The 573,020-nt window shown below is 44.5% G+C and overlaps 14 protein-coding genes and 6 long non-coding RNA genes across 51 annotated transcripts in view; 11 read left to right on the top strand and 9 right to left on the bottom strand.

The window, feature by feature from the left end:
- Window positions 1–5,750: 5,750 nt before the first annotated feature.
- Window positions 5,751–58,952, top strand: PIK3CD (phosphatidylinositol-4,5-bisphosphate 3-kinase catalytic subunit delta). 4 transcript variants are annotated; one of them, XM_081870851.1, is made up of 24 exons: window positions 5,751–5,777; window positions 14,128–14,192; window positions 20,103–20,266; window positions 28,809–29,037; window positions 30,280–30,512; window positions 31,287–31,466; window positions 33,190–33,339; window positions 34,504–34,593; window positions 36,106–36,327; window positions 41,018–41,114; window positions 41,776–41,906; window positions 42,759–42,818; window positions 44,151–44,318; window positions 45,224–45,345; window positions 47,942–48,085; window positions 49,128–49,227; window positions 50,941–51,119; window positions 52,572–52,684; window positions 53,888–53,966; window positions 54,718–54,885; window positions 56,262–56,385; window positions 56,979–57,124; window positions 58,112–58,244; window positions 58,678–58,952. In XM_081870851.1, the coding sequence occupies exons 3-24, from the start codon at window positions 20,126–20,128 to the stop codon at window positions 58,813–58,815; spliced, it is 3,147 nt and encodes a 1,048-aa protein (XP_081726977.1). In that variant the 5' UTR covers window positions 5,751–5,777; window positions 14,128–14,192; window positions 20,103–20,125; the 3' UTR covers window positions 58,816–58,952. The 4 variants fall into 4 exon arrangements, with proteins under 4 accessions (XP_081726977.1, XP_081726979.1, XP_081726976.1 ...); XM_081870853.1 differs by lacking the exon at window positions 14,128–14,192 and having other exon boundaries at window positions 5,757–5,777; XM_081870850.1 differs by lacking the exon at window positions 5,751–5,777 and having other exon boundaries at window positions 14,019–14,192; window positions 58,678–58,935.
- On the bottom strand, window positions 8,224–13,595 carry LOC309347103. Its single transcript, XR_014158853.1, has 2 exons — window positions 13,201–13,595; window positions 8,224–8,377 (listed from the first exon to the last, which is right to left on the bottom strand). It is a non-coding gene; the product is annotated as an uncharacterized lncRNA (long non-coding RNA).
- A 3,660-nt stretch (window positions 58,953–62,612) lies between the features above and the next one.
- On the bottom strand, window positions 62,613–121,059 carry CLSTN1 (calsyntenin 1). Of its 3 annotated transcripts, XM_081870883.1 has the most exons (19): window positions 120,641–121,059; window positions 101,045–101,167; window positions 91,363–91,392; window positions 89,543–89,738; window positions 85,377–85,585; window positions 83,768–83,917; window positions 82,431–82,616; window positions 80,068–80,316; window positions 77,656–77,777; window positions 77,215–77,377; window positions 75,176–75,226; window positions 73,406–73,563; window positions 71,650–71,798; window positions 70,027–70,253; window positions 69,200–69,370; window positions 67,573–67,718; window positions 66,655–66,793; window positions 65,404–65,588; window positions 62,613–63,617 (listed from the first exon to the last, which is right to left on the bottom strand). In XM_081870883.1, the coding sequence occupies exons 1-19, from the start codon at window positions 120,714–120,716 to the stop codon at window positions 63,420–63,422; spliced, it is 2,928 nt and encodes a 975-aa protein (XP_081727009.1). In that variant the 5' UTR covers window positions 120,717–121,059; the 3' UTR covers window positions 62,613–63,419. The 3 variants fall into 3 exon arrangements, with proteins under 3 accessions (XP_081727009.1, XP_081727011.1, XP_081727010.1); XM_081870885.1 differs by lacking the exon at window positions 75,176–75,226; XM_081870884.1 differs by lacking the exon at window positions 91,363–91,392 and having other exon boundaries at window positions 120,641–121,058.
- A 21,012-nt stretch (window positions 121,060–142,071) lies between these two features.
- Window positions 142,072–165,187, bottom strand: CTNNBIP1 (catenin beta interacting protein 1). Its single transcript, XM_081871454.1, has 3 exons — window positions 165,072–165,187; window positions 163,137–163,227; window positions 142,072–144,923 (listed from the first exon to the last, which is right to left on the bottom strand). Exons 1-3 carry the CDS (start codon window positions 165,165–165,167, stop codon window positions 144,865–144,867), a joined length of 246 nt encoding a protein of 81 aa, XP_081727580.1. The 5' UTR covers window positions 165,168–165,187; the 3' UTR covers window positions 142,072–144,864.
- Window positions 154,084–158,806, top strand: LOC309347038. The gene is made up of 3 exons (XR_014158775.1): window positions 154,084–154,241; window positions 154,347–155,689; window positions 155,720–158,806. It is a non-coding gene; the product is annotated as an uncharacterized lncRNA (long non-coding RNA).
- Window positions 165,188–169,478: 4,291 nt separating the features above from the next.
- Window positions 169,479–186,471, top strand: LOC309347041. Its single transcript, XR_014158779.1, has 2 exons — window positions 169,479–169,570; window positions 184,413–186,471. It is a non-coding gene; the product is annotated as an uncharacterized lncRNA (long non-coding RNA).
- On the bottom strand, window positions 169,483–200,363 carry LZIC (leucine zipper and CTNNBIP1 domain containing). Of its 4 annotated transcripts, none has more exons than XM_081871378.1 (7): window positions 200,205–200,363; window positions 198,002–198,128; window positions 196,926–197,061; window positions 196,324–196,422; window positions 195,223–195,318; window positions 194,687–194,768; window positions 169,483–169,568 (listed from the first exon to the last, which is right to left on the bottom strand). In XM_081871378.1, exons 2-7 carry the CDS (start codon window positions 198,100–198,102, stop codon window positions 169,492–169,494), a joined length of 591 nt encoding a protein of 196 aa, XP_081727504.1. In that variant the 5' UTR covers window positions 198,103–198,128; window positions 200,205–200,363; the 3' UTR covers window positions 169,483–169,491. The 4 variants fall into 4 exon arrangements, with proteins under 4 accessions (XP_081727504.1, XP_081727505.1, XP_081727502.1 ...); XM_081871379.1 differs by lacking the exon at window positions 169,483–169,568 and adding an exon at window positions 192,901–193,278; XM_081871376.1 differs by lacking the exon at window positions 169,483–169,568 and having other exon boundaries at window positions 194,502–194,768.
- Window positions 188,352–192,279, top strand: LOC309347086. The gene is made up of 2 exons (XR_014158835.1): window positions 188,352–191,284; window positions 191,529–192,279. It is a non-coding gene; the product is annotated as an uncharacterized lncRNA (long non-coding RNA).
- Window positions 200,364–200,424: 61 nt separating the features above from the next.
- On the top strand, window positions 200,425–221,544 carry NMNAT1 (nicotinamide nucleotide adenylyltransferase 1). 3 transcript variants are annotated; one of them, XM_081871280.1, is made up of 5 exons: window positions 200,425–200,525; window positions 215,761–215,934; window positions 216,507–216,690; window positions 217,969–218,108; window positions 218,596–221,544. In XM_081871280.1, exons 2-5 carry the CDS (start codon window positions 215,817–215,819, stop codon window positions 219,000–219,002), a joined length of 849 nt encoding a protein of 282 aa, XP_081727406.1. In that variant the 5' UTR covers window positions 200,425–200,525; window positions 215,761–215,816; the 3' UTR covers window positions 219,003–221,544. The 3 variants fall into 3 exon arrangements, with proteins under 3 accessions (XP_081727406.1, XP_081727405.1, XP_081727407.1); XM_081871279.1 differs by lacking the exon at window positions 200,425–200,525 and adding an exon at window positions 213,742–214,125; XM_081871281.1 differs by lacking the exon at window positions 200,425–200,525 and adding an exon at window positions 215,449–215,665.
- On the bottom strand, window positions 204,265–213,225 carry LOC309346994 (uncharacterized protein). The gene is made up of 7 exons (XM_081871416.1): window positions 213,119–213,225; window positions 211,605–211,696; window positions 210,810–210,872; window positions 208,919–208,998; window positions 207,389–207,519; window positions 205,819–205,885; window positions 204,265–204,699 (listed from the first exon to the last, which is right to left on the bottom strand). Exons 2-7 carry the CDS (start codon window positions 211,676–211,678, stop codon window positions 204,569–204,571), a joined length of 546 nt encoding a protein of 181 aa, XP_081727542.1. The 5' UTR covers window positions 211,679–211,696; window positions 213,119–213,225; the 3' UTR covers window positions 204,265–204,568.
- Window positions 221,019–224,756, bottom strand: LOC309347188 (uncharacterized protein; the record flags this gene model as incomplete). Its single annotated transcript, XM_081871529.1, has 3 exons — window positions 224,696–224,756; window positions 222,897–224,362; window positions 221,019–221,063 (listed from the first exon to the last, which is right to left on the bottom strand). Exons 2-3 carry the CDS (start codon window positions 224,355–224,357, stop codon window positions 221,019–221,021), a joined length of 1,506 nt encoding a protein of 501 aa, XP_081727655.1. The 5' UTR covers window positions 224,358–224,362; window positions 224,696–224,756.
- A 4,358-nt stretch (window positions 224,757–229,114) lies between these two features.
- RBP7 (retinol binding protein 7) lies at window positions 229,115–233,931 on the top strand. Its single transcript, XM_081870538.1, has 4 exons — window positions 229,115–229,341; window positions 231,718–231,896; window positions 232,933–233,034; window positions 233,637–233,931. The coding sequence occupies exons 1-4, from the start codon at window positions 229,269–229,271 to the stop codon at window positions 233,685–233,687; spliced, it is 405 nt and encodes a 134-aa protein (XP_081726664.1). The 5' UTR covers window positions 229,115–229,268; the 3' UTR covers window positions 233,688–233,931.
- A 3,881-nt stretch (window positions 233,932–237,812) lies between these two features.
- Window positions 237,813–311,360, top strand: UBE4B (ubiquitination factor E4B). 7 transcript variants are annotated; one of them, XM_081870767.1, is made up of 30 exons: window positions 237,813–238,252; window positions 238,999–239,140; window positions 256,330–256,516; window positions 262,057–262,192; window positions 265,597–265,684; window positions 266,809–266,953; window positions 269,430–269,658; window positions 271,152–271,556; window positions 274,212–274,331; window positions 279,425–279,566; window positions 280,408–280,508; window positions 280,605–280,719; window positions 285,382–285,465; window positions 289,204–289,260; window positions 289,426–289,542; window positions 290,557–290,655; window positions 292,498–292,611; window positions 296,161–296,359; window positions 297,646–297,784; window positions 299,093–299,192; window positions 299,979–300,106; window positions 300,884–300,982; window positions 301,525–301,760; window positions 302,078–302,204; window positions 302,838–302,982; window positions 303,789–303,923; window positions 305,173–305,364; window positions 307,638–307,812; window positions 308,262–308,408; window positions 310,164–311,360. In XM_081870767.1, the coding sequence occupies exons 2-30, from the start codon at window positions 239,117–239,119 to the stop codon at window positions 310,223–310,225; spliced, it is 4,047 nt and encodes a 1,348-aa protein (XP_081726893.1). In that variant the 5' UTR covers window positions 237,813–238,252; window positions 238,999–239,116; the 3' UTR covers window positions 310,226–311,360. The 7 variants fall into 7 exon arrangements, with proteins under 7 accessions (XP_081726893.1, XP_081726892.1, XP_081726891.1 ...); XM_081870766.1 differs by having other exon boundaries at window positions 237,813–238,607; window positions 238,646–239,140; XM_081870765.1 differs by having other exon boundaries at window positions 237,813–239,140.
- On the bottom strand, window positions 251,893–259,382 carry LOC309347092. Of its 2 annotated transcripts, none has more exons than XR_014158842.1 (3): window positions 259,239–259,382; window positions 256,700–257,587; window positions 251,893–253,350 (listed from the first exon to the last, which is right to left on the bottom strand). It is a non-coding gene; the product is annotated as an uncharacterized lncRNA (long non-coding RNA). The 2 variants fall into 2 exon arrangements; XR_014158843.1 differs by lacking the exon at window positions 251,893–253,350 and adding an exon at window positions 254,855–255,733.
- LOC309347064 lies at window positions 308,585–310,157 on the bottom strand. Its single transcript, XR_014158809.1, has 2 exons — window positions 309,080–310,157; window positions 308,585–309,044 (listed from the first exon to the last, which is right to left on the bottom strand). It is a non-coding gene; the product is annotated as an uncharacterized lncRNA (long non-coding RNA).
- A 6,544-nt stretch (window positions 311,361–317,904) lies between the features above and the next one.
- Window positions 317,905–454,187, top strand: KIF1B (kinesin family member 1B). 9 transcript variants are annotated; one of them, XM_081870709.1, is made up of 49 exons: window positions 317,917–318,099; window positions 327,995–328,158; window positions 354,412–354,488; window positions 359,279–359,458; window positions 362,727–362,792; window positions 365,417–365,595; window positions 366,748–366,859; window positions 369,513–369,590; window positions 370,527–370,592; window positions 371,516–371,533; window positions 375,046–375,121; window positions 376,046–376,124; window positions 376,649–376,791; window positions 378,842–378,880; window positions 382,182–382,393; window positions 387,093–387,172; window positions 388,626–388,701; window positions 392,159–392,238; window positions 392,880–392,986; window positions 393,603–393,686; window positions 394,237–394,417; window positions 395,646–395,718; window positions 410,623–410,719; window positions 411,741–411,889; window positions 412,906–413,084; window positions 413,794–413,931; window positions 415,224–415,472; window positions 420,299–420,417; window positions 424,804–424,889; window positions 425,001–425,130; window positions 426,614–426,776; window positions 427,182–427,272; window positions 427,554–427,672; window positions 428,317–428,372; window positions 430,372–430,480; window positions 431,470–431,536; window positions 432,053–432,137; window positions 437,924–438,029; window positions 439,674–439,788; window positions 439,943–440,076; window positions 441,354–441,415; window positions 442,010–442,155; window positions 443,190–443,429; window positions 444,105–444,176; window positions 444,468–444,589; window positions 445,517–445,669; window positions 446,746–446,938; window positions 447,507–447,625; window positions 448,050–454,187. In XM_081870709.1, the coding sequence occupies exons 2-49, from the start codon at window positions 328,053–328,055 to the stop codon at window positions 448,090–448,092; spliced, it is 5,454 nt and encodes a 1,817-aa protein (XP_081726835.1). In that variant the 5' UTR covers window positions 317,917–318,099; window positions 327,995–328,052; the 3' UTR covers window positions 448,093–454,187. The 9 variants fall into 9 exon arrangements, with proteins under 9 accessions (XP_081726841.1, XP_081726835.1, XP_081726833.1 ...); XM_081870707.1 differs by having other exon boundaries at window positions 415,200–415,472; XM_081870711.1 differs by lacking the exon at window positions 371,516–371,533.
- Window positions 454,188–456,903: 2,716 nt separating this feature from the next.
- On the top strand, window positions 456,904–474,321 carry PGD (phosphogluconate dehydrogenase). Its single transcript, XM_081871122.1, has 13 exons — window positions 456,904–457,061; window positions 460,462–460,537; window positions 463,011–463,190; window positions 464,441–464,506; window positions 465,226–465,344; window positions 466,503–466,572; window positions 467,101–467,235; window positions 467,820–468,009; window positions 470,025–470,155; window positions 470,664–470,797; window positions 471,624–471,723; window positions 473,035–473,157; window positions 474,016–474,321. The coding sequence occupies exons 1-13, from the start codon at window positions 457,054–457,056 to the stop codon at window positions 474,133–474,135; spliced, it is 1,452 nt and encodes a 483-aa protein (XP_081727248.1). The 5' UTR covers window positions 456,904–457,053; the 3' UTR covers window positions 474,136–474,321.
- Window positions 474,322–477,574: 3,253 nt separating this feature from the next.
- CENPS (centromere protein S) lies at window positions 477,575–487,335 on the top strand. The gene is given in 7 exon segments (XM_081871389.1): window positions 477,575–477,620; window positions 477,623–477,774; window positions 478,527–478,650; window positions 479,985–480,018; window positions 483,860–483,926; window positions 485,622–486,529; window positions 487,219–487,335. Coding segments are annotated over 6 exon segments (567 nt in total). The 5' UTR covers window positions 477,575–477,589; the 3' UTR covers window positions 485,781–486,529; window positions 487,219–487,335.
- Window positions 487,336–493,902: 6,567 nt separating this feature from the next.
- DFFA (DNA fragmentation factor subunit alpha) lies at window positions 493,903–501,781 on the bottom strand. Its single transcript, XM_081871285.1, has 6 exons — window positions 501,619–501,781; window positions 497,809–497,970; window positions 496,274–496,416; window positions 495,991–496,180; window positions 495,706–495,878; window positions 493,903–494,938 (listed from the first exon to the last, which is right to left on the bottom strand). Exons 1-6 carry the CDS (start codon window positions 501,728–501,730, stop codon window positions 494,735–494,737), a joined length of 984 nt encoding a protein of 327 aa, XP_081727411.1. The 5' UTR covers window positions 501,731–501,781; the 3' UTR covers window positions 493,903–494,734.
- A 1,682-nt stretch (window positions 501,782–503,463) lies between these two features.
- Window positions 503,464–573,020, top strand: part of PEX14 (peroxisomal biogenesis factor 14) — a 150,244-nt gene continuing 80,687 nt past the window's right edge. For all 7 annotated transcript variants that reach the window (XM_081871223.1, XM_081871222.1, XM_081871224.1 and 4 more), the window contains exons 1-3: window positions 503,464–503,560; window positions 515,149–515,196; window positions 566,861–566,945. In XM_081871223.1, the coding sequence (XP_081727349.1) occupies window positions 503,489–503,560; window positions 515,149–515,196; window positions 566,861–566,945 (205 nt within the window). In that variant the 5' untranslated portion in view covers window positions 503,464–503,488. The remainder of the gene's footprint in view (window positions 503,561–515,148; window positions 515,197–566,860; window positions 566,946–573,020) is intronic.

The raw sequence follows: 573,020 nt of genomic DNA, 5'->3' as shown, positions 1-573,020 counted from the left end.
ACAAATATTAAGCTGCTTCAGTTTTCACCATTGCCACCCCTACATTAATGTATCTTTGCTCATTTTGCCTTCTGTCGCCACCGGGTGGCGCCAACGAATCACCCAGGGTTGGATTCCTAAATCAAAGCCATTTATTCCTCCTTGTGTGTCAGTCTCCTGTGAAACATTGGCCACTTGGAAATTGTCACATCCGTGCCACGCCGGCCCCCCCAATAGCTCCTGGAAGCTATACCCTGCAAGGCAGCAGAAGTTTAGGATCAAGAGTTTTCCCTCCTGGCTGCCTTCCTAGGTTGACAAGCCCCACCTGCCCCTCAATTGCAGAAATCACCTTCATGACCGTTGGACCCACTATTGGTCTCATCGACTCACTCCATTGCAGCCTGTCTTTGCATGCCCCTTTGGAGAGGGAAAAAATCCCAGTGTTTGTCTGATCTGAGATCAAGCTATTTCACTACACTCAAGTTGTAGTTCTTGGGCAATGAATTTGTGCGTGTGTGGATCAGCTCACAGGAACACTTTTGCAAAGGCCTTTAAATCACAATAGTTGCACCACATATTCTTTCATTGCGTAGATGACCCTTTGGGTCCCTTCCAAATCTACAGTTCTATTATTCTCTCCATTCCAAGTGCAATTTGCTTCCAGTGCCAGAAAACTTGTGCATTAAAGCACATTTTCCCCCTTCAGTGAGTCATAGGAACTATATAGCTTGCCCTTCAAAGCATTTGTGTTCCCAGCATCCTTAGCAAACTACAGTTCCCAAGATCCTGGTGTGTGTACGGTGTTGTGCATGTATTTATTTAACCAAGGTTAAATTAAACATAAGGAAATTAAATATAAGAAGGGCTGTCACATGGGAAATGGTGCAAAGATGTTTTCTGCTGCTCCAGAGGGTAGGATTTGAATCAGATTTTAGGAGATTCTGGATAGCCATCTGTCAGGAGTTATTTAGCAGAGATTCCTGCATTGCAGGGGTTGGACTAGATGACCCTTGGATGCCTTCCAACTCTATACAGTGGTACCTCAGGTTACATACACTTCAGGTTACATACGCTACAGGTTACAGACTCTGCTAACCCAGAAATAGTACCTCAGGTTAAGAACTTTGCTTCACGATGAGAACAGAAATTGTGCTCTGGCGGCGCGGCGGCAGCAGGAGGCCCCATTAGCTAAAGTGGTGCTTCAGGTTAAGAACAGTTTCAGGTTAAGAACGGACCTCCGGAACAAATTAAGTACTTAACCCGAGGCACCACTGTAATTCTATATTAAAGAAATACATTGATTGGCCAACCCAATTTTTACAAGTAGTGGGCAAGTTTTGGCGTTCTTCAAAAGTCTTCATCAGGCATGGTGGGAGAGGAAGAAAAATGGACTAATGTTGGGGACATGGATAGCATCAAGGGCGGTGTATACAATTGCATTGACTCCTCATCCATTGTGCTCCCACCAGACTGTGTAGGGACGCGGGTGGCACTGTGGGTTAAACCACAGAGCCTAGGACTTGCTGATCAGAAGGTCAGCAGTTCAAATCCCCGCGATGGGGTGAACTCCCGTTGCTCAGTCCCTGCTCCTGCCAACCTAGCAGTTCGAAAGCACGCCAAAGTGCAAGTAGATAAATAAGTACCACTCTGGCGGGAAGGTAAACGGCGTTTCCATGCTCTGCTCTGGTTCGTCAGAAGCGGCTCAGTCATGCTGGCCACATGACCCAGAAGCTGTACGCCAGCTCCCTCGGCCAATAAAGCGAGATGAGCACCGCAACCCCATAGTCGGCGACAACTGGACCTAATGGTTAGGGGTCCCTTTACTTTTACCTTTACATGTGATGCTGGTCACAATCTGTAGGTCTCCTGCAGCTTCTTGAGAAATGTTGCTGTTTGTCACACAATAGGTTGTTCAGCACCAGGGAAATGCGCATCAGGTGAACAAATGTGACTTGGAACGCAGTGTGGAGTGAAATGACTTCACTGCTCATACAGTCACAAATTGGTCCATAGCTTAAGAAATGAAAGTTTCTTAGATTTGCAAATGAATCCCAAGAGGTTGGGGACTCCTGGTCTATGCCTTATTTTCACTCAATTTCCCGTGTGTTTTAAGCCTTTACGTCTAGCAATTGTTTTCATTTTTTTTTTAATTTGTGGACTAGCAACCTTTTAAAAAAAGGTTTATTATATTTTTAAAAGCTGAGATTCTCACACCATTGTGATTGCCAGCTGATAAGTAGCATAACACCTCACTGCATTTCAAGCCGCTAATACGTACATAGGGAGCCAGTGTGGAGTAATGGTTTGAGTCGTAGACTAAGACCTCGGGAGTCCTGGGTTCAAATCACCACTCAGCCATGAAACTCGCTGGGTGACTTTGTCCCAGTCACCGTATCTCAGCCTAACGTACCTCACAATGTTGTTGTCAGGATAAATTGGAGAGGGAGAGAAGTGTGTTTGCTACCTTGAATTCTTTGGGGGAAAGTTGGGATATACCGTATTTTTAGCCCTATAGGACGCACTTTTCCCCCTCCAAAAATGAAGGGGAAATCTGTGTGCGTCCTATGGGGCGAATGCAGGCTTTCGCTGAAGCTTGGAGAGCGAGAGGGGTCGGTGCGCACCGACCCCTCTCGCTCTCCAGGCTTCAGGAAGCTATCAGCAAGCCTGGGGAGCCCGCGGGAGTTCCCGCAGGGCTCCCTAGGCTGCGGATAGCAGCCTGTCGCCCGGCGCATGGGGCGCCCTGAAGCAGAGCGCCCCGCACTTCGGGCAGACATCGGGCAGCCCCACATGCTCAGGGGAAAGCAGGGAGGCACAGCGTCGCCATCCCACTGTTCCCCGACCTGGTTTGGATTCCCCAACTTGGTTTTGGGGGGGAAATAAAGGAAATTCCCCCCCCTTTATTTCCCCCCCAAAAAACTAGGTGCTTCCTATGGGCCGGTGCGTCCTATGGGACGAAAAATACGGTAAGTGTAATAATAATAAATGAAATAAAATAGCCCATGAAGCAAAAGTTTATTAGGTTAGTTGCTGGGTAGCTCATTTGGTAGAGCAGGAGTCTCTTAATCTCATGGTTGTGAGTTTGAGCCGCACGTTCGGCAGAGGATTCCTGCATTATGGGGGTTGGACTAGGTGACCTGGGTGGTCCCTTGGCTACTCTACAATTCTATGATTCCAGTTATGTCCCCTGCCCACAAAAAAAGGTTGGGGACTACTTTCTTTAAGTAGTGCATTTTCAGCCCTGAGGACTTGCAATTTATTTTTTAAATGTTTTTTTTTTAATGCCTTGAGGACTAGTAAGCTTTTTTCTTTGTAAGAAATGGCTGAGATTCTCAGAGCGTTGTGATTGCTGGGTGATTGCATAGCATGATATGGGGAATGTGGGGAGGTACATGCACACCATGTAACCCTGACCTCAACGGCCCTGTGGCACCCGCTTTGACTTGTTTATCATGCTGAAAACTCAGAACAAAACCCTGAAACCTCGTTTCCTCTCAAGCTGCTGGTTTCCCTCTCTTTTGGGGTTTCTTTGGCGGACTGTTTCCCAGCAGGGCTGGTTAATTTCTCTCTCCCCGGCCCCCAGAGGCTTGCGGTAATATGTGGGGAGGGGGAGATGCTATTTTTTCCTCTCTCTTCCTCACTTGTCTGACTTCCTTTTAGTTTTATTTTATGCTTCTAAAAAGGGGGGGGGGGGAGGACTCATCAGCTCTGTCTCTCCAAATCGACAAGAAGGCAGAACAAAGCAGAGATAAAGGCAGCTCTCTACACTATACCCAGGCTGATCAGTTGCAAAGGAAGTGGGTGGGCGAATATGTCTTCCTCTCACCAGGCCTGCAGGAGAATTTGCGTCTGAACATTTCCCCTTGCGCATCAGGATTAAAGTGCCCCCCCCCCCGGTTCAACTGGTTATTTTGCATCCACTTAGCCAGGGTTCCTTATTTGCCTCTTCACTTCTTAACTTCAATTTCCTCCTTGGCAGAAAAGTGTGCCACTGCCTTGTGGCAGGCAGAGGTTCACCTGGTAAAGCGTCTGCTCCATAGGGATAGCCACACACCTGCTGTCCTCAGGCCACACTCATCACTGACTTTTCTTTGCCTGGCTGGAATATGTCCAAGATTGTCTCTTGCTGGCCTGGATGGTGTGAAGGGGCAGATTCTTCTCTGGTCAGCTGTACACCAGGTCAAGAAAATTGTCTGCGGTGGGGGGGTGGGCAGGGGTCCCAGCGACCTTTGGTGAGGAAGCTCAGGCAGGGGCCTAATTCCAAACCTTCCAACTTTTCTCCAATGAAAATAGGGATGTCGTCCTCCATAATAATAAATTTATTATTATTAATGTTATTATTATTATTAATACCCCACTCATCTGACTGGGTTCCCCCAGCCGCTCTGAGTGGCTTCCAACACATATGAAAACATAATAAAACTATACAGGGCTGCATTCAGATGTCTTCTAAAGGTTATATCGTTCTTTATTTGCTTGGCTTCGGCGTCGCATAACTCCATACTGTCTAATATTTCTCCGATGAAAATAGGGACTTCCTAAGGAAAAGTGAGAAGGGATGTGGGTGGCATTGTGGGTTAAACCACAGAGCCTAGGACTTGCCGATGAGAAGGTTGGCGGTTCAAATCCCTGTGACGGGGCGAGCTCCCATTTCTCGGTCCCAGCTCATGCCAACCTAGCAGTTTGAAAGCACGTCAAAGTGCAAGTAGATAAACAGGTACCGCTCCGGTGGGAAGGTAAACGGCGTTTCCATGCGCTGCTCTGGTTCGCCAGAAGCGGCTTTGTCATGCTGGCCACATGACCCGGAAGCTGTGCGCCGGCTCCCTCGGCCAATAAAACGAGATGAGTGCCACAACCCCAGAGTCAGCCACAACTGGACCTAATGGTCAGGGGTCCCCCCTGTAATTCTGAATTTATGTGATGTGATTTAATTTGATTTGTTTGGCCGGTTAATAAAAATTTATTTTTAAAAAAATCACATCATTTGCACCAGCCACTTTTGAATGTGAGGGAATGTGGCTCTTGGATGGAAGAAAAAGGTTGTCGTCGTCCGTCCCCCCCCCCCGGCCCACTTTTAGGCTGTACGCACACTGTTAACTTTAGATGATATTTGGAGCACATTCTTTCCCTCAAAGAATTCTGGGAACTGTAGTTTAAGGGTAACGTGAAATTGGAACTCTTTCTCAGCTGGAACTTGCTGGAACTCTGTTCCGGCCCCTCTCAGGTGGGCGCCATTGCCATTCTAAGAGAACAAGGAAGGTGTTCCTAGTGATCCCTGGCACCTCTTTTTCTATAAAAATAACACTGGGTCAAAATACATTGCCCAAAATTCTTTGAGAGAGAGAAGGGTGTGCTTTAAAAATCGCCTTAGAAGAATCCCAGCATGCAGGATGTGAATAGCTCAACAACTGGCAGGTCAATACATTCTGTTGCCTGAGGCCAACAAACCCTGACAAGTGCATAGAAAACCCCACAAGAACCTCTCCCCGACTATATAAGTACAATAATAATGAACTAAATATCTTGCTGCCCTCTCACAACATCCCAAATCAGCTGCCTGAGGTGGCTGCCTCGCCCTGGCTAATGAGAGGGCCGGCTCTGTTGACCGTAGTCTACTCTATACTCACTTTGGATTAGCCTCTTTCCTTGGTCATCGCTTACAACCATTGGAAATATAACTGAAAAAAATTAGTTTGGTTAAAATTCTGGATCATTGGAAATCTCACTTAACGGTGCATCCCTGATTGTGTCTACTCAGAAGCAAGTGCTGCTGAATTCAGTGAGGCTTACTCCGGCCCCAGGTAAGTAGGGACATTGCTGCACCATAAACTTGTAACTGAGAGCTTTATTCATTTGTAAAACACTAACCTCACACCAGGCATTGATTATTATAAAAAATGAAGCAAACAAAAATCAAAAGGCAGTTTTTAAATACAATGGTACCTCAGGTTACATACGCTCCAGTTTACAGACTCCGCTAACCCAGAAATATTACCTCGGGTTAAGAACTTTGCTTCAGGATGAGAACAGAAATTGTGCTCCGGCGGCACGGCAGCAACGGGAGGCCCCATTAGCTAAAGTGGTGCTTCAGGTTAAGAACAGTTTCAGGTTAAGAACGGACCTCCGGAACGAATTAAGTACTTAACCCAAGATACCACTGTAGTGGTTAAAATCAGTGCAATTTTGCATCAACATGTTGGTCCACTGTGAAAAGCTTATCCTTGATCTCAGGAACCATTCTGCAAAATTTGATTAAAATTTTGGTAAAAAATGTTACCAAAATTTGGTAAAAATCAGTGCGTTTGAAGGGGGTAGTCCGCCATCTTTGTTCAAAATGGCGTCCAACTGATCTAAACATAGACAAAAACCTGCTCCTTCATCTCAGCAACCATCGTGCAAAATTGGGCTGTGATAAGAGGTGACAAAATGCATAGGAAACAGACAAACCACTTTCCAAAATACATAGTAATGTAGTAGAAATATATTAGCAGAACCCTCTGCTTTTTAGTCAGCAACAGCAGCCGCATCTAAACTACCTGAGCTGCAATATTGTGACTAGTCTGTTTGGACGTTTGGTTTTTGGTAAGGAAATTGTTTGAGGTTAATGTTGCTCGACCTGTAGGGAAATCCTGCATTTTTGTAAAGCTAATGTGGTCCCCCCCCCCCTTGTAGATTTACATTCTTGTTTTCCGGAGCAAACCTCTTGTTTGTTAGTTATCTGTTTTGCTGTGGATTATTTCAAAACTCTAGCTTTTCAGAACGCCACTGGTGTTATAACTTTTTAAAACTGGTTTTTAATTTCAAGTAATAAAACATACCGATACCTGATGGGACCTGTTGCAGCCACAAGAAGGCCCACTAGGGCAGGCTGCAGAATATTGAGGGGGCCCAGCACCCTCCTTGAAAATTGGGGGGGGGGGGCTTTGGCTCCTTGGCACCTGCAAATGCTACTCCTGAGTAGGGCTAATTTTGGGTCTGGTCGTAATGATTGTCCCATCATTTGATTAATGAGCCTGATTTGGCTGCTGCGCAAAAGGAGGAGTGTTGAGTTATTGGGACTAAAGTGGAATCAAAAGATAAATGTTTCAATCAAATCTGATTTTAGAAAGAGGTTAACAATGTCTTCTTGTCCATTTTCCAATAAGAGAGTGAACACATGAAGTCTCGGCCCCCATTATCCTGAGCCTTATAAAATCAAAAGGATATTGTATAAGTGAGCGGAGTCTTTATATCTCTGCTATATCTCTGTTCTTGATCCTATAAAGGTAGCCGTGGTCTCTTGTTAATATATATTTTTTGCCAACTATTAACATGAAAATTAGGTATGTTTATTGGTAAGACTCAGAATAAGTAAAAGGAAAGCAGGGTAATAGCATCATTTTTGTTATAGAAACTCTGCCCCCAACCATGACAATGTTAGCTTTAACCAATTTAACCAATTTAACCAATAGTTGTTAAATCTTTTGCAAGGGAGTAAATTTCAGTTGTTTTAGTTTAGATAGATTCTTAGGTATATTACAGAGTTTCAGGACAGTTGTTTTGTGCCAGTGCAGTTGTAGGTCTGGCAGGGTATGTATACACACCAACTCAGATTAGGTGAATTTAACAGTTAACCCAGATATCGTGCCATATATAGCAAGCTGGTGCATAACAGCAGGTAATGAAGTTTCAGGACCAGAAAGGAATAGCGCAGCATCGTCTGCAAAATATTGATAAGATGGGTTTTTCCAAATAATTCAAAACCTTTTATCATCATCTGCTTTCAGTGCCAAAGCTCTGTGGCCAGGTTCCATGGCCAGGGCAAAAAGCAGGAGATACCATGGGTAGCTCTGCTACGTGCGCCAGCCAATGGGAAATGTCAGAACCTGGACCTGTGACCCATAGTATAAATTATAAATCCTGTCGATACACAGGATGCACTAATACCAAAGTGTTGTTATAACTTTTAGGACTATAGAGCTAAGTCAGCCAACTCCTGTGTATTTATTCATTTACTTATTTATTTTTCAAACTTTTATAAGAAAGCATCACATTACAATGCACATTTTAATTGGGATGGGAAACCAAACTGGACTTACTTTTGCATAATAGCAGCCTATATCATGCTGCTGCTGCTGCTGCTGATTTGTTGGTTTTGGTGCTACCTTTTAACTATTTTATTGATTATTGCTATTTTGTTTTATGAGTTATTGTAAATCACTCTGGAAGTTTTTAACTGGAGGGCAGTGTAGAAAGGTTTAAAATAAATCAATACAACTTAATTTTATTTATTTATGGTGATTGCATTCAATTTTTCTGATGCATATGAGGCCCTCAGAGTAGCTTATAGCCAAGGCTTTTCTTCTGCTGGAGCTCACCGGAGCTCAGCTCTGGCACCTCTCAGGTGGACACCTTTGCCATTCTAAGAGAACAAGGGAGAAGTTCATGGTGAGCTCTGGCACCTCTTTTTCTTGAAAAGTAACACTGCTTATAGTGCATGCAAGTAATGCCATCGGCATCAGAATGGAAAATATTTCTATTTACCGGTACATAAAAATGCAAGACTGTTGTCACGCTGTAGTTTGCATGGCTGCCAACAGATGGCCACATCAACTCCAGTTGAAGCGAGCATGGCGGCCAGGAAAGCTATTTAGTGGGGATGGAGAGCAGAGTCAGGGGTAGACTTTGGTAATCTTTCATAATACGATGCCCTGTGTGAGGCCAAAATTTGGCTCCCCCAAACGGATCTTCTCAATTTTGTGCCCTCTTGGGGAACCACCTGCCCTGTCCTAAATGCAGAGCTGGCAGAGTCTACCAGCCTCTACCAGTTCAAGAGCAATAATCCATTACAGTAGTCAGTTGATTAATCAACACAATACCGGGATTAGTTGTTTAATCTACCAGTTAAAATTCGGATTGCATTTTTATCTAACAGCAGAATTCTGCACAACTTTATGCAGAAGTAAATCCCAGTTTATTGAATGAGGATTGCTCCCAGGGATGCTCACTAACCCAGGAGTAAATCCCATGTGAGTAGATATTCCTAGGGTTGGGTTATGCTGCACAAAGGCTCTCCAAATCACACCTTGGTTGCAAAAAAACAACAACCCTGATAATTTCTGTGGCTTCACTGAAACATGCAAAAGACATTTAGGCTAAGCTGGGGGAAAGGGCAATGAATAAAATGAGTCATCTTCTAGAAGGAGGTTTGAGTGTCTCTGCAAAGATAAAATGTGTTAGATTGCAGGAAAAAAAATAGCTGCACAGTTAAATGTTTCCTCTCCTCCACAACCCAGGTGGTTGTTGAAGACTGGTAACATTTTAATCAGGCTTGAAGTAAATTTAATTAAAACGCTGAAGATAAAAATTCAGTTACAAGGAGAAGTGAATTGCCCAGTTTGTCCTTAAGCATATAAATATTTCTTCTGTGCTTTTACTGAAACAATCCTATGCATTTTACTTAGCAAAAAGACTACATAACATATCCCAACATGTTTAAAGCACATGACGCCCCCAAAGAATCTTGGAAACTGTAGTTTACTTCTCACAGAGCTATGATTCCCAGCACTGTTAACAAGCTACAGTTCTCAGGATTGTTAATTTTTAAAGCCATGTTTTTTAAATGGATGGTGTGTACACAGCCAATGTGTGCTCATATCGCTGTGCAGCCTTGCAGTGCTCTGCTTTTAGCGCCACCTAATATTGCCCCATTCTACATCTTCTTAGCTGCTTTCTGCCCTGCCAACTGCAAAGGTTGATCTACGCACAGGGGAAAAAAAGCTATAAATAAGTCAGAAATTAGGTTGTTATAACAAAAAAATTAACCCCTTTGGAAAAATGCATAGAAGAACGTAACTGCTTTCTAGCGTCATTGGTGTTGCATGTTTATAGTGCATTCAAATTGTCATTTCTTTCCTAATGTGACTGAGTCTCAATAGTCACCAGCCACCACCACTGCCTTTATTACAGTGATGTGTTTTGGTGTAATGGGAAGCTGTTCCTAAGATTACGAGTGATCAAGGCAGGCACTGCTAACAAGACGTGGACGCAGATTTTATTTTAATCCCTGGTCTTTTGGGGGCATTGCTAATTGTTTGCTATTTGTATGGATTTCCATGAATTTTTCATTAAACTCAGTAATTTTGGAGGGTTGTTAAATGCATTGCTAATTGTTTGCTATTTGCATGGATGGGCGTGTTGTTTTCATTAGTTTAACGTGTTTGTTTTGCTTTTGCTTTTTTAATGGGATATAAGCTTGTTATATATGGTTCATGGGGCCGAGGATTTAAGAAAGGCGGACTCAGCCTAGTTCTGCACCCATGCACTCATGTGCACCTGACTGGGTCTTTTAATAAACTGTGGCACAAAGGCAGGAGTTGCAGGTGGTGCTGAAAACAGCTGTCCAGCTGTGGAAGATGGCAGTCTCCAAAGACTAACCAGCCTTCCTGTTTGTCTTGTGGTGGCAATTAAGCAGGCGGCCTTCAAAAACATTTTACTTTGTCCCGTTCGCCTATTAGGTGTTGAAAAGGCAAGGAATGGATGATGCACAATGAGCTTTTTAAGTTGCCTAATTGGCCATAATTGTCACAGAGCTTTTTCTAAAAAAAAAAAAGAAGAAGAAGAAAGCGGCAGCCTTTGGGATGTTGGGCAGATTCCTATAAGGTCAGGAAGTATATTATACTGACTTCCTTGGTCCATTTAGCTTGGTATCATCTCTGTCCCATCCTTTGCCAGCCTGGTGCCCTCAGTATGCTTTGGGCTATAGTTCTGATGCCAGGATTTCCCCAACCCTACCGGGAGATGCCATTGGTAACTGAACCAGGGATCTTTTGCATATAAGCCAGAGGCTCTACCACTCAGCTGTGAAACTCTCTCTTAAAAGTAAAGTGAATATTCTAGCCCTCATGGTTTATTTTATGTACTGTAATTAATGAGAAGAGTCTCATGCTCGACCGGCTAAAATGTTACTCAAATAAAATGTGGGGTGTGATAGGCTGCCAAGTGAGGTTGCCAACTGAGCGGGGGGGGGAGGGGAGTTGGGTCTGTTCTTATGCCTTTATGGGCAGTGTGAGATGAAGAAATCACTGTGTGTGTGTGTGTGTGTGTGTAGAGATAGCAGGGGCATCATAATCAAATTATTATTTGAGGTGCCAAAGCTACAACGGGCAGCTGAATAGTTAGCAACCACACATTTAACAATTAGCGCACAGCAACTTCCTGGTCAGACGTTAAAAAATAATTGAACCGAGACACTTCTTCAAATAAGCAGAAGTTGTCTTCCGGTAAAAAGTGACTTACAGAAATATCTCCACATATAGCAAGGCAGGGTTGAAGGATTAAACCACCACCACCACAACCACCACCTCAGAGAAGCTCTGTAGAGAGGTTTGTGATGGCTAATAATTATTCCCTTATTAAAGGCATTTTCTGCTTGTCTGCAGCTTCCAAAGATTGAAGGGAATATGTAGTAAAGCAGATTGCAAGTGCAATCTTAAAAACATCTTGGGCCAATAAAACCATGAAAAGGGGATTGTAGGAAGGGCACAGAGAACCCTGAAGGAAAGCCTGTTGTCTTGAACATAATTACAAATTATTTTTTACAGTCCAATGTGTTCTTCGTGGATACATATGTAGTGATTTGTTAGATTTTTGTACAGTGGTTTTCAAATGTCCTGGAAGTTGAACGTTTCTGTTTTTGAATGCCGAAAACCTGGAAATAAATGCTTCAGTTTTCGAACAAGCCTCAGAAGTTGAACATGCTACGCGACTTCGAGATCTGGAGGTGTAGGTGTCGCCTATTGAGGTTTCGGTTTTTGAACATTTCAGAACAGATTACGTTCAGAAACCAAGGTACCACTGTACATTGTTGATCGAATTAGAGCCAAAAGCTTATGTTGGTCTAATCAGTGGATGCATCAGCTATAGCTGTAGATTAGCATGGCATCTGCCAATGTAGTGCGCACCAGGTGCGTGGAACTTCCATCAGCCTCACCAAGTCCAAAACACCTGGAGGGGCAGCAAAAGTTGGACTGGTTGGCAAAGAGCTAATTGCACAGAGTTTCACTTGAAATAAAAATAAAAATGGAGGTTATTTTCGTTCAGACATATGTAATGCCACCCCAACTGAAAGAGAAACCTGCTAGCAGAAATGGCATTTCCTCCTGACAAGGAATAGAATCTTTCATTTCTTAAACACTGCCTTACACCTTTTTTCAGTTCTGCATTCTTACAGCGAGGTCATTTTCAGTGTGGGAATCTTCTATGCTGTACTAAGGAGAGTGGGGAGGTATCAGCAGAATACCCTCCTAGTGTCCCTATTTTACAGGGACAGTCCTGGAACTACAAAAGCCATCCCAGTTTCTGATTTGATCCCAAATGCTTGGGGGGGGGGGTTTGACCAAAAATGGGGGGTAGAGAAGGGGAGTGAGAAATGCCCCCATTTTTATCTGAGAAATGTTGAAGGGTGTGCAGCAGTGTGGGCGGGGCCCCAAGGGCCTCAAAATGAATAGCTTATCACTTTAAGAAACTGCTGCGGAACTGGGGGCAGGGGATAAGAGTTGCAGAAGTACCAGAAATAAGGGGGGGGGGAGACAAGACCCTAAAAGTGGGAGGTCCCCAAACAGGTCCGTTGAGACTGAGCATGCTCTGTGGGCATGGAATGCTGAAAACGCTTTGTGTGGAGGGCAGGGGTCACCAATTTTTCTGGCCTAGTGGGTATATTTTGAATTTTGAGAGAGTTATGGGAGTGCCTGTCACAAAATGGCTGCCATGGAGGAGGTGGTTAGTAAATGGCAGGTGATGATGATGATGATGATGATGATAATGATGATGATAATAATAATAATAATAATAATAATAATGACACAACAGAGAAAATTATGCACATTTTGAGATTTCGACAAGGACTAGAACCGCCAGACACTTTCAAATATGATTTGGCATTCCTGTATGACATACAGTGAAACCACCATTATCAGGACAACCTTCGTCAGCAGCCTAGCAAATCTGGAACTAAATACTTGGTGATTTGTTAAAGGTGATCGTCTTGACTTCAATTTTAACACGTCTGCAACCACTGATTCTACATGCCTGTTTTCATAGTTTGGCTTTTCACCTTTTATTTTCCATCTGTTATAATTGTTCACTCTGTTTTATATATAATGACATTTAAAAAAATAATAATACTAAAATAATAATAATAATGGCGGACCTGGGAAGCATGGCATAACAAAAAATTAGAGATACCTGAGGGTATGTTCTACTGCTCATGATTATGGATCTTTTTTGTTTTCCAGTTAAATCTGAGAGTCCGGGACACCTTGTGGGCCCCATGGTGGTAATAGGCACTGGACTGGCAACCCTTCGTATAGGGACATGGAATGGAGTATTCTGAAAAAGGGGGCATTGTCCGGCTGGAACCATGAACAAGAGGACTCCACATTGCAATATTTTGTTAAAGGCCCTATTAGATATATCTAAAAGGCCACTGATGCTCAGTGTTTTAACATGTTTAACAGCTAAAATTGTGCATAAAGTTTTTTTTTTAAAAAAATTAAATATTGGCAGAGAAAAGTCAGATGTTTAAATCGACTCTTCAGAAATCCTGAATCACTCGGCACTCAGGATAAAACAGCAGCAATAAGCTGGAAGAATGTTTTTAAGTGAAAGACGTTTTTTAAGTGTAATACGTAATGGTTTTCCTAATGTTTTAACCGCTTTAGGACTTTGCTTCCGTTTTCAGACGTTGCATCTCTTTGCCGCCCTGCGCTCCTTGAGGAGGGAAGGCAGGGTTCCAATTCAAGAAGCGATGGCAATGCCGCAGGGCGTCCTGTGTGGGGCTGCCCTTGGAGGCTGTTCGGGCCGGGGTGGTTGCCTGGGCTTGAGGGCTGATGGGAGTTGTAGTCCAGAACCATCTGGAAGGTAGCCGATTGAGGAAGGCTGACCCTGTTGCTTTTGTGCGTGTTGCCTGCGAGAAAAAGTTTTTCTGCTAACGCTTCCTGTTGCCGCAGAGACTTTGCAAACGGTCCCTTGGAAAGCGCCAAGCCCAGCCTTCGGGAAAGAGGGGGGCGCCGAAGACTTCCTAGGCCGGCGTTCTCCAGATTCTCCCTGGCAAGGTTTATTTTATTTTATTTTTTTCAGTTCAGTTCAGTTCATTTTTATTTATATTTTCAGTCGGCGCCGGTCAAGAGATCCGCTTGCTTTCCTGCCGGGGAAGGGATCATGGATGCTATCCTCAGGTCAGTAGAAGGGGTGGTGGGCGCATCATGAATAAAGGTTTGACACTGTATGTCAGCCTCTGCCCTCCCAGGAATCCAGAGTCTTCTCCAGCAGCTGGTCCTACTCGGAGTAGACCCATTGAAATTAATGGGCTCGGCTCGTTTAGGCACATGAATTTCCATACTCTGAAATGGATCGTAGCAGGCGGCAACGCTTGGTTTATTCTGGCTTGTAGCCAGCCCTTACTCAGAGTAGACCCGTTGAGATTTAATAGGCAAGGCTAGCCCAGGCGCAATACTTTTGAATGGGTGTACTCGTGAGTAAAACCTAGCAGGGATGCAACCCTCTGACTTTTATCCTGACTTTGAATTCCACCCCATTCCAGTCCTCCCAATTTAGGAGCACATGATGCTTGTTTTTCTCTGCGATGCTCTTTATTTTCCTTTTTTGAAGGGGGGGGGATTATTCTGGGCAGAATTTCAGCCCTTGGGAATTGTGTGTCCTATTACCCAGAGGGGTAAATGTAAAATGGAGGTGAATGGAAATCTAGATTAGTTTCTAACGGTTGCTATGTGCACGTATAGGACCTTGAGCGCAGTGCCTCTGAGCATGTTCAGAGTGCCCTTAGAACACTGTCTTCTGCCAATTCAGACTGTTTATTCAGCCTGGTGTTCCGGTAGAGGACTTTCCCAGCAGATGCTGCCTGGTTTATTTTATTTTAAATAATCTTTATTAATTTAAATTACACACATATACAAAGAATTTACAAAGAATTTACAATCTCATACTACAAATTTTTTTTAAAGAAAAAACAATTAAGGAAATAAGAAAGTACAGAAAGAAGAAAGAAGAAAAAGCTGATTTACGTGCATAAAAAACCTTAATCTTCCTAATTAATACTTAAATGAACACTTAAATAAAAAAGACTTCTGACAAAACGAGTCTTCCAATAATTCTCATTGTGCTGTTTATACTGTCGTCGTTTTTTCCACACAGTTTTATATTGCTGCCTGATTTATTTTAACTGGAGATGCCGGGGGATCTTCTGTTTCTGTGAGCCATTAAACGTTTCAGATTTGGCCATGAGGGATGCAAGGGCTCTGTGTCAGAACGTTGTGACGTTATAGGTACCTTTGTTATCCATGAAAATCTTTCAATAAAAACAAATTAAAATAATGATAATAATATTTGCCTGCATCTCAGTATCCTGACCTAAGGTGGGTCACCACAGCAGGCACACTTATATTATCGGATTAAAAAGTGGGTCCCCGAAATCATGTTTGGCTAAAGATTTAGCCTTGATCTGAAAAGCTGGAGGACTGTTGCAAAGTACCGGTATATAAAATGTTAAAATTGGGGCTTAGAGGTCTGAAATAAAGGATGTCATTTTTGCAGTTGGGGTGGTAGATATTGTTGCTTTAGTGTTATGGGGAGAGGGGAGGAGTGGTCTTACTGCCGGGGTGTGTATGTCTGTATGGAGCAGACTTGATATTTTTTTAAGGATGCTGAGCTCTCTGAAGCTCAAGAGCTATGGGGTTGTTAATCTTCATTGTGGGGCCAACTGTTTGCGTCTTTCTCCTCAACCTTTTGAAGTATGACATGTTCTGAAAATAGTTTTACTTTGATTTTTACGGGGGGGGGGGGAGCAGAAGTATTATATGCCATGCTCTTCAGTTTTAACCCAGGCAAGAAATAAATAACACCACGGGTCGGGTCCGTACTGGTTTGTTTATCTCAGCCTTGAAGCTAATCCCTATTTTGGTGCAAGATCTGGTATTCTGCGAATCTTCTCATTTCTTTCTTTATTTTAAAGGGGCATGCATTTATAAGACTTTAGTCCTCATTTCTATAGAGAGAAGCTTGACAAAGCTAATCCACACTCCTGTGCAAGATTCGGTATTCTGAGAATTTCAGTACAGTGGTACCTTGGGGTACAGATGCTTCAGGTTACAGACTCCTCTAACCCAGAAATAGTACCTCAGGTTAAGAACTTTACTTCAGGATGAGAACAGAAATCGCGCGGCGGTGGGAGGCCCCATTAGCTAAAGTGGTACCTCAGGTTAAGAACAGTTTCAGGTTAAGAACAGACCTCCAGAACGAATTAAGTTCTTAACCCGAGGTACCACTGTATGTATTTATTTATAAGAGGGCTTACATTTCTAAGGTTCAAGTCCTCATTGTTACAGGGGATAGGGAAAGCTTGTGAAACATGGGCAGTGTTTGGCTGTTGGAAAATGTTTCATTTTCCTTTGAATTATGTATCAGTATATACAAACATGCATTATATTGGTCTCCTCCCAGCTTTATTAAGTCATCCTCTTCCTGTTATGCTCTGAAAATACCACTTGCAAATAAATGCTTCATCTTTGCAGATGTCTCCCCACCCCCCACCCCCCAGTAGAGGTTTTTGTTTCATGTGTTGTTGTTGTTTTCTATCCTAAGTGCAAGTTTGCCTTGCATTGTAAGTGCTTGGCAAGTCAGATTTGTAATAACAAAGCACTTAGTGTAGGGCTACTGCGTTATCAAGGGGAATGATAATTTGCTCTCTTAGCTAGCAGAGTAATAGTTCTGTCTCTGTGACCTGTAGATGGACAGGGCTGGCTGGTAAACTAGCTTTGCTCCTGGGGTCTGTTGTATGTGTGTTTATGGGGAGGTAAGCTGGATTCACCCCCTCTGAAGGTCGAAGAGAAAAATGCAGGAATGTGGCATAAGATTCCAGAAATGGAATGGTAGGTCAGCAGCCATAGACTCATGATGTCACAGCTACGACATCACCAGCACTGGCCTTTAGCTCCATGCGCTGCCAGAACAAAACATCTCTCCCTGCGGGGGGGGGGGGGAGGACGAGGAAAGTATTTGCTTGCTGTGTCAAGAACTCCTGTTTCTCAGCAACTGTTGTTGGCAATCTTGCCTGCACTGGGAAACGGGAACTTAACTGAGAACAGGCACTGTCTGGACTGATTTTATTGATGGCTGTGGACTCTGCTTGGAAACGACCTGGTCTGTATTTTTATTTAAAAAATCTCAAGTGACCCCCAAACAGCATTACATTCTGCTTATTACTCAGTGTTCAGCACAAACTCTACTGTCAGGAGGGAACATCTGATTCCGCACCAGTCTGACCACCCCCCCCAATCATTGGGACGACATGCTCCAAAGCAGAGCAATTTTCCGTTTTCATTGTGCAAGTGTCTTTTCAGTTTCATTGGCTGCCTTTGGATGTTTTGTCGGCATTGGAAAGGCGAGCTGTAACATTTTTAAGATAAATAATATTCTGAGTTAGGAACATAGGAAGCTGCCTTACCATTGTTCCACCTACGTCTAGTGTTGTTCCACCTGAGTTCAGTGATGGACATGTTTGGGGAGCATGTGGGAAGTCCTAAATTCAGTTCTTATCAAAGGGGTGAGGAATCAGTGGTATTCTAGATGTTTTCAGTTTGCTCTAACCACCTCTAACCATTGGCTGGTGGGAGCTGGGAGCCCAACTACGCCTAGAGAGCCACAGGTTCGCCATCCCGGAACTAGACTGCCACTTCCTTTACTGCCCCTACCTGCCTCCATCCATCACTTGCCTTCACTGCCCTGAGTTTGAATAATATAATCAACCCCCTGCAATGCAGGAATCTTTCACCCAATGTGGGGCTCGAACCCATGACCCCGAGTTTGAGTCTCATGCACTACCGACTGAGCTATCCAACCTAAACTCTGCCTTCCTCTAAATGTTGCTGGACTGCGATCCCACCATCTCTGACCACTGGCCCTGCTGGGGCTGATGGGAGCTGGAGTCCAGCAAACCCTCCCCAGCCTCCCATGTCTGCTTAGAAGTGTAGTGCAGCGGTGAGAGAACGATAAGAGAACTTCCAAGTTCAAAATCTACCGCTTGGCTGTCTCTCGGGCTTCTTACCTACCTCACAAGGCTGATGTGAAAATTATTAAATGCAGTGGATGGGCGGGGTAGAGGTGGAAGAGAGGAAAAGAACCAGGTACTTCATCTGGGAGCCTTGAGAAAATGGGATAGAAAATGTGAAAAATAAAAGCATTGTTTTGTTGACAGGTGACAGGGAAAAAACCCTCTCTGTCTGAGACTCTGGAAATTTGCTGCCAGTCAGAGCAGGCGAATCCAGGGTAGATAGATCAGTGGTCATGCTTAGTTGGCATCCACATTTAAAAACACATTTAATGCACATTGAAAGCACATGGCACCCCTCAAAATAATTCTGGAAACTGCAGTTTGCTAAGAGTGCTGGGATTGTAGTTCCATAGAAGTAAGCTACGGTTCCCAAGAACGGTTCCCCCAAAGAATCCTGGCCACCTTCGTTTGTTAAAGGCTCTCAGAATTATAGCTCTGTGGCGGGGGTGGGGTGGGGTAAAGTAGTTCCCAAAGAATCCTGGGAACCACAGTTTACTAAAAGGGCTGGGAATTGCAGGTCTGTGTGGGAGTAAACGACAGTTCCCAGGATTCTTTGTTGTTGGGGGAGTATCATGTGCCTTAAATGTGTCATTTCAGGTGATGTGATGTGAGCAGGAACTGCTAACTCTCACCCACCTCTCACCCTGCACTAATGTATTTCAAATACAGCTGGAGTCTCCTGGGGCGGCATCAAATGTGTTTTTTTCCCGTCCCCCCCCCCCCTCCGGCTGCTCACCCCCGCCGAGTCATCCCTGGCTCAGCTTATGCATCTGTAACTCAAAACAAGCAACAGTCATAAATGCTTCTGGCATGCCAAAGCTCATCTTGTAAACATGTCTGGGGTTTGATGTGTGTGTCCCGGCTGCAGAGGGCAGGGAGGGTGTCAGTGAAGCCTCTTCTCTATTTCCTCTACTGAGCCCCCCACCCCACCCCGCCCCACCACTCAGCACCCCCACCCCCCATGCTTATATTTCCTTCCCTTCCTAGGAAGTTGAATGTGTGGTTTGTGGTGGCTGCATCTTGGCCAAAAGGGCTCAACAGATAATACTTTTTAATTTTTTTTTAAAAAAAGCAAGAACCACAGCCTGCATTTCTGGGAATTTTTGCACCCAGCTTAGCAACAGATGAGGAAATGGCACATACGCTCTGAGGGGCTGTCATGCAAAAATGGTGAAGATTGACAAATGTCACACGAGGGTCCTGCAAACTGCATTATTTGGGGTGGGGTGGGATGTTGCTTCACACACACACACACACACACACACACACACACACATCCCACTCTTTCCCAGAAGGTTCTGGTGCCTCCTAGTCCTTTATCAGGTGTATTGTGGTTAGAAAGTCAGCACCTGGCACTGTCAGGATTTACATGGAGATGCTGTACTGGGAAGAAACCTCACCTGTTGAATCTCTGCCTCTCGTGTAGCTCTCTTGGGAAAGGGTGCAAGATGGCTAATCTTTTTGAGACATGGTGCCTTTATATTATTACCTTTCAGAATTAAGCATTGGAAACTTGCAGAGAGGCGTAACTATTATTGCATCCATCCCATTCCAACTGAAAGGGAGACCTCCTTCCAATAATTATGGTGGGGTGGAGGTGGAAGTTTGAATTTGGGTGTGCTAGGCAACCAGTGACTTCCCTTTACTACTCATGGGTCCAGAAAAAATAGGACATCTCTCGACAACTGCCACGATCCTGGTGATATTTTTATTAGCATTAATTTCCGGCTAATGATCAGGTGGCGAATCCAGGCTCCCAAACTTCTTGGTATTATTTTGCACTCTCTTTTTGTGGTTAAGTTTCTAGTCCTTAGGTTTATGTTCCTGCTCATAAGGACTGCAAACTTGCTTTTCAGGAAAGACGAAAAGATGATCCAGGTGCTAAATTCTTTGTTTATAAACCCCTAGCTAGTTTCAGCCTGTTTGGGGGCAAAACTGAAAACCATCGCATTTCTATCTGTCTTGAGACCTTACAGATACATAAGTTTAACTTGTCCTCTCTGCTTCTCCTTGGTGGCAGGTTGTAGCTGAGACCGGATCAGGATGCCCCCTGGGATTGCTTGCCCCGTAGAATTTTGGTCCAAAGAAGCAAACCAGAGCATTCAAGTCGACTTCCTCTTACCCACTGGCATTTACTTGACCCTCTCCATTTCCTGCAATGCAAGTCTTAACACCATCAAACAGGTACTCAGCTCTTTCTCTTTTTATCTTTCTCCATCACAACGGAGTTGCCAAACTCATTCCACATGTTTTCTGTAAGCAAGAGATTGTGCAAGGTCCTGACGTTCTCTGATGCATCCCAAGCCAGGGCTGGAAAAATTCCATGAAGCTAAAATGTTGTTAGTGAAAAGAACTAACAACATATTCACCCAAGGGCCAAATGTGGCCCTCCAAGCTTCTCCGTTTGGCCCCCTAGACTCTCTCCCAAGACACACCTCTCAACAGCCCTGCCCTGCTCCCTCCTCACCTAGTCAGATGGGCAGGGTACTACTGCTGCTGCTACTAGTACTACTTCAATAATTATTATTATTATTATTATTATTATTATTATTATTATTATTATGCCCAGCTAGGATAGGTCATTGAACTCTGAGCATGCCTCTTGCTTGCTTTCGTGGATGGAGGATAGAGACAGATCTCTCTCTGTGTGTGTAGTCTACTATACAGAGATGAAATTTGCATTCATTGCCCTACCTACTTTCCCCTCTGACCCCTCCCACCATCGGAATGCGGCCCCTGGAAAGCTGGCCAGAAGGGAATGTAGTGCTCTTATTTGAGAATGGTTCCCTGTCTACCTTCTGGCCCTTGCAGAGAACTGTATGCACCTTTCAGACCCTCCCAGCAGCCAGCATCAAAGGCAGAAATCCTTGTATTTCCCTAGCCTTGGAGCTTAGCAGCCGGCCGTTTTGTTACAGGAGCTGAAGTGCAAGCTGGGCAAAGCAGAAAGTCACTCTCTGTTTATCAAATAAAGGAAGTGGCAGTTAACCTGTTCGAGGTGAGATTGCACTTCCCCTTCTTAAAAGATCCAAGATTGCATCTTGGCAGGTGCATCTAAGACCTCATCTATTCCAGGAAATGCCCACATTTAGTTTTACTTACCTACCTGTTTCTCTGTGATTAAAAAACAATCCAAGCGGTTTATTTGATTCCCTCACCCCCAGGACTTTTACGTCAAAAACTTGCTGTGATACCTCAGTTAGTGCATACCTCAGTTAGTGCATTGGACTGCAGGGCCTGCTCCCTTCCAGAGCCTTTTCCAACTGGCCCAGGGGGCGTGGCCCAGGCCCTCTCTCCCAGCTATAAAGGGACTCCTGCTGCGGGGAAGCCTTGGACCATCGGCTGGGTGAGGACTGCAGGGCCTGCTCCCTTCCAGGGCCTTCTCCAACTGGCCCAGGGGGCGTGGCCCAGGAACAAACTTTTGGAACAAACTTTTGGGGAAGTGTGGGAAGTGTTCTGCCATTGCTTCCCTGTTCCAGGTGGTTAATGTGCTTTAAAATGTCCTCAAGCAGTCGGTGGCAATTTAAATTTTTATTCCTTTTTTCCTTTGTTGGGGGTGGGTGGGTGGGATGGATAGTTGGTTGGGGATTAATTTTAGTATAATTGTTCTGTTCCTTTTTGTTGTTGTTGTTTTATTGGTTCTGTATAGTTTGTGTTTTGTTTTAAGGGGCGGGATCAGGGCTGCCTGGGAGTGGGGCCCCAGCCAACATGATGGCTAAGACAAGTTCCACAGGGGGGGAAGCACTGGGACATCCGATCTCGGTGATCATGGGCAGGAGGCGGAGTTACGCTAAGACCAGACCATGTCATTACCGAGGAGGCAGGTTTAGTCGTTGTTTGAAGACTATCCCTGCCTCCGGGTCTGGCCTTGACCAGATGGATACTGGAATCAACAGGGGAAACCCACATGACCTGAAAGTGTTGCTGTGCAATGCCAGGTCAATGATGAATAAAACCACTGCCATCCACGACTTGATTGTGGATGGAGGATTTGACCTGGCATGTGTGACAGAGACCTGGTTGGAGGAAGCAGATGGGCCTGTCCTTGCTGCTGCTTGCCCACCAGGTTTCTCTTACGCACAGCAACCCAGGTCATGTGGGCGGGGAGGGGGGGTTGCAGTGATTTTTAGGAAGTCACTAGCTTGCACCTGGCGTCCTACTGGGAAGATCCAGTTCTCTGAGTGCATGTTCTGGAAGTTGGGCAATATGGGCAGTACAGGATTCCTTTTGGTGTACCGACCTCCCTGCTGCACCAAGGATTCCCTGTCCGAGCTGCTTCAGGTTATGGCGGATTTTCTCCTGGAGACACCTAGTTTGGTTGTCCTAGGGGATTTTAACATCCATGCCGACACGACCTTACAAGGGGCTGCTCGGGACTTCGTGGAAAGCACGGCCTCCATGGGGCTGTCCCTGAATAAGTTTGGCCCAACTCATAGTCATGGACATGCCTTAGACCTGGTGTTCACCTCTAGTGACGTGGGTGATCTGACACTAAGTAAAAGTGAAACAAAAGAAGTGCCATGGTCAGATCACTTCCTGGTGCAACTGGACTTCTCCGTGACCCTTCCCCTCTGCAGGGAGGTGGGACCAATTCGGATGGTCCGCCCCCGCCACTTAATGGATCCAAATGGTTTCCAGAGAGTGGTAGGGGATGCTTTATCCCATGTTGATGGCCTTTCAGCTGATTCCCTGGTGGCCCGCTGGAATGCGGAGTTAACCAGGGCTATCGACTGTCTGGCTCCGAAGCGCCCTCTCCGATTGCATGGAGCCCGGACAGCCCCGTGGTTTTCTTCGGAGCTGAGGGCAATGAAACAAGCGCTGAGATGGCTAGAGCGTCGGTGGCAGAAAACTCACTCCGGATCTGACCGGACACAGGTTAGAGCTCAACGTCGAGCCTACCAAGTGGCGATAGCGACGGCGAAGAAGACTTTCTTCACCGCCTCTATTGCATCTGCAGAAAATAGTAGCAGGAGACTCTTTGAGGTGGTTCGCAATTTAATGGAACCACCTTTACCACCGGGGCCTTGTAAAGACCCCAAGGTCTCTTGCAACGATGTTGCAGAGTTTTTTGCAGATAAAATCACTCATATTCGGAAGGAGCTAGACACCACCGTGGGAGCAGGGCTGGGGCGGGAGAGTGCTAGAGCTCTGTCTGGTCAAGTTGCATGGAATCAATTTCAATCCTTCACCCCCGAGGATGTGGACAGGCTGCTTGGACGTGTGAAACCAGCCACCTGTCTCCTTGATCCTTGCCCATCCTGGCTAATAAAAGCAAGCCGGGAAGGGTTGGGCGATGGGCTCTGCGGGGTGGTGAATGCTTCCCTCTGCGAGGGAACATTCCCAGATCCGCTGAAAGAGGCGGTCATTAAACCGCTTCTTAAAAAACCATCTTTAGACCCGGCCAGTATGGCCAACTATCGCCCAGTCTCAAATCTTCCATTCTTGGGCAAGGTGATTGAGCGCGTGGTTGCTGAACAACTCCAGGCACGCCTGGAGGATGCGGACCATTTGGATCCCTTCCAATCGGGATTCAGGCCTCACCATGGGACTGAAACTGCCTTGGTCGCGCTGGTTGATGATCTCCGGCGAGCTAGTGACAAAGGTGAGAGTTGTTTGCTGGTTCTGCTGGATCTCTCAGCGGCCTTTGATACAATCGACCATAACATCCTTCTGGACCGTCTAGAGGGGCTGGGAGCTGGGGGCACTGTTTTACAGTGTTTTCGCTCCTTCCTCCTGGGCCGTGTTCAGAAAGTGGTGGTGGGGGATGAGTGTTCAGACCCCTGGGCCCTCACTTGTGGGGTGCCTCAGGGTTCCGTCCTCTCCCCCATGCTTTTTAACATCTATATGAAGCTGCTGGGAGAGATCATGAGGGGGTTTGGACTGGGTGTCCATCAATATGCAGATGATACCCAGCTCTACCTCTCTTTCAAATCAGAACCAGTGAAGGCGGTGAAGGTCCTGTGTGAGTTCCTGGAGGCGGTTGGAGGATGGATGGTGGCTAATGGATTGAAGTTGAATCCTGACAAGACAGAAGTACTGTTTTTGGGGGACAGGGGGCGGGCTGGTGTGGAGGACTCCCTGGTCCTGAATGGGGTAACTGTGCCCCTGAAGGACCAGGTGTGCAGCCTGGGAGTCATTTTGGACTCACAGCTATCCATGGAGGCGCAGGTCAATTCTGTATCCAGGGCAGCTGTCTACCAACTCCACCTGGTACGCAGGCTGAGACCCTACCTGCCCGCGGACTGTCTCGCCAGAGTGGTGCATGCTCTAGTTATCTCCTGCTTGGACTACTGCAATGCACTCTACGTGGGGCTACCTTTGAAGGTGACTCGGAAACTACAACTAATCCAGAATGCGGCAGCTAGACTGGGGGCGGCCGCCGAGACCACATAACACCGGTCTTGAAAGACCTACATTGGCTCCCAAAGTGCTGGTGTTGATCTTTAAAGCCCTAAACGTCCTTGGCCCAGTATACCTGAAGGAGCGTCTCCACCCCCATCATTCTGCCCGGACGCTGAGGTCCAGCGCTGAGGGCCTTCTGGCGGTTCCCTCATTGCAAGAAACAAAGCTACAGGGAACCAGGCAGAGGGCCTTCTCGGTAGTGGCGCCCGCCCTGTGGAACGCCCTCCCATCAGATGTCAAAGCGATAAATAACTACCTGACATTCAGAAGACATCTTAAGGCAGCCCTGTTCAGGGAAGTTTTTAATCTGTGATATTTTACTGTATTTTTGGTTTCTATGGAAGCCACCCAGAGTGGCTGGGGAAACCCAGCCAGATGGGCGGGGTACAAATAATAAATTATTATTATTATTATTATTATTATTATTATTATTATTATTATTGAATTAGTTTACAGGACAGGGCAAAAATTTCAGGAGTATGATCCTGATTTTGGGTACCAGTGGCTTGGCTAGCTATGGCGAGGCACCAGGATTCATGGGGTGGGAGCACCATTGAGCATTGTTATCATGAAATGTGTCATGTTGCCATGGTGAAAAATTGCCACAAAACTGCAACTTACTCAGGGGACAAATTAAAGCAACTTGGTGGCAATTTGGCTTAACTTTACCATATTCCAAGGACACGTTCCAGGCAGGCAAGATGCTCAGAGTGCAATAAAGAAGGACCAGGGAAGGTGTGGCCTCAGGAGAGGTGGTGTGGTTTGGAGAGAGTTCTGAGGGCCAGATAAGAGAGGCTTTGAGGGCCGGCTCCCCACCCCCTGGCCTGAAGTTCCCCCGACATTATTGGTTAAGCTAACAAAATTGAAACCACAGCAAAGGTCCACTGTCACATGACGCAAAGCTCTGGAAGTCATAAGGCTTCCTATGTTTATACATCTGTTGTTTTCAGAAGCGCCTGCAAACAAAACAACATAGGCAGTTCTTTCCCAGAATCTGGGCATTGTCCAAAGGTATGTTTCGTGAACAATGTTCTGTGCAGGAGAAAGAACACTTGGCATTGTTTGAATGGAGAGGAATTCTTTCTTTCCTCGTGCCACCGGTTTTACGCAATTTTGTTGTTTAGTCGTGTCCGACTCTTCGTGACCCCATGGACCAGAGCACGCCAGGCACTCCTGTCTTCCACTGCTTCCTGCAGCTTGGTCAAACTCATGTTCGTAGCTTCGAGAACACAGTCCAACCATCTCGTCCTCTGTCGTCCCCTTCTCCTTATGCCCTCAATCTTTCCCAACATCAGGGTCTTTTCCAGGAAGTCTTCTTTTCTCATGAGGTGGCCAAAGTATTGGAGCCTCAGCTTCACAATCTGTCCTTCCAGTGAGCACTCAGGGCTGATTTCCTTCAGAATGGATAGGTTTGATCTTCTTGCAGTCCATGGGACTCTGAAGAGTCTCCTCCAGCACTATAATTCAAAAGTATCAATTCTTCGGCGATCAGCCTTCTTTATGGTCCAGCTCTCACTTCCATACATCACTACTGGGAACCATAGCTTTAACTATATGGACCTTTGTCAGCAAGGTGATGCCTCTGCTTTTTAAGATGCTGTCTAAGTTTGTCATCGCTTTTCTCCCAAGAAGCAGGCATCTTTTAATTTTGTGACTGCTGTCACCATCTGCAGTGATCATGGAGCCCAAGAAAGTAAAATCTCTCACTGCCTCCATTTCTTCCCCTTCTATTTGCCAGGAGGTGATGGGACCAGTGGCCATGATCTTAGTTTTTTTTTATATTGAGCTTCAGACCATATTTTGCGCTCTCCTCTTTCACCCTCATTAAAAGGTTCTTTAATTCCTCCTCACTTTCTGCCATCAAGGTTGTGTCTGCATTTCTGACCCAACCACACACAATCAAAGCAGATTACAGGAATGATATAAGGCACGCCAGAGAAATGGAAAGCAATGCATTTATTTTGCAACAGTGAAAATGCTAGGATGTTTTAAACACTGCTGTGTGCATGCATATAGAGTAATGGGATGGAGCAGTCTGGATGAGTATGTAGTACGTAAAAGGCCCCAGGTTAAATTCACCAGCATTTCTAAGTGGGGCTGGGAAGGTCCTTGTGCCTGAAATCCTGGAGAACTGCTGCCACCCAGTGTGGGTAATATTGAGCTCAAGGGACCAGTTGTATAAGACAGCTTTCTATGTCTTAAGGGAAAGGTTTCAGCTCAGTGTCAGTGCATCTACTTTGCACATAGAAGGTTCAATCCCTGGCATCTGGGAGTGTCTCCTACCTGAAACCCCAGAGAGCAGCCAGTGTAGACGGTAGTGAACTAGACGGATAAATGGTCCTACTTGGTATAATGTACAATATGTGTCATCATGTTCCTTATGTAACAAACACAACCAGGAATAAGACCCACAGAAATATAAATTATATAAAAATATCAATATATTTATAATGTATATAATGTATAGTGATAGATATAGATAGATAGATGAATGAGCTGGTAGAGCATGAGACTCTTAATCACAGGGTTGTGGGTTTGAACCCCACGCTGGGCAAAAGATTCTTGCATTGCAGGGGGTTGCACTAGATGACCCTTGGGGATCCCTTCCAACCTTACAATCCTATGATTCTGTGATCTGTAATGTACTTCAGAATACGAACAACGTATAAGTAGTTGTTCTGTAGTATAATTCTTCATTGCCTTATTTTTATGGGGTTTTTTTGAAGCACGTTTCAAGTATGTTCCTATCTGTGGGTCTTAACTGTTGGCTCAATATAAGGCAACTTCGTATATCATAAGGGAAAGTCTCAGCGGTAAAACACTTGCTTTAAACAGAAAGGATTCCTAGTTCATCATTTAAGTGTTTCCCATCCCTTTCCCCAGAATTCACCCTGTGAACAAACTTGAACTCGGCTAGCTGCCTTGAATGGACTCCCGTCTTAGGGAAGGCACCTGTTCAGATGTTGATGGGGCAACTCAAACGCGGGCCTCATCTGCACTATGCATTTGAAGCAGCATCATACCACTCCAAACCCACAAAGAATCGTGGGAACTGTAGTTTGTTAAGGGTGCTGAGATTTGTTAGGAGGTCCCATTCCCCTGATAGAACTACAGTTCCCAGAGTTCCCTGGGAAAGGGGTATAGGTTGTTAAGCCACTCTGAGGGGAATAGGAGGGTCTCTCTTGCCAACTCTCAGCACCCTTAACAAGCTACAGCTCCCAGTATTCTTTGGAGAAGCCATGAGTGTTTAAAGTGGTGTCATAGTGCTTTAAATGTATAGTGCAGATGGGAGCAAGGGAGGGGGGGAGGGAATAAGGTGTATACAGTGCTTTTTTTCTTAAAATTTTTTTAGGGGTACTCTCATTTTCCTACTCATATTGAAATACTGCCCCTCATTGAGGCCAAACTTAGATTCACAAAATGTTTAGGGGGCATGCGTACCCTGCGTCCCCCCTAGAAAAAGCACCGTAACGTCAAAAGAATACTAACTTCAGTGGACTTTGAATACCAAGGATCTGAGTACAAATTGCCAACTGCTTTACCATACAAATCGTACGGCTCAGATCCAAAGGTCTTTGCAATCCAAAAATGAAGAGCAAATAACGAAACGCAGCATCTGATTTATACAGAGACGCACAAATACACTACAAACGTGACTAAGTTTTTAAAAAAATAAAAATAAAAATTTGACGACAGCTCTAATTAGGTTAGATTGTGGTCATGATAGAAAGAAGTGAGGCTGGAAGTGATTTGATCTATTTTAACGGCTGAGAACAGATTTCTTTTCACCCAGAGGCTTGTTTAATTGTTCAGTCACATTAGTATTTTAAAAGCATTTCCTTCCTTAGAGGTGCAAAAAAAATGCTCTATTTTTTGTGATTAGCATAAATATCAAACCTGCTGATTATTCGTTTTATGTGTGTGAACACCAGAGGCAGCCTAACAATTGCTATTTATTTATTTTTTAAAAAAAGAAAACAAAAAATGGAAATAAAGGGTTGGATCCAGTGCTTGTCCTATTCAGAGCAAGCCTGCTGAGATTAAGTTAGTCCTGCTAACTCCTCTGAGTAGGACTAATGTTCAATACAACCCAGCGCAAAGAAACGGGAACTATTTCTTTTCTTTAAAAAAAAAGTTTGTATAGCAGGAATAGAGTATCTGTTGCCCTCCAAATGTTGTTGGATTCCAACAACATGTGCTGACTGTGGCTGGTGGGGAGTTGCAACCCAAAACAACCCTTGAGGGCAGCAGGTTGGTGTGGGCTCTAGAGGGCCAGATATTCTGATCCCAGAATAAAGCATCTTCTCCTCCTCTCCCTGTGTTTCAGATGGTCTGGCACCATGCTCAGTTTGAGCCCCTCTTCCACATGCTCAGCGGCCCAGAGTCCTACGTCTTCACCTGTGTCAACCAGACAGCCGAGCAGCAGGAGTTGGAGGACGAGCAGCGGAGGCTCTGTGATGTCCAGCCCTTCCTGCCAGTCCTGCGGCTTGTGGCCCGTGAAGGCGACCGAGCTAAGAAGCTGATCAACTCTCAGATAAGCCTCCTCATCGGCAAAGGTGAGGCCCAACCTTGAGGGGTGGTAACTGGGGTTGGATTAACCCAGCCTTGCTCTGCCTGCTGCCTTCCAGGTGGTTTGGACAATGACTCCCATCAGCCCCTGGTGCCAGGGCCTTCAAATCCAATCAGCCCCTGGTGCCAGGGCCTTCAAATCCCATCAGCCCTTGGTGCCAGGGCCTTCGAATCCCATCAGCCCTTGGTGCCAGGGCCTTCAAATCCCATCAGCCCCTGGTGCCAGGGCATTCAAATCCCATCAGCCCCTGGTGCCAGGGCATTCAAATCCCATCAGCCCCTAGTGTTTTGGACTCCCATCAGCTGGATAGTAGTAATAATTATATTATTGTTGTTGTTGTTATACTTATATCCCACCTTTCCTCTAAGGAACTCCAGTACAGTGGTGCCTCGGGTTAAGAACTTAATTCGTTCTGGAGGTCTGTTCTTAACCCGAAACTGTTCTTAACCTGAAGCACCACTTTAGCTAATGGGGCCTCCCGCTGCCGCTGCACGATTTCTGTTCTCCTCCTGAAGCAAAGTTCTTAACCCGAGGTACTATTTCTGGGTTAGCGGAGTCTGTAACCTGAAGCGCCTGTAACCCGAGGTATCACTGTATAGTTTAATCTTCACAACAACCCTCTGAGGGAGTTCAGGCCAAGAGAAGGTGACCCCCCCCCAGTGAGCTGTATGCTGAGTGTTAGGAGACACCGATGTGAGAGCACTTTCAAAAGTTGCTCAATCCCATCCGTTGTTTTGGTTGCCCCTTTCTGAACCTTTTTCCAATTCTCTGATTTGTCTGAAAACAGAGGGGTTAGGGCAGTGGAAGCAGAACCCCTGTAAAGCTTAAAAACAACATATTAACTCATTCTGCATGCCTGCTTTGTAGTTTGTTTTCCTCTTTTACTTTTCACCTGTTGTTATAATTGGTCTCCGTTTTATATACATTACGAAATGAAATGAAAAATAATTACAAGAACAACAACTTAGAACTCTGAGAATTCCAATTCCAAAATCATTTCAGTTTATGACTCTTCTATGGGTGCTGTCCATCCATTTTTAAGCAACGCCCCCAAATGCTTTCATAAGGACTGGAAACTTAAAGTCGAGAATTATTTAAAAGATGCCATTCTTATATTAAAGTGATGGTGTTGCCTGGTTCTACACCACAGATGGCATCCCCCACACTCAAAAAACTATTATTATCGGTTTTATTTAAAAAAATATATCTCGGGATTTACTATTGTCAGGCCTGCACGAGTTTGATGCCTTGTCCGACCCAGAAGTGAATGATTTCCGCACCAAAATGCACCAGTTCTGTGAGGAGAGAGTGACCAGGCGGCAGCAGCTGAGCTGGAAAGCCTGGATGGAGTATAGCTTCCCTGTGCAACTTGAACCCTCCTCCAGCAGTCTCGGAAGAAAGAGCCCCCTCCAAGTCCCCAACAAGAACATCTTTGTCAACGTCAAATTCGAGTCTGGAGGGGTAAATCCGCAAGCCTTTTCAATCTTAGCAACTTTTTTTTACTTAAAAAAATAAAATAAAAAATACTCGTATGCATGCATCTTTTGCAGTTTGCACGAGGACAGATCTCTGCCCTCAAAGAGCTTACAATATAAGATTTGGCATAAGACGAAACAGAGAGAGGGGGGAAGCAGGGCATAAACAGTGAGGAAAATGTGCTTCCTATGTCATAAGTGGCCAGGGACCTGCTTTTGCATGCAGAAAGTCCCAGGTTCAATCCCCAGCATCTCCAGGTTGGGCTGGGAGAGACTCCCTGTATGGAATCTATAGATTAGCATAGACAACACTGACCTAGATGGAGTCATAATGGCACAAGGCAGTTTTATTATTATCATATTTATTTGTTAGTAACTTTACAAAGAAAAAAAAAGCCTCTCAGAGTGACTTAGCATGATAAAATAACAATTAAAATCAGAAAATATAAAAGAACGTATAAAATATGGTTAGATAGTGCTGTCTATACTGACAAATCATAAGATTATTGGTTTCATTTTGTACGTATTTTTATTATGTGTTTAGTGCTTTTTATATTGTAATTTTATGTTGTGAACCACCTTGAGATCTATGGATGAAGGGCAGTATACAAATTAATTAATGTTACTACTAATATAGCCCTGGCATTTTACTGAAAACCATGAGGACTAGAGTCTTTTTTTTTTTTGCAGGGGAATAGGCCATAACTCCCTGGGAGAGCAGCTTCCTGTGTTTTGCTCATTTACATTTCCTTCCCTGCAGGAAAGTTTCACCTTCCAGATCTCTCCCAAGGAATTCCCCGTGACACTGATGAGCTATGCCGTCAAGAAGCAAGCCACAATTTTTCGGCACCAAAGAATGAATAGCCCGGAGGAATACGCCCTGCAGGTTAACGGGAAATGTGAATATCTGTACGGGAACTACCCTCTGTACCAGTTCCAGGTGTGTGCTCCCCTCTCCTACCTTTTGTCTCACTGACTAGCTGGGAAAGGACAGAGAAGGCAAAGGATATTCGTTCCCTGAGCAGAATGGGCTTTTCGCTTTCTGGGAGAACCCTGTTTGGGAAGCCACTGGGCCAGACCAGTGGTCTATTTAGCTCTGTACCGTGTACAGAGACTCTGCATACTTTCTCAGCCGTATCTGGCGATGCCAGGGATCGAACCGAGGACATCTTGCACACAAGGCAGATGCTGTACCACTGAGCTACAACCCCTCCCTTAAGACCTAGGAACATAGGAAGCTGCCTTTTACTGACTCAGACCACCAGTCCATTGAGCTCAGTGCAGTTTACACAGACTGGCAGCGGCTCTCTAGGATTTAATATAGGAAACTTTCCCAGCCCCACTTGGCCTGCCTTTAAAAATATACATGTCCAGTTTATTTTATTTTTATAGCAAGGCAAGCCTCTGATTTATTCCTATATTCTATCTATTTTTAAAATTTATTTTGACATGTACATGCTGCTTTGCCCTTCGCACAGCTTAAAAATTGCATGCCAAAGTGATCGCAAGGAGAACCATTTATTTCACTGGGGGACACCAGGAAGGAGACCATAGAGAGGAGTGCAAGCTCTTTCTGTGCTATGGATACCAATGCACACGTACCCATCATTCTCCATCATTCTGTCATTTCAGGAGTGGGGTAGTGGATTGGAATTCAGCGTTTTTCTCATATGGGCTAGAAATGTGGTGGTTGTTATATATATATATATATATATATATATATACCGTATCTTTCGTCCCATAGGACGCTCCGTCCCATAGGACGCACCTACTTTTTTGGGGGGGAAATAAAGAAAAAAATTTTTTCATTTATTTTCCCCACAAAACCAGGTCGGGGAACAGTGGGATGGTGGCGCTGCGCCTCCCAACTGTCCCCCGAGCTTGTGGGCTGGCCGATGTCTGCCTGGCGCGAGGGGCGCTCTACTTCAGGGTGCCCCGCCCGCCGGGCGGCAGGCTGCTATCCGCAGCGTGGGGAGCCCTGCGGAGAAGTCCTGCAGCGCTCCCCACGCTGCGGATGTCTGTCCGGCGTGCGGGGCGCTCTGCTTCAGGGCGCCCCCCCGCCGGGCGGCAGGCTGCGGACACCTGCGCGAAGCACGGGCGTCCTCCGGAGGGCACCCCGTGCTCTGCGCTGCAGGCTGCCGCCCGCAAGCCTTGCACGCTGGAGGGAGTCCCCCCCCGGTGCGCAAGGCTTGCCGACACCTGCGCGAAGCACGGGGCGTCCTCTGGATTGCGCCCTGTGCTCCGTGCTGCAGGCTTCTGCCCGCAAGCCTTGCGCGCCCGGGGGGGGAGTTCCCCCGGGCGCGCAAGGCTTGCGGATAGCTTCCTGGAGCCTGGAGAGCGAGAGGTGTCGGTGCGCACGGACGCCTCTCGCTCTCCAGGCTTCAGCGAAAGCCTGCATTCGCCCCATAGGACGCACACACATTTCCCCTTCATTTTTGGAGGGGAAAAAGTGCGTCCTATAGGGCGAAAAATACGGTATATACACTCAGGATTTTATACTTACTATATCTTTTCTCTGAGAACATACCGGCAATCTGGGCCTCCCACCCTGACTTGGCCCCCGTTCCCAATTCCTGTAGCCTTGCACTCCTTTTCTCCTCTCATACATTTAGCGTTTTGAGCTCCTGCTATATGTGCTAATGTCCTTTGATCAATTCCTGCAGTACATCCGTGACTGTTTGCACCGCGGCCTCCTGCCACATCTCACAATGGTGCACTCTACTTCCATCATGGCTCTGTGGGAAGAACAAACCAATGGGATCGCTCACCCCTCAAAAGCGTCCCCCAAACCTCCTCCTGTCCCCAAGAAAAAGGTAAGCTGTGATAAATAAATAAACAAATGAGAAAGGCATGTCCAGACACTGTGGTTTTCCCCAGTCTTTGAAACAGAACGTGCAAAGTTTGTAGTCCATATGACGTTTTCACTGGCCCTGGAGTACCTGGGTTTAATTTTTTTTGTACATCTCCCTCCCACCCTCACTCGTAGAAATGATACAGTGTTTGCAGGAAGTTTTGAAGCTTCGACCTACCTCACAGGGTAGGTAAAGGACCCCTGACCATTAGGTCCAGTCGTGACCAACTCTGGGGTTGCGGCGCTCATCTTGCTTTATTGGCCGAGGGAGCCGGCGTACAGCTTCCGGGTCATGTGGCCAGCATGACTAAGCCGCTTCTGGCAAACCAGAGCAGCTCACGGAAACGCTGTTTACCTTCCCGCCGGAGCGGTACCTATTTATCTACTTGCACTTTGACGTGCTTTTGAACTGCTAGGTTGGCAGGAGCAGGGACCGAGCAGCGGGAGCTCACCCCGTTGCAGGGATTCGAACCACCGACCTTCTGATCAGCAAGTCCTAGGCTCTGTGGTTTAACCCACAGCGCCACCTGCGTCCCACCTCACAGGGTAGTTGTTAGGTTAAAGAAAATCATTGTAAGCTAGGAGTGGCGGAAGCTCAGTCCTGGGTGCCAAATGCGGCCTTCCATGCCTCAGCATGTGGCCCCCAGGCCACACCTCCCTCCTTGCCCGCATCTCTCTTGGGTATACCTGGAGTCAGTTCTTGAACTCTGACAATGCTTCTTTCTTGCCTTGATGGGAGGCTGGGTTGGGGTGGGGGGCAGAAACCAGCCGAATCCACAAAAGTAAAATTCACAGTTGTTGCTCAACCCACTTTTGCCTCTGGCCCTGGCCCACCACTGGGGTGTGGCCCCCAGAAACTTGCCCAGGAGAATGTGCCCCCTGGACGGCAAAAGTTTCCCCACCGCCTCCTGTAAGCCATCCCGTGACAGCTCGACGGAAGGGTTGGGGTAGCGATCTGAATAATAATTAAGTCTGGACAGAATAACGGAAATTAAATATATCTCAATGCTTGGTGTATAGCTTTTCCAGCTTAGCTAACTAAATTGGCTAATGGTTGCCTCCTATGCTTTAGTGGTGATATTTACCTCTCTCCCTTTTCTCCCCGCACCCCAACCCCACATGCTAGCCCAACTCCATCTCTCTGTGGTCACTTGAGCAGCCTTACTATATCGACTTGGTGCAGGGCAGTAAGGTGAATGCTGATGAACGGATGAAGGTACTCTCCCCACCCCCTTTATTTCTTTCTGCTGGACTTTCTGTGGCTGCTTTTCCTCTTCCTGCCTTGTTGTTTACTGCTTGTTTAAAAAATGCTGAGATCAAAAGGCAGAAGTCATGTGCTGACTTCTCCTCCCAGCCACCACCAGCCTGCATGAGACTTTTTCATTCAGCTCTTAAGTCAGTGTCAGTGGCTTCACACTACAGGAAAGGGGAGGGTTGTTGATCAGCATTCTGCAGAAGGAGAGTTCTTAGAAATTTCTGGCTGCGTGGGAGATCACTGGTTTTGGGGGTTGTTGTTTTTTTAAATGTGCTCCTGCATGATACAAAGCCAAAAAAAAAAAAAAAAAAAAGGACCAAAGAAAGTAACCCACAAAAGCTGATACCTTCATAGATGTAGAAAATTGGCTCTTCAGGGTGCAGGGAAGGCTGGAACTTTGCTTCTTGAAGGTGCCACCTTTCTGCTAGCTGGGAGGGTTGTAGTTCTTTTTATTAGGTTTGAAGAGCAGTCAAAAATGACCTTATGATGACGATGATGATATAATGTATTTATATCCCATCTTCCTCCAAGGCTGGGATTCAAAGTGGCCACCAACGTTTAAAACGACATTATACAATACAGAGGAATAAAACCAAACTAGCTAGCTGAAAACATTAATTAAAATACACCAGAACACATCTAAAACCAGCAGTTGAAACCCAGTTTGCCCATTGATCAGCATTGCTTGCACCTTACTGTACAAAGGCCAGCCTGAATAGGAACCTGCAACCTGAAGTACTATTGTTTATTTATGTAGGGTTTTGTTCAGCTTAAGTTAGAGTAGACCCATTGGACTGAATGTGCGAAAGTTAGGCATGGTCATTAATGTCATTGGATCTGCTTTGAGTAGGATGACACAACCGGTTGTTACTTATTTATTTCCATTTCTATAAAACATAGGCAGCTGCTTTGTCCGGAATCAGGCTGTTAGTTCTACTAGCTCAGTGCTGTCTACACTGGCTGGCAGCAGCTCTCCAAGGTTTCAGGCAGGAGGTCTCTCCCAGCCCTACTTGGGAGCTGGGGATTGAACCTCAGACCTTCTGCATGTAAGCAGATGCTCTACCTACTGAGCTACTACAGCCTGTCCCCATGTTGAAGCGATTAACAACCAAAACATAATCATATAACATAGCAGTGATTCCAACGTTGCAGTGTGTTGGACTACATGACCCTTGGGGCTTTTTGTATTTCTGCTGGGAGCCCGACCTCATGCCATTGACTGGCAGTCATCACCACTATAGAGCAAAATGTTCATTGGGTTTTGCCAGCAGCAACTCAGCTGAAATGCAGGTGTCTCCCCCTGCCCTGTTTACTAAGCAACAGAGACCAATTTGTGTCATTTTCCTTTGTCCCCTCTTTTCTCTACCTGTTACCTTTTGAAGTGCATATGGGTTGAGCGCATGGCGCACGCATGCACAGAGCTGTGAAGTTGGATGGCTTTGCTCACCCTTGTCCTGCATCTCCCTTTCTCAGCTGGTGGTCCAGGCGGGCCTGTACCACGGCCACGAGATGCTCTGCAAGATGGTGTCCAGCTCTGAAGTCAACGTCTGTTCAGAGCCCGTGTGGGGGCAGAGGCTTGAATTCGAGATTAACGTCTGCGACCTACCTCGCATGGCCCGGCTGTGCCTGGCGCTCTACGCCGTGGTGGAGAAAGCCAAGAAGGCAAGGTCTACCAAGAAGAAGTCAAAGAAAGCTGTAAGTCCCTCCTAGGGTTCACTGCATTGGCCTGGATCCACCCCACGCAACCAAACGAGGTGGTGCAGTCCTGCAGTGGCAGGGTGGAATGTACCACTTCACTGCTGGTTGTGTGTGAGAGAGTTTCCTCCTCTTAAAGGTAAAGGTAAAGGGACCCCTGACCATTAGGTCCAGTCGTGACTGACTCGGTGGTTGTGGCGCTCATCTCGCTTTATTGGCCGAGGGAGCCGGCGTACAGCTTCCGGGTCATGTGGACAGCATGACTAAACCGCTTCTGGCAAACCAAAGCAGCACACGGAAATGCCATTGACCTTCCCGCCGGAGCAGTACCTATTTGTCTACTTGCACTTTGACGTGCTTTCAAACTGCTAGGTTGACAGGAACAGGGGCCGAGCAACAGGAGCTCACCCCATCACGGGGATTCGAACCACCGACCTTCTGATCGGCAAGTCCTAGGCTCTGTGGTTTAACCCACAGCGCCACCTGCGTCCCTTCCTCCTCTTAAAAACACCCTGCAAATAGAAATCTGGACCAGCAGGGGAGAGGGCTGAAACCTGTTTCCCTGATGCGTTCGCTTTCATATATATATATATATATATATATATATATATATATATATATATATATATATAATGTAAGAACCTTCCCAAAATGGTGTATTTCTTCCTTCAGGCACTGTCTGAAACTGTTAATTCTAGGCTATGTCTTCAAGACTCTTTCCACTTCCATCCTGTGGAGGTCTTAGAATTGGGGAGCCATAAACCATGTGGATGAGGGAGACAAGGGTGAAGCAGGTCAATTTCTCCAAAGTGTGGCTCGGGTTGTTTACAACCTGGGTCTGTTATCTATGTTAGGACACAGCGATCGCTTTAAAGTGTGATAGCATCCCCCAAAGGATGTGGCTGGGTGGGGCTGAGTAGCTGTAGATGGGCAAGGGGTGATTCAGTGGATGTTTGTTGTTGCCCTTCACTGAGTTCCCCCTCACCCCCTCCTTCTTCTCTCTCTGCACTCCTTTATCTCCATCTTTAAAACACGGGCTTACAAGCCTTGTCTGAAATCCTGGTCTAACCTCTGGAGGATCATAGGTTCCATATCTTTGATCTAAATGATTGCCCATAGGTAGTTAGCAAGATAGATACTTAACTAGATAGCAAGATGGCTAGGAAGTTAGTTAGATAGCTAGCAAGGTAGCTAGCTAGATGATAGATAGAAAGTTAGCTATCTTATTTAGCAAGATAGCTAGATAGACAGAAGGTCAGTTAGTTAGTTAGTTAGGTAGGTAGCAAGAAAGATATAGAACAATATAGCTACCAGTATACTTTATAAAGAAAGCTAGCTAGCTAGGAAGCAATATAGAAAGTTAACTACCTAGGTGGAAAACTGGCTAGTTAGCAGATAGATAGAAAGTTAGCATGTTAGCTAGCAAGATAGATAAGATAGGTAGCCTTATTGGTGCCACTGATCTTTTAGACATCTAGGTTCACAATGCAGGCTTAAAATGCAGCAAAGTCAGTCCTCACCCCCACTGCTTCAAATCACACTTGCATTCTGTTATACACATCAGTGTAGCGAATATCTTTCCAAGTTGCCACTTCCCATCCACACCAGTCGTTGGAGAGAGAGTGTGGATGTCTTCATATGACTTCCATTTTCAAAGACCACGTTTCTTAAGTAACTAACAGGACAGATATGGACCGGGGCATTTACAAACTAGCGGGAGCAATGCTGGATGGAGAGTGAGCAGAACTGTGTACGCAGCCTTAAATGAAAAAGTGTGTAGGTTTTTTGAGAGTTGCAAATTCCTTACGTACAAAAATCCAGCGAGAACAAGCTGACAGGAACTGGGCAGGCGGCTTGAGCCCTAGGACTGCATCGTACTCTGCTGAGTCATGCTGCAGCTATTCTCCGTTGCTTCCTCGGAAGATGCTGAGTCATTCACTTCTTGGACCATCTCCACCAAAGATCTCATCATTTAGGGCTTGGTCAGAAGCCAGGCCTTCTGCTGTTTTCGCTGAGTGACTCTTCAGAAGGTTTAGAAATTGAAAGAAGGGAGGCAGTTAGAAGTAGAGAGGTGAGGCATTCTTTCTGGGTATTTATTTTCTTGGATATGTGCTGGAAGCCAGCGAAAGAAAAGGGAGCAAAAGAAAACAGAGGAGGCTGTTTGCAGCCAGATTAATCCCTCGGCCCTGTTTACTCTGCAAATGTTTGTTTCCTTGCTTGTTTTGTTTTTTAAAAAGACCAGTTGAACCAGTTCTAACTGTCCCCCTTCCAAGGCTAAGGGACTGAACTGCAAATTTCTAATGACAGAAGCACACAGGAGTCAGAGGGAATCTAAACAAACAAGTTCAAGACCCAGTAGCAGTTCTGAGTTGATGTGGAAATGTGGGCCCTGCTTTTCAATGAATGCATTGTACGGACAGCTTACCAACTCCTACAAAAGCCAACCCCACCCTTGAAGAAAATATAAATATATAAAACACAGTACAACTAAAAAAACAAATCAGTAGCTAAAATGCCTTTGTTTTTCTTCATAATAATAATAATTTATTATTTATACCCCGCCCATCTGGCTGGGCTTCCCCAGCCACTCTGTGCGGCTTCCAACAAAATATTAAAATACAGTAATGCATCAAACATTAAAAGCTTTCCTAAACAGGGCTGCCTTCAGATGTCCTCTAAAAGTCTGGTAGTTGTTCTCTTTGACATCTGGTGGGAGGGCATTCCACAGGGCAGGTGCCACTACCGAGAAGGCCCTCTGCCTGGTTCCCTGTAACTAGGCTTCTTGCAGTGAGGAAACTGCCAGAAGGCCATCGGCGCTGGACCTCAGTGTCCGGGTAGAACAATGGGGGTGGAGACTCCTTCAGATATACTGGACTGAGGCCGTCTAGGGCTTTAAATGTCAGCACCAACACTTAGAATTGTGCTCGGAAACGTACTGGGAGCCAATGTAGGTCTTTCAAGACCGGTGTTATGTGGTCTCAGCTGCTCCCAGTCACCAGTCTAGCTGCTGCATTCTGGATTAGTTGTAGTTTCCGGGTCACCTTCAAAGGTAGCCCCACATAGAGTGCATTGCAGTTATCCAAGCGAGAGATAACCAGAGCATGCACCACTATGGCGAGGCAGTCGGTGGGCAGTCTCAGCCTGCATACCAGATGGAGCTGGTAAACAGCTGCCCTGGACACAGAATAGACCTGCGCCTCCATGTACAGCTGCGAGTCCAAAATGACTCCCAGGCTGCACACCTAGTCCTTCAGGGACACAGTTACCCATTCAGGACCAGGGAATCCCCCACACCCGCCCATCTCCTGTCTCCCAAAAACAGTACTTCTGTCTTGTCAGGATTCAATCTCAATCTGTTAGCTGCCATCCATCCTCCAACCGCCTCCAGACACTCACACAGGACCTTCACTGGTTCTGATTTGAAAGAGAGGTGGAGCTGGGTATCATCCACATATTGATAGACACCCAGCCCAAACCCCCTGATGATCTCTCCCAGCAGCTGCATGTAGATGTTGAAAAGCATAGGGGAGAGGACAGAACCCTAAGGCATGCCACAATTGATAGCCCAGGGGTCTGAACACTCATCCCCTCACCACTTTCTGGACACGGCCCAAGAGGAAGGAGCGGAACACAGTATAACAGTCCCCCCAGCTCCCAGGCCCTCTAGATGGTCCAGAAGGATGTTATGGTCAATGGTATCAAACGCTGCTGAGAGATCCAGCGGAACTAGGAAACAGCTCTCACCTTTGTCCCTAGCCCTTCAGGGTTTTAAAAATCTGCTTTGGCCCTCCTACTGACTCTTGAACTTGTTTGTTTTCATTTTTTAAAAAGCCACTTTGGGCTCTGGTGTGCTACTGGGTTTTGAATTTTTTCTCTATTTTTTTTAAGGAAAGCAGACAAGTTCAAGACCCAGTAGCATATCAGAGCCAAAAAAGCAGCTTTTAAAAAGGGTGGAGTGGGTAATTGGATCTGATCAGTGGGCCCAACCCTTTTCTCCCCTTCTTACAGGCCATGCTTGATGAGTGGGCAGGACCACCCACCTGTCCATCACCTGATGTCACAGAGGAATCAGGTGGCATGTTTTCCTGGTGCACGCTGCTTTGAAGGCCCGACTATCAGCTGATTGGCCGGCCTTCAAAGCAGCATTGCACTGGGAAAATATGTCACCTAATAAAGGGGAAAGGTAAAGGACTCCTGGACAGTTAAGTCCAGTCAAAGGCGACTATGGGGTGTGGCGCTCATCTTGCTTCTGGCCAAGGGAACCAGCGTTTGTCCACAGGCAGCCTTCTGAGTCATGTGGCCAGCATGACTAAACCACTTCTGGCGCAACGGGACACCATGATGAGTGCCAGAGCTTATGGAAATGCTGCTCACCTTTCCGCCGCAGTGGTGCTTATTTATCTACTTGCACTGGTATGCTTTCGAACTACTAGGTTTGCAGAATCTGGGACAGAGCAATGGGAGCTCACTCCGTCGCGCAAATTCGAACCGCCAACTTTCCAATCAGCAAGCCCAAGAGGCTCAGTGGTTTAGACCACAGCACCACCAGGAAAGCAGGTCACCTAATGTCTCTAAAGCACTGCAGACAGATTTTTGCAAGCGCTGCAGATGAGCTGATCTTCGGTCCTTTACAAATAGCTATGGGCATGCGTGGACCTGACCCACTAAATCTTCATCACCCTCCCTGCAGGACTGCCCAATTGCCTGGGTGAACATCATGCTGTTTGACTACCAAGACCAGTTGAAAACTGGAGAGTGCTGCCTGCCAATGTGGTCTTCGTTTCCAGGTACATAAGGCAGCTCCCTAATATTACTGTTGTTTTCATCCTGGGTGATAGAATATATGGGAAAGGGACATAAATCAAAGATAGAACATCAGCTTGGAATGCAGAGGGTCCCAGTTTCAGTCCCCAATGACAGCTTCAGGTGGGGCTGGGGGGGAAACCTCAGAGAGAGAGAGGGGGCGGGGGGGACCCTGGAGAGCTGCTGCTAATCAGTGCAGACAGTGCTTAGCTCAATGGACCGGTTAGGCTGAAAATTATTTGCTTTATGTCTTACACACGACATGATTGTAAAAAGACAACCACCACCTGAAAGCGGTTTACGAAAAAAGGATAAAGTGATGAAATTGCCCATATGAAAAATTAACAACAATACTTTTAAGACCTCTCAAAAGCTAAAATGACAGTAAGCTAAAAACAGAATTAAAAAACATTTTTAGCAGACTCTGAAGAGAGGTACTTCTGCCTGATATCAATAGGCAGGGAGTTCCAAAGTGTAGGTGCTGCCACACTTAAAAAAAATAAAATGAGGCAGCTTCCTATGTTCCTCTGACTGTGACTTAGCCGAGTATCACAATGTATGGCATTCATGTTCCGTTCTCGCCAAATCATTGGCCACTAGGTGGCGCCATGTTTCTCAGGGAGCCTCACCCTGCTTGCTTTCCAGATGAGAAAGGAGAGCTACTGAACCCAACGGGCACCGTCCGGACGAACCCCAATACGGAAAGTGCTGCAGCCTTGGTCATCCGCTTCCCTGGCATTTCGCTGTACCCGGTCTACTATCCATCCTTTGAACAGGTAAGAAGGTGGCGGTTTGCACCCCTGCCCCTGGCCAGTTAAGTCTGCTTTCTTGGTGAATGGAAAAAGTGGCCACCTCCATTCACCCCTTAAGAGAGGTCCGCCTCCCATTATTGAGTGTGGAATCCCATTTTCATATAGGGCTGCCAGTTCGGCTGATTTATTAGGCTTGCATTTTATTTGTTTGTTTGTTTGTTTCATAATATTTACCCACTGCTTGATTGGGCGGCTTACAGTGGGAATAAAACAATAGCATCAGTAAAAATAACTCTTTAAAACATTGAAAGAGATAAAAATCAGCCATAAACTGTGTGATCTGGGCTGGAAGCAGGCTGGAAGCTAGAGAGACAGAGGTATGACCTTGCTCTGTGCCTGATGGAGAGGCAAGATCCTGTTAATGCTATGAACCCCTCCATCTTACGCTCAGGTTGTATATATGTGTAAATAAAACCAAATATCCTAAAGACATCACAGTCTCTTCTGACCTAAATTCCAATTTAAGCATCTAGGACCCCTGGATTCTCTCATCACTTAGAGATTTGGGCAGAATTTAACAGTACAAATACATATACATACATACATACATATATACATACATACATATATATATATATATATATATATATATATATATATATATTTCAAATAAACCTTCATACATAACAGTTCCATACATTATTGTAAACCACGTTGCGTTTACTTTTCATAGGGGGAAAAAGACCAGTATGTGCAAATAATAATGTTGATGATGATGATGATGATGATGATGATGGAGCCTTTATAGTAATCATAATTAATCATGACGGTGTTTAAATGTCATTTTACACATTCTGTTTTATCTTTGTGTTTCAGATCATGGAGCATGGAAGGAATGGGCAGTGCCCCCGGTACACGTCGGAGGATCTAGAAGAGGTGAACACATCTTCCCGCGCATCCGTTTTCAAAACTAGTTCAACATTCCGTCACACCCCAGCGTGCCCAAGGAACAGGAACTGGGGCTATGCAAATAGGAGCCAGTTGAATCTCAATCGCTTGGGATCATTTGGGGTGCAGGATACAGTTTAGCTGGTGTTTTGCTGATTTATTAATGAGATGCCAGCACATCCCCTTCCTTCAATGAGCTCTGTTGTGGCAAGTATGTCCATTGGGATTATCCTCTTTGATCTTCCCAACAGCCCTGTGAGGTAGGTTAGGGTGAAAGAGGGAGACTTGCTCAGAGCTGTCCCATGAGGCTGAGTGAGGCCACGTCAAGTGAGGCCCAGCTAGACCCGATGCCATCAAAAGACAAAACAAAGCTTGTAGGCATTGCTAGTCCTACTCAGAATAGACCCATTGAAGTGAATGGACATGATTAACTTAGGTCCACTAATTTCTGTGGGTCTGCCCTGAGTAGAACTGACTTGGATACACCCCAAAAACCTGAAGATAGACATTATCTTCAATATTATTTTTAAAAACTGGGTGGCATGTCGGTTAGGGTGCTGGAGTGTGAAAAAACAAGTACCGTATTTTTCGCTCTATAGGACGCACCGGACGATAAGACACACCTAGTTTGCGGGGGAGGAAACAAGAAGAAAAAAATTCTGAACCCCAGAAGCCAGAACAGCAAGAGGGATCTGGCTTCTGGGATAGCCTCTTGCTGTTCTGGCTTCGGGGACAGCCTTTGAAGTCTTCGCAGGGCAGCGGGGTGCCTTCACCCCACTGCCCTGCGGAGGCTTTGTGCAGCCATCCCCAAGCTAGAACAGGGAGATGGAGCGCTGCGCAGCACTCCGTCTCCCTGTTCTGGCTTTGGGCTTAGCCGCGCAGCCTGCATTCACTCCGTAAGACACACACACATTTCCCCTTACCTTTTAGAAAGGAAAAAGTGTGTCCTATAGAGCGAAAAATAGGTTCCCAACTAATAGGGCCCAGACCTCAGTCTCAATAACAGTGCATTTTCAGTTGCCTGCATGTGCAACACTGTGCTACCCCCTCACAAATGGCTTTAAAAGAGGATTAGTCAAATTCATGGAGGCGAAGGCAGTGTGGTATAGGGGTTAGAGAGTGTTGGCCTAGGACCCTGGAGACCAGGATTCGAATCCCCCAATCAGCCACAAAGCTCACTGGGTGTGACCATTCACTCTCAGCCTAACCTGCCTCACGGGGTTGCCGCGAGGGTAAGACAAGGAAGGAGGAGGAGCTCCCTGAGGGAAAAGTAGGGTATAAATGTGCTAAGTCAATATTCTATCAATCCCCATGGTTCAGAAACAACAGCTGAAAGAGATTCTGGAGCGCCGATCTCACACCGAACTCTATGAGCACGAGAAAGACCTTGTGTGGAAGATGAGGCATCAGGTGCGGGACCAGTACCCAGGTGCCCTGGCGAAGCTGCTGGTTGTAACCAAATGGAACAAGCACGAAGATGTTGCTCAGGTGAGAAGTTCTTGCTTGGGAGCCAGGGCAGCAGTTGGAAGAGAGTGAATGTTCAGGTGTTGCAGGCAGATGTTCAAGCCAAACATGGGTTCTAGAACCTTTATCTGTCTGTCTATCTATCTATCTATGCATGTGTATATGTTTCCAAATTGCAGAATTGTACATAATGGCAGAATATGTGAAACCATGCTAGGAAAAACAGTTATTTTTCTTCAAAGCCAACATGTTAAAAAGAATCCATCCTTCGCACAAGGGTGGGTGGCAACTCTGTTACTCCCTCCACCCTCTTTGATCAGCTGCCTCCCCCCCCCTCACTGCATCCCCCACCTTCCTGTTTGTGGCAGTGGAGTTTTGACACCAACTTCCTCTCCCCACAACCTCCTTCAAGCTCTGAGAAAGGGACAAAGGTGATCCCTTCTGCACAAAGGTAGCCAGCAGAGTGCTTGAGCTGGTATGCTCTACTGCAGTAGCTAGAAGGATACTTCATCTTAAGCCTTTTCAGCCATCCAGAAGGCCTTGCTCCATTCTCATCTCTTTCAACCGTTGTTTGTAGGACTTGGTCCTCACAGGACTTTTTTTGTGCCTGACTGGAATGTGTCTAGCAATGCCTCTTGCTTGTCTAGAGAGAGGAAAGAGGGGTTTGTGAGCTGGTGTGGCAATCTAACATACAAAGGCAAAAGTTTCGATTTTTGCTCCACCCATTTCCCCTGGCTCCGCCCACTGCTGGTATGTGGCCCCCGAGAGTTTGCCCAAAATAGAATGCGGCCCTCGGGCAGAAATAGGTTATGGACCCTCCAACAACCTCTGGATGTGTTCCAGTTTGTCAATCTTTCTTCTTTCCCTCCCACCACAAGTATTTTATTGTTTTCCGTCTGTCTTTTTTAAAAAAATTGTCCACTTTGCAGATGATCCACTTGTTACAGTCTTGGCCGGAGCTGCCCGTTCTCAATGCCTTAGAGCTGTTGGATTTCAACTTCCCTGATCGCTACGTAGGTTCCTTCACAGTCAACTCGCTGAAAAAGTTGACGTGAGTAAAACAAAAGTTTGCCTGATGTTACCCATTTGGCTAGGTTTATATGCCGTTTGATAACACGAAAGGTGGCATGTAGCCAATACCCACATTTATTTATTTATTTATTTATTTATTTATTTATTGATTGATTGATTGATTGATTGATTGATTGACAGCATTTGTACCCTGCTCCTCAGCCAAAAATGCTCCTACAGTGGCTTACGTACAATCAAAACAAGACAGTCACTACCCTCAGGCTTACAATCTGGAAAAAGGCAAAAGAGAGAGGGGTGAGAAATCAAAATCAAAACTTAGGCAGCAGTTTCTAAGCAGTTGGCACAGTTCAGGGGGCACGGGAGGTGCCTGATGGAGCTAGGCCTCCAGCAAAGCAGATGAAATGAGCCTTCTGTTTCCTATCTCTCCCACTGAGACAGCTTGGTGGAATGGCTGCCCTGAGATGACAGAGGATGCTTTAAGTGGCTGGCCTGCCACAGCAGAGCCAATGGAGTGAGTTCTGCTTTCCACCTCTCCCATTTCTGAAATGGCTTCCCCTAGATGACGGTTGAGGGGAGAGTTTGCCTAATGCAGTAGACCTGCTGAAAATTTACCGGGATGACTAAGTTAGGCCCATTAGTACTGGCTTTCTTCTTATATACATAAAAACTTAAGGTGTCGTCATGCTGCAGTTTGCGTAGCTGCCAATAGATGTTTGGCAAGTGGGACCAGGTGAGCAACACAAGCAGCAGCCACAGACCCTATTTTGCATAAAATGGTACAAAATGCTCATTTTAAAAAAATAGCAGAAAGACCAACAGACGTTAAAAAACAGTGGATGCAATAAAATGACCAAAATATAGATAAAATCAATTGAATTTAATTTTTTCTATTTCCCCCCTGAAAAAAACACCATTTTATTGTTTCCATTTATTTATGCAGTGTGTAATCAATATTCATTTATTCAATATTTATTTATACAGTATGTAAGCAATATTCATTTATTCAATATTCCTTTATGCAGTATGTAATCAATATTCAGCAATTCCACCCTTCCCACGGTATTTATAAACAAAAGCACATACCGTATTTTTCGCTCTATCGGACGCACCGGACCATACGAGGGGGAGAGCAGAAAAAAAAAATTCTCCCCCTCTCTGCTCAGTGCCCCTTCAGCGAAGCGGCAGGAGAAACGGAGCCCCTTCCATTTCTCCTCCCGCTTCGCTGAAGGGGCGCTGCGTAGAGAGGGAAAACTGTGCAGCGCCTCTCCAGCGAAGCGAAGCCGGGAGAGCAAGAGGGATCGGTGTGCACCGACCCCTCTCGCTCTCCAGGCGGCCATCCGCAAGCCTTCGGAGCGCAGCGGGAACTCCTGCTGTGCTCCGAAGGCTTGCGGATAGCTGCCTGAAGCCTCCGGAGGGCAGCGGGAGTTCCCGCTGCGCTCTGGGGGCTTCAGGCAGCTTCACTGAACGCAACACGAAGCCTCTGGAGCACGGGGGGAGCTCTCCCTCTGCATTTTGGAGGCTTTGTGTTGCTATCGCTGAAGCCAAGGATCCTGCATTCACTCCATAAGACGCACACAAATTTCCCCTTAATTTTTGAAGGGGAAAAAGTGCGTCTTATAGAGTGAAAAATGCGGTAATGAACTTAACAGGGCTAGGTAGGCTTGCCTAAACAAGGAAGCTTTTAGCAGGTGTCAAAAGCAGTACAGTGAAAGTCTCTGAACCACACCCACAAAAAATTGATGGTGGCAGGCAAGGAAACATTGTGCACCCCTTGAACTCCTTGGTGGAAGGATAGGATAAAAGCATGAGGAGTAATATTAGTAAAACCAATTTGTTATCTTCTGCATCTTTGTTTTGCAATAACTTGTTGCCTGGTGTCGGGGGTGTGTGTGTGAGAGAGAGCGAGAGCGAAAACATCAGAGGCTGGTCTGTTAAGGCAAATGGGGTGCTGCCCCATCAGTCTCAGTATCATCAGCCAGCCCCCCACCTGTTTGCCTTCTTGCTTACAACCAGTTCATCTCCCTGCTCCTCCTCAATCTCAGTGTTGCCCTTGTAGAACTCAGCAGGGAGGTGCATGGGATAAAACTAGAATGAGTGGATTCCTGCTGGCCCTCATTCTTGCTTTACCTCTTTTTTCTGCCCTACCAGTCCCAATGGGAACCAGCAAAGGGGTTGGGCCAAGCAAACAAGAGGGCAGAAAGCTAACCCACGCCTACCCCAGGGTGGAGTCATGAGTGGTTATGGAACTGTCTGCATAACTCTCTGCTGTGCCCACAAAGCTGCTGGAATAAAAGTTGAAACCTGTGAGAACTGTAACTGAATGTTGCAGCATGGAACGCTTCTGTCTGAGGCACACCAGCCAGCCATACCCTTTCTTGTCACTGGCTCTGGCTCCTCCTGCTGTCGGGCTTCGTGCCTTCTGCCCCAGCAGTCTTGTCTCCCTCACCTACCCCCCAAAAAATCCCCACAGGGAAATAAAAATAAATAGATGAAGGGAATAAGAACAATGGGAAGGAAGAGGTGGGTTTGCTGGTTTACAATAGCCCTGTGTCAACTGATGCCTCTGCACTTGTGGTGTGGAAATGACTCCTCTGCCGCCGCCTCTCCTTCTGCAGAGATGCCGAATTGTTCCAGTACCTCCTCCAGCTGGTTCAAGTGCTGAAGTACGAATCTTATTTAGACTGCAAATTGACCACATTCCTGTTGGACAGGGCCTTATCCAATCGCAAAATAGGGCACTTCCTATTCTGGCACCTCAGGTAAGGAAGTACTTTGTGTACAGTTAAAAGCTAACCGCATGACACGGGCTGCGGCAGGGAAGGAATACAGAGATTAATAATTTCCTTATTCCTCACCCCCCTCCCCAGCCAGCTGTGGTCCCAATGAAAATCTCCTCCCCGCCTGCTTTTTGTTGTTGCTGTTGCTAAAGACCCAAGCTGTGTCAACTGATTTTAATATTGTGTTTTTAATGTGGCTGTAACCCACTTTGGGACTTTCTGGTGAAGGATGGATAAAACCATCAATAAATTATAATTAATCAAGTAATTAATTTGATGGCCTTTTAACTAGCATTTTCAACAGAGGCCTTTCTCTGTGGGCCCTCACTTGCTGAGGTGTGTTTATATGCTTGAACAAATGCGCAGGGACTTCTTCTGTGGTGGCTCCCACCCGACTTTAGAATGTATCCATCCCCATAATCACTGGCACCAACATTCTTATCATTTTTCGCAACAAGTTAATAAGGGATTGGGATGCGGGTGGCGCTATGGGTTAAATCACTGAGCCTAGGACTTGCCGATCGGAAGGTCGGCAGTTCGAATCCCCGCAGCAGGGTGAGCTACTGTTGCTTGGTCCCTGCTTCTGCCAACCTAGCAGTTCGAAAGCACATCAAAGTGCAAGTAGATAAATAGGTACCACTCCGGCGGGAAGGTAAGCGGCGTTTCCATGCGCTGTTCTGGTTCACCAGAAGCGGCTTAGTCATGCTGGCCACATGACCCGGAAGCTGTAAAGCGAGATGAGCGCCGCAACCCCAGAGTTGGCCACGACTGGACCTAATTACCTGGACCTATTTACCCTTTACCTTTACCTAATAAGGGATTACCTTTGTTTGTGGCTTGCTTTGTGTTCATTTTCTTAGTTTTTTTTTAATTGTCTTCTGATATTTTGCTTTTATTATATTTTGTTGTTGTACACTTTGCCCTGAAACTCATTTGGGTCAAGGATTTTTCTTTTTTTTTTTTTTTTTTAAAGATCACCATCATCCTAAAATGTCAATTTCCTCCTCTCATCATCCCCGCTTAGATCTGAAATGCATGTCCCGTCTGTGGCCTTAAGGTTTGGCCTGATCCTGGAAGCTTATTGCCGAGGGAGCACCCACCACATGAAATCTCTGATGAGGCAGGTAAGCAGCTGGCTTGTCCAAAGGGGATGCTTGCACTTTTTCAAACCAGCAGGTTGGTACAGGGCAGGCCCCAGGGCTGGATTAACCATTAAGCAAAATAAGCATGTACTTAGGCATAGGGGTCAGCAAACTTTTTTCAGTCCACTGTCCCTCAGACCTTTTGGGGGGGCGGGGTATATTTTGAAAAAAAAATAAAAATGAACTAATTCCTATGCCCCACAAATAACCCAGAGGTGCGTTTTAAATAAAAGCACACATTCTACTCATGTAAAAACACGCTGATTCCCGGACCAGATTGAGAAGGCAATTGGGCTGGATCCGGCCCCCAGGCCTTAGTTTGCCTACCCATGGCTTAGGGCATCAAGGGAAAAGGGGCACCACAGAAATTTTCCATTGTGATTAGAAGTAGGAGGGGGGGGGAATCAAATATATTTTTCCTTCTTATTGTAGGTTTTGTTTCATTTTGAAAAATAAAATTTTATATTACGGGTTGTTTATATAGGCACCAAAATCTTCTAGGTGTTTAGAGTCTCTAAAGGTCTGAATACAGCCCCGGGGGATTAAATAGCACGTTTATTTCATGTACAGAGGCCAAATGGACTGTCAATGGGATCTTATTTGGACGCCTTAAACATTTTGAATAGAACGAAATACAGTGGTGCCTCGCAAGACGAAATTAATTCGTTCCGCAAGTCTCTTCGTCTTGCGAGTTTTTCGTCTTGCGATGCACGGTTTTCCATAGGAATGCATTGAAAATCAATTAATGCGTTCCTATGGAAACCGCCTTCCCCCGACCTCTTCTGTCCGGGCGATTTAAAAGCCCCTGGGAAGGCAAGCAGGGTTTGCCCCCCGCCTGCCTTCAGAAGAGGTCCAGGACAGGCTTCGCGGACCTCTCCGCAAGGAGCGGGAGCGCTCCTTGCGGAGAGTTGCCAGCGCGCCCAGGCTTCGCGGCCCCGCCGCCCAGCTTCGGGACATCGTTCCGATGCCAGGCGGCGGGGGGAGGCTTTCTCGCCCCGCCGCCCGGCATCGGGACGATGCCCCGAAGCCGGGCGGCGGGGGGAGGCGTTCCCGCCCCGCCGCCCGGCATCGGGACGATGCCCCGAAGCCGGGCGGCGGGGGGAGACTTTCCCGCCCCGCCGCCCGGCTTTGGGACATCGTTCCGATGCCGGGCGGCGGGGGGAGACTTTCCCGCCCCGCCGCCCGGCTTTGGGACATCGTTCCGATGCCGGGCGGCGGGGGGAGACTTTCCCGCCCCGCCGCTCGGCTTCGGGACATCGTTCCGATGCCGGGCGGCGGGGGGAGACTTTCCCGCCCTGCCGCTCGGCTTCGGGACATCGTTCCGATGCCGGGCGGCGGGGGGAGGCGTTCCCGCCTCGCCGCCCGGCATCGGGGCATCCTTCCGAAGCCCGGCGGCGGGAGGAGGTGTCCCCGCCCCGCCGCCAGGCTTCGGAGGAGGTCCGAGGACAGCGGGGAAGACGAGCTGCGCTTCCCCACTGTCCCGGAGATTTCCCTATGGGCTGTCGTCTTGCGAAGCAAGCCCATAGGGAAATTCGTCTTGCGAAGCGCCTCCAAAACGGAAAACCCTTTCGTCTAGCGGGTTTTCCGTCTTGCGAGGCGTTCGTCTTGCGGGGCACCACTGTAGAACAAAATGAGTTGACTTGGCTCTGGTTGTGTTTTACATTATGTAATTTTTCATTCTGCCTCCCGATGCAGAGCGAAGCTCTCAACAAGATGAAGGCCTTGAATGGCATCGTCAAATTAAGTGCCCTAAAGAACCCCAAGCCTCAAACTAAGGAGTTTATGCACACCTGTTTGCGGCAAGAGACCTACCTGGAAGCTCTCTCCAACCTTCAGTCTCCCTTGAACCCCAGTGTCATCCTGGCAAAAGTCAGGTAAGGCAGGGCTGGCAGTGCTCAGGCACGGGGCTGGATGTGGCCCTCCAGGCTCCCTCGGAACTCTCCCTAGGCCACACCCCTTCTCGGGCCACACCCCTCAGCAGCTCCCTGCTAGAATGTGTTGCTGAATGCTGATAATGCCTCTCGCTTGCCTGGAGCGAGGATAGAGTAAATTTACCACATGTGGCTCCGCCCCACTTGGCCCCTGGGCTGAAAATGATTTTCTGTTGCTGACACAAGGGGGTACTTTGGATCACACCAGAGCTTGCAGTCGCTCAGAGTGGGCTGATTTCATCTTATCGATTTCAGCAGTTTATACTGCCCAGGACCCAACAAAGATGAAAAACATGTTTTTAAGCAACCCAAGATGCTGTTTTAAAACATCAAATCAGGGAACTCACAAGGCCTGTTGGAATAATACGGTTCTTTATCAGGAGTCGGAAGTTCAACAGGGAGAGGGGGTCTGTGTGATGTCTGCTGGGAGGTTGCTCCTCAGAAGTGTTTCCCCAAAACCAAACACACAGAAATGTGCCGTGCATCTTGAGCCTTGCAGGGGACCATTGACAGTGATTTCCCAGAAGGGCTCAGTAATCAGGCAGGGATACAAGGGGTTTAAGCAGCCCCTTGGACCCAAGTTGTGAAGGGCCTTATAAATTAGTACAAGAACCTCAAATTTGAGCCGGTAGCAGTTGTGCAGCCAGTGCAAGCTTTTAAGCACCAGAGTTAAGTGCTGGCAGTCATCTGCCCCCACCAACTGTTTGGCTGTAGCATTTTACACAATCTGGGCCTAGGATGGTGTAGACCCAGGAGGGCTCTGAGCTCAGCAGTAGAGCATCTTCTTTGCAAGCAGAATGACCCATTGGTGTTTCCAAGTAGGGCTGGGAAAGATTCCCTGCCTGAAACCCTGGACAGTCACTGCCAGTCATTGCAGGCAGTACTGAACTAGATGGACCTAATGGTTTGACCCTGTATAAATCAGCTTTCTTTTGTTCTTAACGCCTAAAGGGAAGGGCTGTAGGTCACTAGTAGAGCACATGCCTTGCATGTAGAAGGGCCTGGGTTTGATCTCTAGCCTTTCCTTTTAAAGCAGGTCTCTCCAAACTTGGGTCCCAGCTGTTTTTGGACTACAGTTCCCATCATCCCTGATCACTGGTCCTGCTAGCTAGGGATGATGGGTGTTGTAGTCCAGAAGCAACTGGTGACCCAAGTTTAGGAAACCCTGATTTTGAAGGACCTGGCAGCAGCTGTTGGGGGAAAGATCTCCCTCTTTCTGCCAGGGATCCAGTAGAGCAGCTTGACAACACAGCATGGCTATGTGGAAAGAGTCTATCTTGCACCATTTAAAAGTTTTATTATTTCCACCCCTTCTTACCTCCACGCTTCTGCAAGTAGGTGGAGGTTTTCAGCTGGTTTTCATATATATGTGTGTGTGTGTGCAATTTTTTCTAGTGTGGAGCTTTGCACTTTCATGGACTCGAAGATGAAGCCTCTCTGGATCGTGTTTAACAATGAAGAGATAGGCGGCACCAGCAACGTGGGGATCATCTTCAAAAATGGAGATGGTAAGGAAGCCACACCACAGCTTCTTGCTGGCTTGGGTATATAGGAGGAGCCTCTTTGTCCCAGGGAGATGCCTCTCCCAGTAACAGTGGTCGTGTTAACTAAGGAGCATGTAGTTAAACTATGCAGCTGGCTATCACTTCTCTGTTTGATGCAGTCTGTGTGTAGTGTTTTTACAAACAGCGATATGGCAGGTCCTTGCCCCAAGCAGCTTACAGTTTAAAATAGACACTGGGAAAGAGCAGAGGATGTGGGAAATTAGAAGAGTATGTGATTATTTCAACTACGTTTACTCTGGCTTTGTTACAATAAAGTAGGAATGAGTTTGTTGTCCAGCAACATCTGGAAGGCTGCAGGTTGCCTATTCCTGGACTTAAGGCTCCTAGGACCACCTTTCAGGAAAGAGGCTGCCTGCTGTGTCTCTGTATGAGTTCCTGCTCTGGCTTTTTATTGATTAAAACTAATGAGTTTTGACAAGGTAATTAAGAGGTGTGGTTGCATAGATGCTGTTCTGGGGCATGCAGATATCTATCTACATCCACATTTGTGACAGTTTGCAGGGTATTATATATTTACCTCTTGATTTGGCTATTTGCTTTTAATGTGGATTTTTTAAAGTAACCCTGGAATTTTATTTCCACTGTTGACACTGCAGGGTGTAGATTAAGTAAACAACATGCCGGCTAACATACAAAAAACCTCTTTCCTAAAGAAGGTACATATCTTAAGTCGGCATGCTAGTTTCCTAGCACAAACATTGTGCATTATGCTGGTAATCTTTTTACAACAACCTTGTAAGGCAGGTCCGTATTATGATGCCCAATGAACAGGCATCAGTTTTCCTACTGCTAAGTGAGTTCGTGTTGACAGAGGCAAGATGTACAACTTAGGAGACTCCTCCCTAGGTCTCATCAGGCTAAGTTTTGCTAAGTTAGCCGTGCCAATCAGTTGCACAGCGTCTACTCTGAGTAGGACTAATGCTGGCTACAACCCTTAGTCACAATTCTACCCCAGCTTTCCCAGTTTTAATCATCAGAGCACCCTAAAACATGGGAATGCACAAATCTGCATGTTGTTAGTGCCCCATTGTGGCCAAATGAAGAACACACAAAGGCAAATGTTCCCATCATCATAACCACTGATGAAATGGGAGAAATCATGGGATGAATAGAGAAAAAAAGAGAAATGTTTCTTAAATTTTTCAGATCTCCGTCAGGATATGTTGACCCTGCAGATGATCCAGCTGATGGATATCCTGTGGAAGAAAGAAGGGCTAGATCTCAGGTGAGTTCCAAAATAAATAATTATGATGTTTATACGCCCCCCCCCCTTTCATCCAAGGTCCTTAAGGCTGCATACATAGTTCTCTCTTCTCTTCTCTCCCCCCACCCACAAATTTTACCTTCACAACAACCCTCTGAGGTTGATTAGGGCTGAGAGATCCATTTAGCTACTGGTCCACAAAAGAGCAAGCCATCGAGGCTGGTTTGGGTCTCTCACTCCTGTCTCTCTTGATATTTGCAAATTAACCCTGGGTGTTGGGGTGTGTGTTTATGTGTGTAGGGCAATGGAGTGGAAGTCTCAAACTAGGCTGCTAATGGTGCGCTACCTCTGCGGCTGCTGCAATCAGAGCAGACTGGTAGCCCAGCATAAAATGGCACTTTTAAGGCACAGAAACTCTACACTGTCCAAGCATTCTGTCACCTGACTGCCCAACAGCCAATCCCGGTATACCAGGGTATATAAAAGCCCTTGCCTCAGGGCTTGCTCCAGAGTCTTCAAAATACCTCTCTGGCGTCAGGACAGCCTTGAGTCCCTGCTCTCTTCCCCCAACAGTGACCATGGCTTGGGCAACACACCTTCCTTCCTTCCAGGCCTTTTAAGAACTTGGGACCCATGCCTGGGTCTGGTTTTGGGGGTTTTGGCCATGTACCTGCCTCTTGCCCACTTGGGCTGGCAGTGGCTTCCCTGCAAAACACCCAGAATTTTTAAAAAAGGGTCCTGACATCTTCCTCTCACTCTTACCTTCTTTAAGGATGACTCCTTATGGCTGCCTTTCCACGGGAGACAAGACAGGGCTGATAGAAGTGGTCATGGACTCAGACACGATTGCCAACATTCAGCTCAACAAGAGCAATATGGCGGCCACTGCCGCCTTCAACAAGGACGCCTTGTTGAACTGGCTGAAGTCCAAGAACCCAGGGTAAGTTTTTGTATTATTGCAGGGGGTTGGAATCCATGGCCCCCTTCTAACTCTACAATTCTATTTCCTTACTATGACTACTGTTATTTTTAAATTATTGTTAGAGCAAGTAAGAACAGTAGGTTGTATATAAGGCCTCTTGTTCCATTAGTGCAAGGATTTGAGTTCACACATGGGAACTTCTCTCTCCGCCCTCCACTCCACTCCACCCCCAGATCTTCTCCAGAGGAGGGGAGGGAGGTTGTGTTGTGCTGACATAAATGCTTGCATGAATGGAACGAGGAGCTTATTGCTGCTGTGGATTCAAGCCCACAAATATAAATCAAATTGCAAAATGGTTCAGTGAGGATTAAAAAACCCCGACTTCCCAAATAGATGAAGGGTCACCAACCTTTAATAGGCTTACTGGACACATGCAGAATTTTTAAGCTGGTGCCTTGAGTTCATTGGGAGCTTTGAAAAGTACATAAAGCTGAAAGAGGAAGTGGGAAAGAAAGTCACTTACCCAACTTCCTCCTCCAGTCCTATCTACTTTCCAAGGGAAAAAAATAAACACCCTCAGCACCTCGTGAGTGTGGGAAGTTGTGCGCATCACACTATCAGCCCCAGCAACAGATCATCTAAATACCTGGATAAATAAAAATGTCTTTTAAAAGATGGCTTAAACCTATTAGGGTTGGCACCTGCCAGATCTGTGAAGGGGAGGCTGTTGTGTAATGAGTGCTGCAACTGAGAACATCCTTTCCCGCATTGACACATTATGTTTGCTGTTTGGGGCTGGGTTAAGAAGGTATTTTACCTGATCTCTGTGTCCGAGGCTGGTATATATGGGAGAAGGCAACCCCCCGCCCCAAGCACCTACATCCTATTTGTGGTTGTAACAGAAATGTATGGGGCATACACACCATACATTTAAAGCACATGGCTCCATCTCCCAAAGAATCCTAGGAACTGTAGTTTTTACCCCTATAATTCCCAGTACCCATGACAAACTAGTTCCTGGGATTCTTTGGAGGAAGTCATGCTCTTTAAATGCATATGGTGTATGTGAAGCCATGGAGAAATTGGCCATGTTCTCTGACCTAGCTCACTCCATTGTTATTTTGAGTCATTTGATTTATTTCCCACCAAGGAACTCGAGGCAACAGCATACATGGTTTCACCACCTCCCCATTTTACCCACAAACAACCCTGAGAGGTAGATTAGGGACGCATCCAGTGAACTTCATGATGGAGCAGGGATTTGAACCCTGGTCTCCCAGGTCCTAGTCCGGCACTTTAACCACCATACCACACCGGCTGCAAGGTTACATTGCCTTGCAAGGATGAGCTCCAGCTTATCTTCAGTGGGTTTTTGTTCCCTGCCTTTTGTGTAGCGATGCGCTGGACCGAGCCATTGAGGAATTCACACTCTCCTGTGCTGGATACTGCGTGGCCACCTACGTGCTTGGCATTGGAGACCGCCACAGTGACAACATCATGATCCGAGAGAACGGCCAGGTATCAGCAATCTGATACGCCTTCAAGGGGCGATGCAGCTGGTTAATTTCTTCCCACCTCTTTTTGAATCCTCTCAACACCCCTGTGGAGTAGTTTTATACCGATAAGGAAGGCTTCTGCAGTGGCTTTCAAACTCTCCCAGAAGGAGGTTGCAGCATTAGGGACTTTTTTAAGAGAAAAAGGCAACGAAGAGGCTACACATTAGCAGCTTGCAAATTTATGCATGGCATGGAGACAGCGGCTAGATAAAATCCCCTCCCCCAATAGAATTTGCATCCAACAAGGATGGCTTTAAAAGAGGATTGGACAAATTCGTGGAGGGGGCTGCTAATGGCCACTGGCCATGAGGGCTATTCTCTGCCTCCACTGTCGGAGGCAGTAATGCTTCTGAGTACCAGTTGCTGTAATTGGCAGATCTGCTTAAGGTTTGCACTACCTATTGTGTAATTTCTTAGTGCAGAATTTATTGTTTTTTAGAATGGTGCAAGTAGGGTCTCTCTTCTGTGTTGGGAAATTCTAGGCTGTTGGGACGATGCTGCCAGGCTTGCAATTAGAAGCCCTAACCTGCTCTCCCCCCCCCCATTTGTTTCCAGCTGTTTCACATTGATTTTGGCCACTTCCTGGGAAATTTCAAGACCAAGTTCGGGATCAATCGCGAACGGGTCCCTTTCATCTTGACCTACGACTTTGTCCACGTGATCCAGCAGGGCAAAACCAGCAACAGCGAGAAGTTTGAACGGTAAAGGATGCTCTGTGTTGCTTTGAAAGTTACCCCCGATTTGCTCTGGCCGGGCTCTCCCCTCCCCTCCCCGATTTGCCTGGGGCTTAGGGTGGAATCAAGGGCTTTGTGTCAAGGGTTGGGAGCGGCTGGTAACTGAGAAACAAAGTCAGAGAGATGGACTATATACAATGGACGTTTTGTGTAAAAGGTATATGCGCACGCACAGTGAGGGTCTGTGTGTAAAATCTGGGTGTGTATTAACACATACACACGGGAGAAAATTTATGGGCTGCACCCAATGAGAGTCTTACTCAGAGCAGACCTACTGAAGTTAATGGGCCTAACATTGTATACCACCAATAAAAAGACAAAAATACACCTATACCGCATTCTGTATACAGCTCAGAACCAGGTTACTTGAGAAGCCGCCTTGTGCCTTACACACCCAGTAGATCGCTGCAGTCTGCGGGAGAGTTTCTCTTGCAAGTTCCAAAGACTTCTGAAGTGCATTTTGCAGTAACTCAGAGCAGGGCATTTCGAGATATGGCAGGAACCCACTATCTGCACTTTCGGAAACAGTTGAAGACACCCCCCCACACACACACTTGATGAATGGATTTTAGTCTTGTTTTAAATGTATTCGTTCTTTTGGTGTTTTAAACTGCTTTTAATTAACTTCCATGTAATACACCTTGAGACTATGGCTTAGAAGGCAATTAATAAATCAGTGGTGTAAGAAGTATTACAAATTATCTAACTAATGACACACTGTCTATACAAACAAGCAAATGTAGACAGTTTGCTTCTGGCAATGGGCTGTACTAAGTGGTCTACGAAGCCCATGAGTTGTCCCATGTATATATTGCAGAGTGTTGGTGTGTACAATTGTTCCTGAATTGTATCTAGTGCAAATCCTAGTGAAATTAAGTTGCACAATTTATTTATTAGGGAGGGGGCATTGTCCTCCCTTCCATCCACTTCCATTTCATACCTTTTTCCTTCCAGATTCAGAGAGTACTGCGAAAGAGCCTACATGATCCTCCGATGCCACGGCCTCCTCTTTCTACACCTGTTTGCACTGATGAAAGCAGCGGGGCTGCCGGAGCTAAGCTGCTCCAAAGACATCCAGTATCTCAAGGTGAGAGAGAGGCAGGTCTCAAGGTCAGGCAAGGACCCACCTTTACAGCAGGCTGACCCCATTTTCCCCCAAATTCCCCCCCCCACGGACCACTGAATATTTTTGCCTGCCATAGCAATTGTTAGGTGCTGCACCATTTTCAATCGTGTTTTTGCAGCTTCATTTCTTACATTTTGTACTGTGTTTACTATTCCATAGAACACAACAAACTATAATATGTATGAAATGAAAGCAGCAATAAAAACAGAGTTAAAAATCAATGTGGATATGGAGCATAGACAATGCTGTGGTCCACTGACCAGTTTGAGAACCCCTGTCTTAAATTGTTTTTAATACTGTGTTTTTGTTTGCTAGGACCTTATGGTGAAGGGCGGGTAAGAAACTGAACTAAAAATAAAACAATAAATTTAGCTCCTTTTTCCTCCTTCCTTAGGACTCGCTGGCATTAGGGAAGACGGATGAAGAGGCGAGGAAACACTTCCAGCTCAAGTTTAACGAAGCCTTGCGGGAGAGCTGGAAAACCAAAGTCAACTGGCTGGCTCACAATGTGTCCAAGGACAACAGGCAATAGTTCTCTAAGCCTCTTTTATCTACCTGCCAGGAGCACTGAGTTGTGCCCAATATTTTTTTGGGGGGGCCATCACATCATACATGTGACCAGCCCCCTCCCCTCAACAGGCTCCCATTGGAGCCTGGCTTTGGCCTGTGAGGGAGAGGGGCGGCAGAGAGCTGTGCCCCTCTCCACAACTGGCCTGCAACTTGTGATGTTCACCCTCGCTGTAGCGCGGGGAGATGGGGCCCAGCAGTGGCACCCCCTCTCGATATTTTTTTTGGGGGGGCTGAAGCCCCCAGCACCTGCCCATCCTTTGAAATGGACCCTCCAAGAAAAGGTTTCCTACTTCTTGGCTATTTATGCGACTGCTTGAGTCTTTTCTTGCTGGAAAGCTACTCCTCCTGCACATCTTTGTTTATGTGTGTGTTTGTGAGTCCATTCATGGATTACAGGAGGTCCTTGTATAGGCATTCTGTAACTTCAAGATTGCTTTGGCCTCTCAGCAGAGTGAGGACTGGGCCTTTGGGCAAAGCAGTTAGCAACATCCTTCCAGCACATGCATTTTAAAAGGATGGCTTTGAAAGGGGTATGTGTGGTTTTGCGTGTTGTGTATTTTATACTGATAAAGCGTGTGCTAGATATACTTTACTTGTTCACTGGTTGAACAGAGATATTTGTAGTGTGAAAACCTCCAAAATCGGAAGAGCTGGGCTCTCTAGGAGGAGGATTTGATGCCTTTCTTTTCTGGATTCTTTTGTGTAACACATGAACCCTCACCTCTATAAAAAAAGAAAGAAAGAAATGCTACAGGTGACAGTGTCTCCTGCAATGCTTTACTTGCATGGTTGTAGTAAAGATCAAAACTCTTACACTTGTACTGGATAGTCACTGTGCTAGGTAATTTTTTTGTTTCACTTATACTTAGCCAATAACTGTAAAGAAAACAGCCTTGAGGTACTACGTACAAGCCGATTCTGAACTGTTTTTTGTTCCTATGTGGGGGCTTAAGCCAAAGATTTGCATTTATAAAGGTTTACATGTGATTTCAGGTGCTTGGTTTGAGGACTGAAATATAGCTGTTTTTGTTAAGGTGTGTCCTTGTCATTTCTTATTAGCAGTTGGACTGTCTTGTTGGTACGCTGCAAGGGCCACTAATAATAATGTTCAACATGTGACCAGCTTACAGATTTTTGCAAAAGGCAGAATGAGCAAGGATGCCTCAACACCCAGGTTCCAAACTGCCTTTTTGCAAAACTGAAGACTTTTGATATACTTAAATTTCCTTTTCTGGGCCCAAAACTTTTCAAAGACCTACCTTGCTTTTATAATGAGCCAGAGCAGGGGGCCATCTAGTATTGTCAACACAGTCTGAAAGCTGCTCTCCAAGGTTTAAGGCAGGAGTCTCTCCCAACCATACCTGGCCATGCCTTCTGCTTGCAAGGCAGATGCTCTACAACTGAGCTACGGCCCTTATCTGTACAAGCACAAAAGAACTTGAGAGAATACCATCATCAGATCCTGCTTCCAAATCTATGTTACCAAGGTGCTCTGTCAGAAAAACGCTCACACATTTTGTTTCCTAAATAATATAGGATTAAAAAAAAATGCATTCAGTTGCTGGGCAGAAAGAAATCAGCTCAGAGGCCTAACAAAGAAGCAGAAAGTTAGACAATAACAAAAGAAAAATTTAGAACCAGAAATTTATTGTAGCTCAGACTCCCCACCCCCCCAAACTTGACCTATTTACCAATATACACATCTGAAATGTTAGATCCATGATGGCTACATACTGCATCAGAAAAAGTGTACAACCTTTCAGCATTAGCATTTAAAAGAGAGAGAGAGAGAGAGTCATGATCAGGTTTACAGTCTCTAAAATACAGCTGCTACAGTGATGGTATCATGAAAAAGAGGGTTAAGGAGTCTTCTCTACACAGTGACATTTAAAGCACAGGGCAACTTGGACATATGTTAAAAGTTTTCCCGTTTTGTTTTGTTTTACTTCAAACTAGCACTTGTAACAGTGGTCAAAACCAATTTCCTTGCCCCTTAACATTTTGCAATTAAACAACCCCCACACACCCCCAAAGTGAGTAGGAATGAGCCAAGTTGTTTGGGGCTTAGCCTTTCCCTATTGTCAGGTCCACCCTATTGTAAAAGGCACTCCAGAGAGACTTGCCTCTAACTTAGGGATGGGGACTCTGCCCCTGCAGACACAGCTCCCATCATCCCTGACCACTGGTCATGCTGGCTGTGGGGCAGGAGCCCAGCAACATCGGGAGTGCTGCAAGGTCCCCATCCCTACGCAAAAACAAACCCTGCTGCTAGGTAGTAAGAGATTAAAAATGCCAGGTCCAGAAGCATCTTGCAGGAAGCTGCCTTATCCCAAGCCAGCCATCTAGCTCAGTAATATCTGTACTGACAGGCAGTGCCTTCCCAGGACTTTCAGGAGGGACATCCCTAGCTCTACCTGGAGATGCCACAGGGGATTGAAGCTGCAGCCCTTCTGCATTCAAGGCAGACACTCTACCAATGAGGGGAGGTCTCACTCTATTTCCTCACTGCTGTCTCCAACCACCTGGATCAAGCCCTCTGCCTCCCCACAAACAGACATCCCAGCAGCCAACATTCTCCCCCGGCCCTGCTGAATCCAATGCTCAAACTCCTAAAACTGCAATGCAGCCAGATTTTTTCCCCTCATGCAAAGCAGCTGGTCAGAACTTGGCTCACCTTAGCAGGCAACCCACACAACAAAGAAAAGCTTCAGCAGAAAACCCCTTCAGGGGAATAAATCAACTGTAAAAGCAATAAACTCGAGGCTCTCTCAAGGAATAGTAATTTTTAAAAAGTTAAACCAGAGGAGAGGGAGGACCACATGCCTAATGAAAAGCCCAGCACTCACCACTGCCATCGGGGTCATAACTTGCTTTTCGGAAAACCACTCTGGTCCCTTCCAAATTCGGGCAAAACATTTTACTGGGCATGGTCTTCCCACCGACAACCCCCTGCCCCGTCTCCAAACCTTGTGGACTAAACTGCTTAATTAAAGAGTATTCACAAGGTCACCACTGGGAATAGCTTATGCCCTAGTTTTGACAGAAAGGTAGCGCATATGTTCAGTGTAAACAACAACCGAAAGAAGAGAACGGAAGCTTAATAAAAAGAGACCCAACATCCCCACGTTAATTGTACCAAAGGAGCTACAGGGAATGGACAGGAGTGTTTGTTTGTTTTTTTTAAAAAAACAGGAATGATGCCAGCAAGGAAAGTCGACCTGACCTCCTCCTCTCCAAAATGTATATTCAAGTTCACAACTTAAGACAGGCAGCCAAGACAGAAGCACCCTTCCTGCGACACTGTCCTTTTACAATCAACCGAGCCACCTGCGTGACTAGTAGTGTGCAACCCAGAGAGAGCACCAGGTCCAATTGGGCTGTCTCCCTTTGTGCAAAAGAAATTGTGTGATCTGGCCAGCCCACCTTACTGTCCCTAAAACTGAAACAGACCAGGACCCAGAATGCAAGAGGCAGGACAGTTGGACCCAGAAAAAAAGGGGGTCCCCCTCCCACAACAATAAAATATAAAAAAATTATAAGGGGAGAAACCCATCAGTAGAGTTGTGCCAGAGAGAAGATGGCAGTCTAATCCAATGCCATTGGATCATCGTTAGCTTTTCCTCTATGCTAATTAAACTTGCCCCATGCTGCTGCTGCAGGAATTTTTTGGGGGGAGGAAAACCCAAAACCTTATTATTACATCATGCAGCATGATTTTTGATTTTAAAACCCTAGCATGGCTTGTGTCCCCCCCTCCCCCCTTTCCCCGTTTTCACTACCACAAATGACATAATTACATAATTCCAAGATTATTTACAAAATATTAAAAAGTCTGTTAAATCTTCTAACATAGTTAACCTCATTCTGCCACTTTACACATGCACTAGAGTTCAGGAGGAGGAAAAGAAATGCATTTAAAAAGAAGAAGAAGAAGAAGAATCACAGGGATGTAACAAGCCACAAAATAATAATAATAAAAATAATAATAAATCCGACCCAAAAGTTTTAAAAAAGTTAATCTTTTTGTGAGAGAAGGATCCTGGCATTATTATTATTATTATTTTACACTCAACCACCCCAACAAGAAAGCATGAGAAACGATGCCAGAAACCTAGTGCCGGACCAAAAATAAGATTAAAAAAAACCTCAAAATCATGGTCTAGCGTGTGCAATGACTAGAGGGCTGGTCACGTCCCTTAAATGAGATGACACAAGGAGTGTGTGAGTGAGAGAGACAGATAGCACAAGGCAGTTCCTTGCAGAGTAGAAATAAAAATAATCCAGTCATTGTGAGGCGAGGGAGAAATAGGTACTAAATAAATTTCTAGAGGTGCGAGATTTTGATTGGCGAGATTAGCCAGGAAAGAAGAGACAGGACACCAGGACAGGGGGTCTAGGGAGGGGGGGATGTTGGTCAGCTCTGGGGGCCTAAGCGACTCTGTTCACGCCATGGATTCTCAGGAGCGATGGAGTGGTTTTGCCGCAGAGTCTTCTAGGGCAGAAGAACAAAGGAGAGAGACAGAGAGACAGACAGAGAAAGACATACAACAGCGGAGGGAGCTGGGATCAATAGGTGAGCGTGGAGTCATCCCATTCTAGCTGCTGCTGCCTGTTCACGTTCTGCTGGTCCTCTTCCCGCTCCCCCTCCTCTTCGTCACTGCTCTCGGACTCAGCGCTGGTGATGTCGTCCTCCTCCTCCCCATCCTCACTCTCCTCCTCCTCCTCTTCCTCCTCCTCCTCGCTGCTGTGCTGGTCCTCGTATGTCTGTGCAAGGAAAACAAAGACCCCAAAAAGGATGAATGGAATTGCAGCCAATGCTAGTTCTACTTGGAGCAGCCCCCGCTGAAATTAAGAGAGGCCACTGGGCAGGGGTTGTTTTTTAAGGAACAGCGCTCTGCTTGTTTGCTATCTGTATTTTAACACATTTACCTTTTATACGATTTGAATTCTATTAGAGAATGATTACTTTTCAACTTACTGCCTTTTATATGATTCTAGCTTTTTGAATTTTATCTGAGTTGTTTCAGTTTGTGAATGCTGCCTTTAGTCCCAGTCAGGGAGGAAAGGCAGGAGATAAATAAGTACAGTAATAATAAAAAAACAACTAGTCATACCTCGGGCTGAATGTGCTTCAGGTTGAGCGCTTTCGGGTTGCGCTCCGCGGCAACCCGGAAGTAACGAAATGCGTTACTTCCGGGTTTTGCTGCTCGCACACGTGCAAACGGTCAAAATGACGTCACGCGCATGCGCAGTGAATCGCAACCCGCGCGCACACAGACGCGGGTTGCGTTCGCTTCTGGATGCAAATGGGGCTCTGGAACAGATCCCGTTCGTATCCAGAGGTACCACTGTACTTAGTTCAATTAGATTCAAGGGGTATATTCGGAGTAGATGTTTAGTCGAATATGACATAATAATGCAAGGCACCTTCTATTGCAACTTTTAAATGCCTACTGAAAACTTTTCTATTCTGCAAGGCTTAGGCAGGCAATGAAGAATCCATATTTCCACAATAGTTAATTGATGCCTGTTTTAAACTTTTGCTTTCACGCATTTTTGTTGCAATCCACTTTGATATTTTTTTTTTTACTGAAAGAGTGGTAAACACTTTATAAATGGGTAAGAAGGGCCATGCTGTTCTCACAAATGGGAAGCCCACAAGCAATGACCCATTGTGGTGATGTTGTTTTTTCACTTCTGAGGCTTTCTACCCAAGTCCTTTCTTCTACCAGTCTCCTCTGGCTTGCTCTTCCCCATACAGGCAGAAAATACAAGCCCATGACTCAAGCCGAAGACCAATGCAGCTCCAAATGCAGGCAGGGTGATGCACCTCTCCTACAGAGTTCAGCAACAGGCAATCTCTTGTCCAGGGGAAGGAGAGAGCAGTTGAGTTCCAGAGTCTGGTCAGCCCAAGTAGATGTTTCATGCTGGCCAGAAGCCAGGAATGTTCAGGGAGAGAACGAGCTGAGGGGCACTTTTGGAAAATTCAGTTGGCTCAGGATACAGCAGTTTAATGGATGTCTTGTGTTTGAGAGACGTCAACTGCTGGTGTGTTTGCCTGTACAACTTCCAAGAGCTGGCTCCCTTTAGATTGCATCCCATTCAGGGATAAAGGCACTCAGGGAGAGCCAGTGAGGGGTGTGGCTTGGGAAGAGTGCTGAGGACCAGCCAGAGAGGCCTGGAGGTCCGAATGATGTCCCTACCACCACCACCCTTTTTCAAATCAATTACTGAAGGGTGAAATGCTTCATAAACTTTAGCATCAGGCCCGCCTCTCACATACAGGGCCTTTAAAGAAAAGCCAGAGGAAGATGCTGCAGCGCTGGTGGCAGAGGAATGCCAATGATGGTGAGATAAGGGTGGGCTCCCTTGGAGGGCTGGCTGTAGAAGCTCAGCAGGCATGATGCAAACTTTGGACCACCTATTGAAGAACGAAGCCCCAGAGGAATCTGTACCCTGCCCCCTTGGATAAAGTGCAAGAGCGAAAGGAGGGGGAAGAGGAGGGGAGGGAACCCACACAGAGAAACCCACAACACCGCACAAGCCTTACCTCCATGGGGTTGACAGTAATGGTCAAGGCTGAGTCGTCCCAGTCCATCTCGTTCTCCTTCCCAGAATCCTGGTCCCGCATTGTCCGCTGGTGGGCAGCTCTGATCCGGAACACGCCCAGGATGATCATGAATACTAGGAAGCTGACGCAGACCACAATCACAACAGTGGCAGTGCTTGGGACCACTAGGAGAGGGTAGGAAGATGGAGGCAGATTGCAGTTAGATAGTAACAGAAGAGGAAGAAGCAGGCAGCACATGCCATGTACTTCCTTACCCAGAGTGGTGAGGAGATCAGGGGAATTTTTCTAGGACTACTCAGGATTTTTTGGAGAAGGAAGCACTAGAGAATCACAGTATGTGCATGATACAGGAAACCCCCCACCCCCAAAATGCTGCTTGCTCAGTTTGCATGTTTATCCCATGTAGTTACAAAAAGGTATACTAGTTCCCAAGCAACTGTACAGTCAGCTCATCTACATTTCTGAAGCATAAGCTGCTCCTAACTGCTTCACTCCAACTTCCAAGGCTAATGGTTCTCATTGAGGCCCAGCCTCATGACAAGGGTGCTAATGGGCAGACGTCAAAAGGTGTCTGGAACCCACAGTCTCTGGTTATGAATGCCCATCCCGGGCTCCCTTCACTGGTTTGTGAATTATTCTGCCAGCCTCTTCCTGATTCTCCATTATTGAAACTGCCAAACAAATTGTGCTCTTGTTCACAGATGGCAGAGAAAGCTTAGTTCTGCTAATCTGATGCCCTCTGGATCTTTTGGACTACAATTCCCATCAGCTTCCCCCACCCCTGGGGCTGATGAAGGCTGTGCTAAGTGTGTTGGGGCCAAGGAATGCCCATAAGTAACTCCACACAGTGTAACCTTTCAGTGAAATCCCAACATCAGGCTTGGCAATCATTTAAAAAAGGAAAGGAAGAGCTCCCTCTTTCCCGAGAGCTCAAGGAGAAACAGGCTGTAATTCCTTTTTTCTTTTTTAAAATAAACGAAGGCTACTTTTAAAGAACTCTAGCAGGCTATCTGTGCCTCATAGGGAGACTTGAATTTCATATCCCCCAAGACATTAAGTGCTGCTCGGATGCAATTAGACTGATATATCAGCCACCTCTGGGAAGAGAGCCAGAGATCTGCCTCTCCTTATTGGCAAAAGAGCCTCTCTGAAGAGGATTTTATCGGAGTGGGTTGGAGGGGGCAGAGCAGTCGTCAAAGGAGGTTCATCCAAGGCAGGACGAGCCCTTACCTGAAAATCCTGGGTGAGGGCTAGCCAGGTTGTGGCCAGAGAGGTCGACAAAGGAATGGTGGACGGGCTGGACAAACTGAGGCTGCGCTGCAATGTGGCTGGCATGGTCCACGGGGTTGGCGGTGTGGATCACGTTCACCTGGTGAAACAAAAGACAGGCAAGTGGGAAGAGAAAAGGGAAAATTAAATTTGTGATTAGCTGAGTGAGAACTAGCCCCCTCATTTCCGCATCCAATTTTCTACATGTACCCGACTCATATTAGTAGGACCCAGTAGGGTCACCCAATGAAGCAGAATGGTGGAAAATTCAGGACCAAAGGAAGGCCTTTGTGGATCTGACAAACTCACAAGGAAGGATTTCAATGACTATGAGCCACAATGACTATGACCCATTATTGGAAGGAGGATGCCCCTTAAGGCCAGTTTTAGGAAATCGCAAGTGGGGAGAGCACTGCCATTATAGGCCTGTGGTAGGCCACCGTGGGACCAGGATAGTAGAGCGGGTGGGCCTTTGACGAGACCCATCAGCAAGGCACTGTTCATGTTCAGCTGTAAGCCTACAGAAAGGATCCACTATAATTTTCTGTACGGCAGCTAGATGCTTCATAAAATGAGCATCACCAGGGCTGCGACAACTGCTGTTTCAATTGACTAAAAAGATGTTTCTGAATCAGTTAGCAGCTTCTTTTTTAAAAAAGGATAAAAACCATGGCTGACAAAATGCCATGTTAAGGGGCACTCTCTCCTTGCAGATGGACTAGCAGTTGGACTCTGCGTGAGGCAGCTTTATATTTCAACTCGCGATGCACATTAGCTCTCTGTGTGGCATTAGCTGGTGTTTCAGCTAATGGGCCCAGTTCCTCAAAACACCCCTAGGAGTCCCTGTAGACCTCCTGAAGCCAACATTTGCTGACGTACCTCCACTTTAAATTCATTGCTGACGTAGCGCCCATTCAGCTCCGAACATACCAGCTTGAACTTGCGGTCAAACAGAGACACTGCGTGCCAATTGCGGTAGCGAATCAAGTGCAAAACCTCCTCATAGCTGGCCATAGTATCAACCCCTGGAGGTAACACAAAATGTTGGTGAGGGCACTCGGATGGGGGCAGCTGTCTCTCATTTATATGAAAGTTGCATTTTTATACAAAACATCCAAACTGCTACCTAAGTACCCCCACCCCACCTGAAATATAGCCCCCAATACTGGTTACAGCAGAAATCTGTCAAGAACATGAAAAATATTCTGGGGAGGTAAAAATACCAATATAAAACCTTCAGCTACATAAGGCGCCTTAAACATTCCATATTGCATGTTAATTGAGATGAAAGATTTACATTATTGTCTTTAATAAATTATGGTTTAAGAAATATTTTAAATAAATTAATGGAATAAAGGAAGAAGTATTCCACTAAGCACAGTTTCCTGTTTAACCCAAACTGGGAAAGTATAGCAAATTATGGTTAATGGGTTGAAAACAAGCCAAGACAGTAAGCTGTGGTTTGACGTTGCATGTTCCAAAGCTGTTGAACCAGTGTTCCGGATCAAATGAAAAGGGGAACTACAGAGAATAGCATGCTTCCTAGCTTGTTTGCAGCAGGGTTGAGGAACCTGTGGCTCTCTAGATGTTACTGGACTTGGACCCTGATTCCTGGCCATGCTGGCAGGGGCTGATGGGAGCTGGGAGTCCAACAACATCTGGAGGTTCACAGGCTTCTCCATCCCTGGTGCGAAAGGGGTCCACAGAACTGCCCTTTGACATATCAGAATCATATGCCTATCTAACCAGTACCAATGCTTTAAACATCCCAGCTAAGTGGAGAGGAAGAGGGGACAGGAACTCCATGTCTGGCCTAACAAAAATGTCCCCTGCTCTTATTCTGTGGCGATTCTTGTGGCACTTGAATGCTGCCATTAAGGAAGAGCTGTCTTGGCTGATGAACAAGTGAGACACTATGCATTATCTCCAACTAAGTCTAGACCCCTTGAAATTAATGGAGCCAAGTGAGTTGAACACATTGATTTCAATGGGTCCACTCTAAGCAGGACTGACACTGGATACAGCCCACTGTTTCTCTGATGAGAGATCAAGCCACCTTTAAGAGGAAGCATGGATGCCTTATTCTTGCTTTCACACAAGAGGAACAAAGCACAAAGACACCTTTGTAAGAGAATGGAGGAGCTTAATTTTGCCTACAAATTCTCCTGAAAACCAAAGACCAGTTCCAAAGGTTTATGCAAACTTGTGGATCACTTAATAAGAATGTGTTTTGCAGATGTATATTGTTAAACATTTATGTACAGGAATGCAGGTTTTCATAATGTATTTTTGAGGGGACCTCCGGGGAAACTTAAATAACATTTTAAAACGGCTTGCTTTTAGTTTTGTAAATACTAGCCGGCTCAGAAAATGGTTTATCACTGTGAGTTTAAACTGAAATATATTTAAGACTTTAAGTCATCTCTTGGTATCTCTGGAGTCTTTGCCTTATTAATGCAATTAGGATTTCAAGCACATTCAGGTACAGAGGAAGAAAGTGCAATACCGGTAATGATCATGCCCAGGTTGGAAGTGCTCATCTCCATCCCCTTCTGCTGCAGCCGGACCATGTCGACCTCCAAGCTCTCTTGCTCCTGGTTGAGCTCATCACCAACCACCGTAACCTCGCAGGTATCCAAGTTGTGCATGATCTCCTCAGACACCAGTGATTCTTGGACTGCAAAGGAGAGGAGGAAGGAGGAGGAGAAGATCAGGAAGGCAGGAAAACACACAGAGAGTCTTCGTTGCTTCCAAGCTTTTGCCAGGCACAGGGCTCACCCATTTGCCTAAGGGCTTGCTTCCGGACTAGACCCTTGAATGTTTCGTACATTAGGAAGCTGCCTTAGACTGAGTCAAGCCACTGGCCCCATCAAGCTTAGTATTGCCTGTGTGACTGACACTGGCGCTCTAGGACTTCAGTCTCTACTAGCCCTTCCTGGAGATGCTAGGAAAGGAACACAGGATCTTCCGCATGCAAAGCAGATGCTCTACCACTGAGCCATGGCCCTTCCTTTAAGACATAGGAGATGCCTTACACTTATCAGACCATTGATCCATCTAGCTCAGTTCTGCCTGCACTGACCAGCAGCAGCTTCCCAGAGTTTCAAAGTCAAGGAATCTTTCCCAGTCCTACCTGGAAGAGCCATTGCCCCTTCCACCCAACATTGACTGTTTCCCCCACCTTGTCTCTACTACTCTCTGCCACCCCCATCCCAGCCTCTCCCCCAAATCCAAGGTTTTCTGATAATCCCTCGAAACAGGGGCTGTATCAGACCCTGCCCCCAGGCCACTAGCCCTTGTATGTGTTGCACAAGCTAGGTGAGTGGGCTTTACCTGTGGGGTCCTCATCTCCCTCCCCCTCCGGCTCAACCTCCCGCGTGATGGTGCTGATGATGCGAAGCTCAGGGAAAAGGGAGACCCCTTCGGGGCTCTCGAACTCCGAAGCTGAGCGGGCAAAGTGGTTGATGCCACTCAGGCTGATCTTGGGCTCTTCAGGCTGCAGGACCATGATGTAGCCGTCCACAAAGGGGATGGCGATGCAGGCTTCATCGTTGGAACACCTGCCAAAAAAAAGGGGGAAAGGTGCCATCAATGCCGGAGAGAAAGCGGTAGGTATTCCAGGAGGACAAGGCACACAGCACAGGACTAACTGTAAGAAAGAGGGCCTGTCTGAATGTGGGCAGTGATCATCTTAGAAACCATACATCAGCTTTGCCTCTGCCCCTGAGCTGTCTCTATGCCAGATGGCAGTTATAACTACTATATAAAAATTGGTGCCTGAGTTTGCTTTTTCCTCTCCTCCCTCCCTGTCCCTTTGGTGTCATGCTCTGCAAATTGGAAGCCTGCAGGCAAGGACTATCTTGGTTTAATTAACTGTAGGTAAGCCATGGTTTGGATAGAGAGTGGGGCACAAATGCTCTAAATAAAGATAAAACACGTGGGCACATTCAGAGGGTTCTCCTCTTAAGGACAGGGTGTGTGTGCCAGGCCCCAAAAACAAGAGTGCAGCATCCTCCATTGTGGAACTTCTTCATTCTCTGCTCAGTGGTGGCTCCTCATCTGTGGAATGCTATCCCCAGGAAGATACGCCTGGTACCATCCCTTATGTGCTTTCAGTTGCTTGGCAAATATATTTTTATCCCCCCCCCCATGCCTCTGGACCTCAGTTTGGGAGGGTGGAGTATGTTTGGGGGATCCTCTTATTCCCCTCATCTTTTCAATAGGGCAGGCAGAGTTGGGTCTGCCTTTTATGCATGCTGCTAGCGAGTAATTTGGGTTGTTTTTGTTTGCTTCCACAAGATGCTTTGAGTCACTTTTCTGAAAAATTGATTGGCAGCCGTCTGTCTTGGAAGACAATGGAAGAGTGTTCCTTTGGGGGAGGAGTCAAACTGTTGGAAGGTTGCAGTGCCTGCTGTGGCTGTAGAGACCAATACGGGAGAGACATGTTTTGTTGCAGCTAGGGCAGATGAAGGCATCTGGTTGTGCTGTTGCAGATGCAACACGGCGTTTATTTTGATAACCATAATAATCTTACCCCTGAGATGTGGAGGCATCTTCAAGACAACAGAGTAGAGTTGGGACCATGAGGGTAATCTAGTCCAACCCCGTCTATGGAATGCTCTCCCCAGGGAAGTTCGCCCGGTGCCTTCATTATACACCTTTAAGCGCCAGGCGGAAACGATCCTTTTTAACCAGGCCTTTGGTTGATCTTATTGACATCCAACACCCTTTTAGAATGTGGCTTGGGGGGGGGGGCAGACGTTACTGGGTTACTGCTTTTGGTTTGATGTTGTGGTCTTGTTGTGAAATGCCCTGAGACCTCCGGGTATAGGGCAGTGTATAAGTTGAATAAAGAACAACAACAACCCCCTGCAATGCAGGAATCTTTTGCCCAATGTGGGGCTCAAACCCATGACCCCGCTTGCTCATATGGCTTGCTCCCAAAGGGAAACTCACTTCACGGTGCTTGTGATCTTGATCCTCCGGATCCCAGGTGTGGGGAACTGGCGGGAGTTTAGGTAGGCAATGTGCTGCATGGCCTTGTCAAACCGGTCAATGTCATCTCCTTCCAAGCTCAACACTGACTGGCTCGGGTTCATGTGGATCTGGAAGATCAGGCAGAGAGAAGAAGTGAGAAGGGGCGGCAGGGGCAGGAAAGAAATCAGACCCAGGAAGTGCTAAAATAAAGCAATTCTGTGACCAAGACTCCTCTGTGAAGAGACAGGAAGGGGGAAAGTAGCTCAGTGGTAGAGCATCTGCTTTGCATGCAGATGGTCCAGTTTCAATCCTAAACATCTCCAGGTAGCGCTGGGAGAGACTCCTGTCTGAAATCCTGGAGTGCTGGTCCATCTAGCTCAGTATAGTCCACACTGACTGTGTCCCTGGGTCTTTAGGGAAGGGCCAAAAGTCAGGGGTCACAGAACCTGATTCTCCAGGTAGGACTGGGAATGTCCCCGTCTGAAATCCTGGAGAGCTGCTGCCAACCTGTGTGGACATTACTGAGCTAAATGGGACTGATGGTCAGACTCTGTATAAGGCAGCTTCCTCTGTCTCTATGTTTCTTCAACAGTTACTGCTTAAAGAGTAATTTATTAACTGGGATTTGCCTGCCTGCCCACAATTAGCTTGAAAAGGTAGCAACACAGTAACTGTGGGTGTATTTCACCATCCAAGAAAACATCCTCAGGACCAGGCAGGTTGTTAAATTTCCAGTAATCCATCTAATTCTACATGCATTATTTTCCATGCTGCCGCAACCCCCTTGCCACTGCAAGGACGCAGTTCTCCATGCCTCAGCAAGTAAAGAGAAGAAAGGTGTATGGGGGCGGGGGAGAATTCTTCTCCCTCAATTTGCTTCTCCCAATACAAGAGAATTCCAAGCAAATTTATGGGATGATGATTAACCCCAGGCACATAGGGAGCCGTTTCAGACCAATGGCTCATCCAGCTCTGTATACACTGACTGGCAGCAGCTCCCCAATAATATGGCAATTAAAACATAATCCAAATGCATCTTCCATATTTATTTAGACCATTTTTACACTGCTTATTATACAAGAAGTGTCTCTAAGTGGTGTACAGAAAACTGAAGCAGCAATGAACATTACAGTAATACACAAGACAAGTTAAAAACCAACGTGTGCAGTGCAGGTGCTGTGTGTGAGTGGCAAGTGTGTACCCATGTATGCACTGAACACATCCTTCCTAACCATGCCCAAGGTTTGAACGCAGTCCCTGGGCCAATAGGTTACGTCATTGCTTCTGTATACTGCCTTACTGCCAAGGCATCCAAGGCCAAAATTAAAATGCTAAAATAAATAGACGGTTTACAATACAGAGCAATCGGGTCCTCTCAGGCTGATTGGTGGCAAAAGCCCCCCCCCCCCCCAATGACAGTCTGAGCATCCTGGATCCTGGCTTCCTGCAGGGCATGCAAGGTTTAAGTAGCCCCGGGGAAGATGGAGGAGTGGTTGCCCTAGCAGCTCAGCTCTGCTTGGAGTGCATGCTATCTGCTCCCTGGCCTTGATTTCCTCCTTTTAGGCACCCCTGCTTTAGAGACACCAGGCGGTGCCAGGACAGACGTCATTCCTGCTCTCATTAGAGAAAGGAGAGGGGGATGTGTGTGTGTGTGAGAGAGAGACACATAACATGTCATCCTAATTGATCTCTGTTCTGCCAATGGATCAAGGGTCCCTCTGCTGCACAAGTTTACCTTCAGACCTTTGCCGACGCCGTCTGAGGTCTGTAAATCCAGTCCTTCCTTGCAGGTGTAAAGGCAGTCAATCACCTTCTTGTTCTCCAGTTTACCAGAGCGGATCATTAAGCCGGCCAAGTTGCCTCGGAAGAACTGGGCCATGCGGAGCTCTCCACCTTTATGGAGCAAAGGAAGACATCTTGAGCATCATACAAGTTTGCTTCGGGAGGGTGCATGCGTGCGTTTGTTTAAAGTGCCAACTGTGCTTTTGTTCTTAAAACTGGCATGCGGGTTAGTTTAGTGCCCATTCTTGTGTTAACCTTGCAGGTATGTTCAAGCACAAGGGGGGTGGGGTAGAGAACTCAAAAAGAACAAAAGAAGTCCACTCATGCAATAAATATGGCTTTTGAGGCAAGGATGGAATGACCCTACTCAGTGCTGAAGGAAAGTGGTACAATCCTTTGGTCATCACAAACAGGATTTTCTCCTTTAGAAGCAGACTCTTCAAAAGGCCAAGGCTACCTTCGTAGCTTCAGTACAGAAACTGCATCTCCCACTTAAATAAAATATTTACACAACAGTCCATCCAAGTAACAATTGCCACTCAATTAGACACCAGATGTAGGAAGCTACCTCATTCGGAAGCAGTTTCCTTCTACTGAACGTGAGAAGCTGCCTCATACTGACTTGGAAAACTGGACCTTTCAGCTCTGCATTGACTAGCAGCAACTCTCCAGGGGTCTTTTCCAACCCAATTTGGCAGTACAACAGATTGAACCTGGGGCTTTCTCCATGCAAAGTAAATACCCTTCCACTGAGCTACTGTCCTTTCCCGAAGCTATGAGGAGAAGATGAAGCTAGGAAGACCAATCTTTGCATGGGCTATTCCAACACACCTCTTCTAATATGATGTTAACCATGACACACTTCTACAGTCTAAAAAAAATAAAAATAGGACGCTTTTTACCTTTTGGAACTATTGCTTTCATATGCACATATCAAGATCCACAGAAATTAATCTAAGATTTCTTTAATTGGATGACAGCCTTCTTCAAAATTAAGTATTAGTTCTATTATTTAACAGTTCTCAAAAGCTAGTTTTTAACTTCGCCGTTCAAGATGAGAATAATTAGAAGGTATTCTTCTACCCGGTACAGCACTTCATATAAAAGGTGCAATTTAAAATTAACGAAAGTCTTCGTTTAATTGTCTCAAGCAGAGATGTTAAATCCACCGAGCCGTTTCCAACAGACCTGGAAATATCAGCTGCAAGTCACAAGAGTTTTACAGCTGCGTATGTAACAGACCCTCCCCAAACATATCGGCTGGCAAGTCATTCCAGCACTTCCTCCATCCTCTTGTTATGGGACATGGAAATTTATAGAAGAGGCAGCTCTTCTGATTGACCATTCAATTCAAGGGAGCAATTTGCTGCCCAATGAGCACTGCAAGTGACCGCAACAACCTGCCCTCACTTTGCATGCAGCGAGGGCTGAACCATCAAAGCAATTGACAAACACTCTCATTTCAAAGCAGCCTTTTAAACTGCTTTTAATCTTGCAATTATCACCAATGGGAGATAAAAAGAAAAGAAGTGAACATTCAAGAAACAACCAAACAATAAAAAGAAAAAAAGAAGCACAATGGAAGAAAACAAGCCCAGCAACACAATAATAATGTAGCTTCAATGGACATAATGCAATGCTGGCATTTCATGCTATGTGTGAGATGAAGCGATATCTCAGCTTAGAAGTGAAACGGGGGGGAATAAGTAAGAACACCAGCAACCTGCAGGGGTCTCGGTCGCTTTTTCTGTGTCATTCTCATTTCCTGTATATTCTGCAGAAAAGCAAGACGAAAGGATAGGAACAAGGAGAAGAGAAAAAGGAACCGGGTGGTTAGGACCTGGAGGTTTCTCTGACGCAGTGCACATGCCTTGGAGGACGTGCTTTGTTTACCAGATGCCCATCTCCCTCTCTGCATTCAGTACTATATATATATTCTTAAGTTCTCTCCCCTTCCTATATTCATCCTCCCGCCAAGGAAACCCTTAGCCTTGTATCAGGGAACCCCAAGAACACTGCAGAAGGACACTTTCCAGAGGGCACACTTGGAGATGGATCTTCATGTGCGGCAGAGTGTAGCGGGGATGATGTGGAGGAACTCAGAGGGGACATAAAGGAAAGGGACAAATTCGACTGCAGGTTTCAGGTGGAAACCTTTCCCAGACCTACCAGATGCTGCAGGGGGCTGAACTTGGGAACATTCTGCATGCAAGGCATGTGCTCTACATCTGCACTAGGACCCTTCCCTTGAGACACAGGAACACAGCAAGCTGTCTTACACCATCTAGTTCTGTATTGCCTATGCTGACCAGCTGCAGCTCTCCAGGATTTCAGACAGGGGACATTCCCAGCGCTATGATAGAGATGCCAAGGACTGGTGAACCTGGGAGCTTTTGCATGAAAAGCAGTTCCACCACTGAGCTATGGCTCTTTCCCGCTGAACAGAAGTTTACACGTGAGGAAGCATAGAAATCTCTGCCCCCCCCCAAATAATGCAGTATAAGGTTGTGCATTTGATCTTACTACCTTCCTCATTCCTCTACAGGCGTAAGCCTGAGCCACAGCTGGCTGGGGCATGACCCGCCAGGCCTGCTAAGCCTCACTGCATAAGATGAAAGTGCAATCGCTTAACACACCCAAGGGGAACAAATAATTGCCTCTTAGGGACACCCAAGTGCCATTTTGACCTTCCAAATCAGGAAGCACAGAGAAACCATTCTGAAAACCATCAGCACATGCCGACATTGCAGTGAGAGTGCTTCTAGGCATTCAGGAAGATTCCTCTGTTCTTTATATCATTTTCACATTTAAAAATGCATTTCAAAAGCTTTAAATATATGCTAGGAAATAGTCTTGCAGGATACAATATAGTTAGGGACTGTATTCTGAAGCTTACCCTGTTCAGAGTAAATCCACTGAAACTAATGGCCATGACTAACTTAGATTCATTTATTTTAATGGGTCCTACTCTGAGTAGGACTTAGCTGGATACTAATCCTACGAATAAATATGCCATTTATGGTGCTAACTCCCCCCCCCCCCCTTAGCCTAGATACAGCAGGTGTCTTTGTTTGGTGATCTACATCCCTTCCTCTGCTCTTGGGATGAATCCCGGAATCCATTTTCTCAAGATGCTGACGAGGGAGAGCGTCAGTGGCCTTGAAGGCTGTGATTCAGCAATATGCATCCTCGAGGGAACGGCCGTTTAAACCTGCTTTGCATGTTAAAACCTACAGCTACTGCTGTGTTTCTTTTTATAGACATAAGCAGCAAAATCCTCCAACACACAGACACAGAGGGTAAATTACTCCGTCAAAATCCTCAAAACCAAGCGTGTGGCCCCAGAGGGAGGAAAACACAATAAATTTAGCATTCATGTAAATTCTAACCAAGTTCAAAAGCACAACTTCTTCATTCCAAGGAGAGGTTTTCTACACTGATGTTCTCAAGATTTGCAGCAAATGTTTTGCTTTTATTTAACTCTGCCAACAGACTGTGAGCCTGCCAATCACCTGGGCTTCACAGACATCCCAATATAATTAGGAAGAGAGAGAACAGGCTGCACAATTAGCTCCTATGCATTCCCCGTTGAAAATGCATTGCTATTTTCAATCTCCATCTGTTCTCTTGCACAGTCTCACTGCAGAGATGCAAGCTCAGTGGAGTTTGCCCACCAACTAGAACAACAAGAGTTCTGGACAAATGACCTACAACTATTCTGCCACCTTTGAGAAGCCTGCAGCTAAAAAAAAGGTAAGCTACCTTGCCAGCAGGCTCCGACCACCAGCTGGGATTCTATTTTGGAGGGATGGAGCGGGTAGTCTTCCGTCACTGATAGAGGGTCAAAGGAAACTCCATCCACGTACAGGGTCACTGCTGGAAATTCGACATTGAGGACATAGTGATGCCATTCCTTGTCGCACACCTGTAAAAGGTACAAGAGTTTTTAAATGGAGGGAGGGAGGGAGGGAACCTCCACTTTGCGCCGGATAACTTCCTTTCACATCCAGTTCTTGATAATAAAAACTAAATTTTGTCAAAGATACCGAAAGCAGGAGTGTTACTGTATCGCTACCCCATTACGGTTCCATAACAAACACTTCACAGAGGGCTGGCCTTTTCCAACTGCAAATTGACATACAAAGACTGGCTATTGATCTGTCTAATATTACACCCAGGGTTTGCCTCCTCTTATAAACCCACCTGGTTCAGCTTCCAGTGGAATTCTGCTGGTTTGTAACTCTGCCCCTCCGAAGGATCTTGACGAAAGAGGAACCCAAGACGGCAATTGTGCACATAGAGGGAATAGTGGTGCCGGTTCATATCTGTCCCAAGAAAGATCAGGCTTGTGTTACCATTTCCCTTTCCTCCAGTTGTAAAGCTAGTGAACATTTGGATCCTGTTATACATGTTACAATCCAGCACATTCTTGTCACAGCATAAGCATGGGATGGGGAACCTTTCCAGCAGGTGGGCTAGATCCTCAGCTCCACACCCCTTCTGGGATAAATCTGATGGGTGGGTGGGGCTCCCTGTCTGCCAATCACCTGATGTCACAGAGACATCCAGAAATGCTGTGCTTTGAAGCTCTGATTGTCAGGACTTCAAAGCTGCCTGAAGAAGTCCCATGCTGCTGTTTAAATTTCAGAAAACTGCAGTGTCAAGAGTGGGGAGGGCTGCTTGCATGAGGGCTTTTAAACAGCCCTGCACTCTGCTTTTCAGATGGTTAAGCAGCAGTGCCAGGAGGGAGAACGCTGCTGCCTTACTCCAGCAAAGGAAACTCACTTTAAGCTCTGTTTATCTTTGAAGCTTTGCCATTCCCTGCCCCACACCTGACGTCAGGTATGACAGCAAGGTGTAGGATGGATAGGCGTGGCTTGCCCCAAAATACCATGGGCTGGCAGGCCAACTCTGCATCCTTCAGCTCGAGGGTTCCCTACCCCTGCAGTAAAGGGAGGTGCTTAGCAAAAAAGGATGCAGAAGGCCTAATCAAAGGGAGACCATTTCCATGGCAGAAATGCCTCCCCTTAGGGCAGTTACATAGCAATTGCTCTTTGACAGTCCAAGACATTTCAGGAAAATGTCCGCTTCTCAACTAATGGCTCAGCCAAATTTTGCACAGAGGTGCAATAAGAAGAAATAGGCCAGCATTGAAGTGAAAGAATAAATGGCAGTATTCTGGTTTGCTAGTCTCGTGACAGCCTTCAGCCTGGAATTCGGAGCCGGGGTGGCTTTTCACACAAGAGCACCCCTGCTTCCCCATTCAGTGTGAAAGGGACCCAGAAAAGCAACTTTGCTGATAAGGGTGCATGGATTTAATGACAGTTCTCCTGTGCTGAAAAGCATGGAATTAGTTTCTGGGAAAGGGTCTCAATTACAATGGATTTCAAGAGCACAGGCTTGCTTGACAAGCTGCAAAAAAATCCAGATTGCTCAACAATAGTTGGCCACAGAGTTCAGGGTTTTTGGAGCCCTCTGGGAGGAAGGGGCAGAAAAGATTCACAACGCACCAACACACACTGTGGAATGCGTTCACATGAATCCATCTTTAAGCCACTACTACCAAGATAAGAGAAAACTGTCATGTAAATCTGCTGTACTCAGGAATCAAATTCTCTGTGGCCGAGAGCATCCTTCTGCATAACCACATCCAAGAATGAATGGAATAATTCACCCATGTTTTAAAAGCTTCATCTCCAACCTAATTATTTTCAGGATCCCAGATGATCTCTTTTTAATTAAGGGAAACATCTTAAGTTGGCCTTACCCCAATTCTTTTAAGTGAAAGCATGGAAGCTTCTGCTTGAAGAGAGCACTTTTGAACACAGCCAGCTTTTGACTGATATGCCTTGATCTTTCCCCCTTATTAAGTGGAGACTGATCAAAAAGGAGGAAGAGGCCCTTTCCCAAGGTGTCCTCCAGATGTTTTTTGATAGACTGCCTGGGGCTGATGGGAGCTGTAGTTCAACTAAGTCTCAGGGAAGGCTAGGTTAAGTTTTGGGAGATCAAAGTTTTAGTTGCTCAAAATGGCTGCTTCAGCCTCAAGATGACAAGACACGAAATTCCTTTCTGCACTGTTGAGGTGCAATGTACAAAACCCAAATGATCGTATCTCTTTTGTCTCAATACCACCTTCCAGAGTACTGGTGGTATCATTCAAAGACTGATGCTATCGACAAAGAAATCGGGGAGGGGAAATGCAGGACAGAAGAGAAAAACATGTTTTCCCAGAAAATGTCAATCAAGACTTTTGTGCACTCCGTTCATTTTTTATGAGTATACTGAGGGATCATATTGCAACACCTGCTGGAGAAAACTGGAAAGCAGCAACTCCCACACTTCTGACTGCCACTAACATGAAGAATCAGATACATTTACCCACCACCAACAACCCTGCCCCTCACCTACACCAAACACACGAAATCAGAACAGACTGCAGCATCCTGGTGAGCACTGGGCAACCATTCTTACACAGATGCAATCAGGTTCTTCTCCCTCCCTCCAACTCACAGAACTTGGAATGTTTGCTAACGTTCTGTGGTGTTGCAATGGTTCAGCCAGTTCTAAAATCCCCCATTTTTTAGCCCAAGGGTTCCCTTCTCCACCCGTTCCAACCTGTCTTGTCTGAGTTGCAGATGATGGTCTCCTTCTCCCTCGCCCCAGGCCCATGCCTCATCCACACGGAAATCACAAAAGGCTCTTTCATGTTGACGGTGACAACGTTGTCTGGGACCTTCACGGCTTGGGTGCCATTGAACTCGAAGACCTGGTCGCTGTCATGGCCGTTGTCAGTCGGAAGGCCTATTGTCCAGTTTGCCGTGCTGCTCGGAGGAGGAAGGAGCTCAGCTGTGCCAGAGGAAGCACCTGCAATTAAAACAATCAACAATGTCACAGCAGACAGCCAACAGAGGAAACACGTGTGTGTGTGTGTGTGTGTGTGCGCGCGCGTGTGTGTGCGTGATATCTGTTGTTAGGAAAAAATGCTAGCTTTCACAGAATTAGCAGCAAGAATTCAGAGTCAGCATTGTTTGCTGAACTTCCACTGTAGTGGAGCTAGACAGACCCCCACAGCTTTAAAAATGCCCCCCCTCATTTAACCCACTGGCCAATATCCAGGTCCCACTGCCTGCAGTATCTCTGCACTTTGTGTTGAGAACTGCATTACGCTGTAATTGTGCTTCTCTTGTTGAGTTCTTGCTTCAAACTGAAGAAGGATCCATCACTATTTACAGCTCCCTCCTCTGATATGGCTTCTGTCATTCAACCCCTCAAGCTCAGCCTTCAATGAGCCATCACTGCTGCTGCTGCTGCTGCTACACTCAGAGGCTGTTTAATTCTCAGGAGCAAGGGAAGGGACCAAACCCAGCCCTAACAATTGCCATTGTTGCTCATTCCCTTGGAGAAATGTTCAGCTGACAGGAGCCATGGAGGAAGACCAAAGCCATCTCTCAAGAGCTTGCACTGGGAATTGTTCGTAAGGATACTGACACCATGCTATGCAGCCAAGACTGGCTCGCAAAGGAGCTTACAGTTAAGAGAGAATAATACAACACTATTAGGGATATAGGTGCAGGTTCGCACCTGCCTCTTCCGGCCTTCTGCACTGTTTATGGCCTAGTTCTGGTCTTTCCCAGAGGAGGCAGACAGAAGGAGAAGCTGTGAATAAAGACTTGTGGGCTAGCTGATGATGAAGAGACCAACTCACACGCAACAGATAAAGAGTGGTATAATTTCACACTGATATTTCACATGCCAGTGGTGGTGTGCATTAGCCACTTCCAGCGCACCAACAAAAAAGGGAGGGTTATAAACCAGTAACACAAATAAATGAGTTATCCTTTGTTTTAAAGGCCACATGCTAAAGGGGAGTGCCCACCTCTGGTCTGTCAATGCTTACAACAGGGATGGGGAATCTCAGACCCGGGGGGCCAAATGCAACCCTCCAGACCCATAGGACCCTCTCCAGGCTATCTGTCTCACTGGTTTTGCTTCACATACTCACTCACTGTATTTGCCTGGCTGGAAATGTGTCTTTTGGCTCTTTGCTTGCATGGAAGGAGGACAGAGAAGTGTGCAGCGGCGTAGCGTGGGTTGTCAGCACCTGGGGCAAGGCAAGTAATTTGCGCCCCCTAACCCATGGATTTGCACCCCCTAACCCGTGGATTTGCGCCCCCTAACCCCCAGATGTTGCGCCCGGTGTGGCCGCCCCCCCCTGCACCCCCCACGCTACGCCACTGGAAGTGTGCATTTGTGTGTTTAGAAAATAGCCTACTGTACAAAGTACATGAAATAAATGCACTTAAAAGAAAAGCTGAGGGCTTCAAACAAAACGAAGAACAAGTTACAGACACCAGATGAAGTATCTGCTCCTTTTATTAAGAATAGTTACTTCCATCCATAATATTTATTCTAGTTGTATTATAGGGGCAGATGGGGCTCGTCAACCTGGGAAGGTAGCCTATTTAGGAAAAATAAAACTCTGATCCTATACCTCTGCTGCCTTACGGAATATCTTCAGGAGAAGAAAAGACTATGGAGTAAACTCTACAGAAATCAGAAGTGCAGCCCCTAAGATGGTTGAATGGTGCCTTGTACTTCTGGCAAGTCCTGCAGCTAAGCTGATGCCAAATGCATTGCTCTGCTTTCCTTTCAATCACACCAGCAAGGCCAAGGGGGGGGGGGTCTTGTTTTCTGGGCATCCCAGGTCTCCCAGGCTTGCACCCCATGGAGGTCAGTTCGGTGCTGCTGACTCAGCATTCTGACTTTACTCCTGGAAATACACTCTGTTGTCTCTCGAGACAGACAGACAGATGATAACAACAGCAAAATAGTTTAATTTTATAAAGTTTTAAGATTTTAAAAATAATGATTTGTGGGGGGTGGGTTATGCAGACTGTGCACTGACTATTTGAAATGAGATAAAGATAAAAGGAAGGTGTGGATTTTCGATAGGCCTAAGTCAGACCACAGGAACTTACCACAGAGCCTGTGAAGGGATTTCTCAGAGTAAGTATCTCGGTCACAGCCTTTCCCGATATGGTTGGTCTCCAGCTCAACTGTGGCCTGCACGGAGGTGATGGGCTCATCACATGTCTCCAGATGGATGTTGGGAAAGAGAGCGAGGGAGCCAGTTCCAGGTTCGTACTCCATTCTTTTGCTCCAGCCTGAAGTCATAAATGGAGGGGGTAGGGGAGAACAGTAAAGATCCATTAGCAAACCCTCGTACCTCAACCAATCCCATTTTAAAAGAAAGCAGAGAATATAAAGAAGTACAAAACCACAGCCTCAGAAGGACAAAGGTGATGAGTTAGGAACTAAAAATATTTTACTTCCTATTACAACCGGGCCTGAGCTGAGAACTGAAATGGGTCGAAATGATCTTTTTCTTCCAAGAGTAACTGCAATTACTGTGCCACAACCCTCTCAAACACCTTTCCTAAAGGGAGGGAGGGGTAGTATTGGGAACTGGGTGGTAGTTGTCACAAACCAACAGGCCCAGGGTGGGCTTTTGTAGAGTTGGAAGGGACCCTAAGGGTCATCTAAGTCCAACCCCCTATAATGCAGGAATCATAGCTAAAGAATCTCTGACAGATGACCATCCAACCTTGGTTTAAAAACCTCCAATGAAGGAGAGTCCACCACATTCCCAGGAAATACATTCCACCGATTAACAGCTCCTACCCTCAAAAAGTTCTTCCTAATGTTTAGTCGGAATCTCCTGTATTGTCATTTGAATCCTTTGGTTCGGGCCCTACCTCTGAAGCAGCAGAAAACAAGCTTGCACTGTCTTCCATGTGACACTGCCAGCCCTTCAGATATTTGAAGGTGGCTAACATATCACCTCTTAATCTCTTCCTCTCCAGGCTAAACATACCCAGCTCCCTCAGTTGTTCCTCACAAGGCTTGGTTTCCAGACCCTTTATCATCTTTGTTGCCCTCCTGTGCACACAGTCCCAGCTTGTCAATATTGCTCTTAAATTGTGGTGCCCAGAACTGGACATGAAACTCCAGATGGGGACTGAACAAGACAGAACAGAGTGGTACCGTTACTATTTTCAGGAGTGGTCAGATCACTGACTCATTCAGGATGGCCAGAACCCCACACCCCTCTGCAAGGGTTGACTAGACCCTGGATCCACTAGGCCTAAACCCAGATTAAAGCGGATCCAAGTAGGAAGTGGCTTCCAGGGACACCTACAGCTGCTCTGCCAACACTTTCAACACCACTTCCCCCCAAAAAGGGTACTGGCAATAGGCACTGGAAAGAATTTCAATGCTGTAATGCTGCATTGGGTGGGTGGGGAACAGCACTAACCTTGCCAGCCTGGCTTGCATGTAGGTTTAATGGTGATCTTCACCAGCACGTCCTCAGCAGCTCTCTTCTTCCCACAGTCATAGGCCGTCACGGTGAGCTTATACTGGTGCTCCTTGCCGTAGTTCAGCTTCTCTGTGTTCTTAATGTAACCTGACAGCAGGAGGAAAGCGTTTGTTTGTTTTTCAATTAAAAAAACAAAACTGGTGCACTGAAAAGGTTGATGGGGTGGAGAAGTTGTGAATAAAAATTTACTTGGGATGCCTATGCCAGGTTATAGGAGAATTTTCTTGGTGAATGGGTTCGGGAAGCAGTGGGAACACGTAGAGAATCAACAGAAAGCAAACAAAAAATGCACGTAGATAATCCAGTATTTATTTTGCCATCAAATCTTCTGTGCTAAAGATTGTTTTGCAGTGCTCAGCCTACAGTGTGCTGTAGTGCTTAAGAGTGCTGGACTAGGACTTGGGAGACCAGGGTTCAAATCCCAGCTCAGCTATGAAGCTCACCAGGTTACCCTTGGAGCATGTCACTGTATCTCAGCCTAACTTGCCTCACAGGATTGTTGAGGGAATTAAATGAGAAGGGGGAGAACCATGTATACCACTTAGAGCTCTTTGGGAGGAAAAGTTGGGATATAATGCACTAAATAAATAAACAAGACACTAACTAAGCAGTTGTGCCTCTTGCATGACGTGAACTTAAGAGAGTCTAGGGCACTCTAGAATGCCGGTTCTCAAAAGTTGTCGCAAACCACTCACTGGGAACCTCAATAGATAACTTAATGCACTCTTTTTGTTACGTAAATCAAAGGATGTGTGTGTTTTAACAACGTTTTTCAGTCTATAGCTCCTGTGTCACAATAAAACCGCTGAGAAAATTGCAGGCACTAGGCCTCTTTAGCCTCTTCAACAACCTGGTGCCAGTCAAAAAGCAGCCTCAATCCCAGTCATCAGAAAAGAAAATGGAAGAAGAAAAAAGAATCCATAAAATGCAGGACCAAGTACAATTCTGCAAGCTTTCTGGAGCCCATCAGAATGGAGCTCATGGTCCACCAGCGGTTTGAGAACCTCTGCTGTGGAATGCGTCCATCCCTCCCCTGTGACTTTTCATCACAGGGCAGGATGGGCAGCAGAGAGACATCAAGTCTTTTTGCAACTTTCCTTAGACACACCTGATCTCCTGTAGTAGCCTATGACAAGCACACAACCGGCTCCAAAGCTCTCCAGAACAAAGTTTGAAATACTCCTACTTTGTAGGCTGAAAATTTGAAGCACCAATGAAAAGAGGTATTTTCTACTGCTGCATCAGGAATGAGGAACGTGTGAGTCCTCCAGATGTTGTTGGACTACAATTCCTATCATTTCTGATCACTGGCCACACTGGCTGAGTCTGATGGGAGCTCGTAGAGGCAACAGATTCCTCATCTCTCGCTTGTATCTAATGTTAGTCCTAGTATAGGGCTGCCACATTTCCAGACAGTTGTTGAGCTTTTTTCCCCCTTCCAAAATTGCAAAAAATAAAAAATGCCAGATTTAAATGCTTTTACGGAGCAGGGTGAAATGGACACTATCCCTGTACAAACACACACACAGTCAATGGTCCTACTTACCATCCTTGTCAATAGCAAAGGGAACATCTGGTGTGACGATTTCATAGCTGCAGATCTGGCTGAACTGGGGAGAGCAGTCGGCATCCACTGCTTCCACTTTCAGGATGTTGTCATACCTCTTGCCCTCAATAACGGCGGCTTTGTAGGACTTCTCTTTAAACACCGGGGCATACTCATTGACATCGTTCACCTGGATATGCACTGTTGCTCTGGAGACAGAGTAGCAGCCCATTATTGGCATTCAGCAGAGTCAAAACAAAAAGCGAGCCAACTACATTCTCTAGCAATCAACCAGTTATGGTTTACAGAATAGTATTAGTGTTCTAAAAAGATTCTGCAACTCCAAACCTGCATGTTTGCCTTTCACCCCTGCAAGGCCAGGTGGCCATTATTCCCATTATTCAGATAGCCCTTAGAAAACTAAGATGCAGACAAAGCTGACCACTGGGCCGCTGTCAGGGCAAACTGTATTTCAATGCTGGTTTTAAATGTGCTTTAAGGTATTTTAACTATTGCTTTTCAACTAGCTCACTTTTATTACTCTATATTTTATAGTGATGTTTTTAAATGTTATAAGCCACCTTGAATTCCGAACTAGGAGAAAGGTGGAATATAAATACATTGAAATAACAGCTTTATTATTATTATTATTATTATTATTATTATTATTATTATTATTATTATTATTGAAACACAGAGGCTACTAATGTGTGGGTAGATAAGGAGTCCAAGTCCGAGATGTGATTTCAACCAACTGCCTACTTTATCTTTCTAGCTATTCCAGTACACAGGAGAGTGATCAAAATGAAGTTGTTTGTTTTTGTTTTTGTTTTTTTTAGATCAACCCACAGGAAATCATCCACTGATCCCACACTCCCCAGGGCCCTTCTATCTACTTGGGCAAAGGCAGACAACCTGCTGCCCTCCATCCAAGCTGGTGGCCATCACTGCCCCCTGTGGCAGGGGGCTGCATAGCCTAACTTTGCATTGTGGGTTCCTTGCAGAGCCAAGTTGCTAAGAGTCTTGCTGCAATGCAACATCTGGAGGACACAATGTTGGACTACCTCTGTACTAGGGAGGAAGACACAGATGGAGTGCTATCATTTCCCCGTCAGAGGATGAGCAACACAGCTGTCTGGAGTTTTCAGCTTCAAGCACCTAGGAGTTACATGCCTGGCAGCAAGCAACGGAGCAGTTTCAAGAAGGCACAATGGGGCAAAGGAACAAGTAATGCCTTGCATCTCTAATGCACATTAAAGAGAGATAAAGAAGAATAGGGTTTGCAAAGCACTCGCTGTCCCTCCATGGAACATCCAAAGCTACTCTCATGTCTCAGGCTTTGCAAATGTGGTGCCGGTCATTTATTTTCCCTACTATAAATGGCATCTAATGAATCATGGGAACTGAATAAAGACAGAGCAATTGGCCTGGTCAGCCAGATTTGATAGCTTTTATTACAACTCAAGATTTATTGAAGTAAAGGCCAAGTGAACTCATTTCTTAAAGGCATGAAAATTTGCCACCATAAAGATGACTACAATAGCTTATATTTAATAGGAAAACCTATAAAGAATATCTGAGACTGCCTCTTGTACTCAAAAGTTATTACAAAAACGTGTGACCCTTATCAGAAAGCAAAACACAGAATAAATCAATAGGGGATTGAGCTTTGGAAATGCAAACGCTGTCTGGAGCACCAGTTTCATTTAAAAAATAAATAAACATGATTATTTCATACAATCGAACATCAATATTTAAAGCATTTAATTTCAAAACTTGCATAGAATTAAATAATTTTACTATTACAGAGCTAGAATAAAATTGAGTTTAAAAAAGGATACCTGGGGCTGATGACTGACTTGTTCTTCATGCTGTTTAAAGCTTTTGACTTTTCCTCATTTGTATCAATTTTATGTCCTCATAAACACATGTAATCAATTCCCCGTCCTGAAATTCCCACCTCTCTTTTGAGATATTAAGTTACTTGGTTCCATAGATTATTCTCTCTCTCAACTTCTCTACCCCCATAGGCATATCTGTTAGCTTACCAATATTTACCTGCTCCCATGCTTTATTATAGTTTATTAGGCTTCCGTTTTCCACCCCACGCCTTTGCATAAAGTATTCTAGCCACTGAAGTTATGATATACAGAGCATCAGTCTCATTCACACAAGAGTTTTCTTTTCAGCCGGAGCCTAAGTAGGTGTACAAAAAGATCCACTACATATTTTAGATTCCTTGAACCCACTGTTTTATTTCCCATCAATGAACAAATGCTTTTGGCCAGCTTTGAGGACATGTGAAAGAGAATAGTGTGTATAAAGACTGCTGTGTGCTGGAGAGGGGGGAAATTTTTGCATGCCGTGGAAAAAATGGGACCCTATGTATACATACTGCACATCCAGGACGGCCTGTTCCATACAACATATTAAAGGGTATACAGCATCAGGGCCCACTTCTGTGTATTGGAGAAGACCACTGATGCTTTCATTCATCCATTCCATTCTTAGGCTGCCCATCAACCAAAGCCTTCTGGACCATGTTAAGAGGCTGGAGAGCAGCTGGGTGTCAGCAGCAGCACCCTGCCCAAGCTGTACAAGATATGCACAGGAGCAAATCCAAGAGGTACATCTTAGAGAATGGGATATGACTACGGATTTAGAGATCTAAACCTTGTTCCAACCCAATACGCATCTGGCTCTTTTAGGCATGACAGGTGTATGTACTGAATCCCTTTAATCTGTCTGGTCCTGCTGTAACCAAGTACTATGAAGAAGCTTTGGGTGTGCTGATGACATTAAGCTCTCTAGGGAGGAGGTGGGAGGAGGGTCAGTGGATTCCGGGTGGGAAGGGGAACCAATGTTTTTGAGTTCTGAATACAGTACGGTTTTTATTCTGTATATTTTCTGTGTTTGTCCTGAAACTCAATAAAAGTTCTATTTTTAAAAAAGAATGCAAAGTGATGCAATACAGTGGAACCTCAGGTTGCGAACGTGATCCGTGCGGGAGGCACGTTCGCAACCCACAGCGCCACGTCTGCGCACACACGTGATGCAATTCGGCGCTTCTGCGCATGTGCCAAAACCCAGAAGTAACCTGTTCCGGTACTTCCGGGTTTTGGCGTGTCCGTAACCCGAAAACGCGCAACCCGAGGTATGACAGAGTACCAGTTTTTGGGAAGGCATTTGGGAAAGGGCCATAGCCTAGTGATAGAGATCCCACTTTGCATACAGAAGGTCCCAAGGAAGGATCACTCCCTGGAATTTCCAGATAGTGCTGGAAAAGACTCCCTTGCCTGAAACCTGTAAGAGCCTCTGCCAGTCAGTGTAGACAATACTGAGCTTGATGGAACAACTAGTTTCATCTATTAGAGGAAACACACAGAACTGCTGTATTTTAAGCACAGAAATCTTTGAATTTATGCGTTACATTTAGGGAAGCCTGGGGGGAAAAGAAAATCTCTAATAACTTTTGTCAATGCTCAAGCAGTGATAACAATGCAGAATAGACTGTCCCTATTTTCATTTGAGGAATGTTGGAGGGTATAGTATAATCCAGGCTTCCTCAATCTCCAGATGCTTTTGGCCTACAACTCCCATGATGCCCAGCTAGCAGGACCAGTGGTCAGGGATGATGGGAATTGTAGTCTCAAAACATCTGGAGGGCTGAGGTTGAGGAAGCCTGGTATAGTCCATACTGACTGGCAGCAGCTCTCTAGGGTTTCAGACACTCTGTCTCTACCTAAGCCCTATCAGGAGATGCTGGGGCGGGACCTTCTGCATGCAAAGCAGATACTCTACCACTGAACATACCTTTATTTACCTCTTTCCCTCCTACCCCACATTTATTATTAAAACCCAAATCATTGTTTACGACTGCAAACAGCCTTGAATGCACTGGCAAACAGGCAGCTTATGAATGTGGCAGAATGATTTTAATCAAGCAGGTAATGTATGGGGAGATCAATGCAATTTAGGGTCCGGGTGCAGCTGGGAACACTTCTGGTACCAAGACCACCCATTGAGCATCTATCACTGTCGCCAGCCGGTTTTAATTCATTCATTCAAGGGCAGACTACAAAGAAGAAGAAACTGCATCCTGTCAGGAGGGAAAAAGATGCCTAAATCAGAGCCTCCCACCTCCCTCTCTCCCACGCTGTACTTACTTGTGGGATTTCTTCATATTTGCTCCGTCTGGGCCCTTCCCACAATCATAGGCCTGGATGGTGAACGTGTAGTCCTTCTGCAGCTCACAGTCCAGTTTCTCTTTGGATCGGATCATCCCCTCCCCAGTGGATTTATCCACCACCACCGCTTCAAAAGGGACATTTTGGCCATGGATTTTAAACCCACAAATCTCACCTATGAGATTCAAAGTAACTCCAGTTAGCATTTCCAGGTAACAAAGCATGAAACAGCGGGATGGTTTTTTTTTTGTTTTGCTTTTTAAATGCAATTGTATGTGTGTGCAGCCAGGGGTTTGTGAGGGTCTGTGGACAAAGCAAAGAGGCAACTGTGCTTTTAAAGATGGGTGAGTTCCGGGAACTTTGTTTTTAAAATAAAAATAAAAAGGCATACATTTTGCTTTCCAAGCAACTGGTTTTTTTTACTTTGCATCCATTCATGCAGGAATACAAAAAGAGAGAGAAAGAGAGATGTAGACAGGCATTTCACAGGAGTACTTGAGATGCACTCTAGGGCAAAAGAGTAAGAGATCTTAGGGGAGCGAACAGCCAAGGCCACAGGGTGGGGGAGATATCTTCTATGCCAAGCTACTGGGAAATAGCTGGGCAGCTTTGCTGGATTTTGACCAGAGCAGGAGGTTATAATGCGCCGTTACAAAGTCGGGAGAGGGAACAGGGGGAAAAGATGGAAAGAAAAGCTTCAAGATATATAGAAGATTCAGCACCACAATTAACATAAATTCTGTCAATTGATCAAAAGGACAAAGTCTTCCTGTGCAATGTACCTGGCGTTTTAAAAAAAAAAAGTCAGGGAATCAGAATGAACTACTGAATGAGAAAAGGTAGAAATACCAACTTTTTCAGGCATCCATTTCAACCTACTAACTTAGAACTGTCCTCTATACTCTTACTTTGTGGTTCAGCCCTAAACCATAACATAAATAGGAGAGAGTGATATAGGCCCAGTGCAAGGACAAACTATTTCTACTGTTGTGCCTACGGTTGTGAGATTCAGGATGCCCCACCTGCTCACACTCTCTTTCCCCTCGACTTCCTTCTTGCACATAATTGCCGTCTCTCTCTCCTTTTCAGAGCTAACCATAGCACAGAGTTACATCTCCACTAATACTATAAGCACAGTTAAGTTTCAAACTAGAGTGTGCAAGCCTACAGTGGTTATACCACTTTGAAACTAACCATTGTTGCTTCAGTACAGATGTAACCAAGCACCATGGTTAGCTCTGAAAAGGGAAGGGAAGGGAAGCTGGAAGGCAAGGGAGGCTGAAAGAATAAACATGTTTGTGGGTATCTCCATCTCCAAGATTACGACTATAATACCTGCATGGGCTACAACTAAGTCCAGCTTAGTTGTATCCAGCTTAGTTGTATACAATGTGACCAACAATCTATACCATGAATTGCTGGTATGCAGTATACAATTCGTTGCTTCAGTTGGCAAAAGTCTTGTTTCAGTATATGACTAGAATACCCCTAGAAAGGGAAACTATTAGAGAAAACGCTCAGAAAACACATTTACCAGAACTATACACAGCCTAGGTATTAAACTGCACAGTTCAAATGGATGTCTGATTTACCGATATTTCTAGCCAAGGGTTGGTTACATAACATTTTTCTATCAATATATTTTGAGGGTGGTGGGGTCAGGGAGGAAAAAACTGGGATAATAAAATGGGGTCAAAGAGCATGACAGGATCTTCTGTTTAAGTGCTGATTCCCCATTTCATAACCAAAGTTAGTGGGTTAATATTCATAAAAGGGGGATAGAAAGAACCCTTTATCACCTTCTTTGGTGACTGTCACCTCAAAACTCTCTAAAGGGAGAAAAGATAAACCCAAGTCAGTAATACAGGAAAGACCGAAAAGGGAGCAAATAAGGAAAAGGTCAAAGATGTAGACATTTACACAGAAAACCTTCGAACATTTCTCTTTTTTAAAAAATCAGAATCAAATGGTCATAACCAGATCTTCACCTTACTCCTTTCATTCAAATTCAGAGATACCAAATTTGCCATTTCATGTTAACACATTTTCAACATCACTCATTTCCTTCTTCCAGTACTTTGCAGTTTACATACTTGTTCTGAACTATATATTTCAAAGAGATCTAGGTTGCCATCCTATGCCAACTTACCTAGGACCAAGTCCCACAGCCACCCCAATACATTGCCTATTGTATCAATATCATATTCACTTGTAGCAGGGAAGCCTTCAACACTTGACTGGTTGAGCTGATGTGGCAGTGCAGGATGTGCAGCAGCCTAGGTGCTAAACATTCTGCAGTTAGACTTCTGTGAGGGAAGCTGAAGCTGTCAGTTTGCCTGGGATTAAGAATCCCACAAGGGGGCCGAGAATCCCACAAGGGAGCAGATGGAGGACTCTGAAAGCAATTCTGGGACACAGGGCAAGTACAAAGGCAGGGCATCCAATGCAATGCAATCCAACATCAGCAGACTAAGAAAGAAAAAATGGAGGTGTGTAGGTAGGGAATGAGGCTTGAAGGGCAGAGGAAATGAGTGTGATTTTCCAGGAATGGCATGGTAGGTAAAAGTTGGCCCACAGGCTGGAGAACAGAAACATAACCTCATAGAAACAAAGGAAGCTGCCTTATACTGAGTTGGCTCATTGTTGTCTGCAGACAGGCAGCATCTTTCCGGGATTTCAAGAAGGGGTCTCTCCCAGCCAAAGAATTGAACCTGGGTCTTTTGCATGCAAAGCAGATGCTCTACCCTTGGGAATTATGTACCTTCCCCACTCCTGGTCTATCTAGTCAGACACACTATGCAGTCATCTCTTGCTGTCTGTTATGCTACAGGATGGCAAACCACACCATGGGGAACAAATGTGTCAGGTCTTGCCCAACGAGCATTAGGAAAGCACGGCTGCAAAGAAAGCTCGGCAGAGTGCAAAGTGGGCTGCCAAAGCGTTTGCTGAATGTTGAACCATGGCTACCTGCATCTCTAGCTCAGCTGGCCGCCAGGCTGTGCAACTGCTGCTGCCAGAAAGGGTTGAGGAAAGATGAGCGGTACCCATGCGCTTGTCGCAGCTCCACCAGCCCATTAAGCCTTCTGCTTTCCAAATGCAAGTGAGTCTGTGCAGCAGAAGTAGCAATGCACTTCACTTTAAAAAATGCTCACTCATTTAAGAAGTTATATATGCCTGTTATCTAAAGGTTGTGTGGGTACCAACAGATGCCCCAATTGGAAGCCTGCAAGCAGGACCTGAGCACAAGAGCAGCTTTCCTCACTTGTGAATCTCAGCAACTAGTATTTAGAGGCACACTGCCTCTGACAGCGGAGGTAGAACATATCACTGTGGCTAGCAACCACTGGTGTCCCATGAGTCTATCTTAAAGCCATCCAGGTTGGCAGCCATTATGCCATCTTGTAACAGCCATTATATGCTATCTCTGTTAAATGTGGAAAAGCCTTGAAAGGTGACACATGCTACTTCTAAATGGATGCTTGCATGAGGCACTACAACTACCTCTTCCAATAAAAATGACTCTCAAAAGAAATAGATGAAATAGGAATGTCCTATTAAAATTAACTGGACCCAAATCAATGCCGAAACACATGCCTTTTTTTAAAAAAAAAGTCTTGATTTTCAATTAAGGCCCAATTAAGGCCCTCATCGGCCAGGCACAGCAAATATTGCCCTCCTGGGAAAGGAACTCAAGACAGTATATTTGGGAAGTCAATGGGTCACAGAGGGTACAAAATCTCTTGCTGCACCCCTGCAAGTAGACTTCAGACAAGTTCCCCAACCAGAGGGCTGAATACAAAAAGCTCATGAAAATGCTAGAGTACCAATACTGTATTTTTTGCCCTATAGAACGCACTTTTTGCCCTCCAAAAATGAAGGAGAAATGTGTATGCGTCCTATGGGGTGAATGCAGGCTTTTGCTGAAGCCTGGAGAGTGAGAGGGGTCGGTGTGCACGACCCCTCTCGCTCTCCAGGCTTCAGGAAGCTATCCGCAAGCCTGGGGAGCCCGGCAGGAGTTCCCGGTAGGCTCCCTAGGCTTGCGGATAGCAGCCTGCATCCCGAAGCCTGGGGTGTGCTGAGCAGCGTGCCCCGGGCTTCGGGAAGATATCCACAAGCCTGTTCTGGGGGCTGGGGTCGGGGGAAGCTCAGGGGGGAAATAATTTTTTTTTCTTTATTTCCCCCCCCCCAAAAAAAAACTAGATGTGCCCTATGGGCCGGTGCGCCCTATAGGGCAAAAAATACGGTAGTTCTGGCACAGGAATGAGTTTCAAGAACAATTTCCAGAGGGAATGGTAGCTGTCTTAGCTTCTTGCAGCAAAAATCAACTGTCTTTTGCTATCTTAAGGACAAGCTGTGTTATGGCATAAACTTTCATGACTAGTCATGAAATGGCAGACTGGTGACATTTTATTGAGCATTGCAGAGATGACTGCATTATCACCATCAACGAGAAACAGTACTAGACAGCACAGATATTTGGCACTGGTAAGCTGATTAACTCAAGCAGTTATCTCACTTTAACTCACAGGGGATGGCACTGAACTTCTTGATGAACTGCAGTTCAGCTATTTCACATTGTATTCTTCTTTATCAATAACTGCTTGTGAATAGTTTCCTGTTCCACTAAAGATGTTAATTTACTCAGCACTGGTGAGAGGATCGTATTATCACCAATCTGCTACTGTAACGGATTTCACTATTTAATTTACATTTAAAGTTCTTATTGATTGCTGTTTGCAATTTTTACATCTTCTTGCCGCTCAACTCCCACCTGAATGATTTTCTCCTGTACTAGGTCCAATGAAAAGATTATGTCATAATAAAATTTTGTTACGCCTTTAAAAAGGTGCCACAATACACTCTGTTACTTTTGCTTCAAAAACACTATGCTTTCTTGAAGCAAGCATTCCCATGAAAACATTAAGAGCCTAGTCTATGGCTGCAGGGCGGCATGATGATGGCAAGAAGCCCAACAGCGAAGCGGGGTGGGGAGGAGGAGGGGGGAGAGGCAGACAAGAAAGAAGTGTGTTAATGTGACACAGTTGCCTGGGCTGGCTTTTGAAAATAAAAAGACTACACAGCTCTTAGCCACTTTAATTGGTCTCTTAAACTCCTTTGTCAATGCCAGTCAATGCCAACCTTTGCCATGAGGCGATTCGAGCATCACCCTTCTTGGCATCCCTCTGTCAGAACTAATCTATCCAGGAACACTCCTTGATTCTCCAAACATTGACTGCAGTGCTCAAGATGCACTGAGAAACTTTTTTTTTTCCTTTTTCCACACTGGCCAATCTTCACTTTCATGTGAAGCACATGAGCAAAGCAAAATTAACAGGCAAATATTTGAAATTTATGGCCTGGAGTATTTGAAATAGAGATATTTATTTGAATTCAACTCAGTTACCCTGTTCTACATCGACCCTGGGGAGAGGGAGAACAGAAACAAGCATTTAGCCAAACAAATTTCAAGCATGTCACTAATTGGGCTTTGAAGTATGGCACTCATTTGGCCACTCGCTGTTCTACAGAAAGGCCAGGAATTTCACCCAAACAAACATTTCTGAGCACATTAGGGAGTCTTAAAAAACAACACCCATAATCTGGCCAAAAGGAGTGTTTTTGGGACTGTTCTGCATATTCTAATAATTGAACAGACAAGAGGTCACAGTTTCAATATGTGCTCCAGATTTCCAGGGCACAATTAATGAGTATAATGTTTCTGCCAGAGTTGCACAGTCAAGACACTGTTTAAAAACAACAACCAGGGAACCAGAAAATACAGCTTCTTAAAACAATGCTGAAATACAGCAGTTAGCATTGGATTTACCTACAATCAAGAAAATTGGAAGGTCAAGATTGGAGCAGATTCTGGGTTCTCCAACCAATGGACAGTGCCCTCCATTAGAAACAGCTACACTTTTGATGAACTGCAGTCATGCAGGCATATTCCTCGCAGGTACACATAATTGGAAGTGATGTGACCTCAAGCAAAGGTCTTCCACAGAGTGCTCTAGTTTTGCACCTCTGTAGTGCCTTCCCACTCAAACAAAGGTACTTAATACCAGATAAGACTACTGGCCAATCTGGTCCCTAATTATCCACTCTAATTGACCTGATCCAATGAACTGGAGATGCTGTGAAGGCTGGACCTGGAACCTTCTCTTGCAAAGCAGGGTGATGTACCACAGAGCTATGGTCCTTCTTCCCCTTCTATGGTAGCGGCATTCTACACTATAGTTCTTTCTACCTTCAGAGATGGAGAAGATGCCCTTTAAGGAAGCTTGCTGACCATTATTTGTCTGCTCAACAGTGGTACCCACGGGACTGGTAGGCCAGAAAGCAGCCAGGCAACGGCAAATAATTCTATATTTCCCCCCATCCTCCTCCCTGCTGAATTCTACCAAAGAGCAACACTGAGGGGCTAAGGTAGAGGAAGGTGACAGGCAGGACCAATCCCTAGGCTGATTGTAAGCAAGAAGACAGGCAGGGGCTGGCTGAGGGCAGTGCCATATTCATCTTAATGGACCACCCCCCACTGTTTAGTAGAGGACAGCCCCACACCTATCTATCCTAAACGTGACAGTTCTAAGGTTCTGGGGTAGACACAAATAACTGTCTAGTCTTCAAAAACTAGTCTGTTCCATCTGCACTCCAACCTCATCCGTACACAGATGAAAACAAATGACAGCTGGAAAGAAAAACCCAATTTGAAACCACAGGCCCGATAATTCAAGTTTTTGTTTCATTTAATTTTCATTTCACTTTTAATTTGTATACTGTACCACCTTTCTAGGTTTACAAGGCGGTTTACCAGCTGAAGAAATAACAAAACATACAACAAAGATCACACATCTTATAACACTGCAATTCAGTAGAAATAAGCCATAATAAAATATATGACTTAAAATAAATGACTTCTACCAAGTAATATTCAATAATCCATTAGAATATAACTACTGTATACTGTACTTTAAAATTAACTCTCAAAATATCAGCAAGTAGTATTAAACAGAAATTCACTCTCAACGATTGCAATGAATCATTTATTATAATCAATGAAAATAACAGCAAAATTACAATACATAAAATGCCACAATATATAAGAAACACGTATACCAAACCTTTATACCAAGGCAGATTCCACCTAACATTCCTGCTTGAGTGATGTCAAAAGCTCTCCCTGCCCTGCCCTAAGCCCAATATTACCAATTTACAAATTAGCCAGCAAACCTAGTTACAGGAAATTATCCATTCCTATCTGTTAATTGGAACTGACAAGGCAAACGCCCCTCTCTGATCACTGACTCAAGCAGGGCTGTTTGCTTCCCCTCTTTGCCTATCAATTAAACTCCCATACTACACATTTCGCCAGCTGCAGCCCGGATGGCATCACCGCTCACTGCTCTAAACAAACAAGGGCTGGCAGCACAGCCAGGAGAGACGCAAACATCAGCAATCACTCACCGGAACATGAGCTTCCTATAAACTGCAAGTGGGGAGAGAGGAAGGAATACTGACAGAAGGCTTAAATTTTGTGGGTTATTTTTTAAAAGACGAATCCACAATGCTTAGACATGCTGCATGCGGACTTTTATATCCTGTATGCAAGCACGTCCCTTAAAATTGAGACTTAAATCATGCACAATGGCAAATTCCTACTTTTAACATACCACTATTCATATAGGACAGTGTGGAAAAATAGCTGGGGGAAAAGGGTATAGGCAATGCTAGTCCTACTCAAGAGCAGATCCAATGTATTTAATGGACATGATGAACTTTAGGTCCATTCATTTAAATGGGACACAACCCAAAGTATTTACTTCTTCTTGGAAGTAAGAAAGCTATGCACACACACTATATTAAAGCTTCTGTTTAACTCCAGAGTTTTTATCTCTCTCTCAGATTTGAGACAGAAGAGAACAGCTTATCTCATTACGGTTGCTGAGAATCGCAAGTGAGGAGAGTGCTGTTGTTTGGACTTCTTATGCATGGCCACTGTGAGAACAGGACGCTGGACTAGATGCGACTTTGGTCTCACCCAGAGCCACAGGGCTCTTCTTATGTTCACCGCACCCATGGGAACATTTTTTTTAAAAACTGTGGGATATAGGTAGAGGAACATGTGAGCTTTGAGATGTTCCTTGACTACAACTCCCATCATCCCTGATCACTGGGCCATGCTGGCTGGGGCTGATGGGAGTTGGAGTCCAACAACTTCCAAGTTTACTTGAGAGATCACTGTACCCCTTATGTACTCAGTAGTTCAGTGCATTATACAGGAGAATCATGCCCCAGAATACCAGTTGATGGGAATCAAAGGTGGATAGGAGTGCTGCTGCTGCATGCATATTCAGCTTGCAGGCTTCCCACAGGCATCTTGTTGGCCACTATAAGTACAGGATGATGGACTAGATGGTCCACTAGCCTGGTCCATCAGGCCTGTCTTACACCCTCATGTCCTAGGAACAAAGGAAGCTGCCTTATACTGAATCAGGCCCACTGGTTCACCTAGCTCAGTATGGTACACAGTAACTGGTAGCGGTTTTCTGGGGTTTCAGACCGCGTTCTCTCCCAGCCCTACCTGGAGATGCCAGAGATTGAACCTGGGACCTTCTACATGCAAAGCAGGTGCTCTACTGCTAAGCTACAATAAGGACATGATTTGTCTGCCTAAGTCCTGCTTGGCAGGGGGTTGGACTCGATGGCCCTTGTGGTCTCTTCCAACTCTATGATTCTATGATTCTATTCTAAGTCTCAGATTCAGTTATTTGTTACTACAGATAAAAGGGTCTTGGACAGGGCAGCTATGCCCAACCCTTAGCTCTCTTTCTGAAGCAAGAGGCATAGAAAACGTTGAAACAATAGGGAAAATTGGACTGCAAACTGTTCCTGGAGCTGAACAAACTAATCAAAACAATTCCACCCCCCACCCCTTTAATCTCTACAATAAAGCCCATGCTCTCAATAGAACAGACTGATGTGTGTTTGAAAACCAAAGTGTGGCAGGTTTGTACGGGTCAGAATGAAATATAGACATAATAAATGCAATGAACTAGCTATCTTAACATTTTGGCTGGTTGTGAATATTGCCAGACTGGTTTCCCAATCAGGGACTTGGTCCTGTAAAAGATTTTACTTAGCAAAAGGTTTATTCAGACAAACCACTAATTAAAAGCTTACGTTAATAGCAAGGAATAGACTTGACACCAAATGGTCTCCTACACATAATCTCCTTATGTCTGATCAATCAAGGGGCAACCTGTGGGATGTGTTTTTTAATCCCTTTATTGACTAAAGTAGACTTTAAAGCAAGTTGCTGATGATGGCAACAACCTAGCAAAACAAAGTAGTAGCAGAAGAAATTGTCCACAGGTTGGAACTGTTCAATTTCTTAGTTGCCCTTCACCATGAGATCCCAGGGCAGGCTACAACAATTTAAAATTCAGTATTAAAAACAGTTTAAAACAAATTAGTCAAGGGAATAGGCTGGGTCTTGTAAATCTATATATCTCAGGTGTCCAGGGTAAAGAGATGTGTCTTAAGCATTTGACGGAAACTATATAATGGTGCTAGATGCCCCTCCATGGAGAGGGAATTCCACAACCTAGGAGCTGCCACAGGGAGTGCCCTCTCTGGGCATCCACCCCAAATTTCTGAGGGTCTGTTGGGAAGAAGGAGGTCTTGCAGATATTTGGTAGTTATCCATTCCAGCTGCTTAACCTCAACACAGTACAGCCCCCTTCCCTGTACATAATGATGTGTGTCCAGTTTTTCTTTTCAAAAAGAACTCCCAACAGCTGCTTCATCCATTGTCTAAATGCTCTGCAAGTTCCTACAACAATTATGGTGAATGTTCTTCTCCCCTCCAGTGTTTGAAACTCACTGATATAGAAGCTAATCGCCAAATGGCACCACCACAATGATATATTTGGCATCATTCCCCCCTCCCCCCAGTGTGGTGTTTGTTGTTATTATTATTAATTTCATTTCTATACGGCTTTATATTGTAAGAAAAAAATCTCAGTGGTTTACAACACATCAAATCAAACAATACAGAATAAAACAAATTCAAGCTTTAAGGAAAATATTTCAGATCCTCCTCTAGGTGACATTTTGCTTTCCCCATATATATTTACCTACTTAATTTACATAGTTCCTCCACAGCAGAAGTAGTCTAGAAAGCCAGTGTGGTAGAATGGTTAAGAGTGTCAGACTACGACCTAGGAGATCAGGGTTCAATCCCCAACTCAGTCATGAAGCTCCCTGGGTGACCTTGGGCCAGTCACAGCCCCTTAACCTACCTCACAGGGCCGTTGTAGGGATTAACTGAGGAGGGGGCGAGCCATGTGCTCCTTGGAGGAAAAGGTGGGATATAAATGCAATAAATACACTCTTCTGCTTACCTGCTTAAAGAAAGCTGGAGGGTCCAGCCAGATGGAGATGTCAGTTGCCAACCTGGCATCCAGAGATCTCCACATGGTTGCAATCGGACCCACTCCAGTCATAAAACACGCCTGGCTAATTTCTAACACTGCTCCCCTCTGCACAATTAGTGTCAGCTCTCTCTCTCTGCATGATTGTTGTGTTTCTTCTTGCATTAGCACACTGGTAGTAGCTGCACAGTTCCAGAAGGGAAACCACATTTGTTGCTTTAGCTGCAACAGACTTCACTGGCACAGATCCTGACTTGTTAACAAATAATCACTGGATATCGCATCCAAAGCAGCACAGAACCCTGTGGCACTTTTAAAGATTAAAGGGTTTTATTATGGCATATGCCATCATGGAACAGAGGCGACATCAGACTTGTTTTAGGATGTGGACTCTCACTGAGAAAAACTTATGCCATAATAGACCTGTTAGGTCTTCAAAATGCCAGAAGCCTCTTATAATTTTAGCTACATGTTGAATCTTGTCTAAATAAAGTGGAACTATTCTGAAACATGCATCCAGAGAACAGAAGACATATTATTTCTTCAATCTTTCATTTTAATTAATGCAATCCTGAATCTATTAAATCCAACACTTCTGCAGTAGACCATAGACATAACTGTCTCAAATCTAGTTTAGATGTTCTTCTCAGAAGTGCTACTTATTAACCAGGTTGTCCTACCTTGCACAGGCAAACTGTGGTTTGTATCTAATGCTAGTTCTACTCAAAGTAGCCCCACTGAATTTAACAGTCTAATTTGGGTCTGTTACTTTCAGTGTATCTACTCTGAGTACAACTTAAGTCAGATACAACCTTGTGTTTTCCCTCATTCCTGGGTGTGGATTTTTGTACTTGTCCCTGTCGAAGACTGTATTGGTTATCTCTCCAGCTCTGTCCAATCATTTGGAATCATTGGTTTGGCATAACAGCACATTAGACTTTAGTCTAATGAGTGAATTGCCACCTTACATGAGTGACTTCTGGCCCAAATTTCTCACACTTTCAAAAGACACGCAACAGTTAACAATAAAATACCAAGATGCCCATACCTGCAAAACGGAGAGGTGCATCCTTATCCAGTGCTATTAATGGGGGATCCAACAGTACTGTGTTGTCGTTTTCTGTAACTATGCCATGGTAAGTTGTTTCAATCCACGGTTTGTGCTTGTTAACTAAGACAGAGAGAGAAAAGCAAGGTGAAGAATATATCAAGAAAAAAAATGTATTTATTTAAAAGTGTAACAGATTGTACCCAGTTAAGCCCTACCTACACAGATTCAACCCAAATTAGCCATTTCCATTAATTTCAATGGCTCTACGTTAGATATAATGTAATGTTTCGATGCTATACTTCCATTTAGGGACACCATGTTCACCAGGAAAAGGCCCCCATGAAGCAGCAATTTGACAACAAAGATGATTCATTTTGAAGTAGTTTACAGAGTGTCTTTTTCCAGCATTCAAGAGGGACTAAGGGACCAGATTATGCCTACAGCAGTAATTTTCACACTGGTAGTGTGAAGTCATGCATCAAAGCTAATCTGGCCCAAGCTTTGTGAGAAAAATGGAAATTCTTACCATGAACCTCTATGGCAGTGTTTCCCAACCTTGTGCCTCCAGCTGTTTTTGGACTACAATTCCCATCATCCCTTGCCACTGGTCTTGCTAGTCAGGGATGATGGGAGTTGTAGTTCAAAAACAGCTGGAGGCACAAGGTTGGGAAACACTGCTCTATGGAGAGCATTCCTGAAGCTTGGCAAGGGAAGAAGCACGCCTGTGATTCTGGCCACAAGAAAAGGAGACGCAGTAGGTCTCCCTCCTCACATCCCTCCATCTGCAGGAATGCCCCCCAGGAACCCATGGGAAAGATGGCCCTTCACATGCCCTCTCAAATATCTGCTCACCTAGTGGGATGTTGTTACATGTTATGTTTGCCGAGCCCTGTCCTACATCATTCATTTAAACCAAGGCCACATTCCCTTCTGAGAGCCACATGCTAGTGGCCAGTGGTGGATGGGGCCAGTGGCAAAAGTGGCCAGAACAATGAATGCAAATGCTACCTTTGTCTCGTGGACTATTTTCTACACACATTTACCCAGATCTCTGTCCTCTTTCCTGCCAAGAAAGAGGTTATTATTGGAGCTGAAGGACACATTCCAGTCAGGCAAAAGCACTCGTGATGCAAAGCAGGGCCAGTGAGGTATGTGGACTGGGGAATAGCTCCAACTGACGAGAGAGGCCTGGTTCCCCGTTGCTGCTGTAAACCTAGACTGTCAGTCACAGGACAAGATATGCCCTATTGCTCAGTTTTTATGTAGATCACAGCAGCCAACCAGGAATTTAATCAAGTTAAGTAATGCACAAGGTGTCCCTAATATGGCTTGTTTTGGGATATGAACAGAATGTTAAAGCTACAGAAGCTACCCTGCACACAGACTCCAAACTCCACAGTGATGTGCTTTCAGTATTTCTTCTAAACCAACTTAAGCATATAAAAAATCCTAAACTTGCAGATGAAGACTAAATACTGAGAAGCTCAATGAGATTTCTTCCAAAGTATGTATGTGTGGCCTTACAGCCTTAAAAGCAGGCCTTGTGGAAGCTGTGGCTTTCCATGTGATTGGACACAACTCCCATCATCTTTGATAGCTAGTCACACTGACTGGAGTTGATGGGAAATGAAGTCCAGCAAATATTGGAGGTCTACAAAAGTTCCCTATCACTGCTTAACATCAATGCAATGCTCCCTATACCAAACATGAAGTCTACCATTCTACATTTAAACCTCCAATAACATGCCATATACTGCCTCTTCTACTACATCTTAGCATCTTCAACTCCCACTATAGAGTTACCAAAAAAGAATATTTAAATGCAATTTTGAAACAAGTTTTATTTGCATTATGTTGAATACTGCTATGCCTAGCCATGACAATGTGCTGGGCATGAAGGCCTCAGAGGATGAACTTCACACCACTGAGAAACAGGCAGGGACCCGTAACTCCAATGCTGAAGATCCCCTTGAGGGGCCCTCTGGGTTAACACCTGAACAAGAGCCTCATGACATCAAATGAGGAGGTGGAGCCACACCCCAGTCTACAACAGCACCACAAGGTTTAGGTCCCTGCAACAGCACAGCAAGCATCTACAGAAATCTGCAGGTTACTCATGCATAAGTAATCCATGATACTCCTTCAGGGCCATCAGCTGTGGTTAGGGTGTGGCCCAAGTATATAAGGCTTCCTTCTTGAACCTTCCAGTCTCTGGCTCCTGGTACCCAACTCTAGTTACGCCTCCTGGCTGAATTGTACTGTGTAGACTACCTTGAGATATTGACCTTGGATCTTTTTTCCTTGGCCTTGCTTCTAGATTCCCTGTGTATGGCCTTGGTTTGTTTAGACTGTGCTGCTCCAGAAACCCTGCTGGTGCTTGTAAGTATTTTGGTGAGAAGGTGAAATTTCTGGGATTTGAATGAGCTCTTGGAGTGTGACAGATATAGATTATATACACACCCACCTACCAGTTATATGAAAGTTACGGTGTTGTGCCATACAAAACTGTAGGCCTGACTACAGGTCAGGTGGTCTACAAGCTCTTAAGTGTACCACTATCATGTTTGGCATCCAAGCTGCCACTTGGCTCAATTCAGACATCCTGCTTAACCATGGTTATGGAAGAATCAGATGCTGTGGTTTGTCATGGATTTAAAAAACAGTTGGCACAATGTCTGAACAAACAGTCACAGGCATCATTACAGAAGCCCCTGTACTATGGAGAAAGGGATTAATTTATGAAGCTGGAAGGACAGACCATGCAAGCAACTCTAATCCGTGGCTTCCTCATTGTACTTTTGAAAACTCCAGCCACAGAGTGGGTTTTATCTGAACCCTAATCAGCTCAAGCCAAGGTCTGACACGATGAATGAAATGAGTCACAGCAACGGCCACTCTTGAAAGTGTGAAATAAAAATGCCATTTCCCCTTTCACCCATCATGAACAGCAGGAGCCAAGCATTTAAGAGGAGTCAAGTCTTTCATGTGTAAAGAATTATATTATTTTTGTAAGTATTGCATAAATTTGTAGGTGGCAGGGTTCCCCCCACCCCACCCCACAGAACAAATTATCTAGTTGACGTGACCTACAGGAGAACACTAGAACAATTCTCTATTATGCAGAAACTCTTATCTTGGTCTTACAATTTGATTAATAAATCATCTTTTAGAAAGGTTAATATGATTAAGTGCTTTTCAGGACAGATAATGTATTTAAAAGAAGCAGATTTTTTGGTGTTATTGGAATTGGAATTGGATTATTATTATTTAATCTCTTGATGTTTTCAACAGAAAGCCTGTTAAAATGCAATCTGGATATTAATACAGAGTAGGTTAATTATAACTTATTCCTGTATTTAAAAGAGTAAGGGTGCCAAATTTCAAACTTCAGATGAACATACCTTCTTGCACAAAGAATTAGCAGGAGGACAGTTTACATCTGGAGGTCAGAGTTATTAAATTCTAATCCAATCTGCCCACTGGGTTCAGGGTGGGAACTAACCATTTAACAGTACAATAGTAACTCTTGTTTCTGGATGTTTAAAGGCCCTTTAAGCAGACTGAGGTTCTTTCTGCAAGAGCAGCTGTGGCAGACCGTAACAAAATTTTGCAAAATTCTTAAAACTAGATGTCCTTAGTTGATTTGAATGTCAAACATTCTGAGTGGGAAGGGCCCAATGAAGTCCTCTTATTTCTCTCCCTTGCTGGCCTTTGGTCTGCGCATGGGCACATGGTGCATGCAGTGCACTGGCCAATTCAGAGCCCGGGATGTTGACACTTTTTTTTTTGCATTTCATCATGTTCATGTAACTAGCAAGACTGCGTAAGTGAAGCATGCATGCACGGGTACCCTCATTCCTGCAATAAGCAGGTTGCTACAGCATAGGAATCACAGAAATGCAGGGTTGGAAGGACCCCAAGCGTCAACTAGTCCAACCTCCCGCAATGCAAGAACCACAGCTAAAGAATTTGAATCCACTGGATTTGTATGAATGCATACAGGTTCCAAAGGCCAGCTAGGGATGAGCAGAAATGGAAGAGGATTCTACTCGGCCTTACACAGGTCTCTTTCTGCAAGGGGGAAAAAGTTGTGCCCTGAGTCATTGAAAATGAGACAAACTAACCAAATTTCCAAAATTCAACACTTTTATGTCTACACTTCATTCCAAGAGACCTAGTATCAATAACTGGGCTATTTAGAAAGAAAAACCAAATCAGGACAGCAGGTTGCTATTTGGTACAGAACTATTTAAACTAATGGACGTGAGTAACTTAGGCCAATTACTTTCAATAGGTTTACTATGAGCAGGATTTGGTTGGATGCAACCCAACAGAAATTTGAATTGGTAATATGCTTAAGAATTTCCCTGTTCGTATTCCACCCCAAGCGTCCTCTGGCATATACGAAGGTTGTTGAAACATTTAACAAGAACGTAGAGCTAAAAGCAATCTCTTTCTCAAAAGGCTTCAACCAAGTCACTTAGCCAAGTCACTGCTAATCTCCTGTCACATAAGCAAGGATAAGTTGTGTTGGTTTGCTTGAAATACAATATTCTGCCCTACCTACATGAGACCTGCCAGAATCTGCTGCATGTGCCCTGATAAGCTATGACAGCGTTACACCCAAGCTCACATTTAATCCATCTGAGGAAAAGAATTGTCCTTGACACATGAGCTGCCTGCAGCCTGAAACTGACTTTTCATTTGGAGCTGACAATATTGAAAGTAGATTCAAAACCCTAATTGATGAAAAGCCTGGCTTTCTTCTTAAATAAGTATTTGAAAGGGGAGAACACATGACTTCAAGAAAAGAGCAAGATAAAATGTACCCTTTCCTTGTTCTGGTTATTTTAAAACGCACTCACCACCTCTTAAAAAATAATGAGGATTGTGTACAGCAGGCTGACAAACCAACTACTTAGAAAGCCTCCTGGGATAAGTAAGGATCACCATCAAGCACCAGGGAAACAAAGATTTTTGTGAATTGGTAGATGGTCATTCTTCCCTGTTCTGGCTAACAGTCACATAAAGGCTAAGGTACATACTGATGAAGAAGTAGGCTAGTGCATCTGACAAGCATGTAACAGCAAAAACACCAGGAGAAACTGACAATTAAAAGCAGCAGCAGAGATCAGTCATTGCATTCCAAAATCAAAGAGGCCCTCACAGAATATCTAATTCATCAAAGATGAGGGGATCCAGAGAAATGACTTTCCCACAGAGGTCAAGGTTCAAAGTTAGTTTGTATGGGAGATGATGCTCTTCTATTTATGTTGGACACAGATTCTTATTTCGGACCAACTAACATTCAAGATGCAATGTACAAACTTTACATTGCAGGCTGCTCCTCATGCCTAGATACTTGTGAAATTTGGTGGCGGGGGGATGTTTCATGATCACATGGCATTTGCCAAACTTGAAGCTTCACTAGACAGTGGCCCAGTCAATCAACCCTGTTCAGGAAACAGTGCCCTCAAACGTAGAAACTTTGGGACAACTGCCTAGTTGTTGTTGTTGTTTAATACATTTGTTGCCATGATTTGTTGTTCTCAATAATAATAGTAATGATTTTATTATTTATACCCTGCCCATCTGGCCTCTGAGTGGCTACCAGTACATATAAAAACATAGTAAGACATCAAAAACTTCCCAATACAGGGTTGCCTTCAGATGTCTTCTAAAAGTTGTGTAGTTATTTTGGATGGGAGGGCATGTCACAGGGAGGGCACTACTGCCAAGAAGGCCCTCTGCCTAGTTCCCTCACTTCTCTCAGTGAGGGAACCACAAGATGACTCTTGGAGCTGAACCTCAGTGTTTGGGCTGAACGATAGGGATAGAGATGCTCCTTCAGGTATACAGGGCCAAGGTCATTTAAAAATGGCTGTTCTTGCCATTTTTACTGCTTTTTAAAAAATGTTTTACAGTTACTTATATTTTGTGTCAGATCTGTCTTACAGAATACCTGGTGTTCCACCAAAATGACTCATGGAGAAAGAAATACAGAAATATTAAGAAAGATGTTAATGCCAGAGAATCTTCTGAACCAGCCTCATTAGATAAGCTTGGAAGGAATAGTGGGGTTGTATCCAATATCAGTCCTACTCAGAGTAGATCCACTGAAATGAATGGAAATGGATCACATAGGTTCATTAATTTCAATGCGTCTACCCTAAGTATAACTTGATTAGATATAACCCTGTGTTTTACATGCCTTCTAGTTTTTGATCCTTCTACAATTTTTATCACTATAATTTCTCAACTCTTGCTGAAGATTTGTCAGGCTGAAAATGTGCCCTTCAACTGGTTATTAACATGTAATTCCTACTGATCTTTTAAATTTATTTTTAATTTGATTGCTAGCTAAATTTATTTTTAATTTGATTGCTAACTAAATTTATTTTTAATTTGATTGCTAAAATTTCAACACAAAAACACAGCAAGTCATCAGAGAGATACTTATACACAATAATGGTATGTACAATTCTATATAGGTATATTAAACCTACACATGATTTAGGTGCACCATAGTTCTTTTTTAGGTGCAGGTAATGGTCATGCAGACTGTTACTTGAAATGTAAGATAAAAAGCCCCACTAACTTGCATAAAATTGTTCTACTGGTTCTTTGCCTTTCATCATGAAAATGTTACAGGTTATCTTTCCAGCAATTGTGAGGCTTCGTAAGGTTTTATATCATAGCTCAAGAGACAAATTATTTAAATTCCTCCTTTTTTGTGTAATAGAAAGGCTAGCAGCTGCAAGAAACCAAGTTAGCAGTTCATTTGGATAATTTATAATTATAATTCTCAAAATTATATTGATATTAGTTTGCAGGTATTTTTTAAAAGAACAATTATATTTTTACTGGGTGCTCTGTAAAGAGCAGAGATGATTATTATTAAAGAGCAGAGATGATGACACCTGGCTTGGGAGCAGTACATGTGAAAAGGATCTAGGAGTCTTGGTTGACCACAAACTTGACATGAGCTAACAGTGTGACGCGGCAGCTAAAAAAGCCAATGCAATTCTGGGCTGCATCAATAGAAGTATAGCATCTAGATCAAGGGAAGTAATAGTGCCACGGTATTCTGCTCTGGTCAGACCTCACCTGGAGTACTGTGTCCAGTTCTGGGCACCACAGTTCAAGGAGGACACTGACAAACTGTCCAGAGGAGGGCAACCAAAATGGTCAAAGGCCTGGAAACGATGCCTTATGAGGAACGGCTAAGGGAGCTGGGCATGTTTAGCCTGGAGAAGAGGAGGTTAAGGGGGGATATGATAGCCATGTTCAAATATATAAAAGGATGTCACATAGAGGAGGGAGAAAGGTTGTTTTCTGCTGTTCCAGAGAAGCGGACACGGAGCAATGGATCCAAACTACAAGAAAGAAGATTCCACCTAAACATTAGGAAGAACTTCCTGACAGTAAGAGCTGTTCGACAGTGGAATTTGCTGCCAAGGAGTGTGGTGGAGTCTCCTTCTTTGGAGGTCTTTAAGCAGAGGCTTGACAACCATATGTCAGGAGTGCTCTGATGGTGTTTCCTGCTTGGCAGGGGGTTGGACTCGATGGCCCTTGTGGTCTCTTCCAACTCTATGATTCTATGATTCTAAGCAACTATTAAGGCTATAAAGTCACATTTATATATAAAGCCAGGATTCACAGAAGATGCTCATAAACTCTCAACCCCACTAATACAAGCACCTTTGAACATTTTCAGAAATGGCTTGAGCTCTTGAAAACCTCCCATGGCAGAGAACCGTAAATCAGGGAATTAGTCCACCTGACTCCATACTGTCCACGTTGGCTGGCAGCAGCTTGCCAGAATTTCTAATAGGGGACATTCTCTGCCATGCCTGGAGAGGTTGGGGATTGAACTGGGGGTCTTCTACAAACGAAGCAAAAGCTCAGCTACTGAACTATGGCCTTTCCTATAAGGCACAGGAAGCAAAGTAAGACAATTTGGTCCTGCCAGTTCAATACACTGACTGGCAATTGCTCTCTGAGATTTCAATGGAGCAGTCATTCCCAACCTTACCAGGAGATGCTAGGAATGGTACCTGGAACCTTCTACATGCAAAACAAGTGTTCTGCCAATGAGCTTTGCTTGTTGCAAATAAATGTAACATGATGCTACATCAACGGACCAGTGAAGAAAAGCTCTAGCAGAGGTTAAAAGATGGTACAGGTTTTTCAATATGGGGCACTTAGGCACCACCATGTTACAGAAGGTGAAATATTTCTATACACTTTGTGAGACCTTGATGATGATGCCCCCCCCCAAATGTTTTCAGATACGAAGCATTTTAAAGTAATCAGCTCCAGTAGCCAGCACAGGTTTCTTTTCAGGAGGCATAATAAATATAACTTTAATATGACATGTCAGCTGAAATACTGCAGCTTTTGTTAGCAAAGTAGTCCTGAGAGATTAAAAGCAAAAGAAAAAGAAAAAGAAAAAGAAAAAGCGCCATCTCATGCCCGGCAGATATGTTCTGTAATTAAGATCCAATGACAACTTTTTCTCAGCACACTGAAAACAACACTAGCCTTTGTCTATTCCCCTTTTTTTCTTTTAAAAGGTTAATGCAGCTCCTTTGGAAAGGTGAAACCCTTATTGATTAGGTTAAATACTGGATGGCTCTCTGGTTTTTACTGGCAATCAAGGTATGTTATTTCACTCCCTTGTGGTTGTTTTTGTCAATATGCAAGGGATAATCCTCCAGCAGCTTGCAAATCCTGCTTCGGGAATTGGATCCTGCTCTGTCAAGCTATCACATTCTTCCTCCACCAATGCCTCCTTTAGAAGGTCAAATATTCCTGGACCCTTATTCCTGGGTTAACACTTTGCTTAGCAGATCAAAGGCAGGGTACCTGTTTTTTGTGGAGAACCTTTACCACTGGCTGGTCAACCTTCCTTCCCATCCACCCAGATCCACATGCAGCTCCTCCTGGAAGTCTGATAATTTTTTCTCTTGGAAGCAAAAGCAGCTGGAAACCATCACTTGAGGAGCAAGCTTTCCACCCAGCCCTGCTCCACAGCTACCTGCATTCCTTGTTCCCAAGAAAGCTGGCCTTTTCCCACCACTGGCCAGCAGAGAGAAGTCTCCCCCACCCACACTATTTTGTTGGAGGGGGAGAATAGTCTGGGGCTCTAGGGAAAGTATACATGGGTCTTCTCCCAGCCACCATTTTATTCTTACCAGTAACACAGTGAGATGAGTTAGGCTATGTGCGTGGAACTGGCACAATGTCATCTAGTGAGATTCATTACAGAAGGGAGATTTGAACTTGGGTCTCCTTAGTTATTGTTGGCATCCTTCTGTCTGGAATGGAGTGTGCCTCCAGGCAAGGGGTGCATTATCAGCACCGATGTGACCTCCCTGGGGCAATATGTCTGGAGGGTCGGGGCTGCCTAGACCTCGGCCTCACTGATGTGGTCCAAAGGAAAGCATAGCAATACATTTCACACTAGCTTGGCTACAGGAAGGGACGCGGGTGGCGCTGTGGGTAAAAGCCTCAGCGCCTAGGGCTTGCCAATCAAAAGGTCGGCGGTTCAAATCCCCACGGTGGGGTGCGCTCCCGCTGCTCGGTCCCAGCGCCTGCCAACCTAGCAGTTCGAAAGCACCCCCGGGTGCAAGTAGATAAATAGGGACCGCTTACTTGCGGAAAGGTAAACGGCGTTTCCGTGTGCTGCGCTGGCTCGCCAGATGCAGCTTGTCATGCTGGCCACGTGACCCGGAAGTGTCTTCGGACAGCGATGGCCCCCGGCCTCTTGAGTGAGATGGGAGCACCAACCCCAGAGTCTGTCAAGACTGGCCCGTACGGGCAGGGGTACCTTTACCTTTACCTGGCTACAGGAGCTGCTGGAATGAGGAGTACATGGTGCCATCCAACCACCTCAGAGACTCCACCTCAGTACTAGCCCAGCATACTAACTACTATGCCAAACTGTCTTATCATCCTCTAGGGTGCCCTCCAATGCAGCACCCTCCAGGTGTCCCTAGGACTACAACTCCCTTCATCCCGGCTAACTGACCATGCCGACTGGGGCTAATAGATGTTGGAGTCCTACAACAATTGGAGACTCCACATTGGCTATCCCTGCTTTGGTGACTGGGAGGCTGCTATACATACCGCCCCCACCCCAATGTATCCCTGTTATAACTTAACTTTTTATTTAGCATTTTAGCTTTTTATTATGGATTTTAGTTATCAGCTGAGAACCAGTCTAAGTTGAAAAGTGGGGTGTGGCACACACACAATCCCCCCCATGTTGTAAAATCCTGCCCCCTTGCTTTCCCCTTTAACTTACAATTCTACCCTTTTATTTTAGATTTTTGATTAGCACAAGCAGCAAACTCAAGTCAAGGAAAGCAAGGACAGTCCAATTTTGCCCAACTAGCTTAAAATTGCCCCAAAATATCTTAATGCAGTTAGTTGCCAGGGCAAAAACACCTCAGCTTTATGGGAACAAGGACTTACCCATCAAATCACTGACTCCACGCACACAGGATTAGGCCACTGCCCAAGTCGGTTAAAAAGCGACTCCTACTACTATTAACACTTGGCTCAGAGAACAAGGGCATGGATAAGAGACCAGCTTACACCCACCCCGCGAAGAGATACTGATTATTACCTCTCCGCATTTTCTTCTGCTGTCACAGCTATTCTGAGCATCCCATCCAACGTTACTGGACAGGCAGAAGCACTGCCTGATCTAGTTCATCACAATGGATGCCCATATGCCATTCCAAGCTATGCATTGACAAAGTCAGGTCCTGTTTGTTGTCTTCCAATGATGTACACCCAGTTGGCCACTGTGAGAACAGATGGGGCACTGGTTCTAAACGCCATTGCCTGTCAGCCTTAGGGAGCAATCAAAAATTAAGCAGATGATATAAGATAGTCTATTGACTGAAAGTAAGGGCTCTTCTAAGACCCATATGGGTCAGTGGTGGGGAATCTTTTCAAATTCAAGGGCAACATTCCTTCAAGGGCAACCTTCCAAGAGCCACATACTAGTAGTGGGTGTGGCAAATGGATGCAGCACTCACCTTAGTGGCTTTTGTACTCACCCCCCCCCCATCCTGTCAAACAAGTGATAAAAAGTGTTTGTGGTTAAGATTAAGAAACCAGCCAACAGCGGAAACCGCATGAGTTGTTCATAGTCCACAATGACTTCCTGGGCATGACTAACAGACTAGCTTTTGGCCCCAGTCTGTGACGGAGAGAGCCTAAAAAGTAGAAACTGATGCCCATTCAGCTAAATCAGCAAACAGTTCCAGTGCCCTACCTAATCTATTAAATCACTGCTGAGCCATTTCAACATGTAGTGAATTATAAAATGACACTCACTTTTTAAAGTTTTGCACTGCCCATTAAAGCACCTGAAGGTTGAAACTGGTCTTCCACCCCATCAACAAACTTCTAAAAAATACATCTCAAAAACTTAATGTTTAAAGAAAAACACAGCTGAACACCTAAGTTCTAAAATTGGAATGGTATGGATAAAATTGGTTCCTGTGCAAAGAGGACATGCAATTCTCCCCCACCCCCCAACACATGAACACACACACACACACACACACTTGAAACATTTGATCAGCCTACCATGGGCTTAGCCAGGATTTATGTCAGGGGTGCAGGCTTTATGCTGGTGGGGGGGGGGCAGAATCTCAGTTAAGTATTTTTATTGATTTACTTGATTGGAGGGGCACCTACCTCCCCCTGGCTACACCCTTGCGGCCTATTCAGAAATATTTGCCTAAGAATGTTGTTGACGGCCTTGAAATACTTTTCTTTTTATCTCCTTTCCTTGCCTGCATTTTCCTTCCATTGAAAGTAAGATGAGCCCGTGGTGTAATTTTGATATATATTTTCTTCTTTCCCAGTAAGCATCCTATCCCAAGCACCTCTCTCTGATCCCTCTTTCTTCTGCTTTTGCATGAAAGTTATCGGTGAATCTTGGGATTATATCCAACTATGTTTTTACTTGGAACAAATCCATGGAAATTAATGGATCTAAATTTTGTATATTAATTTCAATTGGACTACTCAGAGCAGGACTAGCATTGGATACTCAGCCAAATTGGGCAAAAAGATCCTTCAGTGCTGGAGGTTGGACTAGATCAGGCCCTCCCAAACTTGAATCTCCAGTTGATTTTTGACTACAACACCCATCATCCCTAGCTAGCAGAACCAGTGGTCAGGGATTATGGGAATTGTAGTCCAAAAACAGCTGGAGACACCCCCCCAAGTTTGGGAAACCCTGAACTAGAGGATCCTCAAGGTCCCTTCCAACTCTACAATTATATGATTCTACACAACATAATGCTTCATACTGCAATGTCTATAGCTGAAAGACAAAAATCATTTAATGCAAAGGTATTCAATGAAGCTCATTACACAGCCATGGAAATAATCCAAGACCTGTTCGCTTAGTCACCCATAGCAAATAAAGAGTCCCTGCCAGGCAACCAAGCAGTGATTGCTTGAGGAGTGTTGTCTCCTTCATGTTTCCTACCCCCATATGACACAAGTGAGTTGAAAAATATATTTCTGCATTGGGCTCTGCAAAAGGTAGCTTTGGCTTTATTGTATGTCTCATGGGGACAGATTTCTGTGCATATATATCCCTCCAGATTGTCCCCTTTAACGTGCAGTTTGAAAGAAGTTTCCCAGGCCAAACAAAAGCATTCTCCTACCGTATTCATGCTGTGCTAACAAATGGAGGACTGAAAGAGCAGAAACAAAAAGAAGCAAACCTGAGTAGAGCTGCTTTCATCACCACAAAGCAGCTAACAGTGAGAAGCATTGTCCATTTTAAAAGCACAAAGGGCCCTGCCAGTAATTTAGATCCAGCATCTTCACAACATTCTTCAACAATGCAACAGACAGGGGAAAGTGTTACTGATTTTGAAAATGGAAGCTCTCAGGTAGATGTACAGCCCTCCTCCAACTTGGTCTCTCCAGATATTTTGGGCGACAATTCATCAGCCTCTGGTTGGTAGTCTAAAACATCTGGAGGGCACCAAGTTGGTGAAGGCTTATATAAAATATAAAAAAGAAAATTACTATAAAAACCCCTCCTTGTCGGATTGGAAACCATGAGCTCTTTGCTAGTTCTGTGTAAGTTAGTTACTAGGATTGAAAAGCAACACACACATTTTCATGCCTCCAGCTCTCCACAGCATCCTGGACATAGCTATAAATATATGTGGATACCATTGCCGGATTAGGCCAAGGGCCCATCTAGTTCATCAGCCTGTTCTTACAGAGGCCAGTAAGATGCCCTTTTGGAAACCCGCAAGCAGGACCTGAACACAGGAGCCCTCTCGTTTCCAGAAACTGGTATTCAGAAGCATCATTGCCTCTGACCATAGAAACAAAGGCCTGCGTTCATACAAGAATATGAATTAATCTGTTTGGCTTTAAATAAGCCAAGTAAACCTCCAAAACCAGACATCTAGGAAAAGCATAGGTAGCTGCCTTCTACCGAGTCACAGCCTTGGTCCATCTGGCTTAGTATTGCCTACACTGACAGGCAGTGGCTCTCCAGGGTTTCAGGCAGTGTTCTCTCCCTGCGCAACTTGGGAGATGCCAAGGATTGAATGTGGGATCTTCTGCTCTACCACTGAGCTACAGCCCTTCCAAAATATCCTTCTGAAATATTAGAGCCTTTCCAGATGATGGCAGCCATATGAAAACAGTGATAAACCACACTATGCTAAATGGGAAACCAGAGACTGTCACCAAAGAAAATCCTTGCAGCCTTTGCAGCAATAGCGCTTCCATCACTTCCGGGTTCGCAATAAATAGCACAGCCAATTGAGAAAGGCAACTGCCATCTGGCCACATTTAAAGTCAGGCTATAAAAACTCAGCAACTGTGCTCTATTTCAAGTATATATAAAATCAGCCATAGGAAAAGAAACATTTACATTTTAACAGCAAAATAACTCCCAAATCACATTTTTGGAAATTTGAACCAAACAAGCAAGAAAAAGCCAGATATAGGACAATGCAGCTTCAAGGTACATTATCTACAGATGAGCAATAAGGCAGACAAAAAGAGCACACAATCCTATCACAGTTGCCCACATATACCTATTGCTAGTCATTTGTGACACACTGTTCATCTCTATCAACTCTCCTGTACAGAATACAACACTAACAGCAAATCACAGGACATTCATCTTTACATATATGTCTAAGCATATTGCTAGGGGTGAAAACTTGCATAGAACTGAGCTGTAAAATTGTTTTAAGAATATACCAAGGGGACAGCAGTTGTCCCAGAGTTGCAAATAAATCCAAGAAGTTTACTAGTCCACAATAAACCCTTACTAGCCCCAAACATAGGCTTGATACAGTTTTCCACTGGCTACTATGGAACGCTTCTTTCAAGTTTAATTTCAGAGAGGGGAGGTATGAGAGGACAGGAGCCCATGGGTGCTAAGGAAGGCCTTTTGGGGCAATTATGCACCCATGAGCGCTGTGTTGGCAACCCATGGCATAAATCAATATGCAATGGGGCAGTACTAAACTTCCCCACTCCCTTACTAAAGCTTTCCCACCTAGTTATCAGTAGGAAATTGTTGGTGATTTCCAGTGGCTGTTTACTTGTCCATGTTATTCCAAATTAACACGGTATGAGTGATCATGATCATGTGCATATCACATTATTAGAGTGTGTCCTTCTGGCATAAGATGCTCAACCTAAGGTCATTTCTCATCTGTCCCAGGTTCACTCCTCAATGGCATTTACAGACAGGACCGGGAAACTCCCCTTGTCCAAAAACACTGGAGAGAGCTGCTGCCAGTCAGTGCAGACAATACTGCGCTAGAAGGACGATGAGCTGACTCAGTATTAGGCAGCTTCTTGGGTTCCTATTTAAAATAAGCCCTTTAATTCAAAAATATGGGGACTGAAATCTTGCTTTTTAAGGAAGGAGGCATAATTCAGTAGTGCAGCAATATCTTTGCATGCAGAATGTATCAGGTTCAATCTGCAGCAACTTCAGGGGGGGGCTGGAAATGTGCCTTTGTCTGAAACTGTGAAAAGCTGCTGCCAGTCAGAATAGAGCAGGCTTCCTCAAACCTGGCCCTCCAGATGTTTTTGGCCTACAATTCCCATGATCCCTAGCTAAAAGGATCAGTGGTCAGGGATGATGGGAATTGTAGTCTCAAAAACATCTGGAGGGCCGAGTTTGAGGAAGCCTGGAATAGAGGATACTGAGCTAGATGGACCAGTGGTCTTGTTCAGTATTAGTCAGCTTCCTATGTTCTTAGATATGAAGAACAGGAAGCACCATAAAGACCAACATGTTTATTGTGACATAAACTTTTGTGGACTAGAGTCCACTGATCCAATAGAAAACATGCATGGTAATAAACATGTTATGTCTTCAAGATGTCAGAAGACTTTACTGTGTTGTTCTTACGTTGCAACACACCAACCCTCTGGAAATAGCTACAGTGAATGAAATTTAAGAGACAAGCACAGTTGTGAATCCATTGGGATGAAAGCTAAACATTTCCACAGATGACTGAAAGGTTCAGTTTTTATCAGCAAAATACCCCAACATCACCTGTACCATCTTAAAAATAAATCAGTTTGAAGTCAAATGGGTTGTGTCCCATGTTAGTCCTACTCTGCGTAGACCCATTGAAATTTAGACATGACTAAGTTAAACTTCAATGGGTCTACTCTGAGTAGGACTTAGTGAAATGCATGTCTATAAAAACATTTTAAATGGCACACATTTTAAACAGCAATTAAGCCATCTCACAATATGATTGGGGGGAGTTCCAGCTCCACATTTAGGGAAAGAAACATTTGCAATCCCAGAAACGCAATCTGCAATGCGTCCTTACTTCCCAGCTCAAGGCCCAGCGATAACACAAGAGCTGCAAAAGGTTAAACAGCTAGAAAGGTGTGAGAAGGGATTGTGTTTGCTTTAAATGACATAAAGCACTCTCAATGAAATTGCAGCGGTTTAAGGTTCCCAGAGATTCAGTAAGGTGTCCAATTCTCTGCATCTATTCACAGCTGACGATCAAAAAACCAATTCCACCATCTAAAATACCATCGCTGCTTGGAAAGGGGTGGGGAGGGAATCATACTCTCAACAGAGAAAGAGCTTTTGCAAGCCTAGAGACAGACAGTATTTACACCATTGTTAATCTCATCAGATTGGTCCAGTTTAACCTTGCCTTGCCACAAGCAACAACGCTGTCTCTTATCATCAAAGGGACAAACAGAAGTCTAGTTGGGAAATAATTTGCGGTGTGTGAGAGAAATGATTTGCATGACAAAAACAAAGAAAGTGTGTGCCCGCAGAGAGCTGCTGCGGACTCCCTCCCCCCACTCACAAGCAGTGCCATTATACCCCCCACATTCCATTCCTCCCTGCTAACCCAGATTATGAGCCAAAGTGGGCAGCGGAGGACACAGCCTGGACAGCCAGAATCGCCCACCAGATAAAAACACTGGCAGTCTCTCTATCTGGGGAGTAAGCAGGTTTTCTTTCCATCTCCAACATGATCAGGTTGCCCTATGGAATTTTTTCCTCACTGCTGGAAAAAAGGAGGGAGGGGATTATACCAAAGCAAAACAAAGCAAGAGGGAGGGGGGCACTGCAGGCACTGTGTAAACATTCTCTGAGTGCCCTGTAGGCCAGCATATATAGGGGGCACATTTCTGTCACCTTCTAGAACCCATACATAAGCTTCCTCCATCTGTTCCATACGGCACCGTATAGACTTGAAGGGATAAGAAGCCCATCACCACCAAGGACACTGCTATTTCCTTCCCCATTTGCACTCTGATCCAGATACACAGAGCATATGATTTGGGAACGTGATTAAGCCTTGTTAAATCCCTATAGGGGAAAGGAGCTCAACATACAGGAATGCAAGGGGGGGTGGCATAGGGTGGTATAAAAGAGGCATCACTGGAGAAAAGAGTGATAGATGGACTTAACCTCAGAGATAGATTCATGGGCACAGGCGATTAAATTGTAAAACTACAGAGTGAGGAAGGCTATCCATCATCCCCTTTCTTGAGGGGGGAAATAGTGCCCCCACACACTAGAAAGATGTATCCTCTTAAAAGAGTGAAAAGGTAGGAGGAGCGATCTTCCTAAGCCCCCCACCTCTTATCAAAAGATGCCCTTGCATGAAGGACTCCACACCTCCAAAGTCAGATATATGGAGGGAAACAATTCCTTTGGCAGGGTCCGGAGACTGGGTCCTTCAAACACATGTGCCTTTCTGAGATGGTTTAAAACCAGGGGAGAGGGAGGAACAGAGGAGGCAGAGAATAGCTTTTATACAGAATGTGGAAAGGCCAATGGTGGTCCAGAAAGTACATTTGGATGTAAGAGCATGGGGTGGTGGACAGAATACTAATAATTAATAAGCACAGTGGGAAGGCAAACATTGGGGGGGCAGAGATGTAGGAAGTACAGGCCCCCTAAGAGGAAAGCTACAGGAAACAGCTTCAAAAAGACAGGCTGACAAATGCATGTTCGAAGAGCCATACTTAGAGGTGTCCCTGAAGTGGGGTGGGCAGTGTAAGGTAACTATCCTGTCCGTAGGAAGCTGCTGGTTTGGGGGTCTGGGAGAGTGCTTTAGAAAGGGGAAGAGTAAAAGAAACAGGCAAGTGTCTGTATGAAAAAGGTATTTGTGGGTTTAGGAAGTCTGTTTATCTATGTGTGCTTAAGGGAGTGAAATGGACAAGTGGAGAAATACCTGCATTTGGATTTACTGCTAATGGCATGTTGGTGTTTCCTACATAAATACTATGTTAAAAAGAGGGGAGGTATTCTACTTAGATGGGAGGAGGTATTGCTATGAGGTGGGGGACATGGGATGAAATGGAAAGGGAATCAAACCCGCCCCCCCCAAAAAATACAAGAAAGTGAGTGCATGTATGGAAAAGGGAGTATTGGGTGTATTGTGAAACAACAATGCTATATTCTTAATATAAGGAGGGATGTAGTGCAGTAGGGTTACATCATTTATTAAATAATGGAATGTTATAATATCCTTGTTAAAAAGGGACTATTAATGATGCACTTTACAGTATTATAATGGACAATATAAGTACAAGGATAAAATATTGCATTATCAAACAATGCAATATTAAGCACTATACTCTATTAGGTTCCTCTCTTCAGTCAGAAAACTATTAATACCTAAGTACTTTAAATATATACTTTATAAATTATTCATTTTATTAATATATTTCTATTATTAAACAGCTGTGGAAGATTACATATAAAAGTATGAATATGCAACAGTGTCTATATCACTACTAAACAAAGCAATACTAAAATATCTTTATATTAATGGCTGCAATATTAACGTGTACATTCATACATATACATACATACATACATACATACATACTGTACACACAACCATTGTATTTATACATACAGTATTACATCAGATATTATATATTACACACCTAATCCTATATATATCCACTCAGAAGTACATTGCACTGACTTCCATGGGGCTTAGGATGAATATCCATCTTAAACGCATACACACCTATGAAAGCATACTGCAATAATAAAGATATATAACATTATCAAATCATACAATATTTATACTATGCACTGTCAGACAACTGCACTTTACAGAAAAGGATCCTTTAAAAATGCAGCAAGATCTAATAAATAAGAACACTGGGTGATATTCACACAGGGTACACTCATAGGAGACCCACTGAAATTAATGAACCTAAATTGCCCATGTTCACTAACTTCAACGGGTCTACTCCAAGTCAGACTAACGTGAAATGCCACCCGCTGTTATCATATTGTGTGCTGCAATAAGCATCCCAACACAGTTAAACAGACATCTTCCCATTAGGAATACAAAATGAGGCTAACAAATAATTACAATACTGCATGTGCAAAAAAAGGGACCCAGTACTGTTTCAAGGCGGTTCTCCTAACGCAAATACAGCAAAACACAACACATGAATAAACCACCACCACCAATAAAACAAACAAGCCAGCAAATCACGATATTGCACAGCGCGGTAAGTGACCCACAGTAGGTTCTAAAGAGCAATGCAATCGCAGCGCAGGCACAACAAACGAAGCAGCAGCATCACCTTCGTCGTCCTTATTGATCCTTTCCATACCAATGCTACGTTATTCATCATCATCATTATTGCAACGTCACTGTTATCTATATTAGGGCAACGCAAATCTTTATATGCACATATACATGCGTGCATAAAAGCACGCATACCTGTATCTGTCCGTATACAGAAAACGCGCGCCCAAACACACATACGCGTCTATCTACATATGCATATGGATAGACATTTCTGCAATAAAAAGGGAAAACGCAAGCACTGTTACGAAGGTCTCCTTGGCAAGGCAAGCGCAGCACCGTGCCTAAGGTGCTATCAGTTAAGTGCAAAGCTAAGGCGTTATCTTCCTATGGCACTAACGGGGTGGGGTGGCTGGAGACCTGGACATCCCAACATATTTTTTTAAAATTTATCCCACACATACACACAATATTAATTGCTGTTTTCCTCCCCCACCCTCCCCTCCGCCTCCTGGCTCACCTCGGGCAGCGCGGACCCGTCCGCAGAGCAGCGCAGCCAGGAGGAGGCAGGCGGGCGCCAGCCGGGAGGGCAGCATCTCTGCTAGGCCGGGAAGGCGCTTCTCCGCCTCGCCTCCTCCTCCTTCTCCTCCCCGGCGCCCCCCGACCGACCCCCCGTTGAGGGGGAGGGCAAAAAAAAAAGGGGGCTAAAGGAAACGGGGGGCGGGTATTAGCGATACTAATAACGACACATTAATAAAGAATAGCAACGGTAGTAATAAATAAAAAGGGTGAGGGGGTGTCCGGGGGCGGAAAATAAAAGGGAAGGGAGTCAGCCGTTCCTCTCAGCCCAGCCCGGCCGCCGCGTCTTCTCTTCCTCCTCCTCCTCCTCCTCAGCCCGGCGCTGGCTCCGCTGGCTCGCGAACTAAGATGGCGGCCCGCTCCGCTCCCTTTCGCCGCTCCCTCCCGCACCGGTTGCCAGGCGACGGAGCGGGGGAAGGAACCAACTGGGAGGGGAAAGGAGGGTGGTGAGGCGGAGGGGGAGGAGATACCATCGGGCGGAGTGGTGGAGGGGGGAGGAAAGGCAGAGGCTGAAGGAGCAGCCTAAGCCGGGGAGAGGGGAATGGGAGGAGAAACCGTGATTTCACACGCACACACGCTGGAGGAGGAGAATAGAATCGTGGGGTGGTAGCGTTGGAAAGGGTCCTGTGGGTCATCCATTCCAGCCCCCTGCAATGCAGCAATCTTTGAGCCCAACGTAGAGCTCCCTTCCAGCTCTACACTTCTATGACTGGAGGAATCATTTTGCTGGGAGATCTCAGGCGCAGGTGAAAAGCAAAAAAGGAAAAAAAAGGGGGGGGGGCGTGGAGCTGAACTGCGGAACTGTCTGCAGCAGGAGGCAGTGATGGCCGTTGGCCACCTGAACCAATAACTTTAGAAGAGAATTCATGGGGGGTCATAGCTGTCAAATTTCAGATTTGAAAATGAGGGATCAGCAGCCTGGAAAATAAGGGGTCAGCAGCCTCACCTGTCCCGGGGACAGTCTACGGGATATCTAACAATCCGAGATAGCAGCGGGAAGCAGTGGGAAACGGTGCTGGAAAATAATAATAATAATAATAATAATAATAATAATAATAATAATAATAAAAACTCCAGGCGGCTTCCAATCAAGTGTTAAAAACAATACAGCATTGAATATTTAAAACTTCCCTGAACAGGGCTTCCTTCAGATGTCTTTTAAAGAGAAGATAGCTGCTTATTTCCTTCACATCTGAAGGGAGGGTGTTCCACGGGGCGGGCACCACTACTGAGAAGGCCCTCTGTCTGGTTCCCTGTAACTTGGCTTCTCACAATGAGGGAACCGCCAGAAGGTCCTCGGCGCTGGATCTCAGTGTCCAGGCTGAACGATGGGGGTGGAGATGATCCTTCAGGTATACAGGACCGCAACCGTTTAGGGCTTTAAAGGTCAGCACCAACACTTTGAATTGTGCTCAGAAACGTACTGGGAGCCAATGCAGATCTCTCAGGACCAGTGTTATGTGGTCCCGGCGGCCACTCCCAGTCACCAGTCTAGCTGCCGCATTCTGGATTAATTGCAGTTTCCAAGTCACCTTCAAAGGTAGCCCCACGTAGAGCGTATTGCAGTAATCTAAGCGGGAGATAACTAGAGCATGCACCACTCTGGCAAGACAGTCCGCAGGCAGGTAGGGTCTCAGCCTGCATACCAGGTGGAGCTAGTAGACAGCTGCCCTGGACACAGAATTAACCTGCGCCTCCATGGACAGCTGCGAGTCCAAAATGACTCCCAGGCTGCACATCTGGTCCTTCAGGGGCACAGTTACCCCATTCAGGATCAGGGAGTCCCCCACACCCGCCTGTCCCCAAAAAACAGTACTTCTGTCTTGTCAGGATTCAACCTCAATCTGTTAGCCGCCATCCATCCTCCAACCGCCTCCAGACACCCACATAAGGGAATTTCCTGCAAAAAAAGGGAAGGTTGACAGCTATGTGGGGGGGTGAGGTTATTGATGGCTGATAGCTGCAGTGGCTGAGCTCTGCCCCACAGCTGGAGGCAGTCAAGCTTCTGAATACCAATTGCTGGAAGCTGCAAGAAGGGAGGGTGCTCTCGTGCTCGGGTCCCAGTTGCTGGTTCCCCACAGGCATAATATGGGTGGCCACTGTGAGAACAGGATGCTGGACTAGAAGGACCGCCAGCCTGACCCAGCAGGCTCTGCAGGGTTGTTGTTGCTTTAAAAAGAGGCATTCACCCTGCCCCACCCCCTCCTTACATTAAAGTGATGCTAGTCCTGCTCAGAGTAGACACATTGAAGTTAATGGCATGTAGCCAATCTATACTCTTTCTGTACCTACAGTGAGGGAAGGAAGGGGGTGTATGATTATTATTCTTACAATTACAAAGAAATTGCAATCTTTATATAGCCGATAAAAACATGGAAAACGGGGTGGGGGGAAAGAGAGACGCTGATGGGCATGGCCTGATTTAGGACCATTAGTTTCTATGGGTCTACTCTGAGTAGGATTTTAATCGCAGACAACCCACTGTGAGTGCTGCCCCCCAACTGGAGAACCAAGGAACTGAGCTTCTGAGAATTTGGGAATCCAAGCTTGGGTCTTTGCATGTGTTATAAGAATTTAAAGGTCTCAAATATAGAATAAATATTCATAAATGCACACATACCGAAATATATGAGCCATGTGATAGTATGGGAGAGCACTCCTGTAGCCATTTTGACTCTCCCAATGACCTCAAATATTCCTCTGCAGTAAGGGAGTCAAATGGGGAAAGCCTTCCCATTGCCTTTTTGCTTGCAAATCCTGTCTTAAGGGCATATTTGTGTATGAATAGGGTGAGCCTGTGACCTGGATTCAGGAATTAAAGCATTAGCATCACAAAAGAATGGCCAGGGTGCCCAGGTAATGCAATCAGTGACCATTATCAGGTATCCTGGCAGACAGGATTTCTGGTGTAGACCCCCTCCTTCTGTGATGTATGTATGATGTTTTAGGGGGGTGGTCTTGGGCTACAGGGTGGGCAATTTCAAAAATCTACATAAGGGCTTGCCACCATTGTTGAGGGTTTTCCTCCCTTCTGCATGTGGTGAGTGGGGACCCTGTTGCAACTGTTTGTTTCCTTTAATAAAGATCAGGCTTACTATCCACTTTGCTTCTCAATATACTCTGGTTGGCCTCTGTTTTATCCTACCGATAAGGAACCCATTTAAGGACTCTATACAGGCTCCGGAATACTCCATAAGGGAAAGGGAGCAGGTTCCCCCCCCCCTTATAACACATTAAAACAACTTTGTTTTTATTCATAAGTCCCACTTGAGTTCAAAGGGATATAGGATTGTGATATTACAGTTGTAGATCTACCTGGGGTAGACCCATTGAAATCAATAGGCATGACTAAATGAGGTCCTTGCTATTTTCAACGGGTTTACTGTGAGCAGGACTTAGTGGGAGAGCCACTGCCAAGTGCAGACAGTTCTGAGCTAGATGGACTAACGGTCTGACTTGGAGTCAACTGACTTTCCGTGTTCCAGAATGGTTGTGGGAGAAACCACAACAAAAGTGCTCACATCCCACTCTACCTAGAAGATGAAAAATGCCCCTTCTAGACCTTTGGCTCTATTATATCTTTGAGCAAATCTCTGCATTTTCAGAGCAATGCACATTTCATTTCAATAACCTCACATTTCAGTTGTGTTGTGTTGCATTCTAGCAGGTCAAGTTCATAATAATAATAATACAACAACAACAACAACAACAATAATAATAATAATAATAATGCTGCAATATTTCCTCCCATTTGCACACTGTCTGGAATGGAGCAGAAGGGGCACTATCAACAAGAAATTCCAATGTCTCCATCCATTTTGCATGCCCTTGCAAGACCACGTGGGGTTTGCTTTGATTGAAAGGCAGGAGGGGAGGGAAGAGGGAGGCAGAATAGCACATAGCAACTGATGCACTTTCCACTGAGCACAGCTTGTGTGTGAAAAGTGCACACAGGGGTGCCCGAAGAGGAGACAGCTGATTGCAAATCACAATTGCGTTCCAAAACTCTTTATTGGGTTAGTGAAGGATCGCAGGGAATACTGGAAGACACACACAGTGACATCTCACGTTGCATTGTGCAGAATTTCCCAGCGGAACGCAACCCTTGCTGCAAAGGGTTCATTGCACACACACCACAAACTTAAAGGCCCCCCCCCAAAAAAAACCCTTTGAGATTAATCTTGGGGAGTGTAGCTTGTGAAGGATGTTGGGAATTGCAGCTCAGTGAGGGGTAGACTACTGATCACAGGTCACTCGCTCCCTCTCAGCTTCCTCACAGGGTTGTAGTGACAATAAAATGGCAGAGGGAATAATGTGTTATTGAGTTATAATGTCCGTTTATGTTTATGAATACGTGTTTGTCCTCAGCCCTATGCCCACAAGAAGTTCTTGAGATGAGCAGAAGAAATATAGTATCTGAATGTCATAGCATGTACAGTTGACAGCAGCTCTCCAAAGTTTCATATAGGGGATATTCCCAGCCCCTCTTGAAGATGCTGGGGATTGAGCCTAGGGCCTTCTGCATGCAGAGCAGCTGCTCTACCGCTGAGTTGTGGCTTTTCCTCTAAAAGTTAAGTAAGGTCATATCCGCACAACACACATTTAAAGCACTCTTATACCACTCTAGCGGTTTGTAAACAGTATCGAGAGTGGTTAGGAGATCTTTCGCAGAACTATAATTCCTGGCACCCTTAACAAGAAAGAAAAGTCACAAGTCAGGGATGAGCAGCCAAGGGATGGAGGGCTGAGGAGCAGCCCAGAAGACTGTAAATAAGTAGCACCCTTATCTGTCCCCCTCCCTTTTTTTCTTTTGCTGGGGGGTAGTGGCTGAATTTATGACTAGCTAAGAACCGAAGAAAGGGACGCGGGTGGCGCTGTGGTCCACTGAGCCTAGGGCTCACCGATCAGAAGGTCAGCGGTTCGAATCCCCACGACGGGATGAGCTCCTGTTGCTCGGTCCCTGCTCCTGCCCACCTAGCAGTTCAAAAGCACGACAAAGTGCAAGTAGATAAATAGGTACCACTCCAGCGGGAAGGTAAATGGCATTTCCATGCACTGCTCTGGTTCACCAGAAGCAACTTAGTCATTCTGGCCATATGACCCGGAAGCTGTCTGCGGGCAAATGCCGGCTCCCTCGGCCTGTAGAGCCAGATGAGCGCGCAACCCCAGAGCCATCTACGACTGGGCCTAACGGTCAGGGGTACCTTTACCTTCAAGAACCTAAGAAGAGTCTGGCTGCTGTATCAGACTAATGTCCCACCTGGTCCAGCCCAGCATTCCCTTCTCATCATAGCCAACCAAATGCCCCAATGGGAAGCTCACAAGCAGGATCTTCCGATGCTTTTTATCATGGAGAGTTATCACTGGCTGTGGGCCAGTGTATAGAGAACCATAGAATTGTAGAGCTGGAAGGGACCACAAGGGTCACCTAGTCCAGCCCCCTGCAATGCAGGAATCTTTTTGCCCAACGTGGATCTCGAACTCACAACCTTGAGATCAAGAGTCTCCTGCTCAGCTGACTGAGGCTGTGGAAGAGGTTGGTCCTAGAGAATACAGAAGCTGATCATTCTTGATTTATACTGTGCTACCCTCAGTTTTTATTTATTTGTTGCATTCCGGTCCTGCCTGTCTTCTGTTAGAACCTTAATGGGTGATGTAGCTAAGAAAAGTCCTCTTGCCTAGTAACCTGTTTTCACAGTGACCAACTAGGTGCCCATGATGTAAAGCCTGCAAGCAGGATTTGAATTAACAACACTCTCCCCATTTCTGATTTCCCAGCAACTGGTATTCTGAGGCACAACACCTCTGGCAGTGGAAGTAGAATGTGGGCATTGTGGCTAGTAGTCAACGGTAGCACTGTTTGTTTGTTTATTTCTATCCCACCTTTCCCCCCCAAAGAGCTCAAAGGTGGTGGACACGGTTTCTCCCGCTCCTCATTTAATCCTCCACAACAACCCTGTGAGGTGGGCCAGGCTGAGAGAAAGCAACTGGCCCAAAGTCACACCCAGTGAGCTTCATGGCAGATTGGGGGATTCGAACCCCGGTCTGCCGGGTTGTAGTCTAACAATCTAACCCCTGCCTCCCCCTCCATGAATTTGTTTAATCCTCTTTTAAAGCCGTTTTTGAGGCGGTACTGCAGCAGAAGGTATGGAATGAAATGCATTGTGCCGGCAGGCAACCAAAAATTCAGTGTTATTGAGACTCAGGCCTGGGCTGTATTAGTAGGAAACCATCTTGTTCTTTCACACTCTGCCATCACCAAGCTCACATCAATAATTAAGGTGTCTACAACTTGTTCATTAGCAAATAAGCTCTTTGTCTCCCCGTCTTCTGTAACAATTGTCTAATGAGGTGCCAAAGGAGGCAGGAGGGAGAGAGAGAGAGAGAGAGGGAGAGAGACTCAGTTAGGCTTGATATCTAGAGACCAACATCCACCTTCCCCCCCTTTTTTCCTCCCTGATTGGATGCCGCAAAGCGAGCAGGCCGAGATTATTTTTAGAGCAGCGAAATTATTTGCCACCCTTTTCCCCCCTTTCCACAAGCACACACCTACGAGCTGTTTCTCTCCCCATGCTAAATAAATAAATAAATAAATAAATAAATAAATAATGCAGAATATGCTTTGGAGCCTCTGGGATATTATTGTTTCCAGTCGGAGTTTTATTTTTAAATTTGTCACGTGCTGCTTTCCTTGCACTGGGGAATGGCAGATGGGCCCCAGGCAAACTTTTTATTTTTATTTTTTTTAAAAAGAAATCAATATAACAGATAACTTCCTGTGGCTGTCCTCCCAAAGTATCTCGCCCTCCAGTGAAAAATAGAGCATTTTTAAAACAAAGCAAAGGGAAAGGGAAAGGGTGTTGCTCTGGTCCTATCCATGCTAAGTCTGGGTCTTGCTGCTTTCTTGATGGAATGCAGAGGAGCCAGTCAAAGGGAATATCATTTAGGTCTGTTGATTTATTTACCAGCGTGCATAGCTCAATTTGCCATGCAGATGCTCCCTGAAGGTGCTGAGTGCATTTCAAATAAGAAATAATACAAAATGGAAAGCTGCAAAAAGAAAGGGTTTTGTTTTTTACAAAGAAGGGATCACCAGATAAAATCTATATCGAAACAGCAACAAAACAAGCTGCTTAAAAAACAACAACCCCAAAACTCTTTGCAAAAAATAACGTAAGAAGAGTTTGGCAGCTGGATTAGGCCAGTGGCCCATCTAGTACAGCATCCTGTTCCCACAGTGGCCAATCAGATGGCTCTGGGAAGCTCAAAACCTGAACCTGGGTGCAACAGCAACTCGTTATTCAGAGGGATATTGTGTGTCGATGTGGAGGTAGCCTTTGGGTTGTCAATAATGTTCTCTCTACTCAGAGCAGACCCATTGAAATCAATGGACATGATTAACTTAAATTCTGATTTAAACACGTCTACTATGAGTAGGGTATGGGACGCGGGTGGCGCTGTGGGCTAAACCACAGAGCCAAGGACTTGCCGATCTGAAGGTCGGCGGTTCGAATCCATGCGACGGGGTGAGCTCCCGTTGCTCGGTCCCTGCTCCTGTCAACCTAGCAGTTTGAAAGCACATCAAAGTGCAAGTAGATAAATAGGTACCGCTCCGGCGGGAAGGTAAACGGTGTTTCCGTGTGCTGCTCTGGTTCAGCGGCTTAGTCATGCTGGCCACATGACCCAGAAGCTGTACGCCGGCTCCCTTGGCCAATAAAGCGAGATGAGCGCCGCAACCCCAGAGTCATCTACAACTGGGCCTAATGGTCAGGGGTCCCTTTACCTTTACTCTGAGTAGGGTAGCTGGCAGGTCTCAAACCTTCAAGGAGTTAGCGACTTCCCTTGCATGCGAAGACTGGCTCTGGCAGGATGAGAACAGAAATCATGCGGCGGCAGCGGGAGGCCCCATTAGCTAAAGTGGTACCTCAGGTTAAGAAGAACAGTTTCAGTTAAGAACAGACCTCCAGAACGAATTAAGTTATTAACCCGAGGTACCACTGCAGTTATAATCCTTACACCATGTATAGGGAATCTCAAGCCCAAAGGCTGAGTGCAGCTCTCCAGATCTGTCTGTTTGGCCATGCCCTCCTCTCCCCAACCATACCCATCTGCTTTATTCATACCCTTCTGGAGTGTTTTTGCCTGGCTGGAAGGTATCCTTGGACTTTTGCTTCTCATGGGTGTGCTCCTGACTGATTAAATTTTCATTTTATCTCACATATTTGGCTCTCAGGCCGTGGTTCACAACAGAAGCGGAACATACTGCCATCAAACATAAAAATCATAAAACGATAAACAAGAGCAAGGAGTTTTAAAAGCACAAAACCAGAAGAAATTAAATTAAAAGGTTTTTTCAAAAGGCCTGGGGACAATAAAAGAGTCTTCCTTTGGTGCTGAAATGATATCAAAGTGGGCACCAGACTTCTCTTTACTAAGGTCTTTGGAAGGTTTCAGTTTATGGACAATTCTGGTTTCATCCTCTGCTTTTCTTGATTTATACTGGACAGCTGATGTGCCTTCCTTTATTTCTGCTTTTGTGCTGGCCTCAAAAAATTGACGCAAGCGAGCTTGAAGAAGAAGAGTAGTTTGGATTTGATATCCTGCCTTTCACTCCCTTGAAGGAGTCTCAAAGCGGCTAACATTCTCCTTTCCCTTCCTCCCCCACAACAAACACTCTGTGAGGTGAGTGGGGCTGAGACTTCAGAGAAGTGTGACTGGCCCAGGGTCACCCAGCAGCTGCATGTGGAGGAGCGGAGACGCGAACCCGGTTCCCCAGATTACGAGACTACCGCTCTTAATCACTACACCACACTGGCTCTTGGACATTAAATTAACAAAAAGGCAAGAGAATGAAATATTCAGAGAATGAAATATTATTCCAACGGGGCACTCATGTAGGAAATTTATGAATGTAAGTGGAGCTCTGTGGGCTTACAGCAAAAAAACAACAAACCCCAAAACCCAGCATCTAACCCAGCATCCAATTTCCAGCAGTGACCAGTCTGATGCCTCTGGGAAGTCTACAAGCAGGGAAGTGGGTTTTCCCAGCAGATAAACTGCCTCTGGTCATGGAAGTTCCACTGAGCTCCCATAGCAAACAGAAATATCCTCTGTAAACAACCAAGAGTCTTGGGGCACCTTCAACACTGACACATTAACTGATGCTGCAATAAATTTGTTAGTCTTTTAGGAGGCCTGTTTTTGCTGCAACAGGCTGACTCACACACCTGCTCTTCTGGAAAATACCCTCCATAACTCTGTCTGATTCTTTTATCCAAGCCTTTATGCCATGGTGCGCCAATCTTTTTAGTCCCATTGGTACATTGGATTTTTTAGTGAGTTGTATGGCTTTGGTCACCTCTGTCCTGCTACGGAGAAAAAGTATGTGCATGCACACTTCAAGGGGACCTGGCTAGGAGTCAGATTCAGTAGAATTAACTTGAGCCTTGAAAATCACAGAGGTGAAAGAGGAAGTGGGGAAGAGTGTCATTTTCCAACCTCCTCTTTCAGCTCTATGTGCTTTGCAAAGGAGAAAAGGTTAACCACCTTCACCACCTCCCCCAACCAAGGGCTAGGGGGAGAGGGACAAGGACACACAGATGCTTTGTGGGCACCAGGGGAAGACCACAAGGCTACCACTGTGCCCTCAGATGCCACATTTGTGACCCCAGGTGTAAGTGTCCTGTCTGGTGAATGAACACACAAAGCTGCCTTATGTGTACTAGGCAAGATTTTGGTTCCAGGTTTTGTCTATTGAGTCATAGCCGCTCTCCAAGGTGCTATATGACTTTTATTTCTTTTTTTAAAAAAAAAGCCTGATAGTTTATTAGAGAATCCTCCTTTTTAAATAATAACATAGTTCAGTCTCCCTCATTCTCTCACTCCATTAATGCTACAGATAGGTAGCCGTGTTGGTCTGCCATGGTCAAAACAAAATAAAAAATTTTTCCTTCCAGTAGCACCTTAAAGACCAACTGAGTTAGTTCTAGGTATGAGCTTTCGTGTGCATGCTCATACCTAGAACTAACTCAGTTGGTCTTTAAGGTGCTACTGGAAGGAAAATTTTTTTATTTTGTTTTGACCATGGCAGACCAACACGGCTACCTATCTGTAACTGGAACTATGGAAGGCACCACATTGAGCCGCATGAAATGGAAGTCCATAGGTATCTGAAGAAGTGTGCATGCACACGAAAGCTCATACCTAGAACTAACTCCATTAATGCTCTAACTGGAGATGTTGGAGGCTGTGCTTGGAATCTTCTGCATGCAAAGCAGATGCTCTAACCACTGAGCCACAGCCCTTTCCTTAAGAAACAGGAGCATCAAAAGCTGCCATAGCAAGACCGTTGGTCGATCTGGTTCAGTATTGTCTACACTGACAGGCAGCAGCTTTCTGGGATTTTGGGCAGAGGACGTACCCATTCCTACCTATAGATGATGCCAGGAATCGAACCTGTGTCCTTCTGCAAGCAAGGCAGGTGCTCTACAATGGAGATCAGGTCTGCCTCAAAGGTCAATCACACTGCCTCTTTTGTTTCAGATGGAACAGGAGGATTTTTGTTCCTGTTGTTCCTGTGGGTCAATAAGTCACTATGCAACCTATGCAACAACTTTAGACTCTCCCAGGAAGATTTGATGTGAAAAGAGAAAGGAAAGCAAGGAAGCGAATGGATCCTAGCTGCTGGTTTTTGAGTGTGAAACGGACACAGAGAAAAGTGTCAATCTCAAAGTCTTTCCCCCCATTTTCTTCCTCCATTGTTCCTTATGCTTTAAAGTTGTCTTCATCTGTTACTGAGTGAGTGGAGGCGGGGAATCTGTTGTGTTAAAGAGGATTAATCCTGCCCCTCACAACCCTCCCTTCTCCTTTTCAAAAGTTTCCCTCTTCCTCTTTGATCATGTCTGCGGACTGTGTTCGGGGATGCAAATGAAGGCCTTGGCAATCGCGTAGAAGAAAATCATCTCCCTTGACATTTTGGAGAGTGTGTAGGGAATTCTCACTAAGCTATTGAAGTACAAGCTGATCAGAAGAAGGGGGGGGGGAATGAAACAGGAAAATTCAATAAGGCAGACACCAGAAAAGAATAGAAACAGACAACAAAGAATGTGAAAAACGAAGGGTGTTTGCTACGGGGTGGGGAAATTGAGGTGCAGCACCCAGACCTGCTTTTTGAAGCCTCTGTTCCACAATACTGCATTGCAGGGTGTATAAATATGTAAGGGCAGGATATGACATCTGGTGGAAAAATGGAGATCCTAAGCAGTAGTGACAAATTCAGAAGTGCTGGGTCCCTTCAGGATGGTCACAGCCTCGTCATCTCTAAGCTTACACAATAATCATATAAATATGGATGCATTGCAACAGTCATTGCAGATCTCCATGCGCTGCCTTTCAGCTAGATCCACTGTTTTCCATGCTCATAAATGGGCAAATACAGGTAAAACTCAGAAAATTAGAATATCGTGGAAAAGTTCATTTATTTCAGTAATTCAACTTGAAAGGTAAAACTAATATATGAGATAGACTCATGACATGCAAAGCGAGATATGTCAAGCCTTTATTTGTTATAATTGTGATGATCATGGCATACAGCTGATGAAAACCCCAAATTAACAATCTAAGAAAATTAGAATATTACATGAAATCAGCAAAACAAGGATTGCAAATAGACCAGTACTGGACCTCTGAGATGTAGAAGCATGCATATGTACTCAGTGCTTGGTTTGGGCCCCTTTTGCATCAGTTACTGCCTCAATGTGGCATGGCATGGATGCTATCAGCCCGTGGCACTGCTGAGGTGTTATGGAAGACCAGGATGCTTCAAAAGCAGCCTTCAGCTCTTCTGCATTGCTCGGTCCCAGCACCTGCCAACCTAGCAGCTCAAAAGCACACAGTGCAAGTAGATAAATAGGTACCACTCCAGTGGGACAGTAAACAGCATTTCCGTGCGCTGCTCTGGCTTCGCCAGAAGCAGCTTAGTCATGCTGGCCACATGACCCGGAAAAACTGTCTGCGGAAGTGGACAAACACCGGCTCCCTCGGCCTGTAAAGCGAGATGAGCGCCGAAACCCCAGAGTCACTTGTGACTGAACTCAACTGTCAGGGGTCCCTTTGCCTTTACCTTTTCCAAATCTATAACTCTATTATTCTAATCTATGGACATATAGGCGGCCACATGGCAATGTGGGAAAGAACTCCATCTCAAGGCAGAAAGCCTGAGGAAAACAAAGGAATCTTCTCCCAGCAGGAACAAGGGAGGCGAAATGGAACCAGAGTTAGCTGCCAGAGCTTGAGGCTGCAATCCGTCACCTCCCCCCCCCCCAGCTTGTTTTGAGAGAAGCACATTCCCCATCAGCTCCTCTTAAATAAACCATGGAAAACTCACAGGCAGCAGCCTCATGGCATCTATTAATAAGCTGCCTCTTCCACGTCTCAGCATGCCACCTGAGAGAGAGCTGATCCCTGAGAACCAAGCTGATTCGCTGGCTTCTTCAGAGACGCGGCCCCCTGCCGTCACTCCAGGGCGACAGAGCCTCTTGCAAGGGAGGTTTCTCCTGTCTCCAGGGAGGCAGGCTGTTGTTCTCCTTCCTAGGGATGCACTCTCTCTGTATACATGGGTTTGCATCTGAATATATTAAGGTGGGGACCCTTGTTCTGCCTGAGGGCCACATGCCAGGGGTGGGTGGGGCCAAGAGGCAAAAGGGAGTCGAAAACTTGATATAATGTTTGCCTGGGCTGGTTTCTTAACACATTCACACACTCCTTTCTCTGCTCTATCTCAGGCAAGCAAGAGGCATGTCCAGAGTTCAAGGACATTTTCCAACCAGGCAAAAATATTCAAGGAGGGTGCAGAGTAGAGTCCAGAGGGCCAGATGAGAGAAGCCTAGAGGGCAACATGTGGTCCTGAGGGTTCCCACCCTTATTGTGTGTGCATACACAAACACACAACTATATATAAGCTTATTTAGGCGCCAATCTTGGCATATAAGAACATAAGAAGAGACTGTCTTCAGGATCAGGCCAAGGGCCCATCTAGTCCAGCATCCTGATCTTGCAGTGGCCATTCAGATACCTTGTGGAAGACCACAAGGAGAGCATGAGAGTGACAGCAACTCTGCCCACTTTTGATTCCCAGAAACTGATATTCTATTCTAATACAGACTACTTGTTTCCTAGTTCCAACACGTGAGATTTGGGAGCACCTGGGCCAGACCTGCTTCTCATGCACAGCCTTAGCCCAACCCATTTTGTAAAATGGCCATGATGTCCAGCCCTGACTGCAAGCAGGAGCCCACAGAGTACAGCAGACTCTTGGACAAACAAAGGACAAGAAAGTGCTGTGGGGCTGGATTTCAGGACCTTGGAGAGCACCCAGGAGATCTCTTCCTTCAAAGAGGTCTGGCACTTGGTGGACGCCTTCTATCCCTTTGGAGGGATCGTGTTGCCCCTTTCAGGCTCTGCCTGCTTCCTAAAGAGTGAAGAGTCTTAAAAGGGGGGAAGTCTTGTGGCCCACAGCTTAGCCCTCCCATAACATCTCACTCAGCTCTTGCCTTGTGTTTCAAGCAGCATAAAGAGGGGTCATAGAAAGCTGCCAGACCCTTAGACCATCAGTATTGTCTACACAAACTGGTAGAAAGAAGAAACGCCAAGGTGCACCTGTAGCAGCAAAACCGGACGCCTTTATCTGCCCCAACAACACAAAAAAAAGGTCTATCCTGTATTAGGCTCTACAGCAGGCGCTGTAACTCTCCAATGGTTTGACTTCACCGCCTCCCTAGACACAACTCTTTCATGGTCTCCAGAGACAGATGGATGCCAACAAATGTGACTGGCACTGACTCAGTTGCAGGTGCTGAGAGTTGTTAAGAGACGCCTACCATTCCCAGAGTTCCCTTTGAAGGGGGATTGATTGCTAGATCACTCTGGAAATGATAACTCTTGGAGGGGAGTAGGGAGTCTCCAAACAACGTTTAGCACCGTTAACAAACCACAGCTCCCAGAATTCCACTGCTTAAAGTGGAATCACAGCGCTTTAAATGAATGGTGTGAATATGTTTGGGCCAACTCTCTTGGCCTTAGAATCAGAGTCAGACGAGATCTTGGAGGTCATCTGTAATCTCTGCTCAGTGCAGGGTCTGCAATGCAGAATGTAGCCATCCATACCGCCATCCTACATTTAAAGCAGATTTGAAGCGCTCAATTTTCCCCAAAGGGGAACTGCTGTTTACACACACACCCCCGGCTACAATTCCTGGTACTCTTCACAAACTACAGTTTCTAGCAGTCTATGGGGGAAGCAATGTCACATCATAGTGCTTTAAATATATGGTGAAAATGTGCCCTCCTCCCTCTTCCTCTCCAAGAGCTACGCAGGAACTCAGAGGCATTGTCTGCCTCCGCAGCTCTGCTTGGAGATGAGCTCTGCTCATTTGTGGGCATTAATTTATTCCTTCTTGCTAATTTGAAATGAAGCATAAACACAAGTGCGCCGCTGTATAGCCCATGACCGAGGGTGCAGTTTAAACCCAATTATGCACTATCATCAGAATACATGCCCCTTTATTCCGGTGGCATATTAATTGTAGCCCTCCTTGCACTGCTTATTAGCACAATTATAGTCTTTCTTCCCCTCCTCTCCCCCTCAAGGCTCCCCCTTTATCAGCCAGCCTGCCTTTTCTTTCTCAAAAATTGTTATTATTCCATCAAAACAACATTCTGGTGTCCCAAGGAGGCTTCAAGCATTATTATTAAGAAATAATGGGAGAGTTTGCCTGGGCCCTTCTCCTGCAGGGAAAAAAAGAAAGCAGCATTCATCATCAAAGTGTGTGTGTGTGTGTGTGTCTATATCTATCTATCTATCTATCTATCTATCTATCTATCTATGAGAGAACATGAAATGTGTCCGCTTTTATAAGGCCTGAACACAGCTGTCTGGCTTCAGAGTTTCCATGTAGCAGGTTAAAAGCCTTGAAAGAAAGTGCCTAACCTACCACGCAGGGTTGTTGTGAGCGTTTCAACTGGGTGCCCAAAGTGGCCCTCCAGGTTTCCCAACCTGGCCTGGGAGGCTCACACTACTCACCCTCCTGACTTAAGATGCTCCTTGATTGTCTTGGCCTGGCTGGAATGCCTCCTCAAACTCAGATCATGCCTCTTACTTGTCTGGATAGAGAAGGGCGTGGGAATGGGATTTAGGAAAAAGAAGGCATGTGAGTGTGTGTAGAAGCTAGCCTCTTGCACATTTTGAATTTGATGCTCCATCCACCTTTGCTTCTGGCCATGCCCACCATCTACATGTGGCCCCTGGAAGGTTTCCCAGAAGTAAACGTGGCCCTTGGGCAAAGGTCCCCCACCACTGAGGCAGCCCCTTTCAGCCTGATAAACCACATGGCTGACATCAATCACCGAGCTATGCTGGGCTAGGAGGATCAATAGTCTGGTTGCTGCCCTGCTCTGGGTCATGGCAAGGCTCAACAGGAGAGTAGGACAATATGAGGTTCAAGCTGGGTACAAGGCAAGGTGGGACAAGGTTCAGGCTGGCCGCAAGGCTGTAAGGGAAACACAGAGCTCAGAAGTTCCTCCAGCAAAGAACAAGCTGGAACCAGGTGCAGACTAGTTCTGAACACCTGTGCTGCAGGATGCTTCTCTACTTCAAACGGCCCAACCTTCTCTAGGAATCTCCAGTTGTGATGGAGCAGGACAGGCTTGAATTTTCCAGGGTCTTCTATGGTGGAGTCAGAAGATGGCAGTGCCACACACCCAGGACGTGGGGGGTGGGGAGAACTGGCCCCACAGAGCTTGTGGGGCAGGCCTTACTTGCCCCCGTTTCAGAAGTCCTCACCTCCATCACCTGATAACAATCATAATTTTATTACAGTATTTATACCTCACCCATCTGGCTGGGTTTCCCCAGCCACCCCAGGCAGCTTACAGCATATATAAACATAATAAAACATTAAACATTAAAAACTTCCTGATACAGGGCTGCCTTCGGATGTCTTCTAAAAGTTATGTAGCTCTTTATCTCCTTGACATCTGAAGGAAGGACGTTCCATAGGGAGGGCGCCACTACCAATAAGGCCTTCTGCCTGGTTCCCTGTAACTTCACTTCTTGCAGTGAGGGAACCATTAGAAGGCCCTCAGAGGAGGATCTCAGTGTCTGGGCTGAACGATGGGGGTGGAGATGCTCCTTCAAGTGCACTGGGCCGAGGCTGTTTAGGGCTTTAAAGGTCAGCTCCAACACTTTGAATTGTGCTTGGAAACGTACTGGAAGCCAGTGCATAAAGAGGAATCCAACTTTTGGTCCTTGACACCTTCCTGGGCACCTGTTTGACTGCATTAATTTGTTTGTTTATATCTAATTAATTTTATTGGTTGCTTTTTTTTGTTGCCAGTGCAACCCAAAGCAACTTGCAGCAATAAATAAACAACATACATTAAAACTACCATAAAAGGAAAAATAGAAAATCTAAAACACAATCATATTTTTCAAAATATCCCACCTGCTCAAGGAGGTGCCAGGGAATTAAAAGGCCTGACGAAGAAATGTTTTTACCTGGTACCTAAAGGTAAGGAGTGATGGTCTCAGGTTAGTCTCCTGGCAAAGAGCATTCTACGAGCTTGGAGCCACCACTGAAAAGGCATGTTCTTCTATTGTCACTTTCTGCACATGAAGAAGGGCCTCAGATGATGATCTCAGGGCTGGGTTGGTTCACATGCGGAGAGGCAGATCTTGAGGTATTGGGCTCCTGAGTCGCATTATGCTTTAGAGGTCAAAACCAGCACTTTGAATTGGGCCTGGGAATTGGTAGCCAGTGCATTCAGACCGTCTACTCAAACCCTCTTGCCCTGGCGAGCAACCTGGCCACCAAATTCTGCCATCTGAATTCCGATGGCATTGCAATGCCCTTGGGCTGGTGGGGTGCACAGAATAATCGAAACTATCCCCAAGGGAAGGAGAAAATGAACACCCAGCAGGTGAACAAAACAGCAGTGACAGAAGAGATGGGGAAGAATTGGGCTGCCTTTTCTTGAAAAACACCATCTGGGATGACTTTTCCTGCCGCCTTTTAGATAATTGGCCATCCGCCTAGGCAGTGTGTGAGAATAGCATGCTAACACACACATACGCACACACAGCACTGAACGGATATGTTTGCCGTTTCAGTCTCTCTGGAAAGTGCATCAGCACATAGCCACTGCCCTGAAAATATATATTTAAAAAATAATAATTGTGAAAGTCACAAGATGAGCTTGAAGGGCACTAGGTCTGTGGAGGAACCAACTGATGCCAAGCCTGTGATTCATTCTCTTCATCTTTCATATTCGAGGTTTTGAAGACATCCGTTGGCGCTGGGTAAGGTGCCCAAGCAGGTGGATCCTTGGAGAAGCAAAACAGTACCACCCACCCACAATCAGAGTGAATCAGCAGGCCTGAAGGAAACCCCAAAATTTCCAGAAGTACAAAAGACCTTTACCAGGTGGGTATGAAGGCAAAAAACACCCAAGTGAGAATTAGGCATGTGCAGTGTGTGCATAGGCTGAGAGAAAATGGGGTATCCTGGAAGGAATGGAGTCTCCTGGCTGGTTCCGTGAACAGGAAGGAATGGAGTCTCCTGGCTGGCTGGTTCCGTGAACAGGAGCATTCTGAGCTGCAACATTTTGTTGCAGTTCCTACTTGCAAAGATTAGCAGCCACATGAACTCAGCAAGCTGACAGACCATGTACCATTGGCTGCCAAATGCGAACAAGAGAATGTCACTGCAGCTGTTGTGCCCTGCTTGCAAGTGGCAACTACTGGAAAAAGTCCTGGATTTCTGACAATGGCATCACCTGGTTCACAGTAACACCCAGGAACATAGGAAGCATTGTCTACGACTCTACACTGACTTTGACAGTGGCTCTCCAGGATTATCAGGCAGGGGTCTCTCCCAGTCCTACCTGGAGATGCTGTTGAGGATTGAAACTGGGAATTTCTGCATGCAAGGTAGATGCTCTACCACTGAGCTATGGCCCTTATCCCTGAATCCAGATTGAACAAGAGTAAATCCAGATTAAAAACCATTTGAGGTTTTTAAGCAGAGGATCGCCCTGAATCCAGATTGAACAAGAGTAAATCCAGATTAAAAACCATTTGAGGTTTTTAAGCAGAGCTTGGATGGCCACCTGTCATGGATGCTTTAGTTGAGAATTGTGCATGGCAGGGGGTTGGACTAGATGACCCTTGGGGTCCTTTCCAACTCTTATGAGTCTGGGAGCACCCTGGGAATCAGGACTTTTCATTTTGAAAGGTAACACACCCACCTTTGCTGCTCTTCACCTGAAATGAACAGCTACTGCATTTTTTGTTTTAAAAAGAGGAAGTGCAAGCCCTCTTTCTGTAACAACATAAGAGGAGGCCTGCTGGATCAGGCCAGTGGCCTGCTTGGTCCAGCATCCTGTTCTCACAATGGACAACCAGAGACCCCAATGGGAAGACCATAATCAGGACCTGAGTGCAAAGGTGACCAACAACAGCAAAGGTAGTGGAGGGGAAATATAGCCATCACAGCAAGTAGCTGTCTATAGCTCCATCCTCCATTAATTTGCCCATTCTTCTTTTCAAGCCACCCAAGATCATCACTACAACAAAGAAATTTACGTTTTAGTGCAGGGAGGTTTAACACACGCATGCAGCTCTCATGCCTTTTTTGGCAGCCCTTGGCAACATTTGACAAGCTTCTCCCGCAGCCCTTGCACTGCCTTCCCAAAGGTAGGTAAGCTTGGGAAGGAGGCTTGAGGGCTCCAACAGGGTCCTAGAGTTCCACAGTCTCTTCCCAAAGCCTTGTTAGCACTTACACAGCTTTGGGAAGGAGGTGGGAGGGCTCTAGGACCTTGCTGCAGGTGCAAGGGCTGCAGGGTGTGTGTGTCAGATTTTGGCCTGGCACCCTGCGGGTTCTGTGTCAAAGTACTCTTGCAGCCCATTTGGTATGAAAAGTTGGACCGCCCTGTTTTAGTGTGGCATCCACACTTTGGAACTCCCTCTCTATTGAACAATAATAGGGTGAGCTCCCACTGCTCAGTACCTGCTCCTGCCAACCTAGCAGTTCGAAAGCACGTCAAAGTGCAAGTAGATAAATAGGTACCACTCCGGCAGGAAGGTAAACGGTGTTTTAGTGCACTGCTCTGGTTTGCCAGAAGCGGCTTAGTCATGCTGGCCACATGTCCAGGAAGCTGTACGCCGGCTCCCTTGGCCAGTAAAGCGAGATGAGCGCCGCAACCCCAGAGTTGTCCGCGACTGGACCTAACGGTCAGGGGTCCCTTTACTTTTACGAACATCTTAGTTTTAGCAAGATGAAACATGCCTGCATGTTTTCAATAGTTGTTTTTAACTGGTATTTTTAACCGGTAATTTCAGTATATTGTAAACTGTTTTTGTTTTTAACAATCAAGTGGAATATACATTTTGTGAAATAAAAAATAAATCTGGTGGGATCAAAAGTGCAGAGCTGTGTGAAGAAGCCAATTCATTGGTTAGCCGTGACACTTCTGACATTCAGCTTGAATGGCCCAGTTCTTGGTTTATGGGGCAGAAGGGGGGGGGGGAATGTCTCCTTATCTGCTTTCTTCACATGCATATTGCACACTCCTCTCTCTATCATGTCTCTCTCCACCATCTGCTTTAGAATTTGGGAAGGTCGAAGCAAGGTCAGGCAGCAGGGGGCAGAGAGGAAAAAACAGGTGGATTCCACTAGATCCCCATCTGGTAAAATTGCAACTCAGAATGACTGTATACCAACACTCAGCTCACAATCCCTTTCAGATGGGTGCTTCTGCTGGTGAGGCTTACCAGGCTGTCCAGTCTAATTAGTCTTTTCCCTCCATGGCTCACAAGCGGCTTATAGAAAAGCTGCAGCACAAAAGCATTTTTTTAAAAGGAATAAAAAGTTCCCCCACTTCCTAGTGCTTCAAACAAGATATAAGAATGTTAAAATTCTAAAGGAGCAAAAAAAGGAGCAACGGACCTCAAGCTCTCCTTTGAAACAACCAAATACTGTTCTAGAGAGCAGAGGTGGGGAGGTATTTCCAGAGGGCCACATTCCCTTCTGAGCCACCTTCCTGGGGGCCACATGCTAGTGGTGGACAGAGCCAGAGCCAGAGGCAAAGGTGGGTGGAGTGATAAATTTTACCTTTTGGTAGAGCAGGCTGGTTTCTACACACGCTGTTCTCTATTTTATTTTATTTTTTAGCGGACTTCCGGGTTAGCGCCTCCGGTAATGGTGGAATTCCTCTGATCGGGAGGAATTTGCTTCGTGGAAATCCGGGTCTGGCCACCACGGCGAAGGCGGAGGCCCACTAAAAATCACAATGAACCGTTCCCTCTGACGCCACATCTCCTGCTGGGTGTCAATTTTATCGAAAGGCCACCTCTGATTGTAAAAGTAGCCTTGCATCCTGCTGTACAAGCAGATCCCATTTCTGGACTCTCAATTCCTCCCCGCCCCGCTTTACAGAAATGGCCTACTTGCTGAAGTAATGATAGGCATCTAACTCTAAAGAGTGCCCAAGAAAAAGTGAATGGAAACACCCGTGTCCATTTCAGGCAGCAGCTGGGAAGTAGAGGGGGCACATTTAGTGAGGCAGAGAAAAGCTGAGCGGTTGAGGGCAGTTATCACATGATGACCTGCCTTTGTAAAGCCACTGTGTTTATGATGCCAGAGGCAGAGCTGTCCAAGTACATCAGACACAACAGTCCTTCGGTCAGCTGCTCATCATGGAATAGGCCCATTTTTCAGATCATGTGACTCAGATACTAAACCATGTTCTTGCCTATCAATCCTTTTCCATGTGTATTGACAAACCAAGCTAAAAGTGTTGGTTATAATCTTTAAAGCCCTAAAATAGCGATGGGGAATCTGTAGCCCTCTGCATACTGCTGGACTCCAACTCCCATCATCTCTGACCACTGGGTCTTGCTGGAGGGGGCTGATGGGAGACTGGGAGTCCAAGAACAAATGGAAGGTGACAGGTTCCTTATCTTTGCTTTACAGACTGTCTATTTTGCTTATACTGCTATTGTTTTGAAACTGTGAGTTGCCTTGTGGGGAAGAAAGCACATGATTGTGTAAACTAGGGCTGCGTTTGAAGGCAGAGTGAGATGGCTGCATTAACAGCAGAAACCCATAGATTCCTATTCCAACAGAGCTATTGAATTTGATGGGGCTTTCAGCCAGGTAAGTGTGTGCAGGGCTGCAACCCCAAACTTTTTCCCTCCCTCTTGGCATAGGGAGGGTGTGTGCTTTTAAAACTTGGATCTTGAACTTGAAATCTCAGCCAAGAGCAATATAAGGACTTTTTCATGTTCAGTTGGATAAATATAAAACAAGAAGCAAGGAACAGCTCTTACAAAGTGTATTTCCCTCAACCCTTTCAAGTTACATTTTTAGCCCTCCAAAAGTTTAAAAACCACATAAACATGTAAGTTTGCTTCGTTAGAAAGATGCAACAGCTTGGAAATGCCATATATCAATGGAACACAGGCCGCAACCAAAAAACAAGGCTGTGACAGTGTTGCCTGGTTGACCCAGCAAGCTAGCAGTTGAACTTGTTCACTGAATTTCCAGCGGATGTTTTAGTCATCGAATCGGCCACAAATTGGGCAACAATCCACTCCTGTGCAACAGAGGTACATACGTAGTGCAGAAGTAGCACAGGGTGGAATAGCCTTTCTGTTTCTTCTTTAAAAACAAAAAAAGAAGTGGAAGATCTGTGGGGGAGCATAGGAAAAGAAGATTTCTAGGATGCAAAAAAGATTAATGAAATGTTGGGGCGATGCCACAGCAGGGATAGGGAAGCCTTAATGGACCACATGTTTTCACAAGAACTTCTTTCTGTTAACAGGGGAGTGTTCAGCCTCCATTGCGGTAAAACACAAAAGAGAAAAATAAGTTAATAAAGTTCATCTAATGGCAAAGAGGTGGATGGGTAGGGAAAGGTGACCCAGACACTAGCACATCCACCAGCCACTGCAAAAGAAGTGACAGCTTGGCGCAGGGGAATCTCTCAGTGACAACACACTTCATTTTGAGATTTAGAGAAATTATGACTTCCCTATCATGGAAGTGTTTGGGTGAGGGAAAGCATCAGGATTCTCTTCAATGGAGCAAAAGCTGTACATTTTGTCATGCTACAAAACAAAACAAAACAAAACAAAACACAAAACAAAACCCTGATAATTGGGATGAAGAGCTGTCCTTTCTGACACATTAAAAAACCGGTCATGGGGAATAAAACCTGAACGGCAAGGGTGAACTGCATTTATTGCTGGTTTTATTTGAACAGGTGTCATCATCAGCCCCAAGAAACTGAGGCTTTTCACATTGGGAACTTTTATGAAGTTTCAAATCAAAACTCAAGTATCATTTCCAGAGAGGGAACACCGGCTCTTTGCAGGTAGACCACTTAATTTGGGATCACCTTTATTCCTCTTTTCTGTATATTATCTCTTATCATATGCTATTATTCTTGGTATCTCTTCCTCCTCCTCTCCTCTCCTCTCCCTCCTCTCTCTCTCTCTCTCTCTCTCTCTCTCACTCACACACACACACACAGATAGCAATAGCACCTGGACCCTGATAGCCAAGGGCACTTGGAAACTCTAGTTTGCCGCAGCCAGGCTCTCAAGCTGGTTCCTCTAGATAATGATCTCTCCTGCAAAGACAGTGAAACCACAAGTTTCTATTTCAATGTTTCCCCACCCCCTCAAATACTTCATCAGTACCATCTCACCTAGGTGCCTTCTTGGAAGTACTGTGAAAATTCATGGCATGGGAGGAGACTCCTGGATATAGGCAGAAAACAACTCCTAGAACTTCAGGGTTTTAACATGCAGCTTCCTGGCAAGCCAGAGAAAGTAAGCAATGAATTAATGTCATTGTCTCCGTTTTTCAACAAACAGGTTGTATCACCTGAAGCCACTTGGATATTTTCAGTGGAGATGCTCTGCCTCCAAAGAGATCAACAGGCACACAAAACCAAGCCCAACTGGAGGAACTTGTCAATTTCATCTCACTAAGTCAGTGCAGGCATTAGGCCAAAGTTACACGATTCAGGCTCTTACTGCACTGCCACATGTGAAGCAGCCAACAGGTTAAAGATCAAACTGTGCAGAATGCTTAGAAGAATTGGTTTGCACTCCTTTCCAGTTTGACACTTTGCAACTAACAGATATTTGGGAATACAGAATTCCTCCATAGTACTGACAGGCCTTCTGCAAGGTGCAAATGGAGTTGCCCAAATTTGCAGCAGAGGCTCATTTTCACAACTCTAAACGAACTGCCAGGGCTTCCAACCACCTCCTTCCTGCATAGGCAGAATTGAGAAAACCAAACATGCTTTCAAGCAACAATTTCTTGAGGAGAACTGAAGAACAGAGGAGACCAGCATGGAAGAGTCAGCTGCACGTAGACTCTGCAGCCAACAGGAAGTCAACAGTTAAGCCATTTTTTTCTTAAAAAAAAAGGCAAGCAAGCATGTAATAAATATGGCAAAACATTTTCCCCTCCCACCTTGACAATAAATGTGAAGCAATAACTAAATACGTTAATTCCCTCTACCCTTCTTCCCTCCCCCTACAAATTTTAGCAAGGAAAACACTGATGTCAGCAAAACACCTGAAAGCCACTCATTTTGCAAACAGCAGCAACAGTCCATTTCCAGTCTCACACAGCCACGCCCCTCTCCAAAAACACACACAAGCATGACCTAAATAAGCACCAGAGCTTGAAGGCTTTTAGAAGTAGGATGTCAGCAATAATTCTTAAAAATACAAAATTAAAAATTAAGGGGAGTGTTTCCACTGGTCAAGTTTCCTTCCTTTAGCTAGCCAATCGGAGTCCGCTTTTTTTTTTTTTTGAGCCAATCATGAAAGCATTCCTAGAGTTGTCCTTGATTTAAACTGCCTTGCTGACCCACCAACAGGGCATACAGAACAGACGGCTGTGAAATGCATTCAGAAGGTCAGGTAACAGGAAAACTGAATTCAATGGGTTGGGGAAGGCTACCACGGGACAAGACAAAAAAAAAATCAGGGGAGGGCAAAGGAACTCATGATTGTCCGGCCATCTTCCTCGATTTCCTAGAGCTTATTTGCCCTGCTCCAGCTCTGAATTGCTCCAACAGCCCTTCAAGCTACTGCCGTCTGTCTTCAGTCTCCGATCTGGAAAATGCCATCACCCCATCCTCAGCACCTGTAGAGGAAAGGCAAAAAATGGGATGTTATTGGACAGGTAGGTTTTATTTGCTTAGACAAAGAGTAAGACATGCTAGCCAGTTTCCTGCATTGTGAAGAGATCTGTTTCCCTAAAGCTAGGAGGGGCTGTGGGGAAAGAGAAATATGCCCATTATTAGGGCAGATAATTACTATTCTTTATCACTGTTTGTCTGCAGGCTTTGAGGAGCTTTCAAATTATTGGTTAAGAGGTTTTGAGAGAAAGAGTGTTAAATGCAAGTTATAACACCTTATTTTCACCTTGTGTTCAGAGGAATCAATGTTGTTCCCAAACACTGATTATAATTAAAACCTACAGTGCATTCTGAGAGCGAGCTAAAGTGCTTCTTTTTAAAGATGATGGAAAGTGTTAAATCCAAAAGAACATAGCAAAGATGACAGATCAGAGACCTGGCATGCACCAGCCAGCAGTGCTGTGCGTGGGTTGTACAAGTGATCCTCCCATTCCTCCCTAATTCGAACCCCACCTCCCTTGTATCATATGCAGACAGATGTTGATTCTTTTGTCCCACTGGCTAGAAAATTCACTACTTGCTCTGTTGAGTGATGCTGAATATGAGACAAAGGACTACAGGGCAAGGTTAAATAGTGCTAGCTATTTTGCTTTCCTCCTCAAATCATCCATATATAATACTTATAAATTACTGGGTATCCTAGCTTTGCTGGAGTGATTGTGGTGTACAAGATTAGTGTTGATAAACTGCAAAGACCTGGGTCTGAATCTCCACTTAGCATTGAAAATAACTGGTTAACCGTGGGATGACAGGCACATTTTCTCAGTCCAACCTACCCTCACAGGGTTGTTGGGAGGATAAAAGAGGGAGACCATGCTATGTATGCTAACCTCAAACTCCCAGGGAGCTAGTACATAAACGTAAATATAATAATCATAATAATAATAATAATAATAATAGCAGCATTTTAACTACAGGGAAGCAACTTGTCTCAGTCCACTTCACCACACCTGTTGTTACACAAGGTACTTGCTGTCTTGGTAAAATTTCCTTATTCCTATCTTCCAGTGGCCTGTGACTGGAAGTTCCTAGTTCTTTTTCTTGTATAGCAAGACGTTTATGAAGTAATATGGGGATGGAATGCTTTACTGCTTCCAGAAACCACACAAATAGGAAAGTCCCTGGATGAGTGCAATCCCGGAGTCTTCCAGTGGTAACTTGCTGCAGTCTGTGTGCAACCAGCCTGTCCTGTTAGGGAGATGAGAAGATCAAAATCTGGGGAAGCATAAAGAGCCTTCTCCCCACTTAGGAAGACAATACATGCAAGCTGGCTTTCCAAATGGCTACATCAACCCTAACAAGCCACCATTCCATAAAACAGGTAAACTGCACCCACTTGATGACCTATTGTGAACTATTTGCTCAGTACTTTGCTGACAAAATTGCTTGAATCCTTTCTGATTTGGATGCTATAGTTGATACAGGTCCAGTGGATTTAACTTTGGCCTCTACTTGTCCAGCATAAATTTATACTTTTCCATTTGTACAGCCTGAGGATGTGGACAGGATCCTTAGAAATGTGAGAGCTACATGTCTGCTAGATCACTGCACAAGGGCTGGCAAGGGTGTGCCCCTCTGGTCAATGCATCCTTACAACAAGGCAGGATTCCAGTGAGCCTAAAGGAGGCAGTTATAAGACCTCTGTTGAAAAAGCCCTCCCTGAATCCCACTGTACTGGAAAATTATTGGCCAGTCTCCAATTTCCCATTTTGGAGCAAGGTACTAGAGTGTGTGGTCGCATCTCAGCTCAGGGGTTTCTGGAGGAGACTGATTACCTAGATCCATTTCAATCTGGTTTCAGGCCTGGTTATAGGACACAGACGGCTTTGGTTGCCTTGGTAGATGACCTATGCCAGGAACTGGGCAAGGGGAGTGTGTCCTGTTGGCTCTGCTGGACCTCTTGATGGCTTTCAATACTACTGGCCATGTTATCCTTCTGGACTGTCTTGCTGGGATGGGACTTGGAGGCACTGTTGCACAGTGGCTGTTCCATCCTGGAGGAGCGAACCCAAAGGTGGCGCTGGGGGACTCCTGCTTGATGCATTGGTCATTGGCCTACAGGGTCCCTCAGGGTTCTATTCTGTTCTGTCCCCCATGCTATTTAACATTTACATGAGAGGTTGTCCAGAGTTTCAGGGTTTGGTGTCACCAGTATGCTGATGACACCTAAATCAAAGGAAGCTGTCTTGGTTCTAAGTCAGCATCTATCATCAGTAATGGACTGGATAAGAGTGAACAAATTGAAACTTAATCCAGACAAGACAGAGGCAATCTTGGTCAGTCGGAAGGGAGAACAGGGAATAAGGAATCAGCCTGTGCTGGATGGAGTCAAACTCCCCCTGAAAACCCAGGTTTGCAGTTTAGATGTACACTTAGACTCAGTCCTAAGCATGGGTGCCCAGGTTTCTTCAGTGGCCAGGAGTGCATTTGCAGAGTTAAATTTAGTGCACCAGCTGTGCCCATTCCTTGAGGTGTTCGATTTGGCCACAGTGACACATCTGGTAGTTAAGCCACTTTTGTGCACTGCTGGGAATGCAGTGCAGGATAGCCAAGATCTACAACAGAACTTTCCACCCCCAGGACCCACCTAAGAGGGCTAAAAACTATTGACATGACTAGTTACAAAATGGGGTGCAGGGCTGAAGTCAGTCACAAAACGGCAGCAGGTGGAGGCAGAGTCTGACGTTATCAGTCGGCTATTACCACAATCATTTCCCCTCTTTGGAAACAGTTAAATTATTTGGCACAGTAGGTTCCATAGTTCAGCCTTCTTAAAAGCTAAGGAAAACATTGAATTTGGTCATATTGTGACTCAGACTCTCAATTTTAGGCAGAAATTGCTGTTTTAGAGGCTCTAGGGGAGAAGAGGACCTCAAAATATTTTTACTTAATTTCGGGTCATTTCTCCTTTCACACTTGTACCCTATTTCAACCGCAAACTGATAGTTCCTTTATCTCTCTTCCTGCTCTTACATTCACTTCCACCTCCTCTAATAGTTTCCCTCTTATTATTCTATTCCTCTTGATTCCCAGTTTTTATATTATACTATAGTTATTGCTATTATTATTAAAAGATTGACCTCTCTCTTTCTAATTCACTTCAATGCCACAACCAGTTCTTTCCTTTACAGAATGGAGGAGCGGCTTCCTGGCTTCTCCTTTCCCTCTCTCTCTGTCTGCCCACGTACCCACCCACCCTTCCCTCCCTCCCTCCCTGCCTCCCTCCCCATCCCCTCTCTTCTATTACCCTGTCCTCTCCTTCTTTCTCTTCTAACCTGGTATGATAGAGCCTCACTCTCTATCTCCTGCTCCCATGCATGCATGTATACCATGTGTGAAGGGAGCGGTTGCCATTGGCTAGGGGACAGGCGACTGCACACTAGTAATCCCTAGCCCAGCAGGCTGAGAAATGGTGCTCTAGGACACATGGGGTGTGAGGAGAAAGAGGATCCATCTAGTTAGCCTTGAGCCCCTCTTTAAAGCAGGCTTCTGGACAGCAAGGTGGTCTTATGGGGAATGTCTGTGCCATGTTTAATTTGCTGCAGAACTTCTGGCCTCCCAAGGCTGACACAGAGGAAGCTGCTGGTACTTTCATCTGCAGATCCTCTAGCAGCAATGATCAGAATCAAATTAAGAAGCGGCATGCTTTCCAAGAGTCCCCACCCACATGGCTGTGGATGTTTAGCTAAGCCTTCAATTGATCTTTAGTTTTAAAAATGATCTTTGCCATTCAAGTGCAACTGATAACACAAAAGCATTTTTCCCCCTTGGCCCCACACAAACTAATTAGGCCTGCATGAACAGATTATTTCCTTTAATAAGGCTTTCTTTGAAGCCTCTTGGTTAAAAGGATTAGATAGCAGAGAGAGCAGTTCCAAATGCAACACATCAACAGACTCAAGTTTTTTCTTCCTCCTGAAAGACACTCAAGGAAGCCACTTTGCAGTTTTTGCTGATGGAAGATTAATTTAAGTTACTATCTTTTGGCAACTTAGTTCAAAGAAATGCATTGCCCCTGGGCAGAGATCAATAGTAAGGAGATGGTTATGACAACAGTTTTATGTCTTGCAAAGTTGCTTTAGTTATGAGTAGAGAAAGCACAGACCCACCACCCACAGGCTCATTTTGGTCAGAACAGAGTACTCTTGGATTTAGAAAGGAAGCACGGCTGCTAAGTGTCATGGACTGGTTGGATGCAAAGGAATGGTGGGAGCCAGCAGAGGAACCACCAAGAGAAGAAGGCTCAGAGCCTGGAGATTGGTGGTGGGACGGTGATGAGTGGTCACAGGGAAAAGTGGGGAAAGATTGGGAGGTGGTGGTGTCGGAACACATCATTTGTGAAAATGTGTTCCTCTGACTGGAAGCCTGAGATCCGTGTTTATAATGTTTATTATATTTTATAATTTACTAACTGTTAGTAGCACAAAAGGGAAAACCTAAACACCACACAAACGCGAGGGGAATTAGTGATCCTATAAAAAAGAAACTCACAGATTCACAAATCACCTAGGGAAAGTAAAATCCTCAGTGGCACTTGGTTCCAACACCAAGTGACAGCACCAGGTTCAAATAAAGGACAAGGACGTAGCAGTCATTTTTGGCAAAGGAATAACCTTTAAAATTCACTCAATTCTGAAATACAATAATGGTAGATGTGTTTTTATTAATGGGACAATGAATGGATCTGTATATGCACCAAGTCTGAAGCAACTTCATTTTATTCAAAAGGTATTACATACCCTCCAACATTTCTCCAATGAAAATAGGGATGTCCCATTGCATAGTGATCATTTAACTATTTATACCCCCCACATCTTATTGGGTTGCCCCAGCACTCTGAGCAGCTTCCAACATATATAGAAACGTAATAAAACATTAAACATTTGGAAAAAAACCCTTCCCTATACAGGATTGCCTTCAGGCGGCTTGGAGGTTGGATAACTCCATACCCTCCAACATTTATCCAATGAAAATAGGGACATCCTACCATACCCTCCAACATTTATCCAATGAAAATAGGGAAATCCTATGGAAAAGTAGGACATTCCAGGATCAAATCAAAAACTGGGACGGCTTCTCTGAATCAGGGACATCCCTGGAAAATAGGGACACTTTGAGGGTCTGGCATTATGTAAATTCAATAAACTTGCTAAAGGGAGAAGCCATACTAGGGGGTGACTTCAACCTTAATGTATGAGCAGTCTCTCTAAAAGACTTGAGCAAGGGCGCCACCTGGAGGAACTTTTAAAAAGATAAAGACCTCGATTTTTTCTTTTTACACCTGTTTGCCAAAAGTCTAGAGTTTTTACCTCCATATTCATAAAAGTGTTGTTTCACTTATAAGATGTTGACCAGTGTGTTATTAATTCACGGGAAAGGTGTTGAAGGGCTGTGCGGATCAGCTGGCGAGGGTCTTTACTAAGATCTTCAACAAGTCCTTACACCAGTCTATTGTCCCACCCTGCCTGAAGTCGTCAACTATTGTTCCTCTGCCTAAAAAATCCACAATCAGTAGTCTGAACGACTACAGACCAGTTGCACTGACTCCAATCATCATGAAGTGTTTTGAGAAACTGGTGCGCCGTCACATTATTTCCTGTCTTCCATCAACTTTTGACAACTACCAGTTTGCATACAGGGCAAATAGATCCACGGAAGACGCTATCACTACCACTCTCCATGCTGCTCTGTTCCATCTGGAGCAGCCGGGGAGTTATGTGAGGCTGCTGTTTGTGGATTTTAGCTCTGCTTTTAACACTATCCTCCCCCATAGACTGGTGTCCAAGCTAGAGGCGATTGGACTCTCCAACTCCACCTGTCTCTGGGTTTTGGACTTTTTGTCAGAACGTTCTCAGAGGGTTAGAGTAGGGTCACATATGTCCACAGCCCTTAGCCTTAACACCGGCTCACCACAGGGTTGTGTGTTGAGTCCCCTGCTCTATACTCTCTATACGTATGATTGTACAGCCATTTATTCCAGCAACAAAATCATCAAGTTTGCTGATGACACTACGGTGGTGGGGCTCATTTCAGGAGGGGATGAGTCTGCCTATCGGGACGAGGTGGAGCGGCTTTGTGCTTGGTGTGGAGAGAACAATCTGGCTCTTAATACGGCTAAGACCAAGGAATTGGTGGTGGATTACAGGAAAAAAAAGGCGGACATTCAGCCCTTGTATATCAACGGGGAACGGGTGGAGAGGGTGGCGGAATTCAGGTTTTTGGGAGTGACTATCGATCAGGGCATGACTTGGAGCGCAAATACCACTGCTCTGGTGAAGAAGGCCCAGCAGAGAATTTATTTCCTCAGACTTTTAAAGAAGAACAATCTGAGTGAGAGACTGCTGGTGTCCTTCTACCGAGGCTCCATAGAGAGCATTCTCACATACTGTATTTGTGCCTGGTTCTCCAGCTGTACAGCTAGGAAGAGGAAGGTGCTCCAGAAGGTCATAACCACAGCCCAAAGGATTATTGGTCATCCCCTCCCATCTTTGGAAGAACTGTACGGTTCCCGTTGTCTTAGGAAAGCAAACAATATCCTGCAGGATGCATCTCACCCGGGACACAGTCTGTTTGTACTACTGCCTTCTGGCAGGAGATACAGAAACATCAAGTCAAGGACAAATAGACTGAAAAATAGTTTCTATCCAAGAGCTGTGGCCTTCTTAAATGCAGTAACTCGATAGTGTGACCTGGGAGTTTGATGGGTGTGGGTGTGGGTGTGGCTGGAATGTGGTTTGTTTGGTTGTTGTTGTTGTTTTGCTTTTGTTGTTTTTAAGGGATGGCATCCAATTTCGTTGCACTTGTGCAATGTTGCACTTGTGTAATGACAATAAAGAATCTATCTATCTATCTATCTATCTATCTAATTTCTAGTCTACATCTTGCCTCGTTCAATTACTCTGAGATGTTTTGAACCTGAACTTTTATATTTAGTTAGCAGATCAGTAATTTCCATTTCTAGTTTGGTTATTGTTGTAGAGGTTTAATATATGATCTTCCTTTGAGACATACACCTCTTGTCACTGCTTTCATAGCCTCCCCAAGGCTGGTAGAATTGGTGCTGTTATTGTTGTATTCCTTAAAATAGAATTGTAGGGTTTCTGCTATCCTTTATCTAGATAGTTGATTGGTCTCTAAAATAGGGTTAAATGGATTTGGATTTCATTGCTCAGTCCTATGGTCACTTCTACTGGAGCATGGTCAGTAATCTTGATGTTACCAATATTCATTGATTCTGTGACGGGAAATAACTGTGGAGTGAGCAGTTAAAAGTCTATAATCCGGATTGAGAACCATGTTGGCTTGAATAAATGTAAAACTGAATTCTTTTGTATTTTCTTTGCAACTTGTATCATATAAGTTCCATTTTGGAAGAGTTAGAGTAATTTGCATGCATCTTATTTTTCTCTCGCCTCCATCTTTTAAGTGGAGGAGGAATAAGGATCTGGAAGAAACCACTGTCTGGACAAACATTACTGAAGCTTTAGTAAGCTAAGGAGCTTAGTGTGTTGAGATAAATTAAGTGCAAAGTCTTTAAAAAGAGCTTTAAGAAAAATAAAGTCAGTAAAGTAATCTTTCAAGCATTCTGCAAAACACCTATTAGTTAGTGAAAACATCTCAATCATGTGAAGGACTATTAAATTCTCATTTTTACAGGATGAGGTACAAATCTCAAACACACAAAATTACACTGAAAGATCAGTGTCCTAGTTCCAAATTAAACTAGAGAGCTTGGAGCCCAAGTTATTTTCCTGGAAGTCACAGGGTGGAATTCAATGTAGCACAGTTATAAATGTTTCATCTGCACAAGCTTTTCAGTTTACTGGATACAATGATCTCCCTCCCCCTCACTGCTTGGGGTTATCCCCACCAATTTGAAGTGGGAGGGAGTGCAGAGTGGGAGGAGAGGAATCCCCATTCACAAACACAAGGGGCTTATTAGGTGAATCCCACTCATTAGTCAAACTCCAGTGGATAGATCCAACAAAGACAATAAACAAACAAACAAACAAACCGAAACAAAACAAACTCCACTGAAGTTAAAAAGGCATGCTAAAAAGTCGAAAATTGAAGATCCAATGATTCAATGTAAGACCAGTTTCTGTTTGTGATTTAACTATTGTGGCAGACCTTCTATATTCATTTACTTCTTTGCCCTCCTTACACAAGTCCCAAGGATAATAATGTAAGCCATTCTGAACTTCTTAGAAGGCTAAGAAGTATAAAAATGCAAAAAGAGCTACACTCTCTGTGTACAGAACCTTGCATCAATTCATTACCTTGAGGGTCATAACCGATCCTCTGCTGCTATTCTATCATTTGTCAAAATTTATGGACACTAGTGTTGGAAAAACATCCATACCTGTTTGCTATTTGGGTGCGTTTGAAAAGAAAATTATTAATATGATGAATTCCAAAGAGGTAGCTGCAGAATCTGTCTTAAAAGCAGGTATTTATTGAGACACTAGCTTTCAAGTGTTGCAGGCTACTCCAATTGTATGGTGGGCAACGTCTCTCTCTCTCTCTCTCTCTCTCTCTCTCTCTCTCTCTCTCTCTCTCTCACACACACACACACACACACACACACACACAAAGATTTGGAAACAATGAAAGGCAAGGGGCAGTAGAAAGTGGGTCCCATTTTCCTGTAGAGTCCAAATATATACTAACAAAGTGGAGCTGTCCACTTTCAGCTATCTTTCTTGCTATGCTGACTTATCACAGACAGCTGCTTATTGGGAGTAGATCAGTCTGATTTTATTGCTTTGGCTCCAGTCCACAAAGGGGCTCAAAGGTGACAGAGGACTCTCTGTTCTTGTTACAAATATGATGCTGCTGGGTTCATAAGAGCAGCCCTGCTGAATCAGATCAAAGGCCCCTAGCAGCTCCTTCGTAGTAAGAGCTAAGACTGAGAGAGATGCTATGCAGGTTCTACTAGAATCACATCCTTTTGGGGAAAGGGGGGAAATCAACCAAAAAGAGCAAGGCAGTACAAGGCAGGAGATCCAAGCGGCAGGCTTCTTCTTCTAATGTGCACTACTTTTAAACCCAGAGGTGCCTTTGGTGTGGAAATTCCATGGAAGCAGGGTTTCCTAGCAACAACAAGATAACAGATGACATCATGGCCCACAAAGTAGATGAGCAGAGTTATCTAACAGACAGCAGATGCTTCTTCCTCCCCCATCCCAATCCCAATCCCCACTCTCTTCCAAAACCCCATTTTTTAAAAAAGAAGAAGAAAGAAAATCTCTAGTGGATCTTATGTAAGTACAGGAGACTTATTTCAAGATAATCCTCCCAGCCTTCCAAAAGCCCCACTGCCAATTTCAGCAGCCCAAATCAGTTTTCTTTTCTTTGCCCTATTACAGATTACAGTGGCCAGAGCAGAAGAGTTCAGAAAGCAACACCCCAAGAAATCTCCAGCTGCATAGAAGACAGGAAGATTTCCACAGTTAGATTATATATAGCCAAATTACACAAAGAAGCTAGAGGAAAATGCAGAAATGAATGGCATCTGTTTAATTTCTTAAGTACCATCATTCACTGCAGAACCCAAATCATCTGGAATAAAATCTTAGGTGAAGATGAAATAATTAAAGGTTGTAGTCTGTCTTAGTCCTACTCAGGGTAGACCTATTTATATAACCCTTTGAGGCCCAGTAACTTCAACTGGTCTATCCTAGATATTGAAAGCAAACCTTTTAGAAAAAGATAGTAAAGGTAATCAAGTTTTGTAAGTAGTCAATACCCAGTTAAACCTAATTCACTGAGCTACAAGAAGTTCTTTTTGGGAGACAAACTGTGCAAATGAGGTTTAAGCAGTAGATTCAACCAAAACTGTTCCACTGGGCTGCATGTGGGCAGCTCTGCCGTACAGAGAGAAATATGTAAGGGAGAAAGTTTCTAGCTTAGTCTTCAACTCAACATGCCAGTTTTCTGTGAGAAGAGAAATTTTCTAGCATAGAAGATGGTCCCATAATGGGAGTCACAAAAGGCAGTGTGAAGCAACGCAGTTCAGAAACAAGTTTATTGCCTCATCCCATTTTCTGAAAGCGGACCTGATTTGCAAACCGTTTTTGGGCCAGAAGTGGCAATTTGAGATGAGATTGCCTACTAATTGAAAACCTGTGCTTAGTAAGCAGCTTGTGTGGCTGATTATTTGTTTGTTTGTTTCATGTGTGAGTCACTGGACATGGAGCAGACTCAGGTGACTTACAACCAAATTTAAAAACTTTGTGGATTCCATCAAACACCTAAGTGGAAAGGAAAATCTTCACTTGGCACGTAAACTATGTCGGTGTCAGTGCCAGGAAGTTTTATGTCTCACTTGTGAGAGCATTTCGCTACTGCTGGTGGTGTCACAACAGAAAAGGCCCTCTCCCTTACTGGCACCCTCTAAGCCTTTCTCAAATAGGACACAAAGAAGGGTTTCAGATGATGCTTGTGAGGTCTGGTATATTCTTGAAGAAGTAAAGAAGCAAAGCCTAAGATCAGAAGGGAGGTGGTGGGGCACTGTTGCTATTTGTCCCAGGTAAGCAGCAAATGACAGTGCTGAAAATAACCAGTCTGTAGAAATAAATGCTGACTGGGTTGCTGGAGATTGAGAATTCAGTCCAACATTTCATATAGCAGTTGAGGAATCTACACCAGTTACTACACCAACAACTCACAGGCGGAGTGAACCTAAGATCACTCCCAAGCTGAAGTGAAGGCTTCAGATCACTCCCAAGCTGAAGTGAAGGCTTCAGTTGCAGCTTGTTCAAACAAAGCTGTTGGCGCAGAGCCTAAGATAGCTGGCTACTTCACTAATGAGAGTATCAACTCACCCCTAGACAAGCTTATAAATAGCCAACTGCCTGTGGAGACTAAGAAATTGCTTCCAGGTGATCAGGTGGAACAGTTGTTTACTTTAGGGCACAAATGACTGCCAATGATACATGGGAGCAGGTGGGCTACTATTTATTTATTTTTTTACAGACCTATTTGCAAAGCTGTTCTTGGCAAAATCACCTGGACTTGTGCTTAACCAGACTGTTCTACGTTCATGTGTGTGCGTGCACAGATATTTTAACTCTTTATCTTGCATTAAGCTGCCCTAAGTCTATATAGGAAAAAAATATTTAAAGGCATTGTGTGGTTCAGCATAATTCTTAACATGAAAAATAGCTTGCACAAGGCAGTGGAAGAGTCTGTTGCCACAGGACAATTGCTGTGAATCTGAACTGGTGAACCATGAATATTATTTCCCAGGCAGCAGGACCTGAAGCTGTGTCTGCAGTTACAGTTCCGAGCAGAATTTACTTCCTCTCTCCCTCCTGCCAAACCGAACTTTGATTTTTATAGTGGCCTCAGGTTTCATTACAGTCCCTGTCTGGTTCTCCAGCAATACAATGGCACCTTCTAGCTATGGAGCATTCATCTGCTTTTCCCGTATTTTATTTCCAAAGGGAATACAGTTGTTGCCCCCCAAAAGGCAAAGGAAACTAGTGTGATAAATTCACCAGTTGATCAGCAAGAGTAGCAAACTGCTTGCAGGCCACAACAATTATTATTAATAAATGGTGCCAAAAGAGAAATAGAGGAACTTTGCCATGGCTAGGAGGTAAACAAACATCAGAAAGTAAGGGCACAGGTCCATAGCTCAGACAGGTAACCTTTACAATGAATATGGTTTTGGAAAGGAAAACATATCACATCCTGGAAAACAAGCAGAATATTTGCCAAATGCCTGGGAATCAGAGTTGAATCTATATGAACATTATTGTTGACTTCCAGTAGCATGGAAAGGAACTAGAAAAAAATACTGCACACACGCTCATTGGCCAATTGCTATTCAACCTGCCTGCTTACAAAGGTCTCTGGTATCTACTCTCATATTGTCTTCAACTTTTTCAAACCGAGGAACCACCTTCAGCTCAAACATGCATCTAGGGACCAGTTTCTTATATTTTCCTCACTTTGTGGTGCATGATGGTAGTGCTACCAGTATGTTCACATGATATGCAAACATCCTTCTACTATTCAGGGTTAAGAACTGAGTTCAAGTGGCGCACAAAAAAACAAAATAGCAGACCTTAAACCTGTTTAATTCTGCAGCTGCATGCCCAAACGATGCTCTCCAAACTACCTCCAAGAGGCATGCCCTCCTAGGGTGACAATCCAGTCCAATGGGTGGGATACAAATAAAAAATATTATCATTATCATTATTATTCCAATAATTAGCTGCTTGGCAGGAAAAGGGGGATTCTGTCTCAGTGCAGCAGTCTTTTCTTTCTTTTTATTAGTAAAGATTTATTAGTTTAAAAAATACATTCATCGTCTCTTTTTCAAGTTGTGTTTTCTACAGATCAGTTTCATTTGTTGTGAGACATAAGTGTTGCATGCAGTATTAGGTTGGAAAGAAAGGGGGGAGAGGGGTATGGTGAGTGGGGCAGAGTGGTAATGCTTCTATCCTCCTATGTGTGGGGTTTTGTGTCAGCATCACTTGGATGAGTTCTCTAACTATTCGCTTGTTATATTTCCTTGGTGGTGAGAGAGGTTGGGGGTGGCCTAGGGTGTGGTTGGTTGTCTTTGGTTGGCTATAGTGAGATTTGTTTATGTGTGTGAGGGAGTGGATTTTTGGATCAGGTTAGCCATATTGATTTGTATGCTGTCAGTGGATTCTTGTTGTTGTATTGTTGGGGTATGTATATGATAAAGGGGAACCATACTGGGGTGACACAGCTTCCACTCTGGAAATATTTTCATATTTTCTTAACATTTATCTCTTTTTAAAAAGAAATTGAATAGCGCTGAAGGTTTGGAAATTGGTTAATAGCGATGAACAGCAGAGAAAGCTGCAGGCGCTCACTAGATGCTGCATTCACTAGTGGAAATGTCTGTTGTTCAGCATGAACACAGACTTTGTGAACAGACAAAACCAAGTAGGAAGCCAGTTGTGAAGATTCCCATTAGATGATTCATCTTAGCAAGTCCCAGTTTACACAGGTCTCTTTGAGCTGCTCAATTCCATGGCAGATTAGACTCCAAAATTATGCCCAAAAGCTATGCTGAGTGACTCACACCAACTGTGTCTGGGCTAGAAAAAGGCAGATGTGACAAATAATGGAATCACAATAATAGGTGGGAGGGGAGCAATTTTATAATGTGGTCTGGCTTCCTGTAAAGATGATCTGACGTTAGGAATTAGGGTGTTTTCTATAGCATGATTTATGTGGTTGAAACTCCCTTATTAAATTCTTCTCTACCTCTTTGGAACCAAGGCTACAAATCTGCCTTTTGAAAATGACCCTTTATTTATTTATTTAGTTAGTTAGTTAGTTTCCTCCAAGGAGATCAGGACTCTCCCATCTCAGAGCAACCCTGCGATTAGAAGAGAGCAAATGGCTCCTAGTCACTCAGTAGGTTTCATGGAACAAAAATTAGACCAAGCATTTCGCTGGTCCAACACTTTACTGATGCCCTTCAAATGTTGTTGGACTACAGTTCCCATCATCCCTGATCTCTGGCTGCACTGGCTAGGGCTGATAGGAGTCGGAGTACCACAACATTTGGAGGGCCACAGATTGAGGAAGGATGTACTGTACTACCCCATACCGGCTCTCTAACCAGAGGTGTTGCAATTCTGTAGGCAGCTGCTGGGAACATTTTCAGTAACAGCTTGTTTCTCTGTTTCTCTGGCATGTATCTACAACATTTTGGGAATGAGTGGTGAAAACACAAAACGTATGTTTATTTATTTATTTTTATAAAAGTATTCATAGCCTGCCCTCTCATAACATATCAGGACAGTGTTCAGCAACATACAAACACACACACACACACACACACACACACACACAGACATTCCCATTAAAGAGAGTGCAGAACAATCATTAACATGACTGGTTACTCAAGAAAATGTCAAACAACTGCATAGGCCTGACAGCATGTTGCTAAAGCAAAGCCTTCCTCCATAGCCTTCAAAGTATCCTTTTCCTTTGTTCATGTGCAAAAAAAGAAGATCCTAACTGTGTGCTAGCAGGAAGGAACACACAGAACAATGAAAGGCATCCCAGCAAAACCAAGTATTACAATCCTGAATCCAAATCTTATTTGATCCCCGTCTACTTTCAAACCTCAGGCAACTTTCTCCCCCTAAAACAGTACTCTACAACCTTGGGTCCACCATTGTTGTAGGATTACATCTCCCATCATGCCTGATCACTGGCTAATCTGGCTGGGGATGATGGGGAGTCACAGTCCAACACCAACTGAGGACTTGGGGTTGAAGAATATTGCACAAAATTCATAGTGCAGGCTGAGTGGCTCCCCTAGCCTAGTCCATCAACCTATCTGCACAGAGTATATTTGCATCTCAGCTCTGTGCTCCCCAAGGGACCTGGCTCTCTTCAAGAACCAGCAAGGCAGGGTTGCTGCAGCAAACAGTGGCGGCAGAGTCACCAAGGTTGATACTCCCACTTTAACGACCACACAGATTCTGCTTTCCAGTCTCATTATGCAAATAACCAACAGCACATCCTAACTGCAACCTCTTCATTTTAAAAAGCAAAAAACCCCAGATGCATCCAACTGTATTTGCACAGAGCATTTCCAGAGTGTAATGCGTTTCAGTTTATCTGACAAGTAGCAGCTTAGCACAAACCCTCAAGAGCTGCTGCTTTTGCTCCTTCTTTAATAGGCGGGGAACTAATGCAGAATAGATCAAAACAGATGACTGAGAAAGAAGGCGGCCAACATTCCCTCAGGCATGTACTTACAGATTAAGGCCTCCATTCTTCAGATCTTTCATACCTCTGAGCCCCTGCTCCAAGAACAAACCTTGGAGTTCGGTTTCAAAATATCCCTTGGTGTCAAAGACTCCAAGAGGAACAGCTTGCGTTTTGAGAAGTACTGTGCTAATTACCTTCCAGTGAATTGTTAACATCACTTTCAATGCGGCACTTCCAGATTGCAAGGTAGGGAATTCTAGAGCTTTCCAGCTTTCACCCACGTTTCTATGACAGCCATGCAGCTTATTCCCACTCTGAACTCCTCCACAGAACTTAAAGCATCTCCAAACCCTTTCTGCCAACATACTTGGCAAATGTCTAAATCACACTGAAATGGGAGCGCACCCCATCTGTTAAAGAATGAAGACTGAATAGCATAACCGACGTTAGATCATCTAACGTGGCTATTCTGCACATAAGAGACCAATGTCTTTGGGTGAAGTGACAAAGTAACCCTACCTGAAGACAAGATTTGCCACTCAGCAACCAGTTACCATTTTCTAGGGTTGAGGTAGCCAAAGTGGTGCCCTCCAGGTGGTGCTGGACTATAACTCTCATCAGCTCAGCATGGCCAATGGTCAGAGATTATGGAGGTTGTAGTCTAACAACACCCGGGGGGGGGGGGCACTAGGTTGGCTGCTCCAGCCTAGGGACTAGAAATTGAACCAGTCTTCAACATACACCTCCCTGCTTTCTAGCTATGTCAACAAAGGCATAGCTGAGCAACTGCCACAGTGTTTGCCATTGCAGAGGCAGGGAGTTGGTCCAGATGAGAACAGAATATGCAAAAGGCAGAATTTCTATTAAATGGAAAAAAGCAAAACCTTCATGTATGATCAAGCTATGAAAGTTTGAGTTTGCAAATTTAGAAATGTGGCTGGATTCAGGAGAATGTGGAACTCCACGGTCAGGATCTGAGGAAACATTAAATTAATACCCAGCCCCAAAGGGGATTTAGATGGATCTTTGATGCACGTCAAAGGCTTTGCAAATCAGATTTTAAAATTTCCTTTGACACCTAGATGCAAGATATAGGGGTAGGGTGGTAGGAGATAAATAGACACTATTTTCTAGGGGAAATGGGAGTATTTTAAATTCAAGCATCTTAGAGGTTCTGAAATTGGTTTTTATGGGAAGCTACTGCCATCCAGTGGAGAAGATCTCCATTCAGACAACCAATTTCAGTTTGGCTAATTAAGACACTGGAATATACTTGATGTTATTTAATTACCTCCATGGTTACCTCCTCTCCTGTCCACAGAATAAGAATGGGAAAGGCAGTGACTCCCTAGAGCAGAAGTTCTCAAGAGCTGTTCCTGTGAAGCTCTGCAGGTTTAAGATGCTCTTGGTTTAGAGCAGTGGGAGGGCTTCTGCAGCCCTCCAGATGCATTACCATCCCTGACCATGGACCATGCTGGCTGGGGCTGGAGTTCAACATCTGGAGGGCTGCACTACATAAGCCAGTTCTCAATATTCTATCACACTTTAGAATGACAAATTAAAATAATTATTCACCCACCCTGGAAGAATGGCAGATGAAAGTAATGGACTATATGGAATTGGCGGAAATGACTGGCAGAATCCGAGACCAGGGAGAAGAGTCGGTGGAAGAAGATTGGAAGAAATTTAAAGACTATTTACAGAAACACTGTAAAATTATTGAATGTTAAAATGACGTTGGAATGAAACGAAGCAGTTTTAGTAATAAGGTTAAACAGGAATATGTAAAAATCGATTAAGAAATAAGATAAAACAAAGAGGGTAAGGATTTGCTGAATTAACTATCTGAACTGGAATACAAAAAAGGGAGGTGTGAGGAAGTCATGAAAATAAGTAAATGAACTCTAAGATATAGAAAGAGGGATTTACTTTTAATTGTTCTTATTTTTTCTGTAATTTGTATTTTTTGTTTTTTCTTTTCATCAATTTTGTAACCTTTTTTATTGAAATTTTAATAAATATTATTTTTTAAAAAATAACATAAAATAATTATTCAACATGTCTGTATTTCAATTTAAAATTTCCACAGCTGTTTGCAATCACTAATAAACATAAAAAATGGAGAACTGTGGTTTAATGTTAGTTCACAAACAGGGATCTTAGTTCATGTACAAACTGTTAAATTTAGTAAACTTTAGTAAAGTTTAAAGTTAGTAAACTGACATCAATTCTGTTTTGGACTTTGACCTAAGCAAGACTGGCATGCCAAGGAAGGGATGTAGCAAGCGTGTCCCAATGTCCATTTTCAGCTGCTAAACTATGGCTTGAAAAGCTGGGCAATGTAAGACCAAACCAGGTTATATTTTTGGTACTTGCCAACTGAGTGGATGTTTCAGCTTGTTCTGTACAACCTTTGGGGGATCATAGATAGCATACCAGCTGTGCATCCATTAACATTACGACAAGCTACAAGACTCACATGGGCATCAAAATTAATACATTTCTACATTGGTCTCTTAATTTTGGTTTAATGCCTTACTGGGGAATCCTTGAGCCCCACCCTAAAGAGCTTTTGAGGAATAATGCTCCAAGAACAAAATGATTTGTAACCTCCCTCCTTCTAACAGAAGGCATCAGAGTACTCCAAGGGTTACTTCCAATTTTAGAAACCAAAACAATTAATGTCACAATGTCAGCAGGGGGCTGCTAATACCAAAGGGGGGAGATGTGGAGTCAGAATTAAGAATTCCTTCTGCGACTACAGATGCAGCTTAGCTCACGGCCAAGAAAATGATCAAAACCCAAGTTCCATCATACAGGAGCCTGGAACCTACTACTGTCCTCCAGTGAACTCCGCTGCTGATGGATCGAGCATTTGAAGCCCTTGTGGCTTATGCTGCTTTTTGTTCCTCAAGCATCTCTAGGGTTTTTAAAAAGAACTTCATCCATCATTAAAGCTGAATTTTCATCTTCTGCATCTTACACAGATCTTTGCTCCTTCCCCTTCCCACAAAAACAATAGCAGACAAATGTAATACAATCAAATAGAATCATGTTTGACAAATTTATGGGGGCACAAGACTTAGCTTTCTTTCTTGGCAAAAAAATATGTTAACTTTCTTGCTGATTTTGGATTTATTTTAGCACAGGGAACACAAAGTTTTTCCCTTCCTGAGTCTTGATCTTTCAACATGGTAGCATCTATGCTTTGGAACTCCCTGCCTATGAGCATTAGACAGGCATCCTCACTGTATTATTTTAGATGCTAGATACAAAATGTTTTATTTCAACAAGTCTATCCAGATATTTACTTTTTTCCTAAGTAAAATAATATAAATAAACCTATTCTGTAGCTTTAAAATAAATTTAAATCCATTTCCACAAAGACCACTTATACCAATAAATATTTGGAAAGCTTACATGTCTCCCTTTCCCCTGCTACTCACCCTGATCAATTGAATGCTGAGGAAGTTGGCTAAGTTGGCTATTCACTACCCCTGCGTACGTTCTCAAGAACTCCTCTTCACTGGTGGTTAACTGTACAAGGACAAAGAAAAGCAAATCCACAAATAGAAACTCAGCAGTAGGGTCTGTGCTTATTTACTATTCAGAGTACAATTCATCACAGTTCAGTTCAGTTTTCCTTACTGTCACTTGTACCTGCTTCCAGTCACACAAGAAGGGGCCATAAAAACAACTTCCCCCTTTTGTGAAACCACACTAAATGGACACCACACTAAATGATCCCCATGAAATCAAAAATAATTTGGAGACAGCTACTGTTTTATTCATCTACACATGGCAATATAAAATGAAATTACTTTGCCCAATAATTTAAAACAAGGAGAGACAGAGAGAGAAAAGAAGAAAATCCAGGTGCTACAAAACATTATTTATTATAAGCCCAGTGAGTTTTGGGGCGGGGGGACATTTAAGGGAACATTTTAAGTAACATTTCTAACATACAATGGATACAGAAATAACTCCTGTATCCCTGGTGTGTTAATAAGCATTCCCTTGATAAATGATTTTTTTCTGAAATACAATGAACTCACAGGAAGTAATATTTTGTTGCACTTGAATTTTCTTCCCCAAGTTCCTCCACCCCCATCCCCCACCAATAGTATTGCTACCCTGATTCTGTGGTTGGCTTCCAATGACCAAGAGAGCCTATTATGTGTTGAAATAAGCCAAACTTGCCCCAAGTCCCCAAGTAGACTCTATACAAGCATCCATATATCCAGCAGATGACTAAAGAATGCACAACTGAAATTATGTATTCCTCTATTAATATCATACATTCATTTTACAGTTTTAATTTTCAAAAAGGAGTAGGTAGAAAAATTACAGAAACCTAGATGTAGTATCTGCAAAATAATTACTGGCATTTAGTCATCATAGCTATTATCTTGGGATCACAAGTGAGAGAATGAAAATGCCCTCATTTTGTCCTTGTGGACTGCCTTTAGGCACCTGGTTGGCCACTGTAAGAACAGGATGCTGGACTAGATGGTCCTTCAGTCTGATCTAGTTGCAAGACTTATCTTTTGTTCTTATGGGATAAAGGTTTGGGGGCAAAAATTTAGTATTATTGTATCCTTTTTAAGCTGTAAAGTCAAGCAGAAGTAATATTATCCTGTACCACATTCAAAGTTATTTAATTAGAATCATGATCTTAAACATTCCTAGTGGCACCTTCATCTGCTCAAGAGAAACTGGAAGCTTTAAGGAAAGCTACAGGTAAAAAAGGGAAAGGACCCCTGGATGGTTAAGTCCAGTCAAAGGCAAATATGGGGTGCGGCACTCATCTCGCTTTCAGGCTGAGGGAGCCGGCGTTTGCCCACAGACAGCTTTACAGGTCATGTGATCATGTGGCCAGCGTGACTAAACAGAAAAGCGTGATGGAAATCAGAGCGCACAGAAATGCCATTTACCTTCCCACCTACAGTATTTATCAACTTGCACTGGTGTGCTTTCAAACTGTTAGGTTGGCAGGAGCTGGGATAGAGCAACAGGAGTTCACCCCATCACGGCGATTCGAACCGCCAATCTTCTGATCGGCAAATCCAAGTGGCACAGTGGTTTAGACCATAGCGCCACTCGCATCCCTAAGGAAAGCTATAGAAGAATGTAGGGAGGCTCTTAGTCACAAAAGTCCATGATTGTAACTAGCTACCACTCTAAGTTGCCCCGTACAACAAAGAATCAATTTGAGGTGAGCAAGCAAGAAATGTTTTGCAAACTGGAAAATGGCTAGCTCTCTTTAAACCCCTAGAGTGCCACAAACTACTAACACGGGCATGGTGTTCTAGAAGGCTAGTACCAATTATGCTGAACTAGTAGCTTCTGTGAGGGTCTACAAGGCTGCCTGCAATACTTACATTTGATCCCATCTTCCTAAGCATTAGCAGGACTCTGACTTTCTGCTGAATATACATCTCCTCCGGACTCTTCCCGGGGACACCCTCACGGTTCATTCCCCTCTTCCCAGTTCCTGAGACTTCTAAATATTAATCACCAACAAAAAAGATACAAGAATGGTTTACTATGTTAAGAATAAAAGGCAAAGAGAAGGCTAAGTATTAACAGTTAAAACCAGCAATACCCTATCCATAGGAGCTGCCTAGTTAGCAGCAGTTCTTTCCTAAACCAGGGATGTGGAGCCTGTGGCCCTCCAGATACTGTGAGGCGCCGGTTTCCATCAGACCTTGCCCACATAGCCAGTGGTCAGCAAGAATGGAAACTGTAGTCCAACAACACCTGGAGGAACACAGGTTCCCCAACCCTGTGGTACACCATTTAATTCAGCTACAAAATGTCACAACTATCATGCTGGATCTCCTGGGAGTGCTCAGCTGGGGCCATAATATGGTAAAGGCTGACAAGTTCATTTTCCACAGGGAAATAAATGGTTTACAGCTGCCTTGAACAAAATGCTGTCAGGAGAACATGTTACAATGCTACAGTCCTGTGGGCACACCAACAGCATTTGGCACAGAAGCAAGTGACCAGGTATTGAACTCATTCTTTTCAAATTTATACATTTCACTAATTTTACAATCATTTTAACATTTCAAAGTTTGACTTCCTTCCCCCTCTTTCTGCGGTTCTTTAAATTTATTTTTTAATATCTTCTGCATATTCAAATTCATTTAATTTGATCATTTAATTATCTACTTTAAATATATACTTTTGCAAAACTGCAGGTTATTACAATAATCCTGCCAATGTTTTTATCTGTTTGCAATTTATCTGTAAATATTCAATAAACCCTTTCCATTCTTTTATAAAAAGTTTGTTATCCTGATTTCTTATTTTTTCGGTAAGTCACTCTTCCTTGGGAAGCATGAGGCAAACAGGCTCATTTGACAACAACAAGAAATCAAGCCTTTAGTATCGTTGGCCCAGTCCTGTGAAACACTCTGCTAATAAGAGATTCAGTGAGCACCTTCTGTGCAAACTTTTAAACCTGCTGAAAACTTTTGCAGGCCTATGCAGGAAACTAAGAGTACATCCCCCACAATGGTTCATTGAGGTTTGTTTTTTAATTCTTTTTTGCTTTTAACTTATTTTTAACTTTTTATTACAGTGGACCCTCCAGATACAAACTTAATTTGTCCTGGGGGTCCGTACTTACCCCAAAAAGTCTGTATCCGGAGGTGTTGTTTCTGCGGCACGGCAAAACCCAGAAGTATACATTTCCGGGTTTGCTGTGTTCGTAACTTGAAATTACGTTACCGGAGGTACCATTGTATTTGGTTTTATGTTTTTATATTGTTGCAAGCTGCTGGGGTATATCTTTATGAGACAGCAGCATATAAATATATTCCCAAATAAACTTTTACAATTAATTAGCAGCAACATTCAGCCTGATTGCTAGCTTAATCACCAATATGAATGTCTAACTTAGCTATATTAAGATACCACACACAGATGACAGTTTATCCATGCAGCCTTTCAATTCCTCCAAACTGCACAGAATGGATCGTAGTTTATAAGAAGAAAAAGAAGTTAAGAATAGACCAAGAGCTAACATTACCTGCTTGCCTAGTAATCTCAGGCTATGAGAACGTTTAATCAAAAACAGCCAAGGAAGGAGAAATCAAAGATGCAATCTGTGCTTAGGGAAAAGCATGCAGGGCTCCACCTACAAGAAACCATACAAGGAGAATGAAATGAAGTATCCATATTTGATTGGGTGCATTGTAATTTCTATATCATCTGTTTAAACAAAATAAAAAAGTGATACTATGTTCTGGCAATCTGCGCACAAACAGTTTAACCAAAAGCTCACTAGTTTCCTGTTTGGCAACTGCAGTGTATGTTGCTGCTCTTAGGCAATTCATTTTTATCTGAAATAAGTCATAATCTTTCAAGAGGACCCAGCTGTCCTTTCAAAGGGCAATAAATGCACATTAAAAGCAAGATCAGGATATTAGGGAGCAGGCCCTAACAAATTCATCTACTGTGACTCTAGACCTATCAACAGATAAGCATGGGAAGTTCTCCAAAGGCTTCAAAATTAGCCAGATCTTGAAGGAAGCATTCCTCCTCAGAGATGGAGCAAGTTATAGCAAGATGGCACATGTCACTGCACCTTCCTGGCACCATCACGTATTATAATCTTAACTCCTTTGAGGCCAACACACAGTTTCTCATGTGACCTCAGGAACCAGTCTGTTGACTATACAACAGAAGATCTCACTTTGCCCAACAATGGCCCATGAATTTGGGTGGTTGCTCCACAAATGTGGAACTCTAAATCAGAGACCTGCCAAAGCCCAAGAACTTTTTAAGGGTCCTGCAATGCCTCTTAATTTAGCTTGTCAGGAAACCTATGGTGGGAAGGGCCAGGTGAAGGAATGTTGGTATAATGTGTTCTAAAGCCACGATATATCCCAACAGACTATAGGCGGAGTTATGGAACAAGTCAGACACTCTGGAAATTAAAAGGAAGGCATTTCTTTCCACCAACAGGTGAAACACATAAATAGCTTTTTAAAAGGGAAAAAATGAGCATTTTGTGATTCATTTTCCAGCAGGTGGCACCACTTACCAGGATCAAGAAACACCAGCCCCATCCCTCAGACAAATTTTGCACAATTCAGCAGGTAACCTTAAGCCAGGGGTGAAGTATCTGTGGCCCTCCGGGTGTTGCTGGACTACAACCCACGTAATCCTTGACCTTTGGCTATGCTACTTAGAGATGCATACAGTAACATCTGGAGGCTGCAGTTTCCCACCCCTGCATTAAGGTGAACAGTCCCCTCCTTTCACTTCATTCCTAAGGTGGAAGGAATTAAAATAAGAGTAGACTAGAAGTGGGAAAAGGGAAAGGAAACAAAAATATATATATATACAGTTATGATTATTCAGTTCAGGCTGTGGCTGAATGGCATTTATCTCTGAACTGCCAACACGGCAATCCAATAAGGATGATAGTATAAACCTTGCGCCTCAAAATATACTAAAAAAATGAATGAATGAATCAGACGAAAACTTGACAACATAATTACAAGTCCCTGAATGTTAACGTCACTGTGGTTTAGATCAGGGGTAGTCAACCTTTTTATACCTACCGCCCACTAATGCATCTTTCTTGATGGTAAAATTTCCTTACCGCCCACCAATGCTCAATGTAAGGAGGATTCAGCTTGTGCCGTAGAACCCCCTACAACCCACCCAGAATCCTGAAACACCCACTAGTGGGTGGTAGGGACCAGGTTGACAACCCCTGGTTTAGATAAAAGACAAACCTTTACTGCTATAGGGGCATTGAAGCAAGGCATGATTGCTACCATCCAGCAAAACAGCCAAAGCTAGGCAAAAAGATCACATGCTAATCATGCTAATCCTCCTCTGGACTCGGCAGCTAAATAGTCAGGTTCCAATTGAAAACATAAGCCAAACCATGGCTTAGCTCAGTATACAACAGGAGCAAAACAATTGGGGAAGAGCTAAGTGGCCACAATATCCTCTTTGGGAGCCTGCTTGGTTTGGCTTAGTGTGATGTGAGAACCAGGCCACTATCCCCAGGCCACTATCAAGAGATGGTGTTCTGTTCTGCTCACAGTATACATTTTACCTCACTTTCTGATGATGCTCTAGAAGACTCTCTTTGCCGAGTCCTCAGAGGGAAGAAATTCAGCAATCAAGGGGTAGTCACTCTTCTATAGGCTCCTACAGTCCTAACTGATGCATGAACTTAAAAAGGTGGTACTCATCTATTTTAGACACCAACGTGGGATACAGGGGTGATTATGGTTATTTGGGATATGTAGAGCTAAGTGGTTTTAAGTAGCCCACTGAAATTGTCCACAATGACAACATGAAACTTGTACAAATGCTACCATGTTGGCTTTAAGACACATCCAAGCTACATAGGTGAAGGCAAGCTGCCCATGGCATCTTCCAATATACAATAAATTGGAATCAAGTTGTGCTTGCTGTATAATTTGAAGGCTCAAGGGCAGCCCCTGGCTGCTTCCCCTGCAAGGTTTACTGCCTAAACTCTTTCCTCAGTCCTTCCCCCACCCCCAGCATGAAATAATAATACCATGAACTAATGAATGGAACCACCAAATATATTGATCATTTCAGGACTTAAGAGCCCCATTTCTATGAACAAAATATTCTCAGCCTAAGTATCTCAAGAATGTTGGTAGCAGGCCTTGAGGGTACGGACAGGTGTGACATTTCACAAGAGGCTGTCACATAGATTCTACACTACTTTCATCATGCATACTGGAGCTCAAAACAAAATATTGGGTTCAGGCTGCTTGTTCAGTTTACCTGGCTCTGTTAAGATGGAGAAAAGCTCTCTGGACTATTCGCCTCGCCTTGGTTATCACAACTTGGAAACACTGCAAAATGCCACCCTGTGGAAACAAAACAGTGATTTTAATATACAACTTAACACAGATTAAGGTATGCTAAATATTTTGGACTCAATTAAGTGTTGTCTAACAAAAAGCATAAGTTGTCTTCCTTGTAATTTATTTGTACCCCATTTCAATAAGCTTTGTTGTTCAGAAGCAAAATCAAACTTCTCAGTTGCTGAAAAAGAAGCTTCTGTCACTAGAAATCAAGAGTTTAATCAAAAGAAGGTAAATTAATTTCTGTGCCACAAGATAGACATGCAGGTGGAATGATCTCCCTCCTCTGCCTTTTCCACTCCCTCCTCTTCCCTTGTGTTTCTTCTTTTTTTTTAGCTTGTAAGCCTTATAGAAGGGCCTGTCACTGACTGTTGATAGAAGCTGCTTTGGGAAACAATAATTGTCTGAAAAGCACCAAAAATACTAATATAGCAAGACCATAACCATGCAGATGACCAGGGATTGTGGGGACAGTTGATGTGATTGATTTAAAACATAGTAGTAAGAACAGTAGAGGTGGTGGTAAACTTGTGTCTGGATTGCTCAATTTCATACTGCTTGGGTTGGGGTGGGGGTGCTCACATGATGGAATGTTATGTTACAAACAAACAAACAAACAAACAAACAAACAAACAAACAAACATCCCCACAGAGAAAAGTGATATATCAGAAAGAATCCTAAGACAGAACTGCTTATTCCAAGCAAACTTGCTTTGTAGGTGTAGGGATTCAGTTTCTTTTTCTTTTTTGTAGGAATGACTATTCTATCAAATGAGCTGTCATCTGTAGCCTGAAGCAGTATAACCCAGATACAAGTTTAGCAAGTCACCTAACATGGGTGAGAAGTACAATAAATTTAATTCAGTCATCGACTATAGAACTACATGATACAATTTGATTTCAAAATCCATGGCTGGGGTTGATGTCAGTTGGTTTCAAACTTTTTCCTCAATGACTTGCCTGCCTAGAAACCCCTGCGTCCTGCCACAGAACCGTTGTGTATTCTATAGCAGCCTAGGGCACCCTTGTATTTAAGAACTAGCCTCATAACCATAGACGACGACCAGGAACTGCACACAGGCAAGTGCATTAAATTCTATGCAGACAGGTGAACAGGATGGCAGAGGAACCAGCACAGAAACCAAACAGGCTGCTGGAGGAAAGTCCCCTCTTCCACACCCAGTACAGAAATGCAGCTCATAGTCCCTCCTCTGCCAGCCCCCAATAGACTAGTGATTCTTTTTCTTTTCTTCTCTTTTTTGCATGCTATTAACTCGTGGGGGCTTATTTACAAGACTATTACAAGGGGGCAGTTCACATAAGTCTCTGCCCAAGCCTATTAGTTCACGCAGGGCAACAATGAGACCAAAGTGTACACTGTAAACCACACCCAACCCTTCCCTATAGCTGTGCATTTCAGAAAATATCAGTAGCAGGAGGGCAAGCTGTCATTCAGGGAAGCTTGTCTGCAATTAGTGATTACAGAGGAACCTAATAAATGTCTGAGGACCCTCAAGGTTCCTTGAACACCAGTTGAAAAAATTGTTGATTTAAGGAACACACACACACATTTCAATCAGAGGTCAGAGTCTGGTAATCCCAAGTGTCAGCTTATTTCTACTATCCCACAAAGCATCTGGAAGAGATGCCAAACTAATCCCCAGAATGTCACCATCAGGAGGGGGCACTACAGCTGAGATTCCTGCAAACCCTCCTCTGCACTGCAACACACTAGGAAGGGCTAGAAGCACATTAAAAAGAAAAGTCAGAAGTATCATCTTGTCTCTGAAAGAGAAAATTCCCCAAGGAGAGAAAGAGCTATTTTAAAATCTTTTAACATTTTTTTTCACTAATTACTTCCTGCTATCTTTGCTTTCTAAATCTGTAACAGAGCCCTAGGACATCTCTGACAAAAGGGTCATTTACAGGAACCAAGTGATCTTTTGATGTCTACAAAAATGAAACACCCGCTTCACACCCTCAGCAAACGAGCTTCAGAATTATTGAGAAAAGGAACAGGCTAGAACTACAGAAAACATCCATTCCAGCTGTATCCATTTTATTAACAGACAATACTTTGTTATTATTTCTCACTACTGCAGCAGGATGTTCTCAAAGCATTGCTGTGAACACAAGTATAGATACACCAAAGCACCCTTCTCTAAATTAAAGCCCTCCAGATGTTTTGGACTACAACTCTCATCAGCTCCCAAAAGCACAACTGTCCTAGCTGGGGCTGATAGGAGTTGTAGTCCAAAACAATCCACAGACTCTATGAAAAAAGTAAATATCTCCTTGATACCAGGAAGTATCAGGAAAGGATCTCAGATATAAATTGCAAGCTGAGATCTAACCTAAATGTATCACAACAACAATCCACCAATTAAAGCAACTCATACATAAACATTAAAAGGCAGATTCCAACACTTCTGACTAAGGACACCTATGAAAACAGTAAAATATGAGCAACCTCCCCTCTTCACTTTACACAAGTCAACCCAGAGATTGTAATAATGCTGGACACAGTTTCCTGTTTCTTCATATACAGTGGGTTGGATCTGGGTTACATTAATCACACTTAAGTTTCATTGTTTTAAATGTGACTAAAGGGTGATCCACTTAAGTCTGGATCTAACTCACTGCCTACATGTTCTTGCACCCAACATAAATATATACAGGTGGCAACCATTTTGCACATGTTCAATCGATGCACGACCGCTGACACGTGGGTAATTTTGTACCCGGAAGGGGGCATAACGGGGCAGGCTTATGTGTGCTCTGCCAACACGTGTGAATGCCTGGAACGCAGCCCCCACGCAACCAGGGAGTTGCCTGTATTACAAGTGAGCAACGTGAAGCCCAGAGTTCCAATGAATGCATTCAAAGCCACAAAGAAAGTCAGTGACAGAGCTAAGTGCAGTATCTGATGACCTTGAATCCAAGGACTACACGGCCATGTATAAGGATTCTCATTTCAACTAAAAATCTGAAATGTTCAACTACACATGGACTTTCAAGAAATAGGATCCCCAAATACTCTGTAACAGGATATTTTGGGGGAGACGTGGGGTGTGTATGTGTGGAGATGACTAAGGTCCCAAAAGCAAGCAATGCTTAGCAAGACAGCTGTACGACAGCTGACCCATCACCACCAAGGCCTGCATAGTATTGCTCATTATGCAGTTTATGGAGAGCCACAGTGGTTTCAGGGGGCACGGCCAAATTCCACAGGTATCTCAGCCATGGATTAAATGCCAGCCCGTTACCCTTTTGTGGAACCTGCCATTACTTGCAGTCATGTATACAATCAAAAGTATGCTAGGGGACTACCATATCTACCATTATTATCATAAAGGAAGCCACAGTAATCTTCTTCCAAATCATCATTTTCAGCAGAGGAGCACCATATACACACAACCAATTCTCACAGGTTCTACACAAGGGCTGCTGAGCTGACACTCATGGGAGCAAGTAAAGTGATTTAGACTTTTGACACAAGCCCTGGTCAAAGTAAACCTGACTAAGAGTGCATAACTTCACCAAGTCAGAGACCATAGCCTGTTCTGCCTCTGGTATTTTAAAGTGACCAATGCATAATTAACTGTCAAGTAATAAACTGACTATACAGAAAAAGAAGCACATTAAATGCTTAACATAAAACTTAAACAGTGTTCTGCATCTAAAAGTCGATCCTCACATTCTATCCAGCTCTCTCACTAGCAAGGAGACAAAGAAGTTGAGATGGATAACATCCAATGGAACTGGATGTTTTATGGAATAAACAAATGTTATTCTAGAGTAGAGGATTTCCAACCTTTCTACATTCAGAGAACCCTTTCTACTCCACAAAAGCCTGAGTTTAAAAACTGGCACTAAGCTGTTCCCTTAAATGGACACTGCTATTCTCCAGTTTAATCTCTGCAGCTATGCAGGACACTTTTAATGGTTACAATATGATCCCAACAGGCAAAAGGATGTGGCATCTTCAAGACTTGTTTATTTACAATGAGATCTTCCAACAAACACCAAATAACTGAAATCCAAAAACCCATTCCACACTTCTGATTATTTTGTACTCACTCAATGTGATTCATGGCCTTCAACCGCAGGCAGCTGGAGATTGCATTAATTCACTTCTCCAAAGGGATGTCAGCAACATAGAATTCATAACACTTATCCATTTATAATTGAACAGCAAGATCGAGAATACTTGATGTCTTGTATTTTTTAGGTTTTTTGGAACACACCAAGCTTCTAAGGGACGCTCAGGCCCCTTGGTATACAATTTCAGCTACATTTGACTTCAAACTGAATTCTCCAATGGTAGTTTCCATCCAAGTGGCTAATAATGTACAACTTTAAGACAAAGCTTTTACAGTCCTTCCCATGAGAATAATAATAATAATAATAATAATAATAATAATAATAATAATAATAATGCGTCTCCACCCCTATCGTTCTGCCCGGACGCTGAGGTCCAGCGCCGAGGGCCTTCTGGCGGTTCCTTCATTGCGAGAAGCAAAGCTACAGGGAACCAGGCAGAGGGCCTTCTCGGTCGCCACGTGGCGCCTGCCCTGTGGAATGCACTCCCATCAGATGTCAAAGCGATAAATAACTACCTGACATTCAGAAGACATCTTAAGGCAGCCCTGTTCAGGGAAGTTTTTAATCTGTGATATTTTAGTGTATTTTTGGTTTTTATGGAAGCCGCCCAGAGTGGCTGGGGAAACCCAGCCAGATGGGCGGGGTACAAATAATAAATTATTATTATTATTATTATTATTATTATTATTAGCTGCAGTCACCTATATATTAATTTCTAAACCCAAATTGGGGGAAAATGTTCCTTCCCTGGTCATGATCTTTGAATTTCTATAGCTTCTTTCACGAACAGATTTCAAAACACATTGAGAGCATTAATGAAGTCAAATTCAAGAACTCCCCTAGGTAATGTTGCCTGACCACATGGAGTCAAGTTAACTGTGAATTATTGTTGAACTTGTTACTCTCTTCTGTCCTTAAGACATAAGCAACCTATTGCATTTTTGGCAAATATCACCTTGTCAGCAGAGAAAGACAGCTTCTGTTGTACTTCAAGCCAGCCAGCCAGCCAGCCAGCCAGCCAGCCAACATATCTAGCCTTATTAAAGTCAGTGTTCATTCTAGAGAAAAGCTACAACTTCATTCTGCCTTCAGGCAACTGCAGTATTTGGATACATAAAGCAGAAGTGTGTTTTAAACAACCTCATCAACCTGATGCTCTCACAGATGTTTTTGGACTACAACTCCCACTGGGTGCAGCTGATGGGAGTTGTAATCCAAAACATCTGGAGGGCAACAGGTCAGGAAAAGCTGGCCTAGGCCTTGTTGCACCATACCCTAGAATGGCATGTCAAACAGTTGTGTAATATTTAGGTCTCTCCATGGCTGGATGACAGCCGAACATTTTTGGTAATGCGGGAGGGGGTATCTTGTTACAAATTATGGACAACTACACCTCCTTAAAGAGAAGCCTATTCCATCTTTCAGAAAAACAACAAAAATGGGACAGAATACAATACTGTATTTGTAAACCAAGTTATCCTTAGCCATGAGGCCCATCTTTATATAGTTAACACATTGCTATGCCTGTTATTTGAAGACCTGCAATCTCCCCAGAAGCTTTATATAATTGGTAACAAAAAACAAAACAAAAAAGAAACTGTTATCAGTTTTGTGGATAGTCAACTGTTCCTTTATTTTAAACCCCACTTCATTTTCAAAAGCAGCTTGCCATGTAGCATGGAGGGTTGATGTTAAAGATTCATAAACCCAAAATTGTGTTGGTTATACAGAAAACTAGGGCTGAAAAGCTTGCTTGAGTTGATCCATCCCCAAGGAATGTAAATCTATGGGGAGCGTCAGACTAAAAAAGTGAATCAATAAAAAAATTCAAAAATGTATAGAGCTATTTAGTAAGTCTTATAAACAAAAACTAACATTTACTAGCCCATAAGCTTACTCACATTTATCTGTGTCTCTCTATGCAGATTGAGTAATGTCTGAAAGGAGCTGGATCCTTGGATATGCAGCAGAGTGCAATAATACTTTACAGATAAATAGGCAAATTTTAGCAGAACTAAAAAAGGACATACTATAAGCTTTGTGACATGTCATAACCCTAACCCTAATAGTGCTTTTTTTCCTGGGTGTACGCATACCCCTAAACATTTTGTGAATTTTTGTACTTAAAGCACTGGGTTGCCATATTTCAAAAAGTAACAACCAGGACCCCCTAAATGTTTTTGAGCTTTTTAAAGGAAACCCCCATAATTGTTGAGTTTTTTAAGACAAACCCCATTGTTGAGCTTCTTTTTACAAAAATGTCAAGAAAGAGCATAAAACATATGGCAGCCCTATGTTATAAACATCCAGCGAAGTTGTGTAACTCATTTTGATTTTGTTTATAATACTGTATAGGTAAAGGCAATAAAGCATTTTCTAATGTAACACTTAATTTGTAATTATTTATCTTCATCATGTCTCACATGACATTTCATGCATTGATCATTATTTCTGGGCATGTCAAAGGTTTTCGGAAACACTATTTCATTATGACAGCTTGGAAAACATATGCCACAAATATGTCAACAGTTTCTGTGTTGTCAGCAAGAAAATGAAACAACTGGGAAATGCTTTGGTTGCTTACAACATATGGCAAATTATTAATCAGTGCAAAGCCACTAAAAAAATAAATCAGTAGATAGCTCTTGAAATTGTGTTTCTGGTTACTAAGAAAGGCATAAAACCTGTGGCAGGTTATCATTTGGTATAAATAAAACACGGCAACAGTGCATCTGATAATTTGTAAGCGATTTTGTATTTTCCTAATTATCAACATAAGTTGATAATTTTAATGTTTGTCAACTTATTCCTCTGTCTTTCTTAAAACTCTTGTTCAGACCACAGGTAGAAAATATATTTCTATTTTGTAGGCACCCAAGTTTTACGTACTTGGTAGCCTTCCAAACTAACCACTCTGTACCCCACAAAAATCACTGACTGCAGTATCGTGATACTATTGGGGGGGGAGGAATCAACAGGAAGCACAAGACACTTTTAATTTCACACTGGAGGGTCATTAAACTAATTAGCACAAGCTACACATTGTTGTTTCAGGGGTGGTCAGGAAGTCGATGTCACCTCAATCTCCTTTGCTCTCCACAAACTCAGAAGTTTCCACCTTAAACTGCAGACTAATATATCAAAATATTTCCCACCTGCAGTTGTCTGTGTTTAAGTTTTATGGCACTAGGTCATTACACTAACAGTTAAAAGGAAAAAAAGCAAAGAAGGAAATGTCCTCAGCAGGGTGAAGTTTCCTTCCTTTCTAGACAAAGTTAAATATATAAATATGCTATGAAGCAGAACCAATATACCAAAGGTAACAGATAACTTGTTAGCATGGGCATTAAATATATGCTTCTTACATCTTCCAATAGAAAGACTTGATCAGTGTTAATCTACTGCCTTAGTATTTTGCAAAAAGGGAAAGTGAAATTGATATAAGGCTGAAGAGTCATATGAGTTACTACTAAGCTCTATGGAGTAGCCTGCAAGTAATCATTGTACAAACTTGAATTATGCAGGATTAACATTAATTATGTTAAATACTTATCACACTAGTCTTATTCAGAAGTGTCTGTTCTAGAGAACATTTATCTTGCACACTAAATGAACAGAGATTATACAATGTACCCCACGATTAACCCACGTGAACAGCTTAGTTACCAAAACTTCATTGTTCATTGGTAATTATAGTTTGAGGATTTCTGGAGACTTATTGTATACAATTAAGACAGGACCTTTTTCAGTGTTCAACCAGAATTTTATACTTTAGCTACTCTTTAAGAATTTTACTGACAAAAAGAATATGGTTTAAGCATCTTATGCACTGAAGGAAAATGTGCTCTATGAAATGAAAGAGGTTTGTGTTTTAACTGTTGATCTCTCTACCATATGTTACAGCTAATGGCACAAGACAAGTTAAGACTGTACTCTGCTGAACAATGCCTTCTCTATATAAACTCACTTATAAGTCTTCCATTGTTGACAGCACCAGTTATGCTTAAAAGTGCAACAATCATGCTGTTCTGGACAAGGATGTCAGCCACAAGCTACCATGTACAATGTTTCTAACAGCACAACTGTTTATAAATCCATGTTATTCTACAACTTGAGGTAGCTGAAATCTCAATGCACATCTCAGTGGGCTTTTAATGTCCAGGCCTCCTGAGCCACAATTCCCAAACCCAGAAACTGCATTTTTGCCTTGCAGCTCCACCTGTCAGTTCCAAATTCTGAAGTCTCTTCTCCCAACCCAAATCATGTGTGTACTCTTCTTTTTACCTTGCCCCAAAATGCAGGCAGCATTGCAAACAAGTTTTCTGCAATCAATGGCTTAGTATTAGCCAACCATTTGAGAATAAATGATCTAATAAACTTGCATGTTAATTAAACTTAAGTTCCTGAGTGAAAGAAACATCCTTTTACAAAGAGAAGAAAAACTACAGAAAAAAGAAATAGTACTATAATACCTGATGCACACACAACTGCAGGCAAATTCTGATTGTGCAAGTAGACCACGTTAGCTCATGCATTCCAATTCTTAAGGTTGAAATTCTCAAGCAGCACCCTTGAGTTTAACTTCTCGTATTTAAAAAGCAGACAAAAGATAGATTAATCTTAGACCCAAAATAGAGATGATACACAGTGCATTTGTTTTAGACCACTGTCCAATAACCTAATTCAGAACATAAACACATTCTGAAACGCCAAAGGTGTATATCCAGTTTAGGTTGTATCCAGTGTGGGCCAATGCTACTCAGAGTAGACTCCATTAAGTTAATGATTGTTGCTAACTTAGGTTCCTTAAGTTAAGTCTACTCTGAGTGGGAGTTAGTTGGATACAACCCTGTGTATGCAGACAGATTCAATATTTCTCTCAGCTCTTGACATTAATGAAAGGGTATGTTTAAAAATAATCCTGGGGGAAAATATCATTGATACAGAAATACAAGTTCTTGCTTACTTTTATGAAGTACGTTTGTGCAGAAAATGTCACTGTGAATGTAGCAAGGGTAGGGGCAGCATGAGAAGGGGCTTCGCATATTCACATTATATGCAAAACACTCCTTGAAGAACTTATTGGTTCAATACCCAAGTTAACTAGGATTAGAACTCCTACTTTGCCCATAGACTTCAGCCCCATTCAGGCATGCTGCTCACATGCAAAAGCTACATGTGAGCAGGCTGAACATGCTAAGCTCTAGCCTCCCCCGCTCCCACACCACGTCTCTGTGCCCATTGCTGCCTTATGCCAAGTCACACCATTGGTCCACCTGGCTCAGAAGGTTCTGCTAACCGGCTGTGGCTCTCCAGGGTTTGAGGCAGGGAACACCCCCCACTTCAGACTTCCAACTTTTGGAGGGTGATGGGCATAGCAACATGGGAGGAGAGTAGTTTTGTACATTTGTCCCCTGCTCATGCACAGCATTTGCATGTGAGGAGCCAGCCAGAATAGAGCGCGCATATATATATATATGAAAAAAATCCCATAGATCACCTACATCGTTTTTTAAACTAATACAGTATTGATTAAAATTACAAAGGAAGGCTTAAGGGCACTGAGTTTAAGTGACATTGAGAATGTATCCTAAAGCGAGTTAAGAGATAGGGTTGTGCAATCTCAGACCTAACAAAATGGTTCTGAAGTGGGGCAGGGGGCAGGGAGAGAAATCCTGAAAGAAGATGTAGACAATATGAAGAGAGGTGTGGTCAGCAATTAAAGCAGGTATGGATAATATGTGCGCCTGCAGCTGTTGTTGGATTAAAACATCCCTGGCCTTTGGCCTTGCTAATTGTGGCTGGTGGGAAATGGAGACAATAACATATGGAGAGCCACAGTCTCCCCATCTCTGAATTAAAAACTGCTTCAGACAGTACAAAAGGGGAAGTAGTAGGACCTCATATTAGACATCTGAAACATTAAACACAAGACAGTAGCATTCACAAGTTAAAAAAAAAAAGAAAGGAAAAGGTGGGTAACTTTGCACATTAGGCAAAGGACTGTCTGGATTTAACATAAAGTGAACATACAGCAAATATCTGCTGCTTGTCACAGCCGGCTGTGAAGCAATGGTGTTAACTTCTTTGCCAAGTTCTCACTTTAAGTGTTTCACCTGTTTTAAATGTACATCTGAAAATGCAACATACAAAGCGGCAACTGGTAGTCTAGAGCCAACTGCCGGAGGAAAGACTAGAAATGGGTGTGGAAGGAGGCTGCCAGATAGACACAGTCTGACCTGATTTAAGGCAGATTCCTCTATCTGTCCACCTAGCCTGATGGGCAGTGTCTCAGGCATGGAAATTTATTTCATGTTCCCAGCTATTTTATTCTTTTAACTGGAGATGCAGGGGACTTAACCATAGACCTTTCCAAAACAGGTACTGTACTCTACCTGTGGGTCCTCCCCAAAAGGATTCTTCCACTGGGATGCAAGCTATTTCCTTGCCCAGTCTTGAACCCTCAAACTAGCAAGACCTGCGCTTTAGCTGGTCTCATGTGGCTTGTGCCATAGGGTTTAGTTGTGACAATCAGGAGTTCCAAATGAGCCAAGATACCATTTTTTTTCATTCTGGTGCACAAATATATAATAATTTCATATTGGTCTGGACACTCTTTGACCCCAACTATTTATCAGAAGAGAACCCTAGCCTCTTTTGGAATTGGACATTGTTACTCAATCCATGCACAAATACACTTATTTTACATAGTTATTTGTCTTGTTTTTCTGTTTTCTGTGTCTAGTAAAGTGGTACCTCGGGTTAAGAACTTAATTTGTTCTGGAGGTTCGTTCTTAACCTGAAACTGTTCTTAACCTGAGGTACCATTTTAGTTAACAGGGCCTCCCGCTGCTGCCGCCGCCGCACGATTTCTGTTCTCTTCCTGAAGCAAAGTTCTTAACCCGAGGTACTATTTCTGGGTTAGCGGAGTCTGTAACCTGAAGCGTCTATAATCTGAAGCATCTGTAACCCGAGATACCACTGTAGAAGAAGAGAGAAGAAGAGTTTTGGATTTGATATCCCGCTTTATCACTACCCGAAGGAGTCTCAAAGCGGCTAACATTCTCCTTTCCCTTCCTCCCCCACAACAAACACTCTGTGAGGTGAGTGGGGCTGAGAGACTTCAAAGAAGTGTGACTGGCCCAAGGTCACCCAGCAGCTGCATGTGGACGAGCGGAGACGCGAACCCGGTTCACCAGATTCCGAGTCTGCCGCTCTTAACCACTACACCACACTGGCTCTCATCATCTCTGTATTTGCTTATAGTTATTTTTATTTTATTTTTTATACATTTCAAAATGAAATAAAAAACTTTATGAAAAAAGAGGAGGAGGAAGGGCCTAGCAGTGCTGCCAGCAAGTTCAAGCAGGTGTGGGACTGGAGCAATTTGCAAGGGATTAGGAAATACTGCTATTCTGGCTCTAAACAGGGGTCATTTAGTTTACCAGTTATGACGAATATGTGACAGTTTTGCAAAAAAAAAAAAATTGTTTACAAACCACCAGCTCCTTGAAAGCTCTGACCACAGAAAGTCATGTAGAAATGTGGCAGCCATATCCCTCCAAATGACTTTTAGGTGAAGCTGTTTATGATGCTGCTGTAAGAGCAAGAAGGGGAATAAAGAGAGAACTACAGCTGGGTTTCTCCCCCTGCATGCTTAAAAGAATGCAGCACAAAAAATTGGACAGGATTCGGAAAGCATGGGATGATTTTCTGCATGTGTGTAAGACAAAGGTTTAGGAGATGGAGAGGAAACATTAGGTGTGACAGTCCTGAAGGAATCCCTACAGGAAGCATACAAGAAGAAAACACCCAAAGAGAAGGAAATAAAAAGATTTTGAACAAATGATTTTTGGGTGGGTGAATTAAGGTTATTACTTTTTTGCTTTAGCTTTTTAAAAAAATTAAACTAGTTGATTTGGAGTAAGTAGTGGCAGAGCTCATTGGAAACAACAGGTTGAACCAGTTGAGTAAGGTTCCCACACACACCCATTTCACCATCATCAACCCCCCTCCAAAATAATATTTCATTTTAAAAAACATCTAAAACACTCTTTCTCCTGATGTATTCCAGGATGGTTTACAATAATCCAGTTGCCTCATCTGCACATAATGCCAAGTCAAACCATGGGTAAACATGAAAAAGCAAGTGTGCAGGTACACTGAGCAAAAACTGGGGCTGCTTCACTCCTATCCAGGTCCTGCTGCCACCGCTGCCACACTACCTAAGGCTAAACTACCGTTTACCTTAGCATTAAGCACAAACCAGGTCAGTATAATACAATATAAATATAACTACATCCAGTAATAAAATTAAGAGGCAGCAAATTATAAAACAATAAAGCAGATATAACCATTGAAAACTGCTCCAGCAAATAAAGAGTTTATTGACCTGCCACTGAAAAGACTGCAGTGTTGTTATCAAGCTGAACCACCTCAGGGAGGACATTCAAAGTAAGGGGTGCCACCACAGAAAAGCCCCATCAGAACATAAGAAGAGCCCTGCTGGATGAGACCAGTGGCCCATCTAGTCCAGCATTATGTTTTTACAGTGGCCAACCAGATGCTTCTGGGAAGCCCACAAGCAGCACATGAGAACAATAGCTTTCTCTGGCTCATGTTCCCCAGCAGCAGGTTTTTCAAGGCATGCTGCCTCTTATATACCAGGGTAGATAGTCATCACAGGGAGTAATCACTGATGGCCTTATCCTCCATGAATTTGTCTAATCCCCTTTTAAAAGCTGTCCAAGTTGGTAGTTATCACTACACCCTTTCAAAGCTAATTCCTTAATTTAACTATGTGCTATGTGAAGAAACACTTATTTTTGCCTTAATTTTATTTTTGAAATGTACAAACTGTCCTTCACCCCAAAAAAATGGATTTTAGGATGGTACACAAAGAAACATAAAAGTTACTGACACACTACTACACAAACCAACAACACTAAGTCAAATAAAACCATTCAATGACCACAGAGAAGAACCCTCTCCTTTGCACATGTACCTGAAGTACTTCTCCTAAAGATAGAACAGGTAACATTTGTTTATCAGCAACCCACTCTGCAGAAATTTTGGAGAACACAATTTAGGAAGAGAAGAGAAGAGAAGCAGGCTGTGAAGGTGTAAGATTGGTGCATCCTGTGTTGTCCAGAGTCATTGTTAACAGGTGGCCCAGGGAGCCCAAACTCCCAGATCACTTCCCCTTCCCCTCCACCCCAGTATTAAACTTAACATTTTAAAATTTTCTTTGCTTACAAAGTTGTTGAGCACGCTTCAATGCTCACTCACGACAAGGCCGCAGTTATCCTTCATTGCTTTCTATTTGTGGCAAACATTGTGTTGATCTGTGGTCACTGGACTGGGTATAGATGGCATTGACTGGTGGCAGGGACTTATAAGTACGTATATGAAAAAGGTAGATGAAGATGGGAAGGAGAAGCGGTGTTAGAGATGAATGTGCTCATGTGTGAAAGTCACATTGTTGTAAAAGGTTTGTTTTAATTTGAATGTGTAGAGCAGCCCCTAAAACCCTGCTGGCATCCTATAGGAATGGAAAAGAAATTGATCCACATTTTGAAATCAACCAACCTAATTTGCTGGTCCCAGTGTTATATGTGGATCAGCCAGTGTATGAATTTGGCAATGCAGTTTATACCTTTTTTTATTAAGAAAAGGCCTAAGTACATTTCACAGAAAAGGCATACTTAGGGGAAATGAAAGCATGCAAAAACGTCTCTTAGGGGATGAATGTATACAATCTAAATGTGAATTTTTCATGTTTTGTTTTAATCTACAAAATATATATATATGATATGGGATGGATTTACAGAGGCTGAGCCATCCATCCTTACCATTCCAGAGCTCAGAGTAAGCCCTGGCAGCAAGAGCCGAAAAACCTCAAGGGCAGATTCACAGTATACATTTAAGGCATGTTCAGTGCATATTTAAAGCATATTACTGTACTCTCCCACCCCCAAATCCTGGGAACTGCAGTTTGTTATGGATGCTGAAAAAGGTATTGGAGGGGCAGAAACCACAGTTAATAGGATTCTATGGAGGAAGTGTGTGCTGAATATGCTCTCAATGTATACCATGGATCTGACCTGAGAAGAGCTTGCTGCTGGATCAGACCCACCTAGCTCAGCATCCTGTCCACGCAACAGTCAACCAGATGCCCAGAAGCAGGACCGCACCGCCTCTGAAACTAACCCCTAAATTTATACGTTGCACACAAATTACCATACGATAATTTCGTTTCACGGGCCTGTGTGAACCCCACCTTTTAAAAGTACTCAGCGATGCTTCTAGCGCTGTGTGTATGTATATATGTGAGGGAAGAGAGAGCAAGCGAGCAAGAGTGACTCCATGACGGTGGGTGGTGCTGCTTAGAGGAAATGAGGGGGTTTTTTGGGGAGGGGGGAAGGATGGTTGGATAAATGGGGGTGGGTGGGAGAGAAGAGGCGGAGGGCGCGGGAGCAAGCAGTGGGGGAGGGGGGAGATGGAACGCTGAAGGGGAGTGACGTTTCCGAGAGTCGGGGGAGAGGCGCGGGCGCGCGAGCAACGGCCGGCTGGACGGACATTCGAACGAGCAACCAGGCGCGCGCAAACAGGCTGACGGACGAGCGCGCGTGCGCGAGCAGCCAAGCGGACTGAGGGGGAGAGAGAGAAAAAGCAAGCAAGCAAGCAAGCAAGCAGTCGCCTACTCACCGCGCGGCGCCTTTTGTTGCCAGGCGAGGCGTAAAGCGCTTACCTGAAGTGGCGGCGGCGGCAGTTATTAGCAGCACTAGTAATAATAATGATGTTGTTGTTGTTACTGGGTCTGGGAGGAGCCCTCGAGTGGCCCTCCCGCGTAGACAAGGAGGGAAGCAGAGGCAGGATCGTGCCCTCGTCCTCTCAGCACTTGGAGCGACTGAGCCTCCTTCTGCGCCTGAGGGGAGAGAAGCGCCGAACGGTGTGTGTGTGTGTGTGTGTATAAGCGGCCGCCGCTGCTTCTGCTCTTCTTCTTCCTCCTCCTCCTCCTCCCTCCGTCGTCGTGACTCACAGCGGCGGCGACCGAGGGAGGGAGCGGAGGAGGCGCCTGGGCGACTCCGGGTGGGAGGGACCCGCCGCCGCCGTCGCCGCTGCTCGCCGCGTCCCAGCGCCCGAGGCCGCTGAGAGGCGGCAAGCCGCGTCGCCTCAGGCAGCCGCCTCCAACGGCAAGCTGAAGTAAAAGGGGGCGTGGCCAACGCGGAGCTTGCGGCTGGGGAAGGAGAAGGCGGCTATTGTTTCGGGGAGGGGCGTGGCCCGGAGGACGGGGCGTGGCCGAAGGGGAAGGGGGTCGGGGAAGGGAGGAGCTACAAGGAGAAGGAGGCGTGAAAGTAGGCTGGGGCGGGGTCGTCGTCGGGAGGCGGGGCTTAGAACGTCTCGGGGTGGGAATAGGAGCAGTAAAGCACTGAATGGAGTGCTGTTGTGCTCTGGTCCTGTTCATCGCCTTCTGGCAGGCACCTGGTTGGCTACAGTGAGAACAGGATGTTGGACTGGCTGGGCAAGGGCCAGTGGCCTGATGCAGCAGCAAGGCTCCTTTTATGTTTTATTCTGGTGCCCTCCAGATATTTTGGGCTATAGTGCACATCTGCCTCAAGTGCAGGGGGCTGCAGCTCAGCGCTGGAGCATATGCTCTGCATGCGGCTTTAATCCCTGCAGCTTTGGCTAGGGATGGAAAATATTCCCATTTTGAAATCCTGGAGAGCCACTGCCAGTCAGTGTTGACAGTACTGACTCTGTATGAGGCGGCTGTTGCATCATTCTACCCGGACACTGAGGTCCAGCGCCGAGGGCCTTCTGGCGGTTCTCTCACTGAGAAGCCAAGTTACAGGGAACCAGGCGGAGGGCCTTCTTGGTAGTGGCAACCGCCCTGTGGAACGCCTTCCCACCAGATGTCAAAGAGAACAACAACTACCAGACTTTCAGAAGACATCTGATGGCAGCCCTGTTTAGGGAAGCTTTTAATGTTTGATGGATTTCTGTATTTTAATATTTTGTTGGAAGCCGCCCAGAGTGGTAAATTATTATTATTAATATTATTATTGGAGAAGAGTTCCACACTTTGAGGTCACAGAGAGGAAATCAACAAGTAGGTCATAGCTGTATAATGAGAGGAGCTAGGAACTGGATTTCTCGCTTAAGGAATATCAGTAGTGGGGCAGTGGTTACCTAGCTGGACAGTAGAAAATCCTCCTCCTCCAGATTCTTTATGCAAGGCCAACCCCAGAGGATCTGGCTGCCCAGGTGTTGTTACTGTTTCCTTTACTTCTCCTTATATTGTATTTCTGTCCAATAAGGTGCAGCAACAAACAGGCCTGTGCTTTCCAATCTGTGCTTCAGTACTTAAAGGACATCAAAGCACGATGGCACAGAAATCTACAACCTGTCAGTTAATGAAGACCTTAACATGAAAGCCTGTGAAAAGAGCAAAAGCAAGCTGCAGACAGGAACTGGGAGGGTGTAAATATGCTGGGATCTGAGATGATCACTAACACGTACCCAGCAAGCAGCAGGCAGTAATGATGATTAATTATTTAAGAAAAACTGAGTGCGTCAGCTCAGGCTGAAGCGGGGGAGGGGGGGAGACGGAAACATCACTCTGGGATCCTTCCGTTAGAGTTACATTAATTAGCATGGTGTGTGAAGCGCAGAGAAATATCCAAAGACATTCTATCCTCATGTGAGGTGGGAGACCTGCAATTAAGGCATCTGTTTACCCTTTGTATCTGACCGAGATGGCTTTTGAAGGAATTACAGGCTTAATGCAATTTTAAAAACACACCATATGTTCTGCTTTGTCCTCATTTGGCTGCTTGATTGTATAAACGTCTCAGGGCAGGGGTGGGGATAATCTGTGGCCCTCAGATGTTATTGGATGCTAACTCCCATCAGTCCCAGCCAGTATGGCTGATGGTCAGGGATGATGGGAGCTGTAAATCCAACTAAAGCTGGAGGGCCACAGATTCCCCACCCTTGCTTTAGGACAGGACAAAATCTACTTCCCTGCAATTTCTAGTTCTTCCCTCTGCAGCAAGAGGGGGGGAAAGTTCCACCTCAGTATACTTGAGGACCACTATTATATATGTGCCCAAACCCCCATGAAATATTTTATTTACTATTTATTCATTGCCTTTCTGCAAAGTCTGGTGGTACCCAGCTAATGCAAAGCAGGGACTTGCAGTTGATAGGTGACTGGGAGGGGCAACTCAAGCAAACATTATCTTTGCTGCAGAACTTGCATTGCCTTGTTCCAAGGGCCAGAATTTTAGGAGAGGATAAGGTGATGGATAGTAAGAAAAAATGCAGGTACATTAAGGGTGAATCAAATGGGAAAGCATTTCAGCAGGAAAGGCAGGGGATGGGGGAGATTGAGCACAGGACAAGAAGCTATTTGCAAGCTGCTGTTGCTCCTGACCCAGTTCTTAGTCTGATATGGTCTGATCCCCTAGAGATGTACAGAAGGAACGGCAAGTGACATCTTCTTTGTTTAAATGGCTGCCGTACACAGTTCTCAAACCTGCTTGCTTTCCCATATACATCTTTTAAAAGTGATAATTTAATCTTAACCCATAACTCAAATTACATTAGGAAGCTTAATGACTTTTATTTGTAAATGACATACTATGGGTGACTGGTGTGTGTGTTTTATTATATACAATGTAAGACCCTTTAGGATAAGACCCCCCCAAAACCCTCACTTTTTAAAGGCATTAAATGGTGTTATACATTTCCATAGTTTCCTGCCGATAGTTTGGAGCTTTGCATGACACCTCCAGTTCCCTTTGCTTTATGCATCTTTTTTCCTAGCCGTAGCTGAAAATCAGGTATCATAAGCCCTAGCTCCTCCATTTACTGCTTTGCACAGCCAGCCTTAACTCTGGACAAAGACGCTCTGCTTCAATCTCTTGCCGTTAGCCATCCATGATAATCTGCTTTGAAATTCATTTAGGATTCTTTCATAATCCAGCTGCCACCACACACCAAGACTTTCCATATGACCACAGGGGTAGATTAGTTCTGATGTTAAGATGGTGCTCCTGGTCAATTTGAAATCTTTGCCATGGCATCATTACTAGGATTTTTCACACCCTTAGGAGAGCGCCCATTCTAACTTTTGGCCAGAAACAATTTTATTGGCAATCAATATAATAAACTACATCCTGCAATTTTGGACTCCAAAATGACCATTCTTTTTATGAGGACTACCCATATTATGAGCTATTGTTTTTATTTTTAATGAAGTATTCTTGCAGTTGGGAAATTTTGTTCCCACTACAGAAGAGAAGAGATTAAGAGGCAAAAAGAGTATTTCGTATTTCATAATGTTGCATAACTTAGAAAAAGAGCATTGAGTGCAGAAAATCAATGACAAGTGACCTACCTGACAGGACTACTGTGAAAGCAAAGCAAGGCTACAGTGCAGAGGTGGCGAACCCTTGGGCCAATCTTCGCCTGCCAGGAGGTTCAAGTAAGCCTATGCATCCATTTCCCTCAAACCATGCCTTCTAGCTCATCAGCTGATGTCTCTCGCAACATCATCATGTGACTGCAGGCAGGACAGAGTTAAACCCGGCATTGGCTGTGTACCTGTTCCCATTAGGGAACAGATCAGAGTTTAATCTCCCACTTGTCCGCTGATGAGCAGGGGCAGGATACGCATCATAATTCTCTGCTAGAACAGTTTCCTTCCCTTCATTTTAGTAGGGCTTTCAATGCAAACCATCAAAAGTCCTGTATAAAACAAAGAGGGCCAGCATCATTTTTAGCAGCACTTTGCACCTGATGTCCTTGTGCTGTCAGGTGATTGACAGGTGGGTAGGGCCACCCACCTGGTAAATTTGTTCAACATGGCCAATCCTGATGAGGATTTGGTCTGTGGAACCAAAAAGGCTAACCACCCCTGCTATGGAGAATGTTGCTCACTAGAAAAGATGTATAGGCCAAGTAACTTTCCTTCTGCTTTCCACACCTGAAGAGGGACTTTCAGAGTTACCAATTTGCAGGCAAGTTTTTGAAAAGAGATTACAATTTTATGCCAGCAGCACTAAGGCACCTTGAGCTTTATTTATAATTGCTTCAAGCTACAGTAGCTCAAGTATTGGATGCCTAACAAGAAAATCTAACCCTCTCAAAGAATGTATTCCAAATTAAATGCCATATTTGAAACCATTGGCATTTTAAGGGAAAAGTTGTTGTTCTAAGGCACTGGTTGTGCCCTTAAAAAGAAGATGGGTGGGGGAATATAAAATTGACAATAAAGATAAAATGCATTTCTCAGTGATGGTTTATTAAAGTGAAATGAACAATAAGCAAAGAGAGACAAGTAAATGCAAATCTCTAAGCTGAGTGAGGGAGAGAGATCAGAAGAAGAAGCCTGTTTAAAGCCGGTGTGACTGCTGGGTTTGGCTCAAGGCACGGATTTGCAATGGCACAGCAGCAAAGCTTCCCTTCTGCAGGCAAGGAACTAACCCTCTAATCATCACTAATGAGACAGCTACAGCATTTCAGGGAAAGAAGGTCTGTAACCACTGTGACTTCACACAAGCTGTTATTTAGCCATCAGTTTTAAAAGGGAAGAAACATTTAAAAGGATGCTATTCCCAACTGCCAAGGCCTAATCACAAGCCACAGAGGGCAGTGAAGACCACAAACAGGGCAGTCAAAAGCAGCCTAACTCTAGGAAATGCTGCACAGAGGTTTTCAGAGTCACAAAGCTCAAACGCATACACACTTCCCAGTAGACCTGCTCTCTCCTCTAACCAGGGTTTTCCTATATTTCTGTGGGACATAAGCCACCACACTTAGGAACAGGATGCTAGGTATGCTGGTATGGCTTCTCCCCAAGTTTCCCATGGGGCTTTTGCTCCTTGAACAGACTACATAACAGGCAGAAATTCAGCTGATTGAGCTTTCCATTGTATTCCATTGTCTCTTTACTGCTTACCTGCTGGGCAGCTTTTAAAGGCAAAAGAACCCTGCCAGGGTGAAAAGGGAATCCTAACATGTTCTCCACTGTAAAACCTCATATGCGACTTGTTTTTTATCTGTCAAATCTATGACTAAAGGAAGTTTTCCAACAATTTCAATTAAGGTTGCCATACGTCTGGATTTTCCAGGACATTACTGGGATTTCAAAGGCAGAACTGACATCTGGGGGGAATTTCTGAATGGCAGCGCTTTGTCCTGGATGTTAGACAAGTCAATTGAAAAATAATGGGGTTTTTTTGGTGTTTTTGTAAAGAAAAGCTCAACAATTTCAGTGGTTTCCTGAAAAAAAAAAGTCAACAATTTTGGGGTGTCCTGGTTTTTACTTTTTGAAATATGGCAACCCTAGCTCCAATAAACTAGAGCTTTCAGTCCCAGATCCAAAAGTAAACCTGACCTCAAACTTCTGTGTGTCTAACATTGGAAGAGGCTTGGACAGTATAGTCTTGAGTTGAGGACAGTGAAAATTGAGGAACACCAACCTACAGGGAGATTCACAACCTAATTTTGCTCATTGAAGATCAAGCTTTTTCTAGACTGAACCCACTTTAGGCTACAGGTGGAAATTGGATGTTTGACTTCACAACCCCAAATCCCTGCACACAGAAAACAGTCATTTCCTAGGGTGGGAGGTGGGGAGTTTATAGCCTAGCCTTCTCTCTGACATACAATTCCTCTGCAGCTGAAAGAGAAAGAAAGGGAAGAGTGTGCATTGGGAACAGGTATAAGAGGGACATTCAAACACACACATCCCACTAGCTCCTGCAATGTGAATCAGTGGAGTTCAGCAAAAGATTTACCTCTTAAATCTGGTGGTTTAACAGCCTTGGTATTGTAGAAGCACTGTTGTGGGCGGTGGGAGAGACTACAGAGGGACATTTTCTACTTGCTCAGTTTCAGAACTCATAATCCTATTTGGAAAAGTGCCATGATCTATAAAACATGGAAGGTAGTTGCCTGTTTCATGGCTGATCTACTGTGACCATTGTTCACTAATAACCCAGCGAGCAGCTCCTCCCAGCCTCATGTTCCTGCACTCCCAAAAACTGCTGAATAAGGGAGAGTCATGTTTTGGCAGCATTGCAGTATGCTACAACCAGGCCCTTTTGGCAACCTACGCATGCCTGCTAGCCAGGAAAATAGAATATAGGCATTGTGCTTGTTCCTTTTTTAAACTGGGGAGGGGAGAGGGAGAGAGCAGCAGTTTCTCAAGTTACTATACAATGAGTTCATCTGGGAGCTGTGGCAAGGGTAAGAGAACTGATTGGCAGGGGTGATATTCAGTACTTTCTTTTGAAAAGAAATTAAAATCAGGCCCCAGGCAAGTTTACATATGATCCATAACAAGCAGAAGAGATAGAAACAAGGAAGAAGTTTCATATTCAGGATTAAATCAAAACAGTTTTTCAAATCCACTCACTTTCTGAGGTTCTAAGTGAACAAGATCTGTAGCGATTAGGAAAAGGGCATTCTGTATGTAAATTCAACTGTTAAGACTGAATAGGTGAGTCCTGCAACAAACTAAGATCAAAAATGAAGGGGAAAATGACAGAGAGAAAGAATGTAGATGACTTCAAACTGCAAAAAAGTGAAAAACAAGCACAGTGGTACCTCGGGTTACATACGCTTCAGGTTACATATGCTTCAGGTTACAGACTCAGTTAACCCAGAAATAGTGCTTCAGGTTAAGAACTTTGCTTCAGGATGAGAACAGAAATTGTGCTCTGGCAGCGCGGCGGCAGCAGGAGGCCCCATTAGCTAAAGTGGTGCTTCAGGTTAAGAACAGTTTCAGGTTAAGAACGGACCTCCAGAACGAATTAAGTACTTAACCCGAGGTACCACTGTATAGAGGAGATGGCAGGGCAGATAGATATGCTCTCCAACACCACTCTCCCACCCCCGCAAAAAAACAAAAAACAAACCCAGTTGGATAGTTACTAAGTTGTAGCCAACCAAGTCCTACTCTGAGTAGACCCATTAAAACTAACAATTTAGCCATGTCTGCTAATTTGAGTAAGACTTGGTTAGAAGCATCACTAAAGACACTCTGTACGTGCCAAGAGGCATTTATTTAGGGAAAAGCTACAAATATTGCAACCAGATTATGGGGTTTAGTCCTAACAAGCCCTCTCCCGATGGAGTTTTCAGGGATGTCTCAACTCCTTAAATATGTGCCTAGCAAGATGATGCCCTTCACAAACACCAACTTGGCAAATTACCCACCATCCAGTGAGAAACCTAGTGTGGCGTTTCTGTCTAGGGCTAAGGAGACCCAGATTCAAGACCCTACTCAGGCTAGCTAATTACTGTTTCTGAGCCTGACCTACCTCACGGGGTCATTGTTGCAAGGATAAAATGGGCAGGGGAGATATACACATAGGGAAGAGTGGGAGAGGAACGAAAAAGTCTGTTGCTCAATAGCGGAGCACCTAAGAGCACAGGTTTAATTGCCAGCATCTTCAGGTTGGGCTGGGAATGACCCCTCTGAAATCCTGGCGCACAGCTGCTGGTCAGTGTAAACAACACTGAGCTTGATAGGCTTGGAAAAAGGCAATTTCCCATACTCCTAAGTGAAAATTGTTGAGAAGGAGCCCAAAGGGACGAGGGAAAGGGATGAGGGAACTTTTAGCTCAAGCCGATGTCACAATCAACCAGCATCTTAAGTCAGGCCTGGAAGATGATGGAGCCTGCAGGGCTAACAAGATCAACAGATGGCAAGCGCCACCTTCATTCGGCAACAGAACAGGCAGCATCTAAAAAAAGTAGGATTCCTCTCTGTTTGTTTCTACTTGGAAGGAAGCAGTTTCATGCCGGCCTCCCAAAACATGAGGGAAGAATGGCAGATTGTAGCCAATAACACGCCTGGCTACCGCAGGAGGCCAGAAACAGGGCTTATTGACTGCGTTCCCTGTCATTCTGGTCCACAATGTTAAATTGGCCCAGAAAGCTCCCAACAGGGCTGCTATTGTTTGCCAATCAAGACATGGAGGACACAATGCTGCCCATTCATCTCCCAAGAGAAACCGGGAGGGCAGGAGGGCGCTCGGCTTGTTTTGAGACAAGCAAAACTGTGTCGCATTCCACACTAGAGCTACATTCTTTCCCCCACCCCACTTTAAAAAAACACACCACACAATTCCAGCAAAACAACTGAACTCACACAGCCATCAAGCACCAGGAGCTGCTGAAGAGAGATGCTTTCTGCCATCACATGTAACAAAAATAATAGAGAAAAACATTTTACTAGAGAAATGCACATTTTAAAGTGGGGGAAATACATACACAATGCATACATTCAAAAGGTTACGCAATTAAGTTAGTTGGTTTCATTTCCTTGTTTTTAAAAAGTACCACTTAGTGTTTTTAGCCTCTGAACTTAGGCAGCCCAGCTCACAAAAGGGCACTTCGAAAACAGTCTCCGTTGTAGGTTAGCTTGCCATTAAGATAAAGAGCGTTACAAAAAAGTTTGTAAGAAACACACAAATACAACATGGTAAAAAAACAAAAACCCCAGATCCATTGCAGCTGAACGCAGCCTGCTTTCACTGCTTTGATTTCTCTACCTCAAAACTTGCCAGCGCGAAGACCTTATCGCCTGATCCTGCAGTTAATGAAAAAGAGGGACTGTTTTAAAATCCTGTCTTTATTCCATCAGCAACATCCAGCCTCCAACAAATAATTATTGATTAACAATTGCAAGTATAAATTTATATAGCCATACTAATCACACAAGAGGTATTTGATAGTAAGATTTATTTATATTTTAATATGTGAATAGAATGTTGTGCATTTACAATTATATGAGTTTTTGAACCACTGTTTTAAGTCTTTCTTAACTTGGAATACAGTACTACTATATTGCTTCTCTTATAGAAGTTTCTTTTAGTATTTTCCTTTTATATCTTTTATCTCCTTATCTTAAACCTGACCATGCTCAATTGTTCCCCTCCCTTGTTGAATTCTTAGAAAACTGTGTGAATTTGTTATACATGTAATAGACTAACAAAAATAAAAACACAAAGAAACGATGGTGGACAGAACTGCATTGATTTAAATGACAGATTGCACTGATGTTAACCACTGATCTCAAAACCACTGATTTTAACCATGGATCTCAAAACTGCACTAAACTGCACATTTGGGAGTTTCTTAGAATTCCCAAGCAATTATCGGTACAACACTGCCAGTAAGTCATATGCAGGTAAGATGGTAGGCAACTATTTACCATATTGGCCCGAATATAAGCCGCACCCGAATATAAGCCATACCTTTAAAATTTAAGGGGGGGGAAGAAAAAAAGACAATACCCGAATATAAGTCGCTCCCTTAAAATTCCACAGGCACTCACACCTGTAAATGTCAAATGTAGAAGAAAATCCTACGGGTACTAGAGAGTTGGTTTAACACCTGTTCGTAGCACCGTAAATGCAAATTAAAAAATCAATACTGCACTGTAAAATACAGGGAAAGCAATGTATGACATTAGAATTAATTGCACAACAGTCTCAAGCTCGCAAATCTGCAAGAAAACATTTTTTTGTTCCGTTTTACCATATGTCTGTTTCAGCAGCGATATCGTAAAAGCCAATTTTTGTAAGGTCGCAAATTTAAGCCGCACTTTTAACTTTTCATGGTCAGAATTTGGGGGGAAAGTGCAGTTTATATTTGGGCCAATACGGTATGTGGACTACTTATTTTCATTGACTGATTTTGCCAGGCTGATCTACAGGATCAAGTTGTGTGTTTTGACTGGGACTGATAAGCATCATTTGGAATAAAGTCAAACCAGTCTGTCATTGGATTGGAAAAAATGCTATTTAAGTTACACTCATGTTCATGCTATATGGCAGTGAATCCAACCTCCATGCCTGTTAATGAAGAGGAAGCAGATGAGCTGTAGTCATGAACTAAGGATGATGAGACACCATTTCTTTTCTCCTGATTGCGAGAAATTTGACACACACGATCAAGGAAAGAGGCATGGGGATTTTTATTTTTTTTTAACTTACCAAGATCACTGGAAACTCTCACAAACTGGCTGAGAGCAGCTCCTGCATTTGTTGAAAGAAAAGTCTCATCATCAGGAGTCAGCTGTAAACACAAAGAATGAAAGAAATAAGGATGAGTCAGCCATGAAACTTTTAATATCACTTAAACCAGTGATGGCCAAACTTGGCCCTCCAGCTGTTTTGGGATTCCCATCATCCCAAGCTAACAGGGCCAGTGGTCAGGGATGATGGGAATTGTAGTCCCAAAACAGCTGGAGGGCCAAGTTTGGCCATCACTGATTTAAACATTTAAAATGAAAGTGGCATAATCAATACAAGAAAACATTTCCAAACAAGCTTTCATAGCTTCAAGACTCCAGACAAAGCCTTAAATAGTGTTGAGGCATAGTGAAAAAAATCCAATTGTGTAATATTCTGTGCAGTTTCTAAGGGATCCAGATTCTGCAGCAGGGTATAAGACTAGTACTACACAACGTGTGTAATCCATGCAATTCCATTTATATCCCCATGAGGGACATGCCAAGCAAATTTAGTACCTTCTCCCCAAGCTTCCTGAGAGCGGTGAGAATTTCCACTTTTTGCTGAGTATAGACGTCGCGTCCCAACTTTCCAACAATCAGATCTCTGTCCATCTATAAAGGGGAAGAGAAAACCGGGAAGTGGGGGTGGATGACACTAATTATGCATCTGATGTATGAAGATTTACACAGCCCTTAGGAATTAACACCCATTATTTGTGTATCATGAGAAAGAAATTTGTGGCATTCGCTAAGTGTCAGTCGCAGAAAAGATCGAATGCCGTCTCCCACCATCAGCCCCATTTGGCATAGCTCACAGTCAGGGATGATGGGAGTTATAGTCCAGCAACAACCTGTCCAGGTTACAGGTTCCCCATCCCTCCTTGGGCAGAGTTCTCCCATCACACATTTCCATGTGATTGTGTGAACCAGTTCACAGGCACCGCATGGGGCAAAGCTCCCAATTAAATCAAAGCTTCTACAGCCTGACTAAATCTTTCTCATTCTCATTCTCATTCTCATTTGATTACTGACTGCCCTATACCTGCAGGTCTCAGAGTGGCTCACAAGATAAAATCACAACACAAAAGCACAAAATAATAAAAACAGGAACAACCAAGAGCCAGTGTGGTGTAGTGGTTGAGAGCGGTAGTCTTGTAATCTGAGGAACCGGGTTCGCGTCTCCACTCCTCCACATGCAGCTGCTGGGTGACCTTGGGCCAGTCACACTTCTTTGAAGTCTCTCAGCCCCACTCACCTCACAGAGTGTTTGTTGTGGGGGAGGAAGGGAAAGGAGAATGTTAGCCGCTTTGAGACTCCTTAAAGGGAGTGAAAGGTGGGATATCAAATCCAAACTCCTCCTCCTATAATCCCCCCCCCCAAAAAATAGTTTTCATAATTTAGTCTGCCCAGCCCAGGACTAGGCAATGCTGTTAACACTCCCAGCTTCTCATCTTTGAAAATCAGTATAAAACATTGTTTAAGATATCCAAGTTTAGAAAAATATGTAGATCACATTGGGATGCCTCACAGGAAGCAGTTTATAAATGAAATGAACTAATGATTCTAAACATACTTCACGTATGTACACTTTTTAAAAAGGTGATAAAACATCTTTACCTCTGCCAATCTTGTCCGCAGCTGCCCTGGCTGCTTTTTGGCAAACATCCTGATGACTTCCGGGGTTTTAAAAGCCTGGCTGATGGCCGCTTGTATAGCCTGGAAGAGGAAGATTACAAGCTAAAACCCTTGCGAAAGATGCGAGTTACCTGTCTAGGAAGCTGCATTACACCATTGGTCCATCTAGTTCAGCATTGTGACTGGCAATGTCCCACCGGAGTTTTAGAGAGGAGGCATTCCCAGGCCCATCTAAAGATGATCAGATTTAACCTGGGGCATTCTAGGTGCAAGGCAGATGCTCTACCATTGAGCTACGTCCTTTCGCTTAAGAAATAGGAAGCTGCCTTAAGCAGTCAGACCACTCAAGCTGTCAGACCACTCAGTATAGCTCAGCATTGCCTAAACTGACTGGCAGTGGCTCCAAAGGGTTTCAGGCAGGGGTCTCTTCCAGCCCTAGCTGGATATGCTGGGGATTGAACCTGGGACCTTCTGCAGTCAAAGCAGATGCTCTCCTTTTGAGTGATGGACTCAATGTCATAATGCAGTGTTTTAGACACACTACGTCAAAAAAAAAAAAAAAAAAGTCCCCTCCAAACACTCACCAATTGCATCCCACTAAGTTCGTCTACCAATGTCATGTTTCCAGACATGATCTTCTTCAGGGAATCATTGAACTCACTCAGCTGCTCAAGGGTTTCTTTCTTGGTCTCTTCATACTCATCTGCATCCAGATCATCTCTGAATAAGAGCAAGCACTGCGACTCAGCCAACAGGTTAACCACAGTAGGGCTCTACATAGGAAGGTGCCTTGTACTGAGTCAGACCATTAGTCAATCTATTATATTCCAACAGCCATCCCGCTTGTTAATAGTGGGCTGCTTTCCCCATCTCACAAAATTAATGATGCCAGTATTTTGCTATGCCACCCTGAAACAGTGTGGAGCTGCTCCTAGTCGGTGTAGGCAGTACTGAGCTACGTTACCTCTAGGTTCAGCAGCAGTATGTATCTGAGTATCAGTTGCCATGGAACAGTAACAGGAGACAGCTAATGTCCTCATGTCCTGCTTGTGGGCTTCCCAAAAGGCATCAGATTGGACACCAAGGGAAACAGGATACTGGACTAGAAAAGTCTTTGGTCTGATCCAGCAGGGCTCTTCTTACATTCTTAACAACAGCAACACAACATACTGGCATGTCACATGAAGCACTGCCCTTGGAAGATCCTTAAAGGATGTTTGAAAAGGACAAAATCCAAATGAGTGCATGCATCACCCAGTAGTGTCTGGTGCCCATTGGTACTGGAAGGCCAGAAGGCAGGGAGCCTAACAGTAGGTGGAACCAAAGTGAACTAATTCTAGCTTTGTTCACATTCTCCTCCGTCCTAAGTTCTACAATGGCAATAATGAGATTATGAAGGAGGAAGCTGGCAGGCAATCTTGCCACCCACCCCCCGGACTAGTACTATGTAAGAAGTCAAGGTAGGGTCTGACTAAGAGCAGGCTGACATTAGTGGGACTGTGTCCCATTAGCTCTGATAGGCCAGCCTCCAATGACATCATCCCATCCATCTACAAACAGCTAAAGACTGGATGGAGAAAAAGATGCCTGCCCTGCCCTAAATGGCGTTAACACAAAGATTTTGTGACAGATTAGTCAATTTCAGGATGGAATTTATTACCTACACTCCTCCAGATCTTGCAATTGCTGCATTAGTCTATCCAGTTGCTCTTCCAAGTTCTGTTTCAACTTACTGGTCTCGATTGCTCCCCTTGAAGCCATTTCAAATTTTGTGCATTACAGACCACCTGAAAGAGACAAGAAACTTACATGTGGTGTGTGTTATTTAAACTGCCAATACCATAACGATGCTATACAAATTGACGGTGCAACTGCATTTGGAATATTGTATGCAGTTCTGGTCACAAAGGATATTGTAGAGCTGGAGAAGGTTCAGAAAAGGACAACAGAAATGATCAAGAGGATGGATTGACTCCACCCCCTAAAGAAAGATTGCAGCATTTGGGACTTTTTAGTTTAGAGAAAAGGCAAACAAGAGGTGAAATGATATAAGTCATGATATAAGATATATTATTCACGGAATGGAGAAAGTGCACAGTAAAACATTTTTCTCCCGCTTTCATAACACTAGAACTCATGGGCATCCAATAAATCTGAATGTTGGAAGATTCAGGATAGATAGATAAAAGAAAGTACTTCACACAGCACATAGTTAAACTGTAGGACCCACTCCCACAGGAGGCAGCGACAGCCACCAACCTGGATGGCTTTAAAAGAGGATTACACATGTTCATGGAGGGCAAGGCTATCAATGGCCACTAGTCACAATGGCTATATTCTACCTCCACTATCAGAGGTGTTATGCCTCTGAATATCAATTGCTGGGAATCACAAGTGGGCAGAGTGCTATTGGGCTTATGTCCAGCTTGCAGGCTTCCAACAGACATCTGATTGGACACTGTGAAAACAGGCTGCTGGACTAGATGAGCCATTGAATGATCCAGCAGGCTTCTCTTATGTTCTTAAAAGGAAATAGCAGGCTAGTTATACAGCAAAAGTGGCATAAAAGAACTTTGCTCTAATACAAAGGCAAATGTCATCTTCTTTATTTAAACATACCCATCCTGTTCGAGAGGCTCAAAGAAGATAATATTGTATTGGGGGATTATTGTAGCATGATTAACTCACCCTAGGAAGCAAAATTAATAAAAAAAATTACCAGGATGTTTGGTTTACTAGTTTCTAGTGCAAAAATATTTCACACCAAGGACCAATATGTTCAGGGATGCAATGTTTTCCCCCAGTTTATAAAATGTGTTTTAAAATTATAAATAGATTTCCTTCTAATCAAATAGGGGAGGGGACACTCAGCTAACTCTAGAAAACAGCCAGTTTGGCTCTGGAAGTCAGGGTAGAGTAGTGGTTAGATGGCTGGCCCTTGTAGACCAGGGTTCAAATCCCCATTTGGCCACACAAACCCTATCTGCTTTTTAACGAAACATTAGTCACAAATCAGTGTACAATAACAAAAACAGCAAATCCAAATGATATTTAAAAAACATTAAATACAAGCATACTTCATATAAGCAAAAAAATAAGCTAAAACCAACTCCAGTCAGACAGCTCAGCATGCTATCAGCAATTTAGAATGTCATCTCTGTAGTTTAATTTACATGAGCCGCTGAAAGCTACAGAGAAACAATAAAAGCCTTTGAGGCCCACCTAAAAACATCAGTTCCTCTATCAATTCCCTGATCCGCAATTAATTTGAGGAGGAAAATGTTAGGAGGGGCCCAGCGACAATAAACTGGGAGCCAGTCCCACTAACACAAAATACCATTTCTGACACGCCCCCCCTCTCTTTTGTAGCTGGGGATGAAGCCTCACCAAGGAAAATTTGCCGCAAGCACACACACGCCGGACCTCTCCAGGGTGCTAAACCTTACCCCTAAATGAGGAGTGGGAAGCCTCTGGCCCCCAGGATGCTCACCAGCCCCCCCCCGGCATCGTACCCTCCTTGAGCCTTTTTGCATGGCCGTATTATTCCCCTCCCTCCTCCAGTAATCCCCCTTGCTTACCCGAATGGAGAAAGGTGTGTGCACAAACTACCAGCCTACTGTACAAAGGTGAAATTTACACTTCTTGCCCCGCCCACAGCTGGCATGTTCCAATCCCCCACCCCAAAAGGGAATGGGCTGAAAATGGCTCCCCGCCCCAGCCCAAACCATTCAAAGCCCCCTCCCAGATCCGCAGGCGGACTCCCTTCCTTATATACACCCACCCAGCCCACCATCCCTATTATCCTTCTTCCACTATTGGCTTCTCTTCTTACATACCCCAGATTATCCCCGCATGCCCTTTACCCCCAGATAATCCACACTCCTTCAGCCTTCTAGAAAACTGACATTCCCAACTCCCCCAATCACATCCTTTCTTCAGGCAACGGGGTCCTCTATTTCAAAAGCCCAAACCCTTCCCACTTCCGGTTTCAAGATTGTGTGCCGGGGGACCGTTCCTAGGGACGGACACGGCACCTCTTTCGGCGCCCGCGACCAATAAGAAGCTTCCCTGTAGGTACTCGTGCAATACTATTCCCCCGCAGGCGGCCAAACCCGCACAATTCGGTTCCGTCCCTAAAGCGTTGTTGGCCGGAATCTGTCGGGGAAGAGGCGCCCTCCAAACTGGTAAGAACCCATTTAGGGGACCTTATGGGGTCGCGATATGAGGAATGGGTGAGTTGTTTTGGATTAGTGCAGGGTTTTTTAATGGCGACTGATGAACCGGTGAAGGGACGGAGCTGTAGTGAAGTCAGGGGACCCTTGGATGACCCCGGAGGCAGAAAGTAGTGCGGTGGTAATAGAAGTTGATATTGTTCATATTTAGCGTGCTTGTGAGTGATGGCGAATGCCAATTTTAACCTGCATTCACGGGGGGGGGGGTGTATCCAGTCGAGATATACACGTTCATGCAGCTGTAAAAGTGTGGTAGCTTTTTTCAGAAAGGGTTAGAATTAAGAATGGGCAACTGAGGATTCATTTCTTAAAATTATATGAGTGATCTTCAGTCACAGCACCCAGGACAGCTCATGGAATAAAACCATAAGTTATAAAGACAAGGGCAAAGGGCTGGAGATATGAAGAGGGATTTCACCTGGTGCCAAAAAGATGTTTAGCATGGTAAAGAGGGGAATGAGAGGAGAAATGATCACCATCCTGAAATATCTGAATGGCTGTCCCATGGAGGATGGAGCAAGCTTGTTTTCTCCTGCTCCAAAGCGTAGGACCTGAACCAATGGCTTCAAGTTGCAAGAAAGAGGATTCTGACTAACCACCAGGAAGAACTTGGCAAGAGCTGTTTGACACTGGGCATGAGAAGTGGTGGACTCTCCTTTCTTGGAGGCTTTTAAACAGGTTGAATGGCCGTTTGTCATGTATAATCTAGCTGAAATTCCTGCACTGAAGAGGGTTGATGACCCTCGAGGTTCCTTCCAACTCTGTAGTTCTATGATTCTATGCTGTTACCTGGTAGCCCTTCCAAATGTAGGAACATAGCAAGCTGCCTTATATTGGGTCAGGCTATAGGCCCATCTAGCTTGGTATTGTCTGCACTGACTGGCAGTAGCACTCCAGGGTTTGGGGCTGGAGTATCTCCCAGCCCTAGCTGGGAATTGACTCTAGGTCCTTCTTCATGCAAAGCAAACACTCTACCACAGAGCTATAGCCCTTCCCTGTAATCAAGGCTATGGTGAAATTTGTGGATGGGAGGTGAGAGATGTCTTCATGTTTTAAGACATAGATAGAGGAAGTCTGTGCTTTAACATTTTGTATGAACCTTTAAAATAATAATAGTGCATCCAATCTGCTACTCCTGTACGTGGCTCAGCAAGCTGCAGGAAGTCACTCTAAGGTGCAGAGGGGAGCACAAAAGTACTTTAGTGCCAGCCAGTTTGAAACTGCCTTGTGGTACATTTGGCAGAAAATCCATCACGGTGGAAATAGTGTGTATGGTGGGTCATTCTGTTGATCTGCAGCCCAGTTCTTCATGAGGCCCCATGAGGCTGCATTTTCTCTGCAGGTGAATAATTGGTATCAACTTCTCTGAAAGGCTGAGTGTAGGAGAGGTGCTTTTTTGGTTTTTTTAAAGCCAGCCACATTCTTATACCTTTTACAGCAGTGTGACATGTAGACATTTAGTAGGTAAAAGCTCTTCCTGGCAAAAATTGATAACCAAGTAAGTCCCACTCAAGAGTAGATCCACTGAAATTAGTGGAACTACATTACTCACATTTTTTAACTTAAATGGCTCTACTCTGTGTACAGTCTACTCTGAGTAAGACTTTTTTTTAGTATTACAATTAGTATTATAGTAGTTATATATCCCATCCTTTCTCCAAGGAATTCAAAGTGGTGTACATACTTCCGCCCCTTAATTTAAGCCCCACAACAACACTGTGAGGTGGGTTAGCGCTGAGAGGCAGTGACTGCCCAAAGTCATCCAGTGAGCTTAATGGCTGAGTGGGGATTTGAACCCTGGCCTCCCTGGTCCTAGTCCATCATGCTAACCACTACACTACACGGTTTTGCCAAACTTCCCCTATATTCATATCCCACCTTTCCTCCAAGGAACTCAGTGTTGGCATACACAGTTCTCTCCCCCTTAATCATTTTTTTCCTTGCAACACTCCTTTGATGTAGGTTAGGCTGAGAGACTGTGACTGACCAAAGGCTTCATGGCTGAGTGGGAATTTGAACCCAGGTCCTCATCTGACATTCTAACCACTGCACCACACTGGCTGTGGACTAGCATTGGATACAATGCACAGAGAAAATCTGTATGTTTGGGTTGCTGTTGGGGTGTGGTGCATGGGAGTATGTGTCAGCTACATGGCCAGTCCTGCCCCCACTTATGGAAGTTGTAGTTCAGCAACCTCTAGAAAATCATACAGGCTAGCCACCCCTAATATACAGGATCAGGGTGTGTGATTATAAAGGAACCCAAAGTCAGAAACAGCCAGATGTTTTGCTTCTATTTTGTCTAAGAGTCACTGGGCTGAGACGAATAGTTTAAATGAAATCTTAATTTCCACCTTTTTAAGGCCCCTTGTGCTTAATGAGGGTGATTTGTGTATAAGCATGCTCAGGATTTATTTAATTCCATTTATTAATCAGTTCCAATAAAATATTTCAAAGCCATTTCACGGTAAAAAGATTGTATTGCATGTTCCCTAGGGTAATCAAAAGTCTTGACCAGGAACTCTGACATGATCTAACTCTGAATTGTTTAATACTACTAGATCAGAATTGTAACTTTGCTTAAATTCATCCATTCCTGAAGACAAAATAGTTTTGAAAATTTTTTAAGGCTTCCTAAATACTTTCAAATTCATTGTGAAACAAATGTGAGGTTTGATAATACCTCAATAGAGAGAGTTCTACAGGAGTTAGCTCCTCATTCATTGCTGATCACTAGATTGGCTGCTTTTTAAAAAGCAGAGTAAGATCTATTTCCAATCCAAATGTATTACATATTACTATATTTCAATAGCACCTTCTTAATTTATATGTAACTCTGATTTCCTCTTCACAACAACTCAACCCTGCTGTATAAAGGTAACAGCCCCATCCATTGCTCCATCCACTTTTTTGCCAGTGCCTGTACACATATTTTGCCCCAGACTATGCCCTTCAGTGGCAGATGGCCCCCAAAGCTTGCCCAGGGGAGAATGTGGCCCTTTCCTTGGAAAAGTTTGACCACTGCTGCAGTAGGTGGAGAAACCCAGCCTGATGGGTGGGGTAGTAAGAAGAAGAAGAAGAAGAAGAAGAAGAAGAAGAAGAAGAAGAAGAAGAAGAAGGTGGTGCCAGCTTTGTACTGTGGAATCTGATCACATGATGAAGAGATCCGCTTAGAAGCCATTTTGGCATATAATTTAATAATCCATTTGTGCAGCAAGCTAAACTCCACACACACAAGCACATACCCTAAAGCCAGGCCATTATCTGGAGAGTTAGAGCCTCCCTTCCCAGGAATATACAATCTGACTATTTTAACAAACTGCTCTGCAAAAGGGAATTTTCAGATCGCCTCTACACAGCTGCATGTCCCTTCAGCCTGGCAGGGGGGAGGGGAGCTACCTGAAATCTTTCTGTTGGAGAAGAAAGCACCCTCCTAAAAAGTCCCCTTAAAGATAAAAGCGGCTGACTTGAGAACAGGCTACTCCCCTCACTTTGAAACTGGAGCTCTGGAGCATCGCCTTCATCTGTCTCTTGTTCCATACCCGTTCCCATAGCAACCCTCTCCCAGTTAATCTGCTGCAAGGAGCTTCTACATTAAGTCAGGAGTACACATACAAAAGGAGGAAAAGGCTTTGAGGGCTTACTGTTTTGCTCCCTTCCCACAAAAAAAGTATCTGTGGATTTTTTTAAAATATTACTCTTTTTTAAAAATTAGTAGAATTTTCTACAAAAAGATTTTGAAAGCCAACAGCCTCCCAGAGCTATCCTTTAAAAAGAATCCTGAAAGCCACGACTCCCCCACCTACTGCACCTCAAAAGGCTGCTTAATGAATAGTTAAAATCTTTGGCTATGAATATCTCCAGATCTGAAGGTCTTCCCACTGTGTCTGCTGCAGAGATCAGTCCGTTTCGAAAAGAGGGAAAGAACGGAAGGCAGTTTAGCAGGGCGCTCATCGTGGTAGGGGCAGACAAATCCAGCCCCGGCAGATTACAGGTCAGATGTGCCACAGGCAGCCACACTCGGAGACTGGCTCATAACAGATCCCCGTCTTAGTCTCTTTGTTCAGTATCAAGCCAGGAAAAACCACGTTCACAAGCCAAAATAGTCCCAGGACAGAGAAAAATGCTATAAAGTAGGGTGGGGGGTGGATGCCATTAGAAGAAAAGATAGCACACTTTTGAATTTGCTGTGCAAGTGCAAAATATCAGGAGAGACCCAAAATATTTCAGCTTTCTTTTCATTTGTTAAAGCTACTAGTCCTCATGATAGTGAAAAAACAACTGTGTGTGAGAGCATTTGAAAAGCCAATCCTTTGTGTGCATGCGTAACGGTAAATGCAACTTCCTTTTTCCTCTTTTGCCTAAATATTTGCTAAAACTCCCAAAACGGAACACATCAGCGTCGAAGCTTTTGGATAGGCTTCTTTAAATAAGCATGTTTTGAGCAGGCACTGAAAAGGGTACTGTGAAGGTGCCCGCCTGGTGTCAATAGGCAAGGAGTTCCAAAGTATAGGTGCCCCCACACTAAAAAAAATATGATTTTTTTACAACTACGGAACAAGTATTATGTGGAACCTGCAGCAGTGCCAGTACCGCAGACTGAAGCAGTCAGGTCAGTGCATATAGGGTAAGATTCTTCTTCAAGTAAACTGGCCCCAAGCTGTTAAGGGCTTTATATGCCAATACAGTGGTACCTCGGGTTACATACGCTTCAGGTTACATACGCTTCAGGTTACAGACTCCGCTAACCCAGAAATAGTGCTTCAGGTTAAGAACAGAAATTGTGTTCCGGCGCCGCGGCAGCAGCAGGAGGCCCCATTAGCTAAAGTGGTGCTTCAGGTTAAGAACAGTTTCAGGTTAAGTACGGACCTCCGGAACAAATTAAGTACTTAACCTGAGGTACTACTGTAGTAACACCTTGAATGTGGCCCAGTAACAAACAGACCACCATTGCAGATCTCTTAAATCTCTGCTTTGTGCCTGCTGCAGTCTGAATAGTTTTGCCCCACAAAGTGGATGCTATTCATGTTTAAACCAAAAACCTGCGATGTAAAATGGAAAATATACATTTAATGTCACAGCCTAATTTGACCTTAGCATGTGGCCCTCCATATATTATAGGACTCCAGCTTCCACCATCCCTGACTATTGGCCATGCTGATGAGAGTTGTCATCCAAAATATCTGGAGGGCACTGAGTTGAAGAGGAAGGTTGTTTTAGCGCAAAGAGGAAGCATGATACCTACCGGTTGATACTAGACTGCTCACCGAGAGAGTCACTGATAAGTAATAAAGCTCAGGAGTGGTTTTGGCCTATGGAAGACACAACAGTCCATTCGTTAGAAAAGGAGCTTAAACAAATTTTTTTTAATGATAAGGTCCTATCTTCAGACTTGCAATCTAGTGAGATCCCATAAGGGTCAGAATAACAACCCCATGCATTGGGAGCGTGTCCTACTGTCTTCAAGACAGCCTACTCCCAAGTCAGATTGCAGATCAAATACAATGGTACCTCGGGTTACATACGCTTCAGGTTACATACGCTTCAGGTTACAGACTCCGCTAACCCAGAAATAGTACCTCGGGTTAAGAACTTTGCTTCAGGATGAGAACAGAAATTGTGCTCCGGCGGTGTGGCAGCAGCAGGAGGCCCCATTAGCTAAAGTGGTGCTTCAGGTTAAGAACAGTTTCAGGTTAAGAACGGATCTCCAGAATGAATTATGTACTTAACCCGAGGTACCACTGTAATAAATATATGGAAATACAGTCAAACCTCGGTTGTTGAATGTAATCCATTCTGGAAGACCGTTCAACTTTTGAAACATTTGACAACCAAGGATCAAAGGGTGGTCAGCAAAGCCAGTGGAGAAAAAAGAAAAAAAACCTCCTTGGAAGCTGTTTGGCTTCTGAAAATCGTTCGAAAACCAGAAGTTACTTCTGGGTTTTTGGCATTCGGGAGCCGAAACGTACTGTAACGGAGACGTTCGGGAACTGCGGTTTGACTGTACTAAAGAGTTATTAAGTTACAGCCCTTCCGTTATGATGTAGGAAGCTTCCTTATTCTGAGTCAGACCATTGGTCCATCCAGCTCAACATGTCTACACTGACTGGCAATGGCTTTCTGGGGTTTTCAGACAGGGAACATTCCCAGCCCTGCCTGGAGATGCTGGGGATTGATCCCTGAGCCTTCTGCATGCAAACAAGTGCCCTACCACTGAGCGATGGTATAATCAGCTCTTGAGCTCCAAAAACTCTGTGAACAACTCAAGAGCTGCTTATATGAGGGAACAAAACTTGGAATTCCTCCAGCCCAGAATTCCATTTTAAAACAAATTGCGTAGGACCTCTGGTTAGGGCCACCCAAAAGCCTCCCCTTATTCTGCTAGCTTGAAGGATGGGGTAAGCTTTTGGTTTTATGCATGCCTAAATATAACAGAGGGATGCGGGTGGTGCTGTGGGTTAAACCACAGAGCCTAGGACTTGCCGATCAGAAGGTTGGCGGTTCGAATCCCCGCAACAGGGTGACCTCCCATTGCTCGGTCCCTGCTCCTGCCAACCTAGCAGTTTGAAAGCACGTCAAAGTGCAAGTAGATAAATAGATACCCCTCCAGTGGGAAGGTAAACGGCTTTTCCGTGCGCTGCTCTGGTTCGCCAGAAGCGGCTCAGTCATGCTGACCACATGACCTGGAAGCTGTACACCAGCTCCCTCGGCCAATAAAGCAAGATGAGCACTGCAACCCCAGAGCTGGCCACGACTGGACCTAATGGTCAGGGGTCCCCTTTACCTTAAATATAACAGAATCAGCAATTACTCACGCATTGTGTGGCTAAGGCAGTAAATATGATGGTGCAAACTCCTTTTGCAAAAGAGGCGCCCCCAAAGATGAAGAAAGTGGTCTTCAGCTCCCATGGAACTGGTTCCAGCATAACCAGAAGCAAAGCCAGCCCTGAAAAGATGGGAGGGGGAGCATTAAGAGTGCTAAAAATGCACTTGCACAGAGACAGGCAGGATGCAGGGCTGTTGACAGGTCATGTAGCAAGTTAGGAAGCTGCCTTAGCCGGAGGCAGGCCACTAGGCCATCTAGGTCAGCATTGTCTACACTGACTGGCAGCCGCTCTCCAGGGTTTCAGGCTGGGTTACCTCCCATCCCTCCTGGAGATGTCAAGGATCAAACCTGGGACTGTCTGCATGCAAAGTAGATGATCTGCCACAGAGCTATGGTCATTCCCCTAAACACAAAGTAAAATCCTAGTCCTCATGGTTCTGAATAAAAGGCTGATTTAAACACAGAAAGCTGCAGAGTCAGGCCACTAGTCCATGTCACTCAGTTTTGTCTACAATGACTGGCAGTGGCTCTCCAGGGTTTTAGACAGGGGACACCCCCAGCCCAACCTGGAAATGCTGGGGATTGAACCTGGGACTTTCTGCATGCAGAGTTCAGCAGCTGGCTTATGTTCGATGTTTCAAGAAATTGTAGGATATTTCAACTACAAATACACATCACAGAAATACAAAACCTCCAAGTTCCAGCTGCCTTGCTTAACAGCCATAGAGTTACCTAGAAGCTTTAAAAATAAGAAAATGCTGGCTGCCATTCCATGTTTCTTGTGGCAATGAGTTTCACAGCTTAATCCAGCATTCTGTAGCGATGCACACCTAGATTCCTAATATTTGCCCCCAGTACTACCTTGATGATGGTGGGCAGCTTCAAGGAAAGGCCCCCAAATGGAGTGTGCAAATGAGCAACAACTCCCGGGTGGTGCCCTCTGCCCGTGCAAACCCTCCATTTGGCACACATGCTGTGCACTGAGAGACCCTCGATTGCCTTTAGTAGCATAAAGGGGTAAAGGTAAAGGCACCCCTGACCATTAGGTCCAGTCGTGACCGACTCTGGGGTTGTGGTGCTCATCTTGCTTTATTGGCCGAGGGAGCCGGCGTACAGTTTCCGGGTCATGTGCAGCATGACTAAGCCGCTTCTGGCGAACTAGAGCAGTGCACGGAAATGCCGTTTACCTTCCCTCCGGAGTGGTACCTATTTATCTACTTGCACTTTGACGTGCTTTCAAACTGCTAGGTGGGCAGGAACAGGGACCGAGCAACGGGAGCTCACCCCATCATGGGGATTCAAACCGCCAACCTTCTGATCGGCAAGTCCTAGGCTGTGTGGTTTAACTCACAGCTCCACCCGCGTCCTTTCAGTAGCATACAACCTCTTAAATTGCACCCTTGCTAGCCTTGACATATAAAAAAACCACGCAAATTCTGGATAAACAAAATCCTTTCGGGCACATAATTCAGCCCACCAGGCAATGGCAAGAGAGCCAGACAAACCACGGTTTACCCACCAATGGTGAAGAACGTGAAGATGATGCTTCCAACCAGATTGTAGAGGAGGGGCAGACCACAGTAATGAGATGATCTAGGTCTGGAAGAAAAGGGTTGAGGAACCACTGTGGATCTTGAACCAAACGTTTTGGGTCAATATGTGCTTCTTCAGATATAGTCTGTGATGTATACATACCCAAAAGTTTGTACTAGGGTAATTCCAATGCTTTGCCAAGAAAAGCTTAATTTCTCCACCTGTATAAATTATGCCCATTTCCATGTATTTGTCCATTATTTGCATTAATTCATGCTCGTTCAGGGCAACAAAGCTCTTCTCTTGGCAAGTTCTGGTCTCCCTTTTGGCTTCATCCTTGCGCTTTTACACCTGCCTCGGCCACCTTACGAACTAGAAACTTGATTCTTGTATCTTTAATCAGAAGCTGTGGGTTCTCTAGACGCTAAATTCTGTGCCGGCTATCGATATCTGTACTCACAGTTGCAGGATACAAATAGCCCTGCTTTTTTGTACAGCACAGAGCCAGGAGTGCAGGTTAGGAGCACAGGAAGCGGCCTTGTATCTGGTCATCTGGACCAGTGTTGCCTGCTCTGACTGGCAGTCACTCTGCAGGGGCTCAAGCAGAAAGAGGCCTTCCCCACTACCTTGTAACTGGCGATGCTGAGAGTGGGGTGAGGTTGAACCTTGGACCTTCTGCAACTGCAACGCAGGCTAGAGGCCAAATGCATCTCCTCAGGCCTCTCTCTCAATCCCTCAGGACTACCTCCTGGGGTAGCCCTCCTTATGCCACTGGGAAAGCGTTTTGTCCCCCAGATGTTGCTGAACTACAACTCCCATCATCCTTGTCCATTGACAGTGCTTGCTGGGGCTGATGGGAGTTGTAATCCACATCTGGAAGGCCACAGGTTCCCGCACCTGAGCTAGACCAGTGCCGTTTCCTGCAACAGACTTCTCAAGTTGTTAGGCAGGGATTCTCCAATTCTTCAAGGGCTTTTGCACAGTGCTTGTTGAGAGATCTAAACAGAAGGCAATCCACATCCTTTCTGCCAAATGTGGCCCTCCATCTCTCTCTGAGCCTCAGGCATTCTCTCCCCACACAACACACCCTCTCCCTAGCCCACATCCCTCACTGGTCTTCCTTGAGTGTTTTTGCCTGGTTGGAATGTGTCCTTCCGCTCTGTTCATGCCTCTTGCTTGCCTGCATGGCGTGTGAGTGAGTGCAGAAACTAGCCTGTGGAGCAAGGGTAAAATTTGCATCTGTTGCTCCACCCACCACTAGCATGTGGCCCCTGGAAGATTTCCCAGAAGGAGATGCGGCCCTCGAGCTGAAAATGTTTCTCTACCGCTGTTTTACATCAAAAATGAGGAGCCTGAGTCACCCTCCAGAAGTTGTTGGACTCCAACTCTCATCATCCCCAGCCAGCATTTCCTATGCTTTGGGATGATGGGAGTTGTAGTCCAGCAACACCTGGAAAGGTGGGCTCCTTCTGCTTTTGATGCACCTTCCTATCATAATGGCACCTTACACAGGGCCTGGTGACCACAGTCCCTGAAGCTGTTAACGTAACCCCAAAACAGTCCCACAGCCACTTCCTGTTGAATTTTCAGCCCTTCAGGTTCGGAGTTTGAACCCTCAGCCTGTCAAGGGGCGAAAGACCCGATAGCCTTCTTGCCAACAGAGATTTAAACCAATAAAGACACCCAAAACCAATTCCAAAATCTTCATGGGCCAGGCTGCGAGCTCTCTCTTCTCAGCGTCACCACCTCGGGATATTCCAGCCAGCTCCCCCCATGTTCTGGAAGGTACGCAAAGGTGTCGAGAGTCGTCGCAAGCAAGACAGGTGGATTTTTTTTTTAAAAAAAAAACATCAATAGCAGTGTCCCTTGCTTTGTACCTTAGCAAGATGTAGAGCTGGAAAATGAAAGCAGCAATTCCAAGGGCAAATATTGCAAACTGCCTAAGGGGGAAAGAGAAAAAACAATGGTGTTTGTTTATTTTTATGTTATGGCATCTGTATCCCACCTTTCCTTCAAGGAGCTCTAGGTGTGGCATGCTTGGTTTACATCCTCCCCATTTTTATCCTGACAACAGCCCTGTGGGGTAGGTTAGGTGGAGACACACACCCAGAGTCACAACCAGTGAGCTTCGTGGCTGAACACGGATTTGAGCCCTGGCCGTGCCCAGCTCCTAGCCCAACACTCATAACACGCTGTTACCTGTGGAAGCCGATCCAATAGGGTGAATGGGGTGCTGTCCCACCAACCTTAGCTTCTCCTCAGGAGGATGGGGAGGAAACTAGAATTCTCTGGCCCCACTTATTGTTCAACTCCCTGCCTTCCGCCCCACTGGTCCCAGTGCACACTAGTCACCTGCCAACCCTTGGGGGAAATCTCCCACAGTTCCATAGTTCTGGCGGTCACTTGCAAGCAGCGTGTTAAGTGGCAGGTTCTTTTTCTTGCAACCCAACCACCGAAGCCATCAAGGAGCAGCTTGGCGCTGCAGTTGGGTAACATTGGACCAGCCTCCTCTCCCCAACCTGGTGCTTATCCAGATGCACGTTGCACTGCAGGGGGTTGGACTAGATGACCGTTGGGGATCCCTTCCAACTCCATGATTCTACGATACTCCTCCCAACAGGCCCAGCCAGCACAGCCCAAAACGCTGGTACGCCCGAGATAAGGGTTCTTACAGTCTGAGTCGGTGGCGCTTTGGCAACCGTCGGCTGAAGTGGTAGGCTGTGTGAACTAGGCAGAAATGGATCATAGCGGATCTCCCGAGAACCTGGGGAGGAAGAGAAGAGTCTCACCTTAGGATCAGTAGGTTGGTTCTTCTGAAAATTTAACGCAAGACCAGAAGCCTACCAGTTCTTTGCCCAACTTGGGGCCTTACAGATTTTGGGAGTCAGTCTCCAGGCGCCTCATGCTACAGCTCCCATCAGTGTGGTTGGCTGGAGCTGATGGGAGTTGTAGGAGAGCCAGTGTGGTGTAGTGGTTAAGAGCAGTGGACTCATAATCTGGTGAACCGGGTTCTTTTCCCCACTCCTCCACATGCAGCCGCTGGGTGACCTTGGGCTAGTCATACTTCTCTGAAGTCTCTCAGCCTCACTCACCTCACAGAGTATTTGTTGTGGGGGAGGAAGGGAAAGGAGAATGTTAGCCGCTTTGAGACTCCTTCGGGTAGTGATAAAGCGGGATATCAAATACAAAACATCCAGAGGGCACCAGGTTTAAAAGAGGATCAAAACATATTCATGGAGGAGAGCTGGGATGGTTATGCTCTACAACTGGATATTACTACTCACAATGGCTATGCCCTCCCTCCAGTTAGGAAGCAGGATGCTGGTTCTTATGCTGTTGTGCTGGAGTCATGCTTTAGGTCTCCCCAGAGGCATCTAGCTTGCCACTGCCTCCTCAGGGAGCACATAATGGCATATAACTAACATTTAATTAAAACAGGGCTTCTCAGAAACGAGTTCTTGAGCGTGTACAGAGCGCCTCTACCTCACAATGCGTATTATGTGTGTGGTTATGGTTAGAGACAAGGACACCGGTGGCGCTGTGGGTTAAACCACAGAGCCTAGGACTTGCTGATCAGATCAGAAGGTTGGCGGTTCAAATCCCGCGACAGGGTGAGTTCCCGTTGCTCGGTCCCAGCTCCTGCCAACCTAGCAGTTCGAAAGCACGTCGAAGTTCAAGTAGATAAATAGGTACCGCTCTGGCGGGAAGGTAAACGGCATTTCCGTGCGCTGCTCTGGTTCGCCAGAAGCGACTTAGTCATGCTGCCACATGACCTGGAAGCTGTATGCCAGCTCTCTCAGCCAATAAAGCGAGATGAGCGCCGCAACCCCAGAGTCGGCCATGACTGGACCTAATGGTCAGGGGTCCCTTTACCTTTATCTTTACCTATGGTTAGAGACATCTGATGGGGGGGGGAGGGAAGGAATGGTATGTATATTTAATATTAGAGTGGAGGTGGGGTGATAATTGCATACACTGGATATTTAGAAATCCATAACATCCAAGAGAGGCAGTGTTCCTGAGCATGTGAGGAGTACAAATGAGCAGGACTGAGTCTTCCTCCTCATCTACTGAAATCTACAAGGAGGAGGGGGGGACTGACAGCTTCCACCCTGGGGAGACCCCCGGCACAGTTCCGTTAGGGAACTCGGCCCCTTCACCATTTCCTTCCCCCTTTTAACCTTACCAGCAGCACCAGATGCTTCGATGAGGTTCGGCACCGCCTGGTCAAGCCGCCGCTTGCAGCCTCTCTGCAGCCGCAGTGGTCGGGCTTTCTCGCCGCCGCCGCCTTCCTCCGGCCCCTGGATCGCCCTCTGCGCGGCCCGCGTAAGCCCCCCGCAGATCGCCGTCCCGTGCGGCCGCTGCTCGTTCCCCTAAAGGCAGGCGACCCGGTGCAGGCGGGGGCAGGCAGCACCGCCTGCTGCCCGGGAGCTTTCAGCTGATCGCTCGATCAGGTTACAGGATCGCTTTCATTCATTCCCCCACGTTTCTAGCCCGGGGCGGAGCTCCGAAGACTACAACTCCCATCATCCCTGCCTATTGCCCTTGCTGGATGGGGCTGGTGGGAGTTGAGAGTCCAGCAAACACTCGGGAGGGACCGGCAGGATCCCCATCTCTGAACGAGGCAACCCACTGCCTTTCCTCCACCACAAAACTCTCTTGGCATCTTCTAATGCAAGGACTCCAGCTTCTACCACGCTGGGGCCTAATGGGAAAAGTTCCAGTGCAGGGGTTCCAAAATTTTTCTCACTTAAATTAAATTATTATTCCCCCCCCCCCTCACTGTAGGAACCGCAGTGCGCTGCTTTGACGTTGGTGGGTTTGCTTGCTTTGCAGTGAAGCAGCATGTGAATTTTATGAAATAAAAAAAATTCAGTCAACAAATAGTGGAACTTTAGGTTTGCAGATTAAAGGGCAGTTTTGAAAGTGGGAGTCCAGGGCTTGAGGCCTGTGGGATAGGGCCAAAACAGTGTGTTTTCTTTAAGGCCCTGCTGGAATTCTCAGTGATTTATTTACTGCCTGGGTAGCGATGGAGAAAGTTGGGCTCTGCAACTGGTTTTGAATAAAACAAGTGTATTTTCTCATATGTGTTGCGTATGGCTGAAATTGTTCATAGTTTGCTTAATTCTGATTTTGCTGGAGAAGGGGCAAAAAGCTACAAGGCAACATTGGAAAGCTGCCAGCTACAAATTGGTAAGAGTCTGCGTAATGTCTGCACATTTAACTGTGGCAACACATTGCAGTAGAGCTATAGTTCCCTGTGCAAGGTTCGATCCGTGCTAGATTTTTGCAAGTGGTGACATGAGAAGAGCAGAAAAGTAAGAAGGGTTGAAAGTAAAGGAAACAATGTTAGAAGGGATGAAAGAAGAGAGATAAATTTTTCTCTTACATTGAAGTTGCAACAATTTCACATCACTCATCTGTGTCACAACCTCAGATGCATCTCTTGGTTGCAACTAATTGTCTTGCCCCTTTTGAAAGGGAGAATGAACATCCTGTTTATTCTCCAGTTGACAACTGTCTGGTTATTTCATGAGGAAAGGTTTTTTTATTGTATTATTATTATTATTATTATTATTAATTTAGTGCTTATACAGTCATACCTCGGGTTAAATACGCTTCGAGTTGAGCATGTTCGAGTTGCGCTGCACGGCAACCCGGAAGTAACGGAGCGCGTTACTTCCAGGTTTTGCCGCTTGCGCATGCGCATGCACTCAAAATGACGGCATGCACAGAGGCGGCAAAAAGCGACGCACGTGTGTGCACGCAGACATGCCGTCGCTAGATACGTTTATCTCTAGATGAGAACAGGGCTCCGGAATGGATCCCGTTCGTATCTAGAGGTACCACTGTATGTTGTAAACTGCCCTGTGATCTTCGGATAAAAGGTGGCATCGGATAAAAGGGATCTCCTTCACACAAAAGCAGATTTCCCAACTGATGAGCTACAGTGGTACCTTGGTTCTCAAACGCCTTGGTACTCAAACAACTTGGAACCCAAACACTGCAGACCCAGAAGTAAGTGTTCCAGTTTGCAAACTTTTTCTGGAAGCCGAACATGCTCTGTTTTGAGTGTTACATTGATTTGAGTGCCACGCTTCCGTTTTGAGTGTTGCTGACTCTGACTGAAATCTTACAGAGAACACAGAGAGAAAATGGCTGCTACTTATAAGGAGAATGAGTCACATGTCAGAGTGACTCAACAGTTAGCAGTTAGGTCTGAATAACTTTAGTAGGCCCAAATGATTGTGCAGTCCCAGCACTTCCCAGCCTGCTTTGCTGCTTCTGCTCTCATGTGTCTTTGTCACATGACACAATGGTCTTGTTAGATAGTAAAAACCATGTTAAATTGCTGTTTTAGGGGTTGTTTTTAAACAGGCATGGGCAAACTCCGGCCCTCCAGATGTTTGGGACTGCAATTCCTATCACCCCTAGCTAACAGGACCAGTGGTCAGGGATGATGGGAGTTGTAGTCCCAAACATCTGGAGGGCTGGAGTTTGCCTATGCCTGTTTTTAAAAGTCTGGAATGGATTAATCCATTTTACATTACTTACTATGGGAAAGTGCGCCTTGGTTTTGGAATGCTTTGGTTTTGGAACGGACTTCCGGAATGGATTAAGTTTGAATACCAAGGTACCACTGTACAGTCTTTTGCTCAACCCACAATAGCACAGGAAGCTGCCTGGTACTGAGACAGATTGTTGGTGCTGCCTTTTGTGCGTCTACATGACGGTAACTTCTGCTTAGCCTCTTGTATTTCAGATATATACATATATAATTGCTTCCTTTGAAACTGAACCTGAGCTCCTCCTTCTCCTCACTTGCAGCGTGTGGTGGCGTTGACTCAGCCTTCCCTCTGCATCTGTGGCTCCAGCCAAGTCAGATGGAGAATTCGGACGACAGGACCGAGGTGGTGCTCCTGGCCTGCGGGTCCTTCAACCCCATCACCAACATGCACCTCCGACTCTTCGAACTGGCAAGAGATCACCTGCACGAAACAGGTAACCCCTGCTGCTCCTTTGAGGACCAGCTCGGAATCCTACTTTATCAGTCAAATACAGAAATAGCTTAAGTAGTTTGCTGGTTTGTGTCATCGTTTATTTTTTATTTCTTATTGGTTAGGAGAGAGGAGGGAGAGGGCAAAGAAAGCTGGTGGCGAACAATCTATAAAATATTGTTCAGCTGAGCTACCCCTTGGGAAGCTGTTAAGTCTCCACCTTTCATTCACCAGTATACTGCCTTCTTGAAACACTTGTCATGATGTTATTTCAATACAGTCATACCTTGGGTTACAGCTGCTGCAGGTTGCATTTTTTCGGGCTGCGGACTGCTGAAACCTGGAAGTACCGGAACAGATTACTTCCAGGTTTCGGTGGTCGCACATGCGCAGAAGCACCGAATCACAACCTGCACATGCGCAGACACGGATTGCGAACGTGCATCCCGCACGGATCATGTTCGCAACCCGAGTGTCCACTGTACTGGTATTCAACAATATGGCGATTTATTGCACAGCCCTAGTCCATCGTCCCAACAACCCAACCCCCTGGCTCTTGCCTTTTGTTGCATTCAGGGAGATACAAAGTGGTGAAAGGGATTATTTCACCTGTGGGCGACGCATACAAGAAGAAAGGCCTCATCAGCGCAAGGCACCGGGTGACTATGGTGAGGCTCGCGGTGGAGAGCTCTGACTGGGTGGAAGTGGATGACTGGGAGAGCAATCAAAAGGAGTGGCAGGAGACCATCAAAGTCCTCAGGTATTGCCAGGGCTGAGTGTGTCCCACTGTAGCTCAGCGGTAGGGCATCTGCTTTGCATTCAGAGGGTCCCAGGTTCAATCCCAGGCATCTCCAGGTAGAGCTGAGAATGTCTCCTGCTTGAATCCCTGCAGAGCTGCTGCCAGTCAGTGTAGATAACACTGAGCTAGATGGAGCAAGGATCTGCTTCAGTATACGGCCAACCTTCCAACAAGCTTTTTAAGTGGGGATGTGTCACAGCCTGCATCTGTATTTGAATTACTTTTAGACAATGTTTTTAGATGTTTTCATTGTTTTGAAACCATGCCAGACTCTGTTTAGCTTTGTGATGTGCTATCAGGTGTTTTTTTTGCTGCAACACTAGGTTTTTTAACGTTTGCCACGCTGGTCTCCTTCGGGAGGAAGGGTGGGATATAAATGCTTAATAATCCTCTCCTCCCCCTCCCTTTTTCTTTTTTTCCTCCCTCTCTATTTTCTCCTCTCTCCTCCCCCCACTTCTCTGCCCCCACCTTCAATCCCACATTGCCTCAGACTGACTGGAAATATCTCAGAAATGTCTCAAACTGACTGTAATTGGCCTGTATGAAGGTTTCCACGATATGAAAACAGAGACACTGAGTGTACTCTTGTTGCTTATGGAAAATATTTTAATAAAAACATTTTAAAAAATAAAAACAAATGTTCAATAATGATAATGATACTGTTGTTGTTTTTCTTCTTGTTAATAATAATAAATAGTACAGCTTCCTATGTCTGAAGAGTTGGCCGTAGCTCAGTGGTACAAACCATACTGTGCATGCAGAAGGTTTGAGGTTCATTTTCCTGCAATCCCAGGTAGCTGGATCAATCTCCAGCAGCAACAGAAATGGAAGCCCTGCCTCCATTCCTCTCCCCTTACTTTGCTGCTTCCCCTCTCTCTGTTTCTAGATTGTAAGTCCCCCTGCAACAGTCTATTCTCCTCTTGTGTGTTCTAAATCTGGGGTAGAGAGCTGTCTATGGTGCACTACGTTAGCCTTCGGCAGCCTGCTGCTCTCTAGATGGTTTGGACTACAACTCCCATCAGCCCCAAGCAGCGAGGTCATGATACGCAGGAGCTGATGGGAGCTGGAGTCTAAAACATCTGGAGGACAGCCAGACTGGTGAAGGCTGTGCTGTGTGTTCATGCGGTGCTGTATTTGCAATAGATAAGAATGGGGAGGTTTTTCCCCAAGGGATCCAAAAGAGAAAAACATATCACCACACCCTCTTTCGCTTTTTAAAGTCATCCTTTTGTGTCACAGGTATCACCAGCAGAAGCTGAAACGTTCGTGTCTCGCTAACAGCTTTGATGAAGTAGCTCCTTTGAACAAAACGGGGCGGAAGAGAAAACGGGAATCGGGCAGGCAAGTCCCCGTCAGCCGGAATCAACCCCTAACAAAAGGTTCATTTAATATCAAAATTATAGTGAGCCAGCCATCTTGTATCCAGCGTTGCTCGGAAATTCTAAGGGGGGGAAACCCAGTGTGGTGTTGAAATCAGTAGTTAAAATCAGTGCAGTTTTGAAAGGTTCAGTCCGCCAAAGAATTGTGGGAAGTGAAGTTTGTTGAAGGTTCTGAGAGTTATTAGAAGACCTTCTCCCAGAGCCACAATTCCCAAAAGGATTTAACTATCAACCCCTCTTCCCAGGGAACTCTGGGAATTGTAGTTCTGTGAGGGGAATAGGGGTCTTACTAACAACTCTCAGCACCCGTAACAAACTACAACTCCCATGGTTCTTCCCATGACTCTTTAAAATGGCATGACACTGCTTTGAATGTGTAGCGTTTTCACACCAGGGACACACAGCTCTCTGGCTTTAAGTCCTAGACCAGGGAAATGCTGCAGAGCTCCTAACCCAATAATAATTCCTGTCCCTCCCATTTTGCTAGGTGTCCCCCCTCAGCTGAAGTTGCTCTGTGGGACAGACACCTTGGAGTCCTTTGCAGTCCCCAACCTCTGGAAAGCAGAAGACATCGCGGAAATCGTGGCCAACCACGGCATGGTGTGCATTAGCAGGGTGGGGAATGACGCCCAGAAATTCATCTACGAATCCGAGGTGCTGTGGAAGCACAAGGAGAGCATCCACATAGTGCAGGAGTGGATTGCCAACGACATCTCTGCCACCAAGATCAGGAGAGCCTTGCGGAGGGGCCAGAGCATCCGATACCTGGTGCCAGACGCAGTTCGAGCTTACATCAAGCAGCACGACCTGTACACTGCAGAGAGTGAAGATCAGAATTCAGGAGTCATCCTCGCTCCGCTTCAGAGATACACTAGGGAGGCGAAAAATAACTGAAGGTGTGGTGGCGGGGCTGGTCCATATGGGCAGGTGGGGTGCTAGCCTGCCAGCTTCAGTCTTGATTCCTCCAAACCCCTCCTTCCTAGAGAGTTCCTGGCTGTCACATTCACCTCTTTAGTCTCAGTGATGCCCCTTGTAGAACACAACAGCAAGGAGGATGAAGGCAACATTGGAGTGAGTTAGCTTTGCCTGTCATTGGCTCTGCGTCTAATCACCGCTGGGCTCCCTACCTTATGCCCCACTAGTCCCAATGGGCACCAACCCCCATTGAATTTGAACAGTCCATCTTTAGATGGGAAAGGGAGGAGAGAGAGGGAAGGCTGGGGCAACCTTTGAGAGTTTTATCAGCTTAGAGTTTTATTAGTGTGTTTTATCAGCTTAGCACTGTCACAGTCCCCAAAGCCACCCCCTTACATGCCAGGGACTGGGGCCTTATGTAGAATTGCCAGCTGACGTGTCAAAATCACACACACACACACACAGCTTTTCAGCCTTTCTCAGCATCTTCATCGGTAGAAACCAGCAAGTGATTCTTTTCAAGGCACAATTGCCTGAGAGTGCCCGTGAGTTGAGCTGATGTTGAGGGCACAGGATCTGGCTGCTGGTCGAGAGGTTGGCAACCAACCCAACTATGTGAACCTGAACCCCAAGCATTGCAGAGTCTTCTACTTAAACACACGAACAACAGGCCTGATTGTAATGCACCAGCACTTCTCTTCTTTAGGACAGGCCTGCGGAACTTTGGGCACTGAGGTTGGACAGAACCCTTCTGTTCTTTGCTGTCCCAGGCAGGCAGCGAGACTGGGAGGTTTTTTGAGCCCACTATGAGCCAGTATATACAACACACAGTGTATCACCTCCAGCTGGGTGGACCAGGAGTTATTCAGGCCTGTTCTGCTGTCCCCTTGAGCTGCTAAGCACTATTGGGCAGCCTTTGGCCTCCCCCAGAGGTAAAGTCTGCAGAACAACTGTGACTAAAGGGTGGAATGGACACACCCACTTCTGATTTAAATCTGGCATCTTGGCAACAAGAGTTGAATGCTTGCTTTATTACTTTGAATTTCTTTGATTCTAGGAATATGTGATTGACTACTCTTCCGGTGTGCAAACTGGTCACATAGCCCTTGTCCACTCTAAATGCCACCTAGAATTTGAAGTGCCTTGCAGGTTCACCAGCTCCTACATTCAGTGGCATTCTCCCCCTCTTGTTCGTTTGACCCCTGCCCCTACTTTCCCAACCGTGGTTGCAGACTCTGTTTTGCAGGTAATAATGATAACTGTGAACTGAATGTATCACACTGAACCTGGTGGTCAGAATTACATTTCCACCAGTTTTAATCTTAACCATGGTTAGCTCAAACCAGAGTTTGCACACCCAGTTCCAACCTAGCTGCAGACTCTGAGTTGAAGATAGCTATGGTAAGCTATCAATGCACAAGTAGCTATGGCTAACGCCCAAAGGAGACAGATAAGGGAATATGTGACCAACAGAGGAGGAAGAGCAGAAACCAAGAGGAGGTTTTCAGTCTCCTCTCCAGTTTTCCTCTACATGAATGCATATTGGGAAATGCTTTTCACAGAAAGACTGCATGCCTTTGAATCTTTTAGCTCTGTTGGTTCAGAGCCGCCAACAGAAAAGAAAAGAAAAATCAACAAAGCTTTGGTCCTCTTAAACTTCCATGACTCACACATCAATTGAACAGAATTTGTGTATGTTTCCCCCCAGCACTGTCATGTGATTCAAGAAATAAACTATAGGGGCTATTAAAAGAGATCTCAAAAGATGTTGTAGCATATACCACCGCCACCCTGAGGTGATGTTATTAAATGATACTGGGATTTGCATGAAGAAAGAACATAGAATATTAGTGAGTAATTTAATTTAGCTGGAGCAAGAATGTTCCTTGTAAAAACAAGAGGAGAAGAACAACAGGAAAAGGAAAAACTGTGACAATGTGTTAGCAACCTGCAATTATTGCCGTTCAACAAAGCAATCACAAGGCGATAATGCATTTATTGTAAGCTATATTTTGTAAGATTGGGGAGAATGATCACATACTAGAGAAAGAACAACGCACAAGAAAACCTACAAAGGCTATCAGTGTTATGTTTCACATAATGAGTGTAACAGATGAGGATTTGTCTTTATTCAGTTACTGAATGTTCTTGTATATTGTGTGTGAGAGAGAGAAACATACATGCACACACAAATACCCTTTTCAATTTTTGGTGACTTTCTTCTTTACAATTATTATTTTTTAAATGAATAATTAACAGGAACAGAACAGGGTCAAGGGTTTTTTGTTTACGGTCAACTTTCATTGCAAAATCGCACTTTGCCCTCCCCACAGCTGCACAACCAACCCTTTAAAATCATAATGCTGTAGTGTGAGAGCGTTTGTGTGTGTGCCCCTGCACTTTACCTCTGCAATGCTAGAGAGGCGCTGTGCATGAGCCAGGAGATCAACATGTGATATTTTGGTAACTTCCTTACTCAACAAGTTTAGAATATTACAATAAAATCAGTATGACGAAATCAGTTCACAAGCTGAGCGTGTTCCTTTTGCACTGGGATGGAGGGCCTTTCCCTTCTGGGCAACTTTCCTGGGGCCGCATACCAGTGGTGGGCAGAGCAACAAATATAAATTTTACCTTTGTACAGGGGGCTAGTTTCTACGCCCACCCACACCCTCGCTTCTCCATGCCCCCATCAAGACAAGGCAGGAGCATGATCAGAGCTGAAGGACATAGTCCAGCCAGGCAGAAATGCATGAGGAGGGGGAGAAGGAAGGACAACGAGAGGCATGGCCTGGGGGGAGGTGTAGCTTGTCAAGAATCCCAAGGGCCAGATAGACAGGACTGGAGGCCACATTTGAGACCTGGATCTAAGAAAAAAGCTTTTTTTCCTTGTCAGAGAAACTCACCAAATCAGCTCAGCCAAGCAAGACTATGGGTTACGTTTGGTTAAGGAATATTGCCACTTGAGTTTTCAACAAATCCCAAATCCCTTTATATATTAGAGGGACGAAGAACCATTTTTCAGCCTGAGGTTCACAACCTCCCAGGGCAGAGTTCCAGTGGTGCATTGAGACGAAGGCACAAGTGGGTGAATCATAGACCCAGGAGTCATTTACTCCAACCTCCTGCAAGGCAGGAATCTCAACACTCAGCCCCCTTTCCAATTTGAAGCCATACCAGACCCTGCTTAGCTTTGCAAATGTGCTAGCAGTTTTATTGCTACACTACTAGGAGAACTGAATATAAGAGTTACCTTTGTACCAGAAGCTAGTTCCCATATGTACTGACATACCACACTCTGCACACACACACGCATACCCCATCTAGGCATGTAAGAGGCACCACAGCCCATAACGGGTGTATGTGTGAGTGAGTGCACGAACTATTTTGATTAAAAATCAAGACTGTTCCCTTTTTGTTATCCCATGAGGTAGAGAACAATGGTGCACGAAGGACAGGAAGGCGACTCTGAGGTCTGGTATTGCAATCCCAGATGGTCATGCAACTTGGAGAGACTTGGGAGGACCAGAAATGTGGTCAGAGTTCGAGGTCTCTGCTGTGACCGCAACCTACTTCTGCAGAAGTTGCTAAATTGTTGAGGGCACCAGAGTGTTTGCCCACCCAAAATAGTCTGATTAACTTGAGTTTTATGGGGGCCCCCCATATATATATATATATATATATATATGCTTTCGTAGATTTTCACGGGTACAGGAATGCAGGTTTTGGTGTCCTCGGGTGTCTTCCCGTGTAAAAGTTGGGGTGTCTAGGCGACGTTTCGACGAGGTCTCACTCGTCATCTTCAGGCTGGTGCTTTCGGCTTCTTGTTACTGGAACAGAGCTGGATCTCAGTGTTTGAGTTCCTATAAATACTGTAGAGGGGGTGTGGTGTATAGCCTCCAATGTTCTGGGCAGAGAGGAAGTTCCCAGGCTAGTGTGCCTTTTCTTCTTTTGTTCCTTAATTACTTGAGAGATATCTTGAGTGATTTCTTGAGTGATATCCTGAGTACCACTTAGGTGGGTCATTAGGTGTGGATTAGTTGTTAAAGTCTTTGTGTCTTGACCTCTTGAACTTTGTGAAGAGTTTTCCTGAGAAGATGGCTGTACTGTACTTTGTTGTGCTCTGGCTTGGCTTCGTGTATAGGGGCGAGCTGTGGTTTTGTGGCTTGTGTCAGCCAGGTCTGTGTAGGGATTGCAGGGGGGTGCAGCATCCGGAGGTGCCACCATGGATTGGCTACTGGATGGTGTCTGTAATTCATCTGTGGAGAGGGTCTGGGTTTGGGTCTGGTGTGGTTGATTGGTGTTGGCGTTCTGTGTGCCTCTGGATCTGGTGTCAGTTTTTGTGGGGAGGGCTAATTTCCAGATGTCTGGCAAGCGGGATGTGTCGTCACGCTTGTTCATGTTGTGAGGGTGTTTCTCTATCTCGATGGCTTCCATGATTATTCTCTTGTGGTGATGTTCCGTGTTAAAGAGCAATTTGGAATCTGCAAAATTAATTTCGTGTCCTGTTTCTTTCATGTGTTGGAAAAGAGAGGAAGTTTTTTCTTCTTTTTTGACGGCATTCTTGTGTTCTGCGATACGTGCATTTATTCGTCTGTTTGTTTGTCCAATGTACGTGGCTGGGCAGACTTTGCAGGGTATTTCATAGATCCCTTGGTTTTCCAACTGGATTTTATCCTTGGGGTTTCTGAGGATATTGGCTATTTTTTGGTTGGTGCAAAAGGCTGTTTTGATATTGTGTTTATGGAGGATTTTGCTAATTTTATCTGTAGTGCCCTTGATATAAGGAAGGAGGGCCATGCCATTGTTTTCTTCTGTGTCTTGGTTTTTGGGGGGTGTTTCCTTTTGGATTAGCTTCGTAATCCTGTTTTGCTGGTATCCATTGGCAATTAACACGTTTGAGAGATTCTGTAACTCAGTTGTCAAGTGGTCTTTGTCCGCCAGGCGTTTGGTTCTGGAGATGAGAGTCTTGGCTACGGAGTTTATTTGTGCAGGGTGGTGGTGTGATTGTGCATGTAAGTAGCGGTTGGTGTGTGTTTTTTTCCGGTAGATAGTGTGTCCTAGGGAGCCATCAGGTTTTTTGTAGATTAGGACGTCAAGGAAGGGAAGTTGGTTGTTGGCTTCTATTTCCATAGTGAATTGTATTTTGGGGTGTAAGTTGTTGAGATGTGTGAGGAAGCTATCCAGTTTTTCCTTCCCGTGTGGCCAAATTACAAAGGTGTCGTCAACATATCTGAGCCAAAGTTTGGGTTTGTGTTCTGACTTGTCTAAAGCATTGGTTTCAAAGTGTTCCATGTACAGGTTTGCGATGACCGGTGAGAGGGGTGATCCCATAGGTGCTCCTTCTATCTGTTTGTATCTTTGTCCATTGTGGATGAAGTACGTGTTGGTTAGGCATCCCCACGGAAAACATCATATGCGGAGTCGAAGCTAGCCTAACCAAAATCAACCCAGATGAAGCCAATAAAATCAGACTTGAAGTCACCAACATCCTCTGCTCCAGCAAACCACCCAGAAGCAATTTACACAAAGAAGAACAGAAAGCACTCACCAACCTGAGGAAAGACAACAACATAATCATTCTCCCAGCAGACAAAGGTAATGCCACAGTGGTGATGAACACATCGGACTACCAAGCAAAACTATCAAATCTACTCCAAGATCCTGCCTACAAACCTATAAAAACAGATCCCACCACCTACCTGGAAAAAACCACCAAATCCAAAATAAAAGCCTCTCCTATCAGTGAAGAAATCCAGCTAAGAATCATCCCCAGAGAAAAATCATCCAGATGCCCCAAACTCTACGGCCTCCCCAAGATACACAAAGAAGGAACACCACTCAGACCAATAGTCAGCTCCATAGGCTCACCTCTACAAAATCTCGCTAAATTTCTCGCCAAGCAACTTCAGCCCTATGCAGAATCCATCTCTTCACACGTACCAAACTCCTTCCAGTTCATAGAAACAATCAAGAAGCAAAACCTACATCCTAATGACCTACTTGTGAGCTTCGATGTTGTATCTCTCTTCACACAAGTGCCCATTAATGAAGCCTTGACAGCTATTCAAAACAAATACAATCCCCCCGAATACATCTTGGACCTGACCAACCACTGCCTAACCAACACGTACTTCATCCACAATGGACAAAGATACAAACAGATAGAAGGAGCACCTATGGGATCACCCCTCTCACCGGTCATCGCAAACCTGTACATGGAACACTTTGAAACCAATGCTTTAGACAAGTCAGAACACAAACCCAAACTTTGGCTCAGATATGTTGACGACACCTTTGTAATTTGGCCACACGGGAAGGAAAAACTGGATAGCTTCCTCACACATCTCAACAACTTACACCCCAAAATACAATTCACTATGGAAATAGAAGCCAACAACCAACTTCCCTTCCTTGACGTCCTAATCTACAAAAAACCTGATGGCTCCCTAGGACACACTATCTACCGGAAAAAAACACACACCAACCGCTACTTACATGCACAATCACACCACCACCCTGCACAAATAAACTCCGTAGCCAAGACTCTCATCTCCAGAACCAAACGCCTGGCGGACAAAGACCACTTGACAACTGAGTTACAGAATCTCTCAAACGTGTTAATTGCCAATGGATACCAGCAAAACAGGATTACGAAGCTAATCCAAAAGGAAACACCCCCCAAAAACCAAGACACAGAAGAAAACAATGGCATGGCCCTCCTTCCTTATATCAAGGGCACTACAGATAAAATTAGCAAAATCCTCCATAAACACAATATCAAAACAGCCTTTTGCACCAACCAAAAAATAGCCAATATCCTCAGAAACCCCAAGGATAAAATCCAGTTGGAAAACCAAGGGATCTATGAAATACCCTGCAAAGTCTGCCCAGCCACGTACATTGGACAAACAAACAGACGAATAAATGCACGTATCGCAGAACACAAGAATGCCGTCAAAAAAGAAGAAAAAACTTCCTCTCTTTTCCAACACATGAAAGAAACAGGACACGAAATTAATTTTGCAGATTCCAAATTGCTCTTTAACACGGAACATCACCACAAGAGAATAATCATGGAAGCCATCGAGATAGAGAAACACCCTCACAACATGAACAAGCGTGACGACACATCCCGCTTGCCAGACATCTGGAAATTAGCCCTCCCCACAAAAACTGACACCAGATCCAGAGGCACACAGAACGCCAACACCAATCAACCACACCAGACCCAAACCCAGACCCTCTCCACAGATGAATTACAGACACCATCCAGTAGCCAATCCATGGTGGCACCTCCGGATGCTGCACCCCCCTGCAATCCCTACACAGACCTGGCTGACACAAGCCACAAAACCACAGCTCGCCCCTATACACGAAGCCAAGCCAGAGCACAACAAAGTACAGTACAGCCATCTTCTCAGGAAAACTCTTCACAAAGTTCAAGAGGTCAAGACACAAAGACTTTAACAACTAATCCACACCTAATGACCCACCTAAGTGGTACTCAGGATATCACTCAAGAAATCACTCAAGATATCTCTCAAGTAATTAAGGAACAAAAGAAGAAAAGGCACACTAGCCTGGGAACTTCCTCTCTGCCCAGAACATTGGAGGCTATACACCACACCCCCTCTACAGTATTTATAGGAACTCAAACACTGAGATCCAGCTCTGTTCCAGTAACAAGAAGCCGAAAGCACCAGCCTGAAGATGACGAGTGAGACCTCGTCGAAACGTCGCCTAGACACCCCAACTTTTACACGGGAAGACACCCGAGGACACCAAAACCTGCATATATATATATATATATATATATATATAATGCTTTCGTAGATTTTCACGGGTACAGGAATGCAGGTTTTGGTGTCCTCGGGTGTCTTCCCGTGTAAAAGTTGGGGTGTCTAGGCGACGTTTCGACGAGGTCTCTCTTCAGGCTGGTGCTTTCGGCTTCTTGTTACTGGAACAGAGCAGGATCTCAGTGTTTGAGTTCCTATAAATACTGTAGACCCCACACCCTCTATAAATACACCACACCCCCTCTACAGTATTTATAGGAACTCAAACACTGAGATCCTGCTCTGTTCCAGTAACAAGAAGCCGAAAGCACCAGCCTGAAGATGACGAGTGAGACCTCGTCGAAACGTCGCCTAGACACCCCAACTTTTACACGGGAAGACACCCGAGGACACCAAAACCTGCATATATATATTATATATATATATATAAATAAACTTTGGCTGTAGCGTATTGCAGAGCAAAGGTAGCACATGAGAGTTTATTCATCCTCTTATCTGCTTAGCCTTATCTAAACATAAGAACAGCCAAGTTGCTGGATCAGGCCAAAAGCCTATCTAGTCCAACATCCTCTTTTCACAGTGGCCAGCCATGTGCCTCTGGGAATCCTGCAAGCAGCACTTGAGCACAACAGTACTCTCTCCACATGTGGTATTCAGAGGCATACTGCCTCCAACTGTGGAGGTGGGGCATCTGATTATGTTCAAGTTTATAGTACATAAACAGGGTGCAATGCACAGGCTGAAGGGCCTCTATCACTGCCTAGAGGACCAAGGACCACTGGGTAGTTGCAGCTGTTCTTCCCAATTAAATGGGCCTTAGATCCAGGTGAGACATAAGTAAGCCCTTCTGCTTATGGGGCACAATCAGCTTGTGGAACTCACTGTCACAAGGTGTGGCGGCAGACCCTAACTTAAGGGATGAGAAAAATGCATGGACCTGTCAGAGTAGACCCACTGAAATTGATGGCCATGGCTAACATAGGCCCATTTATTTCTGTGGGTAGGACCTGAATGGATACAACCTTATTAGTCTTTATGTTGAGTTTTCATCTTGTGAGGCAGTCTATCGTTAATTGCTATTACTTTAATTGTTATCAATCAGTACACGCATAGCTCCGTTGGTTAGATCACGGTGCCAATAATGCCAAAGTTGTAGGTTCAATCCTTGTAAGGGACAGCTACATATTCTTGCACTGTAGGGGGGTTGGAGTAGATGATCCTCAGAGTCCCTTCCAACTCTTAGTGGAGGTTTTTTAAAAAAGTTGCTTTGCATACAATTCTGTAGCAGAGGAGGGAAACAGCAAAGGCCTCTTTTCTGGCCTCCCATAATCATGACTGGAAACTGCTGGAAAGGAGATCCTGGTTTAGGCTAAGGCTGGGGAGCCTGTGGCCTTCCAGATGTTGGGATTCCAACTCCCATTAGCCCCTGCCAGCAAGGCCAATGGCCAGGGGGTAATGGAAACTAGCCCCATCAACACTGAATAGGCCAAGGTGTCCCCATCCCTAGAAAGAGTCTTGAGCTGAGTCTTGGGCACTTTCTTGTACCCATATTAAAAAGTAAAGGGGCCCCCTGACCATTTGGTCCAGTCGTGACCGACTGGGGTTGTGGTGCTCATCTCGCTTTATTGGCCGAGGGAGCCATACAGCTTCTGGGTCATGTGGCCAGCTTCCGGGTCATGTGGCTTCTGGCAAACTAGAGCAGCGCACGGAAATGCCATTTACCTTCCTGCCGGAGCGGTACTTATTTATCTACTTGCACTTTGACGTGCTTTCAAACTGCTAGGTGGGCAGGAACAGGGACCGAGCAACGGGAGCTCACCCCGTCACGGGGATTCAAACCACCAACCTTCTGATCGGCAAGTCCTAGGCGCTGTGGTTTAACCCACAGCGCCACTCGCGTCCCTCTTGTACCCATATTAGTTCTGGCTAATTTAGGATAGAAACTACCTTTGCAGAAGTAGTATACCACCAAATGCTGGGAAGTGATGGTGGGGAAGCTCTGTAGTCTTCCCAGAGGCACCCTTGGCTGCCCACTGTCGGAAGCAAGACACTGGGGCTTGGAGGGACCTTTGGCCTAATCTCTGGCAGGGCTGCTCGGAAGTTCTTCCACACCACCAGTTTTGAGAGAGACCCAGATATGACCCACATTAAGACCAAGAAGAGGTTAAAACTCTCCTCTTGCCTCCTCCCCACCCCGTGACTCATGGAACAGTCACTTTTAGTTCTGAAGAAAAGATTTCAAATAGCTTGAACTTTCCCCTCCAAAGTCCCAGCTGCAGCAGATTCTGGGCCCACCCCTCCAGTAGATTGGATCACACTCCCATCACCTTCAGCTGTGAGACCTCTCCTATTCTCCATATATATATCTAGAGAGAGAGCGTGAGGAGGGTCTGCAAAGGTCCAGTTAGCTTTGGTGTTGTATTAGGTTTGTTTGTCTACTTCAGCCATGCCTGCTGATTTCAATGGCACCTGGAACCTTGTCAGCAGTGAGAACTTTGAAGGCTACATGGTGGCCTTAGGTAAGCTGAAATATAGTTTGATTTTTCTCTTCCTCTTTGACTATTTGCTTTATATTGGAAACTGTTCCTCTTTGTGCAGAATGTCCCCCACCCCACCCCTTTCCTCAGCCAGAAGCTGTATATGTAGTTGTTTGAACTCTGCAATATATTATGGGTGTTTTGATTTTTGTTTTTATTATTAAAAAGTTTGTATCTAATCACTGCTGATTCTCAACTCTTGAGTTCCTTGAGTTATTTACTCAGAAGTAAGGTCTGTTTAATTTGGGGCTTGGCTCCTGAATAAGTATGTACAGGATTGCTGGTTTCCCTTATGTTGAATTGAGGAATACAAGCATTCCGTATCTTGGAGGATTAGCTACATGTATTTCTGAATGGAAGTCCCTTTCCAGGCAAGGAGCTGGAGTTTTTCTCCCTCCCATGCTTTGCCATTGTAACAACCCTGTGACATAGACCAACATCAGTGAGTACAGGAGTTTATTTTTAAGGAAGAGCTGGGCAAATTCAAAGTCTCCTTCTGTTGCTGTGCAAGGATGTAATTTGCTGGAAACACTTGGTGTTTCAAATAAAATAAGTGCATTTTATAGGGGAGAGGTCAACACCTTGGTGATCATCTGAGCTTATGTGGGAGTTAATATTATCCAAATTGCTTCTTGGTGTATCTCTGGGCACACCTGGTCTTCTCAGCCTTCATTCTCTAGCTAAAATGGGGATTACAGTCTCCTTAGTGAGTTGTCTCAACAACAGTGTTTGGCAACACAAGTGGGTCAGGTCTAGAATATTTGCAGCCCTGTGCTTATGAAGTATACAAGCTATTGAACTCAGGGCAGACACATGGCTTCCTTTTTTCACTCAACAACCTTGTAAGGTACTGTTAGGTTGTGAGAAAATATTGCCTAATGAGACCTCAAAGTGGAGAGTTGAACTAGGGCTCTATCATTTCAAATCAAACACAGCAACTGCTATACCACACTGGCCCTGCAGCAGCTAGTAGTTCACCTACATTGACAAAGAACCAATTCCAAGTGGCTAGACCAGTGGTTTTCACCCTGGGGTGCCTTGAAATGATGGTCAGGGGTGCTGCAGGCAACCCTGGCCTCTGTCCCTTTTTCCTTCCCTCCCTCCTCTGATGCCCCCTCGCGTCTCTGCCTCCCAAAGGCTTGCACAACTGTTTGTTGCAGCAGCCCTGGCTACAAGCAACACAGGCAAATGGTGCCTTTGGGGCTGGGCAGGGGGTGCTGGTTGCCAGGAGCTGAGGCAGCTCAGAGATTGGGGGGGGGGGCTGCAGCGGCTGCCTGGAGGACTTCCAAGAAGAGGGGAGAGGAGGCTGAGGGAGCACTCCACAATCTTCTGTGGCAACCTAAAAGTTTGCAATAATGTTTCCCAATAACTCAGACAACGTCTGCCCCATTTATTTTGGCTCAAATGAGTAACCTTATTTCAACACTGGGCTGAAGAAGTTGAGGAATTGATTTCACACTTGCCACACTTTCCTGAATGAGTTGTTCCAAAAATATGTAATTCTCTCTCCCACCGCCCCTAAACACTTTTTAACAAAGCTAATTGATCTCCATCAATCCTAAGGACCTCTTATCAGTCTGACGACTTCCAATCTTCAAAGGCAAAAGCAGGGGGCAGTGGTCTGACCAGGACTCAGATTATCTAGGTTTGGGCAGGTGAGGGGTAGAGTGGGAATGTAGTGGCAAATCTGGAAGTTCAAGATCCCTTCATGATGGTCACAGTCACACCCTTTTTATGACTAGACAGCCTTAGAAGATATATTAGTGATGCCTTGCAACCAGCAATGCAGATGTCACTGTGTTGCCTTTCAGATAGATCTACCATTTTCTGGGGAAAGGATTCGGACTGCCCCATTATATTCTGCAATGACTTTAAGTTGTGCTTTCTTTGAAGTTCCATTGCACAGAACAGAATATCCACACCATTCTCTTGAAATGAAAGCACCTTGTGTTTTCAGTGTTTATTACTGCCTGGCTTCTGCAACATGAAGTGGCATCCATTTCATGCTGATAGGGCAGCTCTAGAAGGCTGCAGGCATGGACCCTGCAACAGAAATACTAATTGGTTTTTGACCCCATCCCCCATGACCCTGGACCACTATACCACTGAGTTGGAAGTAGCAGTTATGGCATAGCTGAGTGGTAGCATGTCTGCTTTGCATGCTGATGGTCTTGGGTTCAGTCCCTGGTATCTCCTGGTATGGCATGGAATTTCCTCTGGCTGATACCTTGGAGAGCTGTTGCCAGTCAGCGTAGACAGTACTGAGTGGTCTGACTCAATAAAAGGCAGCTTTCTGTGATCGGAAAATCAAATGTGTTCTGGCTAAATAACCTGGATGCAACTTCTCTCTGTGCAAAGGTATTGATTTTGCCACCCGCAAGATAGCCAAAATGCTGAAGCCTCAGAAGGTCTTCAAACAAGATGGGGACTCGTTTTCCATCAGCACAACCAGCACTTTCCGCAGCTATTTAGTCGAGTTCAGGATTGGGGAGGAGTTTGAAGAAGACAACAAAGGCTTGGACAATAGAAAATGCAAGGTATTGAGGACTGGAGAAAGCCTCTCTCTAAGTAGGCAGCTTTAATTGAAAATAAACTTGCCATCCTCCCCCCGCCCCAGCCAGGATGGATGCATGTATGCATGCAGGATGTCTGGGTGGGGGGGGGGGGAGGAGCGGGATCCAATAATTTGTGGTACCCAATTCTTGTTTATGTATGAGTGCATTGTGATATTACACAAGTATGGGTCAGGAAACTGCATAGCCTGACTTTCTGTCCACTATACTGATAAGCTCAGGCTGGTAGACAACATTGTTAAAAAAAACAATTGCAAACAAGAGCATCCTAGGTGGTACAATGGGACAGTGCATCTGGCTCTTAACTAGAAGGTTGGTGGTTCGAGCCCACCCAGGGGCAGGATTCCTGCATTGCACAGGATTTGGACTAAATAACCCTCAGGGCCCCTTCCAAATCCAATTCTATTAAAACAACATTTTCCAGCACTGTCCTCTTATTTTTCAATACTTTGGCTATGTACACACTGCACCTGTGAAGCATTTCTTCCTCGCTCCACAGAATTATGGGCACTGTAGTTTAAGGGTTTCTGGGAATTGTGCCCAGAATTCTTTGAGGGAATGAATGTGCTTCATCAAGGTGTACACACCAGAACCTTGTTTGCTCTTCTGTTCATCTGGATACTACTTTCAAGAACCCTTAACTTGCATTAATTGTCATGGGCTTATTGTAAGCTGTCCTGTTAGATGGTGGGGCGTAAACCTAAACTTTATAACAGGGCCAAGCTAGCCATTGTTGGGGTGGGAGCAAAATGGTGGTCCCATGGAAAGTGTTTCTGACATGGGTTAATTGAAATGGATAGGGCACTGCCCCACCAATCTTGAACTGCCCTCAGACAGCCCACCCCTATGTGCCTCACAGACGGTTTGGAGGGTGGCCTTGCCTGTTATCTTCCTTCTCCTTAGTCTCTGTGTTGCCCTTGTATAATTTGTTGACCCTTGGAGCAGAAACTGAGAGATCAACTGTGCCTTGAATATTTTTGACCCCTCTCCTCCCCTGCAGAGTGTGGTTAACTGGGACGGCGACAAGATTGTTTGTGTCCAGACTGGAGAGAAGAAGAACAGAGGCTGGACCCACTGGATTGAAGGAGATGACCTGTACCTGGTAAGTTGTTTCAGGGGTGTATAGCTAGGGTTGCTTTGAAGGTAAGCCAGCTAGATAGATACTCTGGAGCCAGGGGATGTTGACTCTATATGCTTTGCATATGGGTCTTCCTATTTGAAGGGGCCCCCTACCACCACACCTCAGCCATGTTTCATGCTTGAGATAGCCAGTGAGTCCTCTGGCCTACTCTTCTCTCCCCTGTCCCCCTGCCCAATATGAGCAGCAAGGGGCTTTTTAACAGCTGTTGCATCAATAGCTTGCGTGTTCTTCACTTGGGATGGGAGTTTGCAGCCAAGGTCTCTGCTATTTATATGCACTGGGGAGAGAGCTAATGGGCCTTTTGCCTCTGTGGGATTGAGTTGGCCAATGGGTAAAGCCTAGGCTACTGCTACATTTAGGTCAAAAATCTGCTTTGCATGCAGACGATCCTAGGTTCATTCCTCAGTATCTCCAGGTAGGGCTGGGAGAGACTTCCTGTCTAAAGCCCTAGAGAGCTGCTGCCAAACAGTGTAAACAATACTGAACTAGATGGACCAGTGGGTTTGATTTGGTGTACAGCAGCTTCATGTTCTCTTGTTCCTAACAGATGTCTCCTTGTGCAGGAACTCCGATGTGAAGACCAAGTAAGCAGGCAGGTTTTCAAGCGAGCGTGAAGTTGATTCCTGCGATATCCCCCAAATGACAACAGCGCAGAGAACCACGTACAGGAGCGTTTATGCATAGCGGCACTTCAGACATGGAGTGCTAACTGAAAAGGCAGCTTTACAGGTCAAACCTTCTTCCTCCACCCCTGGTGCTCTTTTTGTAAAAGCATTCCAACCTGATCCTTTGGAACAAACGTAACTGTTAACCCGCACTTACCATGTAACTTCATTAAAAAAAGACTGTTTGCAATACAACTTAGGAGTCTACAGCTTTTTGTTAAGAATACTGTACTATTTTTCTATATCCCTTTGGGGATATAAGACTATATATGTGGAATTCTCGGTTGCAGGTGTATATACTTATGCGAGCTGCACACCATACATTCAAAGCACCGCTTTAAATATCCATGGCCTTCCCCCAAATATTTTTGGGAGCTGCAGCTTAAGTGTCTGGGACTGGCAGGGCTCTGACCAGTGTGTGATAGGGTCAGGGGGCTGAAGCGGGCCAGAGGTTTATGGGGTTTTGTGCCACCCACAAGGTAGGAGCCAGGGCAGGAGGAAGGGGAAGCGTCTGAGTGATCAGAAGCAGGTGTATGTTTGGAGGGCATGAGGGGTGCAGCACATGGTCAAAGCAGAGGAAGAAGCTGTTCAGGTGAGGGGTGGGACAGTTGAATCCCCTCTGTCCCCTGCCCTGCTCTCTCCTAGGAACAGGAGGGGCTTGAAAAGGCAAGCAGAGCAGCAACTTCCATGTAGAAGTGTTTGCACGCACTCCATCAGATGAAGCGATTTAAGCCTGGGAGAGGGGTGCCTGGTACCGCTGTGGCTTCAACTGTTCAGCCAGAGCACAAGCCTGAAAAAGTTAATGCCAGCTACATAGCCACAAGTAGTATGTGTATGTGTTTATTTTCTGAGCACCTTAGGAACTGCTTTTTGGTCAAGAAAGAATTAAACCACTGGCCATTTTCCCTCCTTGCTGGGTGTTCTCGGGACACTGAGAATGCTGAGCATTGTTAGGAGACCCCTATTCCCCTCACAGAGCAGCAATCCCCAGAGTAATTTAACAACCAATCCATCTTCCAGTGAACTGTGAATTCTCCCTCCCTCTCCCTCTCCCTCTCTCTCTCTCTCTCTCTCTCTCTCTCTCTGTGTGTGTGTGTTTGCCTCTGGCCCTGTCTTCCTTTAGGTATGTGGCCTTTCCCTCATGTGCGACCCTCATGTGCGACCTAAGCCAACGTGGCCCTCAGGCTGGAAAATACTCTGCACCCCTGCTTTAAGGCAAATCAAGCATTACCTGATGAGAAACTCAATAAGCTAGTTGCTGGTGAATTAACTTTTCTGCAGAAATTTCTGATCACCGGACAAGGCCCCGCAGCTCATTATTTCTTAGTACAAGTTGGTAGAAGCTTGAGATGGATGCAAGTTGTGACCCACAGTTTAGCAATACCTTTAATAGGACTAACCAAAATATCATAACTGTGGCAAGCTTTTGAGGACCTCGGGGCTCTTGAGCACAAGTCATGCCCACTTTGCAAATTTAAAGCACATGTCCTGCCCCCTGCCCGAACACAAAAGAATCCCGTAATTTCCTAAGAGTGTTGGGAGCTGTAGCTTCCCCCTCATAGATCTCCTAATATTTTTTAGGGGAGGCGGTGTGCTTTAAAAGTATAGTGTGAATGTGACCACAGCCTCTTAAAGGAAGGAAAAACCCCACAGTTCAGAGTCCTCACCATTAGGTGGCACCTCTGCTACGTTATGGAAAGACACTCGGCTAGAGATTTTTGTAAGTCTTGTGAGCAGATGACTTGAGTTGTGCAGACTACCTTGAAGAACCTTCCTTAAACTAACAAGCAGCTTAAGTCTTTGCATTATTTTTATAGAAGAGCAGGTCTTTGACTTCATCCCCCCCCCCCCATTTTGCTTTGAGAGAAAGAAGTTTCAGTTTGTTTGTCTTTTAATTCAGGTATTAAAAAAACACTCTTATATGCAAGGGTGGGGTTTGTTTTGACGTGTACATAAGCACTGATCCAGCACACAAGGCTGCAGCAACTAATAAAGATGTTTGTATTCCAGTAAACATCAGAGGGCACCATTGGCTTAATTCACATTGTGATAGTGTGGTGGCTTTTCCTGTGGGTCAATGGCCCTTTATAGAACAAAGGTATCATCACCCCATATTAACAGATGATAAAATCGGTTTTGGACTACAGTATGACCTGACTGAATTTGCCTCCATGTAAAAACTGCCCAATTAATTTTCCTCCAGATAAATTAGGCACTATACTGTACAGACTTATCAAGTTGCAGAGTAATTGACAGAGTTGAACTGATGTACATAAGCACTCCAATAATCGAGGTTTTATTTAGTGCTAGTGTTGCTCACAGTAAAACCATTGACAATAATGAATATGAGTAATTTAGGTCCATTAGTTTCAACGGGTGTACTTTGACTATAACATAGTGTGGTATTACCCTTGGTGTTCAAGTTGCCTCTCAGACCCTTTGGGTTTTTACCCCCTTGTCACAGAGCAAAGTCCTGTTTTTTATTTAAGTACTGTATACATGTCCTGTCATTCGGCAGCACATTCCCCCACTCTTAAGCTGGTTCACTGTTTCTTTTTGCCTATTAAGTGAATAATTAAAACAAAAAACCAAATAACATGACAAGGGCATAAAACAATGGGGGGGGGAGTGGCAGGTTAAAAGCAATCCAAATCACATTTTTAAAAGCTTGGGGGTCAAGGAAAAAGGTCTTCACATGATGAAATGAGTGTCAGGCAACCTTCTCTGGGATCAGGGATGAAGAGATGTGGGTACCAGAGTTGATAAGGCCTTTTCACCCTGTGGCTGTTGCTGGCTTATTCTCAGGGTTTATATTATTAAACCTATTTTACTCCAAGATGTCATGGGTTTCTCCCTGCCAGCTCCCAGCGGTTAGGATCACAAGGGTCATCTAGTCCAACCTGCCGCAATGCAAGAATCTTTTGCTCAATATGGGGCTTGAACCCACAACGCTGAGATTAAGAATCTCCTGCACTACAAACTGAACTACCAAGGCAGACAAGGAATCTTTAAAGGTTCAAACAGGCTCCTTTACTGTACTCTTTCTGTTGCTTATGACTACTTTCGTTGTTTGTAACTGCGTATTCCACCCCCCAATGTTGTGAGCTACCATGGGCGTGGTTTCACCCATGGAAAAGCAGCATACGAACAAAATTGTGCATGTATGAATAGCTTTTGTAGTATGGAAACCTCACGGGACTCGAATCAGACAATATTGCACCACATCGCCACCCCTCAAGGGCGCCTCAGGATGATCTCCCCCCCCCCCCGGGCAAATGAAAACAAGGACTGAAATATTGATTTGTTAAATATCCACTATTGGAAGCATAGATGGAACAGAGTGTGAAAGCATTCCGCCTCATCTAAGACACGGGAAACAAAAATAAAAGGACTGCTGGGGTCTTCACGGCTTTTATTACCAAGTTATTCCAATTTTGCTGTAATTTTTATTTTTTATTTCGGCTTGTTAACGTGCATAATTATCCAAATAATACATTGTTATTCAAGTAAATGAAGAGTTTCGAGTCATCTCGCTCTCCGTTTGCATAAGACAGCCCCTCCCCCAGCTCTCTTTCCCGCCTCAGCAAAAGCTTTTCCCCACGCCATTCATCGCAGCATTTTCGCGCCTGCCCCGCCCCTGTTGCTATGGCGCAACCAAACAGGCCCCACCTCCCGCTTTTAGTCCCGCCCACCCCGAGCTTAACTTCTTGTAGTCGGTGACAGTGATTGGGCGCGGGCAAGCGGCGGAGGCCTCTCCTCCCTCTTCTCATTGGTCAGTATCTGGGCGCACGCGGGGACGCTTCGGCCTGTGACCGAAAGACGATGAAGGGTGGAGCGGCGGCGGCGCGGGTGCGAGGAGGAGGAGGAGGAGGCGTGTCATCCGCAGCGCGTGGACTGCTGGGCGGGAGAAGGCGGAGCCTCTTTCTCATTGCACCTCCCTCTCTGCTCCGCGATTGGGCGCCTTCCCTGCGCTCGTTGGGCTGGTTGGTGGGAGGAGCCTCCTCTCTCTTTGGCCTCCCGCACTTAAAGCGCGCGAGCGAAGGGACGCACGGACGCGTAAGCTCTGGTTGGCTGGCTATCTTGCAGCCGTACGCAAAGAGGCGTGCGGAGAACCGCCTGGAGGAAAGAGAGAGAGAGAGAGCGCGCGCGCGAGGGAGAGGAGGGGAGAGGTCACGTGATCCGACGCCAAGATGGCCGCCGCTGCCGCCTTGTTTTGATGAATAATCTCTGTGTAGGGAGGCAGAAGCAGCGTCTGCAGCAGCTGAGGGAGAAGAGTGTGAGGGGGCAGCTCTGAGGGGAGTGTGTTGGTGGCTTGCCGAGAGGTGTAAGGCCAGTCATTGGCGCGGGCTTTCCCCACCACCACCACCCTCCTTCCACACTGCCTCCTTTTCTCTGCAGCCCCAGCCAAGCCAGGCACCTGGAGAATTCAAGGGGCTGAGGTGGAAGAGAAGGTGGCTTAAGCTGGGGCCGCGTGCGAGGCGAAAGGGAGGCAGCTGGCTAAACTGGGGCTTCAGGTTAGGCAGCCGATTAAGGGGAGACTGTTGTAATATATAGCTGGTGGCAGGGCGCTGTATTCATATATCTATCTCTATATTGAATATGCTGTATAGGAGCCAGCAAGCAGCTTGGGGCTTCTAGCAGAGGGAGAAAGAGCGGGACCTATCTTATGTGTATATATGGGACTAATAGGGTTTCCTGGGTATACGGAAGGCAGCCTGCGATTGGGAACTGGGGGTAGTGAGCAAGCGGAAGGCTCTCTGCCGTGTTTGGTGGACGGTGAGCAATAGGAGCCTCTTGTGATACGAGGCGGTGTCTTGCTGACCTGGGGAGCTTTCAGGGTTTGTAGGAAGGTCCATAACAGGCGGCAGGGTGCCAGTGAGGCTTTAGGACAACTGGGGGACAGTGAGCAGCGAGGTTTCGGTCAGAGGCTGCTTGGTAGGCCACCTGGGGCGCCTGGAGTGTGGAGAAAAAAGGTCAGTGGGACCCAAGCAGGAAGCAGGAGCTAGGATCCTAGGGGGTTATCGGCAGCTTGGGGTGCCTGTGGAGGGAGGCTTTTAAAGCTTGGGCTACAGCGGAGATAGCTTCAGGTACAGGAAAGGGTAAGGCCTGGAGGTTTAGATAGGAGTGGCTTATGCGTGTGTTCATAATCATTTAGTTGACTAGCAAACCAGAGAGAAACAGCCTCTGCCCAAGAACAGGGGAAGTATATTCGGTGGTGGTGGTCTTTACCTCTGACTATGCAATTCTGAAACGTCCCTAGGGAAAGAGGCAGCACGACAGGATTTCCCTTAAAGACTCTCTCTCCCACAAGCACGCCCCTCAAGGGAAGTACAGAGCTCCCCTTCCCCCAAACTCCTTTCACCATTAAGAGGAAAACAATGGAGGAGCTGAGCGCTGATGAGGTGAGTTTGGGGATTGTTGACTGAACAGCGGATGTTGTGGGAAGGGAGGCTGGGCACCAGGATGTATCCTACAGGTAAATGGTTCTACTGAAGGGGGTTTGCCATGGGGATTTGTGGAGTCCCACTATTTCTGCAAAGTGAATAAATTTGTATGTGGACCTTGGAGACCAGAGTTCAAGTCATCTTTTAGCTATGAAACTTGCTGGGTGACCTTGGGCCAGTCACTTGTCTGTTTGCCTAACCTACCTTGCAGTCTTGTTGTGGAGATAAAATGGCAAGAGGGGAACTATATGTTTGGGCAGGAGTTTTGATTCCTTAGCTAGAGTGCTAGAATGCCTCTGGATATAAACGTAGTAAATGATAACAGATTAGTTTTGCTATTTTGGATAAATGCACTAGAAATATAATGGTCTTGTGTTGCATTTTCTCCCCGCCACTTTTTGGACACACCTCACCCTACTTAAGTCTGCAATTATATAGAGGGTGGGGTTGTTTTTAATCCCTTCTTTTTAGTTGAGTATTCACCTATGTTGAGTAAAACATGTCAGATTTTTCTTACTTGGAGAAACTTTTTAAAAGTGTGTTTTGGTTTATTGAATGTCTAAAGCTTGACAGTACTTTGTGTTTAAAGGGAACTTTTCAGTTTACATTATTTGATACTGAGGGATAGATAGCTATTTTCCCATTGGGGTGGCATACTACCAGGGCCATTTTTAGGTCTTTGTTCACACAACGTTTTGGACTTCTCCTTTGTCCAAGTTGTCTATGAAAGAAAGGTGTATGTGGGGACACACAACAGGTCTCCTCAACAGAAGCATGTAAATGTTAGGCTTCTATTTAAAGCTTTGGTTTCAAATTCAGAGTTGTAAGTTTTTTTCAGGTGGGAACCCACTGTGCGAAAGGTGCTAGTATGATTGCTTATGGAATGATTCCAGGGTTGTTGGATACTGTCCTGGTGAGGTCTTTCTTGAGAGTACTTTCTGTCTTACTAAGAGGATGTCCTGTGTTTTTTTCAGACTTAATTGTCTTAATTAAAAAAAACAATTTAAACTTCAAAAAATAACCACAATGAGGGAATCTTTTCTATCTACACATTGATATTTCCATCTTGTTTAATTTCAGTCTTTCATGATTCTCTCTCTCTCCCCCTCCATCCTTTCCTCTTCTGCCAGGGTGGTATTTTGTTTCTTTATTAAACAAAAAACAAAGGATTTTTGGATCTTATTCATTGCAGAAGCATTCACAGCTACTTAATCAGTTGCTTTATACCAGCAAGCTCTTTCTGCACACTTTGACACATTGGTATTACGTTGGCCCAAGGTAAGGCCATATGAGCTTTTTTTATATTGTAGTTTTGATGTAGGTGAAAATACATTGAGAAGCTAGCTTGGATGCTTTCATAACTTGCCATGAAGCAGGCTTTTCCCATGTGAGTAATTTGTCTTATTTGTTTAATTTAAAATAGCTTTTAAGCTGCCCTTCATGCACAGAAATACTGGATCAAAATAGTGAATACAAAATCATCAAATCATTTAAAAGAAGCAAGAAGGTGCAGTAGAAATGCCTTCAGACAAATAAAGTACCTAAAAACAACTGAATATTTTAAACCAAGCATGTCCAAAGTCCATTTCAAGGGCATAATCTGGCCCCTGCTGCAGTTTATTTCCTGGGGTAAACTCCTAAAAAAGCCTCAACTTCAATCCTGAAAAAAAAGCTCAACAACTTTGGTTAGCCCTCATGGCCCTTCACTTCATCAAATCTGGCCCTCTTTGAAAAAAGTTTGGACATCACTGGTTTAAGCAGTTATTACAGTTATTTATTAGATTTCTTCCGTGTACCACACTTTGAGGTTCCAGGGCAAGTTGTGACAATTTAAAAATACACTAATAAAATAAGTTAAAAGAATTTTATTTATTCATTTGTTATTTTATTAGCAGTCGAAAGTACGTCAAAGTGCAAGTAGATAAATAGGTACCGCTCTGGTGGGAAGGTAAACGGCATTTCTGTGCGCTGCTCTGGTTTGCCAGAAGTGGCTTAGTCATGCTGGCCACATGACCTGGAAGCTATACGCCGGCTCCCTCTGCCAATAAAGCAAGATGAGCGCCACAACCCCAGAGTCGGTCACGACTGGACCTAATGGTCAGGGGTCCCTTTACGTTTACCTTGTTATTTTATACATTTCTACACCGCCCTTCATTTGAGGATCCCTGAACCTCCCTGGGGAGAGCATTCCAGAAATGGGGAACCACTGCAAAAAAGGCCCGTTACTGTGATCTCTTGTGGATAAGGCGCAGGAAGAAGAGTCTCAGATGATGATTGCAGAGTCTGGGTCGGTTCATAGGGAGAGAGGTGGTCCTTGAGGTATTGTGGTCCTGAGCCATGTAAGGCTTTATAAGTAAAAACCAGCACTTTGAATTGGGCTTAGAAACTAAACTAATTGGCTTGGAAATTGTGGTCAAGAGAATATGGTCGGAAACTGAAAATGCCAGAGCACATAAATAAGTCTTGTTATCAGCACTGGACTGATAACTTTAGTGCCAGTCATGCATATCAAAGAACAGCATTCCACAGATGGTGCCTCACCATGGAGAACGAATTATTCCATATCATTACATAGTGAGTTTCTAATGGTGGAATATGGAAATTGCTTCCACCAAAAGTCTCAAGACATGGGCAGGCTGGTTATAAGGAGAGGTATTCCTTCAAGTTGGGACGCGGGTGGCTCTGTGGGTAAAACCTCAGCGCCTAGGGCTTGCCGATCGCATGGTCGGCGGTTCGAATCCCCGCGGCGGGGTGAGCTCCCGTCTTTCGGTCCCAGCTCCTGCCCACCTAGCAGTTCGAAAGCACCCCTAAGTGCAAGTAGGTACCGCTTTATAGCGGGAAGGTAAACGGCGTTTCCGTGTGCTGCGCTGGTGCTGGCTCGCCAGAGCAGCTTCATCATGCTGGCCACGTGACCCGGAAGTGTCTCCGGACAGCGCTGGCCCCCGGCCTCTTAAGTGAGATGGGCGCACAACCCTAGAGTCTGACACGACTGGCCCGTATGGGCAGGGGTACCTTTACCTTTACTCCTTCAAGTGTTTGAGTCCTGAGCTCTTCACAGCTTTAAAGATGGGCATAGCATTTACTATAGGTAGTTCCTGCTTTTTACCATTTTTTTCAAGGTAGTTCACAATAAAACTAAAAAAACCCAGTTTATTTAAAACTGAAGTTAGTGATGACAAAAATAAGGGAAACATATGAAATAGTGGCACTGTCAAAACTCTGGAAGTGTCAGGTATAATTAAAATAGAAAAGGCACAGTGAAATAAGGTCTTTACTCCTTTCTGAATGAGAGAGATTCTGTGTGTTCCTGACTAAGTAGGAGCGAATTCCATAATTTTGGAACCACCATGAAAAAGCACTGCTTTTACCGCACCCCAAACAGGTTCCTGCCTCTTTTCATAGGCTTGAATTTGGTAGCTGGTGCGTACAGTAAAACTCTCCACCGCAACCCGCGGACAGGCTATTCCCATGCTGTCTGCGTTACAATAAAGGAGAGACAGAGTAAAAAAAAAAAAAAAAAAAGGACTGCTTTTCATGAATAAAGTTTGTAACTGATGGAACATCATGGGACATGGCCTGAATTGTTCAGACTGCAAATTCTCACCAGCTGTGTCCAATGGAACATATTTCCTTGTACAGTGGTACCTTGGGTTACATACGCTTCAGGTTACAGACTCCGCTAATGCAGAAATAGTGCTTCAGGTTAAGAACTTTGCTTCAGGATGAGAACAGAAATCGTGCTCTGGCAGAGCGGCGGCAGCAGGAGGCCCCATTAGCTAAAGTGGATGAATACGCTTCAGGTTAAGAACAGTTCCAGGTTAAGAACGGACCTCCGGAATGAATTAAGTACTTAACCCAAGGTACCACTGTACACAGACATGGGCTTGCACTAAAATTCAAGTAACAAAGAATGGGCTGCTAATATGGAGTAGCAGCACACTGACCTCATAGAATTAATTCTAGTGTTATCTTAGTTTGCCTTGATGTTAGAATTGAGCAGACGTGGTTTGAAGGCAATCTGGGTTAGAGAGAGGGGAGGAAGATGTAAGTGAGACCATGCCACATTTTCAGTCTTCTGAACTTTGGTTTGGAGAATGGTAACATGACATCTAAATTCAGCCCTTTTGTGAATTACCTTTATTGGTTGCTTGAATATTCATAGAGGGCAGCAGTTTGGAGGCTTGAAACTATGTGTTACCTACTTACAGGTTTGCCAGTGGCAGTGAGAAATAGACAACTCCCAACCCACTTTTTCAGTAAAACCTTGCTAGGGAATGAGTGCAAATGGGGACCATAGGGCCTAGGCAATGCTAAAATGTGTGGTTTGAACACAGTCCCAGGTTCAATTCTCGGCATCTCCAGTTAGGGCTGGAGGAGTCTTCCTCTCTGAAACCTTGAAGAACTGTTGCCAAACAGTATGGAATAGATAGTGCTGAATTAGATGGATCAATAGTCTAACTTGGTATAAGGTAGCTTCCTGTGTTCATATGACATGCACTGGAGATGTAGTTGGAAAGTTAAACTTCATTGGCTAGTAGAAACAATGATTGGCTACTAAACAAAACCAAAATGTCTAGACGCTTGGGTTTGCTTTGTGCAGGTGTATGTGGGGTTGCAGTAAGTCAGCCCCTTGGTGGCCTGATATATCATATGAGCAAATTAGTGGCAAGTCTGCTTTTACATGCCAAATATGGATCTTGATTTGGGTTCCCTTTAGCACTTAGAATTTGAACATTTCCCGATAGGATACATCGAAAGATAATTGTCAGGGCAGTAGAGTAAATTTCCCTGTCGAGCTTTGGCATTCATTTTTCTGAAGTATGTCTACGATGAGCATCTGTTAGGCATGGTTTTAGGTCCAGACTGTTTGCTGTTTAGGTCACACCACGTATCATTTTTTGAGGTGATGTAGAATCTTGGGAATCAAGTTTTTCTCCCCAGTTTAAAAAACCGAGTTTCTTGTCTTCATTGTTGTGGAAATCCATTTGCATACTTTTTGGGTTCATTTCTGGATCCAGTTCAAGGTTTCCACATTAGTGTTTAAAGCTCTAAATGACTCAGACCCCCAATACCTGAAAGACCACCTCCTTCCCTACAGATCTTCTCAGGTGCAAAGTTCATGGGGGATGGGGCTCTTTTGTGTTTTTGCTGCCTTCAGAAGCAGTGGTGGCAGCAGCCTGGGAGAGGCCTTCTCTGTGGCAGCCCCTAAGTTGTGGAACTACCTCTTCACAAAGATGCAGCTGGCAACTTCAATGTACAGTTTTTGATGAATGCTGAAGATGCAACTCTTTAGGGCCTTTGGCATCTAAGATGTATATTTTCAAGAACAACTCCTGCTTTTGTGATTGTATTTTTAGTTGTAATTTTTAAAACTCTTTTAATGTTGCATTTTAAATTGTTGTAACCCTTCCTGGGACCTTAGGGTGAAGAGCGGGATAATGATAACTATGTAAAAGTGGTGTCACCAAATGGGATCCTTGTTTTGTTGATAGATGTCTTGCATGGCTTCCTGGAACTATGGTCTATACAGTCATACCTCGGGATGAATACGCTTCAGGTTGAGTGTTTTCGGGTTGCGCTCTGCGGCTTTTTCCGTGTTTTGCCGCATGCGCAGACACTCAAAATGACATCACGTTCATGCGCGGAAGCGGTGAAACGTGGCACGTGCAGATGTGCAGTCGTTTGTTACGTTCACTTCAGGATGCGAACGGATCCCGTTCACACCCAGAGGTACCACTGTACCCCCATTTCCCATTGTGAAGTGCTCCAAAAGGCTCTTCCCAAGCTGGGTGAAAGGAGAATAAATTGGCAAATGGGTTCAGTGTAGGGTTAGGGTGTGAAGGGATGCATAATTGGGGCAAGCCCCACCATCATCTATAGAAGCTGATGGGGTCTTGCTATCCATGAAAGGGATTGTGGGGTGATGGTGGACAGCTCACTAGAAACAGCCACTCAGACTGCGGTAATGCTGAAAAATGCAAATTTCTTGTTGGGGATCATTAGGGCAGGGGATTGAAAACTGCCATCGCTGTAATGCTTTTATACAAACTAGTAGTGCAACCATTCTTGGAATACTGTTTATAGTTCTAGTTGCTGCATTTCAAAAATATATTGTAGAGTTACACTAAGGGAGCCAGAATGATTGAGGAGCTGGAGTCAAGAGGATAAAAGCCTAGGAAAAGTCAAGTAAAAGGGAGACATGATAGAGGTGTATAGAATTTTGTATCATGAAGAGAAAGTGGGTGGAGAGAAATCCTTCTATCGTAATACTTGAAAATTGTGTGTGTGTGGGGGGGGAGTTATCCAGTGAAACTAAATAGGAACTTAAGAAGAGCCCTGCTTCATCTGACCAAAGGGCTGCCTGGTCCAGTATTCTGGTTCCCACCATGGCCAACAGAAAGCCCATGCACAGAACATGAGGGCAGTCACTGCTCTCGCTCTTGTACCCCAGCACAGGTATCCAGAAGCACAACACCTCTGCTCCTAGAGGTAGCATATCACCATAAGGACGAGAAGCAACGGAGAGCCTGACCCTCCATAAAGACGTTTCATCCATTACAAAGCTGTCCAAGTTGATGGCCATCACTACCTCTTTGTAGCAGAGAATTCAACAGTAACTACCTGAAACTGCGCGACAAAGTCCTTCCTTTTATCTGTCATGAATCTCCCATTTCCATACCCTTGCAGACTCCTGTTCCTTTAAAGGAATTCCTGTATTTTACAGAACCTGTAATACCTTTAATAATGAGGTGGTGACAAATCAGTGCAAATATGCAAATCAATAACTCGTTTGTAAAACAAGCCTACTAGCATATACCTCAGCTGTGGAAATGTATTTTTAAAAAACAACAACAGTGATCAGTTTATGGAACCCTACTATAGCAATGAGCTTCAACATTTATGATCCCTTTTCTCTGTTGGTGTGTGTGTGTCGCTTACATGCTCTGTGCCATCTGTGGAGATCATATTGCAACAACTGACATCTTTATGCAAAGTCATTCAGTATATTCCAAAACATCACAATGTTGTTTTGCGTGTTGAAGGTAATTATTTAGCAATCCTTTGATGTTGCAATAGGAATTTAGGGATGTGTGTGATGCCAGTGGCAAGGGTGTACTTCTTGTGAGCTGGGAATGACTAAGGAAGGACTGCAGTTCTCAGCAGACACTGGGAGACACTGATGGTAATGCTAAAGAGGCGGGACACTTAGTTTGGAAGTATGTTAATTGTCACTGGAATAATAGGCCAATTGCATTCAGGTGATGAGGACTTTTGACATATTTTAGCTTAAGCCACTTGGTTTAAGCCTGATTATATCACTGTTAATGTAAGCCATTGGCACCAGAAATGCTGTGTAATCAAGCCAGGTTATACAATATATAGAATTTGATTTATGACAAGGACTTGACCTTTTAAAGCATTAATAAAGTTTCTGTAAAGTCCCCATCCCCCTTTTATCTCAGTGCAACTTTGCTTTAAAAAGAATCCAGATAGTTTGCTGGCTTGCTTTGCTGTTGCTTGAGTCAGGATTCATTCTGTCTCCTAACCTGGTGTGGTATCTTGTTTTGAATCCCACTCATGCACAGGACACCAGGCATGGAAACTGACCCTTACCTGTGGCAAATAATAATTGCCTTCAGGCTGTTGGGTAGGATTTTTTGTTTGTTTGTAAACTTGTAGTTATTCTTCATGCTATAGAGATGAAAGCCTTGTTACACACAGGAAGGTGGGCTATATCACATGCAATAGATCTGATTTCAGAGCCACGACACATTTATCCATAGAACGCTGCCATATACTGAGTCAGAGCAATGGCCCATCTTGGTCAATTTTGTCTACACTGATTGTTAGTGCACTAGTTTCAGTCAAAATGCCCTCCTCAGCCCTACCTGGAGATGCCAGGGATTTTACCTGGGACCTTCTGCATGCAAAGCAGATATTCTGCCACTGAGCTAGGGCTCTTTCCCTCAATGACACTTAGGTACGCAGTGTAAAACAAAATGGCGTCTTTCAGACAACTATCTTAAGGTAGGGCTAGCCAATGTTGGACCCTCCAGATAATGTGGATTATGACTTGAGGGCACCACACTGGTTGTACCAGGTCTCACAAACAGTGAGGTTTCACAAGCAGTGGTTTATGAAGTGGTGGCCGAGCATTGGGATTTAGCTTAAATCTTGGCTTATTTTCATGATTTAACTGGTATTAATCTGAATTTAGCCCATTCACACATAATGGGGAATTCTGGTTTAATAAAAGCCAGGACATTTGTGCTGAAGCCAGCGTGTGACAGGAGGAGGACAGGAGGAACAATTGTTAATATCTTCTTAAACCATGGCTTAGGAAGTTTTGGAAGATCTAGTGCCACCATCACACTCAAGGCGATGTCAATAGCATTCTTGGGCGATTTCCTATTCAGGTAATAATTAAACCTGCTTAGCTTCAACAGAATTGCTGCATCATGTACCGTCAGGCCGTGCCCTGGGATACCCTCTGCAGGCAAGATATCCTGCTGTACAGACACCACCTCAAAGCAGCCTTAGAGAGGGACATCTGTAATGGGAAGTTGATTTCTTACTTCAGAAAGTGTAGATAAATCTGCATCTCAGGCAACTGCAGGGGAATAAGGAAACACATCCACTGGACCTTTTTACACCATGAGGGAATGGTCAAATAAACCTGTTCATCAACACAGCCGAATCACTGCATTTCGTACCTGTGCCTGAGAAACATACTTCAAATTTGCTGAATGAAGGGACTGAAGAAATGATTGGAAAAGCAAACTCAGTACTTTACTGAATGTGCATGGGAGAAAGCTTATGGATCTGAATGTGTGCTGTAGAATAGCAGCTTTCAATCTCATTTCTGGAGAACACGGGGTGGAGGCGGGTTCCTTAGAAGTAAATGTGGTGTGTCTGTGTGTCTGTCCTCATTGAGAAGATGAAGCTTAAACAGTAGCTTGCTAGGAAGGATTTGCTGAATTGAATTAATTAGAGGTTGGAGTACAGGAAGGGGAGGTATGAGGAGGTCGGGAAAGTAAGGTTTATGAACATAAGGGACTGAAATTATACTTGTTATTGTATGTGGTTTGTATGCTTTGTATGTATTTTTTCTTTTTTCTTCTCTTTTGTTTTTTCTATTTTAGATAATTTCCTGAAAACTTTAATAAACATTTTATAAAAAAATAAATAAACAGTAGCTTGCTCACTCATAACCAAAAAATTAGCAGTTGCATGTGAGTGTTTAATGTGCTTTAGGATGTACATTCCTACATGGCAAAAGGTCTCTGTGAATTTAGTATTTTCCTAATAACGCTCCCTGAAATCCTCTGCAACACATAGGGATTTCTTCTGCAGATACTGATGTAGAAAGCTATGCCCCAATTATTAGGGAAATAGTAGGGGGACTCTGAAATCCACAAAACACAAGCCCCCCCAACCCCTGCCCACTTTTATCCAAATCAGGACCTCTTTGCAGCCTTATGAACATAGATGCTGAGGGGGCTATCAGTGGCAACTAGCCACAATGTCTATGCTTTACTTCCACTGTCAGAGGCCGAATGTCTCTGAATACCCTGTTCTTGTGGCACTGGTTTGTTGTATTTTAAACTGGTGCAATCTCCCTTAGGGTCGTTTAGCGGAAGGTGGTAATAAATTGAATTTATAATAGTATCATTTGCTGGGAATCTCAAGGGAAAGAGTGCTGTTGAGCTCATGTCCTGCTTGCCAGCTTCCCATTGGGGTATCTGGTTGTTCACTGTGAGAACAGGATGCTGGACCAGATGGGTCCTTGGTCTGATCCAGCAGGGCTCTTTTTACGTAAGGGGCTGGGGCTGCAGTACTGTTACTTGATTGCTGGAAAGGATTCCCTAAAGTGAAAAGTTTGGAAACAGTTGAGGAGTGTACTTGGATAACTTTCTCTATTATACTGCATTCGGGTGTAACATAAAAGTGGCTTTATATGTGTTAGATCGTTGGTCCATCTAGCTTAGTATTCTCTACACTAACTAGCAGCAGCTTTCCAGGATTTCAGGCAGGAATCTCTCCCAGCCCTGAATGGTGATGTTGAGGATTAAACCTGGGACCTTCTACATGCAAAACAGATGCTCTTACTACTGTGCTATGGCCCTTTTTGCTGAAAAAGTGCTGCTTTAGGAACATAATGTTTCTTTGTTAGGATTCATTAAATGCTTTCACCCTACACATTTTTGTATGTGTGTGCTGCGGCACCATTTATGTATTCAAAATGTCTGAGTGGCAGGGAACAGTCTCTTGCCCCAAGAAGCTTACAGTCTCCCAGCTGCAGCATCAGTGGAAAAGGGGAGGTGGAGGAAATGAAAAGCAAGAGGACAAATAGCATAGAGAAGGGGAAAAACCAATCATGTGAAGAGAAACTGTGGTGAAATGTTCATTATCATGCCAGCACTCCTGGGAGGGGTGGAAAGAGAGAGATGGTCTACTGCTTCTCAGTGATTTGTTTCTGTAACTCCTCAAATGTGCAGGAAGCTTTTTCTCCTTAATTTCATATACCACCCATATGTTAGATGTTAAGTGTTTACTAGTTTTTGAAAGGCAGAGAAGTGGGGGGCCATGCCTAGCTTACGTAATGTGTTGTGAAGCCTGGAACCAAAGACAGAGACTCACTGTGGCAGACTGTCAAAACACTAGTGTGCAAATCATGCTTTGCATGTGAGCATGCGTGCGCTTCAGGAATGGCTTATAATACAAGGTATTTATGTATAGCACTGCCCCTTGTTGTATGTGGGACAATGGAAGTTGAAAGTAGCTTGCCTAAGGACACCTGTTGGGTTCATGGGGGAAGGTAAAATTCCAACCAGGAAGTTCCTGTTTGTAGTTCAGTCCCTCTCACTGTTACGCAACACCTACTTTTAGGTGAGATGATGGAAACCTTTGGAACACTTGATTGCCTTCCATTTGGCTCTGATGCAGAGCCAAGGTTCCAAGTATCTGGGAAATTCATGGTGCCAGGGCCTCCTTACTTCCGCAGAAGGTTCCAGGTTCAGTTCCTAGAATCTCCAGTTAAAAGAGAAGTGGGGAACCCACAACCTTAGAGATGTTGTTGGCTTACATCCAAATGGGACCATCTGCCACTGGTCCCGAAAGCTCTGCATTGGCTACCTACCGAGTGACCTGTCAAACCCTATTCAAGGTTTTAGTGCTGGTGTACAAAGCCCTAAGTGGCTTGAGACCCAAGTACCTAAAGGAGTGACTCCCCTAATATCGACCATCTCAGGCCCCACAATTGGTAGGGGAGGCTCTGTTGGTGCTGCAGCCACTGACCCTCTTCAATGCTGACTCGCTGCTTCTGGAATGCCCTTGCTGGTGAGGTGTGTCTTGTCTCCTTCATTATAGACTTTCAGGAAAAAATGGACATCAGTTTATCCAGACATTTGATGGCTGATAGATACTGGCCATGACAACCTTGAAATTAGTGGCTATACAATTGCTTTTAAATGTTTTAAGGTGCTATTGTATTTTTTAACATTTTAAGTATTTATTTAAAAACATTTTGATGTTTGCAGTCTTGGGATTCTTTCAGGGAAAGGGAGGGGTACAAATTTAATTAATCATCTCTGACAATTGACCCTGATCCCTTTGTCTGATGGGGGTTGGAGTCCAATAGCTCCCAAGAGGGCCACAGGTTCCCCTGAATTAAAACAATATGTAGTGAGAGGGTCCTTGTTTTTGGCCCTGAGCCTCTGGAGAGTCTTCCTAGTTGACACTATTCAGTTGAATGGACCAGTGATCTCCCTTGCTACATGGCAGCTTAACTTAGATCAGGGGTAGGCAACCTAAGGCCCAGATGCGGCCCAATCACCTTCTCAATCCGGCCCGTGGACGGTTCAGGAATCAGCGTGTTTTTACATGAGTAGAACGTTTCCTTGTATTTAAAATGCATCTCTGAGTTATTTGTGGGGCCTGCCTGGTGTTTTTACATGAGTAGAATGTGTGCTTAGATTATTAGCATGGTATGCATTAAGTTGAAACCTGCCCTGAGCCTTGGTGACAGCTGCATTGGTTGCCAGTTCTTCTCTGGGCCCAATTAAACACATTAGTGTTTAAAGTGCTAAATAACTTAGGTCCTGAGACAGTCTCCCTCCCCACAGACCCTACTGGGTGTTAAGAGGGGGCCCTCTTGGTAGTTGTACACTAAGTTGTGGAATTCCCTCTCCATAGAAGTGTGTCTGGCTTCTTCACTATATAGCTTTTGGCATATGCTGGAACCAAAGCCCCTTGCCCTGCCCTCTGACACCTGAGGTGTTTGTTTTCAGGACCCACCCTGTTCCTGTGACACTAATCTGTTTTAATTGTTCTAAATTGTGAATATTAAGTTGTAACCTACCCAGGAACCTGCTGGTGAAAGGTGGGGAATAAATTCAATAGTAATAATAATGAGGAGGGGGAGGCTACAGATAATACAATGGGAATCACTAAATAAAAAGCTGGTGTTTTAATAAAGAAGCGCAAGTCTTTTGGCTGGCTTTGTTGGAGTCTTGATTGAGCCACTGAGCAATTTGCAGCATGTGTGAGATGGTCTACGTTGCTGAGGACAGGATCGACCATCTGCTGCGGCTCATCTATTACACAGCTCAGTGTACACTTCTGGCATTGTACAGAAAAGGCCACGGTGGCAATATCCCTGCTGTGCATGTGGGGAAGTGTGAGCAAAAGAAATTTGGAAGTGGAAGGAGGACAGGGCGGGTGAGGAATGGGGAATTACTGTGTCAAATGAGAAAGCGGAGAGCCTTCTGAATGCACAAGGAAAGACTGAACCTTGCCATGTAATGCCCAGATAGCCACAGCATTTAAAGGGGTTGGAATAGTCCACAGGCGGCTTACTGTCCAAGGCCTTGGACTTGGTGTTGTCTCCTAGGATTTTTACATGGCATAAATATTCTGTAGAGGGCTGGTTCGAAGGAGGTTGGGTTCTTCTCTTTCTCCATCCAATCCTATTGTCCACTCCTCAGACCTAAATGCTACATGGAAAGATATGGAGAGCCACCCCCAGTTAATTTCCTTTTTCGGGGGGGGGGCGGGTACAGAGCCAGGGAAAGTAAGATGCTTAAAGACCATGGTAAATGGGGGTGGCGATGTCTTTTTAAGCGGACTTTCCTTATCTTTGTACTTGCAACCTCCCAATTCTCAATTGGCACTTGCAAGTACACCCCTACTTGGGAGAAGTGAGATGCTTTCTCAGCTTCAGTTAGGGACTGTTTGTATATAGAGAGCTACTTCGAAGGAGTTGGCCAAATAGGACCAGTGGGACGTTTAGGATGCTGCCTTATACTGAGTCAGACCATTGATCCATCTCTCCTACATAGACTGGCAGTGGCTGGACAGGGTTTCAGGCTGGTTTCTTGTGTCCCAGTCATGGAGATGCCGAGGGTTGAAACTGGGACCTTCTGCATGCAAAGCAACTGTTCTACCATTGAGCTATGGCCCTTCCCCCAAATTATAGCCGTTACCCCAGTCTCATACAGTGAGTTGGGTTTGAACTCTGGTCTCTCAAGTCCTAGTTGAACGCTCTAACCATTACATGTTTGATCACCCCAGTTACTCCCCTCCCATTACAACATGTCATGTCACAAATAGCTTGTAAGTCTCCTTGCGGTTTGAGAATGGGGGTGGCACAGGGAGGGAGTATTGGAGCAACCTAATTCCAAGCCTCCCTTGAGTTTGCAGAGTTAATTTGGATCCAGGTCAGTGAAAACGGGCACTGGATGTTCAGTAGGTTTCTCAGAAGAACATGTCCTCTGATAATGCAGCAGCCTTTTGTCAGGTTGAGATTCCTTTTGGATCTCTAGCTGAGAGCATATCCTGACCTGCTTTGTGTGATGGTCTGGAAGTGTTAATTCAAGTTCTGAATATATTTTGCAGGAAGACAACCGGTAGACATATTAAGCTTTTTTTGATAGGATTTAGTTATCACAATTGTCTGGCAAAACAGAACTAGCTTGCCTCGTACTATGAGCGTAGTGTATAATAGGGCTTCCTTTCAATTTAGCTGCTGCTGAAGTTAATCGCTTTTGAGTTTTCATTACAGTCAAGTGGTATATATCTTGTGAAATAAAATGAATGTATTTCGCTGTGTATCTTTTGAAATTCTTATTGTTGTTGGTCACTTGATGTGGTGTAAACAGAACACTTATCTCCTCCAGGAAGCAGTGCAAAAAGGAAAGAAAAAAGCTATCAACCATTAGCTTCGCATCATGCAGAACCAGTGTTAGAAACTGAGATAGGAAAGCTAGGAGCTAAATGGCACCTTAAACCTAGGTTATGGGTGCAACAACGGAATTTATTTTATAACCAGAACACAAAGCTTTTTTATAACAAGAACACAAAGCTGAAAATGAACGAGCTGCAGCTAAAATCTTAAGTTTATTTTCACATGGTCTAGTCCTTCCTCTGCTCACTCCCCCTAATATTCTTAAGAGGGTCTCTTCTCTAGTCTTCAAAGATTAGCTGGAAGTGGATAGGCAGAAAAAAGTCCTCCTTTCTTTCCACTCTACAGTTTTTAATTTGAAATCTTAGGCGCAGTACTGCGCCCAGAGCTCAGAAACTGCTTGCCCTAATGAAATTCACTGTCGCAAAATGCGCCTAGAACAATGGGAGTTTCGAACACTGTGCAGAACCAAATATAACAAACGTGTTATCATTCTGGAAACAACCGATGTGTACAATGAAAATGCAGCAACAAGCATTTATTAATTGAGTGTCTGCTTGCAGTTAGCATGTTTGAACAGTCTGCCACTAGTCATGTGCTGGGTGTCCCGTCCCCCCCCTTGATGTTGGCCTTTCACATGAACGATGAATTTGGACTAGCAATCCTGTACAAATTTTGTATTTGAAACATTTTAAAAATTGCTTGCTTTGAGGTATAGTGTGACATTGAGTGAATTAATGATCTACTGTACATAAATATGCTTGCAAAATGCAACTTGTTATGGATCTGAAAGATGGAGATCAGCTTTACTGGAAAATAAAGAGGAGAAGAGATGATGATATCGACCTCATTGCTTAAGGGGGAACCTTGCACTGCTTCTAATTATAGTGTCCCATCTGAGCAGGGGAATGGAACACCGCATGGTGTTTTCCACATGTTGTTCTGTATCAGTTTCCGGGAAAATGCTCTTTGGAAATCTCTCGGGGAAAGGATAGAAGTCCAGGTGGTAAATCGCTAGAATGTTCAGAAACTTTATGACTTAATGGAATGGAAGCATGTTGCCCTTGAAGGAGAACCTTCTATTTATTTCTAGTAATTCCCAAACAACTGGGGGCGAGGGAGGGAATATATTTTAAAATGTGTAGTCAGTCTTGAAAACAGAGCTTGTTTTGTGAATAAGATGGTGGGCTGCGAATTGGGAAGTTTCCAGCCTGCATCTCATTCTAGCTATGAACTAAACTGGGAGGCCTTAAACAAATCCCCCTCTCTGCCTCAGGACTGTTGTCTGTAATACCGTATTGGCCCGAATACAAGCCGCACCTTTAAAATTCAAGGGGAAGAAAGAAAAAAAGACAATACCCAAATATAAGCCGCTTCCTTAAAATTCTGCAGGCACTCACACCCGTTGTGTTTTACCGTATGTCAGTTTCAGCAGCGATATCGTAAAAGCCAATTTTTTTAAGGTCGCGAATTTAAGCCGCACTATTTGGGAAAAATAGTAAAGCTTATATTCAGGCCAATACAGTATGTAAAAGTCACAGTGATAATGGTTGTATTCAGTTGTTATGCTAGCTAAACTTACCATTTGGTGAAATGTGAATGTGTCTGGCTGGCCTCCTCTCAACATAATGTGCACCCTCTCCCCTCTTTCCACACAGCTGGGAAGATGAGTTTGAAAGCTTCTGTTTTTTGGTTAACCACAGTTTGTTGTGACCAGGATCTGTGCTTAATAATATTATTACTTATTAAATTTGTATACCTCTCTTCAGTTCACAACATAAAAGTACAAAATGAAAACACAAGTGACATAATAAAGCAAGGTCCATGTATTCGTGTCTGGATTGACTTGCTTCTCATATTTGTTTTGATTGTACAGTAGTTGTATGTAATTCTTTTCTCACACTCGCTTTTTAAAACTGTTATGCTGGATTATAGTTAATATTAACATTTCTAGTAGCCTGCTCGCTTATTTGAGAGCTGTACAGGAGCCATGGTTTGAAGTTTCCTTGTTTTAAACTAACAACAGTTAATGGTCACCATGGTTTGTTTGTCCAGATAACACAACGAATGCTGGTTAAGTGAAAGAGAAAGCAAAAGCTTCTGAACTTTTCTTCCCAGCTGCATGGGAGAAGGAGTGGTGGATGTCCATGCAGGCTCTGGGAGAGGCCATGCTCATTCATATTTTGCTAAACCATCTGGCATCGTTGTCAATTGGACATGCTAGCTGATGCTGATGGAGTTGTAGTGGAAAATATCTGGAGGGCATCAGGTAATGAAAGTCTTGCCTTAACAGCTTCCCTCAGCAACAAATTGCTGCAGACCTTGGAGTAATACTGCAGTCAGTAGCACAGGAATGACTTCACTGGATTCTAAGAACCAAGTAGAGTCATAATTTAGTTGTAGGGTGCTTGTTTTGTACGCAGAAAGTCACAGGCTCAGTCCCTAGCACAGCCTTTCTCAATCTTGGGCTGCTAGGTGTTGTTGGACTATAACTCTCATAATTCTTAGGCAGCATGGGCAGTGGTCAGGGATTATGGGAGTTGTGGTTCAAGAACATTTAGTAGTTCCAAAAAGCTACCCTAGCATCTCTAGTTAAAGGGACCCCAGGTATGAGGTGATGGGAAAACACTCTATGCTTGAGACCCTGGAGAGCTGCTGTCAGTAGGGACAGATAATACTAGACTAGATGGACAAACTCTTTGACCTGGTGTAAGGCAGTTCCCTATCTTCCTATTATTCTGGCCTTAACATACCTTGCTTGCAGTCCCTTCCTTCAGCTAGCATCTCCAGGTGGCATGGGAAAGCTGTGCCTGACCTGGCTTGGGTGTATCTTGAAATAACGTCCCAGTTCTATTCTTAGCTCTCTTTTCTTGCCTTGTCAGAACCCTGGAGGATTTATACACCAGCATTTTGCTAAGCCCTTTTTTAAAAAAAATTAAAATGTTTAACCCTTGTTTCATTGCAGATCCGTCGGAGGCGCCTTGCCCGGCTCGCCGGCGGGCCATCTTCTCAGCCCACCACACCGCTTACGTCTCCGCAGAGGGAAAACCCTCCGGGGCCTCCTGCAGCAGCACCGCCTTCTGGAGCGCCCCATAACCTTGGGCTAAACATTCATAGCATGACCCCAGCTACCTCTCCCATTGGCGCATCAGGTAAGCCACAACTTGATAATCCTTTCCCTTGAAATAGCTGTTACTGGTTTCTATGTATATTACATTTCCCCCACCGCCAAAATGGCTATCAGGTTGTACATTAACATAAATTATCCTTATTAAGCCATACAAATTTTTCAAATGTCCATCATATAATAGTCCCAGGGACAAAAGTTGTTTTACCTGTTGCAGACAGTCGTTCCCAGGGAAGAATATAGTTCAAGTTGTGATGTTTAGGATAGCCATATCTGCAAAGATGCTTCAGAGAGTTTCTTTTAAGACCTGTTTTCATTTGTATATTGAATAAAACGTCACCATCTTGCCATGAAAACTGTCCATTCCCAGTGTCACTGAGGTACTTTCTTGGTGACAGCAAATTATACCGTTTACTTTAAACTGTTAAGTCCAGGGATGGTCCTTGTAAGGCTTTCTAGATTTGAGTTGCAGATAGCCGAGTGGCCACTAAAAAAATAGTGAATAAATCCTTATTCTTTATATTGGCATTTAGGCCTCCAAAGAGGGATGATAAACACAACTGGCAGTGAAAAATCCAGTTTAATAATTCTGATTTCCTTCCTGTTGGCAGCTGTGTTAGAAAAATTCCTGGTCATTTTTTCCCCCCATGGCAGATGAATAAAATGAAGACTGGCTTCCTAGGAATTCAGATTTCTTTCTACAACTCCAGTATGGAGTAGTTTTTTCGGCATTGCTATGTTAATTAAAAACTGCAGAATGATAGATCAATAAGGAAACATGACACTTTCCTAATTTTTTCTCTTAAATATTTTGTGGAAATGCACATTCATTTGTTTTGATACCATGTTCTCTTCTATGCGAGCACTTTCGGCTGAAGGGAGCATCTTGTACAACCTTATTAGGTCCTGTCTTTTTGTGTGTGTTGGTTCCTCTCCTTGGAAGCAGCGGGGTGTGATCGTTTCAGCTGCTGGTTGTGGCTTAAAACAGTCTATATTGGGAAGTGGGTTTATTTGCAAAATTCTCAGCAGGAATTTGTGATGCTGGCCATGAGCAATGAGATCCGTTCATGGACAAATCAGCAGAGTTTTGTGGCACCTTCAAGACAAATTTATTATGGCATAAGATGAGCCCTGCCGTATCAAGCCAAAGGCTTAGCTAGTCCAGCATCCTATTCTCACAATAGCTGACAAGTTGCACATGTGATTCTCTGCAACTGGCATTCAGGCATACTGTCGCTGACAGTAGAGAGAGAGGACATAGTCATCACAGTTAGTAGTCTGATAGCCTTATCCTCCATAAATTTGTCTATTTCTTTAAAAGCAGGGGTTGGGAACCCTTTTTAGTCTGAGGGTCCCATATCCTTCTGGACATCCTTCCAGGAGCTGCTTATCAGTAGTGGACAAGATCAGGTTGACACATTCCTCTATCCTTACAAGCAAGAAACATTACCAGAGTTCAAGGACACATTTTCAGGAGAAAACGCTCAAGGAGTGTGTAAAGGAGGGCTAGTGGGGTGTGTGAACTGGAGAGAGTTCCAAAGGCCAGATAGAGGAGCCCTGGGGGCCACATTTGGCCCCCACCCCTCAGGTTCCCCATCCCTGTTTCAAAGCTACCTAAGTCAATGCTGTAGTTGCATCTTGTGTGTTACACAGAAGGTTTCGGGATGTATATTCCATTTTATTGGCTTAGAATATCTGAGTTACAGGTAACCTGTAAAATTTCATGCATCTAATGAACTGGATGCTAGTCAACAACAGCTTATTACAGTAAGCCCACAGCTTACACAGGGGTTACATTTTGGGGATCGTTCCTAAAGCCAAAATCATGTCTAGTTGAAACACATTGGGAGCAATGGTGGTTGGAATTGCCAAAGTTCTTTTCCCTGGACGCCAACCCCTTTTTGATTTTTTATTTGCCAAGCGTGTAAAGCTGAATGTGCACAAGTTAAATGTGTGTAACTTGTGGGCTTACGGTATGCAATTGTAAATTGTTTGGTCTTTTAAGGTTCCTATTTTGATTTTGTTGCAACAGACTAATACGGCTACCCCTCTGGATGTTATTGCTGGATGTGCCCCTAAATTGCTTGTGGCTACAACAGCTAGATAGAGGCTCCTTTTTCCGAGGCACTATGCTTCTGAATACCAGGTTTTTGGCCAGGGCTGAAAACTCTGCTCAGAACATAACCTATAATCTGTCTTAGAGGGTTTTGTGGAGATAAAATGTGGAGTTTGTGGGTTTAGGAGCATGTGCCCTTGGAGTAAAAATGCAATAAATAGCCTATTGAAATGTGTAGCATAGACAACAACATTGATTTTAAATAAAGGATTAGTCATGTTCCTGCTATCATACAGGCCTTTCCCCTGCAGAGATCCCAGTCAGTCAGGGCAGATGCCACTGGGTGTCAGGGCTGTGTTTGCCCTCCCTGCAACAGTCCTCAAGTGCAGCTGTTTACTTTTCCCTTATCTAGATGAATGGCAGCCATTCACTTAATGCTGAAGAAGGGCCATTGTTCATGCTTTGCATGTAAAAGGACCCAGGTTCAATCCCTGGCATCATCCTAGTAGGGTTGATAAATATCCCTACATGAAACCCTATAAACCCACAGCCACACAGTGCCAAACTCTCCTGTAATAGCCACTGAGCACCAAGCTGCCTCTTAATGTGCATAGCCCTATTCAAGGCCCTGTATCCTTCATTATGTGAGTGTATGATGGTAGTTGTGAACTAGCTCTCATATATATCTTACTTTGTTTTTGTTGCTCTCCTTCCTTCCTCCTTAACCCTGACCCTGCAGTTTAGGTGAGAGACTAGTATGCCACTGTGATGCAATATTGCACATTGACCTCATGCTGAAGATGCAGTATAGCAATAAATATTTTTTCCTGTTTGAAGTGGCTCAAGTAACACATGTATAGTCTCTCTTAGCTGTTTACTTCGAGAAATCATTCTGGCCAGCTTGCTCCACTATTGGATTCAGTATTGTTTGTGCCTACCAAAGATAGAGGACAATTTTCATTTAAATTTGCTATGGGTGTGCTGGAATAGATTATGGAGCTTATATTCTGTCCAGAGCAAATGACTATCAACACTTTATTTCTTGGCAGGCAGCGTGCAAAGTGGGAAAGGTAGTAATGATGGCTGCTTCATTTTCTTTGCTTTTTATTATTCATGGATATATTAAATTGTACTAGTGGCTATCTTTTCTCATCAGTTTGTTCTTACTAGGTTTTTAAATATGTTTGGTTTTCTTTTACTTGATGGAATGGTTCAGACAGAATGCTAAACCATGGTTTAGTGTTAGATTTGTGAGTCTTAGTAAACCATGGGCTTTCACTCTGTCTCTTTCTTTTGTGTGCCAGGGGAGGCAATTGCAAGCTTTCTGAGATAACTGGTGTTCCCCACTTAGGAGTTCGAACTCTTCCTAGTTAGCGCAAACAAATCAAGACCATGAGCTTTGGTTTGCTTCCTTACTTGAGTTCCTTAAAAGCAGGAGCTAAATGTAATAAATAAAAACTAAGTCTGTTAGACTAATTTGCATTACAGGATGTTTTTTGCAATAATAAAATGGGAGTACTCTACTTATGCTGCTTGCAGCTCTTTGGAGGAAGGGCAGGGATGCAGATGGAATATTGTCACTGGCTCTGAGTGACAGTTCCTGTTCCTTCCCTTGTTGATCACTACTAGTAAGTTCAAGCCAGCTGCAGTCTGCACAGGTAATGTTTGGCTGGTGGGTTGAGCTATGCGGCACTCCTATTGCCAGCAAATTAGGATGTCTGAAAGTAGTTTTGACTGTGTATGGCAGTGGTTTTCAACCAGTGTGCCATGGCACCCTGGGGTGTCTTGAATGATGGTCAGGGGTGCCACAGGCAACACTGGACTCTATCCCTCTTTCCTTCCCTCCCTCTTCTGATGCCCTCTCAAGATGGTGGCCTCACCTTCATCAGCTGCCAGAGGACTCCCAAGGATAGGGGAAAGGAGAGGAGGCTGAGGAAACACACCACAAGGGAGGGTGTTTGAAAAGGTGTGAGGGGGTGCCGGCTCTAGAGATGACATAATTGGGCTTTGGAGGCTTGGAGTGCCTTTCCTAACGGGAGCCGCAGAAAGAATGTAGTTGGTCACGGGAGCATTTGACTCAAAAAAAGGTTGAAAATCTCTAGTGCATGGGATTACATTTCATGGGGAAAGTTTTTGTCTGGTACTCGAGTAGGCAGTAATAATGTTCTACCCTCCCAGAAGCTGTGACTCAATGCGAGTCAAAGTTTTTGTCATGGCTGGCCCCACTCAGAGCAGTGACTCTACAGTGTGAACTCATTGGAATTAATTTCATGAATTAATTTCCTACAACACATCACTCTGAAGTCTTTGGGGATTACTGGTGTTAGTGCATTGCTGATTATTTATGTTGCAGATATATAACATCTTTTAATTGACACTTTAGCATTTTCATTGTATATAAGGAGCACTCTTACTAGCAAACTCAGTCACCCTGTGCCAACAGAGTTGAAAAGCAGGGCCGCTAGGAACTAGAAGTTGGTACTGGTGTGCTTGGTTCAATTCCAGGCCACTCAGAAATACAAAAGCAACCAAACGAGGCAGTCCCCCCCTCCCTCAAAAAAGCCAATACCTCAGCCCCAGTGAGGATTTATGCATATTCTGTTGTTCCCAGCAAGCAGATAATGTTGAGTGTCAGCTGGAAAAGAAAAACAAACAACTGGAAGAAGGAAGGAAAGCCTGAATTGGCTTGTCGGAGCAGCTTAATAGTGCCCTGGAGGGAAGGCATGGCTGGCTGGAATAGGATTACTCCTGGTATTTGGGGGGGGGGGAATGTGCTGCAGCATTTTTTTGCTGTGTGTGTGTGTGTGTATAATATAAGTACCGTATTTTTTCGTCTATAAGATGCCCCCATGTATAAGACACCCCCTGTTTGTGGGGACTCCAGATTAAAAAAACGCCCCTCAGCACTACCTATGTTTAAGGCAAGCCCCAATTTTAAACCTAAATTTTGGTTAAAAAAACCCTAGTCTTATACACGGAAAAATACGGTATGTAATGTGTGTGTAATTTACAGTATGTGTGTGTTCAGTTTTGGAAAGCTAAGAGCTAAATGGCACCTTAAACCTAGGTTATGGGCGCAACAATGGAATGTCTAGGTGTGCTTTTTTCCAAACAAGAATACAAAGCTGAAAATGAATGAACGACGGCTAAAATCATATGTTCATTTACACATGGTCTAGTCCTCCTCTGAAGACTGCAAAAAACAAAGCCATGCTTCCCCTGCCTGCCCGCCTAATATTCTTAAGAGGGTCTCTTCTTCAGTCTTCAGAGAGTGACTGGAAGTGGGGAGGCAGAAAAAGACCCTCCTTTCTTTCCACTCTGCAGTTTTAATCTGAAATCTTAGGCACAGTACTGTGCCCAGAGGTCAGAAACTGCTCATGCTAATGGAATTCCCTGTTGCAAAACCCACCTAGATCAATGGGAGTTTCGAACACTGTGTGTGTTTAGTTCAAGAATGTGTTGTAGGAACAACATATAGTTTTTTTCCCCCTGGTTTCCTTTCCCTGCAGGTGTAGCCCACCGCAGCCAGAGCAGCGAAGGTGTGAGTTCGCTCAGTAGCTCCCCATCAAACAGCCTCGAAACACAATCTCAGTCCCTCTCCCGGTCGCAGAGCATGGATATCGATAGCGTCTCCTGTGAGAAAAGGTAAAAAAGTTTCCATCTGCCCTCTTCATTTGAGGCTGTCTCATTGTGGGTTGCCCCAGATGCTAGTTTTTTATGCCCTGCTCAGCAGTTTCTAACATGAGCTTGTATATAGCTGCTCGCCTGGTTCCTGGTGGTGAGATAGAATTGTCTCTGGGATACTTGGCAGGGTATCGTTTATCAAAGTAATTGGATCTTTTTAATTGATAGTTTTTATTGAAATTCCCACAAAGAAGCAAAAAACAATACAGTCGAACAATACAAAATAAACCATAATGAATCAAAATAATATGAACTATGTGCATGTTTAAGGGGCAGGAGAGGTGAAATGGGGGGAGAGGGGGCAGCTGGTGGTCCAGGTCAGCCCAGCACTCGGTGCTTCCCATCTATCTTGTGTTTGTGGAATATCATTTGTTCATAAATCTCCAGTTGAGTCATATCTTATGCTCAAAGAGGTGATGGTTCTTTAACTTTAATCCAGAAAAAGTGGCATATATGTAGTCTAGCTGGAAAACCTTATTTATTGCATGCATACACTCCCCCCCCCCCCAACACACACACACACATTCATGTAAGGAGCTAATCTGAGTTATCTTCCTTTGCTGGCAACTAGTTTTTTTCTGTGGGCATCTTAAACAGTTGGGGGGTTGATGGGCTAAGGTCACCTCTCTAACCCAAAATGTCTTGCTGGCAAATACAGTGGATAGAACTGCCTCTTTTAAGCTCCCACCCAGAGGGATAGGATGCTATTTTGGTAATGGGGTCAAATTTACCATTTAAAAACACACACACACAAACACACACAACCACATATTAGGGAATCGATTGTGGGAACTGAAATTCAAAAGGAAAGGGTAAAAAAATAGAAACCAACCATGTAATAAAAGCTTTCAATATTAACAACCCAATCAGAGTGGCTGATAAGATATCTGAATAATTAATAATGAAATAGCATGCAGCATTGATTGCTCAAAACATGTTTGTGAGGGTGATGTGTAAAGCAGTTACAGTTGCCTAGATGTTTTAGGAAGAAAAAAGGCAGTGAAGAAAGACGTGAAAAGGAAGAGGGGAGCTTTTGGTTGGGGTCATGCTCTTTGCCCCTGTGGTCTGAGCATGAGTCCTGAGATAAGAGGCAAGCGTGGCCCTCACCTGTTTGGTTTTCATGACTGCAGCTCCTTCCTTGGTAGGTTAGTTAAAGGGACTGGGTAGAAACCCCTCAATCAGGTGAACATTTGCTGGGTGCAAAGGATGCTGGGTGTAACTGTTACATAGATTCTGTGGTTGGAGATGCATGCAGAAGGACCAAGGTTCAATCCCTGGCATCTCCAGGTAGGGCCAGGAATGCCCCCAGCCTTAAATCCTGGAGAGCTGCTGCCGGTCATTGTAGTCAATAGTGAGCTAGATGGACCAAATAATGAGCTAGGTGGCCTATGCTCAGATGTTGTTTGGAGCTTTTCCTTTTCAGTTTTAGAAGATTGTTTATTGATTATTTGTAGCATACACACTAAAGCTTAATACAAAAAAGGACATGAGAAAAATTAATAGAATTAATTAAAAAACCAAACAACAATTTCCAGTGGCAAGAATGATGCCAGTTACTGACTGAGACTTCACGAGTTGGCAAGGTATTTAATCCATGAAAGCTTCTTCTGTATTAAATATTTAATTAGCCTACGAAGCACTAGGGGTCTTTTTGCGGTTTCCCCACAATCTTACAGTTAAATTTCAGCCATTAAAATGCTCAATTCTTCTGTCTTTATTTTTTTAAAAGAATTTATCCATTCTGAAATTATTTAATTAACAGCCAAATATAACATTGAAAAGGAAACACACACACATTCATGAAATGGGAAGCTGGATTTTTCATCCCTTCACAGAAATTAAAGACCCTTCAAAGGGTTGTCCCTCTCTTGGTTTCTAGATTCTAATCCTCCTCTAGCGACCATGTTTTAAATTTGGCACATACTTCTCAGAAGATTACAGTGAACCAGAAGCTGCTATTCTCTTTTTCCAGAACTCACTATGTTGTTTAATTGGGAATATGTTTTTTTTCCAGTTCATTTATGATAGTTAATATATTAAATTCATGCACATATTTCTGCTCCCCAAGACTTATGCCCAATTTAAACAATGAGTCAGTAACACACAGATTTCAGTATTCAGTATTCACCAAATATGGCCAGTTTCGCCAGGTACCCTTGTTAACTTTCAGGGGTCTCTTGAAGACATGCCAACATGCCTGTGCCTTTCTCCCTACTGGTCTTTTTAAGGGACGCGGGTGGCGATGTGGTTCGAATCCCCATGACGGGCTGAGCTCCCGTTGCTCGGTCCCTGCTCCTGCCAACCTAGCAGTTCGAAAGCATGTCAAAGTGCAAGTAGATAAATAGGTACCGCTCCAGCGGGAAGGTAAACGGTGTTTCTGTGCACTGCTCTGGTTCGCCAGAAGCAGCTAAGTCATGCTGGCCACATGCCAGCTCCCTCGGCCAATAAAGTGAGATGAGCGCCACAACCCCAGAGTCAGTCACGACTGGACCTAATGGTCAGGGGTCCCTTTACCTTTATCTTTACTGGTCTTTTTAATGATCACTGTGTATTGTTTTTATGTTCTCTTTTATTTGTATATCTACAGGATATGGTGGTATATGAAATACTTATATAAATAAAAGTATAAAGAAAGAGATCTGGAGGGTGGCAGTGTGAGAACGGACCTTTTTAATGGCGGCATTTCCTGGGAGACACTTGCCTGGTGCGATCATAGCTTACCTTTAGGTGCTAAGCAAAACCATCCTTTTGCTGCAGGCCTTTGACTTTTGATTATCTGTAGCCTCCTTCACTGGGTAGGATGTTATAGTTCTGTCTTCTAAAGATATGAATGAGTTTTGGCTTTGAATCTGTTTTAATTTTGGGCTGGTTTTAATGTATGTGTTGTTGTTTTTGCTGTAAGATGCTTTGAGCTGCTTTTGTAAAAAAAAGTGGCGAATAAATTGCATTAATAATAATGCTAATAATAAAAATAAGCCTGCAGAAACTGCATGCAGCCTCACCACCATCCATGTGCCCTGATTTTTTGTTTTGTGCAGGCACCAACTTAAGAACAGAGGGGTTTCTTCCCCCACCCCTTTTAGTTCCTAATGGGCTGCTCTGTAGAGCTCCTTTCAGGTTGAGTCACAAGTTTTCCGCCTCTCTTTGGAGAGCAAAACACAGTATGAACAATAGGTTGTGGGCCAGCGCTGTTGACTAGTGGCTGTTAATGGCAACATTTGTTAATGGATCCAGTTTTTCTTGTGTATGTCGGTCTTTTCCCTCCTTGAGCTGCCTTCACGTTCTGCAGCCATCCTGTATTTCGGTCAGCAACTTTCATTGAAAATGCCTGGAAGAATTAATGGGTTCTTTGTTCTACTTGACAGTATGTCCCAGGTGGATGTAGATTCAGGAATAGAAAACATGGAAGTTGATGAGAATGACCGAAGAGAGAAAAGGAGCCTTACCGATAAGGTGGGTAAGCTGTACTGGATGGAGTTGGGAAGCCTGGAGACACTTGACCGTTGCCCTTTATGGGGCAATGTGCGCACGGGTTTAAAAATGAACGCTCATTCGTTTATTTTTATTCATTTGGGTTTCTTGCTCACTCTTACTTCCAAGGCCTCTGGGCGGTTAAAAGTTAGGAGCATGCTATCAAAATGCTATGGGCTCAGTTTCAGACAACAAACCACCTATGCTTGTTATAAGTCTTGTTTCATGTGCTGCCTCTAGTGGAGAAGTTGCAGCTGGGTGGGATATAGGGTGGGGCCTTCTTGGTTGTGGCGATGCTGTTGTGAAACTCTCTCCCAAGAGAAGCTCAGTTGGCTCCCTCACTGCCTGTAGGTGGGCACCTGAAGATTAACTTATTTGACCTGTCTTGAGTTTTTGCTTGCTTCAGTGGTTTTGGGTTTTTTGCCCGTTTGCTATCAGTCCCTTTATTTCCAAAGTTCAGAGGTGAGTGCCGATCCTTGTGTAGCCTAACAACACCACCCATGTTCAAGAGGCTTGGAAGAACCCCCAGGTTTGCAGAAATTAAAAATCAAATAAAATTTGGGGGGGGGGGGAGATCCTGAGGGGATCCCAGAAGCAGCCCAGTGAGGGCTGAGCATCCTCAATTTGCCTGGAATGCAGAATTACCATTGGGGGAAAAAGAATAGAAAAATAGGTGGGAGGGGATGGTGTATCTTGAAAGAAGACATTGGTAGTTTGGTTTGGATTCTGAACAGGGGCCCTCCATGTTCCCACATTTTGTTGCAGATTCCTCTTGTTTTTAGCCTTCCTTCATTGCATAATTTCAGTATTGTAAACAGCCTTGTGGGGAGCCCTTTGCGGCTTGGGTGGTGGGTTTCAAATACAAATGGAACCATCTTGGAGAGATGGGGAATGTGCTGCAGGGCACAACCCTCTCTCTCACTTGCAAATTCCACCCTTCCATGACTTGCTGTCACTGTTAGTGAGCATTATGTCTGCATCAGGGTGGAATGCAGCACAGCAGACCCTTAGCTTACATGATCACGAATACCTGCCCTTTCGTGGCTTTTCAAAACGAATACCCAAATCTTTTCCTCTTTCCCCCCTCCCCCCTCCCCATGATAAAGGAGCCCCCATCAGGATCAGAGATATCGGAAGAGCAAGCCTTACAGCTGGTCTGCAAGATTTTCCGGGTCTCCTGGAAGGACAGAGACAGAGACGTCATCTTCCTAACTTCGCTTTCTGAGCAGTTTAAACAGAACCCAAAGGAAGGTAAGGAACGTGAGGTTTAATCCCAAGCGTTTGTTGATGATGCTGAATTCAGAAGCCCGGCTGCTTACCATCCATCTAATTGAATGCTGTATTCTATCTTAGCCAGCAGCAGCATTACAAGGTCTCAGGTAGAAGCATTTCTCAAACAGCTACAGAGATTTTTCAGTTTTATTTTAATTAAAATGCACAATCTTTCTAGGCAAACTGCTTGCTGAAAATTTTATCTTGTTTATTCTTAGATATCTTGAGTCAAAATACATGTATGAACCAAAAACAGTGGAAACAAAAGAAAGGGAAAAGAGATTTTTGGGGGGTTGGAATTGTCAAATAAACGCAAACTGGAGCAGATTTATTTGAATTTATATCTACCCTTCCTCCCCCAGGAGCTCAGGATGGCAAACAGATACACAATTTTAAAAATACAAAGCAAGCAAAAACAGTCTAAAACATATTAAAATGTTCTAAAAACAAATGTTAACTATAACATCTAAAGTCATTTAAAAATATATTAAAAGCAGTTACAATTGAAAGCATCCAATGACCTTGAGATTGCCAGGAACAGTATTCTTCAACCACCAAATGCCTGGGCAAATAGGAATGTTTTCAAATTCCTCCTGAAAGTTAATAATGATAGAGGCATTGTACTTCGCCAGAGAGGGCATCCCACAAGCAGAGAGCCACCACTGAAAATGCCTTGTTCAAGGTTAGCACCAACTGGACAGAGGCTGGGGGTCTTTTACATACCACTGAACTACGGATCCACCCCAAATGAGAGTGGTGCCCCCCCCCACTCCTCCTCTCTGCCTCTCTGTTGTGGACACACATAAGACAGCCCTCTCCAACCTGATGTTGTTGTGCTACAATTCTTGTCATCCCCAGCCCGCATGGCTGGATGTCAAGGGTGATTGGAGCTGTAATTCCACACATTAAGACTCGAGAAGCCTGGCGTAAGGTCAGTAGATCACAGCTCAGGCCATTGGGCCTTCCAGCCTGGCGTTCCGTTCTCTTGTGGACTCAGGTTCTCAGACAAAGGTCTTTGCAACCTACCTAAGATTGTTGCGCAGGAGGTTCTGGGACTGAGTTTCTGCTTACAAAGCTTTGTGTTCTGCTGCTGAGCTAAAGCCCCCTTCCCACGTGTCCCATCATGCTTAAACAAAGGCTAGTGATTAATACAGTTGCTTGTTCATGGGAGATGGCTGGGGGCATGGGCTAGCGAGTTCCAATCTAGCTGCTGTGTTGGATTTCCTTCAGTGGGTACAGAGCTCCAAATTGCATTTGTCATCACCAGATGGTGTCTGAGCTGGCACCAAAGAGTGTTTGTAGGGAGGGGAAGGACTCTTATTTGGTGGGTGGCTCAGCTCCCACCATGTTCACGACTTGAAGATGGAAAGCATTCAGTCTGTTTTGTTGGCAAGCAAGGACGTTAGACTTGCCAATACTTTCAGATTCCTCTGCAGCTCCTGTCTTTGAAACAGAAGCGGGTGATACGGTGGCTGATATGGAAGGTGTGGCTGATATTGGCACTCATAATGCTGAGAAGCTTTTGTTGTCATTGAGGATGCTGGGTTGACAGGCCCTTGGCCTGATTCAGCAGGCTCATCTTAGTTCCTTGCTTTCCTTCAAGCTGTATGGGGTGTTTGTCAAAAAGCAGGTGCTCAGAGTACATCTCTCGAAATTAATGTTCATTTCTTTTTTATTATTATTATTATTTTCTTTTTTATTATTTTTTATTGTTAAAATAATTCAACATTAATACACATACAAACATACATTTCATACAACATACCTACATACATACAACATACCTACACTCAGTCCCACAGATAATTCCCATCACCATCTACCACCCCTCACCCTTTGTGTTAGACTTCCAATCTACTCAGTTGCAATTTCTTTCCACTTCTATTACTTTCTTTCACACACCTTTAACCTAATATTTCATACTTCTTTTTCTATTACACATTGTTATCCATCTTATTTAGTATTCCAATATTTGAAACGAAACTTGTTTATTCTAATAGGAGTTCTGATTTTTCTATATAGTTTTGCAAGTATCTTTTAAACACCTTCCAGTCCCTGTCTGCCTTCTCTTTTGAGATCCTTCCAATTTCTCCCATTGTTTTGGATATATTGTAGTACGCCAATAATTTGGCAAGCCACTCGGTCTTTGTTGGTACAGTACCACTTTTCCAATTTTTCGCAATCAATAGCCTTGCGGCTACTGTTGCATATAAATATAAGATCTTGTCTTCTTCCTTTAGGCTTCCTGGTACTATTCCCAATAAAAAACCTTCTGGTGTTTTCCTAAATGAATATCTGAACATTTTTTTCATTTCGTTATATACTGTTTCCCAAAATTGTTTGATGTTTAAACAATTCCACCATATATGTATCATAGTACCTTAAACTCTGTTTTGCTTCTGAGGTGCTTACAGCGGAGAATGTTCATGTCATTCTCTCTTTCTCTCCTCAAAAGTGTTCTCGGACTTCAAAGACTTGATTGGCCAGATCCTGATGGAAGTTCTGATGATGTCGACCCAGTCGAAGGAGGAAAACCCCTTTGCCAGTTTGACAGCCACCTCGCAGCCCATTGCAGCAGCTGCTCGGTCGCCTGATAGAAATCTGGTTCTGAACACTGGTTCCAATCCAGGAACGAGCCCCATTTTCTGTAACGTGGGCTCGTTTGGCTCCAGCTCCTTGTCGAGGTAAGTTATAGCTGCATAACTAGCTGGGTTTCATGTTGGTGAGTTTGCGAGGGCAGAGCAGAGGGGTTAGGTGTGGAAAATGGTTCTTTCCAAGTTCTGCAGTGCAAGGCAAGGTGTGATGGATGCCCGGAGGGTGGGGGGAAAGTATGGTATTTGTTTGAAGCGTAGCCATAGGAAACCTGGCCAATTCTTCTATGATAACTGTCCGCTGAGCAGAACCACTCATTTCTTTTCTCCCCCTGTCATTCAACTTTTTTGAGCACTAATGAGAGCTAGAAACTTGTGGGAGCTCTTCCTGTTAAACAAAGGCAGAGATTACTAGGATGCCAGAATGTGTGTGCTCCCTGGGGAAATGCACCTGCAAATGGCAGCTATCCCTTCACTTTAACATGCATTTACCGTATATATTTGAGTACAAGCCAACTTTTTCAGCACATTTTTTATGTTGAAAAAGCCCCCCCTGGCTTATACTTGAGTGAGGGGGGCGGGGGCGGGATGAGCAGCCCGAAAGGAGCCCTTTCTCGCCGCTGGTCCCGCTGCCGCCACCAGCTTCTTGCAAGAGCAGGCATAGGAGCCACGGTTGGGAGATGCACTGCACTGTACTGTGCCTCTCCCAACCACGGCTCCTATGCCTGCTCTTGCGAGTGGCAGAGGCAGCGGCGGAGGTATGAGTGGCCCGAAAGGAGCCGTTTCGGACTGCACCTTCCTCCTCCTCTGCTGCCGCCACCACCAGGTTTGTAGTGTAGTGAACCGGCTTATACTTGAGTCAATAAGTTTTCCCAGTTTTTTTGTGGAAAAATTAGGTGCCTCAGCTTATATTCTGGTCGGCTTATACTCAAGTATATACGGTAGTTTTCAGATTCATTTATATATGGATGACTCTTTATAGCAGAGTTGCAGAAGCTTTGTCCTTCCAGATGCTGCTGGACTACAACTCCCATCATTCCTGGCTGTTGGGAGTTGGAGCCCCAACAGTAACAGGGTTAGACACCCCTGCTTTGTAGGCCAAAGTAAGGCATCAGTCCCTGTGGTGAGAAAAGTACAATACAGTCACTTCTTACACAGGGGTTTGGTACGCATTCCTAAATCCTTGGAACCACCCCACAGTTAGCGGGGTGGGGGGGCGGTATGTCTAGGACTCCCAAAGCTGGCATGCCGAATGGGCCTTGACTGCCCCCCCCCCCAAATCTATGGCACAGTGCTGAAAAGCTCTTTCTGCGCCAGGAAACCCTAAGGTTTAAAATTCTCTGCCTTGCTGGTATTTCAGCAATTTCAGCAAGTGTGCCTTCAACTCCTATAGCTGAAATCATGCAAGTTAAATGGGTATAAAATAGGATCGTACCGGAAGGGGAAATGTTGAGCTGTCTTGCCAGTTTCTGTATCTTATTACCTTCCCTTTTTGCTGTGTTCTAAGCTCCCAATTTATCTCTCTTTTCTTTCTTTCCTTCCTTCCTACCTTTCTTCCTCCTCCTCCCTCTTTTCGTTGACTTTAGTCTCTATGGAACCAGCCCAGCTCCTCTTTTCAGCCTCTCAAGCCGTGCACCTTTAGCCGGTTCCTTCCTTGGCTCTTCTGCCAGCCCAGTTGCCCCCACCCCTCCCATTTCTGCTAGCCCTCATGTTGTGCCAGCAGGCCCACTGGTAGTCCAACCCCCATCCCCGAGGTATCGCCCGTACATGGTGGCTCATCCCTGGGCCTTCCCAGCTCCTCCCGCTCCGTCTTCGGCAAGCACCTCCATCCTCTCCCGCTCTCCAACTCCTCCTGTTATAAGCGCCAGTCCTCCAGCTACGCGGGCTGGTTTGCCCAGGCTTAGGCCCGTAGCTATGGCCCTGCCTCTGTTCCCTGCTTCGCCCGGGCCCCTTGGCAGACATTCTTCTTTCCTGAGCAGGACACCATCTAGGTACTGAGTTTGCATTTTAAATGTGTGCTGTGCAGAGTTGGTGTGACTTGATGCACTTCAGAAGAACTCAGCTAACAACATAATAAGCTTTTTTTGGTTCCTAATTGTGCTTGAGGCAAGCTAATACACTGACTGTAAGTGGCACCTGTTGAACCACAAAGCTTTTGGCATAGGATGTGTGAAATTCACAGCTTCTTACAGGGGAGAGAAGGTGAACAAATAGTGACATGCTTGATTCCCCCGAAATTTGGGTATAACGTGCCCACCTTTGCTTGATAACTTGTTTTGAGAAAAGAGTGCTTTCCCTACCTTGATCTCCTTGTCTAGATCAATAAAAATAATCAGGCAGCAAACAAGAGTACATACAAGGTAAAGACCAGCAACGAAATGAAATGAAAAAGCATAAAACAAATTATTCAGTGTAGATCGTTTCAGCAGCAGACTGAAAGTGCCAATTCAACCTGAGTAATAGGAAGAGAGGTTTTCAACAGGTTAGACACAGATAAAAGTGTCTAAAACAGAGGAAAGTAGGTGCCTGCCCTAATTGCCAGAGTTCTGTAACGTTAGTGCAACCACGCTGAAGGACCTACGGATCCTCTCCCATCTGACCTGCAGGAACTCATCAACTGAGCTCAGGAACCAGATGGCACAAGGCAAGGCAGAAAATCACCTGGTCCTGCATTGCTTAGAGCATTATAAACTAAAAGTAATACCTTAAACTTGGCCCAGTACCATATAGACAGGAAATGCAATAATTTAAATAGTATGGTCGCATGTTGATGGCACGTTGAACCATAGACCTTTTAAGTCTGCCATTCTTTGTATTTATGGCAATTATCTTTATTTCTCTTACCTTGATGCTTTAACGGTCTGTTGCAACCAATCTTGTGTCAGTTTTATGTGTGCTCGATGAAGAGTTTTAAAAATAAAAGTCACATTGGGTGCAGGAGGGACCTGGCTGCTTTAAGGGATGGGCTTGAGACTGTGATTAAGCATCCAAGCCATGGTGACTATGCTCTGCCCCCACAGTTGGAGGCAGCTTCTGAATACTAGTTCCTGGAAACTGCAGGAGGGGAGAGTGTTGTTGTTCTCAGGCCCTGCTTGCTGATTTCCCATTGAGGCATCTGCTTGGCCACTGTGAGAACAGGGTGCTGGACTGGATGGGCCTTTGGCCTGATCCAGAAGGGTCTTACTAGGTTCTTATCTGTCTGAGGCAGTTGGGGGTGCTTAAATGATGCAAAGAGGACAGTTTAGGGATGGAGAGGGATCTGGGTGCCGTCAGTGTAATGATGGTGCTAAAAGGCATAGGGTTGCGTCCAGTGTTAAAGTTTGGGTAAAAAATGGATACAACTCATGGGATTTCATAAGGAGACCCCAGGACACTCTGTGTGTGTACGCAAGAAAACTAAAGGGCGGTTGCTTGAACTGTATTCTGGTGCAAGGCAGAATATCATCTAGATGCCACCATGCCATAAAATCCTTCTCTACCTGCTTACTTTGGTGAGGAGATCCCCTGTGTTGAAATTAGTTCATGCATTGCTGGTGCTTTTAGAAAAATATATAGTGTTTACCAGCTTAACTCTTAAACTGAACTCCGTAGCAAGTAGATTTGCTGTGTTGCAAGTTTTCTGGCCTGTTCTCATTGACAGCTATGATTGTTTTAACACCTGCTGCATTACTCACCAGGTTTGCTTTCACACTCCCTTAATAGCAGGTATGGGGAACCTCTGTGCCCCTCACTAAACTGCAACTCCCGTCAGCGCCCAGCCAGCATGTAGTTCAGCAGCACCTGGAGGTCCAGAAGTTCTGCACACCTGCTTCAGTGGCTCCATCTGAATGGGATCTGCTCAATGACCAGCAGATAGCAGGAGGGCATTGATTTTGTTTGTGGGTTGTGTTGTCCAGTTAGAACCGGTGTGTTTAGGGGATAGACCGTAACTGGGTTGAAGATAGCTGCTTCAGTCCAATGCATCTGCAAGTCCCCATGCTGGCTGAGGCCAAGCTAAATTGACCAGGGAGCAGACTTGGTGTAAGGCAGTGCCATAGATGGTCATGAGGAAGACCCAAAGCACCCTAGTCTGCAGGGCATGATTTGCATAAGGAGAGGGTCTTTTTGCATACAAGAACCTCTGCCTGAGATGCTGGAGTTCCTATTCCAGTTGGAATAAGTGGCAGTGGGGACTGTGGCCTAGTTGTATGGCCACGTACAAAAGTCAGCCAGAGAACTGAAGGGCTTCCATTTGTGATTTGCTACCTTCATTCTTCTCAAAGGACTCTTCTTTATAAAACCTAGCCCTTATCTCACTTGGAGAGAAAGCAGATACTGCTTTGCTTTCATTGACCTAAATACTTTTTGGGGTTGTGTCTGTAGCTAGCTCTATTCTAGAGTAGACCCAGTAAAGTTCATAGGCACGACTAACTTAGGTCTGTTCATTTCAGTGGGTCTACTATGAGTAGGACTTAGTTGCACCCAGCACCTTTTGCTTGTAGTAGCATTGCCGTGGCTTCTGCATGCTTGCATGCTTGCGGTGAATGTTATGTTGGTAGAACAAGTTACTCTTTATATTTCCCCCCTTTCTTTTTTGGTCTTCCTTTCACCCTTCTCTCTTCTCTCTTTCATATTCACTGGTCCATATTTGCTTTTGTTATGAATAGTATGTACGACAACCCTTTCTCCCTCCTCCTTGCCGTTTCTGATGTTTCTGGGGACAGTTCTGATGAAGAAAATGAGGACGAGGATGAGGATGATTTTTCTTGTGTCCAATTTGGGTCCAGGTATTCCAGAAAGTGTGCAACCTACCTATGCTTGGGTGCTTAAAACTAACATGTGTTTACATTTACTTTTCTGCCTACCATTTCATAACACCCTCTCCCCAGAAAAATACAACTGTATCTAATTCCATTCCCATAATAACACTTCTTGTGCATGGTTTTGCTCACATTTTAACAATCCCCATTAAACCTGGTTTCTCCCTTCCAAGCCTCTGATGCCAGGAGGAAGGGCTATCCAAGATTCCCTTGTAGTGAGGAGGGTGGGAAGAGCGATGCTTGAAACAGGCCTTAACCTCTACTTTCCAGCCAGGTGTGTTAAGAGATTATAATTTCTATTCTTGGAACCTTTTCGTTCCAGGGTGCTTAGATCTCCCAACAGTAACTACTGAAATGTTCAGTAGAGCCAAGGCAGGAGAGTGTAAGGCAGTTGTGGGGCTCCTCCAACTTCTGGACTTAATCCTCCCTATCTCCATATGAGCCAAGCATGCCCATTCTGTCCATCATGTGATATCACAGGGTAGGGCAGGCTGAACAGGTTCCTAGCTTGAGATGATGCTGAATTCAAGCCACAGCTGCAAAGGGGCGCCTTGATGCGCTATATGGATTTGGTGCCTTGCCTTGTCACGCTGCTTTTGACAGGAATCAGATACACTTGGGAGGTCCCAATTGCTCTCAAGTGTGTCTAGCCACTTCTAAAATCAGTGCAACAGTGGAAAGCACCAAATTCAAAAGGGATAACTGTTGGCTCCTTAGGTACAGGAAGATATTATTTCCCCCCACAGCCTCATATAGAAGATGCTGTTCATTTGCATGCTGTGATTCCTGCGTTGCAAGGGGCTAGACTAGATGGCCCTTGGGGTCTTCAGACAGGAGTCTTGTGCTGCTCTTGGCGAACTAAGGGGTTGTGACCAACCAAAACCTATCCACAGCAGACCCTCTGAAATTAGCTTAATTGAGTCTGCTCTGAGTTGGAATAGCATTGGATACAATGCTGGGAGTTCACTTTCCTCCGGCGAGACTGCGAAACCAGCATGTTGTAGTGCAGGGCTAAGACCTGGGAAATCAGGGTTTGAATCCCCACTCAGCCATGAAACCCACTGGGTGACCTTGGGCCAATCACTATCTCAGCCTAACCTACCTGTGTTGATAAATTGGAGAGCTGGGAGAGGTGTGTCCTCCACTTCAATCTTCTTTGAGAAAAGGTGGAAAGTAAATGTAACAATCCTCTTCCTCTCCACCTTACACACACCATAACCATTTGTGCAGGAGGGTTGCTACTGCTCCACTGTACTTTAAGGGCTCTTAGGTCCCTGCTAGTGGAAGCATGTTCATTGATAATCTGCTAGCATCGTGGGGATTTATCCCTGGTGCCCCCCTCCCAGTTGGTTGGGGTGGGGAATCAGGGAAGCCCTCAGAACAGTGTGCAGGGGGAGCAGATTGTTTCACTGGGCAAGCAGAAGCAGAACATTGGTAGCAGTGCAATGCTGGATTCCTTCCAGTGCTCAGTACCCATGTGGCCTGGTCTTGGTGGCTATATAGGAACCCTAAAGCACTTCAAGGGGGTCAGTTGAACTGGAGTTGCTCGGTGTGGACATGGAAGTGAATCCTGTGCTGATGAGGCGCCTCTAGCAGCAACTGTGGGTCAGAGTATGGAGTATCATGCTGTTTCTGTTTTTAATTTGGGATAATTCTTAGTAGGTTTTCAAGGATAAGTAATACATAAGCAGAGGAAGTTGAATAAAGCAATTGCGTTACACCAAGCATACACAGGGAGCTGGGTGGCGCTGTGATCTAAACCACAGAGCCTAGGGCTTGCCGATCAGAAGGTCGGTGGTTCGAATCCCCGCGACAGGGTGAGCTCCCGTTGCCCGGTCCTTGCTCCTGCCAACCTAGCAGCTTGAAAGCACGTCAAAGTGCAAGTTGATAAATTGGTACCGCTCTGGCGGGAAGGTAAACGGCGTTTCTGTGTGCTTCTCTGGTTTGCCAGAAGTGGCTTAGTCATCCTGGCCACATGACCTGGAAGCTGTCTGCAGACAAATGCTGGCTCTCTTGGTCAGTAAAGAGAGATGAGCGCTGCAACCCCAGAGTTGTCCGTGACTGGACTTAACGGTCAGGGGTTACTTTACCTTTTAAGCATACACAGAACCATTATAATAAATGAACTGACCAATTGAACAAAACCAAATCTCTCCCCAGCCAAAAAACCCCCAAAACAAAACCCAACAGACAGGCAAGCATGGCAAAGAAATATCAATTTATATGTGAATCATAACACATACCAGAATATATTAAATCTAGCAAAAGAGCAGTTCACTTTAAGATGTCCAAACCATCATACAATGGAGAGGAGGATAGAAATCATTAGTTTTATCATTAACAAAGGTGATAAAAATCCCGCTCTCCTGCAAAGTAGTCATTCTTTGCTTGTCCCCTGACTACTTTTGCATGTTGTCGTATTTGACTAAGAGTCAGCACTGCTCATCCTTCCTTCATTTTAAGACATGCACCCTTCCAGGGTTGTTTCACACACCTGAGAAACCAGGAATTTGCCGTATTGTGTGTTGCTGTGATAAAATGTAGGCGCCTGTCATTGCACCTGCAGTATAACCAGGTGTGCAGGGGGTATCCTATTCTACTGACACATTCACCCTCCTCCTAGGAAGCAAGGTGACCTTGCAGGCTATTAATGGCTCAAAAGCATAAACAGACTGACTAAATGAGTCCTACCCAGCCAGCATATATTTATATATATATATTTGAGAGGTGTTGTCTTCAAGGTAAAGGAAATGCTAATCATAAGTGACCGTGCAGGTTTAATGATGGAAGGTGTGAAAGAGTTCCTCGGCTGGAGCTGCTAATTAATTGGTTTAAGGATGGGAGGAGCCTGTGAATCAGAAGTGGATGTCCTGTCTGTTGCTTTGCAGATGATTGACTGCGAAATGTTAATGCTGGCCACTTTTATTTATGTGCGTACTTAAAAGGGCTATTCCACTTCCCTTCCACCAGGGAAATTTGCTAACAGCATAAAATAATTTTTTAAAAAGAATAGCCAGCACATTAAAAAAAAGTGTTAATAAAGGCTTCAGACAGAACAGAAAATCTATCTCAGCAATTAGTGTGTGTGTGTGTGTGTGTGTGTGTGTGTGTGCTGTGATGGTAATTCTGCCTGGATTTTAAACAGCTCTTGTGGCTGATTACAAAGTGTACAGCGATCAGCCTTTCTTAATCTGTAAAGCAAATGTTATATGATAAGCTGCCTTCTGGAGACTGTAGGTGGTGTGTTTGGCATCTGGTATATGATTACTTAAGAGAGAGGGTTGCTTTTATCTCCACAATGCGCGTGTGTGTGTGTTGCTGTGTGTGAGTTGCTCCTGTTACTGAGGAGGGAGGCTTCCCTGTTTGCTCAGCAAGTGATCTAAATGTAGCTCTAGGGTCTTTCAGATTAAGGATGCCTTTCCTTTAAGGCGGATGTCAGGACAGATAAAAGGAAGTCCTTCATGCAGTGCGTACAGTGGTGCCCCGCAAGACGAACGCCTCGCAAGACGAAAAACCCGCTAGACGAAAGGGTTTTCCGTTTTTGGAGGTGCTTTGCTAAACGAATTTCTCTATGGGGTTGCTTCGCAAGACGAAAAAATCTTGCGAGTTCCCGTGTTTTTTCCTCGCTTTTTTCTGCCCTTTCCCTAAGCGCTAAGCCGCTTATCAGCTGTTCCGCTGATAAGCCGCTTCTCAGCTGATCGCTAAAAGCCACTAGACCGCTAATAGCGCTAATCCGCTAAGCTGTCAATGGGCTTGCTTCGCAAGACGAAAAAACCGCTAGACGAAGAGAATCACGGAAGGGATTAATTTCGTCTTGCGAGGCACCACTGTAGTTATAAACTATGGAACTCGCTGCCAAAGGAGGCAGCGATGCCCACAAACCTTGGATGGCTTTAAAAGAGGATCAGACAAATTCGTGGAGGAGAGTGCTATCAGTGTCTACTTGCCAGGATGGCTATTCTCTGCCTCTATAGGTGAAGGCAGCAATGCTTCTGAATACCAGTTGATGGAGACCACAGGAGGAAAGATAGCTCTTGCGCTCCAGTCCTGCTTGAAGGCATCTGATTGGATACTCTAAGAACAGGGTGCTGGAGTAGAAGGTTGCCCAGAAGGGGATGAGGCCCTTAAACTTTAAAAGGGTTCCTTACCCCTTGTCTACACTAATTAGCAGCATTTCAGTCTTACCTGGAGACCTTCTGTGTTCAATGCATGTGCTTTGTCACTGAATGATGACCCTGAGTAATATACCAGCTTTTCACAGAGCAGACTGGCTGGCTATCCTGTGTGCCTGACATAGGTGCAAGCAGGTACTGAGGATCTGCCTCGTTTCTGTGGGGCCGATCAGGAAGGCTGTCTCCTTGGTATCTAAAACCTGACTACATTTGCCCAGAAGGGAATGTGGCTGTCTGGCTGATAAGGGGGTTCCCCCATCCCTGCCATATTAGAATAGGGCTTACACCGATTGCACGATTCATGTGGATTGAATCAGTTGTTGCCACTGCAATGAGTAGCAGAGCTTTTTGAGTGTAGGCCCCTGTTCTGATATGACTTGTAATACATCATCGTCAGTGGATAGTAGAAAGGAGATTCCAAGTGAACATCAGGAAGAGCTTTCTGACAGCAAGAGCTGTTGGACAGTGGAATAGACTCTCACAAGAGTTGGTGGACTCTCGTTCCTTGAAGGTTTTTAAGCAGAGATTGGATGGCCATCTGGTATGGGTGCTTTAGTTGAGATTCCTGCATTGCAGGGGGTTAGACTAGATGACAATTGGGGTCCCATCTCTACAATTCTATGTTTCTGTGAATGGAGACAGAGCCAGCTTGTTTGCAGACCAGCAAACCTTTAAAAAAAAATTAAGTAGTACTGCCACCAGAGCGGAAAATTAACAGATGTAAACAACCCGTGTTGTGGGTCTACGCTTTTCTGTGGAGAGTTTTCTGTGCAAGTGGTGCAAAGCCACAGCATTCCCTCCATGGACAGCCAACTTTCACTGACTTCTGTGGGAAGAAATGGCTTTACAGCCACTTAGCTTATGATTCTTTCCTTTATTCCCTTAAAGTGGTGGAGGCTCTGGGGGAGCCAGCATTTCTGACTCATGCAGCGACCACTTCACCATCGAGACATGCAAGGAAACTGAGATGCTGAACTACCTCATTGAGTGTTTTGACCGAGTGGGGATAGAGGAGAGAAAAGCACCAAAGGTATGTTGAGGAGAAGGATCCTTTTTTGCAATCAGTTTTTGCTTCTTCTTCTTTTCTTCTTTTTCTTTGCTGGCTGGGTGTTCCTGGCCCAATCACAATCTTTTTTTTTGGGGGGGGGGGAAGGAATTTTAAGGTGCAATATCCACTCCAGATCCCTCCAACCCAGAGAAGAAGTTTGAGCATTTTTTGCTAAAGAGCAGGGCCTTCTCTGCAGTGGCTCCTTGTCTGTGGAAGGCTCTCCCCAGGGAAGTTTGCCTGGCACATTCATTATACACCTTTAGGCGCCATGCACCTGGCTCCTTTTTAACCAGGCCTTTGGATGATTTGATTGACATCCTATACCCTTTTAAAATGTGGTGGGATTTTTTTGGGGCGGGGTTGTGTTGTTGTTTTTATTTTGATTATATATTTTGTGGTTTTATATGTTGATTTTGTTCTGTGAACTGCCCTGAGACTTCCAGGTATAGGGCAGTATATAAATTCAAATAATAATACAACAACAACAACAACAACAACAACACACTACAAATAAATAAATACTGCTATGAGCTGTAGCAAACTTTTGATGCCTGGAAAAATAATGTACCAAAATCTACCTTCAATTGCCACAAATACATTACTAATGTAACACTACTGACGTTTTTTAATCACCTTTATGTTGCCCTGGTCAGGATGACCAGTGGTTTGGGATGGTTGTAGTCTGGCAATAGCTGGAGGGCCGCAGCTGTTCCCCACCCCTGAAGTAAAAGGTTTTAGGAAGAAATGTGCCGCTTTGCTTTTAGGGTTTGCAGTGGCTGGGCCCCAGCATTGCTGGCAGTCATTACTCAATTTATTCCCTTAGATGTGTAGCCAGCCGGTGGTGAGCCAGTTACTGAGCAACATCCGATCTCAATGCATTTCCCATGCTGCTTTGGTGCTCCAAGGATCCTTAACGCAACCGAGGTGAGTTGGGCCTGCTTGTTGCCATCTGTTGGGTGGTATTTTCGTGAGCCCCTCTCCTCCCAATCTTCACCCCATGTCCTCCTTCTCGTGCATAAGGTCATTACAGCAGCAGTCGTTGCTAGTCCCGTACATGCTCTGTAGGAATCTCCCTTTTGGCTTCATCCAAGAGCTGGTGAGAACGACCCATCAGGATGAAGAGGTGTTCAAACAGGTAAGTGACCGGTTGTTTTTAGTGACTTGCAACCATACCAAATAACGGAACGCAAACTCTGTGCAGAGGCCTTGTTCACTTTGGGCATTATACACATAACCTACAGTGATTCACAGGGGTGTGTGTGTGTGTGTGTGTGTGTGCGCATATAGATAAAATTGCAAGTATATCCCACCTTTCCTCCAGTGAGCCCAAGGTAGCATGCATAGTTCTCCCCATTTTATCAGCACAACAACCCTGTGAGGTAGGTTAGGCTGAGAGTGAGGAACTGGTCCAAGATCACCCAGTCAGCTATATGACTGAGGATTTGAACCCTGGCCTCCCAGGTCTAGCTACACCACCACACTGGCTCCACTGGTGTTGGGGTTAGTGTGTTGCACTTTCAGCTAGGGAGAGGGCAATGCAAATTCCCGTTCAGGCGCAAAGCTGGCTGGGTGTTCCTGGCCCAATCACAATCTTTGAGCCGAAACTTCCTTGCTGAGCTGTTGTGGTAATAAATGTAGAAGGGTGATTCTGTTCACGTCTCTCTATCCACACTGCTGCACCATCATTGTACATGGCACATTACAAAAGAACGAGTTTGATGTGTCCCTCCCTGCCCTGCCTCAAAGAGCTTGCAATCTAAAAATAGATACAAGGAAATACAGAAGAGGAGGTGGGATGAATGCATGGCCATGCAAGGAGCACAAATATTTAAATTGCATGTATGTTGACTTGGTTACAACAGGGTGTTAGGACTAGGGGTTGTTCCAAAGTATTCCTGGCTCTGGTCAAGTGAATTTTGAGGGAGGGCTTGAAGGAAATAAGAGCACAAGGACCTCAAGTTTCAAGAGAGTGGCAGTCCCCCCCCCCTTGCAGTTTGATGCTGCATACTAAGTGGTGTAATGATTAGCATGCCCTTAAAGGCATATGAACTTCACTAAAATAAAACAATACTGGTGCATGAGACTGTCATAGATAGGGCCTAGTTGGTGATGGCTCCCCCATTTTGTAATTCTGTCTCATTGGAGATACGCTCAATCCCTCATTTACATCTTTTTGTCACCTACTGAAACACAGCTGTTACATTTGGCTTATGGGGGTTAACAGGATGATTTTGCTGTTGATAGTTTTGTGACTATATTCTGCTGTTGACTGTTCTTGAGATATTGTTGTTTTATATATATTTTTTAATAATATTTATTAAGAGTTTCCAATTATAACAATATAAAAAAACAAAACATCCAAATTTAAAATCTTATTTTCCATAGCATCTTTCCAGGACTTCCCCTTCCCTCCCCCTCTTATATTCCAATTCTTACAAATAAAATCAGCAATTTATTATCCCAAATTTTAACCTTATTATCATTAACCCAATTTAAAAATATTTTCCCATCTCCTAAGATCGACCTATTCCCTTCCGCGCGTTCCCCCCTTTAATATACATAGTAAATTAAAATATAATAAAATAAAATATGATTTTACACCCTTTGGATTCCAAATTTCCCTCCCCCTTTTCCTGGTTGCGTTCCCCATATTAATCAACATCTGATGTCTTCCTGGAGCTCCCACATTTATTTAAACCATAGTCCTTTACCAGTCTTTTTTAATTTTAAATGTCCAATCTTGGAAGGAGTCTATCTCAAAAAGGCCCATTTTTTCCATCCAGATTTTTATATACTTGGGAGTAAAAACTCCAATTTTATTTCTTAAACCTTTCAAATCTGGATGTCCCAAATGCTCCCACTTCCAACTTTGTCCAATTCTTATTATTCTTGTTGTTCTTGTTAATCTTTCTCCTCTTTCTTTTCCTGTTTTCCTGCACAAATGTTCTAATTCCAAAAGCTTCTAAATTCCGCTGCAGAGGCTCTGTTATTCAGGAACGAAACATGATGCCAAGTCCCTTCCATTTTTCAATAAATAAGTCTATTGTCTACTTTAGTGGGTAACCCTCTGTAGCCAAAATAGTGTTCCATTTCTGCAGTTTCCCAGGAGATAAAAAGTTCTGTCAAATTCGATGCCAACAACTTGTAATATCCCTCGGCTCCTCTAGGTGGATTGTAGTAACTCAGTTCCCTTCCAGATCACATCCACCAGTCAAAGTAACTTATTATTCCTTGTTTTAAACATTTTGTATCCAATTTGTAACAAATATAACCGGCAAAGTCCTCGTAACAAAGTTCTCATTTTTGTTCTTCTGCTTTGACAGCTCTTTGACAGCTGTCAAAACCTCTCCTTGTCTTCTCCCGGCGCTCTAACTAAAACGCTCCCAGGTTCCGGGGGGGGGGGGGGTTGCTTTTTGATTAAATTCCACTTTTCTCCTCCAGCTCAATCTTATAATTTTCCATCGCGAAATTTCATAACTTTATCAAAATAAGGTTGCGCTCAATCTTAGATGTTAAGTCCTTTACTTTAGCTCCTCTACAACGGGGGGGGGGCTGACTTCCTTTTTACGCCTCCCCCGCTCGTTCCAAATTCTTTAAAAATTTCTCGCCTTTTTTAATCCAAGTTCCGATTACTCACGGGTTATGCTTTTAAGTCCAAATTTCCAATAGAAGAAGTCAGCGCTCTCCGTCGAATGGCATGCGGCTTCGCTCGGCAGGGGAAGCGGAGGACTCAAAGCACCCCCCCCGTCACCCGTTCCGTAGCCTTTAAAAAGGCTCCTTCGCGGGTCGGGGGGGGCTCAAAAGGTGCCAGCCGAGTCACCATGTCCATGGGTTTCAGCGCCCATGGTTTTTAAGGGTCCCCGTGTCGCCGGCGCGGTAGGACCCAGCCCCTGCCGAGCAGGCTCCCTCCGGAGCTCGGAGGGAGTCCGCCATTCGGCGATGGCGCCAACCCGGAAGTCCTCGAGATATATATTGTTGTTTTATAGTTTTATTGCTTGTTTTCTTTTTTAGTTAAGCGTTCACTGCCCTGAAAACTTGTGTTGAAATGGTGGCCTGTTATTTAGTTTGTTTTTTAAAAAATAATTTTTATTAACAGGCCAATCACATCACATTATTCAAATCACATTAGTTCCAAATTATACAGCCAAATTTTAAATTTTGTTGAGGGTACCCATACATCAAGCTCCGCACGAGTCCAAAATTCCGGATAACTCCAGGCATCACTTATTTTACTGCTTTAATTAGACAGTTCTATCCAGTTCGATCCGGATAGTCCTTTATTACTTTCTTTCTCATCTTGTTGTTATCATATATTCCTTTCTTTGCGATCTCTGATGATTCTCACAAGCAGATTGAAAACTGGTGTCTCTGTGTGGGTTTTGTACTCTTCAAAGACCATATCGCTCAGGGACAGCCTCTGTTCAACGCTTCCATAAACAAAGTTAATCTTTGGTCTGTCCTTTATTTTTTCTCAGGCTAGCCAAATAAATCAAATAAATCAGGGGGCTCTGTCAGGTCAAACTTGCATTCCAACACTCCTTCTCTTTCGAACTATCCTGATTCTCCTCCCCCTGTTCTTCTTTCTCCGGCAAGCCTGTCTTGGCGAGACGCCATTTTTCAACTGCGTCATAAAAATTTTCCTCTTTCTCACCAGTCTTCTCTCCTGTTGTAATCCATCCCACACAGTTCTTAAAATCCTGCTTATGATTAGTAAAAACGCAACGATCTTATTTCTTTCTGGGGTGAAGGGTTATTAATATCACATCGTGCAAAGAAAAAAAGTTTTTTCCTCCAAACCCCCCCCCCCCCGTTCCAAACATACAGTCTCCTAGTGGTGATTCATCAGAAGATTTACTTATCCATCCGTCACTCCCGGTCACAGAGATCCATTAATCAGCAGTCTTATCTCTCGAACATTACTTGATGTATGTGCTTCAGCTTCATTTCCAATCGTATGTTTCCAATTATAATTCCGAGCTGAACAACCAGCACGCGCTAATTGGAATCGGCGTCAGGAAGATCTGACTTCACCGAGGGCTCATGCCAAGTGTTCGGCACCCCCATCTCTCGGATCAGGGGGTGCATTGTGAACACCGCTGGCAAGACAGGGCCCCCCCACCTCCTGGGGGGGTGGGAAGGCTGCATACTTCCCATAGCAGCCCCTTAATTACCTCGTATGGGTCAGAGAGATGTTATTGTCGGCCATCTTCCAACACGCCACCTGGTGGCCCCTGGTGGCCTGTTATTTAGTTGACAGACTGTATAGACTGCTTGACTGCAGTAAAACATCTCAGTTGGTTTGCAGTATAATAATGTTATCACTAAATCTGCAAATACAATGATGATTATAATGATAGTGGTAATAATAATAATAATAATGATGATGATGATGATGATGCTGTAAGCCTGGTTCTAGCTAGTTGATACATACTCAGGGGCTGCATGGAAACCGGGCTTGATTACTCATTTTTATTTTGTTGAAATTTATATGCAGCTCTTTGTCAAAAGACCCAGGACCGGTTACAGCATAGAATGTAATAAACATACATAGCCTAACATAATACTCATACAATACATAACTTAAATAGTCATCCATTTAAAGTTAATGATAATAAGCGATGCAAAGTCATTATATTGTGAACCACCCTGAGAACTATGGTGGTATATAAATTTAAATCATCATCGTCATACTTGATAAATGTCATAATACACAATAATACAGATTAGCCTTGCCTGCTAAAGTAGAAAGTACAAGAGTCATGATTCTCTTTCTCCCTTTTCCTTCTTCTCTGAACAGATATTTATCCCCATTTTACAAGGCCTGGCTGTTGCTTCGAAAGAGTGTTCCCTTGATAGTGACAATTTTAAATACCCCCTAATGGTGAGTAGCCTTCCTCAGTTTTCTCCCTGTACATAATCTTCCCATCTGCTGGTAGTCTGCACCAGGTAGATAGACAATTTCTCCTGACAATGAACAATGTTGTTGATGTTGATAATGATTTTCCTCTCCAGGGTTGCATTCTGTAGGGGGCTGTTTTTTGTGGGTGGGGCTATTTTTGGCCGCTCTCCTTTTCTTCTCTTTTTGCTACCCATATGAAATTTGGTCAAGGGCTGTATCTTGCCCACCTATCTCTCATGGAGGTGGTCAGCCTGTGACTGGGCCACATCACTTCATACTGCAGTGTTGGAGGGATGGGGAGGGATATCACATGATAGACTGTTCCTCCGTAAGTACAGCACATGGAGAACCAGCATGCAAAGAATAAAGATCTAGCATAGCCCTTCACTTGTATTCCTGCCCCCACCCTGGTAGGAGCACTGAATCATTCAATCCCCACCTGCAGTCTGAAAGCAGTGCATCTCTGCCACAGGTGTACCAGCTCAGTGAGAACCTGGAAGTTTAGTAGGGTGTGATTAGCATAGGAATCAGGCCGTTTGCTTTATGGGAGAGAGGCTTTGTTTGGAGTAGAACTGAAATGTCCCTGCAGAGAGCAGCAGGGACTCTTTCAAGCCGAGCAGACTCTTGATTAAAAAAGAGAAAAGATCCCTCTGTGATTGCTGTGTCTGTTTGCTCCACTCTTGTGCAACATGGCTTGATTTGGACAATGTGTCTGGCATGGATGCATTTAGGCAGCCAGAGATTTCGATTTAATTCAGACGTTTTTGAATTCAATTTTATTCAGACTTTCCCATAGTTTTGATTTTATGTCTCTGCTACTAGTGTTGAAACTGCTCCTATTTCTATTGCGGATCTTGTCGTGTTTGATTTTTAAGCCAGCATTTTATTTAAATTAGCATTTCGATTTTGAATAAGCCACTGTGTGTGTATATACGCAAGAGGTGGTATAGCATAGCAGCTAACACTATGGATTTTATTATTTGCTTATTAAATAACAAGACTCTAGATCAGGGTTAGTCTCACCCAGGAGTAGACTCATTGAAATTAATGGAGAGAGCCAACATGCATTGCAACAAACCCGGAAACGTCATAAAGATGTCCTAGAAATGCCACTAAAAGGGTGGAACGGGGTGTTTGCAGGCTTTTTCAGTGGGTTTCAATTCTACATGATCTTTCTGATGTGCACGGTGCCTCGGAACCCCCGCGTAAATCGGGGAGGGGGGCTGCCTGTATCCACAAGTAGTGACAGTGGCAGCAGTTATAATATTCCCTAACCTCATGTCTTTGGAATGATAGTGCTGGAGAGAGTTAACCAAAAGGAGTATACCGTATTTTTTGCTCTATAAGACTCACTTTTTCCCTCCTAAAAAGTAAGGGGAAATGTGTGTGGGTCTTATGGAGCGAATGCAGGCTGCGCAGCTATCCCAGAAGCCAGAACAGCAAGAGGGACTGCTGCTTTCACTGCGCAGCGATCCCTCTTGCTGTTCTGGCTTCTGAGATTCAGAATATTTTTTTTTCTTGTTTTCCTCCTCCAAAAACTAGGTGCGTCTTGTGGTCTGGTGCGTCTTATAGGGCGAAAAATACGGTATATGTTGTCCTATAACACATCCAGGATGTGTGGCACATTGTCCTTCTGAATTTCCTTCAATTTCATTCTGTCCTGCCTGCCCAACCCACTGGGAGGATGTAGATGAAAGTTCTTTTTGTCTTGGGTTCTCAACATCATCCAACGACTTTCTGCTCTCAAATTGCAAGACAAAAGAGGCCCTTGGTGCACTGAGGACAATAGATCTATTTTCCCCAAGCGCTGCTTAACCCTTGCCTGGTCGTTTTGGAGTTTGCCAGCCACTTGGCTAGGCAGCAGAGATGGGAAGAACTTGACCTGCTGGCTGGAGAAATGCAATGTGTCCTCTCCCTGCGGTGCCCATTTTAACTTCTTATGAGCAAAAGGGAGATGAACCATAAGTTGAATTTGGTAGAGATTTTGCCCTGGATGGGAGAGATGTGGATAAATGGAATGCATTTTTGTCCCTTATGCTGAAGTGTAAGTGTGTGTGTGTTGCGTCCATTGCATTAGGAGTGGCGAGGGGCAGACAGCACCTTGCTGGTGATGTCCCCTCTGCCTGTGCAAGGCTCTCTCCCAGAGATACAGGCCTGAGAGCGTTAAACTTCTTCTCTGCCAGGTTATCACCCCAAACCTTTTAAAGAACAATTAGCCCTTAATTGATCTGGTTGGCTTGGTGCACTGGCTTTTCTCCTCCTTGCTACTTGTGTTTTCATTGAGCGATGTTGTGTAAGCTGACCAGAGGGAGGATTTTTGTTTTCAAGGGCAGACTAAAAAGCTATTAAATAAAGGCAAGGCCTGTGCCCCTCTCGATGTTCCTGAACTTCAACTCATATCATCTCTTTTTTATTATTATTAAAGATTTTCTTGATTTACAAAAGTGTGTGCAATGTCTCTTCTCTCGTATTTTTTCCCCATGTAACATTTTTACAAATCAGTTTCATTTGTTGAGACATTAGGAAGAAAAGGGGGAAATGGGGGGAGATGGGTGGGGGTGGGGTCGGGGGGTGATGTTTCTTTTTTACTTACTATATGTAGGGTTTGGTGTCAGCGTTGCTTGTGCAGGTTCTTTGCTGTTCCCTTGTGTTCTTTTGGTGGTGAGAGAAGTTGGGGTTGTCCTAGGGTGTGGTTATTCATTTGTGGTTGGCTGTGGTGGTCTTTGTTTTCATGTGTGAGTGGGGTGGGTGAGTGTTTTGGATCAGGTTAGCCATATAACTCGTATCATCTCTGACTGTAGGCTGTGCTACCTGAAGCTCTTGGGAGTTGGCGGGGGCACAGGTTCCCCACTCCTGTTATAGAGTTGGCAGGCTGTAAGAACTTGCTTGTAAGAACTTGCTTCCAACTTAAATTGGGGAGGAAAACTGTTATGGCCTGGCTCAGAAATCTAGACCTGGAGCTTGTGTGTTATTTGTTGTTGGAAAATCTGTTATTTGAGTTGGAAAATCTGCAGTTCTCAGGATGTCCTGCTATGATGGCTCTGCTCTCCCTTCATGGCCAAGAGGCAGTAATGCATCTGAATACCAATCGCTGGAAGCCACAGGAAGGGGAAGTGCTCTTTTGCTCGGGCCCTGCTTGTAGATTTCCTACAGACATCTGGGTGGCCACTGTGAGAACAGCATGCTGGGCTAGATGGGCCATTGGCCTGATCCAGCAGGCTCTTCTTACATTCTTATGCTGAGTGGGAGGTCAGGTCCCCAGCATAAATATACTAGGACTAGCCAATCCAGAGTATTCACACTGCTTATAGGCCATAGGAGCTGTTGATTTACCTCTGATAACTTCTGAGACATGACTGCACATACTCCCAAGCACATACTCCCCAGGTTAAGCTCTCAAGCCATCCAGACCATCATCCTATTTCCCTCTGTGGCTAGCCAGGTGCTTCTTGGAAAGCCCACTCACAGGGGCATGAAGACTAGAGCCCTTCTCCTAAGGTTGTGGCAGCTGGTATTTTGAACCAGGAGGTCACGTATAGCTGTCATAACAAGCTAGCCGCTGGAAGAGTCCAAAGAAAGACTCCTTCTTAAGATGCAACTCTTTTAAGAGCCCTCCATCCAACATATGGTTCTTTCCCCCCATTAGTCAGCCAAAGAACCTGTGTAGAAATGTCCTTGGATCATTTTGTTTCTCTCATTTATTTTTGTTTCTGTTTTTAGGCTTTAGGTGAACTATGTGAAATCAAGTTTGGGAAATCTCACCCCGTGTGCAGTTTGGTAAGTGGAAAACCTGTTCTTACAATTGCTTTTGAGTTAATGCTGGTTTCCAGTGCTCAGCATCCATCAGATTCTATCAAGGGGCGATCAGTCAGGCAGCAGAGCAATTTACAACCTTCCAACCCACGTGCCAGTCATTTCCCTGTCACCCTCTTGTACCCACAGGTTGTGTCTTTGCCTTTGTGGCTGCCGAAGTCTCTGAGCCCCGGGACAGGTCGGGAACTGCAAAGACTCTCTTACCTCGGGGCTTTCTTCAGTCTCTCTGTCTTTGCTGAAGATGATGTAAGTGATGAGCGAATGAGACCAAAGCAAAAAGATCTTCTGCTACAGCAAATAAGTTTTGTCTAGTCTGCTGTGGTCTACCTTAAAAGATTCTCCCTCCTTTTGCAACCTCTTATGCACCCACTGCAGAGGGCTGTTAAGTCAGCAGGCATGCAGGACAAGGCCTTTTTTGTACTGGCCCCACACCTCTGGAATATGTTTCCATTGGGAGTTCACCAAGCCTTATCACTACAAGCATTCAGGAGAGACCTTTAAACGTCTTGGTTCTCACTGGCCATTGCTCCAGTTTGTGTTTTTTGGCTTTATGGCAAGAGTGATAGAGTTGTATCCAACTAAGTCCTACATAAACTCATTGGAATTAATGGACCTAAGCTAGTTATGTTCATTCATTTCAGAAGATCTGCTCAGAGTAGGACTAGCATTAGATGCAAATCATTGTTTTTAGTTTACTTAATTCTGGGCTTGTTGGGTGTTAGTCTAATTTTAACCGCTATTAAGTATGCTGTATATCATTAATTTGGGACGCGGGTGGCGCTGTGGGTTAAACCACAGAGCCTAGGACTTGCTGATCAGAAGGTCGGCGGTTCGAATCCCCGTGACGGGGTGAGCTCCCGTTGCTCGGTCCCTGCTCCTGCCAACCTAGCAGTTCAAAAGCACGTCAAAGTGCAAGTAGATAAATAGGTACCGCTCTGGTGGGAAGGTAAACGGCGTTTCCGTGCGCTGCTCTGGTTCTCCAGAAGCGGCTTAGTCATGCTGGCCACATGACCCAGAAGCTGTACACCGGCTCCCTCGGCCTATAAAGCGAGATGACCGCCGCAACCCCAGAGTCGGCCACGACTGGACCTAATGGTCAGGGGTCCCTTTACCTTTACCTATATCATTAATTATTTATTGCATTTCTATATCATAAGCTGCCTTGAAATTGATTCTGCCCATAAACATGGTCTTTACATGTACTTTAAATAAAACATACCTGTGTTGTTCATTGACTTTTTTTTTCTTTCCTCCTTGCAGCCTAGAGTGGTCGAAAAATATTTCTCTGGACCTGCCATTACCCTCGAAAACACCAGGGTGGTTAGCCAGTCTTTGCAGCATTACCTGGAATCCGCAAGGGTAGGTGTGCTGAAGAGGAATTGGCTGCTTTTTATCTTGTTTTAGAACATGTTTTTGCTAAGCCTCTCAGTCAGCATCAACCATACTCAGAGCAGACTCACTGAAATGAATGGACATGACTAACCTAGGTCCTATTCATCCCAGTGAGTCTACCCTTGACATCAAGCAGGTGCCTTTACTGTACTCTTTTTGGCGCCTGCTTAAAATCAAGCGTACTCTGCTACAGTTGTACATTGGATCCCAAACACCTTGCAGGTTGAACGTTTCGGCTCCGGAATGCTGCAAACCTGGAAGTGAATGTTCCGGTTTGCGAACATTCTGGTTTGCAAAGCCGTGTCTCGGTTTCCGAATGTTTTTGAAGTCAAACAGACTTCCGGAACAGATTCCGTTCGACTTCCGAGGTACCAAGTCATTGCAAGTTTTAATCTGTTCTTAGTTTATTCTTATTTTAACTTTTCAAATGTTGTTGTTAATTCTTATGATAAATTTATGATAATTTTATCCAATGTTTTTTTTCCTAAAAAAATGTTTAGGGGTACTCTCATTTTTGACTCAAGAAAATTACCATTTTATAGTTCAAATCAGGAAAAATACATACAGTAAATGGACAAAAGTACAAAGATTTACAAAATGTTTAGGGGTATGTGTGCGTACCCCTGCGTCCTCCCAGAAAAAAAGCACTGATTTTATTATTTAAACTTTTTTTTTGTAAAAAAAACACACAACCTAAATCAAGAGGTATATAAATTTTATGAAACAAATCAGTAGAATAATAAAAAGCTGGTCACAATCCTTGGAGTGGTATTCAGCTACATTTGACTCAGAGCAGACCTAATGAAATGAATAAACATGACCCAGTTAGGTCCCTTGATTTCAGTGAATCAACTCTGAGTAAAACTTTGCTGAATATCGCTTTTGGTGCTTAGATGGTTCCTGCTACAACAGGTGTTATTTCCTGTGCCTGAGAGCGAAGGGGGAATTCATCTTCTCAGATGACTGCTGCTATCTGCATATTTATTTTATTTTATTTTTTAAAAAACTTCGCATTTTTAAATGTGTTGCCTGATTAATTATGGGCCTAAGTATAGTCACTTAAAATATTTTTAATTACTTTTAACTGATTATTTAAAAGTTGTAGCTTTAGGGTTGAATCGAGTTCTAGCCATACTCAGAGCAGACCCACTGAAGGACAAAACTAACCTATGCCCATTTATTTAAATGGGTCTGCTCTGAGTTGGATACAAGCCTTACTTTTGATCAATATTTGCGAGGTCATCTTAAAATCCAGAAGCATTAGGGGAATAGAGACTACAGCTGCTGTGTAACTGAAGTTTCCAACTATGCTAAGACCCTGGCCACATTAACACCATACTTTTAAAGCACTAGGATACCACTTGGCCGCCACCCCAAAGAATTACGGGAGCTGTAGTTTGTTAAGGGTTCTGAGAGTTCTTAGGAGACCCCTCTTGCCCTGATAGAGCTACAGTTCACAGAATTCGCTGTGAAGAGGCATTGACTGTTAAGCCATTGTAGGAATTGTAGCTCTTTAGCACCCTTAACAGACTACAGCTCCCAAAATTCTTTTGGAGGAAGCCACAGCTGTTTAAAGTGGTATCATAGAGCTTTAAATGTATGGTGTGAATGTGACCTTTCTCTGCCCACCTGGTGTTTTTGGGACTACAAACCCATCATCCCTGACCGCTAGCCATGCTGGCTGGGGCTGATGGGAGCCCAAGACATCCAGAGACTGCCACCAAGGCTGTGCTACACAGCTGTTTCTCAGTGAAAGCTGCAGTTGCTCAGTTAACTTTTTTCTGACTTTCCTTTTGTAAAAATCTTCAGCAAGAGCTGTTTAAGATCCTGCATAGTGTGTTACTCAACGGAGAAACCCGAGAGGCAGCTCTCAGCTACATGGCAGCCATGGTCAACGCCAACATGAAGAAGGCCCAGATGCAGGTGAAGTTGTGCCCGCAATCCAGATTGGTCGTGAAAGCCTGTTAGCACATTTATTGTGTCCCTCTCCCCCTTTGATCAACTTGAAATCATAAACCTGGCTGTCTCTTCTGTTGCCATGAACACCCTCACCCACCCTCTGCATTGACCTTCCTGCAACCAAGCCTCTAGTCCTCAGATTTATATTGTCAGCCCTTGCATCACTATGCTTGTCTGTCTGCTCTGCATAAGGATATCAGCCAGCAGTCTTTGATTTCCTCCTCTCATGTTTCTGTTGCTTATGCCCTGCCCCTCCTGACATCCCAGGATGTCCTCTGCTACCTGTTAGTGAGCCACTTTTGTTTCGCTTTGGGGAGGTGGGAGTGTTACTTGCTTTGACAGTCAATAACCAGCAAGTCATAACATTTTAATTGTAATTTTGCATGCACCCCGCCCCATGCCCACTAATCTTGCAGCTTTTAAATATGCAATACAAATGAGAGTAGAAGCTATTGCAACTGAAACAGCAGTTTTTAAACATGCCATTTCCCCTTTTCTTTTTTTGCTGGCTGTTCCTTGAGTTTTGCTTTACTTCTGTTGTTGTTGTTTATATAAAAAAGTAATGTCTGTTTGCCTCTAGCTGGCTAAATTGTATCTTGTAGTTTTAGACTTGAGGGCCATGGTTTTTTTTTGGGGGGGTGGCATAAACAGGGCTGAAAAAGTGGCTTCAGAATATTTACATAAATAAAAGCTGGAGCTGGGAAGAGAATAATATTTTTATCTTGGGCTTTTAAGTGTTGTAAGCACTTCATGTGCATTGTCTAGTTATAATCCTCTCAACAGGTAAATCAGTACAATCCCCGCACATTATATAACTGCCCGATCTTTATGTTCAGCCAAAGAGGCACTGTTAAGTGTGCCACGTGGCATTTGTCTTCTGCAAGAAATAGGGGGTTTAGTGTTTAATTATTTTTTAATGGTTGGTCCCCCCCCCAAAAAAAATGTTTTTAGCTGTTTCTATTTTAGCTGTAAGCCGCCTTGAGACCCTGTCGGGCAGGATGATGATAAAATGATGATGATTGTGATGATAAAATATTGTGTTCCAGCCTAGGTTGTTTAATTCCTTGCCTAGTAATTGTAAACAATCCCCATTTCTACTTGCATTTTTCAAACACCTTTTGCTTACACAGGACTTTTCTGATATGTAGCTCAGTCCATGGGTTATTGTGTATCGCTGTCCAGGTGCCAAGTCTTTTTTCTGCTGCTTTATGGATGTGTTAATACTCCCTGCCTAGATACTTAGTTCATTGTGCAGTGTGTGTGTGTGTGTGTGTGTGTGTGTGTGTGTGTATATGTGTGTGTGTGTGTGTGTGTGTGTGTGTGTGTATATATATATATATATATATATATATATATATATATGCAGGTTTTGGTGTCCTCGGGTGTCTTCCCGTGTAAAAGTTGGGGTGTCTAGGCGACGTTTCGACGAGGTCTCACTCGTCATCTTCAGGCTGGTGCTTTCGGCTTCTTGTTACTGGAACAGAGCAGGATCTCAGTGTTTGAGTTCCTATAAATACTGTAGAGGGGGTGTGGTGTATAGCCTCCAATGTTCTGGGCAGAGTGGAAGTTCCCAGGCTAGTGTGCCTTTTCTTCTTTTGTTCCTTAATTACTTGAGAGATATCTTGAGTGATTTCTTGAGTGATATCCTGAGTACCACTTAGGTGGGTCATTAGGTGTGGATTAGTTGTTAAAGTCTTTGTGTCTTGACCTCTTGAACTTTGTGAAGAGTTTTCCTGAGAAGATGGCTGTACTGTACTTAGTTGTGCTCTGGCTTGGCTTCGTGTATAGGGGCGAGCTGTGGTTTTGTGGCTTGTGTCACAAATGAAATACCCTGCAAAGTCTGCCCAGCCACGTACATTGGACAAACAAACAGACGAATAAATGCACGTATCGCAGAACACAAGAATGCCGTCAAAAAAGAAGAAAAAACTTCCTCTCTTTTCCAACACATGAAAGAAACAGGACACGAAATTAATTTTGCAGATTCCAAATTGCTCTTTAACACGGAACATCACCACAAGAGAATAATCATGGAAGCCATCGAGATAGAGAAACACCCTCACAACATGAACAAGCGTGACGACACATCCCGCTTGCCAGACATCTGGAAATTAGCCCTCCCCACAAAAACTGACACCAGATCCAGAGGCACACAGAACGCCAACACCAATCAACCACACCAGACCCAAACCCAGACCCTCTCCACAGATGAATTACAGACACCATCCAGTAGCCAATCCATGGTGGCACCTCCGGATGCTGCACCCCCCTGCAATCCCTACACAGATCTGGCTGACACAAGCCACAAAACCACAGCTCGCCCCTATACACGAAGCCAAGCCAGAGCACAACTAAGTACAGTACAGCCATCTTCTCAGGAAAACTCTTCACAAAGTTCAAGAGGTCAAGACACAAAGACTTTAACAACTAATCCACACCTAATGACCCACCTAAGTGGTACTCAGGATATCACTCAAGAAATCACTCAAGATATCTCTCAAGTAATTAAGGAACAAAAGAAGAAAAGGCACACTAGCCTGGGAACTTCCACTCTGCCCAGAACATTGGAGGCTATACACCACACCCCCTCTACAGTATTTATAGGAACTCAAACACTGAGATCCTGCTCTGTTCCAGTAACAAGAAGCCGAAAGCACCAGCCTGAAGATGACGAGTGAGACCTCGTCGAAACGTCGCCTAGACACCCCAACTTTTACACGGGAAGACACCCGAGGACACCAAAACCTGCATTCCTGTACCCGTGAAAATCTACGAAAGCATATATATATATATATATATATATATATATATATATATGAGAGAGCCTATAAAATAGGCAAGCGGGGGAAATGAAGCTGGGAGAGATGGTGGCTTTTTTCAGGCCAGCTAGGGGGCACCTGGCCAAGGTAAAATCTGTGGCTTAGCAGCTGAGAGCTCTTGCAGGCGCTAGGCAAACAGTTCTGGGGAGGGTAATTCCAAAGGCACACGGCCAGCTGTACTCTGAGCAAACCCTCTGGCGATGCTCTAAATTAGAGGTGGGGAGCCTTGTGCCCAGGGGCTGCATGTGGCCTTCCAGGCCTCTCGTTTGGCCTTTAGAACTCTGCCTTTTGCCACCCGTTCTTCACACCTTCCTTGAGTGCTTGTGCCTGTCTGGAATTCATCCTTGAGCTCTGATAATGCCTCTTGCTTGCCTGGGTGGAGGATAAAGACAGATGTGTGAGTGTGTGTAGAAGCTTGCCTACTGTACAAAGGTAATAGTTGCATTAATTGCCCCACCCACTTTTTGTCTCTGGCCTTGTGCACCAGAAGCATGTGGCCCCTAAAAAGGTTGCTCAGAAGGAAATGCGGCCCTTGGACTTAAAAGGGTTCCACCACCCCTGATCTACGTAGACAGGTTCACAAGTGGGAAGGCTGTCCTTAAGATACCCTTGAGCCCAGCTTCAGATACGGTGCTATCTCCCTGAAGTTCCAGTTCTTAGATAGCACTCTGTTCCCTTTCTCCTGGACTTGCAGACAGACGACAGATTGGTCTCTACAGACGGCTTTATGCTCAACTTCCTGTGGGTGCTTCAGCAGCTGAGCACGAAGATCAAGCTTGAGACGGTTGACCCCTCCTACATCTTCCATCCTCGGTGTCGCATTGTACTCCCAGCGGATGAGACGCGAGTGAAAGCTAACATGGAGGATGTTGGGAGCTGGATGGTTGAGCTGTGTGAGTTACGGATGGCTGCTGTTGTCTCCACCTTTTTGTTCCTTGGCAGATGTGCAAAAACAAATTTGTGGGTTGTTTTATTCTGGGCTTTGTGTTTTGAAGTTCTGCCCCAAGGTAACCTAGCACTTATGCTTTAAGGAAAATAGAGTTGTGAGACCTTTGAAATTAAATATTGTTTTTAATGTATTGGCCATTTGAATTTCCAGTAGTCTGTGGAATAGACGGAGCTATCTAGAACACAGGAAATCTTGCTTGACTCCTGGCATTGAGATTTCACTCTGTGTTGGTCCCATGCACACTTTTCATATCTAGCTTTGCAGCCTTAAGGTCTAGAAACTTGTTTAAGAAGAAACATGCTTTTCCCCACCCATAGGTAACAGTTGCATCCAGGACATTAGCCACCACCGGAGGCTAAAACTTTACAAAGCAAATGAGAGACAGGCCATTTGTCATGGCAGATAGCGGTTACTTCATTTATAAAATTCCTTACTACAAGGATGTGGAACCTTCAGCCTTCCAGATGTTGCCGGACTCCAATTCTCATCCCCCCTAGCCATCATTGCCAAGAGTCAGAGATGCTGGGTGCCATGGCCCAATGACATCTGAAGAGCCACAGGTTCCCCAGCATGGCTTTGGGCAATTTCTGTATGTTGCTACATGGGGAGAATATTCCATGCTGCATGGTGGTTCCCCTGTTCTCCCAATCACCACTTTCTGCACTGGTATCAGCTATATCTGTCTGCTGTCCAGGCAGTGTCAGCATCAACACAGTCAATACATAGGTGCTGTACAGTGGTACCTTGGGTTAAGAACTTAATTCGTTCTGGAGGTCTGTTCTTAACCTGAAACTGTTTTTAACCTGAGGTACCACTTTAGCTAATGGAGCCTCCCACTGCCGCCGTGCGATTTCTGTTCTCATCCTGAAACAAAGTTCTTAACCTGAGGTACTACTTCAGGGTTAGTGCAGTCTGTAACCTGAAGCGTCTGTAACCCAAGGTACCACTGTATAACTTAAGGATGTGGGAGATACCAGCTTTAAAAGCATAACCTTTTAGCAACATTGCCCAGCAACATTTGTTGTTGTGCCACACCATGCCCACTGATGTGAATGGAATTTAGTCCAGCATGCCAGTGTATCAGTCCAAAACATAACAGGCATGAAAGGAACATTGGAAAACTGGGACAGAAGTTCTAGTACTATAACCAGGAAAGCTTAGCTTAATATTTCCCATGTCTGAATGCACCCTAACTTCTCAATTCTATCCTGTTCCTTCTCCTTTCCCCAGCTAGGGATCAGTCCCTATTTTCTGAGCCGAAATTTCCAACAGAGTGCTTCTTCCTGACCCTCCATGCCCATCACCTGTCTATCTTGCCAAGCTGCCGTCGATACATCCGTCGACTGAGGGCCATCCGGGAGCTCAACAGGTGAGGAAGACATGTAGAATGTTGACATTTTCTAAATCTTGTTTTTAGCCTGTTGTCAATTTAAATTACTTTCTGAATGCTTTAGTTTGTTTTTGCCGATAATCTCATTACTTAAATTTTGCTGCAGACTGCTTTGAGGGTTTTTGTTTTACAATCAAGCAGTGAAAAGATTTTATTAAGTAAACAAAAATAAAACAAATAAGGCATCTCCATACTCCCAAGCACTTTTGATAACGGTCTGCCAGTTTCTCCTCCCTTCTTTGAGTCCCTTCAGTTTTTTGTTACCCACAGAGCTCTGAGCTGGCTGATGTGTGGCAGAAAGGTTGTGAATGCAGATGGGGGCTCATCATGCGGCTAGCTTGGTAGATCCAGATGGCTGTGGGAAGCAGGGAGCCTGTCTTCTGCCGATGATCTCAAGCTCTGCAGGCATTGTCTGCTTGGAGAGCCGTGCCAGTTCCCAGAAAGCTCTGCAGGCCACCAATGGCCTCATTGTTCATTGAGGTCTAAAGGTGGCTTTGAGTAATCGCTAGCATAACTTGGCAAGAGGATGCTTACTGTAGTGTGCATGCACAGTATCAGGAGGGAACTAGGACTGGGTGCAATCAGCTGAGGGGAGGTTGTGGGGGCTGAGTAGGGGAAGAAATGGATGCTGGCTTAGTTCTAATGCAACTCTAAGCCATGGTTTGTCCCATGGGTGATCAAACAAACCATGGCTTGTTTTGCCAAAGGTTTGGCTTGTTGTCCAGCTGCTCTTCCCTCATGCCTCTATAGTTTCGTGAGCTTCTGGGGTGGTTAAACAAACCATAGTTAAGGAAGAGTGCTTGGTTCACACATAATACCAGCTATAGTTCAAGCAAATAAAGATTCATCAGCCAACTACAAACCAGCATCTCTAAGTAGTAATGGGCAAAGACTCCTTCGCTGAAACCCTACTACCAGTTAATGTCAACAATATTGAGCTAGATGGACCAATGGTCTGGTGTGATATAAGTCAGCTTCCTACGTTCATACGTTCATAGCTTAGTGGTGGAGCATCTGTTTCATATGCAGAAGGTCCCAGGTTCTATCCCCAGTGGAATCTCCAAGGAGGGCTGGGAATGTCCCCTGCCTGAAACCCTGGAGTGCTACCGTTGGTTGGCATAGACAGTACTGACCTAGATGGCCCAATGGCCTGATGTGATATAAGGCAGCTTCCTGTGTCCTGTTTCATTTACCTCTTCCTCTCTGGTGCTTTGCGCTCTCTGCCTTTGCCACAATTGCTCAATTTTTATTTTTATTTTTTCCCTCTCGTTTGGTTTACTTTTACAGGACCGTGGAGGACTTGAAGAATAATGAAACTCAGTGGAAGGATTCTCCTCTGGCCACACGGCATCGAGAAATGCTAAAGCGCTGCAAAACACAGCTCAAGGTTTGTAAGCTGCAATTGGGCAAAAGCCAGTTGGTCCCTTGCTCCAGCTTCGCCTTGAGGGTTTTAGGGAGCCAACCTTGACTACAAATGATTACGGAAATTTGAATGTGTATGTTGGGTGCTGTTTGCCTACGTGAAGGTTTGATGAGCTAGTAAACTTGGATAGGATTGCAGGCGTAAGAGGGAGACGCGATAGAGGCGTAGAAAACATACGCATCACATGGAGAAAGTAGTGTTTGGGGAAAGAGTTTTCTCCTTCTCTCAGACTACTAGATCTTGGGGTCATCCCATGATGCTGATAGGCAGGAGATTTCAGGGCCGATGAGAAGCCTTCACAGAACACATAATTATTATTATTTAATTCATTGTTGCGACCCTAGGCAGGGATGATGAAGCAGAACCTCTGTGTTCAGAAGTGGCATATATCTGCATACCAGTTGCTGGGGTGGGGATGGGGGCAAGAGCAGGAGAGAGTCTTGCCCTTCTGCCTTGCTTGTGAGCTCCCGTCTTTGTTGTCCACTGTGAAGACCAGGGTGCTGGACTAGATGAGCCTTTGCTCTGATCCAGCCACCAGGCTCTTGCATTCTTGTGCCCTGTATAATCAGTTCATCCTACCCAAACAAACATTTATTGAACTGCTTCTTCTTTCAGAGTACGCTTCTCCCAACTTGAATGCTTCGCTGTTCTGAGTGCAATATTTTGTTTGTGCATGGGCAGGTGGGAAATCTTGATTTCTAGGGTGGCACTTTTGCTTAACTTTTGGGTCCTGGCAACTTCTCTGTGCAGAAATTGGTGCGGTGCAAAGCCTGTGCAGATGCCGGCCTCCTAGACGAGAATTTCCTTAGAAGGTGCCTGAATTTTTACAGCATGGTCATCCAGCTCTTGCTCCGGATCCTAGACCCTGCCTACCCCAAGTGAGTCGCATTTAGAGATCTCATCTCACCCAGTGTGCTTTTTTGTGATGGACAAGTCGCTAGCTACCTCCTGCCAATTAACAGTAGGTGTCTGCCCCCAAAATGACTCCTATAGGTGAGGCCATTGTTCAGTTACCAGCTTTGAAAAGCCTAGATAATGCTTTATGGGGAAGTTTTTAAAAACATCTCACTTCCCAAGCAGCCTGAAGTCAGTTAGGAGGAAGTCTTCATCCTGGCACTATGATTTCTATCCAATGCTAGTCCTACTTGCAGTAGGCCCAGTCAAATGAATAAACATGATTAATTTGTCTATTAATTTTAGTGTGACAAGAAGTTAGTTGAATGTGACCTTCTCTTGTCACCCTTCCTCATCCTGATACCCTCCAGATGTCTCTGAACTACAACTCCCATCATCCCTGATCGCAGGCCATTATTGATGGGTCTGATGGGAATTGTATTCCAAAAACAGCTGGAGGGCACCAGGTTGGGAAAGTTTGATTTGTTCCCTTAATCTTAAAATGAAACCTCTACAGGAAATCCGATACAAATTGCATACATATACCTTTGTTTTAAAAGAGTGTAGGGTTTAACTTGTTTTTTTGCATGACCCTTAAAATGTATTTATATGGCTGTGAATTTGCTTTCCATGTATGTGGTTTTGGTTCACGGTGGCGTACTTAGCCAGTTATATACCCTTTGCAGAGTTTTGAAAGCTATTTATGAAAGATTCCTGCCCCAAGGCGCTTAATGGTCTTTCTCTCATCCATGTGTTCACAGCATAAAACTGCCTTTAAACCCTGATGTCCCGAAAGTGTTTGCAGCGTTGCCTGAGTTTTATGTGGAAGATGTCGCGGAATTTTTATTTTTTATTGTACAGTAAGTAATATTGCCACCTTGTTCTTGTTGGCTTCCAAGAAGCATCTGGCCACTGTATGGAAATAGCGGGAAGGGCCTTTGCTCAGCTTTGGAGCATCTGCTTAGCATGTAGAAGCTCCCAGGTTTGATCCCCATTGGCATCTCCTGGTAGCCCCTAGAGAGCCACTGCCAATCAGTGTAGACAATACTGAGCTAGATAGACACAGTGGTCTGAACCTGTATAACGCAGCTTCCTAAGTTCCTGTGTCTTAAGGGAAGGGCTGTGTTAGAGCACTTCCTGGCATCTGCAAGAAGCGCGCAGGAAGACATCTTGCCGGAAACGCTGGAGAGCTGGTGCCAGTCTGCATAGACAGTATTGAGCTGAGTGGACCAAAGATCTGACTCATTACAAGGCAGCCTTCCATGTTCTGAGGCAACAAGACTAGACAGGCCTTTGGGCTGAACCAGCAGCTTTCTTCTTACCTTGGTGTTGTGCTTCTCCATTCAGGACCATTTTCTCATTTGCCCGTTTTTCATCCCACCCCACCCCACCCCGTTGCCAGATATTCTCCTCAGGTACTTTATGAGCCTTGCACCCAAGACGTTGTGACGTTCCTTGTTGTGATGCTGTGCAACCAGAACTACATCCGGAACCCCTACCTGGTGGCAAAGCTGGTGGAGGTGATGTTTATGACGAACCCGGCTGTCCAGCCACGGACACAGAAATTCTTTGAGATGATTGAGAACCATCCTCTCTCCACCAAGTTGCTTGTACCGTCGCTGATGAAGTTTTATACAGGTTAGCTGCTGCCTGACTCACAGTTTGTGTTCAGCTTTAAACACAGAGCCATGCCCTGGGATGTGAAGTGGTATTGATCACTCTGGCTGATTATAGAGTTGGGATCTCTACGTCTTTACATACAGTTCAGTATCCCTTGGACCTCTGGCCAATGACTGGGGCCATTTCTCCTGGATTTGATATTCTTTTTGGATACTGGCAAGGGGTAGCTCTTGATTTTCTGGCCAGTCTGGAGGCGAGAGGGTACATCCCTTCCGTTCTAACTTCAAAGTGGTGGATTTATTGTCTGACTTATGGTTTCCCTCCGTCCCCCCCAGATGTCGAACACACTGGAGCCACCAGCGAGTTCTATGACAAATTTACAATCCGCTACCACATCAGCACCATCTTCAAAAGCCTCTGGCAGAATATAGCTCACCATGGCACCTTCATGGAAGAGTTCAAGTAAGTTAGAAGGCTTTCAGCATGGCAGCGGCTGGGTCTTAAGGGTTTCTGGACTGGCCCTCATTTTTTGTGGTGAGACCATAGCTCAGTGGGTTAGAGATCACCTGCTTTCATGGGGAAGGTCACAGGTTCAATCCCCACCATCTCCAGTTTAGAAAGATCAGGTACCCGGTGATATAGAAGGCCTTTGCCTGAGATGTTGGGAGAGGTGCTGCCAGTCAATCTGTGCCTCCCTTCTCTCTCATTTCAGTCTGGTATTTATGCCTCCCCCTGGGTAGAGCATTTTTAAAGAGCTGTGCAGGAAGGCAGTTCCCAAAGGGGAATTAATTTGACTTGATGCACTGGATAAGAGCAGGGTAGCAGTTCAGGATTACAGATAAATAGTTGTATTAAAGGCATTTAGTCTTAATCTTGTGTGTTCCTTACAACAGTCTTGTGGGGTAGGTTCCATTTCCATTTTGTGGGTGGGGAAACTGGTGCACAGCAGTAACAGATGGCTGAGCAGGGATTTGAACCTCTGCCAGGTCCAAATAACAGCACTGGGGTTGCAGCTCAGTCATTCTGCTCTATTGGAGCCAAGGAATCCCTTCTCCATTAGAACTCTCTGCTTCTGTCTCTTTCCATCTCTCCTAGCTCTGGGAAGCAATTTGTTCGCTACATCAATATGCTGATCAATGACACAACGTTCTTGCTGGACGAGAGTTTGGAGTCCCTAAAACGCATCCATGAAGTGCAGGAGGAGATGAAAAACAAAGAGCATTGGGACTTGCTGCCCAGGGTGAGCAAATGTCTCCTTTTGGAGGTTCCTCTGCCATTTTCTGAGTTAGTATACCCCACCTTCTATGCAGTAAGTGCCCCAGTGTATCACAAGAAGGGTTGGCACCTGCCTTCAACAACCTGGGCTCTGAGCCAGTTTTAAGGCCTGGCTGCTTAAACATAAAGCCCTGCATAACTTTGGACAGGTTATCTGAAAAAGCATCTTCTCCTCCACTATCTCGTAAGGGCATTAAATATCAGCAGATAGAACCCTGTTAATTTTTGCCATAGCCTGATTATTATTGACTCCTAGAGGTGAGCTTTTTCATTGGTGTTTTTCATATTGTGGAATGCCCTCCCTACTGAAATAACCCCCATCAGTATTGGTGTTTCGCTGGCTCTTGAATGTGCAAGCATCTTGGGCTTAGGCGAGCATGCCCCTGAACTTAATGTTTGTTTTTTTTAAAAAACTTAAACTTTTAATGGTTCCGTTTTTTAACAGACTTGCTCCATTGGATTTTAAAGTTGTGGGTGTTTTTAACACTTCGAATTGTTAATTTGTGTCTTGTTTGGATTTTGCTATTGATTTTATATTTGTAAACTGCTTAGAAGCCATTTTTGGCGAGTAAGCAGTATATAAAATAATTAATAGCAACTTAATGTTGGTTGCATCTGGTGCTTTGTGATATGGGGGTGGGAGCAATGAGATGAAGCAAGGGTGTCTTGCTGCTGGAAGATGTGGCTGGAAATTTGATAACATATACCAGCTGCTTGTTTTATTTGATGCTGAGGCAGAGGCAGTTTGATTTGCAGCGCCTTTTCTTCTAGGACCAGCAACAAGCACGGCAGTCTCAGCTGGCACAGGATGAGAGGGTGTCGCGCTCTTACCTGGCCCTGGCGACAGAAACAGTCGATATGTTCCACATCCTCACCAAACAAGTTCAGAAGCCTTTCCTCAGACCTGTGAGTATAAACTTGGGGTTTGTGATGAGGCGCTTTAAATTATGAAATAGGTGGCAACTTGATTTGCAGGTTTTACTTACATGACTGGCTCTGCGGTTCTTCAAAGTTCTTCAAAGTCGGTGTTATTGTAGATGCAGCCATAAGCCTCACCTGTGATTTAAAAGTTCTCATCATTGAGACTCTCAGCAACTGCAGGTTATGGATAGGGCCATTGAAACGAATGGGCATGACTTAGGCCCATGAGTTTCAGTTGGCTACAACTCCAGAGGTCTAGTTCACCTAAACCAGGCATCCTCAAACTTGGCCCTCCAGCTGTTTTGGGACTACAGCTCCAATCACCCCTAGCTAACAGGACCAGTGGTCAGGGATGATGGGAGCTGTAGTCCCAAAACAGCTGGAGGGCTGAGTTTGGGGATGTCTGACCTAAACTATCTGGGCTCCTTTTCTTCCTCTCTACCAGCACACAGAGGAAGTAAACCTCGATCCCTGGCTCAATGTTGCCACCAAACCAGGAATCATGGTTTGTTTTACTTCAGGCAAGCCACAATAATAAACCAAGGCTTGTTCTTCACAGTTTCTTGGAGCAAAAGAAACCAACATGAGGGGTTTTGTACTACAATTCCTATCATCCTGGCTACTGGTCATACCAAGTGGGGCTGATGGGAGTTGTAGTCCAAAAGTTCTGGAGGGCACCACATTGGCTACCCTTGAGTTAGTGGCCTCTCGGGTGTCCACATGGTGCTAGAAGCCTTTGCCATCAAGCCAGGGACAGCCTGAAAAGTACTAGGTAGGTGCCTGCAAGGGGGCAAGCAGCCATGGGGACAGGAGTGACCACCTGGCGTACAATCCAAAAGTGCCTCTTGTACAAAGAGCAGTTGTTGAGTAGATGAGATGTGGATCCAGATTCCTAACTGCTGAAGGCAGTTGGCAACCTTCTGCCATGCTACAAGGGTGTGACCAAGAAAAACAGAATCCAGGAAGCAGGCTTGGTTCCCATTGGGACAAAGTAAACAGGTTTTGATGTAGAAAATGGTGGGGATGGACAAAGCTGCATTGGGGAAATTAACACAGTTGCAGAACATGGGACAAACCTGTTGGATCAGGCCATTGGCCCATCTAGTCCAGCATCCTGTTCTCACAGTGGCCAACAAAATGCCTGTGGATGCGTTATTATTATTAAGCATTCGGCATTTATGGGGATTCAAGAATTCCTCTCCAGTGATAATACTTTCTGCTGTGGCATTTCCAGGAGCTTGGGCCGCGATTGGCTGCAATGCTGAACTTCAACCTTCAGCAGCTGTGTGGCCCCAAGTGCCGCGACCTGAAAGTCGAGAACCCCGAGAAGTATGGCTTTGAACCAAAGAAGCTTTTGGACCAACTGACGGACATCTACCTGCAGCTAGATTGCGCTCGCTTTGCAAAAGCAATAGCTGATGACCAGGTGAGTGGGGGAGTCCAGGAAAGAAAGGTGTTCAGAAGGTTAGGGAAGAAATGGGTATTTAGGGATAGGGAAGCTGTGGCCCTCCAGATGTTCTTGGATGACAACTCCCATCATCCCTGACCATTAACTAGCTGGAGCTGATGGGAACTGGACTCTCAACAAAAGCTGAAAGGGCCACAGGTTCCCCAGGGCTTGCGTAGTTCCCTTTGCCATCTCCATAGCAGTTGGATATTGGCCCATTTTTTTTTGTTTTTTCCAGTTTGGGATGGCCGTTGCTTAACCTCTCATGTGTGCATGCATATTTGAGTAAGGATACATGAATACATTGGCAAAGATTTTTAGGCGTTTCCCTAATAGGCTTGCCTTTTGGGGAAAACTTTGGTAATTTAAACAGCTGTATAGCATATTCAAAGGGCGAGAATCCTGGGCAAAAAGGTGAATGCTCTGCTAGTCTTCAGTTATTTTGTGACAGTTGGATTCCACCCCCACCCCCCAAAAAAATGTGATTTGAAGAAAATTACTCCATTCTGAAGTTGAGCATTTGCTGAATTCTTCTTTCAATTTGTAAAATTCCATGCAATTTATGAAGCCCAGAAGAGTGTGCTGGGCACTGTGCCATATAGGCATAGAGTTTCCCCCCCTGCTGGGTTGGTGTCGAGGAAGGAGTGGGCACATCGTGTGTTGATCACTGCACTGCAGATAAATCTGTATCAGATGTCTGAAGCAGCTTGATGTGGTGGAGCTGATTTGAAAGAAAGTCCTCGAGAAAGAACAAACCGATGTTGCTAAGTCATGCCGCCACAGGTTGACTTCTTTAATGCTCTGCTTGTTCAGAGCAAGCTGTGCAACCCTGTCTGAGGGCACCTACCTGATGGGGAAAGTCTGATTTCCATCCCTAGTAACTGAAGTGTGTGTGTGTGTGTGTGTACGTACGATTTCTTGCTCCAGAACTTGAGTTTCCTTGCACGTGGTTTTGTTGCTTGATATTTTGGCTACAACAGTCTCTCAGCTGCTTTCCCCTCCCCACTCCCGCTGGCTGATTTGATATTTATCTGGCAACCATACTGCCTTGGAATCGGAGCGCTGCCCATCCTGCAGTGATACTGCATCGCACTGGCAAGCTCCCAGCAGGTGCCGGCTCTTGCTTGCTGTGACTCCTTACTGCAGGCTTTTTGGAGTTGACATGGCGAGGAGGGAGGGAGAAGACTTTCTGATTACATGCCAGCAGAGTCTGCCACTTGATTGCTGCCCATGGAAGTGCACACAACCTATCTATTGCAGGAGCAGATAGCCTTTCTCACGCTTTGGACCGTGTGTTAATTTTAGGAATGTCGGGATTGCCATCTGTGTGAGACCAAACAGTCTGTTTAGCTGCACATCCCGTCTCCCCACATTGTGTAAACAGGTGCCTCAAGAAAGCTTCACAGCAGAGATTTCCATTTCCATTAATTACCTGGTATCTAGTACTAAAAGTATGTTGAGAGAGGGGCGGATGGAGAGGAGAACAGACAGCGTTGTGTGTGCTGTGATTCTGCTGAAGTGCAAAGCAAGCAAAGAACTTGTTTCTGAGTATGGAATGCAGATTCCTCAGGATCTCAACTTTCATTTAAAAAGAGATACCACATTTCTAGTCCTTATCCCTGTGAATATATATTTGAAAGAGTAGGTGGTGGCTGAATTTAAAAATTCCCATGGGTTGAAGGAAGCGGCTTCAGTGCACCATAATACCCTAAACCAGAATGAACAGCCCGGAAGTGGTTTTATTCCATTTTGCATAGGTTCCCCGTGTCACTAACGCTCAGCTGGGAGGTGGTGAAAAGCTGTAGGGAAAGGACTTAACTCTTGGCTATTTCTCTCTGACTTGCTGTGCCCTGTTCCTGCAGCAGTGCTTTAAACACAGAACAGCCAACTGCTTAGAAACATAGATGAGCTGCCTTATACTGAACCAGACCATTGGTTCTTTAAGTTCAGTATTGGCTCCCTTGACTCCTGGGGCCTTCTGCATACAAGCAGATGATCCTTCCCCTAAAACAGAAGTAAGGTCTTCAAGCTGCTGTATACAGAGTCAGCCCATTTGGTCCATCTAGCTCAGCCTTGCATCTACACAGACTGGCAACAGCTCTCTAAGGTTTCCAGCTAAGGGCCTATATGAGGGTACTGGGGATTGAGCCTGGGACCTTCTGCTTGCTCAGCAAGCGCTCTGCCGCTGAGCTTATGGCTTTGTCAGGTCTTGGTAGCGCATGCGATCATTGTGGTGCTTTCTGTCTTTGCAGAGGTCCTACAGCAAGGAGCTATTTGAGGAGGTCATTTCAAAGATGAGGAAAGCTGGAATCAAGTCGACAATAGCAATAGAAAAATTCAAGCTGCTAGCCGAAAAGGTGGAAGAAATCGTTGCCAAGAATGCCCGAGCTGAAATTGACTACAGTGACGCTCCTGACGAGTTTAGAGGCAAGTAGATTTTTGTGGAGATACTGCAGCTTCACCCAGGAATCATCAGTGGGGCTAAAATCGAAAGAGGGGCTAACATTTTAGGATTGTTTCCAATGCTACTTCTACTTAGAGTAGACCCATTGAAGGTAGTGGCCACGACTAACTTTGGTTAATTTCAGTGAGTCTCCTCTGAATGTGACTTAATTGGATGCAACCCTTAAGAAATAAATAAATTTTATACTGAACTAGTGCAGAAGAGCACACCGGTTTAGCTTTTTCCAGATGCCTTTTTCTTTTTCTTCCTTTTTAGGAAATTGTATAGATGCACTCAAGGTGCACCAATGAGACCTCTGTCAGTGTGAGGTTGTTCTTAAGAAAAACACCTCTCTAGCCTTCAGTTCTCTAGGAATATTTGCAAGTGAGTCTGAAGTTTAAAGTTTTGATGATCTTGAAACCTTTCCTTCCAGATCCACTCATGGATACATTGATGAGTGACCCTGTCAGGTTGCCATCTGGGACCATCATGGATAGATCTATCATCCTCCGGCACCTTTTGAATTCCTCCACAGATCCATTCAATCGGCAAACACTAACGGAAAACATGCTGGAACCAGGTAGAGAAACTTGTGTTGTGACCTAAGCAAAATAGAGTAAGGGAGCTGATAGCTGGTGATTTTTTTTGAGATTAATACTCAAATTAATACAATTAATAAGCAAAAAAACAAAAAAAAACCCCACAACCTTCTCTTGGACATTGGCCTATAGTAGAGCAATCTGACACCCCAAAATCTTTTATCAAGATGTTCACTTATATTTATTTATATTCTAAGCTTTCAACAATAAAACTCCAGAGTTACAAGAACAAAACCATCACACACAAAATGGCCCCAAATGGAACAAATTCAGCAGAAGGTTGTCTGCTTTTTAAGCAGGGAGGGATCCCTCTGCGAAATTCTGCAATCTCTACAGATGGAAGCTCTGATAGCTGAAAGATACTGTCCATGGCAACCATGAAATTGTAGTCTGGCAACATCTGAGGGATCACCCTTGCTCTATGCTTCTGCTGTTGTCTTGAGGGACTGAATTTCCTCATTCCTCATCTGCTGATATGTCACCTGCATAAGAATGTTGCTTGGGCCATATAGTGCATTATGGCCAACTCAGCTTGTCATGGCTGGCAGTCATTGATGCACCTCTGCTCTTCCATTAATGTGCCCAGCTCTCCCTTAAAGTCTGCACTGGCTTCCTATCTGATACCGGGCCAGATTCACGTTTCTTGTGCTACTGTATAAAGTCCACAGATTACTTAGGCCCAGGGTACTTTAAGGACCTTCTTGCCCTATACAAGTCAATCACTGAGTTCATCTTTGGGGGAGAGCACTATTTGTGGTCCTCCATGGACCAAAAGCACAACTCGCACCAACAAGAAATCATGGAAATCTGGAAATTAATCCAGAATGCGGCAGCTAGACTGGTGACTGGGAGTGGCTGCTGGGACCACATAACACCGGTTCTGAGAGATCTGCATTGGCTCCCAGTACGTTTCCAAGCACAATTCAAAGTGTTGGTGCTGACCTTTAAAGCCCTAAATGGCCTCGGTCCTGTATACCTGAAGGAGCGTCTCCACCCCCATTGTTCAGCCTGGACACTGAGATCCAGCGCCGAGGGCCTTCTGGCGGTTCCCTCATTGCGAGAAGCCAAGATACAGGGAACCAGACAGAGGGCCTTCTCGGTAATGGCGCCCACCCTGTGGAACACCCTCCCTTCAGATGTGAAGGAAATAAGTAGCTATCCTATCTTTAAAAGACATCTGAAGGCAGCCCTGTTCAGGGAAGCTTTTAACATTTAATGCTGTATTGTTTTTAATACTTGATTGGGAGCTGCCCAGAGTGGCTGGGGAAACTCAGCCAGATGGGTGGGGTATAAATAATAAATTATTATTATTATTATTATTATTATTATTATTATTATTATTATTATTATTATATGTCTTCAGTGTTGAGGAGCTGTTTTTGTGGAACTCGCTCCCACTAGAAGTCAGACAGGCACTGTCCCGTTTCATTTTAGGAGGACTTTGCACATGAATGCTTCTCTGATGTTTTAAAATGTTTGTGATGTTCGTTGCTCCGTGTGCTCTGAGTGGACACGAGAAGCTGCCTTATACTGTGCCACACCATCAAGCTCAGCATTGTTTCTGCACTGACTGGCAGTGGCTTTCCAGTTTTTCGGGCAGGGAATATTCCCAGCCCAACCTGGAGATTAGACACAGGACCTCCTGCACACAAAGCAGATGCTCAACCACTGAGCTTTGTTACGGTGAGGTATTTTGTGTTTAACTTTCCTTCCCCCTCTTTACTCCCCCTACTCAGTGCCAGAGCTCAAAGAGCAAATCCAAGCCTGGATGAGAGACAAACAGAACACTGACCATTGAGGACCCTCCTCCTGCCTGGCAGCACACATGCCAAGGTCAACTGTGAAGAGCAGGACGAAGGGGATTGAGGCGTGGGGGAATGTGCTGATTCTTTTGGAAGTGGAAGCTGGCTGGGCTGGAGCTCACACAGTGCCTGTTGCTGCTGCTGCTGCTGCTGCTGCTGCTGCTCCTCCTGCTGCAAAACGACATACAAGCATGTGGATGAAGAGAAGGAACAACAAAAATTTTAAAAAGCAGCTTAATTCTTGTACATATATTTAAGTGATCAAACACGCCGGTCGATAACGTTGTGGGGGATAAGTTTAGGAAGCTGGCTCTTGTTATGAGGCAAAAATCCTCTGACATCTCATAATTGGGGTTTATACAGCTTGAATTCCTTTTTTTAAAATTAAAAAAACAAACCTGGAAGACATGTGGATCAGGGAAGCAAAACCCTCAACATGTTGTGTTGTTTTTGTTTTAAAAATATTGCCAGGTCTCCGTTAATTTGATTGTGGTTGAAACCTTGAACATTTTGCTGCTAAAGTGACCCCCATCACACATACACACTTTCTTTTCTTCCCTGTTAACTTTTCCTACACTACCCTCTCCGTTTTTTTTTCTGTAATGTGAAGCAAATGTTCCCTGTATATTAAAAAAAAAAAAATCCTTCTCTAGCCCCAAGAGAACATAATCTTGAAAAGATAAGTGTGCCTGCAACAAGTGTTAATCTTGGGGAGGGAATCATATTTTTCTATTACACATATTCATTTATTTTTATTTGGTCAGCCATACATGAGAAGAGTAATCCACAATGGCAGATTTCCTTTTCTCTCCCCCGCTGCCCCTGCCTTTTTCTTTTCTTTTCTTTTTGCACATTGGATTTTTGTCTTTTGGGAGACGCTTAAACGCTTTAGGGTTTTTTTTTTTGTTTTTAAAGCCAGAGATCTAATAAGCTAAATGATGATGATTCTGAGTCTTTTAAGAGTTTGTTTCCCAAGCGGGGCAGATCATTTTAAGTCTCAGCACCTACCAGTGAAGGCAGGAATATCCATTTTTATGTTGCGTACCAGTTTTGTATCCATGGCTTGGCCTTACCAAAGCAAAAAAAAAGAAAAAAAGGGTGCAGAAAAAAATGTAGACTTGCTTTTTTTTTTTAAGAAAAACACAGAAACTATATAAAAAAGACGAAACATTTTTGTATGACTGCCCCCTGCTTAAAGATACTTGAATTTCCTTTTTAAAAAGGATTTGAAACCACAGTGTTTAAAAAAAAAAGCCTGAAAAGAAATGTTTTCTTTTTCTTTCTTTTTCTTTTTGCTGACAGTGTCCTCTGTTCAGTTCCTGATTCTTGAACTACAATAAATGGTGATACACATTCACAATAACCCTTCAGTGTGTATGTCTCCTTTACATATGTTATATGCATGCTGCAGGTGGGTGGTTGTGTGGGCTGCTGAATCAGAGTTGGAAATGTGCAGGTTGGACTTTAGTACAGTCTTACCTTGGAAGTCGAATGGAATCCGTCCCAGAAGTCCATTCGACATCCAAAACGTTCGGAAACCAAGGTGCGGCTTCTGATTGGCTGCAGGAAGCTCCTGTAGCCAATTGGAAGCCGCGGAAGCACCGTAGGACATTCACCTTCCAAAAATAGTTCACAAACCGGAACAGTTGCTTCTGGGTTTGCGGCGTTCAGGAGCCAAAACGTTCGAGAACTAAGCTGTCCGAAAACCAAGGTACGACTATGTAATATTTCTTATTTATTTCTTACTTGCCCTTCACTCTAAGGTCCCAGGGTGGATTCTGACACTAAAACACAGTATTTCAAACAGCTTATTATTTACAGTCATAAAATTAGGTGGGTCCTAAAAAACAGGCCACTCACATTTCAAAAGCCAGGGTAAAGAAGGTGTGTGTTCAGCATTTTCTGGAAGCTGTGTAATGATGGTGCCAGACACACTTCTGTGTGGATACAGCCCTGTTTTGATTTGCAAATCAAATCAAATCAAGATTTGCAAATCAAATCAAATCAAGATTTGCAAATCAAATCAAGATTTGCAAATCAAATCAAATCAAGATATACTACCTTCCATAGTATATCACTTTCAAATTTTAAAAAATGAAGCAGTTTGTAAGTTCTTCTAATAATAAACCTGTGACTTGAGGTCTGACATCGTCTGCTCCCTATTTATAAATTGAAAAATCAAATACCACACTTACTTAAAATTATTCCCCTCATTAGCCATTCTGCTGGTATTGGTTTATTTTAAAAAAATCATTACCTGTTTATTCACCACTAATAGGCCCAAAGCAGGATACAATGTCAATGGGACACAGGTTGTGCTGTGGTCTAAACCACTGAACCTCTTGGGCTTGCAGTTTGAATCAAAAGGTCAGCAGTTTGAATCCGCACAACGGAGTGAGCTCTTGTTGCTCTGTCCCAGCTTCTAGCAGTTTGAAAGCATGCCAGTGCAAGTAGATAAATAGCTACCATTGCAGCGGGAAGGTAAACACTGTTTCTGTGCACTCTGGCTTCTGTCACGGTGTCCCATTGCACCAGAAGTGGTTTAGTCCTACTGGCAACATGACCCAAAAAGCTGTCTGTGGACAAATGTTGGCTCCCTCGGCCTGAAAGCGAGATGAGTGCTGCAACCTCATAGTTGTCTTTGACTGGACTTAACTGTCCAGGGGTCCTTTACCTTTACAATGTCAAAGCACAATGGAATACATTAAATAGATTAGATTGATAAAACACATCAGCCTAAACAGAATAAGCATATCCCTTTCATATTGAAGTGAACGACCTATGTTCCATTCTAACTTAATGGGTTCAGGGCAAGCAAGCAGCCGGTGTAAATAACTCTACAGTGGTGCCCCGCAAGATGAATGCCTCGCAAGACGAAAAACCCGCTAGACGAAAGGGTTTTCTGTTTTTCGAGGCGCTTCGCAAGACGAATTTCCCTATGGGCTTGCTTCGCAAGACGAAAACGTCTTGCGAGTCTTTTCCCTTTCCCCCCCTTTTTCTAAGCCGCTAAGCCACTAATAGGCGCTAAGCCACTAATAGGGATGCTTCGCAAGACAAACTCGCGGAACAGATTATTTTCGTCTTGCGAGGCACCACTGTACACAAAACAAACATTTTAAAATCAGAAATGCATGATGCACATCCAACATGAAATGTTGCCACAATGAGGAAAATCCTAAGAGATGGGATTTCTTAGTTACTGAACCTGTGCTCTGGAATTTGCTTGCCCCTCTCTTAGGATCCCATCTCTTAGGATGGAGAGATGTGTTTGGGTGTAAAAATATGTGGCTTCTACATGGATTGAATGCAGCTTACTGAACAGAGGTAAGAGTCCTGTCACCTGCTGCTGAACCCACTTTTGATTCTGGCCACAGTCACCACTGGTATGTGGCTCCTAGAAGCTTCTCCACAAGTGAATGTGGCCCTCAAGCTTTTAAAGAAGGTTCCCCACCCTGATCTTGAGAGCCCAACTTTGTTTTGAAATCTCAGCAACTCTGCAAGAAATACGTTTTTGAAACCCCAATCTCCCCCAACCACTTAAAAGGCAAATTAATCACAGCTGTCCCAAGCTAAGCTGAGTGTTTAGCAAAAAGGATCTGTTCCCTGGATAGAGTTCTGGGATGGACAGCAGCCACAAATCAATTGGCAGGCTAAAATAGAAACCAAGACGCCATACATTTTTAAAGGGGCGCAGCCATATCTTTAGATTATACAGCAGTTCCTGAACAAAGCCTGCTTTAATATTCATATGAAGAAAAGAGTTATGAGCATGGCAGAGAGTAAAATGCCAGCTTGCTGGATCTGAGGAACAGTCCTTGAAGTGGGCATAAACCCCCTTCTCTTCTGCAGGGGCAAGTGCTTACAAAATATGGGTAACAAGTTTCTTCAATCATTGGAAACTCCTGGTGCGTCACATGTATTATGTCAAATATTTTAATGTATTTCTCAAACAGGACTCACCAATGGGCCTTGACCCACTTTCAGAGGAAATAACAATAAAAACAATACAATAACCCCACCCATCTGGCTGGGTTGCCAGTGTTGGGACAAAGTTAGAAAGTGATTAAAGGGTCATTATTACCATTACCAATTGAATGAAATTGTTATTATCATTCATAATAAACAAACGTGACAGAAAGAAAGGGGTAAGAGGGAAGGTGTCATAGGAAGAGGGATGAACTGGGAGTGGGTGGAGATAAGGTACAAGTTGAGATAAGAAATTGCAGAAGATAGGTATATATATTTTAGGAGTCCTGTGGGGTGGGTGGTGAGGGGAAAATAAAAAGTCTCCATTTAGAGCCTCTACATCAGCATACTTGCCTAAACTCGGGAGGCTTATACTGACCTTAAAGAAAGCTGAGCTGTGGAGCTACTTGCCACAATGAAAATGCCATGGTGAAGGAATTTCCAGATATAGGTTAGATACCGCTAGAAAGCAATGTCAGTAATGGCCAGCTGATTATGGCCAACTCTGCTTCCATCTACCACCATTTCTGTCCTCTCAACTGGGCCCTGGGGTTAGAAAGTCTGATAACCCCTAGTCTAACACTCTTAATCCCAATAATTTAGAGGCAGGCAGAAACACCAGAAAAACTAATAGGAGGAAAAAAGATACAAAACACTAGGTACTAAAGAAATGAAATTACTGTATCCTTGCTTAACCCTCAGCTATCAAATGCTAGATGTTGTTGAGTGGGGTTGATCTCTCTCTTGGTTACATACTTTTATTTACCCCCTTCCAGCTACTATATAGTTATAACACCTGACATGTCATGTTCCATGAGATAAAGAAAGCTGCCTCCAGGATACATCTGATTGTTAGTGGGACAAGGATTTCAAGATGAGACTAATTGCAAGAGGCAGGAGGGCAGCTAAGATGAACTAGCAAGCAGTCTACTCTCTCCCATGACCCCACATGCCTCAAAAAGCATGTGATTTGCTACAGAGATGAAACAAACAGGGCCCACAGGAGTACTAAATCAAACCAGATGGCCCCCTAGTTGCTTACCAAGGCTGCATACACACCATATATTTAAGGCACATCACTCTCTCCCAAATACTGTAATTCTGGGAACTGTGGCTGCCCCTTAAACTACAGTTCCCATGTTTATGATTATTATTTAGCAGGCAGCCATGTGTTTTAAATTTACAGTGCGTATGTAGCCCTAGAGGCAAGAAGCATGTAGCAGAAACAGGGTTGTCTCCAGTGTTAATCCTAAGGGCCCATCCATACTTGCAAAGAAGTCCTGCACCTGGAAAGTATTGGTGCAAGGGGGGGGGGGAATAGGTATAAAACAATAATTCCTTAGATGTCAGGATCCAGGTTTGGAGCAAGTATTCCTTGGTGACAGAACCCCAGCAGATATTTAAAATCACAAAATATGCAGCAAAGTGCAGGTGGCGCTGTGGGTTAAACCACAGAGCCTAGGACTTGCTGATCAGAAGGTTGGCGGTTCGAATCCCCATGACGGGGTGAGCTCCTGTTGCTCGGTCCCTGCTCCTGCCAACCTAGCAGTTCGAAAGCACGTCAAAGTGTAAGTAGATAAATAGGTACCGCTCCGGCGGGAAGGTAAACGGTACCATTTAAATTGTTTGGCAGGCATCAGATCCACTTGGGCGGATCTTATCAGGATCCAATGTTTAAACCTGGCACCCAATGCAAACTTCACTTGGAAAGGAACAACAAATGGGATCAAGCATAGGCAAAACAGGCCAAATTAAGCCTGATTAGGTCCACGGGCCAGAAGTTCTTAACTAATCCTCATCTTAACCTAGGACATTCAGCATGCAATGGTTGTTTCCTTCCATAATCACCTGAGTGATCACCTAACTTCAACCATTTATTTAAATTTTCTGCATAGTGGTGATGGGGAGAGGGTTTACTTCCTTTCCATTACTCACATCCCCAGCACTTTATGGAGGATGATTAATACCATGAGTGGTGCTACGTGTGGGCATAGCCAGAGAGGGGCAGGGGGTGCAGCTCCCGCCCCCCCCATCAAGTAAATAATAATTAAAAAAATTAACTAACTGACCAGTTGTGTCACAGATAGCTCAGTTCTGCTCTCAACAAAAATCCTGCCCCCCCCCCCCAAATCCTGGCTATGCCCATGTTGTTATGAGGGGGGAAATGGAGGGCACAGAAAGTGCTAAGTATATGTTAATGACAGTTCAGCAATGGGGTGGTGAGCAACCTCCTTGTTTTGGGGAGCCACTTCCCCCTTTTGGCACTGCCTTATGTAGATCACTCCACTAGCCACAGCCATGCCCTCTCCATGCTCTTCCCTTCCTAATTTACATTTTGTTATCAGCCCCTTTATAATATTTATTGCATCCTCATCATTTGCTTTTGCTTATCTGAAAGCCAGTTGGGCCAGTCACTCTCAGCCTAACCAACCTTACAGAGTTGTCCTGAGGATGAAACGGGTGTGATCATCCTGAGCCAACAAAAATGTGTGGTAAACATTTTTTTAAAGTCCTAATTTAATCTTCCCCCCTCTATTTGACTCAGTTATTGGAATTTTAAATCCTCCCTTAATAATAATAATAATAATAATAATTTTTTTATTTATATCCCGCCCTCCCCAGCCGAAGCCGGACTCAGGGCGGCTAACAACAATAAAATAATGCAACATTCCTTACAACTTCCTTCCAGTTAAAAGCTGTAAGTTTTTTTAAATAGGTATGCTTGAAGGGGCATTAGAGGAAAGAAGGAAGATACTTATTTTTTAGACCTCTTGCAACCTGTGCTTTAGGTTTTTCTTCCCAATCTTCGCCTCCCAAGGTTGCTTCACACATTTACACAGTAGAAAACTTGGGATTGGTTCCAAGTGTACTAGTGAGAGCAGGAGCCACGGGAAACTCGGGTGTACTGTACAGCCCCTCTCTATGATAGCAAACAGGGTTCCTGCATTCACACATTCATTTTTACACGTGTGTGTGTGGAGGGGTAACTTGTGAACTGGTAGTGCTCCTTCCGCCCTTCCTCTGAGCCCCTCTCAGCCTTTATCTTCCTAAAACGTCTGAATCCCTTTGATAAAACTCGGCTTCCCCAGTAGATTCGTGACTTAAAGCTCTCCCTTCTTTGTCTCTCTCAATAAAAAGCACAATCTTCCACCGAATTTCCCCTCCACTGAGGTAAAAAAAAATAAAAAAGGACAAGCATCTACTGGATGAGTGAACTCCATCGCCTCCCTTTTTATAGCTCCCTGCGGAAGGTTCCGTCATCGGCTTACTTTCTTCCCCCGCAAGAGGGAGCACCCGCGTATTCCTACGCAGCCACCGAAAGGACTCCTGAGGAGCATTCTTAGGCCAGAGCTCTGAGAGCTATAGAGAAATAATTCCTTTTTCGAACTCTAATTGGCTGCCTCCGCCGCTGCCGTCCCACCTTCGCGATGCCTTTCCTTAATTGGATTGGCCGAGAGGCACTCCGAGATTGGCAGGTGAATCCTTTCCACAGACCCCTCCCACCTCGGCTTGAGGACCGACAGCTCAAGCCGCCTATCGGCTTCCGCATTCGCCCGGCGAGCCGACATCTCCCCGCGTCTGATTGGAGGTCGTCGAGCGGGTACGGGGGCGGAGCCTTTCCCTCTGGGTGGAGAGAATCGATTCCAGCCCCTTCTCTTGCCAGTGTAGCCGCGACGCTCCTGTCAGGCGGTTCGATCCCTCTTGTTATCCTCGTCCTCTCCCCGCCCCGCCGCTCCTTTCTGTGATGCCGCTCTTCCCCGGCCTGGGGGCTCCGTGATGGGGCTGGGCGGCCTCTGTCCCGCTGGCTTCGTCGCCGCTCGTTGTCCCCCGCCAGGCTGCTGATTTGACGGCGGCGCCGGTGTCGCCTCCGCCCTTGACTGCACTGAGGTAAAAGGGGTGGGGGGTGACGGGCGGTTGTTGGTCACGTGAGAGGGTGGGGGGAAGGGAGGGAAAAGAGCTGGTGGGGGGAGGGGCTCATCCTTGAAGCCTCCCTCCCCCCCTTTCCTGTTCATCCATATGGTCTCCATCCCGGCTTCCCCCTCCCCACCCCGCCCTGTCCCTAAATTCTCCATTGGGGCTGTGGCTCCGCGGTCGGAGCATCTGCCTCAAAAAGGGCCAAAGCCGTTGGCAGCAGCTCCAGGTAGGGCTGGCCTGTCTTTGAACACTCACCCCGGGAGAGTTGCTGCCGGTCGGAGCGGGCAATACTGAGCTGTTGGGCCAAATGGCCTGACTCAGAAGTATAAAGCAGCTTCCTATGTGGGCGGCCACTCCACCCCCCAAAAAAAGCCACCCAGGAAGGGATAATGTAGGTGGATCTGCATGTGCGGGAAGGGGATTGCCATTTCTTTCTCTCCCCCCCCAATTATCCTCTGTCTCCCCCCCCCTTCTCCTTGCCCTGTCTTTCCTCCAACTGTTTTCAGCCCCTCCCCCACAATTGAGGGGATCAGGTGGATGGAGGGATGGGGTACACAAAGGTGGATATGGTTGATCTCTGGGTTGGTCAGGTGATGACACCCCACTCCTTCCATATTAATCTATATAGGGGGGGGTTCTCCCCGGCAAACATATGACCCCAAGTGACATCCAAGAGGATGGTGGCCATAGTGTGATTAGTATTAGTAGTGAAATGATAATAGTTGTTAATAATAATTAATGATCATGGTTTTCATACTGCCACTTGCAAACATCAGAGGCATAATAAAATATAATCAGCTCAATATAAGATGTAGTAATAACAAATTAATATTAAGTATAATCATGTATTTGGCTTTTAAACCATATTTTTCCTGCCCCCTGCCCGAATGTTAGGGTCTGGAATACATACATACATGTGTTACAAATGACCTTCCATTTATGCCTCTTTTTTGTAGGTGTTAGCTCCACTGATGGCTTACACGCCAGTAAGTGTAAGAGGAGGCCGTTCTTTAACCTTTAAATTCAAAATACCTGTGCTCCAAAGATATTGTTGGATCCTAGCTGGCTGAGGCATTTAGGGGGTGGGAATCTCTATGGGATGTGTCATTGGGAGAATGGGGGCAGAGGTGTGTGTATGATAATAGCACATAATTTATGCATGTAGCTGTGTATATATACAAGGTATGGATTAAGTATGCCTAAGTGTATCACTGACTCACAAGATTGTGTGCTGAACTGCAGAATACAGACATAGCTAGAAACTAAAAACCTCTTTAAATTCCTAGCAGTTAGAAGACTGTGATTTTCTAGCCCTGCTATATCTGTGCAGCTAAACAAATAAACATGTCTCTTGTATACTGTATATTTATTGTAATCAGCAATTTCCTTGCATTCTCCTTCCTCTCCTTTGAACAGACTAGGAACAACCCCGTCATCCTATTGACTTCTTTTCCTTTGCCAGTTCCAGTTTTTCTCCCCCCTCCCCCCAGTCAATTCCAAATGGAGATTCCTTACAGTCCCCCTTCTTATTACTAATTCCAAGTTCCTCCTAGAGGCATTTTTATATTGGGACCATACATAGTTTGAGATCTCTTGATTGCCTGGTCTCTAAATATTCAGAGAGAATGCCTCTCAATCTAGCCAAATTTGAATCATCTTTCTTTTTTCTTTATTTATCTCCCTCTCTCCAGTCCCCCCCCCCCGCTTCCCTAGTGACATCTAATTTAAGATCCCAACAACATAGTTGCTGTGATGGTGGTAGTCAGTGACACTCCTCAAAATAAAGCATTTATACTTCATAGCTCCCTAGCTCCATCACAGATATATTTTGTGAATCTCTGCAAATCTCAGTAAATACTTCCCTCAATAAAGAAATCCCTTTGAATCTCAGCCCCCCATCTCCATCAGTTCTGCTTCCAGTTTCCCCACTGTGAACCCTCTCCTGAGTGGGACCCGTAGCCTCATATTTATTTTAAGAGAGCAGTTTTCAATGTTTGCATCCTTTTTCGCTGAAGCTCTGTTGCAGCTTCATCTTTTAAGCAGGGCGGGGTTTGAAGCAGAATTCTCCTTCATTCTATATTAATTTCTGTCTCTTCCCCAACCCCAATTCCCTACAGCAGTGACTTGTTTGGGAAATGCAGGAACCTCTGTGTTTGTCTTTTCCCTACCTCTCTCCCCAGCTTTTCCTCTTCTCTGCCATAAACAGCTGCCGTTTTGTTTTGATGCGTTTCCCCACCCCCCCTTTCCTCTATATCCAGCACAGCACAATTACGGGGCAGCCATATTGGGATGATGATCCGACAGTCCTCTAGGAGCTTAATCAGGGATGGGGCAGAAGGTCAAAAAATACTCTTTTGGAATCAATGGCTTTAGTGCAAATGCTCACCGGGTTTCATGGAGTTGTCTGTTAATTGTCATGGCCTGCTTGCATCTTCATAGTTGTGTCTGTGCCTGCTCAAGTTGAATTTTCGAGGGTGGGGTTGTAGGACTCTGTGAGTTGCCTTTTTATATTGTACATCTCTCTCTGTGTATTATATTATGTAATATTTCTTACTGTGAAATTTGATGTTTCTCTGTATGGAGCAAAGATTTTAAAGCTTTTGCCCTAGTCCTTCCACCCTCCTTTTCCTTTTGTCTCCATCTTACTGGCTGCACACAGTGACTGCTGTGAATTTTTATTTATTATAAAGTGCTAAGTGGATATTCAACTCTATAGAAATAGATGATGACGATGGAAGGTATTTAAGTGTCTCTGTCATACAGCTTCCATAGCTGTAGCAGTATGAAGGAAAAAATGTGGTTTTGTGACTGATGCCTAACTTGATAGCATTCAGATGCTTGGTACTGCTGCTTTCATTTAAATTTAAAACAGTTACCAGTCTGTATTAAGATGATAGACACCAGGCCTCTGCCTGTCTCTTTCCCTGTTAGAGAACGTAAAATTTTACACATACTCTCTATGAGTATTCACACATACTCTCTCCAGGGATGCTTCTAAGTTAACTTTGCATACATTAATCTCTGACCTGGTTTCAGTTGTCATCTTAGTCATGGTGAGATTTTTGTCGAAGGTGGTCAGATTTTAATTCAAAAGGTAACATGCATTGCCCTTAATAGTTTTAAAGGCCAGCTTTGGCTTCCCATTAATTTATCCGTCTGGTTTGTGGAACTTTTATATGGTTGTGTGTACTGTGTGCTAAGGAAACATAGAAAACACATGAAGCCAATCAAAAATATTTGCTTGGGTTTGTTTTAGATAATATTCCTGGAATTAATTCCACCCAATGATTTGGTATTTGTCTGGCAGGGACTAGGATGGAAGATGCAAGAGAAAAAGTGGAGGGCATGAAGATAGAGGTGTGGTACCCAACAGGCCCGAGTAGCTTTTTTGAGATGTTTAGTCCTCCAGTAGAAGTGATGGCTAATTGTTTTGCTGAACTAGCTGTAAAGTTTTTGCCAACTCTGCTAGAAAAAGCTTTTGGACTCTTGCATTCCTGGCCAGCCAGGGGCCCTTGGGATTTTTGAAAGGTCGTTACATATAATCATTACATATAATAGTAGTGAATCCCTAAGAAGCCCTAAGATATGAGTCCTGAACCTACTACTGGTCACTGAGTGACCCTTAGTTCTAGTTTTATATGAGAGGGAGGACAAAAACTTCTCTCCACTGGGACCATACATGAAACGGATGAAGAACCTCTCACCCTCTAAATGTTGGACTCCCAATTTGTATCAGCCCCAGCCAGCATGACCAGTGGTCAAGGCTGTTGGGAGTTGGAGTTCCAACAAACTGTGGAAGGCACCACATTTTTCATCCTTAGACTAGTATCTATCATGACAAATGGCCAGTCTGTCATTTGTGTTTTTTTAAGTTTTAGCCTCTGCTGGTCTCTCATGTTCAGAATGGAATGTCACTGTCAGTTTCTGAGATGGGAAGTATATACTTCATAATGTATTCTTCTCCTCCCCCATCAAAAAAAGAAAAAAAGAGAAAAAGTTACATGCACTGGGAAGCAGACACAAAGTGGTTTCACCCTATTGTGTGGGGTAGGGAGCATGGCGCACCCTTTGTGATTCAGTTTATAAACTGGAACATAGGAAGCCACTTTACACCAGTCAGTCTATTTGTAAATCTATCCTAGTATTGGCTACATTGGCTGGTAGATGTGTCTCAGGTAGAAGATCTTTCCTGTCACCTCCTCTTGACATCCTTTTAACTGGTTATCCCAGAGATTGCATCTGGGACCTTTTCACACAAAGCAGGTGCTCAACCTCTGAACTGTAGTTTGCCAGTTGTCAGATGACTTTGATAGCTGCTTCCTTAGGCAAACAACTTTAACACCTTTTACAAGGTGTTGTGAGGCTGGAGGCTGTGCCTTACTTTTGTGAAACCTTTTTAGTTCCATATATTACTTAAACACAGATGAAAGCACCCAAGCTTCATTATTGCACCTTTTCAAATTGCAGTTTGCAACAAATTGCAGCAAATTCAGTTTTTTGCTGAAAATGCTCCTAACAACTGGGATGTAGGAAATAATAATAATAATAATAATAATAATAATAATAATATACCACCATTTGAGGATCATAGGGGTTCACAACATAAAAATACAAAACAAGAACACAAAATACATAATGAAACCAAAAGAAACCAATAGAAACCAATAACCCCCCCTCCCAGAAACACATTTAAAAGACCATGGAATGTTAATCAGTCAAATGGCTGGTAATAAAGAAATGATTTTGCCTGGTTATGTAATGAAGGTAGAAGGCGAGCCCCCCTGGGGAGAGCATTCCACAAATGGGGAGCCACCGCAGAAAAGGCCCATTCTTATGTTGCCACCCTCTGGACCTCTTGTGTAGGAGGCAGATGAAGAAAGGGCCTCAGTTGATGGTCGCAGTGTCTGACTTGGTTTATATGAGAATAGGTGGTCCTTGAGGTATTGCGATCCTGAGCTGTTTAAGGCTTTATAGGTCAAAAGCAACACTTTGAATTGGGCCCAGAAACTAATTGGCAGCCAGTGCAGTCAGGTCAAGATCAGTGTAATATGCTGAAATCGTCTTGCCCTGGTGAGCAACCTGGCTACCGGATTCTGCACCAGCTGAAGTTTCTGAATCATCTTCAGAGGCAGCCCTGCATATAAATGTGTTGCAGTAATGTAACTTAGATGTTACCAGAGCATAGATGACAGATGTTAGGCTATCCCTGTCCAGATATTAGCAAAGCTGGGCCACCAGCCGAAGCTGATGGAAGGCACCCTGTGCCACTGAGGCCGCCTGAGCCTCAAGCGACAACAAAGGATCCAGAAGTACCCCCAAGCCGTGTACCTGCTCCTTCAGAGGGAGTGTAACCTCATCAGGAGCAGGCAACCTATCATTCATCTGGTCTAGGGTACTGCCCACTGGATTCAGCTTCAGTTTGTTGGCTCGCATCCAGTTCATGACCGAGGCCAGACAATGGTAATGCCACACCTGCAGATGTAAAGGAGAAGTAGATTATAGCTTGCCTTCCCATCCTGCAGCTGTCAACTTTTCTTTCTTTGGTGCCTAAAATTGTTTTCTGAGAGACAATGTGGAGTTGTGTCTCTCAGGACAGGCCTAAATAGTCAGAATTACTGTTTTTTGTTTGGTGGCTTTTAGTCTAGTTCCTTTAAAAATCTTTTTCCCCTTCTAACAAGACTCTGGAACACTCTGTTCAGCAGCATATTCCGTTTTTCAGTGGTTTCGTCATCTGCACAGGCATTAAAGCAGCACTTCAGATGGCAGTGTGTGAGCTTACTAAAAAAGGCTTGTTCAGAAGAATGGTGTATTGAAATGTTGTTTCCCAGCATGCTTATTTAGTCAGGCTACACATTTTGTATATTGAAGTCAGAGAGAGAGGATTAAATTGGCAAGTGTGCCCCCAATCTCACTTTTGACCTCTCAATAAATGGGCCCGTCTCTTTAAAAACAAATACACCCAGCAAACACAAAACACTGACTGTTTTGCATCTTTGCATGTTCTCTGTTCTGAGATTTTGCATTCTAAAGTGATGGTGCTGTTCAAGAGAGAAGGAACACAATACCTGAATCGTGATGGAGTAAAGCAGAAAAAAAGTCAGTGAAGCAAAAGACCCTATTTCTTTCTAACACATTTAAAGTCTGCTACAAATGTGCATAAGAGCAAAAGAAGAGTCTGGTGGATCAGGCCAGTGGCCAGTGTTAGAAATTAGCCAGGCACCAGGCACATTTTGTGACTGGGGCAGGTCCAATTGTGACTATGTGGAGATCTCTGGATGCCAGGTTGGCGACTGACATCTCCATCTGGTTGGTCCTTCTAACTTTCTTAAGCAGGTAAGCCAGGCATGGCGAAACTTGGCCCTCCAGCTGTTTTGGGACTACAGTTCCCATCATCCCTGACCACTGGTCCTGTTATCTAGGGATGATGGGAGTTGTAGCCCCAAAACAGCTGGAGGGCCAAGTTTGGCCATGCCTGAGGTAAGCAGAACAGCTTATTTATTGCATTTATATCCCACCTTTTCTTCTGCAAGGAGTATATGGTTCACCCCCTTCTCAGCTAACCTCACAGGTCATAGGGCTGTGGCTGGCCCAAGTGAGCTCCATGACTGAGTGGGGATTTGAACCCTGGCCTCCCAGGTTTTAGTCTGACACTAACCACTACTCCACACTGACTTCCTAGAGTCCTTCTGCTATGAGGCAGCTATATAAGTTAAGTAGGTAAATTAATATGAGGAAAACAAAACAACACTTAGAAAAAAATCTGAATTGTTTTCCTTGAAGCTTGAATTTATGTTATTCTGGATTGTTTTATTTGATGTTTCAATGTGTTGTAAACCATTTTGAGATTTTGCTTTCTTTAAAATATCAATCGGTATAATAATGAAATTATTCTTATTCTTATTATTAACAACAACAAATCCCATTGTAAAAAGCACGCCTAGACATTCTGTGTGGTGACTGCAACCTAGAACCAGGTGCCAGTGGGATGTATGCACACAGGATTCAAGCAAGATTCAAGCATTCTTTCCTCCTGTGATTTCCAACAACTGCTATTCAGAAGCATTAGTGCCTCTAACTTTGGAGGCAGAGCACAGTCATTATGGCTAGTAGCCTTCAATAGTCCTCCTCCATGAATTTGTCTTGTTTGTGTAGTATGAATCCATTGAATTATACCCAAGTTTGAAGAACAGACCAGCTTGGTAACTGTGGTGCACAGTAAACCAGAGGTGTGAGATCCATCACTTTCCAGATGTTGCTGGACTCCAATTCCATAATCCCTGACAATGGTCATTCTGACTGAGGCTGGTGGGAGTTGGAGTCCAACAACATCTGCAGTGAGGAATCTCATAAATGAAGTAGCTTTGAATGAGTAAATGCTGGATTTTCTCATTCTGTTGGAGGCTGTGCTATCCTCTGATTCTTTAGCAAAATTACCAGTGTAACGCAAGCTATTATGGTAGAGATGAGATTTATTATTGGAAAGAGCAGTTTTGGTCATCAGTGTGCAATCCCTGCTCAAGGATGAGGAAGGCTGTATCTTCTTTGTGGTGTAAGGAGCTACAAAAGGACACTTAAGTTGAGGATTCCAAAGTACTTAATGTACCTTCTATGATATTACCAGAAGTTTTTTGTCCATTAATCCAAAGTGCTTTTAGTTCTGTTCCAAGACAGCTGAATTGATGATAATGAAAGACTGTAGAAGGCAAAAGTTGTACAGTACAGTATTGCAGTATTAACATTCATGCATCTCTGCTGTCTTCAACTCTTGGTTTGTAACTTACGGATTTTTGCAGACACACCTACAAGCTAATATGTAACTTTCTTCTCATGCATTTCTTGAATGCATGAGGAATTGTGAGTTAGCTAGCAGCCATTACTCGTTTTATTTGGTGGGTGGGGGAAATGACCTGTCTCCTAAATGTGTAGCTACTGTGAGATACTGTATAATAGTTGTCCAGTTAGCTATACTACTCAAATACCTGACTAATAAGATGACACATCCAGTTCCTTTATTTCACCGTGCAACCTGTCTTCACCATTGTGAAAAGGGGCCATAGTGTGAAAAAATATGGAGGTGCAGTAAGGATTCATTTAATCTTTAAAAGCGAACCTACCTAGTTTGCACTTTCTAAAACAGTATGTGAACTGAAAAGCAGCCATCCTTCAGGATTTGCATTTCTTTGCATTTGCCATGTGTTCTCCAGGCAAGTAGTGTGTACAAGAATGCATAGACTAGGGTAAAGTCTATATGAAAATAACATGTAAAAATGCATTCTGTTAGGAAATGAATTCTCCTTTACAAAAATGTTTATATTAGGCAGATTTGCATGCAAAAATGTCTATTTCAGGATAAATTTGTTTGTTTGTTTCAAATGCACCGTGAACGGTAATCCAGAAATAAACTGAGAACAAACTTTGGTTTGTTTATGATTTACTGCTCATGGTTTGTTTGAAAGAAACAAACCATGATCCAGGTTTGGATGACGTGAAAAGTCATTCTATCGCTTGTTTGAATCACGTGGGTGCTACATGGGAGGGGAGAAGCCACATGATGACTCACGTGTTAAAGGAGAGAAATGTTCACAAGTAAGCTATGGTTTAATACAAACAGTGGCGTATTATTTCTAAGGGAATGCAGCCCTTGACAAGAAAAAGGGCAAATCTCCATGCCCTAAAGCAAATCTCTCTCTGGGAGAATCCTACTTTAGGCGCTTAAAACAAAGTGAACAATATCCTCAACTGCCTCCTGATCACAGTCTTTACTTAAGAGAGTCTAGTACAGTATATCTTTTGTCAATGTAGGCTGACCTGAGGATAGCATCTAAAATGAAGAGCTGCAGAACGTTTTCTCAAAGGAATGGAATGTTTAATTCATAATAATAAGGTTTACCACACTCTACATTCTTTATAACATAGTGCCATTGTGAAACCTGGGTATTGTGGATGTCCAGTTGTAATTCTACAGGTAGGCCGTCTGTGTATAATTTTTGTGTATATTTGTGTATAAGATGTTAGATGTTTTTGAATAGCCTTCAGTTGGATGTCCTTTTGGTGTACCCTGCGTTAAACGAAACTCAAATTATTTATTTTTTCACACAAGGAATAACAACATAGACCAGAAAAGGACAGCCATGTCAGTAAATAGAACAAGTTAATAAAAGGAGAGGGTGCTAAATGATATCTCCAGTCTCCAGTCTCCCACTTAGCTGATTCAGGATTAGTTGTTCTCAAGCCTATCTGCGGAAACACAATAATTTGCCCACAATGTACTCTCTCTCCCAGCTAAACTGCATTTTTCGCTATGGCTATTTGCTCCTGGAACTTGGTGATTTGGGCTATTTGCTTTGTTAGCCAGCAGCTGCGAGGATAGAAATGTTTCAAACAGAAACCTGCTTCCCTCCCTCTTTTCTACAGAATCAAGGAGGGAGGGAGCTGTTTTTAGGGTGACTTCAAAGGCAAAGCCACCTCAGCATGTATTTTAATTTTTATATACTCTGTGAATGGAGGAAATCCCTGGGGTTGTGTAGGTTTCTTTTAAGCTTTCCACATGTACCGATAAAATGAACAAGCAGCACAAAGAACGGCTGTCCTTTTAATCCCTCTGAGTCAGGAGTGATGTCAGTTTGCAGGCTCCATGTTTTCTCCTTAAGGGAGGGGCTGGAAACAATCATTTCCCCTGAAAGCTATTTCTTGACAGTGGCTAGCAAGAAGGAGGGTAACCCTGGATACGCTCGGCCTCCATGAAGCCAAAAAATATGAAATTTGTCTGTATGGGGGTATCTAATGAGCTAAGCTATTATCCTAGCAACCATCAAGATGTCTGGAATGTATTTTCAAATCATTGAATTTCTCTCTCTCTCTCTCAAAAGATAACTCCAGGAGAGAAAAGCTGTGGAAGTCCTTCGCTCATAATTTCTGGAGTACACACAAGAGACCTGCAAAATGTCAGGCGCTTCAGTCAAGGTGGCTGTCCGGGTCAGACCCTTTAATTCCCGAGAAACCAGCAAAGATTCCAAATGCATCATACAAATGCAAGGCAACTCAACCAGTAAGTTTGGTGCAAATCTTCAGATGGAGTGGCTTTTGCTTGATGAGATTCTCAGTAAATTGGTTACTGTCTAGCTTATGTCATTGACAAATGGTTCATTTAAGGAAATCCTTTCTTTCTGTATAAGTCTTGTGATAGTTTTTTTGAAAGGTGTTATAATTTGCTTAAATGCATTTTTGCTTATTAATACTCTTTCTCTTACTGTGGATATGTCAAAAGTAGAAACGTGATTTGGAGACTTCCTTCTCTTTGGCAACATTGCACGATCATTTCTGTATGAGTTTCTCTTTGGATATGGCAGAATGGTTGTCCATTATGCATGTGTGTTTGCTTGAGAGGAAGCTTAAATGCCTTTTGGTCTGTGGCTCCATTTTTGTGGCTTCCAGGAGGAGTGTAACAACAGGGATCACCCAGTTTGCAATTTATGGGGTAATTCTGCTATCAGTAAGACAGGTAACCAAGAGGGAGGGAAAGCTGAAGTATTGCTTAGCAACCAGACAGAGTAGCATGATGTTTGCTGAAGTAGCACATCCCCTGATTCTGAGAGTGTTTTCTGCTGTATGTTAAGTTGAATGACTCCTTGCTATGTACAAGGCCTGAATTGAGAGAGACAAAATCTCTCAAATTATAAGCTGGTTGTAGTCAGTTTCCCAGTAATGTGTTATCAGGAGTACTTTTCTCTCTGAACTCCCATCTGTGTTATTTAAATGAATTTGTTAACAATTCCATGATTAAAGGTGTCCTGGTGTTGTTGTTTTGTGGTCTGGCAGTTTGAACCCCTGGTACTGTACATACCTGTCATCATAGATATAACTGTCTAAATGGTAGTTTTCAAGGAACAGAGTTGTAAAGAAATAAATGAACAAGCTCTGAGGATCAAGCTGTAGCTGCTTCAGTAGGGAAAGGCTTCGTTTGCATCTTTCTATTGAACTGATTTTGCTGGGAATGTTCTGACCTGCAGCCTTTTGGGGAACGTCTCCAGGCAGACAAAAGCAAATTGAAATAGCAGGTGGTCCGACTTAAGTCACTTCGACCCACTTAATAACTGTGGGAAAGTAGCATTAGAGATATCCTGGAGCCTTTGTCATCTGAGGGTGGGCTTTTCTAGTGTGCTATTAGGTAGGAATTATGCAAGGAATGTTCAGAAAAATGGATCTTCTGAAAAGGAGCAAGTGGAAAGGGAAGAGGCTGCTTTTCAGGCGGTAATGGGGGGACTATTTTCACACGCTTTTACAGGCTCTTGTCTCCCCACCCCACCCCACCCCACCCCTCTTGTGTTCTTACTGAGCAGCATGAAGGTGTGTACAGACATATACACTTTTTTAAAAGGAGTCAATAACCTCTAATCTCAACCTTCCCCCCCCAAAAAAAAATATACTACATGAATGATAGTAGAGTATCTCCTGTTCCAGCCTGTCCTGGGTATGTGGTGTTGTATCTAGCCCATGTGCTGTAGTGGTTAGAGCAGGGGTGAGCAACTCCTTTGTGCCTGAAGACTGTATTCCCTGGTGGGCAGCCTTCTGAGGGCCACATGCCAGTGGTACGCAGAGCTGAGGCAAAACAGGTAGAACAGCAAATAGGAATTTTATCTTTCATTTCTACACACACTCACCCACCACTCCTCTCTAGCCTCCATCCAGGTGAGTGAAGGACATATCAGAATTCAAAGGCACATTCTAGCTAGGCAGAAACTCTCTGGGTGTGATGCAGGGGCCAGTGAGGGGTGTGCTGTGTGGCCAGGGGCAAGACAGTTTCAGCATATTACACTGATTGTGGCTCAGCTGCACTGGCTAGCAATTAGTTTCTGGGCTTTGAATTATAAACAGTTTCTCAAGGACTGCCTCTCCCCATATGGACCGACTTGGACACTGTGATCATCACCTTGAGGCCGTTTTTCATGTGCCTCCTTCACAAAAGGTCCGGAGGGTGGTAACATGAGAATGGGCCTTTTCTGCATTGGCACCCCATTTGTGGAATGGTCTCCCCAGGGTGGCTCTTCTGGAACAAACAATAACACCTAGAGTAAAACATCAGAGGTTTGTCTGATTATTGGGAAATTGGGAGTGGGGTGAGTGCTTGGGAAGATGTATGATTTACCGTAATCCAGCATGGGTTGACTCCTGTGTTCTGCTTTTAAAACATGCCAACTATGCATGCTCTTTGGGCTGAGCTTGATTGGGTTCCTAGTTGTCTGTCAGTAATAAAAAAAATTAACAAAGTCAATTGACACTGAAGTGACACAGATTATCTCTTTTCTGGGTATACTAGTTGAATATTGAATTGTAATTTTGACTAAATCTGCATATGGCTTTGGCCTGGACTGAGCTTAACCATGGTTTGTTTAAGAAACCACATGTTAATCATGAGATATTCCATAATCTAAGAAGCCATGGCTTGTTTCTACAGCTTTTGGTTTGTTGTTCAGCTGCTCTTTCCTCAGTAGTTTGATGAACGTCTGGGGTGCAGTGGTCAAACAAACCCATGGTTAAGCGTGCTGGGTTCACATGCAATGCTAACCCACAGTTAAGGGAAACAAGTTTTGTAAGCCACCAACAAATAAGCTCCTAATTGGTTGGCAGTTAGAAAACCATAGTTACGCTTTTGGGCAGAGTTCACGCATAATGCTAAGGCCTAGTTTAATATATTGTAAACCAGGTGTTTGTAAATATTTTGTTTAGAAAGAAATAAAATTTCTTTTCTGTAGTTTCAGGAGTGAGTGAGACAGCATTCTACAAAGTCTAAAATGTACAAGATACTGAGCAGCCCGTGAAAATGCCATGCTATTTCCTGATAAATCTTAATTAGATAACCAGACAGTTTGTTCAGCCCATCTTGTAAGGCCAGCTTAACAATTGCTTGGCATGTGGTGTGGCATGCCTATTCATTGCTAAGGACAAATAGACATTTAAAACTGTTGGAGATACTGGCTTTTGGCCAGGAAAGGAAGTTGCCTCCTCTAGCAAATATGCATGGATTTAAATATTTGGAAGTTGCCAATACCATGATTTCTTTTGTCCTTTTTGAAAGAGGGTGGCACTGCTAGAATTTTACAAGCTATCCTTAATATTCTATGGAAAGCAATTTTTAGAAAATATCTGTCCTCTGGTATAATCCACCCTGTTTAAACTTGCAGGTGCAATTAGGATTCATACAGGCTGTAATGTTTCAATGCAGGTGAGGCTACATCATGGTTAAGCCACGGTTAATGGTTTACCATGAATGTGCAGTAAACTGTGATCCCTGCCTGAAGTGCTGTGTCTGAACTGGGAATCATGGCTTGTTTTGCTCCAAATAAATGGTGTTCTGAAGCTGAGAACAAAGCTTGGCTTCAGATCATTTTATTTTATTTTTTTGAACAAAACAAGCCATGACCCCAGTTTGGCCATAGCACTGAGCCAGGGAATTGTGGCTTGTTGCTACTGCTCACTAATGGGGAGGAATGAAGCAGCAATGATCTGGGCATTCACAGCAATGCCTTAACTAACAGTGGTTTAATCACAACATGCAAATGCAGCCTTTATCTCCTTTCTTTATCTTTTTTTCGGGTGTGTGTGTGTATAGAATTGAACAGTGAAATCCTGCAGCCCAGCTGAAATCACATGTACTGTCTGCATTAAGAGGCTGGAATGTTGGCAGCACGCCTGGCCTGCTTGCAGGGCGGTCGGAGCTGATTGCAGATGCTACACAGCAGAAAGTTGCTGTCATGGAGGATATGGAAATGAGAATGGGTTTGGGTTGCTGCTGGTGGTGGTGGGAAATGGGGGGAAAGCTGACAGCAAAGGTGCCAACTTGTGAGAGAGATTGGGTAACTAAAGTCATGTCAGGATGCTGGAGGAGCCAGGGGGCGGAGCAGAATGCCTCAGCAGCGCACCTTCAGTGGCCAGAGGTTCCTTCTTCGCCTCCTGCTGCCACTGCCACCATCCAGGGGCTGCATATTCTCTCCTTCCCAGCAGCAGCAGCAGCAACAGCAGCAGGAGGAGCCAGCCACTGAAGCTGTGCCATGCTTGGGTCTGCAGTTGGCCCTGAGTTTTTTGGACATTGCAGGGGCCTGGCCTCCCTCACAAAAATATTGGGGAGTCTAAAAGGGTTGGGCCCCAAGAGTTGGTGCCCCTGACTGGCAGTGGGGTTGCATAGTTGCCTCTGGGGTTGAGCATTTGCAGCTTTATACAGCCAAAACTAAGTTATTTGCAGACTTCTGAACTGCCCCAAAGCTCCAGTAGCTATTAGGCCTAAAAGGAAGAATGGAACCGCAGTTGGTTTCCTGGAGGCAATTCTTACAGGTGAATGGCTGTTTACCAGCCTTCCATGATGAACATTCTTAGGCTATGTTCTCAGAGGATGACTTTAGCAAATCTCATCTATTTATTGCTGCTTTGTTCTTGATGAGAGCTGGTGCAACACAATTCTTTATAGCAGGTGTTGCCAACCAGGTGCTCTGCAGATGTTTCGAATTCTAACTCCCATCAGCCCCAGCCAGTATGGCTGTCTAGGAGGGTTTTTTTGGAGTTAATGTGCTTCCCTCTCCTCTTCTGTGAGGCAGGCTGTAATTTTTTTTGTCCAATCAGGCACACTGTAGTTTTATCATGGTTTGCAGGGTTCATTGTAATTTGTTGGTTCAAATGAAATGGACTTACATTGTGACTAGAAACTGTAGTGTTCTGGTTTGAATGGAAAGTGCAAACTATGGTTTCTTCATACTTGGAAGGAAGTGAAGGAATGGTCTTGTGCAAAGACCTCTTGAAGGCACATTCTCATAGTGCCAAACTATGGATCAGTGATACATTTGAACAAGTCCTTTGTGTAGTGACGTTTCTGGACTGCATCTCCCATTACCCTTGGCCATAGGCCATGCTGGCTGAGGCTCATGGGTGTTGTAGGTCAATAGCATCTGGTATGGACTCCCTTTTTGTTTTGTTTCCTCCTTTTAAAAAGGCACATGAAATGCCTGTCATCCTTAGCTTTGATGTTCATGTAATTGTTAACAGGATAGGGGCTGTTTCACCGATTCAGCAAGTCTCTGTCTATCATGAAGAGAATTCCTTCCTCTTTGGAAAGCAGAACAGCAGCAAACTGTGGGCTATCCTAATGGCAGTAATTCTGGTGCCATTCTAGTGATTCAGCTTCTGGCTGTTCAGTAATGTAATGCAAAAAAACAACCCCAGCCAATTGGAAGGAAGTGTTGTTCAGTCATATGACGGCAACTGGAATAGTGCTCCACTCCCAAGCTATTCCTTTTTTATGATTAGTGCCTGAAATTGGTTTCAATGTTTGGGGATCCTTTTAAGTCTGTTTTCCTGAAGGGTTTGCTGCATTAAGTCTCCACAGTTGAAGAAACTCCTCCTCTTCCTAGTAACAGCAGAATGCCTCCCCAGAACATTGAGTAAGATTTTCTCCTACAAAGGTCAACCATCAAGCTTCCTATTTGCATGCTAATCTCTGTTTTTTGTAATTGTTCTTACATTGCTAATACACTTTCATCACGAAAGAGCTTGGGCGCTGAGGACTCATTATTACAATGAACAGCATTATTTTTGACAGTGCTGGAAGTTGCAGCTGAGTAAAGTATCTAGTGCTTTCATGTTACAGTTCAAAAAAGTCAGAATTGCTTGCCCCAAATCTAGAAATTCAGCAGAATATCAACCTACCTAATTGCCTATCTAGCTCCTTCCAGCCAGAGGAATTACACATTTTGATATTTTCTTTATCTAACTGCCATATTTTCATACACCACAAAAGTGTCCCTGAAATAATGGTACTCTATCCTAGTTTTCCAGGAGCAATATGGAGCATGTTGGTTTATTTTTCTGTAAAGTTGATATAATTGCCTGATGCTGCCATTGTGTTTAGTAAATGCATGTGCCATCACATCCATCTCTAGCTTTTCATTGGTGGACTGACTTTTAAAGCTAGTTTCACTGCATTTTTGATGTTGTGTGGTTTCTACCCTGTAGCTGGCTCTTAAGCAGCTGGCAAAGCATAAAATACATGGCTGGATGGTGGCACAACTAACTTAAGTTCCAGTGGATTTCAAGCATGACTTAAATTTGGATTCTGCCCAGTAGATTTCCATTATGAATGCAATATATACAACATAGAATCATAGAATTGTAGAGTTGGAAGGGACCCCAAGTGTCATCTGGTCCAGCCCTGTAATGCATTAATCTCAAATAGCTCCTACATGACAGATGACCATCCAACCTCTGCTTAAAAGCCTACAAGGAAGGAGAGTCCACCATCTCTCGTGGGAGTCTGTTCCACTATCAACCAGTTCTTACTGTCAGAAAGTTCTTCTTGATGCTTAGTTGGAATCTCCTTTCTATGCAAGTTCTGTGGTTGGTTTTCTACTTTTGTTTGGAAGTCCTGAGCCATTTCTTGTGTACTTGATGGGGACAAATAAACTCATTTACAACTGCAAGCTGGGTTGATAATGTATATATCCCATTTGAACACAGATTTAAATTAAGTAAACGTGAATTTTATTTCCCTCTATGCAGAGAGATCTTACAGTATCCTTTCCCCATATTTTATGCTGTGTTTCATGTTATTGGATCATCTGTGACTTAAGCAATGGGATTGCAGTTCTCCAAACCCCTTTATCCCATTGCTTAAAGCAGTGTGGTGGCCCCATCTGTCAGGAGTAAACCACAGATGCTGCCTTTAACAGATTGTGGTTTATGAAGCTGAGAAGGCATGAGCTCTCGGCTATATGGGAGAGTTTGTTTATTTATTTATTTTGGCTTGGAATGTATGCTCTTTTCTGTCTTTAGTTATTTATGAGAAGGACCTTATAAGTGGTAGCACCTGGTTTGCATGCAAAAGATCCCAGCTTCACTTCCTGATGTCAAGTAGATATTTCAAGTGAATTGAAATATCTCTGGGGAGGCCCTTAAGAGCCCTCATCAGAGGAGATCAGTCTTCCCCAACCTGGTGCTCCAAGATGTTTTGCACTACAACTCCCATGATCCCTCACTTTGACGCTCATGCTATCTGAGGCTGCTGGGAGTTTGAGTCCAGAACAGCTGGAGTGCACCACGTTGGGATATCAGGGAGGTACACAATGCCAGGCCACGTGGACGAATAGTCTGAGCTGGTGCAAGGCACCTTCTAGTGTTCCCCCACAATTTTCAGTATTTTCAAAGGGGCCCTTAAAGTCTAATCCATTCAGTCGAATGGATGTGGGGAAATGTGTATTGCCACCTAAAATACCTTGATAGCCACTCATCTTGTCACCAAAGTTGGAAGCATCCAGAGATGGGCTTCTGATGCAGATCTCAACCATTGGTGCATTTCAGTGCATACAGAGAAATGGAACAATAACATTCCACATTCTTATTTGCTAATAACCATAGACATGTTCACATCACAGTTGGCTTGGCACCAATGATCTTTGACATTTTTCTTCCTAAGAAGGTGGTGCTTACAAGTATGGTTGAGAAACCCTCGGGAACTCAAAAGACACTAACCAGGAACTTGAGATCTTGACCACCATTAGCCATATGTCAGGCAGTGGGCCGATGCTCAGTAAAAGAGCATCAATTTTGCATGTAGAGGGTCCCAAGTTCAATCCCCAGCATCTCTGAATCGGACTGGAAATCTTCCCTGTCTGAAATGAAGTGGAGATAGTTTCAGTCAGTATGGAAAATACTGGGCTAGATGGACCCAATGGTTTGACTTTGTCTGAGGCAGCTTCCTGTGTTCCTACTGCTTAATTGGGGACCTATCTCACTAGAACAACCCTTGTGGCTGGCTGGCTGGCTGGCTGGCTGAAGAAATAAAAGTCACTTACCCCAATACATTTTTCAGTACAGCTTAGGAGAAAGGTTACCAAAATGGTGGGTGGAGGTTTCAGATGGCAGTAGATACTTGCTCCCACTAGCCTAGTGGGACAGTCAGGAGGAAGAAGTGGAAAGCCTAATTCAGTTGCATCCAAGCCAGAAATCCCAGAGGCACATCACTTCAGATATCAACATTTCATGTCTCTCCTTGGATGGAGTGAGTGGCTTGACAGCTAGGCAAGCCTCAGAGGAAGTTGTGCAGTTCATTCAGATCAGTGAATCCTCTGCTTTCTTGCTTTAATTTCCGACTTGTGAGTTCACCAGCATAGTTTTTGATGTCAGAAGGAAGCAAGCAATCTTCCTGCAAAATGCAGGACTTTTGCCTCCTGGCTTCTCTGGTTCTTGCTGACCCTTTTGGCTTCATAGTTTGGCTGTGTGATCAAAGGCTTTTTTAAAAACTTAAAATGATGTGAAAGCTAGAAAGACCCTGGATAACTGGACATTGGTGGCAGCTCTTTCTTAGCTGTATTATGCCATTGTTTCTCTGGATATGCAAAGGTGGCAAGCATGCACACAGAACAGCTTGGATGTACTCAGAAAAATAAGCTTTTGTGTATCAGAGTCCAATTCATCAGCTGGATGAACTGCAATACGGTGGTACCTTGGTTTGCATATGTCTTGGATTACAAACATGTCAAACCCAGAAGTGCGTGTCCCGGTTTGCAACCTTTTTTTTTATTACAACCCATTTTTTATTTTTTATTTTGGATGGATTACGAACTAATTTTTTTGGGAGGCTCCATTGGTGAAAGCGTGCCTTGGGTTACAACCCGTTTTGGTTTACAAATGGACCTCTGGAACGGATTATGGTTGCAAACCAAGGTACCACTATACTTAATTGGCAAGAATATATACACATGGTTAGTGGAATTAAGTGGGAAATCCTTAAAAATGCAAAATAGAACAGACAATTATGATTAGTTGAAAGCAAATTAGTTATAGGGAAAACAAAATAAAAAAATTCCTTCCAGTAGCACCTTAAAGATCCCACATGAAAGCTCATACCAAGAACTAACTTAGTTGGTCTTTAAGGTGCTACTGGAAGGAATTTTTTTATTTTGTTTTGACTATGGCAGACCAACACGGCTACCTATCTGTAACTAGTTATAGGGACACATTAACAAGGCAGTGTTGGTGATAACACAAGTCTCCTGGCACTGATCAAGTAATTAACAACATGTAAAGTGATAAAAATCCATACTCGATTCAAGCCACAGTCTGGCAGAATTGAGCTGCCTGATAAATTGTAGTTGTACTGAATCTACATGGATGCCATGGTCCAGCCATCTTTGCTTCTGTTGCGTAATTAGTATCTGTAGTAGGAATGAGTGTGGCAAGTATAGTAAATGCAGGTTTGGAAAAGTGTATACAGTGGAACCTTGGTTGTCGAATGTAATCTGTTCTGGAAGACTGTTCGACTTCCGAAATGCTTGACAATCAAGGCGCAATTGATGGTTGCCAATATCCATTTTAAAAATGGAGAAACGCGCCTTGGAAGCCATTCGACTTCTGAGGCGCGTTCAAAAACAAGCATTCACTTCCAGGTTGTCAGTGTTTGAAAGCTGAAACGTTCGACTTACGAAGCGTTTGACAACCGAGGTTCTACTGTATTAAAGGTCTTGTGTCCTTTGTTGATGTTGGTGAAGAATATATTTATTTATTTTGTCAAATACTAAGCCAAAACTCCTTACTTGCAACGAAGGGGGCTCGGAAACTGCTCCAGCCAAATTGCAGTGAATGTAAGTAACAATATCCAATGCTAGTCCCACTTGGAGTAGACCCATTTAAATTAATAACCATGACTTAGGCCCATTCATTTCCATGGGTCTACTCTTAATAAGACTCAGTTGGAAACCTATTATTGGAGCACAGTTTGGACGTCTGGTAATCTTGACACATAAAGTAGTTTCCTGTTCCAGTTTTTATGTAAGGGATTCTGGTCATAGATGGGGCTTCTTTGTAGATGAGGAATCAGTCTCAAGTTACTAGGTCAAGAGATGAGGCTAAGGAGAATTGATCAGAACAACAGATGCAGGAAATGAAATTTCATTTCATTTCATTTCACAGATGCAGGAGAAAGTACAGAGTGATGAGAGAAGGCTATGCCTGCTTACTCACAGGTCTCGGCATGATGACTGGGCTCTGGGATCACTGCTTGCTGTTGTGCAGCAGTGTGGAGAAAAACCTTGCGAATCAGTTCAGGGTAGGGATCAGGCAAATGACTGCCATGTTTGATGGCTCTGAAATTAGCTGACCCAGTTGCTTCAAAAGCAGTGCCTAACTAAGCAGAAGTGATGAGCAGCAGCACTTGCCACCATAGTACTAGCTAGATTTTATTTTAGGAAGAGGAATAACTTCTATGTATCCCTGCCCTGGTGTCCATGAAAGTCACTCAGATGCTTATTATGGTCAACTGATCAACAGGACAAAACACAGAAGCATAAAGTGCAAAATCACAGCCTTGATGGAGCCAATTATTTTGTTTTGTTTTTGTTTTTTTGAAAAGAACTAACAATCATAGCAGGTCCAAGAGACATGATGACAATCAAATATTTTGTCACCTGCTCAGTGATAAATCAAGAAAGATACTCAGAAGGGTCTCTAAAGATGGCCCAAGGAACAGTCTCATAAGAGGCTATATTATGTGTTCTTTAACCCCCAGATAAAAAGTACTGTAAAAGAATTAATGAGAGATTGTTTCGTTCTGGATGCTTGAATGGACACTATCTCTCTGGGAACTCTGCTGTCTAAAAATATTTCAATATGAACTATTAAAACTGGCCCTTAAGGTTAGAATTTCAGAGAGAGAAAGAGGTATTTTTCTGGATCTATATTATTTACCTCTTACAAATGATATTTGTATTGCATAGAGATCTAGTTGGGGTATTTTATTTCTCTTTGTGACCACTGAGAGAAATTAAACAATCTGACAGACAACAGCTTATCCCAGGGTTGGAAAATTCCATCCTTATCTCACACACATTTCATGGGGACAGGTGGGTGGGGCAGCCCACCAGTCATTTTGCCTGGTGTCACAGTGACATCAGGATACCTATTTCTGCCTTGTACAGAAACCTTAGCCAGAGGGCTTATAATTGTAAGATTCTGCCTCTAAAAATAAAATAAAAATTTAAAAAGCTGGATATGAGACAAAGACAGTTCTTCAAGCATTTGTTAGTGCATTTCACTGCTTCCCTTCAATAACCAAAGTTGTTCAGCTTGTGAACATGGGCCCTCTGTTCTTACAGAGCTGTGCAAAACATCTAAGCAAATACATTCTATGGGCAGCTGCTTTTTAGTCTGAGCTGGCAGAGAGTGGCTGGCCTGGTTACAAATCCAGGATAATCACAGTAATGATAGCTGAATCCTGTACTGATATATATATTTTTAAAGCAGGCCTCTCTTCAAATGCGAAAAGAGAATTTCTTTAATGTGCAGCTGGTTCTTCTGTATATCTCTTTAAATGTATGTACAAATGCTTTCCTCCTAAAAACTACATTGCTCAATCCTCTTTCCCCCCTCCTGAATTCAAATCCTTCCATTCAGGAATTCTGCCTGCCATCCACTAATCTGTCTGTGATAAATGTGTCTGCTTTCATGTAACTTTTTTTCCAGTTTCTTGCATGAAATGAATTTATCTCTTGGGGACAATGTGTTTAAAAACGCCCTGTAATTGTTGATGTAAGAAAGGGCCATAGCTCAGTGGCAGGGCATCTGCTTTGCATGGAAGAGGTCCCAGATTCAATCCCCAGCATCTCAAGTTAGAGCTGGAAAAGACCTCTGTCTGGTGCTCTGGAGACCCACTGCCAGGCAGTGTAAAGGATGCTGGACTGGGTGGACAATTGGCCAGATCCAACATGCTCTTATTTTCAATCTCCAGGTAGGGCTTGGAATGTCTCCCTGTCTGAAACCCTGGAGAGCCACTGTCAGTCAGTTTAGACAACAGTGAGCTAGCTGAACCAATGGTTTGACTTTTTATAAGGCAAATTCTTAAGTTCCTGAGTGTATGTTGGAAATATACTCCATATATGCTCCATATGGAAATTTGGAGAGGAGGCCCCTGCTTTTAGTGGGATTGCAGCCCACATTTATGGAGCATGGAAGGTTTTCCTCCTGAAACGTCAGCTGCAGAGTTGGTATTTATAGCAACTGGATCTGGGAGAGCAGCTGAGGATGAGAGCTTTTCCAGCAGCTTCTGACTCTCTTCTCCCCCCTCCTCCTTCTGTTCTGCATGGCTCACTTGCTTGCTTGCTCTTTCCCTTCTTCTCTTGGTACAGAGCTAGAATTCCTAAAGTAAGGGAGTAAATCCAGCTAAATTCCATTCTAAGCCATTCCATAAGGGTGTTCGTGAAGCTTCCTTTCTTTCAAATAACTTGAAAAATGCCTGTGCTGCTCGACTTGAGAGTGAGTGCCATTCTGCAGCTGGGAAGTGTCAATTTCTCTACATTTGTTCTGGTGTAATGTGATATCTTCCTCCAGATTATATTAATTAGATTTTTGTAAGGTGTCCAATACTTTCTAGTATCCTCCCCTCCTGCTTGCTCCATGTAAAAGTGTGATTTGACTAGACTTTTGATTTGTGTTCTGTATTTGAAAGCTGCATGTTCTGTTGCTTTTCACACTACTTATTGTACCATCCCTTCTAATATCTATACAAACATAACAGATGCTCTCCAGAAGTGTGAGATGCATTATCCTGGAAGCAATAGACTATATGCAGACCAAGACCACATGCATACCATAAATTTCAAGCACATTGTTTTCCCACAAAATAATGGGAACTGTAGTTTGGTAAGTGTGCTGAGAACTATGTCACTTTGAGGGGTAAACTACAGTTCCAGGGTTATTTTATGGGAGTGAGGTGTGATTTGCTTTAAATGTATGGTGTGTATGCAGTCTAAGATAGTTGAAAATAAATTCCATTCATTTTGGTAGAAATCAAGGTTCAGCTAACTTACAGTTGCATCCTAGTCAGAGTTGATCCGTTGGCATTGATAGATTTGGATATTTCTGGTGCATTAATGTCAGTGGGCCTACCTTGGTTAGGTACAACCCTTTATAATTCAGGACAGACAAACTTTTCATACAAAGTGGGCTGCAGGAATACTTCAACATGAAACCTGTGGGCCGCACATTGCTTTGTTGCACGGGGGAAGGGGAAGTGAAGGGGGAGGTGAGAGAGGCAAAAATTTGAAGCCCAACCAGCACTCCTCACTCTGTCTTCCCAAAGCTGGCTAAGTGGGGTGCTGGGCTTTAGTATGGCAGTATAAGGTTGTGGCCGGGTCCTAGAGCCCTCCCACCTCCTTCTCAAAGACCTGACTGTGGGCTGCTGGAGGGGGGGGCATCAAATGTTGCTGGTAGCGGCCAAAAAAAAGCTACATATGGCAATATATTTTATTTCTCCCTCTTTGTCATATGAGGGCAAAGTGGGATGGCGGTTTCACCAGCCATATACCACTGAGTGAAACCGACATTGCGATCTGTTCCTCATACCAGTTCTGGGCGATATATCGATATATCGCCCAGGCCTAGCATACAGCATTTATTTCTCCACCTCCATTACCCATCTGTAAAATCAGAGTAATTGTGACCTACTTGGTGAGCTTTCTGTGTCATTGAACTGCAGGGTCTTTAAAGCACTATCCCTATAATACATTAGATACCTTTACTCTCTTCCACTGCAACAATGTCTATTTTGATGGCATACCTGCAAAGAGTGTGGCATCAGCATCCTGGAAACAGCTATTCATTTAGCATCAGTGTTGTATGTTTGGTGGCACTGGACATATTCTCCTAGAAAAAACCAATCAGCGTAATTGTCTGTTCTGCCCCACATCAGGTAACTTACCCAAAGTCCCTTGCACATTTCCCCATGCCAGATTCCATCCCTCTTGTAAATTGGGTCTGCTTTTGTAGGCATACTCTTTCTCATCTCAGAGAAGGCCATCTTCTGCCTAGTGCCATATGCTACAGCTGCATCTCAAGGCCATATGCCGCAGCTGCTTCTCTAAGTGGATGAGAACAAAGCAAAATGCATCCCTTTTGTCAGGCTATTGTGCTAACTAGCCCTTTGCAGGGCTAAGGTCTCCTGGTGTCTTTGTGGGGAGGGTGGATGGGATCACATCACCATTACCTTTGGGCTTAAATTGATGCCTGATGGGATCGCCTGTTTTTAGTTGTTCTTTTCTTGTTCTTGAAGGTTTTGGGGCTTTACAATAGCTCAAACTGGAACTTCAAAGCACTTTTTCTAGCGGACCAAAAGATATAGATTGTGTATATTAGGAACACTTTCCATCCTGGCTGGGCCTTATGAGAAGAAGAAGAAGAAGAAGAGTTTGGATTTGATATCCCGCCTTTCACTCCCTTTAAGGAGTCTCAAAGCGGCTAACATTCTCCTTTCCCTTCCTCCCCCACAACAAACACTCTGTGAGGTGAGTGGGGCTGAGAGACTTCAGAGAAGTGTGACTGGCCCAAGGTCACCCAGCAGCTGCATGTGGAGGAGCGGAGACGCGAACCCGGTTCCCCAGATTAGGAGACTACCGCTCTTAACCACTACACCACACTGGCTCCCACTTTTTGCTTCAAGAACTGGGGCCTGAATTTGCTTGCTTTTTTTCTTCCTCCCACCTCTTTTTCCTTTTTTGTGTCATGTATTTTAGAATGTAAACTCAAGGCAGGGACTGTCTTTATTTTATGCTGATCTATAAGCTAGTCTTTTTGCCTTTTTGGCAGAGGAGTGGAGTAAGCATGTTTTTTTAAATAACATACTTTTTTATTAGGAAAAGTATATGCTTTGGAAACACTAAACTCTCTGATTACTAGTAAAGTTCCTCTTATAAAATTCCTTTTATAAACCAACCTGGACTCTGTGTTCATCATCTGAGACCCTTCTTCATGTGCCTCCTACATTTGAGGTCCAGAGGGTGGCAACACAAGAATGGGCCTTCTCTGCAGTGGCTCCCCACTTGTGGAATGCTCTCCCCAGATAATCTTACCTTCATTATATATTTTTAGGCTCCAGGTGAACGCATTCCTCTTCAACCAGACCTTTGGCTGATTAATATTCTAAAGCCTTTTAAATGTGTGTCGGATGGGTATTGTTTTGTTTTTGTTTTAACTATTTATTTGCATTTTGTGAACTGCCCTTAGATCTTTTGATGAAAGGTGGTATATAAATCTTAATAGTAGTAGTTATACTACTAATACTAATAGCCAGTGTGTTGTGATGATCAGGACCTCGGAGAGCAGGGTTCAAATTGCCACCCAGCTCACTGGATGACCTTGGACCAGTAAACCATCTTTTAGTCTAACATACCTCACAGGGTTGTTGTGAGGATGAAATGAAATGGGGAGGAGAACCATGTACACCACCTTGAGATTCTTAGAAGATAAAGGTGGCATATAAATGAAACAAACAAAACATAGCCTTGAGAACAACCCTGTGAAGTAGGCCAGCGTTCTGGCTTTCTACCATGAGAGCAGACTCTGTGGTAATAAACTTGACTGAAGCCCACTTAATGAGCTCTTGGCTCCCAGAGGGATTTGAACTCAGGCCTTTCAGTGCTTCATTTCCAGGCCACACCAATAAAGGATGTATTTTAAAAGCTCCTGCAATCCCAAGTTGTAAGTACTGTATACTGTTTTGTTTCATACATTAAAACAGATTAGTATTATGCACGTTAATCAGTCTTCCAGTTCTGTTGGGTATCCTGTGTTGTTTATTGAGTGGGGGGAAACGGCAGCTTGCACAAAAAACCAAGGGTGCCTCCTTATGCAACAGCAAGGCAGCTTGATTAAAAATTAAATCCCATCTCTGCATAATTTAGCAGATGAAAATGGCATGGCGCGCACATGTCTTGCCCTTTTGCATACTGCTTACTTTGTGTGCATGCTGTTTACTTAGTGTGGTTTGGAAACAGCAGAAGCATACGGTATACTCGAGTACTTGGATTCTTTTAAGATTTGTCTGTTTGGGCAACACTCAGGTTATCTTCAGGGAACACATTTGCTTCCGAAGGACGAAGATGGAATTTTAACAGAGTCGAAGGAGGCTTAGATGGCAGCGTTGGAATGTATTTGAGAGAGAGAAAAATAACACATCCTGCTTGAAATGCTTTCCATTCTCAAGGCTGCCAGTATGAGCCCTTGCCCATGAGGTTTGCTAATATCCATCCTGAAAAATAAACAAGACTTCCTGACTATAGATGAAATTGAAAGGCACTCACCCTTGCTTCTACTCCTTTGGTTTCCAGGGAAAATGTCAGGCATTTGCTTGGCGTCAGACAATTGCACAGCTTTCTAATAGCAGTGGGCTCTACTGGATAGCATCATATCCAGTATCTTGCTCAGCCAGAGACTTCTTAAGTAAGTCCCCTCCCGAGGAAAGGCAGGATATAAAAATAAGCAACATAGAGCAAGTTCCCCTTGGTCTTCACTTGTTCTTGTGGTGTAGTGGTTAGAGTACTGGACCTGGGAGACTAGGGTTCAAATTTCCGCTTGGCAGTGAAGCTCACTGATAACCTTAACCCAGTCACTGCCTCTTAGCCTAATCTACTTTACAGGGGTGTTGTGAGAATTATAGTCGTGGTGGTGGGAAGGAGAATGCTACCCTGAACTCTTTGGGTGAAAGCTTGGATATAAATGTATGAATCAATGAGTAAATAAATAAAATATGTTGATTGATAAGTAAATAGGAATTAGCTTGTATCATGTCAAGAACATGCTATAAGAGTAAGTGAATACCTTAAAAAAGAGAAAGATTTCAAATAAAATGTTATATTTGACTTAACATGCAAGTCAAACCACTGTTCTGCGACCAGTTTGGAGTGTCTGTTATTAGATGCCAACACAACAGGGGAGAAAATCTTAATCATATTCAAAGCCTAGTTATCAGAATCAATTGTTTTAAGTGACAAGCCCATTAGTTTTGTGTGTGTGTGTGTGTGTGTGTGTGTGTCTTTGTTTTTTTGCTATGGGCTTATTTTTTGTATGACTAACTGGATGTCACCCAACAAATCTGATCATGGAAACAATGAAATCCTCTTTCTCACAATGATTTTTTGTTTTCTTGTTTAATGGCAAGTGCAGATGCCTCAAAAGGGGCATCAAGAATGGTCAGTGTTGCATAAAATGGCAGTGTAAAAGCCACTGCACATCCCTGATTAAAGCCTCTGAATTCTCATAAGCAGGTGGCTGGGGTGAACCGAGATCCTCAAAGTTGCTGTTAGTGCCACAGTGATGGAAACTAATTATAGCCGTGGCACAAAAGCATGCGAGGGTTGGTTTGCAAACAGAATTGTTAATTGCCACATTGGGCCTTTTGAAATATCAGATAAACAAATTTCTTTCTAAATACAAGCAAGTGGTTAACGTGGGCCCATGCTGTGATTCCCTGTCTTTTTGTGCCTCTCCCTTTCAAGGGGATGTGTAATTAAATTATTAGCATGGAGTGCTGTGCATCCAGAGAGGGAATGCCTGTATAATAATGGTCTGCACCAGGACTCCATGATGTAGCTCTATGAAAGCTTTAACTGGGACTATTCCAGCTGCAAGGGTGAACCCTATGAAATCGTAGTGAAGGCCTGCCTGCGTACCTTCCAACCTGTTCTCCCTGCTTGCTTTCTGTTCTAGGTGCCTTCTGTTTTGTGGCTGTTTGTGGTATCACAATTTAATGCCATGTGTCTTTATGATAATTTGCCTTGCGGCCGGGGGGCAGGGGCGGGGAACTGCTGTATTCCAAACCTCTGTCAGCATGGCCAATGGTCAGGGATGATGGGAGTCATAGTTCAGCAACACCTGGAGGGTCACCGGTTCCCCACATCTGCTTTGCATGCACTATATCATAAGAACAGAGGGAACTGCTTTGTGGCAAGTCAGATTATTGTTCCATCTAACTCAGCACTGTCTAGGTAAAAAGGTAAAAGTAAAGGACCCCTGGACTGTTAAGTCCAGTCAAAGGTGACTATGAGGTTGAGGCACTCATCTCGCTTTCAGGTCGAGGGAGCCGGCATTTGTCCACAAACAGTTTTCCAGGTCATGTGGCCAGCATGACTAAACTGCTACTGGCGCATGGAGGACCATGACGAGTGCCAGAGCACATGGAAACGCCATTTACCTTCCCGCTGCAGCAGTACCTATTTATCTACTTGCACTGGCATACTTTCAAACTGTTAGGTTGGCAGGAGCTGGGACAGAGCACCGTGAGCTCACCCTGTCACGAAGATTTGAACGATCGACCTTCCGATCAGCAAGCCAAAGACGCTCAGTGGTTTAGACCACAGTGCCACCCGAGTCCCTTCAGCATTGTCTACACCAGGGGTGAATAACTGGATCCAGTCGATGAAGCAGATCCTCCCCTATTCTGTAGAAGGGCACTTTGACAAGTGGGCTGGGCTTCCCACCTGTCAGTCAGTTGCATCACTATGATGTCAAAACATCAAAGCCAATAATTGGGAGCACATTCTAAATATGTTCTTTATTCTTTCTTCCTTCTTTTGTGGCCGTGGCTTGATTTCAAGTGTCCTTACCACTGACCTCTACAGCCGTTCCCTAGAGGCTGCAATACTGGTAGCTGCTCAAGCAGCTGAGAATAAAATAGGGATGGTTGGAGTTTTTCACAGAGGAAAAGGAAAAGCTAGGGGCTTTATCTTGTTGTTTGCTTCTTACTGAGAAATGGAGCTTTTAAAACATTCTCTTAAATCGCTGGCGCTTTCTTTTTTATTTTTAAATCTGCATCAGATGTCATGTAAGGGTTGTCTATTGATTTCATTTTGTGCCCCTCTCTCCATTCATATGTCTGAATAATTGTAGCGCTCAACGTGAAATGTTGGCTAGTGCCTACATCTTAATATTTCATATAAGAATGGCATGTTCTGTAGGTTTCTGCCTTTCGGTCCATTTCTTTTTTACAAAATGGCTAGTTCTTATTCATGCGTGGCCAATATTTGCTCTCTCCTCCTTGGATCTCTTCATAAAGTTGACCTTATAAATATAACTGAATTAACTGAGCTGGTGTGATTATATAAAGAGAAAAGACAACTTTGACTGGAGCATGTTGGTAAATAGTCATTTTGCTTTCTAGATCAGGACCTTGCTTGTCACAAGTTCTCTTGAGCACAGTGGTCAGTTAAAAATCCAGTCCTTGCCTGAAAATGTTTCTGTGATGTTTTGTAATTCTATAGACAAACCTTGAATTAAATGCAGCAGTGTTACGTGTTTAGTGACTTCTTTTTTCTAATGAGGCTTTTAAGAAAGCTAATTTTAAGAGGCATTTTAGAAACTGGAAATCAAAAAGTGGCAACTTTGGAAGCCTAAATATTGCTGCATGTAGTATCTTAGGCAGTGCATCGTGAGGAAATGAGTGCCTCTACTTTTAACACTATTTTCTCAATGAAACCAGACTAGCTTGTTGCCATAGAAATGGCAAACTGAGAATAATTGACTTCCAAGGTTCTCTGTAGGTTTGCAGATGAGTGGAGCGGCTGTTTTTAGGAAGCCTTCCTATTTTTATAACCATATACCTCAAAGGTACGCCATCACTGCTTTCCTGGCAGCTTTGTTCATAGTCCATGATGTAACATTTTCCCAAGGTAAAGACTTTCGTCATAGCTGGTTAGATGCAGATAGGTCTTACTCAGACAATTGTATACTGTACAAACCTTGGCTACAGATCATGCTTAAGGACAAAAGACCTTAACTATGATCCTAAGTTCGGACAACATACAAGGCCACACCTTAGCACCCTCTTAGAGTCAGCATGTTTGTGTGGTTTTGGCAAGCCATACTTTGACTTCCTGTATCGTGTGAACTAGGCCATTGTTTGCTTGGAGGATTGTCACAGATTTACTAGTTGTGTGCCATAATAATGGTGATAGTCATATTGTTACCATACTATTGCTGGATAATGGACTATATAGCTTCATGGACGTCTTACTGTATCTCTGCAGGATTTTGTGTTCCAGCATACTGATAATAATTTTATAATAATAATTTATTATTTATACCCCGCCCTTCTGGCTGGGTTTCCCTGAGGCGCTCCTTTGAACATTCATCTGTACTGGCATATCCCACTGACTTACAGTACTCATATGTGTGACCTGTGGCAGGGCTTTCGTGTGACCAATGGCTTGATGTTTTACTTCATGGGGATTTTGATTCATGTAGGTATAAGGCAGCGGTGGCCAACCTGGAGCTCTCCAGATGTTGTTGGCCCAAAGTCCCATCATCTCTGACTACTGGTCGTACATGCTGGGACTAATGGTAAGTGGAATCAAAGATCATTTGGAGAGCCACAGCTTAGCTACAGCAGGAAACTCTCATCAGATGGCCTTTCTGCAAATCCCACTCAGTCTTTCGTAAGCTTGTCCTGTGTGTGTAGAATAGTACCCCTGCATAGCTTCTCCGGTATGCAAAGTATTTGTCTCCCATTGTCTAGATTCCATAACTGTCATAGATACAGGCAATAAAATGTAATTGCATTTAAAAACAAGGAATACAAGAAATGCAATCTATCCCCTGCATAAGTTAAGAAGCATAGCCATGTTCAAGTCCAGTGCAAGACAGGTCCACACTTTTAGTGGGATAGACTCAAGATTTGTGGAGGGATGGAAGCCAGAGTCTTTGTAAACCAGATTACTTTGCCCTTGTAATCTTGAAATCTTCCAAAGATATTTAGGATTCCAAAGGAAGGACTGGTTTGTTTGTTATTGCTTGAGAATGTTGGAAAGTAAAGTGGCTTATCAGAGGGGAAAGTGGATTGAGGTGTAACTGCAGCTTGGTTATGGTGTGAAAAGAGTTGCATTTTTAAATGCTTATGCACACTTCCAAATTCCTATCCCAAAATTGTTGCCTCCCAAGTGAAAGAATTGGTACGGTATGTACATCAGCTGTTGTGTTTTTCCCCTTGCGGATGTATGCCAGGGTTTGTTTTTTTTACTCTGAGGCAAGTAAGTGAGTATCTTAAACATGCTAGCATAAAGCTAAGCAAGCCAAATAGATGGGCTTGCCTCAAGCCAAGCACAGCTGTTTATAGAAGGGCCCTATGTGTTAACTTGATAGAAGTGGTTTGCCTAAAAGCGGCAGTGGCTGCAACTGCCTGGGGTGCCAAAATTCCAAGGGCACCGGCCATGGCTTTGGAAATGTCTTAGAGTGGGAGAAACTCAGTACTGCAGCACATGGATGAGGTGTACAAAGGCAGCTGAGCAACCCCTGGGCTGTGTGATGCCCCATGTAGTCCAGGTGATGTGATCAAGAGCCTTCTGATCTCCCATTGGCTGCCTATACATAACCACAGTTGCACAGTGTCAGAAGTAAAAATCAGCGGACACTGAAATAAAAAATAAGATTATTATATCCTGGTCAAGTTGTGATTATTGAGTGTGGTGATATTCCGCCGCTGGATGGGAAGTAGCACATAACAGCAGTAGGAGCAAAATCCAGTAGAGTGCATAAGCCCTTCTCTGTTGCAAGATCTTCTCATCTAAAGTCTGTGCCTTGTTTATCTGTGTGGGCCTAGGTAGAGGAGCTTGCTTAGGAACATAGGAAACTGCCTTATACTGAGTCAGACCAATGTTCCATCTATCTCAGTATTGTCTACATACACCAGTTGACTGACTGGCTCTCCAGGGTTTCAGGCAGGGGACATTCCTAGCCCTACTGGTAGATGCTGGGGGTTGAACCTGGGACCTTCTGTGTGCAAAGCAGGTGCCCTAGCATTGAGCTAAGGCTCTTCTGTAAGTGGCAGTCCTCTCCCCCAGCCCAGGTGTCCCTGCACTGATTGTTAAAGCCCTGGCAGTCTGGATAAAATAAGCACCCCCTTAATATAAGTGCTAACAGTAACTGTTACAGTGGTGCCTCGCAAGACGAAATTAATCCATTCCGCGAGTCTCTTCGTCTAGCGGTTTTTTCGTCTTGCGAAGCAAGCCCATTGACGGCTTAGCGGATTAGCGCTATTAGCGGCTTTTAGCGGCTTAGCGGATCAGCTGATAAGCGGCTTAGAAAAGGGGGGGGGGAGGGAAAAAAACCCGCAGGAACTCGCAAGACATTTTCGTCTTGCGAAGCAAGCCCATAGGGAAATTCGTTTTGCAAAGCGCCTCCAAAACGGAAAACCCTTTCGTCTAGCGGGTTTTCCGTCTTGCGAGGCATTCGTCTTGCGGGGCACCACTGTATATGAAAACCTCTTTAAACTTTGCATTGTGGATTACATCTTCCTGCCCCCTCCTTTATCTCTCTACGGTTGCAGTTGATGAGCTGCTTATGGGATAAGAAACACAAAAAGTGTTGGACTGGGGAGACTTGAAAATATTCATTTGGACATTTCCTGCTTTTAGAGCCAATCAAAGGGTTAAAATATATAGATCTTCCTGTAATGGTTGTTGCAGTGTGTGGGATTGCTTGGGTTACCAGCTCTCTGTTTTTATTTCATAGCTTGTGTTGATGCCCCCGTTGCTATCCAGAGTCTATGCCTTCTCCTCTATGTGACGGTGGCCTCTGGTGTAAGCGATATTAATCCTTGGCTTTTGCCTGACTGTTGGTATTCATAAGTCAGGAGCGCCGGCATAAGGCAAATCCATTAAATGTGGAATCAACAAGGAGAGAGGTGCAGTAGCAACAGTTGCTATTTGCAGTTTGCACATGAAACAGGGCCCCCCACAGATCCCCTTCCCATTTTAAAACCTTTGCAAACAGTTTTGTTTAGGAACACGGAGTCTGTGCAATATTGTAGAGTAGTGGCAAGCAAGGGTGTTAGACGCCATGTGAAGGCAGAATGCAAGGATAAGGGCTGTAGCTCAGTGGTAGAGCACTTGCATAAAGAAGATTCCAAGTTAAATACCCAGTATCTCTCTGTAGGGCTGTAAATGACCCTTGCCTAAAACCCTGGAGAGCCACTGCTAGTCAGTGAAAGTGCTGAACTAGATGGACCAGTGGGTTTTACTCTGTATAAGACAGCTTCTCATGTTCGTATGGTAAAGGTTCAGGGGCTTGAGTCTGAACAGAAGGGATGCCAAGCATGCTACGTTAGGAAAAGGACTTGGACTAGGTGTGACACCAAACCCCCCTGTTCGTGATGCCTGAAGAAACATTTCTGACAAGCCATGGCTTAGGAGTGGCCACTGAACTAGGTTCTGAAACTCTGATTTTCAAGCTAGTTTGTAAACCACATTTTGGGCATGTAGTGTCTTGGCATAACATTTGAACTCAGCACAGGCAACCTGATTGGCTGCTGTGAGAACCAGATGCTGAAATCCATGGACCATTGCCCAACCCATCAGGCTCTTATCTTCTTACCAAGCACAGTCAGTACGGAGCCCCACACTCGGAGGCCAGTGTTTGTGGTCAGCATTCAGGCATTCTCAAGGAAGCGGGGGGCGGGAGAGGGAAATCACACATACACACCCTGTGTTTTGCCTGTCCTAGAAGACATAATAATTAAACAACTAAATAGACTGGCAAAGCCAATCTTGGTCTATCTTCATTGGATGTGGTGCGGGTAGCATGTGGTCAGAAAATACTTGGAGGTTGCCTAATTGTTTCTGCAGGATGTGTGATAGATAGATGGCATGATTATCACACTCCCAGTTGTTTTTCCATTGCTTCCATTTTATGTTTCTTAGCTTGGGAGAGGCCAGGGGGCGAGCTTTCTCCTTTTCAGGAGCCGTGCTTGCAACCATAGCACAAGAGGAAGGGGCAGATGAAAGAAGCTATTGTAACTGGCCAATGAACAGTCCAGAAAGTAATGCCACCTAAAACCTTTACTGTGGGGCCAGAGAGGTTAAATCCTGGGTCTCATTGAAATAAGGGATTGTGGTGGGTTTTAGACTTGGATTTTGGCTAGCTGTAGAAAGGTGAGGTAGCTCACAAAGTTGTTGGACTCTTTCTCTCTTTAAAAAAATGTCACTTACATTAAAATCTCCCATGTGGGCTCTGCATCTACTTTTATTTGCAGAAGAATGGTTTAATATGTCGTCCCAGTGCTTGAAACACCCCCAATTTCCACGTTGGGCTTTTTTTTAAAATCTCCCCCCTCAGTGCTCTGTAGAGTCTCAAGCTTCTGAAGTCAAATCCATAGGCTATGAGCCTTTTATCTTTGTGCTGCTAACCTGCGTTTCAAAATAGGCTTGAATGGGTCCTGCTGTGAAATTCGCAGGAGGCCTTGGGCTTTTCATTACTGATATGCCTCAAGCTTTTGTATTTGTTTATAATTCAAAGGAAGATCTTCTTTTTTACCTCACCCAGAAGATCTTACTGGTCCAAAGGCAAGATGACCTAATTTTTTTATTATTTTTTTTTGGTGTGTGTCCATGACTGTGAATTTCTTGTTTCCCTGCACACACACACCTTTATGAACAAGCCTGCATTTCCTTGACCTGCTTCAAAGAGCACCTGTTGAACTGTTGCCTTCTTGAATTAATTGTTTATTTGAAATATTTCTTACCTGCACTTCATTGCAAGTGATCCCAGGGAGATGCATGATAATAGATGGATCAAAAGTATGTAGAAGGACACTAACTAGGCAGGAGGTCTGTCCCACATAACGTTGGAAATAGACCATTAGTATGGGGGCACCTGTCAGGTGGCACTCCCTCCTGCTGCATATCAGGCAGGTGCTTTGTCTGTTGTCTTTTCAGCACTTGTTAAAGACGTTCCCTTTCAACAAGCCTTCTAAATTGCTTATCCCAGTTAGTATCTGTCTTGGATTTGAGTTGAATATGTTGTTTGTTGTTTTTAAGCAGTGTTTATTTAAAATTTATATAAAATTGTTTTTTATATAATTGTTTCAATTGCTTTTATATGTGTAACTGTTGCATATATGTTATATATACATTCGAGATGCCTTGTGCGAAGTGATTCTTAAATGTAATAATAAAAATAAAATAAAATAAAATAAAAATAATATCATCCAGTCTAACTGCTAACATCCTGTAAACAACCTGAGTAAACAGCCTGGTGAAACAACCATGTTTTCATCTGATGTTGGAAAGCAAAAAGAGATTGTTGCACCAGCCATACCTTGGAGGGGTTACATGAAAACTCTTACATAACCTGACATGTATGAATGCTTTTGAGTTGAGTGACAGAATAGATAACCATTTTTTTCCAAAGATGGAACCTTCATCCATCTCCCAGTGGTTTCATCTGAGTTGCACTCTCTCTGTATGTTGATAGATTTATACCCTGCCTTCAAGGTAGCTTCCAACAAGAGCAAGAATCAAATAACAAAACTGCAAGCTAGCAAGAAAGCAAGAAATAGGACAAATTAAAAAAATAAAATCAAGGTAATACCTCACAGGGGGAGGATTAGAACTGGACATGTCTGCAGGTCAAACATCTACTAGGAGAATAAGGTCCATGCAATGAAAGAAATTGGGAAAGATGATTAGGGAGTTCCAAGGCCTTTGAACAGCCACCAAGAAAGCCTTCTCCTGGTGCAGCTTAGACATAATGATTGTAACTATCTGAATAGGGATTGCACAGATTCATGAAGGATAAGGCTGTGGATTGCGACTAGTCCCAATCACTGTTTGCTACCGCCATTATCAGAGGGTTTATGCCTCTGAATACTAGTTGTAGGGGATTGCAAGTGGGGAGGATGGTGTTGCACTAAGGTCCTGCTTGTGATAGACTTCTGGTTGGCCACTGTGAGAACAGGATGTTGAACTAGATGGGTCTTTTGGTCTGATCCAACAGGGTTATTTCATTCTTATGTCTGTATGTCAGGGTAATATGAAAGGAACGGGAACAGAGCCAGTAAAATAACCTTCCCCTCCCAACCTATTAGAATCAAATTGCTCTGATGCCAATGTAAGATAGTTCACACTCGACTTCACAGAGCCAAAGCACAGTTGGCTACAAATGCTAATATTTAATACAGTGTCTTAAATAAAAAGTGAATGTAGTGGTTTACCATTATAGCTGAGTGGATATAATTATAGGCAATTCCTATAGCACTCTTTTATGTGTGTTAGGTTCTGAGGTGTTAGAAGACAAAAATATCAGGTTCTTCATTTGTGTATCTACAGGAATTAGATAAGCCATAGTTTAATGTGACATGAACAAGCTGCAGTGAACCTTGGGCTTATTTGTTTTCAATTCTGATGTAACCATGAAGTGGACTTTATAAGCTTTCCCTTCTCCTTTTGGTTAACTGCAGGTAGTAGTGTCCTCTGAGTCAATATTATCTATGGGTTGTTTGAAACAAGCCAACTTGAAACCATGATTTAGTGTAGCCTTCTCTTCCATATGTTGTTGAGAGACTCCAACTCTCATAAGCCCTTGCCAGCATGACCGCTGGACACAGATTTGTGGTCCAGCAACATCTAGAGGACACTATATCAAAAAAGGCTGGTTTAACATAACTTCTATCCCTGCCCTTTCCCGAAGTTCTTCGATAATAAATATGTGTTTGTTTATTTTTCGCTAGGTATTCTCAACCCAAAGAATCCCAAGGAAGCACCCAAATCCTTCAGCTTTGACTACTCCTACTGGTCTCACACATCGGTAAGAACTCTGATTTTGTTTCCTAGAACAATCCCCTTTGAAGGTGGAATCCAAGCCTGTCCAGCTGGTGATTGGACACCCCCCCCCGCCCCCTAAAGCAGCTGTTTTCTTCCTTTGACTGTATTGTGGTTTTAGCAACTGAAGTTTCCAAGTATCATCTCGGTGTATGTTTAACTGCTTTTTCCGTCATGGGTTTCAGAAAGATTAAATTCCAAGCGGCAAAGAACAAGTGTGTGCAAAGATGATAGAGGAGAGGGGTTGGCCCAAGGAGTTGGAGAATGTAATTTGAACAGCAAACATTTTCCTCCTGTGACTGTTTAGTTTTATTTTTTGTTCAGAAAGGAAACTCTTCCTATAGGATTATTTCTGGCTTGGTGAAAGATGAGTTTTAATCTTCTGGGTTATTAGGAGGAGGGCAGTGCAGTGCTGTGCCTTCAGCTTCTCTACTCCACCCCTCTGCTAAAGTCATAAAACATTCTCTCCTCCAAACAACCCCCCCCCCAAAAAAAAATCACTTGTGAAAGCTGAATCTGAGGTCTTGCTTACTTCCAGTAATTGTTTGGCTTAGCCGTGGCTGCTCTTCACTTGTCATAAGGGTGGAGTAGATGGAAAAAAGCACTCCCTATTCCCAACAGATGTAAACTTGGATAATTGATTTTGGTCCAAGAGGAAGGTATGGGCAGGGTTAGTAGCCACTGAGCCCAGTTGGCTCTCATTCAGAAAAATCAAAGGACTGAAAAGTGTTTTTGTTTTTGTTTTCTAATCTCTGCATCCTGAACAAAGAAGCTATGAAATGGCCCTACTGTCCTGCTACTCGAGGGATAGGGAACCACAGGCATAGAAACCTAATGTGGGGCTGTTGGGGAACGACCCCCCCCCCGCCAATCTGGTGCTGAAGTGACATCAAAGCAAACCATTACAATCTATTGCAGGACAAAACTGTATCAATGCAGGACATAGCATTTTACATTAAAATACAGTGGAACCTCGGGTTACGTATTGTCCTCCTTACGAATGCTTCGAGTAACGAGCTCCACTAACCTGGAAGTAGATGTCCCTAGTTGCAAATGCCCCGGGATGCACAGACCCGGGATGCACAGACCCGGAAGAATAGACCTCTGGAATGAATTAAGCTCGTAACCGGAGGTACCGTTGTATGGGACAATCCTGTATTATACAGGACAGGTGGCAACCCCACCCCCAGGCATCACTGTCTGGCCCTCAGTTCTCTCTCTAGGCCACTTTTCTCTTTCCCCAGGCCTCTCCCCAACACTTGGCCATACATGAGAAGTGTTTTTGCCTGATTACACTGTGTCCTTGAACTGTGATAATGTGTTTTCCTTGTGTAGATAGAGAGAAGTGTGTGCAAAGTAGCCTACTGTACAAAACTAAAAATTATATTAATTGCTCTGTCTGCTTTTGCCTCTGGCCCTGCCCATCATTGGCTGGGAGCTAATGGGAGTTGTAGTCCAAAACACCTGGAAGTCACAAGGTTGGCAAAAGCTGTTTTTATACCAGTCTTCCAAGACTCCTGTTCTGCATAGACCCCACTGTTATTTAGGAGCAGGAAAGCACCTGGCTGAAATGTCCCCTCTTGCTCCAAACCCATTTAGGTGGTCTTGGTCACACCCCTCTCTTGTCCCTCGGCACTATCATTGTAGTTTGATAGATAGTTCCCATCTGAGTGTGGTGATGATGAACTTGTCCCACCAAGATAAAATTTAGCATCTGATCCTTGCACTCCTGCATGCGTGTGTCCGCGTTCTCTCTCCTGACCCTCTCCCCCAAGCTATTCCTTTTAATTGAGTAGTAAGTTGGTTTTCCACAGAGAGCATAGCAGGGCAGTCATCTTGTTGTGGGTTAATCTGCTCTACTTATTCCTTGAACGGGAAAATGTTCTGCTTGTCAGCTGAGGCTCCGGATTAGGTCATGCTTGGAAGCCTCTTTTTAAAGAAATAGTATTATTTTTTCTTCTCTTTGAATTTGCTTGCTCTCTGAAGATTGTGAAACACGATTATTTCCGTTTTTTTTTTTTTAAAGGAGCATCTGGCACTGACTTCTTTGCTTATGCCCTTTATATTTTATTTCAGTTTGATGTTCTGAGTTCTCAGCTTCACAGTTGGAACTAGAGCCTGTGCAAGCTGGCAAGGCTTTGCTCTTAGAGAAGCAGTGGGACTAGTTGGGGTAATAGGGGAAGAGGAAAAGGTATTTTTCTAATGCTCTGTAGCACTTTATTCTCTTTAATTGCTCCTGCAAATGTTTGGTACTGAGGAGTCATACACTGGAGCAAATTCAGTATGTTGTGATAATCCAGGGTTTCTGGCTTATCAGTTGTTCCACTTTACTCTTCACCTGCTATGACAGAGAAAAACAAACCAGGAACCCACAGTTAAGTTTGTCTTTCAATTACATCCAAACCTGCTGTTTTGGTTTATTGTTCCCTAACAAGATGCAGTACTAAGCCATGGTTTATTTCAGCCATGGTTGAGTAAAACACATTAACAACACGAGCAAACCATGGCTTGCTTTTTAAAAACTTAGTTGGTTTTCCAGCTGCTCTTGCCTTGTGCCTTGGTAAGTTGTTAAATATGTGGGGTAGAGTGATCAAGCAAACCATGCTTAAAGAATGCTGCTCATATTTCATGTAACCATAGTTAAAACTATGGATTCATAAGCCAAGAACAAACCAAGGATGCAGACCATGGCTTGTTGTCAGTAAACAACCCATAATTCCGACATGGTCCAGGTACACACATAACACTAATCCATTGTTGAATAGGCCATAGTTTGATAAACAATGGATCAATATTATGTACGAACCAATAAGCCAGGCATGTCTGAAGTCCATTTCGGGGCCTGGGGTAAATTCCTAAGAAAACCTCAACAACTTCAGTCCTAAAAAAGGTCAACAACTATGGTTGGCCCTTTGGTCGGCCCTCACAGCCCTTCACTTCATCAAATCTGGCCCTCTTTGAAAAAAGTTTGGACACCACTGTAAACCAACAAGCTATGGTTTAAGGTTGGCTTCTGACTGTGAAAACAAACCACAACCTCTTGTTCAACTCTGTAACAGGAAGCCAGGCCATTTTGCTTTGTTTGGTCCTTTCATGGAGTGAATTTTAACAGTGTGGGAGTGATCAGTTACCAGCTTCTTCATGGCAAAACCTGGCTTATTGTGACATGTGAACAATGGTGTACCTGTAATATGCTGTAATTGATCACCCTGTAAACTGCAGTAATAGCATGGCAGTTTCACTACTTGCCCTCTTCTACAGCTGAGTTTCCCTTTCTCCCCTACAAATATTTCAACAGTTTATGAATTTGGCCTCGCTACCCCCATTTACATTTTTCAGTTTAGGTTCCTCAAAACGTGAGCAAGGTTTGCATCCCTAGACTGCCCCAATACTTCCAGATTTGTCAACCAAATAAAGCTGTCACTGTAAACGACTCCAGCTGCCTTTAGTTTTCTCCCAGCCCTGTTTGTCCACTTGCTAACTTGCAGAAGATATCTACTTGCGACAAAGTTCTTCCTTGGCATTACAAATTAGCAAGATGCTTTTAATAAAACAGTTGGGGAAGTCTGCTTGGACAGCTGCATGAGCTGGTTAGTTTTCATGACTGGTTGCACTTTGTCGCTGAGATCAGAAGCAGATCCTCTTGATTTCCTGAAACAAAAAGCACTGGCAACTGCAAGGCTCCAGGAGCTTTAGAAGTTCATCACCTTCCTTTTAAGTAGTCACCGTTGTTACTTAGATACCAAAGTGGCCATATCTAATTCTAATCTATAGTTAAAGGTGCAAGAGGATACATACACTTGAGTGATAGGAACTGCAAACTTCCTTTGGTAACTGGTTGTGGTAGTGGAGGAACATCTTAAACAGGGGTGAGGAACTTCAGGCCTCCAGGCCCGTATCTCTCTGAGCCTTGGGATTCTTCCTAGGCTGAACATCCCTCCTCAGCCACACTCCTTCTCCTCAGGCAACATACACCCCTTACAAGCCCTGCTTTGTTTTCTGCTTGAGTATTTTTTGTCTGGCTGGACTGTATCCTTGAACTCTGACTTGCCTGGATGGAGGAGGATGGAGAGAGGGGTGTGTAGATACTAGCCTACTGTACAGAGGTCATGATTTGCTCTGCCCACTTATGCTTCTAGCCCAGCCCTTCTGGCATGTGGCCCCATAAAGTTGCCCAGAAGTGAATGTGGCCCTTGGACTGAAGATGATTCCCCATCCCTGATCTTAAGCATTGTATTCCCTGAGGGTATGTCCTTCATAAATACCCATAAGAAGAGCCTGCTAGATCAGGTTGAAGGCCCATCTAGTCCACCATCCTGTTTGCAGAGCAGCCAACCAGATCCCTCAATAGGATCCTTGGCATCTCTAGGGAAAAGGTCCTCAGAAGCAAGGCTAGATGAAACTTTGGAGACTAGTTGCCAGTCAAGAGTAGACATTCCTGGGCTAGTGGGACGAATGCAGCCTGACTCCACAGAGGGCAGCTTTATATGGCCAAGGAGTGCTTCCCACACTAGCAACCCTTCCCATTATTTACCAGTCTTGCCTGTTAACAGCTGCTACTGCCTTTCTGTGGAAGGCTGTATCACAATGTTTGGATTCCCTTATCTCTTTCCCTTAAGAACATATCACATGAGATCTGCTAGATGAGATGAAAGTCCCCACTCATAGTCCAGCTTTCTCTTCTCACATTAGCCTGCCAGATGCCCTAATGGGAAACCCTTTACAGTTCCATTCCTAATGGGATCCATACTGACTCTTCTGTTTAAATCTTTGCAGCCCGACGATCCTTGCTTCGCATCTCAGAATCGTGTGTACAATGATATTGGAAAGGAGATGTTGCTGCACGCCTTCGAGGGCTACAATGTCTGTATCTTTGCCTATGGCCAAACTGGAGCTGGGAAATCCTACACGATGATGGGGAAGCAGGAGGAGAATCAGGCAGGGATCATACCACAGGTAAGGAAGAGTCTTGGGATGCCCTGCTTTGCAAAATGCTTCTAGCAATTGGCTTTCGCGTGGGATTTCTCTGAAGCTTACAGGAATCAGATTCCAATTTCTTTTCCTCAACCAGAATCGTTGCCTTCTTTTTAGAAATGCAAAAGGTGTGGGAAGAAAGAAGGCATTTTAAATAGTCAAAATTAAAGTTACCCCCTCTTGTTAGGATTTAAGTGCTTTTGTCTCAACATTCTGTAAGAGCACAATCAAAATATCATTACTTATGGAAAACTTATAGCAGGAAGAACACATTCATTTGCATGCTTTTGGGGGCAACTGTGTCCATACAAGAGTACCGTAGGTGAAAATGCAACTTGCGATTTCAAAGAACTTTAGGTTTGTCACCTACAGAAAGAGAAAAGTTTGGGTATATATAGTGTCTTTTCCAGAGAATGTAGGATACATCTAAGTGGATAGCAACCATAAAATCAGCAATTCTGATAGTCACTCTAAAAACAAGGCAGCAGTAAGAATGAGTCAGAAAAACAGCAAAATACAGAACAGCAAACAAATCTATAAGGAGGGCGTAGCTCGGTTGCCAGTAGCAAGAGGAACAAACATAAACCAGTGATCAGCCAATTATAATGACTATCCTAAAAGAAGAAGAGGAAACGTGGATTTCGGTGAGGCACTTGAAAAGGAACAGTCTCATCTTTGCATATTTACTGTGTTCAATGACCCAGTGATCTGGCTCTGTATAAGGCAGCTTGTTACATTCCTATATGTTAAGGGAAGGATTGTAGCTAAGTGGTTAGTGCATCTGCTTTGTATGCAGGAGGCCGCAGAATCAATCACTAGCATCTCTCGGTAGGGCTGGGAATGTTCTCTGCCTGAAACCCTGAAGAGCTCCTACCAGTCATCTTGGACAACACTTAGCTCGATGGCACAATGGCCTGACTCTGTATAAGGCAGTTTCCTATGTTCCTATGTATAACTTGCCATTGGTTGTGCTGCTGCTGCTGCTGCTATCAAGTTAATTGAATGAAGTGTGTTTGGGAGGGGAGGCAGTTGCTGAGACTAGATTTCAGCCTCAATAAATACATTTTGCTGAATAGGCATTTTGTGCCCTCGTTCTGCTATAGGATCAGCAGCAGATGCTGCTGGCTCTGTGCCCCCTGAGTGTAAAATAGACAGTGAAAACCCTTCTTGTGCTAATGGGAAAAACACATGCAGAGCAGACATTTGATGAGGGCTGAGTTATGGCCAGAAGCTGGTGGTAGGTTAAGCAAAATGCCAGCCAGGTGTCAGGGCTGTGTGTCTTCATTTGGAAGCAGGGACCAAGACTGAACTCTGTGCTGCTTGTTTTGCATGAAGTTGCTCCATTCTATATCAGAGTTGGGTAGCCCATGGGGCATATCTGGCTCCCAAACCTTTTGATGTTGCCCACCCCCCATGGGTATCCTTTTAGAATGATTGTATGAGTCTTAAGTTTTTAGAATATAGGAGAATTTAAGGCAGTATCCAACACACTTGTTCGTTAGCACAAGGATTTATGTGTGTGCAACAGAACTTCCCCCTTTGTGTGTCCTCGTCCTCCCCAAATTTGCTAGGGAGAGTTGGGGGAACCTCAGATTTAGGGGTCTCACAGAATGGAGGGGAGGGGGAGATCATTGTGTTGCTCAAGCAGAAATCCTTACACTGGTGCTCCTTTGGGCATAATCTTTAATTATTGTTTTTCAAACCTGTTTTCTTTCTGCTACTCTTTCCTACCACCCTTCCTAGTTATTTCAGGATGGTGATGCCCTGTAAAACTTTCTCCACCATATCCTCTAAAATTCCTCTTTGTCTTTATTGCTACAGGCATGTGCTCCCCCGCCTCCTTTGGCTGCTGAAACAGGAGCGATTTCCTCTCTCTCTGTCAGCCTCCCTTTGGAAGGCAAAGGCTTAACCCCCCCCCCCAGCATAAATGAAGTAAAGCAAATATTTAACAGATTTTACTATGTATGTACACTTTAGAGCAGGGGTCAGCAAACTTTTTCAGCAGGAGGCCGGTCCACTTTCCCTCAGACCTTGTGGGGGGCCGGACTATATTTTGAAAAGAAAAGAAAAATGAATGAATTCCTATGCCCCACAAATAACTCAGAGATGCATTTTAAATAAAAGCACACATTCTACTCATGTAAAACACCAGGCAGGCCCCACAAATAACCCAGAGATGCATTTTAAATAAAAGAACACATTCTATTCATGTAAAAACACGCTGATTCCTGGACTGTCCGCGGGCCGGATTTAGAAGGTGTTTGGCCTGGATCCAGCCCCCGGGCCTTAGTTGGCCTACCCATGCTTTAGAGTATAAAGTCCGGGTTTCCTGGAAACAGACCCCAAAAACTTCATTTTTGCACTGAATTGCATGCTGGTTGGGGTGTGATTGCTTCAACCATTAGTGCCTGCTCATGCCTTCCTAGCCCCCATTGTCAGCTCTTAAGTTCCACCTGCAACAAAGGACTAAGGAAGGCCACAACTGTACCTCACACTTAAACTACAAATCCACCACAAATGCACAATTAGTGGTCCAAAAGAATCCTGGGACCTGTCATTTGTAAAAGGTGTTAAGAGTTGTTAGGAGAGCCCTATTTACGTCATAGAGCCACAGTTCCCAAAGTGGTTTAACAATCCATCCCTCTTCCTAGGGAGCTCTGGAAATTGTATCTCTATGGAGGAAGTAGGAGTCTCATTGCCCATTACATATGACAGCTCCCAGGATTTTTTGGCTGTTTAAAGTGGTATAAGAGTTTTTAAAATGTGTAGTTCGGTTGTGATCGAAGAAGTACAGAAGTGAGAATATCAGTAACTGGGTAGGTTAGCTGATAGGGTTGTTAACCCCAACAACCTCCCAAACTGAGTTTATTTTGCTTTTAAAATTCCAGCAGATCAACTCCAAAAGTGATTCTTCTTAAAAATAAGTCAAAGTGTTTTCACTGCTGGCTCTGGGAAGATTTAACACCTTAATTATCCCTCTCCTAGTAGTTCTAATTTTCCCCTTCCCCCCCATGCTGAAGTTGAATTTGGTTATAATCAATATCTGCATAAAGGCTAAATGGATTGGCTGCCAAGTGTGTTTTGGGGATGTGGGGTGGGCATGGGGACTGGATTAGCAGCCTCTCTGCCAGGCCCCATGTATTGGACAGAAACACTGGAAGCACAGTAGATTAAGCACCGCAGGGACTTTCCTTACAGTTTTCCCTCTCCCTGGTTGTAGAGTGATGCTCTCTCTCTAATCTCTTTATAGCTCTGCGAAGAGCTGTTTGAGAAGATCAATGACAACAGCAATGAGGAAATATCTTACTCTGTGGAGGTAAGTGTCTTGGTTGAATTTTGAGGACACTGTTTAAACATAACTTTGGAAGGGAAGCCTTGTTAAGGCACAGCTCTTGTGATATTGAGACATAATCCTTGGTCCCGCTGATCAGCTTTGTATGGGTGTCTGTGTCTGTATAGCACTACCTGGCATTTTACAAAGAGCAGGTATGTCTCTACCCCAAGGCGCTTACAATCTAAAACAGGCAGAAGGAAGCATGAGAGGAATTGAGGAAATGGAGGCGTGGGCAGGCAGAAGAAGGCTATGTTATTATTTCCATTACACATGCATTGGCTTTGTTACAATATGGTGTAGGAACTTGGGGTGATCTAGACTGCACCCACTACTGCTTCACACCTGCCTCAAATGAGAGAGGAGTGTGTGATTGTATGTAGAAATCAGCCTACTGTAGGAAGGTAACATTTACATTTCTTGTTCTGTTTTTGCCTCTGGCTCCACGTACCATTGTTAAGTGGCCCACAGAATATTGTGCATAAGGAATTATGGCCTTCAGCCTAAAAACGGTTCACCACCCCCGTCTAAGGAATAACCCATTACCTTCTGAAATGCTTTCATCAGCAACACGAGTGTCTCTAATGTCATTTTCTCACCCTCCAGCCAGACTTGACCATCCCACCTGTGGCTCCAAACTCCATATAACCTAAGTCTTCATGCTACTGCTTGCCCTCTTCTCAAATTTCTCTTCTCCACAGGCTCCCCACAAAAGCCCCAGCCCCAGCTCCCCCCCATTTCCTTCACTGCTGGCCACCTCTGCCAATTTAAAATAGCAAGAAGAGGTTGATGTTGTGCTAGCTGCTGGTAGGTCATGTATTCTAGACCTTAAAAATACTTTGGAGCCTCATTTGCCCTGTCTTCTGGTGACAAACTCAGCGCTATATTTGTAAGCTCATGGGGAATTTTATTTTACAAATACTTGGTGCGAAGGGAGTTCAGATTTGACATTGGAAACCAGTTGTCCCACCACTGCCTGCCAAAATAATAAAGGATTGTTTCTAGCTATATCGTACTCAGAGTAGATTCTTTGACATCAATGTAAGTAAGTTAGGTTTGATGAGTCTACTCTGATGCAGCCAAAAGATACAGATTTTATGTGCAGTTATGAGCTCCTCAAGTCAGAATCTGTCCCCTTCCTCCAAATCTTTATCCAAATCAGCCAGTCTGGGAGGACTTAGCAGAAGCCGCCCCCATTGCCTGTTGAATAAGGAGGCCTGATGAAAGCGTATGGAACAAATACATGCAGCAGTGTGCTATTTTTACCTAGGTTGCATTTCCGTCGTTTGCCAACTTATGGACACACATCCTCCTAAGCATCAGCTTGGCAGACAGCCTAGGAATTGTCATTGTTGTGTCATGTTAACAGGAAAAACGTGTTTGTTCAGGCACAGCTCTATTATGCTACCTTCCGGTCACCCCAGTCACCCACATTCTTTGGGCTCTGAAGCAGTCACGCCCCCTCCAGCTACAATGCACACCTGTCGTTTCCTTCCTTGGTTGCTAAAAAGGCTTTCCAACACTGCATTTGTAGCCTGGGGCAAAGCAGCAGTCACACACGCCTGGGTATGCACACAAACACACGTGCGTACATACATACATACATACATGCAGAGCATGAAGTCTATAGCCCTCTCCTGATATTGCTCCCCAGCCTCTGCACTAGGAGCTTTCATATAGCCCACATTCTGTCTATCCATCTCAAAACAACCTCTTCCTCCTCCCACCTTTCACAACCATCTAAGCATGTGGCCATCACCACATGCTTCTTTGAAAACCTGGATAGGTCTAGAACCCAGGAGTGGCTCTTCAGGTTTCCTAATTAGCAGCTGGAGCAACAGAGGTGAAATTTTGCCACTTCCTGGAATGGGTTATAATTTCCTGTGTGACTACAGTATGCACCTCCCTCCCGCCCTCCCCCAGTGCCTTGCACCTAAGCTGTAAATCAACCTTTGCCAGATGTTGCTGGAGGACATTCCTGATAGGGATGGTGCCCCCTACTGGAAGGATCAGGCAGGGTCCTCTGAAGTCTTTTGCCTCCTCTCCAGGATGAGGAGTAAGTAAACTTTTCCCAGCATCAGGTCCACCCTGGTATTTATCTACAACAGCAGCCATCAACCTCAGCTAGCATGGCCAATAGTGAGGGATGAGGGGAGCTGTAGTCCAACAAGATATGGAGGGCCACATATTTCCCTATTCCTGGAGTTGGCCATAATGGTCTAGAAGGAGCAGTGATATGATCTGACTTACGTAAGGTGGTCTCATTAGCTCAATAGCTTTTTGGATGGATAAATTCCTCTCATTATTTTTCTTTGTAGATGCTAGAGTAATCTAAAGAGCTCTTACGTAACTCTTTCAGCCAAAGTGCATATTGATTGCTTGTTCTGAAACATAATCATTGTGAATAATGGAGCCTTCTTAAATGATGATGATTTTTTTTAACTCTATAAAAGAGGATCTTTCTAAATATATTTCTCTCTTCATACTCCCTGGGTCACCTGTTTTGAGTAAACCTCTTCCTTAACATCATTTTCCTGTATTGGTTTTCTTACAATTGTCCAGATTTGAACCGTGTGTGTGTGTGTGTGTGTGTGTGTGTCTTCTTGCAGGTCAGTTACATGGAGATCTACTGTGAGAGAGTCCGTGATCTGCTGAACCCCAAGAACAAGGGGAATCTGCGTGTCCGGGAGCATCCTCTGCTTGGGCCGTACGTGGAAGACCTGTCAAAACTTGCTGTCACTTCTTACACTGATATTGCAGACCTCATGGATGCTGGGAACAAAGCTAGGTAGGTTGGGTCTTACTTCAGGCATGGCACAGGGACATTGGTGTTTCACAACTCACACAGCTGTCAGGTCTTAAAAATATTTGCTAGTACACCAGTGAAGATAATTTCCCTGTCAACTTATGAATATAACCATTAGGAGTATTGCCTAACAAACATTTTGGCCAGTCAGTCAGACCCTGCATGTGAGCCAGGAAGTCTTTCATTGGATATAGTTTCTCATTTCAACAGAACCTGGAAACTATGGTTAGGAGGCTTAGAACAAAATGGGGTATTAAGCCAGTTTCAAAACATAGTTGAATGTCATGGCTTGTTTCTAACCTGTGAACAATAGTTTCCTGGTTCAGATAGAACATGAAGTGATATTTAATGGAAGACTTCCTACTTGGTTGGTTGGTTTGCTTGTGCGAAGGCACATGTGGCCAAAGTCTCATCCACATCTTCGCTTGTTAAGCCAAGATATGATTGTCCAAGGTGCACACAATTGAATTCTCCTTCCTCCTAATCAAATATTTCTCTTCAACTACTTCTGGCAGTGGTGGGGTATAAGTAATAAATTGTTATTATCATTATAACCTGGTATACTTTACTAGTTCTGTTTTGCAGCTTATAAATTGAAACTGTGAACCAGGTTGGCATAAGAGAGATTAGGGCACAATGATGCAGCTGCTTGCTGAAGCTAAGCTGGTGAGGGGGTGGCCAGTGCCTGGGGGGGGGGAGGGCACTTCATACACTGCCTTGAGCTCCCTTGTGGAAGAGCTAATACAAATGAATTCCCCCACTTTTCAGCCAAGGTTAGCTCCAAAAAGTAGATTACAAATCAAATAGACAAATACAGAGGATTCAAGGGTATGTGTCTGGCTGTCTCTCCTGACTCCTGGCAGTCCATAACACAGTCTAGAAATGGGTCCTCCAGCTATTGTTAGAATCCAACTCCTAGCAGCTGCAGCAGCCAGCATGGCTTTGGTAAGCGATGATGGGAGTTGGTAATCCACCAACCTTTGGAGCTCTGCAGGTTCTCCCATCCCTAACCTAGTCCCAGGTTCAGAGGACCTTGTATGATGGTAAAGATGCCAACTTCCCATTGATTCTTCCCATCAATGGTGTTCTTGTTCTTTAATCCCGAGCTTTCCCTTTTTCTTTTCTGTATTAAAGGACAGTGGCAGCTACCAACATGAATGAAACCAGCAGCCGTTCCCATGCAGTCTTCACCATTGTTTTCACGCAGAAGAAGCATGACCTTGAAACTGACCTTTCCACTGAGAAGGTAGGCTACTCCCGAGTTGGGGATCAGGGGAAATAGATGGGGTGCAAAGCAAGCTCCTTGCAACTAGATCAGGGACTTCCCTCATAACATGACTTGGGAACTGCTCGCTCTCTTTCCCAAGGGTGGTGAGAAATGTTGGGTGGATTGCCTTCTGATCTGCTTAGGGCTGTATCCAACTAAGGCCATATTTACAGCTTAAATATAACACATTACAGTGGTACCTCGGGTTACAGACACTTGAGGTTACAGACTCGGCTAACCCAGAAATAGGACCTCTGGTTAAGAACTTTACTTCAGGATGAGAAAAGAAATCACGCAGCGGCGGCAGCGGGAGGCCCCATTAGCTAAAGTGGTACCTCAGGTTAAGAACAGCTTCAGGTTAAGAACAGACCTCCAGAACGAATTAAGTTCTTAATCCAAGGTACCACTGTATTTATTTGAAACACTTTAAACAGTGATGGCTTGCCCCAAAGAGTTCTGGAAAGTATAGTTGTTAGAAGACCCTCATTCTCCTTAAAGGTAAAGGTACCCCTGCCCGTACGGGCCAGTCGTGTCCGACTCTGGGGTTGCGTGCTCATCTCGCTTAAGAGGCCGGGAGCCAGCGCTGTCCGCAAACACTTCCGGGTCACGTGGCCAGCGTGACGAAGCTGCTCTGGCGAGCCAGCACCAGTGCAGTGCACGGAAACGCCGTTTCCTTCCCGCTATAAAGCGGTACCTATTTATCTACTTGCACTTAGGGGTGCTTTCAAACTGCTAGGTGGGCAGGAGCTGGGACCGAACGACGGGAGCTCACCCCGCCACGGGGATTCGAACCGCCGACCGTACGATCGGCAAGTCCTAGGCACTGAGGTTTTACCCACAGCGCCACCCGCGTCCCACATTCCCCTTAGAGGGCTACAATTCCTAGTGGTTTAACAGTCTCTCTTCCTAGGGAACTCTGAGAATTATAGCTCTGGGAGGTATAATAAGGGTCTCCTAGGAAATCTAGGATACTTTGTGGGAAGCCATGACTACTAAGGACAAATTCTTAAGACATATTTAAAGCACTCTGATAGACTTTAAACTATGTCTTAAGAATTTGGCCTTAGTAGGATACAACACTAAGAAAGAAGATCTCTGTAGCTGTAGCATAAGGAGAGCCTGAGTAAACCCCCCTCCTTTTGCACAGAAGTGCCAGTGTTTCTGCTTGGCAGGGCTTAACTAATTACCGCCTCATTAACTCTCTCTCTTCTTCTCCATCCTCCCTGTTGGCCTAGTTTCCTTTGGAGGTGGCAACAAGCAAACCGCCTTTTTAAACTGTGGAGGGATTTGCATGTTTAAAAGGGGAGCTTATTCTTTGTGGGGGAAGTCTCTCTCTGGCCTGAATGCTACTTTTGGAGGAAAAAACAGGAGAAGCTTTACCACAGTGCATTGTGCAACTGGGGTACTTATAGAACGTTTCAATTCTAAGAATAAACATTTATCTCTCTACAATACCATATCTGGGGCTTTTTACTCGAGGGGAAAAATGTGAGTAAGGGAGGGCATGATAGACGTGTCTCATAAAATGATGCATTGTGTGAAGAGAGTAGATACGGAGAAGTTTTTCTCCCTCTCTCTTCTAGAACTCATGGGCATCCAGTGTAGCTGAATGTGCACACAACACACAGTTAAATGATGGAATTCACTCCCACAAGAGGTAGTGATGGCCACTAATTTGGCTGGCTTCAAAAGAACATCACTACTAGCCACAATGGCTATGTTCTCTGTCTACTGTTGGAGGCAGTATGCCTCTGAATACCAGTTGCTGGGAATTGCAAATGAAGAGAGTGCTGTTGTGCTGAGGTCCTGCTTGTAGGCTTCGCATTGGGGCAACTGGTTGGGTGCTGTGAGAGCAGGATGCTGGACTAGGTGTGACTTTGGCCTGATTCAGCTGCAGGGCTATTTTTATGTTATCACATTACCTGTTCTCTCACATTAACACTCTGCAAAGTTGCAGGAGGACGGTGACCTGCTTGTCATGTTGCTGACTTAAAATTCTTTATTAGATGAAGATAATCAAAACTAGCAACCTGCAATTTTCTGGCCAGGTGGTTGTAATGTAATTCTCCCCACACCCCCAATATATATTCCATCCCAGGTGAATACAAATTCCTGTTTGCAAAACAGTAAACATGGCCAGCATCCTAATGTTGCATATAGCTGCTGAGGCTGCATGTTTTATTCCCAGTTAAGTATTTTTAATCATTGCTATGCCTGAGGTTTTTGTTTCGGGCATGAAGTGATGGGATAGTGATCAGAAAAGGAAAAGTTAAACTAGGGGTCATGAGATGGGTGGTGTTAGCATGCCATTGACAGCCCTGATTCTGGTGACACTGGTGCCCTGATATGTAGAGCAGCTTCCTCTTCTATGGTGACAGAAGCCCCTTATATAAATTTTGACAGTCATGCTGGCTGTGTCACATTTGTAAATCTGCCTCTTTGTAAGCAATGGCTAAAATATAGGGGGGGTGTTTGAATATCTGATAGCTGAACTTATTGGGACTTTATAGCAGGCATCTGATACTGTGCAGAAGTGTGTTTAGCTTGGGCACCTGAATACTGTGAGACCAAGATGAAATTGCTGGCTATCTCTCTCTTTCCCTGCCTTATTTGACCATGCTTTTCTTTTCAGGTTAGCAAAATTAGCCTTGTGGATCTTGCAGGGAGTGAGAGGGCAGACTCCACTGGTGCCAAAGGGACCCGATTAAAGGTATGAGTTGGCTTTGCTATGTTGTGGGTAGCCAGGGAAGGAATGTAGGTCTGTGTTAAGAGCAGCCACTTTGCATGCAGAACACTCCAGGTTCAATCCCCAGCATCTCCAGTTAAAAAGGATCAGATAGCAGCAAGTAATGGGAAGGACCCTTCTCAGCCAGAGAGCCACTCCCAGTTACACTACTGCGCTAGACTGGTCAATGGTCTGCCTTGGTAATGAGTACATTCCTGGATGTTGCCATATCGTTGGATGCATTGCCAAGGATCAGTATTCAGCATGCTGCCCTACCCAGTTTGGAGTGAGACTTAGCCTTTGTCTTTTCAAAACAGCCAGCCAGATATTTGCTAGCCAATCTTCAGCCATGGTGGGGGTAGAAAATGAGATAAGAGTACAATTGATACCCTGAATTGGAGTGCCTGTTGCTCATGGGTCCCACCCAGTAGTTGAGGGACTGCATGTTGAGAATCTTGCATTGCAAGGGGTTGAACTAGATGACCATTGGGGGACCCTTCCAACTTTACAGTTCTGATTCTGTGATTCTATGTGATCCTTAGCCCTTTCTATTCCTCCTGTGTGGGTGGGGCTTAATGGCTTGCAGAGGTGAAACCAGAGTCCCTTCCGCTTTGCTGGGGGGAAGGGAAAAAAGCAGCCTGCATTTCCAGGAATTCTAGGGCACTGATGACTTATGCATGATGTATACCTGTTTGTCAGATCCTAGACCAACACAGGTGACCACTAGGTAAAGAGAGTCTGTTCTGAGATGCTGTATCATGCATGGAGTCAGACACAATGTACAAAAGAAGTGGAATCCTTAATGCCATAGGATTCTGTAGCAAAAGAGTGGGGTGGGTGGGGGTGAAGTGTCTCATTTTTCCAGACTTCCCTTTTATATCTGGACAGCTTCAAAATCAAATGTTTGATTTACCTTTCTAGGAGGGAGCAAATATCAACAAGTCTCTCACCACCTTGGGAAAAGTCATTTCAGCCTTAGCAGAAGTGGTAAGTCCGAATTATTTTCACACTCATTTTTAAAAACAAAACAAAACCATGAGCTTTACAACTGACAGTGTTTTAACAGCTGTTTTAAAAAAATACTTAATGCCCAAGTAGAAATGTTTTTGTTGTAGCTTTCCAAAGGCAGAGGGCTTCAGAAATCTACTATTTGGAAATAGTGATCCTCTACCCCAATTCTCCCCACCTGCTAAAGAGCCTCAGACATGCTGATTTTGGGATGATTTGGGTGGGGAACTAACTTGGGCCAGCAGGGCTCCTGATTTTGACCCATGAGGCTGCTGTCCCTGAAAAAACCTGCTCACCTTTCCCACTCCTGGCATTATATTGCAAAATTCTAAACTAGAGAGGGCATGGGCTGGGCTGCATCTGTATGTGGCTGGGCTCAGACTCCCATCATCCCTGATCATTGGCCATGTTGGCTAATGGGAGTTGGAATCCAACAACATCTGAATCTCCAGTGGTTCCTTATTGCTGTTTCAAATGGTCAAAGCCTAGCTCAGAGGTGACTGCTTCTCTTAACACTGAATATAGTGTTAGCCAAGCTTTAAACATGCTGTGCATGTCTGATAATGCCTAGTCCTGGAGCTTAAGGCACATGGCAGGGTTCTCCCCTTATGCTTCATCTAAGCTCTTAAATTGATGTGGTTGAAGCCCCTCTAGCTCCTGTCCTCCCTCCTAAGGCTTCCTGCCCTACTGTAGCCCCTCTTCATATAGTCAAACTCCATAGGTTCAAGGTTACCACCTGGGGAAAGTGTTTTGAGGTGCTTACTGATGTGGTTCCTTGGAAAAGTAACTGGAAGTGCATCTGTGAATTTGTGGTGCCTATTTAAACTCCCTCCTCTTCCTCGCTCAACAAACTTAACCTTATCTTCTTCCTTCTTTCCTTCCTTCAATGCTTCCAAATTTAGGATAACTGCACCAGCAAGGTATGATGATGGAGGAAGGGTAGCTGCTGTCAACTAAAACGTGATATAGCCTGAAGACCAGGGGTAGAGAAGCCGTGACCTTCCGAAATGCAGCTGGACTCTAGCTCTCATCAGCCTTCCCCATTGATCGTTCTGGCTAGGTTGATGGGAGTTGAAGTCCAGCAACATATGGAGCGTTGCAGGTTCCCCTACTTCTGGTGCTGACTATGTGGGTTTTTAGACCAGAAGAAGCTAGGAGCAGGGGTCCACAGGGATGCACTGGTTCCATGTGTAAGGATGCATTTCCAGTGGCTTTAGAATCTCTTTGAAGGGGCCTCAAAAGCCATCTAGTCCAGCCTATGCAGGAAATTCACTTGCTGCATCATTTACTTGCTTTTTTGTTATTTTGTTGGTTTTAGCTTGTATTTTTGTTTTAAGGGATGTTGTTGCCACACTGTACATAGTTTATACCACTTACAGGTGTGGTGTTTGTTTTTTTTAAAGAAAACTTAAGTGGTTTAGAAATGCTTTTAAATAAATGAAATAAATATTAAACACAGTCACCAAAATGGGTGTTTGGGCTCAACTGTATAAGTGACTGTCTCTGAAAAGGAGCAGTCTGATTTATTTTTATTTTAAAAAAATTGTATACTTCCATCTTTCTCAAAGATGCTGTTTGCTGTGGTCTCCCATCCAAGGGATTAGCCAGGTCTACAAATGCTTTGCTTCAGCATTGAGTCCCTCTAGATCACTCTCTGGACCTCAAGGGAAAGGATTCTTGATTCACAAAGTGGATCCCTGCTCCTGTTGTAACTAACTTGGTTTTCCCTTTCTTTAGCAGTACAAGTAACATGCACTTACTTATTGCTGCTTCTTCTGAAACAAAACTTTAGACCAGGGGAAGTAGTGGTCCTCCAGGTGTTGTTGGGTTCCCATCTCCCACCACTTCTGACCACTGGCCATGTTGGCCAGGCTGATTGGAGATGGAGTGTAGCAACACATGAAGGACCACAGAACTTCCCACCTCCCTGCTTTCAAAGTTTCTGGTTCCCACCAACCAGAGCAGAGCATATGTCCGACTAACTCTTATTTGCCATTAAAACCTGGGAGTCTGCACTCTTCTCTCTCCTACTGTTGGCTCTCAAATGAGTAAGAAGGGGCATTTGCTGAGCTGCTTGTGTGTTAGGGTGGTTTGCATGCAATAATGCATTGCTGACATTGCTACTTTACATTTGAAGTTTTTGCAATGGAAACATTCAGATGGATACAATTGAAACTGACTTCTGATTAGGCCCGCTCTTTCCTTTCCCACCTCTACTGCTTTGCCTAAAAGTCAGATGGCACTTGCTGCGGTCTCCCATCCAAGGGTGACCAGGTCTAAAAATGCTTTGCTTCAGCATTGGGTTCTCCTAGATCATTCCCTTGTAGCCCAAGGGAAGGATTCTTAATTCACAAGAGCACAGCTGCTTTTAAAAAGTGCACGTGGGAAGGAGTTTGTGGGTGTGGGTGTTTCCTGCATAGCATCTGTTTCAGTCCTGTGCCAAAAGTAGGACTTGAACCCACGTTCAGGAGCACCTCTCACTGCTGCACTGTGCCAAAATCTACACAGACTGCTTCATAGCTGTTTCCTTCCTGACAGTGTCTGTCTGTGTTTTCCTGTGAACACTTCCTAAATCCTTCTAATCTTCAACCAGGTACAAGATTAGTCTGTGTGGGTGGGAGGCAACATAGAATTGGACCTCTCTAGTCTAATTTTGCTAGCTAAGGCTTTCTGACCTCTCACTGTCCTCAGTAATCTCTCCCCATCCTATCCCCTACAGTAATTTTAAATGCTCTTCCATCTGTCTGTACCCACTTCATTGGTGGCTGTTATCCTTTCTTAGGTAAAAGCCCAGCGGTATGTAAGCACAAATATAATTCAGCTGATGATTTACTCAAATATAATTCAGCTGATGATGCTTCTTGGCTTGCTGAAAATTAATTTCTAAATAAAACAGAATACCATTGATCTAATCTTAGTGCCGTACTCCAAATATGTCTGGCTTCAAGCTTGCAGAGTGTTGTGGAAATATCCAGAGTCTCTTTGGCTTAACTTCATAGCTTTGGTTTTTACTGAGGTGGTCAACTTATATCTAGGTTGTACCACTTGGGAGTGTAGTTGAGCCTCCGCCCCCCCCTTTTTTAGAAAGCAAAAACACAGTGCATGTAGAAGCCCAGTGTGTCAATTCGAAGGATTCCAGCCTAACCTTTCTCCCTGAATTTCATGGACTTTTATTTTATGTACCTATTTATTATTTATTAAATTTATATATCATCCTTCATTCGAGGATAAACTATACAACTTACAATGTTGTTTCACACGTTGCTATATTTAGCTTCTTAGTTTTCTATCCTGTCTGCAATTATTTCATCTGCACAGTCGATTTAACTCAGTAGGTGGCCAACTTTCTGTTCTCTTGGCAGAGCGGAAGATGTTATCTTTAGAAAGTGGCCGGGGTGTGTGTGTGCATTTGTTGATCAGTCAGGTTCTGTAGTAATGGTGGTTGCTAACAGGTGCTTCACTTTTATAGCGTATGTGATTTCAGGCAAAGCCAGAAAATAATAATACAAGTATGTGTGGAATCTCTGGGTTGCATCAAACTAAATTTTACTCATAGCAAACCCATTGAAATGTAGGGACTCAAGTTTGCCATGTCAATTCATTTCAATGGGTCTGCCCAGCATTGGGTGCACCCTTTGTGTTGCAACGCAGAAGCATTTTCTGTGTGTGCAAAACAATGGGGAAATGTTTTGTAGTGAGAATTTTTGTTGTGGGGCTTGATGGGGCATATCGGCTGCCAGTTGACCACATCTGTTTCAACTTGAAATGACCTGGTCGCGATCCAAAGACTGGCAGGGCTTGTTCATGCACATGTGCAACTTTCTAGGCTTATGCTTCCATGACAGGAGCCCAACGTACTACAAGACAAGCCACTTTTGAAATCTCTTTGCTACACAGCAAGGAGGAATGCTGCTTGAAGAATGAGAAATAAAAAAATCCCACTGAGTGTGCTAAAGCACTCAGGCAGGATGAAAGTAGTTCATGAGATCCCAGCTCTGAATCCTCTCCTTGCTTTGTGGGCCCCCCCCCCAACCTATTTTTAGATGTCTTATAACTTGGGTAAGATGGTATGTAGCATTTTAGCTGCCCACCTTCATGACTGTTAGGAATATATTAAAAACACACAAATTAATTTCAGCAGTTGCCTTCTTAGAAGCATTCAACCCTCCCTGTAAAACTCTTCTGCCTAATTGTTTAATGATAGTTCTTAAGATCTGTTTAGTCTAACCAATTGACTAAAACATTGTAGCTTTAATTCTAGTATGCACTTGCTTCCTGAAGCTTTTGTTTCATTGTGAGATTATCTTGGCAAAAACATGCCTTCAGATGTTGCTTCTTGAAAGGTTCAGGAAAACTTGTGCACACAACTTTGTGCAGATTTCCTTTTTTTGTGTGTGGCAACTGGCTTTTAAATGCTAATGTTCTCTTGCAGAGTAAGAAGAAAAAGAAGACTGATTTTATTCCATACAGGGATTCTGTACTGACGTGGCTGCTTCGGGAAAACCTGGGTATGTTGACATAGCAGAATCTTTTCCCACCTTTTATTAGTTCCCTGCTAATTAGTAATTACCTTTCATTGTTTTACACTTGGTATTTTGGGGTGGGGAACCTTTGGCCCACCAGATGTTGCTAGACTACAACTCCCAGCATTACCTTTGACAATTGGCTGGGCTGCCTGGGGTTGATGGGAATTGGAGTCCAACAAACATCTGGAGGGCCACAGAGAGATATAGCAGGGAGCCTCCTTTCTGGATGGTGCGTCTAGTTCCCAAGAGCCTTCAGGGGTCCTGTGCCCTTCCCAGGTGTTACTGCAATACAACCCCCATCATTCCTCATCATTGGCCATGCTGGCTGGGGCGGATGAGAGTTGGAGTCCTGCTTCATTTCCAAGGTTCAATATTGTACACTGTGGCTGCATCTAATGAAGTGGACACTATTCCACGAAAGCTTATGCCCTTATAAATTTATTTCTCTTTGCAATGATATGAGACTTCCTGTTGTATGTTCATCACCTTTGATATATATTTATATATAGTATTTGGAGGTTAAAAAGGTTTCTGGTCTTTAATGTTCTGAGGGGGAAAAGATACCTGAAGGTTAGATTTAGGATTATATCCAATACTAGTCCTACTCAGAGTAGACACACTGAAATTAATGGATATGACTAATTTAGGTCCATGAACTTCAGTGGGTCTGCTATTAGTAGAACTAGGTTGGATACAACCCTAAAATATAATTTTCCCACTTATATATATGCTTTGTATATTGAGGAAATAAAAGCATTTAGGATCTTTAAAAGAGCCAGTTTAATTTCTTGTTGACCTTCCTATGCCTTGGCTGTGGAACCTGGATTTGTGACTCAGTCTGTCATTAGTGCTGTTAGCAGTCAACTTTGACTCCTGTTTAATTGGATACCCTTTTTTGCTTCATAGGTGGCAACTCAAGAACGGCCATGGTAGCTGCTCTGAGCCCAGCAGACATAAACTACGATGAAACACTAAGCACTTTAAGGTATTGAACATGGTGTCAAAATGGGGGCAGGTCTGCTGCTTTCCTATTTAGTTCCCTTCTTTGTAGCATGCAAATGTGAAATGGAGGTTGATTCTGGTCTCTTATTCTACTCGCCTTAGTTAGTTGTGGTAGCGTAAGGGAAGTGCAGCAGAATCATATGAAGACTCTGTTTAAACTCCTTAAAAATTACATGCGGTGAGAGGAACTGAGCCATGAATAGGAAGTTGCCTTACACCAAGTCAGACCATTGGTTCATCTAGTTTAGGATAGTCTACACTGACTGACGGCAGGTCTTTAGGATTTCAGGTATGGGACATTCCCAGCCCTACCCAGAGATGCCAGGGATTGAACCTGAGACCACTGAGCTGCTGCCCTTCCCCAGAAGGGAATAACTGTGTCATAGAAAGTGGTATCAGCTAAGGCTCTTGCACATTGCTCAGATTTGACCTTTAGATATGTGGCAGAGTTGTGGTGGTGGTGTGTGTGTGTTTTAAAAGGAACTGACCCTACACCTGTCTCTCCAGATACGCTGATCGGGCAAAGCAGATCAAATGCAATGCTGTTATCAACGAGGATCCCAACGCCAAGCTGGTGCGGGAGTTGAAGGAGGAAGTGACACGGCTCAAGGATCTCCTCCGTGCTCAAGGGCTCGGAGACATTATTGACAGTAAGTGGATTATACAGATTCAAGCTCCGGGCCTTGCTGTGGGAGATAACCCTCTTACTCAGCTTCGGAGCTGTGGGTGGCAGGCTGGGAAATCCAGGCACTTTGGTGGATTTGAAAGACTGAGGAGCACAGCAGGGGAAGAATGGAACCAAGTTCATGGATTTGGCAATCCCACAATCTCAACTTCAGCAGCAACATTTGCTTCAAACTCGAATTCTGTGTGGAGCCTTTCCAGGCTAGCAGCGAGGCCAACAGTTTTGCTGAGTGGTGTTCTGTATAGTCTTCCATCTTTCTGGAAAGTTTATACATATTTTCCTACCCGTTAAACGGTGAATGCGGGGGCTCCCAGCAAATGGGTCCCACTGCAGGAAGTGAACTAAAGCTGGGCCAGCTGCAGTCATTTCTTCCATCGACCCCCTCACTTGCCTTCCATCTCTCCATCCCAACAGTATCTTCAGGCTGTCAGTTTCCACTCCAACTGCCTTCCATTTCAGGGCCCCTGCCAAAGCAAACCAATTCAGATTCCATTTTCTTTGCCCTAAGTTTTAGCTGAGAGGTTGGAGCAGCTAAGCTCTTATGGCTACGTATGGATGATTTTGGTACAGAACAAGAAACCTGGTTTTCAAACCCCTTTATTGGATATCTGATTCCTCACCGCCTATCCACAGAGCACAGTAATGTAAAAAAACAAAACTCAAACAAAGTAAGAACATAAGAAGAGCTCTGCTGGATCAGGTCAAAGGTTCATATTCTGTTCTTACAATGGCCTAGCCTCTGGAAGGCTTGCAAACATGACCTGAGTGCGACAGTGCTTTCCTCACTTGTGATTCCCAGCAGCTGGAATTCAGAGGCACATGGCCTCCTGAAAGCACACAGCCACAACAGCTAGCAGCAACTTATCCAGTAGCAACTCCTTTCTCTTGCTTGGAAAGACAAAAGAGCTGCAGAGGATTGTGTTTCTGGGAATGCCTTTTCCATTGTTACATGGTGAAAATATTAAAACACCTCCCACCCCCAAGGAACAATCTTCCAAGAGTTTTTTATCCACCTCACAACATAGTGAGGTTGGCATTCCCCACGTCCTGGCCACAGTGAAAATAATCGTTTACTTATTTGTTCAATTTGTATACTACACCATCATATGAATACATCGGGTGGTGTGCAAATGACAAAAAAATGAAAACAAAAATAAATAAATCAAGCAGATCAATATAAGCAAACATAGGTCTATATCCAACCTAGTCCCACAGGCAGTAGTCCAATTGAAATTAATTGACCTTAGTCATGTCTGTTAATTTCAGTGAATCTACTGAGGAAGGGGCTGTACTGGCCCATGTGGTGGGGAGCAATTCATGGTCTGGGATGGAACCACCCTCCCAGCACTCCCATTAGTGTTGAGAGAGTGGTTCCATCTCAGAACATGAATCGCTCCTGCTTAGCATGATCTTGTCGTTTCTTTTCACTGCTCAGAGGTTGCCATGACATTCAGCAATGGGATCTGGCAACCACACAAAGCACCAGGAATGTAAGAATTTGGTCTCTGTTTGGCTAAGGATGACTGTTTTTACAATGTGGGTGGCAGGGCATTTGTAAAAAATGTCTACTTATTTCTCCCGAGGGGTTGAGGGGGGAGGAAGGAAACTTTTAAAATAAGAGATCAGTGTATTTGTGAATGCATTTGAAGTAACTCTGACTTTAAGAATTGATGTTGAGCTTTGGCCTTTTGGGTTGTGGGTGCTTATTTGTCTGCCAAGAGACATTCTGACTTAATCACGCTTAACGAGGCCACAATCTGTATGCATTGCATGCCTTTGCCTTGAAAAGAGTGGATGAAAGAAGAAAAGGCTGTGAAACAAACAGCATTAGATTTTTTGAGATCCCCCCCTTCCCTGATTGTGACAAAACTTGGTAAATTGCTTGTGTTCTATTTGAGAATCTGATATTTTCTTTGTATCCAGTGCCTGGGCTTTTCTTCCCTTTCCTGTGTCAACTATTAATCCTAGATATTTTACCCTTCTTGTATCTTCCCTTCTAAACTTCCTTCCTCCAGTTGATGCATTGGACGATTTCTCTGGAAGTGGAGGCAAATGTGTGTACTGTGGAATTAGTAACCTTTCTAACCTTTTTTGGCTTTTGCTGGGCCAGCTTTCAAGCAAGCTTTACATGCTGTTCCTCGCAGGGAAATCCCAGGCAGAACCTTTTAAAAACCAACATTAGCAGCATGGAACCCAATCTCTTTCTGTGGAACCCGGCCCCTTGCCAACCACTTCAATTTTTCAGGCTGCTTTTGGGCAGAGCGCAAACTCAAAGCTTGTATTTAAAGGAGTGATAACAGTGTGGCACTAGAGTGGGTTTGAATTAACAGGATTTGAGACCATAACTTTGATAAAAGTATGCAATTTATGGCAACAAATGAAGAAAGATGGTGGCATTTTGTTTTGGTTTTTGAAAAAAGAAAACATGAACAGATATTGAATTTTTTTAATTCCATTTTAAACTGTAAGTGCACTGCCAGCTGAAAAGGGCTGGAATTGGCACTTTTCAGTTTATTTTCATTCAGGACCGCCCCCCCCCAAGTGTTCCTCTTTCCCCTCCCCTCCTCTCCCATCCCAATCCCCATGAAAAGATATTTCTCACATTTAAAAATAGAACCATACCCAATGATAATGAGGTAACGGGATATATAGCGAGTATATGATTCATTAAGGCAGTACTTCTTTCCTTACTGTCTTATATCTCTTAGGGAAAGAAAACCTTTCCTTGTTTTATAACTTTCAAATATACGTGGGAATTTGAATTGGATTTTCCTGGAAACGCAAGGGCAAACATTAAGATGGCATCTTAATCTCAGATAGAGGGCTATATCCAGTGCCAAACGTATTCAGATGACTGAAGTTAGGCATATCTGTTGATTTAAGTAGGCCTAGTCCTGAGTTGGATTCAAACCACCATGCAAAAGGCCTCTGTCTTTACAAGATGCAATTGAGGTGACTTGAGTTGATTCCACCAGTGTGATGGGTTTTAAAAATTCCCTTAGGGAATGGGGAGCACTGGTGGCTTAGCTCAAATAGTATTTCTTTATTTAGGGTTGTATTATTATTATTATTATTTACTTATTACATTTTTATACCACCCTTCATTCGAAGATTACAGGGTGATTTACAATATAAGCCGAACTATGTTATACTCAGAGTTGACCCACTGAATTTAGCAAACCTAAGTTGTGTCCATGAACTTCAGAGGTCTGTTCTGAGTAGAACTAACATTGGATATAATCAGTGCTATTTTTCTAGAAAAAGAGGTGCTGGAACTCATGAACGCCTCCCTTGTTCTTTTACAATGGCAATGGAGCCCACCTGAAATGTGCTGGAACTAAGTTCCCGAAAGTTCTGGCTGAAAAAAGCCGTGTTTATAATACTAATTAATCAATTTCTAGCAGCCTTGCACCCGACACTACTATGGAATTCTAAGAAACAAACGACAGCACAATGCAGTACTGTCTGATATCTGCCTAATATCTTCATTCAAAAGGTCATTCAATTGTTTCCAAACGTAGACACAACCATGATCTCATCATCATGCAAAATCATCATGCAAAAATTGGTTATGATATCTTAAGATGTGCCCAGACACATAGAGAACAGCTAGACGGACAGACAAACAGCCCCCCCCCAATATAGACTATTATTACAGGGGGTTTTTTACCCACCCTTCAACAGTGGTCCCAGGACATGTTATAGCAATATAAAAATAGTCTGAGATCCAGCACTGAGGGTCTTCTGGTTGTTTCCACACTGCGAGAAGTGAAGCTACAGGGAATTAGACAGAGGGCCTTCTTGGTAGTGGCGCCCTCCCTGTGGAATGCTCTCCCATCAGATGTTAAGGAGATGAGTAATTATATAACATATAGGAAACATTTGATGGCAGCCCTGTATAGCAAAGATTTTAAGGTTTAATGTTTTATTTTGTTTTTATATGTGCTGGAAGCTGCCCAGCGTGGCTGGGGCAACCCAGTCAGATGTGTGGGATACAAATAAATTATTATTATTATTGATATCATTTTAAACAATTGACAATCAGAACACTAGGGTGTTGTGTTTGTCTGTGTACACATACTTACACAATCAAGCACACACAAACACACATATGTATCAGATACTCTCATCTGAGTTTCAGCCTTGCCCGTTACTCCTGCCATTCCTAAATGAAGCAAATAACATGGTGGATGAGAGAGATCTGTCTGGAATTTCCTTGAACTCTGATACTTGGCAGTGTAAATTTTTCCAGAGTGGCTCTTGCTTTGGGGCATTTTTTCTCTCGCTCTCTCTTTTAATTTTTTTTTTTTTAAATTGATGCTGCTTCCAGCTTGCCGGCTTTTAACTCTGCCTTGAGCACCAGCAGCTGCAGCATCATGGAGGGAGAACCATGCATGGCGCAAGGGTGCGATGATGCTCTGTGCAAACTGTGTAGCAGTCGCAGCAAGTGCAACTCCTGTCTCCTCCCTGTCGTCCCCCCTGCCGCCCCGCTGTGAACGCATGAATTATTCCACAGGAGGTCTGGTCAACTCCATCTTTGCCCTGCCTGCTTGCCGAATCCTGGCGGCTCTCTTGTTCCCGAATCTTTCCTCTCTTTGCAACCTCCCTGCTCTTTTCCGTATTTATAGATGGCAGTTTTCAAACCAAATTAAAACTCACCCCACATCTTATTTAAAAAACACAACTTACTTGTTGTACTCTCTACATATTTGACCTGTTAAGCATAGGCTGAAGAAGGACGAAGTGCCCAAACATGAGTTCTTCCTTCTTTAAACCCATCCTATCCAAAGATGCATGCAAGTCCCTATGTCACAGCCTGGTCTGATCATTAGTGGAGGAACCAGCATATGAAGCTGCCATTGGCCCATCTAGCCCATAGGGACACAGGAAGCCACCTTACACTGAATCAGATCCATTGGTCCATCTTGCTAGGCTGACATTGCTAGTGGTGAGGGACGATTAGCTCTTAAAGAGCAGGTGCACGCCTCATAAGAACAGTCCCAAACTGGGGTGCCACCCTTGAAAAAGATCCTACCCCTCATGGATTCCAACCACCCATCAAGTGAGGAGGCACCTGATTCAGGGCCATGCCAAATGAGTGTAACAAACAGGCAAAGCTTCTTGGAAGGACATCTGTTTCAGAACTGCCATCTAGTCCTATTAAACCTGTCTCTGTTGCTGCTTGTGTGCTACCTTTCTTATACGGGTGTCTCCTTCCTGTTTTTCCTCCCTACCTTCCTTTTTTTCTGCTCTTCTCTCCTTGGCCTCTCCTCTCTCCATCCCTGTATTTCTGCCTCTCCTCCTGTCTGTTGCCTCCCTCCCTCCCTTCCTTCCTCCCTTCCTTCTCTCTCTCAGATCTGAAAGATTTTCAGAACAATAAACACAGATACTTGCTAGCATCAGAGAATCAACGTCCTGGCCATTTTTCCACAGCATCCATGGGCTCCCTCACTGCATCCCCATCTTCCTGCTCTCTCAGCAGTCAGGTGGGCTTAACGTCAGTCTCCAGTATCCAAGAACGGATCATGTCTACGCCTGGAGGAGAGGAAGCCATCGAACGTTTGAAGGTACGGACATGTACTCCCTCCTCATATTCCTTACATGCAGGTAAACATCAGGACCCCAGAAGTATCAGTCTCAGTAATCCAGAGCAAAGGACACCCTGGTTTCTGAGTGATGGGGAAGTTCCACTGTGGCCATCCTCCTTACTTCAGTATTTGCCATGTGTTTGATCTATACATTTGGGGTGGTGCCTGTTTGGTTCTGTGCACAGTTAACGACATGGGGTTGGGTGTATCCTGTAGCCTTCCAACACAAAACCAGAGCACAGGCCTGGAAGAAGAATGAGCTTTCATTGTGGGGAGAGGGGACCTCAATTCCTTGTTTCTTAAAACTTGAGAGATATTTGGTCAGTTCTAGTGAAATCTCAGTAGCGAGGACAGGAGCTAAGCAGAACATTCATTAGCAGGAAGATCCACTCACTCCTCCCTTTTCAAATGCAGAATGAATTGTGTGGTGTATGCTAGGATATTCAGACTTACTTATTAGCATAGTTGCTTATATATTAATTGATTAAGTTATTTGCCAAAACTTCCATTTGGTTAGAGTGCTGGACTAGAGTTGAGGAAGCCCTAGTCACCTTTTCTAGTGAGCCACTCTCGTCTTTGAGCCTAACCTACCTTGCAGCAGGATTGTTGTGAGGTCGAGCGAATGGGAGATACAACCATCTCTGCTGCCTTGAGCTCCTAGGAAGGGGGCAGAACAACAATTTAATAAAAATGAAAACCCCACACTGCCCTGAATCATTAACTTGTCAAAACTAATAGAAACCCCCCTTTTAAAACTGATAGAAACCCCCCTTTTAATCGTACACACAGCTGTGGGTTCGGCAAAAGTGGTTTAAATGATTGCTTTTTATCATTGACTAAATACTTGCTGCTGCTTGCAGGATGTTGTTGGGGTCCCACTTTGTCTCCAAAAGCATTCCTGGGTGTAGTTTGCGTATTTCCAAAGAGAGCAAAAAAAATACATTAGTGGTACTTGCAAGGTGAACTCATTCCTTTTGGTAAATGCTAACTCAACAGCCATCTGATGGTTGGGAAGATTTGAAACCGGTGCAGTCCTGGCTAGGTCAAAATCATACAACTAAAACTGAGGAGCCAAGTCATGGACTTCAAGTAGAAGTGCCGGGGGGGGGGGGGAGTAGTGGATAAAGAGGTTTTTTTTATCCCCACCACACCATAGTAAAACTCTGGGTCATCCAATGAAATTGATCAATTGGCAGGAGATGTGGGGCGGACAAAGGAAAGTCCATGGCACGATACTTAACCAATTAATGGCAATAGTGGCCACAAGATGTCATGATCCCCACTGGCTTGGTATCTTTCAATGTTGATCAGACTAATGCACAGGAAAATAAGGCTATCCATGGTTAATCTGTGTGACTTGTAGATCTGATGGCAGTTTGCCACTGAGTACCGATTACTGGGGAGCAAACACTAGAGAGAGAGAGATAGTGACTCCTTGTGGATTTCCTGGAGGCATCTGGTTAGCTACTATGCTTGGTAATACGGTGCTGGGCTAGATGGATCTCTTAACACTTAGTTTCTTATGGATGCTTAAAATCCATTCATTCCTAAAGCAAATTTGTATGGAAATTCCTTGATCATCTAAAGTGTCTCTTAACAAAGCCATAAATTCTGAATGGAGCCAACTTGCTAAGCGTGGGCTGTGCAATGAGGACTACAAGTATGTTGCATTGTGGTATCCTGCTTTCCTTCCATCGTGGCTTTTGAGAGGGTGGATGTCAGGTTCCAAAGAGGTCCTCCCATCCAGGGACAAGACAGATGCAGATCTGCTCACATTTGTGGCTTCCTATACCTTCCGATTGTACTCTGGGACCATGCAGAGACCCTGATTCAAGAAGGCCTCAGTTCTGCTTCTTTGTCAGGCTAACAATATGGCACACAGTGAGAGAGAGCATGACCAAAATGCCAAAACTCAAAACCAATTCAACCAGCATGATATATGGGACAGTTTTTAAATACCTGGATCAAGTTAGCCACGAGCACTGACGTCAGAACTGCAGTAGGGATTGTGAATGTCCTGTGGAACATAGGAAGCTGCCTTGTACTGAATCAGACCATTGGTCCATCCCACTTAGTATTGTCTACACTGACTGGCAGAGGCTTTTGAGGGCTTCAGACAAGGGTCTTTTCCCAGCCCGACCTGGAGATGCCATTGGGGATTGGACCTAGGACCTTCTGTGTGCAAGGCAGATGCTCTACATCTGAGCTACGGCCCTTAATATGTGCATCCTTTGGTTGAGATTAATTTTTTATGGCAATGAACATAGAATTGTAGAGTTGGAAACCCAAAAGGCCATCTAGCCCAGTGCCTGCAATGCAGATGAAGGTGGCATATGCCTCCTTAAGCATTTTTTATTTTTGCAAACAGGGCTAGTGTGCCTGTGTGGGATGAAGATTGAAATCCCTGGCCTTTTATTGGGATGTTCTTGCTTGCCTTCATATAAAATAAGGATACCGGCATGTAAAGTCACTGGTTGAGTGGCAGACTTACAAATATATTTCCATGTTCAGTTGAGCTGAGGAAAATGAAGAGTTTATTTCAGCAATAATAATTCAGTCTTTCCTGGAAGTGTCACATTGGAAAACAGAGCACCAAGACCTGGACCCCAGAGATTACAAATGTGAAGTGCTCACAGAATGCCTGCCCCCACCCCCCATACATGGACAATGGAGGCTTTTGTCTATGGAACAGCATCAAAAGGGCACAGCAGCAATCTTTCGGCTTTTACCAAGGCCTCCCTCTCCTCCCCCACGGTTGGGCATGTGAAGCAGCAGGCGGGTTAATGTTGTGAATTTAAATACTGCCTACCCCTCCTCCTTTTTTCCCTTCTTTTCCTCTTCCCATATTTGAAAAGCTGCCAGGGCAATTTGGATGGACTAGCACGCACATTGCACTTTTTACAAAAATGCCGTTGACATGGAGATAACAGTGCTGTCTCTGCATTTGCCTGGCGCTCTGTCATAAAGTGGCGTCTTCAAACATATTACGCCCCCCCCCCAACTTAATGTCTGTGCTGGCCTGCCTGTGAGTCTTCCCCCTTCATCAGCATTCAAGGCAACATCTCCGGCATTTTGAAGGGGAACGGGAGGATGGAAGCAGCTTGGCAAGGCAGCATCTTCTGACAAGTTAATGACTGAGGGCATCATGAGCTTCAAAATGACAAGCAAATAGAGATGTGGAAATGAGCAGATCATCTCTAGCCCCACTGGGGCATTGATAAATAAGAGTGTGTTTCCTGTTACAAGGGATTCCAACCTCTCTTCTCATAACCCCCCCCACCAATCTTTTTTATTTCTTCCTCTGTTTTCTTGGCTCTTAGAGTAAGCTTCCACAGTTGAAAAACAGTCGTGATATTTGTCTTTTCCAAAGGGGAATGAGAGTGGGAGAAACATTCCCTCCCCCCCCCACCAGTTGCTGTGGGAACAAACGACCATTTGTGCACAAGTTGCCAGACTTGCTATTGAAGGGGGGCAGAAATCAGAATTCTGGAGTAATGTTGGTGTTGGACCTGCATGGTGTTCCTTGAAGGCTCTTCAGTGGTTTATATTCCACCATGCCTTATTGTGGAGAACTTGTCACCCAGCCAGAATGACACATTTCCTTCTGTATTACTTCCTGGGGACCATATGCCAGTGGTGGGCAAGTCTGGAGGAAAAAGTGGGAGGAGCAAAGGATATGACCCTTACATCTGTACAACAGGCTCCATTTCTACTGTGCAAAAAAGGCAGAGAGGTTTCTATATGCACATTCCTCACACCTCTCTCCATCCAAGCAGGTCAGAGGCATTATCGGTTAATTGGGCATAGACCAGGACATGGCTTGGGCAGAGTCCTGAAGGCTGGGTGGTTAGGCTGGGGTGGGGGCACATTTGGCCCTCAGGCCTGATGTTTCTCATCCCTGCCTTACAGGTTCTTGAAGATTTTGGCACCATTTGGCTGTTGGAGAGAGGAGTCAAGCATCAACAGCATTAAGCTAAATAGTGGTGTAGCTCAACATGACACAGCAGCAAAATGACCAGGGTGCGGGGGAGTGACCATGGTTGGCTCTCCTGGATTTTGCATGTTCATACTAGGCCATGGTTTGGCTTATTGTGACATGCAAACCAGGTTCCTTTGTGAAAGCATATTTGTACTTATGTACATGCACAAGTGTGTGCATCTATCTGGGGAAGAAACAGGAAGTGATCCATTCCATGATTAGCAAACGTAGCACCCACTTGAAAAGTTCTGTTGTATCAGATGATATTCCTGCAAATTTGGCACCTTATTAGCAAGTTCTGTTGCATCAGACCTCTCAGGACTTCTAACACAAGCAGATTTGGTAGCATGGTCAGGTGCTCTTAAAATTTGCCAGCCTAAGAAGCAGTATTTCCTATTAAATTTATATGGTCACCCATCTGTAAAATTCTCTAGGTGGCATACCAAACATATCTTGTAAAGGTGCTCCAAGGCCCAATTCATCCTTCATTAGATGGAGGATTTGACCCAAGACTCTGGATTGCAAGTTGATCAATGTATTTGCTGCTCACTATCTTCCTATTGTTCATTTTTATCCTGTTTCATTTTTAGATTTAGCTAAATGTAAAAACTTGTTTCATCAAGTAGGCTAGTGAAAAATGGGTATTTAGATGTAGCTTCCTTGTACATACCTCTAATTCTCTGTCGGACTTTTTTGCAGGAATCTGAGAAGATCATTGCAGAGCTGAATGAGACATGGGAGGAGAAACTGCGGAAGACAGAGGCGATTAGGATGGAGAGGTTGGCACATACATAAAACCACAATCTATGTTTGCTTGGAGGATCTTAAGCCATATGAGGCAGGATTGCAGCTAAATCTCATTGGAAAGGGAGAAGACTTTTACTAAAAAGGAGTAGAGGAATAGTCATAGAAAAGGACCTAACAGACCAGGTTAAGACCAGAGTTCTGCAGGAATGACTTTGTTGCTGAAGGATTTGAGAGATATTAACAGACTTGGCGTACATCATGTGAGAGGGTGGTGTGAGACATATAGTGTGAGACAGGGGTAGAAGAATGGTAGATTAGGATCTATTGGGGGATCTCTGGGTGGTTTGGAATAGACTAGCCAAGGATTTCTGGTTGTTTTTAACTATAGCAACCTCAACATTGTGTTTGTTTGTTTTATGCCTTAAATTCATTTGCTTTAGCAAATGAAGCTGTTTATGTGACAGGCATCAGGAGTGTATTTTGATGTGAAATGACTTTGAGCTCAGCTCTGGCCCAAGGAACCATTTCTTGAGCTCAGCAGGTGTTCAGAGGCACCCTGGTCCATACCTACTTGAGAGTTGGCTGTTTGCTTCCACCCTTCACGCTGCTATTTTGCACTGGGCTTTTGTTGAAGCGTGAGATTCTAATAAAAAACCCCTCAAAAGTATGTCTAACCCAAACCCACCATATGGGGTGAGGAGTTACATGGTCAAAGTGCCTGAAACAACAGGAGGAGATAAAAGAGCATGAGGGAGGAAGCAAAGAAAGGGAGACTAAAAAGACAGGTAACCGCAGAGTAGAGAAGGTTCAAATGTCACAGCTAGAAATAGGAAATCTGTCTGGAGAGCTAGAGAGAGTGTAGCATAGAGACATGTAGAGAATGAAGGATTTCCAGATGGTTTTGCCATAGTAAAAATAAATGGCTCTAAACCAGGGGTGGGTGGGTGAACCTTTGGCCCTACAGACACTCTTGGCCCTCCACTCCCATCATCCCTGAACTGTACTCTGCAGGAGCAGATGGGAGCTACAGCAATATTCAGAATGCCACAGGTTCCCCACCATTGCCCTAAATCTTAATACAGCTTTGCCTGTTTAGGTTATCCTAGGGTTGGAGGAGACCTTGGGTCAAAAATTTCCTTGTTGCACAAATTGGAATGCACTATCATCAAACTACGACCCTTCAGTAAGTGAATCTGCCAGAGGGAGGGTTGTAGATCAGTGGCAGAGCAGATGCTTTGCATGCCGAAGGTACCAGGTTCACTCCCTGACATCTCCAGACAGGACTGAGAGCATCTCCTGCCTGAAATCCTAGAAAGCCACCGCCAGCCACTGCAGAAAGTACAGAAATAAATATGTCCCATCACAACTGTATGTCATGATTATTAACCTTGTATTTTATGATTATGAGCTCCTCTAATTCCCTCTGTGTTTTGAAGCTTGAATTATAAATATATTTCAGTGATATTTCTTTTCCCTCCTTTATAGAGAGGCTTTGCTGGCTGAGATGGGAGTCGCCATTCGGGAAGACGGAGGAACCCTTGGTGTTTTCTCACCTAAAAAGGTACATCTGTGCTGTTGAGTTGTTTTGTGAAGACTGCCCATTACTGGGCTTTTTGGCTCCTAACCAGTGTTAGAAACTCAGATATATAAGCCAAATGGCACCTTAAACCTGGGTTACGGTCGCCACAATAGAATTTCTAGGTGCCATTCCCCTCCCCCCTTGAGATTTATTACTATTACTATTAATATTATTAATTTCATTTTTTTATTTTAAAGAAAAAATCTCAAAAGTGGTTTAAAAGGTAAAGGTACCCCTGACCGGTAGGTCCAATTGCGGACGACTGGGGTTGCGTGCTCATCTCACTCTATAGGCCGAGGGAGCTGGGGTTTTGTCCGCAGACAGCTTCGGGGTCATGTGGCCAGCATGACTATGCCGCTTCTGGCGAACCAGAGCAGCACACGGAAACGCTGTTTACCTTCTTGCTGGAGCAGTACCTATTTATCTACTTGGACTTGACATGCTTTTGAACTGCTAGGTGGGCAGGAGCTGGGACTGAACAATGGGAGCCCACCCCGTCGCAGGGATTCGAACTGCCAACCTTCTGACCAGCAAGTCCTAGGCTCTGTGGTTAGACCACAGTGCCACATTAAAACATCAAATAAAACAAACACATTCAAGCCTCAAGGAAAATATTTCAGATCCTTCTTTAAGTGACACTTAGCTTTCCCCATATTCACCTACTTAATATAGTCAGTACTTTTTTTCTGGGGGGACACAGGGGTATGCATACCCCTAAACATTTTGTGAATCTTTGTACTTTTGTCCATTTACTGTATTTTTCCTGATTTGAACTATAAAATGGTGATTTTCTTGAGTCAAAATGAGAGTACCCCTAAACATTTTTTTAGGGGAAAAAGCACTGAATATAGTTTCCCCATAGCAGAAGTACTCTCAGAAGTAGGAGGCCAGTATGGTGGAGTGGTTAAACTGTCAGACTAGGACCTGTGAATCAGGGTTTGTATCCCCACTGAGTCATGAAGCTCACTGGGTGACCTTGGGCCAGTCACAGCCTGTTAATCCCTACAATGACCCTGTGAGATAGGTTAACTGAAGAGAGTGATGAACCATGTATTACTTGGAGAAAAAGGTGGGATATAAATGCAATAAAGAAGTTATTCTGCTTACTTGCTTAAGAAAACCGGAGAAGCCAGCCAAATGGAGATGGCAGTGGCCAGCCTGGCATCCAGAGATCTCCACGTGGTTGCAGTTGGACCTCTGCCAGTTGCAAAACATGCCTGGCTCCTGGAGAATTTCTAACCCTGCTCCTAGTCAGGTTGGATGCAGCAAATAATAGGTCTTATCATAGTTCTGCCACCCTTTGGAGCAGAACTTGAGCAAAAGTTTACCAGTGCTACTGGTAGATTTCAGAATGTCTTGAAGTTCATGTGTGCTGAAATTGGATGTGCGGGTTTTCAGGAACCTTTTCATAAAACTTGTATAGGGCACATAGGTGAAATAAATAATATTTGGCCACCCTGTGTGAAGCATTAGCCAGTTTGATGCACAACTTTATCATAGGAACGTAGGAAGCTGATGTTCTTTATACCAAGTCAGACCACCAGTCCACCTAGCTCAGCATTCTTTAAATTGACTGGCAGTGGCTCTCCAGGATCTTAGACAAGCCCTGTGTGGATATACCTTGGATTGAACCTGGACCTTTTGCATGCATGCCAGATGTTCTGCCACTGAATTATGGTCCTTATCAGGTCAGGCTCCAGAGATTGTTGTAATTGGGCATTTTCCTGTGTCCCCAAGATGGGCAAAGAACCCAAAGGCTCATCGGCAAATCCCTTCTCAGTCTTCTGAAGTACTGAAAAGACTTTGAAATTAGTGTGGAAGAAGTTTTGTTTTGCACATTCTGCCTTGGCTGCATCAAGGGGGCTCAGTGAAGTCTCCTTATTCAGGGGGCCCTGGAATTTTGGACCTTGCAGTAGTTCTCACTGTGGTTATTGCTCCATTCCCCTCAGCTCTCTCTTTCCTCTTGTTTCCTCTCATTTTTCTGGACTCTCTCCATGTAGATCTTCCCTCAGAGGCCATCAGCTCTGTTTGATGAGTCTTTTGACGCATTTGCTCTTGACCAGGTTTGTGCAGGTGGAGAAAACAGATGCTTAAGTAGAGATTTCTGCCTATGGAATTAGAAAATAGACACTGATCCTTCTTCCCTTTCCCTGTCCCATCCATCCTGATACTCTTGTTGCTTGTGGTTGGCCTTTTCCTCATTCTGAACCCTCCGGTCCTTAGAGTTCTCATAGTTTCGTTTTATGCTGTAAGGTGGCATATTTTAACTGTGGAAATCTTGGAACACTAGTTAATGAACTAGAGTTACTGGCATCTTCAATGTTTGTCTTTGTTGTTGTCTGTCTCATGTTTTCTTTTGTTGTTGTTTTGACATTTTGTGTTTTTCCTCTTTGTGCTTGCTGGCATTCCACTGGCTAGATTTTCACTCCAAGGCCATGTGACTTGCTTGCTGATTCCAATGGGTTATTTTCACCAAAGAAGGTTGGTCTAGTGCTTGTTGTAGCTCCTTAGAGTCTATGAAGAGTGTTCGCTGGGTGTCAATGTCCATTTTTCTGTGTTTTGTTTTTGTCCTGATGTTCTGTGTTTTTCCCTTTTGTCTGTGCTTGCTGGCATTCCATTGGCTAGATTTTCACTCCAAGGCCATGTGACTTGTTTGCTGATTCCAGTGGGGTATTTTCCCCAAAGAAGGTTGGTTTAGTGATGGTAGCAACTTTCTTAGGTTCCAGTAAGAGTGTTAGCCATCTAGCAGAGTACCTAGATTTTTTCCTCTTATGGCTTGGAAGCATGGGGTACAAGAGTGCCCCCTTCTTCACATAGAACACAGAATAAAAGCTTCCAGATAGTCTAAACTTCTCTGTAATGTATCCTGTGGTAGAAATTCCTCTTCCCTTGACAAAATCTGAGGCTGAGAGACTGGTCAGCAAATAGATTTGTTTGGAGGCACCTCACTTTGAAATGCAAGTACTGTTGATATGCTCACTTTCCATCCCGTTCTCATCCTTTATTTCTCTTTATCTCTTTCCACACACATGAAATTTCTATTTCTGGGCAAGTGGAGCAGGAGGACAAACTTGGGTTGGCGGCTAGTGGACCAAGAAGAAGCTCTCCAGGGCCTGATTTTATTTTTTTTAGTGGTTGCCAGTTACTAACCCTTGTTAAAGGGGGGGGGGATTGGTATAAATCCACTGAGTAGATCTTCCAATTTAATGTTTCTTAGCTGGCTGACAGACTGGCAGGCATTTCTGCCTATGATATCACTCTGTTTCTGTACTGAAATAGTTTGCATCTGTTCAAGAAATGATTTGTCTTCTCCCAAGGAGAGAGAGGGTAATTTGAAGTTGCATTTGGACCTTGAAGCTGCTGCGTCGCCTTTTTAAAGAAGTTGTACAGGGGGGAGAGAGGCCCTGATCTTTAAGTTAATTGCTTTTCCTCATTTCAGACACCTCACCTTGTCAACCTCAACGAAGATCCCCTCATGTCAGAGTGCCTACTTTACTACATCAAAGATGGCATAACCAGGTGAGAGGCAACACTGCTTTTAGTCAGATGGCTGCCACCTTGAGTCTCTCTCTTCTCTCCCAAAGCAAATCCAGTCATATTAAGCTCTTGAGTGTCAGACAAAGCACGTACTTAATTACCCATGTCCTTGTTTACATGCATGGGATTAACGTTTAATTGTCAGATTTGGAGTTGCAGGAGCTTTTTACCAAGCGGAATATTGCCAGGGGAGCTTGGAAGAGGAAGAGCAGACTGATTGTCTTAGCTGGGCATTTTCCTCCTAAAGCTGGAGTGGAGCAGCAGGGTGGGGAAGGATACTGCCAGTATAATTAGCATAGTCTTACCTTGCAATACCTGCTTCAGCTTTGCCATGGGTAGTGAGGATGAGAATCTCATGCTAAGCCGGAAAATGAAATCCATCTGAAATTACGCGATGATCATCAGGTCATTGGTCCACAGGGTTGGCCCTACTCTTAGGCAGAGTGAGGCAGCCACCTGAGGCAGCAGGGGCCTGCAGGGAGGAGGAAGTGACTGGCAGCAAGTTTTTGGAAGAGGACAGAGCTGTGTATGACATGCACAAGCTTCTTTGTTTATTGCAGATTCCTATGTTTATTTTTTTTTAAGCTATAAGGAATTTAAACAATTTTATTTGCTGGACGCAGGGTTGGCCAGGCAGATGCTGAACGGCGTCAAGACATCGTTCTCAGCGGGGCTCACATCAAAGAGGAGCATTGTATTTTCCGGAGCGAGAGAAACCATAATGGCGATGGTGAGACAGCAGCTTGCTTATTGGTTAAATATCTCTCTGCTGCTCTGCCCTGTGTTGTTACTTATATTGGTACTTGCCATCTTCCGGCTCTTTATAGACAAGCAAGATATTCTTTGGAATTCTGATTAGCTGAACTCTGCCCTTTTTTGGATTATGTAGCTAAACTCCACCCTGGTTTTGCCCTGGCTTGTTTGGAAGGATTTTAAGAGGCATTCCTGTGGAAATCCTGGAATATGCATATTCTTCTCTGTGGGAAAGACTTCTCTCCCTTGTCCTTCCCACAACATAAGACCGTAAGGAGGGCCTCCTGGATTAGGCTAAAGGCCCATCTTGTCCAGCATCCTGGTCTCCCATTGTCCAATCGGATGCCTTTTGGAAATGACCAGAGCACAGCAGTAGTCCTCTTCCCTGCTGTGATTCCCAGCAGCTGTTATTGAGGCATGCTGCCTCCAAGATCAAAGGCAGAACATAGCCATCAGGGCTAGTAGCCATTGTAAACACTTACAATGTCTTTACAGGCCCTACCTAGGAGCTTGGAGAAGTTCTCTGGGGTCAGGTTCTCCAATTTCTCCCATCAGTAAAACAGTGATATGAGTATTCTTTATTCCTGTTCTAGTGATTGTTACTCTGGAACCTGGTGAACGGTCTGAAACCTATGTCAACGGCAAGAGAGTGGTTCAACCTGTCCAGCTGCGCTCAGGTAAAGACGTTGGAATTTGTTACTCTGTCTTTGTTGTTTTTTAAGTGTCTTGAAAACTGTGGCTCCATGAAAGTAATACAGGAAGCTGTTTTATCCAGAGACTATTGGCTCATCTAGCCCCATATTGTCTTTTTCAACTTGGAGCCCATCATCCCTGACCATGGGCTATGAAAGCTGGGGCTGGTGGAAATTGTAGTTCAGCAATATCAGGAAGGTATCACTTTGACTACCCCTGGCCTTCTCTGGCAATGGCTGTCCAACAGAGGTCTTTCCCATGAGCTGTTCCCTGACCCTTCTTACTGGAGATGCCAAGGATTGAACCGAGAACCTTTTGAATGCAGAACGTGTGCTCTACTACGTTGCTTTGGGCTCTTCCCATAAGTCTGTCATCTTTTCTTTGAGTTAGGGTTTTATGATTTCTGGCTTTGACTGTCCTTGAGAATTCATTGCCTGGGGATAACATGGCTGAACAAATCCCAGCTAGCTCTCTCTCGTTAAAGAGCAAAAAACAGGAACCCTTCAGGTCATAATCTTTTTATTGCCCGTCCAGGAAATCGTATTATTATGGGCAAAAACCACGTGTTCCGCTTCAACCATCCTGAGCAAGCACGGGCTGAAAGGGAAAAGACTCCATCAGCAGAGACTCCCTCAGAACCAGTAGATTGGACTTTTGCTCAGAGGGAATTGCTGGAGAAACAAGGAATTGATATGAAACAGGAGATGGAGAAAAGGTAATGCATTTTTCATGACATTGAACAAGTTACCATTCATCCCTCCATCCATCTTACTAAAGTGCTGTTGTCTTCTGCTTAACTGTTGTAGAGCATCATCCTTTAATATTGGTACAACTTTCACATGTAATTCTTTTTAGTTGGAGTGTTAGCTGTGAAGTGAAATTGCTTATGAAAAGGCTCTTGAGTAGTTTTCGGTTAACCTTTGTTTGGTGCTTGCTTCAGAAGGTTTTGCAGAGTGGCTCATGACAACATTTTGTTTTGTGGAGAGATGCTTCTTTATTGCTAAAATGGAGCACTGGTCATAATATATTTAGCTTGTTTGCAGGATTCTGGTTTCTGCAGAGTTTTTGTGTTTCCCCACAATATTACTGATCAGCTGGCAAAATAAGTTTTTAGAAGACTCTTGAAGGTCCCGTAGTCCTTTTAAAGTACCCCGCTACCTAGAAATGAATTTCTGCACACACCCACACCAGGAAATTCTTAGGTGGGGCAAATGGGTGCTCTTAGGTGGTGGTGGGGGTGCATCTGCTGTCTCCACCTTGACTATTACTGTGTTCCAGTGGGTACCCTCAGGGACTCAGGATCCAGTCTCAGGAGGTACAAGCATCTTAGCAAAACACTCACCAAGGAAGGTGGGGTTGCAGCTGCAGTGCAGTTGAACCAAACCGAGGTCAAGCATGGAGAATCAGTCTAGGTCCAAAATGTGGACCAGCAGCATGGTCAGGCAAGAGTTCAAGGGCAGTATCACAGAGAGTTCAGTCAAGATGCCCCATAGCAGTACAGGCAGACTAGGGACCTGGGACCTTCATTGTTTCCAACAACTGGATGGTTCCATTGGGAGCCCTTACATACTCTGGCCTCCTAGACCACAAGTGCTGGTATGGAAGGGATTGGTTATATGGAGACCCCATTGCTCACAAGCTGCATGTTATGTTGTTTTTTTGGCCCAGACCTTTTTGGTGTTGGGGCTCTTGAGGTGGGAGGTGGGGGTTCCAACAACACCTCTGGGGACAGCTACAAGGGTTCTTCAGCAGAACTTCTTTCCTTCCCCACAAGGGTATCCTCAGCACTGATCTCAGGGGATCTTCTCCTCAAGGTTCTCAACCTGAGAGGTGTCTAGTTCGTTCTCTGAGGACTCGGTGCCAGGTACGCAGTCCAGGCTAGGCACAACAACCACAGTCCCAGGTTGTATTAGGCTGACCAGGTGTCTGACTTCTCTCCCCAGACTTCAAGAAATGGAGATTCTGTACAAGAAGGAAAAAGAGGAAGCAGATCTCTTGTTGGAGCAGCAGAGGCTGGTAGGTGTCAATATTTCCTAGCTGTCCTTGCAGAAATCAACATGCTAAACTTCCAGGAAATGTGATCAGATTGACTCTTCCCACTGTTAGCTGCCCCTTGCTTCTCACGTGCTACTTTGACTTCAGATGCCTGGGGGCATACCATAAAGTGCATGGATCTCATCCTCAAGTAGATGTTGAACCTAAACTGGTACAATGTGCCAACACCCTGGTTCCTTAACAGGTCAGAAGGAAGGCTTGTATTTTGCATTGTTACAGCCCCCCTCCCCCAATCAACTCTGAAATGGCTTTTTTATGGTCTTGCCTGTTATGGTTGCCCTGGAGGGTTGCTTTAGTTTTCTCTTGGATCAACACCAAGTACTAATTCTATGCTGCTGAGGAGAGCCTTCCAGATGCATTGGTGTGCCAAGGATTTTTCACACGTGATGTCCAAAACTGTTGCTGCAACTCTGCATGTTTTTTAACCTTCCTCCCCTGCCTTGCATGGAGTGTGGCTCCCCAGCAAGGGTGTTGTTTGATGCACATAGCAGTGTGTGGTTATGGGAAAAGGCGAAAGAGTTTTTGGTACTAGCAAATCACATACACATAGCTAAAAGACAGCAGGTTTTCTGGGGCAAAGCAAGCAGAAGTGAGGATGGTTGCTAGGGAGGAAGCAGGCTTCTCCCATTTTAGCATCCTGGTGCAGGAAATGAGGAATAGGGCACCTTCATCCAATCAATGTAAAGTGAATCTCTAAAAGAACCATATTCCCATTTTGGATGGGTCAGGAAACCAAGCTGACTGGGTATACTCCTGGGCAGGGGTTTAGATCACAAATGGGAACCTATTGTAGTCCATCAATGTCTGGATGTCTAGTGGCAGGCAGTGAGATCTGTCCATGCATCTGAAACTATGAATGAAGGTAGTAGCTGGCTGGAAATTTATTTACTCAATTTCTGTACTGTAGTCTAACAAAAATGTTCCCAAGGCTGATTTTACTTTTTAATACAGTGAACACAATTAAAAAAAAATACTTAAAGTGTTTTAATAAAGTGGATCAGATTCGTTTGTTTCTAGTCATTAGACCTTTACAAACAAAGGTTTTAACAGTATAAATAGTGGAATAAGGCAGAAATGGAAATTAATTTGGACACAAATAAACTACAACATGAACAAACTTAGAATACTGAGTTTGTGTTCATGAACTAGAGTTTTCATACCTCCTTCTTCCCTTTGCAGCTGCTTGCACCTTCCCAAAGACTGCTCCTGAGAGTTGGAGGATCCTTGGGAATTGTGTGAGATGTGTGGTGCAGAGGGCAGCAGATGGAGTGGTAGAGTTGGCTTGCAGTCACCCCCTCTCTTTCTATGGACAGAGGAACAACTTAGACTCAGAACTAATAAAAGCATGCTTCCCATTATATCCCGAATGTGGGAAGGAGGAAGTGGGATGGGATTAAAATGTGTTTTCACTAGTCTCCAAAGTGAGACAAAGGAAGAATATAGGTTCTCAAGGCAGGGTGTTCCACTGTTCTGGAGCCACTGTTGAAAGCTGCTACTCAGAGCTAACTCTCAGCTCCTGGAAAGATGGCACTTGCAGCAGACCCTCATGTTGGATCTTAGAACTCCAGGGGGTTTAGATGAGAAGGTAACTTCTGAGCTTGTCAAGCTTGTAGCTCTGCTCGACTGGAATTTATTATTAGCCCTTAGAATCTGATTTGGAAACCAATTGGTAACCAATGCAGACTTTTTCAGAATTGGCAAAATATGCCTTTAAAGGCTTGTACCTGTTAACAAGTGTGCAGTGGCATTTTGTATTTCTTGAAGTTTCCAGATTGTTTTCAAAGGGAGCCCCATGTAGAGTGTATGGAGGTCACCAGGCATTACTGATGGGTGCTGGGGTCTCCCTATCTTTCAAAAGAGGAAGACGTCAGGAGGGTGCTAGTCAGACAAGAGTGCAAGAGCTAATACTGATGAGGGCAGATCAAACAGGGCCAGTGGAATAATCCATAGTCACTAATCAAATGTTCCAGATTTGGGTTTGACCTGACACAGAAGGGGTTAGGTAGGATCACAGGATAATCCAGGGAGCAGACGTGCAGCTCAGTGGGAGCTGTGAAGTCCTGCAGGGTGCAGAGCTTGGCCCTTTCAAAGCCCAGAGTAAAGGGAGCCATTTAAGGTTTGTGTGTAGCATCTGTACTATAGCACACAAATGACAATAATCTTTGAGACTTGGAAGCTTTGGCCCGTCTTCATTCACAGATAAAGGCAGACCAAATAGCAGCCTGCAAACAGCGATGACTGGTGCCCATTAGGACTGGTAGGGCAGAAGGCCGAGAGACCAACAGGGGGTGGAACCAAAACCCGTGGCAGGCAGAGTTACCACCTGACTGGTCATAAATCAGAATATGGGCAAGTAGGGGCAGACTGAGGTTAGTGAGATGCTTCCCACTTCACCCTAATACACCTGCCCTCAGCCCATAGCATTCTTTGGATTATAGAAGCTCACCATAGAACTATTGCAAGTGTCCTTTGTCTAGTATTGTGGCTATAATAGTTCACATTTAAAACTGCCCGTTCCAAGTGTGTTAAACTGGTATGTGGATGAGAAAGGGATATCTTCTTCAAAAGAACTGATAAAGCACAAACGGGGGATTTCTGAGCATTTGCTTACGGCAAAAATCAATGTAATGTTGTTTCCTACTAAAGAATAATCACAACATGCATTAAAAATGTTACATAGAAGGCACAATATGTTTGAAATTTTAAGGAAAAAGATCAGTGCTGGGCTGAACAGTTTTATCTGCTTTCCTAAAATAAAAATCCAGGTATGTTAAGTTTTGATGTAATCAGTATAATCTTCCATGTAGGAAGGTTGCATTGAAGCCAACCCTCAAATTTGGTAGTAGGAATGAGGCTTCCTCTTTCTCACTCCTCAGCTTTGTTGAATTGGTTTCTTAATATAATTTGTTGAGTCTCTTCATAATGGAATTTGATGGGCAAGATCAGCAACCCTCCTTTATATTAGCAAATAGCAAATTTTGTGTATGTGCCATAAAATACAGAGGTGACAGGTCTAATGATGTCAACAAGCCCCTTTCCCCGCCCTTTCTGGACACAGCCTTGAAATTAGCATGTGGTGTGAATTCTGTTTGGGTATCTTCCATTTCCACTGCAGTATGATGGACGGTTACTTTACAACTGAGGGATTGTATCATTTAATAGTAGAGTTATTGCTGTGGGCGGATAGATGTTCCTCATGGTTCCCTAGTGGGTGGGGATATGTGAATGACCCGAGAATCAGCTAGGCAGCGTGTTTAAAATACAGTTTTACTGTACCTTGGAAGTTGAATGGAATCTGTTCTGGAAGTCTGTTTGACTTCCAAAATGTTCGAAAACCAAACTGTAGTTTCTGATTCGCTGCAGGAAGCTCCTGCAGCCAATCAGAAGCCGCGTAAGCCCCATCAGATGTTCGGGTTCCAAAAGAACGTTTGCAAACTGGAACAATCACTTCCTGGTTTGTGGCATTCGAGAGCCAAAACGTCCGAGTTTCAGGGCATTTGGGATCCAAGGCACAACTGTACCCTGAACTTCTTGGTAGCACGGTAGCTAATTCTGATTCCTTATTGTCTAAGCAGGCCCTGGAAAACATCTGCTGAGTTAAAAGAACCCTGAACCACGAGCTCAAATAAATGGGCATTACTCTCAGAACAGCATGAAAAGCTTTGTTTGTTTGAAACGACTTAGGAAAGCCATTTCTTAAGTCTTTGCAATCTTAAGGAGTGATGTCATTTTAAAAACATAGCAAGCTTGTGTTAACAATGAACCAAAAGCTGAACTAGCAATTAGTAAATTTGCAAGAGGCTTGGTGATAAAATATGGGATAAACTTTTGTGGGCATCGAAATAACACAGGCTTTGTGTCGGGTTTAGTGCTTCAAATACCGTTTTAGGATGATTAAAGCTCATAAGCATTTTCAAAGCAACGTTATCAGTGGAAAATGGAAAAGACCCTTTTGGAATGTGGTGGCTAGACCTCTTGCTTGTAGCAGGTTCTCCTGGGAGCCTGAAGTATCCTCACCTGTTGTAGTGGCACTTACATGACTTCTAACCCCCATCCCTAGTGGCTGCTGCTGATTCCACCCCCCCCCCATTTTTTTTACCTTCTAACACTTCTCTGGCTGCTTTTCTAGTAGAACGGACTGTCCACCTACGTGTTCCTGCACCACGTTTACAGCATTTACTAACCAATGTTAACTCAACTTAACCTTGGCTGTTCGTCTGATCATTCTGCAATGACTGTTGGGTCCACTCACCGTGAAGGAAAGATCGCTTTAAATATATATACATTTATACTGGATTAACTCGTCAGCAGTAACCAAGGCAAAAATGTGCTATTGAACTTTTGCACGTCTTTCTAGCATGAGTAAAGTGTTCCTTCCACCTTCCTACCAGGTACTTGGTTTTAGTTTTTTCAACAGTTTCATCTGGATTTGAAAATCTTTGAATATTCCATGATGATTAGAGTCGAATTTTCCATGAAATCTAGATGTGGCTGGATTTAATGAAACTACCGGAGTGCTCTGATGGTGTTTCCTGCTTGGCAGGGGGTTGGACTCGATGGCCCTTGTGGTCTCTTCCAACTCTATGATTCTATGATTCTATGATTCTACCCTTAGGATAAAGAGTCCAGCATCATAAGCCTGAAATCTTAAGTTAGACTTTTCACAACATTTATTCTGTTTGATTCCCCCCCCCCCTTCCCTGCAAAATGATTTGTTTAGTTTTTAGTTACTTTTTGTTGTTGAGCATTTTCATTCCTTCCCCCATTTTAATTTTGGTTATTTTGGGGCCACTTCTCAATTTTTGTTTTCCAAAGGATGCAGACTCTGATAGTGGGGATGACTCGGACAAGCGGTCTTGCGAGGAGAGCTGGAGGCTGATCACTTCCCTGAGAGAGAAGCTGCCCCCCAGCAAGTTGCAAACCATAGTTAAAAAATGTGGCCTCCCCAGCAGTGGGAAGAAACGAGAGCCTATTAAAATGTATCAGATACCTCAACGTCGACGCCTTAGCAAAGACTCCCGATGGGTTACCGTCTCAGACCTGAAGATCCAGGCTGTGAAGGAGATCTGCTATGAGGTGGCCCTCAATGACTTCCGACATACGCGCCAAGAGATTGAGGCCTTGGCCATTGTGAAGATGAAAGAGCTTTGTACTATGTATGGGAAGAAAGACCCCAATGAACGTGACTCATGGCGAGCCGTTGCCCGAGACGTTTGGGACACTGTGGGGGTTGGCGATGAGAAGATCGAAGACGTGCTGCTCAATGGGAAGGGCATTGCTGATGTGGACGACCTAAAGGTGCATATCGATAAACTTGAAGACATCTTGCAGGAGGTGAAGAAGCAAAACAACTTGAAGGATGAGGAGATAAAAGTCCTTCGAAACAAAATGCTCAAAATGGAGAAGGTTTTGCCCTTGATCAGCTCCCAAGAACCAAAGGGCCAGGCAGCCATGGCGGCCACAAAAATGAAAGAGCAACCCAATGTCCCCAAGAAGGTGAATGCTGAGGGAAGCGTGAGAACTGATGAGACAGATGCCCACATGAATGATGGCCGTGTCTCCCAGTTAATGGAGGAGGACCCAGCCTTCAGGCGTGGGCGGCTGCGCTGGATGAGGCAAGAGCAAATCCGTTTTAAGAACCTACAGCAGCAGGAAATAGCCAAACAGCTTCGCCGGCAGAACATGCCTCACCGGTTCATCCCGCCCGAGAACCGCAAACCCCGCTTTCCGTTCAAGAGCAACCCTAAGCACAGAAACTCATGGAGCCCGGGCACGCATATAATTATTACGGAGGATGAAGTGATTGAAGTGAGGGTTCCAAAGGAGGAGGAGAAGAAGAAGGAGGAAATTGGGGAAAACAAAGACCCGTGCGGTAAAGCCCCCCTTCCCAAGGACCCCCAGCAGCTTTGGTGTGCGTACGGCCCTCAGAGGGGTCAGGATAATATCCAGATCAAGAGGCAGCCCTTGAATGCTCAACCGCAGCCAAGCCATCTGCAGCCAGAAACATCCACTCAGCTCCGCTGGAGAAGCAATTCCCTCAATGGGCAGCAGAAAGGGCTGCGTCGCCAGACATCTGACTCATCAGAATCAGCGCCCTCTTATGGTGGACTCCACAATCAAGACCTGCAGACTTTCCAGCAGAAGCGCCACATGCATCAGCACCGCCAGTCTTATTGCAATTATGGCACTGGAGGGGTGAATCCAGAGAGCAACTTAGCCAGCGGTCGTGCAAGACAGACTGATCAGCCTAACCACTATAACCAGTTTGTGACCCCTCCACGGATGAGGCGACAATTCTCTGCACCTAACCTCAAAGCTAGCCGAGAAACAACTGTCTGAGTCACTGGAGAGTTGAGGAGGGAGAGCGGTGCTTCTTGTGGGAGGTGGTGTTGGTGGTTGTAGCTATACCTACCCTGAGTTTCAAATGATCATTTTTAGCAAATGTGTGGTTTTATATGCGAAGCACAAACATTTTCTACCTATCTATTATTGCCTGTGAAACATGTTAGAATTGTGGAATATTGATGATTGATAACCCTTACCTTAGGGGCTTTGGGAAGATGCCTTCATTTTATTTTATGGGGATACCTTTTTTATATATATATTAAAAAATTGAAGCCTTTCTGGAATACCTTTGGACAATCAACAAAAGCAAATCTACTATGTAGTGTTTGAATGTCATCTGTAAAAGCTTCAAGGCAACAATTTAGGAATCTGACCCTTGAATCTCAAGTTGTATTCAGATTCCTTGTTTTGGTTTTCCATCTTCTCAGTTCATCTTGTTAAAATTCACCCATAAAACTTCCGGTTTGGGGCTGGTAAGAGAACACAGTTAATCTCTGGCCCTTCCTTCTCTGTGCCTTCAGGAAATAAAACACTGACATGTGCAGTCCTTCTTGTAGAGTCCTCCAAACTCTCATCTTCTTGCAAAGTGCTTTTTTAAAAATTGCATTCTTCCTTAGCTTAGGTAGAATCAGTATAACATTACAGGGGCAGCCAAAAGCTGCCTAAATTAAGTTGCTTGCCCAATTCTGCATGCTGCCTTTAAGCGATGTGATGGGTGTACAGCTGCAGCATCTTTCTCTTCCAATTCACATGGGTCTTTAATACGTTATAACTTAAAAGACAAGGACAAGGATAGGGCCTTCTTGGATGTTATTGGATTTCGACTCCCATCAGCCCCAGTCCCAAGCTGGCCAGTGGTCAGTGATGATGAGCATTGTAGCCCATCAACATTTGGAGCGCTCAGGATCCCCATCCTTGGACTTGCAGGGAGATTTTGATTGGTTTTTTCCACTTACTCTGTGGGGGCACAACTCCACAGTGAACTTGAAATCCTTCTAACTCCCAAGAAGCCCTGGCAATCATTTTGTGGGGGTGAGTAATTTTGTGTTGGCTGCTTAGCTCCCAAAAATGACTAGGTCTCTCCAGGTTTGTTTCAGGAGTTTATTATGGCAGTTCAGTCAGTTTACATTTGATGCACAAGCAGGACTCTCAAGTGGGGCAAAATGGAAATTTCTGCCTTTTACCTCCTGCAACGACCGCTCTAGGTCTGATTACACCATTGGTCAGGACCCATTACCTGATCTTGCGGTGGGTCATGAAAACCGGAACTATCACCATGCAGTTGCGTGGTAAAATAATTAAGATACAGATCCCCAAATGTATGTTTGGGTTAAACAGTGCAGACTGACTCCACATGGCACTGCCCCACCAACCTTAGTCTGTCCTCAGCCAGCCTCCAGCCAGCCCCCACCTTCCTGCCTTTTTACTAATATACAGCTCCCTCCCCTTTGGCAGGCATGAGGATGGGAAGAAAACTAGAATGAGTTGGCTCTGCCTTTCATTGGCTGCAGTTGTGGCTATCATTGGCTCCACCGACTGTTCAGCTCCCTGCCTTAACACCCTACCAATCCCAATGGACACCAGCCACCACTAGGATTCAAGGTGGTTCCCTGGTTAGAAAAACAGGTGACCTCCTGGATTACACTGTACAGTTCTCCTTGTCCAGGCACACAGTCTCAGTCCTTTGCCTGGCATGTGCTCACGTCAGTCGCATGGGGGAATATGGACAGGAGCCTTTCCCCAGTGAACACAATAATGGGAATTGCCTGTTGTCCATGAATTCAGTTGCCAAGTATGTTTTCTCACTATAGGGCAGAACCCAGGGAAGATTGGAACTGCTTGCAGGGCCATAAAATTAATTAATTAATTGGCCAATGAATTAAATTAAATTAATTGTATTGGTTTCAAAGAGAGAATATGTTTCTGTAGACAAAGCCCCCTGTCAATTTTCTTTTGCTGAGCCAGAGATTACAGTTAAGTTTCCAGCATAAAAGGTGACACGGAGCAGGGGAGTTGAAAAAAACTAAAACTTGAAAGTCTTGTGCTTATTGAAATTCCTCAATTAAATTATGTGTCCTTTAATTTACCCCTTTTCTCGCTGCTTCAGGTTTTTAAACATATCTGGGGACCTGAGCCTTTTATCTGCCTCATTTCCATAGCTGTTTATCCTTTGAGTTCTCTTGTCCGAGGAACAATTTGTGCTTCATAAACCATGCCACCAGGTTTTTTTAAATTGGAACTCTCTTATCTGGAACAGCATTTCAATTGAAAAGCTGCCTATTTAATTCTAGCTAGGAAATGAGCACAATGCAGTGACTGACTAGCAGAGTCCAGTTACGACACAGGATGCAGGCAATCCATAAAGGTTTGTAAGAGGACATTAAAATCATATTTTTAAAAGAAAATAATTCTATCCCCCCCTTCATTTCTGTGATAAATGCTGTGCAGACCCCTTAAAGAGAAATAGGATGAGAATTTGTGGGTCTTGGGACTAAGTTAGACTTCACACACTGATGCATATAACTGTCTCCCAATGTTATATTTAAATGAAAAGCAGCCTTCGGAGGCTGGGGTCGGGAGTGGAGGGGTACGAGGCTTCTTAACTCTTGCCCCAGCTGTTTTCCTACTTGGTCATCCTTCCCCAAGCTGCTTTTCTATGTGGAGGGGGAAAGCAGATGGGGAGATTAGCTGCAGAAAACCAGCTGATGGGTAATGGATTACCAACAGGTATTTGTTGCTGAAAGTTCTGGAGTTGAACTGTCAACTCCAGAAGATAATTTGGGGTGGGGGGTTAACACCTACAGAAAAGCCGTTCTGGGGTGGGGAGAGTTCCACACACTGCTGCCATCCCTAACAGTTAACTTGTCTCAGAAGCAAATCCCACTGAGTTACATGAGACTTGGCCTAAAGCAGACATTTCATGCTCCAAGGACAAAAAGGTATTCCAGTCTGCATTGAGAGAGCTTCTATTATTACACTAGTGTTATTAACAAGTCAGGAGCTGTGTGATTTAGACAGAGCTGAAGTAAGAGTTCCCGGGACCTCCCAAATATGTTTTTAGATTGCCTTAAAACAGCGTTTGCCAACCTGGTGCCCTTCATATGCTTTCAACTTACACTGGTGGTGAAGGCTGCCTTAAAGTTACAAGTTGGGGAGAGCGTTGAAGGTGGGTGGGTGGTGATGCCTCCTCTTTACTGTTTTTATCTGCTATTCAGCAACTTCTTTCTGACTGGGCTTAATCAAGAAATCTGTCCAAAGTTAGAGGGAGAGGATCTTTTGCGTGTTTGAACGTAGGTTCAAGCAGATCAGTCCATTCACTCTTGCCTTTATATATATCGTAAAAATGTGTTTGCCTTTTGAAATAGTTTTGAGAGCTACAAGAGGTGTGAACTTCGGTTATCATTACTGTAAAGGAGGAAATGACTCTTCCGGTGAAGTGATAGGATTTTGAAAACCTGTCCATTTATTATTGCTTCCCCCCAAAAAAGGGGTTTTAATTTTTTTTAAAAAGCAAAACTCTGCATTTTGTGAAAAGCAGAACTGCTTGTGCATTTTAACAAGTGCTTTCAATAAATGATGAAATACTCTTGTAAATCTTGTCTTGTCTTGGTTGGGATCTAAAAGCATTTGCTTTCTTTTTAGAAGCCCTGTTAGGGGGCAGGAGTTCCTTTGAAATGAAACAACATGGCAAAAGGTTGATGGAACTTCCTCCTCATCCGCTTGGCCCCTTCAATGTGGAGGGGTGCCCTGTGACATTGAGAGGAAGCAGATCAATGGACAGTTACCTTGTCCTGCTTTGAACTGAAACAAACCTAAACTGTCCTGTGCAGGGCTCAGGCTGTGTAGTAAAGGGGAGCAGAGCTTACATGTTGCTTCAGCATCAGTTTTCCTTCGACTGAGCCTTATCAGCAGTGTCCATTGTTAAGCTCCACCTTGATTAAAGCTGCCTCTTCGTTTAAAGGCATCCATCCTGCTCTAGTATTCTTGCTCTAATGAAGTGGGGTGTATCCAACTAAAGTCCTTTTCTGACTAGATCCGTTGAAATTATGGGACTAAGTTAATCATTAGTGGGTTATGTCTAATTACTGCATACTCATTGTGTTGGAGTCATTGTTCCTATTGACCTTGGTGGATTGTGCTCAGGAACTGATCAACACATTACAAAGAACCTAGAAATCAGTCCCAGGCAATAGAATTCTGAATTGTTGTTACTTTTCCTATTTTTACAAATTCTAAAAGCTTCTAAAACCTTCATCTGTGTGGTAAACAAAGATGGGGGAGAGGGAGAGATTTCGCATAGCAGTTGGCCAACTGTGCTAGCAGATTACATGTAGCATTTCAGGGTGGGTTTGTAGTTGTTTGTATGTGCAGGGTGGGAGAACTTTTAAAAATATTACACCCACCCCTGTCAAAATACCCTTGTACCTTCTGCATAATATATTGGTCTTCTCTGAGTTGTAAGGGGTGGACTGGGAGGTATTGTCTAATATGTGGGAAAGGGTCAGATCTGCCCCAGAATTGACAGGTGTGGGGTTATTTTGTAAGCCCAATGGTGTGTTTGGGGGAAGGGCGCTTGTTCAGTGGTTAGAGCATCTCTGCATCCAGAGAAGGTCCCCAGTTCAATTCCTAGCATCTCCAAGTAGGGCTGGAAGAAATCTCCATCTGAAATGGTGGATAACTGCTGCCAGTAAGTGCAGACAACACTGAGCTAGATGGAGCAACCCTGTGGGTTGAATCTATCTAAGTTCTCCTCAGAGCAGATCCACTGAAATTAATGGATCTAAGTATATCATTTCCATTAATTTTAATGTGTCATCTGTGAGCAGGATTAACATCTGATACTTCCCTATGTTCCTTTGTATGCAGGCTGTAACCAAATCTCACAAATGAACAGAACCAGTTTAAATATCAAAACCAGGGTCCCCTTCAACCTTTTTGAAAGAAGCTAGGCTAATTACCTTAAATACATAATACAGAAATCATCCAGACTTTCAGCTAAGCTTTCTGTCGTCTCATCCTGCCATGCAAACATTTGTGGGCTATGTACTATTTTCCATCTTCGTGTGCCTCAGAGAAGCCAAGCAAACCCGTTAGATTAACTATCGAGCGTTGCCAGGAAACGGGCTTACCTTACCAGGCTATTTCCTTCCATTGATGAAATGTTGCCTGCCTTTTTTGTTGGGAGTCTGGGAAATCAAACCTCCCCACCTCTGTGCCCTTTTTGTTATTAATAGCTTAGAGCCGTTTCTGTATGCAAAGTATGTGTGTGTGTGTGTAAAAGAGAGAGGGAGAAACTACACCCACTCTTTCTGCACATTACGGTATTCAGAGCTTATGGCTTTCTTTTTAACTTCTGATTTATTAAGTATGTGAAAATTTGATGTGTGCTTGAGGGTTCTAAATAGGTTCTAACTGGTAAGAATAGGTTAGAACTGTGACCCAGTAGACGTGGCTGAATTTCAATTCCCATCAGTCTCAGTCAGTAAGACTGATGGTTGGTGTCAGAGACTGGTTGGACACTGAGGAATAGTAGCTGGATACTGGTGAGTGGGCACCAGGAGAAAGGGGTGGGTGGGGTGGAGACTGAATTGGAAGATGGGATCGGTCTGGGGGAGCCTGAAACAGTCAGGAGATGAGAGCCAGAGGCAGGAGAAACTGCCAGATTGGAGAGTGAAGAACAAGTGCAGGAGGAGAGAGAGAGAGTCTGGTGTAAAGGGCTTCCACATCTCTTCCTCCTGCCCCCACCAGGATTGATTGGCGGGGGGGGGGGGCGGCGGCGGCGCAGAAACAGGTTACTCACTGGTGGCATCTTCGCCTGCTTGCACACAGCTTGGGTGTAGGAGGTTAGAGGCAGGGTTTTTATTTTGCTGCAACTGTCTCATTGGGTGCACACCTAGGAGTAGTTGAGAGGCATAGGACAGATGGACGTGCCTTTTCCTAACTTGTAATTGTACTTTTGAAAATAAAGAGTTACCGTGTTTTCCTGTCTATAAGATGACCCCATGTATAAGATGCCCCCTACTTTGGGGGACTCCAATTTAAGAAAATGGGGGAAGGTAGCCCCCATGTATAAGACGCCCCAAATTCTGGACATTATTTTTTAGGGGGAAAAACCTAGTCTTCTACATGGAAAAATACGGTAAGTTCTCACTTTGGGCATTCCTTACCTGACAGGCAAGGAGGATGGGAATTCTAGTTTGACAACACCAGTAGATCCACAGGTACCTTTCCATCCTAGCAGAAGCAAGTCCTTCTGTCCCAAGGATGGGAAACCAGATGTTGCTGGTCTATGAATCCTCTCATCCCTGCCCACTGGGCAATATGGCTGGATAGGGATGATGAGAGTTCAATAATATCTGGAGGGCCACAGGTTCTCCACCGTGGTGCTGTCCATACTGAATAACTATGCATTCTCTCTAGTAATGCATTCTCTCTAGTAATGCACACCTGGAAGAGAACTTGAGCCCTCTGTCTAGCCTATCTTTTGTTTCCATTTTTGAAGCTGCCTCCAAAAATCAAGCCCGATATCTCAACTACCTTGCTGTTCTAGCCTTAGAGATGGCTCACCACACCTTAAGGAAATGTATTTTGGAATACATTTTTACTAAATAATACATTCCCAACATTTAGCTTAAGCCTTTTCTTGTTGTTGGTTGCACCCATCATTTCTTCTGGATGGGGCTGAACATTTGATTCCCCTTTTAGAGTATCTGCTTTGTTGTACGGAAGGTCCCAGCTCCAAGAGGCTTGGGGAAAGACCCTGATTTGATTACTTAGAAGCCAAAAAGACAGAATGGGGTTAGGTAGATAATATTCATACATTTGTTTCCTCCTTAAACCTACCCTTCACATGTTTTGAATGATACTTTGTTTCTTCTTACCCAAGCTAAGCAAACCCAGCTTCATTTTATGCTGTTCTCCAGAGCCCCATCTCTCCCTGCATCCTCTCTCAATGCTTTCCTCACAATATTAAAGTAGCAAAAATAATCTCCCTGAAGTGAGTTGTCCACAAAAAAAGTTTTTTAATAGTTTGCCTATCCATACTAATTTCAGTTAGTTCCTTGAACTGCAGATATGGGACATCACAGGCCTCCCAGTCCTCTCTGTCTGACCCTAGGGGCTTTCCCCAGGCCACAACCGTTGTGAACCACATCCTTTACCAGCCCTGCTTTGCACCCTCCTTGTGTGTTTTTGCCTGGCTGGAATGTGTCCTTGAACTCTGATCATGTCTCTTGCTTGTTTGGTTGGAAGATGGAGATGTGTGTGTGTGTGTGTGTGTGTCTGTGTCTGTGTCTGTGTCTGTGTGTTTAGAAACTAGCCTACTGTACAAAGGCAAAATTCACTTTCCATTTCTTTTGTATTTTCTTATCAGTCGCCTTCCACACACATGTCTGAAGGTTATGTACAAAATGCAATAAAAAGCTAAAAACAACATAGAAAATAATAGCAGACCAATTTCAAAACATTACCAAGTTGGTGAGGGATCTGGAGACTAAGGGTTGTCTCCAGTGCTAGTCCTACCCCTAAGTAGGCCTATTAAAGTCAATGGACACAATTCACTTAGGTACATTAATTTCAGTAAGTCAGCTCTGAGTATAACTTGGTTGGATACAACACAATCTACTATGAGGAAAGGAACTGGGCATATTTAGCTGAAAGGAGAGATGAGAGGATTTTTAATCCTTTTATGAAATCTGCATGCTAAGGGAAATGTAAGTTGCAGTTAATGTGCGAAACAACCAGCTTTTGTGCACATTCACCAAGCCTTGTGCAGAATGTGCACAGAATCCTTCCATATGAAGAGAAAGTTGTACACATTTCCCAGTCAGTGTATATCATCTCCAACAGCCTTGGAAAATGTGCATATCTCGGCTGAATTTTGCACTTTCTTCAGACATTATGCACAGTGCCCAACAGGCATTAGGGAACATACATATATCAAATTAATGTGCACATTCTGCAGTCAGTATGCATAGTCGCCAATCAATGTGCATTTTTTTCTGTTTCTTGTTCAGAAGATTGAAATCTGTACCCCCTGAGCTGCTTCTGACCCACTGCCTAATCTTACGTGGCCCAATGCTCAGCCAAACATCAGGGAGAAAGGGGAGGCAGACTCCAGATAAATATAATGTTTTTTTCCCCCTGCAGTCCAGCCCTGTTTTCACCACTCCCAGCTGCCCCCCTTGAAAGGCCTTTCAACTCAGTGATTCTTAGACCCACTTACGGAGCAGAACTTGACTTTCTGTTGTTTAGGTGTGGGCTTCTTCAGCAGATCACACAGATCAAACTCAAATATTATTTTGTCCTGCTCCACCAAATTTCCCAGCTGTTGAACTCCCATGGAAATTGTTTGGTTCCCCCCCAGCAAATGGATAGATGAGACATTTATCCCAGAACTCTTCTCTGCCTGCATCTTTTGTCACCTTCTTATCTCTGGAGTTATGTGTGTGTTCTTCCACCTCCTCTCTACTTTTGTCTGTCTCTTCTTCTCCTACACGCTCTCTTCTCTTTCCCCTTCAGGATTATGAGAGTAAGCTCCAGGCCTTACAGAAGCAGGTGGAGACCAGGTCATTGGCTGCCGAGACCACAGAGGAGGAGGAGGAAGAAGAGGAGGAGGGTGAGTTCTGGGTGGAATTCAGACAGTTTGGGTTGCAGAGAGAGTGAGAGACTGCTCCACAAATGTTCAAGGTGTCTGTGGAAATGATCACAGCTCTTAAATCTGCTTTCACCAACCTGACAGTCAACAAAATGAATATCAAAGACTACAGTTCCCATCATCCATTACTGTTGCTCATGCTGGCTTGAGCTTACGGGAGTTAGGACTCCAACTACATTTGGAGGGCCACACATTCACCACCCCTGAAATAAACAAAATTACTATCAAAGATTACAGTTCCCATCATCTGTTACACTCAGCCATGCAGGGTGGGGCTGGTGGGAGTTGTAGTCTGAAACATCTGAAGGGCGCCAGGTTGATGAAGGCTACCTTAACAAAACAAAAAGTGACTTTCCTTCCCTCTTGATGCAACCCAGTGTTTCAGTTTAACACAGAACAATCTCTTCCAGGAACTTCTCTGTATTTATCACTTGGATGGTTTTGGAAATATGTCTCTTACCCTTCAGGATCAGCACCCTTTAGGGTAGACAACAAATACATAAAACAGTCAGGGTGTTGCAGTGTTCTGCACAATATGTTGCATAACCCTCACAATGACTGTAAGGTTAGGCCATGGTTTTTACCTTCATATTGCAGAGAAGGGCTTCAGAGAACCATATCTCAGTTTCTTAGCTGGTATACTCTTTTGAGGGGGATAGTTTGCACTCTGTGAAATTCTTAACAGTTTCTCTCCCTCTGATTCTTTTTAGGACCTCTATAGATTCTGGACATAGTTAGATCAGGGTGGGGAACCTCAGATTCAGGGGCCAAGGGTAGCCCTCTGTATTTCTTTATCTGGGGCTCATGAATTAAATGCTTTTTCCTGACATGATGTCTTATTGCTTATGAGAGAATATGGCCCTCAAACTGAGAAAGGGTCCCCACTCAAGACCTCAGATTATCTGGGAGGGGTGGGGCTCATGGGAAATTGGCCCCTGTCTTCAGTTCAAATGAACCCAATGACCTTCTCTCCTTCCTGCAGTACCCTGGACTCAGCACGAGTACGAATTAGCCCAATGGGCTTTCCGGAAGTGGAAGTTCCATCAGTTTACTTCCTTAAGAGATCAGCTATGGGGGAATGCAGTCTATTTGAAAGAAGGCAATGCAATCAGCGTTGAGCTGAAAAAGAAGGTAGGGGGGAATTCACGACTGAATATGACTGCATGCTGTGCACACCTGTGTCAAGTCATCTTGCAGAACAAATGTGGGTGGTTTCTGAATTGGAGGGGAGTTGGTTAACTTTGAAAGTTTGTCAGAGGATATATTTGAGAATCTCAAATGATCTTGCAATTCCCAGTTCTGCTGTGGTGCTTCAGCATGGTTCAGATTTAGCCTGTGGTCACATTGACGCCATATATTTAAAGCACATGGCTTTCCCCTAAACAATCCTGGGAACTGTGGTTTGTTAAGGGTGTTGGGAGTTTTGTAAACAACAGTTCCCAGGACTCTTCGGGGAAAGCCATGTGCTTTAAATGTATGGTGTCAGTGTGACCATGGCTAGAGTTTGGAGGGGTCAGTTGTGAGGCAGACCTTCTGTGAACCTGAATGCTCCCTGCCTTTTCCTGTCCTCAAGTTGGTGGTAAGGCGGGGAGCACAGGAAGAGACCCCTAATGGCCCTTGCTCCCTTCAGCATATTTTTGTTCTCCATGGGGAGATGAAGGGAAGCTGTTCCTGCTTTGTCTCAGCTGTGGGAACTGTCTTTCTGCTTAAGGAAACCAGATCCCTGCTATAGGCTATATAAGAAAGCACTTCTAGATCCAGTCTTATCTGAAGTTCAGTCTGAACACCTGATTTTCATACAGAAGCTCTGAGGTTAAATCCTCAGCATCTCCTGGTTTGTCTAGGAAAGACCCCAGTCTGAAACCCTGGAAAGCTGCAGCCAGTGTCAACAATACTGAGCTAGATGGACCAATGGGTCTGGCTCAATATAAGGCAGCTACCTATACCTTAAGGGAAGGAGTGTAGCTCATTGGGAGGTCGTCTGTTTTGCATGCAGGGAGTCCCATGTTCAATCCCCACTTTCTCCAGGTGGAAACCGGGAAAGGACTCTTTCTTGATGTTCTGGAGAGCTGCTGCCAGTCAGTGTAAGCAGCACTGTCTTAGCATAAGGCAGCTTCCTCTTTTCCTGTACATTACCTCCATTCCAGGTGCAGTTCCAGTTTGTCCTTCTGACCGACACGCTCTACTCCCCATTGCCACCTGAATTGCTGCCGCCTGAGTCGGAGAAGACCCGGGACAACCGCCCTTTCCCTCGGACAGTGGTGGCTGTGGAAGTCCAGGATCTGAAGAACGGTGCAACTCATTATTGGTCCCTGGAAAAACTCAAGTACGTTAGGGCTGCCATCAAAGTCACCCTTCTGGGAAGCATTTTATTTAATTTACAAATATTTCAGCTCTGCCTTTTCCATTCTGGTGATCCACCAGGCAGTAGCATACAACACTCAGGATGACCTAAATTAAAAGTATAACAGGATTATAAAAGAACAGCAGGAGTAAAAAAAAAATGGGGGAAGAGCCATTTTGTTCTCACCTCTGAGAACCTAGAGTGCCTTTGCCATTTGGAATAGGCAGTACTGTAATCAGGGCTTGGAAGGTTAGTTTTAAAAAAAGAGCTAGTTTAACATGTCCAAAAGAAACTATATTCCAGCTGACATTCGTGGAATGTGCATTGTTTAATTTATTTCCCCCAACAATTATGATCTTTAAACTTAAAGGCTCATGGAGTCTAAAGAATAAAGAGGACACACAAGAGAATGAGCTTGAAGATGAACTAGAAATTGGTCAAAGTTCAGCTTCCAAAACCAACATAATTCACTTTCAGTTCACCTGGCAATTTTGGGAACTGCTTTCAGGTGGATGCCAGAACTTTTGGAACTAATTCAGTAAACTTGGTTAAACTGAACTGGTTCACTCCAAGCACTAACTGTAGTGTGTGGACCAATGGCATGATTCCACATGAGGCAGTTTCATACCTTTTAAATGCAATATGGACTTTCTGGTTCTGCATTTATCTTCTTGCCCCCTCTGCTCTCCAGGCAGAGACTGGAGCTGATGCGAGAGATGTACGACCGAGCAGGAGAAATGGCCTCCAACACACAGGAGGATAGTGAGAGCACCATGACTGGGAGCGACCCTTTCTATGATCGATTCCATTGGTTCAAACTTGTTGGGAGGTAGGTGGTTACAAATTTCTATTGGCTGGTTGACTTCAGCTTGGATGGTGAATGGAGGTTTGTAGGTAGAATGTTGAAAGCATTGTCTTACGGATCTCCAGACTTGGCTTGCATTATCATCCTGTATAACAGAAAATGTCATGTTGGAAGAGGTTCAGATGATGAAGAGGAGACAGTGATGCTTTTTGCAGAGTTGTTCTATTGGTCTTATATATGGAGTTGACCTGCAGACGCGGCCCAGAACTTGAAAGTGGGCTAAGGATTTTGCAGGTCTGTTTGCAAGTTGATCCTCTCTGTGTGTGATAACTTCACATGTTATATTTCATTCCCTGCACAAGATGCAGGGCAGAGGAGAACTGTAATAAATTTGGGTTCGTTGTCTTGAGAAAAGAATTAATACGGTTGTTTTCCTAAGTAGCAGTTCAATGAATCCTAGTTTTTGGCTGGAGCACTCTCAGCAAGCCAGGCTCCACTGCCTCACACCATTCTCCAGGGATCATCTCTCAACTCCTATCTCAATGTTTATCATAAGGAAATGTCTCTTGCCTTTGTATATCTTGTAAATATCTAACTCTTGAAGAAAAAAGAAATCATTCATTCTGACTTTTAAGGGTTGCCATATGTCCTTGTTTTCCAAGACACGTCCTCTTTTTTATGGGTATGTAAAATGAGAGTCGTCATAGCGATCCATAGTTAAAAGTAGAAGTCGGTAAATATGTCCTCTTTTTTGCTCTTCAAAACCCTAGACTTTCTTCAGTAAAGTCCCCATAGTTCAAGGAACAATAGATTAAAAGACTCTCATAACATACAATATATATAAAGGCACACAGTACATGCAGAGAGAGCATCTGAAAATGACCCCAGCTCCCTTTCACAGTCCAGAACTCTGTGTGATGTATAAAATATTCTGCTTTAAGACAGAAAGTTGCAGCACTGGAAATAGTGACATCTTACCACAAGCTTATTCCAATGATCTCAAAATAATAGGATGTTTTGGCATACGAGCGTCTGATATATTGTGTAGTATGTTTCCTTTGCTTTCCTCTGAAGTCTTTCTTCCCACCCTGCGCTGCTTGGTTTTCTCCACTGCCCCTTTCCCCTACATTCCTCTTACCTGTCCTGCCCCCATTCCTCCAGGCAGCCAAAAGCTTTTGCTTGTCAGTTTATTCTAGTGGGCTGTGAGCTGGACTCCACATCAAACTCCTTTGTTGAATGAAGTTGTCCTTGTCTTTCTCTCCCCCACCCCACTTGCCTGCGTTAATCAAAAGTGTTCCGTCCACCAATATATCTAGCTCCCCCATTTTCCACGGCTGCGTGAACGAGCGCCTGGCTGACCGCACGCCCTCCCCCACTTTCTCCACGGCCGACTCCGACATCACCGAGCTGGCCGACGAGCAGCAGGACGAGATGGAGGACTTTGACGACGAGGCCTTTGTGGACGATACGGGCTCTGACGCAGGGACTGAGGAGGGATCGGACCTCTTCAATGATGGGCATGACCCATTTTACGACCGCTCCCCCTGGTTCATTTTAGTGGGAAGGTTGGTGAGGTTAACTGTAAGAATGGCCAAGGGGGGCTAGCTCTTGCCCTGGACTTCTGGTGCCAGAGCTATTCAAGCCAAGCCATGGGTGATGGGTGTGTTCTGAGCTCCGTACATCCAGGCCTCCGCTAGTTGTATAATTTCGTTTTGGCATGTTGTTATTTATTATGAATTCTGCTTTGGGATTCTCAGCTTCAATGGGTTGTATCCAACATTAGTCCTATGTACCAAGTTTCTAGTCCATGGCTACTGTGGCCACATGTCTCAGTAAGTGATAAAACCAGGACTTGTAATGAATGAGCAACATACTAAATGTATGATGCTGAATTGCTCCCATTTTGCTCTGCCCTCTGTGGGGCCAGAAGCAACAAACCCTAAGCCTTGACTTGCTGTGAAGTGTGAGCCAATGCTCATGGTTAGTTTATTTCCAAACAAGCAATGATGGTTTCATATGTCACCTTAAGCCCAGTGCACCTGATTTGCTACTTCCAGCTCCAAGGAGAGCAGAGAAAAAAGGGAGGTGGTTGAGTGGCATGCCATGCTCTATGGCTTACTGTGACATGCAAATAAGGCTAGTGAGTGTCAAGGTATGGGCAATACTTGGTGAAGTCTTCAGAAATTAGAGGAGGACAAAAGAGGGGCTTTTGTATTCAGCGGTTAAAGCTACAGTCATCTTTGTAGTTCCTTCTCTCTACTTGCAGAAGATAAATTATGTCTCTTTGGTGCAGAAAAATATTTTCACTAATGTCACCCAGACACCCCACCAAAACATTTGTGCTAACCATAGTTTGAGGTTTGAAATATGCAGGTGAACCATGGTTTGGAACGGCTTTCAATTTCTCCTCAGCTCAGAAGCCCTACAGCTAGGCATAGCAGCACAATATTGTAATGACTGTCAGTTCAGAAGTTGCATCAGAGGAAATGCATAACAGTGGTTTGCAAACTCACTTCAAGCCATAGTTTCTGGTATTGTCATCTGATAATGAATCATGGTTTGTCAATTCAGGCATCACACCGACCCATAGCTAAGCTTCCTTTAACCATTCCTTGGTGTCATATCTGAACTGAGTTCCTATATCTTTTACCACTGTGAGGTTGATTGGTCAGTGATAGTGATGCCCAAGACCACCCTTATTGAGCTACATAATCAAGCTGGGGGAATGGACCCTGGCAATGCATTCCCCCCCCCCATCTTTACTCAACAGTAAGTCCCACTGAATCCAGTGAAACTGCATGGATTTATGATTTCAGGTTGGGTTCCCTGTGTCTAGCTGAGACACTCTGCTGTTATTTCATAGAGACCACAGTATCAAGAACCCTCTTTTGGAATGGTGAGGGCCTACCCTGGGGTGAGGAACCTCTGGCCTGTGAGCCAAATTGGATTTGGCATAGGTCCAAATATCGCCCATGAGACCACTCTTCCTAAACAATGCCCAGCATTTGGCAGAAAAAGACTCAGCTCCAAAGAACCACCCTGGAGCTTGCTACAACTGCTGATCAACTAATTGGCAGTGTATCTTCATAGGGGCTTCTTTGAAATGGACGCCTGGTGTTGTAATGACATCAGATAATTAACAGCTGGGAGGCCCCACCCACCTGTCAAAGTTGCCCTGTGGTAGGTGGGGAAGAAAAAGGATTTGAATGAATACAGTTCTCGCTCCTATCTGTCCCATTCCCTGATGCCTTATTTTCTAGTTCTGTTTTGGCCTCAGGGAATAAGGAGCCTTCAGATCACACACCATTACCCATGGTTCCTTACAGCTGAAATCAGTCATTTTTGCATGTGTGTGTGCCTTGGCTGCCATCTTGTGGCTCAAAATGAAAGAGCTAGTCCCTGTGGCCATATCTTTTGGCATGCTGGGTTGTCGTGGAGGCCTGATGTTCTCATTGGGTTTAAAAGCTGGAAGGGGAGGTGGAAAAGGGTGGCGGCTGTGGAGCATTTTCTCAGAATCCTTGAAATGATGTTGTGTTTATCTAAAGAAAACAACAGCAACCCACCATTATCATTCTTTTGAGTTCTGTTGTCTTTATGTTTTGATGCAAATCTTCATATTAAATTTTATTTCTCATTTGGTTTTTGTGTGTGTGTGAATATGCCACTCTACCTCACCAACCTTTCTGCTAATATAGCTCCCCGCACCCCTTTTTCAGTCTGCTGCTGTGTTGCCTTAAATAAAATTAGATTTAAAATTGTCTTGAAGGAAGTTGGCAGATGGAAGGAGGTTCTTCCACTCAGTGCAGAAGTAATTTCATGGAATTTCCTGCTGCAAAGATCATAGTCATGGCTGTTACCTTAAAGAAGCGATGACAATCCTGTGACCCAGGTGTTGTTGGACTACAACTCATAATCCTTGGCCTTTGGCTTGGCTTGCTGAGGTTGCTGGGAGTTGGAATACAACAACATCTAGCGGGCAAGCACAGGTATTTGGGGAGAAATTCAGTTCACATTTAAAGGCGAAGTTAATTTTTGCTTTCCAAAACAATACTTGAACTGACATTTCCATCCTTTGTAATTTGGACTTCTCTGAATCTTGCGGTGCAGTTCTCTAGCCAAGAAGTGTGTATGAAAATGCATATAGCTGCTGGGAAACACTTGAATAGGGTGGAGGCACAAAAAGTAGATCTCCTCCTCTGAGTGCATAGCCCCATGGCTCTAAGCACCATCAATTCTCCGAATAGAAAATTCAGCTGCTGAGTGAGGATGGAACCGGAGCCAAAATGCAGCCCCTTCAAAACAAGAAGGTGTCAGTGTGCTCAGGAGAGCTCCACGTTTTTCAGAAGTACAAAAATATTTTATGGGCGGGGAGAATAGAAGAGGATGAGCTTCTCCTCTGCAACCCCTGCTCCCCAACCAACAGCCCAGTGAAGATTGGGACAATGGGAGGAGGTGCTAATTGTCAGGAGCCCCTAACAGGATCATCCCTCACTGCAATATTTTGTTGCAGGTCCCACTTACCTTTTAATTAACAACCTTTTAAAAGGCCTTAGATGAACTGTGTGCTGCCATGAGAGAGGTTTAAATGTGCTTTGGAAAATGAAGCTTCATTGTTGCATATATCCACCTTTCTTTGCAGGGAGGGCTTCTGCATCCTTGACCCCCACCACCGATGCAGAGAACCTCCCAGGCAGAGGGATTTTAAGGATCCGTGAGAATTCTATGGGGCAGTCGGTGTTAGAGTTGACAAGTGTGGGAGAACCTCAGTGTTGTATCCAACAAAGTCCTACTCGCGTAAGAGCCATTGAAATGAATGGGCCTAAGCTAGTTATGGCCATTCATTTCAGTGAGTCTGCTCTGAGTAGGACGAGCATAGGCTACAAACCTCAGAAGCATTGCCATTGCTCAAGCAGGGCAGGGGATATAATTCTCATTGAAAGATATATGATCTGGATGATCCCTCTGTTGCAAGGGTATACAAGTGTAAATGGTGAAGAGATGGGGGAAGACTTAATTTGCAGCTTGTTCTACCACATGAGAGGCAAGTGTTTTAAAAGCTTATATTTATTCACTCCTAGTGTTCAATAATGACATAGTAACTCGTTGATTCTCTTACTTGGTACAACCTCTCTTGATTCCACTGGGAGTGAAAATGAAGCCAGACTTGATTTAATAGAAATGTTGCATTTTTTACAAGCTCACAAATGACACAACATTCCCTTTTGGCATATTCAGGAGTCTCCATCTCTTTGGAGCAGACTGAAAAAAATGAAGTAGATCCTTAACTGATTTATTCCAGTGCTGAGTTGCGGCTATTTCTGTTCTCCATGTTTTCATTTTGCTCCTAGCTCTTTATTAATCTATTATTTTATTTTTATTTTGTACTGCCATTTTGTTGTCATTTTTGTTGTAGAATTTATGTATATGTTTATATAAAATCATGCATTTTACATCACTCACATTCTTTTCATTTCAGGAAATGTCTGCCTGGTGGGGCAAAGGGCATGGGGATGGCAGAATAGACTAATACCTTGCAAGCCACTAGCCTACAGTATATGTCTTCCTGCCCTTTATTCCTGTTCACACTTGAGTATGTTTAGCCAGTTATGGCATATAAAGCTTCCCCCTCAGAGTTTGCTACAGTCCAAGTAGATAGGAACATAGGTAGCTGCTTTATACTGAGCCAGACTTGGCCCCATCTAGCTTAGTATTGTCCTCCCTGGAGATCTTTTTGCATACAAGGCAGATGCTGTTCCACTGAGCTACAGCCCTTCTGAGAAGGAGCTATTTGAAGTTAACGTAAGCAGGAAGGGTAGGAGGGAGTGTAGTGAGTCTGATACTCACTACAGCTTCTTCTCATCACACTAAACTATGGTTTAGCTTGTTGTCTGAACACAGCCCTTCTTGGATGTTGGGCAACATCACTGAAATACACATGGAAGGATGAGATCAATATTAAGCCCCATCATATTTCCCCTTTTAAAAGTGCTTCTGCCTGTTTAGAATTGGCATTGTGAATAAAGGTGAACACTTAAAAAAAACAAAAAACCCCAAAACCCCCTGTAATTTACTTTCATGGTGTACTTGAAATATTTTCATCAAGCTTTCATCCTTAGTAATGTTGGTATTTGGCTAAGAAAAACCACCCCACGTTTATAGCTCTCTTCCATTTCAAACATCTTCTTTGATAAACCAACATCTTCATGTCTAACTCACTACCATTGAGTGGCTGGTTGAGTTTTTATGCATTGATGCAAATGTGTTGAAACTGGTTTGCAGATTCCAAAACCTAATACGGTGCCTGTTCAGGCTGACAAGTGCAAGCTTCAGTTTGTAAGGGGTGTTCTAATGTTTGTGCTTCTGTATAATATCTCTCCTTTAACCCCCCCAGGGCCTTTGTCTACTTGAGCAATCTTCTCTACCCAGTCCCACTCATCCACAGAGTGGCTGTGGTCAGTGAGAAAGGGGAAGTGCGTGGATTCCTGCGTGTGGCAGTCCAAGCTATAGCTGGTAAGGTGCTGTGCTTACGCTCTGCCCTTCCATGATTCCTCATGGGAGCTTCTTTCAGCACAAGGGCCACATTCCCTTCTTGCCAATCTTCCAACTCTATGATTCTGGGGGCCTCCCCCCAGGTGGAGCAGCGGATGCTCATTTACCTTTATACAATCGTCTTGTTTCTACACATCCCCTCTCTGCCTGCCCTCCAGGCAACCAAGAGGCAATTTCAGGGTTCAAGGACAGATTCTAGCCAGGCATAAGTGGACCAATAAGGGTGCAAAGCAGGGTGTGTGTTGTGTGTGGCCTGGTTAGAGCCCCAAAGGCTAGATAAAGAGGCCTGAGGTTCCCTGTCCCTGCCTTTTGCCATCTCATGCCAGTGACAGCCTCTCCAGTTCACCCTACTTGTGGTCTCCTGGTTTACAACAATTCATCCAAAGCTGAACACAGTAGCTGCCTTCCCCCCTTTGCGCCAAACTTAAGAAAATGGTGGCTGATTTTCTTTGGTAGCTCAGTTCAAATCTCTGTCCTTCAGTAAGGAGTAACATAGGAATAACATAAGATATTTTCCAGGGTTGTGAAATTATTTATACAGTGTGGTCTAGTGGTTAGAGTGTCAGATTGAGGCCTGGGAGACCTGGGTTCAGATCCCTTGCTCAGCCATGAAACTCACTGAGCCAGTCAATTTCTCTCAGCCTAACCTACCTCACACCCCTTCATGGATCACTGCCTTGCCGTGGCGAAGGGGCTTGAATAACTCAGAGAAGCTATGAGCTATGCCGTGCAGGGCCACCCAAAATGGACAGGTCATAGTGGAGAGTTTTGACCAAACGTGATCCACCTGGAGCAGGAACCGGCAAGCCACTCCAGTATCCATGCCAAGAAAACTCCATGGACAAAGGCAACAGGCATATAAAAGTTATGACACTGGAAGATGAGCCCCTCAGGTCGGAAGGCGTCCAACATGCTACTGAGAAAGAGCGGAGGACAAGTACAAGTAGATCCAGAGCTGATGAAGTGGCTGGGCCAAAGCCGAAAGGACGCTCAGTTGTGGATATGCCTGGAAGCGAAAGAAAAGTCCAATGCTGTAAAGAAAAATATTGCATAGGAACCTGGAATGTAAGAACCATGAACCTGGGTAAGTTGGATGTGGTCAAAAATGAGATGGCAAGAATAAATATTAACATCCTGGGCATCAGTGAACTAAAATGGATGGGAATGGGTGAATTCAGTTCGGATGACCATCATATCTACTACTGTGGGCAAGAATCCCGTAAAAGAAATGGAGTGGCCCTCATAGTCAACAAAAGAGTGGCGAAAGCAGTACTGGGATGCAATCTCAAAAATGATAGAATGATATCGATACGAATCCAAGGCAGACCTTTTACAGTAATCCAAGTTTATGCACCAACCACTGGTGCTGAAGAAACTGAAATTGAGCAATTCTATGAAGACTTACAACACCTTATAGAAATGACACCAAAGAAGGATGTTCTTCTCATTATAGGGGATTGGAATGCTAAAGTAGGGAGTCAAGAGATAAAAGGAACAACTGGCAAGTTTGGCCTTGGAATTCAAAACGAAGCAGGGCAAAGGCTAATAGAGTTCTGCCAAGAGAACAAGCTGGTCATCACAAACACTCTTTTCCAACAACACAAGAGACGACTCTACACATGGACATCACCGGATGGGCAGCATCGAAATCAGATTGATTATATTCTCTGCAGCCAAAGATGGAGAAGCTCTATACAGTCAGCAAAAACAAGACCTGGAGCTGACTGTGGCTCAGATCATCAGCTTCTTATAGCAAAATTCAAGCTTAAACTGAAGAAAGTAGGAAAAACCACTGGGCCGGTAAGATACAATCTAAGTAAAATCCCTTATGAATACACAGTGGAAGTGAGGAACAGGTTTAAGGATTTAGATTTGATGGACAGAGTGCCTGAAGAACTATGGATGGAGGCTTGTAACATTATACAGGAGGCAGCAACTAAAACCATCCCAGTGAAAAGGAAATGCAAGAAAGCAAAGTGGTTGTCCAACGAGGCCTTACAAATAGCGGGGGAGAGAAGACAAGCAAAATGCGAAGGAGACAGTGAAAGATACAGGAAATTGAATGCAGATTTCCAAAAAATAGCAAGGAGAGACAAGAAGGCCTTCTTAAACGAGCAATGCAAAGAAATAGAGGAAAACAATAGAATGGGAAAAACCAGAGATCTGTTCAAGAAAATTGGAGATATGAAAGGAACATTTCGTACAAAGATTACCATAATAAAAGACAAAAGTGGAAAGGACCTAACAGAAGCAGAAGACATCAAGAAGAGGTGGCAAGAATACACAGAGGAGTTATACCAGAAAGAAATGGATGTCTTGTATACCCCAGGTAGTGTGGTTGCTGACCTTGAGCCAGACATCCTGGAGTGAAGTCAAATGGGCCTTAGAAAGCACTGCTAATAACAAGGCCAGTGGAAGTGATGATATTCCAACTGAACTATTTAAAATTAAACGATGATGCTGTCAAGGTGCTACACTCAATATGCCAGCAAATTTGGAAAACGCAGCAGTGGCCAGAGGATTGGAGAAGACCAGTCTACATCCCAATCCCAAAGAAGGGCAGTGTCAAAGAATGCTCCAACTACCGCACAGTTGCACTTATTTCACATGCTAGCAAGGTTATGCTTAAAATTCTACAAGGTAGGCTTAAGCAGTATGTGGACTGAGAACTCCCAGAAGTGCAAGCTGGATTTCGAAGGGGCAGAGGAACCAGAGACCAAATTGCAAACATGCGCTGGATTATGGAGAAAGCTAGAGAGTTCCAGAAAGACATCTACTTCTGCTTCATTGACTATGCAAAAGCTTTTGACTGTGTCGACCACAGCAAACTATGGCAAGTTCTTCAAGAAATGGGAGTGCCTGATCACCTCATCTGTCTCCTGAGAAATCTCTATGTGGGACAAGAAGCTACAGTTAGAACTGGATATGGAACAACTGATTGGTTCAAAATTGGGAAAGGAGTACGGCAAGGCTGTATATTGTCTCCCTGGTTATTTAACTTATATGCAGAATTCATCATGCGAAAGGCTGGGCTGGATGAATCCCAAGCCGGAATTAAGATCACCGGAAGAAATATCAACAACCTCAGATATGCAGATGACACAACCTTGATGGCAGAAAGTGAGGAGGAATTAAAGAACCTTTTAATGAGGGTGAAAGAGGAGAGCGCAAAATATGGTCTGAAGCTCAACATCAAAAAAACGAAGATCATGGCCACTGGTCCCATCACCTCCTGGCAAATAGGAGGGGAAGAAATGGAGGCAAATAGAAGGGGAAGAAATTTTGGGCTCCATGATAACTGCAGATGGAGACAGCAGTCATGAAATTAAAAGACGCCTGCTCCTTGGCAGAAAGGCGATGGCAAACCTAGACAGCATCTTAAAAAGCAGAGACATCACCTTGCCAACAAAGGTCCGTATAGTTAAAGCCATGGTTTTCCCAGTAGTTATGTATGGAAGTGAGAGCTGGACCATCAAGAAGGCTGATCGCCGAAGAATTGATGCTTTTGAATTATGGTGCTGGAGGAGACTCTTGAGAGTCCCATGGACTGCAAGAAGATCAAACGTATCCATTCTTAAGGAAATCAGCCCTGAGTGCTCACTGGAAGGACAGATCCTGAAGTTGAGGCTCCAATACTTTGGCCACCTCATGAGAAGAGAAGACTCCCTGGAAAAGACCCTGATGTTGGGAAAGATGGAGGGCACAAGGAGAAGGGGACGACAGAGGGCGAGATGGTTGGACAGTGTTCTCGAAGCTACAAACATGAGCCTGACCAAACTGCGGGAGGCAGTAGAAGACAGGAGTGCCTGGCATGCTCTGGTCCATGGGGTCACGAAGAGTCAGACACGACTAAACGACTAAACAACAACAACAACCTACCTCACAGAGTTATTGTGAGAACGAAAAGGAGAGGAGTGTGGGAGGAACCAAACTCCTTAGAGGAAAGGTGTGCTATAAGTGCAATAATAAATAAAATGAACAAGATCAACTGAATAGCTGAGTATTGTAAACCAATAGCTGAATTCTACATTTTTAAAGGGCCTACTATAGTTTCTTTGAAAATCTAATTGCTCATCTGATTGCTGTATCCATTCCCAGGGCCGGATACAAGTAAATAGTTGTGCTAGCAGGAGCCAGCTCAACCAGTCCCACCAGTGCAGTGGGGCTTCCTCCCCCTTGTTTCCCCATGCACCCTCCCATTAGCTCTGGGGGGTTAGCAGAACCTCTAAAACAGCAGTTGGGTGGGGGAGAGGGGAGATGTTCTGCCTGGAAGGCCAAAATGCTCACATTGATGGAGCAATCATAATCACATGATGTTGAATTCCTCCCTATGTTTTGTTCTTTTAGCTGACGAAGAAGCCCCTGACTATGGATCTGGTGTTCGGCAGTCGGGCACTGCTAAAATCTCATTTGATAACGAGTATTTTAACAAGGTAACCCGCAACTTAAACGAGCTCTTGTATCTGTGTGTTCCTGTCCCTTCTGGTGTAGAAAGCGGACAGAAAGCTAACTTATCACTCCTCTCTCCCTTTTGGTTTGCTCAGAGCAACTTTACGTCGGTTGCAATGACCCGTTCTGGGTTGTCCTTGGAGGAACTGCGAATTGTAGAAGGCCAGGGCCAAAGTTCAGAGGTCATCACACCTCCTGAGGAAATCAACAGAATGAATGACATGGGTAAGTGATGCAGCTCCTAGGAAAGGTGGGACAGGGTAAACGGAGGCTTTACGTTGAATTTAGGGTTAAGTGCAGGATCGAAACAACAACAGACCCATGCAGACTGGGGTTCCCCTCCCTTCAAATCAGGGATGGGGAGCCTGTGGTCCTCTAGATGTTGCTGGAGGCCAACTCCTATCATCCTTGAACATAGTGGCTATGGTTATGGGAGTTGGAGTCCAAGAACATCTGGAGGGCCTGGTTTTAATCAGTGTTAATAAAAGCCAATGCAGCCACTCATGAAGAGACACAGCAAGGAGCCTCCTTTCTGGATGGTGCTCCCAGGAGCCTTTAATCCAGAGATGAGGAACCTGCAGCCCTTCAGTTGTTGCTGGAGTCCAACCTCCATCATCCCTGACCATTGACCATGCTGGCTTCTGGAGGCTGGTATCACATAACATCCAGGAGGGCCACAGGTTCACCATCCCTGGCCTAAATACTGCAGTACAATAACAACACATACTTTTTTTTTACCATTACAAAACTTAAATGAACTGTTAAATCTTGATTTAAAAAATAAGCATTGCCATTTGTGTGAACCTAAACCTCAAGTAAAAGTATCAAGACATATCTAAAAATAGCCCTGAAGCTGATAACATTAGCACCTAGCATACCTCCCCCTGTCTTGCAGTCTTTTTATATGACAACCCCAAAGGCCAAAAGGGCCCCTCATAGTTCTTCTGGAAGCAGATCCATTATGAAGGCTCTGGGACCAGGGGAGGGCAAGCAAGGCAGGCGGATCAGGGCAGGGGCACGAGTGGCCCTCTGGATGTTTTTGCACTACAACTCTTGCCATCCCTGATCACTGGCTAGGGCTGATGGGAGTTGGGACATCAACAGCATCTGGAGGGCACCATGTTGTTGACCCCTGATTTAGAAGTGGGTGTGTAGCTTCCTGAGGGACACGGGTGGTGCAGTGGATTTAATCACAGAGCCTAGGACTTGCCAATCAGAAGGTCAGCAGTTCGAATCCCTGCGATGGGGTGAGCTCCCGTTGCTCGGTCCGTGCTCCTGCCAATCTAGCAGTTCGAAAGCACGTCAAAGTGCAAGTAGATAAATAGGTACCGCTCCGATGGGAAGGTAAACGGCGTTTCGGTGTGCTGCTCTGGTTCGCCAGAAGCGGCTTAGTCATGCTGGCCACATGACCTGGAAGTTGTACACCGGCTCCCTTGGCAACCCCAGAGTCGGTCACGACTGGACCTAATGGTCAGGGTCAGGGATGTAGCTTCCTTTCTTCCCATCCCACATTGAGCCTGAAGAGCTGCTGTCAGTACAGGGATGGACCCAAATAGTCTGACTTGGCATGAAGCAGCCTCCTGTGTCCTTGAAGCATCTTGGGAAATTCAGATGCCGTTTTGAGCAGCTGCTTGGGGAAAGCGCCCCATGACACTGAGGAGCAGGAAAACCCTGACTGCCTCATGAGTCAATCCTTTCCCCTTTTCAGACCTGAAGTCTGGCTCGTTGCTGGATGGCAAGATGGCCATGGAAGGCTTTACCGAAGAAGTTGGCGACCACCTAAAACTGGGAAGCGTCTTTACTTTCCGGGTGACAGTGCTGCAAGCCAGCGGCATCCTCCCGGAATATGCAGACATCTTCTGCCAATTCAAGTAAGTTTCACCTGCAGTGAGCAACAGCAGTATCTGTGGGTCAGAGTCTTAGTCATTGTTTTGGAAATTCTGAGCTGTTTGGGAACTGCCGTGCAAGGGTGAACCTAACCCATTCCGGGGGTCCACAGACAGAGGAGTGTGGTTTACTAGCCAGAGCCTCTTGTTTGACTTTGCTTCCAATTCTTCAAGCCCTCTAACTAGCATGGAAGGAGGGTGGGAAACTTTCCTGAGGTTGGGACAACAGCATATTTTAATGAACATTTTGACCCCTCTGTCAAACTTCCTGTGGAAGTGGGGTGGGGAACCTTTTTAAACTATGGAGCAGCAGTTCTCTTCAGGACAACCTTCCGGAATAGGTGACAAAGCATTCTTTTGCTAAACTGGATTGCATTTTTGTCGCCCTAGCTTTCTGCATCGACATGATGAAGCATTCTCTACTGAACCTCTCAAAAACAATGGCCGAGGGGCGCCTCTTGGTTTTTATCACGTCCAGAACGTAAGTGGAAGTGGGTCTGCTTCTGATGGGTGACCTCCTGATCTGTCACTGTTGTGGAACGGGCATGTTCTATCTCTTGGGAGTCAGAATAGCACAGCTTTGACGTTTTCTGTAAGGGGGTAGTTAGTGCAGATGTGTGACAAAGCTGTAGCTGGATCAGACCCTGTATACATTTCAAATGGAGTTAAGCCATCCATCTCTTGTCAGATGCAGTGGGGCTTTTGATTGGCCCAAAACATATAAAGCCAGATTGATGCTGTGCTTATTGTCTCTTTCGATAGATTTCTGTGGAAGTGACAGAATCCTTTGTAGAATACATCAAGACGAAGCCTATAGTATTTGAAGTCTTTGGACATTATCAGCAACATCCGCTCCATCTTCAAGGACAGGATCTCAACAGGTATATGTGTATGGATGTCCTCTGATTAGGTCAGAATGGGAAAAAAATGTAAAGGATAGCCTGGATTTGCAAATAATTCCTTAGGGAAGCATTTGGCCACCCGCCCACTCACTCTGCCTACCTGCCTCCCTCTCCCTTCCTTTGCCACTACTAGTAGCACTTCTTTTTCTCTTCCTTTTCTTGGCCTTTAAAACAGCTTTTTAAGGCTAGGGGAAGTGGAGTAAGTTTCACGTGCAACTGCTATAGTGCTGCCTTGTAAATTAACACAGTGCAGCACTCTGGTGTCTGCATTTTCAGTTCTGATTTTCCTCCCCCTTCCAGAGAGAAGAATTTAGGGGGGAGAGGAGAGAGATTATTGCCACACTGTAGCGCTAAAGCCAGCTGTATGGTTAGCATGAGACTGGTCTGTAACCACCATATTACCTGAAGAATATCTGAAGAAGTGTGCATGCACACAATAGTTTATAGTGTACCCAGAACAAACTTAGTTGGTCTCTAAGGTGCTACTGGACAATTTTATTATTATTATTTTATTTATTTTGACTGCATCAGACCAACAAGGCTACCTACCTGAATCTAGCACCATATTACAATGAGGGTTGGGAAGGACCTCCAGAGGATTAACCTGCTTCCTTTCTCCACAGCCCCCGACAGCCATCCCGCCGATACTTCCCTCCCCCCATGCCTCTCTCAAAACCAGGTAAGAACAACTTTTCCCTGACTCCTCTCTGTTAGTGTATGTAAAATGCAAGACTGCCTACCTCTCTTCAGCCCGCAATATAAGAAAAGAATCAATTAGAATATGGAACCATTTTCCTGAGGGAATCCCAGCTTACTGTTGTTTTTTTGTTATAGAAGTTTCTTGCCCACAAAATCATTTATTATCCTACCTGCCGACATCTACTTACGTTGGTCACTTTCGACTCAAAGGGGTGGGGAACAAGAAGTCCTAAATTTTCTACAACTTCCCTGGATGCAGACTTTGCTTGCCTTTGATGAGCGTCTGTTTGTAATCCTGGAGAGTCCCCTTCAGTTCATATTCCAAACCAGGGAGGTATATTTAAAGATTGAGGGGCTGATTGAGTAAGCAATTCTTCCGTTCCAGACACGTCATTCAGCCTGCTTTATTTATTTATAGCAGTCTTCTCTCCGGTGATGCTCAGGAACTACAAGAAACCCAAAAAATCAGTTCAGTTTTGAAAGGATTAGTTTGCCCATATTGATTCAAAATGGCATCCGGTTCTATCTAAACATATATGAAAACTTTCTACAGCTTGGGAACTACTGTGCAAAATTTGGTTACAATAACTTAAGTGGTGTTCAAATGCGGATTGTAGAAACAATTTCTCAAAATATTTAGTAGATGTTGATTTATCTAAAGACTAGCTTCCTCCTCATTCACATAGCTCCATTCTCACTAATAACTCACTGACCCAAGCTTGCTGCAACAATCCCATATCTTTCTTTGTTTTTCGTTTTGGTTGTGCATGTTGACTTCTTGTGTTCATTTCTCCCCTCTTCTTCTCCTGCTCCCAATCTCCTTGGTCTGTCCCTTTCCCCTCCTTGCCTCTCTATTGCCTGCTGGCCCTTCATTCCTTACTTACCACATCCTCCTCCTCCCACTGCCTTTTCCAGACCATGAGAGAAAAATTGAGTTGATCAGGTATCTCATGTCTGGCTATGTAAACGTGCATGTGCTGAACACGTTCTCCGAGCACGCCAACGTGCTTGCCTCCTCTGCCGCGGCAGCTTTCCAGGATGGGGCCGACCAGCTGCCACCTTTCCTCTTTCTGCCTGTCCCCAGCTGTCAGACCGAGCGCTTCCCCAAGCGAGATGGTTAGTAGCCGGATGCCGTCTGTGATAGATGTAGGAACAGCCCCTCCTTACCTTTTCCCTGGCCTTTCTGCATCCATCGGTGGTGTGTCCAGGGAAAGGCCAGCATTGGGCAGTTATATATGCCTTTCCAGGATTTCTGTGGTGGTAGTCTTGTGGTACAGTCTTGTGAATCCTACAGGACCTCTTTAGAATCCTTAGTTTCTCTTCCTTTTCATTGTAGATTTATTGTAACTATGGGGATTAAGGACTGCATCCTACTAAACTTTACTCAGAGTAGATGCATTGAAATTAATGGCCATGTCCATTCACTCCAACGGCAAGGAGGAAAGTACTGGTGGTATAATAATACCATGGTGCAACCCACCTCAGATTGGGGCACAATCCTTTTATGGAGCCTGGAGCATCAGTTGAAGGCTTGATAGCCTTGACAGTAGCTGTATTTTCATGTATTGGTAAGCCATAAACCATAGCTTTACTGTACACAAGTGAAATAGTTCCCACTTCACTCCTCCCAGCTCACGCTGGAAGGAAACAAACCACACCCACCAGTTTGATGTTATGAATGAACCATGGGTATGATTTGTTTAGGTCTGAACAAATCACATTCTGTAGCTAAGGCTTACTGATTGTGGTTTATTTGGAGCAAAGCAAGCCACATTCCCCAGTTTGAGTTTTGGTGACACTAAGTTGGTGTGGTGGTTTATTTCCTTCCAGTGTGACCCTCTTAGGTGTGATCAAAGTAAACCATGGTTTACTGTGACATGTGAACTGAGTCATTGTGTGACCCATTGGTAATAATCCCAAGGAATTCTCCTTCCTATTGCCTTGTGCAGTTTTTGTAAGCTGGCCTTTTTCTCTTTCAGTCCCAGCTACCAAGCTCAACACAGTGAGTAAGCCCAACTTGGGACAGAGTGTGACTAAATACGACCTCCTTGTCTGGTTTGAGATCAGCGAGTTGGAGCCGACTGGAGAGTGAGTTCCGCCTCATCATCTCTCCTGTGTTTGTTTTATTCCAACAGTGTATATCCTGCTTAACATCATCGTATCTAAACAGTATGTTATAAGATTACAGTAGAGAGAAAATCAATTGAAGTTTATCGTAAAATCAGAAAGCTTACTTAAAATAGCTGCTGAATTAAGCCAAATGTCTGAAGTTCAATAGGGAGTTCTGATATCAGCTGGGAGGGAGTTCTGCAGAATTCAGCCCACTGTTCTGAATTCATGGCTCCTGATGGATGTGAGCTGTGTGTCCGAGCCTTTGTGGGGTGGGCACAAACAGTGACTCCTTAAGCCCTCAGTGATTGGGCAGGGATAAAAGGAATCAGGCAGTCCTTAAAGTATCCTGGACTCAAGTTGTTAAGGGCCTTGTAAATTAAGACAAGATCCTTGAAGCTAGCCTGGTAGCCACATGGGTATTGGATTGCTTGAATAGCTTGAACAACCCTTTTTATCTGCAGGGGGCTGTTCTACTGTGATCCTGTGGGAACATAAGAGACTGCTTCCTGGGAAACTCTGCCTTCACATTTTCCAGGGGTTGAAGTTGTGTGGTCTTGTAGTCCTGCATTTCTGCTTGTGCCCTCTCCATGGCTAGCAACATTTCAAATTATGCAGAAGAAGAGAGGGCATGCACATGGCACAATTCACATTATTTATAGACAAGTGGTGGAATTTGGCTCTTTGTGGTGCTGAATTGTGACTTTCTTTACTGTGGTGCAATGCACTCCTGTACATCCGGTTCTCATCACGCTCTTCAGACCCTCCCCCTTTCTGGTAATTGTGAGAGGAGAACAGGCTGCCTCACCTTATTTTTTAGGTGTAGGCCATTGTATGTTTTTTTTGTTAGGATGCTGTTTCCCATGAATCCTTTGGAAGGAAGGTTGGTTAAATGATCTCTCTGATTATGCAAGTGTCTCTTCTTTCTCTCATCTGGCTGTTTGCACTCCCCTTTTTCTCCTCTGCAGATACATTCCTGCTATTGTTGACCACACTGGAGGTCTACCTTGCCAGGGGACGTTTTTGCTTCACCAGGTACTCCGATGCTTGAATCTGAGGGTCTGCTAAATTGCCAGGTCTTATCATACAAGAGCATCAGAAGAGGCTGCTGGATCAGGCCAGGGCCCAATCCAGGCCAGCATCCTGTTCTCACAGTGGTATACAGAAGCATTAGTACCTCCCACTGTGGCTGTAGAGCACAGCTATTGTGATTACTAGCCATTGATAGCCTTATCCAGCATAAATTTGTCCAATCTTATTTTATAACCCTCCAAGTTGGTGGCTGTCACTGCCCCCTGTGGGAGTGAGTTCCATAGTTTAACTATGTGCCGAGTGAATAAGCTGTTTCTTTTATCTGCCCTAAATCTTCCAGCATTCAGCTTCCAACTCCAGCTCCCATCAACCCTGATTATTCTCCCTGCTGGCTGAGGGCTGATTGGAGCTGGAGTCCAGGGACTCAGGTTTCCCACCCTACATCCAACCAGCTAATTGTTGCAGTCCTGCTATAAAGCTGCAGAGGAGACTTAAGTTTTGCTCCTTCAATTCCTCCAGGGAATCCAGCGCCGGATCACAGTCACCATCATCCATGAGAAAGGAAACGAGCTACACTGGAAGGACGTGCGAGAGCTGGTGGTTGGTAAGTTCTCCTCCCTCTCTTTACTTTTCTCTTACCATCAGGATCCATTCTGGTTCCTCTTCAGACAGTTTCACATTCAAAAGAACAGCAGCCCTTCTGCAAGCAGTGCCAGCTCTCTTCCAAATACACCTCAATATGACCACACTGATTGAACGCTCGTCAGTCTCATGTTAGCCTTTTTTCAAACCATCATTTCTGTTTTCCCTGGCTAGGAAGAAATGGATGTGTGCTGTGTAAGAGCCAGTGTAGTGTAATGGCTAGAGTGTTGGCATGGGACCTGAAAGACCAGGGTTCAAATCATCCCCCCCCCCCCGCCCGAGCCTTGAAGTTCACTGGGTGTGACCTTGAGCCAGTCACTGTCTCTCTCAGCCTAGTCTGCCTCACAGGGTTGTTGTGGGGATTAATTGAGGAGGGGACGAGATACGTACGCCACTTTGAACTCTTTGGAGAAAAAAGTGGGCAAGAAATGTAAGTAAATAAAACTGGAACAAGCCATTTTGGGGTTTCTTTTTAGTGTTTGGGAAGATCACTTCTAAGTATGGAATGTTATGGTGAGGGGAAATGTGAAGCTTAAGGAAGCATGGAATGACTGGATAGATGGTGGTGAGAATTTGGGCAATTGGGAGAGAGCAGGGGTGGGATCAGAACCTGTGTGAGTGTCAAAGGAACTTGCATATGAAGGTATGGACATAGAAAACTGCTCTCTCTCTCTCTCTCTCTCTCTCTTTTTTGGAAAAGTGACAGTGTTCCTTGTAGGACAGAATGGATTCGAAAACTGGTTGAATATGCGGAGTTGGACAATTTATGGGAAAAAATGAAAAATAAACCAAAACATGAATTCATTTCTAAGTGGAAAGTAGTTAAAATATATTTGAAAAATAATTGTCCCAGTCTAAACTCTGTTGTAGCATTCAAATAACATCTGTAGTAGTTGATAGTAAGAATCAAGACCACAGATAATTAAATATTTATACTTTAGGCTTTGATAACAATCTGACAAGTTTTGGCAATAAGTTAATAATGAATATGTGAAACATGAAGTGGATGGGAAGTTGTACGTAAAGTAAGAAGATATTCTTTATTCTATTAGATTTCTTTCTTTCTTTTAGTTGATTCATTTTATATTTTTGTATTAATGGATGATGAAGAATGTTTCTTTTGTTTATTTCAATTAAGCAAATATAGATATATAGATATAGGTATGAATGAATGAAAGAAAACTGCTTTTTACCAAAATAAATCAGCTTTAGCTGCAGCTTCTTGGCCACCACCACCACCGGGACCACCACCAAAACCTACACCGTCTGGATCTGGACCAGCACCACTACCTCCAGGACAGGAGGAAAATCTAGATACCCCATTGTAAGACTCACCAACTAACCAGGATGTCTCTGCAGCTTCTTAGCTGGAATATAAATGGCGGAAACTCTCCGGAAAAAAGAAGAAAAGTATTTCATATTTTGAAAAAAGAACAATTGGACATTATTTGCCTGCAAGAAACACATGTGACAAGGCTCCATAGAAAAGTGTTAATCAATAAAAGATTAGGCCAAGAATTTATTTCTTCGGATAAAGTCAAGAAAAGAGGAGTGGTGATTTATGCAAAGGAGAGCCTGTCACCGAAATTTCTATTTAAGGATGAACACGGCAGAATTTTGGCGATTGAAATTCAGACGCAAGGAGAAAAATTTTTGATACTAGGAATATATGCTCCAAATGAAGGAAAATCGGAATTCTTCAGGAAGCTGCATGAGACTTTGCTGGACTACTTAGACTACAACAACATTGTTATGTTGGGCGATATGAATGGGGTCGTATCTGTAAACATGGATAAGTCGCAAAGTGCTAACATAACGAAAGATGGCAGACTACCTAAAACTTTCTTTGAAATGACTGACAATATGGACTTAATTGACATATGGAGGGTTAAGAACCCCTTAGGAAAAGAAGGAACTTTCTTTTCTGAAGCTCATCTGACATGGACACGAATCGACCAAATATGGACAACTAGAGGACTGGTACCTAAGACTAGAAAAGTGGAAATCTGCCCAAAAACTTGCTCCGACCATAATGCTTTGAAAGTGGAATTGAGACTTAACACAACCGGATCCTTTAGATGGAAAATGAATGACACCTTATTAAGGGACCAGGAGATTGTTAAGAAGGCCCAAAAAACTTTAAAGGACTACTTTGAAATAAATCTAAACACCAATGTGGAAAAAAGAACAATCTGGGACGCAAGTAAAGCAGTAATGAGAGGGTTTCTAATACAACAAAATACGATTAAGAAAAAGCTCTGGAATGAAAAGAAGGAGAAGATATTGGAGAAAATAAGAGAAGGAGAGAAAAAATTAAGATCTAGGCCCAAGTCGAAGGAAGTGCTGAGAGAGGTGAAATTTTTCCAGGCACAATACTCGAAATTGATAAATCAAGAAGTGGAATGGAAAATTAAACAAATGAAACAAAGGTCCTTCGAATCAGCTAACAAGTGTGGGAAACTGCTAGCATGGCAGTTGAAAAAGAGACAAAAACTTAATACAGTTACAAATCTAGAGATTGAAGGGAGAATGGTTCAGAAACCCGAGGAAATTAGAAAGTGTTTCCAGAGATATTTTAAAGAACTTTATTTACAAGGGCCACAGAAAGACTTTGAGATGGATCAATTCCTTAAAATTAATGGATTACAAAAAATAACTCAGGAAATGAGAACTACCCTGAATAGTAATATTACTCAGCAAGAAATTGAAAGTGCCATTCAGAACCTTCAATTAGGCAAATCTCCAGGCCCTGATGGACTTACCTCCAAATATTATAAGGTTTTGAAGGACTATTTGATACAACCTTTGTTGGAGGTTTGCAATCAGATTATGGAGGGGAGGAAGGCACCGGAGACGTGGAAAGAAGCTTTCATCACATTGATACCTAAACAAGAAACTGAAAAGACCCAGCTTAAGAACTATCGCCCCATCTCACTCCTAAACGTGGATTACAAAATTTTTGCGGATATTTTAGCAAGTAGATTTAAAAAAGTTCTTAATGAAGTGATCCATAAGGACCAGGCCGGCTTTCTCCCTGGTAGGCATTTGTTTGATAATACAAGAAATATTATTGACATTTTGGAACTTCTACAAACAAATCTTAACACTAGAGCGGTTCTAATCTTTGTTGATGCGGAGAAAGCCTTTGATAACATTTCTTGGATGTTCATGAAGAAAAACTTGGAAGGGATGGGAGTGGGGCGGGGGTTTGAAAATGGAATAGAAGCAATTTATTCAGAGCAAAAAGCTAAATTGATTGTTAACAATGTGGTGACAGAGGAATTCAAAATAGAAAAAGGGACACGACAGGGGTGCCCCCTATCCCCCCTATTGTTTATTTCAGTCCTGGAGGTGCTATTGAACATGATTAGAAAGGACCGGTCTGTACAGGGGATTGAGGTCGGAGTGAAACAATATAAATTGAAAGCTTTTGCAGATGACTTGGTATTAACATTACAGGAGCCAGTCTCTAGCACTAAAAGAGTGTTAGAATTAATCTCTGATTTTGGTTGGGTGGCGGGATTTAAGTTGAACAAGCAAAAAACTAAGGTTTTAGTAAAAAACTTGACAACTACAGAAACAGATGAGTTCCTGAAAGAAACAGAATTAAATGTGGTTAAAAAAGTAAAATATCTAGGGGTGTACTTGACCTCCAAAAATTTGAATTTGTTTAAAGATAACTATTAGAAATGTTGGTCAGAAATTAAAAGAGATTTGGAAATATGGTCAAGATTGAAACTTTCCTTGTTGGGCCGGATAGCAGCTATAAAGATGAATGTATTGCCGAAAATGTTATTTTTGTTTCAGGCCCTACAGATCGTGGATAAAGTGGAATGTTTTGGAAAGTGGCAGAAGGATATTTCCAAGTTTGTTTGGCAGGGCAAAAAGCCCCGAATAAAGTTTAAAATACTAACTGATGCGAAAGAAAGAGGGGGATTTGCCCTGCCAGACTTGAGGTTATATTATGAATCTGCAGCCTTCTGCTGGTTGAAAGATTGGATTTTATTGGAAAACACTGATGTCCTAGATCTGGAAGGGTTTGACAATGCTTTTGGGTGGCATGCATATTTGTGGTATGACAAGGTTAAAGTTCATAAATTGTTTAAAAACCATATTGTCAGAAGAGCAATTTTGATGGTCTGGACAAAATATAAAGACTTATTGGAGAGTAAGACTCCGAGGTGGCTCTCACCGGTGGAGGCCAAGGCACGTAAGAGACTTAACATGGAAGCCTACTAGCCTAAATATTGGGAAATAATTGAAAAAATTGGAGACAATTGGAGGTTGCTGAGCTTGGAAAAATTGAAAAACAAGGTGCGAGATTGGTTGCACTATGCTCAAATCCAGGAGGTTTTTAAAGTGGATAAAAAGGTTGGATTCCAGGTGGAAAAATCGAAATTGGAGACAGAACTGTTAGAGCCAAAAAATAAACTACTTTCGAGAATGTATAACTTGCTGCTTAAATGGAATACACAGGACGAGACAGTCAAATCCGCCATGATAAAATGGGCGCAGGACTTGGGGCACAACATTATGTTTGAAGACTGGGAAAGGTTATGGAACACCGGAATGAAATTTACGGCATGCAGTGCCTTGAAGGAAAATATTATGAAAATGATATACCGGTGGTACATGACCCCAGTTAAACTTGCTAAGATATATCACCTATCTGATAACAAATGTTGGAAATGTAAAGAGGCGGAAGGGACATTTTTTCATCTCTGGTGGACTTGCCCGAAAGTGAAGGCCTTTTGGGAGATGATTCATAATGAACTAAAAAAGGTACTTAGATATACCTTACCTAAGAAACCGGAGGCCTTTCTTCTGGGCATTGTGGACCAGAGAGTACTTAAGAAAGATAGAACTTTTTTCATGTATGCTACCACAGCAGCAAGGATCCTGATTGCTAAGCATTGGAAGACACAAGATTTACCCACGCTGGAGGAATGGCAGACGCAGTTGATGGACTACATGGAACTGGCCGAAATGACTGGCAGAATCCGAGACTTGGGAGAAGAAACAATCGAGGAAGACTGGGAAAAATTTAAAGACTATTTGAAAAAACATTACAAGTTGTATGAATGTTAAAAAAAATGCTCTTTTCAGAAATTTTTGCTTCAGCATTGGTAAACTAATGAAATGGAAATTAAGGCACAAGAATTTAAAGGTGGAATAATGAAATAACTTTATTATGTTTAAGTCAAAACATATAAGATTTGAATTACAACAGTATGAAAATCAGGAAACATGATAAAATGAAAGATACAACAAGTTTGGAAATAAGTTAACAAATTGCTGATATTCTGTATTACAGAGAATGCAGGGTTTGGAGGATGTGGGGAAGTCCAATAGATGGAAAAAAGGATTATGGAGATTTGTAATCTTTTTATTGTACTTTTCTCTCTATGCTTTTATTTCTTTTTTCTGTACTTTATAAACTAAATAAAAATATTATATAAAAAAAAAACAAAATAAATCAGCTTTATTCAGACGTTGGTCTGGTTGGCTTGTATTGCCAAGCAATTAGGGTTATGTGCTTCAACCTTTCCCATCTCCTCTGCAAGAACACCAGGAGCATCTGCTTCCATTAAAGATGCTGTTCCATGTGGGGACCCATGGAGAAATTCACACTCCCAATCTCACCGAAAGGTCAAGCGGCCTTCCACCTGGACGCTGCTTCTGCCTAGTGTGGCTCTAAGCTAAATAAATTCCCATCCTGCATTTTGACTCCCTCCACATTTTCTTCAGGGCGCATCAGAAACAAAGCCGAAGTAGATGAAGCTGCAGTGGATGCGATCCTGTCTCTGAATATCATCTCTGCAAAATACCTGAGAACTTCCCACAGCTCTAACAGGTAATAGGATTTCCCCAACAGCCTGCCTGGCAAGGCGTAACCCTCTCCGCTTGACTCACCTAGGTCAGATATTTGAAGCTGTATGTCAGAAAGGACCCCCAAGCCGAAATCCTTGTATCCTGAGCCAGTGTGGATTGAAATTAAAATAAAATAACTCAGAAGAAAGGGTTGGAAGTGTATCTCTTCTCACTTCCTAACTCGTTTGGAAAGTAGTTCCACCCTGGAAGGATTAACTCTTCATTATTTGCTTAAAAGTCATGGGGTAGAAGGACATGTTAGCTGTTGGTCTCTATTGCTTAGGCATCCTGGACACAATTCCCCCCCCCCCCGCCTCCCATCTTGGACGACAGCAGGAATGGGGACGATATGGCCCTCCAGGTGTTCGTTGGACTACAGCTCCCACCACCCATTGGCCATGATTCCTGAGGCTGATGGGAGTTGGAGTCCCAACAACAGCTTCCTCTTCCCTGACTAGACAAAGGCAGCTGTGCACTCCCAGCTTGCAGGTGTGGTGCTGCCCTCTTGTGTCATGAAACGGGTACTGACACTAGACTGGTTATTCTATCAGCTCACATGCACACACTACATTTAAAGGACTCTTGTGCCGCTTTTAACAGCCATGGCTGCCACTGCCCTGCAAACAAACAAACAAACAAACAAAAAACATCTTGGGAAATGTAGTTTGTTAAGGGTGCTTGGAATTGTAGCTCTGCAAAGTGCAGGGTCTCCTAACACTCTTGACACCCTTAACAAAGTACACTTCCCAGGATTCTTTGGCAGAGAAGCCAAGTAGTATAAGTTTGCTTTAATAGTATGGTGTGGACCTTTGGCTAAGACAAAGGTTTAGCTCAGGTTTGGCTTAATCTTTGGGGATGTGGGAGCAGTAACGATTTATTTTGTGCTTTTTAAAAAAGTGTTCTCTATGAAGGTGGGGTTTTTTGGGTTGCTGCTTGCCTATCCTTTCTCTTTTTCTGTTTTCTTTGTCTGCTTGTTTCTTCTCCCTCTCTGCTGTTCTTCCTTTGGGCTGCACTAATAAAAGCTTTCTGTGTCTTCACAGGCTCTTCCTTGATAAGGATATGCCTAGGTATTTTCAGTTTGTTTTCCTTTGTGCATACAGCTTCTGGCTTCAACAGAATGCTTTTATGCCTCTCCCCTTTCCCACCAGTAGTTAGTCCTTAGCAAATCTCCTAGCTCTGCTCTGTGACTCGAGTATTCTGTCTTCTCCTCGTTTCCCCACTGTGTTCAGGAGGTGACAGATGCTCCATTTGTCAGCTGAACAAATGAAAAACACACACGGAGCCCTCTTTTCCTCCTTGTGTTCCTTGTACTCTCTCACATTGTGGTTTCCCAATTAAGATCTGGTTACCCTTTTTGTTTCCATGCTGGCTAGTCTATCCTAGGAGTAACAGTTGCACACAAGAAAAATATTAGTAGTAACAATAATAATTGTATATTGCTGTCTTATGAGGCACATGGCCCACCTAGTTTTAGATGTAGTTCCAAAAGCTTCTATTTTTATTGCTGGGAGGAGACCACTACCTCTGACCAAAGAAGGGAGGCCTTCTACAACATGCTTGTCAGTGGTCTGCTCAGAGGTCCATTTTTTAAAAAACCATGGCTTTGTTTCTGTTCTGTTCCCGTCAGGACTTTCTACCGTTTTGAGGCAGTCTGGGACAGTTCCCTCCATAACTCCCTCCTTTTGAACCGGGTGACCCCCTATGGAGAGAAGATCTACATGACCCTCTCAGCTTACCTGGAGGTAAGTTATCTCATGTCCCCCACACTGGTTGGATCTGGAATCAGGTGGAAGAAAATATCTTGACAGAGGGTGGTACCCAGTGTTAGTCCTAGAACACTTGCACACTGGTTTAGTTGAGAGGGTAAACAGCTGCATGGCTCTCTTTTCCTTCCAGCTGGACCACTGCATCCAGCCAGCTGTCATCACCAAGGATGTCTGCATGGTTTTCTACTCTCGAGATGCCAAGATTTCACCCCCTCGCTCACTGCGCAGTCTCTTTGGCAGTGGCTATTCCAAGTCCCCAGATTCGTAAGTTGAATAAGTTGTGTCATGTATGAGCATTGTGGGCTGAGGGGTGTGGATTCTGAATGGATCAGCTTGCTGTTCTGCAGGGATTGTTGATTAAAAGAAGTGTGGAGATGGGTGTCTCCCAGTGGTATTGTGATCCAGGGTCACTGAGGGTCTGCAGTAGGGTCCCTGTCTCCAGTGTTCTGGAGCCACCCAGTCAGCATGAAAGGAGAGCTTTTTAGCCACTGAGAAGAGAAGAATTCTTCTCATCCTTTGTGCTCATTGGAGCCAATCAGAGTGAAAGGAGGTGAGTCAGCTGCTGAGGATTGGCTCCTGGGCTCACTCTGGAGAAGGCACATGGGAAGAACACCAAGCTGTTATTGTTCTATAGGCTCCAAAGCTAAGCATTTGGGAACACTGAAAACACTAGGTGCTTCAGTTTCAAGAGAATGGTGTGCACATTTGTTATATTTATGACATTTCCATACCACCTTTCATTTGATAGGACAGCTTATAATATAAAAGCACAAAAATGCATACCATAGTAACAAACAAAACACCTCCCCCCAAGTTTCAAAGGCCATAGATTGTTTAATTAGCCAAGGTGAGCCTCCCTGGGGAGAGCATTCCAAAAGTGAGGAGCCACTGCAGAAAAGGCCCATTCTCGTGTTGCCGCCCTCTGAACCTCTCATGGAGGAAGCACACGAACAAGGGCCTCAGATGATGGTCGTGGTTGGTTACATATAGTGGAATTTCAAGGAAAACACAGCTTAAGTCAGTCTGAAAGAAGATATTGAAACACTCCAAATCATTTGTCCAATACATGCACAGAAAATAGTAGATCTAGCTGAAAGGCAACCCACAGAGATCTGCCTTGACCATTACAATACAACCCTAATTATTATTGTAATCTTAGTTTAATGTAATGAATTTGTAGTGTAATGAATTCCTATCTGTAGTGTGAGTGTGGGTGGCATATATATTCATGTTTAGGATATATCCTATTTATCTACAACAAGCCTGGAGTGGGGAACCTGCCATCCTTCAGATACTATCGGACTACAACTCCCATCAATCCCAGCTAGCATGGTCAATGGTCAGGGATTAGAGCTCCCTCTGTTTTTTATTTAAACCAGACCTTTTCATTCGGAACCATGAGATTCTGGACTCTGCTGGCTGGAGCTGATGGACCTTGTAGTCCAAAATCTTTTGAGGGTACCAGGTTGGTGAAGGCTGCTTTACCTTCTTTATATCTGAAAATATTATTTTATTTCCTCTGCTTTATTCTGTGCAAACAGCAATCGAGTCACTGGGATCTATGAGCTGAGCTTATGCAAGATGGCAGACACAGGAAGCCCAGGTAAGAGGAAGGCACAGCTTTCCACATTATCATAAAAGTGTGCAAGCAGTCACATTCATCTTCGTTGGTTTATTTGCTATATTTGTTTATTCTGCAAAGGCACTTTTCATTTTTTAGAACATTCTGAGGGTCAGGATGGAAAAGGGAGAAGAAAACAATAAGCAAACTGAGGCAGCCCAAACTTTCATAATGTTACATAATGAAGTGATATAATGACCAGATGGAATGGCCAGTGTAGGACAGTTCTTGTGGGGAGGGAGAGCTGAAAGGTTATTGGCCCCAGCCAGACCAACAGAGGAGGCCTCCCTTATTGGCTGCTGATGAGAGAGGAGGAGCCAAACAAATGTCAGCTGGTCCTTATCAGGTCGACAGAGAGGGCTGTGGTCTCACCTGGTTGAGCTGCAGCCAGGTGGTGCTATTTATTGTGTGGGAGTATGACAGGGAGGAAACAAGGAAACCATTGAGGTGGCCAAGAGTTTTGGCAGGAGCGCGAGGTATGGCTTGTGGGGTGAACAGGGAGTGGCGATGTCGGCTCCTGACCACCGGTATGAATTCTTTTGGGTGACTGTTAACTTCAGCCATTTCATTGCTCAGGGATGCAGAGGAGGAGGAGGAAAGTCCTGGACACTTCTGTGGCCTATGTCCGTGGAGAAGAGAACCTGGCCGGGTGGAGGCCCCGTGGAGACAGCCTCATCCTGGAGCACCAGTGGGAGCTGGAGAAGCTGGAGCTGTTGCACGAGGTACATGTTGAGCAGTGACCTCGAAAGAACCGGCCTTTGGGATTTCTGCAAGTTCCAGCTTTGTCATTTACCACCCACCCGTGAGACGTAGCGGCCAAAAGCTGCCAGTTGAGCTGCCTGTTACTTATTTAGCTGCCTTGTAATCTCCACATGCTTCCCTTCACTACTTAGCTGTTCTGATTTGGGGTCTCAGTCCCCAAATCCTTGGAACAAACATTGTATGTGGTTTGGCAGGGATTTAAGAAGAGTTTGTGATGCAGAAATCAGAGAGAGGAAGACCACCTTGGACACTGTAATGGCTTTTCTTCAATTAACCACACCAGGTGTGATGTTTAAGTCAGCTTTATTTTGGTTATAGCAACAGCCACTGGGGAATGAATTCCAAAGACCTCTATTGATAGATCAATTTCTGTAAGCATACATATTAACATATCTAAGCATGTGTGTGCTTTCTAGGTCAACAGGCAGAGGTCACAATTAGGTATTTAGGCAATGAACTTATCAGAAGAGCAAAAAGTAACAACACAGGAACAGAGGAAGAACAAGGCCATAAACCTATCCATCAGTGTCAGCAAATTCCTTCACACGTCTTCACAGATGTCTTGATTCTTTCTACATCATCTTTTCCCCAACATCATAGAATTATAGAGTTGGAAGGGGTCCCACAGGTCATCTATTTCAATCCCCTGCAATGCAGGGATCTCACCTAAAGCATCCATGGCAGATGGCTATCCAAATTCTGCTTAAAAACCTCCAAGGAAGGAGAGCCCACCAACTTCCAAGGGAATCCATTCCACTGTTGAACAGCTCTTACCATCAGAAAGTTCTTCCTGATGTTTAGGAATCTCCTTTCTTGTAACTTGAATCCATTGGTTTGGGTCCTACCCTCTGGAGCAGGAGAAAAGCAGCTTGCTCTATCCTCCCATGTGACAGCTAGATATCTGAAAATGGCTGTCATACATCTTAAGCTATCTATCAGTGTATGTATCAATAATTTCTCCACTGCAGCTGATACCATTTCTCTTGCTCTTCAGGTCGAGAAGACTCGCCACTTCTTGCTGCTGCGGGAGAAGCTGGGTGACAGCATCCCTAAGTCCCTGAGCGACTCGCTGTCCCCCAGCCTCAGCAGCGGGACCCTCAGCACCTCCACCAGCATCTCCTCCCAGATCTCCTCCACCACCTTTGAGAGTGCTGTCACGCCCAGCGAGAGCAGCGGCTACGACTCAGCAGACATTGAGAGCCTGGTGGATCGGGAGAAAGAGCTGGCCACCAAGGTACAAAGCCCATGTCCACAGTGCTGCAGCTGAATACCAGAAGGTGTCAAGGTTTTATTCTCTGATGAAGGTTAATCCCAGAGAGCACCCAAGGCTACCCCACAAACATCCTGTCTCAGCAGGGAATTTGAACCCAAGCCAGCAGCCTTTTGTTTCTACACATCCTGTTGCCACCCCTAACTTTTGAATACCTAAAACCAGCAAAACACACAAGCTGCCCCACTTGCTACACAGCTTTGGAGGCTTATGTGGGTCTGAAACATTTTTGCTGCTGGGGTGTGAATGGATGTGATTAGCTAGCGTCTGGCATTAAATACATGGAACCCTCTTGCAAAATCTTTTCAAGACCACACATTTTTTTCTGGTCTACAGGACAGTGGAGGGTGGTCCACTGGGGATAATTGGGCACTATCCCCCCCCCCAACTCAACAAGTTCCCATTTATTTACATCTTCTTAGAAGGAGGCTCTGCCTGTCATAGACTTTATGTTCACCTGTTGTAGCTTTCACTGCCTTGTGCTGTACCAGTTCTGAGGGGCACCATCCACCACTGCAGGAAGACCACATTTGACAGCCTCCCAGCGGACCCAGCTGTGGGTTAGGTTGAAGGCCAGCTGCTTCCCATCTCCTCCTTTGTCCCCAGTGCTAACAGAGATGCTTCTTTCTTCTCTTCTAGTGCCTGCAGCTTCTTACTCACACTTTCAACCGTGAATTTAACCAGGTCTACAACAGCATCAGCGATTGTAAGGTAGGTTTGCAAAACATTAAGAGGAAAAATGCAGACATTTAGCACTGGGGTGGAAATGCTCAAACTACTACTCAGCAGACATTGAAAGCATGATGGATCGGGAGAAAGAGCTTACCAACAAGGTACAAAGCCCACGGCAGTGTCCAAAACACTGAGTTTGAAACCAGTGTCCTGTGAGATTTCTTGGGGCTTCTGTTTGACCACCCCATGCAGTACTGTTCATTTATTCTTTTATTTAAAAATCCTGGCAGGCTCTGTAGAGCTCACCACCAGCCTCTTGTGCTCTTCCAGCTGTCCGATATCTCTCCAATTGGGCGGGACCCGTCGGTATCAAGTTTCAGCAGCGCCACCCTCACGCCTTCCTCGACCTGCCCCTCCTTGTCTGATTCAAGATGCAACTCAGTGGATCAAAAGTGAGTTGGTTGCCACCAATGATACATGTCCTGCCTCCACTGACAGAGGCAGGATACCCCCGAGTTTTCTGGGAAGCACAAGTTGGCAAAGTGCTATTGCCCTCAAGTTCTGCTTGAGGGTTTTCCCAGAGGCACCTGATTGGCCACTGCGAGGACAGCATGCTGGACTAGATGGGACTTCGGACAAATCCAGTAGGGCTCTTCTTATGAGCTGATAGATGTTTGTTTCTTTCTTCTAAGCTTCTGTCCCTCAGTAGGCAATCTGTAGCCCTCTTCAGGCCTACTGAGCTTTTCCTCTGGTCTGTGAACTTATTTCACTCTTTCCCACTGGTCATTACTTTCCCTCTGCTAGTCCTGGTACATCCAGACACTGGGCAATGCTAGGGCCTCGGGGGGTCCTTGAATTGGTAGGGAAAGGGCCAGACCTCAGTGGTAAAGCATTGGTTTTGCATGCAGAAGGTCCCAGGTACAGTCCCCAATGACATCTCCTAGTAGGGTTGGGAAGAGCACCTTGAGTGAAGCCCTGGAGAGTCTCTGCCAGTCAGTGCAGACAGTCCTGAGCTAGATAGACCATTGGTCGGGCTTAGTATAAGGCAGCTTCCGATGCACCTAAGTTACTGGCCACCTTTGGGCAGCTGCTCAAGAGGTGGAGCTAGCTTATCTGATCATGCCCATACAACTGCTTTTATGTCATTGTTTTCTTTCTGCTTTTCATTCCCATGTAGATTAGTGTCTTGAATAGAAGCAGATGCTCCCAGTCTTTTTGTAGAAGAGACAGGAGAGGCTTATACATATAAACCTAGTGATTTGGCAATACAAGCCAACCAGACCAGTGCCTGAATTAAGCTGATTTCTTTGATTCTTCTGCCTCTCCAGCTGCTTGCTTTGAATGACAACCATTTGTTTTTCTTTCTTAATTAACAAAAGGACCCCAGAAGCAAATTCTCGAGCTTCCAGCCCTGGCCCAGAGGGGGAGCCACCCTTCCAGCTGATGCCACCCATTGAAGCCTCTTACCTGGCGAGAGCAGGCAAAAATGAGTTCCTGAACCTTGTTCCAGATATTGAGGAAATCAGGCCTGGGTGAGACATTCACACTGCAGTAGCTGCTAAAAAATAAAAACCCAACACATGTTCCAGAGCCAAGAGTAAAGCAACAGCTACCCTTTTAGCATTGGGGTGTGCGTATGTGCACAAATATGTGTGTATGCAATTTGTTTCCATATATGTCAATGGGATTTGCAGTCAAGATGAGTATTAGATTGATAGAGGGATTGCCCTTCCTTCCTGCCCTAGTAGCCCAGGGTGGCAAAAAGAGATACAATTTAAAAGCAACGAAAAAAATTCTAAAACAGATTTAAACATTCTAAAACCAGTTACGATCAAAAACATCTAAAAGCAGTTAGTTTTAAAAATTCTAAAAGTAACTACAAACAAAGACATCCTTCCATCCATTGATCTCAGAGTTGCCACAATAATTCTCTTGCTACCTGGGTAAACAGGAATGCTTTCAGATTATACCTCACTAGGGAGGGTGTTCCATATCTGGGAAACCACCACTGAAAAGGGATGTTATCTGCCTCAGGCCTTGGAGAGCTGCTGCCATTGAGCACTAACACTCCTGGGCCTAGCAATCTGGCTCGCGCTGTCTAGGGCTGGTGGGCATTAAAATCCAATGAACACCTGCAGGGTCACAGGTTTCCCCATCCCTGATCTGACACTGCCTAAGTCCAGCCACTTTGAATGGCTTGAAAGTAAGCCTGGGTGAGAATGCATGGCTTAAATTGAGGCTGGGCCCTCCTGGGTGATGGCCAAGGTTCAGAGATGTTGGTAGTTGTAGCTCAGCAACACTGGGAGGGCCACGCAGGTTCCCCACCCCTGTTCAAAATAGTGATGCCTCTGCTGGCTGTTTCAGGATGGTGTTCATACCTTGACTGCCTTGGCCCAGTTGTTGCACTTCATTTTCAATTGAAGGTGCTTGGAGAATGGGTCTAGGCAGGAGAAAACGTTGCTGAACTTTGCTAAGGAGTCTAGAAGGAACCATCTGGCCCTCTTCGTCTGTGAGCAGTGGATTCACTGCATCGCCTGGGGCCTCTTGGAGCCCATCTCCAGCCAGCTCCGTGTCCTTGAATGCTTTCCTCTTTGCCATTTCTTTCTAGCTCTGTGGTCTCCAAGAAAGGCTACCTGAACTTCAAGGAGCCACTCTCCCCATCGTGGGCCAAGCACTTTGTGGTGGTCCGGCGCCCCTACGTCTTCATTTACAACAGTGACAAGGACCCCATTGAAAGAGGGATTCTCAACCTCTCCACGGCTCAGGTGGAGTACAGTGAAGATCAAGAGGCCATGGTGAAGGTCAGTTGAATGGAGGGTGGGGACACTGCAATCCTCCCATAGGATGTGGGTCTATAATGAAAGGGATAAGATCAGCTCCCTAGAGGAAAAGGCCTTTTCAGGCATTCATTTACACCTGCCAGGATGGGGTTGAGAAAGGAAAGAGTTCCACTTTCCCCCCATTTATGTGTGTTCAGGAAGGGGTGAAGGAATAGAAAACCCAGGGGGAAGAGGGAATGGAATATCTCAAAAGATAGCATGGCTGGTTGGTTGGCACTCTATACTGCAACTTTTTATTGCAATCCCCACATTGTGCTACAAGGATGCAGTAGCAGATGTTTCTGTACTCCTTTTTCCTAAATCAAATTGGGGTGATAAGGCTATGAGGGTGCTATACCCCCTCATACACACTCTCCAACACAGATCAGAAAGGATTTGTTTTGGCAGGGCCATTTAATCCACCCAAATCTTGGCCACTGGGAGACAAAGATGCTGCCCTTCCCTGATCCCTTTGCAAACCGGGTATCAAATAGCTGCTTTAAGGGCTTCTGAGGATTTGCTGAGCGACTGCTTGCCTTTGTGATTCTAGACACCCAACACCTTTGCCGTCTGCACGAGGCACCGTGGAGTCCTCCTCCAGGCCATCAACGACAAAGATATGAATGACTGGCTGTATGCCTTCAACCCGCTTCTTGCTGGCACGATACGGTATGGCGGGGAGCCTTCCTCAGCCCGAGGGCCACCTTCCCTTGTGGGCAACCTTCTGTGGTGGGTGGAGCCAGGCAAAAAGTGGGTGGAGTTGTGACTCTTGGGTTACATTCCAGTCACAGAAATTTCTGAAGTTTCCGTCCACAGACACAGCTCCATCCAGGCAAACAAGAAGTGTGATCAGAGTTCAAGGACACGCTCCAGCCAGGCAAAATCCCTTGACAAGGGTGCAGGGCAGGGGGCAGTGAGTGGGGTGGCCAGGAGGTAGGATGTGGTCTGCAGAGAATGCTGAGGGCCGGGTAGATCCATATGTGGCCCCCCAACCCTCAGATTCCTTGTTCCCACAGTGAGAAAAGAGGGTATAAAAATGAGTGCTAGAAAGAGCTGAAGTCTTGCTTATTTGCTCCTCCTGTCTCCCACACAGGTCCAAACTTGCCCGAAGACGCTCAGGACAGCTGAAATATTGAGTCTCTGTGGGGTTCTCACCCGGTTCCCCAGCCCAAATCTCTTAACACGCCTTCTGATATAGATAAAGCGTTACCTCTCATTTCTCTGTGATTCTTGAATTTCTCTCTCTTTCCTTGTATGCAACCCTGTGGCTTTAACATTCCTCGTCTCTCTCGCTGTCTCTCCCCACCCCCATCCTCCCTTCAGCACTTTCTCCAGCTATTCTAAACCCCACCACCATCTTTTTATCACCCCTCCCCATGCACATACCTGTGCTGAAAATATTATTAGTAGCATGTGGCCAAACTGAAGAAAGTAACAAGGGGGAGGGGAGTGTTGGTGGTGACTTTCCAATTTATATGCACGACTTTTGGGGGCAAAAAAAAAAGAAGGGACACCCCCTTTTTTGTTTCTCTGGATGCCCTTTTTCTTCATTCCAATTGACTTTGTGCTACTCTCTGTGATGTGTTTGTCTCTGTCTGGAATACTTTTGTTTTGGAAGTCTCTGCACTGCTGCTGCTTTCAAGGCGAGGTCCTCTGCACATGGGCGAATGCAGCTCTTTGTCCACCCCCTGGTCACACCTGGAGTGTGACCAAGATATTTCATATCTCCTTTTGTGAAAGCAGACTTGCTGGCAAATTTGGACCACTTTCCCACCCTGCCTACTTTGGCTTTTAAAACTTGTTACTTTAAATTTTTAGATTTCAGGGCCGCCTCCCTGCCTCATGGCTCACGAGGCTACAGCCAGACAGGGCTGACCCAAGACATTTTGTCCATCCCCGCACCCCAGCCATTCCACATTCAGAAGCCAACTTGAATCTTTCTTCAGTGTTGGCAGGACCAGGCAATTGCATCTGCTGGCAGCAAGCTAGCTTAGAGGGCACGTAACAGGCTACAGTGGCAAGCACACACACACACACACACACACACACACACACACACACACACACACACGGCTCTGTCCCCCCAATACATCGCCACCACTTCCTGCCCCCAGTTGATTGCATCCAATGTTAGTCCTACTCAGAGTAGACTCACTGAAATTAATGGACAGTTAATGTAAGTTGATTTCAATGGGTCTGCTCTGAATGGAACTGAACTGCTTGCAACTCTCTTGCTTTGGCTGCCTGAGGCAGCTGCCTCGCTCTGCCTATTGGTTGAGCCGGCCTTTCCAAGCCATCACTTTTTGGAGTGCACTAGGCTCTGCTTTCTTCCCCTTGGCCTGTGCATCACTCAATGCAAGCAAATGAATGAAACTGCCTTTCGGATGCCTTTGATGCCCAGGTGCAAAAACCGTGCATTGCACGGGGAGATTGAGATTGATGGTTCCCGCCCTTGTGGTCTTGCTGTGCATTGAGATGGGCCCCCATTGGCCTGAGCACATGTGTCACGGGCCCAAAGATAGCTGGCTGAGCTGCGAAAATCCAGCTTGACCAATGCTGGTCCCTTCTGTGCCAGAGTTCTTCAGTAATGTGAGGCTGGTCCTGTCGTTAGGCAGAGCAATTTGACCTTCACAGGCAGGTGGTTTTTGGTGGGGATGGGGCAGTGGCAGTTAGGTTAACACAGAGGACAGAGCTCTGGGTTTGTGCCCACGTGGGCTGCTCTGCTGCCCTGCTTCCCTCAGGCACCATGAATGAAACCTACAATCCCCAGCTTCTGCACATAGGAAATATGGGGCGAATTGTCCTTTGCTTCAGGTAGCAGAATGCTTCTGGCCACCCCCATTTTCCCATCTGTGTCTCTCCAGAAGAGTCCAGAAGGTTACACCCCCCCCCACTGCTCCACTTTCCTCTTAGTCGGAACTATGCAGGATATCTCTGATGGCTCCTTTAAGAACAGGACAAGGGCTTTGAAAATTGGGATTCAGTGTGGTTGTATCCTCTTGGAAGAAGGGTTTTTTAAAACTTTGCAAAAACTTGGCTTTTGTGGGGTATTGCTTTAAAACCCACCAGCTCCTCCCAATAAATAAGTAAGTAAGTAAGTAAATAAATAAATAAATAGACTCTTTTAAAACCCCCAAATCATTATACACTTTTTTTTTTTTTTAAAAAAAGCCAAATCAAGATAACCTTTGCCAGCCTGGTGCTCTCCAGATGTTTTGGATGCCAACTTCTACCAGCCAGCACAGGGCTGATGGGAGTTGTCCAAAACATATGGAGGGCATCAGGTTGGCAAAGGTTGAGATGTGAGCAAAAGAGCTGTATTGGGGTCCTTGTGCTTCAGGAAGAGGATTGAAACAAAACGAGCTCCCTACACCTCTGCTTTCTGCTGCGTACAAAACATAGAATCTGAACTAACAAACCTGTTTACATGCTTTCCCTTTTTAATTGTTTTGTGTGTCTGAGTAGGAGAGGTTTTTAATTTAGGAACAAATGCCCCTCTCTGGAACTCTTCCACTCATCCTGCAGATTGTAAACATTTTGGGCAATTTGGTAGCCAAGGTAGGTTCACTTTATGCTGGCATGAAGCAGTCAGTCTCACCTAGGTATACTGGGTTCTAGGTCTCCCTACATAAATGCTCATGTTCTAGATGTCTCTTAGGTCTAGTTTTGTGGGAACACCGGCTGAGATTTTTAACTAGTGTTTGGGGCTGTGCCACTTGAGATCACAAGCTGGGGCCCTGCACAAATAGATGCTTGTGCCTATCAAAATAGTTCCCTGAACATAGAAAACCAGAATATTCTAACCCTTTCCCCTGACATGCTAGCTTTTGGCATGCTTGGAATTATTTTACATGGAGGAGCATTCCATCATGCAGGCCTATGTCTGAAGTCTGGAGCGGTGCAGACAGACCTCATGCTCTGTATGTAAGAACCACAATTAAGCCCTTCTTGAGCTCCCCACTAAGATTCTAAGTTTCCCTTTCTTGTGAGGTGAACTTGTGTTGTTAGGCTGATTTTTCTTCAGTGGGGCCATCTTTGCCCTCCTCTCTCTCCTTTCCAAGCTGGCTTTTACTCCTGTGGCTCACTGTGATTAAGGAGGTGATTTAAAGAGCAATTTCAACCTTGTGGTTCAGAGGAACCAAATTTGCATGTTGGCATTTTTTTATGCAGCTTATAAAAGCCATCTAGTTGGGGGTCAGCTCAGGGAGGAAGTTTACCTACAAACCACAGTACTGAACAGAGACATGCAGGCTTTAAGCACCATAGGATTTTTTTCATCAACAGAGCAACCTCGCTGCATTATTTTTGGGGGGTGGCGGAGAAAATGTTTTAGGCTCTGCCGTGTGACATCAGGGAGTGTGCAGTGGTGCAGCACCAGGACAGATGGGGCTCTCTTTAACATTACCCTCCTCTCTTTCTCTCTCTCATATAACTAAGTGCTTGGGTTGGAACTCCTCCTGACACTTTCTGTGGGTCTTGTGTACAACCTCTGTGCAGGGAAAAAAGGGACCATCCTTGGAGGCCCAGATCATGGCATGGGGTCTGTTTGTTCAATGTACTCTGATTGTGTAAGTCTCAGCATAGTGATTAACGTTCCTTATACAACGGACACACTCCTCACTGCCAACGCGTGTGCGCATCGATCGAGGCTGCTGGTTCAGGAGCTAAGCCGATTGTGCGATGGTTTTAATGATGGACTTAAAAGGTTTTATGTGGGGTGCTAAGTTGCCGTATCTGCTGCCTCTGACCAGTAACAAAAGTGGGGCGAACTGTGTGGAACCGGGAAACACCCCCCGGGAGGACATTTCCTGGAAATATTATGTGTACACTAAGATAACTTTTTAATGTATTTGTTTTATTGTTTAAACTCGGAACAAAACTAGCCTGCAAAGTCTTTGCTTTGGTGAACTATGGGTGGACTATAAATAAGCATTAAGGGGCTCTTCTTAAGCAGGAAGAGCAAGTGGATGGTAGTGGAAACCAGGTGTGTCATAGCATACTTATAAGCTGGGAATTGTAGTGTCTTATGTAAAGGTCATATGTCTACTAGGTCAGCTTAGGTTGGTTTATATATGTAGCTCAGGTCGGCAAGAGGGCAAACATCCATTCTAAGCCACTGCTGCATTGGCCATTACAAGAGCAGAGCTGTAATCTGCTTTGGAAACAAGGTGACACAAAATTGTTATTTTTTCTTTTCACAGCCGGTCCCTGGTCAGGCACTGTGAACAGTCCCTTGCCCATTATAAAATAGTTCCTCTTGGCCAGGTGTCCCCCAAGCAAACAGAAATGAAATATTTTCCCTTGCATCTTAAATTTGGTCCTAAGTTTTCCAAATTCCAGGAAAGAATGTGAACTATGGCGAAAGGAGAGGGTGAGAATCCAACCAGAGAGGTGCCAAAGCTCTGTTCACTGTCACAGTCCTAGAGTCAGCCAGCTCTTAGGACCCGCCTACCTTCTGGAGGCTCTGCCCCATGCCATGGGCCAGCCAACCCACAGAGCATGGGGCTGCAAACACAGAGCAAGCTTTGAGATCACCTTTCACCTCCTGGTGGGATTTCCACTTTTCTCATTCAAAGAAACATTTTTTTCCTAATGAAAGCAAAAACTGACCACGCTGGGAGCTGTAATGTTGGAACTTGAAAGTCATATATATACTAGTTGAATCATAACCTTATGAACCTTTTAATATGGGTTTTCGTTTGAAGCAATGCACTTTAACCTTTCAAGCCAGTGTCCCCATTCAGGATGTTACGGAAGGGGGAGGGGGTGTCAGGCTCCAAACCTGTGGGAAGGTTTCTCCAAACACCCCTCCCACAAATCCCCCTGAGGGCATTTCAAAGCAAAGACTTTATTCGCTGCTGCTTTACTGTCTAATAATTTACAGGGAATATTTAATTTGTTTTTGTTTTTAAAGTATATATAAAGTAATGTGTATTTATGCATCTGTAGTTTATATTGCACACTAAAAGCAGGACGTCCTCTGGGCTGATCTGCCCCTTGGCATGTACTGCCGTCACTTAATACTGTCTGTTATTGCCTATGCATCAAGTGGTACAGTCCTCCTCTGCATTAACAGCTGGCTGGATTTTTGTCATTCTCTTGGTTTTGTTTCTTTTTAACATGCTGCTTTAAAAGAACGGGAATAAAACTAATTTTTTTTGCTGCTCTGAGGGTTTTTTTGTGAATGTATGTGAAACTGGACTTCACCTCGTGCGTGTGGGTATCGCATTACTCCACAATGGCTCACTTCACCTTCACCTTCACCCTCGCCCTCCTCCCCAAGTCCACAGACCCGTCAGTCCTTCTGACGTCACAGGAATGTATCCAGATTTGTGCTTCCTTATACTAGAAACATCAGCCATTGGTGGAGGGTGGGGCAGAAGCAGACGTTTAATTTCTTTGGTTCAGGAGGCCATTTGCAAGTTTGAAGTGCAGCCACTGATGACCAGTCTGATAATACTTGAAAGAAGTCTTGTGGTTGTGCTGGTGTTCGTTTTAAGGCCTGTACCCTTTTTTGTTGTTGTTGAGCAAGAGGGACAGCCCCTGTCTCTTGGTGAAAGGGGAGGAGTTGTTCCGCCTTCTATATGGCTGACTCGTGGGCCTCATCCAGGGAGGCTCTGAATGATGTCTGCTAAAGCTAGAGAAGATTACATGTGCTCATCCCACCCAGAACAGTTCTTGTGTGTTGTTTTCCTTCCCCCTATTTATTGACAACCTAAATTCCATGTGCTTTCCGCATACACGTCTTTCTCATTGGGCATTTGTATGTTTAAGTGGTTCCTTCTTCCCGATGCCCACAGACAAACATGCGCCTCGTCAACACAGACCACCCCTCCACCAACCACAGTCACCTGCACAACATAGGTGGCTTTCTGGAACCGATCCCTTACCCCTTCTCTTTCATTTTTAAAATTAAAAATCAGTCTTTCCCTGGTTGAAAGGAATACATTCACAACACTGTACTTTTTTTATTAACTGACTTTGTTTTGTCTTTTTCTGTTCCTTCCCATGTTTTATTTTGTAAATATATCTGATGTTCGGAGCTTGGGTATACAAAATGTAAATATAGTTCATGTATTTGTACTAATTCTGATCCATCTTGCTGTATAGCCTTTAGGTGTGCAATGCAGATAACAATATCTAACTCCGTGTATGGCAAGCTTGCACCACTGAACTGTTAGTGAACGAGGTGAAAAAAAATAAAGATTAAAAAGCCAGTGGATTAAACGAATTTCAGCTCCGTGTGTCTTTTCTTACCTCCTCTTGCAAGAGGCTATTTGGGCCCCTCCAAATTGGTGGTTTTGTTTGTTTGCAGGTGTATCCTGCAATTTATTATCCGGGGTTTGAATGCACAATGACTCTGAAAGGGCACCAGATTCCCCCTCCTCTATACCAAGAAACTAAGTCCATCCTGCTAGCCTGCCCAGCCCTACCTTAAATAGCCATGAGACATAAGCAGAGCTGCTGGTCAGGCCAATGGCTCATCTCACAGTGGCCAATTAGATGGGGTGGGGAGGGAAAGAACTTTCTATTCCAGGTTGAGGTCCTTGGAGAAACCATGGAATGTAAACCTAACAAATGAATTAATTTAAATAAGTAAAAATACATCTGGTATCACCAGCCTGAGATCTTCACCTAGTGCTGAACTGTTACCAGAAAGCTCACTCCCAGCATTCAGGACCAGTAGAACTGGAAAAGCTCTTAAGCTCTGCTGGCTTAGTACTTGGTAGAGCAGTGCACTTTTGAAACCACTAAAAACAACTGAGGGAAGGGGAAAGAGAATGTCCATACATGTTTTGATCTGCTCTTCTTTTGTAGCTATTAATATGAGGGGGAAACAAAGAATAGCTATGATTAGCCATCACTCATCATCTTGGGACTTGAAAGGTGCTGCAGTGAGGATGCTAGCTACACCCTTAACACAGTGCAGTTAAACCATGGAACTCGCTCCTAAAGGAGACAATGTTGGTCTCCAAACCAAGTGACTTTGAAAGAGGATTAGACAAATTCATGGAGAGGGCTATTGATGGCTATTGCTCTCCTCCAAAGTTGCTGGAAACCACAGAAGGGGAGAATGTGCTTGTGTTCAGGTCCTGTTTGCCTGCTTCCCATAACAATCAGTGAATCAAGTTAGGCTGAGAGACTATGACTGACCCAAAGTCACTGAGTAACCCTGGTCACCCAGGCCCTAAGCCAACAAACCACTACGCCACATACCGGCAAATCCAGGTGACCCAATTACAGCTGATGGGGAGGTATTGCGCAACAAGCTCATTTCCCCCAAATACAGTGGTACCTCGGGTTACAGATGCTTCAGGTTACAGACTCCGCTAACCCAGAAATAGTACCTCAGGTTAAGAACTTTGCTTCAGGATGAGAATAGAAATCGCGTGGCAGCGGGAGGCCCCATTAGCTAAAGTGGTGCTTCAGGTTAAGAACAGTTTCAGGTTAAGAACGGACCTCCAGAACTAATTAAGTTCTTAACCCGAGGTACCACTGTGGGTAAGGAAAGTGATGGAGAAATGTGCCAGGGAGCATGGCATAACTCTTGCTTTGATGCAATGGTCATCTAAGCCCCTTGCAAGCAAATTGGAATGAATGCTCATGAAATAGCCAGTGTCGTATAATTTCACTGCAAACAGATCAGAATGAATGCTCAATAAAGAGGCTGCCTGCAAGTACCCTAGGTCAAATTTCTGAAAACACCCAGCAAGGAAACTTCAAACAGGGAACTGTCTGATCTTGTCAAAGGGATTTAAGTTACATAACCTCCAGAAACAAGGAAGAGAAAGCCAGAGGGACCAGGCCACACAAGTCAGAAATTGACATTGTGAACATGCCTCTGGCACTCTGAGCATATGTGTGTATAAAATCATGTGCCTAGAATGACATTCATGTGCTGCTGTGTTTTGTGTGTTTGGTGGTTCAGCAGCAGAACAGCTGCTGTTCAATGTAAGAAGCTGCCTTTGATTGGCCCAGGAAGCCCAGAGCTCTTCAACCTCCTGCTACTGCTTTTAGAAGATTCTGCGGGGCTAAAAGTGGGGTGTGGGGTGTGTTGGGGATTCATGAAGACCCCTCTCTCCCTCTCCCCTCCCATAAAGTACTGTTTCCACGGCATGAAACTTGCTTCTGTAGGAATAGTCATAACTCCGTGGTGGGACACCTGCTTTGCATTTGTTTGACTGCAAATCCATCCAAATATTTTTGACAGGTGAATTTTTTTCAGCTTGAAGCCCATATTCCCTTTCAGCGAACTTTCTGGAGGCTTTACATTGGTGGGCACTGGGCAAGATCACAAAGGCCCCATTTGCACTGACTTTCAAAGCACTACCATACCACTTTCAACAGTCAAGGCTTCCCCCAAAGAATCCTGGAATCTGGCTTGTTATGGGTCCTGAGAGTTGTTTGGGGACTGCTGTTCCCCTCCCAGAGCCAGTCCCCAGAGAGGTTTAACAATCAGTTCTTCCTCCTAGGATACACTGGGAATTGTCATTCTGGGAAGGGAATAAGGGTCTCCTCACAACTCCCAGCACCCTTAACAAACCACAGTTCCCATGATCCTTTGGGGAAAGCCATGACTGTTTAAAGTGGTATGACAGAGCTTTGAATGCATAGTGCTGATGGGGTCAGAGACAAAAGCAGGTGGAGTAAGAATGTGGCTTACCTTTGCACACATCTGGCAAGTAAGAGGCAAGATCGCAGATACGCCCAAGTCTATTTAAATATGGTGCCATTTATGGTATCGATGGCAAGCCTTGCATTTCACCCTTACAGCCCGAGAGAGGGAAAGGGAGCCGGCGAACTACCCCATCCCTCGAATGCATGACTTTGAACCATTGCTAAAAAAAGAGAGAATGAAAACAAAAATTTCCCATCCGACCGCAACAGAGGGATGGAAAGGCAGAAGCCTGCGCCTTTAAAGGGCGATGTTCGCCGTCCGCCTGAGCCGATCAGCAGACCTTTGGGCCGGGCTAGGGCTAGCCCCTCCCTGCGGTGGGCTGGCCTAGGCGGGTCCGCTCCAAGTGGAAGCCTCTTTGGGAGCGCCAGTCGCCTGCTTTTCTCGTCTCAGCTACAGTTAAGCCTCCCGAGTCGCCGCCATGGCCCAGTAAGTATTGGGGGGCATTTTGGAGAGGGTTAGCGGGGTCTCGCTTGGCAATGCTGAGTTACGCGCAAGAGTAAATGACCGATGAGTTCAAGGCGGGGAAGGTTTGCTCCTAGGCGAGTAAATCTCATCGGGCTACTCTGGAGTAGACCGTAATTAATGGCCATGGACCCCACTGACTTTGGCGAAGCTCCCTTCCAAGTTAGCGTGCGTAAAGCAGACGCTAATCCGGAACACACCGTGATGCGGAAGTGCATCCCGCTGAGCTCAGTGAAGGCGGGTGGGTCAGTGGGCTGACTCTCGAGTAAGCAGGGTCGCAGTCAGGAAGCTTCATTCGGTTCCAGGAAGCTTACTCCCGTGCAAGAGAAGGGAGTGCACTGCCAGGCTTTCCTCGGAGGGAAGTTTGCACTGAGCTCAGTGGGGTTCATGGGAGGGGGGGTAAGCACTCTGTAGGTGCTCAGGTGCATTTCCATGGCTTGTTAGCTCCGGGTCCTCACCTCCTTGCGGGGCGGGAGGGGGGCTCTGTTGCAGCAGGAAAATAAAGGTATTCCTTGCTTTCCCTCCACTGGTTCCTGTCTCCATCCATTCTTATCTGACTGATCATTGTCTTAGGTGACTCAGAGTACCTTGGGGAGTTGGGCTGCAAAAGTGAACCCCAAATTTTTCTGCAGCAGACTGATTCACGTTTTGCAGGGCCGAGCCTTCGCATGACAAATAGGTCCTGCGGCTTTATGTCTGTGGGGTGGGATCATCTTCTGATCTGGAAGTTTTTTTTTAAGAAAAGGGACAAAAATCTCAATCGTTGCTAATTGCGGCTCCATGGTGATTGGTTGAGGAGGCAGTTTTCTTGATTTATCTTTTTTTTTAAGGTTGAGCATTAGAAATGAAAACCTTCAGCCTTTTGAGCCGTTCTTTAGAATTCAGGGCGGGTTCAAGTTGGATGTGCTTGCTTCTGGGCTAATCTCAGCTGCATGGAAATTGATTGTGGTTAATCTTTTGTGTAAATTGGAAAGGACTGTGGCTCAGTGGCAGAGCACTCACTTTCCATGCAGAAGGTCCCATGCTCAGTCTCTTGCATCTCCCCTTAGAGATGGGAGGGATTCTCTGCCTGGTACCTTGGAGAGCCACTGCCAGTCAGTGTCTGCAGTTGGATGAACCACTTGCCCAACTCCTCATAAGTCAGCTTTCTTTTGCTCTGATCAACTGGTGGGATGAAATCAATCAATTAAATAAATAAATGATCAGAGCGTGGGGAGGCATGTCGCACATGCTTTAACAATACATAATAAGAAAAGTCTGACTGCTGGATCAGGCCAAAGGCCCATTTAATCCAACATCCTGTTCTCCCAGTGACCAATAAGATGCCTCAATAGGAAGCCTGCAAGCAGGACCTGAGTACAACAGCAACTCTTCTCACTTGTGAGCCTCAGCAACTGGTATTCAGAGGCATACTGACTCCCAGCAGAGGACAAAGAATTTGTGATATCCTTCTCCTTTGTGTGATTCTGAAATTCTCTTCTAAAGCCATCTAGGTTGTTGGCCATCCCTGCCTCCTGTGGGAGCGAGTTCCAAAGTTTAACCATGTGCTGTGTAAAAAAGTCCATTCTTTTGTCTGTGCTGAATCTTCCAACATTCAGTCTCTAGTTCTAGTGCTATGAGAGGGAGAGAGAAAAATTTCCTCTGTCCGCTTTCTCCACACCTTGCACAATTTTATACGCCTCTTTTGTGTTCCTTCTTACTCTTCTCTAAACTGAAAAGCCCCAAATGTTGTAACCTTTCCTCATAGGGGAGTTGCTCCATCCCTTGATCATTTTGCTTGCCCTTGTCTGAACCTTTTACAAAGTCCTTTCTGAGGTGAGGTGACCAGAGCGGTGCTGTGCACAGTATTCCACAATGTGTGGCTTCTCCATAGGTTTGTATAAAAACAGGTTGTGCAGGATTATTGCAAGGATTGCAGTGAGTTAATGCAAGAGTGAAGAACCTTCATTGGCCCAAGAGCCACATTTCCTTCTGAGGCCCACTAACCAGTGATGAGTAGGGCCACCCACCACCCACCTACCTCACCATTCTCTGTTCTGGCAATCAAATGATATCCCAGTTCAATAACATCTACCAGCCAGGTAAAATCACTGGGAAGGAGAGTGCAGAGGAAGGCCAGTGAGTGGTGTGGCTTGGGCAGAATCACATGTTTAATTTTTTTTCCACCTGACCATCCATACTTCACAGCTCCTGGCATTGTCTCCAGCTAAGTCTTCTCCCAGTAGACCCATTGAAATCATTAATTCCAGTGGTGTCTACTCTGAGGAGGACTAATGTTGAATGCCGCCTCTGGTCATTGTCATCAATACTTAGTCCTGTATGAGTTGTTTCTAGGCCTGACTTTTCCTTCTGGACTTTCTAGTTTTGAACTTACAGGGATTCAAAGTGAGCGCTTGCACATACTGTAGCTTTCAGGCATGAGGGCTCCCCCCCATCCGAAGTGGTACAGCCCAAACACAGAGGACTGCCTCCTTTGCTAATTGTTTGGACAAGGCTTAAGAAGATGTAAAGAGAAACAAAGAGACATTGCCCAAGGCAGAGGGGGTGGTGTGGGTGTGGAAAGAGTTGCCAGAGGGGTGCCCAGTTTTGGTAACACTTGGCTGGCTTAATTCCATGTGAAAGACTCCACGGGTGTGTTGTGCAAGTTGGGCCAAGCTCAGGATTTAATCCCTGACGTTTTATTATTGTAGCTGTTGCTGGTTCCTGGGACTACAAATCCACACTGGGGAAGGGTGATAGCTCAGTGGTAGATCATCTGCTTTACATGCAGAAAGTCCATGGTTCAACCCTTTGCATCTCCAGGTTGGGTTGACAAAGGCTGCAATCTGAGATCCTGGAGAGCTGCTGTCTGTCAGTGTACTGTAGACAGTCCTGTGTTAGGTGGAACAAGAATCTGCCTCTGCCTCTGCTAAAGCAGCCTTCTAAGTTCCTATGCTTCAACCTCCATTTGTCTCTGCTTTTCTTCCATAATGATTTCTTCTTCCGTTCTCATATAATCCTACCGAGTTTGAGGAAGTCTCTCCCATATTGTTGAGGCACAGCTAGGAAATGAAAGGGCTTCTAGAAGCGTGTAACTTCTCATTTTCTAGATCTAGTTGCTCAATCTCTAGAATTGACACAACACAGTCCTGGCTGGTGCAAGGCATGGATCAGAAGCACAGCCTGGGTTTTTAAACTGCAACCGTCCCTGTTCCTTGGCACCCTTGCCTGGGTGTCACAGGCCCCACCTGCACTGTACATTTAAAGCAGCATCATACCACTTTAAACAGCCATGGCTTCCCCCAAAGAATCTTGCAAAGAGGGATGGATTGTTAAACCATTCTGGGAAGTGTAAGCATCCATGTCTGTTCTTCCCCTTTTTCAGAGCAGACATCGCCTTGATTGGACTGGCCGTCATGGGCCAGAACCTCATCCTCAACATGAACGACCACGGCTTCGTGGTGAGTGGAAATGCCCAGTGTGAAGTTTTAAATGCTAAGCAATTATTTATCACAGACTCTCTTGCTCTCTCTGCTAGGTACTGTATAGAATGCGGAAGGGAGATCTTAGGGCAGAAGCTTGAAGACAGGGGTGGGGGTCCTTTGGTCCCCCAGATGTTTCTATATTACAGCTGTGTTCATCTGTGATGGTTGGATTTCCCATCTTATTGGAACAGAAAGGCAGGATAAAAATCTCCCAAATCAGTCATCCATGGCATATTAGCAACTTACTGGGCTAAGTTCTAGATTTTGGTGTATAAATCCCTATGCAGCCTGGGACCAGGATATATGATAAATCTTCTCACCCTTTATATACCCAACAGATCATCTTATCAAGAGAGAGACCCATTCTGCACAGTGTTGGGGGTGGGCCTTTAGTGTGGTTGCCCTTGCCTTTTGGAGTTCCCTCCCATTGAATATCAGACAGGCACCGTCTCTGTGATGTTTTCAGCGCCTGCTAAAGAAATTCTAATTAAGTAGAAATCTTTCCTAGTCTGCATCTGCAGTGTAGATGTTTTTATTGCTTTATAGTTTGTGGGTTTGCTATCCTGGGCTCCTTTGGGAGGAAGGGCAGGATATAAATATAATTAATTAATTATACCCATTGGCTATATAGTAAACCTGCTGGTGGTAAGAAATGTATTAATGTGGAGATAAGAAAAGTTTGAAACAAGAAGGCGAGGAAGGGGATTTAGGGTAGAGGCAAAGAACTTTTGGTGAATCAGGTCTGCTGGACTGCAGCTGCCATCACCCCCAAGAATTGGTCATGCTACTGGGCCACCAGATGGGGTGTTGGAAGATGGCCGACAATAACATCTCTCTGACCCATACGAGGTAATTAAGGGGCTGCTATGGGAAGTATGCAGTCTTCCTACCCCCCAGGAGATGGGGGGCCGCTGCCTTGCCAGCGGTGTTCACAATGCACCCCCTGATCTGAGAGATGGGGGTGCCGAACACTTGGCACGAGCCCTCGGTGAAGTCAGATCTTCCTGACGCCGATTCCAATTAGCGCGTGCTGGTTGCTTCAGCTCGGAATTATAATTGGAAACATATGATTGGAAATGAAGCTGAAGCACATACATCAAGTAATGTTCGAGAGATAAGACTGCTGATTAATGGATCTCTGTGACCGGGAGTGACGGATGGATAAGTAAATCTTCTGATGAATCACCACTAGGAGACTGTATGTTTGGAACGAAGGGGGGGTGGAGGAAAAAACTTTTTTTCTTTCTTTGCACGATGTGATATTAATAACCCTTCACACCAGATAGAAATAAGATCGTTACGTTTTTATTAATCACAAGCAGGAATTCAAGAACTGTGTGGGATGGATTATAACAGGAGAGAGGATTGGTGAACGGTGAAAAAGAGGAAAATTTTTATGACGCAGTTAAAAAATGGCGTCTCGCCAAGACAGGCTTGCCGGAGAAAGAAGGACAGGGGGAGGAGAATCAGGATCGTTCGAAAGAGAAGGAATGTTGGAACGCAAACTTGACCTGACAGAGCCTCCTGATTCATTTGATTTATTTGGCAAGCCTGAGAAAAGTAAAGGACAGACCGAATATTATTATTTTTTTATGGAAGCGTTGAACAGAGGCTGTCCCTGAGCGATATGATCTTTGAAGAGTACAAAACCCACACAGAGGATGCCTGTTTTCAATCTGCTTGTGAAAATTATCAGAGATCGCAAAGAAAGGAATATACGATAACAACAACAAGAGAAAGAAAGTAATAAAGGACTATCTGGATTGAACTGGATAGAACTGTCTAATTAAAGCAGTAATATAAGTGATGTTTGGACTCGTGCGGAGTTTTGGACTCGTGCGGAGCTTGATGTATGGGTACCCCAACAAAATTTAAAATTTGGCTGTATAATTTGGAACTAATGTGATTTGGATAATGTGATGTGATTGGCCTGTTAATAAAAATTATTTAAAAAAAAAAAAGAATTGGTCATGCTAGACTGGGACTGATGGGAGATGGAGTCCAGCAACATCCGGAGGTCCCTGATTTAGTGGGAGGCCTCGTCTTTCCCTGTTTTCTTACTTACTTGAGTACCTTAAATGACAGAACATAGATTGGCTTACTGTTTTGAGCGATCTCTGCAGATAATTGTTCAGCAGGAAGTGCTGGTGTGTGTGTGAGAAGCTGGCTAAACCTGTATACATTGAAAGGTTATTATTTTTTCAAATGACCTGCACACCAGGTTAAATCCATTCAAACCAAGCCTTTCATTTTTCATGTTAAATGGGGGGAAATAATGAAAATGAACATGCAGATGTATTGTCCTTTTGGTTCTTAGAGTCTGCAAATAACTTCCTAGTCCCTGGCACAAACCCATTAGAAAACTAGGTATAAGGGTGGGTGTGCATTTCAGAAAAGGCATCAGCTCTACTGTCTCCCAGTGCAATCCCTCTCTTTTACCCTCTCCTAGGTCTGTGCATTTAATCGAACGGTATCCAAAGTGGATGACTTCCTGGCAAATGAAGCCAAGGGCACTAAAGTCATTGGGGCCCACTCTTTGGAAGAAATGGTCTCCAAGCTGAAGAAACCCCGGAAGATCATCCTGCTTGTCAAGGCTGGGAGCGCTGTGGATGACTTCATCAACAAGCTGGTGAGCAGATCTCTTCCTCCCATCCTTGACCAACTGCCTCTTCTTTTACAAATGATGCCCCTTTATGCCACTTTCCATAATTCTATGGATTGGCCAATGCTAGGGCTGGCTGAACCTTTCCTCCCTGAGGGGAAGGGCTGGGGCTCAGTGGCAGAGCTCCTGCTTTGCATGTGGAAGGTCTCAGGTTCAATCCCTGGCATCTCCAGATGGGGCTGGGAGAGGCTCCCTGTGGAAAATCCTGGAAAGCCACTGCCAGTCAATATAGATAATATTAAGCCAGCTTACTATGTTTCTCATGGTAAGTTATCAGTTATATTTTATCTGCACAATCAGAATGAATTTCTGGATGATAAATGCTTTTTCTGTGCAGCCTGAACAGGAGCAGTCACCATTAAGAAAACGAAGTCGGAATAGTGTATACGTGGATTAAGTAACTCTTCTTCTTTGTCCTCAAAACTCTTAACCTAGCTCAAAGTTGTTACCTGAACTAGCCAGATGTTTAACTGAGAATCAATCACAGTCAGTCCATCATTTGAAAAATAAGACTTTAGAGCCATCTTGCCCCCAAAAAGCAGCTAGACATTCCATTTTGGCAACTATAACCTTGGCTTAAGGAGCCATTTGATGCCTAGCTTATATTTCTGAGTTTCTAACACTGTTTCTAAGACACAGACACTTCCTGCTCTAAAATTCAGTAATATTTTAGTTGAAGAAGGAAACATAAGAAGCTGCCTTATACCTAATCAAACCATTGGTTCATCTAGCTCAATACTGTCTACCTCTCACTGGCAGCAGCTTTCTAAGATTTCAGGTAGGGGTCTTTCCCAGTCCTACGTGAAGATGCCATTGGGGATTGAACCAGAGACCTTCTACATACAAAGCAGATGCTCTACCACTGAGCTTTGGCCCTATGAAGCTGCCTTATACTGAGTCAGACCACTAGTCCATCTAGCTCACTATTTTCTGCACTAACTCCAGGGTCTCATTTGAGGATGTCTCATAGCCCTCCCAGGAGATGTTCCACTGGATTAGATAGGCTTTTTGGTCTGATCCAGCAACTCTCTGCAGATGGACACCTGCCACTAGATTCAGAGAAAACCTCTCTTGGTACCAGTCATTGGGGAAGAATAGTGGGGAAGGGCTGCTGCCAGTGTGCCCTTTTCATGGGCTTCCCAAAGGCATTTGATTAGCTGGATCGGATAGGCCTCTGCTGACCTCTTCTGATGTAACACTGTCTCTTTCCTTTACAGGTGCCACTGCTGAGTGCCGGAGACATCATTATTGATGGAGGGAATTCTGAGTATAGAGATAGCACAGTATGTATGGTGCCCATTTGTATCATACTTGTATACTCCAAGGAGCTCAAGAGGATATGTGGGAGCTAACTTTATCTTCACTAACAGACCTGTGGGGTTGGTTGGTTAGGATTTGTTTGCAAGACATTTCTCTCCTAATACATATTTTCCTAAAGATGTTGTCATGCTGCAGTTTTTTGTGCAACCAGCAGGTGGCTTTGAGAAGGGCGGGATTGGTGAGCAAAGTAAGTAGGGGTGCAGCCCCTAGTATTTTATAAAACTGCAGCTTTTTATATCCCGCCTCTCAATTTTGCCCAAAGGCTCATCAATGAGTTTTGTACAAGGATTGGAAGTTTTGAGCAAGGTTTTCCGTTGTGCCAAAAGCTGTTTAGTCACACTGGCTACATGACCTGAAAAGCTGTCTGTAGACAAATGCTGGCTCTCTCAGCCTAAAAGTGAGATGAGTCCATAGTTGCCTTTGACTGGACTTAACCATCCAGGGATTATTTACCTCCATGCTCTAAAGCCCGCCAATGTCTGTTAAACCAGATGCAAAGGAAATTTTACTCGGTGCAGAATTTTAAGTTTCAAATGGTTATGTAGCTCTTAACTGGTACAGGAGTCAGATTTATTTTCTTTCTCTTTTGTGAGATATACGTTGCCCTAAGTAGAGAATGCAGTGCTTTTGCCCCCATAATCCTATTTTCCGAGCAACGAGTCTCCCTTCTTTTCCTATCCAGAGGCGTTGCAAGGAGCTCAAGGAGAAGGGCATCTTGTTTGTTGGGAGCGGGGTTAGCGGCGGCGAAGAAGGCGCCAGGTACGGCCCTTCACTCATGCCAGGAGGAGCCAAAGAGGCATGGTAAGTGATGACGAGAATGATTTAATGCATTTATTTGTTGCTTAATGCATAGGTTTCTCAAGGCTATTTACAATTATGAAAGTGTACATGATACAAAATCCAGAATACAGCAAAAAGAAAAAAGAGCATTAATTGACCCAAAGTGCTCATCCTGCAATAACATCATAGGACAAATCCTGCTCCACTCCATATATAAATTCACATATATTGCTTTCCCATTTTTAAAAATATAGCAAATGTTTTAGCTGCTTTTACATATGCAATTAATTGTTCTGTGTATGGTTTTTATTGCATTGTAAATCACTTCGGAAGCAGTGCTAGAGCACCTGCTTGGCCTGCAGAAGGTGCCAGGTTCAGTCCCCATCAGCATCTCCAGGTAGGTCTGGGAGAAACTCCCTGCCTGAAAGCCCTGGAGAGCAGCTGCCAGACAGTGTAGACGATAATGAACTAGATGGACCAGTTGTCTGACTGACTCAGTATAAGGCAGCTTTCCATCTTCAACTGCAAAAAAGGACAAATCCTTTCCCACTCAATAAAAATAAAAACCGCAGCAAGGTATGATCCAAACATAACAACTGAAAGGCTGGGCAAACATTAAAGTCTTGGCCTAAAGTTTGACAATGATGGTGCCAGGTGTGTTTCCTTGGGAAGAGCATTCCACAGACATGGAGTCACTGCTGAAAAATGCATGTTCTCTCAGCTGGGTCCTCCTCAGATTGAGTTGTGAAGGGACCAAAGCAGTAAATGTATGTTTCATTTTTATTTTTGTTTACTCATTTACCATTTTTCAGTCTTATCCTTTCTCCTGCCTGGGGCAGTCAATAAAATAGTAGATGCCAATAAAACATAATTTTTAAAAACACAGACTCAGATGAGATACAGTAAACAGCAGCAATGGTATCTGTAGGGACTGCACCCCCAAAATAATTATTTCCTTATCCAAACACCTGGCCAAGTGAACATGTTTCTTAAATGCTTCTGTAGTAGGGGCAGACCAAATATCACTTGGAAGGGGGTTTCAGAGGTAGGGAGCCACTACTGATAATGCCCTACCACATGTCTCTGCCCTCCTAGCCTCTGTTATGGTCAGGACAGTGAACCAATCATGATGATGTCCTTTCTGGTTTGTTTTTCAAACATCCTTTTGGTTCTTTGCAGGCCTCACATCAAACCAATATTTCAGAGCATCGCTGCCAAAGTAGGAACTGGGGAACCCTGTTGCGACTGGGTAAGATGAGCTGACATGTTTATGATGCACTCTGCATGCTCCTAGAGATACTCTTCAAGCTGATGCCCCTCTTTGTGAATTGTTTTTGGAAGGTTACTAGCTTCTCCAGCCCCACACCTTTCCCATCAAGAGGAAGGGGAGAAGGCAGACCCTTTCCAATATTGACAAGCCCATTGGGGGCTGTACTTGGGGGGTAGAATGCGGGTGTGGCCCAGCCTCCTGGTGCTAAAGTTATGCTTTTAATGGGAATGGGATTTTAACTTGTTTATTGTGGAGGTGGGGGTTGTTATAAATTGTTCTGTGTTACATGTATTTTGTATTTGTATTTTTTTGGTTTTATAAGGCTGATTAATATTCTAAAGTCTTTTATACGTGTTTGTGGGAGGGTTATTGTTTTGTTGGTTTTGTTTTAACTATTTACTTGTCTTTTTACCTTGTGAACCACTATGAGATACTGTCATGAAGAGCAGTATATAAATCTTAATAATAATAATTCATTTTATTCTTCTCTCTCATGACTCTTGGCAGGTGGGAGACGAGGGGTCTGGGCACTTTGTAAAGATGGTGCACAATGGGATTGAGTATGGAGATATGCAGCTGATCTGCGAAGCCTACCACCTCATGAAGGATGTGCTAGGCATGGACCATGACGAGATGGCCGCGGTGAGCCCACAAGACAAACCAATTTCTTGAATCTGATGGGTGAAGACCCAGTTTTAATAAGTCTGAATAAAAGCCAGAACAGGCACTTACACAGAGACACAGCAGGAAGCCTCCTTTTCTAGATGGAGTTCCCAGGAGCCTTTAGGGGGATGGGATACTTGTGGGCTTTGCATATGTTGTCAGACTACATCCTTGACCATTGGCCATGCTGCTTGAGGCTGATGGGAGTCCACCAATATCTGGAATTCCCCATCTCTGACTTAGACTGACTTGCGACCGATGGGAGTTGTGGCCCATCAACATATGAAGAGCCCAAAGGTTTACCTCTACAGCAGAAACTGCCTTCTTGACTGCAGGACCCACAGTCATCCGCTCAGTCCACCAGAACCTGTCTTTGCATGCAGGGGAAGTCCCTAACAGTGGAGGTGTACAGCAGAGCAACAAAGGCATCTTCCTATTTTCTTAAGAGCAAATTCATCAGGTTTATAGAGTACAGAGCACTCCATGTCCTAAAAAAAAAAAGACCTTGCAGTCTCAGGGAGGGGGTTGTTGATCTCTCTGCTCCTCGTCTCTCTTGCCCCTAGGTGTTTGAGCAGTGGAATAAGACTGAACTGGACTCCTTCTTGATTGAAATCACAGCAAACATATTGAAGTATCGTGATGCTGATGGGAAGCATTTGCTCCCAAAGATCCGGGACAGTGCTGGGCAAAAGGGAACAGGGAAGTGGACGGCTATCTCAGCTTTAGAGTACGGGGTCCCCGTCACTCTAATTGGTAAATAACTTTGACATAGATTTGCACTAAAATGTGGCAATGATGGGAGGGGCAGGGGCCCCGGAGATATGTGGTGCAGTCCTTGTTTACTTGAAAGACCTGAGTTGAGGCACCCAAGAGTTTGTCGCTGTTATTTAGATTTCTGTGCTACCTTTCATTAACGGAATTCAAGGTGGCATTCATGTTTCTCTCCTCTTCTCCATTTTACTCTCAACAACAACCCTGTGAGGTAGGTTAGGCTGAGAGATGGTTGACTGGTCCAAGGTCACCCAGTGAACTGAGTAGGGATTTGAACTCTGGTCTCCAAGACCTGACACTACCCACTACACCGCACTGGTTTTATGCCTGACAACCAGTAAGTTTGCTGTGTGAGCTCAGGATCCTCCAAACTCAAAATATCATCCACACTTTCACAGCTGGCAAAGGGCCATAGTTCAGTGGTAGAGCATCTCCAGGTAGGCCTGGGAATATCTCCTGTCTGAAACCCTGAAGAGCTATTGCCCATCTGTGTTGACAGTACTGAGCTACAGGTCTGATTCAGTATAAGGCATCTTCCTATGTTCCTGCTCTGACTGGTGATGGTTCTCTACATTCTTGGGCAAGGATCCTTCGCAGTTTTCCAAAATAAGCTCCTTTTAAAGTGGCGATCCTGAAGACTGAACCAGGAATCCTTTTGTATGCAATGCATCTTCTCTACCTTCTCTACCACTGAGTTATCAACTCTGCCTTTCTTCTTTAGCACACACACCCTTCCTACTGCGTTCTGCATTTCTCCCCTCTTTTAAATATCAAACCTCCTCCACATAGGGTTCAAGGCTTGGCTCCTAGGGTTGCCAGGTGAATTGCTAATGGATTGGGTGTATGGTTTGCTTTTCTTTCTCTCACCCCTTCTGTTTCCTTCCTACATCAGCATGACTTGCAATTTCCTGCTCTAAAGCAGCTGACTCATCCCTTCACAATGCAGAAGGATGTTGATTGGCTAAGAAAGTGGGGGGAGAGGAGGGGCTACCTTTGTGACTGCAAGAGTGTGGAGGAACCACAGTGCACCTGCGACAGTGAGAGTATGAGTCACTCACAGGAAATCTGAAGAACTTTTTCACCTTGTGTGTTTGCACTCCCTCTGCCCACGCCTTTCAGGCTGTCAGTCCTTACAAGTGTGGCAATTGCTTCCATTCCCGGTTACCACAAGCCACTCATGTCTTTATCTGCACTACTCAATTAGGTCCCAAAGTCGCTTTGGGTCAGTTTTTGTGAGTAAAGTGACTGATAAAATATTTTTATAATAGTAATAATAATCCCCTGTAGCACTCAATGAGTGTTATGTTCCTGTTGAATATACTGTCCTCAGTGGGTTGTTTTTTAAAAAACATTTCTTGTACCACTTCAAAACTTGGGGTTTCTCCAAGCCAGATGATACAGTCCCCGTTTGTTTGTGTTCTCTTTTGTATGCATAAGGATTGGCACTCGGAGTTTACTGTTGATATCTAGAATTGTAGTTTGTTTTGTGGGGTGGGGTTGCTTACAGCACAATGCTATGCGCGCTTAGTCTGAAGTAACTGCCATTTAGGCCACCTTGACTCCATGCATTTAAAGCACCATGGTACTGGTTTAATCAGTTGTGGCTTCTTTCCCCAGCCAAAGGAATCCTGGGAACTGTAGTTTGTTTTGGGTGCTGAAAGTTGTTAGGAGACCCTTATTCTCCTCACAGAGCAATAATTCCCAGAGTGGTTTAAAAATCATCAGTCCCTCTTTCCAGGAAACTGTGAGGAAAAGAGGTTCCCCTAAAACCTCTCTGCACCCTTAACAGACTACAGTTCCCAGGATTCTTTGGGGGAAGCCCCAAATGGGTAAGTTTTATGTCCTGCCTCCAGTTACATGATACACAATAGTTTTTTTAGTGAAGATAATTTGAGTTGTTTCAGAAAGCAATCTCCTGTGTACATACAGTACTGTGGTCCTGTTTGCCATTGCTTCAGTTTAACCATTCATGGTGTTTGGTTTTTCTTTCTCCAAAGGGGAGGCTGTCTTTGCTCGGTGCCTGTCTTCCCTCAAGGACGAAAGAGTGAAAGCTAGCAAGCTGTTGAGCGGACCCAATGCAGCTAAGTTTAGCGGGAATAAGGTGGCGTTTCTGGAGGACATCCGCAAAGTGAGTTGTTAGGCCAAGGAGGGCTAGCCTTGTGGCCCTCCGGGTGTTGTCAAACTTCAACTCCCATCAGCCCCCACCCAACATGGCCAGCGGTTGGTGTGGTGGGAGTCGTAGTCCAACAAAATTCTGGAGATTCACTATCCTATGTGTGGGGAAGATGCATCATTCTGCATTAAAGTCTCCAGCAAGAACCTCCATTGCCTGAGGTCCAGATTGTTGTAGAGATTGTATCAGCAGTTCCAGAATTTTAGGTTTCCTCACTCAAGACATGCTCAGTGGGTTCCTTTAATCTGGAATGGGTGGTGGAGTGTGCAAACCAATCATTCCCTCACACTAACTCTGACCTAATGTGATCCATGATGATGGGCAACTCTCTTTGGGTTGATTGGGGTCCTTTCTAAGTCTCTGGTGGCTCAGCAAATGGCTGACTTTGCCACCATCTGGAGCAAATGGCTGACTTTGCCATCCTCTTTCTAAATATTGACACTGTCCCTTGGCTCCCTTGCAGGCCCTGTATGCTTCAAAGATTATTTCCTACACCCAAGGCTTCATGTTGCTGAGGCAAGCGGCAAAAGAGTTTGGCTGGACGCTGAATTATGGTGCCATTGCCCTGATGTGGCGGGGAGGATGCATCATCCGAAGGTAAGCAAGACAGATAGGATATGATTGGAGCAGGGCTGTCGATTGACAGGGAGATGATCCTCTTCATTTGGAGTTCAGACCAACTGAATCAAAAAGTTGAGATTCTAACTGAGGCTGCACCTACACTCTACATTTACAGCAGTATTGTACCGCTTCAAACAGTCATGGATTCTCCAAAGAATTCTGGGAACGATAGATTGTTAAGAGTGCTTCTGTCTCTACTTTCCTCTGTCTCTCCTTTTGTAATTATTTGTTCCCACTTCTTATGCTCTGAGTTTGAGGAAGTTCCTCCCATTGAGACACAGCAGAGGAAATGAAAGGGCTCCTGCCTGCAGCTTCTCATTTTCTGGATCAGTTGCTCAATCTCTAAAATGGGCATGGTGTGGTCCCAGCTGATTTTAGGATCAGATGACCTTTTCTTTAAAAAAAACGATAACACTTTTTTAGCACTCTTCCCTGGGTGACATATTTGTAGACACAGACCCCATCTGCAGCATACAGTTAAAGCACGATGACATCACTTTAAACTGCTTCCCTCAAAGAATTATGGGAGCTGTTGTCTGTTAAGAGTGCTGGGAAACCCATTATTCCCCTCTGAGAGCTACAATTCCCAGACTTGCCTGGGAAGAGAGATTGCTAATTCTTCTGGGAATTGACTATTAGCCATGCTAGCTGGGGCTTATGAAAATTGGAGTCAAACAGCATCATTGGTTATCCCTGTCCTTGGTTACAATATGTTGGTCCACATATGTTTTTGGGTTCCTGGCTATTTACCTCACTGATTTCAAGAAATCCTACTAACTGCTTTTGCATGTCTTCTGCATAGTGTGTTCCTGGGGAAAATCAAAGAAGCTTTTGATCGAAGCCCTGATCTCCAGAACCTACTGTTGGACAACTTTTTCAAGACGGCGGTAGAGAATTGCCAGGTAACTTCAGGAAGAAGAGGCCACATACACACACCATATATTTAAATTATTAATTTAATTTGTATACTGCTTTGTATTTTTAAGAAAAGCACTATATCACTTTAAACAATCATGGCTCCCCCCCCAAAAAATAATAATTCTGGGAGCTGTAGTTTAAGGGTGCTGAGAGTTAATTCCCAGAGTTCCCTGAAGAGGGGCTGATTGTGGAGCACCTCGGAGAACCCAGCTCTGTGAGGTGAAGTGGGGTCTCTCCTAACAACTCTCAGCACCTTACAGCTTCCAGAATTGTCTGAAGTGGTATGGCAGTGCTTTCAATGTTCAAGGCGAATGCAGCTTTAGAAAGTACCTGACCATTTTTAAGTGCAGTATGTATGTAATTTTTATATATATATATATATACACACACACACACACACACACACACACACACACACACACACACAACTGTATTTTTCACCCCATAGGGCGCACCTAGTTTTTTTGGGGGGAAATAAAGGGAAAAAATTATTTCCCCCCCTCCCCAAGGCATGAGGCTGGGGCGGGGGAAGCCCGAGCTTCCCCCAACCCCAGAACAGGCTGCTCTCTGCAAGCCATGGGAGCCCTCCCGCGGCTTGCGCAGAACTACCTGAAGCCCCGGTGCGACTGCTCAGCGCGCTGGGACTTCGGGATAAGAGGCAGCGCTCCGCAAGCCGGGGGAGCCATCCCGCGGCTTGCGCAGTGCTACCCGTGGCCCCATCGCAACCGGGGCTTCGGGATGCAGGCAGCTCTGCGCAAGCCGGGGGAGCCCGGGGGGAACTCCCGCGGGCTCCCACGGCTTGCGGATAGCTTCCTGAAGCCTGTAGAGGGAGAGGGGTCGGTGCAGACTGACTCCTCTCGCTCTCCAGGCTTCAGCGAAAGCCTGCATTTGCCCCATAGGACGCACACACATTTCCCCTTCATTTTTGGAGGGGGAAAAGTGCATCCTATAGGGCGAAAAATACGGTATGTAATATACATATGTATACATATGTATGTATGTAAAGAGATAAAGTACTTAATTTGCATTGCTATGAACAGCTTCACATACACCACAGCCTCAGAATGGCTGTCCATTGTCCATCCCTTGGGAGCAGATTTTGAGGGTGCGCAGAGGTGGGGCGCTGGGAAGGAGAGGGTGGCCAAGTCCCATTGTGCAAGGGGAAACTTTGTCCCACCTGCCCAAGGACAGCGGTGGAGACAACCCTATGTTTACAGTGGAGGAAGGGTCATTGGCCGAATACAACTTTTAAGAAGGTAACTACTACTACTATTTTTACATCATTCCTCCTTTAGGAATCGTGGCGACGTACCATCAGCACTGGTGTCCAAATTGGCATCCCAATGCCGTGCTTCACCACTGCACTTTCCTTCTATGATGGGTACAGGCATGACACTCTGCCAGCCAACCTGATTCAGGTAAACCAGTCTGAAAACAGCTTTGGCATGTCTGGAACTTCTCCAACCTTTTTTGCTCCATTCAGATATTTTGCTCATTTCCCTAGTTAACATAAGGAGAGCCTGGCTGCTGGATCAGGCCAAAGGGCCCATCTAGTCTGACATTCTGTTCTCACAGAGGCCAATGGTAATGCCCACCTGATGTCTCTGTATCCCGCACAATTTGTGGTGCCACATCTCTCCTGGCCTTCCTTAAAATCCATCATTTTCTTGTGGCCTTTGGGTTAACCCCCTTAATTTCGATTCCTCAAAGGACCCATGTTTTAAGCACATGTAGCTGCATTTGCCCATGATCATCCCTACCTTCATCTTTTCCTCTCCTTCCCTTTTGTCGTGTTTCCTCATTGTCTGTTTTAGATTGGAAGTGCCATACAGGCTGCAGCTCCCAGCAGTATTTTTACCTTTTTTCCCTCTGCAAGGGGAACCTGCGGCTCTCCAGCTGTTGTTGGACTCCATCTTTTATCAGCCCCAGCTAGGGATGATGCGAGTTGTAGTCCAGCAACATCTAGAGAGCTCCAGGTTCTCCATCCCTGAACTGAAAGGATCCTCTTTAGTTTTACCAACACTGATTGAGACTCTACTGTAGAGGCAATGGGTTTGACCTCTTAGGTGTCCCCAGCTAAATTCTACTCGAAGTAGATCCATTGACATTAATGGGACTAAGTTAGTCACATCAATTATTTTCAGTCGGTTTACTCAGAGTATTACTAACATGGGCTGCAACCCTGTGTGCCTCCTTTGAATTTAGCAACAATTGAAAGTTGACTGTGTTACTTTGGCAACCTATATCACTAACCATGTGTATGCAATTTCTCAAAGGCTCAACGAGATTATTTTGGTGCCCACACCTATGAACTGTTGTCAAAACCAGGCGAATTTATCCACACCAACTGGACAGGACATGGAGGCTCTGTTTCCTCTTCATCATACAATGCCTAGAAGGAAGCCTGAACTTGAAAGTGGAAAATACTGTAGAGCTAAAACATTCCCTCTTCTTGATGGTTATTCTCTGTATCTTCAGCACTTTCTCTAGTTGTCACGTTTGGGGCATTTTTTTTTTTTAAAGAAGTTGTGATCATGTCTTATAGGAGGGTTGAAATAAACATTTAAATCCTTCTTTGAAAATGTTGTGACTTTTATTTCACCAGCCCAGTTCCCTCTAGGAGTAATAATAATAATAATAATAATAATAATAATAATAATAATACCAAAATCTCAAGCCTCCGAAACAAGAAACAAGAACTTAAGCAGTTGCCCTGCTGGATCAGACCAAAAGTATAGCATCCTATTCTCTCAGTGGCCAACCAGACGCCTGTAGGGAACCTGCAAGTTAGGACCTGAACACAACAGCAACCATCTTAGTCTAAGATTAAGATTATTAGCAGCTCTTAACAAACAGATCTGCTTTGAATGTTGCATATAATCTATGTCTGCAAGATCACATCAAATTAAGCCTTATAATCACATCTTGAATAAATTTCTCTCCATTTTTTTAAGGATGGTAATTAAATAAATGTACAAGAACCCCTGTTTTGCCAAAAATACAGAAGCCCTTGTGCTGTGCAGCACCCCTGGATTTCCCATCCTCACAGCAGAGCCGAAATGAAATCACCCCAAGTAAAATTCCCAAATCTAAAAGTGTTAAGACACACTAAATTAAGGTCATATGCCTGGGATAAGAAAACCAATTTTAGCTGACGCTGAAAGCTTGTAAGAGTATTTTGTTGGTTTATTGCATTTATATCCCACCTTTTCCTCCAAGGTGCTCAAGGAGGTGCATGTGGTTCCTGCTCTTCATTTAATCCCCACAACAACCCTGTGAATTAGGTTAGACTGAGAGGCAGTGACTGGTCCATGGTCACCCAATGCGCATCATGGCTGAGTGGGCACCAGGTATATAGACTGAGGGAAAACTCTCTGCAGCTGGAGTACCACCTAATAATAGCAGATGGTGTTGGGGTTGTACTGCTCACCTGTCCCTCCCTCCAACTGCATAAAAGGACAGTGAGAGAGGGGCATTTGCACCATGTTCACTGCCCCTCCCAGTCTACATCCTGGTATGCAGCACTGACTCAGCCACATCCCTCACCATACTGTGGGCTACTGGTGTTGCTGCAGAAAAAACCTTGGTAGTTGGAGGCTTCAAGGATGCAATGAAGGACCTCACTAGATGTCCTCTTAAGGGAGGAGGTGGTTCCACCAGCATGACAATCGCTAGACCCATCAGACAATGACCATGACAAAACAACAGCAAATGAATGGATGACAGTAAAGGGGAAGAAGAAGAAATCAACAATGCAAACCAGTACAGTGGTACCTCAGGTTACATACACTTCAGGTTACATACGCTTCAGGTTACAGACTCCGCTAACCCAGAAATAGTGCTTCAGGTTAAGAACTTTGCTTCAGGATGAGAACAGAAATCGTGCTCTGGCGGAGCGGCAGCAGCGGAGCGGGAGGCCCCATTAGCTAAAGTGGTGCTTCAGGTTAAGAACAGTTTCAGGTTAAGAACGGACCTCCAGAACGAATTAAGTACTTAACCCGAGGTACCACTGCACAACCAAATATCGCTTGCAGAACAGATCCACCAAAAATACCACGCAAGGCTACAAAGCCGCTACAGCTAAATCCTCACCCCAAAGAGTGATAGCCCTGCAACAACCACAGCCAAACGAAGCAACCAGAAACCACCCCAGATCGATGGGCTGGTGAACACCCCCTTCTCTGCCCTCCCTATTGTTGTTGTTGTTGTTATTATTATTATTATCATTTCCCCTTCCCCCTGGTTGGGGCAGTATTGGTGGTGGTGGTGGTACAGTCATACCTGGATTATAGATCTATGAAATACCAAGATACCTTTTGCCCTCCCTCTGAAGTCTGGTGATAGCCCTGAGTCTTAGCCACCCTTGTGCTATGATTTCCCAAACATAAGTGGTGATCTGATTTCCAAACTAGAATGTTTATTATTTCATCAGTGTGATATGGCAGATTATAATGATGAGAGGACTGCTGCAGGTATTGGAAAACGACAAACTCTTGGAAGAGGTAGGAATATATATTATAAAAATTGATATTTGATTTTTTTTTAACTACAGATCATTAGTGGCATCTAGTGGCTTTCTGAGGTATTTCATAGAAATACCTGGGATTCGGTCTAGTTTAAAATTTTTTTGCGACCAATTCACTTTTGAGACAAGGATGAAGTTGCTATCTGGATCAAACATGCCAATCTTTGTTGTTTCACTGATTGGAACGCTACATGACCTTGTAAGAATGCTAATGAAATACATATTTCACAAGCAAATATATTAGTTATATATACTGTATTACTCAGATAGTAGTGAAAGCTGAAATTGCTTGGTGGGGGGCAGGTTGAAGGAATAGCTTGAACAAATTTAGCAAATTCTGCATGTGATCATGCTTCAGATATGGATTTTAAAACTTGTAACTGGGAGACTTTCAGAGACCCATTTGCACAATGTCTTGCAAAGTCTTTCAAAAAGAGTATAAGGCCATTAAGCAAAGACTCGAGTAGATACATCTATTGCTATTACAGTTTTTTAAAGAATGGAAATGGTAGGATTGAGAATTCATGGATAATGATGCAGTTTAAATGGATTCTGTGTGTTTTGTAGGGTGGTTTTAATTTCTTCCTTTGTATTGAAAACTTTTGTTAACCTTTATGCAAAATGGGAAGGGGCTAAAAACACACCCCATGACCGCCACCTGCAATCACCACAAATCTACCCAGACATCCAATTTTAATTCTGGAGCAGTGTTGTTTTTAACTATCCCTCAATAAATTATATTCTGCCTACTTCTCCATAAAAGTCTTGAGTTATTTTACTAAGAGTTTATCTATTTTGGTTTTGATTGGCTGAGTGAATGCAACTTGCCAATGATGGGTTTGCCTCCCTGGCTTCCTTTGGGAGGAAGGGAGGGATATACATGGAATGGATAAATGAACATCCATTTTATTTATTTTCAAATGTAAAAGTACCATTATTTATTTTCCCTTATAAAAAGTTACCCCCTCACAGAATATCAGGCCGACAGACACAGCAATATAAAAGCATTTAAATCCCACCCCCGCTAAAAACAGAACAAGGACAAACCGCTTAGAGGTTTTATTACAATTAAGCACTTCGTTAAGTAAATTAAATTAAGCTGGCTGGCTACTCAAGAACATTGTTAGCAGCTGGGTAGGCCCGTCGTCATAAAATTTCGCTAAATAAAATATGTGACCCACAGCCCAGCCCCAATCCTATCCCAGCGCTTTGGGGCAGAAAAGTCCCCCTCAGCGCACCGAGTCCGGTGCCCAACAGCCATGTGGCCCTTCCTCACAACCGCCCTGCCCGCCCCTTTCTCCCGCCATGACAGGTCCCGCCCGACGATGACCCGCCCCCTGCCCCTGCTCTTGTTTTTTTACCTCAGAGCCTCCGCCGCCATTACCGCCCCGAGCGCGCGAGGAGGCGGGGCGGGGCGGGAAATTCGAGCGCCATCTTCGCTCTTCGCTGCCTTCAGAAAGGGGCTGCCATGGAGGCGGCGGAGGCCGTTGGGCGCCTCTCAGACACCCAGGTATGGGGTGCGGGGCGCTGCGGGGTTCGGCCCCCTCCGCGCTACCTCCCTCTCCCTAGCAATGGAAGCGCACCGCGTGTTCCAGAGCGTGTGCAGAGCGCCGTTGCCTTGCCAGGGCGAGGGAGGCAGCGGGGCCCTGCGCTCGTTGCAGCGCGTAGATTCTCCAGCCTCAGGGAAGAGAGAGGGTGCCCCGGTGCATGTGTAGAGTGCTGTTCCATTGTTTAAAGTGCGTGTGAGCGAGAACGCTAGAGTCCTGTTATTTTTCATTTTTCATTTGCGATGTTTAAAGCTGTTCTGGTTATGTTATGTGGATTCCCTCCCACTACCGTTCGTAATTTTAAGAAAACAAATTCATAGGATAAATTGTTCCCCTGGTAAGATAGTATTTGGGAGATCTGGGGGTTTTCTCGGGGAGTGGGTGGGGCGCAAGGGGGTGCAAAAGGACAAGATCCTTTACAATCAATTATTTTATGATGCCCTTTCAGTCATGATTCCAGTGAAATAGTCTTTATTATCTCAAAGCAAGTGTGTTGTTCAGACGGGCACAGTTTATGCGACCCTCCCACCAAATATAGTTCCATTTAAACTATCCTTTGCTGCCTGCTTTTTGTGACTGCAAAAAATGAGGTTTTTCAAACAGGTGCCAGGCCACAGTGTGTAATGTCTCTGTGTTGCACAGGCCTCGTGTAATGCCTAGGTGGGTCAGTGTGTAAGTATATGAAGTGCAAGTTTTCTGTTTTGTTTTTCACCAGAGGTTGAAGGCTGCATGCCATTATACAGTCGCTGGCCTTTGTGAAGAAGTTTCACAAGACAAAGAAATTCAGTTCAGTAAACAAACCATAGCAGCTATTTCTGAGATCGCCTTCAGGCAGTGTGGTACGGCATATATTTTACAGATATCTCTCCCCCCCCCCCAGTTTCATTAGTTTATTTATTATTAATGTTGCAATACATATATGAAAACTTTACATATTGATATATATACTATTATATTTGTAAATTCACATTTTCATTTATCCGTTTCTTATTTCTTGCCCTGTGTCTTCCCTCCACCCATGCATGACTTCCTTGTTATTATTTTGTAACTTTATTATTGAGATTGCAGTTTTGATATTTTACAGATATCTATATTTGTCTGTAGGAGCAATCAGTATTTGTGTGCTGTTTTTTTTAAAAAAATAGAACTGAAATTAGATATGTATAGAACTGACTTAATGATTTCTTTTTTTAATTTTCTGGCACTAGAGGGAGTACACAATATGAGTTCTGAGAAATCTCTTGAACAACAGTGCAAATGTCAACACTGCTGTACAAAGCCAAATTAGCTGTTGCTTTAAAAATCATTTTCTTTGTTTCTCAGGCTGCGTGTGTTCTGTTGCTTAAGTGAGCTAGGGTATCCTAGGCACGATGAATCACTAAATAAAAAAAAAGTTTTCTAGTCCTCTTGAGGGCGAAGGAAAGTTTGAAAAAGTATTTACAATGATGGGTGATAGCTCAGAAATCAGAACAGGGGAGAACGAGTCAGAACTTCTACCACCAGACTGAGATTCTAGCAGTCTCTGAACAGCTTTAGGAGCCAAGACAAAGTCAGTTGTTATCTAAGACCAGATGACATCCTGTTAGTTCATAAGGCCAATATTTTTTTTGCCCAAAGCTCCTGATCTTGGCACAGGTTTCTCAGTCCATTATGATAGTCACTTTCCCCTCTTCAGCTATCTTGCACCTTGTGACACCCTGCCCTTAACTTTTTGGAGTGTCTTCCCATCCTCATCTTGTGCTCACGAAAGTACTTTGTTTTTAGGGTTGTTGTTATGTTTTAATCCCAGCCAAGCAGACACCTTTCCCTTCTGTCACAGAAGTTGATCTTCAAACATGCTGGCACCTTTGTTCCATACTTAGCAGCACAATACAGTAGATTATCAAATCTCCAACAGGGAGACATTTTGCTTAAGCTGCAGCCCAACCCTTAATCCCACTTACTGGGGAGTAGGTCCCATTGAACTCAGCAAGATGTGCTTATGATGATACTGGGGACCTGGTGATGATATACCGTACGTTGTGAAACTTTTCCTTGGGCTGAAAGTTGCCTCATATGTTAGTAATAGATAACTGGCCACGAAATTTGCTAAAATAATAAAACTTAACATTTGCCTTCCAACACTAAAAAGGGAAAAAAATGTTTGAGATTTCCCCTCCCCTTTGTTTTTCAGAAATCTTTGCAAAAGACCTTGAAATGTTTGCTAGGTAAGTATTGCGGAAATATGTGCTGCTTAAAACTAGACATTGTCCTTATTAATCTGGTGAGAAATCTAGAAAAGATAAGAGGGACAGCTATGTGTTGTGCTGCTTAAGAGGGACAGCTATGTGTTGTGCTGCTTATCCATGCGAGTTTTTCAGAGTCCACACAAAGTCGTCAGCATCAAAATACCAACCTGTATTCTACCCCATCCCATTTAATTTGCATTTATCATAGAATTGTAGAGTTGGAAGGGACCACAAGGGTCATCTAGTCCAACCTCCTGCAATGCAGGAATCTTTTTGTCCAACGTGTGGCTGGAGCCCACAACCTGAGATTTAGTTTATGCTATACTAACTGAGCTATCCCAGAGTTTAGAAATCAAGCAAACTTGTTGCCAATGACCTGTTTTCAATATCTGAATGTCCCGTTTGCAAATTAAGCACCCATCTGGAAGTACCCATAAACCTTTCCTCCTTTCCTGTACCTACTTTCCCCAGAAACCAGCTAATATTCACTTTACTATGCAGCATTGCTTCAGCAGTTGTGCTCTGTTTGGGCTCTGTTTTATTTATTTTGTAGTCTGAATGCAGGTTATTGATTCTAGCCTGTAAGGTTTCTTTCTCTTCCCTACTCACTTACATTCTTATGAAGCATGGTTGAGTACTTAGCTTAAAAACTGTCTGTATGTTTCCTCAATGTGAATAATTCTCACATACCCTCAATTCTTTGGCAGGCTTTTAATTTCCCTCCTCCCCATTTTAGTCTTGGAATCGCTCTGGAAGCCAGTACAAAGCACAAAAATGTATCTTCACAACACAGACAAATAGTAAATTGCCTAGAGGATAATGAAGCCTTTGTGTTGAGTCTTGCCTCCTAAGAGCAGCCTTGTGGGTGGATTGTGTTCTGCCTAAAGTAATTGCATGCAGGTGTTATGCCTAACACAGCACACAACAGTTGGATGGTCTTCTTTTGTTGGCTGCAAATTGAGCCCCTTCATGAGCCGGTGAGTAGGTGGTTTGTTTTAAGCTTTTCAGAAGAGTCTGTTGTGTGAGGTGTCTTCCCATGTGATAGAACCCACCCCTCCAGTCTGTCAAATTAGAGCTGTTGGTAATCTAAAGTGATTGCCATTATGTTCTTTTATAGAAAGGTTTGACTTCCGGAAGCTGAAAACTTGTTTGCTACTCGTAAGTAAGTGGCTGGTGGAACTGCTTACTTCTTTGAAGAGGCTGCTTGCTCTATTAGTGTTCTGGGCTTGTATCCTTGCAGTTAGGAAGCATGGCCAGAACAGAGGGTCACAGAAACAGATACAGTGGTACCTCTGGATACGAACGGGATCTGTTCCGGAGCCCCGCTCGCATCTAGAAGCAAACGTAAGTAGCAATGGCACGTCTGCGCACGCAAGCGACGAAACCCGGAAGTAATACTTCCGTTACTTCCGGGTTGCCACAGAGTGCAACTCGAACGTGCTCAACCCAAAGCGCATTCAACCCAAGGTATGACTAGTGGGAAAGGTTCAAAATCATCACATTCAGACATCTTTAAAATATTATCTGGGTCCTCTTTCCTTTTTAATGTGCTTATTCCTGAGCTAACAGACTTCCTTTTACTGCTCCCTAAGATTACATGGATGGATATGGGGCTTTTTTTTTTCCAGCTGGAACTTGCCGGAATTCATTTCCAGTACTTTTTAGATAGGCACCATTTCCATTCTAAGATAGCGAGGGAGGATTTTATGGTGAGTTCCTTCATCTCTTTTTCTAGAACAATAGCACTGAATGGATGACATTAAATAATATCCTAAGCATGAATTTGACATGCAACTATCCAAACCTCTTGCTTTTGTTTGACCAAAGCAGGCAGAAAACAGGAGCAGAGCAAATTTTACTATATCTTAGTGTATTAATGAATACTTCAATAGCTGTATTAAATTAATGCTGTTAATTTTGCACTGAGCCTTTGGAATAGAGTGAGCTAAGGGACCTACTTAGTCATGGTACACTGCCTTGGAGCCAGCAGATAGTATCAGGTCACTAATCCCTTTGGCAGAGAGTGCTGTGGACTTCATTGAAGTCATCATTTTATGGCTGGGTTTGGGAGGTGTTGCTGCACTATCTTAACTTTCTAGCCTTGTTCAGACTTGTCAGCAGCACTTTCAAAGCCCTTGTACATCTCCACCCACACTTTAGCCTTTGACGTACCTGCTGTTGCTCTCCTAGGCCTTGCCCTTCTTCACACCTGTCCTGCTGCTAGAATATTATTTGTTAGTTCTCTTTGGAGACCATCTAACCCAGTGTATTTTTCTGGGCCTTTTTACTCATCCAAATTTTGCAGCTTCCAGCTCTTGTGGCCACCTGCTTGTGTGTCCGTCGTGCTGGATCACTGGAACTTCAATGAATTTTTTGGTAGTTGTTGCAGATAATGATGTGTTTGCATAATGACCCAGTGTGTGATTGTGTAAATCAAGTAGGACTTGAATGGCTTGTAAAGCACTTGGTCTTCAGCAGCATGTGGGGTACTTTCAGCTAGTTTTATTGGATTTTATATACACAGTTTGCTGTAGCAACCCCTCCTCTGCCCACCCCCAAACAGTTTTGTCTTGAGAGTCCCAAGAAGCTTTGAAAAGCACAGATAAGATGCTGTCGCAGTGAAGCCTTCCTGTTTTTATCATAGAATCAAAATGGAATAAAAGGCGCTTCAATCCAACTTGTCCATTAAAGTAGAATCACAGGGGTCCCCCCCCATGCCCTTTCCAGTTTAAATTGCCAGCGCGTAGATTCAAATATTTATGTTCCAGCCATATGTCTGCCTATAACCCAGTCCCTCCTGTGGAACAAGAGAGGGAGATGGCAGGGTTTTATTACACAGCTGCGGCAGCACACAGAATCCTCTTAAGCACATCCCCTGCATGTAGAAAACTCAGTCTAGATGTGCTACCTTCTCCCTGATGTACTTGTTTTCTACATGCAGTGATGATCTGTAGCACTGATGTTGCTTTGTAGAATGTGGTTTACCCTCTACCTGTAGTGTGAAGTTGGATAACAGGCTAGGAAGGATACTACCCTGTGACTTGCTAAAAGGGAAGATGGGGATGATATAAAATCAGGATTCCTGCCAGGCCAAATGAGGAACGCAGTGAAGTTACTAGTATGGCCCAGTATGACCTGGCTACTTTTTTACCCAGTGACTATGGAAAAAGCTGGTGAAAGAAGCAGCATTATAGCAGCAACTAGTTAAGCAGGAAGACAAAGCAGTGTCAGGGACAGATCAATGCAGCCTGAGCCATACAGGTAGATTCGGCAGCTTCCTAGGCAAGCTCGGTCCAAAGAGCATTTGTAATTTCCTGAAGTGGCACATAAATATTGGTTCTTGTGGTGATCTGAAAATGGCTGGTTCCCTGTTGGAACCAATAGTGTGACTGAATGCTCTGTGATAACAGGATGACTGCCAGCTTAGGGTGGCAAAAATATCTGAGCCAGCTCCAGAGAGATGACAGTATCGAGAATCAAGAGCTACACTTGTGGTTCAGAGTTTATCTGTAGGGTCAGCAAAAGTCAGTGAGTAGAACAGGAGAGTGATTGTTTGAGGAGGGACATCAAAATAAGATTGCTAATTCAAGCCAAGGATGTAGCATAGTCGCTAAAGGTGTGCTTTAAAAAAAAATGACCCTAAGTTTGCTGCTTCATTTACCAGTGAGACGTAACAAGTAATGTTAACATTGCCTTGGCTGTCCTTTCCATAGTTTCACAGTCAAATAAGCCCTTTCACAGATAACATTTTTAAGCTCCAGCAAATTGCTTGTGTTTTAGTGATTTTATGTTTGTTTGTTTTTGTTCCCACTTTACACAGGCATGCAAAACGAAGTACAATCAACCTTGAGGATGTAAAACTTTTAGCTAGAAGGAGCAAGTCCTTGGTGAGATGAACCTCTTGTTTTCTTGGCACGTTGTTCAGAAGTCTTGCAGTTTGTTCCTAAGGATGCCTTCAAACAAATTAACATTTGCTGCTGATGGAGAAACTGCTTTCCTCAGTTATTGTTCCATCCCAAATGTCACCCTTGAATGTCTGTCTTCTGCTTTTTTCCTTTCCCCCCACTTTGTCATGCTTCTCTGAAGTGTAGTGACACATGCTGGACCAAGGAGCAGCAGTAGTTGTAAGTGGTTCAAAACAGCCATGAAATGCAAGGGTGAAGTATGTGGCATTTCTACACAAAGCTCAAGTATATAATGACCATCTATCACAGTAGTGATTGTTGATACCTCAATCTTACTAGTTTTTACTGCATTAATTTTGCAGCTGCAGATGGAGAGAGAACCTTGGTCTTGATTGAAGCCCTGATATGTGTAACAAAACTTTGTGATACCTTGTAGTTCTGCAAAAGTTTCCCTTTTGCAGCTCTTCTGTTTGAAGAGTGGTGACTTCCTGGTTAGCAACAGAATGTCCTGGGTGACTGGAATTTTCCTGGACCCTTGGACTGATACTAAATGTTAGCAGAGATGAATGGCTGCTATCAAAAATAGCCCTGCTTCTCCTGGTAGCTCAGGGGTGGGGAAACTAAGAATGATTTAACCCCCACTCATCAGTGGAGGGTTATATCCTACTGCTTTGGTCATACGCACCATTTCGCTGTGGAGTATTGGTGGGTGTAGCCGACACAAAATTTAACCCCGCCTGTCGGCTGGTGTCATCCACCCACTGGAATAATGTAAGCTGATTGACTTGTGGCTGTGGTTTTGAAAAATTGCCTGATGGGTCAAATTGGAACCCATGGCAGGCCAAGATTGGTTCATGGGCCAGAGGTTCATGTTGCAAGTTTCCCCCCACTTGTAAGGGCAATCTCAAAGCTTTCATATTGCTGCACATTGCCAAAAGGAGATACAAAGCTGTTGTTATTAGGGGTAACTGTCTCTGTGTGTATGTTTCATAGCATCTAGTTCTGGCCAGGGTTTGTTTATGCATGAGAAGGGCTGTGTTTTGGATCTAGGTGTTCTCTGAGATATTTATCTGTTCCTTTGTAAAAAGAGAGGGAGAAAGAGACAGAGAAAGTAGAATTTCAGTTTCAAATGCTGTGTGTTTTTGCTAGCCTTAAGGTAATCTAGACAAGCCTTTCCACCCTTCTGCGCAATATGCAGCTACAAAGAAAAGGCTGAGGGGGTGCAAAGGGTGCAGCTGATTTGTGTGTCCTTGAACTAACAGCTGCAGTACGGCTTAATTGGGCATATAACGTCTTATCAGGAAGAGCAAGACAGTTGTGCCCCTCTACACTCTTAGATCACAGCTGTGCTAGTTAATAGCCCCTTGTTTATACTTGGTTGCTATTAGTGTTGTTCTAATTGGTGTGTGTTAGAGAGGGGAGAACAGTCCTGTATAAGCAAAAGTTCCAGAAAAAGATTCCCTACTCTTGATCTAACTTAATATTGTCTACTCTGACTTGTGGCAACAGCACTCCAGAGTCTTGGACAGAAGTCTCCTATTTGCTACCTGACTGCTCAGCTGGAGTTATTGGGGACTGAACATGCAGCCTTCTGCATGAAAAGCATGTGCTCTTTCACCAACTTGTGGTGAGGAATGCTTGCCCCAAAGGTGAGTAATAAAATCTATTTCTTTCTAGCTAAAATACATCACTGAGAAGAGTGAAGAAATTGCTTTAAATAGCCTGGAAGAAAAAGAGAAAAGGAAAAAGAAATCGGGCTCTCGGAAAGGGAGAAGAGCCTCTGATGAACAGGAGGAACATGTGGTGGCTGAAAGTGATGATTCCAACATGGCATAATTTTCTCTTATCAAGACTACATCATTTTCAACAGGGAGTAATGAAATCCTGGGACTGCCTTAGGAGCTTCAGTTGCTGCTTGCCCTTGGGTAGAACTCTTGTGGTTTTCATTAGTAAGTAAGCAAGCACAATGCAGTTGGTATGTCAGTTCCATTTCTTACAGCAGACATGAAAAATAGATGCTTTGAACATTTGGGAAAGAGAGATTTTAAGCAAATGGAAAACATTGATAGTCCTTTCTGTTTCACTTTACTTAAACACATAATGCATTGTATAAAGGCCATAGGTCATAACGTATTAAATGTGGAGAACTGCCTTTTTCATCAGTATCAGTCCCTGTCTTCAGAGTGGCCAAGCATTTGCAGAAGAATTGCTCCCTTTCCTTTCCTTGGCAGCACCCCTGCAAGAGATTTTTTTTTTTTTTTTTTTTACTTCCAAATTTTGGGACACATTAAGAGTCGTATTGCATCACACCAAAGGTCCACCCTGTCCAACATCCTGCTTCTGATGGTGGTCTACCAGATGTCTCCAGGAAACCCTCATGCATGAGGGCAGTAGCCCTCTCCAGCTGCCACCCCCATCCCCCCGCAATTGGTATTGATTGACATGTTGCCTTTGAATCTGGAGGTCTGCATATGGCTGCCAGAGGTTAGACCTCCTACGGGAGTGAAAACCTTTATGCTGGAACACCCATCAAACTTCTCCAAAGCAAGGGTGGCTCTTTGCAGAGCATACATGAACAGAATAAGGTTTGAGATCCTTCTGGCTATACACTTTCATTGTTTAACAAATATATAGATACCAATTTGTGACAGGATTGATAATAAAAACCAGCAAAAGTCCATAGCTGGCTATTATAAACAACCCATTCCCATTTCTCTAACCATATCCCCACATTCTCGATGGCAGGCATGCACACGCTCTTAAGTGTCAGTTCATAAGTGAAATCTTTTTCCTGTTTTCAGCTCCAACCAACTTTGTCTCTCACAGACTCCCTTCATTATCAAAGAAATATTCTCATTTATGGGGCCTATGCTAGATGAAAGTCCTAATACCAATGTGCCTTGAACCCTTCATGTGAAGTTTCCAGGGGAGCGTTCTCTTGACAAACTTGCATACTGCCTGCAATATTGTTCCAAAGTTCACAATTTCAGTTCAGGCCTGTGGCATGGCCGTTGATAGGCATGCCGTCTTCTTGTTTGTGTCAATGCCTCTTTTGAAACTTAAGCTAGGGGCCCTCACCACTTCTTGTGATAGTGACATTCATAAATTAATTATCAGTTGTGTGAAGAAGCATTTTCTTTAGACTGCCCTGAACCTACTGCCAGTCAATCTTTGTGTCGCCCATTGAAGTTTAGTATTATAAGAGAAGGAAGAAGGACCATATATAATTTTATACACATCTCTCACGTTTCCACTTGACAGCCTTGCCTCCTAGCTTCTACCAACAAATATCTTTGTGAATCCCATCTGCTCCTTCGGGAATAAAGGTAGGATATAAATCCAATAAAGAAATAGTGAAATAAAATAAAGGGAGCTAGAAGTTGAGATTCCCTACACCTTTGTCCAGAATCCATTTCCTAATTCTGCCCTGAACTGCTTTGCTAGTAACATAGTAAAGGAGTTGGTTCTCTCCCCTTACTGATTTTGGATTGATTTAGCATTTGTGTCTCACTTTTCCACAATGAGGTTGAGCTCAAAGTGGCACACAATTATCGCAAAGTCTTTAAAAATGAGCAAATATTACAACCACTATAATATCAGAAGCACAACATAAATACGGCAAAAAACAACAACCCCAAACTAATTCCTCAAACAGTACAATTCAGTGCAAACTCCTTGTGGTTCAAAATATCAGAAATGGCTGCTGAGCACTAGCCCTGTGCCTTCCCTCTGGAAAGTGGCTTTTTCATTGAGTACAGCAGCAGCGTACTCCCAAGCAACAATAGCTCCCGTAGCTTTTAGACTCTGCTTCTTTCTTTTCACTCTTAAGAAATTTGATCAAATCTAATTTTTTGGAGGGATGGGGTAACAGATTCCATAGAAGATCCAGATTATGATGCTGTTTTTCCATGTGGGATATTTAAGATAATTCCTTTCCACAGTCTTTGGAGGAATGGACTCTCTCTTCACGGGCATGGGCCCAAGGCAAAGACCCTGACTGAGTACATGACCCTTCAGCTTGTGCTAAAAGGCTCACACCTGTGACAATGCAGCTTTTAAAGTTATCTGGAGGGAAGGAGAACAGGCAGCCCCTATAAGGTAAAGGTAAAGGGACCCCTGACCATTAGGTCCGGTCGTGGCTGACTCTGGGGTTGCGGCGCTCATCTCGCTTTATTGGCCGATGGAGGTGGCGTACAGCTTCCGGGTCATGTGGCCAGCATGACTAAGCCGCTTCTGGTGAACCAGAGCAGCGCACAGAAACGCCGTTTACCTTCCCGCCGGAGCAGTACCTATTTATCTACTTGCACTTTGATGTGCTTTCGAACTGCTAGGTTGGCAGGAGCAGGGACTGAGCAATGGGAGCTCACCCCGTTGCGGAGATTCGAACCACCAACCTTCTGATCGGAAAGTCCTAGGCCCTGTGGTTTAACCCACAGCGCCACCCGTGTCCTGAACCTAAGCTTAACAGCCTCCAATTGAATTTCCCCTTAATGCCATTGAATTGCTCCTTGGGATCCTGTTGTGCAGTCTGGAGATTTTAAGCATCACTCCCAAACTTAGTTCTGCTGGTGTTGGAGATGTATTCATAGAAGTGAAATTTCTGTTCTTTCCAAGTATATCCTGAGGCTGTTGCAGCAGATTTCTCAATTATTCTCAGAAGGCATTTCTCCCTCCACTAAACGCACCATCGTGAGTCATTTGTTGCTAAATCACCCTATTTTTGTGCTCAAAGTGGCCTAATCATTATGGGAATAATGGCAAGGAAATGAGGTTTGGTTGGGTTGTTGTTGTTTTTTAGCAAGTGAAAAATGCATATGTGGCTTAAATTAACAGTAAATGTACTCTAATGGGATTGGCACCCAGAGGCTCTAATTAAGGGTTAAAATCAAACAAGACGCACAATTTTGGGACTTAATTGCTCCCTGGTTCGTGCGTCATTGCTTGTGTTTGGAAGGAGATGGGAGGGGGAAGGGGTAGTGGTGGTTGCAAGGAGGAGGGGGTTCTTTGAATAAAAAACATTAAGTGTGCGCCCCCTCCCCTAAAAACGGGGGGGAAAGGTACAGAATATAACTTGCAAGCAAGTAGCTCCTGGCAGAGCTGAACCAGATGGCACTCCTTGCGCACCTCATGCGCTGCCTGTTTCTGCTGGTGGTGATCTACTCCTGTCCCGCACCCGCTACACTTCCTGTTCCAGAAGGACTTGCGTGGAAAGACAGCAAGGTAAGCTGAGAATTAGGAGTCAACTGATATAAAACACAACCAGGAATTACTTTGCCTTCCATCCATTATGTGAGCAAGCTTTAATCATAGAATAATCAATGAAAGCTTGACAGAGCAATCCTGTAAATGGCTACTCAGAAGCAGGTCCTATTGAATTCAGTGAGGCTTGCTCCTATGTAAGAAGGTATTGCAGTTTGTTAATTGGCAGGAAAGAGAGACAGATTTTAATTTTTGGTGTGGCTTTGGGAGGGGGGTATTGGGTGATTTTGTTTTATTTTTTCTGTTCTGTGACTTGGGAAAAGAGTACAGTATTTGAACTGGTCTTTCCTCTTAGCTTTGGTTTTATTAAAAGTACAACCCATGTTTACTCTGAAATTGTACATGGCTGGCACACAGTTTAAAGAACATGGTACATTGCAGGATGAAATACCGTATTTTTCCGTATGTAAGATGCCCTATTTTTGGGGACTCCAAATTAAGAAAACACCCCTCAGCACTACCCGTGTGTAAGACGAGCCTCAATTTTAAACCTAATTTTTTGTTTAAAAAAACCTAGTCTTATACATGGAAAAACGGTAGGTCTTTGCTCCCAAGGAATCTACAGTCCAAAACAGACACTGCAAAGCAGCACAGAGAGGGAATATAAATTGATTGGAGAATTTAGGTACCATTTAAATGAATTAATCAGTAGATAGCCTGAGTTTGTATTATCCCAAATCACTGTACGGTTCAAAGCCACCCATTTACTTGGAAGGAAGCCCAACTGAAATCAGTAGGTCTTCAGAGAAAGTGGTGTATGGGACTACAGTTCTCTTACAGAACTAAAGCCTCAGCTGCAATTTGTAGGAAATGCAGTGAGACTAAGCCATATAGAATAGAATTGTAGATTTGGAAGGGACCCTGAGGGTCATCCAGCTCAACCTTCTGCAATGCAGGAATCTCAACTAAAGTATCCATGACAGATGGCAATCCAACCTCTGCTTTAAAATCTCCAAGGAAGGACTCGAGTAAACCCCTCTGATTGCAGGAACCCGTTTCCCTTTTTACTGTGCACTATAAATGCGTCTTCAGGGTTGCGATTTGGGACATTGTACAATGAAATCTGTACAGATCTCTTTCCAGTACTTTTTAACAAAATAAAACTAGAGCTTCCAAACATTTGGTTTTAACAAGATTACTGACAGTGTTGTGGAAACAAAAAGTTGAATCCAATGCTAGTCCTACCAAAAGCAGACCCACTAACTTGGGTTCATTAATTTCAGTGGGTTTACTCTGAGTAGGACTTGCTGGAATAAAAGCCATGTATGAGAATTGCTAAAAACTCAAAGAATGCAGACGTGTAAAATTTAAACTGTGCTTACTGATGGGAAAGAACAAAGCCCATTGAGAGCAGAGCTGAGCTGGCTGAGGTATTATTGATGAACTCTCCCTCAGATCTCCATTGTATATGTCTTGGCTTTAAATAATACAGAAAAGAAAATCTGAAGTCCCCCATTTATCAATATAATTGAATGCTGCTATGGGGTTTTCAAAATGGTCATTAAAGAAGCAGTTTTAAGAGTTTTCAACTCTTGAGTGCTTGATTTACTATACACTCTCTTGAAAAAGATCCAAGAAACAGTTCATAAAATTGATCATTAAAAAGATATTTTTCATCCAAATTATTGGATGAGCTACAACGTGGCAGCCTGATAGTTTATTAGCTGATCGCCTTTGTCGTTATTTTTAATGAGAGCTTTATGAATGAAGTAGAAGACCAGAGTGGAATTATCCTTAAAAGGAAGCGCACAAAAAATTCCTTTTAGAAATTTTGTTTTGTTTGCAATTTCACTGAAGACTTGGAAAATTAAGACGTAAAAGGAGTTCTCCCCCCTTCCAGTTGTGAGGCAGAAAAAGAAGACAACCAGTCAACTGGATATCAATTAGTATAGGAGATCATCACTCATCTGTCACTTTTGCTCTTGAAGAAGACAAATGCCTAGTTTCTTTATTTAATATATTTATATACTGCTTACTACTTATGACTGTTTCTAAGCAGTTTACAGAATAACAAAGACAATGTGTATCTAACTAACAATGAAACTCATAAAATACAACAGTGCAATAGATGAAATCCTCACCCCAATGAAAACAGTACAGTAACACATTTTGAAATATCTTTAGGGTGAAGGATACCTTCCCTCTTCAACCGCCCCCTTGCCATGGCACATCCTGACTCACAAAATACAACACTCAACCCACTAGGTAGGTAAAGAGCCCACATGAAAATGGAACAAGGAAGCTCAGTGGCAGAGTGCATGCTTTGTGTGCGCTAGGTCTCTGGTCCAGTCTCCAGCAGGTCTAGGAAAGATCTCTACATGAGACCTTGGAGAACTGGTCAGAGGAAATTCCACAGAGCTAGATGGATCCAGTGGCCTGTCTCAATAGAATGCAGCTTCCCTTGTTCTTATGGATTTAATCTTCTAGCACTCGTTCAACTAAATCAAGTATGGAGATCCTTTGTCCCTCCAGTTGTTGAAATACAACTCCCATCACCCATGGCCATTGGCCATACTTGTTAGGACTGATGGGAGCTGTAGTTCAGCAACATCTGGAGGGCCAAAGGCTCTGCAGACCTGAAACATATTCTGCATTTTAAACTGAATTCATTTCAGCTGTGTTAATCTTGCCCAAAGTAGTTGATGCTCTGTGTGTGTTTGTAAAACCATTCAATTTGTGCTTCTCCCAGCTATTCCTGCCGTTCTGCATTTCTGCAATAATGCCTAATACACCTCTGCTTCATTTGCAAGTATTCGCAGGCACAGACAGACATAAAAAGAAGTGAGCTGCTTGCTTTCCTTTCTGGCCTCGCCGACTGGGTATCTCGTACGAATGAGGCACCACTATCAAGGCGGGAAAAGGCTGGGCTCAGCTCTCGGGAAGACAGAGCCCCTCATCCTCAGCCCCCAGCCCGGGAAAAGGCACCCTGTAAGAACTTCTTCTGGAAGACTTTCTCTTCCTGCTAACGAAAATTACTTCTTGGGATGTTGCCCTAGCACCAGTGGACTCGAGATGGCTATGACTGGTGACTTCTCTCCTTGAGCAGCAAGTGCTGCTATGTAATTTAAAATTTCTCCTTTCCCTTTTGTTGATATTAGATGTGTGCATAGAGAACCAAATCAGTATGCTCATAACTGAGCATACTGATGTGTGCAGATGTGTTCGTAGGGCATTTAACTGATGTTCCCCATCTCATTCAGACTGTGAAATAAAGCACACTCCATGTATATTTGCCTGTAAATAACTTCTACACATTTCCAACCAATTACTAGGCGTGCTAGTGCACCATGTTAAAAGAGAGATGTATGCTCCTTGCTGTTATAATTGTGTTGTGGATGTGTTTGGGCTGCCTATAGCATTGGAGAGTAAGATGGACATGTACCATTAAAAAAACAAAAACAAAAAAACAACAACCCCAAGAATTGTTCTGTTAATTACATTTTTTATCCCACTTTTCCTCTAAGTTGAAATTCTTAGAAACCTCAGTCCTGTGTTGTTTTTCTGGGCTTCCACCAAATCACAGTATAAATGCAGTTCTACCTATATTTCTTTGACTCCATTAAAAATGCAGATGACTGCATTGTACTCTTACGTGTACAACATACCCCAACAACAGATGGTTAGGACTGAGAGTTAAATGCATTTACTTGAAAAGAAGCCCTGTGGATCTCCACTTCTCACAAGTGTGTTTAAGAGCACAGCCTTGGTTTCTCAGAACATTTTGTTCATTTAAAATTGGAGCATGGAAACCAGATCCTGAAATGTTTTTGTTAAAGAATTTTAGGAAATTAGAACACACACACACACACACACACACACACACACACACACAAAAGCAGCAGCAGCAGCAGCAGCAACCAGGTTAGTCACTGGTATAGTGAAGTGTTTTCTGCCAAGCTGCATAACCTTGAATTGACGTGCCGATCTTTGTGGGAGAGAAGGAATGAGCAACACACACAAACATATTGGGGAAAAGCTTCAGCTGTTCCTCACAGATTCTCACCAGCACACTAAAGAGTGTTGTCCCAGCTTGTCTTTCCTCTGCTGTTTGCTAGTGCTAAGCTTGTCTCCTAGTACAAATAAGCCTTTCGATTCTGAAATAAAACTTTGCTGTGTGCATACGCAACCTTTGTGCTGTATTCTATCCAGAGAGAGCGTGGACATGTGATTACATGTGCCTCTTTCCTTAGCAACATTTCATGTAGTGCCTTTGGCTCAGTTTGTAAACTTGACCTGGATAATTTTTTCTTCTGTATGTGAATTGGGCAGACACTGGTACTAACTGCCCTTCTTCCACCACCTCCCCACTGATCAGATTCTCTTGTTGCGGCAAAGCTGAAGAAAGTCTGAATTTGGGGGTCCTTTTAAAACATGGCTGGGGGAAATCTGGGCTCTTCCATATGTTGTTGGACTCCAAATCCAGCATGACCAATGGTCAGAGCTGATAGGAGTTCATAGAATTATACCCCAAGGCCATTTCAGGAATGTATGTCATGCACTGTTTTTGAGAAAACTGTTCTGCTGTGTTGGGGGGGGGGGAAACATACATGAGAACTGTATAGCAGTTTCAGAAGTTATCTTATCTGTTGCTTCTTTGTAAGGGGCTATCCCACATACTAAGCAATTGGGATTTGTATGCAAAGACATACATACCTAAGCTTAAAAAACCAGTAGCACAGACAGCAGGCAGAAACATATATAATAATACAAAAGTTTTAATACTAGGCAAATGTAGGGTTAAATAGCTTTTTTTGTTTGTTTTTCTAAAAACAAAAACCCTAACTAGTCGAATTTATTGCTAATAGGAGTGGTGACTATCCCATGATACTTTATGCAGGTTATAGTCTCAGCTGGAATGCCCCAGAAAGTCAGATTGTTTTCTTAATGTCATCCTCATAAACAGACGGAGTCTCATAGAAATGGCACAGGCACTGAGGCAAGAGAAGGAGAGCTACCAGTTGGGGGCCACTTTGCAAGCGTGGCTTTGGAATACAAGACGTTTGGCTGCATTCTACTACAGCATGCAACGTGCCACTAAAATGCACGCTTTGTATATATTTGTAACGGAGTGTGATGTTCTAGCAGGAAGGAAGCATCAAAAAGCAGGAAGGTAAGGCAAAAGGTGATCAGGCACAAAAAAACAGGACCCATAAACTCTAGGGCGTTGGGCCAGTGCCAAAGCCAGAAATTAATCATGGTAGCAACTTAACAGCACCACCTGTAAGCATAAAGGAAATAGGGTTTTTTTAGTTTTTCCTTGCTGCATACTTAAACAAATATATATCACAATCTTTTAAGGATTCCAGCAGGCCCTCATAGCATCTGCGCGAAATAATCTCACCCCCCCCCCAATTTGGCAGTTGGTATACTGCAGTGCTTTGTAGAAATGCAAAGACTTTCTCCACACAGAATGATGCAGAGTCTAGTGAACAATGTCCTGGTTAGAATTTCTGTGCTCCCATGGTGTTGTTCAGTTTGTAGAGGCACAGAAAACTCATTGATGTGTCCAAACCTGGACTCCCAAGGCCTCCTTATTTCTTGCGTTTGGAACTCAACCAGTCCCCCCATGGCAACTTTTTCTTGCCTTTGGACATGCTCCTCAAGGAGTTTAGGGCGTGAACCTGCTGTAGGCGCCTTGAAAGTTCCTCCCCACAGGCTTGCTGCAAGGCCTCTGTCTTCGGCTTGTCCCAGTTCAGGGTCAGAGCAAGAGCTTCTGGGTTTGCTTTGTATACCAGCTGCAACAGAGAAAGGAAAGAAGAATCTACCACTCAGGACCAAGCTGTGTAAGATATGTCAGATTCATGATTGGCTCCCCTGCCACATGCCTTGGTGGCAGGGGATAAGATTTACATGCATGAGGTTTAATCCTTGGACATTTCTACTCTCAAAGATGTTCCCAGAACTGGTAATGAGAGAGGACCTTGCTAGACATCAGCAGCCTAGACTGATAGATGGTTTGAACTGGTGCAAGGAAGCTTTTTGTGTTGGTTCTATTTTTAATTTAATTTTTAAGACTTTCTATACTATCCTTCATGGTAGGATTGCAGGAAAGGAGTGTTATCAAAAAATACAATATAAACACATTAAACAAAAACAACACTGGGAACCAAAAGTTGTTTTTGTTTTAAAACAACAAGGAGATCAATGCCTAAAAGCTTTAAACTTAAAAACATTTTAAGAGCTGAAGAGAAGGACAAACATCTTTATGTGGTGCTGACTGGAAAATCCAGTTTAAACAAAAACGGGAAGAGTGGCAGATTCAGCTCCAAATAGCTTAGGGCCTCAGAGAAGGTAGAATTTGGAACCTTGGAAGACAAATGGACTAGAGGGAGAGAGTGATGTTAACCCAATTCTGGCTGTGTGTTTGTTCACCCAGCCCCACCCTCTTTTAGAATAAATCTTGACTGCATTGGTTCCCAAATGCTTTATCCTCTTTCCATGGAGATTTTATTCAATTTGGAATCCAGGCACAACAAAGGGAAAGAACTCTGTGTGGACTCACCTCTAAGTCCTGACTTGCCAGGGCAAGTTCTGGGGCAGACTTCTCTTTAAGTGTGGTCCGAACATGGCTGCTGAGTGGAACCCTGTTACCAGCACCTCTGCTGCTGCTGCTGTTGCTGCTCCCAGCGTCAACCACATCTGTTTCGTCCATGGCAGTTTCCTCTGATCCTGGCTCTAGGTAATGATTAAAATAATTCATAAAGGTAAAGGGACCATCATATTGCCCCTCTTTCTTCACTCTGGCATGGTTTGTTGAGAAACGAGCCTCAGCCAACAGCCTCATTACCTTCTGCTTTGGGTACAATGTGGTCCTCATTTTTCAATGCTTGCAGGTAGAGTTCCAGAAGCTGCCGGGATTGCCGTTCCTCTTCCCGCCTGTCCAGCACCTGCTGAAGGGTGTCTTGCAGAGTCTGGATTTTGGGCTGGTTCTCAGAAAGCTCTTGAGCCAGGTCAGAGCATGGCACATCGATGAGCACCTAGAATTAGATGAGATCCATCCTCTTACAGCAAAGGTGAAGGATTCTCACTCCGCCCACCCTGTGGCCAAAGGCACATGGCCCTTCCTTTACCTGGAGGTCTTCCTCTGACATCAAGATGATGGTGGAGAGGTCATCCTTCAGTTGTCTGGCCAGTTGCCTCCACTTCTCTCCACCACCACCGTCCACTCTGTCAACGTCTGCAACATCTTCCTTGAGCCAAGCTGTGCCCCCATCTGAAAAAGAGCCACAGTTATAAGTGCAAAGGTAAAGCTTATTAAGCAGGTTTATGCCAAAATTCACAAAGTAATCAGCTTGTTCGCATAACACTGTAGGCCAAGCTATAGTGATGCTCTGCAAATGTGGGGACTCCTGGAGAGGAACTTGCAGCCACTGTTCTCCTCCCTGGTCCTTTTTACTGCCACACTGAGCTAAGCCTAAGTTAAAGGTAAAGGGACCCCTGACCATTAGGTCCAGTCATGGCTGACTCTGGGGTTGCAGCGCTCATCTCGCTTTATTGGCCGAGGGAGCCGGCGTACAGCATGACTAAGCCGCTTCTGGCGAACCAGAGCAGTGCATGGAAACACTGGAGCGCTACCTATTTATCTACTTGCACTTTGACGTGCTTTCGAACTGCTAGGTTGGCAGGAGCAGGGACCGAGCAACGGGAGCTCACCCCGTCATGGGGATTCGAACCGCCAACCTTCTGATCAGCAAGTCCTAGGCTCTGTGATTTAACCCACAGTGCCACCCACGTCCCTTAAGCCTAAGTTAATCAGGGTTAAAATAACATAAGAGCATAAGAAGAGCTGTGCTGGGTTAGGCCAGTGCCCACCTAGTCCAGCATCATCCCTGGCCAACCAGATGCCTGTGGAAAACCCACAAGCAGGACTCGAGCACAAGAACACTCCCCTCCTGTGGCTTCCTGCAACTGGTATTCAGAAATATTTCTGCCTCCAACTGCGGAGGGCACAGCATAAGCATCGTGCCTAGTAGCAACTTTGCCCTCTGTGAATTTGTCCAATTCTTTTTTAATGCCATCCAAGATGATGGTCATTGCTGCCTCCTGTGGAAATGAGTCCCGACTATGCTGCATGGAGAAGTACTTTCTTTTATCTGTCCTGAATCTTCCAGCGCTCATTGGATGTTCAAGAGCTCTAGTGCTAAGAGCATGGAACAGGAATGGGAAACTGGTGCCCCTCCAGATGTTGCTGGACTACAAGTCCCATCCGCCTCAGCCAGCTTGGCCATGGGTCAGGGATGATGGGAGCTGTGGTCCAGCAACATCGGGGAGGTACCATGTTGGCTATCCCTGCTCTAGGCAAATTAATGCCTTATATGGCAGGTGTCAAATATCCACCAAAAGCATGTGATGGTCTGCAAGTGCAACAATAAGGTAAGGCAATGACTGTTTTGTGTAGGGGTTGTGCTCCTGATGATGTGCGCAATTGCGGCCGTGTGTCAATTGGGAGCATGCAAATTGGTCGTTACCTGTTCTAAAAAGCTGAAGAACCTAAAGGGGGTGGAGGTAGTGGTGGCAGCAGCAACAAAGGTGCTTCTTGCCCAGGGCCTCATTTGCTCCTACACACAGCATCCATATCCTACAGAGCTTCAACTCTTCCACTTACCTATGCTGCTGGTGGACCACTTCTCGCCCTTTGCCAGTGCCACAAACTTGGTGTTTGGCGGCAGACACAAAAAATAGTCCTCGTCATCCACAATGGTGCCATCCTCAGCCAGTACCAGTGTGATGGGCTCTGAGGCCTTGTCAATTGCTAGGAGGTCACAGGCTGTGGAAAGGGGAAGACTCCATATAGCTCGGTGGTATAAATATTATTATTATTATTGCATACAGAAGGTCCCTGGTTCAATCCCTGGCATCTCCAGGTAAGGCTTGGGATGTCACCTGGCAACCCTAGGGAGCTGCTGCAGGTCAGTGCAGACACTCGTATGTTCCTAAAGAGTCACCATGACAGTGCAGAAAGTCTTGGCCCCAGCGGCATACAACAGTTTCTGTGGAAAGTGTATTTAACTTTATTTATACAAACACGTGTTTGCCCTTTTCTCTCCCCTCTGGCACTAACAATAAAACCAGGAATAGGAAAATACATTTTTTATCTCAATTTATTATGAAAAGTGTTGCAGGTATCCTCTTGTCAAATTGTACAACGCTAAAAGGTTCTTTGTAAATAGCTACACTCCAAGGGCAAACAACCAGTGAATCCAGGTGAATGAAGGGAAACCTTTGTAAACTGAGAGTCTGTTATTTTCCATTTAGACCAGGGGTTCCAAAACAGTGGACTATGGACCAGCGGTGGTCTATGAGTTTCATTCAGGTGGTTTGTGTGCCTGTGGATCTGCATTTGAAGACAGGAAATGGCCACATCAAATTGCTTTTAAATTGTATTTTTATTGCTGCTTTTATTGTAATACAATAAACAGTATCAGAAGTAAAAGTAGTAATAAAAATACAATTAAAAATCATATGGCGTCTAGCACAGTGCCATTGCAATTGCTAAAACAGGCAGAGAAATCGTTATGCGATCCACTGATTGGGAGCCACTAATTGAGATGACATGGCACAAGTGACTAATGCAGATGGGGGGGAAACATAGGGGGTGAGGTCAAGTAACTTCTGTGGTCTTCCTTGCCCAGGGCTACGCAGGAATGAGAGCTTTCACCACAAAAGCTTGCAGGTCAGCTGTGTGTAATTTGCGGTGCCCAATTCTGTATTAGAAGGCTGCAGGGCAATTCTAAATGCCTGGGAGCCACAAGTAACACAGGTTCAATAAGAGCTTCCCTCCCCACCAATGGAGATTAGAATTCTTTAATGCAATTGAGCTTTAACAAGAGTTTTGTCCACACCCCTTAATCATAAGACTCCCAACTAGGTCATCTTCTTTCTTTTACTTCCTTTTGAAGGTCCACTGCCTTTTCTTCTTGTAAGCTCCTCTTTGTGAACACCCAGGCTTTATTACATTCTGCCCTCCCCAATCGATTTTGTTTCTTCAAGTGGCTTCGCTGCACGGTCCAAACGCTGCACTGTGGAACCCCTTGCAACAAGATTCCAGTACCTTGATTCTATGCAGTTAGGCGTGCTTCACATTTCAGCGGGATTAGGCACACCTGTCTCTGCACAGCACCTGGTCACAAGACTTGTGCTCCTCTCTGACACTGCAAGGAATAATTAGCCCATCTATCCAGTTTGCGTCCTCCTTCATTAGCATGTCCCAAGTGACCAGATGGGTTGCTTGCGTTGTCTGGCTGGGCCCAATCCCTAGAGTTTAATTCTTGTTCTTTATAGATATTATATGATATACGATATCTTTATTGTCATTGTCCCATGCAGAACAATGAAATTGAAAAACTACATTCAAAAAACCCTAAAACATCTGAAACCCCATTTTAAAATACACTATACTATAGAGACCCCTTATGCTGTGTTTAGAACCAGAATTGCATTTGCGTAGAAACTGTTTCTCGGGCGGCTAGTCCTGGTCTTTATAATCCTATACCTTCTTCTAGAAGGCAGAAGCTGAAGGAGATCATTTCTGGGGTGCGTACCATCCCGCGCTATCTCTGCCGCTTTCTTATGGCACCTGACAGCATAGATTTGATCTAAGGTGGGAAGGGTTCTCTCTGCAGTCTTTACAACCCTGGACAGCATTGTTTTTTCCCTGGCCGTGCAGCTCCCAAACCACACACACAGACCGTAAGTTAATACACTCTCCACAGTGCAATGGTAAAATGCCGTCAACAGGTCCTTTGAGAGATTGTTTTTCCAGAGGATTCTCAGAAAATATAACCTCTGCTGTGCTCTCTTCATCAGGTCTCTGCTGTTTTCTCCCCAGGTTAGGTCATCTCTCAACTCCATTCCCAGAAATCGAAACACCGAGACCTGTTCCACGCACTTCCCCTCAATAATAAGTGCAATAATATTGCATTCTTGAGAATCAATCACGCCCCAAAATCTTTAGACCCTCTTCGTAGGGAAAGTGCTCCAGCCTCATTTTGGTTGACTTTCCCCCCATAGCCAGCCCAAGACTTGTTGACATCTGAGGCAAACCACAAAATGATGCCTCTCCAGCCAAGGAAGAAGGGGTGAGTGAAGATCTATATGGTGAACAAGGGAGAAATAAAGTTCTAAATAGGGAACAAAGGAAGGAGGAGACCAGCAGCACCTCCAAGAGGCTACTGTAGAGGCAACATTTTGAGCTGGGTGGCGTGTGCCAAAGAGGCAGCAGATCTGCCCTCCTCAAGTAGCAAGATCCAGAGGGGAATGCACAATGCACTGCATGCTGCTGTCACGGACACTATGACAGTAGCAGCAGGCTATGTATTCCCCTCTGGATCCTGCCGCCCGAGGCGGTTGTCTCACTTTGTCTCATGAATGGGCTGACCCTGCTTTTCTGCACCTTTCACACTATTTCCTTGACATTTTAATTTTTTTCAGAAGGGGTGGCTGGAACGGCCCACGATATTCCAAATGAGACTGCATTGGGAGACCAGAGCCTCCCACCCCTCTCTTTGGGCCTGGGGGTACATTTGTGGGCATCACAAAAAATACCCATTTCACAGAAGAAAAATTATTAATGCTCATAACCTCCCTCCTACAGGCAAAACCCTCTACCAAAAAAAGATGAAACAGAAAAAGAAGGAAACAACACCCCCACAAGAAACAGGTACCCCTGCCCCCAAACAACCACCAAGAAAAGGCAAAACTAACCCTCTAAAAGTTGAGGGCCAGGGAACTTTGGAAGCTATCAGCTGGGCTATCTGAGGGCACCATGATTCTATACTGAGACCCCAGCTCCTCTTCAGTTCCTCACTTACCCAAACCAGTTTGGAGTTATTTATTTAAAACTGCTATCTCATTTTAATTGCAAGTCAGAAGGAAAAGAAAAGAAATATCAGGATTTAGGATTCTAATTCATATCTGGTATACTGTTTTACTATTATTACATAATCTAAAAAAATATATGCTTTACTGAAACCTGGTTGGAAAAAATAAAACCAGAGGTGTGGCAAAACTGACAGTAATTGACAGGCCAGCAAATTTATGATTAAGTATGATTTATGATGTTGAGGAGCATAGTCCATTAGATTTATGAACTGTAATCCTGCAGGGAAATAACTTTGGATAATAGTTTATGCATCTGATGAAGCAGACACTGATCCAGGAAAACTTATTCCACAATAAATTCATTAATCTTTCTGGTACCACAAAACTATTTTGACTTTTTGTTGTTCAAGTTACTGCTGTTCTCCCGGGCTTCCACCTCCCCACCGCCCTAGGTAAGATCCTTTTAAAGATGCATCCCAGACCGAAATTCAACCGGTGCAGCTTTCAATACCCAGGAAAACTGATATGGGGAAGCTTCACCTGTGGAATCTCTGCCTCTGTAAAAAGAGGAGGGGAGAGGGAAAAACCCGCTTACCTTTGCTTCGCAGCTCCCGGAGGCAGGAGGCCGCCACCCCGTGCTGCTCCTGTTGGCCATTCTGCCTGATAAGGCATTGCTTCAACTGGGGAAGCCTGGAACCAGCCGCCATCGCTTTGCTTGTGTTCAGCTCTGCTATAAAGAAGGCTGTTAGATAGAGAAAGTCTCAGACCGCTCTTTGCAGGCAACCAATCGGAGCAGAGCTCGCTTTGCTGATGCAGCCTGGGAAATGTAGTTCTCTTCCCAAATTCATTCCGTACTCTAGCCTCTGGACTGCAAACCCGCCTCTTTGCACGATGGGAAATGTAGTTCTCATCCATCTAATTAAACTAATCCCGATTTTGAGGTGACAAAGCAAGAAATCCCATTAATTTATTTCTTCCTCAGCCAGCATCTCTCCGAAGTCTCCAGTTCAAGGATAAGTTTACATATTCATTCGCTTCATACTATCAAATTGGCCAATACTATACTTGCTTCAAGAGGGAACGGGGATACTTTGTAACCCTAAAGTTGAATTATTTAACTGGAAATAAAATCTCGTGGCTTTGAAGAACTATAGGGAGTATGAACTACGAAGGCATAGCTGTGTTTGTACAGTTGTCTTTTGTGGGCTCCCTTCCGTACATCCTTTTATCGCACACCCATGACTATTTGAGCTCTTAATAATATCGGGTTGGTCGCACATGACGCTTCTTTCAGCAGTACAGGGTCTACTTTATATGTGGAAGGTTCCAAGTTCAACCTTTTTTTATAATAATAATAATAATAATAATAATAATAATAATAATAATAATAATAAATTTTAAGGGTTACAAAAAGCAAAAGTAAAAGTAATAACACCATATTAAACAAAAACAAAACAACACATCACAATAAGGAAAAAAGAAGAAGAAAAAAAACCACAACTAATCTTCCCATAACTTATCTTTCATTTGCTTGTTTCCTTGACCTCCTTACACCTCCCTTTTTTGTATTCTAATTCGGTTAACTATTTCAGCAAATCCTTTCCATCTTCTCCAATTTTTGTTCTGTAATTTATCTCAATATGATGTAACTTTAATTTCCCCCCTTTCACCAATTAACAGTCTATTTTTTCCTAAACCCTTATAATATTTCTGCTAAAACCACATAACTTCATTCCAACATCCTTCTAACATTCATTAATTTCTAACATTCACTAATTCAAGTTCAACCTTCAGCATCTCCAAGGTAGGACTGTCTGGGAGGAGAGACCCTCTGCCTGAATCCTTGGGAGAGCTGCTGCCAGTCAGGGCAGTGATTAATGTTCTTATGCAGCTGCACTGTTTTATTCTTTCTGGATATCCCATCGCCATATTCTAAACTAGTTGTTCTCTTATGTTATAAATCGAGCACTGCTGGGAGTTGCTTAGTTTTCTTTTCCAGTGTATTTCTTATCAATTAAAAACCCTGTGTGGCGCGAACTAATTTTTATTCTGAAAGTGTGCCTGGAAGGGGGGAAAAGTTTGAGAACCACTGTCTTAAGGGAAGGGCCGGTGGAGCACCTGCTTTGCCTGCAGAAGCTCCCCAGGTTCAATCCCCAGGAGCAGCAGGGGATGCCTCCTGCCTGAAACCCTGAAGAGCCCCTGCCAGCCAGTGCAGGCAACACCAAGGTGCAGATGGGCCAGAGGCTTGATTCAGCATAAGGCAGCTTGTGCATTTCTAAGCAGACATGCTCAGGATCGCGCTAACCACCAAACGAGCCCTTATCCCCTCCTTGCCGCCGTCTGGCTTAAATTAAACCCCCTGCAAATTTCGCAAGGAGAAGAGCCAGCGACTTCTCCCTCGTCGATCGGCAACTCGGAGCTCGGCTGCTTCCGCCTCCATCGGCCGCCTTCCCTCTTCAGCATCCATGGCATCCGAGGATCGATTAGCCGGGTCTGGAAACATGGCCTCCTCCGAGCAAGGAGAGCAACCTGGGCAGGTAAGCGGGGGGTCGGAGGAGGGAGGCGCCCCGGGACCCCCTCCCCACAAGGACACTTGTGTGGGGAGGATGGGGAAGGGGGAGGGCAGCCGCAGGGCCTGCCCCTGCTGCCCTCCCTCTTTCAAAAGCATGGGGCACCCCCCAAATAGAGAGGTCCTTGTGCCCTCAGTGAGGAAGGAGCAGGTGGTGCGTGGCCTTTGCCCCATAACTGGGCGGGGGGGGGAGGGGAGGGAGGCCATTTGCCACCTCACCTTCTTTCATTCCCGCTCCTCCCGTGAAGGGGAAAAATCCCTGTAGTGGGATTTTCTGAGGCCCCCCCCCCAATCTCAGGGATTACAGGAGGTGAGTGCCCTTTTGCCCTGTAATTAGGGGGGTGCCCTTTGCCCTATAATGGGGGAGGGGAGATAGGGGGCAGTTGCCTTATAAAACCCTATAATGTGAAGGGGTTCGTTCCCGCTTTTTATAGCCCTCCCCCAATTAAAAAGGTAGGGGAGGAATGTCTAAAAGGAGTGTTTCCAGGGGCTGGAGGAGAGGGTGTCTTTCGCCCTATAAATGGGGGCAGGGAGGGCTAGTAGTTGCCCACTCTCTTTGCCCCCCCCTTTAAGGTTAAGGGAGGAATGGCAAAAAGGAATGTCTGTTTTTCTCCCAGGGGTAGCAGGATGTGGGTGCTTTCTGTCCATTTTTTTGGGGGGGGAGGGTAGGGGGCTATTTGCTGCCCATTCTTTTATGTCCCTCCCCATTAAAAAAAGAAAAGAAAAGGCAAGGGGAACTATGACTAAAAGCAGGGTTCGAAACTGAGATACGAAAGCTAGGAGCTAAATGGCTAGGTTATGAGCACAACAATGGAATGTATAGGCATGCTTTTTTATATAACAAGAATGCAAAGCTGGAAATGAATGAACTGCAGCTAAAATCTTATGTTCATTTTTCACATGGTCTAGTTCTTCCCCTGCCCACCCCCCTAATATTCTTAAGAGAGTCTGTTCTCCAGTCTTCAGAGAGTAGCTGGAAGTGGGGAGGCAGAAAAAGGTCCTCCTTTCCTTCCACTCTACAGTTTTAATTTGAAATCTTAGACTTAGTACTGTGCCCAGAGCTCAGAAACTGCTCCTGCTAATGAAATTCCCTGTCGCAAAATGCTCCTAGAACAATGGGAGTTTCGAACACTGACTAAAAGGAGTGTCTGTTTATACCCCCACCCCCAATAATGGGGGAGGTGGGGGCCCTTTGCACTATTATGAGAGGGAGTGGAGGAGGTTAGATGCTCCTATTTCCTTCTGCTTCTCTGCTTGAGCTTCTGGCACACACCCTAATTTCAGTTTCAAACAATGAGGGATAATTGGTAGAAACTTGTGCTTTTGAGAAGAAGGGGAAATTGGGTTTCCTTTCTCCATAATAGTAGGGGCTGGAAGAGGAATTGCGGGGGGGGGGGAATGCCAGTTGCCCCCTTCTTCATCTGCTTGAGCATTGCCTCTTCCAATCTGTTTATTTTTAAGGGTGGGGGAGTAATCCCTAGTGGGCTCATCTGTCCTCCATAGGGGTAGATGCCCTTCAACCCTGACAGGGAAGGGGCAAGGAAGTGGGTGGAAGGGGATAGTTGCCTCATTTTTTTCCCATTTGACCTTTTGGTTTCCCCTTTCCAAGGGTGGGGGGAATCTGTGTTGGGATGAGTGTCCTTTGACCCATAATGGAGGGAGGAGGTGAAGGGAGGGCAGTTCCACTCCTTCTGCTTGATCTTCTGTGCCACTTTTCTAAACTGGTGGTGGTGAAGAAATCAGAAGTGGACTTTGGGGGTGTAAGTGGGGAAGGAGGTGTGTGCTCTTTACACCTAATTGGGGTCAGAGTAAAGATGTGTGCATTGCTAGTTACCCCCCTTCTCTTTCTGTATTGGCTTCTCTCACCGCCCCCCCCCAAAAAAAATTCAAAAGCAATGGGAGAGAAATCCCATGTTGTGATTCTGTGGCCTTCCTGAAGAGGAAGTAGGTAGGTATCTGTTGCTGTGTGAAGAAGGAAGGGGGCATTGTTTAGTCTAGACTCCGCCCCCCCTTGGGATAGGCAAAAATGGTGGGGAGCTTATGTTTTCTCCGGGCCCCTCCCAGCTCTGGGGAAACTCATCTATAATTCCTGCATTCCTCCTACACACATGGAGCAAGGAGAACAGGTTGGCCTTGTAATCTTTTCCTTGCATATGTAAAATAATATTAAGAGGGGCTGTATTGGGGGGAAAGTTTCCTCTCTGCCACTTCTGTCTGCATCTGGCATCTCCATAATTCTCTTCAGCCTCCTGCCAAACAGGTATGCAAAACGCACTTGTTGCACACCTCTTGAGAGAGCTCAGTGACAGAGCACACCTGTTGCATGGCAAGGATTCCATGTTCGATCCCTGGCATCACCATCTTAGAGGAGGGATTGAGTAAGCTGTGGTCTTCTCGGTGTTCCTTGATTCAAGTTCCCATCAGCCCCCCAGCCAGCAGGCACAATGGTCAGGGATGGTGTTGGGAGTCTAACTGCTTCTGGAGGACACCTGGTTGGAGAAGGCTGAAACAGTACATGCCGGCAGTAGCCAACATGGTGCCATCCAGATGTTGCTGGACTAATTTTGGCAGAAGGCCCGTAGGTCAGCGGTAGAGCATCTGCCTTCAGTGTTGAAGATTCTAGGTTCAATCCCCAGGTAGGGCTGGGAGAGATCTGTGCCTGAAACCCTGGAGAGCTGCTTCCAGTCGATGTGTAGACAATGCTGAGTTAGATAGACCAGTGCTCTGACTTGGCATAAGGCAGATGCCTATGTTTTTACTGTTCTGTGTTGACTACAACTCCCATCATGTCTGAGCATTGGCCGTGCCAGCTGGGGGTGATGGAAGTAGCTAACCATCATCTTTCAGAAAGCAGCACATGAGCTGTTTGTGAACTATAATGTCATATCCATGATAGCTGCCAGGAATCAATCTGTTGTAAGCTGCTTCAAGAACTTTCAGGTAGTATAGTAAGAGGTTTATAAAGGGAATAAATGAAACCAACCACCAGTGTTCAGAGATGACATACCTCTGAATTCCAGTTGCTGGTGGATGGGCAGAGGGATAGAAAGTGTAGCTTTAATAGGGACAGAAGGGCCTTGTCAACCTGGGATGGTAGTCCATCTAGGAGAAGGAAATCTCTGATCCTAAACCTCCACTGCTTTGCAGGATATCTTTGGGAGAAGAAAGTAAAGTAAACCCTACACAAATACGCAGTGGAGTCCCTAAGACGGTTGGGTAGTGCCTTGTACGCCTCCTTCTGGCAACTCCTGCAGCCAAACTGGTGCCAAACATATTGCTCTGCTTTCCTTTGAATCACATCAGTGAGGTCAAAAGGGCATTAGGGTGGTCCAGGACCTCCATACACACTGCCCAGGCTTGCACCCAGGGGAGGGCACTTCAGTGCAGCTAACACAGAGGTTCAACTTAACCCCTGGAGGCACACTATATTGGCTCTCGAGACAGATGTATGCCAACAACCAACCTTAGCTTCAACCCCTTTTGTGGGCTTCCCTGAGGGCTGTTTGGTTAGCCACCATGAGCAGCCTGATGCTAGGTTGTGGGAGCCTCAATCTGATGCATTGTGGCTCTTTTTACATCAAAGGTGGGGAACCTCATCCCTAGAGGCCAACTGTAGCCTTCCAGACATCTCTGTCAAGTTATTGGAACTTCACCTCTCTCCTGAGCCCCACTGTCTCTGTGTCACACCCTGAGTGTTTTGGCCTGGCTGGAATGTGTCCTTGAGCTCTGATAGTGCCTCTTGGCTGCCCGGATGGGAGCTAGAGAAGGGTGTTTGTGTGTAGAAACTATCCCACGACACAGAGGTAGAATTTACATTTGTTGTTCCGTCCACTTTTGCCTCTTGCTCTGCCAAGCCCAAACATGTGGCCCTCAGAATGTTTCACAGAACAGAATGTGGCCCTTGGGCTGAAAAAGGTTTCCCATTCTTATTTTCATTACTGTTATTGCCATTTGTTAAGTAGATGTCTCCTCTGTGTGCATAGTTGCTCATTTTTTACACAAACCTTGGTGTGTGAGGACATAATATGCACTGTGTGAGCTCAAATCTGCTAATTTTTGTGCATAGTGCCTCTTCTCTGGTTTTTTGAAGGCCAGGCAGGAAGCCACCTGGTAAAAGCCATTCCTTCTTGGCATGCATAGCAGTATAAAGCCTTTCACCCATTTAGGAACAAGGGTGAGCAATCTCCAGCCTTGCAGATGTTGCTGGACTACAACTCCCATCATCCCTCACCATTGGCCAGGCTGGCTGCGGATAATGGCAGTAGAAATTTACAACATCTGGGGAGGTATCAATTTGCTTGATTCTGGCTTATTTATTTATTACATTTTAAATGCCACCTTTTCCCTTAAGGAGCTCAAGGTGGTGTACGTAGTTTTCGTCCTCCCCAGTTATCCTCACAAATAACCCTGTGAGGTTGGTTAGGCTGAGAGACAGTGACTCATGTCATAATAAATGGGTTTGTCTTCAAGCTGCAACAAAGTCTTCTTTCTCTAACTGGGCTCTTCCTCCCCTCCCACCAATCTTGTCAGCTGTTAAAGGATCCCTTCTGGGGAAATCCAGGGGCCTATAGGGCCCCTGAGCCTGAGATTCCCAATTACCACAGTTAAAGACAAATTATGGTTTAATGTGAAGGATCAAAAGTTCCTCTTCACTGCTGCTGAGCTACTGGAAAACTAGCTGGCATCTGACTTGTTGTAATGCCTGAATTTGGGCACATGGTATTATATCCCATGCTAGTCTTACTCAGAGTACACCCATTGAAGTTAACAGACATGATTAAATTAGGTTAATCAATTTCAGTGGCTTTACTCTGAGTAGACCATTGTTTGTGGGTGTAGGGAAGAAAACAGTGACCTGGCTTGGATTAGCCTAGTGAGAGGGGGGTCTGCAAGAAATCTCATCCCCTTAACTCAGTGCTGGCCAAACTCGGCCCTCCAGCTGCTTTGAGACTACAATTCCCATCATCCTTGACCACTGGTCCTGTTAGCTAGGGATGGTGGGAGTTGTAGTCCCAAAACAGCTGGATGGTCAAGTTTGGCCATCACTGCCTTAACTGCTTTCTAGAAAAAAGTTGAACTAGGAGATTGTCCTGTGCAAATCAGGATATTTTGAGAGGGTGATTTGCTGATTCAATAGACCAGTGGTCTTCAAACTTTGGGTCCCCAGAAGCTGGGCAACAGGCTCCATCATCCCCAGGTAATTTAACCAGTGATCAGGGATTATGGGAGTTGTAGTTGAACATCTGGGGACCCAAGGCTGAAGAGCATCGCTTTAGAGCCAACGTAGCATACTCCAGATGTTTGGGACTATAATTCCTATCAGCTTCAGCGTGTGTAGTCCACAGTGCTGTCCAAAATATTTTGAAGGAAACAGGTTGGTGAAGACTCTTAAGGCTTAGAGAAGTGATTGAGCAGAGCCTGTTTGCTTGTTTTCAGTAAGCAAACCCAGAAAACATTGAGACTGCTAAGCTTGCCAAATACCCTGGTTGTAGCTGGTGTCCATTAATTGTTACTGTCTTATGCAAGAGCATAAGAAGAACCTTCTGGATCAAGCTGGTGGCCTATCTGGTCTGGTATCCTGTTCTCACAGTGGCCAACCAGATGCCTGTGAGAAACCCACAAACTGGACCCAAGCAGAAGAGCATTCTCCCCTCCCGTAGTTCCCAACAGCTGGTATTAAGAAGCATTACAGAGCCTAGCCATCATGGTTAGTAGCCATTGTTAGCCTTATTCTCCATGAATTTTGTCTAATCTTTTAAAGCCACCCAGGTTGGTAGTCATCCCTGCCTCCTGTGGGAATGAGTTCCATAGGTTAACTATACACTGCATGAAGAAAGTCCTTTTTTTAATCTGTACTGAATCTTCCAACTGCATTGGATGTCCACATGTTCTAGTGCTTTGAAAGAGGCAGAGAAGACTTTTCTCTATCCACTTCTTTCTCAATGCCATTCATAATTTTAAACATTTCTACCATGTTACTTGCCTTTTCTCTAAATCAGAAAGTTCCAAAAGCTGCAATCTTTCCTCACTGGACTTATGAAATGGGGGGAAAAACGTTTTGCATGGAAAAATAGAAGAACGGAACATTTTGGATTTCGGAATCCTCCCCATTCCCTGCGGAAAATCTTCCACCCCATATCCCTAATCACCTCTGTTGCGTAGGAATTGGAGGGCAAGTGCTTGCCTCTGCCTTGGCTCACTCCAGTTCTGGTGTCCTTGGAGTTGGCTGAACTTCATATTCTCAGGCTCTGTTCCTTTAGGGGGAAGAAGAGAGAGAGAGACTGCAGGAAACCTGGGGGTGGTTGAATTAATCAGTTTTAGGCACCTTGCCCTCCTTCCTGATCCCACCTCTGAAAGAAGCCTGGGTTCAGTCAAAAGATACCTCTTGTCTCCACTTTTGGAGAAAGCAATGCTTCTGAATACCATTTGCTAGAAACTGTAGGAGGGGAGAGTCCTTGCTGCGCCCGGGTCCTGCTCTCAGCCCCACATAAATAAGGATTTACAGTGCAAATCCCAAGCATGTCAGCTCAGGATTATGTTTCCTTGAGCTAGCAGGACTCACACCTAGGTAAGCGCGTATAGCGATTGCAGCTCTAGTTAACAAACAGGGATCATCCTAGAAGCAGCTTAAACTAGCATATATACCAGGCTGGCTTTGCTAGTATCACTAATTTGCTAAATAAAGATCATTCTAAACAACAACAACAGCAACAAATTAATTATATTTTAATATTTTAAGTACAGGCAACTCCCCATTTACATGTGTTTGAGGCACATGCAATCTTGCATATTGCTACAAACCTGGACATGGCATGAAAAGGGGCAAAAATGGCCCAAGCAGATTGAGGAAACAGCAAAAATGGTGCAAAAATAGCATTTAGCAACCCCCCCCCCGAGCCTTTGCAAGTGCAATCCCAGGAGCCTTTGCAGTGACTTTTTTAGGCCTGTGTAGAGCTGGAGTTTGAGCTAGGAGGTTTGGAGGGAGCAATTGTGGTGGAGTTTGGTGGAGCTGTTAAAAGAGTTTTCCAAGGGTTTCCAGAGGTTTAGAGGGTGTCTGCAGTCGTTTTCCATGGTGTTCCCAATATATGTGATTTCATTTATGCATGTGGTGCCTCGGAACGTAATCCCTGCACAAATGGGCAGTTGCCTGTAAGCATTTGTTGACTATTAAACATCTTACAGGTGTATACTTCCAACGGAATAAAAACTCATTTGTAATTTAAAGCCCTAAACGGCCTCGGCCCAGTATACCTGAAGGAGCGTCTCCATCCCCATTGATCTGCCCGGACACTGAGGTCCAGTGCCCAGGGCCTTCTGGCGGTTCCCTCATTGCGAGAAGCAAGGCTACAGGGAACCAGGCAAAGGGCCTTCTCGGTAGTGGCGCCCGCCCTGTGGAACGCCCTCCCACCAGATGTCAAAGAGATAAACAATTACCTGACATTCAGAAGGCATCTGAAGGCAGCCCTGTTCAAGGAAGTTTTTAATGTGTGACATCAGTGTATTTTTGGTCTTTGTGGAAGCCGCCCAGAGTGGCTAGGGAAACCCAGCCAGATGGGCGGGATACAAATAATAAATTATTATTATTAATTTCCCCCGTTATTTCATAGAGTTGCATATTGCCTTAAGCCTTGTTATTCCTGAGAACTTTTAAAACTGAGGGTTGAATCCAGCCAGATTGGAGGCAGTGATGCTTCTGCACACCAGTGTCTGGAAAGTGCAAGGGGTGGGGAGCGGACAGCTTTTGTGCTTGGGTCCTGCTTTCAGGCTCCCCAGATGCATCTGATTGGCCACTTTGAATATAGGATGCCAGTCTAGATGGGCTGTGGGGCTGATTCAACAGTGAGCCTCTTCGTACATTCTTAAGCTCCACCAGACACATTGATATCCTCTTTGCTGTCCATCAAGTCTGAAGCGGACAGCTTCCTTTATTCATTCATCTTGACCACTGGGGAAGGGTCCCTGCTTCCGACTTTTCCTCTTTCCAAATAGGGTTGCTGTCGATAGGTGAAGCTTTCCCCGTAACAGTGTTTCTGTATTAGAAAAGGTTTAACCTGTTGAACTGTTGCCTACTGCAAGCTGCTAAAAGTGGGAGAGCCGTGCTCTTCCTCAGTGCCGGCCTCAAATCACATGGTGAACCTGAGTTTCAAGAGTGGTAAACCAGTTAAGTCACTATAAGTCTTTTATCAATTGATCTTAACCCGGCAATCCTACTGCAAGACCAGGCATGGTATTTCAAAGTGGGAACTGTATGTGTGTCAAAAGAGGTCTTGCAGCAACCAGGGTTCAAATGCCCAGGATTACATCATTTAAAAAGCAAGCAGTGTGCTCTAAGAACATCTGCTCTAGTTACCCCCCTCTTTTTTGCGATTCCCCCCATAGTACAGTAAAATTACAACTTTAAAAAATACAGATCAAATAAGTAGTTATCCATATATGTCTCATAATAACTAAAGGAATATTTTGAACATCTCTTGAGGAAAAGAGTTTGACCCTTTGACATGACTATATCCATTAAGTGTTTCTGTTAACAGCCTACCTCTAACTAATCATGAGATCTAGAAGCATAGGAATTTTTTTTAAAAGAACAGTAATTGAAAGTTATCCAAAAGGCTGAGGTCTACAAGATTGTGTAGGTCAAAAGCACTGCTTCTCTGCCCTTGATCTCTGCCCTTGTACTTTTTTTTTTAGGAACCCCCCTCCCTGTTTCCTTAGAGACCTCTCTTAAGACATCTGTCTCTTTCTCTTAGTCCTTCATCTTAACCTGAACTGATTGATGTGGTTCAATATCCTACATAATAGCCAAATGTAAATCTAATTGGGTGAATCATTCAGGCGGGGTCCCTGAGGAGCCCGGAAGTTTTTATATATCAGTACATTTATGTAAAATTCAATACAGCTTTTGGGGGAAAAAAATAAAGTGAGATCTGGTTTCTGAGAGAAGATGATAGAGAGCATGTTAGGACTCCAGGTGGGGGATGCATTTCCGACATGAAAAGTGTTTCTACAAACGTGAGGGGGGAAACATGAAAAATAGAAAATAGGAAGCTGCCTTATGCTAAGTCAAAACCATTGATACATCTACCTCAGTATTGCCTTCACTGACTGGCATCAGCTCTCCAGGATTTCAGAGACAGGAGTCTTCTCTTAGCCCTACCTGGAGATGCTGGGGGGTTGAACCCAGGACCCTGTGTGTGCAAGGCAGGTGTTCTAGTTGAGATTCCTGTATTGTAGGGGGTTGGACTAGATGACTCTCAGGGTACCTTCCAGCTTTGCAGTTCTGTGATTCTATAATAATAATAATAATAATTTATTTATACCCCGCCCATCTGGCTGGGTTTCCCCAGCCACTCTGGGTGGCTTCCAACAAAACACTAAAATACAATAACCTATTAAACATCAAAAGCTTCCCTAAGCAGGGCTGCATTCAGATGTCTTCTAAAAGTTTGGTATTGGTAGTTAGTTTTCTCTTTGACATCTGGTGGGAGGGCGTTCCACAGGGTGGGTGCCACTACCGAGAAGGCCCTCTGCCTGGTTCCCTGTAACTTGGCTTCTCGCAGCGAGGGAACTGCCAGAAGGGCCTCGGCACTGGACCTCAGTGTCTGGGCGGAACGATCTACTGATCTACAGCCCTTCCCTTAAGACAGAGGGTTATAGAAAGTTGCCTTATTCTGAGTCAGACCCGTTCATCCATCTAGCGAGGTATTGCCTACACCAGGCATAGGCAAACTCGGCCCTCCAGATGTTTTGGGACTACAACTCCCATGATCCCTAGCTAACAGGACCAGTGGTCAGGGATGATGGGAATTGTAGTCCCAAAACATCTGGAGGGCCGAGTTTGCCTATGCCTAGCCTACACTGACTGGCAGCTGACTCCCTCTCTCGCCCTAGAACTCCATGAAGTTGAGCATTGGAAGATTCAAGACAGAAGAAAATCCTTCTTCACGCAACGCATAGGTGTGGGGAACGTTTTTCAGCCTGAGGGCCATATTCCCTTCTGCGCAACCTTCCAGGGGCCACATTCCAGTGGTGGGCGCGGCCAGAGCAATGGATGCAAATTTTAGCTTTGAACAGCAGACAGGTTCCTCCCCCCCCCACAGCGCCTCCATCCAGGTGACTGAGAGGTATGATCAGAATTCAAAGCCACATTCCAGGACTGCTGAGCACTTTGGCATCGTGAGGGTGCCCTATCCAGGCAGGCTGAGGTTTACCCCGCTCCTGTTGCAGGCCAACTCCGTGATTCTGTGATTTCACTGGATCCAAGTGCACACCAATTTTTCCTTGGACCGTGGCCACGGTCTTAATTGCTCCGTGCTTCAGTGACTTGTTAGCTTTGCATGAAAACACTTGCAGGGGAGGAAACCTGAGCTGTCATTTATTTTTAAGATTCTTATTCCTTCGTCCTAGGTCTGCTTGGCATGCTGGTTGCCTGCCCCTCAATTATTTTTTTGCCCTAATTTAACACACACATGTTGATTTATAAATCTGCCATCCTTTTATTAGCACAGCCTCTTAGCGTGGGTATAAATTACCCAGTTGTCAAAAAAATGTTTTCACTGGTATTGCTTGTTTTAGGGAAATTTACAGCAGGGGCCAGACTGGTGGGCTGTGCTGAACAACTTCTGAAGGTTGTTGGTTCTGCACGTGGGGAGGGGGGTGGGTTCGTCTTGCCTTTGTCCCTTCTCTTCTGCGTTTGTAGGGGGGCAGCAAGCATTTTTGCCCAGGGTTGAGTAGCAAGCATCTTAAGCAAGGATGTGTTGCATACAGAAACCATGGCAAAACCTTTGGGCATGCATCTTGGTTGGAGGCATTATCGCCCCATATCACTCCAACTTAATTCACACTGCAGCAGAGGAAAGATAACAAAAACCGCTAAATAAGTAATTAAAAATATGTACAAGACCAGTGAGTTAATGGTATACCTGCTTGCCACATTTCCCAAGCCTGAATGGACAGCTTCTTCAAAAAGCCAGATCACTAGGTGAAACCAGTATGCCAAATCAAGTGAAAAGACTCTGCTTTTTCAGTCACAGAGTAAACTTTTCCATAACGGCTGCATTCAAAAAAGGACTGGTTGAGGTTCATCTGCTAATTAGTGGGTGGGACTATTGCTTCGTTTATGGTTTGGATATTGCTGGCATGCTGTTTTAGCTTTTCCACAAGTTGTGTGTTAAATGAGACGTTAATGTATTGTACGATCCCTACCCCCTTCCCCGCCCCTGCTACGTTATGTATGTGCATATATTTTTCTTTAACGTTAAGTTGCTTGGAAACTTTGGGTGCCAAGTGACTAATAAGTTTAATAAATAAATAAAACAAACAAAATAAACTGGTGCCGATGCTCCAAAGAGCTTTTTAAAGTGGAGATGTTGGTGCTTTTTAAAGTGGAGATGTTGGGAATTGAACCGGAGACCTTTTAGCAGAACCAGAGACCTTTTAGTGGGTGCTCTCCTGGCGAGTCATGGCTCCTGTTTGTTTGTTTGCATTTATGTCAGAGCAGCTAAGCATGCTAAGTGACCATTGGGTGGCACTCTAACCTTGCTTTTCTTCTTCTTACAGACTGGCTCTTCTCCTGGAGCTGAGAATGCAGCATCCCGCGAAGCTCTGGTGAGTCCTGCGTTTGTGGGGTGGGGGAATCAAAAAAATAACTTTGCTTTGTATCTGAAGAAGTGTGCATGCACACGAAAGCTCATACCAAGAACTGACTTAGTTGGTCTTTAAGGTGCTTTTGGAAGGAATTTGTTTTGTTTTGCTTTCACGTAATTCAACTCAACCAGGTATGGGCTGCATGTCCATGTGGTTTCTTTTTTGTGTGTTTTTTGACCGGCTTGTTCTCTTGAAAAGAGCATCTGTTTGGCCACTTTTTTTCAGGATCAACTCCTTGGTCTCTGACAGAATGACCTAAGTATCGCTATGTGTGGTGCTCTCTAGGTGACCTCTAAACTTTGACCTTTAGTGACACCCCCCTCCTTATCTTTTCCTGGGTGAGCAGAGGGTCATCTCCAACCACCCATGAAAGACTCGCTTCTTGCTCTTGATCAGAGATTTTTCTTTCGAGGACGGTGGCACGTAACCGGTCTCTTCTATTGGCAGAGTGTTTCTCCATTCATTGATGAAAATGAAATGTGTGGTGTATTGTGTGTATGCAGATTAACCTGAGAGGTAGTACAGTGGTACCTCGGGTTACAGACGCTTCAGGTTACAGACTCCGCTAACCCAGAAATATTACCTTGGGTTAATAACTTTGCTTCAGGATGAGAACAGAAATCGTGCAGCGGCAGCAGGAGGCCCCATTAGCTAAAGTGGTACCTCAGGTTAAGAACAGTTTCAGGTTAAGAACGGACCTCCAGAACGAATTAAGTTCTTAACCCGAGGTACCGCTGTAGTACATCCAGCTTCTTCATCAGGGAAACCCTCTACGAAATCTCAACCTCCTTTTGTGCTCCTCATCAAGCAGACTTTGAGATTTCAGTGTTTTTGCTATAGAACAAAGCATCATAATTAAGATTCCCAGACCCTACCTCTTTCCCTATTAAAAGGCCTTCCGCAGAAGGCCTCCAAGGTACAGAGGATTCTGGGATGTTTCGCACATGTGCCTTAAAGGTAAAGGTACCCCTGCCCCTACGGGCCAGTCTTGACAGACTCTAGGGTTGTGCGCTCATCTCACTCAAGAGGCCGGGAGCCAGTGCTGTCCGCAGACACTTCCGGGTCACGTAGCCAGCGTGACGAAGCTGCTCTGGCGAACCGGCACCAGAGCAGCACACGGAAACACCGTTTACCTTCCCGCTATAAAGTGGTACCTATTTATCTACTTGCACTTAAGGGTGCTTTCGAACTGCTAGGTGGGCAGGAGCTGGGACCGAACGACGGGAGCTCACCCCGCCGCGGGGATTCGAACTGCCGACCATGTGATCGGCATGTCCTAGGCGCTGAGGTTTTACCCACAGCGCCACCTGCGTCCCCACATGTGCCTTACACGCCCTCAAATTTCTCACACCAAACCAAAAGTGGAAGAAACCTGTTTCTCTCCAGATGTTATTCTCATCACCACCCCAACCACTGGCTTTGCTGGCTGGGGCTGGTGGAAGTTGGAGTCTGGCAACATCTGGAAGGATGTGAATGTTCCCCATAGATGGATGGATGGATGAAGAAACTGTAAAATCTCCAGATGTTCTACTACAACTCCCATCATCTGTGCGCATGCTGGCTGAGGCTGAGGGGGGTTGGAGTCCAACAACATCTGGAGGGCCAGGGGTTCCCCATCCCTGAAGTAGACCATTGTTTGCTTTTCCTGCCCTTAGCTACCGTTTAACGCAGGGACAGAGACCATTGGCCTCTGAATACCAGTTGCTGGGAATCAGAAACGAGGAGAGTGCTGTTGTGCTCAGGACCTGCTTGTGGGCTTCCCAATGGGGCATCTGGCTGGCCACTGTGAGGACAGGATGCTGGATGGGGCCACTGGTCTGATCCAGCAGGCTCCTCTAGTGTAGCTTCTGCATGACTGGATAGGCTTGCAGGTTTTAAAGGTAAAGGTACCCCTGACCGTTAGGTCCAGTCGCGGATGACTCTGGGGTTGCGCACTCATCTCGCACTATAGGCCGAGGGAGCCGGCGTACAGCTTCTGGGTCATATGGCCAGCATGACTAAGCCGCTTCTGGCGAACCAGAGCAGCGCACGGAAACACCGTTTACCTTCCCGTCGGCGCGGTACCTATTTATCTACTTGCACTTTGATGTGCTTTCAAATTGCTAGGTTGGCAGGAGCAGGGACCAAGCAATGGGAGCTCACCCCGTCCCGGGGATTCGAACCGCCGACCTTCTGATCAGCAAGTCCTAGGCTCTGTGGTTTATTTTTATTTTTTTCAAATTTTTTATTAATTTCCCCCAAAATTTTAAAACACACAAACAGACACACAAACATACATCCTGTTTAAATCTTGGTAACATTATTTAGTGACTTCCTCAAATCCCCTTGGTTGAATTTCATTATATATCATTTTAACAGTTTCCCAAAATCAATTTTCTCAGAAAGTTAACTTAATCACTTAACATCTTTCATTCTTTCTAATTTATCTTTAAACATCTTGAATCTTATCCTTACATATTTGAATCCTAAGCCTATCTATTATTTGCAAGCTTTTCCAATTAAATTATCTTAACATATTTAGCTAAATAGTTTAACCCACAGCGCCACCCGCGTCCCTTTTGCAGGTTTTAAGCAGGCACCGAAAAGTGTAACAGGCCTACGTCTGTCATTTCCATTCATTTCAGTGGGTTTATTAGCAGGACGAAACTCAGACAGAGCTCCAGATTTGCTGCCTCGCGTGCCTTCATGCTCTTGTCTGCAATATTTTTTTTAAATTAAAGCTCTTTCTTGCTGATGCAAGTACCTATGCTTTCGCACTGATTTTTCTTCTCCTTCTTCCCAAGGAGAATGGCAGGCGGCTCACTCTCTGCCCCCCACCCTGTGGGCTGACAGAAATTACCTTCTGTTTAATTAACATCATCTCCCCTGCTCTTTATATACTGCTTCATAATTGCTCCGAGGAAAAGAGGAACGCATCGCAGCCATATATCTATATATAGACATAGATATAAGATAAAAATAATTCGTTGGGAAAAGGTGTGGGGTGGGTGGGGGGAAACGCAGCACAAATCAAGAAAATACAAAATAAAATTCAGTGTCCCTGAAATATAATCTTGATCTCGCAACGAACCTTCACGCATGTGAGGGTACCACGGAGCTCATGTGGAAAAGGAACGGGGGCTTTCAATCCTGCTTCCTTTTTAATTAATTTTTTCCGCTTACTCCCTCTCTTATGCCTCTCGTAGCCTCTTCATTTCTGCTTAGGTGTCGTCATCACTTCCAGCCACGCATCCGTAGAGACCCTTTTAACTAATCGGCCGTTCGCTCCCCACTTACGGCCTGACTCGCTGGTCGTTCAGTGCCGCAGACCTCTAGTGTGAGCTTATTAGTTACCCGGGGCTTCTTGCATTCAGACAGGCATCATGTGTAGGGCTGCATCTGACGACGGTTTGGAAATTACAGCTGGTGCAGAATTTGGCAGCCAGGTTGCTCACTGGGGCAAGCCGGCTTCAGTATGGTTCCTGGCAAGCTTGGATGTGTCCCTGAGCAAAACGAGCGCTGTCCCACCTTTCCCCGCCCCCATTTTGAAACGTGCTAGCATTCAGCATACTTTGGCAAAAGATGTTGCAGCAGCTTCTAGGTTCAGGTGTCTCTCTTATACTTTTTTTTTTTTAAAAAAAGAAGAAGTAGACAGTATTAGAAAGGTGGGTCTGTCAGTATTGGTTAGCCGTAACAGCTGAGAAAGGACTGCCCCTTGTCCCTGGGTGAATATGTACGAACAAGTCTTTGGAGGGAGAGAGTTGGGACATTACCCCCTCCCTCCCTCCCTCCCTCCCTCCCTCCCTCCCTCCCTCCCTCCCTCCCAATATTTTGCAAGCATCATTGCATTTACCTTTCCAAGCTTCTGTCCCATTAGCTTGAGAGCTAGAAACTTTAATCACCACCATTTGTTAAGCCAGCGAAACAAAACAAAAAGTCCTCTCCAAACCACCGCCGTAGTTCATCAAAACCCAGCCCAGTCCCCTTGGAGTAACCTCTGCGATCTTTAATAGCAAGCTCTGCTTCTAACGGAGGCAGCAGCGCCCTTTGTCCGCAGCGGTGGCGGCAAATGGACTGAGGCCGGGGGGGGGGCCTGTAATCTACGATTATTATTATTATTATTTTTAATTTTGGCCTCTCATTTCCCTGCTGTCGGTCTTGGCCCATTAAAATTTCGCCTGGACGCTCCGCGATGGGAAGTGTAACCTTGTGGTTCTCGGAGCGTCAGCAACTCGCTCTGGTGCTGTTTACAGCCAGCGTTTGTCATCCCTTGGCTTGGAATCAGCTTTCTCCTTGAGTCCAGATGCTCGGTGACACGGCCGCCGCTCTCTCTCTCTCTCTCCCCCCCCCCCCGCCTGTCTCTCTGCTGCCCAATTTCCCCCCTTGATCCTTCAAGCACTTGTGGAATCTAAACAGCCTTTCCCCTCTCTCCTCCCTTTTTCTTTCTTGGTCGGACATTCTGCTCAAAGCAAAGAGTTTGGCTTTGCGTAAAAAGAAATATGGGGTGGAACTGGACTTGATCAGTGGAGACAAAAGCCTTTTCTCTTAGCAATAAGACTGTAGAAGCTATATCTTTCGGGGGCCTGAGTGTACTTTGCATAGAAATAGAAAATGGAGCACTAATTCTGCTTTTTCCCTTGATACCTGATTAAAGAAGGTCTTATTCCTTGCGATACCTGAAAAACTTGCTCATTCTCTGCAAGTTTCCAGGGCAAAGCCAAACCTATGGCCCATGCAGCTGCATGGTGGTCGTTTGCAAGTTCCTGCAAAGTATGATTCTTATCTGGGTTTTATTGTATTTCAGGACCTATTATTGACTGCTCCATCCTGCTTCTGTGGTATCATGATCTTATTATCTGTAGAACTGTTTAAAGCCTCTGCAATAACCACTTCTTCTCTCTGCACCATTTTCCTTCTAATAAGTTGTGGACCATATCATTTCAAACATGAGGCAAGCAGTTGCTCGTTTCTGAACCTCTCAGACATCTGCATTGTTATATCTAATAAAGTAATTTCTTTTTAAAAATGCAAACTTCTGAAAAGATCATAGGGAAAACGGACCTTGCGTTTATCGTTTATTGGAATGATAAAAGTGCAAGGCTTGGATCAATCCACATGCATTATTAGGGCTTAGATGATGTACAGATGATTGATCATTTGGACAGGAGTCGGAACGGTTATTGTTGCCATCTTTAAAGAGGGATTTTTTTAAAAAATGAAAAATATGAAGGGTTGGGAGTGAGGGCGAGATGAACAATGATACATACTTGTTCAGCGTATTATTTTCACGGTATATATTTCTAATAAGAATTTTGGATTTCTTCTTATCCGTATGATATTTTATACACATGCACGTATTGGGTGAATGATAATTTAAGGCATTGCAGATAAATATGCAATTGTGTACAAAATACTACATAGATAGGAATCATTATTATTAAGAATAGTTAATAAATTTACTATTTATAAATAAATAAAGTTCTGCACCCAGCTCCATACATATTCCACCTATGTAGATAATACAAATTGAGGATGTTTGCCTTATGATAAGTTTGCAGGGCCTGTAGGAGATGAGTCAATGTGCGTGTGTGCAGAACCTTGTAAAAAAGTGCCTAAAATGATCAAGAAGTAGTAGTAGTAGTTGTTATTTAATTAATTAAATTTGATGCATTGTTCCTGTAAAGTAATACAAAAGTATTTGGGGCTTTTAGGGGTTATTCACCATTCTCAGAATGATTTAACGATCAGACCCTCTTCCCAGGGAATTCTGGGTATTGAAGCTCTGTGACAGGAGATGGGGGCGGGGTCTCTTCACAATTCTCGGCACCTTTAACAAACTACAGCTCCCAGGAGCCTTTGCGGGAAGCCATGACAAAGTGGTATGATACTTCTTCAAATGTGTAGTGCATGTGGGGCCCGCAGCGTGCCCTGATGTGACAGCCCTCCTGATATTTGAAGAACTTTAACTTTCTTTTCTCCAACGAAGCATACCGTATTCTTCTCAACTGCTCCTCATCCTACTTGGTTTGCTAAAGCCCCTCTCACCACCAAGCTTGCTTTTATTTTGACCCGCACCACCAGCCTTTTCTAGACCTGATGGAATCTCTCCCGGCATTCAAAACCCACAGGAACCCGCCTGAAGGAATGCAAGGCCATTATAAGCCCATTAGGGTTACTGCTTGCCCAGAGGTCGCTGAGCTGATAGCATCTCTCTGGCTGACAGTCCTAAATTATCCTGACTAATGTTTGACTGGGGGCTCTGGGTTAGTTGCCCACTGACTCCAACTGTCTGGGAATCCCCGCACCGATCGGAAAATATATATAGACTTTTAGAGGCTTCCTGGTCCTCTCTCTGGACTGTTCAAAGTGAACCTTGGGGAAAATATTATGCAGAGAACTAAAATAAAATAAAATTGTGGAGCTCGGTTTCGTTGCAGAAGGGAAGGCCTGCAGCCCAGTGGTGGAGCATCCACCTTGTCTACAGAAAGCCCCAGGCTCCTTGCAGCATTTCCAGGCAGATCTGGGAACGACTCTGCCTGAATCCTTGGGGAGCCACTGCCTGTCAGTGTAGACAGTACTGAGCTCAGTGGGCCAATGGCCTGCGTCCGTAAGAGGCAGCTTCCTATGTTTCTATGAAATGTTGGGAAGGTAGACTGTGGAACTCGCTTCCACAAGAGGCAGTGATGGCCACCAGCCTGGATGGCTTTAAAAGAGGATTGGGCAAATTCATGGAGGGTAAAGCTCTCAGTGGCTACTAGTCACAGTGCTTGTGCTCTGCTGACATTGCCAGAGGCAGCAATGCTCCTGAACATCAGTTGCTGGAAACCACAGGAAGGGAGAGTGCTCTGGTGTTGATGTCTTGCTTGAGAATTTTGCAATGGCATGTGGTTGACCACCGTGAGAAGAAGATGCTGGTCTTGGATGGGCCTTTGCTCCAGTCCAGCAAGGCTCTCCTTTATGTGTTCTCAAGGCTGTTCTCGGGAGCTCAGGGCTGTGCCAAGCAGACGAGCCCATCTCTGCAACAGTGTGGACTAGGAACTTAGAGGGAGTTGTGGGTGGGGAGAGAATAGGGTTTGTAGAAAGCCCCCTTGCAGTACATGCTAAAGTCTCTTAGCTCTCTGCATTGCACGCCCACCATCAGAACGATGGAATATGGTTTTTCCGTCTTGTGCCAACTTCTTTTCATCGGCTGTTGGGAGAACGCATTAATTTGTCAAACTGTTTTCTGTGATACTTGACCTCTTGGTGGAGTTCTGAGCCGAATCGTTCTTTTCCTTTCTTTCTTGGTTTTGTCTATTTACTGCTGACTCTGTTCATCGAGTGGCTTTTCTTTCTTTCTTTCATTTTTTTTTTTGCCCCTTCACCCTCCCTTCCCTGTGGTCCGTGCAAAATGCACTCTTTTAATCTGTCGATTCCTTTTAATGTGTTGACCTGGACAAATTCATGCGCACGCCCTGTCCGCGGATGCAAATGTACTTACCGAGGGAGCATGTTTAAAGGGGAACTGTCAGCTCTGCTTAACTCGCCTGGCCTCAGATCAATAGCAGCGCTTCCTTGAAATTCCCCGCGCATCCTGACAAGACGTTGTAATTGAATGCAATCCGTCCCTGCCTCCTCCTACCTTGTACAAAGGTATGGCTGACAAAGGTATGTTAGGGCAGCCCATGCCATGGGGATGACTGCATGCCGCTGGTTTGAGCACCAGTGTGGTGCAGTGGTTAGAGCGTCGGACTAGGCCTTGGGACACACCAGGGTTCAAATCCCCACCGTGTCACAGAGCTTGCTGGGTGCGGCCTTGTGCCAGTCATTCCTTGACCTACCTCGCAGGGTTGTTGTGGGAATTAAATGAGGAGGGGGAGAACGATGCATGCCACCTTCAGCTCCTTGGAGAAAAGGGTGGGACATAGATTCAATAAGTAAATGAATGAAATGTTACCTGTGGAGGCCTTCAGACTTGCCTGTGTAGATTGGTGCCACCCACCTGAAACTGCCCATTTGGAGAATTGGCTGTTTTCACTGCACGCATGGGAATCTGCCTGGCCCCCATTTGTGTGAGTATCTCTGTTCATTGCAGCTTGCGAGGGGTCCAGGGATCCCATGCTATACACCGCTTGCCCTATAGAGGGCAGCAACCGCCCATGGTTCCGAGGGAGACCGGCCCCCTAAAACTTCTCATAAGTCTTTTGTGGGATTCCTAAAAGGTCTTCCCTTTGTTGTAGGGCTGCTTCTGTACTTCAGCGCTGCTTTAACTCATGCTTTTACCTTTTACTCATTCTCCTTATGCTTTTACCTTCTCCTCTGCCCTTTTTTCAACGGCTGGATCCTATAGCCCTTGCTCGAGAAGACTGACTTTATTGGGTCTATTATGCTTCCCTGCCCCTTTCCTTCCTTTTGTCCTTGCCTCCTACGGCATTAACTTCTTTATTTTTAATTTATCTACAGTGCCTGACTGATTTTGTTTAAGCTGCTTTATAAAGAAAGGTAATAGATCTGCAGCATCACAAACCCTGGTTCGCGCTAATCGGGGTTCCTCCTAACCAGGGTTTGCAAATACCCAGACTTGAAACTCTGGTTAAGATGGGTAACTGGGTACATAAGAAGAGTCCTGTTGCTGGATCAGGCCAGTGGCCCAAGCAGTCCAGCATCCTGTTCTCACAGTGGCCAACCAGAGAATGCTCTAGTACAGAGAGAATGCTGAATCAAGGAAGGAGGAATTCAAACCTCAAAGGTGGCCATCAAACCATGTCCTGGTGTTAATCTCTTAACTCAGGAATGGGGAACTTTTGACCCTCTAGAAGTTGCTGAACTACAACTCCCATCAGCCCCTGCAAGCATGGCCAATAACCTGGGATCAGGGGAGTTGTAGTTCAGCAACATCCAGATGTCCAAGGGTTCCCCACATCTGTCTTAACCAAAGCTGAGGGGTGTGTGTGTCAGGTATTATACAGAATTCTGCAGCATCCTCAGTGTCCATGAGGTTTAAGTGGAAAAAGTTCAGCAACTGCACTAAGTAGCTTACAAATCTGAAGTCTGCTGTGGTTAGGCAGGTGGCATTGCAGCAGAGGAGTGGAGGGTCATGCAAGCTGGGTGAGTACCCTACAGAATTCTCCTTATCTGTGCTGCTCTTTTAGAAATGGGCATCAGTTTGCTACCTCCCATTTAAAAAGAGAGCCAGTGTGGTGTAGTGCAGTGTTTCCCAACCTTGTGCCTCCAGCTGTTTTTGGACTACAATTCCCATCATCCCTTGCCACTGGTCTTGCTAGTCAGGGATGATGGGAGTTGTAGTTCAAAAACAGCTGGAGGCACAAGGTTGGGAAACACTGGTGTAGTGGCTAAGAGCGGTAGATCCGTAATCTGAGGAACCGGGTTCGCATCTCCGCTCCTCCACATGCAGCTGCTGGGTGACCTTGGGCTAGTCACACTTCTCTGAAGTCTCTCAGCCCCACTCACCTCACAGAGTGTTTGTTGTGGGGGAGGAAGGGAAAGGAGAATGTTAGCCGCTTTGAGACTCCTTAGGATAGTGATAAAGCAGGATATCAAATCCAAACTCTTCAAATCCAAAAAAACCCCTTTCTTCCTCTTCCCCTCTCAATTCCGTCACCCTTCCTTTTTCTTTTTCCTTAGACAGGCTCTACATATTTAGCTCATTTAATCTTCGCCTTGTAAGTCAAGGCTGTAATTGACAGCCCTGTCATGAAGCGTGGGCCGTGGGGGGGGGCACGCGTTACTCTGGCAGATAGCATGCTTTGCATGCAAAGGTCCCTGGTTCAATCCTCGGCATCTCCAGGTAGGGCTGGGAAAGATCCCTGATCTGAGACCCTAGAGAGCTGCTGCCAGTCAGTGTAGGCAATACTGAGCTAGATGGAGCTTTGTGCAAATCAGCTTCCTATGCTCCTCAGGGGTGCAGTGCTTATGGCTGCAGCCACTTTGCTGCGATTGAGAATTATCATCTTCGCCTTCCACCACATCCCTCCTTGGTGTTTGGGCACTACCTTTCTCAAACCCTCAGCTGCCTTGGCCCCCTTGTAACAGTGGCATCATCATCATCATCATCATCATCATCTGTATATAGGGCACTCATGTTCAAAGCACTCTGCAGTCCATTGATTCAGACCGCATCACCTCAGCAAGGTCCCATTGTAGGTTACAGCAATTTAAAACAGCTAAAAACTTATTACCTCCCCCAAAATAGGGCGGGTCCTGAAAACACGCAACTCAGGCGTCAAAGACCAGCGTAAAAAAAGGTTTGTGCTAATTTATACCAGTTTAACAGCTTGGCCCCAAAGGATCCCCTCGCAGAGCTACAGTGCCTGGCACCCTTGATGAACTGCAGGTCCCAGGGTTCTTTGCGGGGGAAGCCATGACGGTTAGAGTGGTATGAGAGTGCTTTGCATGTAAGCCGGTTTTGTCTAATGCTAGTCCTACCCAGAGTGTTGTTGTTTAGTCGTTTAGTCGTGTCCGACTCTTCGTGACCCCATGGACCAGAACACGCCAGGCACTTCTGTCTTCCACTGCCTCCCGCAGTTTGGTCGACGCCCTGAAATTAATGGGCATGGCTTAACGTTGGTTCATTCATTCCACTCTGATTTGGACTGACTTGCTGCAGCCCAATGGGACGCGGGTGGCGCTGTGGGCTAAACCACAGAGCCTAGGACTTGCCAAACAGAAGGTCGGCGGTTCAAATCCCCGCTCCTGCCAACCTAGCAGTTCGAAAGCACGTCAGAGTGCAAGTAAATAAATAGGTACCACTCTGGCGGGGAGGTAAACGGCGTTTCCATGCGCTGTTCTGGTTCGCCAGAAGCAGCTTAGTCATGCTGGCCACATGACCCAGAAGCTGTACGCCAGCTCCCTCGGCCAATAAAGCGAGATGAGCGCCGCAATCCCAGAGTCGGCCACGACTGGACCTAATGGTCAGGGGTCCCTTTACCTTTACCTTTACCTTTAGATGTAGCCCATGGTCTTGCTGTGAACGCTAAACTCCTTACAAGCAACCCTGCAGAGGAGATGCTTTGCAGGCTGCATTGCAGAAGGATGAGCAGTTGCGGGGAAGCGACTTGTCTGTTCAGGATAAAGTGTGCCCTGTGGCATCTAAACCAAAAGTCTGTCTAGTCCAGCATTCTTGCAGTCAGGACCTCATAGGAGTAGGCCAAGGTTTAAATGTTCCTTTGATTGTCCTTGAATCTTCCTGCCACACTTTCCATATTCTCCTGCCACACCAGTGTGGTGTGCCACACTGAGAACCACTGTACTAGATCGTCTGGCCCAGTCTACACTCTCCTGCCCTCTGGACTCTCTCTAGGCTACACCCCTTTTCCCCAGGCCACACCCCCACCAAAAACCCTGCTCTGCTCCCTTCCTGAGCCTTTTGCCTGACTAGAATCCATCCTTGAGCTTTTACCTGCCTGGGTGGAGGATAGTAAATTTTAACATTTTCTTCCCCACGCAGTTTTGCTTGTGGCCCCTAGAAGGTTGCCTAGACAGTAATGTGGCCCTCTGCCTGAAAACAGTTCCTCACCTCTGGTCTAGTTCCACTTGGGTCAGTAAAGGCATGCTGTATTTGGCACGCTTGATAAATTTGTGCTGCCTTTCTCTTGATGCTCAGCAGCCACCAAGGAAGCCTGTTGCTCCCTTGTCCCCCAGCTGATCCAGAAGTGAGCAGAGCTTGCATTTCTGTCCTCTCTCCTCCCTTTTCTCAGACTCAGAATTTGGTAATTACAGCAAAGACGGGGAACATTTTCCCAGCTCAAGGCCTACATAGGCAACGTATGGGAGGCCACATACCAGTGGTGGATGAGGCCAGAGGCAAAAGTGGGCAGAGCAACGGATGAGACTTTGCACTATATGTTACATTGCAGCCATAGTGATGTCAGTCATTTCTACACCTACACACCCACACACAAACACACATACAGTGGTACCTCGGGTTAAGTACTTAATTCGTTCCGGAGGTCTGTTCTCAACCTGAAACTGTTCTTAACCTGAAGCACCACTTTAGCTAATGGGGCCTCCTGCTGTTGCCGCGCCGCCGGAGCACAATTTCTGTTCTTATCCTGAAGCAAAGTTCTTAACCTGAGGTACAGTTTCTGGGTTAGCGGAGTCTGTAACCTGAAGCATATGTAACCTGAAGCGTATGTAACCCGAGGTACCACTCTACACTATATCAATCTCCAACCAGGCAAGGAACAGGCATGATCAAAAATTGCCCAAGGCAGGCCACTGACAGGTGTGGTCTGTGGGGGGCAGGGCAGGCCCAAGGTGAGTGCCGAGGACCAGATGGAAAGGTATGGAGGGCCACATTCAGTCGCCTGGCTGAAGGATCCCCACTCTGGTATTACAGTGTAGTCACTGACCAGCAGCATGGACAGACTGTTCTAGGGGCCAGCCACGTTGTTGCACTGAGGCCCTGCAACATTCTTGGGAGGCAAATTCTCAGTCGTCTATAGGGCATGGGAGCAGATGAAGTGGTGAGTTGCATGTTGCAAAAACCGTCTACTGGTTGCTGGCAGTTTCTGCCCTATGAGGCTTGTCGTCTTGGAATTTCCTGTGTGTCTTGCCATGGGGGATAGAGTGGGGGAGCTGGACAGAGACTGGTCTGGGGGGGGGAAATCCCCATCCACTTTCTGGAAATGGGAGGCGGGCAGCACTCTCGTGCCCTGCGAGCTTTCCCTTGTTCTCCAAAGCACGCAGCAGAAAGGGAGCGTTTTATGAAAGGGGGTAGCAGAGGAAACATTATGGCCAAGACCTTTTATAGCTTTTCCCATTATTATGGTTTAAATCTTGACGTGGTCTTTATTTGCAGTGACAGTGGGACCAGTAAAGAGGAGAGGCTTTTTCCGCCTCCCTCCCCCACAACCTCATGCCTCCCTCTCTCCGTCTTCCTCCTTGTTCTCCTGCCGAATTTCCCACGCAGGGATATAGATCATAAAAAGCTTGCGAGCGGACTTTGCGGTCCGTCTGACACCAGCTTCCTTCTCTCCCCACCCTCTTATGTCGCGGAAGTTACAAGCAGGGCAAATCGCTCCCGCGGATGTCTGAGATGTGCCCGGAAGTTTTCATTATCGTAAAAAGCGTCGCCGCCTGAGTTTTCAAGCCCACTGTCAGATGGGAGTGTTTTGCTCTGTAAATAGTCCAGGAAGCCTTTTCAAAGGAAGAATTGGGGGTTCAGGATGGAGTCCCCCACCCCACCCCGCATAGGTAAAGTTTGCTGGGTAGTCTTTCTTTTTTTTAGGTGCTTCAAATGAACAGGCACAGGAAAGGGATGCATTGAATTTTAGTAGGACAATCTCACCTGTCTTCTAATATTTTCACCGTCAACCTTCAAAAAAGTCCCCCATTTGAAATTGATAGAAAACCCATTTTATGTGATTTTTTTTTTTTTAAAGACACAGGATTCTGGTTATTCACCCAGCAGATAATATATAAGGTTATATGGTTAGCAAATTGCAGACTAATAAAAGCCTAAAATACAGGGATTAAAACACACTAGTATTTTGTTTTGTTGCCCACGCAGAAACGCACACACAAACCCCTAATAAAGGCTCCGTGTTTTCCTTCTTTGAGAATCAAGGGGTGTTTTTTTACTTAAAAAAAATTATCAGAAGGTTTACAGTTGTATTTACATGTACATCTGTGTCCAATTACAAGACAAATAGTAATGATTTAATATTGGAGGTGTTTTTTCCTCTGTTTTTTATAATACATAATAGCATTGGATAAAGTTAGAGGTAGTATTTCACTTGATACAACATAAGCCAAAAGCATAGGTCACTACAAAAACTGGAAAGTTGTGGACAAAGTTTTTGCTGGACCTTTGAGGATATCTTAAGACTTATCTCCCAATGCAGCCTTTGACTTTCTCCCGAAGGTTGTCTGTGCGTTTTAAACATTGGTCTGCTTTGGTTAAAATCTGGTGATTTGGAGTGGGCTGTTTTGTTTTTTATGAGCAGCTGGTTTCTTAATATTTTATCTACAAGTATCTTTATTGCATTTCCCCCCTCTTTAAGTGCCAGTTGCTGGGAGGGGGGAAGAGTTTGCTCTCAAAGGCAGTATTTAAATATTTTCCATCAGGGGTGGGTGCCGACTTCAGGCTTGTCTGATTCTACTTCTGTGTGCCTTGCTTCTACTAGAACTCAAAGATCCACCCAATCAGAGCTAGGTAGAGAAGACCCACCACTAGAATGAATGAACTGGGTGCTTCTGAGCACATTCTGTACCTAGGAATTTGTTTTCAGTCCCAGGACTGAAGCAGATTCATAGTTCTTTTCACTCTTATTTAACTTTCTTCATACCTAGCTGGGGAAAGTTTGTTGGGCTGTTTATGTTGTTTAAGCAAGAGGGATTCGGACCCCTGCCCCCATCTACTGCAATCCATTCTGAGGTGCTCCAGAAGATCTCTGAATTACTTTTATTTATTTAATAAATAAAATTGCAAACGGACAATGAGCAAAATTGGGCCTACCTGTGAATACGCGGCACATTATTATGAAAGGATTCTAACTCGCGAGGGTCAAGTATTTTTTGCAATCAGCCAAAAACTTGGAGGAAGTCTCCTTTCCTCATTGCATAATGGTGTATCCTCCAGGTAAGCCATAAGGATGGTAGAATCTGAAAACCTTGCTGGAAGTTTAGACCTTACTGGTGTCTGTGTGTCTATTAGGCATGGCTGGATCTATCAATATTGGGTTCTCTCATTTTTCCAATCTGAAGTTCAGTTTCTTACATTTTTCTACATCTATTTGCAAATTCATTTATTTTAGTCCACATGAAAATTAGTTTTTAGTGCAAAATTTATCCTAACAGACACATTTTGTGTGTGTTGATTTGCCCAAATATGCACATTTCTGTAAAACAAATTTCCCAAATATTATGCATTTTTTTAAAAAAATGTTCTTTTCTCATTTACACACACTTTCTTTGTTAGCATTTCTTGGCTGGAGAACTGCATTTCAAAACCAAGTGCAAATTTTAGAGGCTAAGGTTATGTTATTCATGTATTGTTTCAAATTCACAAATTTGATGTGTTTCTTTTTAAATGCCAACCAAATCAAATTTGTCCTCCATTTCTAATGAGGATGCTGTTGTCAGTGACATGGGTTTCCTGGAATATTTTGAATGGGAAAACTTCTTCTATGCAAATTTAAAGGAATTTGCACCAAGGAATTTTCAGTTTGCATCAGATAATTTTCTGATGCTCTAATTTGGCATTATTTCACTTTTATTTAGTAAACAAAGGTAAAAATTCTGGATCTATTGATTTTGCTTAATATTGTAATTGGCGCCTGTTTACTGGTACTGCTAAACTTACGCAAGCAGAAAATTTTCAGAGAGAAAATAAAGTACTGGAAGAATTTCTTCCCCACACCTCATGCTAGAGAATTGTGTGTCACTCACAGTGAAGTGATCCTAGAATGAGAAATCTTAAGGGAATTCTGCAAGAAAATTTTCTGTTCAGGATACCTTCCTGACAAAATCTATGAAGCCTTCTTTTACTGCAACATAAGCCTCTTGCTCTAGGTCTGTCACATCAGAACAGCTCATCTTGATTGGGATTCTATAAAGAGCAGCCAGCAGCAAAAACGCCACAGGTTTGTCGAGGAGAGATGCTGGCAATTCTCAGCCAGAACTGGACTTCTCTCCAACTTAATTGCACAGCGGTACTAATGGCAGGCTGGTAAATAGCGGCTCGCCCAGGGCGAAGAGTGGCTGCCTGCAGGCGAGCCGGAACAAATTCCCTGCGAATTGGGTGAGAGTGGCTTCTTTCTTTCTTAAAAGATTTATCTCCTGTCTGTCAGCGGAAGTGTTTCTGCTCCGTTTGATTTTAAAAACAATAGCAATTAAAGCACTAAAACTGGGGAACGATAAGATGAAGGTGCAATTAAAAGCAGCAGAAGCAGTCAAGGAAAGGGCAGTCAGAGGGAGCCAATTCAAATAACTAAAAAATAAAAGGGAAAATTGGGGGGGGGGGAGCAGTCCTTGCCCAAGGCTAAAAGGATATGCAAGGAGGCACCAGGAAAGCCTCTCTGGGGAGAGAGTTGCAGGGGTAGGAAGTCCATAGCTGTGCGGTTGCTGCCTGCCCAATCTCAGAAGTGGGGGGCGGGCACCCGAGGAAGAATCCTCCTCCTATTATTAATAAAAAATAATATTTTTTTATTTATACCCCATCCTTCCCGGTTTAAAAACTGGGCTCAGGATGGCTGACAGCTAATATAAAACATTGATTAAAATGCAACTTAAAAACAGCATAAAATACAACATAAAATGCAGCATCAATATCAATAAAATTCAAAAATTCAGGGGTCCTTTTGGGGGGAAAACAAAGCAAAAAAAAAAAAAAAAAAAACCCAGTCAGTAGACAAAAAATGATTATCATTACATTCATTTCCACATTACTTCCAAGGAGCTCAAGGTGGGGTACGTGGTTCTCCCCCCATTTCATCTTTACAGCAACTCTACATGGTAGGCTACGTGTGTGTGTGTGTGTGTGTGTGTGTGTGTGTGTGTGTGTGTGTCCCCATCCAGGTCCTGGCACATTTGTGACTGGGGAATCCAGGTTGTTTTGGCACAAGTGACTTGCATGAGCTGCTCTTGAAATCACTGATAAATGCTGGTCTCCTAAATGTTTTGAAACCGTAAGAAACAATAAAACAGGTGTGCATAGGTATTAAATGTGCTGTGTTCTAGTAACTTTTGTGGATTCGTTTGGGTGAGTGACTAATGACTTTACATAGGAGATAAGTTACCCGCCAGCCTGAAAAGAAACTTCTCCTGTGTTCATCACCCTTTTTTAAAATAAATAAATAAATAAATAAATAAATAAATAAATAAATAAATAAATGTATTGCCTGTTGCCATGTTCTAACAGAAATCAAATTGCTCCTTCAGGTGGTACATTCCCCTTTTCTGTTTAGCAGACTAAATGGTCTTCTGTCATGAGCTGCCCGTTTAAGATCTCCTACCCTCCAAGAAAGGAGTCAGCCCTGGATAAAGACTATAGTTCAAAGAGAGAGCATCTGCCTTGCACACACAGGTTTAATCTCCAGGTAGGAGATGGAATAAGACTCTACCAAAGCCCTGGAGACCCGCTGCCATTCAGAGGAGGCAATACTGAGATGGGTGGACGCAATGGCCTGACTCTGCACAAGGCAGCTTCTTATCTTCCTATGATCATGCGCAGACCCTGTTCACGTCCCCGGACATCACTGGTAGCAGGCAGGTCCTCCGCAGCAACTCTCCGTCTCCCTCCTCTTGCGAGCCGGCCAAGGGTGCTGCCAACTCTTCCATTTAGCTGGCGATCCCGTGCATCCCTTAAAAGGGAAGGTTTTAATCTAGCTGGCTGCTACCAAGTGTTAAAACAGGAGTTCTTTTATTTATTTTTAGCTGATGTGCCCCATTGAGTGTTTGCTGAGGGTTGCCTTCTTGTCTTCCCTCCTCCCTCGTTCCTTTCCGGGGACTCTGTCGGCTGCCCGAAAAGCCCACCACGGCGGGGCCCAGCCGCTTCCCCTCCTGGCTCGGCGAGCTGTCATCTCGCCCGCGATGGTTGCAGAAAAGGATCTGTATTTAAACAGCAGAGCAGCCTTGGGATCTCCCAAGCAGGGTATTAATGCTAATTCATCCGCTCGCCCCCCTGCCGCGCGCGTTATTTGTTTAAATCTGTAGAATCCCACGGTGCGTTTATATCCTCGCCAGAGTGAGCCTTCGTTCCCTGTAATTATTTAACATTATATGCTGATATAAATTGTAACAGTTAAAGAATGGTAATGAGTAAGCCCGTTTGGGAGGGAGGGAGGAAAACACAAACTTAACCTTAGAAATGGCAGAGTCAGCTCTCTTAAAACAGCGGCCAGGAACTTTGCAACAACAACATTTCCCCCTCCCCGACACTTTTATTTTTCCTCCCCCCCTCCCTCTTTTGTCCGCTTCCACAAGATTGAGCCGTTGATCATGTTACAGGGATGCCGTCTTGTGTTCAGGCCGAGAGAAGCTGAGAAATTGCACTGAGCTATGGACCTCCCCTTAAGAGTTGGGAACATAGGAAGCTGCCTGGTCCACCTAGCTCAGTATTGTCTACACTGACCGGCAGCGACTCTCCAAGGTTTCAGATAGGGAGTCTTATTCCATCTCCTATCTGGGACTGAATCCAGGACGATCTGCGTGCAAGATATTTTTTTTTTTTAAAATTTTTATTAATTTTACAGAATAGAAAAGAACAAAAAATAAAATACAAAAGTTTCATAAATCATATTTCTTTTACAGAATCTTTTGGACTTCCCCACATCTTCCCGAATCTGCATTATTTATAATACCAATTTCAGCATTTTGTTATCTTGTTTCATCACTTATTGTATCTTTCATTTTGTCATATTACCCTTTTCAATATATTTATAACCCAATGTTCATAATACAAAATCTTCAGCTATTTATTGTCTTATTTCATTACTTATTGTATCTTACAATTCATTATTGTATCTTTCAATTTCATGTTACCAAAATCAAAGTTATTGTAACCATAATCTTATATATTGTGATTAGAACGTAATGCAATAAAGATTTTTCTTAATTTCACCTCTCTTTTCTTGTGCCTTAATTTTAATTTCACCTAATTACCATTGCTGGGGCTAATATTTCCTAAAAAGTGCATTTTCTTAACATTCATACAGCTTATAATATTTTTGTAAATAGTCCTTAAATTTTTTCCAGTCCTCTTCCATTTTTTCTTCTCCCAAGTCTCGGATTCTGCCAGTCATTTCCGCCAGTTCCATATAATCCATCAACTGCGTCTGCCATTCCTCCAGTGTGGGTAAATCTTGTGTCTTCCAACACTTTGCGATGAGAATTCTTGCTGCTGTTGTAGCATACATAAAAAAAGTTCTATCTTTCTTTAACACATTCTGGTCTACAATGCCCAGAAGGAAGGCCTCCGGTTTCTTAGGCCAGGTATATCTAAATACCTTTTTTAACTCATTATAGATCATTTCCCAAAAGGCCTTCACTTTCGGACATGTCCACCAGAGATGAAAGAATGTCCCTTCCGCCTCTTTACACTTCCAGCATTTATTATCAGACAGGTGATATATCTTAGCAAGCTTGACTGGGGTCATGTACCACCGGTATATCATTTTCATAATATTTTCTTTCAAGGCACTACATGCCGTGAATTTCAATCCGGTGGTCCATAACCTTTCCCAGTCCTCAAACATAATGTTATGTCCAATATCCTGTGCCCACTTTATCATGGCGGATTTGACTGTCTCATCCTGTGTATACCATTTGAGCAGCAAGTTATACATTCTTGAAAGTAATTTGTCTTTAGGTTCTAACAATTCTGTCTCTAATTTCGATTTTTCCACCTGGAACCCAACCTTTTTGTCTGTTTTGAAAATTTCTCGAATTTGGGCATAATGCAACCAGTCTCGCACCTTACTTTTTACATTTTCAAAACTCTGCAGCTTCCAATTGTCACCATCTTTTTCTATTAATTCCCAATATTTTGGCCAGTAGGCCTCCATGTTAAGTCTCTTGCGTGCCTTGGCCTCTGCCGGTGAAAGCCACCTTGGAGTTTTACTCTCCAATAAGTCTTTATATTTTGTCCAGACCATAAAGATTGCTCTTCTAACAATATGGTTTTTGAACATTTTATGAACTTTAACCTTGTCATACCACAAATACGCATGCCACCCAAAAGCGTTATCAAACCCTTCCAGATCTAGGACATCGGTGTTCTCTAACAAAAACCAATCTTTCAACCAGCAGAAGGCTGCAGATTCATAATATAACCTCAAGTCTGGCAGGGCAAATCCCCCCCTTTCTTTCGCATCTGTTAGTATTTTAAACTTAATTCGGGGCTTTTTGCCCTGCCAAACAAACTTAGAAATATCCCTCTGCCACTTTTCGAAGCATACCACTTTGTCCACAATCTGCAGGGTCTGAAACAAAAATAACATTTTCGGCAAAACATTCATCTTTATAGCTGCTATTCGGCCTAACAAGGAAAGTTTTAGTCTTGTCCAAGTTTCCAAATCCCTTTTGATTTCTGACCAACATTTCTCATAGTTGTCCTTAAACAAATTCAAGTTTTTAGAAGTCAAGAACACCCCTAAATATTTTACCTTTTTAACCACATTTAATCCTGTCTCTTTCAAAAACTCATCTGTTTCTGTAGACGTTAAGTTCTTAGCTAAAACCTTAGTCTTTTGCTTGTTCAACTTAAATCCCGCCACCCGACCATAATCAGATATTAAATCCAAAACTCTTTTTGTGCTAGAAACTGGCTCCTGTAATGTTAATACCAAGTCATCTGCAAATGCTTTCAGTTTATATTGTTTCACTCCGACCTCAATGCCCCGGACTGACCGGTCCCTTCTAATCATGTTCAAAAGCACCTCCAGGACCGAGATAAACAGTAATGGGGATAGAGGGCACCCTTGCCGTGTCCCTTTTTCAATTATTGAATTCCTCCGTCACCACATTGTTTACTATCAATTTAGCTTTTTGGTCTGAATATATTGCTTCTATACCATTTTCAAACCCCCGTCCCACTCCCATCCCTTCCAAATTTTTCTTCATGAACATCCAAGAAATGTTGTCAAAGGCTTTCTCCGCATCAATAAAAATTAACGCCGCTCTAGTGTTGATATTTGTTTGTAAGAGTTCCAAGATGTCAATAATGTTTCTCGTGTTGTCAAACAAATGCCTACCCGGGAGAAAGCCTGCTTGGTCCTTGTGGATCACTTCATTCAATACCTTTTTAAATCTATTTGCCAAAATGTCTGCAAAAATTTTGTAATCCACGTTTAGGAGTGAGATGGGACGGTAGTTCTTAAGTTGAGTCTTTTCAGTTTCTGTTTTAGGAATCAATGTGATGAAAGCTTCTTTCCACGTTTCTGGTGCCTTCTTACCCTCCATAATCTGGTTACATACCTCCATCAAGGGTTGTATCAAATAGTCCTTCAAAACCTTATAATATTTGGAGGTAAGTCCATCAGGGCCTGGAGATTTGCCTAATTGGAGGTTCTGTATGGCACTCTCGATTTCCTGCTGTGTAACTTTAACATTCAGGGTTGTTCTCATTTCCTGAGGAATTTTTTGTAATCCGTTAGTTTTAATAAATTGATCTATCTCGGATTCTTTCTGCGGCCCTTGTGCATAGAGATCTTTGAAATATCTCTGGAAACATTTCCTAATTTCTTCAGGCTTCTGAACCATTCTTCCTTCAATCTCTAGATTTGTAACTGTATTTAATTTTTGTCTTTTTTTCAACTGCCATGCTAGCAGTTTCCCACATTTATTTGCTGAATCGAAAGATCTTTGTCTCATTTGTTTAATTTTCCACTCCACTTCTTGGTTTATCAGTTTCATATATTGGGCCTGGAAAAATTTCACTTCTCTCAACACTTCCTTAGACTTGGGCCTAGATCTTAATTTCCGTTCACCCTCACTTATTCTCTCCAGTATCTTCTGCTTCTTTTCATTCCAGAGTCTTTTCTTTACAATGTTTTATTGTATTAGAAACCCTCTCATCACCGCTTTACTTGCGTCCCAGATTGTTCTTTTTTCCACCGTAGTGTTCAGATTTATCTCAAAGTAATCTTTCAAAGTTTTTTGGGCCTTCTTCACAATCTCCTGATCTCTGAATAAAGTGTCATTCATTTTCCATCTGAAGGATCCGGTTATATTTAGTCTCAATTCCATTTTCAAAGCATTATGGTCGGAGCAAGTTTTTGGGCAGATTTCCACTTTTCTAGTTTTAGGTGCCAGTCCTTTAGTTATCCATATTTGGTCGATTCGTGTCCATGACAAATGAGCTTCAGAAAAGAAAGTTCCTTCTTTTCCTAGGGGGTTCTTGACTCTCCATATATCAATCAAATCCATATTGTCTGTCATTTCAAAAAAAGTTTTAGGTAGTCTGCCTTCTTTTGTTATATTTACACTCTGCGACTTATCCATATTTACAGAGACAACCCCATTCATATCTCCCAACATAATAATGTTGTCATAATCCAGATAGTCCAATAAAGTCTCATGCAGCTTCTTAAAAAATTCCAATTTTCCATCATTTGGCGCATAAATTCCTAAAATCAAAAATTTTTCACCATGTATGTAAATTTCAATAGCCAAAATTCTGCCTTGTTCATCTTTAAATAGAAATTTCGGTGACAGGTTCTCCTTTGCGTAGATCACTACTCCTCTTTTCTTAACTCTGTCCGAAGAAATAAATTCTTGGCCTAGCCTTTTATTGATTAGCACTTTCCGATGAAGCCTTGTCACATGTGTTTCTTGCAGGCAAATAATGTCCAATTGCTCTTTCTTCAATATATGGAATACTTTCCTTCTTTTTTCTGGGGAATTTCCGCCATTTATATTCCAACTAAGAAGTTGCAGAGACATCCTGAGTCAATTTATAGGCCTTACAATGGGGTGTCTAGATCTCCCGTTCCCGGCGGTGGCAGTGATGGTCCAGCTCCAGGCTGTTTAGTTCCTGGTGGTAGAGGTGGCCAAGACGCAACTGCTCCTTTCTGGAGGTCTTCCCCGTTGTCGTGAAGAAACTTCTGCTGGTCCTCTGGTGTTCTGATTCTAGTTTTCCTTCCTTTATAGCTAAATGATAGTCCTTGCGGGAACTCCCACCTATAAGGAATTGTGTTGTTTCTCAGCAACTTTGCCAGTTCCAAGTATGAGGCTCTAAGATCCAATAACAATTTAGGTATATCTCTGTAAATTTCAGCCTTTTTACCTTCTATCTCTAGAGGTTTTTTGAAGTGTAGGCCTAGTATCTTGTCTCTTTCCTCTCTTGATTTCAGAATAACCAAACAATCTCTGGACTTGTCTTTCTTCACCGATCTGCCCAGTCTGAATGCAGTTACAATTTTGAAGTCTTTATCCTCTTCAATTCCCCAAAATTTGGAGAATAAAAGTGTCAAAAATCCCTCCAAGTTGCCTTCCTCCAATTCTGGGACAGCTCTCAACCTGAGGTTATTCTCCTTGTTTCTCAATTCCACCATCGACAGGTAGGCCTGTTGTTCCCCTACCTGTCTTTGCAGAGGCTTGATTTCGCCTTTAATCTCATCAACTTTTTTACTTGCTTGCTCCGCTTTTTGATAGGCTTCCACAGCTAATTTATGATTTTCAGCTGTAGCTCCTTGTAGATTCTCAATTGCCTGTGTGTTCTGAGAGACCTTTTCAGAAAGTACGCCAATAGTAGTTGTTGCTTGGTCTATTTTTAGTGATTGACTGTCCACTTTTTGATTTAAAATTGCTAGTTGTTCTAGAATTTGTTTCAAAACTGTGTCAGATCCTCCTGTTGCCATGTCCTCTTCAGCAGGCTGTTCAGCCTCCACCTCCTGTGCTATCAGGACGGTTGGAACAGATGATCTGCGATGATGAGCTAAAGTTGTTTGGACAAGTTGCACAGGCTTCCTTTCTTTTTCTTTTTCTTTTTCTCTTTCTTTAGCTTTGGCTGCTCTTGTTTTCCCTGTGCCACTCATTCCACACCTGCCTCTTGTTCAAGGTCAAGTTATCCTTTATTCCATGAGAAAGCAAGTCCGGAGTACACACAATTAAACCACAGAAATTCCAAACAAAAAATGTTTCCCAGGCCTCTATAGCTCCACAGTCCTCTAGGGGGAGTATCTTAAAATTTCAGGGAAGGAAAAGGTTTTTCCGCCATTTAAAGTTTCTGTAATCTCTTTTTTAGTTTGTAATTCCAAGACAAAAAGGAAGATTCGCAGAGTCCTTTACTTTCTAAGCTAAGGCCACTAGGAGCCAGACTGGTAATTGCAACAGTATTTCAAACGTTTAAAGTTTCAATATATGTAGCAGCTTAAAATCTTGTTACTGTAGTCCGCAGTTTGACAGCTCAGTTACATACTGACAGCCCGACGACTTGCGTTCTTAAAACAAAGTCCCAAATTTAAATCCCATAGGCAAAAAATAAAGTCTCTCTTGATCTTTTAAATAAGAAGACTGCAAATTCTGTAAATGCACGATAGTTCCACTTTACAAAGTTCCCATTAAGCGCCTCAGCGTGCAAGATAGAAGCTTTGCCACTGAGCCACAGTTTTCCCCCAGGGCTGGCTCCCTTCACTGTGAAGGTAGGAAATCTTTAACAGCGGCAGCTAGTAATAGAAGAACATTTGTTTTTCTAAACAGAAAAGGGGAGAGAAGGTACCACCTGCAACTAGTTTGATCTCTGTTACAAGCACGACAATAGGTACTAATTATACAGTGGGGGGGGGGGAAATGGGGGACTGTAAAGGACCTTTTCAAACCAGCAGGAAATTACCTCCCATGTACACAAGCCATTAGTCAGCCTTCCAAATAAATCCACAAAAGTTACTCATACACACACACACACACACACTTGTGCAATACGTAGGTTGCCGGCACGCCATTGGACCCAGCAGAGTCCTCCGCTCCTCCGCTCTCTGCAGGGTGTTCTGCCGCTGTGGTGTTTTTGTTGCAAGACAAATGAAAGCAGAGGTTAACCTTACAATTCGTCAAAAGGTGTGTGGTGTTGGCTTCCGCCACCCCAATCACCAGCCACTTAAAATACATCCTTTTTAAAGAAAACGAAAACCCACAAAGGTTTGTACCCTCTGTTAGGCCTACTTAGAGAAGACCCATTGAAATTAATGGGCACGGCTAACTTTGGTCCGTTAAATTCATGGCTAACTTTGTTTCTGCTTCGAGCAGGGCTTAGTTGGATAAGGTAAGGTTACCAGACGTCCCCATCTCCCGGGGACAGTCCCTGGATTTACAAATCAATCCCCATACAAGTTGAAAAGTGTCCCCGGATTCATTGAAAACAATCTGGTAACCTTAGGATAAGGTCCTTCCTGAAGATGTTACGCTGTGTCAGATCATTGGTTTATCTAGCTCAGTATTTCCTACAATGACCAGTAGCATATCTCCAAGGTTTCGGGGCAGGAGTCCTTTCCGCACCTTACCTGTGGTCTGAACCTGGGTCACATCTGCACTTAACATTTCGAAGCACATTTAACATGCACATGGCTCCCCCCCCAAAAAAAATAATAATAATTCTGGGGACTGTAGTGTGCTTGTCACTGAGCTACCATTCCTAGCACCCTAAACGAACAACAGTTCTCAGAATTTGGTGGGGGAAGCCACATGTGTTAATTGTGGGCCTTTTCCAGTCACACTACACCCTCAAACCTCTTCCCTCTCCAAAAAAGAAAACTTATGACCATATTATTTTTGTTAGAAAACCAAAACTGTTCTATCTCAGCCTGGGGTACATGAGAATAATGTTCTGTTTGCAGCAAACAGGTACGCAAACAGGAGGAAAAAGGAGGAATGAGTTGTCTGGAGGTGAGCATCTGTCAAAAGGGAAAGGCAGTGTGCACTTTGAAAGAAACTCCTGCACCCTCCCCAGTTTCTGAAAGGAGGAGAGAGCGAGATCGTTGAGGTCTGGAGCAAAAGCTACTGCGAGATTTGCAGAGTGCAGCGTGATGGTCGGTCGAATTGCTTTGGCAGGCTGGACCAGTGCCAGCCTTCACCACAATTCATACTGTGTCAGTTTAATAAATGCACTACTTAAATTATGAAATTACAAAAGAAAAAAGAGAATGCACTTATTCAGACTCTTAATACATTAAAAATAAGGCATTAAAACACTAGCTTTCTCCCCCCCCCCCGCTCCTTCCCTCCCCCTCCCCTCCTTTCCAGAATCAATAATGAACAGGAAGGCTTGTAGACATTAACAGTCATGGACATTCAAACTCTTATACATAAATTATCTGAGAAAAATGCACATAAGACTTGAATAATGTAAATACATTAATGCATTTAATAATTTAAACATTAAAGCGTAGGCAGGAATTCGCGGCAGAGGCTGTTCTGAGATAAGGAACGGCCCTGGAAGTTGCGTGTCCCAAGATCGATGGCCAGTTTCCCCTTGAGAAAAGTCTCGGGTGGGGTGGGGTGCGGGAGTCATGCGGCGAGAGTGACCGCTTGTCCAAAGCAATCCCAGGACGTCCACCATTTTTATCTTTCGTCTTTGTTTTGCGGCGCCCCCGCCAGCGCAACCTATCCTTCACCGTAGCAAGCACAATTCTCCTCTGAAGGTGCGCCGAAGTTCTTCAAATTCCTCTGTGTTCCGACTTCATCTTGCCGTTCCAAGGAAATAATAGTGGAACCCACCCAGAATGTTGTGTCAGGCCAACTATGCGCCATGCGTTTATAACAGCATGATACTTCGTTAAATAGTCGTGGCTTCCCTTGAAGAATCCTGGGAACGGTATTCTGTTAAGGGTTCTGAGAGTTACGAGGAGGTTGCTATTTCCCCTCCTTAGAGTTGCAATTCCCAGCGCAGTTTAACAATCAGACCCTCTTCCCCAGGGGACTCAGGGAATTGTAGCCCTGTGAGGGGAATTAGGGACCTCCTCACAACTCTCAGCACCCTTAACAAACTACAGCTCCCAGGAGGATTGCTTGGGGGAAGCCACAGCTGTTTAAAGTGGGTTAACAGTGCTTTAGATGTCTTTAGAGTTGGAAGAGACCTCTCGGATTATTTAGTCCAACCCACTGCAATGCAGGAATCTTTTCCACAACGTGGGGCTTGAACCCCTGACGCTAAGATTAAGAGTCTCATGCTCTACCAAGAAGAAATGCTTCATTTTTGTCTCTCCTGAATTCCATTGGATGCCTGCAAAGTCTGGTGTTATGAGAGAGGGAGAAAAAACTTTCGTATATGGCGTGCATAATTTTATAGACGCATATCGTGTCGCCTTGTACTTGCCTTTTCTCTAAGTTTAAAAAGTCCCCAAATGCTGCCAGGGCCTGAGAGCAACAGCAAATCTCCCTGCAGAGACCAAAGCTTCAGTTCCCGCACACTCTTGGGATTTACTGGAATGTTAAGGCCTCTGTTGCCCTTCGCACTTTGCCCATAAAAATGCAGAGAGAGTAGTCATGTCAGTGCTTGCCCTGAGAGAGCCTAGCTTCGGGTTGGGTACGGGCATATAATCGCAACAGGGATAGCAATTTTCACAACGCCCACAATGATCTGCAGCCTTGCCATCCTGACTGATTGGCTTCTTAGGAAGTTTGGGGGATTGGCCGCTTAGACTTTTGACTAGCATTCCCTAAATGAGGTTCCCTCAAGGTGCTTCGGACAATACCCCCCATCATCTCTGAACATTGGCTGTGCTGCCTGGGACTGATGGGAGTTGTAGCCCCATAACATATGGAGGCCACCCGGTTTGTGAGAGGCTGCTGAGAACCTTACCTTGGTCTGCGGGTCCAAGTCAGGATGGCTGGCACAGCAGAGCAGATCCGCCTTCCTGGTTCTCGTCCATGGTTTCCTGCAAGAGCTGAGCAGCGCAACCAAACTCTGAAGGTGGGGCTTGCTTGGGAATCGGAAAGACCTAGACCTGCAAACTTACCAGAGGGCCGAAGTTCTGAAATCCAGATACTGGCAGTTCAAGACCATGGCCTGACGCCAGCTCCCATTCTGGTAGGAATGTACGTGGGAAAGGAATGTAGCTTAGTGGTTAGCACCTGCTTGGCATGCAGAACATCCTGCATTCAATTCCCGGCATCTCCAGTTAGGGCTGGGAGAGACAGTGAGAGAGCCATTGCCGGTCAATGCGTGAGGCAGCTTCCTATGCTCCTGTTGAAACCAGCCTTTTGTTCAGAACAATGAGGACTAGAATCTTGCTGCTTTGTTTTTAGGGAACGGGTTGTAGCTTAGGGATTGATTGCCGCCTGCAGGAGGTCTCAGGTTCAATCCCCTACATCTCCAGGTAGATCTGTCTGTCTTGCATAGCTCTCCAATGGAAAGGGTCACCTGCTGGGTGAGCCTTTTGCTGGGTTTCCTTCGAGTGCGCAATCCCCCCCCCCCACCGTCCAGGTTCATGCAGCCAGCGGGGAGCCTGGTGCAACCCAGAGCGGGGCAGAGGAGGCCCCTAATCTCATCAGAAGTGCTCTTAGCCCGTGTACGCGGAGGCCACTGAGCCGAAATGGCATCTAGACGGCCTTGGCCCTGATCGAATCACTCATTGGAAGTCCACCTAATTAAAATAGAGCTTCATTTTTCTGAGCCGTTGTTTGGCAGGAATTCGAAACGGGCCTAACCCAATTTCTGCGTGTTTATGAGCCCTTTATTATATCAGAAGTACTTTTCTGTAAATGTACAGGGCCAGTGGTAAATGAATTGATCTCCAAGCATAGATGCACTGTGGACTAGCTAACGATTTCTCTTTCTGATTTCCCTCCACTCAGTGGACTGACTGAGCTGGGTGGGTTGCTGGGACTTGTTTTCTTTCTTCACCTTCCTCTTTCTCCCCTCCTCTTTCATAGGAAGCTGCCTTTTACCGAGGCAGACGCTTGGTCCATTGAGCTCAGTATTGTGAACACTGAATGGCAGCAACCCTCTGGGATCTCAGCCAGTGAATCTTTCTGTGCCCCACCTGGAGATGTTGGGGTTCTTCTATTCTACTGGGGTAGCTCAGTCGTTAGAGCATGAGTCTGAGTCCCACAATGGGCAAAAGATTCCTGCATTGCAGGGGGTTGGACTAGATGACCCTTGTGACCCCTTCCAAATCTACAGTTCTATGATTCTATGATTCTGCATGGAAGGTGGATCACAGGAAGCTACCTTATACCTAATCAGACCCTTGGTATTGTCTACGCCAGTGTTTCTCAAACTTGGGTCTCCAGCTGTTGTTGGACTACAACTCCCATCATCCGTAGTGGTCAGGGATGATGGGATTTATAGTTCAACAACAACTGGAGACCCAAGTTTGAGAAACACTGGTCTACAACTGACTGGCAGCATCTCTCCAAGGATTTTAGGCAGAGGACATTCCCACACTTACTTGGAGACTGAACCGGGGAACCTGCCTTACAGGGTTTTTGCAACTATCACAACATGATAAAGACTGTAAAGCACTTTGAATGCTCAAATGTACAATACTTTATTTTAGGTTCGTTTGCATATTTAAAATCACTTATCTGATGCCTTTCACCAGAATGATTATAAGGCAGTTTAGGAAAAAAAAGCAGCAAAATAAAACCATACAGCTGCAACAAATTAAAAAAATATATCTAAAAGATGTTCTGAGGTTCGTTAAAAGCTGGCGCTACGAGTTAGCGGCCTGGAAATGCCTAAGTAAAGAAATGTGTTTTTTAAGCAAGTGGTGAAAATCCAAAGCTGTTATTCGTCAGAGGGGTTTCACAGGAGCGGTTTCCTGCAAAACATTCTAAAAACACAGAAGTGATTTTGGAAGCAGCAGCTAAGGGCTGCAGTGAGTTAATTGGTTAGATTAGTCCAATTAAAAGCCTTTTAGTTGGCTTAAAAAAAGTGTTCCACATTAGCAAGGCAGCATTTTTAAAAATGTTTCTTTTAATGCAAAAATGATAGCTGGGAAGTTACCCCTGAGAAGATGCATCTCCTCCTTTACGTGAGGAAAAAAGGAATTCCGCCTCTTAGATTAGGCTAAAAGATGCATTCTGTCTTCTGTGTGCTTATGGGGGGGGGGGGATGAAGGATTGCCACCTCTTTGTTGCTGGCATCCATCTGTCTTGAGAGACAGTGGAGTGCACCTCTGGTGGGTGGGTGGGTGAAGTTAAGCTGCTGCATTAGCAGCACCAAAGTGACTTTCCCGGGGTGCAAGCCTGGGCAGTGTGTATGGAGATCCTGGGCTGCCCAGATGACAAGAGCCCCTCTTGTCCAAGGTGCTATCCAACCATCTTAGGGGCTCCATTTTGGGTTTGTGTGTAGGATTTTGTCCTTAGCCTTTCCTCCTCCCAAATATATCCCTCAAGGCAGCGGAGGTTTATGGTCAGAGTTTTACTTCTCCTAGATGTGCTACCTTCCTGTTTTGACGCGCCCCATCTGCCCCTCACTTGCATATACAGCAGACATGTACAAAGTCTGTTTCGGCAGCCTAACCTGGCCCTCTGGTTGATTTAATCCGGCCCCCGTGGCAGTATATTCCTGGTGTTAAATTCCAGAAAATAACAACACAACTCAACAACTTTGGTTGCCCCTCCCACATGTTCACTTCATCAAATCTGACCCTCTTTGAAAAAAGTTTGGACACCTCTGGTCTACAGCACGTGCAGAAAACTGCCTTAACCATTGGACCCACTGTTGGTCTCATCTGCTCAATCCGCCAAAGCCTGTATTCACATGCAGGGGAAGTCCCTAAGTCACATAGGGTTTGGGATCTATCAGCTACCATCACCTGGCATAGCTGGCCAGTCGACGCCAGTTCCCAGGGTGTGGATGCTGTCGCATGCTGACAGCTTCTAGAAGCCGCAGGTGAGAGCAGAGTGCAGGGTGGGGACCAAAGGTGGACAAACTACTCCAGAAGGGGCATGACGTGTCCCCCACCAGAGGTACTACCCTCCCCTGATACCCCATACACCCCATGCATGTCACCTTTAAAGGTAAAGGGACCCCTGACCATTAGGTCCAGTCGTGATCGACTCTGGGGTTGCGGCACTCATCTTGCTTTATTGGCCGAGGGAGCTGGCGTACAGCTTCTGGGTCATGTGGCCAGCATGACTAAGCCACTTCTGGCGAACCAGAGCAGCGCACGGAAGTGCTGTTTACCTTCCTGCCGGAGCTGTACCTATTTATCTACTTGCACTTTGACGTGCTTTCGAACTGCTAGATTGGTAGGAGCTGGGACCGAGCAATGGGAGCTCACCCCGTCGCGGGGATTCGAACCGCCGACTTTCTGATCGGCAAGTCCTAGGCTCTGTGGTTTAACCCACAGCGCCACCCGCATCCCTTTAAGATACGGCTAAAAAAGGCGTTCTCTGTGTTTGTGGGGGGGAAGAATGCCTCTTTTAGTATTAAGCTAAAAGATGCATTCTCCTGTGTGCTTGTGAGAGAGAGTGAGAGCAGGCAGAGTGCCTCTTTTATGTACTAGTAGACCAACTTCTCTGTGTGTGTGCAAGGGAGAGGGAGAAACGGGGGATTTTCCTTCTAAGATGATGCTAGAAGAGGCATTCTGTTTTCTCTGTGGCCGTTTGTGAGCAAGAGAGTGCAGAAGGGAAAGTGTCTCTTCCAAGGTCGCAACCACCTAAAGCACATGACTTCCACCAAAGGATCCCGGGAACTTTAGTTCACCCCTCACAAAGCTACCATTCCCACCACCCAGGAGTCTTTAGGGGAAATGATAAAAGTGGTTTGATTCCAAATGTGTAATGTGGCTGGAGCCTCAGTTGGCTACATCCCTATAATTCCGATAGAATATGATGCCTCTCGCCACCATGGGCAAGACTTGTGTGCCTGCTCCTTCTGCTGACCAGGTTGGCTTGGAGCTTCAGGGCTCCTGGGCTCCTTATTTATGGACCCTTATCTTTAAACCAGGCTTGGGCCAGACAATCTGTTCTAAGGGTTCCCCAAACCACCCAGAGCAGAGTTGAGGAGGATGTGGGGGAAAGACCCACTGTGCAAGCAGGAAATCCTTGTGCTGATGGGACGCGTTAGTTGGAGGTTTCCCAACACCTGCCCTTTGGAACTCCCTGACTATTGACATTAGGCAGGTACCATCACTGTACTCTTTTTCGTTAAAAACCATTTTTGTTTAATCAAGCCTACCTGGATATGCAGATATGTATAATGCTGATGTGTGATTTCACCTGCTTTTAATTTATTGCTGATTTTATTTTTTGGATGTTTTAACTGTTTTTACCCATAATTTTATTGTTTTGTTATTTTTGTAAATGACTTTGAGAATCTTTTTTATTTATTTGGCAATCTAGCAGTGGATGCATTTCATTAAATAAATAAGCTAATAATAATAATGGGAAGCGAAAACAAATTTCTTATACTCTGCTACTTCAGTTATTTGCAGGGGGTTGGACTGGATGACACCCCCTCCCTGGGATCCCTTCCAACCCTACAATTTTTTGATTCTCTGCTTTCACTCTCCTTGTTAGAAATTCTTATTTCTGTTATATTTACTTTCCTTTCCTTTTTAAAGATTACAACAATGAAAATGCTGTTTTTGCTTGAGCATGAAAACCTAGCAAGGGAGGACTGCCCCCCCCCTTGCAAAAAAAGACTTCGATTTAAGAGGCTTGAGTTTTTTCAAAAAATAAATGAATAAAAATCTAAAAACAAAACCTCAGCCTTGGAAAAGTGCATTTGGTCAATTTGGACCGTAATGAAATATAGAAAAGACTCAATAAAAGGGCCTTTATTACTTTAAATGTTTTAAATGTGGACTTTTTAAGCCCATCAGGTTAATGTTTTTGTATCATTTTTTGATTCGATTGGGAGCGCTTTTCCAGGTTATCTTTGGCACTCGAGTGCTAATTGGATTTCCGCAGATAAATGGTGCTAGCAGCTTGCAGCCCTTACCTCACCGCGTTTCTTACTTCAGCATTTTTTTTATTTTATTTGTTTTTACTGTAAATGTTAATAAATCTTTGCATGGCTTAAAAAGAGTTGGACAAGGCCAGGCAGAGAGAGAGAGAGAGAGAGAGAGAGAGAGAGAGAGAAACAGGCAGTGGGTTGGGGGGGGGGGAGGTTTTCCTGCAGGAAAGTAAGGCCAGGAGGAAACCAGCCCCACCACCAAATGTGAGATTTCATTTTGGGAGGTCGGAAGAGTGAAAGGCATCAGCTCCTCCATTGCAATTATAATAATAATATATATATATTTGCAAAAATGGGTACTCAGCCAAGCAGCGATCCATAATCCTTAAGATAAAAAGCGTTGATTTCTCCAGCAAGCCCTCCAGACAGGGCTTGGAGGCATTCAAATTGGGTTACCATTGATGGGGTGGGATAGATGAGAATACTGTGGCGTGGGGGCCATTTTAGAAGAAATACGAAAAGGAAAAGAAGGGAGAGAAGGAAAATCAGAAAACCTTTTAACGATGGTGCTCCTGGACCCAATAGAGAACTAGTGTCCAAATGAAAGGATGGTGCCTCGTTTGGGGCGAAGGCTTGACTTTGGGAATAAGGGTGGTGGTGGGGAACGACACACCTCCAAAGCGGTTTACAGAAAAGAATAAACCTATGGAATTATCAATGGGGGGGGGGGAGTTAAAAGCAGCGACTTGAAATAATTAAAATCAAGGATAAGCTAAAAACCAGTTCAAAACACATGTCAGCATTATACACACTCTGGATAGGGTTGCCTAAACAAAAATGTTTTTAGCAGGCACTGAAAAGAGTAAACTTAGTGTCAATAGGCAGGGAGTTCCAAAGTCTAAGGTTCTGCGACACTAAAACATTGCTTTCTTATGAGTGCTGAACAAGTATTACGTGGCACCTGAAACTGTGCCAGTTCCAAGCTCTAGAGCAGCCGAGTGGGAAAATACAGGGTAAGGTGGTCCTTTGTACTGTGGGCCGGCTTTATTATGGACTGTGGGCAGTGCCTTCCTTTCTGGGTGGGGCATTTTATGAAATATGGGTGTGGCACATCACCTGCTTGTGGCATGGGTGGGGCATGTGATGAGATGTGGGTGGGGCTATAGTGAGCTCCACCCACACATTACTTTTGCTGGCCTTTCTGCCCACACAATTTCTCCTTCCAAATTCTGATATTCGCCTTCAAGCACACCTTGGACCAGCGCCCAACTCTGAGTAGACCCACTGAAATGAATGAACTGGAGTTAGTCATGCCCATTCATTTCAGTGCGTGTCCTCTGAGTAGGACTAGCATTGGATACAGCTTGTGTACCTGGATGGAAAACTTTAATAAAAACCTAAGGACTAGGATCTTGTCTTGATAAATTTGGAAGGAAGTTGCCTGCCAGACCCAAACAGAAGGACTGTTCTTGTCTTTGCTAACAGAATAATCTGCATTGTTCTTTTGGTTTTGGGTTTCTTTGTTTGTTTGTTTGTTTTACATCCAAACACTTCTGTATGAGCTGAATCATTGTACCCAGGTAGCAGTCCTCTGTAAATATATGACGCGTGTCTTTAATCTGCTGGTGCCTCGCAGTGCTTCTTGCGTAGGTAAAGGACCTGCCGGCCTCCCTCCCTCCCTGAAGAAGATAATTGGTTATTAATTTTTTAGTAGGTAAAAAGTGTAATTGTAATAATGCTTGACATGTGCTGACTGCTTCAAGGTTTGGGGAAAATGAAAAACACACACAAACACACACACACACACACACACACACACACACACACACAAAATAGTGCTTTGCATGCAAGTCCTGCTCTCTCTCTCTCTTGTTTCGCAAGGGCCTCAATCCCTTTTGTTGAAACCGGTTTCCCAAATTTGTGATGCTAGAGGTAAGGAACGCTTTATATTTGGAGTTTGTGTGTAAAGAGTAAGACTCACCAGTCCACAAAGCAACCTTCAACCTGTTTTTCTATGTGGGTCACCTGCTGATCTGAAAGCGCCTTCTGTCTGGAAGGAAACAAATTCAGAGCCTGGTGTCATGTAGTGGTGCTGCAGGTAGATTTCTCCAAGGACAGATCACCCTGCTGTGGATGACCCAGCCTTGCCTGATACAGAGATGCAGAATTATCTGGCCCCAGAAGCAACTGATTGAAAGAAGACAATAGCAGAGCAGGGACTCATGCAGAAGCGCAACAGGCAGTCTCCCCCGAGCACAGATAACACTGCAGCATCTCTGCTTAGGCCCGGAGAGGGTGACCCTTGTCTGTGCGGAAGGCAAGCAGAAATAGGCCAAGTCTGCCCACAGAGAATGAGGTAGTGGCCCGTGTGACCTTTATCCCTGATGTGCTAGCTTTCTAGGTGAAAAGTATCTCAGTGGTAGAGCCTTTACTGTGCACATGGATAGTCCCAGGTTCAGTCCCTGGCATCCTTAAGTAGCTCTTGTCTGAATCTCAGGAGTGCTGCTGCCAGTCTGTGTAGACAGCACTGGCCTAGACGGACTAATGGTATAAGACAGCTACCTATGTTTCTTCTTGCAAAGAGTAGTTTGTTATTAGCACACTTTTTTCAGTGCTTTGCTCCATCCACCCAAATTCTCTAACTTTGTTCGCATTCCCAAATCCTCATTCTCTTGTGTATGCGTAGACTGCGGGGGCTAACCTGCCCTCCACCCAACCCCAAATGAATCACCCAACACTCTCCTGAATTTGCAAGGATATTGGGTGTGCAGCAGTCTTTACATGCAGCACGCTAATGTCCCTCCCTCGTATTCCGTGAGGCATCATTTTGGGAATGAACGGTTTCAGACCGAGATCTCTGCATGGGGAGCAAGGGTCAACAGGGCTTTGAGCCTGCGCCTGTGCTGCTTCAGAACACCTGAATTTGACTGTGGACAGTGTGATCTTTGCATGGGTGCTCGGGAGGAAGCTTGCGCTCCCCGCCTCCCTGAGAGTCTGGTTTGCTGCGATTTGATGGAGCCCTTTCTCTCCCTCCCTGGTCAGGTTATCATGACAGGTCTTTGGTTTTTTAAAAAATAGTTGAACGTAATGGCCATAAAAGATGCCGGATGGCCCTCGCGGGAGGCTGAAGGAGTCCATTCATTCATGGAATATTTACAGCGCGGCCGACAGCCCTACAAGCCCGTTACTCATCCTACCTTGCCTCGTTTTGGAGCCGGCCTGGGCAGGCAGAGAGAAGGCTGCTTGCGTGGGCACAGGCTGGGCTCGGTTGCCTTTGACGTGCCATGTTAGAGCAAGCGAGGGCCAGGTGCTCTCCAGGTATAGCTGGACTCTTCCGTTCTTCTAGTTAAATTGTGGAACTCACTCCTGCAAGAGGCATCAGTGGCCACCAACTTGGGTGGCTTTGAAAGAGGATTGGAATTTGCGGAGGAGAAGGCAATCATCTGTAGCTACTGGCCGCGAAAGTTATGCTTTGCCTCCCTGGTTAGAGGCAAGTTATGCTTTGCCTCCCTGGTTAGAGGCTTCAGTGTGCTACTTGCCAGAAACCATGAGAGAGTGCTCTTCTGTTTGGGTCCTGTTTGCAGGTATAGACTGCATAGCATTTTTTGAGGGGGTAGGGAGAGTCCATCTTTGCTGCCTTTAATGGGTTCAGGGCAGCTTAAGTAACCCTACCTTCCCCAGCAACTTCATTCCCTGCCTTCCCCCAAAAGAACCTTTTTGTTCTTTAAGGAAAGATTTTGATAATCAATCTCTTGTGTTCCACCCTGGGCCTATAAAATCTGAAGATGGGTGGAAGATATTTCACTTTTGAAATGTGGCTACTCTGCAAAGTTTTTTTTCTTGCTGTTGTTCAAGGAGGGACTCTCTCCCCGGCACCCACCGCCCTCCACGTATTTAAATATATATCAAAGTGTTTTAAGAGAGACTTGGGTCAATAATGCCCTGCTTTAGAATTCCCTAAATACATATTTACACAATAGACCTTAAAATATATTAGTCTATATCATGTCATCTTCTCTCGGGGATGTTTTATGCCCTGAAGCGCAGCAGGATAACAGTTTAAAGAAGAAAACAAACAAGTATAAAAGATGCAAACTGGAGCAATGAAACACTCTGCATTTGCTTTAAATAAAGACTTGTGAAGTATGGGGAGGGAGGGAGCTGTGATAAGCGTCCAACAGCTTCCAACAGGTTTACTCAGAAGGGACCCCTATTGCTTTCAGTGGGGGCTTCTAGTTAAATGCATAGAGGATTGCAGCCTAAAGACGCCCCATTTTGCTCAGTGGGACTTCCTTCTGAGTAAACATGTGTAGTGTTGTACAAGGAAGGGGCTATGGAGTAGGTAAATTACTTCTAATGGGAGCCAAACCAGTTCACTTTTACCAGAACTGCTCTGGGGGAAGCAGACAAGAGCTGCGACTCGCACAGAGGGCAGCGGACAGCCTCCTATGAGAGACTGGTCTGTTGCTGTGTGTTGCTGTATTGGAGTGAGGGAATGGCGTTTCAATCGCGGAACCCTACAGAGTTAGGGCTGATCTGTTGTGCATGCAGTGAACTGAGGTGGTAGAGTCCTGAAGGTTGCAGACAGGACTGTACCACTTCCCGCTGCAAGTGGAGGATTGCTTCTGTTTCTCTTTTTTCTTATTTAATTCTCAATTAATCCATGTTTCAAATGTTTTTTATCTTATGTTTTATCCTTTCATTAGGACACATGGCAAAAGCAAGGTGTAGAGTTTTTTAAACAAACAAATCTGATTAGAAACATCTGACATATAGGAAAGCTAGCAGCAGATCAGGAGAAAACCCTTAATGGAAAACCTACTTTCCGATATACCCGATTACATAATGCAAGGAGCGTTTTGGAGGGAGCATTCAAAATAATAATGATTTCAGCACATACTAGTAGCGGAAAATTCCCCCTATCTCAGGGGTGTGGAATCTCTTTGAGCTGTGGGGCTCAGATCTTTTCTTCCTCCCACCCTGTGGACAGGGGGCAGGACCACCTCTCAATCATTTGCTGTCATACTGACATCAGGTGACTGGCAGGACCACCCACCTGTCAAAGTTGACTCACAGGGATGGGGAGGCGGGGGCAACTGCAGAACAGGATTTAACCCTCCACTCATCAACTAATGGACCGTGCATATGCGTGTTAAATCCTGCTTTCTGCAGGGAGGAAACTGGCGTGTGTAGTCAAACTGAGCAGAATTGCACCCCAACCATTAGCTGATGGCACTCGGCCATTGGGTAATGTCAGCTGACTGACAGCTAGATGTGCTTTTTTTTCTTTTTTCTTTATTTAAAGGCTGAAGGTTTATGGTGATTCTGAGTCATGGAGTTCCTTTGCTCCTGTGTTCCTTCTTAACATTCAGCCTGATGAAGAGCCCTGCTGAACTCAGAAGTGTGCTCTTGCTTATTTTTGAGAAGAGGTTTTATACTGTTGCTGCTGCTTGGATTTTATTTTCCCCTCACCTAATGGGTCAGCATTGTAGCTTATATCTTTTACTGCTTTGGAGAAGCGGGTGGGAAAATTGTATTATTATTATTATTATTATTATTATTATTATTATTATTATTCACTCACTGCTGGGCAGTAGGCTGCAGAAGCTGGCTTGGTCCCAGAATAAAACCCAGATTTTGCAGGGTGAGAGTGACAGCTTACATTTCACCCCTCTTCTTAATCTTAACTGAGTGTAGCTGTGAGAGGGGAGGGCATTGCCACCACAGCACCTCACCCCCTCACCTTGTGGCACAATCCCAGGGAACCTTCAGCAGCTCAATCCTACCTCTGTCTAACTCAGTCCCACTGAATTTTAAAGGGGGTTTGCTCCCAGGTAAAATGTCTGTTGCAGGATCACAGCCTTTAAGTGGTGCCTGCCTGTGATCATTAGGGATAAACTGTATTTAAAGAAGATCTGGGGATTTTTGTAGTACTTTATAATAATAAAATAATAAAAACCGCATACGAAAAGGAGAATAATCCCCCCCCAATACACCCTCTCCCTTCTCTCCCTTGTCCCTGTCATATGCTAGGTTTTAATGAGCAATTTTAAAAAATTGAAAATAAAAGAGGAAAATGAATAGGTGTTGAACCAGCCTGTGATATGTAAATGCCAACTAGTAATTACCTAAAACCACAATTTTATTTCTGTTTCATCTTGCAAAACATTTCATTTCCACCGAGTGAAAACACTTAATTTGGGCTGCGTTTTTTCCACCTCTCTCTCTCTCTCTCTCTCTCTCGCTCTCTCTTTCCACCGGCAGGTGACAAGAGGGCACACTTCCCCACGGCGGTGGCTAGGGGGAGCACCAGTTCTTCGCTTGAGCGATGCTCCCCTGAATCTCATTCCTTCCCAAGGTTATTCCTCCCCGGGATGGAGATTATGAACTGGGGATCCGGCTGTCTTGCCTATCCCTGGGAAGACTAGAGTCTTTCTTTATTCCTCCCCTCTCATCTAGTACATTTCCGTAACCTGTCACATTTAAAGGTTGGTCCAGGGTCCAAGGTACAGAATGTATATATGATAGTCTTTAAGATAAAACAGGATTCCTTTTTCTGTCTGCGTTTCATTATATGTAGTGCTAGTCCATTGAAAGGAATGGACATGACTGTCTTAGATCCATTGATTTTAGCTGGTCTGCTCTGAGTACAACTTAGTTTTGTGTGTCAAATATTTATCTAAAAATAGTGTTCCTCTTCAATCAGGTCTCTTTGGCTGATTAATATTCTACAGCCTTGTAAATGTGGTTTTTTTTGGTGGGATATTGTTTCGTTGCTTTTGTTTTGAATATTTATTTGTGCTTCTTTTTTGTATTTTTATATTGTGAACCGCCCTGAGGTCTTTTGATAAAGGACAGTATAATAATAATGATGATGATGATGATGAAGATGATAATAATAATAATGGCAGCTTTTCTAGGCTGGCACCCACAACACTTTTATTGTGAGATGAGTACTAGTGTGTGTGTGTATGTGCACATGCTCACACACACACACACACACACACACACACAAAATTCACAAATCTATATGCAAAAATAATCCATATGCTGCAACAGTACATCCACGTATTGTTCTTATATCCTCATTGCAAATGTTCTAAAATATTAGAAATCTTTCTGAAAATACTAATTAACTGCATAAAGCTGTATTCAGCTAATGTTTGCTCAGAGTAGACCCACTGAAATTAATAGGTCTAAGTTAGCCATAGCCACCAATCTCACTGGGTCCGTTCTCAGTAAAAGTTAGTCAGTTACAACCCTTAGGGCTGTATCCAGTGCCCTACTCTGCATAGACCTATTGCAAATAGTGGGCATGAGTGACAAGTTCATTAATTTCTATGGGTCTGTCCTGGGTAGGACTAGCATTGGATACAACCTTGTAATTATACAATGCATTAATATGAATACATGACTTTATAACACCATATTCCACTAAGCCCCTGCTATTCAGTTTCACAAAGTTCCCAATAACTGGATTGGGATGATACCCTCAACCGTTTTAATCCAAAATGTCTTAAAAGATCACTTTTCTATAAAAAGATTTTTTGTCTCCCATCCTGCCTGCTCTAATTCTGATAAGTTTTCCCATAAACATGAGGACCGTTTTGGGTTCAACCTGGCTTTCCATTTAGCATATTGAATTCTTTAAAATGTTTTTAAACGTTTTCAGGAAAATTGATGCGATTGCTAAGTCCTGCAAACTCATTTACTTTGAAGCTGGGATCATCTGAAAGGCTTCCTTCTGCTTAGCCTGGGGCAAAACAACCCTCTCCATATTTGAGACACTCTTTGTACAATAATAGACAACCAAGGCTGCAGTCCTAATGCACGGTTCCCATTGAAATCAGTGAGCTTACTTCTGTGTAAGGGTGCAAACTGCTGTGTTCCGAAACACTCCACCCACATTGAAAGGCCAATAACAGGTTTACTAAGGACCATCTCTGCTGATAATTATGTTTGGTTTATGTGTAGCAGAAAGCTAGTGTAGTATGATTCAAATCCCCACTCAGCCATGAAGCCGACTGAGTGATCTTGGGTCAGTCATTGCCTTTCAGCCTAGCCTACCTTACAGGGTTGTTGTGAGGATAAAATGGGGAGGCGGTGAATTATGTACACCATCTTGAGCTCTGAGGAGGGCAGGTAAAATATAAATATAAATAAATATAATAGGAGGGGGATGGGAAAAACAGTGGCCACCCAGATGTCATTGGACTTCAACTTCCTACTTCACAGGGTAGACGGGGAGAGCCATGCACACCATCTGCCGCCTCTAAACAGCGTACAAAAAAAAGAGAGTTTTAGGTCTATAAAATTAAAAGTAAAGGTAAAGGTATGCCTGCCCGTACGGGCCAGTCTTGCCAGACTCTAGGGTTGTGCACTCATCTCACTCTATAGGCCGGGAGCCAGCGCTGTCCACAGACACTTCCAGGTCACGTGGCCAGCGTGACAAGCTGCATCTGGCGAGCCAGCGCAGCACACGGAACGCCGTTTACCTTCCCGCTATAAAGCGGTACCTATTTATCTACTTGCACCCGGAGGTGCTTTCGAACTGCTAGGTTGGCAGGCGCTGGGACCGAACGACGGGAGCGCACCCCGCCGCGGGGATTCGAACCGCCGACCATGCGATCAGCAAGTCCTAGGCGCTGAGGTTTTACCCACAGCGCCACCTGCACCCATCTATAAAATTAGGGATCCATTAAAAAGCCTTCTGGAACAAATAAGTCTTCAGGAGGCACAGGAAGTTTGACAGGGAGATGGGGCCTGTCTGACCTCAGCTGAAAGTGAGTGCCATTAAATTGGGTCCCCAATACTGAACACAAGGTTCCTGGTGGATATGAGCCCTGCATGCAAGCCATGGGGGAACTATTAGCAGTGACTCCCCACAAAGAGCTCAGTGATCGGGCAAGTAACCAACCAACCAATCAGTCATCCATCAAAGTATCCTGGACTCGGAGTTGTTTAGGATCTTGTAAGTTAATACAAGAACCTGTTAGGATTGGGAGCCTCTGTGTTCAGATATCACAGGTTGAGGGCAAACAGGAGGGCAAGGTATATATGCCTTCTTGCCCAATTGGGCTGTCCTCTGTTGGAACCAGGAAGCTGGGATAGATGGATTCGCTAGCAGGGAGAAAAACAACTTGCTGTCTGCTCAGAATGCTATCCACCAGAGTCATTTGCTAAAACTGATAGGGCAGGGGGCTTGAGGAGAAGATCCGTAGAAATGGCTACCATTTCAGGCAACACCTAATTAATCAATGATACTCATGGCTGCAGGATGCCGCAGGATGCATAAATAGCTTTTTAAAGCGTTAGAAGATGATAATATGAAGGGCCGTGGCTATTAGTGGGGCTATTTAACAAACCAATTGGAGATTATTTACTTGATTAGTCATCTGCCTTCCGACTGATTAATTGAGTGATTAATCCATTAAGTTTAAATAAATGTACATATTGCCTGGACCTTCTGTATTTTTGAAATATGGAAGGAAGTGCAAGCTAACTCCTGCCCCCCCCCCCAAGGTTGGTAAACAAAATATACCACAGTGTTAGAAGCACAGAACATCTCTTCTGTCTTCTTCCTTGTCACAGCTACAAGAGAAGAGTTTTTAAAAATATATACTCACTCTTAATGTTTAGCCCCCCCCCATTTAAAATTGGCCCCATTGATTTAATTTGACTATTTTTTAAATTTAAAAAAACCCTCATTCTTCCAAGAAGGTCAGGGAATGCAGTCCCCTTCTATCCCTCCCCTTTTATCCTCACAACAACCCTGTCAGGTAGGTTAGCCTGATAGTGAGAGAGTGACCAGCCCAAGGTCACCCAGTGAGCCTCAAGGCTATTCCCAGGGCTAAACTTCCCAGAGGGGTTTAGCAATAAGTCACTCTTCCTAGGGAACTCTGGGAATTGTAGCTCCGTGAGGGGAATATGGTGGCGCTGTGGGTTAAACCACAGAGCCTAGGACTTGCAGATCAGAAGGTCGGCGGTTTGAATCCCCACGACAGGGTGAGCTCCCGTTGCTCGGTCCCTGCTCCTGCCAACCTAGCAGTTCGAAAGCACCTCAAAGTGCAAGTAGATAAATAGGTATCGCTCCGGCGGGAAGGTAAACGGTGTTTCTGTGCACTGCTCTGGTTCGCCAGAAGTGGCTTAAGTCATGCTGGCCACATGACCCGGAAGCTTTACGCCGGCTCCCTCGGCCAATAAAGCAAGTAGATAAATAGGTATCGCTCCGGCGGGAAGGTAAACGGCGTTTCCATGCGCTGCTCTGGTTCGCCAGAAGTGGCTTAGTCATGCTTTACCTTTACATTTACCTTTAATTAAACATTTAATATGGTAAAAACAAGCAGATTTATTCTCAAATTCCACCTGTGATATTGAGCTCAGTCGGTACAGCATGAGACCCTGAATCTCAGGGTTGTGAGTTTGAGCCCAAGGCTGGGTGAAATATTCTTGCACAGTCCTTTCCAACTCTATAATTCTATGAATATTATTTCAATCTCAAAAGTGGGGGGGGGGGGTATTATTTTTGCTTGTTATTATGGCATGTATTTTTGTGGTTTTATATTGTAAGCCGCCTTGTGATCATCAGATGAAGGACGGTGTAGAAATTTAATAAACCCGAGCAACAAAAACAGCAACTCTCAGTACCCTTAGCAGACTGCAGCTATGGCTGTTTAAAGCGGTACGAAAGTGCTTTAAACGTATGGTGAAGATGGGAACTTAGAGCAACCTTTGATTTATATTGTGAGTAGCCATCCTGATGCCCTCCCATCAGTTAGGGATGATGGGAGTTGTAGTCTTAACAACTTCTGGAGAGGCAGTACATCAGCTTCCTCTGATTTAAGGCTTTATATAAGGCCCTGTGATGGCCATGCAGCAGATGAGATAGTGGTCTTTCTTCCTGGACTGTACGGCTTAGATTTCAGGTGGGACATCACATGATACACCTGTGGTTAAAACAAAACACCCCCCCCCCAAATAATAATAATTTAAAAAACTGTTAAAAGCATCTAAATGCAATAAAACCTCTGATGGTTTTTTGTTTTGTTTTGTTTTTTTTAAACCCAGATGTAACCAAATCATGTTTCTGTATAGGCCTGCCCAAACAGATTTTTTTTCATTCAGCAGGTGTAAAGAAGAAGAAATGTACAGTGATGGTGTCAGTGTGATTTCAATAGGCAAAGAGTTCCAAGGTGTGGGTTCTGCCACACTAAAGGAATGACTTGTTGCAACCGTGCAACAGGCAGTTGTGTGGCAATTGCAGAATTGCTAGTTGCGCAGATCCGAGTGATTGAGCCATCATGCTTCGTCTAGAGAGGTTGCAGAGTGGGACAGAGCCAGCTGGGCTATCCTTAGGTTTTTGTTTCAAAAGTAGAACACCTGGCGCGATCTGGCACGCTGACATCTTAGTTGGCAACTCGGGCAGGGATTTAAGCAAGCCTGGGCTAATACCAGGCAGCAAGAGCAACACAGCATTCGCATAGAACGATAGTAGCAACCGTGCTTTATGGAAAGTTCGCTTCGGTTAGAAAGAGATTGCTCTACACCAATCTCCTTGGTTTCAAATAACAAATAAAAAATAGTTACCACCAGGGGCACTGAAATGGGGAATTGTGTGGCTGAGGGATTAAGGAACTGCTCTAACAGCGTAGGTTTGAGTCCCAAGAGGTGCCTTTCTTGGGAAGAAGGACAGAGCCATAGATCTGCTTTGCATGCTGAAGATCCCAACTTCAGCATCTCAAGATATGGCTGGGATAGACTCCTGCGTAAAACCATCAAGAGCTGCTGCCAGTTAGTGTAGACAGTACTGAGCTAGGTGGGCCATGGTATAAGGCAGCTTACCACGTTCCCAAGTTTTATGGGAAGGGTGCTGCTCAGTGGTAGAGTATCTACTTTGCTCCTCAGTTCAACCGCTGGCAGTCAGTGTAGAAGTGAATGTACCAGCAATCTTGACTTAAGGAAGAAGGCAGATTGCGGGGTTATCAGGAAGGCTTTTTGTGTGTGCATAAAATGCACACCCAGCCCAAGATCCCCACTCTTTGAAAGCTTGATCTGGAATCTCCAGGAATGGTGCCTCCTTAGCGAGATATATAGCTTCATAATTAGCCTCTTGCATTTTTTCACGAGTGCTGGCATCAGCGTTCTGCGATGTGTTTCCCTGATTAACAGCTGCTTTGCAACTACTTCCGTGTGCCACTGATGACCGTATTTGTCAAGCTGGTCCTGACAAGAGTACGGATGTTCCTTCTCCCTTCCACCCCCCACTGCCTTTTACTTAAAACACAGCACTTTCTTTCTCCCCTGCTCTAAAGGGGTGGGTGGGTTGGGGGACCACCCTCTTCCTCTTCTTAAGAAGCAAAGAGTCTGATTTTGGGTCGGATGCCTGTTTTACACAGAAATGGGTGAGTCTGTCTGTTTCCAACCAGCTCCGCTTTCGCAGATGGTCGACCACCATTCCTCCTCATTTCTTCTGCATTTAAGAAGGAGAAATCCAAACGAGGAAAAACAATGCATCTAAATACGTTTTTAAAATGTGCATTTTCTCGAAATGCATATGGATACATTCAAACAACCAAGAGCTTTCTTGCAAGGATTGGAGGACCATTGGTCCACGTAGATCAGTATTGTCTGACCCTGTCTGGCAGTGACTCTTCTTGGTTACAGACCTCCTTCAGGCAATGCAGATGCCCTACTGCTTTCCTTAAAACAGAGGAAGCTGCCTTTTACCAAATCAGACTGTGGTCCACCAAGCTCAATACTGTCTACACTGACTGGCAGGTTTTAGGCAGGCATCCCCTCCAGCCCTGCCTAGCGAAGCTATTGGGGATTGAACCCTTCTTAGGTAGACTGAAGCTGAGAGGCTGGCAATAGGCCACCCTAGTGAGCATCGGGAGGGTGTTGAAAACTGCAAAAAAAACCAAAACAGGTTTCATAGGCAATGAGAAGTTGCCGGCCAGCCATCTAGCTCAGTATTTTTGTGCCCCACGTAGAGCACATTACAGCAGTCTGGCTTTGAGGTTACCGTGGATGATTCACAGTGGCCAGACTTGGTGACGAAAGGTTTCATCTTCAGTTAAATATCACTCTATTGTTAATACAATACACCTAGTGCTACAGCAACAAAACTGCTAGCACATTTGCAAAGCTAAGCAGGGTCTGGTATGGTTTCAAATTGGATGGGGAGAACTGCGTGTTGAGATTCCTGCCTTGCAGCGGGTTGGACTAGATGACCCTCGGGGTCCTTTCCAACTCTGCAGTTCTGAGAATCTAGGTTTTTTGCACAAATACCATAAAGAACTGAGTATGTCCGGTGCCAGTGTTGCCCGCATGTCCCTTATGGGGTAATATTAGGTGCCAGTGGAATGGAGTGGAGGAAGGACTTGCTTTGGACACTGAGATCCAGCGCCGAGGGCCTTCTGGCGGTTCCCTCGCTGCAAGAAGCCAAGTTACAGGGAACCAGGAAGAGGGCCTTCTCGGTAGTGGCACCCGCCCTGTGGAACGCCCTCCCACCAGATGTCAAAGAGAAAAATAACTACCAAACTTTTAGAAGACATCTGAAGGCAGCCCTGTTTAGGGAAGCTTTTAATGTTTAATAGGTTGTTGTATTTTAGTGTTTTGTTGGAAGCCGCCCAGAGTGGCTGGGGAAACCCAGCCAGATGGGCGGGATATTAATAATAATAATAATAATACTAATAATAATAATAATAATAATAATAATAATAATAATAATAATAGGACTGGGGAGGCATGCCTTCAGATCTCTGCTGGACAAGAGCACAGGTTTCCATCAAGATGCAGAACAGAGGGAGGGAAGGGAAGCAGGGCCACTCCATTGGCTCTGCTGAGAGAGACTAACCACCTTTGACTCTACCTCAGCTGTCACTGCACACACACAGCCCAAAGTCCCCAGTTTTCCAGGTGCCTAGAAACTTGATGATTGTGCCGAGGAATTAGAGATATTACATAACACTAGCTGAAGCTGTAGGAAGCAACTTTGCAGATATCTTTCGCAAAGATGTGTGAGAGACAGAGAGAGGGAAGGAAGGGAGGGAGAGAATCTTTCTTTCTTAGCTATAATTTTGTAATGTCATTTTCAATCAATAGACCTTTAGCAAATAGATGAGACAGATGATGGAGGAGGCCCTTTAAATAATTTAGCTCTCGTTAATGGAGCGATTTCATTTTTTGATAGAATGGCTTTATTGAAAAGTAGATTTTTGCCCGCTGCGTCTTCCTCCGTCGCAGTGCATCTACCACTTTAAAAAATACTAATGCGAAAAACCCGTGTGTGTGTGTGTGTGTGTGTGTGTGTAGCCAAAGACTCACTGGGAAGAGTACTGTTCCTGTTGATTTCATCTAGCAGAGGTGGTTTGGTTATTTTCTTGGAACAGAGGTTACACTTCTGCAAAGTTTTTTGCTTGGAAAAACTAACAGTTTGTCAGAACTCTCTGTACAGCCTTGGAAGAATTTTTGTGTGTGAATTGGGACTTGCAGTGCTGTTGTGCATGCCCAGCTTGCAGGCTTCACACAGTGATCTGGTAGGCCACAATGAGAAGAGGATGCTAGGCTGAACGGGTGCTGTGGTTGCCCTGATCCATCAGGCTGACCTTACATTTTCACCACTGTGCTGAGTAAAACCAAGGTGTGACTTAGTGTGTTGTTTGAACCAGGACTCATGGTGAAGCTCTCTTCTCACTAATCTTGAGCTCCAACCAAGGACCAGCCTTTTACCAATTCAAAGAGTGTTGGTCCACTGATCTCAGACTTACCTGGCAGCAGCACTCTGGAATTTCAGGCAGGGGGCATTCCCAGCCCTGCCTGGAGATGCTGGGGTTTGAAGCAGGGAACTTTTCTGTGCAAAACCAATGCTCTTCCCTTGCAGAGTGGATCGAACCAGACACCCGTCTAGGCCAGCACATTCTCATTTCAGCCACTTAACCTGTGAATGTAACTTGGTAGCTGAGCACCTGTTCTGCACCCAGAAGGTCTGATCTAGCTGGGCTCTTATATACAACCTGTAAGACGTGGGCGGCGCTGTAGACTAAACCACTGAGCCTTGGGCTTGCCAATCAAAAAGTTGGGGGTTCAAATCCCCGCAACGGGATGAGCTCCAGTTGCTCGGTCCCAGCTCCTGCCAACCTAGCAGTTCAAAAGCACATCAAAGTGAAAGTAGATAAATAGGTACCACTCCGGCGGGAAGGTAAATGGCGTTTCCGTGCGCTGCTCTGGTATCACCAGAAGCGGCTTAGTCCTGCTGTCTACATGATCTGGAAAAATTGTCTGCAGACGAACGTTGGATCCCTTGGCCAGTAAAGCGAGATGAGTGCCGCAACCCCAGAGTCGTTCACAACTGGACATAACTGTCAGAGGTCCTCTACCTCTCTAAGATCTTAATGCCCTGCAGCAAGGGCATGTTTTTAGTTTTGTACGGTGCCTAATAACCCTGCACAAACCTATCTAGAAGTCAGTCACACTAACCTGTTCTGCCCTTGTCCTGCTTTTCTGACTTCTCCCAACTGGGCTGACCACCACAAGAACCAGATGATGGGCTTGATGGAGCTTTGACCTGATCCTGCAGGACACTTCTTAAGTTCTGACATTAGGTCCTTAAAAACATTTTGGCAGGCACCGTTGCTCATTCCCCGGCGGCGGAGAGAGTGAACTCTTGTCGAAAGCGTTCCAAAAAGGGAACAGGTGATTAATATAAAGGCAAAGTAGCTTTTGATAAGTTGGCACATCTCTGCGTCTGCTTACTCGGACATCTTTCATGTTCAGCACATTTCCCCCCTACCTCCGCCAACCCCCAGGTTATTAATTTGTGCTGTTTATCCTTCCTGCATCTGGCACAGCGATACCCACGCCGTTTAAATGTGCAATTTCCCTATCGCTGGCATTTCCAGTGAGGCAGATCAAGAGGGGCGTAAACAAGATCAAAGTGGCACTTTATGCGCTGGGGGGAAAAGGTGGGTGGGCTCTGTATTATTTTATGATTTGGAACGACGGAGTGCTAAACTTTAAAAAGTGAGGTTTCCTTCTCCTCCCACCCCCCCCACCCCTTTCCCTCAAACTATGCCGGGAGGTGGTCAAATTTCCCGTTAAAAAAATAATGAGGAAAAAAAATGTGAATTTCATCTCCCTCCCAAATTCATTTATCATGCTTTTTAAAAAGGTGTTTCGCTGCCTTTACCTGATGTCTAAATTGGATTGGCTCATTTATGCTGTTCTTTACTGTATCCCCCCTTGCTTTTCTTAAATGAATTAGTAATGACAGCGCACTCCATCATACCCTCTCTACAGCCACTTTAAGGGGGAAGCCGGGTGATCTAAACCTTTTAACCTATTAAAGATGATTTTCCCCAATTGAATCAGACCCACCGCAGGTGTAATAACTAATCATTTAAACTACACCTGCTATTATGTTTTTTTAAGCCATTATGCATGTTGGATAGATGATAATTCATGTTTATTGCATTGTCCGATGGATCCGTTTTGCCTACACTACTCTGATTAATGTATTTAAAGAAATAAGAGATGCAGTTTAAAAGGGGTGGTGGTGGGGAAGTATATATATATATATATAACGCACATGCACACGCATCCAACATTGATGGAATGCACCAAGATTATTTCGAAAGGGCCATTAGAACCCATCAGAAACTCTGCTCTCTGACCTAAGATGTATATTTGAAAACCAGGTGAAAGGCAGGCGCTCGATCGACTCTCTCCCCTTTTAAACCCACCTGATCAGTGCTCTCCACAGGAGGGGCTTCCCTGCAGATACCATCTCATCAGGAGGTCCTTTCTGTACAAAGCTGGAAGCAGGCATTTAGCATGGCAGCATTGACCCTGTGGAACTTCCTCCCATTACTGGTGCCTGTTTCCAATGAGCCCTTCCAAGCAGTCAGTTAAACCAGAGGTTTTCAACCTTTTTGAGTCCACGGCTCCCTTGACATTCTTTCTGAGACACCCCCTGTGGGGCTCAGGAGCCCAGCTATGTCACCCCTTGGCTGCAGAGCTGGCACCCTCTCACCCTTTTTTGAACACCCTCCCCTGTGGAGTGTTCCCTCAGCCTCCTCTCCTCTCCCCTCTCATTGGGAGTCCTATGGGTAGTCGCTGCCGCCACCCCTGGTCTCTGAGCTGCACAGTCCCTGCAAACAGAGGTGCACACTCCTCACACTGCCCCACAGGGGCCTGGCACTTGTCTGTCCATTCCCAACAGCTGGCGGACTGGGTGGCTGGGCTCCCTCGCCCACTTGCTTTCTTATTCCGAGGCCACCTCAGCTCCTGGCAACCAGCACCCCCTGGCTAGCCCCAGAGGCCTCATTCACCTGCGGAGCTTATAGCCAGGGCTGCTGCAACAAATAGCTGTGCAAGCCTTTGGGAGGCAGAGACACAAGGGCATCAGAGGAGAGAGGGAAGGAAAGAGGGACAGAGGCCAGTGTTGCCTGCGGCACCCCTGACCACCATTCAAGGCACCCCAGGGTGCCACGGCACACTGGTTGAAAACCACTGAGTTAAACATACATGCCTGGGTCATGTACCACTTTAAACCAGGGGGAGGGGAGGGATGGGTTTTCATTCTGAGAGCCACATTCCCTTATGGGCAAGCTTCTGGGGGCTGGATGCAAGTGGCTGGCAGGCCCAGAAGCAAAAAGTGGGCAGGACAAGTGTAAATTTTAGTTCTGTACAACGGTATAACTTCTCCACACAACCTTCTCTGTCCTCTATCCAGGCAAACAAGAGGCGTAGGCACAGTTCAGGAACACATACCGGCCCAGCAAAAACACTCAAGTGGAGGGAGCTTGGAGCAGGGCCAGTGAGGGGTGTGGCCTGGGAAGGGGCATGGTCTGAACATAGCTGTCAACCATTCCTTATTTGGCGGGAAAGTCCCTTATCCCAGCACCGTGTCCCGCTGCTGTCCCTTATTGATGATGTCCCTTAAATTTCCCGGGTTTCAAAGGAAATAGCTCCTCTCCCTCCCTCCCTGCCGGCCAGGGAGGGAGGGAGGCTCCAACTGTGTTGCTTGGCTGCATTGCTCACCCAATAAGGAGTCTAAGAACGACTGGGGGGGTGGAGCTTGCATGCCTTGTGCCGATCAAATCGGCTACGTTGCCTGGGGACTCGCCTTTGCTCAGCGCTTCCCAGCGGAGAGGTGACGGTGGTTTTCCTTGCTGCATCCCCTTTGCCGGGTTTCTGCGCTGTGGGAACCACCGCTTGAGGCTTCGTTTGGCTGCTGGCTGGGCTTTCTGCCTTTGGGTTGGAGGGGCTCAGAAGTTGAACATACCTTTTCTCGGAAAATCCCTTATTTTGGCTGTTGATCCCTTATTTTCGAGGCTGCTGGTCTCTTATTTTCAAATCTGTAAGTTGACAGCTATGGGTCTGAAAACAATCCCAAGGGCCAAACACTGAAGCCTAGAGGCCCCCCCCCACGAGCCTAAGGTTTCCCCATCACTTCATTAAGCTATTGTTCAAGGTCCTGCTTGCGGACTTTCTGTAATGGGCATCTGGTTTGCCGCTGTAAGAACAGGAAGCTGGACCGGATAAGAATAGAGAAGGGGAAGAGCTGGAGTGAGAGAGGGTTTAGTTTGAGAGATAGGGCTTGATTTGAGATGGGAGATAGGGAATAGGATAGTTTGAGGGAGAATTGGTTCTGATTTGAGTTGAGCATCCTCTCTGAGAAGACCATAGCAAGAGGAAGAAGCCCCACAGCTTAGATAGAAAGATCAGGTTGAATGTCTGGGGAAGGTATACAGACAGGGGTTAACTGGAGGGCTGAGTCTGAGCCAGGGGAGGTAGAAGCTGTTGGAATACAGAATACCTGGTTCTCATTCCTGCCAGGAGGGGAGAGTGCTTCCAGGAAACGAAGGCTCCCAAGCCAGTAACATGGGCTGTGGTGACCCCCTGGGAGCAGTGTGCCCCAACCATGGTTTGCTTTAAAGCCATGGTTTTGTGTGATGTGCAAACAGGGCAGTGTTAGAATGCAAGTAAAGCAATATCATGGCTTCATTGAGTATTTTAAAAGATACAAATTATACGAAATGGAATATTGTACAACAGTTGTGCCCAACCAACAGCTACTGGAAGGAACAAAATGAGTGTGTCCCCTCCCCAAAGTAGGCCCACTGCAATCAATGGACCTAAGTTAGTCATGTCCATTTATTTCTATAAATCTGCTCTGAGTAGGACTCAAGAGTACAACCATAGGGATTTCAAGTTATCTGTAATATTTCATCCCGCTTCAAAGGCAATTTCTCTGTTCAGCTTGCATTCTACTAGCTTTTGATGCCTTGCTCAGAATCTGAATTCTAATAGTGCCTAACTTTTAAAAAGCGTTTTCTCCTTTTCTCTTTCCTCCTGCCACAGATTGCAACAGCGGTGAAGTTTCTGCAGAACCCTCGAGTCCGCCAAAGTCCACTTGCAACCAGAAGATCTTTTCTCAAGAAAAAAGGTATGGTGGATCATGACATTCCCTTCTTTTCTCCTCACCTCCCTGCTCTTAATTCCAGAAGCGTTTCTGCATGTACCAACCCACAAGTCTTTATCAAAATAAATATTTTATTATTTTTCAATAAGGAGAAAGGGAAAATAAGTACAACCATACGACAGAAAGGACAAAGTGATACTGTCTGTGGAGTACATTCTATGTTAGGAATACAGACTGTTCAAAGCAGCACAAAAGGAAAATCTTCATTGTTCAGTTTTTCTTATCCTGGGAACTCTGGGTTGAATCCAGTGCTAATTCAAGTCGACCAACTATAATCAAGGGACCTAAGTTTGTAAACCGCTTTGAAGTTTCGTTACAATCAAGCAGGAGACAAGTCTTGTGATAAATAAATAAGCTAGCTATGGGCATTCATTTTAGTGGGTCTACTCTGAGTAGGGCCAGCATTGGCTACAATGCTCTGGTGTGTTTCTGCACTACACCAAATTACTCCATAATAAAGTAACATGTGAAACATGGGGCTGGGTGGGTTGTGCATTGTAGACACTTACTGACGAAGCTTATGAACAAGAAACCCAAGAAGCGGTGACATTTGGCCCAGCCCCCTAACCCCCCTGTTGTGCTGTGTCAAGCACTCAGACGACGCTGTGTCTCCCATTAGGAAAGGATGATTCTGGCCCTTTCTCATTTTTCCTGTCTTAAGTTCATTTCATTTCTGCGTCAGTAAGTGAAGGTGTTTTGTTTGCTTAAAGTCCTCATGAAAATTCACCAGCATTTCTGTGCAGATTTCTCCTAATGGACACTTTACTCATATGCAGTTCTTGCCTGATGACCCACATCTTTGCAAGCAATTACCCCTAATGTGAATATGATTTTTTTAAAATATGAATTTTAATTTAATATTATTTTTTCTAAATAAACTATTTTTTACTAATAAATGCACACTACCTTCTAACTGCTGCGTTTTGTACACATAATGAGATTTTTGTACACCCACTCAGATGGCAGGGTGCAAGTAATAAAATTATTATTACAGGCAGCCCCCCATTTACATGGGGGTTATGTTCTGAGGCACCGTGTGTGTTGGTAGAATTGCATATAACTGAAACCTATTGAAAATGTCTGCAAACACCCAGTTACATCCCCACTCCATTGACAAATTCATGGAGGAGGAGGCTGTCAGTGGCTACTAGCCACAATAGCTTTTCTTTGCATCCATGGCCGGATCCAGCAATGATTCTAAATACCAGTTGCTGGGAACCACAGGAGCGGGAGAGTGCCCTTATGCTCGAATCCTGCTTGCATAGCCTTCTGGTGATCCAGGATGCTGGACCAGATGGAACACTGGCCTGATCCAACAGAACTCTTCTTATGCTTTTCTCAGGGCGAGTTACAGCAATTAAAACACATTCTTCAAACCAGTTCAAAACAACTTACAATCACAGAAACAAGGTGGTGCATAGATTCGTACAGTGGTACCTCGCAAGACGAAATTAATTCGTTCTGCGAGTTTTTTCGTCTTGCGAAGCACGGATTTTGGAAAAGCTTCAAAAATCACCAAAGTCTTCAAAAACCTCAAAAAAGGCTACCACACCGCGTGCTATGAGTTGCTCCTCGAAGTCAAGTCGCAACTGCACCCGCTGAATGCACGGTTTTAAGGAAAAGGAAACAAACTTGCAAGACAAAGGAAACAAACTTGCAAGACGTTTTCGTCTTGCGAAGCAAGCCCATAGGGAAATTCGTCTTGTGAAGCAACTAAAAAAACGAAAAACTCTTTGGTCTTGCGAGTTTTTCGTCTTACGAGGCATTCGTCTTGTGAGGTACCACTGTATTTAAATCCTGGTTGAATCCCCCCATCCCCTTCCCCTATCCTCCATACCTGATCCAGCAGCTACCCTTTTAGTGAAAGACCCTCACCGTTCTTGCACCATCTACCCATAAGTCTTGAGGATGAGCCTCATGTTTTCCAAATGGGGAGGGGAACGAAGCTGCCAGCAAAATGAAGCACTGTGTTGAAGCCGGTGTTGCAAACTTCTGAACCTGTAGCCTCTCGGAAGGAAGGAGGATTTTAGCGTTCACAGGCTCTTTGGTCCGTCCTGGCTTCTGCCAGTGGTATTTGATGCTGGTTGACCAGCTGCGGGTGAAACGGTCAACCGCTTCAGAGAATGGCCGGGCTGAGCAGAGAAGGTTATGGGCCGCAGTCAGTGAAAGCGAGGTCGAGTTAAGGTTAAATTTGGGGTCACCCAGCCTTTCAAGGCCTTGAAAGGGCAAGCGATTGACTGCCAAGCCCTTTCAGGAGGAAAGGAGAGCCCACATCTTGATAAATCCAGCATTGTTTTCAGCAGACGGAAGTTTCTTGTTCTGTGGGCCTGCAACATTTCTGCTGCCTTTATCTTAAAGGAAAGGACAGCGTCTTTTTTTTAAAAAAAGCTTCTGGGTTAGTGATGATCTAAAGCTGTCAGCTGAAGAGCAGAGAGTTTTGTTCTGGTTTTGTTTGGATTCAGGTTGCTGAACTAGGGCCTTGATTTCTTCCTTTTTGTCCTGAGCCTGCAGTTTTTAAATCCTTAAAAAGGAAAGCAAGTTTCTAGCCCGTATGGTCGTAAAAGAAAACTAGCTGGCAGGTTTTGTGAGACAAAGCAGAATGGAAGGAAAATAACATCTTCTGTTCTCTGTTCTTAGCACATCCCGTTGGCTTTAGGGCTTTAGCTCTGGTATCTTACAGACCCATCTATCTATCCCCATATCATATTTCTTTCCCTTCAAAAATCCCAGATTCTCCCTCCCATTCCTACCAACCCTCTCCTGAAACATCATCCTGTAGGGAGTTAGGCGAGCTTCGGAAATAGTTCTCTGTTGAGGTAATGAACCTCTGTCAGGGCTTGTACTACCTCATACAACAGGTGGGGGGTCACACAATTGTGTGCTTCTGTAAACAAACAAAGCAAAAAAAGTACAGTCCCCAGGAACTGGATGCCGAAGGTTAGGAAAGGTTTACTGGAGTTATGTTTGCCTTCGAACAGTGAAAAGTCCCAAAGCAATTTACAACCAGAATTAAATACAGCGATATAAAAATACATAGTGCACACAACTGCAATCTTTTGGCTTGATCCAGCAGGGCTCTTCTTCTGTTCATATCTAGTAATAACAAAGATCTAGTGCAGGGGTGTCAAACTCAAATTCATCGGGGGCCACATCAGCAGTTTGGTCACCCTCAAAGGGCCGGTTGTATCTGTAGGACTATGTAAAGGACATGTGAAGTGGAGGTTTCCTGTGTAGAACGGCCGGCGCCGCTAGAGGGCAGACGTTCTCTGGCTTGTAGGCTGCCGCGCATGCGCCGAAGAGGCGGCTTTCTTGTGTCAAAAAAAAAAAAGCGAGAATAAAAGGTGAAGGCTGGCGGCCGGCGGCGGCTACACGGGCCACATGACGAGGTCTGGCGGGCCGGATTCGGCCCACGGGCCTTGTGTTTGACACCCGTGATCTAGTGGGTTAGGGGAAACTGTGGGTCTTTCCAAGATGTCTGAAGCAACTGATGGTGGGTTCTTAATTGTATGGGAGAAAAAAGGGCATCAGTGGCAGGAAGAGAGCCAGTGTGGTGTAGTGGTTAGAGTGTCAGACTATGACTTAGGAGACCAGGGTTCAAATCCCTGTTCAGCCATGGGTGTGACAGTAGCAGTCTCTTAGCCTAACCCACCTCATAGGGTTGTTGAGAGGATAAAAAGAGGAGGAGAGGAACCACATCTGCCACCTTTCTGCTCCTTGGAGGAAAGGTAGGATCTAAATGCAAAATAATTAAAATGCCCACTTTTTGTGCTATTCCGTCGGGTGCAGTGCCACGGGGGAAATTTCCCCAGGTGATGAAAACAATGCAGGGTCATGGAAGCCTGTTACTATTTATGTCTATGAAATGTTTGTTCGCCTCTTTTCTTTTCTTTCTTTCTTTCTTTCTTTCTTTCTTTCTTTCTTTCTTTCTTTCCTCAGCGGGTTGTAAGTGTTCTTAGCCTTTCTTGGGATATTCCTGCACACACAAACATGCAGTGAACTTGTACAAATCGCCCACGTGTCCACAATTTGCCTTGTTTGCATTTCAAAAACCGGGGTATTTCTTTCTTTCTTTTTGGAAGCACTGAATTACGGTGCCTCCAGTCAGGGCAGTAACGCCGAGGAATGTCAACTGTTGGGGCTCTCCCGTCTCGGCTGTTCCCGGCTGTCAGAAGTCTTCCCTTCCGGGTCTGATCTCTTGCAGTACATGTTCTTTCTCTTTCACTCTCTCTCTCTCTCTCTCTCTCTCTCTCTCTCTCTCTGTTGTCCTCCCCCCCCCCCCTTGAAATATGCGGACCTACGGGGAGTAATTAATCATAAAAGCTTTGGGATTTCAGCTCTATCATCGAAGCAATGAAGCACGGGAAAGCTGAGCCTAAAAGCTGTGCTGATTACCCACGGTAACCTGATATGAAATCTATAGTTGCAAAGCGATACTTAGCACCTCCCGCCCTCCCTGCCTCTCCCCACCTCAAACACAACCGTACCCCGGGATATCTTGTGATATTATAAACCGCCAGTACATATTACTGATGTGACCAGTTTCTTCCTTGTGTTTCTCCCCATCCAGACCAACCTCATCTCCCCCCTCCCACCCTGCTTGTTCCCCTCTCAACGCAGACGAGAGTTAAGATTTCATTTGCAAAAGGTATTTAGAGCAATTTAGAGACAAATGTCTTGGGTGTTTTGCGCCACGTGCCTCTCCCCCCAGCCACCCCCAACCTCCAGCTTCGCAAAGCAGATTTTTTAGTATCTGAAGTTCCATCTAATCTGTTTAATTTTAATAAATCCCTGACTGGGAGAAGTGGAGATTGGGGAATTTTTTTAAAGGGGCGGGGGCCAAGCAGCTCGGCGGCGTCTGCAAGAGGAGGCTTGAAAAGAGAGACGGTGACCCGATTAAAGCTTCTAATGAATTACTTGGCTAATGATTACCAAAGTGGAAAAAAAATAATGCAAAAACTCAGCAACTTTCTTTGATGCAGCTGGGTTGCATCCAGCTCAGTTCCGATCAGAGTAGACCCACTGAAATGAATGAGGCTAAATTAGCAATGTCCATTTATTTATCTGGGTATTCTCTGAGTAGGGCCAGCACTGGATACAGCCCTCTGTTTCTTCACCCTCCTTTCTGTTTAGTTGCCGTTAATTTTTTGCAAGGCATCATCATCATAATCCCTGGTAATGGCAAACATGGGTGTAAAGCAGGATCACAAAAAAGGTTGGTGTTCTTTATATCCTGGAAGGTGCTGCTTAAGTGGGCAGGGATATATGGATTTGTAGCATCTCACTCAGTGATCTACCATCACTGAGTGATAGCCACATGGGATGCAGAGAAAAGGGCCTTTTCGGTGGTGTCTCCTCATTTGTGGAACGATCTCCCCTGCTGGCATGAACAATGGCTGCTTTTTGGCACAAGGCTCCTGTACAGGCTAACGAGCCCAGAACTGGAGCCATTCCTAGGATCAGGAGGATGGTAGGCTGCTCTGTCCAGACACCTTATGGAAATGGCCTATAATTCGTTCCACTGGAAAAGAAACCAAGGAGCTAAGGTCCTGGTTCTGAGCCCTCTAGTGCCTTATGCATCAAATTCACGCTGCCCCCCCCCACCTGGCTACCTCTACCCAATTTTGGCATTTGCATTCATTGACAGGTCTTGGGAGAACAAGACACAGGAAGTCAGGCCATTGGTCCATCTAGCTCAACCTTATCTGCAGCAATGTGAGTCAACAGTGTGATGCAGCAGCCAACAAAGCTTATGCTGTTCTAGGCTGCATCAACAGAAGTCTAGATCAAGGGACATAATAGTACCACTCTATTCTGCCTTGGTCAGACCACACCTGGAATACAGTGGTACCTTGGGTTAAGTACTTAATTCGTTCCAGAGGTCCATACTTAACCTGAAACTGTTCTTAACTTGAAGCACCACTATAGCTAATGGGGCCTCCTGCTGCTGACATGCCGCCAGAGCACGATTTCTGTTCTCATCCTGAAGCAAAGTTCTTAACCTGAAGCACTATTTCTGGGTTAGCGGAGTCTGTAACCTGA

Source organism: Podarcis erhardii, assembly GCF_964252035.2.
Source record: "Podarcis erhardii genome assembly, chromosome: 7".
In the NCBI taxonomy this organism is placed as follows: domain Eukaryota; kingdom Metazoa; phylum Chordata; class Lepidosauria; order Squamata; family Lacertidae; genus Podarcis; species Podarcis erhardii.
The sequence above is the reverse complement of the archived record's forward strand: the minus strand, read 5'-3'. Positions and strand labels throughout refer to the sequence as shown.

What these genes read in the sequence shown, in the direction of transcription:
- PIK3CD (XM_081870851.1), top strand. Translation starts at nt 20,126, where the DNA reads ATGCCCCCTGGGATTGCTTGCCCCGTAGAATTTTGGTCCAAAGAAGCA. An exon ending in CTGAAGTCCAAGAACCCAGG is followed by an intron (nt 54,886 to 56,261) that starts GTAAGTTTTTGT and finishes CCTTTTGTGTAG; the next exon opens with CGATGCGCTGGACCGAGCCA. An exon ending in AACAGCGAGAAGTTTGAACG is followed by an intron (nt 57,125 to 58,111) that starts GTAAAGGATGCT and finishes TTTTCCTTCCAG; the next exon opens with ATTCAGAGAGTACTGCGAAA.
- CLSTN1 (XM_081870883.1), bottom strand. Translation starts at nt 120,716, where the DNA reads ATGCTGCCCTCCCGGCTGGCGCCCGCCTGCCTCCTCCTGGCTGCGCTG. An exon ending in GGTGACAGTCACCAAAGAAG is followed by an intron (nt 89,739 to 91,362) that starts GTGATAAAGGGT and finishes TGAATCTCATAG; the next exon opens with GTGAGATTTGTGGGTTTAAA. An exon ending in ATGCAAGCCAGGCTGGCAAG is followed by an intron (nt 82,617 to 83,767) that starts GTTAGTGCTGTT and finishes TTATGACTTCAG; the next exon opens with GCTGGAGCAAAAGAATGGAG.
- CTNNBIP1 (XM_081871454.1), bottom strand. Translation starts at nt 165,167, where the DNA reads ATGAACCGTGAGGGTGTCCCCGGGAAGAGTCCGGAGGAGATGTATATT. An exon ending in TTAGGAAGATGGGATCAAAT is followed by an intron (nt 163,228 to 165,071) that starts GTAAGTATTGCA and finishes GTCCTTGTACAG; the next exon opens with TTAACCACCAGTGAAGAGGA. An exon ending in TCAGCATTCAATTGATCAGG is followed by an intron (nt 144,924 to 163,136) that starts GTGAGTAGCAGG and finishes TTTCCTCTACAG; the next exon opens with GTGCTGAGGATGGGGTGATG.
- LZIC (XM_081871376.1), bottom strand. Translation starts at nt 198,102, where the DNA reads ATGGCTTCAAGGGGAGCAATCGAGACCAGTAAGTTGAAACAGAACTTG. An exon ending in AACTTAGTGGGATGCAATTG is followed by an intron (nt 196,423 to 196,925) that starts GTGAGTGTTTGG and finishes TTCCTCTTCCAG; the next exon opens with GCTATACAAGCGGCCATCAG. An exon ending in TCAGGAAGCTTGGGGAGAAG is followed by an intron (nt 194,769 to 195,222) that starts GTACTAAATTTG and finishes TTGTGTTTACAG; the next exon opens with CTGACTCCTGATGATGAGAC.
- LOC309346994 (XM_081871416.1), bottom strand. Translation starts at nt 211,678, where the DNA reads ATGATCCATTTCTGCCTAGTTCACACAGCCTACCACTTCAGCCGACGG. An exon ending in CTTCACGTTCTTCACCATTG is followed by an intron (nt 207,520 to 208,918) that starts GTGGGTAAACCG and finishes CCATCTTTTCAG; the next exon opens with GGCTGGCTTTGCTTCTGGTT. An exon ending in CTGCCTTAGCCACACAATGC is followed by an intron (nt 205,886 to 207,388) that starts GTGAGTAATTGC and finishes TGTCTTCCATAG; the next exon opens with GCCAAAACCACTCCTGAGCT.
- NMNAT1 (XM_081871279.1), top strand. Translation starts at nt 214,029, where the DNA reads ATGGCTGAAATTGTTCATAGTTTGCTTAATTCTGATTTTGCTGGAGAA. An exon ending in AGATCACCTGCACGAAACAG is followed by an intron (nt 215,935 to 216,506) that starts GTAACCCCTGCT and finishes TGTTGCATTCAG; the next exon opens with GGAGATACAAAGTGGTGAAA. An exon ending in GAGACCATCAAAGTCCTCAG is followed by an intron (nt 216,691 to 217,968) that starts GTATTGCCAGGG and finishes TTTGTGTCACAG; the next exon opens with GTATCACCAGCAGAAGCTGA.
- RBP7 (XM_081870538.1), top strand. Translation starts at nt 229,269, where the DNA reads ATGCCTGCTGATTTCAATGGCACCTGGAACCTTGTCAGCAGTGAGAAC. An exon ending in AGGCTACATGGTGGCCTTAG is followed by an intron (nt 229,342 to 231,717) that starts GTAAGCTGAAAT and finishes CTCTGTGCAAAG; the next exon opens with GTATTGATTTTGCCACCCGC. An exon ending in TGGACAATAGAAAATGCAAG is followed by an intron (nt 231,897 to 232,932) that starts GTATTGAGGACT and finishes CCTCCCCTGCAG; the next exon opens with AGTGTGGTTAACTGGGACGG.
- UBE4B (XM_081870764.1), top strand. Translation starts at nt 250,489, where the DNA reads ATGCTGACTCGCTGCTTCTGGAATGCCCTTGCTGGTGAG. An exon ending in TGTGTCCAATTTGGGTCCAG is followed by an intron (nt 274,332 to 279,424) that starts GTATTCCAGAAA and finishes ATTCCCTTAAAG; the next exon opens with TGGTGGAGGCTCTGGGGGAG. An exon ending in CTAGACCCTGCCTACCCCAA is followed by an intron (nt 300,107 to 300,883) that starts GTGAGTCGCATT and finishes ATGTGTTCACAG; the next exon opens with CATAAAACTGCCTTTAAACC.
- KIF1B (XM_081870707.1), top strand. Translation starts at nt 328,053, where the DNA reads ATGTCAGGCGCTTCAGTCAAGGTGGCTGTCCGGGTCAGACCCTTTAAT. An exon ending in CAACAGAATGAATGACATGG is followed by an intron (nt 425,131 to 426,613) that starts GTAAGTGATGCA and finishes TCCCCTTTTCAG; the next exon opens with ACCTGAAGTCTGGCTCGTTG. An exon ending in TGCAACTCAGTGGATCAAAA is followed by an intron (nt 444,590 to 445,516) that starts GTGAGTTGGTTG and finishes AATTAACAAAAG; the next exon opens with GACCCCAGAAGCAAATTCTC.
- PGD (XM_081871122.1), top strand. An exon ending in TTCTGGAGGACATCCGCAAA is followed by an intron (nt 470,156 to 470,663) that starts GTGAGTTGTTAG and finishes GCTCCCTTGCAG; the next exon opens with GCCCTGTATGCTTCAAAGAT. An exon ending in GGAGGATGCATCATCCGAAG is followed by an intron (nt 470,798 to 471,623) that starts GTAAGCAAGACA and finishes TCTTCTGCATAG; the next exon opens with TGTGTTCCTGGGGAAAATCA.
- DFFA (XM_081871285.1), bottom strand. Translation starts at nt 501,730, where the DNA reads ATGGCGGCTGGTTCCAGGCTTCCCCAGTTGAAGCAATGCCTTATCAGG. An exon ending in CCGGGAGCTGCGAAGCAAAG is followed by an intron (nt 497,971 to 501,618) that starts GTAAGCGGGTTT and finishes CCCTTTCCACAG; the next exon opens with CCTGTGACCTCCTAGCAATT. An exon ending in TGGCAAGTCAGGACTTAGAG is followed by an intron (nt 494,939 to 495,705) that starts GTGAGTCCACAC and finishes TCTCTGTTGCAG; the next exon opens with CTGGTATACAAAGCAAACCC.